The sequence below is a fragment of the Nilaparvata lugens genome, chromosome 12, assembly GCF_014356525.2.
Source record: "Nilaparvata lugens isolate BPH chromosome 12, ASM1435652v1, whole genome shotgun sequence".
Classification (NCBI taxonomy): Eukaryota; Metazoa; Arthropoda; class Insecta; order Hemiptera; family Delphacidae; genus Nilaparvata; species Nilaparvata lugens.
Window position 1 is genome coordinate 33,953,779 of NC_052515.1, and position 415,277 is coordinate 34,369,055.

General features: G+C 35.8%; 2 protein-coding genes across 2 annotated transcripts; both read left to right on the plus strand.

The window, feature by feature from the left end:
- The first annotated feature begins 83,537 nt into the window (after window positions 1–83,537).
- Window positions 83,538–328,331, plus strand: LOC120348903 (carbonic anhydrase-related protein 10-like). Its single transcript, XM_039438567.1, has 6 exons — window positions 83,538–85,197; window positions 188,077–188,124; window positions 274,431–274,567; window positions 286,152–286,343; window positions 320,307–320,402; window positions 328,185–328,331. Exons 1-6 carry the CDS (start codon window positions 85,149–85,151, stop codon window positions 328,329–328,331), a joined length of 669 nt encoding a protein of 222 aa, XP_039294501.1. The 5' UTR covers window positions 83,538–85,148.
- An 18,508-nt stretch (window positions 328,332–346,839) lies between these two features.
- Window positions 346,840–347,652, plus strand: LOC120353767. The gene has a single exon (XM_039438568.1). The coding sequence runs from the start codon at window positions 346,840–346,842 to the stop codon at window positions 347,650–347,652; it is 813 nt and encodes a 270-aa protein (XP_039294502.1).
- The last annotated feature ends 67,625 nt before the right edge of the window (window positions 347,653–415,277 follow it).

A 415,277-nucleotide genomic window follows, 5' to 3' on the forward strand; every position in this document is an offset into this window, starting at 1 on the left:
CAAGTGCTCACCTTCAATGACCTCCATTGGCCTTCACTGGCCTTCCTTGGCTTACAATAGTCTTCATTTGCCCACACTGGGCTGGCCTTTCCTCGACAAATATTGCATCCATGGGCGATGAAGGCAAGTGCTGGCAAATCACCCATCCACACACTTGAGCACTCATCGATATTCCAGAGTTATTCTTAGTTATAATTTGAAGGGCACAAGGAAAATACAAACCATATCCTCAGCTTAGAAGGAGAAGGAGAATGAATCTGCAACTTTTTCTAATCCAATCAGTAGTACAGCTGCTGACACTTTGAATCCATGGTTGAATCTTTGTGTCAGGCTCCTGTAAATATTCTCCCACTCTCTGACCTTCTCAGTATCAGTATTGAATATGAGCTCATCATGAGAGTAGATACAGTTCTTTTTTCATCCTTCAACACATTCAAATCCAACCAGCTGGAAAGCTCCAGCCAAGTTGGAGCCATTGTTGAATCCTTCTTGGAGACTATTTGAAATATTCTCCCACTTTCTGATCAATGCTTGACACTGGAATTCCTTTTGCAGTGTGTTGTGTTTGATTAGTTGCTCCCAGAGTTTCTTGCTTGGAATAATTTTGGAGCAAGTTCTTTCACAACTTTCTCATACTTTTCATACTATCCTCCAGTTACTTTAAGTCTAAGGATTTCCAAAATTGAAATTATTGATTGAGTTGCATCAGTTCTTTTAAAAGAGTTTGGATTGCTGCTTTGCAAGTGCTCACCTTCAATGACCTCCATTGGCCTTCACTGGGCTTCAATGACATTCATGGCTTTGAATTAAATGACTACATTTTTGACCTAGGAGGGCGACGTTATGGCGCAGTTGGCCCTCTTTCGAACTCAACCCTCATTGCTTTTATAGTGAGTTTGTGTATGCATTCTTTTTTCTTATTTTGTGGATCAAATGCGATCCATCATGTGACCTATTAGGATTGTATTTTTTGGATAGCTTCATGTTGTCTTTTTGCATATCTTTCAAGGTCTTTGTTATATTTATGAGGGGTTCCTTAACAATGACTGAGGAATGATTTTCGAAAACAAACTTGAATGTACTCAAATTTGACAATATTTCCAGTTTTTGATATTTTTCAAATTCTAACTGGGAATAATGAGAGAGAGGCTCTACATCAAATTCCCACAAAACTTCAATAGAAAATGTTATGGAAATGAATGAAAAGTACTAAGCCTGTTACTTTGAGTCTTGATAACTGGTCAATTGACTGAAAAAGAAACATAAATAGTTGAAAAAATGCAACATTTCAATCCATTTCTCGTTTTGGAGGTGGTACACCTCCATGTGGGTTATTGGAGTGCTTCATCACTCCTCCAGTCGCCTAGTACTGCCCCAAATAAAATGAGCTACAAAATTAGCTCCTGGGTTTGGCATGCCAATCATTGGAGGAGCATAGGGGTCCAACCTCCCCATTCCACTCTTTTAAACTTGTAAAGTTGAAGAAAGTTGAATACTTCCTGAGCTTATCTAATATAGTTTTCTGAAAACGGCCCCCTTCTATATTATTTTTCCACCTTATCTTAGCCTCAGTCAAGCTCCCCGCCTGGCTGTGTCCTCGAATCTGAACATGGGAGGGAGTGTTTGCCAGTCAGAGGCAAACATGTTCTGGCTTGTACCAGACAACAGTCATGGTCGAGGTGACATCTAACCAGACACGTCATGATATTCAAAAACGTACTTGAATGTACTTAAATTAGACAATTTCAAGTACAATTTTTCAAATTCAAGTTGGAAATGAAGAGAAAGAGGCTCCACATTCAATTCCCACAAAACTTGAATAGAAGCATATGAAAATTAATGGAAAGTACTAAGCCTGTTACTTTGAGCCTTGATAACCAGTCAATTTGGAATATTAACCAACAAAGAAAAATAGTAAGAGAAATACAACATCACAATCTTCATTTGGTAGATTATCAGGGGGTGATACACCTCCATGTGGGTTATTGAAGTGCTTCATCACCCCTCCAGCCGCCTAGTACTGCCCTAAAATGAGCTACAAAATCAGCTCCCTTGTTTGTCATGCCAACCATTGAAGGAACATAGGTGTCTAACCTCCCCATTTCACTCTTTTAAACTTGTTAAGTTGAAGAACCTTGAATACTTCCTGAGCTTATTTAATATAGTTTTCTGAAAACAGCCCCCTTTCCATATTGTTCTTTAACCTGCCCTTAGCAACTGCTATAGCAACTTTTTGGCCATTGGTCATTTTCAAATTCAACTGAATAAATATACAAAAACAATGCATTCAAGTCACAGCCAATGTTGTGACCTATGAGGTGTTCTGTTCCTCCACCGACTCCTGTCTATGCACAATGTGTTCCTCAGTTATGCACTAGCTTCTTGCAAAATGGATACTCTGTGTTCTGTTCCTCCACCAACTCGTGTTTATGCACCACATGTTCGTATGGTCCTAGAGGCGTTGAGTTCATTGTCAATACCTTTAAGAATTGTTCTCTCATTTAATAGTTTTACAAGGTCTTTTTGCACGTCTTAAAGTGTTTCTGTCACATTGGTCAAGCGTTTCTTCTCAATCATGCTATGATAGAGTATACAGTTTTTTTTCATCCTTCAACACATCTTGCAGCCCATTTCAATCCAACCAAATGGACAGCCTCAATGAAGTTGAACCCATGGTTGAATCCTGAGTGGTGGGTTCTTGGAATTATTCTCCCACTCCATGATCAAGTTTTTACACTGGAATTTTTTTTGCAGTGTGTTGGGTTTGATTAGTTGCTCCCAGAGTTTCATGCTTGGAATAATTTTGGAGCAAGTTCTTTCACAACTCTCTCATACTTTTTATACCATCCTCAAGTCACTCCAACTTTTTGTATCTCTAATAAAAAGTGCAAATGATTGATGAAGAGAAGCAACCATGGTTCACAAGTAGTGTGGATTGCTGCTTTGCTAGAGCTCGCCTTCACTGACCTTCATTGGCCTTCACTGGCCTTCATTAGCTTTCACTGGGCTTAATTAGCCTTCACTGGCCTTCCTTGGCTTACAATAGTCTTCATTTGCCCACACTGGGCTGGCTTTTCCTCGACAAATATTGCAACCATGGGCGATGAAGGCAAGTGCTGGCAAATCACCCATCCACACACTTGTGCACTCATCGATATTCCAGAGTTATTCTTAGTTATAATTTGAAGGGCACAAGGAAAATACAAACCATATCCTCAGCTTAGAAGGAGAAGGAGAATGAATCTGCAACTTTTTCTAATCCAATCATTAGTACAGCTGCTGACACTTTGAATCCATGGTTGAATCTTTGTGTCAGGCTCCTGTAACTAATCCAAACCCTAAATTCTATTTGGAGTCCACAGTTTGAGCATGATGCTATAGTGTCATCTAGGTAGACAGCCAGGCGTTTAAGTCGTTGCCTATTTCATGACCGATTAAAAACTGAGAGCTGTCACATCTACTTCTTCCTGCTCGATATGGGACCCTCCCCCCATCTTAACAATTGCTCTCAATTTTGTCATTTAATACAAGAAAAATTTCTTATTAGAAGTTTATTATTCTTAAAACATTTATTTTAACTAATAATACTTGAGGTTACTGAGTACTTCAAATGCCTAACGTGGATAATTTGGAATCTATATTTTTCCAACAGTCATTCAATCTATATTTCAAAGGAAGGTTGTCTCAATTATCATAAATTGAGTTTTTAGGAATACATAAAATAATTGAGTCTTATTATTCTCTGATCAACTGTTATCATAAATTATAGTCTTTGAGAAACTATTTTAATATTATAATTTATTATTCATTATTGAATTATTAATTATTCCATAAAATCTAGATTTTAATAAAGTTGAAGTTTTTGAGCCAAAAGATTCAGTTTTTATTTACTGATAATTTGTGTGACATTGAATTAAATGTGACCTTTTTGTTTTTCTATAAAATTTATAGAGATTGAGTTTCTAAAAAAATATTAATATAAAAACAGGGTATTTTCCATAAACTATATGAGATCAAAATACTGGTCATAATGTATTACCCTTAGATTGATTTTACACAAAACTAATTTTGCCAATATTTGGTAAAAAGTTCTCAATTCACAATTCCTTACTGTATGAAAATGGAAACCAAATTGGCAAATTTCTATGGATAAAGAAACTGCTAAATAGCTAGTGCTAAACTGCTACTGCTATTAGAAGGTAAAGGCATCCCTCTTCTTGCAAAGTGGTCCACCATTGACACCCCTCTTTGTCATCTTTCCAATTGCTTCTAATAAATGTGAAACGAAAAATATAGATAATTATACTAAATAGATAGGCCTAGTATATATATAGTGTGATTGACACACTTGGCATGATTGCAGGTAACTGCATCACTGTTTGTATCTTAAACTGATTTGGAACATACCTTTTTTCAAAAAATTCAAAATTCAAAATTATTTATTTTCTGCATAAATACAATAACAAGAAATGTCTGTATATCGCAGTCGTCAAAGTACAAATATATACACATAGGTAACATGTTTTTTGTATTTAGTTAACATAATAAAAGGTCAGAAAAAGTCAGCCAGACAAAAACTCATTCAATGAGTAAAACTCTCCTTCTACAACAAACTTTTTAAGGTTTTTTTTGAACAAAGCATCATTATTAATCGACTTCAAGCTATCTGGTAATTTTATTATTAATTTTAATAACAGTGACATTTATATCCCCTTCAGACAAGGCAAGACGATGTTGGGGAAGTAGCAAATTGGTACCATTTCATGTCTGTAAAGTCATGTCTGACCTTGTCAGACATTATTGTCTCAATATTTACCTTGCACTTGTACTTTCACTCGCTCTTGCACTGACATGATTTATGTAGTCATTTGTTGAGAGTTGTCTTTAGAACAGCGCCTCTGAAGCTGGTGAGCTGGTGATTTCACCCTGCATGGGTGTGGTTTCTTGTAAGTGAGCTGTCCATGCCCAGAGATTGACATTGCTTGGTGTTGCTGCTTGGTCGGTAAGACACTATCAAGACTAGTCAAGCTTCTCTTTTGTCAGAGACAAATCCGCAGCAGTGTCTCTGGGCTTATTGTAGAGTGTTGAATTGTAGAGGTACATCTCCAAGCCCAGATGTGCATACTGGACTTTGCATTATAAAAATGTTCAACAAAATATTGAGACCTTGATATCACGTGGTTCAGATTGAAAGGACACACCCTGAATAGCATTAGCAATTCTTCTAAGTGATGAGATATTTCTAATATTCCATACAGAAGTCCTCCTTTTAAGGAGGGACAGGTGTACCTTGCATGCCTCAGCCTTCTTGTGCTGGACCTCCAGGAAAATGTAGGAAAATATTCTAGGACATGCAGGAAAAAAGATCTTCAATGAGGAACTCTACATCTTCCCACTCGGCAACTTCTGCCTCATCAGCCATTTGTTCAGGGACCGGTGCAAATAGTTGCGATAAGAAATTTCCCATGTTGAAATCCGTTAATAAATGCTTTATCTGTTAATGAAAATGAAATGGTTATGTTGAATATAATATTGAGAAAGTCATGGTTTGGAGAAGAATGGACACACATCAGAACTGCAATTCAATGAATTTATGATTATTCACATTATGATGGTTTACAAAGTGATGTTAGCAATCACTCATTCTATGCTAGGCCACTCATTGATTTGCTATTTCCCATTGTATTTTTCATAGCAGTTTCATACTAAGTTATTCTCTTTCCCTACTTTTGAATTGGAAAAGTATATATCTGTTTTGACTCTTCAGGTACTCTCCAGCCAATCATTGTGCTACTATTACTTTTTAACAATGTTTGTGCTACACTGTATAGGGCTACACAGTTTATCATAAGTACTTGTTATACTCTAGAAATATCTATTTCTGAATTGAATTTGTTTCTGTTTGGACTAAAAAAGGATAATAAGCTTCAAGCACATGGTATGATGGAAATAATTACGCTATTTTAGTACATGTTACATCCTAGAAATATCCATTTCTGAATTGAATTTGTTTCTGTTTGGACTACAAAAGAATAAGCTTAACTAACCTTCACATGGTATGATGGAAATAACGGTATTTTAGAACTCATTGAATTGCAGGTCTTCTGTTTTGTAAACCTAACAAACTCAAACCTGATCAAGATTCAGAATAGTTCAGGCCTCTATCAGATATACTTTTCACTTGAAGTATTGTTTCCATTACTTCAAATTAGCACTTGGCTGAAGTAATTTAATTTTTGTTCAAAGTATTGTGTGCTTTAGCCCAACATATTCTAGCCCTCTGACTGGAAGTACCCTCAGTTTGTGAGGGATTATTCAGTCAGAAGACATCATCAGATTCAGAAGGAGTCTCTTATTTCCTTCTTCCTGGATCTAGATGATTCCTTGTTGAAGAATGTTAGAAGTTGATCTAACTAGCATACAACTATTGTTACAATTACCTATGTAAGAATTTTTTTCAAAATACATTATTTGAGTCAGAACTGGATTTTTCAGTTTATACAGTCCAATAATATTGGTCCAGTGACTCAGATAATCCTGAGACTTTTCCATTATCTGTGTTCGTCATTTAAACTCATGTAAAAAAAGCAATAAATATAAAATTCAACTATTTGAAACAGTGCATTGTGAGTGGAAAAAACAGATAAAGAAATCGTTTGCTCCAAATAATGCTGTCTAGTGGGATTAATCTAAGTAAGAAGACCAAAAACAGATTGCACCAAATTGAATATGTTCATTTCATTTATTGAACATTTATACATACCACCCAACAGAGCCACAGTTAAGAAACTTATACACTCTGACATTGAAATCAATAATATTATTGAAAATATAGCCTACTTACTGAATATTGGACAGTCTATGTCTATTAACATCTCTCTATTACTATCAATGTCTATGCTCTACAATCAATCTATCAAATCAAGTTATTTTCCATTTTGACTATATATATACAGAGCATGAAATTACCATAGTTTCTGAAATAATTATCATATAAGCTAAAAAAATCACACCCTGAAGAACATTACAAAAAATCAAATATACTTGATTCACATTCATGCTCTAGTGAATATATCGATGCTCGTTATTTGATGCTATGACATTCTCATTTGATTGAGTATCTCTGAGGAAAGATTTATCAATTGTAGAAGTCTTTGGATTGATTCACTACTGGTGATTGGTACCACTCCATAGGATCTACATTTTAATATCTGATTGGTCATAATTTTCTGTACCAAAATATGCATTCATTGATGAATCAAAACTTGTCACCTTGATTGAGTGTCTTCATAAAACAATTACACATCCAACTGGCGATGTATAATACAAATATTTTTAAAAATTCATGTTTTCCTGTTAACACAGAAAAAATCAATTGATAACTGAATTTGTTTGATATCATAATAACATTTTATTGTGAATATTTTATATGTAATAATGATTGTGAATAATTGTGATTATTGTGATAATTATTGTGATTATGTAATATATGTAATAATAGTTTTATTGTGAATATGATCTATGATAGTTTTCCTTAGTTTGCTATGGTGAACTCCCCTTGTTGGTATGATCCTGCTAGCAATACTAACCAATACCATAACCAAAACCAAAATGTAGCAATATCTATAACTGTGCAGGATTGCATTGTTATGTGCATTGTTATGTGCATTGATGATGTGAGAGGCTGTCATTAAGGCAGGCCTCATATGTATTTTTCTTGTTAACATAAATGTTCTAATCTAGTCATAAATATTTTTCTACCAAATTTACAAATATTCACATTTTGAAAACTGAAATCTTTCCACAAACATCTAATTTTTCAATGTATAGCAGTTTATGATTTTTTTTTGTATTTATTATTTTACAAAGGCGACTTTCTAGAAGTATTTTAAGTCTAGGTGATGATGATGGGATGAATGATAATACAATGAAGGTAGAGTTATGAATGAATAAAAATTATAGGTTATGCTATCCACTTGAATTGATTTGAGTCCAATTCTAAGTCCAGAAATAAATAAACTAGGAATTTTTAATTTGATTCTATTAAAAACTGAATATAATAGAATGGTTACATTCCATAAACTCTCAGAACTTGAAAATATTGAGTTATTAGGAAAAATTTTGAACCAGAAATAGAACACCTTTATTTATAATAATACTTCCTTTTTATAGCTCTTATATACAAATTAGCTCTTGATAATTACGCAAAAATGTTTCAATTAATGGTAATTTGAGTGTGATATTTGTGTTTTTTATTCTGTTTTTAACCATCAAAATTTAAAATTCTTAGTTTTTGTGTTTCTTTTAGTGAAAATGGACTAAATTTTAGAAAAGTGAAACCATAACCCTATCTTGGACTTTTAAAATGTTATCTAAATTTGGAAGAAAAATGGTACAAGGAGTATCCTTAGTTTTTCTCTCCCGATCAGTGCTACTTTGTAAAAATTATAAATAAATAAATAATAAAACCTTGTAGTACCCTTTATTATTGAAAACCTTTAAATATTCTAATAACTAGTTTCTACCATAGGTAATTTTCAAGTTAAAATGTGGAAAATAACTGAAGAAGGTGATACTAGAAAAAAAAAAAACAAGTTGACCTATGGTCGAAACTAGTCCTTAAAATATTTTGAAGTTTTTAATAATAAAAAGTATTACAAGTTTTTATATTGTTTTTATTAATTTGTACAAAAGTAGCCCATTAAGTGAAGTGTTTTTATTAAATCAGCTCTTGTATCTTGAATTGTATTCTGTTGAGAATCCGAGAAATCTTGAATGTTTCCAGGTTGTTAATAAATAATAGAAAATTACATTCAATATTGGATAGTTGTAACAATTATTATTGTATTCACTTAGAGTTTATATCAATGTACAATATAAAAGTCTGATTTCTACACTTTGTACCCTCCAATACCAGTTTCATTTTGAGTTATTTTATCATATTTATATTTTCTTTTTCTTGGGTAACCTATATTTTTATATATTTGGTTTGAATTTATTATAAATTTGAATAATATGTACAACAACATATATTATTATTATTATAGAAGCATTCATATATTTTACTTTATTCATATTGATTCTTTTTCTTTGTATTTGGTTTGAATTCTCTATAATCAGATAGGATAATTTTATCTGTATTTGGTTTGAATTTATTCATGAATTTGGATAATATGAACAACATCTATTATTATTATTATTATAGAATCATTCATATATTCGACTTCATTCATATTGATTCCTTTTTCTTTGTATTTGGTTTTGAGCTCCATATAATCAGATGACTCTAGCTACTAGAATTTTATTGTTAATATATATTTATATATTATATTGATATTGTAGCTATGTCATATTGGTGAATGATACTATCATTGAAATGGATATTAATAGCATTGGCTATTTGATTTTTTTTTGAATTTGTTATTTCTTTCCAAAATTGTATTTATCATTACATGAAGTAATATTGTTGTACTCATTGTTCAATTGATATTGAGAGATTTTGTGAAAATTTACGTGGATATAACAAAAATAAAACTGCATTAATATTAATAGCATTGGCAAAATTTTATTTATCATTACATAAAGTAATATTGTTGTACTCATTGTTCAATTGATATTGAGAGATTTTGTGAAATAAATGTTGTTACTTTCCACTATGGATATTGTTCATACTCTTATGCCTGCATCTCCAGTAAATTTATAAGCTCATATCTTAAAGTTATGTTAGTTTAAAATTAATTGAAGAAATATTAAGAAGTCACAGTTTATTCTTGTCACATTTATGTGGATATAACAAAAATAAAACTGTTTCCTCAATAATTATGAAGCATAATCGCTTCGATTAAAATTTTAATGACATTATTCTTCTATTGTCATTAAATATTTCAATTATTATTTTATCAAGTTACCAGTTACAGAGCTGTATCACAGTTGAAAGCCCTGTCAATCCTCAATTATTAAGAGATTCCACAATATTAGTTCAAATCAAATAAAGTTTTATTCAACATTTACATAACAAATTCCGTTACATGAATGATATTACACATCATTGAAAACAATTTGCTTAAGAAAATTCTTGTCTGCAAACAGGAGTAAAATTATACATGGCCTTAGTTCCATGGTCCCTTAGTTCTGTGGCCATAGTTCTTATTCACCAGATTTTATAATTTTTAAGGAGAAATATTGATACAACAGCTCTCATGTTTTTGAAACAATATTCACAAGCTAGACACCTCAGCACAAGTGCAGACTGAATTTGATGGATATTTTATACTGTTTCTTTTTCATTGGGAAAAAATTGATGTTTTTTTACACTTATTGTGAAAATTGAGTGATAACTCAACTAGAATTATCATGATCAAAAAATGAATTTAAGAAATTATATATTTTATCATTATTTTTCTCTTTAATGTTAGTTTCCATTACGAACTGCTTGTCAATAATCACTTTTGAACAATTTAATTACGACATAGCAGTCTAAATAAAAGCTATTAGCTTCTACTCACATTAGTGGAACACTTTTTAGAAGTGTTGATAAAGGGCCTAGTTTCCGAAAGCGCTCCACTAATGTGAGTAGAAGCTAATAGCTTTTATTTAGACTGCTATGTCGTAATTGAATTGTTCAAAAGTGATTTTTTTTTCTATTTTCATTAAGTATTTCAATTATTATTTTAAGCCCTGTAGTTTATAGTAAAAGGATGTGTCTCCCACATACTAGAAGTGAGTGGTAATGCGAAATCTTAGACCAGTTATAGAATAGACACACTGGGAAGTCTAGCCTCTAAAGCCAACATCTATAGTAAGGTCCACGTTATAATGACAGTATTTGATCAACTTTGGTTTTGCTATCCTTGTCTATCATTCGACAAAGCCGGTGGTACTATCGTTTTCTAGGTCCACAACGGTACCAATTATGTTTGTGACAGTGAAGAAATATGATTAATTTATGCAGAGAATCGGCATCGCTATTCTTCTATCTTTATCCACTGTCATTATAACGTGGACCTCACTATAGTGCCTTATCGCCCCATCGTGACGTCAGCATCAGATAGAAAACTTTCAGATTGTGTCTATTTCAGATGGATGTAATTTATGCTCTCGTTGGAATAGATACAATCTGCTATGGAAAACAATGTAAACAAACTCTACAGAAAAGTTTTCTGTCCGATGCTGACGTCACGATAGGGCGATATGGCAGTAGATGTTGGCTTCATCGACTTTCAGTATGAATGAATATACAATGGAGCGTGTCTATTCTATAACTGGTCTAAGTGTGAAATAAGTATACACCACTGCATAAATATGACGAATCCACATGTTTGGTGTGTGGTAGCCTTTTCAAATTTTGAAGGGCACTCAATTTATGTACCTATGCAGTAGGCTACTGTACAGTATTTATGATAAAAGCAGACGTCACTTTAATAAGCCTATGACAAGACTAGTAGATGGTTCAGTCAGGAAAATGAGTTTAAAATATTGCTAATCGCACCGGGCGTAAAGGCAGCCCAATCCTATAGTGAAGTCCACGTTATAATGGCAGTGGAGAAAGATAGAAGAACAGTGGTCCCGATTCTTTGCCTTGTTAGTGCCTTCTATAGAGGATAACTGATACCGGTATATCTGATATACGGTACTATTTATTGTTTATTCTTATTTGAAATAATCATTGAGGCCTATATTTTATTCGTCAGGAAAATATATATTTTCAGTGATAAATTTTCATGATTGAGATTAAATTATATTCTCCATTGTTGAGAAAAGATCTGGCAACGTTGCAGAGCTAGAAAAGGATAGCGTTATCTACTTTGTCGAATGATAGACAAGGATAGCAACAAAAATCCGGATCAAATATTGCCATTATAACATGGACCTCTCTGTAGGGAAATTCTCGTTTTGCCACAAATCTAATAATCTAATTACTTATGAGCCCATTATTTAATGTGATGTAATAACATTCATCAATAAATTTATAAAAAAAGCACGTTCATTGGTATCCTATTAAGCGAGCAATTTCTGTATTTATATATCTGATTATTTTATTTATGTTCAACAGATCTCAAAAACGGCTCTAACGATTTTCACGAAATTTAGAACATAGTAGTTTTATGCATAGAGAAACAATAGCGTAAGTAGATATCCCATGGTATAGGTAATTTATGTCGCAACTTTTACTGTTATCTCAAGCCAATTACTGTCGATTATTGTCAATTTTTACTGTTCTGTTGGGGTGAGAGTGTATGAACGGCACAATTTGAGAGACTACCAGCGTCACACAGCTGCATAGGAAACAACTACGTGAACTATCGGCTTGGGATAACAGTAAAACTTGCGACATAAACGCCCTATACCATGGGATATCTACTTGCGCTATTGTTTCTCTATGGTTTATGATATAAAAATGCGATTGCACTAGGTCTCATCCTTGGGAAAACAAGCTGAACGACATTAGAAGGATAATTCATCCTTGGCTGAAACAGTTGTGGATAGTAAAAAAGTGAGTGAGCGAGTGAGTATGTGAAAAATCAAAATATCGCATCCCCGAAATTCATAAGATTACATAGCCAGCTGTGAAATATGAACACGATCATTTTACAGAATATTGTGTTCTATTTATCAATAAATAAAAATAATGAGCGAAGCTCGGTGCTCCGATATTTCTATGATTATTGGGTGATCAGTGATTAAAATAATCTTGAGATTCGAATTTGCAAGTGACGAACGATCTTGACTGCAGTGATTATTCTATCATTAAAAATGAAGCCAAACTTATCCGAGTTGGACAATTATATTTGGGACAAGTGGAGGGGAGCTAAGCTGAGCATGGTTTGCTGTAATGAGTGTCAGCCATTAAAGGTCTGGAGTGGTGAGGGAAGGGAGAGGCGAGTGTCAATTTGATGAGAGTTCACAATTCATCAGGCAAGTTTTAATGAATCATTAGTGAATGCTGATGGATGCTCCAGATGGGGGTGAACGAAGAGAGAGAGAATTAGGAGGAGGAGAAGGAGAGAGGAAGGAAGAAGAAGGAGGAGAAGAGATTGGAGGAAGAAGAAAAAGAGAAATAGGAAACGAATGAGAATTAGTAGAAGAAGTGGTGGTAGAAGGAGAGAAAGATGATGGAGAAGTGGACAGAGAAAGAGCAGAAGATGAAGTAGACAGAGAAAGAGCAGAAGATGAAGTAGACAGAAGATTCATTGATTGATTGATTGAGTACTTTATGTAAATTACAATATATACTGGCTTATACACTTATACAATAGCTTACAAAACAGCAAAGTTTTAGATGAATTTACATAACATAAACTAAGAAAATAATTATTGAACTGTACAATGATATGAGAAAAAAATCAATTTGGAATAACTATAGATAATATTGTGATGCATCTACATAAATTGGCGGAGCTTTGGACATATCAATGTCCATTCTTTGGAAAGAATATTAAAAATATCCTTCTCAGTAACTCTCTACCAAGAAGAAGAATGAGAAGAAGAAAGTGCGAAAAGGAGAGCGCTGGTCGTTTTGATAGTTGAGGAATGTCAATAGAAATATGACAACATTGCTTTACTATTCTATTCACATAAAAATAGCATTGCCGAGTGGCGAGTGCTGCACATACAGTAGAATCACACAGAGAAAGATAATCCTTTCAACTTCGAGAGAATAATTAATTCTATTGAAAAACTATAAAGCAATCCCTATCAGTTCAACCATAGAACCAAATTTCCATTCCATTCTTTCAACCTTCAACTTGAAAATATTAGATTTCAATAGCTGTTTCAAAATCAAATTACTTTGAATAAAAACAATTTTAAAAGTGACGACGTTTCGACTTGTTGTTTGTAATCTTCAGATACTCTGAGTAAGTGTTTGAATACCAAAGTGTTTTTGAATTGATAGTGGAAAATGAAAATCATATAACACTGTTTATCAAATAGAGGCTGCTCAATCCCTACCCTTATCAATTAAACTGAAGAGTTTTTGGGAGCCCTACAAATTTGAAGCTTCTCAGTTCTCACAAGCCCTAGCATGAAATTTAAATGTCCGATCAAATCTTGACAATGAATGAAAGAATCAATCATGACAATGAGTAAATGAATAGATACATCAAATTAATACTCATCTATCGCCATTGATGTGGAAAGCGGAAAGGGACCGCTTGTCGGAAGAGTAAAATAAAATGTTCAGGGCAGACAATAATAGAGACTAGGGTAAAAAGTATCGATTTCGAGTTTTCAATCGATTATCATGCAGTAACATTTCCTTTGTTGATCAGAATCGATTGAAAAGTCGACTTTTTCGTCGATTATATGAACACATTGTAAAAGAACCAGTTGTCGTTATGGAGTTATAACATTGCCCTGTTTTTTATGTTTGAATAGGCATAACTCAGTCATTTTTCAAGATATCAATCTGAAGTTTTTCTTTAATTGTTCTTTATAATCTTCTTTATTGAGGGAAAATGATATCTCAAATTTGATTTATTGAGACAACTGGTCTCTATTTGCTTTCCACATCACAGTGTTCAATTCCTAATATGTAGCAGATCAGAGGAACGATTGTGAGAGATTATATTGCAGGTGGAGAAATGATCAATCTATTCCTGCTTTGATTCTTCAAAGAGAATTCGAAATTTCGGCAATCAAATGGAGAAAGAGAATCAGCTCCTATTGCTGAGGAAGGCACTCTGACAATACAAAGAAGATGAGCTCACATACGAGTCCTGATGATGCAATCTAAAACCAATCACAATCTATCTCACGTATTTCTTCTTCTTGTTCTATCTGTTATCGTTGTTGTTCTTTTCTTCCTCCTTGTTCTTCCTGTTCTTTCCTTCCTCCTTGTTCTTCCAGTTCTTTTCTTCCTCCTTGTTCTAGTTCTTCTTCTTATCTTTCCACGTCTTCTCCATCTCCTCCACCTGTCTTACTTCTCCTGCTCCTTCTGTGCCTTCTCGTTCTCCTCTTTCTCCTCCTTCTCTCCTTTTCCTCCACCCACTCCGTCACCCACTTATCATCTAACTCCTCCACTCCTACTTTCTCTTCTCTTTCTTCTCCTCCTTCTCCTTCAGCGTCTTCTCGTTCTCGTTTTTTTCATTTTCTCCTCATTCTCAACTTCCTCATCCTTCACTTTCTTGTTCTCCATCTCCTCCTTTCCCTTCAACTTCTGATACTGTTCCCCACCTCTTTCTTATCATTTTCCCCTCCTCCACTGTCATCTCCTCCACCTTCCCAGTCTCTTTCTTGTTTTCTATCTCCTCCTTTTCCTTCAACTTCCGCTCCTTCTCGTTCTGTACTTTCTTATTCTTTTCTCCTTCACTACCTCCCATCTATCTTGTACTCCATCTCCTTCTTTCCGTTCTCATTCTACTCCTTCTAGCTCTCCACTTCCTTCTCCTTTTATCCTTCTTCTACTACTCCTACTCCATCTTTTCTTCCTTGTCCTTCTACTCATCCAATTCATCATCTTCCTTCAGCTGTAATTCCTCTTTCTCATCATTATCCTCTTCCTAATTCGTAACAACCTTTTCCTCCTCTTACTCCACCTTCTCTTACTCGTCCCGTCACCCTCCACCCCAAGCTCGTCATCCTCCTACTCCTCTTCTCCCACTTTTCCTTTTCCAGCCATCATCTTCTACCCTTATCAATTAAACTGAAGAGTTTTTGGGAGCCCTACAAATTTGAAGCTTCTAAGTTTTCACAAGCCCAAGCATGAAATTTGAATGTCAGATCAAATCTTGACAATGAATGAAAGAATCAATCATGACAATGAGTAAATGAATAGATACATCAAATTAATACTCATCTATCGCCATTGATGTGGAAAGCGGAAAGGGACCGCTTGTCGGAAGAGTAAAATAAAATGTTCAGGGCAGACAATAATAGAGACTAGGGTAAAAAGTATCGATTTCGAGTTTTCAATCGATTATCATGCAGTAACATTTCCTTTGTTGATCAGAATCGATTGAAAAGTCGACTTTTTCGTCGATTATATGAACACATTGTAAAAGAACCAGTTGTCGTTATGGAGTTATAACATTGCCCTGTTTTTTATGTTTGAATAGGCATAACTCAGTCATTTTTCAAGATATCAATCTGAAGTTTTTCTTTAATTGTTCTTTATAATCTTCTTTATTGAGGGAAAATGATATCTCAAATTTGATTTATTGAGACAACTGGTCTCTATTTGCTTTCCACATCACAGTGTTCAATTCATAATGTGTAGCAGATCAGAGGAACGATTGTGTGAGATTATATTGCAGCTGGAGAAATGATCAATCTATTCCTGCTTTGATTCTTCAAAGAGAATTCGAAATTTCGGCAATCAAATGGAGAAAGAGAATCAGCTCCTATTGCTGAGGAAGGCACTCTGACAATACAAAGAAGATGAGCTCACATACGAGTCCTGATGATGCAATCTAAAACCAATCACAATCTATCTCACGTATTTTCTTCTTCTTGTTCTATCTGTTATCGTTGTTGTTCTTTCTTCCTCCTTGTTCTTCCTGTTCTTTCCTTCCTCCTTGTTCTTCCAGTTCTTTTCTTCCTCCTTGTTCTAGTTCTTCTTCTTATCTTTCCACGTCTTCTCCATCTCCTCCACCTGTCTTACTTCTCCTGCTCCTTCTGTGCCTTCTCGTTCTCCTCTTTCTCCTCCTTCTCTCCTTTTCCTCCACCCACTCCGTCACCCACTTATCATCTAACTCCTCCACTCCTACTTTCTCTTCTCTTTCTTCTCCTCCTTCTCCTTCAGCGTCTTCTCGTTCTCGTTTTTTTCATTTTCTCCTCATTCTCAACTTCCTCATCCTTCACTTTCTTGTTCTCCATCTCCTCCTTTCCCTTCAACTTCTGATACTGTTCCCCACCTCTTTCTTATCATTTTCCCCTCCTCCACTGTCATCTCCTCCACCTTCCCAGTCTCTTTCTTGTTTTCTATCTCCTCCTTTTCCTTCAACTTCCGCTCCTTCTCGTTCTGTACTTTCTTATTCTTTTCTCCTTCACTACCTCCCATCTATCTTGTACTCCATCTCCTTCTTTCCGTTCTCATTCTACTCCTTCTAGCTCTCCACTTCCTTCTCCTTTTATCCTTCTTCTACTACTCCTACTCCATCTTTTCTTCCTTGTCCTTCTACTCATCCAATTCATCATCTTCCTTCAGCTGTAATTCCTCTTTCTCATCATTATCCTCTTCCTAATTCGTAACAACCTTTTCCTCCTCTTACTCCACCTTCTCTTACTCGTCCCGTCACCCTCCACCCCAAGCTCGTCATCCTCCTACTCCTCTTCTCCCACTTTTCCTTTTCCAGCCATCATCTTCTACTTCTCCTCATTCATCCTCCTCCTTCCTGTTTCCTCTTCTTTCTCTCCCCCTTCTCCATCATTCCATAATCATCTTTTTTCTCCTCCAATATTCCTTTTCTCTTTTTTTCTTCCACTACATCTCTTTATACTCTCTCACTTTTTACTTGAGTGTGTGTCACAATATTTCATCCCAAATTCCAATAGCACATCATCTATGAAAAAAGAGTGGCCTATAAGTCACTTGATGCTTGCAATTTCTAAGGTCAGCTATTGTTACAAACCAAACCACAGTTCACAGCAATCTTATATCTTGAGGATTTTAAAATAAGAATATTCTTAACTTATTGGATTAGATTATCTCAAATACATGTCATCATTCCAACTTCAATAATTAATGATAGACATGTATTCTATTTTTACACTTTTTTCTATGTATTTCACACGACATGCTGTCAAATATTCGAGTAAATAATCAAAATCTTTTGTCAGAGTCTCGCGAGAAAATTTTGATCATTTAAGCCCCGCACACACACATCGATTTTTGTTCGTACGGTATTTTGCCGTCCTTATTAATTATATTAGATTAAGTGGAACTTGACAAACATCATCCGTTTGAAATCATCTCTTTAATCTAATAGAATTTATAAGGATGGAAAAATACCGTACGAACAAAAATCGATGTGTGTGTGTGCGGGGCTTGAATGATCAAAATCTTCTCGCGAGACTTTGACAAAAGATTTTAATTATTACTCAAATATTTGACTGCATGTCGTGTGACATACATAGAAAAAGGATGTTAATATATCGCAGCTCGGAATGGATCAAGAAACCATGACCTCTATTCTCTATTTTGTTGTGAATTATTCCATTGAATGCATATTTGTCAACTGACTTATGGGCTACTCTGTATATAGATTACAGTCATGAGGGAATTCTATGGACACCTATAGATAGGTAGATGTGCGCATTTTTCTACATGAGAGGAAAGCGAGTTGGTATGGTCTGAGTGTGACACAAAAGAAAAGCGGGAGGGAATTGAACTGAGAAAAGGGAAGAAAAGAGAAGGCGGAGAGGAGAATGGGCAACAATGCAAAGAATGATGATTGAAGTGGAAATGGGTGAAAATTGGGCTGGAGCGCTTTTGTTCACTAGGAGTCGGTTGCAATGGGTTTATTGGCTTTCATTTCTGATCGTCGCCTTTCTAACAAGGCTTCTTTCTTCTTCTTCTTCTTCTTCTTCTTCTTCTTCTTCTTCTCTTCTTCTTCTTCTTTTCTTCTTCTTCTTCTTCTCTTCTTCTCTTCTTCTTCTTCTTCTCTTCTTCTTCTTCTTCTTCTCTTCTCTTCTTCTTCTTCTTCTTCTTCTTCTTCTTCTTCTTCTTCTTCTTCTTCTTCTCCTGTCTTCTTCTTCTTCTTCTTCTTCTTCTCTTCTTCTTCTTCTTTCTTCTTCTTCTTCTTCTTCTTCTTCTTCTTCTCTTCTTCTTCTTCTTCTTCTTCTTCTTCTTCTTCTTCTTCTTCTTCTTCTTTCTTCTTCTTCTTCTTCTTCTTCTTCTTCTTCTTCTTTTCTTTCTTCATTCTCTTCTTCTCCTACTCCTTGTTTTCAGACTCATCTCTTATCAATGTTCAGTTTATTATAAATATGAATCATTATACACAATCAAACAATATCAGTGTGTGTATCTAGCTTAATTATTCTATAAAATTGTTGTACCAACCCAACGGAGTGATCACATTGAATGCTTGTATGTAAAAGTGCACATCAAATCATGCTTGAGCCAAAAACAAAACCTGGAAAGTGCAATTAGAACAGGTTGTGACTTGCATGTAGCTGCTCACACTGAATGCAACCAGCAAGTGCAAGCGTTCAGTGTGAGTGTTCCTATTGCTCTTTCCACATTTTGTTTCTCATCTGCACGCTTGGTCATGCATAACCAAGCGTGCACTTGAAAATTTAAGCATTCAATATGATCACACCCTTGAAATAGAGTTATATTGATGTTTTGATATGGAAAAGCTCAACAATATTAGTTGTAAAATATTGTATTTATATAACTTTTATATAGGAACATTATTATGCCAACAAAACTGATATGTATGGAAGATGATGAAAATTATGTCTGAAGGTTTGTATGAATTATATATTATCATAGAGAAACGATAGCATAGATATCCCATGTTAGAACACATCTAAATACACAGAATAATAGTAGGTTTTTAACGTGCAAAATGACAGCTCAAGGCCTTTGGTATAGGGTATAGGGCGTATGGTATATATACTATCCCATGGTATAGGGCGTTTATGTCGCAACTTTTACTGTTATCCCAAGCCGGTAGTTCACATAGTTCTTTCCCATGCAGCTGTGTGACGCTGGTAGTCTCTCAAATTGTGCCGTTCATACACTATCACCCCCAACAAAACAGTAAAAATTGACAATAATCGACAGTAATCGGCTTGAGATAACAGTAAAAGTTGCGACATAAATTCCCTATACCATGGGATATCTACTTACTCTATTGTTTCTCTATGATATTATCTTGAAACTATTATGCATTGAACTTTTATGTATTATATAGATTTGAAACTGTGGTAAAGGTGAACGAAATTAGTAGCATATGGACGTATGTAGAAATAGGGAGGAAAAAATCTGAGAGCAGAACTCTCAGGGAGAGTGGGGAGGGTGAGACTGTCGAGTCCTTCGAGAGTGAGAGAGAGGTATCCAACGGCCTCCAACAGTAATAGGCTATTGACCTATATTGCAAATGAGAGAATGTAGGGTAGTAAGGTATAGTGAGTGCAGATGGTTGACCTTGAATTCAGTAGCTGTTGTGCCGTGGAGTCACGGCCAGACTGAGACAGAGAAATAAAAATCTGGTGTGGCACACTCACACAACTTTCCGTGCCGTTATGAAAATTGATCACCTGACGCTACGGCAGTGTTCCCGCGCATCTCAAGTCTACTATTCAAAGATTAGAGCCAGCTGGTGACAGGATAATAACGCTGGAGACACACGAGGTCTGCTTCATAGTGAATCATTTAATAGAATCAACAGTTGCCAATAGTTTGCAATTGGATAATCACATTTTTTCGATTTTCGAGTTTATTTTTAATTTTAGGTGAAAATGTTACTGAACATTAATTGTAGAGATTCTCATGCTCAATCTATTCCACTCAATTTTTTTTGTTTAAATTGTATCTGAAGCTTGATAATTAAGAATCTAAAATCAAACTTTGCATAGATGGGGCGGAACTCCTGAAATTTTTACAGATATGGGACTTGTGGCAGCTGATAGAGCTTATCGATGACTATTGCAAGTATAACTTTAATCGAAATCGTTGTAGCCGTTTTCGAGAAAATCGCGAAAAACCCTCTTTTTGACAACAATTTCGCCATTTTAGCCGCCATCTTGAATCGCATTTAATCGAAATTGTTCGTGTCGGATCCTTATATTGTAAGGACCTTACGTTCCAAATTTCAAGTCATTCCGTTAATTGGGAGATGAGATATCGTGTACACAGACGCACATACACTCATACACACACACACACTCACACACACACACACACACACACACACACACACACACACACCACACACACACACACACACACACACATACATACCAATACCCAAAAACCACTTTTTTGGACTCAGGGGACCTTGAAACGTATAGAAATTTAGAAATTGGCGTACCTTAATTTTATTTCGGAAAGCAATACTTTCCTTATATGTAATATGGTAAATATGGGTATATTACCTTATAGGTAATATGGCAAGGAAAGTAATATGAGTTGTATAATATTGTATTCATATAACTATGATGTATGAACATTATCATGCCAACAAAACTGATATGTGTGGAAGATGAAGATGTCTGAAGGTTTGTATGAATTATATAATCTTGAAACTATTGTGCATTGAACTTTTATGTATTATGTAGATTTGGAACTGTGGTAGAGGTGAACGAACTCAGAAATAGGGAGGAAAAATCTGAGAGCAAAATAACGAGGGTGGGACTGAGAGTCATTCGAGAGTGAGAGAGAGGCCTCCAACGGTAATAGCCTATTGACCTATATTGCAAATCAGAGAATGTAGGGTAGTAAGGTATAGTGAGTGCAGATGGTTGACCTTGAATTCAGTAGCTGTTGTGCCGTGGAGTCACGGCCAGACTGAGACAGAGAAATAAAATGACCTTGAACGAGTTTCTCCAGTTTACGAAGGAGTACGCCACATCAAGATGACAGTGCTTACCACCCACAATAGAGCTTAATAACAGCTGGAGGTAACACTAACCCACGAACTAGAATAAAGGTAGCGCTGACTATCTATATTATATAAAAGCGAAATGGCACTCACTGACTGACTGACTGACTCACTCACTCACTCACTCGCAGAACTAAAAATCTATCAGACCAAAAACGTTCAAATTTGGTAGATATGTTCAGTTGGCCCTTGAGAGGCGCACTAACAACGGATTTGGAAAAATTTTAACTCTAAGGGTGGTTTTTAATGGTTTAAAGTTCGTCATTTAGCATGTATATTCTTCTTCTCCCAATCTCTTAATAAATATAATTGAAATTTCCATATCATATGTTACTATAGAGCTATAATCTAGATAGAGTACCTCTTCAAAACAGTTGTTAACTGGCAACTAAATTAATAATTTTGTCAGGTTGGCATTAAGTTGAGTTGACTTTGATAGGTTGGCACCAATTTGAAGATTCAAATGCATTTATCACGGAAAAATTGATTGGGCACTGCTACTTCAATGAATTCTGGGAATATTACATTACTAGCCGTCAGGCTCGCTTCGGTCGCCATATCCGTTTAGCCAGACGTTTAGTCTGGATCCCCGACTAGATTGTCCTAACATATGATAAAAATGCTGAAATGAAAAATGCAGGCGAGCGAAGCGACCCTGCTGATCTCATTCTTTGACGATCCGATCGGGGGTCCAGGGGGCGGAGCCCCCTGGCTAGACGGATATGGCGAGCGAAGCGAGCCTGACGGCTAGTTGAACTATATAAGAGCTGGAGACAGTACTCTCTAAGATAATAATGTAACATGCACGGTAAAGTTGAATAGAATAATTATTATTGTGCGGTGAACAAATCCCTGGTTATGAAGATTATGACATTGTTTCACTTAAGAGAAAAAAAGAGAGGTACCAATGAATACAATAAAGTAGATTTGAAGTTTAAGCAAACCTCAACTTTTCAAAATATAAGAACAATTTATGACTTGATTTTTTATTGAATCTTCAAATTAGGCATTAATGATAATGAGGGCTACTTTTAGGGTGATAAAAATGAAATGAAATCAAAATCTTGCCCCCTTTTTTTTTAATTGTGAATAATTCTGGATTAGTTAACACTGATGTTTATTTATTTTTAATCTGCACCTGAAGATGAAATTATTACAAAAATATATAGCGTTTTTATCAAATTTCAAAAGAGTATTGTTTTAAAAGGAGTGACAGAAGTTTTTTTTCGAAAAGGTTACAATTTTCATTCTATTCTATTAATAATAATAATAGAAATAAATCGACGGTTATTGACTTCCTCTATAATTCTTCCTCTCTAGGACTTAAATTCCTCCTCTATTGATAAAATAATATTATGAAGCAATGTTATTAATTGAAAGTATTAAGTAAGAAGTAACAAACATGAAAAAAATCAGAATATAAATAGAAATACGGTACAGTAAGAGACAAGAATAGAGTGGTTCTATATAACAAGTGGATGAATTCCCCTGTGGAAATTCCTTCATACTTTCTTTCTCTCCTTTTTGTTAAAGGTACCTTCCTCCTCTACCTTTTCCTCCGTGCCTCTTCTTCATTTTTCCTTCTTCCCCTTTTCTTTTCTTCATATCCTGTTTCTCCTTTCCTCTCTCTGTTTTCCTCAAGGGAACGAGGAAGTAAGGTTTGTGATTGATTGCAGTGTCGTAGAGGGAATTTGTCAATGGAGCTGGAGGGGAAACTATAGTCTGTTCAATTCACGTCATACTGTCAGAATTCGTTGAATAGGATGCATTAGTGATATCCATAAGGAATTCTGACAGTCTAAAATAAACACACTAGGGAAGACTACGGTATAGCACTCAATGTTCTCTTCTTTTCTTTATTCTCAAGGTATTTCAACAAAGAAAGCAAACACTGCAATAAATACTATATGGGAAGTATTGTGAATACTTTCACGCTTGTTGTCTATTGTAACATTAAAACGAGATTTTATGTGTTTTTTGGAATTTCCAAAGTTGTTATATCGAAAAGTATGTTAACATATACCAGTGATATCATCTTCATATGAAATGGTGTCAAGTAGAATGTATAATATTTTATAATAAAGAAAAGAATATTGGCTTATACACGTACGGGATAGTAAATTCTCGAATGATGCATCATCACGTTTGAATTATCTACTGAACTGATTAACTTGAAATTTCGCATATAGATTCTTAATTCACCGAAGATGGTTATAGGCCTATTTTAAATTCTCCAAGATTTCAGTACGTTAAGTTTTCAGTTTGTCTAGTTTTTAATTAGGGTTTACCTGCTAGCTTTAAATATTTTCAAAATTATGATAAAAGTTTCTTGTTTGAATTTTTGTTTGAGAATAAATTATGATTAATCAAATAAATTCGAAATTCTGGTTGATACATTCTATTGTACTTAGAATTTTGTGTGAATCAAATAACCACTGGACTGTTTGATTCAAACTAGTGACCCCCTGGGCTGAAGAATTCGCTCATGAACTGTTGTTTTGATCTCTGAAATCCACAACAGGGTTGGTGAGAATATTTATTATGGAAACAGATAAATATTTATTTTACTATATATGATATCCTATGAGGATCCTTGGAGATTCTATTCCAATTGAAAAATAATTACTTTCTGCTTCTTTTGAAAAATGTACTCTAAGGGCCGTTTGCACAGACAAAGCTTAATCTCGACTTGCTTGTCTCTTTGCGTGGCTTGGACTCAGAATGGAACACATTATAACAAACTAGACTTGATACGGATTTAATCCAGATTGAAATGAAATTTAGTTTAAACCGTCACTGTGCAAACGGCCCTAAATTATTATTTGAAGGTAAAATCATAGAATGGATCGTGAAACCTTCTCATAAACATACCACCCCACTCTCTTAGCACAGGGGGTGGGAGTGAGGACTTTTGATATGTTCACCCCCTTACTATCCTTAGAAGAGCTGCGGGGTCAAAAATTGTGTTACAAATTTTTCCCTCTATACCTTTTTTCGAGCATTCGTTGCCTGGATTAGAGGTGGCTATGCTAATAATAGTTGAAATAATTAACAGAACTATGCATTCAATGATCTGAAGTTCAAAAAAATCTCTGTGTATCTTTAACAATAGGAGCAGCTTAGAGTAAGAGAAAATATAGCAAGTGGTATTCTTCCATTCCTGGGAAGCTCTTCTAAGATATGAAGCTCTTCCACTTCAAAATGACAGCAGTGTTTGAATGGAAAACATTGCTTTCATCTATAAGAATTGCTGTCAGTTTGAGATCCTCCCTGAACTGTCAGTATTAGTTTGATGGGGAACATGTATGCTATCTCATGAGAAATGATGACAGATTCAAGTGAACCTCACTGTAAAGTGAAAGAAGCTCCCCGCAGACCTTACAATCAATCGGAACTTCTCTCAACCCCCTCAAAAAACCTCCCTCAACTCCTCTGGGACTCCCCACTTGTTGAAATGTCTGTCAATTCATCTCCTGTCGTATTTCATTCTTCTCTCTTCTTTTTCTTCTTCTCTTCTTTGTATTCTTGTTTTGCGCTTTTCTTCTGTGCCTCTCTTTCATTCGATTACATGGGCTGAAAATGTGCAATACAGCACAGGCATGGTGTGTAGAAAACAAACGACCAAGAGAGAAAGTATTTTCGAACGTTTTGATGTTTGTCTTTTCTCGGCCTATACTACTAGGTCTACTCTTGAATATAAATAAAAATAGTAATTCAAGTACGCTTTTTTATAATTGTTTAATCACAACATGTTTTGGCTATGATATACCATTATCAAGTGATTGAATAATAAAAAGTTTTGTCTTTCTTTGTTTTTCATAATTTCTCTGTGAAAATACTTGAGGATACAAAATGTTGTGAATTGAAGAACTAAAAGACTTTACCCATTTCGGACTATGTGTTATCTAAATTTGGGAGAGGAATAGCGCAAGGTTAATTTATTTTCCCTCTCACTATCATTCTGATAATATACTTATTGTATAAATAAGTAAAGATTATTTGTTTTTATGTTTTTATTTCAGTCTGATACTCAAATTATGAGTAATTTTTATACCGATTTTATTTGAGACAGATCTTACTAAAGTTTTTACCCATGAAATTATGTCGAATAATCTAAGGCTCAGTAGCACAATAGCCTGCTAAATTTTAATCATGATTAGATTCAGAACCAATCAGAGAATACTTTTGTTGTGGAGAAGGCTTCCCTGATTGGCTCTTGTGACATTCAGTGCCGGTCAAATTTTAACCGTGATTAATTCCACAAGTGCCAATCAGAGAAGCCTTCCAATCAAAAACACCTTCTCTGATTGGTTCTCGTAGAATTAATCACGGTTGAAATTTAACCAGCTTTTGTGCAACCGGGCCTTACTAATTAATCGCGGTTAAAATTCTACTGGCTTTTTCAGCAATCTAGCCTTGTTGTATTAAGATGTGCCGTAAATGGAGAATTCATGGAAATGAATCATGAAATTCTAAACCATAAAAAAAAAACCGTAATAAAAATGATTCATTCATTACCGTATGTGAACTGTGGAAAGAATATTTTCAAATTTAAAGATATGAAGGCCTATCAAATCACGGCCTAATAGGATATAATATTGATAATTTTCATTATAAGGAATTTTTAAATTTAAAGGTATCTAGGCCCATCAAATCACGGTTAATAAAATATAATATTGATAATTTTCACAATAAAATAGATTGAGTCATAATTCTCAGCTTTAAAAGAACTATAATATTCTGATAAAGAAATTGCATGCCAAGATATACCCTTATAATAAGCTAAATTAGTTCATGAGAATTATTGATACAGGTATTCCTTAAGCTAGGCTATCTATTTTATTAGTCACTCATTATAGTTCCCATTTCTGTTCAACTTGATTATTGATGCATTCAGAAACTAGAATAATCTGAAATAATTCACCAACATATTCTAAAATTTAATACCCGGTTACCAAACTATTCTTTGAACTTCTTTGAAAAATTTTAATCATCAGATAACGCTTGAATAGACTGTGACTGTGTTGCAGTTGAAACCATCCCAAAAATAGTAAATTGTAGGGATACAAAAAAAACTATTTAAACATGGATTTATCATCATTGAGTTTGCAATTGATAGGTTTCAAAAACTAGAATAATTGATGTCAAAATGAGAAACTCAACTGAACGCTCCATACAATTTGAATTAGCCGCTACAGCCGGTAGCTCTAATGTAGTTCGGAAATTCTGCCGCTAGATGGTATGAGAGTAGCGAATCGCCCAGTTTTCAACCCCTATCCAGTCATGACGCTGCAAGATTCAACCAGTTTCCTTGTTTTTTTTGTCGGGTTCGCGTTCCGAGTTGCAATCTTCCTTCAATTTCAATAATTATTACGGTTCAAACGATAATTTAGCGTTTCGATGCTATTTATTCGGTCGAGAATAATTATTAGAGTGTGAAATATTGAGTGAAACGTGTTTAATTACTCTAATTTTTCATTCAATCATTAATAATTTCATTGTGCTGGTAGGCTTTTGATACCAGTCTGAACGGTTGATTTTGTAAGTACGATCTTTTCAGTGAATACATAATGTAGTTAGTCCTTATATTTATTGTTCGAAAATAGATTTTGAGCCAGAGTTCAAGTTGGATTTACTAAATAATAATTATAAATCATAATAATTCATTCTTATACCAGTCTGAACAGTTGATTTTGTAAGTGCAGTCTTTTCAATGTATGAATAATGTAGTAAGTCCTTATATTTTTTATTCAAAAATAGATTTTGGAGCAGAGTAACAGGTTGGATGTACTAAATAAGCTCAAATCTGAACATAGACTTCAAGCAGGCCTGTTTTTGTCTATTTCAAGTTCTCTCTATCTACGATGAATTTGGTTGTTACATTCTAATTTTACTCAGAAAGAAATAAGATATCAACAGTCCTCAAACCATTTAATTAGTTCTTTCCTGGAGTGAATATTTATGTAGGTTAACAGTAGTAGGCCTAATATTTTATGTTTCTTGTCCAATTATGACTGACCAGATACGGTACTAATCGAACAGAATCTGTAGAGCATTCTATCAATATGAAAATTTGTCCCTTGGGAATCTTTTGAATTATTGTATTGAATCAGTATTTATTGAACACTGGAGAAAAGCGTCTGGTTGAATCTAGCTGGAGATGTAGATTAGAAATTAGCTGGAGATACAGTTGCATTTTCCGCTGGAAGATGTCGTGAGCGTTCATCTTCCCCTCTTCACATTGTCAACCGTTGCTGGGCGGCTGAGCGGCAGCGTGGTTCAGCAACTCCAAAAAACTTATCAAATTCTAATCTTCCGTTCGGAACGCTCTAACTCCCTTCCTCCTGGCTCGAAAAATTTCGTTCACCACTCATTTTAAAGATAATTTTATTCCCTTCAACTTTGTACTGATGAATAGTTTTCGAAAAATGTTTAGTTTTTGAGATAATTGCGAAAAACTAAAACTGGTATCAAACTGTTTTGTGTTTATCATTTTTGTCATCAATTCGCAATATTTTTGTATGTTAAATTCATAATTTGACTTCGATCATCTAAAAAATATGAATATTTGCTTAAAAATCCGACTCCTCTGTATATAGTTTTTTAGTTTGAAAATAGCTGCTTGGTGGTTCGGAACCCACCTAAAGCTGTAGGATCCCTCATAATCATCCGTCCTATATTAATCAAGCATAAACCCAGAGCTTATAAATGTGACATTACTCTCAGCAAATAATAATTCAGTAATAATAACAAAATTATTATTAACAAAAACAATATTGAATTAACAAATCAAATACTTGAATATCACCATTTAAAGTTTGAGTGGGGTTTTTATTTACTGTTATGGTATGTAAGCCTTTTTCATGATGATGCCATCATTAACGCTAGGCTTGTGCGTGACGTTGGCTAGAGTGTTGACGATGAGAAATAGATAGAGTTATAGGTGGGATCCGAACCAACAAGATGTGATTTCTAAGCTCATTACCATATTAATTTATAGCAATTTTTAACAATCCTTTAGCACAGATTTAAGCCTATGTTTATTTAGAATATGCCTGAAGCTTGCCGAGCTAATAATAATTATCAGTAGGGCTGGCCTTTAGCGGCCACTATTCTTGAGCGATATTTGCATTGTCGAAAGATAGACAAGGATAGCAACACCAATGTAAATCAAATACTGCCATTATAACGTGGACCTCTCTATAATCACGCATTATTCAATACTTTCCTTAGTTGGGCTATGTACTGAATAATAAGTGATTATAGTGAGGTCCACGTTATAATGGCAGTATTTGATCAAAATTGGTGTTGCTATCCTTGTCTATCTTTCGACAAGGCATATAGCGTTATACGTTTTCTAGCTTCGCAACCTAGTACTTCAATACTAGTAGGTACCTACCTACCTTCAGTACTTTTAGTATGCTGTTTAAGAAGCCTTCCCCTACAATTGTACCAATTTTGGATTATATATGAACTATTTTCCCTATTTGGCATTTTTTTGTCTTCGTTACCTGGACTAACCTTGAAAGCTAGTCACTTATTCGAAACCATTTAACCAAACTAATGTTAACGATCATCAAATCTCCAGTATTATATCGGTAAGGCCCGGTTGCACAAAAGCCGGTGAAATTTTAACCGTGATTAACTTTACGAGAACCAATCGGAGAAGGCTTTTTTGTTTTTGATAAGACAGCTTCCCTGATTGGTTCTCGTGACATTGATCATGATTAAAATTTAACCGGCTTTTGTGCAATTTTAACCGCGATTAATTCCACGAGAACCAATCAGAGAAGTCCTTTTCGATAAGACCGCCTCTCTGGTTGGTTCTCGTGGAATTAATCACGGTTAAAGTTTAACCGGCTTTTGTGCAACCGGCACTGTTATTATTGTTATTATTATTATTTTTGAAGGGACGGATTCAAGGATCCAAAGGTTCAAAAAACCTCACACGTCAACCGAAGCTTATTGTGTTCCTAAGTAGTATGTAAGATAGGCAAACCAATACCTGTGTCCTTTACAAGAACCAGGATTTTTCCCCTATACTAACATCCCATTCATCACCTGTTTGCTTGTTGCAATCCAGTGTGATATTCCTGGCAGTCTCTTCAGACTGATTGGTCTTCGTGACCTACGTGAGTTCCACTCCTGGCCTTCTTTGAAAGTCCTCCCGCTGAGGAAGTTGTCGCCAAGTTGCCTCTAAGGCACCTGGCTACCCTTGACCAACATTTGTGCCTGAAGTTTCACCCATCTCTGGTCTCTTGGTTTTTTTATTTTTGCTCCTCCGAAACTTAGCAGGGTGACCGGCACTAAGGCTTGGTTGCACAAAAGCCGGTTAAATTTTAACCGTGATTATCTCCACGAGAACCAATCAGAGAAGGGGTTCTATAAAATACGGCTTCTCTGATTTGTTCTCGTGAAATTAATCACGGTTAAAATTTAACCGGCTTTTGTGCAACCGGCACTTGGTGTTGTATTGCTGTATTAAAATTTCTCCAATCATGTCACTCCATAACCTCTCCCCTCCCTCACTTCACCATGAAGTGACATTAAAATCAAAGCATTGACAAGTTTATATGTTGAGTACGTTGCAAATTGCTCAAGTAATTGTGCAAGTTTTGATTATTCATTAGTGTAACGAACGTGTCGAAGTGTGCAAAACTATGAAGAGGAAGGGAGGGAGAGAGACAGAGTGCTGGAAACAATGTTAGAGAGACAGAGAAAGACGATTAATGTGGTAGTAATTTTAGGGTTGAGTGCTGACAAACCAAGAATTGCCTCGCTTGTTAATTGAAGTGTTAGCTTCAAAATTGATTCCTGACTGGCAAGCTTTTAACCGTTACTTTCAACAGTCAGCAACCCTCATGTATGACATTAAAGCTTCACTTTCAAACAGTTCTGACACTTTAAAGTGAATCCCACTTAGAGTTTAAGTTGGTAATGTCTCTTTAGAGTGAGCCACTGGTGATGAGAGAGATAACAAATGAGATAATTGCCTGCTTCCCCCTTCACAAATTATAAGACAAACTTTGAACAGCGATTGAAACTTTGTCGAGTGATTAGTTTTAAGAATCAGCAATTATTACAAGTGCGATTTGAGATTTAGCGTGTTGATTAACTCTCAATCAATCTCATAAGTAGTATCAATTGAACAATATTACTCTTATAATAATGTTGTTGAATAATCTGATATTATTTTACAGGTTAATAAAAATATAATAAAAAACTTTCAGTATTCTCTCATTAAAACATTTTAAAAACTTTAAAATATTTACTAGTTTCGATCTACTCTGGCCATTTTCAAGTCATATTGAGTTTTATATTGTTTAAACATAACTAGTAGTTCTGTGAACAGTAGACCTCGCGCTCAGTAAGTTACATTGATCTGTTGTTATGTTTTCTCAAAAATTAATAAATAATTTATCAATTTAAAATGTAAATAAATATAGAGCTTTCTGTCCTATCGTACCGTGACGTGTCGTCCCGGAATGTGAGTGTGAGCGCTGTTATCAGGTCTGGCTGCAACTGTCTACAACGTTGATGGAAAGATACATTTTCAAGATGTTCGATGTTTTTGAACGGGTAGTATTATAAATAATCAACTGTCTACTAACGTTGATGGAAAGATACATTTTCAAGATGTTCGATGTTTTTGAACGGGTAGTATTATAAATAGTCAACTGTCTACTAACGTTGATGGAGAGATACATTTTCAAGATGTTCGATGTTTTTGAACAGGTAGTATTATAGTCCACTAGACAGCTGATTTATGATGAATAATTCTATAGTCTGATTTTCACGGTAATATTGGCGTATGAGGGAAGCTCCTTTTTCCTTTTATATTATCCTTGAAATGCAAAATTCCAAAAACCTTGTATATACGTCGACGCGCTATTTAAAAAGGAACATACCTGTCAAATTTCATGAAAATCTATTACCGCGTTTCGCCGTAAATGCGCAACATAAAAACATATAAACATTCAAACATTAAGAGAAATGCCAAACCGTCGACTCGCTTCGCTCGGTCAATTATTGTTTAATAATTATTGAGTTACTGTTCTAAATTTTTTGATTCTATACTAATCGTATCTTTTTGATTCAAAATTAGCTCGATTATCTTAGTATTGAAGAGCGTAAATTGTATTTTGAAAAGTGAAAGTGACATAACCAACATTTTGATTTGGACAGTATATAGTATAAATTGGAAATGGGACAGTTTTGGGCATGAGCCTGTTGTGCCTTTCCTCATTTAAGTATTTGTACACAATTTGGTAAATAAATAAATAAATATATTATTATTATTAATGAATGATAATAGTAATGATCACTGACTACCAATTCACCAATATGAGTTGGTTAGATTAAATCCTATTATTGAGAATAAAGATGTTGATGGAAGAAACGAACAAAGATTTTCTATAACTGATACGATTCTTATCCAAAAATTCCTCACATATTTAAAGTACAGTGAGTGAAATAATAGTTCAATATAGCTAATTGAATGAGCGTTGAGTTGAGTCAGAGCCTTCGGCCAGAGCAGTCGCATTTTTGGTAGCTCTCTTATCTCGGTGATAATGATAGACAGTGTGCTTTTTCGTGTTCGAATAGGAGTTTTCGGTGCTGTTTACCGTGCTAAGTATTGTAAAATAAATAAAGCTTCTAAATCGTTATTGAACTGGAAACAATGTTATATTATTGCGAAATGTGTTGTGTTGTTACTTTTGGCAATTTCTGGCATTGAATCAAACCCGGGTCCGACAATCGATGACGTGTTCGTTAAGTTACAAAGTTTCGAGAAAATCATCTCCGATATACCACATATCAAAAGTGCAGTTACAAATATCAATAAAAACATTTTAGATTTGAAAAATGATGTTTCTTCGCTTAAAAGTGACCGTGATTATCTTATGAAAGAAAATAGTCGTCTGAACTCTCGTCTGGATCGTCTTGAGGGTTTTTCAAGGCGTAACAATTTGGTGTTCTTTAATATTCGGGAAGAGAAGGGTGAAAACAGCAGTAAATGTGAGTTACTCATAAAAGACATATTAGCTTCAAATTTGAATGTTTATCTGGATCAGTATGATATAGAACGTGCGCATAGAACGGGCCGTCGAAATGGACAATGTAGACCGATAATTGTTAAATTTGCTAATTTCAAGAAAAAGATGGAGATCTTCACGCTAAGACAAAAGTTTAAAAACTCTAATATAGGTGTGGATGAAGATTTTACGATTAGAATAAGACATATTCGTGGAGAATTGAAGCGATTCATGTCATTGGCTAGGAGAGATGGACAGTACGCTATTATGCAATATGATAAACTTCTTGTTAACGGCCGTTTATATACTCTGGATGAGTTGGAAAAGAAATTCGGGAGGGTTAACAACCAGGCAAATTCTGAAAACGAACGTCAAGTAATTGTAGAAATACACGAGAGTTCTACCCCAGTCGAAACAGCAGCTACTGAGGAATCAGAGCCAAATATTTATGAAGAAGCTTCCGATATCATATCTATTCAAACTGAAGGCGTCAATGATGAATCTCAATCAGAAATAGGATTTGAAGCCAGTTCAAGGGAGAGAGTGCAGGAGTTTGTGAACGCGTCAGCGTATAAACCTGCTAGAAAAGAACACATCCCAACTTCCAATACGCGGGCGAGGATCAACTCAGATGACAGCGCCAGGCTGCTTCGATCCAACAAGAGACAGACAACTGAAAAAAACACTCAATTGAAGGGTAAAGCTTCAAATTCTCGCTCCAAAAAACCGACTGCAATGAGAGCGTGGCTGGAACGCGAAAAGTCAGCATCACCCGCGCAGTGCAAGCGAGCTTCACAGGGGAGCCGGCCGCTCTCACAATAGCAGACCCCAGCGAGAGGACAACCCAGTAAGGTGATACACTCTAATGAAAAGGTGGGACTTGTTTCTAAATATTTTAAAATAATTTTTTGGAACTCTCATGGTATTAATAACGTGCTTAATTTAGATAAGGAACAAATAGAACTATTTAACGCTCATGAAGTGATAGGCTTGAGTGAAACTTGGTTAACTGACTCTTTCCATGCTCGAGACTTTAATGAATATGTAGCTTTTAATCAAACAGCAGATAAATTGTTAAATTCAAGAGGTAGAGCCAGTGGTGGTTTGTTAGTTTTAGTGAAAAAAAATTTGAAAGCAACGCTGATTGAAGCTAGAGAGTTTATTATAATTGTCAAGGTCGAAAATCCAAAGGGCCGTATTATTATATTATGTTTAGTTTACTTTAAGCCTGATTCTCTTGTGCACTGTCTCAATGAATTCCAGGAATGCTTGAAATATTATGAATTATTGTTTTCGTCTTTCCCTGTATTGATTGGGGGTGACTTTAATTTGAGAATGGGGGATCTAAACCAATGTTCTATAGATAACTGTTTATTCACAAATTCAAATCTTTATGCAGATAGGATTTCTCAGGATAGATATATTTCAAGGAACGCGAAGGATTTGGTGAATATTATGGAAAAGAATCTATTCTATGTTTTGAATGGTAGATGTAAGAGTGACATGCCGGGGCAATTCACGTTTCATAATTCAAATGGAAATAGTTTAATAGATTTGGTCTGGGTCAATTTCGAAAGTATTCAATATATTACTGATTTAATAGTTTCAGATATTGTATTAACTTCAGATCACCTTCCACTGATTGTGTACACTGAATTTGAATCTGATAGAGAAGCGCAGACCGTGCCAAATGAACTTCGAACGTTATATTGCTGGAGTGATGCATGCAAAGAAGCATATATGTCTGAATTAACATTCCCAATCGAATTTAATGCGAGCGAAGAAAGTGTAGAATGTTTGGCTGAAAATTTTATGACTACAGTAAAAAATAAGGCAGAGAATCTGGGCATGGTAAAAAAGTCATTAATAATAAGCAAGTTCAAAAATAAACCTTGGTACGATATACAGTGTAATAGGCTGAAAAGGGAAGTACGTAAGGCATATAGGAATTTTAAGAAAAAAGAACATGATATAAATTGTTTTAATAAATATCTGGACAGTAAACTAATTTATAAAAATAAAATGAAAGAGAAGAAAAAGCAGTTCAACGATAACTTACAAAATAAATTTCAGAATTCATCAAATGCTAAAGAATTTTGGCGAGCAGTTCGTCTAGTAGAGGGCAATAAATCAATCGATAATGATTCTATAACTTTGGAAGAATGGACATCTTTTTTTAAAAATAAATACAGACCTGAAAAAAGAACTATTGAGTACATATTCTTCGACGTCAAGCATCCTTTTCTCGATAGACCGATAGAAATGATTGAGTTAGAAAGAAAATTGAAGAGATTGAAAAATGGGAGTGGTCCAGGTTTAGATGGGATTTCCTATGAATTTTTCAAATATTTGGCACCTGAAGGAAAACACCTGTTAGTAAGCCTGTTCAACTTGATCATGGAGACTGGGAAAATTCCTTTGAATTGGGCAAAGCTGAAAATATTCCTATTGCATAAGAAAGGCTGTAAAAAAGATCCTAGGAATTTCCGAGGCTTATCTATTGCGAATTGTATTCTAAAAATTTTTACTGGAATATTAACAGATAGATTAGCAATTTGGGCAGATCAGAGTGGGATCATGGTGGAAAGTCAATCGGGATTTCGGAAAAATAGGTCATGCTTAGATAATATTTTCGTTCTAGATTCAGTAGTCAAATATTTTATGGAAGTAAAAAAGAGAAAGATGTATGCAATTTTTATTGATTATGAGTCTGCGTTCGATTCTATCCCGCATAACAGGCTATTTCAGAAAATGAGAGAACTCGGATTAAGTAGGAGAGTAGTTAGCGTTTTTCAATATATGTACTCGAACTTCTCACTGGTAATCGAGAACAGGTTGCATGGTTTACAATCCGAACCTATCCCACTGACAAGAGGCGTTTTGCAGGGTGACCCGGCCAGCCCACTTCTCTTCTCTCTGTACACATCGGCAATAGAAACTTACTTTAGAGATAAAGGAATGCATGGATTACACATTGATAGAGACAACGATGTACTAATGTTACAATATGCAGACGACATAGTCATCTTGGCGGATAGCATTTCTGATGTGAGAAATAAGCTCAAATGTCTTTATCAGTACAGCTTAGAAATAGGACTCAAGGTCAATGCAGCTAAGACCAAAGTTTTGCCATTCCATAAGGGTCGATTGAGCAATAGCCATAGAGATTTCGTGATTGGTGAGGAAAAAATAGAAATTTGTAAAAATTATAATTATTTAGGAGTAATATTCCAATCCTCAGGTAAATATACAGAGATGTGCAAACGCTCAATTAATAGAGGTAAAATTGAATCAATATTGGCTGTCAACATTTTATCCAAGGTGAGGTCTGAGAAATGGGAGGGGAAAATGAAATTATTAGATATGGTTATCATACCATCGAGTTTGTACGGGTGTGAAGTGTGGGGTTTCGGTTGTGAGCAAGCTGTGGAAGCTGTTCAGTTGTTCTTTTTGAAGCGCTTGCTCTTGCTGGTGCGTACGACGCCGAGTTGGTGTGTTAGATTGGAGGCGAATAGACCAAGGCTCAAATTTCAAATCCTCAAAAGATGTCTATCTTGGCTGATAAGAATTGCGAACATGCCAGAGTCCAGATACCCTTTCATTTGTTATCGCCTACTGTTGAAAACCAACTTCAGTTCTAATTGGTTATCTATTGTTCAGAGAGAGATGGATTTGTTGGAGTTTCAAAATTTAAGGAACGATATTGAATTTGATGCTATTGAACTATATAATAGTAGAGAGAGAATTCTTGAAAGATATGTAATGAAAATAATGGATGAGGATAGATACTTGAGATACTGAGATACTTGGCTCAGAATTCGCAAAGTTCTCCTTTTTATAAATTGTTTAATCCTGAATATCAACTAGGAGAACAGCTAACGTATGATCTGCCAATTAAAATGATTCATTGTATGACACAGTACAGAGTATCAAACACGAGTACATTCTTACACATAAACGGTCAGAGATATCAGCTTGACGGAGAGAAAATTTGCCCTGCCTGTGATTTAGATTTCGAATCGTTAATACATTTTCTATTGATCTGTCCGGAATATGAAAATATTAGATTGCAGTATATTTTACCTTATGTAAATAATGTAGTTCAAAATGTAGACAAATTGATGGTACTGTTATCTAACTTTAATGATGAGAAAATCAAACAGGTATATCAGTATACTGTGAAAGCACTTATCAAGAGAGAAAATATGGTGTCGACCACCGATAGATAAGCATGATAATTACGATAGTTATCAGTCACTGCCAGCCTTAAGATATTATAGGTTAGATGTATAGAGGTATTCATGTTTTCAATCTTTGTTATTAGTCATTCTTACTTTTCTGTACTTGGTTGGTGGCATTATGATTGGTTTATCATGTTATAATATTGATGTAAAAAAAAAATTTATATATACAAAAATTATCTATATCCATGTGTAAATGACTCAACTCATTTGTATGGCAATAATTGTCGAAACAAATAAAATGATTTATTATTATTATTATTATTATTGAATGAGCGTTAGCGAAGTTTCCACTCTAGACTTACTAGAGCCCGAAGTCGTTTTCTGTATATTTGTATGTTCGACAAGAACTTTGGAGAGAATTGATCAATCAGCTTCAAATTTTGAACACGAGTTCTTCAAACCTTTTTACAGGTCAAGTTCGTTGGTCAACAAAATTGACTCACTCCTTCGTCCTTTTTCAGGATATAAAAATAAAATTGAAAGTGCATAAGAAAAAAATTGTCTTGATTTATCAATTAGCTGGGATTGATTGCATACTATTTCTGTATTTTTTTCATGCATTTAGAGAAGATGATGCTATTATTTGGCAGTTGTCACACAGACTGTCAGACAGACAGTTTACACTGGACATAGAAACATTGTGGAGTTTCTTCATATTAAGGTTGAATAAGATGTTAACTTATGTTGTCAACTCCATATTTTATTCTTTTAGCCAAATAACATGTGAAACTGACAACATCTTATTCATTTCAATCTCCATTTTGCTGATTAACATATTTCCATTGTAGTCGAGTCACTATATACATTGGTGCATGCAATTTATATTGTAGCTCTGATTTTTAATATATTATTTGGGTACATAAGAGAAGTCCAGAACCAATTTCTTCATGCAAAATTTCCTTGCGCTAGATACAGAGTGACCCAAAAACCTAATATTTTCGGCTCATTTTCCAGTTTTCAGATATTTCTGCCAAATCTCGTAATCGGACAGAAAAATTTGTTCTCGCCTTTTTTCTAGATTATAGAATTCTAAATAAAATGAGATCATTCGGAACTCTCTATCTGCAATGAGTACTGAGTATGATTTTTCAAAAATTAGTAAAATTTGAAGAAAAAATCAATTTTGATTAATTTTAGTTTTTGATCAACAATATCTTCCGATTGTTACCAATTAGATGTATAATTCAGAATCTCTCTGAGCGTATTTTTGTGCTCTACAATCTGAGATCTGGTAGAGCGCTCTATCTCAAATAGATTTCCAGGTACACCTGACAACAATGCTCCTTGTATTGTGAAAAACACCTAATTTTCAGCTTCAACCATCATCACCAACTACATTGTCCTCACATTGATATTTCGCACAATGACATAAGTTCAGGAGATTATGTTCTATAAGAATCACCTGTTAGAAGCACATTATTTCAGTATTTCCTAGTGGAGAAGCGCGCTTAAGGAGACGCTGAAATAGCTGAAAACTGGAAAATGAGCCGAAAATACGAGGTTTTTGGGCCATACTGTATCTAGCACAAGGAAATTTTGCATATAGAAATTGGTTCTGGACCAAAATAATATATTGAAAAATCAAAACCACAATATTGTCACAAAGTGAATTTTTGTGACGGATAGAGAGCCGTCGTCCAGCATAAAATTAGCGAAATTATTCTATTTTAGAATAGGAATAGGATCGTCTGCCAGATATATTTTGTTAGATTTGTAGTTGTGTATACATTATCACTATCGCCGTCAACCCCTTTAAATTAGCAGCATTCGTATCATCTAAACGATAAGCGGCTACCGAGTCGGGTCAGTATCGCTCTTCAGGAAATTTCTGGAATAGAAATATTGTTTACCGGCCTGAATTAGTGTAGTAATTAGTATCAGTGTCGTCATTAGCTGCACCCTTATCATCAGCACTAGTGGATTCAAACCCTGTCACATGACTAGTGGCGTGATCGTCCTTTCAGACTCCCATTGGTCAGCAAGCCCCTTTTCCCCCGGCCTCCTAACTTTCAGCGACCCGGTGTGGCTTCAAGGAGACCTGGGAGAGAGCAGTTGTTCGGTGGTTGAGCATGAGATCGGGTCGCGAATCTCCTCTCCTTACGACGTTACCGACACTAATTATTATTCTATCTTGTGTTAACGTAGAATATTGTAGGTCGAGTTCCGAACAACTCGGAGTTAGAATTCCCTTGTGGGTTTTTCTTTCTTGTCAGCTATTTTTTTCCCGAATTCGTATCACTGGGGGTGAACGAATTATTCTTGGTTTTGAAACCTGTAAGGGATCTCAAGTTTGAGCTACAAACAGTTGAGTGGGGAAATTTAGCTAGGCTTTTAAGCAAATTATTTTTGAAGGCTTAATTCTTAAGTCTCGACTCTGTCACTTCACGACGTTTAAGTTTAGTGCGGGAATTTGTTTGCTATTCTCCGTATTTAATTCTGCAGTGATTCAGGTAACTGTATGTTAGGACTGGTCACTTGTGTGCATTTCCTCTTCTGTAATAAGGTAATCTCAGTTTTTTTTAGGGATGTATTTTCCTTATTAATTTTCATACTATAGAGTGGCCCTGTATTTTAAATTCGCTTAGTAGTTTCTGACTTGCTGTAATTCCAAGTAGGAAAAGCCCAATCCTTTTCCTAGAGAACTCAGGTGCAGCTTGAGCTCGTCCTCGTCGAAGTTCCAAGACTGCGACATCCTTTCTCTTTCTCTCTCTTAACTTTTCCTATTCTATAACCCTTCTAGCTCTCAGGTACAGCTTGAGGACTTCCTCGCCGAAGTTTCTAGACTGCGGCAACCTTTCTCTTTCTCTCTCTTAACTTTCCCTATTCTATAATCCTTCCAGCTCTCAGGTACAGCTTGAGAACGTCCTCGCCGAAGTCCCCAGACTGCGGCATCCTTCCTCTTACTTTCTCTTCACTTTCCCTATTCTATAATCCTTCTAGCTCTCAGGTACAGCTTGAGGACTTCCTCGCCGAAGTTTCTAGACTGCGGCATCCTTCCTCTTACTTTCTCTTCACTTTCCCTATTCTATAATCCTTCTAGCTCTCAGGTACAGCTTGAGGACTTCCTCGCCGAAGTTCCTAGACTGCGGCATCCTTTCTCTTTCTCTCTCTTCACTTTCCCTATTCTAAAATCCTTCCTGCTCTCAGGTACAGCTTGAGAACGTCCTTGTCGAAGTCACAGACTGCGACGCTTCCTGCTCTCAGGTACAGCTTGAGAACGTCCTTGTCGAAGTCACAGACTGCGACGCTTCCCGCTCTCAGGTGCAGCTTGAGAACGTCCTTGTTGAAGTCACAGACTGCAACGCTTCCTGCTCTCAGGTACAACTTGAGAACGTCCTTGTCGAAGTCACAGACTGCGACGCTTCCCACTCTCAGGTGCAGCTTGAGAACGTCCTTGTTGAAGTCACAGACTGCAACGCTTCCTGCTCTCAGGTACAACTTGAGAACGTCCTTGTCGAAGTCACAGACTGCGACGCTTCCCACTCTCAGGTGCAGCTTGAGAACGTCCTTGTTGAAGTCACAGACTGCAACGCTTCCTGCTCTCAGGTACAACTTGAGAACGTCCTTGTCGAAGTCACAGACTGCAACGCTTCCTGCTCACAGGTACAACTTGAGAACGTCCTTGTCGAAGTCACAGACTGCGACGCTTCCCACTCTCAGGTGCAGCTTGAGAACGTCCTTGTTGAAGTCACAGACTGCAACGCTTCCTGCTCTCAGGTACAACTTGAGAACGTCCTTGTCGAAGTCACAGACTGCGACGCCTCCCGCTCTCAGGTACAACTTGAGAACGTCCTTGTCGAAGTCACAGACTGCGACGCTTCCCACTCTCAGGTGCAGCTTGAGAACGTCCTTGTCGAAGTCACAGACTGCGACGCTTCCTGCTCTCAGGTACAGCTTGAGAACGTCCTTGTCGAAGTCACAGACTGCGACGCTTCCTGCTCTCAGGTACAGCTTGAGAACGTCCTTGTCGAAGTCACAGACTGCGACGCTTCCTGCTCTCAGGTACAGCTTGAGAACGTCCTTGTCGAAGTCACAGACTGCGACGCTTCCCACTCTCAGGTACAGCTTGAGAACGTCCTTGTTGAAGTCACAGACTGCAACGCCTCCTGCTCTCAGGTGCAGCTTGAGAACGTCCTTGTCGAAGTCACAGACTGCGACGCTTCCTGCTCTCAGGTGCAGCTTGAGAACGTCCTTGTCGAAGTCACAGACTGCGACGCTTTCCACTCTCAGGTGCAGCTTGAGAACGTCCTTGTCGAAGTTACAGACTGCGACGCTTCCTGCTCTCAGGTGCAGCTTGAGAACGTCCTTGTCGAAGTCACAGACTGCGACGCTTCCTGCTCTCAGGTACAGCTTGAGAACGTCCTTGTCGAAGTCACAGACTGCGACGCTTCCTGCTCTCAGGTACAGCTTGAGAACGTCCTCGCCGAAGTCCCCAGACTGCGGCATCCTCTCTCTTCCTTCCTCTAAATTTTTCCTGCCCTGTATATTGCGAGATCTCAGTTCCAGACTAGAGATCGTTCCCGTCGCGGTCCTCAGACCAGCGAGAAGCTTAGGAGATTCCTTGTAAGTCCTTCCCTATCCTCTCATAATAGTCGACATACTGACTATTAATTTAAAAGCGTTTCGGACGATTGAGAGTGATTCCCATACCCTTAAGGGCAGTTACAGATTGGCCCTTAATAACCGGCGCGCTGTCATCAGATCAGCGCGGAAATCCTGTTTAGCAGTTTCAGAATTGCTGAAAATCCTTTCGCAGCTGCAGGCTCGCGATTCAGAAATCCGACACCCGAAACCTCATCCATTGAGCTTCAGTTATCATAAAATTGTAATCGATATACTGTATTTAGCTAGCAGGTTCAGCTTGCTGAGAACTATATCGCGATTCACAGATCGCGAGTTATTGAACAAAACCCCATTAGTTACAGGAAGGAACCATCCTATTAACGAATCTCCATTTCCCAAGCCCGATAAAATATTCCCTATACCTCAAACTCGGTATACCATATCCTGTACCTTATACCTCTTACGCCCCTCCAATCATATTGATCTAATACCGGGTGTGCAGATTCAATCTGCACACCGACAGCCCGCAGTCTCAGATTGCGAAAACCGTAACAAAAATTCTATATCATCCCTTGTTAAACTCCATCCCGAGTTCCTCCACCTACAACCTTTATTCCGGGCTTGCAGGTACAGCTTTGCTCGCCGTCAACTCGCAGTTGGTTCAGATTGCGTACTACCTTTACAAATATAATTATTTGTGGGATCTGATATCCGGATCCGTATCCTTGGTTAAGGTCACCTCAATTCTCCATAGCACCCAACCTGAATTCCAAGAGCCGAGGGCCGAATCGGCCAACAACGACACGGGCACACACTCTCCCTTTCAAGTTAAATACCTCCCGCCAAAGACAGAGGATAAAGAATCAGGACAGGGGGAGAAGTGTAGGTCCAGTATCTCCACCAGTCAATACGGTCACCGACCCCGACCCATACCCGGCTGTAGCTAGTCCGCGTCGTAGCAATACTTCGCAATTATTAGAAAACCTAGAGGGTGGAATAGGACATTCTAATAAAACTGACGTCTCCCAACGTGAGGCTAAGACGTCTGGCGCCCAAGTAGATCGTGAGCAAAGGTTAAGTAAACCCCAGTGCACGATGTCGGAACGGGGAGAGGAGTCTACACTCCAAGAGTACGAGGAGGACCAGGGAGATCACGAGACAGACACCACGGAGCGAGAAACCGACCCTCGAGTGTCGTGGGTGTACCGGCTGAGTAAGGAGGAAGCGGTCAGCTACCTGGAGAGTTTTGGCCTGTCGGCAGCGGGGACTCTGACGGAGCTGAGGAGGAGGATGGTTGAACACCATCAGTCCCGGACCGCTGCGACCTCTCAGACTCGCCGGGACGATGCTATCCCAGACACAAGCCGTGTCTACTCCGAGCCGTCCCTCCACAACAGAGTGAATCGACCAACAGGTATAGAGACGGCACCACACCGCTCTTCAGGCACGTATAGTCAGGGCGCTGTATGTGATAAGGTAAGAAGTTGGAATTTACGTTTTGATGGTGTATCAGATGCTCCCAGTTTTATCGAGAGGCTCACTGAACTTCAGAGCGCATATGGGATATCTGGGGAACAATCTCTTATAGCCCTACCAGAGCTGATGGAGAGAGGGGCCCTACTTTGGATGCGGAATCGTCGCTCCCAGTGGAGGACGTGGGCTGACTTTGTAGAGGCGTTTAAACTCCGATACTATCCCCATACTTATAGTGACGATCTTGAAAGTCAAATCATTGCAAGGAAGCAGAGGGAGGGCGAACCGGCTGATGAGTATGCCGAAGCCCTACTCACTTTAATGAGGAGATTAGGAAGTTACGACGGGGATAGGATATATCAGAGGGTGTATCAGAATTTATTACCCAGATATAAATTACATGTCCGAAGTGTAGGAGCCCAAAACATAGACCAACTGTTAGATATAACTAGGGAATATGAGGCAATCCGTGCTGAGGAAAAACACTCTAGGTTGTCCTCACGGAATACTAAAATCGAGGACAATAAACGGGGAGAAAATTCAGCTAAGGCAACTACTAAACCACGGGAGGCTAAAGTGATAGAAGAGAGTAGTACTAGTCAGGGTCCTGTGTGCTGGAATTGTAAAAAGACAGGACATTGGAGGTCAACTTGCCCCGAGCTTTCTAAGTGTAAGGAATGTGGGAAAAATCATGATCAGTGTAACTGTAAGTCCCAGAGTAAAAGATCGTCGGGAAATTCAGTAATTCATTCAACAAAGATTTTAAGCCCCAGAACCGTGTCAGGAGATACACGGACTTTCATTGATGTGAGTTTGGCGAACCAGAAATTTGTCTCTTTGATTGATACAGGATCAGAAAAATCCTACATCAGTACACAAGTTCTGAGAGCATTAGAACGTGAGGGGTCAGTGAAAAAAGAAAACTGCACACATAAAGCGATACTCGCCGATGGGAAGTCTGCTCTCCTCTTGATAAAAGTTTTTACCCAATTGAAAATAGAAAATATTTCTGTTTCTTTCCAGGCTGTAGTGTGTAACATCTTAAATTTGGGTAGATGAAAAGCCCTAACAGAAATAATAATAGGTCTAAAAATAAAGTAATTGGCTAATATCGCCAAGCAGATAATAATCAAGATAAGATAGCATCAGCTTGTTCTGGCTAAATGGTACAAGAACTTAAAAAGGATTTGAAGGAAGTTTATTACTCATAAATAGATTATTTATAAAATATTTGAAGATTGAGGTTAGGTAGATGTATTCACAGATCGGTGACCTAGAGATCGATCAAACCGAAGAACGTAGAATCTGACCAAAACCCCTTGGCAGAGCTTTATTGCATTCGGATGGTGTGCAATGTGAAAAAACACCCGTCCACGTGGCTAATTATTAGTTAGCATGGAATTAATATTAATATATATAATATTAACTAGCATGCAAAGAGCATAAATAAAAAACCAAATAAAAATAATTCAATGTATTCAGGAAATAAGAGTTACCAGGCGCATGAATACTTAATAAAATTTGCATGCACCAATAGTAAAACAGCAGTTAATAGGCGGCAATTGTAGGCCAATTCAAAAATATTTATATATATTTATATAATTGTAGTAGATTTTGTGTAAAAATTTGTGTAATCTATATTATCAATATGGCTCGAATGCAAAGAATTATTAATCATATAATCTAAGCAATATTTTGGCATTCTTTGTAAGATCTATTTGAATTTAATGGCGGAGGATTGAGATATTTAAATTTTATGCTAATTTGAAAGTCGGAAAGAGGATCTGTAAAACTTGAGAAGGAAGAACCAGCACTCGCCAGCCAGATGCCACCATAAGAGGACCCCAAATATTTTAGAGCGAAGTACCTTACTAATGATTTTGTAAAAGTTAAAGTTAAAGTAAATTATTAAATTTCTTAAGAAGACTTCGTGATGCTATTGTGAAGCAGAAGTCATTTTTCATTTTAATTAAATTTATAACCCCTTGGAGGAGACGATTCCGGCTACCATATTCCCGGACCACATGGAGTTGGATCGACATCGGCGGCTTACAAGAAGATTTTCGACACGTGAGTGATTTAAATTTGAATTTAGTGATGGGCGCCCTAGTGCTTCGAAATAATCTGATGATCAAAGCTAGCTCGCCGAAAAGGTTATTATAAATTAAGAAATTAATAAGAGTAATACTTGCGCAAGTAAAAATTAGTATTAAAGGTATCTAATTGAAAGAAAAATATATAGATCAATATTTTAGAAATTTCTGTTTAATCAAAGAAGTACGAAATCTAGGCTATTAAAACATATGCATCAATATTCAATTTTTTGCAATACAATTTGCGATAATTTATCATAGTTCTGATTCACTAGATAAATGGCTCTACCTATTCCGTCAGGTGCCGAATCTTGCACCCTGAGATAAAAATATATATTCGATACAAATAAATCTACTAAATACTAGAGATTTTAATATATAGATATATTTGGATTATTAGTGGCTAATTTATCCAGCTGATCTTAGAGCACATATTTATGATTGAATTATCCAAGCCGACAAGTATTAGCAAGTACAGGTCACAGCTACATGCCAAAGAATGCATATGATTTCAAGATAAAGGCACATGGTAATGATTCGTGCCATAAATCTAGAATATAAAGTTAGCCTGTGATATTTTTATTGATTTCAAATATTGTTCTATTTTTTATATATATTTTTTATCGCTCTATATATATTTTTTGCCTCGACTGATCTTTGCATTATTTGTGTAATATATGTGTAAAATTTTCATGGTGTGCAATTTATTTTATATTCCTCATCTCTATAGTATAAGTATCATTTATATATATATTTATTATTATTGAATTACAAGAGTTATTGGAGAAGCCCATATCTAGGCCTATCAAGATTTTTTAAGACTGAATACTATTAGAAAACCACGCCCTAATTATATTAAATCTCATGCTTTACCGACTGATGCCAAGCAGGAGGCTAATCGTTATTTTAATATAAAGAATAACGTGACATAAAGACATGTCGTACCAACGTGGGACTGATGATGAGAGCCAAGCTCATTGAATAATTACTTGAAATTAGGTCAATAACCATAGTGAAAATTATAGATAACTTATACGAGTTGTGAGGAAAACTGGCGAAGGAATATTTGTATTACTTTTTGGGGAAACCAGAGCTTTAAGTAGAGAGAAATTATATGTTTTAAAGAAAATTTTATATTATTAGTACTGTGAAAAATTACATGTTTATAGAGAGAGATTATATTTTATAAGCCTAAACTGCTATTACTTTCTAGTCAAAAATATATTAGATGTTTAAGCCGGTTGGAAAATAAGTCGCAGCCTGTAAACTAGCCAAAAATAAATCAACAAAACATTGAGGGCGCTAGAGCATTGTAAAAAACTTAAGTATAAATACCTGGTTGTAAGAGTATCCAAACACTTTACACATCACTGTTCACTGTAAGTCCCGGTTGTGTCTCTTTTTTAAGCATTTTCGCTTATCATTTTTATCACTGTTTAATTAGCATTTATCACATTTGACATAATGAATCACACTCCCGCAAACTCTGAAGTTTCATATATGTATGGCGGTTGCACAGATCCCACTTTGTCGACTCCGAGCACATCAAACCCCACCACGGTAGATGCCAATACGCCACGAGAAAGGGAACCAGGAAGCGTCGGGTCGATAGTCTTCGATCCACCAGGTCTGCAACCTCTATCCTCCACTCGAATCGACGCCGCTGACACACCCTTGAATCAACGGATAGTAGAGATCAACTTTGAAGGGGGCGAAGAGCAGTCTGCAGAACCCGCATCGCCGGAGGCCGAGTCACACCTGGGCAAACAAGGTATATTTTCAATCACAGAATTAGATCCGCTTCAAAAGGTACTAATGGAACAAACTAGTAGCACTTTCAACATTATGTTACAAAAAACAATGGATAGTATGATGCAGGAGATTAAAAAAGAGATTGCTACAGTAAAGGAGGAAAATAAACAAACAGTGGAACAGGGTATGAAAGAGACCACAGGCGCTATAAAATCAGTAGAACAACGGTTGGATAATATTGAAACTAAAGTAGAGAGTCATAGGGAAGAGTTAAAAGCAATGATAACCCTGCAAAAAGAAAGTCAGGATAAAGTTACGGCAGGATTATCGGAAAGGTTAGATACGGTTACATGTGAACTCAATGAAAGGATAGACAACTTAAATACACAAATCACTACACCTATTCAGGATATAACAAATAACATTAAGGCCGATTGCCACCAAGAAATCCTCAAACAAATTACCGTTGCCAATCAAAACTTAACAACTACAGTTGACAAAAATATTAACAATATTAAAGAAATACAAAACAAACAGATTAATATGTCCACAAAAATGAACCAACTGCAAGGTAGCATCAATCAAAACACTGAAACCTGCAAAGCTTTAAATGGAACTCTACTAATTCAGAAATCCACTCTGACTCAATTAAATCAAGAAATAAACGCAAATAAAATTACACATAATAGTCAATGGCAGATAACACAGGAAAAAATAATAGCATTGGAAAATCATATTCAACAACAACCTCAAGGAATTCAAACAGACAACCTCAACATACATAGTATATTACAAGGACTAGGAAAATTTGATAACACTGATCGCCATTTGCAACCTCAACCATTCATTGATCAGATAAAATTAGTACAAACTCTTGCACCTACCTCTTGGAATTTTTGGCGTCTCCGTTTGACTAATTTATTGATTGGCGAACCCCTGATGTTTTTTCGGAGTAGAGCCCATGAATTTACATCATTGGATGAGTTTGTCGCTGTCTTCCTGGAACAGTATTGGAGCAGAAGTAAACAGTTGGACGTGCTAGCAGACATCATATCATGCGATTTCAACCCTAACTTAGACGGTGCATGTACCACTTTCGTCACTGCCCTACAGTTTAAAAATTCTCAATTGAGCGAGCCCATTAATGAATCGGCATTAGCAAGCATTATTTTAAAGAAGCTACCGTATCAAGTTAGAATGGCACTCGCCACACAACCCATTACTGATTGTAAGCAGCTGATTAACCATTTATATGGCATACAGTCTGCAATGGCAATATCAACCCACCGCTCAGACCAGAGATACGCATCAAATCAGCATAATTCAAAATTTAATCCGCATAACAGCCAAAATTATGAACCGGTATCATATGATCGCTACCGATCTGCTCCCCAATTTGAACGCCGCTATGAGCACAGGCAAAATGGTAATTGGAATAAGGAAAAATTTCAAAATCGTACAACCAACCACTATGCCCAGCAGAGCAATCGTAGGAATCACTATGATGGCCGTGATCGATTAAACTCACATAACAATAATACACAAAACAGTTACAACAGAAATTATAAACCACCACCTCAACAAATAAGTACAAACTATACACTAGCACATGCAATAGGTTTGAATCAACAAAAAACCCGGAACCCAACACCCAACGACCCGCCACCAGACATACAGAAAACTACAGCTAATAAACCATGACTATATGATACCCCCGATACAGCAAGCACAAACTCAAGTGAAACAAATCAAGAAAAACAAGACATCTCAACATCATACACCACATTCAGAAATGATCTACCGGAGACTTTGTTAGAAGAAACGGAAAAAGAAAGCAGGCTACCGGATATACAAATGCAAGCGTATATCGATATAGAAATATATGGAATGAAGGTTCAAGCATTAGTAGATAGTGGTTCACATGTAGCCTCATACAAACAGACTTATTCCAACGTCTGAAAGAAAAAACAAAATTAGCTACTCTACCGTTAACCAACGTGTATGTATCAGGTATCAGTCCAGGACGGCGAATACATATAACTACTCAATGTTTACTGGAAATAAATCTTCAACAACAACGATTCGCATATACATTTCTTGTATTACCTGTTTCCGGTCCGCATATAATAATAGGTACAGATTTTCTACAACACTTCCAGGCCTGTTTAAATTTCCAAACCTCGAATTTCATGCATTTACCGAAACCGAAGCATACGAAGTCATAGTACCCCTTGATCTGAAGAAACGTACTGAAGGAATCGCTGAGGTACATTTCGCTCACTACATGGAAGGCGTGCCGAGGGAGTGGGGTATCCACGAAATGGAAAATGCTATGGAGTGTATGGAGGTATTAAGCCTAACAACGAAGGACCGAGCACCGTCAAGAGCCGACTCTAGTACCGAAGAATTGTTAGAGATACTGATAAACAGAATTCATCAACGTACCGATTGGCACCCTGACACTAGACAGGAAATAATTCAAGTATTCCGCAAAAATGCAGACGTTTTTTCCGAACAACCTGGCCTAGCTACTCACTTCAAATGTTCACTCAACGTTAAACCACACGACACGTATTACCGCAAATCATACCCCATACCCTTCACCTATCGATCCGCCGCCATAGCAGAAATATCTCGCATGGAACAACTAGGAATTATAGAAGAATCCACAGCACCCTATAGTTTGCCGATTGTGTGTGTAGCCAAAAAGGATGGAACCGTGAGACTCTGTCTGGACGCTCGCGCCTTGAACCGCATATTGGATGATGACCGAGAAGGACCAGACCAATTGAGCAAGTTATGCAAACCTTCCATGGCAAGACCATATATTCAACGGTAGATCTGAGCGCAGGATATTGGCAAGTCCAAGTAGCACCGAATCGCGCGATTATTTATCTTTCCTGTTTAATGGACGCAATTATAGGTTCACTCGTTTAGCGTTTGGATTAAGAAATGCTATGGCTATATTCATACGATGTTTGAGACAGGCGCTAGGAGACGATATCAGTGACTACTGTACATTATACGTGGACGATGGATTAATAGCCTCACAGAATATACGTGAACATTGCCAACATTTAGATATAGTATTTGATAGATTGATAAATTGCGGATTGAAACTCAAATTATCTAAGTGTGAATTTTTTGCGAGAGAGGTGAAATATCTAGGACACATAATTACACCACTGGCATATCACAGGACCCGGACAAATTATTAGCCATCAGACAATTTCCATCACCAACCAACCGTAAACAATTGCAAAAGTTTATTGGATTTTTACAATTCTATCGCCGTTTTAATAAACAAATGTCACACTACACTGCTCAACTCAGTCATATACTGTCTAGTACCAAGCCTTGGATTTGGACTAACAAAGAAGAGATTATATTCCAACAACTAAAAGAAGCCTTCCTAAATTCCGTCGTGTTGAAACACCCTAACCTAAAGAAACCTTTTTTCTTGAATGTCGATGCATCAGATTACGCGATAGGCGCAGAGATTTTCCAAGAAGATGAGCAAGGAGAGAAAGGAGTGTTAGCATTTTTTAGTAAGACACTTAATCCAGCCCAGCGTCGTTATTCTGTGACCGAAAAAGAGTTGTTGAGTATTGTGGAAGTATGTATTAAGTACCGGACGTTGTTACTCGGCAATAAGATATTTATCAATACCGACCACAAAGCTTTAACTTTTTTCAAGACAGCCAAATTGAATCACAACCGCTTATCTAGATGGTTTCTTGCGCTTCAAGAATACGACATCGAATTGACCCATCTGCCAGGAAAGAGAAATCAGACCGCCGACTTTCTATCCAGAGAAATAGACGCTACATATTGTCAAGATACCAATCTAAGATGTTTTGCCGTAAAAAGTGGAGAAAGCATACCGTATCCTCCCAATATCCAACCACGAATTCATACCGCCATGTTAACACCTGAAAGAATCCGTATCGCCCAATATGAAGACCCAAGACTGTCCCGGATCCGTGAACTGATGGAAGAAGGAGCTGCCGAACCGCCCGACTACCTGCGACAGTATACCCGCTACAAAGGATTTATGTTCCACCGACCGGCTAAAAATACTTACGACTGGCGCCTAATTATCCCCGCTAATATGGAAACAGATTTGATAAAAGAAGCTCACGAACGCATTGGACATTTTGGAACTACGAAGACCCTCCACCTACTAAAAGAAAGCTGTTATTTTAAAAGCATGCATAAAAAAGTGGCCAAAATAGTGAAAGCCTGCGATATATGCCAGAAAGCCAAATACCCGCGATACCATATCAGAGGTGAAATGAATCCCATTCTCCCCAGCGCACCATTGGAATTGATATCAGCGGATATATATGGTCCATTGCCCATGGCGCAATACGGAAAAAAATACATATTCGTTCTTACATGTGTTTTTTCAAAATATACCATGCTATTTCCCATAGGCAAATTGACCGGAGAAGTTTTGGCCCGATGCATAACGGAAAGATGGACAAGTGAAGTAGGAAAGCCCAAACGAGTACTATCAGACAACGCAACCTATTTTTGTAGCAAGCAGTGGAAAGAAATACTTCACCTGGCTAATATTAAATGGTCGAGGACATCTCTTTACAGCCCCAGCGCTAACCCAGTGGAGCGACGTATGGCAGAAATCTCTCGTTTTATGCGGACGTACTGTAATGAAAAACACCAACAATGGGTTAGGTATATACCATTTTTAGAAGAATGCTATAATAATAGCCTAAATGAAAGCACCGGTCGTACGCCTTATGAGATCATATTCGGTAAAAGGAATAATACATTTATCGAAAAATTAATTGATTTTCCAAGATCAGAAGTGAGTAAGTTAACAAACCCCAATATCCATCATCTGGAAAGGTTAAAGCTAGAGCAGAAGGCAGATAGCAGAAAGAGATTCCACGACCGAGCTTATAAAATATTTTCATATAACATTGGAGATGAAGTTTTAGTAAAGAGCCACAGGTTATCAAATGCTTTAGAGAAAGTAACTCGCAAATTCTTTTTAATTTATTCAGGGCCATTCACTATAGTAGCCATATCGCAGCATAACACAGTTCAATTACAAGAGAGTGAGAACACGCACATTGTTTGGTGGGAAAATGTAGCCAATATTAAGCCATATCACAGAATTTGAAATAAATATGATAAGAAGTCAAAGGAAAACAACACTATCAAGCCAATTACTAACCTTCCTTAATAAATTTAATATTGGTATAGGACCTCGTGGCAACAATCCAATGTCTTAACTCCTTCCAGCCGTTAGAAGCCTGTAATAAGGAAAAGAACAATTTTTAAATATGTAATTAAATTATATACATCAGATAAAAAAGGACACAAGCGGGAATAATAAAATTAAAATTTGTTAATTACCTTTTTAAGAGAAAAAATTGAGCAGTTAGGTTAGTTATAAAAGTCGATAGCAAATTCTGATGTAACATGTAACACTCTGAATTGTAGAACAGCGACCAGCTGACCAAAGCCACCCAAATCAAATGAATGTAATATCTGTGGAACATATGTTTATAAAAAGAAGTACTGTACCCAAAGAGTTATTTATTATTGTTATTTATTATATTTATTAATGTCGATATATTTATTTATATGTTTTTATATTTATTACTTTTAATTATGCCACGTTTGTTACCTGAAAAGATTTAAAGTGAATACCAGTTACCAAAACCAAAGAGCCATTAGCAAAAGAAAGTATTGTACCTGATGTATAGAAAATTATTTATATTAAGACCTAAGAAATACTATAAGATATAAGCCCAGAAGTTTATGAATCGAAATTATTATCTAAAAGGAATCATTTATGAGAATTATGAAATGTGTGTAGTTAAGTTGGCAGCCCTGCAAGCGGCGAATTCAAAAATTACTGTGTTGTAAATGGTGTCAGGAGGAGTACGTTTAGAAGTTTATATTTATGATATTTTTATGTGTGTTGAAGAGGAGAATTTGTTATTGTATTTGATAAAGGTATAAAGGAGATGCAGCAAATATGTCTGCGATCTGTGATAGAAGTAGGAGAGTATAATTTATAAATAAAGTATAGTGTATATCAATGTATTTGAAGGGTGGGTTTTCATTAAAAACATTGTGATTCTCAAATATTTTGAATTCAAACCCAGGGGCGTGTGTAACATCTTAAATTTGGGTAGATGAAAAGCCCTAACAGAAATAATAATAGGTCTAAAAATAAAGTAATTGGCTAATATCGCCAAGCAGATAATAATCAAGATAAGATAGCATCAGCTTGTTCTGGCTAAATGGTACAAGAACTTAAAAAGGATTTGAAGGAAGTTTATTACTCATAAATAGATTATTTATAAAATATTTGAAGATTGAGGTTAGGTAGATGTATTCACAGATCGGTGACCTAGAGATCGATCAAACCGAAGAACGTAGAATCTGACCAAAACCCCTTGGCAGAGCTTTATTGCATTCGGATGGTGTGCAATGTGAAAAAACACCCGTCCACGTGGCTAATTATTAGTTAGCATGGAATTAATATTAATATATAATATTAACTAGCATGCAAAGAGCATAAATAAAAAACCAAATAAAAATAATTCAATGTATTCAGGAAATAAGAGTTACCAGGCGCATGAATACTTAATAAAATTTGCATGCACCAATAGTAAAACAGCAGTTAATAGGCGGCAATTGTAGGCCAATTCAAAAATATTTATATATATTTATATAATTGTAGTAGATTTTGTGTAAAAATTTGTGTAATCTATATTATCAATATGGCTCGAATGCAAAGAAATTATTAATCATATAATCTAAGCAATATTTTGGCATTCTTTGTAAGATCTATTTGAATTTAATGGCGGAGGATTGAGATATTTAAATTTTATGCTAATTTGAAAGTCGGAAAGAGGATCTGTAAAACTTGAGAAGGAAGAACCAGCACTCGCCAGCCAGATGCCACCATAAGAGGACCCCAAATATTTTAGAGCGAAGTACCTTACTAATGATTTTGTAAAAGTTAAAGTTAAAGTAAATTATTAAATTTCTTAAGAAGACTTCGTGATGCTATTGTGAAGCAGAAGTCATTTTTCATTTTAATTAAATTTATAACCCCTTGGAGGAGACGATTCCGGCTACCATATTCCCGGACCACATGGAGTTGGATCGACATCGGCGGCTTACAAGAAGATTTTCGACACGTGAGTGATTTAAATTTGAATTTAGTGATGGGCGCCCTAGTGCTTCGAAATAATCTGATGATCAAAGCTAGCTCGCCGAAAAGGTTATTATAAATTAAGAAATTAATAAGAGTAATACTTGCGCAAGTAAAAATTAGTATTAAAGGTATCTAATTGAAAGAAAAATATATAGATCAATATTTTAGAAATTTCTGTTTAATCAAAGAAGTACGAAATCTAGGCTATTAAAACATATGCATCAATATTCAATTTTTTGCAATACAATTTGCAATAATTTATCATAGTTCTGATTCACTAGATAAATGGCTCTACCTATTCCGTCAGGTGCCGAATCTTGCACCCTGAGATAAAAATATATATTCGATACAAATAAATCTACTAAATACTAGAGATTTTAATATATAGATATATTGGATTATTAGTGGCTAATTTATCCAGCTGATCTTAGAGCACATATTTATGATTGAATTATCCAAGCCGACAAGTATTAGCAAGTACAGGTCACAGCTACATGCCAAAGAATGCATATGATTTCAAGATAAAGGCACATGGTAATGATTCGTGCCATAAATCTAGAATATAAAGTTAGCCTGTGATATTTTTATTGATTTCAAATATTGTTCTATTTTTTATATATATTTTTTATCGCTCTATATATATTTTTTGCCTCGACTGATCTTTGCATTATTTGTGTAATATATGTGTAAATTTTCATGGTGTGCAATTTATTTTATATTCCTCATCTCTATAGTATAAGTATCATTTATATATATATATTTATTATTATTGAATTACAAGAGTTATTGGAGAAGCCCATATCTAGGCCTATCAAGATTTTTTAAGACTGAATACTATTAGAAAACCACGCCCTAATTATATTAAATCTCATGCTTTACCGACTGATGCCAAGCAGGAGGCTAATCGTTATTTTAATATAAAGAATAACGTGACAAGTGATGGAAGGCCTTAAGCCTGACGTGTTGCTAGGAGTGTCATTTATGATTCAGCATAATTTAACTATCAATATGAGGCATAATAGAGTAGAATGGGAACCAGAGATAGTGGGAGCTATACGTGGTAGTAAGAGTTCAGCGAATACTTCTAAGGTGTCGACTGTAGCTGCCGTTAGACCAAGTAGGGAGGTCGGAGATAACGGGGTGTACATGTACGTAGGAGTAGAGGGGGTGGACCTGAATGCCGCTATAGATACCTCATCTCAAAAGTCATACGTTTCTAGTGAGATCGCGAAACGTCTTAAGATAGAAGGAGAGACCACTTTACCGGTCACTGTATGTGGCAAGGAGTATAAGTGGCAAGTGTCAGTTGTCCCAGATATTGAACCTCGTATGATTTTGGGAGTGGAAAATCTGCGTAAGATGGGAGCTGTATTAGAAATGCAACCCCAGGGAGTCCGATTACGGAGTAGGGAAGGGGAAGGTAGGTTATCAGTTGTCTCTGAGCAGGAGAAATTCGATAATTTTCTGGAAGAAGAAATCCGGAAATTCTCTTCCCTCCCAGGACGGACCCATATCTTGAAACATAAAATAAAACTCCAGGAAGGAGTTGAACCCTTCAGACTTCGTCCCTATCCCAGGAACCCTATCATGCAAAAAGTGATCGATGAGGAAGTCGATACAATGCTTGAACAGGGAGTCATAGAACCCAGCTGTAGCTCGTGGAGTTCTCCTATCGTATTAGTAAAAAATCGAATGGGAAAATAAGGTTCTGTATTGATTTTCGTAAACTTAATTCTGTGACTCATAGAGATGCTTACCCCCTCCCAAATATGACTGGTATTTTAGACAGGCTTCGCGATGCTAAATATATATCTACTATTGATCTGAAAAGTGGTTATTGGCAAGTTCCGTTAGATGAGGAGAGTAAAGAATTGACTGCTTTCATAGTGCCGGGCAGAGGTCTATTTCAATTTAAAGTGATGCCTTTCGGCTTACACTCAGCTGGAGCTACCTTTCAACGTTTGCTAGATCAGGTGATAGGGCCTAAACTCGAACCATATGCGTTCGCGTACTTAGACGATGTGGTAGTATTAGGGGAGACTCTTGAATCCCATAGAGAACATCTCGCAGAGGTTTTCCAGAGGTTGAGAGACGCAGGTCTAATTATAAATAAAGATAAGTGCAATTTTCTGAAATCTGAGCTGAAATACTTAGGTCATATTGTGACAGAGCAAGGCCTCCGTACCGACCCGGAAACGATTAGGGCTGTTAGAGATTTCCCTACCCCGCAGCGTGTTAAATCTCTCAGGAGCTTCCTAGGGTTAGCCTCCTGGTACCGTAGGTTCGTCCCTAATTTTTCAGAGCTAGCAAATCCGTTACATCGTTTGTTAAAATTGAAGGTGAATTGGCAGTGGGGAGAAGAGGAGGAAACGGCATTTCAGAAAATCAAAGATGCTTTAACCTGTGCCCCAGTATTAACCTACCCTCATTTTGAGTTACCCTTTGTGATTCAGACCGATGCCTCCGACGAAGGGTTGGGAGCTGTCTTGACTCAGGAGATTAATGGTGAGGAGAAAGTTATTGCTTATGCGAGTAGGGGTTTAAGAGGTCCTGAAGTCCGATATACTACAACCGAGAAAGAGTGTCTAGCTGTGATATATGCCCTGAGAAAATTTAAGTCATATGTGGAAGGTTACGAAATTACTGTGATTACCGACCATCAGTCCTTGAAGTGGTTGCATGCCATTCCCCATCCCACTGGTCGTTTAGCACGATGGGTAATGGAAATGCAACAATATAATTTGAAAATAAAATATAGGAAAGGGAAGTTCAACATAGTTCCAGATGTACTCTCACGCACCCCCTGTAAGGAGGAGCTCACTTCGGGAGAAACGAACTCCGAGGGAGGGGTGGCCCCTATCGCTATTGGTCGAGAGAACGACGATAGCTGGGTAAAGAAAATTAAATCATTACTGATTGCAGACCCCGAGAAATTCCCCGACTATACAATTAGAGATGGGTTGTTGTATAGACACATTTGGCCTAGGAGGCGACTCCAGGAAGAGCAGAGTGCTGAGGGGTGGAAGCTTTGTGTTCCAGTGAGCTGTCGCTCTGAAGTTTTACAACAAAATCATAATGCTCCTACCGCGGGTCACTTTGGCATATATCGTACATATGACAAGATAGCGCGCCTATATTATTGGCCTGGATTGTTTAATGATGTTGCCAACTATGTTCGGAGGTGTGATGACTGCATTAAAATTAAGGTAGAACAGAGGACCCCATATGGTCGCATGAAAAATCCCCGTAAATTGTTTCACCCTTGGGAGACTGTCAGTACTGACTTAGTCGGCCCGTTACCCCGTTCCAAGTTAGGACACCGTTACATAGTCGTGTTTCAAGATCAGTTCACTAAGTGGACGGAAGTGGCCGCCCTATCTAAGGCAGATAGCGCAGGAGTCACAAAAGCTTTCCGTGAATTGATTGTCACACGGTATGGAGCACCTAGGGTGCTCATTTGTGACAATGGAACCCAATACACTAGCAAGTATTTCCGCTCGTATTGTGAGGATAATGGCGTGAATGTGTTTTTCACCCCCCCATATTCTCCTAGTTGTAATCCTACTGAAAGAGTGAACCGTGTACTCAAAACTATGATACAAATCTTTGTAGGAGAGAACCACTCGGATTGGGACCGATATTTAAGAGAATTTTGTTTTGCGATGAATACAACTATTCATCAAGGCACCCAATATACTCCAGCTTATCTCAACTTCGGTAGGGAATTGAGGGCTCCAGGTGAGTCCGCATTCGAGTCTCAAGACGATCCACGTACGCAGGGTTTTGAAAGTAGTCAGGCCACGCTACAGAAAAATATTAAGGTATTAATTCAAACCAGGAAAATTGTAGTGGATAATTTGGATAAAGCATATAGGGATGCTAGCCGTTATTATAATCTCCGGAGGCGAGATGTTAAGTTATCCCCAGGTCAGTTGATATATAAGAGAGAACATTATTTATCTTCGGGAGTTGACCAGTTCGCCGCGAAACTCGCTCCAAAGTTCTCAGGCCCCTGGGAGGTGGTTGAGATATTGAGTCCTACAGTAGTGAAGGTTAAAGTAGCAGAGAATAAATCTGTGACTGTTCATGTGAAAGACATTAAGTTGTTACCCCCATGTGTAGAGGAGGAGGAGGGGGAATCTAGCTCTGAAGAACAGGCGAACGCAAATTGCATTGGTGGAGTGAAGTGCGGGTTGCCTATGGTAGCCTTAGACGGCGCAAGGTACGGGAGAAGCACTTTATTCAACTAGTTATTACGTTTCCCGTTAGATGCCGCGACAGGGTTGGTTCACTGGTTTCTTGCTCCTTCTCTCGTCGCATCGCATAAGACGTTCGAACCTTTTCTTTCAGGATATTTTTGTTATCTGTTTATTGTAGGGTTGCTTTTATCGCGTTCCCGATAATGATAATCTTGTCTTTCTACACTGTCGTTACCTGAATATTTTTGTATAAGCCCATCTAGTCGTCTTTCTATTGCTTCAGTAGTGCTTCGACTCTCTTAGCAGTATGGCACCTCGTCTTGGTCTACTTGATCGCTTTTTATCCATCGCTGAAGTGCGTTCACGTAATGTGAAAAGTAGGGAGGATGGTGTGTTGTTCCGTAGTTTGAAGGTGCGACATTGGAACATGTCAGTGAGAGAGCGCCGCGGCGCTTTGTGCCGTATATCTACTGAAGCGCAGTGGGCGATTCCTATTGAAATCATGGGTGGGGTGGTGGTCGCTCTTGTGAACCGGTCCGACTCATCTGTATTACTCTTCGACCCTTGTCGGATAGCTGATACGACGCTTAGGGCTCGTATTTTGTGGCTTATTCATGATCATTCCATGTTGAAAAATTTGGTTTCAGCTCCAGCATTTCACTTCCGATTCCATCCGTTTTATCGTGATTCACTCTCTTATTCCGATGCTGTGTTATACATTATTTTCCATTTGAATAGACATCTGTACGACTTGCCATATGCACTGTCAACACCCTTATCTGAAGTAGTGTCGGAGATCGGTCAGAGTATTCCAGAACTAGATATTTCGGAATTTTCCTCCTTTTGTTCTGCTGTCAATGTATTTCCGCCTGTCGGTTCGTCAGACTCTTCCCTGACATTTCCGTATCCTGAAGTGGTATCCCCTGTCCCAACCGAGAACGAGGACGAGCTACTAGCTGATCCGGAAGACGACTCAACAACAGTAGAAGTCAATGAGTTTGTTCGGGGTGGACAGTCACCAGCAGTGTACCTCCTCCACATCGTCATCGTCTTCATCTTCGACCACTTCTTCCCCGCCCGCATCACATCCCTTCTCTTCTTCCCCTCTGCCCGTAGCCCGTGTTCCCGAGGCTATTCCCCCCCGTACCGTTTCAACTGATACACGAAGTCTTGACTAACCATAGAATGATTCCGGCGGAGGACATGGAATCAGGATCATCGATCACTGGAGCAGCCGCGGAGGTCACCACGATGGATATAGAGACATCTGCCCCCGCGTCGGCTATTTCAGCAGCGACACCGTCTACTTCCAGGAACCTGAATCCCCCGATTTTCGACAGATCCCGCATTTTGTACAAACCTTACAATAAGCCAGGTGCTCGTAAGCGACGGGCCGGCCGTCCTAGGTTTAAAGTGCTCGGTCCCGACGGCAAGTGGAAGTGGATGAGAGTTCGACATTGATCTCATATTATTTTCAATGAGGTATTAATTAGGAGGTTAGTTTTTTTTTGAAGAGGATTATTGTTGTTGTTTTCCTTTCTTTGCTCCGTTCTTTTATATTCAGTACAGTCGTCGAAATTTCCTTTTAAATATTTTTCTTCATTACAGCTGCTGCTCCCAGATACATAGGAATTTCAGATTTATAGCTCTATGCCGTCCTCACCATAATTTTAAAACTCATGTCCATTTCTTTAGAGTAAGATACCGTTGACGTCGACTCTCTATTTCCAAATTTATTTTTTCCCGGATATGACGTATTATTCCCCTGGACTTGACTTTCCTTTCTTTGTTGGTTGAACTTCATGGGACAATTCGGATGTGGTGTGGTTATACCCGGTATTCCCGACGTCGCCTTGTACCTTCAACGCCAATCCCCCCCCCTCCTTAGTAGGAGTGGGGTGTCACAAAGTGAATTTTTGTGACGGATAGAGAGCCGTCGTCCAGCATAAAATTAGCGAAATTATTCTATTTTAGAATAGGAATAGGATCGTCTGCCAGATATATTTTGTTAGATTTGTAGTTGTGTATACATTATCACTATCGCCGTCAACCCCTTTAAATTAGCAGCATTCGTATCATCTAAACGATAAGCGGCTACCGAGTCGGGTCAGTATCGCTCTTCAGGAAATTTCTGGAATAGAAATATTGTTTACCGGCCTGAATTAGTGTAGTAATTAGTATCAGTGTCGTCATTAGCTGCACCCTTATCATCAGCACTAGTGGATTCAAACCCTGTCACATGACTAGTGGCGTGATCGTCCTTTCAGACTCCCATTGGTCAGCAAGCCCCTTTTCCCCCGGCCTCCTAACTTTCAGCGACCCGGTGTGGCTTCAAGGAGACCTGGGAGAGAGCAGTTGTTCGGTGGTTGAGCATGAGATCGGGTCGCGAATCTCCTCTCCTTACGACGTTACCGACACTAATTATTATTCTATCTTGTGTTAACGTAGAATATTGTAGGTCGAGTTCCGAACAACTCGGAGTTAGAATTCCCTTGTGGGTTTTTCTTTCTTGTCAGCTATTTTTTTCCCGAATTCGTATCACTGGGGGTGAACGAATTATTCTTGGTTTTGAAACCTGTAAGGGATCTCAAGTTTGAGCTACAAACAGTTGAGTGGGGAAATTTAGCTAGGCTTTTAAGCAAATTATTTTTGAAGGCTTAATTCTTAAGTCTCGACTCTGTCACTTCACGACGTTTAAGTTTAGTGCGGGAATTTGTTTGCTATTCTCCGTATTTAATTCTGCAGTGATTCAGGTAACTGTATGTTAGGACTGGTCACTTGTGTGCATTTCCTCTTCTGTAATAAGGTAATCTCAGTTTTTTTTAGGGATGTATTTTCCTTATTAATTTTCATACTATAGAGTGGCCCTGTATTTTAAATTCGCTTAGTAGTTTCTGACTTGCTGTAATTCCAAGTAGGAAAAGCCCAATCCTTTTCCTAGAGAACTCAGGTGCAGCTTGAGCTCGTCCTCGTCGAAGTTCCAAGACTGCGACATCCTTTCTCTTTCTCTCTCTTAACTTTTCCTATTCTATAACCCTTCTAGCTCTCAGGTACAGCTTGAGGACTTCCTCGCCGAAGTTTCTAGACTGCGGCAACCTTTCTCTTTCTCTCTCTTAACTTTCCCTATTCTATAATCCTTCCAGCTCTCAGGTACAGCTTGAGAACGTCCTCGCCGAAGTCCCCAGACTGCGGCATCCTTCCTCTTACTTTCTCTTCACTTTCCCTATTCTATAATCCTTCTAGCTCTCAGGTACAGCTTGAGGACTTCCTCGCCGAAGTTTCTAGACTGCGGCATCCTTCCTCTTACTTTCTCTTCACTTCCCTATTCTATAATCCTTCTAGCTCTCAGGTACAGCTTGAGGACTTCCTCGCCGAAGTTCCTAGACTGCGGCATCCTTTCTCTTTCTCTCTCTTCACTTTCCCTATTCTAAAATCCTTCCTGCTCTCAGGTACAGCTTGAGAACGTCCTTGTCGAAGTCACAGACTGCGACGCTTCCTGCTCTCAGGTACAGCTTGAGAACGTCCTTGTCGAAGTCACAGACTGCGACGCTTCCCGCTCTCAGGTGCAGCTTGAGAACGTCCTTGTTGAAGTCACAGACTGCAACGCTTCCTGCTCTCAGGTACAACTTGAGAACGTCCTTGTCGAAGTCACAGACTGCGACGCTTCCCACTCTCAGGGCAGCTTGAGAACGTCCTTGTTGAAGTCACAGACTGCAACGCTTCCTGCTCTCAGGTACAACTTGAGAACGTCCTTGTCGAAGTCACAGACTGCGACGCTTCCCACTCTCAGGGCAGCTTGAGAACGTCCTTGTTGAAGTCACAGACTGCAACGCTTCCTGCTCTCAGGTACAACTTGAGAACGTCCTTGTCGAAGTCACAGACTGCAACGCTTCCTGCTCTCAGGTACAACTTGAGAACGTCCTTGTCGAAGTCACAGACTGCGACGCTTCCCACTCTCAGGTGCAGCTTGAGAACGTCCTTGTTGAAGTCACAGACTGCAACGCTTCCTGCTCTCAGGTACAACTTGAGAACGTCCTTGTCGAAGTCACAGACTGCGACGCCTCCCGCTCTCAGGTACAACTTGAGAACGTCCTTGTCGAAGTCACAGACTGCGACGCTTCCCACTCTCAGGTGCAGCTTGAGAACGTCCTTGTCGAAGTCACAGACTGCGACGCTTCCTGCTCTCAGGTACAGCTTGAGAACGTCCTTGTCGAAGTCACAGACTGCGACGCTTCCTGCTCTCAGGTACAGCTTGAGAACGTCCTTGTCGAAGTCAGACTGCGACGCTTCCTGCTCTCAGGTACAGCTTGAGAACGTCCTTGTCGAAGTCACAGACTGCGACGCTTCCCACTCTCAGGTACAGCTTGAGAACGTCCTTGTTGAAGTCACAGACTGCAACGCTCCTGCTCTCAGGTGCAGCTTGAGAACGTCCTTGTCGAAGTCACAGACTGCGACGCTTCCTGCTCTCAGGTGCAGCTTGAGAACGTCCTTGTCGAAGTCACAGACTGCGACGCTTTCCACTCTCAGGTGCAGCTTGAGAACGTCCTTGTCGAAGTTACAGACTGCGACGCTTCCTGCTCTCAGGTGCAGCTTGAGAACGTCCTTGTCGAAGTCACAGACTGCGACGCTTCCTGCTCTCAGGTACAGCTTGAGAACGTCCTTGTCGAAGTCACAGACTGCGACGCTTCCTGCTCTCAGGTACAGCTTGAGAACGTCCTTGTCGAAGTCACAGACTGCGATGCTTCCTGCTCTCAGGTACAGCTTGAGAACGTCCTTGTCGAAGTCACAGACTGCGACGCTTCCCACTCTCAGGTACAGCTTGAGAACGTCCTTGTTGAAGTCACAGACTGCAACGCCTCCTGCTCTCAGGTGCAGCTTGAGAACGTCCTTGTCGAAGTCACAGACTGCGACGCTTCCTGCTCTCAGGTGCAGCTTGAGAACGTCCTTGTCGAAGTCACAGACTGCGACGCTTTCCACTCTCAGGTGCAGCTTGAGAACGTCCTTGTCGAAGTTACAGACTGCGACGCTTCCTGCTCTCAGGTGCAGCTTGAGAACGTCCTTGTCGAAGTCACAGACTGCGACGCTTCCTGCTCTCAGGTACAGCTTGAGAACGTCCTTGTCGAAGTCACAGACTGCGACGCTTCCTGCTCTCAGGTACAGCTTGAGAACGTCCTCGCCGAAGTCCCCAGACTGCGGCATCCTCTCTCTTCCTTCCTCTAAATTTTCCTGCCCTGTATATTGCGAGATCTCAGTTCCAGACTAGAGATCGTTCCCGTCGCGGTCCTCAGACCAGCGAGAAGCTTAGGAGATTCCTTGTAAGTCCTTCCCTATCCTCTCATAATAGTCGACATACTGACTATTAATTTAAAAGCGTTTCGGACGATTGAGAGTGATTCCCATACCCTTAAGGGCAGTTACAGATTGGCCCTTAATAACCGGCGCGCTGTCATCAGATCAGCGCGGAAATCCTGTTTAGCAGTTTCAGAATTGCTGAAAATCCTTTCGCAGCTGCAGGCTCGCGATTCAGAAATCCGACACCCGAAACCTCATCCATTGAGCTTCAGTTATCATAAAATGTAATCGATATACTGTATTTAGCTAGCAGGTTCAGCTTGCTGAGAACTATATCGCGATTCACAGATCGCGAGTTATTGAACAAAACCCCATTAGTTACAGGAAGGAACCATCCTATTAACGAATCTCCATTTCCCAAGCCCGATAAAATATTCCCTATACCTCAAACTCGGTATACCATATCCTGTACCTTATACCTCTTACGCCCCTCCAATCATATTGATCTAATACCGGGTGTGCAGATTCAATCTGCACACCGACAGCCCGCAGTCTCAGATTGCGAAAACCGTAACAAAAATTCTATATCATCCCTTGTTAAACTCCATCCCGAGTTCCTCCACCTACAACCTTTATTCCGGGCTTGCAGGTACAGCTTTGCTCGCCGTCAACTCGCAGTTGGTTCAGATTGCGTACTACCTTTACAAATATAATTATTTGTGGGATCTGATATCCGGATCCGTATCCTTGGTTAAGGTCACCTCAATTCTCCATAGCACCCAACCTGAATTCCAAGAGCCGAGGGCCGAATCGGCCAACAACGACACGGGCACACACTCTCCCTTTCAAGTTAAATACCTCCCGCCAAAGACAGAGGGTAAAGAATCAGGACAGGGGGAGAAGTGTAGGTCCAGTATCTCCACCAGTCAATACGGTCACCGACCCCGACCCATACCCGGCTGTAGCTAGTCCGCGTCGTAGCAATACTTCGCAATTATTAGAAAACCTAGAGGGTGGAATAGGACATTCTAATAATATAAATTGCAAGCACACCCCCTTTTTTATGTCTATATTGACTGGACTATTGCAGTACAATAAACAATCTCATACCTGATCTAGTTAAAAAATCTGGTGTGGTACACTCACACAACTTTCCTTGCTCATTCAACTGCAAGCCTCATTCTCAAACGAGAATAATTTAGGGGAATAACATAATAACGATTTGGCGGCAACATATTTGCAACTACGATCAGACTACTGTATATGTGTATATTATAATATTGTTTTCAGAGTACTTTTTCCTTTGTGTAAAAGTGGTCAAAACAGCTGTTCTACAGATGAAATATCTTGACTATGACTGTGTTCTTTTCATAAACTGCTCTACCTACCTCATGCACGAGAAGGAGGTTACAAAGTCCATTTCTCGAGAATGGACCCCCCATTAGTTTCCCAGGAAAAAGACTCATGCCAGTTGATAGAGCTGATAAATAACTATACAGGGTATGAATTTGAAAAAAATCGTTAGAGCCGTTTTTGAGAAAATCGTGAAAAACATGGTTTTTTAGTAACTGTCATTTTTCTCAAGAATATTACGGAGCTCCTGCAATTTTCCAAGAAATGAGACTCATGTCAGTTGATAGGGCTTATGAATATATCCATGGTATAAGTTTGAAGAAAATCGTTAGAGCCGTTTTCGAGAAAACCGTGAAAAACATTGTTTTTTAGTCATTATCTGCCATTTTTCTCAAGAATATTACGGAGCTCCTGAAATTATCATAGAAATGAGACTCATGCCAGTTGATAGGGCTTATGAATAGCTATCCATGGTATAAATTTGAAGGAAAATCGTTAGAGCCGTTTTCGAGAAAACCAAGAAAAAAATGGTTTTTTAGTTATCATCCGCCATTTTTCTCAAGAATATTACGGAGCTCCTGAAATTATCCCAGAAATGAGACTCATGCCAGTTGATAGGGCTCATCCATGGTATAAGTTTGAAGAAAATCGTTAAAGCCGTTTTCGAGAAAACCGTGAAAAACATGGTTTTTTAGCCATTATCCGCCATTTTTCTCAAGAATATTACGGAGCTCCTGAAATTTTTCCAGAAATGAGACTCATGCCATTTGATAGGTCTCATGAATAGCTATCCATGGTAATTTGAAGGAAATCGTTAGAGCCGTTTTTGAGAAAAACATGGTTTTTTAGTAATTATCCGCCATTTTTTCCGCCATCTTGAATTGAATTTTATTGAATTTCTTATTGTCAGATCCTCATGGTATAAGGACCTCAAGTTTAAAATTTCAAGTCAATCGGTTAATTAGGAATGGAGTTATCGTGTTCACAGACATACACACATACACACACACAGACCAACACCCAAAAATCATGTTTTTGGACTCAGGGGACCCTGAAACGTATAGAAAACTTGAAATTAGGCTACCTTAATTTTTTTTTGGAAAGCAATACTTTCCTTACCTATGGTAGAAGGGCAAGGAAAGTTAAAAAGATTGAATCAAACCAAGAAGTGATTGATCGAAGCAATCATATTTTTTAATGAATTAAGAACTGTCCTCTTCACCATCCATATTTAGAAACTGAATTGTATGACAAGTGTATCACGATGAAATTAGATAGAACAAAGTTCAGACTTAATACGATAAGTTTTCCGGAGAGATATATTTCTCTCTAACTTAGCTTGTAACTTATCTTGTGCACAAGTAAAGGGAAAGAGAAACATCTCAATCTTGAACGATGGAAATTGGCGCTTTTCCCACTCTTTCACCATCTATCTATTCATCTCTATCTTTATCTTCTACTTCATCTTCCTCTTCTTCTTCTTCTTCTTCTCCTCTTTCTTCTTCTTCTTCTCCTCCTTCTTCTTTTTTTTTCTTCTCCCTTCCACCCCTCTTCTTCTTCTTCTTCTTCTTCTTCTTCTTCTTCTTCTTCTTCTTCTTCTTTCTTCTTCTTCTTCTTCTTCTTCTTCTTCTTCTTCTTCTTCTTCTTCTTCTCCTCCATCTTCTTTTTTTTTCTTCTCCCTTCCACCCCTCTTATTCTTCTTCTTCTTCTTCTCTTTTCTTCTTCTCTTCTTTCTTCTTCTTCTTCTTCTTCTTCTTCTTCTTCTTCTTCGTCTTCTTCTTCTTCTTCTTCTTATTCTTATTCTTCTTCTTCTTCTTCTTCTTCTTCTTCTTATTCTTCTCTTCTTCTTCTCTTCTTCTTGCATCTTCTTCTTCTTCTTCTTCTTCTTCTTCTCTTCTCTTCTTCTTGCATCTTCTTCTTCTTCTTCTTCTTCTTCTTCGTCTTCTTCTTCTTCTTTCTTCTTCTTTCTTCTTCTTTCTTCTTCTTCTTCTTCTTCTTCTTTTTCTTCTTCTTCTCCTTCTTCTTCTTCGTCTTCTTCTTCTTCTTCTTCTTTTCTCTTCTTCTTCTTCTTCTTCTTCTTCTTCTTCTTCTTGCTTCTTCTTCTTCTTCTTCTTCTTCTTCTCTTCTTCTTCTTCTTTCTTCTTCTTCTTCTTTTCTTTTCTTTTCTTCTTCTTCTTCTTTCTTCTTCTTCTTTCTTCTTCTCTTCTTCTTCTTCTCTTCTCTTCTTCTTGCATCTTCTTCTTCTTCTTCTTTCTTCTTCTTCTTCTTCTTCTTATTCTTCTTCTTCTTCTTCTTCTTCTTCTTCTTCTTCTTTCTTCTTCTCTTCTTCTTCTCCTCCTTCTCCTTCTTCTTCTTCTCTTCTTTTCTTTTCTTTTCTTCTTCTTCTTCTCCTTCTCCTTCTCCTTCTTCTTCTTATTCTTCCTCCTTCTCCTTCTTCTTCTTCGTCTTCTTCTTCTTCTTCTTCTTCTTCTTCTCTTCTTCTTCTTCTTCTTCTTCTTCTTCTTCTTCTTCTTCTTTTCTTCTTCTTCTTCTTCTTCACCTTCTTCTTCTTCTTTTCCTCTCCTTCTTCTTTTTTTTCTTCTCCCTTCCTCCCCTCTTCTTCTTTATCTTCTTCTTCTTCTTCCCCTTCCAGAAGCGACGAAATCGTTCATTAAAACTTTGCCAACGAGTTTGCAACTCCCTATTGACACTAGAGAATTTATTTAGGTTGATGATTCAATTTCATAAATTGAGCTTCTATTGCTGCCGTTTCGGGAGATTCACTTCGAACTGTCAGGATTTGTTGAATAGGAGGCATTGATGTTGTTCTATGAAGTATGCTGACAGTCAAGCAGCTTCAATGTGATGAGCATCTTCAGTCAGATACTTCGCAAAACTTCGATGATTTGATAAACGAACAAAACTCATCAGGCAATTTGGCCGGCTCGCAGTTTTTGTTTTGCAACAATAACTGATAACGTTATTTTATGATACTGGTTACTGTTTTTATTTCATTAACACTCCATATTGTTCAAGATAAGCGATAACAAAAATTTTGTTGAATTTTGAGACTTGGATGTTGTTACCATGTCACTCTAGCTTCAAACGTCCAATATACCTTATTAATAATATCAATAACGTTATTAATTTTATGATATTGGATACTGTTTTTATTTCATTAACACTACATATTGTTCAAGATGAGCGATAACAAAAATTTTGTTGAATTTCGAGACTTGGATGTTGTTACCATGTCACTTTAGCTTCAAACTTCCAATATTCCTTGTTAATAATATCAATACTACTAATTCAATCAATGTTAACAGTTACAGCTATGAAATGAACATCACTTTTGTGACATGTCTTCTCCTAAAAAGTATCAGTTTCAATATTGCTACTTATAATTTTCAATAAAAAACTTGAAATGTAAAGCAGCCTTGACTTGGCTTGAATAATCTACAGTAACTATATTATATTAATATACTATAATTTTCAATAAAAAACTCGAAATGACAAGCAGCCTTGGCTTCAATAAACTACAGTAACTATATTATAGTAATAATAGTTGAAAATATAGTTTTCAATATATTATAGTAATATTGTTACTGTAGAACAAACTGCTTTGATACGTGTATGGTAAAGTCAAAAGTGTTCAATTGATTATTCATTGAAGATTTCCATTTTGAACTTCATTATAAAGAAACCTGTGTGAGAAATATCATTTTCAGATTTTATAGAATGAAAATGTGAATGAATTGGCAGAGTGAAATCTGAATCTGTATTGAGTCTTGAATTCAATTCTCTATTGAAAGATTCAATATTAGTCTTTTGTAATATTATAACATGAAAGTGAAAAAATATATCTTATTATGAAAAAATATAATATTCAAAAGTTGTAATATTTCAAAGTTTTCAATTCAAAATAAAAATATAACTTCACTTGTTCAGCTTGACTTGCTGAAAAACCACAGATTTAGATAAAAAATATAATATATAAATAAAAAAAGTATCTTCCTGATACTCAGAAAGACCGTTTCGGTTATTACACCATTATCAATCTCTGATAACCGAAACCAGTCTTTTTAAAGTTCTATAATAATAAAGGGTGCTACAAGTTGTCATATTGTTTTTATTGATCATGAAAGTGAAATTTGACAGTTTTCAAAGTATGATCGTTAAAACAAATCCCCAGTGGTAAAATCAGCTATAGCAAGTCTGAGTGGAATAGTTATTTGTATATCTAGAGTGAAAAGTACAGTACGACTTTTTCTCCCTGTGGGAAAAAGTTTGAATCCCGAGGCGAAGCCGAGGGCAACAATTTTCCTGAGGGAGAAAAAGTATTTTTCGCTCGTGATGTACACAACATTCTTCCTCCATCTACATTTTTTTATAGAAACTGAAATAAAATCATTCTAATAACTTACGTATTGGTGACAATGTTTCCTGAAAACATAACCCAAAATCTAAAACCTAAGAACTGGTTGTCTGATTGGCACTGCCGATTGCGCTATCTATCGGCAAAAGTTGAAACAATTAAATCAGCTGGGCAGCTACCAAAAATGGCTGACTCCAGATCACGCGGTTCAGATTTGAATTGCAGATCAAAAATATTTGTTGGCTGGTATTTTGAATAGAATAAAATATTTTTAAAATTGTATAAATTTTTATTGTCTACTAATATTAAGAATATAATATCATACAAACATATATTTCATGAGTTGATCAAATTTCTGGTTGTGAAATTGAATTCAGTTGACTCAATGACAGACTCCTCTATTATGCTTTCTCATCTGAGCTTAGACCTTCTAACCTATTACCATGTAAGTTTTTAAAATAGAGATGCTTCCCATGTTATTTAAATGGAGTTACTTTTCCTCCCTAGGAAGTATTTCTGTTTTTTACTACCAAGAGCGAAAAAGTGACACTTTAGTATTATGTTTCAGGGAGTAAAGTTAGTACTTTAGACAGTAGGTGGAGGAAAACATATTTTTTAGATTTAGTAGAGAGGCGAAAGTAAGAGGGAAACTTTAGAATGCAGAAAAACTATGGATAGATCGGAAAAAAGAAGGAAAATAGGAGAAAGAGGATGAAAAAGAAGAGGAAAAAGAGACATGATAAGCAAAGAAGTGTGAAAAAAGCCAAACATGAAAAGCACAAGCGAGCGTCAAATAGTGGTACTTTGCGGGACAGATATTGGTTTTGATATCGGGGGGCTTCAGCATGCTTTCAATAAGTTTGAGCCCCTTCCTTGTGATTGTGAGGGGGTTGAATGATAGATAAGAAAAGGGTGTGTCACCCCCTTCTTATCACTCACAAGTCAGGACCTTTTAACGGTGACGTGTGTCATATGTATGGTATATATAATATAATATGTATATAGTAATATTTAACAAGCTTGTAAGTGCTTGCTTCATATATTCAGTTTTAGTTCAAACTGACAGCATTCCTTATGTATAACATCAATGCTCCACATCTGAACAATGCTGACAGTTTCTAAATGAATCCCCCTATAGCAAGGTTGTGGCTTTACATATTATAGAGTTTTCTTCTCATAGATAGAACCTCCGTTGTGATAACATAATATGTTATATTTAAATTTATACTATGCTCTATACTACTATAGAATCTCATACTACTATAAAATGTATATAGATTGAACTCAACAGCTGTACTCTGATATTATATATGTATAATATAAGCCTAAAACCATCCTATGCAATCTATATACCTACCTTTCAATCTCATACTACTATAAAATGTTTTCGCCACACTGCACAGAAAGCAGCTGTTTTCCAGTCCCTACGTAGATCTGAAAGACATTGTTTGCGGACGACTCTCGTCTGACGTCAGAACAGGTTTCTTTCCGGTCTAGGCCGGAAAGAGTACCCTTTCCAGCCGCTAACATGGAACTAAGAAAGGTGATCAAAAAACAGCTGATCAAAAAACTTTTCATTATTTGTGTTCATTATTCAATAATTAAAACATTTATAATAATATCACCTTATTGTCATTTGAAAGAATAAAAAAGTATAAACTAAACCTCCCACATAATTGGACATCATCTTTTAGGTTATTTAGACAAATCAGAATAAAAAATAAATAATACTTGGACAATTTCCTGATATTCAGATTACCTCAGATTTGCTAGAGCTATCACCTTCCACTTCTGCTTTCGGAAGTGCTTAGTAAAGAACTATTCTCATATATATATATATATATATATATATTGTTTATTTCTGTGTGTGTCGAAAAATAGCGTTCGCATCACGGGCAAAAATGTTTTTCCGGCTCTCAATCTTTTCTAGTTCTCGGCCTACGGCCTTGGACTTGAAAACCGATTTCGAGCCGGAAAAATCTCATTTTCTGCTCTAGGTACGAAATATACTATTCTGTGTTGTACAGAGTGGTGCAAGTCAGTCTTTTGAGATACATAGGGCCGGTTTCCGAGCTCGGGATTCAGCTAAGTTCTAGACTTTAAACAGCTGGAGTAACTAAATTGGCTTTCCGAAACGGGGCGTAGTCGTAGTCATTGTCAAAGTCACGTTTGAATTAAATTTCAAAAAACTAGGAAATTTAACACATAATAAAATAAAGAGAAAAGAGTGTAAAGTTTTAGCTATTTTGAATTATTTAGAAACGTTCAATTTCGTCAAGGAAGAACGTTTCCAATATTATAGAAATGAGAAAATAGAAACTGCGACTACTGTTATGAAAACTGCGACTACGCCCCGTTTTGGAAAGGTAATTTTCTGACTCCAGCTGTTTAATAGTGGTGTAAGTCATATTCATCATAGTGTTCAGAGTGGTGCATGTAATAAATACACGTACACAAATGTTAATTGATTATTTTTTTTTTAGTCATTAGTGAGAACAATACATGCCTGTGGCCCTGAAAACATTAAATTCATCACTTTCTCACTTGGGAATTGAGTGAATAGCTTCTACTAGAACCTTTAATTTCTCAAAAGAAGGTTAAGACTTACATCACTCTGGCTGTTATCGACATGTATATACATTACTCAATGTACATTGTACATGTACATTACTCAATATACATACTCTGCTCAATGTATATACATGTAGATTGCACTCCTCTGCTGCTCTTTAAAGTATATAGGTATAATATAAGCCTACAACCATCTTAAGCCATATAGCCACCCTTCAATCATATCACACGCACACTTAACGTGCATTATCGTGTGTCATTTTTACTTCTTGTATGCGGTATTGAAGGTTCCCGACCCATTATCATGGCGTCATTTTCACTTGGATGTCACGGTGATTTTCACTTTAATGTACTATCAGATTTTCATATATTCTTGTACTGGCTCAAATCTTTTTTGGCTTTTTATTTTCTCCTTATCTTCAAATATCCTCTAATTTGGCCCAGTTAGTAATCCTGATAAGTTTACTGTCGAATATTGAATGAAAAAGACTAAGAAATTGTCAAAAACCAGAGATTTATTGATACTTAGAAAGGCCGGTTTCGGTTATTACACCATTGTCAATCTCTGATGAACTCTAGAGATAGATTTCTAAGAAATGTATTTCTAAGTATGATAATTATTCATATTGAATGAAAAATACTAAGAAATTGTCAAAAACCGCACATTGATATCTCAGAAATCATGTGTCAGCACGTCAGCACATGAAGGTCTGTCTGTGTGAAAGCTTCCATATAAATAGCCTCAGCTGATGTTATGAATAAATGAATGGAGAAACTGTTGTAACTGCATGCAATGAATTCGTAAGCTGACTAAATGATAAATCACGACTCTCATGCACTTTCAATGTTATTTGTTATATCCTGAAAAAGGACGAAGGAGTGAGTCAATCTTGTTGTCCAACGAACTTGACCTGTATAAAGGATCGAAGAATATGTGTTCAAAATTTGAAGCTGATTGATCAATAATTCTTTCTAAAGTTATTGTAGAACATACAAACAGACGAACAACGACTTTGGCCTTGAGTCAAAAGTGAGAAATCGCTTGCTCTGGTTTAATTATACGAGTTTTTATACCACAATGATTGAATTATTGTATAATTGACCGAGCGAAGTGAGGTCTAGGATTCAAGTCGACGGTTTGGCATTTCTCTTAATGTTGAAATGTTTGAATGTTTATATGTTTTTATGTTGCGCATTTACGGCGAAACGCGGTAATACATTTTCATGAAATTTGACAGGTATGTTCATTTTTTAATTGCGCGTCGAAGTATATACAAGGTTTTTTTGGAAATTTTGCATTTCAAGGATAATATAAAAGGAAAAAGGAGCCTCCTTTATTCGCCAATATTAGAGAAAAAAATCAGACTAAAGAATTATTCATCATAAATCAGCTGACAAGTGATTACACATATGTGTGGAGAAGCCAGTCTATTGCTGTATTTCCATAAGGTCTATAGTTTCAATCAGGCATTTGTGGATGAGAATACTGCGTGAGGTCTACTGTTCTCAGAAATACTAGTATTTAAACATACAACACAAAACTTCACAGAACTACTAGTTTAATTATACGAGTTTTTATTGCACGATGATTGAATTATTGTATAATGCTAATACTTTGAAGAGTATGATGGTGACTGTAAAAACAAATAAAGGTTTTATCGCACGATAATTGAATTATTATATGCTGCTAATACTTTAATGAGTATGATCGTTACTTAAATTAAACTCTTACTCGAAGTCAGTATTTTTGAAAATTTTGTAAACAAAACAAAAATAAATACATAGGAGTGGGACAGTATCTGTTTCTGACATTTATGGAAGTATTCATCAACCAAGAGCTGAGTTCTTTATGAGTGGCGTTTGAAAATAAAATACTGGCCACCGTACTTGATAGTGTCAAGAGCAGATCCACTGTGGTTCTCCACATTTCATTTTGGGAGAGAAGGGAATCATTCAATTGTTTTTTTGCTCTAAGTATTCTGTTTCACTCTCACCATAGGAGTTATATCTGGGCGATAAGATATGTTACCACAACTCCAAATACCGGATAATGTCATCGGACTATTTTTTCTGAGCTCCTGCCATCGAGAACAATAATATTTTTCTTTTGGGACAAGCCTGGTAATCCAATTTTATTGTTACTGAAGAATCTATCCAACCTCTCAGTGAACAAGTATAGCCTGGGGCGATGTGTGTGTAACACGGAAGTTTCTCTTGAGACCCTTGTACACTCTGTAGAGCCTTAGGCTTCTTCATTAGATGGAGCACAATGTACCTCAAAACATACTTTCACAGAAACAATAACTCGTTAGCCCACTTTTTGAGTTATTGGTATTTGGTGACTATCACGAGTTTCTTGCTGTTATTGTTTGGGGTTTACTTTTGTTGTATGCGAAAATTGAATGAATAGACAAGAATGTTGATTTCCAAATTTAATTCTCTTTTGGATGGCCACAACGACAGGACAAATGTGTTGAATATGTGTGTACACACATGCTAGTCATGCATGATGTGCAATCAGGGAGAGGCTTTTAACAATAAACAGCTGCTTGGCAGCAGCTTCTAACATAAAATAAGCAACCAACAACAATATATAAACCTGTGGATAAGGATAGTGCTGACAATACCTCGAAGCATGGACTGAATAAACATGAATCTGTACTCAAGTTACATTCTATATTAGCAATTTCCATAGCCTACCTCTCGATCTGGAGCTATGCATATCAATGAAGCTGTGATTGCAAATAACTTATTATTATCAATTTTTTCTGTCTCGAATGCCATGAAACGTGAATGAGATGATTTGTATAATCATTATTCTATTGTAAGAAAAGTTCATGTGAACAATTTATGAATCCAATCTTTCAAACTAATGAATTTATCATTTTGTTGCAGGCTGGCAGGAGCAAGGCAGTAAGGGGTACAGAGCTGATGGAAATAAGGTAATTCTCCTTCCAATTAGATATATCTTTTAAACATGGTGTGAAAAATTGTTACATGATATTAAGCAGACATTATTTCAAACATGGTGTGAAAAATTGTTACATGATATTAAGCAGTAGCACTATTCTGTGTTATATATTCGTATCATGATTACATGGTTAAGAAGATTAGCACTGGAGGTCATCCCTGAAGGGAAAAGAGGTGGAGGTTGTCCAAGGAAAACCTATCTTGACAGTGTTACGGCAGCAGGTTTGAGGAGAGGTGAAAAATTGAGATGAGAAGATAGGCTGGCGACAGGAGAGAATGGAGAAGATGGCTCGAGCTACACCCGACGCTGTTAGGCACTAATGGTTAGGGAAAGAAGGAGAAGAAGATTACATGTTTAATACTGATCCATGTGAATTATCATTCCAATGAACTTGAATTTTCCTTGGTAATAAAAATTTCAAAGAACCAATGAAAAAATAGACTACGATTTATACACCTCGTATAACTTGTGTAGTATGTGTCTATATAGGAGTAATTTTATTTTTATTTATTTATTAGGTTAGCAAAAACAATACACCAATCGGAGAAGAAAAAACAGGCTATTGCCCAAAACTTCTTCAATTTCCTAATTCAGTTTCAAATTGTCCAAATAATAATGTGAACCCTACTTCTACGGAGCTATTATATACTTGAAGCTACTCTATTCTATAATTATTATTCAACGAAAATCTAACAATTTTCAAAAATTTAACGATTTTCGTCAAATAATAATTATAAATTAATTAGCATTTGAAAAAATGCATTCTCTATTCAATTTCATCTATTCTATTCTACATTGAGCTTCTCTTATAGCTTCTATGAAGCTATTCAGGTAGACCTACATGATTTTCACTTTGACAATTCCATGGTTTTTCTCTTCAAAAAATCACTCTAGCCTAAATAAAAATTTGAAGACGGAATTAAAAAATACATTAATTTTTCATTTATGGTGGTGATTATATTGGAATAAGTTGACTTAATAATGTAAGAAAAACCTGAATTCAGGTTGAAAATAGAACTTAAAAGAATGTTTGCGAAAGTAAAAACGTCATGGACAAAAATACAGAGGTTGAAATCGTTCAAAAATTACAGTTGTGTTATGTATGATGTTGTGGTACCTTCCCATAATGAGCACACATTTTGAAATCGTCAACCATTTTCATCAACCACTTATAAAAGTAGCTAATAATTTGAATTTGTGTTTCCATCCTTAAAAAATGTTGGTAGATTTCAACCTCACTGTCTTTAATCTTCACGTGTGCTGTTTGGAAGGGTAAATACAGGAGATTATCCTTGAAAAATTTTGGTAGATTTCAACCTTACTGTCTTTAATCTTCACGTGTGCTGTTTGGAAGGGTAAATACAGGAGAGACAAAACAGGGGCTGATTTATGGGTGAGGGGGCACTTTGTAATCCCCTAGGACGAGTTTATTCCAACTTCTTTAGTTTTGAGAGCGATGAGCTGTGTGTGTGTTTGTATGTGTTTAGAATTGTTGAGAAGGCGGACATGCTACTAAGTCCTCTATTGGCTGCCTGGCTGGAATACCAATGCCCTTCAAATGCTAAACGTCCTCTATTTATCAGTCGGCCTAGTAATGCAGTACTGAAGTAGGCTGGGTCCCTTATTTTCGAGTGAAAAGTGGGAGCTGGGATGAGTAGGGGAAAATAGGTAGGGGGTTTCTTGAAGGGATAGTGGAGAGGTTAGTTTAGAGACAGGAGTGAGTACTAGTGGCAGAAAGAAGAAGAGGGAAATAGATGGAGTTTTGTCTAGAGTTAGACAGCTTATTCAATTCCATTTTGAAAGAAAAGTAAATGATGTAGCGAAAATAACTAGTACAAGGATCACCTATATACTACCGGACTTGAGCCTAGAAAAAAAATCTGGTGTAGCGCACTCTTACAACTTTCCTTGCCGTTATGGAAATTGATCACCTGACGCTAGTGTACACGCGCATCTCAAGTCTACTATTCAAAGATCCAAGCCAGCTGGTGACAGGACAATAACGCTGGAGACACACGAGGTCTGCTATCTCTTCATAGTGGATGATCTAATAGAATCAACAGTTGCCAACACTTTGCAATGTAATAATCACATTTTTTCAAATTTCAAGCTTATGTTCAATTTTAGGTGAAAATTTTACTGATCATCAATTGTAGAGATTTTCACGCTCAATCTTTTCCACTTGAAATTTTTTGTTTGAATTGTATCTCAAGAATGATAATTGGGAATCTAAAATCAAACTTTGCATAGATGAGGCGAAGCTCCTGAAATTTTTACAGATATGAGACATGTGGCAGTTGATATAGCTTATCAATGACTATTTTAGGTATGGATTTGATCAAAATCTTTGGAGCCGTTATCGAGAAAATCGCGAAAAACCCTGTTTTTGACAACATTTTTATATAGAAAGTCCTGTTAGTACCATTGTAATGTAACTAGTCGTGTTTAAATTTAATGACTATCACAAACACTGTATTCTGCCCTATACAATAAGTAAGCGAGTTGATGACTTGATAAGAAAGCGTTGATGACTGTTGTATGTTTAAATACTAGTAGTTCTGTGAACAGTAGACTTCACGCAGTATTCTCATCCACAAGTACCTGATTGAAACTATAGATCTTATGGAAATACAGCAATAGACTGGCTTCTCCACGCATCTGTGTAATCACTTGTCAGCTGATTTATGATGAATAATTTTATAGTCTGATTTTTACTCTAATATTGGCGTATGAAGGAGGCTCCTTTTTCCTGCTATATTATTATCTTTGAAATGCAAAATTTCCAAAAAACCTTGTATATACGTCGACGCGTAATTAAAAAATGAACATACCTGTCAAATTTCATGAAAATCTATTACCGCGTTTCTCCGTAAATGCGCAACATATAAACATTTAAACATTAAGAGAAATGCCAAACCGTCGACTTGAGTCTTAGACCTCACTTCGGTCGGTCAACTAGAAAGTTAAAAACTGTGATTTTGTATAAAATGAAAATGATACTTCAAGATTTCTGTAACAGAGCATTATTCTTCATTTCTAGCATTATTGTTAATCTAAATGTTGCAGCAAATATATCCGATACCATAGTAACCAGTTCATAAATTCAATAGTGCATGTAGTTTTCAGCTCAAAATCTTTCAGTTCTATTCGAAATTTATTTTTTTTGGGTAATCATTTCTAATTCTGTGAGATTTACTAATTCATGATATCTATTTTTGATTGAAGATTTGATTGTTTTTTGAAGTGTAAGTTGTTATTCCAATAAGTGTTTAAAATAGTAGCTTAACCTACATTTTGATTTGTACTTTGTAGTATAAATTTGAGAAGGGGCAGTTTTGGGCATACGTCTGTTGTGCCTCCTCACATAGCTTAAAGCTACGTTAACACCATAGTTATTAACAAAATTTTAATAACTTAATCTTTATAGATTCTATTAGATTGAACATTACTTATCATACACATGATGAACATATGTGTTTGTCAAGTTTCGTTCAATCTAATAGAACCTATAAAGATTAAGTTATTAACATTTTGTTAATAACTTTGGTGTAAACTCAGCTTAAGTGTAATAACTGTACATGATATTCTATCACTCTTGTTTTTATGCACAGTGTCACTTATGCGACAAGTGTGATCCATTATTTGCAATCATACATACAAGCATTTCAATTCAAATTAATGAAGAAGCTGAAAACAAAAATACTAGTGAACTTTTTCTATATAAGCATATTTTCTGAAAAGTTAATAAACTCAAGGTAAACGTGAAGAAAGCATTCATGTAATAGCTGAAAGTATGCTTCTTTCAGTAAAAGTACGGCTTTTCCACCCTGCTAAATGAGTATTTTTCTGGTGATTTCTAAAGGAGAAAGTACTACTACTTGCTCGTACAGGAAGAACGTCAGAGTTTTTTACAACTTTACGTGATCCAATTTGTCGAGGCAATCACTTCTAAAATGTTTACAATGTTAATTTCACGATCATTGGTCATGACAGCTTCGGTACAATTCACTTAGAACTGACAGTATTGGATGAATGGGAAGCATTCATGTTATGCAATGAGGAACGCTGACAGTTTGAATTAGTGTCACTGCATGAATGAATTTTGTGTGAGAAGAAGGGGGTGAATAAAGATGTGAATGGGAGGAGAAGGTGAGAGAAAAAGGGGGAAAATGTCAGGAAATGAGAAGAATTATTGTGGGAGGGTAGAAGGAAATGGGAAATCGGGAACTATTTAATAAGAAGTTTCAAGAATAATAATTATCTCACAGTTAACTTGATTTTGTTCCTAAATGCCTTTCACGACCAAAAGAGTTATTTGTTTATCAATTATACCCTTTTACTACAAGAAAAATACCTCCAACTTTCCATGTTGGTGTGGAGGTGAAGTTGTGATAAGGTGCGTACAGATATACGCGCCTTCTACCTGCTACGCGCACGCTCCGCCCTCATTCCGCCATCGCTCCGCCCACGCACCAATCATGAACGTTTACGGGAGATGTTAGCTCTTCTCGCGTTCCACTCTTGCTCCCCGGTCGATCATCAATCGATCTGCTAGAGTGACGTTCGATTGCGGAGCAGAGCGAAAGTCTGTACGCACCTTTAGATATCCATATTAAATGAAAACTACTTGATATTGTCAAAAACACTGGTTTATTGAAACAATTTGAGATACTATAGTGGGGTCCACGTTATAATGGCAGTGTTTGATTGGCAATGGTATTGCTATCCTTGTCTATCATTCAACAAAACGGATAGCGATATCTCTTTCTCGCTTTGCTCTGTTGCCAGATTCTCTTAACGATGTAGAATAATTAATTAGCAAAATATTCCACCTTTATAATCATGGAAATTCATTATAAAATTATTGAAAAATATAATTTATTTCTTAATAGAATATGATTGATTGTTTGAAATGAGAATGAACCGTTAATATTAGTCTACATCAATAAACCAGTATCAGCTACCGTCTATAGAAGGCATTGACAAGACGGAGGATCGGCAACGTTGTTCTGCTATCGTCCTCCACAGTCATTATAAGGTGGAAACTCACTATAGTATAAAATTTTGCCAAGCATTTAATAGCAAATGATCATAATTATTATGGATTTATTAAGTTCAAAGCTGAAGGAAATGTTGAATTTCTGAATATCAATAGCAAAGACAGACAGTTGAACATTTTAGAAGCAAAATAAATAACTCAAAATCATCTAATCAATGAGTTGAATGTTTGAATCAAGCAATGATTGTAACAAACGTTATGTTTCTAAGCGAATGACTTGTTTGAAACAATTTTGGAAGACAGTTTGCCGACCTCCCATTTCTAAAAAGTGCTGACAATGTTGACCTCTCCAATAACCGCGATGAACTTGTGCTGTCACAAAAAGTGTCAGAGAAAAACAAAAAAAATGTCAAGAAGTGCCAGAAAACCCGCAAACCGCCGACTAATTGAAGTTTATGGGCCAGCGGTTGGTGCGATGTAACGATAGAGACACCCCGAATTGAGTTACGCCCATTTTTTTAATCAAGACGGAGACTTTGTCGACCAAGTGTCGTTTCGATCCCCCGTTGGGTTCGGCAAACGTTAAACCACCCTCAGCTGTGAGGAGAGAGGGGTGGTTTTCGGGGCCAGTTGAAATTGGTCATTTGGCAGTGTTTCAATTTAATCAGTGTCGAATCATTGGCTTGTATCCGAGTAGAGAAATACTCCGTCATCAGTAAGTTTGGTCTGTGGATAGTATGCCAGGATGGTGGTTTTTGGGTGGAGCGTTCAGACTCGGGACAGACTAGTCGCAGACTCGGGACAGACTAGTCGCAGACTCGGGACAGACTAGTCGCAGACTCGGGACAGACTAGTCGCAGACTCGGGACAGACTAGTCGCAGACTCGGGACAGACTAGTCGCAGACTCGGGACAGACTAGTCGCAGACTCGGGACAGACTAGTCGCAAACTCGGGGAATACATGTCAAAGACTTGGGATAGAAACTTGAACTGGCAGGGAATAGGTTCTACAGTGAGGTCCACGTTATTATGGCAGTGGAGAAAGATAGGAGAACAACGTTACCGATCCTCTGTCTTGTCAATGCCTTCTATAGACGGTAGCTGATACGGGTTTATTGATGTAATATTAACTGTTCATTCCAGTTTAAAATAATCAATTATATTTTATTAAGCAAGAAATTGCATTTTTAAATAATTTCATTATGAAACTCCATAATTAAGATGAAATATTTTGTCAATTAATTATTAATTCTACATTGTTAAAAGACGATCTGGCAACAGAGCAAAGCGAGAAAGAGATAGCCCTATCGGCCTTGTTGAATGATAGACAAGGATAGCAATACCATTGCTTATTAAACACTGCCATTATAACGTGGACCTGACTATAGTATGAATATAATCCAAGAAAGTTTTTTTTATAGTCATTGATAAAATAGAAATAATTATTCTGTTGTAATCTAGACACTGTGTTCCCTCGGTGAAATTGGTACATTTCTATGAGTTCTAATAGTTCATTCTAATCTCAAATCACAATGAATATAATGATAGAACTCGAATAAACGTTATTCTAGAAAGCTTCTTCCTGAAATGTTCCTTCTAAATCTATTTTTCTCAACTTACATGCATTTGAAAACAGTTCGCATAAATCTGAATGATCCTCCACCGATCAGTCATTCGATACCTGTTTTCCCGGACCCATTTCCCCGCTAGGGAAAACCCTTTTCACTTGAACGTGACACATTTTTCTCTCAATATCAATTTACTATTTTCGTGTCGTCAGCAAAACAAGTCTTACTACGAACATCACACTGTTTCAAAGTGTAGTGTTTCAAAGTTCAGAGAACATAATAATTCATTTAAGCCAATATATTTATTGAATAACAATAGAACTAGATATAATTCGTATTACTTTCTTGAAATTAGTCGGTTCCAGATAAATATTACATTTTTACCTCCTTTGCTTATCGGAATCAGTTGATCGATATCTTGTACCAGATATCTTGTCAGGGGGGCAATTTTTATTTCTGAAATATTGAAGGAGACCCGTCCTCTTTGTTTTCTATGGTGGCGACGCTCGTGTACCTATCTATCATGAATTCATAGGGATTTTTAGTCTTTTGAAATCAGAATAGTATAAATGTCTTCCAATATTGTGCTGGAATCGTATGACGTTGTAAGTGCTGCCATCAAGTGTCTACTACATGAAACAGCTTCGACCAATCAGAAGCAAGTAGGCTTTTGAACGTTCACGCCCATTTTACAGTATTGTGACAAGATGACGTAGTAAGTGCTATCATCTACCTTCTGTTTCTTCCATTAAATATGGAATGTGAAAGGGCCGTTTCAAAAATTAAATACAAAGTAACTGAATTCCTTGTGCAGTGATTCTAGGTTATTGAACAACATAAATTCAAAAAGTTGACTTATACCTGGAACTCCTCAGAGAGCTCCAATAACCTCGAGATTAAGATTCCTTTTCCAATTATCTACAATCTTCGACAGAAATGGTATTATTACATTTTCTGTAGCTAATAAAATTCAATGTAGAAAAAACTAAATTACAACTCTTCTCCTATAATAAGTACTCAATTACAACTTCTCAAAAACAAATACGTTTTTGGAGACATCAGAATCTTTAGGAATTTCAGTCTTCTAAATCTTCAGATTGTCACATTTCAACATGTATTATTGAAGATATACTCAAATATATTCGTTCCGATATCGTTCCGTATAATTTGAGAAACAGTTCGTGAAATGAAAAACAGTAGTTAATAGAGTAGTTGATCATGTAGTAATGTACCATAAAAACTCATTATTGAAAAGAGACCGAGAATTCTAATTAGATGAGGCTAGAAAGTGGGAGGTTGTACAGTCTCCAATGGCATAATTTCAGTTTGACGGAGAAGAATATAAAATGAGAAGGATAAATTACTATAATATGAACTCTATGTTGAAAACAGACAGAGAATTCGAGAGGATGAGGTTGGAAAGGAAGAGAGATAGTGTCCAGAGTTGGTTCAGTTTAGTAAGAATGACATTGAGTGAGAGCAAGTAAGAGACAGAGGATTTCAAGAAGATGAGGTTGGAGAGGGAGAGATTAAGAGAGAGATGGTCTAGTTTGGCAGAGAAGGAACTTGAGTGAGAAAGAGTTACTATAATATTGGAATTCCACGTTGAAAAAATATAGAACTTCAGGAATATAAGGCTGGTAAGGGAGAGACGGTAAAGGAAGTCTAGTTTGGCAGATAAGGAACTCAAGTGAGAAAGACATACTATTTCACAAGACCTGCATGTTGAAAAAAGATAGAGAATTCCAAGAATTTGAGGCTGGTAAGAGAGGGACTGTGAGAGAGATGGTCTAGTTTGACAGAGAAGGAACTTGAGTGAGAAAGAGTAACTATATATTATAAGAGCTCCATCTTAAAGAAAGATAGAGAATTTCAAGAAAATAAGGTTGGTAAGGGAGAGACAGTGAATAAGATGATCTAGTGTGCTCGAGATGGAACTCACTTGAGAAAGAGATACTATATTGAAGGAACTCTATGTTGAAAAAAGACAGAGAGAAGAAGATGAGGCCGGTAAAGGAGAAACTGTGTCCAAAGAGTAGCTCTAGTTTTGCAGAGAAGGACCCTAAATGAGAAAGAGCAGTTACTATATTATAAGAACTCCGAGTTGGAGAGAGACGGTGAAGTGTGTCGAAAAGGAGAGTGAGTGAGAAAGGAGAGTTGGTGATTGGCCGAACGTTGTCCAATGGCAAGACAGGACTCGGTTCGCGCACGATCTTGGGCCTGTTCTTTTCGGGGGCGGTTGGGGGTTGATTTTGCGCCGTGAGTGCCCCCCATACCCCGGAAAGTTTCGGTTTAGTCGGGGTGCTCGTCGGGAAACTAGTCAGTATCACGCGGACCCGCGTCTGGACCGGTTGGAGCCTGGGCTTAACACTCTGCCGTCCAAATACTTCGCGATTTAGGGGTAGTTCTTGCAAAGTTCATTCAGTTCAAGTAAATTCCACCATTACCTCACGTTTGTTGGTAAATTAGCTTAAAAACTTGTAGGGAACTGATCCACTTCGATTTTAAGCTCTATTAATCTGCCAATTGATTGAGAAGTTTGAGAATAGGGAGAGAGAAGAGTCGAGTTGAGAAGAGGATATTCATCTACTTCAAGAATATTCTACGTTACTTCAAAGATTAGTAGCTACATTGTAGGATAAACTGTCTCACTTTGGATAGAAAGTTATCCTTTTCATCGCTGATTAGTAAGAAGATAGTTTGAAGAATTCATTGTTTCACTTGGAAATTTTTTGGAGAGTTCGTTGAAGAGGCTGGTTCATTTGAAGACTATTATACGTTTTTTGTTGATATAGATCGTTGAAGACTATATTTTATACTTCCTCGAAGATTTGTTGATATAGCTGGGTGAATTTTGAAGATATCTCCATCACTTCAAATATTTGTTGGACTATTGTGGAGAACTAAGTGATTTTGAAATGATATCTCTCCTCAAATATAACGCAAATGTGGTTGTATTTCTTTCTTAAGTTTCATTACTGTTGAGTGGCTAAGAATTTGAAAAGATAGAAATCAGCGAATAGAACATTTTACGTTAGTTCACAAATGTTTACAAACTATCCACTTTTTCTTGAAAATTTTTCAAAATCATGCCTATATAAAAGTTTTTGAGAACTCTTGAACTCCTGATTCTTCAGTGACGTTTGTCATGGATTCTGGAAGTTTTTCAAAACAGCTTTAGTTTTGTATCTGTTTTTCAATCGTCAAATCACGTCAAGACATCGTTGACTTGCATAGAAATTACGAGAAACTCAAGTTGTGAGGACTAGATAAGAACAAAAATTGCTCATTTATTTAAAGATTGAGGTGTGAGTTATAATTGAAGAGATTTGAAAATCCTGTGAAGATATATACAGAAATCTGTGAAGGCACTACGAAGTATACTGCAGAATCTAAGATTGTAAGCCGTGTGAAGTTTTGTTGTAAATCTGTTAGAGGATATAATAAGATTGTGTGAGAACCAGGTGTAACTCCGGAAAAGCGAGAAGGATTGTAACTAATGAAACTAATATTATAAGAAACAGAACGCTTGAGAATATTGCAAAGTAAGAAATAATTTCCCAAGTCCATAACCTACTGTACAGCTCAAAAATATTCGTCCAGCAATACTATAGCCAACTTTTGTGTGAATAAATCTGTTTAGAACACTGAAATCATTCAACAATCCAAAGATAAACGTTGAAACGTCTCTTGAAACTTTCCCTCACGTGCAATTTTATCATTTTGTGCTCAAGTTATTCATAAATGATATAAAATTGGCCTAGCCTAATGAATAATACTCTCTCAGTGTGAAGTAAAGATAACTACATTACGGTTCTTGGGAATCGAATATGCTTTAGAACTCAATTTGTTGAAAAGACAGAGACTTTCGATCTAGGATCTTCATTTACACCTTTATTCTGTTCTACTGAAGTTGTAAAACTTGACAAAGATGAGCTTCATCACACTTTTGACAGTTTTGTCTGCACTTCTAGTCTATGGTAAGTTGAGTATTTGATTAATTGAATTCGCATGTTACAATAGATAGATTGTATTTTCTTTGAATGATACACATACTATACTGAATAGGCTTACCTATGTTGCTGTAGAAACATTAAAACTACAGGTATAGTGAACTGTACTTTTACGGAAAACTAATACAATTTTTTACTACTTGTTATAATCTGAAAACTATAGCAGCAACAGAAAACTATACAGACAAACTATACTTGTTTGCTCTTGAAAGGAGTATTTCCCCTTGATCAGTATTTACTACAAAAACTGTTGTAGAAATGAAACAAACCATACTACTGATTATTGTTCCTTAATATTTGGAATTTTCGAAGATTTTGGGTAAAATTAAAAATTTCCCAAATTAAAACGTATATCACGTTTACAAAAAAGTATCCTGGCCTCTTAGATGAAGTCCTATTGTCTGTATAAAATATCTTAGAACTTGGCTCTATATGCGAAAAAACAGCTTTGCCAAATAGTGTGAATTGCAATTTCTTCATATTTTCAATTTGACCCCAGATTTGTAAATAGAATATCATCCCCAATATTCCAGTAGTGCTGAAAAAGTTACAGGGTTGATGGATTGAAAGTAAATTACATTTTTATGATTCAATTGAGAACAATTGCAAAAATATTTTTTTCAATATCATTTCTCTCAGAATTATGGGATAGGTAAGAATTTCATATCAAAATAACGGGGAGAAAGTCTCCTTTCTATTAATGTCTAGATCATTTTCATCCGACCTATAGTTATTTCTCAATTGAGAATAATGTTCGTCAATGCCGAGAAACTTTGAGCAAAAATCAAGAGATTTTTGACATGCTAGGAACATTTCTGTTTCAAATGATAAATGGGTGAAAGCGAGAAAGTTTCTCAGAAATAATTGATTTTTGAGTTCCATTATTTCCTTCAATTTCGACGTGTAGTTCATCATCTAGAATCGTCCCTCTAGCATTTATTTTAAGAAATTTTTATTTTAAAGTGAGGAATTTTCAACTCTTCTGATCTCAGAATAAGATTGATCCCACTTTGTAGAACCCAGCTTGAACCTAACATTCTTCCTCATGTGTCCAATATTGATTGGTTTGAGTTCAAGATTCATGATTGATTGATATCGATTCAATTTTGATTGTACTAGGTGCCATTGATTTGTTAACTTCCTCTACTATTGTAATAAACTTGACAAGAGCTCAGTGAGCGTAGGAACCCTTCATCGCGGCAAGAACAAAGTGATCCCAAATTTATCAGCAGTCCATTAGCAGCAAGCCTCACTTGATGCGTGTTGAAAACAAGATTGGAATCTTCGAGTCCTAAATGCTCGTTAATGAGGCCATAAATCCAACTTCGCAGCTCGCCTCCAATCATCGATTGCCACTGATTTAAGTTCCCAACCGCGATTTGCACGCTTTCCATTATCGCCAACACTATAGATAGATTCACTTTTATCTGTCAGCAACTCTTATACAAACCTTTAATCCTTCCCATTCAACCAATGCTGATAGTTTAATTGAGACTGACTCTCTTTATACGGTCAGCATTCCATATAAATCACAGCAATGCTTTCCATTCTAATCAATACTGAAAGTTTGAAGTGAATTCCACTGCAGTTTATCTGATGTGATTGGTTTAGAAGGGCGCTAACTGATTTTCCTTGTTTTATTCGATTTGTATTGTGGACCTGTTTCCTATCAATCAATGTCCTATTTTCTAGGTTTTGAGGTGATTTATGTTGTCAGGTTACTTGAGTTCTGATTTGATTGTTTGAAGTTCTTCAATTATTCAATTCTTTGATTTGAGTTCTTTTCTTGAACACAAAATTAATGTCAACTTATCGTTTATTCTATCAGAAATTCTGATCAAAGTTTCTAACAAAGCTTTCAATATAAGATACCCTGTGCTTAAAATATTGCAGTCATTAGATTTCTAATGGATCTTGTCTTCGGATAGTCGTTTTGTTTGGTTGGTTTATTTCGAGATAATTCTCCCTATCAATCTATTTTATCTACTACTGTTTTAGTTGGATGTAGCTGTAAAGCTGTTGTGGGTTGAATGTAAGAGAGGGCTCTTATTGCCTCAATTTCGCCCACATCACATTTTATATTGTAATAAGTGTAAATGAGAGGCATTCATCTATCCAAAGTGTTATTGATTGTGGGTTGAACTCCGTTTTTAAATCAATTTTTTTAGAAATATGTAGTTTTTCAACTATTGGATACTAGATGAACGATAAAATAACCTTGAAGAAATCATGGAATATTTCAAGTATTTCACTTCTTGCATTTAATTCTGGTTTATATTGATTTTCTTGTTCTTCCTTTGAAATGGTGGAGATAATTTGTATTGTACGTATCGATATCCATAAAACGAATGAAGTAGAAGAAGGTTTTCACTTACGTGGATTCGATTAAGTATCGTTCAGTGATGCTGCAAGAGAGAATAATTTTTTTTTATTGTTCATGATGAATATTATATAGGTCTAGTAATGACCAATAAAGTCTTGCACATCAACACGCTTCGTATTTCAACTATAATCATTGAAGCTCATATAAATCAAACGATTTGAGATCACAGTATTTGTAATCAATCGTAATTCTATCGTTCTTCCATTCAATATTTCATCATTATGATTCATAGTTTGTGTCTTGAGCTAAAATATTGCTGTTGATTTTTAAAATCCTTTACTCCAGTATCACAGTATTAGGGAAAGAACATGCACTTTATTCGAATTTATTCTAGTTTTCATGCATATTTTTTGATATTGATGATATTAAAATCGAAAGCAGCTCCACCCAACCTTCAACGGATATTCCATTCATTAATTCAAACCGTGTTGAAAGGTAGTATAAAATATTTAGGAGGTCTTTCATTGAAGTCTTGATGGTCATTCTTTGAATTAGAGGAACTATATGCTTCGATTTCTCTAATCTGAGTTCTTACTCAAAATATTAACGTCCAACTATTGTTGATTCTATCAAAGCTTATGATACTTGAACGCTGCAACCCCAAACACATTGTCGAGATGCCAACGTTTTGGAGATAATTATTATCAAATATCAAATGATGGGAGATATTATCAGGTGAAATTTCTAAGTAATTAATAAATATCGAGTGAAAAGGAAGGAGCTTGGATGAAAATTGGTGTACAACTTTTTTTGGGGGAAAACTGAATAGCCATCAATATCACCCCTCCTCCTGCCATCATTTTGGACCCTTTTCTATAAACAAAGCAGTCGTGCTTTGGAGTCGATAATCGATTCAATCGAGAGTCGATAGTCGAAAAGAAAATAATCGATAGAGTGGCAAGGCAATATTCAAAGCAGTGCGTTGACAAAAACGAGCCTCGGCTATCAGACGCCCGATTAATCTTCACCCAAGGAATTTTCCTCGATTTTCCCCCGCTCGGAAAAGCCGCAAAAAACGGTTTTCCACCCTAAAGTATCCAGTAGAGCGGCTGTAGACCGCAGGAGAAAAACGAGCCGTGTAGTTTGCCGCTCATGAATACGGAGATGTGGATGAAGGAGAGAGAAGCAGAATGTGATAACGGGAAAGAGCGTGATGAGGTGAGAGAAAGGGAACATGGAGAGATGAGGCAGAGAGAGGAGAGAGAAGTAGATTCAAAGGGAGAAGGAGAAGGAGGAGCAGCAGAAGAGGGATTTAAAGGAAGAGGAGTAAAAAGAAGAAGAAGAAGAAGAAGAAGAAGAAGAAGAGGAAGAGGAAGGAAAAGGAGAAGTAGAAGAAGAAGAAGAAGAAGAAGAGGAAGAGGAAGGAAAAGGAGAAGTAGAAGAAGAAGAAGAAGAAGAGGTTGGGCTGGAGAAGGGGTGACGAGGAGGAGAAGGAAGAAGAAGAAGAAGTAGAGGTTGGGCTGGGGATGGGGCGACGAGGAGGAGAAGGAAAAAGAAGAAGGGTGAAGAGGATGAGGAGAAGGGAAAGGAGATTGAGGAAGAAGAAGACGGTGAGCAGGAAGAAGAAGAACTGGGAAAACTTGAGGAAGACGATGAAGAAGGAGATGACGATGCAAAGTAGTGAAGGAAATGGAAGAAGGAGATGAATTAGTGGTGAACAAGAGAAAAAAAAGGAATAAGAAAATAGAGAGAAGGTGGATGGAGTGAAGTCAGTGAGAAGGAAATGAAGAATGAACAGTCCGGAAACGTGGGTGTTGAAGTGAGAGAAATGGAGGGAGAAAGAAGGTGGAAGAAGAGGGAGAAGACTAAATCAATTTACTAGAAAGAGATGAAGAGGGGAAGGGAAAAGAAGGAGGAATAGGAATAGAGAATAGAGGATAACGTAGAAGACAAGATGGATTATGTAATAGAAGATAATGAAAATGCAAGAGGTTGGGAAAATGGAAAAGAATTAGAAAGGAAAAGAGAGTATGGAAGAGGAGGAGTAGGTGGCGGAGGAGGAGGAGGAGGAAGATAGAAAACGAGAAGAGGAAGAGAATGTAGAACAAAGAGTGGTTCAAGTTGTTCAACCAAGACACAATAACCGAGTACAGTAATTAAAGTTGAAGTTTTTGGAGGTATGTTGGCAGAGAGGAATTTGGAAGACTTGAATAGCTGAGGTGTTTATTAAATTCTTGCCAGATTGTTATTATCTCAAAGATCATGTTGTTTTTGTGAGGTTGTGTTTGAGGATTCCAAATATCGTTGAATTCTTGTATGATTAAGATGAGGTTTCGAGAGGTTGAGGAATTTTTTGCTAATTTCTAGCCTGATTGTGAAGTGTATAGATGGTAACTGAGGATAGGTCAGTTTTTGTTGGTTTCATCAAATTCTTTCCCAACGTTCTTCAAGTATTTGAAGCTGCTTACAGTCTAAGCGCCACCTCTGTATTTGTACAGAAACAGTAAGATACAGATAATAATTAATATCGGGGACCGAGCTTCGATCTGGAGTACAAAAGCATAAAACATTTATTACGAAAGAAGAAATCATAATAGCATTCATACAGGAATGTTCTATCTAATCACAGTAAATTGATATTAATACCCAGAGGAATGCAAAGGCCCAGTTGCACAAAACCCGGTTAATTTCAATCCTGATTAACTTCACGTGAATAAAATCAGAGAAGACCATTTCAGGAAGATGAATTCTACTGGAATTAATCAGGATTGAAAATAACCCGGCTTTTTTGCAACCGGCACTAAGTACCTGATTGAATGATTACAAAAGTTCAACAGCTAAGTCATAGTTTTGACACAGTCCCACACACATGAACTCTCTCACTCACTTCCATCACCAACAGACAACGAAATAATTATTATCATCAGCTGTTTTCCCAAGGATGAATAATAATTATCCTTTTAATGTCCTTCAGCGAGTTTTCACGGGGATGAGACAGTGCAATCGAATCTTTCAATTCAATTCAATTCAATTCAATTCAATTCATTTCTATTTATTTATTCACACACACACATACATAAGATACATCAATATGAAATAAAAATTAATTAAATCAATAAAAAAACATTACAGTATAAAATAAATATGAGAACACATTACAATATTAGAAGGCAATTTATACATGTTATGTGGTGAAGAAGGGTAGAGGATCAAAAGTTCTTTCAACTATGGCTATCCATGTCATAGGAGGGCTTTTGATCCTTGGAATTTTTGGAAAGGATTGGAGAAGGGATTTGATAGAGCACAAGTAGGGGAAGTGAGCGCACTAATCAGAAAAGTTCTCTGTTAACTTATTATAGTTCTCAAAGGTAGAAGAAGTAGTTAATTTTGATCCAAGCATTGATATCTGTTTTTACTTTTTTTGTTATCTTGGCACAGCTAATAATTTGTTCAGGAATTTTATTTATAATTGTAGTGCTTAAATATATGAGTTGTCTTCGAATATTTTCAATGTTAGTATGATAGATTAGGTAGTTATTTGAGGTGGGTCTTAAATTGTATTGATTATTGATAGTATTATTAGTGCAAATGAAATTATTTTTATATTTGAATATATATTTTACCACATTCATTACATAAAACTGTCTAACTGTCAACACGTTATACTATTCAAAAGTCCTGGCAATCTTTATATAAGAGTTATCTTTATATAATAAACCTACTTTGTTCTGAATTTTGTGAGAATCGTTAGAGCCGTTTTCGAGATCCGGTGAAATACAAACAGTCATATAAACATCTAAACATATAAACAGAAGTTGCTCGTTTGATAGTATAGGTTAGAATCAGCTGATGAATAGTAAAATGTGCGTGTTCCTGACGCATAGTCACGATGCTCGTCTCTGGCGCTATGGATGCATTACGTCACACTAAGTGACTTGGGAGTGTAAATTGTTGGAAAGAATAGTTGAATGTCCCATTAGGTTTTGGGTAGTGTTGGGAAAAGATAAGGATGAGATGATCAGGAGGAGGAGTGATTATTAGAAGAGGAAGAAGAATAAGAAGAAAATGGCAAATGCAGAAGAAGGAGGAGATGATGATGATGAAGGAGAAGAAGAGATGTCCCCATTGACTCATTACTCACAATGAGTGTCATAATCCATCACTGTTCATATTATTAGACAGGCTCAAAGTCAGGTGATCGATTCGTGAATTTCATTTGTGGACTACTCACAACTTGGCCGGTCGGCGTCGGTCACTCAGTCATATGCCATTAGTTGCATTAGCTACATTATGTGACTTTGGCTCCTTATTCATATCTAAATTACCTTTTTTCTCGCATTTCCATTATTTTTCCACTCTTTTGACGACAAGATGAGTGGAGGGGAATGATGATTGATGAAATAAAGTGATGAAATAGTATATTTCGCACCTAGAGCAGAAAATGAGATTTTTCCGGCTCGAAATCGGTTATCAAGTCCAAGGCCGTAGGACTTGAGAGCCGGAAAAACATTTTTGCCCGTGGTGCGAACGCAATTTTTTGCCACACACAATATTATTATATATATATATATATATATATATATATATATATATATATATATATATATTAGTATTATATAATAGTTGTTTACTAAGCACTTCCGAAAGCAGAAGTGGAAGGTGATAGCTCTAGCAAATCTGAGGTGATCTGAATATCAGGAAATTGTCCAAGTATTTTTATTTTTTATTCTGATTTGTCTAAATAACCTAAAAGATTATGTTCAGTTATGTAGGAGGTTGAGTTTATACTTTTCTATTCTTTCAAATGACAATGAGATGATCTTATAATAAATGTTTCAATTATTGAATAATGAACACAAATAATGAAAAGTGTTTCGATCACCTTTCTTAGTTCCATGTTAGCGGCTGGAAAGGGTACTCTTTCCGGCCTAGGCCGGAAAGAAACCTGTTCTGACGTCAGACGAGAGTCGTCTGCAAACAATATCTTTCAGATCTACGTAGGGACTGGAAAACAGCTGCTTTCTGTGCAGTGATGAAACTTACAGTGATGAATTACTTTAGTGATGAAACAGAGGATGGAAACATTTTAAAACAATACTAAGTCTTAAATAGTAAGATGAATGTTCTTTAATTTTACTTTTAATACTGGTGTCATTTGAAATCTAATGTTGAAAATCAATATCCAGTATAGTATGTGCATGGACTGGATTCATAATGTGATCTGAACCCCCTTAATTTCATTCTCTCAAAACTCCTAACACTGAGTTTTTATGAGAAACGAGATTGATATTTTTAGAAACTATGTGCAAAATTTGGAGATCTAAATCATTCCCGTTTTTCCGTTATGCAATCCACAAGTTGACATGTTTTGAGGCGAACAAACGATTAAACACAACCCTACTCGCTCTTATTATATAGTTTTTTTGAAGGATGGAGTATCGGAAATCACTGTATTGATTTTGAGGAGTTGATAAATACGAATGGTGTTCCTTCAAAGTATTTTTCCTATTCTTTTTCCCTTGTCATTTATTACAACTGGTAGTTCTGTGAACTGTAGACCTCACGCAGTATTCTCATCCACTAGTACCTGATTGAAACTATAGACCTTATGGAAATACAGCAATATACTGGCTTCTCCACATATCTGTGTAATCACTTGTCAGCTGATTTATGATGTATAATCCTAGAGTCTGATTTTTACTTCAATATTGGCGTATGAAGGAGGCTCCTTTTCCCTTTTATTATCCTTGAAATGCAAAATTTCAAAAACCTTGTATATACGTCGACGCGCAATTAAAAAAGGAACATACCTGTCAAATTTCATGAAAATCTATTATCGCGTTTTGCCGTAAATGCACAACATATAAACATTTAAGCATTCAAACATTGAGAGAAATGCCAAACCGTCGACTTGAATCTTAGACCTCACTTCGCTCGGTCAATTATTATTGTTGGTCATCAAACCTGTTATGAGCTAATTTCAATCCATTCCAAAGTAAATGAGAGAAAATTGAAAGATGTACTAATAATTTAATCTGACACAAGTTTGATAAAGCATCAACAAAATGCACCTTGCTGTCAACATTAAAGAATTGAGTCGAATATTTTATACTTCATTAATAACCGTCATTCCAAATTAATGAGCTGTTAATTGCCCAACTACAATTGTCATTGACACACTTATGAAATTGATATATTGGAAGCTAACAGAGAGGAAGGAGTTTCTTCTGGTTGCAGTCTTCCTATTGGTTGAGTGGGCGTGTCTTATTTGAGTCTAACGCCTTCCTATTGGTCGAGTGGGGGAACATGATTCATGCTCTCCACCAATACCAGAGCTTCGAAGGTAAATAAGAGACATTCCTTCATTCATATCAGTCGGATTGAGTATTGTATAGAAAGACTAGCCGTCAGGCTCGCTTCGCTTGCCATATTCGTCTACCCAGGGGGCTCCGCATCCCTGGACCCCTGACTGGATCGTCTAAGAATGGAATCAGCGGGCTCGCTTCGCTCGCCTGAATTTCTCATTTGAGCATGCTTCATTCCAACGGAAAGTCGAAGTACTTTTTCGCTCGATTTAATTACCGATTAATTTCAATTATTTAGTGCAGGGTGGAAAACTTCGTTGGGATATTATGAGAATTATTAGAATAATAATAATTTGAGGCGTTTTTGGTCCGGTAGATTTTTAGTTCTGCGAGTGAGTGAGTGCCATTTCGCTTTTATTTATATTTATAGCACCGTATCTTTGTTTATACCGCTGGTATATGAGCGTATCTTTGGCAAACAAAATTTTCCCACTGCAGCTAAACCTGTGTACTGAAGTTTTGAATGTATTTCCATCAATTATAGAAAAAGGCGAGAAAATGCAAAAAACGCAGATTTTGTGTCGTATCTTTTACGTTATTCCAAACTTCTTCTAACACAACATTATTTCACCCTAGCTTAGCTTCTGTACTAAATTTGAACAACTTCTGTTCATTTGTTCTCGAAAAATCTGAGAAACAGCAAAACAAGGCTGGAAAAACGCTAATTTTGGACGTATCTTTGACATAATTGCAAATTCTTTCTAACAAAACATTATTACACCCTAGCTTAGTTTCTGTAGGTACTAAATTTAAACATTTTCTGTTGATTTGTTCTCGATAAAGCTGAGAAAACGCTGGAAAACGCAGATTTTGGGCGTATCTTTGGAAATTTCTCCAAATCCGTTCTTAGTGCGCCTCCAAAGGGCCAACTGAACGTACCTACCTAATTTGAACGTTTATGGTCCAGTGGATTTTTAGTTTTTAGTCAGTGAGTGAGTGCCATTTCGCTTTCATATATTAGAAGATAGGAACTTGGCACAATTTGCCAACGCGTACATTTGTGTCGAATCTCAACTAGTTTCATTCTGGTTATAGCTTGTAATCAGTTCTCTTTCTGAACCATAACCCTCAAATCCTCATCTCATTAAGTACGAAGGTTGTAAAGTATAGAGCAGTAGCATAATTAGAGTGGCTTCAATACTACAACTGTGAGGCCCCTCTAATGACCCAGCTATCATGGCTCATCAAACAGACCATGAGCCTCTCTGCCAGATAGAGATGTTTGCGAGCTATCAACATCTCAGAAAATGAGGGCACATTAAATGGACACATCTTCAAAAAGGGCTTGATTTTTTTCATGTTACCATCAGAAATCCTATTTACATCAACATTTCCATTGATGTACGAGCTGTTATTCACTAATGTTTATGAAAAAACTGTGAAAATTGCTTGAACTCAAGTTATTGTCTATGAATGTGTACGGTAGTCTATAATATTCTAGGATAAATTCATTTTTATTGGTTCAAGATACACAATTATTCATTTAAATAATTGATATTGAACTATTGTCACCACCTCAAAACTGTAATGAAATATGATTGTTCATTTTCTTATTGATTGATTAAAAAACTATCCCAATACTCGGCATTGTAACACATCATTTCACACGAGACTGTTCCTTTCTAAGATTCAAACAATCAATCCAAACTGATGCTGAACTACTTCAATTTGTATCGCTCAGCGTCACTGTTCAATAGCAACGTATTACAAATTGTCATTATTTATTTATTGGATAGAGCAAACAATACAATAGTCGGAAAAGAAAAAACAGGCTATTGCCTAAATCTTCTTCAGTTTCCTTATTTTGGAAAAATGAAAGATAACTTCAAAAACCTCGAGATTGATTCACAATCCTTCCACGAATTTCATCTTCAATATTCATCTATTTTTTTTCAAGTTTTATCTTCTTCTATAAGTTCTATTTCCAGCATTCCACTTTTTCCTTCCAGCAATCTTTGTGAATAATCTCCTCTACTTCATTCCGAGTGAAACCTTATCCACCTAATTCCAGATTCCACATTAAATTTTCACTTGACTTTCTCATAAGTTCTAGGTACACATACAATTTTGTCTTCCGAAACCTTTCTACATAATTTGAAATTCCACATAAGTTTTTAATTTTATTTTCCACTCGTTTTTCTCATAAGTTTTAGGTTTACAGTTTCACACATGTTTCGTCTCCCATTATTCCATCTTCCTTCAACGCTTCCACCTGCCCTAAAAACTCGAAAACCGCTGAAAAAATGTGTTGCCACCGATACTGCAACATGAAATTTTCCCCGCATCACACGGCTTTTTCTAATCTCTCGTTCACGTTCAACCAAATTGAAAACAAACTCCTTGTTTGCTCACTCTCATATCCACATGCAATTTCTTTCCACCTGTTCGATACCAAAAAAAAAGAAAAAGAAAGAGAGACAATGAGGGAATGAGAGAGAGGAAGAGAGAGATTCAGATTCGGAAGAAGAGACACAGAAGAGAGAGAGAGAGTGTGAGAGAAAGAGAGAGAGTGAGAGATGAAGAGAGACAGAGTGAAGAAGAAGATTAGATTAGATTTATTTATTTATGTATGTTACAATGAAGAATATATTGAATTAGATTTCTTTATTTATGTATGTTACAATATACATAGAGAAAGAGAGAGAGAGAGAGAGAGAGAGAGAGAGAGTGAGCGGGAAAGAGAGTATGTGAGAGACAGAGAACGGAAAAAAGAGAGAGAAAGAAGAATGGGACAGAGAAACAGTGAGAGATTGAGTGGAAAAAGTGCAAAAACCAGATGCAAAAAATCGAAATCTTTCTGAATTCATGTACTTTATGCTCTCAAAAATCGTCGCGCTGCGTTATTGGGTATCCAGTTTTTCCTTACTATCATTTGTATTCAAGGTAGTTCATTTCATGATATTATGAATTCAAGCATCTCTTCATTTAAACCTTCTTCATCATGGATCAGTCCTAGATCAACAGGAAATTTCCCAGTGCTTAATATTCACTCATATTCAATATTCAATCATGTTTGTGCATATGAGCATGTAGTAACGATAGATAAAGCCAAGTTTTCACAAGATATTTCAACCGTGATTTCAACGAATTCCGGTAATTTGTTGCCAATTTTTTTTTTCTATTGGTCAATACTATAGCCATCTAGTCTAAAGACTAATGAGCTAATTTTTTCTATCCTAAATTACTACTTGAAAAATTGAACAGTGAATTTCTCATTAGAAACTCTTACTGCTATGGTTTAATTAATATGTACACTTATTGACTGCACTATAGAAGCTAGATTCACTCAATCACTGCTCTGCTCTTTCACTGGACACTACTTAAACAAGCACTACACTAGTTCAAACGGTTTCCTCCTTTTGAGCCTCCGCACCAACCCTCCATTGTCTAGCAGCTGGATCGCCTCGACGTTGTCATGTTGGTGCAGTCGCCCCTCGTGCCTCTCCGCATGCCTCTGGATCTCGGTGGACACCAGATCGACGTGAAGGTCTCTATGAAGATCGCTGTTCCCGACATACCAAGGAGCATCCACAATGTTCCTTAGCACTTTGTTTTGAAAACGTTGAATGATATTGATGTTGCTTTCTCTGGTACACCCCCAAAGTTGTATACCATACGTCCATACTGGCTTTAATATCTGTTTGTACAGAAGTACTTTGTTTCGGATTGAAAGGACAGAGTTTCTTCCGATCAGCCAATACAGCTTCTTATATTTGATTCCAAGCTCTTCTCTCTTCTTCTTGACATGGGCAATTTATTGCAATGTTGCCAATTTATTAGAAAGCACAGCAACATTCAACTTGTATTCTTTGGAGAAAAAAAAACTTTTTGAAGAAGATTATTATTGAACAACACTTTGTGAATGATGAAATTCAAAATTAAAGCTGAGTTGTTTTTTTGTTTAATTCTTTTTTTCTATAATTTGTTTATTTTTTCTTTTTTGTTTAATTCTCAATTTTTTGTTTTGACGTGTTCCTCAATTCCATTCTAAGCTCTAATGCATATTACCAGCTTTGTTAAAGTTGGCGACATTTTATAATGCATTGAATATTCATTCAGGTGATACCTAAATTTAAACTTCAACTTCCACCATATTGATTCTGAATCCATTCCAATTTCAGACAAATTCTATGCAGTAGTATAATATGTGATAGGAGGTCACCTTTCAGGTTACATGACACAGTTATCCATTTCTATCTGATAATCATGACACATCTATTTTGATATTCACTGACTATATTCCAACACTGATAGTCACTATCATTGTTCAGACCAACTAGAATATTCACTAGGCTTTCAAGGTATTATGCCACCTTTGTTGAGTGGTCTGAAAGCACATCAATCATTTGATTGTGAATGGCTAATGTAGTCAAATTCGGATCAATCATTCGACTCCCGGTTAGATTATGATTGACAAATGCTTTCAGAGTAGGTATCAAATTATGTTAGATAAAATTTCAGATTATCAAGTGCATTGACAAATTCATATGATAATTTGCTACTTATGATACTAGGTTGAGATACGCTGATTGTGAATATTTTTGGATGAAGCTATGAATGTATTTTTACTCTAATTTGAATCTATTTCCACCTTTATTACTGTTATTCATTTTCATTGCTGAAACTAGTATTGGCGTTGATTGTCAAAGTAGTCTAATAGAGTTACCTTTGTGGTAAAATTGAAATTAATTTTAAAAGTTAGAAAACAAAACAAAGACACAATTTTGCGGAAATAAGTGATACTGAGAATGTACTTTGTTCTGAAGTATTCATTATCTACCTCAATATCACCTTCATTCAAGCTTCTCAGATCATAGATTACTATCCATTAGAAGGTTCGTATATTGAGATAGATATGTGCCTTATATATGTGACCCATACATCTATGAGTATCTATGACTCATATATCTTAACTGAGTAGGAATTTTTGTTTAAAAACTGATTCTCATTTAACATAATTCTTCTTCTCTTTTTCAGGTATGTGTGGAAGACTTCTATCAGCTCATATTTGAATTAATCTAGTCCAATATAAAGCGTGAGTGATCTATTTTCGCCTTAGGTCTATTCTATTATTTACTCTTTAATGCTTATTAAAGCATTTACAAACTCTTCTATCTTCACACTTTTTTCAAAGTTTGTAATACATGTTGAATATTCTCTGTAGAACCAATTTGAACTGAAACAATCAATTTGAAACAACCTTAGATGATTCAGCTCTGATTTTGAAGCTCTGTGCTGAAAATCTACGATAATATGTAGAATCTGTTATGCATACCACCAAACGAGCTCAAAATTTGTTGATGGGTAGTTACTTCAGTCTCTTCTCAATAGGGCTTGCAATATATTCTATCAATCTCCTCTAATCTCTCATTTTCGCAGCCTCTTAAATTCTCCTTCATAATTTCTCTTGTGAACCTTATTTTCTTCCTTCTTTTATCGGATTTCATATCAAACTCTCTCAGTTTCTCTCTTTAAGACAGTCTCTCAAATTCTCCCTCAGAATTTATCTTTTAAAACTTATTTTCTTTCTTCTTCTATCGAATTTCGTATCAAACTCTCTCAGTTTCTCTCTTTAAGATAGTCTCTCAAATTCTCCGTCAGAATTTATCTTTCAAAACTTATTTTCTTTCTTCTTCTATCGAATTTCGTATCAAAATCTCTCAGTTTCTCTCTTAAAGACAGTCTCTTAAATTCTCCTTCATAATTTCTTTTATGAACGTTATTTACTTTCTTCTTTTATCGTTTCTCCTATCAAACTCTCTCAGTTTCTCTCTTTAAGACAGTCTCTCAAATTCTCCCTCAGAATTTATCTTTTGAAAATCTTTTTCTTCTTCTATCGAATTTCGTATCAAACTCTCTCAGTTTCTCTCTTTAAGACCGTCTCTTGAATTCTCCTTCATAATTTCTTTTGTGAACCCTATTTTCGTTTTTCTTTTATCGAATTTCGTATCAAACTCTCTCAGTTTCTCTCTTTAAGCCAGTCTCTCAAATTCTCCCTCCAAATTTCTCCTATAAACCTTATTCTCTTCATTCTTTTATCGAATCTCCTATCAAACTCCCTCAGTTTCTCTCTTTGGGACTTCTTCGTGGAGAGTCCAGTCGCTCACTCCGCGTGAAATGCTTTATGGAGGGGACAGAGCTGTCTGTTTTAATGACGTATTAAAGCTGATTCACGGGACGTTCTAGAAGCTTCCATCCAGTTGGGGTGCCTGTTTTAGGGCCCCTGCAGAGAAAGGCTGTAAAATACTTTGCATATACGGTCGCGTTTTTATGTCCAATCCTACTCCCCACTTTTATTCCAATCTTTTTCTCTCGGTACATTTCACTCCAATATTCATCTCATGTTTCCTGAATTTTGCTTTGACCCATCATGCGTTTCAAAAGTTATGTATGTGGGAGTTCTTTGACACTGATTCAAAACTATTTAGTGGAGTTCGGGGAAGATTTTTGCGTTTTCATCGAGAGTGTAATGAATTTTGGGAGTTGTTTCTGATCTTGTTTAGAGAGATATTTGAAGGGAGTCGTGTCTGAAAAGAACTTGGTCTATCAAGGGTGTGTGCACACAGTGAGCGGTGGGGCGTTCAGAGTTCTGCGGTCCACGTTCTCTTCATGAACAAAAAGACGGAGATCAAATAGATCGTTCTAGTTGAGTTTCTCAATTTAAGATGGGTTGATGGAGATCAAGATATTATCAGACGAAGCTAGCTCATGTATCTTCAGTATTAATTCATCAATACCAATATGGAGAGTGGCTTTCTCACGTAATAATTCTATAGTGAGGTCCACGTTATAATGGCAGTGAAGAAAGATAGGAGAAAAACGTTGCCAAGTCTCTCCATTTTGCCACTGAGTGTACACATCTGTTACTCAATTCATCCCATTGAATATGATCAGATCTGATAATAATTATCATTTCCTAGATGAAATGATCAATTCAATGTCAAATTGATCAGGAATATAATTTTTTCATAATTTGATTCAAAAATTTGCTTCCATAACTGAGATCAGACGATTTTATTTTTATACAAACCTGAAATGGCGGCTAATTTAAAAAGCTGTGATACACCAATCTGAATTTCAAAACAACAGAAATTAAGTTATTTGGTAGGCATTATTTTAAAAATAATATAAAAATAGAAATTCTATTGAAAATAAGTAATTTCAATGGAAATAATCCTGAAATTACCTTTCAATATTATACTGGTACGAGTAGGTCTAACCTATACGTGTAGGCTAACTGAAGCATGGATGAAGTCTAGGATGGTTAGTTATCATTTTTTTAAAATGTCATTTCAGGTATTTTGATTTGTGTTTCTCATACGATAATGTCTAAAAATTATTTAATTGTTCCAAAAATACATTTTAAATCGATTATACGACTTGTGTAATAGAGTATTTTGATAGAATGAAGAATAAAAATAGCGGGCTGAGAATTGTTTGTCTACTTTTGTACAGTCACTGTCAAAAGTAAAAATAAAATATTATGGAAAACAGACAACATTGCAAAGCTAGAGAGCGATAGCGCTATGTGTTTTGTTGTATGATAGAAAAGGACAGCAACAGTATTGTCAATCATACACTGCCATTATAACGTGGACCTCACTATAGCTGGATTCCTCAATTTAAGAGAAAACAAGATATTACCATCTGACTGAAAGCTAGCATCTGTAGCTTCAGTAACAATTCAGTAATACGATAAAAGTGTATGTGTGTATCTCTCGTATTGATTCAATAATTTAATTGATTTTCCATTATAGCAGAACTCAGAACGCCGGACAAAGTGTAGAATCAAATATGTTCTCTCTATACCACTTCTTACTTTTTAATCTTCAAAGTTCACAAATCAAAACTTTGGAATAAATATTGCTTCAACTCAATGGTATGAAAACAATTTGGGATGAAAATAGGTAGTGAAATGACTTGAATTGATCAATTTTTGGTCTAAAATTATAGCCTTTTACAATGTGGAAGGATAACCTTCTCAACTCCACTTATCAACTTGAAGTGACACAGACCTATCATAAATATCTGTGAAGTAGCATCAATTTTTCAAAAACATCAAACTCTTTGGTAAATTAGTCTCGCATGATGGATTTTGTAATTCACCAAGAGAGATGATGTTTTTCACAGAAAAATTGGTGCTACTTCACAGATATTTATGATAGTAATGAACTATGATATATATTATAGATTGATGGTAATATATATTATAGTTTGAGTGAAATATAAATATATTGTAGATTGATATATAATATAGTATTCTTCAATGTTGTTTTCCATCACGAACTGCTTATTATTAAATCACTTCTTGCTTTTAGAAAAACGACTAGCAGTCAATTATTTTACAATAAATGAAGTACAACCAAGAAGATGGCGGAACTGCTGAAAGATCTCGTTGTCATAGTGAGTGATTAATTCATTTATTGTAAAATAATTGACTGCGAGTCGTTTTTCTAAAAGCAAAAAGTGATATAATATAGATTGATAGTAATGAATGTCTTGAACGGAACTATTAGATTCATATTTGTAAAGCTGCCACTTATTGGTACGAAGCTAGTACACTACTTTAAATGAATTACCATCTCGTGTATACGAAAATTCTCCCTCAGAATTTATCTTTTAAAACTTATTTTCTTTCTTCTTCTATCGAATTTCGTATCAAACTCTCTCAGTTTCTCTCTTTAAGATAGTCTCTCAAATTCTCCGTCAGAATTTATCTTTCAAAACTTATTTTCTTTCTTCTTCTATCGAATTTCGTATCAAAATCTCTCAGTTTCTCTCTTAAAGACAGTCTCTTAAATTCTCCTTCATAATTTCTTTTATGAACGTTATTTACTTTCTTCTTTTATCGTTTCTCCTATCAAACTCTCTCAGTTTCTCTCTTTAAGACAGTCTCTCAAATTCTCCCTCAGAATTTATCTTTTGAAAATCTTTTTCTTCTTCTATCGAATTTCGTATCAAACTCTCTCAGTTTCTCTCTTTAAGACCGTCTCTTGAATTCTCCTTCATAATTTCTTTTGTGAACCCTATTTTCGTTTTTCTTTTATCGAATTTCGTATCAAACTCTCTCAGTTTCTCTCTTTAAGCCAGTCTCTCAAATTCTCCCTCCAAATTTCTCCTATAAACCTTATTCTCTTCATTCTTTTATCGAATCTCCTATCAAACTCCCTCAGTTTCTCTCTTTGGGACTTCTTCGTGGAGAGTCCAGTCGCTCACTCCGCGTGAAATGCTTTATGGAGGGGACAGAGCTGTCTGTTTTAATGACGTATTAAAGCTGATTCACGGGACGTTCTAGAAGCTTCCATCCAGTTGGGGTGCCTGTTTTAGGGCCCCTGCAGAGAAAGGCTGTAAAATACTTTGCATATACGGTCGCGTTTTTATGTCCAATCCTACTCCCCACTTTTATTCCAATCTTTTTCTCTCGGTACATTTCACTCCAATATTCATCTCATGTTTCCTGAATTTTGCTTTGACCCATCATGCGTTTCAAAAGTTATGTATGTGGGAGTTCTTTGACACTGATTCAAAACTATTTAGTGGAGTTCGGGGAAGATTTTTGCGTTTTCATCGAGAGTGTAATGAATTTTGGGAGTTGTTTCTGATCTTGTTTAGAGAGATATTTGAAGGGAGTCGTGTCTGAAAAGAACTTGGTCTATCAAGGGTGTGTGCACACAGTGAGCGGTGGGGCGTTCAGAGTTCTGCGGTCCACGTTCTCTTCATGAACAAAAAGACGGAGATCAAATAGATCGTTCTAGTTGAGTTTCTCAATTTAAGATGGGTTGATGGAGATCAAGATATTATCAGACGAAGCTAGCTCATGTATCTTCAGTATTAATTCATCAATACCAATATGGAGAGTGGCTTTCTCACGTAATAATTCTATAGTGAGGTCCACGTTATAATGGCAGTGAAGAAAGATAGGAGAAAAACGTTGCCAAGTCTCTCCATTTTGCCACTGAGTGTACACATCTGTTACTCAATTCATCCCATTGAATATGATCAGATCTGATAATAATTATCATTTCCTAGATGAAATGATCAATTCAATGTCAAATTGATCAGGAATATAATTTTTTCATAATTTGATTCAAAAATTTGCTTCCATAACTGAGATCAGACGATTTTATTTTTATACAAACCTGAAATGGCGGCTAATTTAAAAAGCTGTGATACACCAATCTGAATTTCAAAACAACAGAAATTAAGTTATTTGGTAGGCATTATTTTAAAAATAATATAAAAATAGAAATTCTATTGAAAATAAGTAATTTCAATGGAAATAATCCTGAAATTACCTTTCAATATTATACTGGTACGAGTAGGTCTAACCTATACGTGTAGGCTAACTGAAGCATGGATGAAGTCTAGGATGGTTAGTTATCATTTTTTTAAAATGTCATTTCAGGTATTTTGATTTGTGTTTCTCATACGATAATGTCTAAAAATTATTTAATTGTTCCAAAAATACATTTTAAATCGATTATACGACTTGTGTAATAGAGTATTTTGATAGAATGAAGAATAAAAATAGCGGGCTGAGAATTGTTTGTCTACTTTTGTACAGTCACTGTCAAAAGTAAAAATAAAATATTATGGAAAACAGACAACATTGCAAAGCTAGAGAGCGATAGCGCTATGTGTTTTGTTGTATGATAGAAAAGGACAGCAACAGTATTGTCAATCATACACTGCCATTATAACGTGGACCTCACTATAGCTGGATTCCTCAATTAAGAGAAAACAAGATATTACCATCTGACTGAAAGCTAGCATCTGTAGCTTCAGTAACAATTCAGTAATACGATAAAAGTGTATGTGTGTATCTCTCGTATTGATTCAATAATTTAATTGATTTTCCATTATAGCAGAACTCAGAACGCCGGACAAAGTGTAGAATCAAATATGTTCTCTCTATACCACTTCTTACTTTTTAATCTTCAAAGTTCACAAATCAAAACTTTGGAATAAATATTGCTTCAACTCAATGGTATGAAAACAATTTGGGATGAAAATAGGTAGTGAAATGACTTGAATTGATCAATTTTTGGTCTAAAATTATAGCCTTTTACAATGTGGAAGGATAACCTTCTCAACTCCACTTATCAACTTGAAGTGACACAGACCTATCATAAATATCTGTGAAGTAGCATCAATTTTTCAAAAACATCAAACTCTTTTGGTAAATTAGTCTCGCATGATGGATTTTGTAATTCACCAAGAGAGATTGATGTTTTTCACAGAAAAATTGGTGCTACTTCACAGATATTTATGATAGTAATGAACTATGATATATATTATAGATTGATGGTAATATATATTATAGTTTGAGTGAAATATAAATATATTGTAGATTGATATATAATATAGTATTCTTCAATGTTGTTTTCCATCACGAACTGCTTATTATCAAATCACTTTTTGCTTTTAGAAAAACGACTAGCAGTCAATTATTTTACAATAAATGAAGTACAACCAAGAAGATGGCGGAACTGCTGAAAGATCTCGTTGTCATAGTGAGTGATTAATTCATTTATTGTAAAATAATTGACTGCGAGTCGTTTTTCTAAAAGCAAAAAGTGATATAATATAGATTGATAGTAATGAATGTCTTGAACGGAACTATTAGATTCATATTTGTAAAGCTGCCACTTATTGGTACGAAGCTAGTACACTACTTTAAATGAATTACCATCTCGTGTATACGAAAATTCTCTTGAAAGAGAGTTCATTCATAGTATAGCAACGATGGTAATTTTTCTTGATATGAAAGTAGAATAGAGTTGAATAGAGCTCGCGGAGAAAGAGGCGAATAGAAAGGAGAAACAGACAAAGTAGAAGAAGAATAGAGAAAGAATATACGACAAATTGAATGTGAAGGCGTGAAATTAAATACGGTGAGCCTAGTTTAAGAGTAGAAGGTTGACACGAAAGTATCGTATCTCTATTGTCAGTTTGAATGTCATTGAGGTGATTTATTTATATTGTTCACGTGACCAAGGACGGTTTTAAAAATGAGTTGAAAAGGAGGTAGGAGGGAGAAAAATTGAACGGAAAGAAAATGAGGTTGATGAGACAGGAGAAAGGACTCGTTGAAGGATTGTGAGGAGGGAATGGAATATAGGTGTATAGATTAGAGAATAAAATTGAATAGAATATGGTGGGGGGGGGCAATTTATGCAGTTGGGACGAGAAATATGACATTTACTTTGAAAAGTGAAATTTTCAGTGTCTAGTCATGAGAAGTAGATAAACGGTGGTCTAATTAGAAGGATGCAAATTGGTTTTGAGAATGTTTTGTCTCCTTGCTTCATACTTTTTCTATTCAGTTGTATTATAAATTCTTTATCCTTTATTGATTGATACAATAAGTACATCATCGAAATGATAGGGAGAGAAAAAATAAGGTAACCTTGTGCTATTCCTCTCCCAAAAGTAGATAAGGTTACAGATACTGTAATCCAAAATAGGTTAAGTCTTGTAGTTGTTCACCTAACACAACTTTAGTCCTCAATTATTTTCTACATTGTTCTTATCAACTGTTCAACTACATTCGACTGTTTTCATTTCATTTTTCCATTTGTAGGTTGGATTTGTTTCTTCAATTAGTATCATGTTGAATCCAAAACTCAATTAGGTTCAACATTTACTTGAATCAAGAAAACTTGAAGAAGGGTACACTGTTAGCATACTGGATTCATGTTCGTGTTCTTGGGAACTCGACTTGCAAAGTCTTGTGTTCTTGCACAAGTTTGCATTCTATATTCATTCCACACAAAACTTGAATATTCAAGTAAACTTGACTAATATGAACGCACCTTGATTTCGTCAAATATGATATTCTGATTTCAATAACCACTCACAGTTCAAATGTGGGTTACAACACATCATACCATTCTGGTCCAATTCCAGTCAGAGTCCAATTTCAAGTGCAGGTTAGTAGTGTTGGGTGTTCAGGTAGGGAGTCAGTCAGTTGTGGTTAGAGGTTGGAAGATGAGCGGTGGGGGAGTCAGGAAGGATTTTAGGGGAGGGGGTTGATGGCACTTACAGCTAATGCTTATGGCATGTAGGCCTACAGTACCTACAGTACACGCTCTCACAAACTATCCATGTATGCTATTATCACGCCGTGTCTAATCATGCGTGTGCACGCGCGTCTGTGAGTGGGTTATGTGGTTGTGTGGTTGTGTAAGTGTGTTATGTAGCTGTGTATTCGTGTTGTGTAGTTGCAACAAACCAAACTATTGCCAATCTTGATTCTCCCACTTCAATCTCTAGTGAATTACGATTAAGGATCAACAGTCTGTATCATGGAACGTGGGTGGTAGTTTGAAATCAGTATCATTTTCTGTTTGACTTGTTTTCTATGAATGTCGTAGGATAGAAAAATGAAATTCATTCTCCATGAAAACGGCAGCTCTACATTATCTCCAAGGGGGCGCAACAGTTGAGGCCTGCGACTGTTATCCAGTCCTCTACGGTCGTAGGCCTTGACTGTCGGGCCTGTACAAAAATGTAAGAGTCCTCTACTGTCGCCTGACACAGGCGACATTTGAGGACTCTTATTTAGGAGTCCTGTGCAGTCGCAGGTCTCAACTGTCGGGGCTGTTCGAAGATTAAAGAGGCCTCAACTGTCGCCTGTCACAGGCGACATTTGAGGACTTTTTTTAGGAGTCCTCTGCGGTCGCAGGTCTCAACTGTCGGGGCTGTTCAAAAATTAAAAAGGCCTCAACTGTCGCCTGACACTGACGATATTAGAGGACTCTTATTCAGGAGTCTTCTACGGTCGCTGGCCTCAAATGTCGCAGGCCTCTTCTGTCGTTTGCCTCGTTTGACATCGACCCACCTCCAATGTGCAATGAAGAGCATAATCTCTAATGAAGAACCCGTGTATTGAATTAAATTCAGATTTATATTGAAAAGTGTTGAATTTCAATTGATTGTTTCATGAATTTTGATCATTTTGCGGAAATCAATCAACGTTATTGTGTCAACAGTAAAAGGATTGGAGATGAAATTCAATGATATTGTAATTGAGTGATACTGTACTTGAGAATCTTTTTCTCAGTGTAAATTAAACCGATTCCCAATGGTAATAGTTCACAGACTCTGGAGTCTTCGTAGCCTAGCTAAATCTGTATTAGGTATATTAGAGCTGCAATTGACCAAAGAAACACAGCCAATACTGGTTTTTGTCTGGATGAAAGTGGAATACTGATTTTACAGTTATAATAATTTCATAGTTGCCAGAAATTGTAAGTCGACAATATGCTTTCTGTGGCTGTATTTTCCTGCAGCTTTGTTCCACCATTTTCTCTTTGGTTTATTTGGATGATTTTTGTAGCTATTCCTACTGATTCACTGATTTTCCTACTGATTCAGACATGGATATTCTCCGATAATTTATTACTTTCTTTGCCCTATTACCATAGGTAAGGAAAGTATTGCTTTCCGAAAAAAATTAAGGTACCGTACCTCAATTTCTAAATTTCTATACGTTTCAAAGTTCCCTGAGTCCAAAAAAGTGGTTTTTGGGTATTGATCTTTATGTGTGTGTATGTATATGTGTGTATGTGTACACGATATCTCATCTCCCAATTAACGGAATGACTTGAAATTTGAAACTTAAGGTCCTTATAATATAATGATCCAACACGTTGATTCTATTAAATCATCCACTATGAAGAAATAGCAGACCTCGTGTGTCTCCAGCGTTATTGTCCTGTCACCAGCTGGCTCAGATCTTTGAATAGAAGACTTGAGATGCGCGTGAACACTAGCGTCAGGTGATCAATTTTCATAACGGCAAGGAAAGTTGTGTGAGTGCACCACACCAGATTTTTTTTGTTAGTTACTAGATGGACTCTGGGAATGAGTTCTGGTGATTCAATTTTGAAGGATGATAATTACCGAAGATGTGACTTGAGAAGTATTCGTCTGTTGAAAACCTTGATACAATATTGTCAATATTGCCATTTATTCCAGTCATTGAGAGTATTCATTTCTGAAAACACATTTTTCTCTCCTGAATTGAAATACGTTGAACCAGCGAAAAGGGTTCCACCATTGTCCGAACAAACGCAGGTGAATGTAAAACTAAGGGGTCCTCTTTCCTCCCGCATCCTAGTGACCCCCCCCCCTCTGCAGAGGACATTAGTTAGAGGCGAAGGAATGTGTTTTGGGGTGACAGCGCCCCCATAATCCCCCCGCGAGAGTGAATAATGTGGTGATAATAGACTCGTGGTCTCCTTATCATCTAACACTGTGTGAGTTCCATGCTACTAACGCGTTTTACCAGCTTCATTGCTGGACCTTCCCTGTCTATTCTCTTCTCTTTTTCACTTGATCCTGCGCCTATTCTCTTCCTTTTTTCATTTTCTTCTCACTCCCACTTTATCCTGCATGATTTTTCTCGCACTTCTTTACCTATCATATTTTATTTTCAATTTTATTCATTTATTTATCATTTACAATCAACTTTAGGACAAAGAAACAGACTACAGTCCAAAACTTCTTTTCATCCCAATTTCATAGAATAAATTATCCAAATAGAGGTTATGTGCGACTTTCCAATTCTTCACTAGTTTCCACATTGAAACAAAACACAAACACTTTAAACAATCATTTTTCCTGATCGATTTCAAAATATGCACCTCTTCTTCACCTACAATGTCTTATTTTTCATCTTCCGACTCGTTTACTTAAATAAACATTAATATCACTGCCATCCAATCATATTCGTGTATTGTACACTGTATATTTTTCGAATCATTGCCTATTCTTTTCTCCATGCTGGTACTGTATCTACTCTCCTTTTCCATTAACTCTTCAAGTGTAGTTTTCCTTCTCCATAACTTCCTCTATAGTGAGATCCACGTTATAATGGCAGTGGATAAAGATAGGAGAATAGCGATGCGTACATTAATAATTGAAATTAGATAAATGAAACAAATGTTTAGGGTGGGATTCAATTGAAATATCAGAAATTGATTGAGTAATATTGACAATATACAACAGTAAAGAACAGAAAATCTGTTCTTGAACAGAGAAAAAGAGTTAGAGAGAGGGAAAGAGAGAGAGATGGCAAGAGAGATTGATTGATTGATTGAGTACTTTATTTATGTAGATTACAATATATACTGGCTTATACACTTATATACAATAGCTTACAATACAGCAAAATTATGGATGAATTTACAAAATATAAATTGAGAGAATAATAAAATTATTGAGCTGTATATAATATGAAAAAAAAAAAACAATTTGTAATAACTGTAGATAAAATAAATAATATTGTTATGCATCTTCATAAATTCGCGGAGCTTTGGATATATCAATGACCATTCTTCGGAGAGAAAAAGAGTAAGAGAGAGGGAAAGAGAGAGAGATGGTGAGAGAGAAAGAGAGTGAGAGAGAGAAAGAGTGAGAGAGCCTTGGTGAAGAGAGAATCCGAGAGATAGAGTGAGAGAAAGCAACGAACTGAGAGGGTCGAACTCCAAGTTACACCTAGAAGCAGGGTTGGTTTCACCCAACAAAACAGAGTGAGATGGTAATGGATATCCTTGCTCGCTGACCCCCTGAGATAAGCCCAAGCCACCGCTAATGCAAATGTTCATTCTCATTGATTTATTTCACTTGGGCTCGTCGCATAGTTGCCGTTTCAATTAATAAACGCATCAAGCTCACTAACGCGATTAGTTCCGAGAAAAGTTCACTGGTTCTCTTTCTGTCCCTTATTGTGGATTATTATACGAGTATTTGATCATAAAATAGGGTAATAGTATATTTCGCACCTAGAGCAGAAAATGAGATTTTTCCGGCTCGAAATCGGTTTTCAAATCCGAGGCCGTAGGCCGAGGACTAGAAAAGATTGAGAGCCGGAATAACATTCTTGCCCTTGGTGCGAACACTATTTCCCGCCATACACAGGAATAAACAATATATGAATGAGAATAGTTGTTTACTAAACACTTCCGAAAGCAGAAGTGGAAGGTGATAGCTCTAGCAAATCTGAGGTGATCTGAATATCTGGAAATTGTCCAAGTATTTTTATTTTTCATTCTGATTTGTCTAAATAACCTAAAAGATGATGTTCAATTATGTGGGAGGTTGAAAAGTTTTTTGATTACCTTTCATAGTTCCATGTTAGCGGCTTGAAAGGGTACTCTTTCCGGCCTAGGCCGGAAAGAAACCTGTTCTGACGTCAGACGAGAGTCGTCTACAATGTCTTTCAGATCTACGTAGGGACTAGAAAACAGGTGCTTTCTGTGCAGTGTGGCGAAAATACAAAATCGAGTGACCTTGCTGACGTGAATCTAGTTTTGTTATGGTGAGAGATATAATATTTAATTAAAAATAAAAATGAATATCGAGTGACCTGGCTGGCTTAAGTCTAGTGTCGAAGTTTTCAAATCGCACCTGATTAATTTCAAGGCCTCTGACATTACTTAAGGAGTGTTTTCTATTAAATGGAGGTCCTCGAGAACGCTGAACACATAGATATTAGATATAGATGGACATAGGTAGCGTTCACGTGCTGTTATCACGAGAACGCGGAATTGGTAATTTATGGAAGTCAAAAATAGGTATGATACTTCCAATTATCCAGCTTTCCAGTAGCCGCTAGTAGATACTACCATAGAGAAACAATAACATAAGTAGATATCTCATGGTATAGGGCGTTTATATCGCAACTTTTACTGTTATCTCAAGCCGCTAGTTCATGTAATTCTTTCCCGTGAAGCTGTGTGAGACTGGTAGGCTCTCATATTGTGCTGTTCATACACTTTCACCCCAACAAAACAGTAAAATTCGACAGTAATCAACAGTAATCGGTTTGAGATAACAGTAAAAGTTGCGACATAAACGCTCTATACCATGGGATATCTACTTACGCTATTGTTTCTCTATGATACTACTAATATAATTAATATCCTTGTGGAGTGAGGGCAGGGTACTTTAGGAACAAGTCTTGACATGGACAGTATCAGTCTGAGAAGTCATTTTTTGTGTTCTGTCATTAACAGAGCTACCAGCGAACGTGTGAAATACCAGTTTTCAGGCGTTATTATAATTATACTTGTTTTTCATTAATGACTTTGGATATTAGGTTATCTGTACATGGATATTGGGCACTCGTTAGTCAGATACAGATACATAAACATAGATGATAATCTGTATCGTCTTATACTCATATAAATTGACAATAAATTAGAAATTAACTATGATACTGGATAATCAATTTATAGAATTATTTGACAATGTCATCCATGTTGAATTCCCAGCAATTTTAGTAATGTTTAGAAGATCTTGCAATGGATCAATCAACACATCAATATTATCTAAAAATCTATCAACTGAAAATGGTTGAACACAGATTTAGATTAAGATTTCAAATTCAATAGTCAGTATATTTATGTCCAAAATAAGTCCCTCCTACCACCGTTAATAGCAGTGCTAATTTGTGAGGTACTTTGCGATGGCTTTCACAAAATTGAAGCCAACAACCGCGCACTGAGTTTTCCCTCAGATGATAGGCGGAAAATCTTTTCCTGAGAGGTTTTTCCAGAGCGCTTTTCCAGATAAGGCAACGCCGACATTAGCGGCAGCAATTTTCCTCTTTAGCGTCGCGGCGCTGACATCAAAATCAGCTTAACTTAGCGTCGGTCACACTTTATCTGACGCGGAGACTTCCGCAAATAGATGTTTTTCAAGGTGTTGTCAGGTTATTTTTACATTACTGACTTCTGCTGCTTGAGAGGGGGAAGATTGTTAGGCATTGAGCTGTGAAATGTTTGTTGGAAAGCTGGAGGGGATTTTGTAGTTTGGGGCTTGAGTCTAAAGATTAAAGTCAGAGGAATGGTTAAGAGAGCAGTAAGTTGATGACTTGGATTGATAACGGAACAAAAATTCAATATTATTCATTTATACATTGTATGGAGTAAACAATACAATAGTATATTCTGATTCATAGAACAACAAAACATAATTATCTGTGAGAATATAAATAAAAATAGAAATAACGGATCAAAAATTGAATATTATCCATTTATTCATTGGATAGAGTAAACAATACAGTAGTATATTCTGATTCATAGAGCAACAAAACGTAATTGTGTGTGAGAATATAGATAAAAATAGAGATAACGAATCAAAAATTGAATATTACTTATTTATTCATTGGATAGAGTGAGCAATACAGTACTATATTCTGATTCATAGAGCAACAAAACGTAATTGTCTGTGAGAATATAGATAAAAATAGAAATAACGGATCAAAAATTCAATATTATCTATTTATTCATTGGATAGAGTAAACAATACAGTAAAACATTCTGATTCATAGAGCAACAAAACGTGATTGTCTGTGAGAATATAAATATAAATAGAAATAACGGATCAAAAATGTAATATTATCTATTTATTCAATGGATAAAGTAAACAATACAGTAGTATATTCTGATTCATAGAGCAACAAAACGTAATTGTGTGTGAGAATATAGATAAAAATAGAAATAACAGATCAAAAATGTAATATTATCTATTTATTCAATGGATAAAGTAAACAATACAGTAGTATATTCTGATTCATAGAGCAACAAAACGTAATTGTCTGTGAGAATATAAATAAAAATAGAAATCCAAGTACCCTCATAAAAGTGTTTAATCTCAACATGTTTCGGCTATATGATACGATTTATCAAGTCATTATTAGATTTATATTTTTATTTATATTTAACAGTAGCCCTGAAGAAAAAAAACAATTGTCTCTGATAGTATGTTTCCTATTACAATCCACTGTAGATTATTAAACAGTGAAGTCCCGTAGCTTTGTCTCGGTGACTTTGAAACGGCATGTTGTCAAGATATAGTTCTTGGGGTAATATTCATGGCTTTGCAAAAACATCAAGAGACCCCAGATCCCTAGATAGAGGAAGCTTCCTTGCAGGAAGCTCCCTACACACAGAGACTCTTCATGAATGAGAGAGTCGTTGCAATCTATTACCAACAATGAAAAGAGCATGTTGATAACTGATAGGCTGTGTTAAGCTGAACGGACCCAACTCCAAAAAGCTCCTTGTGTATCTTTTCGGATGCAACACGTTGCTTTTGAGAAGATACGGAAGAGCATCTGTTGCTCATGGAAAGACACATTTTCAAAAATGTTCAATGTTTTTGACTGTGTAGCACGCACAGAGACATGAATGAGAGAGTTGCAACGTATTACCAACAATGGAAAGAGCATGTTGAACGAATGATAGTGTTGATAGCTGATAGGCTGTGTTGTGCTAAACCGACCCAACTCCAAAAAGCTTCCTGTGTATCTTTTCGGATGCAACACGTTGCTTTTGAGAAGATACGAAAGAGCATCTGTTGCTCATGGGAGACACATTTTCAAAAATGTTCAATGATCTTCACCGGGTGGTATTGTAGTCTATAGTGAGGTCCACGTCATAGTGGCAGTGGATAGAGATAGGAGAATAGTGTTGCCGATTCTCTGCCTTGATTTATTATACTTCTATATTGTAAAAACGGATTTGGTAATGTTGCGAAGCTATAGAAGGATGGCGATATCTGTTTTGTCGAATGATAGACAAGGATAGCAACACCAATATTGGGGAGTCCGATGGTATAGCAAGCATTCAAAAGGCACACCAGTGTTTAATGTTAAGTCGGGCCTAGGCCACAAACTCAATTTCTGTCGTAAATTGTCAAACTCTTTAAATAAGGATGATATGATAATCAAATACTGCCATTATAACGTGGACTTCACTATAGTAACCCTCCGCTGATATAGTGAGGTCCACGTTATAATGGCTGTGTACGATTGACAATACTGTTGCTCTCCTTTTCTATCATACAACATAACAGATAGCGCTATCACTTTCTCGCTTTGCAATGTTGTCCGTTTGCCAGAATATTTTATTTTTACTTGACAGTGACTGTACAAAAGTAAACAAACAATTCTCAGCCACCATTTTTTTTATTCTATCAAAATATTTGAGTACACAAGTCGTATAATTGATTTAAAATGTATTTTTGAAACAATGAAATAATTTAGACATTACCGTATGAGAAACACAAATTAAAATAACTTACCTGAAATGACATTTTAAAAGTTGATAGCTAAAGCTGCGTTTACACCAAAGTTATTAACAAAATCTTAATAACCTTATCCTTATAGATTGAACATAACTTATCATACACATGATGAACATATGTGTTTGTCAATTTCCGTTCAATCTAATAGAATCTATAAGGATGGAGTTATGAACATTTTGTTAATAGCTTTGGTGTAAACGCAGCTCAACCATTCTAGACTTCATCCATGCTTCAGTTAGCCAACACGTATAGGTTAGAACTACTCGTACCCGTATAAATAATATTGAAAGGTTATTCAAATAGGATTTATATTTCTCTATTATTTTTGAAAGAGACTGAAATAGAAATTCAGATTGTTGTATCACGGCTTTTTAAATTAGCCGTCATTTCAGGTTTGTATAAAAATAAAAATCTGATCTCAGTTATGACAGCAATTATTCAAATAAAATCATGAAAAAATATATTCACTTGATTTATTTGACATTTAATTGATCATTTTATCATGGGAATTATAATTAATATTAGATCAAATTTAATGGGATGAATTGAGTAACAGCTGTGTACACTCAGTGGCAAAATGGAGAGACTTGGCAACGTTTCTCTCCTATCTTTCTTCACTGCCATTATAACGTGGACCCCACTATAGGCAAAGCTACAGGACCCGCACTGTACCGCCAGCTAACTCCAAAAATTTATAATTTTAAGTTTCAAGTTTTTCACAAGTCCATTCCTCAACCCATATGCACACGCATCATACACAAAGTGCATAGCAGTGGATCTGTTGAGAGCCTCGGTGAGCGGATCTGAATAATTTCTGCTTAGAGTAGCAGTGGCCACAAAGCAAAGGAAGTAGCTTTGCTGGATGTCCTGTCCGGTGTGGTCACATTCAGCACAATCTGTCAGCACCGGACGAATGGGAAGCCGGGCTGTTATTCATGAGTAATGCCAGCAGTTTGCAGTGAGAGTTGGTCTGCATTAGCACGCCGTGTCAAACGGCATTGAGTAGTGTTGTGCTTTGCATATGTAGGCAAGTAGGTCTACCACACTGCAGTAGTGAAGCTGTTAAGGATTACATGGCTAGGATTAAGTGAATATAGGTGGGTGTGTAATTGAGAAATATGAGAAAAATAAGTTTTTGTCATAGTCATTTATTTATTTATTTATTAATAATCATTACATTACATCAATTTTGGGAATAATCCCATTTGACAGGTAACTTGTCAGTACTAATACCAAACCTAATACTATAATACATACAATCAAAATAATAAAATATTTATTCAGGTATCAAGTGTCAAGTATCTTTAAAGATGGTAATGATATATATCATATATAAAAAAATCAATTTTCTTGTAAATAAAATTCTGAGATTGCGTATAGGCTTTTCTCTAATAACATTTTTTTGACTGCCTGTTTGAATAAAATGACTGATTCAATGTTTCGAATGTCTGTTGGCAGCCTATTATAGAGTCTCATTCCTGAATAAAATGGAGTTTTTTCAAAAGCTACTTTTCTATGGATTGGAAATGCAATAATATTTCTATTTCGAGTATTATATTTATGATTATCTGTACAAATTGGAACTTATTGATATTTACTTTAACAAAAACTACCAGCTGGTAAATGTAAATGGAAGGAAGTGTGAGTATGTTAAGGTCTTTGAAAAATGCTTTACATGAGTCCCTTGATCTCAGTCTACAGATAACTCTCAATATCTTTTTCTGCATGATGAAGAATCTTCGGCTGTCTACAGAGTTACCCCAAAATATTGTGCCGTAGCTCAAGTGGGAGTAAACATATGCATAATAGACAGTCAATAATGTGTTTCTGTCGAGTGAGTTGGAAAGAGTTGAAATTACAAAATAGGCCTGATTCAATTTTTTCATTAAGCTCTTAATGTGCTCCTTCCAGGAAAAATTCTGGTCGATTACAAGTCCCAAGAATTTAGTTGAGGAGGAGCATTCAATTTCAGCTGTTCTACATCCATGAAATCAAGCCGGTAAACAGCTGATTGTAGAACAAATAAACATATGATTCTCATTACAGCATACTATACTGTGATAAAATCATGTGTTTTCTTTACAGTCGAGCAAAGACCTAAAGATGCATAGACTCACATGCAGCGCTAGTGTCGTACTTGGAATTGAAATCGGCCATTGAGGGGGCAACCTATAAGATTATTACATACCAATGCCTTTGTAATCTATAATATTCCAAATATATAGATATAATATCTCGTGCTAAAATACCCAAATGGCGGCCTTCAATTTCAAGTGAGAGCTATCATTGGGAAGGCATAGTCATTGTGGGTCTATATCTCTTTAAGGTCTTTGCAGTCGAGTATCTTTCCTAGCTCCGAATTTGGAACAGCAAAACTATAGTGTGGTCCACGTTATAATGGCAGTTTTTGATTAACATTGATGTTGGTATCCTTGTCTATCATCCGACAAAACAGACAGCGCTATCTTTCTACAGTTCCACAACGTCGCAAAATCCGTTTTCAACAATGTAGCAATATAATTAATCAAGGCAGACAATCGGTAACGCTGGTCTTCTATCTTTATCCACTGCCATTATAACATGGACCTCACTATAGTAAAAAACTGCCTTTTACCACTCCAGGTGGAAGTTTTGTCAACTACAATCAAGATATTCCTGATTCGAGACTTGTAAACTAGGTTATATTTTATAAAATGCATGTAGTAATGACAGCACAAGCAGGTTATATTTTCTGTTCCTCAATATTATTCATTTCTAGTTTATAATGTCAGAAAAAGTGTAGGTTACTTGAACGTGAATGTCTTTTGCAGTGCTCGAAAAAAATTGTAGTCTCGGCTAACGCCTCGACTAGAAACATCATTCTCGTCTCCAAAAGGCCCCTTCCAGTCCTTGTGACTCAAGATACTGTAGCATAGTATATTAAGTAATCAGAAGTAATAATGATTTCTGTATTAAAGTTTATGTGGCACGGTGGTTATGAGGAAAATGATAAAAATCAGATTAGTATATCAAGTAAATAGAGTTTAGCATGCATATTGTATTCACTTTGTTGATGAGGACTCCTTGTATTCATGTAAAAATTAGAAATCAACGTACCTTTTTCTCAACTTTAATTCCTCTATTTTATTTCTCACATGTTCAGATCTATCACGTCATTTTCAAGTGAGTGAGAGAAATTTCACTCACTGATAGTGAATATGTTTTCACTATCCATGCTGTTTTTGAGTGAAAATGGACTTAATTTTAGAAAAGTTAAATCATAACCCTATTTCGGACTTTTGAAATTTCAACTTAATTTGGGAGAGAAATAGTAAAAGGAGTAGTTTTTCTCTCCTGATAAGTGCTTCCTTGTGATAGTATCTTAAGTGACAAGGACGGGAAGGGCCGTTTTGCAGGCGAGAATGATGTTTTTAGTCGAGACTAGAATTCCATTCGCATTCGAGCACTGCAAAAGACATTCACGTCCAACATTCACTTACACTGTTTTTAGTCATCTAAAAAAGAATAATTGAGAAACAGAAAACATTACCTGCTTGTGCTGACATTACCACATGCATTCTATAAACATAACCTAGTTTACAAGTTTCGAATCAGGAATTTCTTGATTGAAGTTGACAAAAATTCTACCTGGAGCGCTGAAAGGCGGCTTTAGGGAACAGTTTTGCTGTTCCAAATTCGGAACTAGGAAACATAAACTCGACTGTACAGAAAACATATGATTTTATTACAGTACAGTATGCTGTTATGAGAATCATAAGTTTATTTGCTCTTCAATCAGCTGTTTACCGGTTTGATGTTATGGATGTAAAACAGCTGTAATTGAATGACTATGACAAAAAATATGAATAAATTACATCCACTTCAGCGTAAGCTCGTACTGATCAACTGTTGTTAATCAAGAATAAGCCAGGGTAGCTTCGGAACGTCCAGTTCTTGTTGTTTCTAGAAAGTCCATTGAATACAGTCATATTTGAATCAAGAATTATTAAATAATACCAGCATATTGTAATTTAAAAGCAATTCATGTCCTTATTGAATAAAAACTCACATATGTTGTCAAATTTCACACAAAGAATTGTAGAATTTGACAACATAATATGTGTGTTTTTATTGAATTATGAAACGGTTCTACAATATTGATAGCACTCAGTCGAGTTTTCAGTTCATTTTTGTTTGTTGAATCAGTGTCTTCATCCAATTAAATGTTCAACTATTCCAGAAGTATGAAGTGACAAATGTTCATTATCATATCATGCTTTTCAATCCCGTTTTGTGTAGTTGTGAAGTTGATATTGTGGTAATTATTCATATTGAATGAAAAAGACTAAGAAATTGTCGAAAACCACATATTTATTGATACTTAGAAAGACCGGTTTCGGTTTCTGAATTTGTTTATCAGAGATTGACAATGGTGTAATAACCGAAATCGGTCTTTGTAAGTATCAATAAATCTGTGGTTTTTGACAATATCTTAGTCTTTTTCATTCAATTTTTCAATCCCCGTTCTCATAGTGATGATAATGATAATAGTAATAGAACAAAAACATTATTTATTCCAACCAAACGTGTAGTCATTATTGATTATTTGTTCCCAAAGCTTAGCTGGAACAATGGGGAACATTTGCTTGCAGTGTTGGGTTGAACTCTCTCTGCTTGGGAAGGGGAACCTTTCTGAGAGCCCAAATCCGATTAATATCATCAATAAGGTAGTTATGCACCACCACCCTACTAAACAAGACTTCTTGAGATGACTCTGCAATCCGTGGAACACCAGAACAGCACTGATTTCAGGTATTGGCTCTTGTAATTCCCTTCAATATGAGCATAGGATGCATGCATCTTGAAAGCCGATGAGGTATATCAACAGCCAGGGTTCTAGTAGCTCTGTTGAAATTGGAAGTGAGGATTGAAACATACTCGAAAATCGTGGAATTCATTGAATTGGATGACAACAATCAAGGAATTTTTGGCGACTGGTGTGGAAAAATGTGTATTTAGTGATATCACAACTGATTCCTGCTCCATTAAGCAACTTCTGAATTTCTATAAAATAGAAACCTGGTCCACCTTTTATGCTGTGATACGCTCCTCTTCTTGTAGCATTCAAGTGTTATTTAATTAATCACGGTTTAATTTGATACACGAGCGTACAACCGGGTGTATTTGCGGAAGCTCTCATCAGGCAGCTGAAACCTGATAGCTCATAATATTGTAGTGTGATGAGTAACCTCCAGAAACTGAGAAGGATGCTGCAAAAACTTGAGGATTGAAAACTTAAAGCTTTGAATATAATTTTTCATGTTTTGTCATTCGCTTACACTAGAAATCACTGCAAACCAGACAGAACTCTTCAGTGATTTATGATAATATGGAAGTCATGAATCTGTAAAATTGCAATAATGGGTGGTGAGGGATACTTGCTTCTTAAGGTGCGTACAGATGTACGCGCCGCGAACATGAGAAATTCACTTTTAATCAGCTGATTCCAAGCTTTTTATATCTATATCTTACCGTTTCTGTAAAAATACAGATATAATCAGCTGAGTATATCTGTATTTTTACAGAAACGGTAAGATATAGATATAAAAAGCATCAGCTGATTAAAAGTGAATTGCTAATGTTCGCGGCGCGTATACCTGTACGCACCTTTATACACTATGAAAACTAATTCATAACGTTTTTAGTTTTCACTATGGCCATATGAACAATCGATGTTCAACGCTAATCCAGCATTACGTGTATTTTATGTATAGCTAAAGTAGCATTATTAATTGTGTCAAATTCTTAGTTCAAAGCAACAGCTGATTTATCCCCGTTTAACTCTGAATTTTATACAATAAGGGCCGTTTGCAAGTGTAAGTTTAAGCTAAAGCTTAAACCAAATCTGTTTTTTTTTTGGTTTAAACTAAAATTTCGTTTGCACAGTATCAGTTTAAACTTTGGGAAAGTTTAAACCTCCAAAGCAGGAGGTTTAAACCAAATAATATGGATTAACTTGACATCTGTAAAGATTTGTTGGGGGAATTATTTTTCGACGTTTGTTTTTATTGCTTCTATAGACGATAATAATAATTATTTAGGCTATAGTGAATCATTATTTGAATGTGAAAATAATATTATAGGAATTGAAAGAAGTTTTAAATGCGATTGATAAAGTTGTCTGAGAATTTTGAAACTGAGAAAAATTGGGCAAAAACGAATAATTTAAATTTCTGGGATGATAGAAAAGTTTTTTAACGATTTTGCTTGAGTAAAGAAACTGCCAATTCAGTATTTGATTGAATAGATCACATGATATAAATCAATACAATATTTATATAGGCCTACAGTGGTCTTTGATTAGAAAACATGTTTTTAATAGGCTACATAAACTGAGATATTATTTGCTTTCGAGAGATTTCTAATAAACGATTAAGACCGTAGTAGATTCAAGCGTAACAAAATAACTTTTCTATCTTACATTCTAAAATATATTTTTTGTTGCCAACCAAATATAAGTTTTTAAAGAATTTCTTGATCGCTTTTCACGTTTATTACCGTACAGCTTACAGCTCTGTGGATTTCGAACAAGAAAATAGTAGCTACATAACCTCAATTTACTAATGGTTGGTAAACAAATAACATATTTCCTGTAAAAATCAGCCTTCCTGATATTATGAACGATGACATTCTATTACCAACTTAACGCTAAACTAGTTTAACTTGAACTGGATTAGTAAATGCACTGAGAAAACCAATTAAAGTTTAAACTTTCAGATTAACTTAAACTCGATTAACTTAATTGAATTCATCAATCTATACTGTGCAAACGGCCCTAAGTGATACTACAGCTACTGTAAATAAAATACATGTAATCCTGTATTAGCGTTGAATGTGAATTGTGCATATGGCCAGAATGAAGCTAACAAATTTAGGAAATGGCTTTAATATTATATAGTATGAAGCCAGTATCTCTTATCACCCATTATTGAAATTTTACAGTTTCATGATCCATATCATGGCACTTACTTCATACTGATATGCATAATCAAAGTTCAACACTAAACTACGATCAAGTGAAAGCTAACGTTTATTATAATGCTTTTCAAGTCTAAAACAACAGCTGATCTATCTCTGTTTAAAAATATGACTCTAAGTTAAGAATGTTACGTCGTCAACAATAAATTCTCATCTTTCAAAACTTTTTGACAACAATCCCAACTCTTCAAATTTGATCTTTTTCCAATAGCAAACTATCCAAGAGGATTATTCTTTAGGCAGTTTTGAATTAACATATACTCCAAGTGATTTACTATAATTACAATCATGTTGGAAGGTCAGAACTAAATCAATCGCAGGGTCGCAATTAAAGGTAGAGTGAGTCACTGAATTGAAACCAACCCAGGCTTATCTAAAGTCGGCGCTCAAGAGTTATGGAGCTGCAAGCCAAACGTTTTCTAAAGATGTGTTGAGCTGTGTTTTCACGAAAGGTTCGTGAGTTCTGGGGTCTCTCAGGGTTAAAAGAGGTCTTCCGGCGGGTCAACTATTTATGGGGGACTGCTGCGGAGGTCGCGTGGAACTCAGCCGTTGATCAACAACCGACCCTCTAAAGTGAGCTTCGCTTTATACTGTCGGTATTCCCCATAAGTAACGTAGATGCTTCCTATTCATTTGATGCTGAAAGTTCAAAGTGAATGTTAGTGTAGAGTGAGCTTGAGGTAGACTTCTTGTTGTCGGAAGCACTAGTTCTCAATGACAAAGAAAGGCAGGTGAGTGTAATGGTGATAGTACAGGATGTGGAGAGTGGTGAGTTATAGTTGAGTAGTACCATAGGAAAAAGATGCAAGAAGAAGGAGAAGGAGAAGAAGAAATAGAAGGAGAAGGATAAGGAGACGGGAGGGATAAGGAGAAGAAGGAGGTGAAGGAAAAGGAGATGGAGTAGGAGTAGGAGAAGAAAAAGAATGAGGAGAAGGAGAAGAAGAATATAGTGGAAGAAGCATGGAGAAGACGATACCAAAAAGAGAAGATAGCACAAGGGTGTTTATGTTCCAAATTCCACTGTTAACTCATGCCTATAGTCCCAGTAGTTGTTTTTTGTGAGGTGAGCACTTTTTCACAAGGAGGAGAGCAAAGTCTCGCCGTCATAATAAGTATGACGACATGGATGCATTTATCGATATCCATAGCTTAGAATCGATAGTTCAGTCACAGAAACAATCAAAGACAAACAAATAGGTTTATTATCGCTTATCCTTATCTATGATACAATGTTTTTACAGAATGCTGTATGTACTCCGTGATTCAGTAGCCTAGTTGGCAGAGCAACTGCTATGAATTTCTGATATTAAAATTAAAGAGCTTAAAATCGTGTTCATTTAAAGTAGCTTACTTTTTATAGTGAAGTCACCACCGTAGCGATCTTTTAGTCTTATACAAGACTGACAGATCATTCAAAAGAAGATAATATGAAGCTTTAAATCATGGTTCTTTTAAAGAAACTTACTAGTTAAGGCCCGGTTGCACAACACCCGGTTACATTTTAATCGTGATTAATCTCACGAGAAAAATATAATTTTTACCTCTAGACTGTGAATTCCAAATTAAGGTTTGAAGCAGTTTTGGGCGAATGCCTGTTGTTTCTACCTGGATTGTATTTGTAAATGAATAAATAAATGAGTATTTAGAACCAGTTGCCACTTCATGGTCTCTCATTTTAATAGCTACGTCGTTTAATGTTTTACAATTCACATAACGCATTTCCATTAATCCATTTTCAGCACCATAACATAAACATAACCAACTCTTGCATCATGCAATGCAACTATGCAACTGCCAATCAAAAATGATCAAAGTATAGTTGTCAGATCAACAAACTATCGATTCTAAGCAACTTGGATATCGATATAAGTATCCATGACGTCATTTTATCATGACGTCGAGACTCTGCTCTCCTCCTTGTGAAAAAGTGCTCACCTTTTCGTAAAGCTATGTGATGCTGGTAATCTCTCATACTGTGTCGTTCTTACACTCTCACCCGGCCAAAAAAGTAATAAAATATAATAATAGATATAGTAGTTGACAGTAATCGATAGTAACGCATGACTACAATAAATATTCTAGGTATGCAGTGGACTGTGAATTGTTGTTTAAGAAGCTATCAATTCAAAAATAATTACTGACTATAAAGCTTTGTGACAAGCGAGAGGAAAGAACAAAAATGTTGTTTAAAAAGTGCAATCGTTGATGAATAATGAGACAACAGTTCAGTTATGTAATTGATCAAGCCACTACTAAAAAAGTTTGCCCATTATTGATATATAGCCTACTGTAATTCCTGTGATAAAAAAATGTTTATAGGAACAAAGTTCCAAATTGAAATTAATGGACTTCAGAGAAGCAGTTCTATCTTTGATTTATCTCAATAATCTCAAGTTTTTGGCATTACCTTGTTAATTTTCATGCGTTGTTTCTTCTCAATTAGTTTTCCTATCATTTCATAAATCATATTTTCTCATAACCGTTTGTTACTGCCAAGTGTTTTATGATTCTTTTTTCTTTATTGTTATTCGTTTTATCCATTGGTATATTCATTGGATATATAAATTATTTATTTATACAAATTACAATAAAGGGGAAATAATTATGAAACACTTGGCAGTAACAAACGGTTATAAAACAAATATGATTGATAAAATGATAGAAAAACAAATTGAGAAAAAACAATATGAAAATCAAAAAGGTAATGCCAAAAATGAAATACCATTTATTTGCATACCTTATAGTCTTAAGGTATTTATCTCCAATTAATTAAATAGGAATGTGAATCAGTAGGATCAATCTTGTAATTTTGAATTTATTCTTATACTTGTACAAAAAGGAACCCAACATGAGCTTCCACGTGACATTATTAGTGTATTATTTTCCTCGTTTTATACACAGAACCGTAAAATCAGAAGCTACAAAAACGAAACCCCTCTTTATCCAACAATAAGGTAATATCCACATGATGATAAAGTAAAATTCACTTCATAAAACCCCTCTTTTCTCAACAAGGAAGGATACATCATGAAATCTTCTAAAATGTCAGAATCCTTATGAATATATCTCCAATGCTTCACATCCAAACAATGCTGATAGTTTAAAGTGAATCTTACCTTAGGCATGCGCCGAGTCGGAGATAACAATACAGCCTAACGACTGAATGGACCACAATCGAAATATTCCACTGCTACTTATATTCTTGCCGCATCAGTCAAGTGCTCTTCACAGGGCTGTCCTTCACAAAAGAAAATATAATTGCTGTTTCGATTTTCTACCACAGGGTACAAGGGTCTCCCAAAAAGTTCTTGCAACATTTCTACGTTTTCCAGGCAGTGGTTTACTAGCGATTTATAAGTTGGTAGTAAGCATTTTATGGGGCGGAATGTGATGATTTGAGTACATAGTACTTCAGTCATACCAAATATAACTAAAATTGAGTACAAATTAACAGTGATTCGAGAAAAATATTTCAAAAATTTTACAGTTGTGTTGTGAGTGATGTTGTGGTACTTTTCCATAATGAAAACACAAATTTGAAATTGTCAACCACTTTTAAAAAGTACTACACCATTCAATGATGATTACTATTGTATCACCTCGCATGATTGATTGTAAACTAGATCATACAAAAACTTACTTTACAAATACTTTTAAAAAGTGGTTGAAAATTTCAAATTTGTGTTTTCATTTCAAAAATTCATAAATACGAGTATAAGGCCCGCCGCAAAGTAGACCCACGCTAATCCACGAAAAGCAACCCACGACGTGGGATGTTTTGTAAACCATTGCTAGGCTTCTCCAGACATCTGTGTAATACATGCAATGAATAATCCACTTGTCAGCTGATTGATTATGAATAATTCTATAGCAATGGTTTACAAAACATCCCACGGCGTGGGTTGCTTTTCGTGGATTAGCGTGGGTCTACTTTGCGGCGAGGAGTGGTCGTAGTCGAGTGGATCAGATGCTGGCTTTATGATTCAGAGGCCCGGGTTCAAATCCCGGCCCGGGCAAGATATTTATCTCGGGCCACTCCCGTGTTTCGGATGGACACGTTAAGTCGTCGGTCCCGGCTGCCTAAAAAGCAGTCGTTAGGTCATGTCAGAGGCCAATTTCAGGGCCTAATCAGTTGCGACCTGAAAACTCTGACACCAGACCTGAGCCAGCCAGGTCACTCGATATTATTATTATTATTACTTTGCGGCGGGCCTAATATAGGTACAGGGTATGATGGAGATGATACTAGTACATGGATGATACATGGAGAATATTCTTGTAATGTTGTACAAATCCTTTGAAAGCAAAGTGGCTTTAGTTACCTGAACAGTTTACGTTAGTTTATAGTAAAATAATACTTCTACAGATGAAAATTACTGATATATTGCATTAAATCAAATGCTAATGAATTTATAATCATTATTGAACGAAAATCCCAATTATATGCTGTAAATCACCCCGAAGACTTCTGCCACTGTAAATATTGACAACAGGGTGAACAGCTAGATGGAAATTCGATGAGTGCTACTATTCTACTCTACTATTTTTTTTTTTTTTTATTCCATATCATTTTTTGAAATATATATATATTTTTTGTTTCTCTTCGTCCTGCGTGATGAATAATAGATTATTATAATTATTAATACTAGATTAATCTTTCATATATTTTCCTTGTTGAATTTGTATCTGCCAGCTTTCTCTGTCTTTGCTTGTTCCTTGTCTAACTGCATTGCTCTCAACTGTACTCCATCATGCGGACGTGATTTTATCACTTGCATGGTTGACTATTTCCACATATTTTTCATTTATAGCTGTATAGTGTAGGCAAGAATGGAGATTTATCAGTATAATTATTTATTTTTTAATATTTAAGTGATGAATCTCTTTTATGTATTATTCTCCATTATTATGTGTCATTATCATTATTTTAGTATTATTAAGTGGTTGGTTATTTTCTTACACTTGCACAAGTTGTTTGTTTATTTTGGAAATAAATTATTATTATAATAAATATATTATTCAAAAATTATTTGTTAACCCGGGCTTTCCATCTGGCTGTTTACCCTGTTGTAAATATAATATGCAGTAGCAGAAGTCTTCGGGGTGATTTACAGCATTTAATTTGATTTTTTGTTTAATAGTAAATTATTCATTCAATGTAATCAGATCATATAGATTACAATCTCTCAATGAGAATTGATATTGTGTAATTTTTCCATTATTGACAATATAAAACTGTGTTTTCCCAATTACTATCTTTTAGTAATACTGTATATTGTGATAGATATCAATCTTATTCAATCATGTGCCTTGACCTTATTCAATCATGTGCCTTGACCTCATTCAATCATGTGCCTTGACCTCATTCAATCATGTGCCTTGACCTTATTCAATCATGAGCCTTGACCTTTACTGTCACACAGAACCTCATTGGAGTACGTATTTTTGCTTGAAAATTGATAGGTTTCTAACATAATTCTTTCTCTCTTTTTCAGGTATGTGTCGAAGACTTTTATCAGCTCATATTTGAAACAGTCTAATAAAAAGCGTGAGTAATCCATTTTTGCTTAAGGCCTATCCTATTTTCACAAACTCTTCTATCTTTCACACTTTTTTCAAAGTTTGGAATAAATGTTGAATTCTCTGTAGAACGAATAATTGAAGAATACTTCGTTTGTCTCTGGTTACTAATATTGAGTATATGACTATCACCATAGAGAAACAATAGCGTGAGTAGACTATATATATCCCATGGTATAGGGCGTTTATGTTGCAACTTTTACTGTTATCTCAAGCCGATTACTGTCGATTATTGTCGATTTTTACTGTTTTGTTGGGGTGAGAGTGTATGAACGGCACAATATGAGAGACTACGAGTGTGACACAGCTTCTCGGGAAAAAACTACGTGGACTATCGGCTTGAGATAACAGTAAAAGTTGCGACATGAATGTCCTATACCATGGGATATCTACTTACATTTATTATTATTACATTTATTACATTCCTTAGTCACAACATCAAATTAATGATTGGGAGAGAATCAACAGGATAAACCCAAAACTGTTCCTCTCCCCAATTTTGATTAAAATAGTCCAAATGAGGTTATGAAAACACTTTTATAAAGATCACAAAAATTTACAGTCCAAATATGCATTATACTAAAAATTTTGTATCTCGGTTGATCAGAAAGATAAAACAAATTATTATTACACTTGAAAATGCATTAATAAATTGAAAAATATTAAAAAAACTTGATACATTTGAAGCCAGAAAAAACACAAAAACATTCACTATCAGCATATGATTATAAACATATACTTACGCTATTTTTACTTTCCTTGCCCTATTACCATAGGTAAGGAAAGTATTGCTTTCCGAAAAAAATTAAGGTACCCCAATTTCTAAATTTCTATACGTTTCAAGGTCCCCTGAGTCCAAAAAACTGGTTTTTGGTTATTGGTCTGTATGTGTGTGTGTGTGTGTGTGTGTGTGTGTGTGTGTGTGTACACGATATCTCATCTCCCAATTAACGGAATGACTTGAAATTTGGAACTTAAAAGTTCTTCCACTATAAGGATCCGACACGAACAATTTCGATGAAATGCAATTCAAGATGGCGGCTAAAATAGCGTGAATGTTGTCAAAAACAGGGTTTTTCGTGATTTTCTCGGAAACGGCTCCAACGATTTTGATCGAATTCATGCCTTAAATAGTCATCGATAAGCTCTATCAACTGCCACAAGTCCCATATCTGTAAAAATTTCAGGAGCTTCGCCCCATCAATGCAGATAGATTTCCAACTATCAGGCTTCAGATACAATTGAAACGAAGAAAATCAAGTGGAGTAGATTGAGCATGAGAATCTCTACAATTAATGTTTAGTAACATTTTCACCTAATTTTGAAAATAAGCTTTAAATTCGAGAAAATGTTATTATTCAATTGCAAATTATTGTTGATTCTATTAAATCATTCACTATGAAGAGATAGCAGACCTCATGTGTGTCTACAGCGTTATTGTCCTGTCACCAGCTGGCTCAAATCTTGGAATAGTAGACTTGAGATGCGCGAGAACACTAGCGTCAGGTGATCAATTTCCTAACGGCAAGGAAAGTAATGTGAGTGCGTCACACCAGATTTTTTCTCTATGCTACACATACACATACAGTTGAGTCACTATAGAGTATTATGTTTGATTTGAAAGATTGTGCCAACAAAACAAGGACTAGAGAGAACAAGGAAGTATACTGATGGTATCAACTCCATCCTTGGTCTTTAAAAATGTATTCAGGGATATTTCTGTATTGAATAGGTGAAACATTTTTATCTGGTTCACATAGTAGGCCTTCTCACTATATTATATCAGGGTTGTTGTATATCACATTTCTTGTGAACTTTATTCTATATAACTTGAACCTTGAGCCTATATCCTTGATAAAACAGCAAAGCTTACTGAAAGAGTTGAAAAAGAAACCACCCACCAGGAAAAGTGACTCAACATTTCTACGAAATCAATTTCCACGCTGGAAATAAATTACCCTGGTGATAAGGGTGGATAAGAGAAAGGGAAATGGAGATGGTAAAAGGTGAAAAAGAGTGATAAAGAGGGGTAGAATCAGTAGTGACGAAGAGAGAGAGTGTGAGTGTGAGGGAGTAATGGTGGAGATGAAGTCAAGAGAGAGAAGGAGAGTTGGGGGAAATGGAAAGGACGAAATAGAGTGGGAGAGAGTTCCATGGAAGTGAATCAGAGGGAGAAGGTTGATTTCTCAGGCTTAAAAGAGGTGTAACGTGTAAAGTGAGAGGAGAAGAAGAGAAAAGAGAGGGACGAGAGTGCAAAGAGAAATCGTGAAATGATGAAAATATAGATTCTCACCTTCTCGAGTTCTTATCATCGAGATAAGAAGGACTGGATGTACCCCTTGGTCGAAGGGTTTTCCCTTTGCTGAAGTGATTGGTTGTGGAACTTGGAAGAAGATGAAGAAGGAGAAGAAGAAGAAGAAGAAGAAGAAGAAGAAGAAGAAGAAGAAGAAGAAGAAGGAGAAGAAGAAGAGGGAGAAGAAGAATCAAGGCATCCCTCCTTCAACCGAATCCCCCATTAGTCTTGCTATCGGGTTGAAGGATGTATGAAGTTGACCAGGAAGAGGAGGAGAAGAAGATGAGAGGAGGAGAATGGAGGGGTGAAGAAGTGGAGGAGGGGGAGGAGGAGAAGAAGGAAGAGAAGACTAAGAAGTTATCAATAGAGGGCCATCTCGATTCGAAATATCATTGCACTGCTCTACCTTCATTCACTTTAACAGGAGGGTATCGTCTCCCACTTGCGTATCTTTCTTCTTCTTCTGCTTCTTCTCCTTCTTTCCTTATTCTTCTTCTTCTTACTCGTTTTCTTCTTTTCCTTCTCCTCCGCCTTTCCCTTTATTTTCTTCTTTTGATCCCATTCTGTTTCTCCTTGTAACCTTCCTCTCATCCTTCAATCCAGTTTCTTTCTTTGTCACTTGCCAATGATCAGAGTCAACTATTTCGAATATATTCCTTTCTCACTATAGTCTGTATCGAGCAAAAATTCTATTTTAGAGAAAGCTTCTTCTTCCAAGCTCAATCAATTTATCTTCATTATTCAAAGTCACATTGTATTGGATGATTTATTCATCTCTACTGATCTTTGCTGTATTCGAAATGGTTTTGAAAATGGATAATAAATGGTATAAATTATCATTTTTTGTTCATAGGCTATAATACATATAAATAATAATAATACGTAATTCAAACATCACATTAGAATCATGTGTATAATGTAGTCTAATTTTCTTAATCAAGGGGAAAATTTCGGGGACCAAGCTTTGCTCTGGAGTGTAAAAGCATAGGAAATTTTTAACGAAAGATTGGATTCATAGTTTATATTTATTTATTCATTTTTTCAGTTGTACAATTATTTTTACAGTTATATGAGGAGGAACAACAGGCCAATTCCCAAAACTATCCCTTTTCAAATTTATACTTCAGTCCAAATCAAAATCTAGGTTAAGCTACTATCACTCATAAAATTAACAATCTATTCACACTTCAAAAACAAACACATCATCATTTACAAATAGATATACTATGAATTCGATTTAGAATGATATACTATGTTTGCTATAATATTTGTTAATATACTATGTATTATTCTACAGTAACAGCATCTACTTACTATTTTGGATTGTCTGAAGTGAACATGTTTTCTAAAAAAAAGAGAAATAAACGAAAATAAGTTTCTCTTGGTGAATTTTTCTGCTCATGAGATCAGCAGGATGATCCCACACACATGCACTCGTTCACTCTCTTCCATTACGGTATCGACAGACGAGAAAATTTCAAGCGGTTTTTCCAAAGACGTATTAATCCTTTTAATGTCCTTCAGCGAGTTATTCAAGGGATGAGACCTAGTGCAATCGAATCTACATATCATAAACCTACTTTGTTCCAAATTTCGTGAAAATCGTTAGAGCCATTTTCGAGATCCGTTGAACATAAATATATACCCATATAACCACATAACTAGATAACGAGATAACCACATAACCATATAAACATATACATATATACAGAAATTGCTCGCTTAATATAATAGGATATATAGCGATATTGTCAGTTCCACAAAATTTATTCGAGTCAAACTTAAGTTTCAATGCACTGAGGAATCATCTTCAGTATTTCAAAACTTTATAATCACTGTAGATGATGCCGTAGTGCATTCAAACTTGACTTCGACTCAAATAAATTTTATTTGTTTTTAGTTGAATCAAGTAGCTCATATAAGCAAAGTGATTTTAAGAAATGGCTAATCGAGTTTTGAAATTATGTAGGTACGACTTGAGAAGGAATGACACCAAAACTCAAACCTCAAAATGACATTATTTTCATATTCCTATATTGCCATATTCAAATAGTAGATTGGTTGATTTTCGAACTGATAAATTTTTTACTATAAATTCCTTTGAAACCACAATAGGAATACCACTCCAAAAGCGATCTTCCCAGTATTTTGAGTGACAAATAACATCATATTGGATTTCCAGAACAAGGATCGAGTTAAGAGATCACAGATCTTCTTGACATGCCATACACTTTACAATTTACGCTTTACATCTGATAACACTTTACACTTTACAAACCAACCGCCAGAAAGGAAGGGTTGAGTTTCGCTCTCGGTTTTTGAGAGTGGCCGCATCTAAAGGGTGGCCCGCGAAATGTTATCCCTCAAAGGGCTTCTTCGTCACTATAACCCTTCAATTCATCCCTTGTTTCAAAAATTCCAGCTTTGTTGCTACTGGATCCAATTTTCTGTAAGGCGATGCAAGGAATGTCTTTGATTTGAGCTGAAAAGTCATGTTGTATTTGAATCTGTTTTGTAGGGATCCGAATCTGAATTACATGAGAGTACTTATTGAGGTGTGATATAGTGATCACAATATCATTGTTCTAATGTCCAATTGACCGAACGTAGTGAGATCTATGTTTCAACTCGATTTGCTTTTGTCTGTCTGAATGTAACGCGATTATGGTCAAACGCGTTGATAGAATTCGTATCATGATTCGTAAAATATTCCTTTTCCAACTGCGCGTCGATGTATACACAAGGTTTTTTAAATTTTGAATTTTGAGGATAATATGAAAAGAAAAGGAATTCTCCCATACTCTGATATCACTATATATATATCATCTACTTTGAAGATAGGATCAATCCGACCAAAGAATTATTCATTATCAATCAGCTGACAAGTGAATTATTATTCATTGCATGCTTTACAAAGATGTCTGGCCGTGTCTTTTTCTATAAGGTGGGGTTTCAATATTTTTTATTATGTATGCCCATCAGTATTAATATTCTCACATTTTAAAAACAAATTCAATAGGTGACTGAAAATGAAATGAAAAATGATTAAATGAACTGGATAATGCCGAAGAAATTATAATATTGGAAAAATAAATTTCAAAATAGTTGAGAAATATTTTTATCAGATGAAAAGATTATCACGGAAGTGGAAAAAATTTTAATAATAGAATACAAATTCAAACGTTAACTGAGCTTATTAACATAAGTGAGTTTTTGATATTGGAGAAAACAAATAACAGTTTTTTAAGAGTAAATTATGATTCAACTGTGAATTGCGATTCAACTGAATCCACTAGAACCGGTGACATCAGATACTTGTAGATGAGGAATCTGCTTGAGGTCTACTGTTCACAGAACTACTAGTAAATCAAGAAATAATAATACATTTTGATTGTTAAAGTTGACTGTAATCTACCTCTTTGGTTGATGAAAAGCCTATATTTCCATCTTAGTTGTTATAAAAGGAAGATCTATCTGATTTGTATGAATAATTAATTAATTGTCGTTTATAAGTTTATCAATATTATTGTCGTTCAGACGTATAACCAGGAACTTTCACTCCCTTACATCCTCAAAGCGCTTTGTAGTTTTTCAATTTCTGTTTTCCTGACATTTTTAATGTTTGAACCAGCCGATTGCTATTAATAGGCGTGGCTTATTTCGAGTAATTGCTGACGTTCGCCCTGATTGGTCAGCCAACCACCAATTAAATAGCGTCATGCAGCCTATCCATTCTGCTCTCGTTGGTTCACTGCAGAGTCTATTTGAGAAAACTAATGATACTACCTTCTCGTTTCTACGGTTTCTACGATATTGATCCCTTGTATTCTATGAATAGCCAATCAATCAAATGTCCGAAAATTAGGAGTTGATCAACCATTTTGTTGAGAACTATCATCTTTATTTTCTTATAATCCTCATTCTTGTTTCAAGAAATACGATTCATTGTACGGTAAAATACACCAACCAAATAGGAAATTTGTTTATCTATTCTCTATCCATCGTTTTCATTTTGTTGTTTCATATTGTTGTATACTATTCCTGGTCTAATCTTTTACGGCCACCGTGAACTGGTCAATCAGCCATGAGCCATGTCAATGAGCCATGGATTTTATCGGTTCTATACATTATTCTATTATTGTTTTTGAGTCCTACATGATTATAAATATACAAATTTTTATCTTTTTAGCTTCTTATTATCATGCCTACATTATAATTACCCTTCCTACAATGGGTATCGAGTAGAGAATCTCCTTCAATTCATCCATCGCTCTTTCTTCTCCTCCTTATTCTCTCTCCTTCTATTCATCTTTCTTTCTCTACTCCTCTTCTTCCCTCTTCTTCTTCTTCTTCCAACTCTTCTTCTTCGTCTTCTTCTTCTTCTTTCATCTCTTCTTCTTCTTCCACCTCTTCTTCTTCCCCTACTTCTCCTTTTAAAGCTGGAGTGACGTCAGGTCAGATCAGTTTAGTTCAAGTTTGGTTTGAGCCGGCAACTAAATCAACTCAGTGAGTAGATAGACGTGGAAGAGTGGGTGGGCGGGTGAAGAGATGGGTCTGAATCTTCTTCATTAGGTTAAGTGGCGCCTTAACGTGACCGGAAGGGGATGGGTGACCGTGGGGTTAGGTTGTGGTTGAGAGGTCTAAGCAGAGACCACTACGGTGAGAGATTGCCAGTGCTACTGCGTCTTAGCTGGAGAGAGAGACAGAGAGTGAGAGAGAGAGAAAGAGAAGACTTCTATCTCCCCACATAGTGTGGGTGGAAAGAGGAGGTTATCGGTTATCAAGTGGAAGAAGAAGAAGAAGAAGAAGAAAGTGAAGAAAGGGAAGACAGGAGGAATGAGAAGGCAGGTTGAGAAAGGTGGAGAAGAAGAAGAAGTTGGTGAAGAAGAAAAATATATATAAGGTATATATCATATCTATTTATATAAAAGCGAAATGGCACTCACTGACTGACTGACTGACTCACTCACTCACTCGCAGAACTAAAAATATACCGGACCAAAAACGTTCAAATTTGGTAGGTATGTTCAGTTGGCCCTTTAGAGGCGCACTAAGAAATCTTTTGGCAATATTTTAACTCTAAGGGTGGTTTTTAAGGGTTTGAAGTTCGTCTTTTAGCATGTATGTTCTTCTCATTCTCTTTATTTATAATTGTGAAATGTCCATACCATATGTTAATATAGAACTATAATCTAGAGAGAGTACCTCTTCGAAACAGTGGTAACTAAATTAATAATTTTGTCAGGTTGGCATTAAGTTGAGTTGACTTTATTAGGTTGGCACCAAGTTGAAGATTGAAATGCATTTATCGCGGAAAAATTGATTGGACACTGCTACTTTAATCATAGCTATTCCTGGGAATATTATATTACTAGCCGTCAGGCTCGCTTCGCTCGCCATATCCGTTTAGCCAGACTTTTAGTCTGGACCCCCGACTGGATTGTCCTATCATATGATAAAAATGCTCAAATGAAAAATGCAGGAGAGCGAAGCGAGCCTGCTGATCTCATTCTAGGACGATCCAGTCCGGGGTCCAGGGGCCCCCTGGCTAGACGGATATGGCGAGCGAAGCGAGCCTGACGGCTAGTAATATATATGATCTTGGACTTTTTCACCTATAAGTTTGGAAGAAAAATGGCACAAGGACTATCTTCTTATTTTATCTGCCAATGTTATAACATCAGTATTATTTGCATTGTGAATAAAAATAATTGTAAAAAAAGGTGGAGTCATAGAGAAACAATAGCGTAAGTTTCGCTATTGTTTCTCTATGGTGGAGTTCTCTGAAACAGATAAAATAGAAGGGAGTTGGATACAACGTGATACAATGAAAACTACTATTTAGTCTGCAGTTGGAATTAAATACAATTTGATTTGTAATATTATGGTTTTGGCAAAAAACTAATTTAATTGATTGATACTTTACACACTGACAGTACATTAACAATAAAAAAATGGGGTGTGGCGCACTCACACATCTTTCCTTGCCGTTATGAAAATTGATCACCTGACGCTAGTGCTCACGCGCATCTTAAGTCTACTATTCAAAGATCTGAGCCAGCTGGTGACAGGTCAATAACGCTGGAGACATCTCTTAATAGTAAATGATTTAATAGAATCAACAGTTGCCAATAGTTTGCAATAGAATAGTCACACATTCTCGGATTTTGAGCTTATTTCCAATTTCATTTGAAAATGTCACTGAACATTAATTATTGTAGAAATTTTCATGCTCAATCTTTCCAACTTGAATTTTTTTGTTTAAATTGTATCTGAAGCCTGATAATTGGAAATCCTAAATCAAACTGTGCTTAGATGGGGTGGAGCTCCTGAAATTTTTACAGATATGGGACTTGTGGCAGTTGATAGAGCTTAATAATGACAATTTTAGGCATAAATTTGTTCAAAACCGTTTTCGAGAAAATCGTGAAAAACCCTGTTTTTGACATCATTTTTGCCATTTTAGCCGCCATCTTGTATTGCATTCAATAGATATTGTTCGTGTCGGATCCGTATGGTGTATGAACAATGAGTTCCAAATTTCAAGTCATTCCGTTAATTGGGAGATGAGATATCATGTACACAGACACACATACACTCATACACACACACACACACATACAGACCAATACCCAAAAACCACTTTTTTGGACTCAGGGGACCTTGAAACGTATAGAAATTCAGAAATTTTGGTACCTTAATTTTTTTGGAAAGCAATGCTTTCCTTACCTATGGTAATAGGGCAAGGAAAGTAAAAATTACTAGCGAAGCTCGGTGCCCCGGTATTAATAGATGATATAGAAGATCGATATCGAAATTACATCTTCAAATCGACTTGACCGTTCTGTTCGTACCCCTATAGTGAGGTCCACGTTATAATGACAGTATTTGCTCAACTTTGGAATTGCTATCCTTGTCTTTCATTCGACAAAGCCGGTGATACTATACTTTTCTAGGTCCACAACGATGCCAATTATGTTCTTGACAGTGTAGAAATATAATTAATCAACGCAGAGAATCGGCATCGCTATTCTACTATCTTTATCCACTGTCATTATAACGTGGACCTCACTATAGAAGGGATCTTGGATAGACAGGTAGTACGAGCAAGCATGAACGAGGAAAATGACAATAATTGAGGGAATTGATATAAATAAAGGAATTACATTAATACAACTTAATTGTGTATGTTAGTGGCGATACAGTATAGGTCACAATCTCAACAAACTGAAGTGAAAACTGAAAAATATCAAGAATCCGAAGTGAGAGAAAAGTACGTAGAAGAGAGAGAAAACTTCGTTGGCCAAAAGGAAGTGGATAGAAAAGCGATAAGACAGCGGAAGTAAACTGGATCGTTTTGGGGTCTCCAAAACGAGGTGATGCAGGTGAGAGGGCATGGAAAAAGAAGGAGAAGAAGAAGAAGAAAAAGAAGAAGAAGAAGAAGGAGAATAAGAAGGAGAAGAAGAAGAAGAAGAACAAGAAGAAGAAGAAAAAGAGAGTGGACACAAGACAGGAGTAAGAGTAGGAAGAAAGCACACTGATAGAAAGATAGAGAGAGATGAAGATAGACTGATCGAGCTCTCAGCTGAATGACTAGGCAGTGAGAAGCCTTACTTTCAACTTCTAGCAGCATTCCCAATGAATAATACCTGTGCTTCTCATCCAACCAGAGCTGTCTGGTTTAAGTGAATCCAGCTTTGGGTATTGAGGGAGTATTGAGCCGTGGTGTGGGATTGGTTGGTTGTTGGCGGGGTTAGTGGTGGGTCCTGCTAAGAGATAAGATAACCGTCTCGTTCTTCCTTTTCACCACGATTGCTGTATACCGATCTATAAGACCTCTTTCCCGCTCAAGAGTTGATAGGGGGAAGAGGAAGATGAGAAGAAGTAGGTGAAGAAGAAGAAAGAGTTGAAGAAGAAGAAGAAAGAGGAGTAGGAGGAGGAGGAGGAGGAGGAGGAGGAGTAGGAGGTGGAGAAGAAGAGGAAGAACAAGAAGAAGTTGGAGGTGCTGAAGAAGAAGAAAGAGGAGGAAGAGGCGTAGAATATGAAGAAGAGGAAGAACAAGAAGAAGTTGGATGGGGGGAAGATGAAGAAGGAAGAGGTGGAGGAGGAGGAGGAGGAGGCGGAGAAGATAAAGAAGGAAGAACAAGAAGAAGTTGGATGAAGGGAAGTAGAAGAAAAAAGAGGAGGAGGAGGAGGTGTGAAGCAGAGGAAGAACAAGAAGAAGTTGGATGGGGGATGAAGAAGAAGAAAGAGGAGGTAGAGGAGGAAGGAGAAGAAGAAAGAATAGATGTTGTGGCTATTCCTTGAATGGAATCGTGGGGTACTTGGAGCTGAATCTGTGTATGAGTAAGTACAGAGTGTATTTACAACCTTATCAAACAGTTTATGTGGTTATAATTATATACATAACTAGTAAGCTAAGATATGTCGTTTAAAACAAGAGTTTTCAAAGTATAATATTAGGATTTATAAAAATATATTTTATTCCATGCTGTGGTTGTGTATTAGACGATTTGGGTCTTATTTATAAACGATATTATGAACTGTTTGAGCTCAAATTTAGATAACACATAGTCCGAAATAGGTTAGGTCTTGTAGTTCTTCAATTCACAAAATTATCAACCTGTCTATGGGGTTGGGTTTTCCTTCGTATGGTGCCATTGGAGGTTGATTTCTCAGAAAGGAGTATACACCTTAGTTTATTATCTATTAGCAGGTAACCCGTGCTCCACAAGGGTCTTTTTTGAAACTTGACAAACTGAAAACTTGACCGAGTGGAATCCTGAAGAGTTTGAAATAGGCCAAGAACCATCCTCGGTTAATTGAGAATCTATATGCAAGTTAATCAGTCCAGCAGTTGGGAAATGATGATGCGTGAAACATAGTTTTCCTATCCCGTACGAAATAATATTCCTAATTGACCTATCATTTTTATTCATTCATAACTCTACCTTCATTGTATTATCATTCATCCCATTATCATCAACTAGGCTTAAAATACTTCTAGAAAGTCGCCTTTGTAAAATAATAAATAATACGTTTGTAAGCCAGTTTTTTATTGTAGTATAGATTATTCAAGATTGAATAATATTCAAATCTTATGAATGGAAAATTGTCAATGGATGAGCTCATAATGCACTACTTGATTCAGTATACTCTGATACAGTGCGCTTTGAATCAGTAAACAACAGGTATCATTAAATTTTTCAGAGTAAGTTGACGTGATTTTTGTGAAATAGACCTGAGTTAGAATATTTGTATTGATGACCGTATTACCTCTGAGAGGCTTAAAATGACCAAACAGCTTGTTCATCAATCTCCTAGTAAAACACTACCTGAGGACATGTTGGTTTGGTGACACGAATTGATAAGATTTATTGTTTTTAAACACTTAACAGGATTTGGGATTGATTTCTCATAATTTTAGCTGATGATGAATATCCCACCAAGTGGACTTGTGATAAAGTTAGCACGTCTTTCTAAAAGCTTCAAAATCACCTGCAATATACTATTTATCATGATATCTTGTCTAAAATTCCGTCAACATATTCAGTTTGTGTTGTTTTTGAGTAAAAATAGACTTGTTTTTAGAAAAGTGAAATCATAACCCTATTTCGAACTTTTAAAATATTATCTAAATTTGGGAGAGAAATAGTACAAGGAGTACCCTTAGTTTTTCTCTCTAGGTCAGTGTTTTCTCGTGAAAAAAATTAAATGAAAAAAACAATCTATTAGAAAAAATTGAACTTGTATCAAAAAAGAACCACTTTTACCTAGAAGTCACTCAAAGCTCCTCAAGTTATATCCTACAGTGCAAAGTTAAACATCAACTGATTGCCTCATTCGTGAATCCAAAATAAATTTAGAATGCTAACTCAATAAAAACCTCAACTTGTGAGTACAATAAATCAGCCTACGTCAATATTGAATCATCTTCCTGATGTGGCTCATGTTGGAGAAACGTCTTCTCTAATGAAGAGGAACACAACGTTTAGGGACTCGCTCTCTGTCACTCTCTCTAAATTTCTATCACTCTCTTCTACTTTTTCCTACTATTTCTTACTCTGTCTCACTCTGTTTCGCTCACTTCCACTATCTCTTACTCCTCTCCACCAAGTCTTACTCTCTCCTACTCACTCTTACACCATCTCTCACTCTCGATTATTCTCTCTCACTCATCACTCCCTCTCAGAATCTTCTACTCTCTCCCACTATTTCTTACTCTGTACTTATCTAATACTCTCTCTCTCTCTCTCTCTCTCTCTCTCTCTCGCTCTCTCTCTCTCTCATTAACCCGGTCGTGTGTTAATGGGAAGGATATTTTATATCCTTCTAAAAGAATCGACAATTACTTGTTGAAACACCGTCGATTTATGAATTTTTATTCAATTCAATTTATTAAAAACACACAAAACAAGACAAAACAAAATTACAAAGATTTACGAAACAAATAAAACACAATAAAATGTTACAAATATAAAAAACCATGGGCTTAGTGTTTGGGTGTGTTGGAGAAGAGAAAAAAGAGAGGAAGATACCTAGCCAACTATGGTTTCCCATGTAATAGGCAGGCAAAGAAGAGAAGAGAAGTAATGAGGAAAAAAGGAAGGGAGAAATGGGGGGAAGGAAGAAAACAGAGGAATAGGTACTCAAAATAAAGGTAAGCGAGTCCACTGAAAAATGAAAAAACTAATGAAAAAAAAAAAAAAAAATGCTGGAGCAGAAATCTCGAGTCATATATCTAAATGGAAGAAGAAATTACTGTATGTCCAGTTTTTTATATCCAGTTTAATTTTTCCGCTGACCTTATTGTCCATGAGAAAGTGATTCGGAATGAGGTTTATTATTTTAGTACCTATGTAAATTAATTGCCTCCTTATACATTCAATATTAGTGTTATAGGTTACATATTTGTTAGCAGTGGCCCTTAGATTATAATAATTAAGAGTAGAGTTTATTGTGAGAGGAAAATCGGATCTATATTTTATTAAGTACTCAATTACGGTTTTTATGTATAATTGACGTATAGTCATGACCTCAAAATCACTAAAAACCATATCCGTTGGATAGAGCCTGGGTTTGTTTAATATAGTTTTAATTATCAGTTTTTGTGCTACAAATAATTCAGCAATATGACAGTTGAAACAGCCTCCCCAAACAACTATGCCATACTGCAGAATTGACTTGACAAGAGCATGATACATCATTTTCAGGTGGTTCTTATTAAGAATTCTGTTAACTTGGTAAAATTTAAAGGATAAATATCTAATTTTTCTACATATGTATTTAATATGAACATCCCATTTAAGGTTTTCATCAATTATAATTCCCAAATACTTAGTATTATTGACTTTTTTAATGGTGGGACAATCACAATTACCCAAGTTTAAATTGCACTGAGAATGGAGTCTCAAATCTTGATTCTCGTTAGGCTGCCCTACTCTATTTGCAGAGAAAGTAATGTAATTAGTTTTTTCAATATTTAAACTTAAGGTATTCTTATCTAACCACTTCTTAATTAAAAGCATATTATTTTCAGCTATAGTATGAACTTCATTCCATGAATTTCCGTGAAAAATAGCTGCAGTATCATCTGCAAAGGATATCACAGTTGAGTTTAGAAGTCTTAAATTTAAAAAGTCATTTACATAGAGTATGAAAAGGATGGGAGAAAGTACAGTACCTTGAGGAAGACCATAAGAAGTTAAGTTAGTTACACTAGATTGATCATTTATGGTTAGGGACTGGGTTCTATTACTCAGATAGCTTTTGAACAATTTAAGCGAGACTCCTCTGAAACCATAGGACTCTAGTTTATTGAACAAAGTATTATGAGGTATTGTATCAAAAGCTTTGCGTATATCTAGGAAGACCGCAATAGTTTTCTTATTGGAGTTTATTTTATCAGATAAAGTATTGATGAATTTTATTAGAGCGTCAGATGTACTTTTACTATTTTGGAAACCGAATTGGTTCTTGTTGATTATTTTGTTAAGATTCAAGAAAGAAACAACTCTTGACTTTATTAGTTTCTCCATTATTTTAGCAAGGTTGCTGATAAGACTAATCGGTCTATAATTACAGGGATTAGTCGGGTCACCTTGTTTGAATAGAGGTTTTATTTTGGCTGATTTGAGGTGCTCGGGAAAATATCCCTCCTCAAAGCATCTATTAAAAATGAAAGCGAGAGGTTGAGATATAAAATTGGCTATTTTCTTCAGCGTAATATTACCTAGACCATCAATACCAGGACTGCAGTTGTTCTTTAGATTTTTAATAGTTGCCTCAACTTCAACTGGGCACGTTGGTCTCATAAAAAACGTATTATCGATCTGTATTGCAGGAAATCGATCACCAGTATTATCAGGGATATTGATAGTTTGAGCTTGTAATTTACCCACATTTGTGAAATAATTGTTGAGGGAGTGAGCATCAAGTTCAGTACTCTTTTCCTTGATACTGGCCTCACCTATAACCTCGTTTATGCACTTCCACAACTTCATGCTGTTGTTATTACAATTTTCAATTTTCCCTTTATAGTAGACTTCCTTTGCATGATTTATGATCTTATTCAAACCATTACGATAAGCCTTATATTCATTCTTTAAGATATTGTTATTAGGATCTCTTCTGAGTCTAGAATGCATTTTGTCCCGCGTGATTATTGATCTTATGATGCCTTCAGATATCCAGGGCTTCAGGGGACGAAGTCTGTTAGGTATCACTTTTACCTTCTTGCATTGATTGATGAGACTGGTCAAACGATCGACAAATTTATCCATAATAGTGTCAATGCTTCCATTCACGGTATAGATTTCTCCCCAATCTTCATTCCTTATGCGTTCCAATAGTGCATGATAGTTGGTTCTAGTTAATGTGTTTATCAATACGTTTCTATTATCCTTATTGATAGGGACCTTCACCAAGTTCAGTACAACCGCGTAGTGGTCAGTTATGGTTGTCCTAAATATAACTCCTTTAGTGAACATAGAATGGTTGCCTGAATTTTTATAAAAAATGTGGTCAATGCAAGAATTTGTTGTGGTTGTTACTCGGGTATCACCATTTATGTAAGACTTATAGCCATTACTATTGAAAATATGCAGATAATCTTGAACAGGAACACTAGTTGAATGTGTATTTATATTCATGTCTCCCGCCACACATACATTTATTCCATTAGGAATTTTACTGATTTCATTACTCAGACTATTAAGAAAATTATCAATATTTTGATTACTTGGTGATCTATAAACCCCAATCACCTTCACAATAAAATCATCAATTCTTAAGTCAGCACTAACTACATTGGCATCAGAGATATCGAGTGAAACTTCATTGAATCCTATGCAATCTTTTATGTACATGCATAATCCATCACATTTATTCTGTTTAGTGTACTTATTTATTGCCGTATATCCAGGAATGTTGAAAATGAACGGCATATCTGCAGTCAACCAGGTCTCAGTTAATATTATAATGTGAATATCAGTTTTCAATTCATTGAGGCAGCAAATAAACTGATCGAAATTAGCATTCAAACTACGTATATTCATAGACATAATATTGAAACACTCAGCATCTTTATTTCTGTCCTCGTGAAAGTGATAGTTCAAATAATCGTCGATTACATCTGTTTCATTTTCTGTTTCTAAAATATTAAGAACCTCTTCAGTGTCACTCATAACTTATATCATCAGGTCCACTTCTCTTTTCCTTGTTCCATTCAACAAGCCCCTCACTATCTATGAATTTAAGTTTTTTAATTAGTTTGTCCACAGCATCATCTACCAGACTGGTTGTTAAATACCTGAAAGTTTCAGTGTGTCTAGACAAGGCAACAATCGCATGGGGCATGCTGTTATAGATTTCATTCTCCTTGTACTTAATTCTGATTAGAATAACATTTTTATGAGTTAGCCCTTGTGCTTCGTGGATTGTGTGAAGTGCAACATCCTCTCTCCACTTTATAGTATCACCCACCATAAGTTTTTCTTCTTGGGTGAATGTTAATATCAAAGTGTCGGGTTGTATCAGATGGTATTCCCCATTTCTGTAAGTAGGCAGAATTGAGATAGCTCTTTCATTAAGCGTCGTAATATTTTCATAGACAGTGGAAAGGACAAAACAAACATCGATAGGACATCTACGAGTTACCGTTTGTTTTGTAAAAGGTTCGCAGAATTCTGAAATTTTATGCCATCTTGTGGCATAATTACTTCTCTCAATGTAGGGTATTTGGTTTGCGTCACCAACTACAATTATTTCTGAGGCCCTACTCAAGTTAGCAATAAAACCGATGTAACCCGCATGCATAAGTAGAGCTTCATCAATAAAAACTCTATTGTATGTTTTATTCTGATTATGATTTATTATATATGAGCCAACTGTCCTGTAATCAAGCTTAAGACGATTACAATGTTTTCGACCATACCTTTCAATGACAGTTTCACGGATTGCTTTAATACCTGCCCGTGTTTGAGTGAGTACTAGATCCTTGCCAGGCTCATGATGCGAGACTATAAAGTAAGATTTACCACAGCCGGGAACACCGTCACACCACTTTATTTTAGGAAGTTTACACTCATGAAGAGTTATTCTATTTATAGTTTTTATTAATTCGCTATTCAGCATAAGTGTAGTATTACGTGTGACTAAAACATATCGTTCTTTAGTAGAGAATTTTAAAGTATCCTCTTGAAATTCTACGTAACTTCCACCCTGCTCCAAGCAATATCCCATTCGGTATTTAGAGTTTGTTTTGAATAGGAATCTTTTCAAATTATTATCATAGATGTTCATATTGTTATTCAGGACGCTTATTAGTTCATCACCTGATATTGACATGTTTCTATGCGTGATCCTAAGAAGAATATTTTTATATATTTTAGCATTTTCGTTATCAGTGTTTTGAAGTAGGGTCCGTAATTCAATCATAGAGTTTATGAATGCTTCACGTTTATTATTACCTTCAAAGAATCCTACAGGGTACTCAACTCCCGGACTATCAGATAGCTTAGGTATATTAAGAAAATTAATTTCACAATAACCTCGATAATAAAAAATAAACTTCAAATCTCTAGCTCCTATGACAGTACTCAAGAGTTCAGTGGCAGGAATATCAAAATAAGTTTCACCAAGATTGTTAAAAGAATCAATTCCTATAATCAAAGGGTAATTGAATTTACTCCAATCATTTATTCTATTCAAAAGATCAATAAGTACCCCATTTTCACCATCATTTAATATGAAAATAGGAATGTTTTTATCAGAAAACAAAACTCTTATACAATTAGAATCTCGTAACACATTCAGGCGATTCCACTCTTCAAGAGAGAAATATTTTTTATTTCTAAGCAGAGAGAGTCCTTTGGATGTTTTAATACTATTTCCTATTTTTGTAAAAGATATCATAACATCAACCCTCTCACCAAAATTATAAACCAGACTTATCTTACTTTTATCAGTATTAGTTGTTACGCAGAAACTAACAATTTTGTTAAGGATGGAATTTAAAGTAATCATTTTGTGTTGGGTTGATTGCTTGATTTTACTATCACTATTATTTTTATCTATCCTCAGTATATTGAATATTTTTCTTTCAGATTCCATAATCAGTTCTATCAATTATTTGTTGTAACGCTTTTTGATAGGAAGGGCACTCTCTGTCACCTACTTTGTGATCGAAAGCTTTTTTATCATTGCGGCAATTTAAACATGAGGGCTTTTTGTCTCTATTAGGGCACTCTTTAACATCATGTCCTGTAGTGGAACAGTGAGCACAGGTGTTTTGTGCTTGAGTGCAATGCTTACTGATATGTCCAATTTTTTGGCACTTGAAGCAACGAGAGACGGCAACATAGTCTCCAACTCGGCACACCCTCCAATCAATACCAATCCGCGATTTGTTAATAAATTCTTTTCTTAATTCACCAGTGCACTCCACTACCCAGTGCACGGTGTTTTTGTTTTTCGGTCCTATTTTAAAAATCGGCCTAAAGTTTTTCAAGAAATTTTCCCTACTCAGTGACGATGACTCGAGATTTCTCTCATACACATCGTTTGCCAATTCAGCAGCAGTTATATCTGCAGCGACGTGATACAGAATTATTCTTGGCAATTTGGATTGTGGCTCGCTTACCTTTATGTTTGGATGTTGCAGGACCTTATCACCCAAAACATTTTCCTTATTGGCCCTTGGGTGAAGCACCAACAGCACACCCCCACCACGGACATCAACAGCTTTTTTAATGTTCAAATTTTGTTCACGGGTGATGTTCTTCTTTATTGTTTCTCGAATTTTTCCGCTTTGTTCCTTTTCCGTTCCATTTATTTTTGCTGGCTTCAGGATGATCACATTCTCCTTGGGCGACAGCTTCTTGGTCCGGGGCGGAGACTCCCTGGCTGCAGCAGTGGAGGCGGCACTCGATAATGTAGAAGGTGCGGTCCTCTTCTTTGGCAGTTGCACGGCCTCAGCAAATGAGATCGGCTTATTATGGCTTTTTGCAACTTCACTTGCTAGTTTATTCACACTCTGCTCCAGAGTGTGAATTTTTCCAAACATTTCCGCGTTGTTATCTTGTATATGTTGCTTAACGTCTATTCTTTCGATACTTATGTTAAGTTCATTGCACACATTTAAAAACGAATCATAGTCCTCTCTGGATACTTTCTTTTTCAAGAAAATTTCACTCCCCCATTTCAGAAATTTCTCTTGTATATTTTTAAGAGAACGTACCTCGAAACGTATTCCGCTATCGTTTTTACTTTTCGGTGGCAATTCGGGAGGCATATTCATTTCATCCTTTTCCTCCTCTTCCTCGTATTCTAGCTGCGCGGATGGTGGTAGTTTTGTTGGCGTATTTATTGGCGAATGGATCATCTTAAGGCTGATAGATCCAAAACACCATAATTTATTGATGGTTTGATAATTGTTTTTTTAAAGAAACAGAACCTAATTTTTAAAGAGAGCAATGTTCAAACGAAAAATTTGGTGACACACTTTTCACTCAGAAAAAAAAACGTTGAGTAGTTTTCACTGTGAAAAACTGCTGACTGGACTGCTGGTTGTTGACAGTTGGTGTTGACACAACTTGTTCCACTTTCACTACTAATACTACTCTACACTAATTATTCGCTACGATCTGCACTCTACGGAGGTCTGATTACGACTGAAATGAATTTTTTCATTACTTAAACCCAAAGTTGTATTGTATTTGAGGGGTCTTGCTAAAAAGAGTCAATTTTGTTCACTAAGTTCTTATTCAGTCCAAATTTTAATGACATATGTAGTCTTAATAGATTCAGACTTCACTCTCTTTTCCTCTCTCTCTTTCTCGATTATTCTCTCTCAATCATCACTAGTATCCCTCTCTCTCCAAAATACATCCAGACCAGACACTCTCACACACCCCCAAAAGAGTCTCCAAACAATGAAAAAATAAAGTGAAAAACTCATGAATTTCACCCCTGCTGTTGTCAAGCTAGTGCGTTTTCCCCCTCCTCCGCTCGCCCAGACACAAATTCCCTCACAGTTTTCCCTCCTGACGAGTCGGAAAAGCCATTTTTTATCTTCTCACCCCCTCAAACCCTAACCACGACCCCTAAAGCCAGAACAATCGACAGTGAACCATGTTCGGAAGGGCTCCTAATTTTCACACTTCCTTCAAACTTTCCTTGGATGCGACACCCGTATAAACTGTTCGCCACTGTTCACTTGTTCGCTCTTCCACTCATTTACTCTCTCTAGTCGAAGACAATGGAGAAACATCGTTAGACTTCAAAATGTTGAGTGTTTGTTTAAGCGGAGACATATACTCATAGAACGGAGCAAAAGTCCTCTTGAACAGAAATGAAATCTGCCAATCCACACACTTTTATAATGCGACATCTCTAACCTCTTGTTTCAGACGGATACGTTTTAATCGTAGCCTATATTATTCTACGTTTGAAATATTTATGAGGTTTGTATCGATAAAGAAGAAAACAATTTTCTTATACACGTACGGAGTAGGAAATTCACGAATGACGCATCATCGCGTCTGAACTGCTGGGCTTCTTGATTTGGAATTTTGCATATAGATTCATAATATACTAAGGATGATTTTACCATAGAAAAACAATATCTTGAGTAGATATCCCATGGTATAGGGCGTTTATGTCGCAACTTTTACTGTTATCTCAAGTCGATTACTGTAGATTTTTACTGTTTTGACGGGGTGAGAGTGTATGAACGGCATAATATGAGAGACTACCAGTGTCACACACCTTTTTGGGAGAGAAATACGTGGACTATCGGCTTGAGATAACAGTAAAAGTTGCGACATAAACGCCCTATACCATGGGATATCTACTTACGCTATTGCTTCTTTATGGTTTTACCAAGGAAGCCTATTCCAAATTTTTCAAGTTTTCAGTTTGTGAAGCTTTTAATTAGACCTTTGCGCAGCACGGGATACCTGCTAGTATAATATGAAGTTTCATATTTATATTATCACAACTAGTTGAGTGTTATGACAGAGAATATCATACATCTCTATTCACTACCTCCGTAAACAAAGCCATAGTGCATTCGTGTGACGTCAGCACAGATAGTCTCCTACACCAATAGAAACATAAGCTGATATAGATCAGCTGAAATCAATGAATTTTTATTGGTGTAGGAGGCCTACCTGTGCTGACGTCACACGAATGCACTACGGCTTTGCTTACGGAGGTACCTAGTGCTCTATTCCGCATAAACTTACATTATGAACTTTCTCTTATAGACTTTTCAAAATTTTCCAAATTGGCTATTCAGTATGATACCTTCATAAGTATTTCTGTTCTCTAAGGCAGGCCACTTTCGACAGGACATGATGAACATGTATACATTATGACAACACAATTCTTGAGCTGGCCTAGAGATCTAAGGAGCTCGAAATAACGAGCAAGTCTATAAGATAAGGCGTCTTACATTTTACCGTCATAACAGCTTAAGGAAACAAAATTTCCTGAGATTTAGCTTTTTGTATCTTTGATTTTTGTTGACAATTTTTTCTTCACTACTCTATACGAGGTTGAATTATTTTTGTATGATTATGATTTGTAATTTCTCAGTGATTCATTTATTGTTATCGTTTATTGATTTTATGTTGGAAGCCTCTCGCTGATGACAGATATGTGTGTGTGCATGATAAACATGTATGTGCATGCTTGTCTTTCTAATGGCCAGCCCAAATAGAAATTGCTGGGTTCATTAATGTTCAAAGTTCCATCCAGAGATATGACATAGTATTTTTGAAATCGATTTGAATCTTCCCTTACAAATTTTGGCATTCTAAAACATTTTATAGTGAGGTCCACGTTATTATGGTAGTGGAGAAAGATAGGAGAACAACGTTGCCGATCCTCTGCCTTGTCAATGCCTTCTATAGACGGTAGATGATACAGTTTTATTGATGTAATATTAACTGTCAACTGTCGATTATATTTTATTAAGTGAGAAATTATATTTTTCAATAGTTTCATAATGGATTCTCATAATTAGAATGACTTATTTTGTTGATAAATTATTAGTTCTACATTGTCAGAAGACGATCTGACAACAGAGCAAAGAGAGAAGGAGACAGCGCTATCCGCTTTGTTGAATGATAGACAAGAATAGCAATATCATTGATAAACACTGCCATTATAACGTGGACCTCACTATAGAATCTGAAATCTACCTCAGCCTACACAAATTTTCAAATCGAGTGAAACAATGGGCCATATGAATAAAGTTGAGCATTTGCTTATACTTCTAAAATATTGAGCATTTGCTTCATTTTCTATGAATAAACGTGAGCAAAACCTTTTGCTCATGTTCATCAGAAAAATAGATTGAGCATTTGCTCAAAAGTAAAAGCTTTTACTCAAAATTGTATGAATGAACTAGAGAATTTGCTCAACTTTTGAAGCAGATGCTTCAAAAAAGGTGAGTCTAGTCTAGAGCAGCTTACCACCTTTTGCTCATAGTAAAATGGCTCAACTAATTCTTATGAGGAAGAGGAAACTATACCAGATACGATCACAAAATATATTTGAGAACTATAAAACTCTATTTAGATTCAACCATGATATATATCACCATTATTCCTACAAAAGAATAAATACAAAAGATGATATAAAGATAGCCATCACAAAATAGGAAATAGGCATTTAAGAAGATGAGAGTGTAGACGATTATAAGAAGGCTATTGATATTATAAGAATATGCTGAAGATTATTATAGAGATGACATTTTTTCACGCTATTATTTCAAAATTCTAAACTCAACTAACCTAAAATTCTATTCATAAATAGAAAACAGAGCAGACGACGCAAACACAAGCGGTGCCCCCTACTTGCATATTTAGCGCTTCCGTGAGCTATAAAAACAAAGTAAGGCTACAAAAGCGAATCAGCTGATGAAAAATCTTTAAAATACGTGAGTATTTGCTTCAGAGTTCAGGAGCATGAGGTAAGAGTATAAGGTAAATCTTATTCATATAAAAATGAGCAAATGCTTTTGCTTCTACCTTTTGCTCATGAGCAAAACTTTATGCTCCATGCTCTTGCTCATGAGCATTTGCTCTGGTTTTATTCATATGGGCCAATATTCAAGCAAGATCCAAAATTTTTTCCCGTATTTTGTTCTTCAGCCTCCTCTAGGTGTCTGCCCTCACTATGGATCTAGATTGTTGTTATATGTTTCAAGATTCCATGAAATCTCTGAAATCATGAAGATTGAATGGGATGGAACGTTAATCATTTTTCAAATTCCATGTTAGGGAAACGCATTCAAAATTGAAAGCTGATTAGAGACCCAGCAGCATACATCCACGAATGCTTGGATAAGATTCCTTTGCCAGGCATAACTCAGAACTACTGCTTGCACTCTGGATACGGCCATCATCACCATAATCATAAATTCCCTTTCATCTGGGATATTCGCGCCTGGTGCAAGTCGAAGGCGACATTTACGAGGTGTATTCGGAAAGTCACGTGACATTTCTTGCACACGCAACGCTACAATCATGAGCGCGCGTCGTCTGAAAAGTTAATGCATTCGGCGTCAAGGTCAAAGTGAATAATGCTATCTCACTTCCTTCCGTATTCTGTCTTTGTTTGGCACATTTTTTTGGCATTCATTCTCTCTTTTCCTCTCATTTTTTACACGTCCCCTTCTTCTCTTTCTTGTTCCCTGTTCAAAAAAATGGTGGGTTTGGAACTTTGCAATGCTTCAAATTAAAATACAATAGAGAGTAGGTTTTTGATTTTGTATTCAAATTTTCCAAACAAGTGCAATATTTTTTAAGATTTTAATTCATTGTGAAACATTCTGTTATTTCTTCAACTGAGTTGTGGTCGATGTTGTAGAAACGTTCCATGATGAAATAAAAACACATAGATGTTGTCAGTTTTCTACACTTTAATTTGGTACACGACCATGGTTTCGTGACCACACAGGTCACATTGTCAGCTTGAAAATGTGACCTGTGTGGTCACGAAACCATGGTCGTGTACCAAATTAAAGTGTAGAAAACTGACAACATCTATGTGTTTTTATTTCATTCTGTTATTTATTTGAAGTATAACATCAACCTTCAAAGTACAACATTTTCAATTCATTTTTCCTGGACCGAAAATCAAGTGACGAAGCAGTGTGTGATTACATAACCTTAACGTTTTTATCAACATTTTTGGAGAGAAATAGTACAGGCTCAGCCTAGTTTTTCCTCCAATATCATAATAATTGTATTATGATAATAGTGTTTTATACAATAAATGAATGAATGAATGAATTCATTTCGGCCACCACCAGAAAAATACAGAGTTCGAATTATTTTTCACATTCTGAAAGGTTGTCGTTTTCCCATCAACGACGATTTCTGAAACTGTTCAGTAATAATTCCTCTATTCTATCAGTTTATTTATTCAATTATGAAGAATTTCACAAGTTGCAGGATAGTGCCTAAGTAGTTGAAGCACAAAACGGTTCCAGTTTTCATCTATTTTTACAGCCTAAATAACTAAGTAACTTTATTGATTGATACAATAAGTACATCATCAAAATGATAGGGAATAAAATAAGGTAACCTTGTGCTATTCCTCTCCCAAATTTAGATAAGGTTACACATAGTCCGAAATAGGTTGAGTCTTGTAGTTGTTCACTTCACAAAATGTTCAGTCCTCAATTATTTTCACAACGTAGACTTTCAATTTTGGATTCTTCAAAACCAAACAAAGGGGAAATAACTTAATTATCATTACTAAACGGAAATCCAAATTAAATGATGTAATTCACCTCGAAGACTTCTGCTACTGCAAATATTGACAACAGGGTAAACAATTCGATGGAAATTCCCATCTCATCTTATTATTGCAATATCTCAGTAATCTCCATCTGTAGGAAATAAGTTATGTATCATTCTCACATTTTTGAATCATTGAACATTCCAATAACCTACAATTTATCGTTATAACATACTATCACTGCTTGTAATGCGTGATAGGATATGAAGACTTCTAACGTAGCCTACAGGTTCACATAAATAGGCCTATAAAAACTGCACAGCAATATAACCTGAACTTAGTATAATTTTTTCTCTGGTTCTCCAAAAAAAGTGTTTTTTGTTAATATGGGTTCGAAACGCTTCAAAATGTAAATAGAAAAAAATCCTTATATAAAAATGCCTGTTATCAAAGTAGCTTATTAAGGGTGAAGCCTTCTCACGTAATATTCCAATTCTAGTACAGTTCTTTGAGAAGTTGTGAATGATTTTCCATGGGTAAAAAAAATATAGGCCTACTCTCTCTTCCCATTTCTCAAGTCTGACAAACTCCCTTCAATTTCGAAGTCATGACATGAGTTCTATATGGCGAAAAACACATCTGCCACCATTACACCATTACTTCTGATCCACCACCAGTCATCTATTATTATCAACACACTAATCCTCCATCCCTCTCCTTCACCTTCACCTCTTCTTCCCTTCTTCTTCCTCCTCCTCTTCTTCTCCTGCCCTCTTCTCCTTCTTTCTTCTTCTACCTTCTCTCAAATCGCACTGTTCGTACTGTTCACTGAATCCAATTTCCTGAACACGTGAGAGTTGGTAGCACTGCCCACGTCTTTCTCCAATCAAAGATGAAGAAGAAGGAGAAGAAGGAGGAGAACAAAAGAGAGAGGAAGGAGAGGAATGAGAGGGAGGAGGAGAAGAAGAAGGAGTAGTAGAAGAAGGAAAATAAGAATAAGAAGAAGAGGAAGGAGTAGAAGAAGTGAAAAAGAAGAAGAAGAAGGAGAAGAGGAGGAAAGTAAGAACAGAAGTGTGTAGGAGACAAATGGAGCCTACAGCCAGGATTATTGAGAGTGAGCCCTTTCAAGCGTTAAGTGCCACCCTGCTTTGATATTATTGCCTTTCCTTCATAGAAGTAGGCCCACGACCATTCTTATGAAAGAAAGGTGGATAGTAGACCTACCATATTCCTCCTGCACATCATATTACAGTATTATATTGGCAACAGCGCAGTCACGTGATCGATAGATGATGACTTGCTTCCATGCCATAAGATCGCATCAGATTGGGAAGCTGTCAATTTTATTGGAAGCAAATGTAACTGATTCCTGTTGAATAAGTTGAGCATTGAGGGCTGGTTTCCGAGCTCGAGATTTTGCCAAGTCCTAGACTTTAAACAGCTGGAGTCAGAAAATTGTTTTTCCAAAACGGGGCATAGTCACAGTCATTGGGCCATATGAAGAAAGTTGAGCATTTGCTTATACTTCTAAAATATGGAGCATTTGCTTCATTTTCTATGAATAAACATGAGCAAAACCTTTTGCTCAAAAAAAATAGTTTGAGCATTTGCTCAAAAGTAAAAGCTTTTGCTCAAAATTGGATGAATAAACAAGAGCATTTGCTCAACTTTTGAAGCAAATGCTTCAAAAAAGGTGAGTCTAGTCTAGAGCTGCTTATCACCTTTTGCTCATAATAAAATGGCTGAACTAATCCGTATGAGGAAGAGGAAAATATACCAGATACGATCAGAACCAATAGTTGAGAACTAAAAACCTCTTATTAGATTCAACCATGATATATATCACCATTATTCCTACAAAAGAATAAATACAAAAGATGATATAAAGATAGCCATCACAAAATAGGAAATAGGCATTTAAGAAGATGAGAGTGTAGACGAAGTTGAGCAAATAACTTTTGAAAAGGTGAGTCTAGTCTAAAGCAGCTTATCACCTTCTGCTCATAGTAAAATGGCTCAACTAATCCGTATGAGGAAGAGGAAACTATACCAGATACGATCACAACCAATAGTTGAGAACTATAAAACTTTTAGATTCAACCATGATATATATCACCACTATCCCTACAAAAGAATAAATACAAAAGATAGCTACCTGTTATAAAGATAGCCATCACAAAATAGGAGATAGGAATTTAAGAAGATGAGAGTGTGGCCGATTATAAGAAGGGTATTGATATTATAAGAATATGCTGAAGATTATTATAGAGATGACATTTTTTCACGCTATTATTTCAAAATTCTAAACTCAACTAACCTAAAACTTTATTCATAAATAGAAAACAGAGCAGACGACCCAAACACAAGCGGTGCACCCTTCTTGCTTATTTAGCGCTTCCGTGAGCTATAAAAACAAACTAATGCTACAAAAGCGAATCAGCTGATGAAAAATCTCTAAAATACGTGAGCATTTGCTACAGAGTTCAGGAGCATAAGGTAAGAGTATAAGGTAAAGTTTATTCATATAAAAATGAGCAAAAGCTTTTGCTTCTACCTTTTGCTCATGAGCAAAACCTTATGCTCCATGCTCTTGCTCATGAGCATTTGCTCTGGTTTTATTCATATGGGCCATTGTCATAGTCACGTTTGAATTAAATTTCAAGAAACTAGAAAATTAAACACAAAATAAAATAAATAGAAAATGGTGTATTAGTTTCAGCTAATTTGAATTATTTAGAAATGTTTAATTTCGTCAAGGAAAAACTTTGCCAATTATAGAAATGAGGAAATAAAAACTGTGACAACTGTTATGAAAACTGCGACTACGCCCCGTTTTGGAAAGCTAATTTTCTGACTCCAGCTAAGTCTAGAACTTAGCTAACTCCAGAGTTCGGAAACCGGCCTTACCTAAATGTTACCTAAATTTGGGAGAAAAATAGTACAAGGTATTCTTAGATTTTCTCTCCTGATCTGTGCTTCATTGAAAAAAGAATAAATAAAGAATAAAGATTATTATTATTAAATTAATATTAGTTATTATTAGCGTATGGCAAACATATAGACACACACACACACACACACACACACACACACACACACACACACACACACACACCACACACACACACACACACACACACACACACACACACATAAATTCACGAAAATATTCAAGTCTCTCATCTTTGTCAGCTTGATAAAAAAAATGAAATGGAACTATCTTGGTTATAGCATACAAATAAGAAATATATGACGCAGGAAAGTGTATACATGCACAAGGGAATAATCATGTCAAACTTGGATGTCCAGGTTAGTTATGTGTAGGCTATGATGGAACCACCATCATCTCTTATCAACCTATTCACAAGCATTGATCCAAAATTCATCCTGAACGAAAAAGTCTCGTTTTCGTCTCGAAGAAGAAGTCAAGCTGTGTCATCGATCAAGAATCTTGCAGAGATTCTTTCACAAAAGTGAATTCTCTAGATTCAGCAGCTGAATAGACACGCCGATTCCAAGGCTTTATAGTTGGATTCACTTACACTAGTCAGCATCTCTTATAGAAAAACTTATATGCGTCCCGTTCAACCAATAATGAATGTCTGTAGTGTAGGCTCTATAGGGAGATTCATTTCAAATCGTCAGCATATCTTATAAATAGCATCAATGATAACCATTCAACCAATGTGCTGACAGTATGTAGGCCTAGTGTATCTGACTGTAGAATATTTCGTTTATTCCAGATTACTTGTAAGGCTTCTTTCTATTGGACGAACGACATCATTTGAATCGCTGTATGGAAAATGAGGGTGTCTTCTTCGAGATGTATCATCTGTCTCTTTCAGATTCCATAAGAAGTTGGAGAGAGAGTGGAAGAAAATATGTCTGTATAGGTTTGATGAGAAGTTGAAGGCGGAGAGTGAGAGGGAATTTGTTTCTATAGATTTGTTGAGAGGTTGAAGAAGGAGAGAGGGTGAGAGAGAGAATATATGTCTCTATAGGTTTTCTGAGGAATTGAAGAAGAAGAGTGGGGGATAATATGTTTATATAGGTTTGCTGAGGAGTTGAAGAAGGAGAGTGAGAGAGAATAATGTTTCTATAGGTTTGCTGAGGAGTTGGGGAATGAGAGGGAGGGAGAATATGTTGCTATAGGTTTGCTGAGAAGTTGAAGGAGTAGAGTGAGAGAAAATATGTTTCTATAAGTTGGCTGAGGAGTTGAAGAAGGAGAGGAAGGGAGAATATGTTGCTATAGGTTTGCTGAGGAGTTGAAGAAGGAGAGGGAGGGAGAATATGCTTCTACAGGTTGGCTGAGAAGTTGGAGAAGGAGAGTGAGAGGGAATATGTTTCTGTAGGTTTGCTGAGGAGTTGAAGAAGGAGAGTGAAGGAGAATATGTTCCTATAGGTTTGCTGAGAAGTTATAGACAGAGAGAGTAAGAGAGAATCTGTATCTAAAGATTTGCTGATGAATGGAAGGAGAGGGGAAAGAGAGACAGGAGAGGTTTAGATCTTAGGTGGTTTTAACCTTTCAAGCTATGAGCCGGCACTATAAGGTATTGACTGTGGGGAAAAATATATGGTTCAGATAGAAGAATTGGGAGAGAGGGAGAGAAATAATAGGAAGATAAGGAGAAGCAGTAAATAGAAAAATTTCAGGATACATTGTTGGGAAACATAGGTGAAGTATTCTTTACATAATGTTTCAATTTTATAATACTGCATTTTCCAGTTATCTGTGACGATTTAGTGAAATATTCTCATTTTATTTAGTTTTTAACCCATCTAGATTTCAAATTTACTGTTTATATTCTCAAATTCCCACTTTCGGCTCAAGGCCAAAATAATCGCAATAGTTGATGAGTGAGTTCCTCAGCCCAGGGGGACTCATTAATTTGAGCACGATTTAATTAAGGTATTTCACATGCAATCTGGAGCTAGACTAAGGCCCGGTTGCACAAAAGCCGGTTGAAAAGACGGTTTTCTCCAATTGGATCACGTGGAATTAATCGCGGTTAAAATTTAACCGGATTTTGTGCAAGCGGCACTAAGAAGTGTTATGTAGTGTACAGGTACAACCATAGAGAAACGATAGCATAAGTAGATATCCCATGGTATAGGGCGTTTAAGTCGCAACTTCTACTGTTATCTCAAGCCGATAGTCCACGTATTTCTTTCTCATGCAGCTGTGTGACACTGGTAGTTTCTCGAATTGTGCCGTTCATACACTCTCACCCCAACAAAACAGTAAAAATTGACAATAATCAACAGTAATCGGCTTAAGATAACAGTGAAAGTTGCGACATAAACGCCCTATACCATGGGATATCTACTTACTCTATTGTTTCTCTATGGTACAACCCAGAAGCTGTTGCCACCTACTCGCAGAATTGAGAACTACACCACTAGGCGTTCCAATCCACCAATCAGAAGAGAGTATGAGGAGCTGGGAGGCGTGGCTTGCTGCCATTGGTCCGTTATTTTCAGGCCAATATTTTGGTATACTCTTTCATTCCCGTTCTCCCCTGTACACACATTAACCCCCTCACTCTCTCCCTCTCATTACAATATTATCATGTATAGTTATTCCAAATTGATTTTTTCATATCATTGTACAGTTCAATAATTAATTTCTGAGTTCATGCTATGTAAATTCACCTAAAACTTTGCTATATTGTAAGCTTTTGTATGAGTGTATAAGCCATTATATACTGTAATCTACATAAATAAAGTACTCAATCAATCAATCTCACTTCCCCTTCAAGTAGAGTGTTGATTGGAAGGAAATTCTTGATTATCATCCCCCAATAATTGTCCCTATTCTCATACTGAGTAACATATGAAGTACTATTGATTCACATGATGTAATAAACATGTCAAGATGGAAGACTAGTTGTAGATTTGAAAATCAGCACAAAAAACATGAGCGAGTTTTCCAGCCCAGGGGTCTCACTAGTTAATACATGATACAGAAGTTACTGAGCGGTATACACTTGACAATATTGATTGATTGATTCATATAATAAGAAGTATATTGTCAAAATGATAGGGAGCGAAAAATAAGGTAACCTTGCTATTCCTCTCCCAAATTTAGTTAGATAGGGTTGGAGAATTTCTAATAATTTTGGATTTTTATAATTCTGTTGGAGAATTTTTTCAATAAAGTTTTTTAGAGCAATCATCATGACAACTCCAAGCTGACTAGCATAACACTAATCTTGAAAGCATTTCAGAACTATAAAGCTCCATAGCAGCAATGTGGAAGCTCTCTAATCTTTGAAGAAATAATCAGTGTGCACAACATTCAAGAAAATATGTCGTTTTGAAGAGATGAGAAAAAACAGAAAAAATTAAACACCCTGACAGGAATCGAGGGGGGGGGGAATGAAATGAGAAGAAGAGGGGGAAATGAGAAAAATAATCCAGAAATGATGAGATGGAGATGAAACGATGGAAGATTCCGGTGGAAATGAGAAGGAAATGAAGAGAGAGGAGATACACCAGGAGAAGAAATTGATATTCGGATGCGAATTGTAAGGAGGAGGGATGAGAAAAAAAGTAGCCGAAGAAGAAGAAGAAGAATAAGAAAAAAAGAGCAAGAGCAAGAAGGTAGAAGGTCTCAGTTCGGATATTAAATTCAGATTTCGCACCCTTTCTGAATAGTGACAGCTTTGCTGGGTATCAGACTATTGAAATGTTAACACCTCTGCCAAATATAATATCCCTGTATTGAACTAGTAAGCTATTATGCCGGCTGATGTTATTGAATCCAGGCAGTTAGTAATATTTCCAATATCTGTGGGGGACTATATTACAATTCACAGAACTTTATGAATTTCTTCAATGTGATCCATAAGGTAGTTTCATGTTGTAATATATGTATAAGGTGAAAGACCAGAGAAACACTTATAGAATACCTGGAACATAGTTTTGTGATATATTCTTTGTCATAGTAATTCAATCTCAGCTGTTTTCCATGCATGAAATCAAGCCGGTAAACAGCTGTTTGCAGAACAAATAAACATATGATTCTCAGTACAGTATACTCTACTGTAAAGAGATCATATGTTCTCTTTACAGTCGAGTATGTTAGGACTTTACCGAGTCCTAATAACATCTGAGTAATTAATATACTAACTCAAATAATTGAAGAACTCATTTAAGGGTTTCAAGTTATAAGAACTCATCTGAAATCTTATGATTTAGTCCTTTATCATTTTATTTGAGCTCGAAGGGTCTGTCTATTAAGAACTAGGCGCTACGGGCTAGGTCATGTTTATAGAATGCAGTAGCTCGAGCAGCAGCAGGTGATGGTTTCTGTTTCTCAGCAATATTATTCTTTCTCAGATAAGTATGACAAAAAATATTGTACGTAACTTGTACGGTAACGTATTTACCACATTCGTATAATAATTCTGCCCTGAACTACGTTTCGGGCAGAAACAATCATACTTATGCGGTAAATTATCGTTACCGGACTTGGTATGTAAAGTACTATTTATTCATAGTCATTCAATCTCAGCTATTTTCCATGCATGAAATCAAGCCGGTGAACAGCTGTTTGCAGAACAAATAAACATATATGATTCTCAGTACAGCATATTCTACTGTAATGAAACCATATGTGTTCTTTACAGTCGAGTATGTTCCCTAGTTCCGAAATGGGAACAGAAAAACTGCTACAAAAAAACCGCATTTAGCGCTCCAGGTGGAAGGTTTGTCAACTACAATCAAGAAATACCTGATTCGAAATTTGCAAACTAGGTTATGTTTATAGAATGCATGAGGTAACTTCAGCACAAGCAGGAAATGTTTTCTATTTCTCAATTATTCTTCTTGAGATTATTATGACCAAAAATAGTGTATGTTACTTGGTCGTGAATGTCTTTTGCAGTGCTGGAATGGAATTCCAGTCGAGGCGTTAGCCAAGACACATCATTCATGAAACATCATTCTCGCCTGCAAAAGGCCCCTTCCCGTCCTTGTGACGTAAGGTACTATTTCACGGTTCTGTAATATTGAAAAACCTTGCACACACTAGACATAGAAATTCCCATAATTTGTGCAACTTGGTACTCCGTACTATTCATCTCTACCTAGATAAACTGGAAAACACGCATTGGAATGTTTACAACTTTCAAGACCTACATTATGTTGCAATCATAAAATATTTTGCTAACATGTTTTTGTAAAACATTATTCCGTAGATTCTTGTTACTTAAGAATAGCAGGATACTTCTTAGATTTTACTTTCATTTTGAGGAGATTGAGCATTTCTACAATGATTAACCTCAACATTTGTGTAATAGTTTCTCTCTGAATCAGGTTCTCAATGTTCAATGTGACTTGACTACACTCCAGTCTATAATTTGATTAATCATTCTATTAATCATCCGATTTTCTCTCAATTTTAAACAATTTCAAACCAAGACAAAAAAGATGAATTAAGTTTTGTTTTGGTCCTTCAAAATTATTTCTTTAAAATGTGAATATATTTCCCATTTATGTGATAATAATTTGAAATATTTCTTCTATGTTTGGTTTTAAAGCATCTACATTTAAAAATCTAATTTGTAAAGATACTTAAGGACTGAACATTTTGTGAAGTGAACAACTACAAGACTTGTCCTATTTCGGACTATGTGTAACCTTATCCCAATTCGGGAGAGGAATGCATATAAGGCTACCTTATTTTTTTCTCCCTTTCATTTTGATGATGTACTTATTGTATGAATCAATCAATAAAGATGAGAAAACCTCTGAGTAAATTTCATCACTCTATTCATGGAACTGTAGTAATGTTCGTGATTGATGTCACTAAGTAGTTTTTCTATTTTTAGAAGATCTTTCTCGTTTCTTATCTCTCTCCACCCATTCATTTCCTTCTCAGAGTCATTCTCTCACTGACCACCACTAACTCTCATCCTCTCTCTTTCTCTCTCATATACACAAATACACAAATTATGCTCCTCTCTTTCCCCCTTTCACTATATCATGCACAATTATATACACAAATACACAAATTATGCTTCTCTCTTTCTCTCTCTCACTGTATGCATGTATTGTACCTTGTCACACCCATAGTACACAGCCACAGAAAAGCTACAAGCCAAACTCAGACGATATTTCCTACCGAGCTACAAGCTGCTATAGTTGGATTCACTGAATCTGTCAGTATTGGTCAAACGAGGAGTGCATTGATGTTATACGTGAGGAATACTGTCAGAATGAAGTGAATCTGAGTATAGAAACTGCTGTCAAGATTCACATTTTATGTCAGCATTAGTTAGATGAGGAGAACATTAATGTTATACATAAGGAATACTGTTTTGGTTGTTACTATAGCACTTGTGTAAATGCATGCATGCATCTAACCTCCGCTACATATATATAATGTTATTGTACATTCATAACATTATATGCTCATTCCAATTTCCCACTCCATTTCCCGACAAGCAAACCTCTTCCTGGCTTCACACACACTCTCATAAACACCCAATACCCCACGCACATACACATGCAAGAACCCAATACTTAAGAGCCCAATACTTGATGCGCATACTTATATGCACGAGAAGTGAAGTCGAGAAAATTGTAACTATTCTCGAGTTTCAATAAAAAATCAACATCATCAGCTGTTCTTAGTGAGAATTTGTGTGTATTTTTGGCTTCAAAATTCATAAAATAACTTAATTAATTCAATGTGCAGTAATAATTAAGTGTAATATTTAACTATAATTTGGTGTTTTAATATTTCTAAATTTAAAATTTGCATCCCATATTTATTTTTGGACGAAAGTTGAGCTTGAACTTCTTACAGAAGAAACATAACCTATTTTTTGGACATGTAATCAAAATTTGGGAATGGAATAGTTTTGGGCCAAGCCTGTTGTTCCATCCCAATCATATTTATATGATTTGTTATTGTATCCAAGAATAAATAAATAAATAAATTTTGTACCACGTGATCGAGATAGTCAATCAGAAGGGTGGTCATTGGCCAAACTGTCTTTATATTATAGTGAGGCTCAACTCACACTTAGGCGACTCAGGTCGAGAAGAGTCTCGACTCTAGTCGAGAGCATGTGTTTTCAAATGGTGACAATCAGACCAGTCGATTCTAGTCTCCGCGACGTCACCATTTGGAAACACAATGATCACTTACGCGTCTCAGGTCGAGAAGAGACTGGACTCTAGTCGAGAGAATGTGTTTCCAAATGGTGACACTCAGACCAGTCGATTCTAGTGTCCGCGACGTCACCATTTGAAAACACATGCTCTTGACTAGAGTCCAGTTTCTTCTCGACCTGAGTCGCGTAAATGTGAATTGAGCCTAACTGTTCCACCCAATTAGTACCAGCCAACTCTATTCAACCAAGTCTTGAAATTACCCAATTTCCAGCATCTATTCAATCGACCCAATGTGTGGAGAGTTGACTCATATATAGTGAGGTCCACGTTATAATGGCAGTGTTTGATTAGCAATGGTATTGCTATCCTTGTCTATCATTCAACAAAGCGGATAGCGCTATCTCTTTCCCGCTTTGCTCTGTTGCCAGATCGTCTTTCAACAATGTAGAATTGATAATTGATTAACCAAATATTTCATCTTAATTATGGAAATTCATTATGAAATTATTGAAAAACATAATTTCTTGTTCAATATATTCCATTGATTATTCTAAACGTGAAGGAACAGTTAATATTTCATGAATAACCTGTATCAGCTACCGTCTATAGAAGGCATTGACAAGACAGAGGATCGGCAACGTTGTCTCCTATGTTTCTCCACTGCCTTTATAACGTGGACCTCACTATAGGCTAGCTAACTGAGACGTAGTATTTGAAGATAAATTCTCAAATCCTATTCCAAGATATAGTCTGAAGTGAGATTATGTACGGGTTACTTGGTCAGATTAATATTATTCTATAGTGTGGTTCACGTTTAATGGCAGTGATGGAAGGTAGGAAAACGGCTTTGCCGATTCTCTGCCTTGCCACTGCCTTTTATGATAGAATATAGCTGATACCTGTATATCTCATGTAGTCTAATATTAGCTGTTCATTCTTGTTTGATGTTCAACTGTTCATCAAATACAGCCATTATAACATGGAAATCACTGTAAAGCTGCGTACACATATTCGCGCTTCCAACCCGCACCGAGCACGCTCCTCCTTCGTACCGCCCTCGTACCATCATCGAACCACAGTCGCTCCGCCCACGCACCCATCATGAACGTTACGGAAGATGTTAGATCTTCTCGCGTTCCCCGGTCGAACCACTTTTGCTCCCCGGTCGATCATCAATCGATCTGCTCGAGTGACGTTCGGTTGCGGAGCAGAGCGAAAGTCTGTACGCACCTTAGGATATTGTGAGGAGCCTACTAATGAAAACGTCAAAGTAATAAATTGGAGCTAATTTTGCTACTGGAAAGCAGGGGATGAATTCCACAGAAGCTTAATAATGTAGCATCTGATTAATATGAATTTTGGCTTTCTTTTCAAAGTCATCAGTGAAAACCCACTAACATTGCATAACAATTCAAAATAGCCAACCTATTTATCCACGCATCTCTGTAAATAAACCGAATCGTCTTTCCAATTGGGAACAGTATGGATATGGAAATGAAAATGATATTGGAATATGCAACACATAATAGCAACCATAACGCGGAAATAAAAACTACCAAAATCTGTATCTGGCTTCTGAATGTAAAGTGAGATTGGCAATAAGCTTTCCAATCAACAAACTGTCATTACGGGAAAACATTTTTAATTTTTCCTTACAATTCAGTGGCTAAATTACGATCCCATTTGTGAAAACCGTTCGAAAAATCCTATCATTTGTGAACGAAATGATTGTAGTTCGTAATGAGGATGAGAAAATTGCAGTGTTTGAAAAAATGTGATTGGAAAATAAAAGAATTTTCAAAACTCGATTTTGCTGGGACATTGAGGGCATTGTTCGAGAAGGCTGCAAAGTTATAGTAGACCACAGACAAATGATGCAGTGGTGGAAATTATTTAAGGGTATATTTTCTCTATGACTCCACACAATACACAATCCACAGCAATACGAAATATTTCTATGGAGCGTTTTCCACACCAGGAGCTGATGATGTTTGACCAAGAAATTATTCTTCTACCGGGGCCCCTTTTTTCAAAAATCTTCCCTTGCAGAATCACCAAAGGGGTAGTTCTCTATGACTGAACCATCAATATTTTGCAATATTTCAAGTTACAATCCATTAAACTGGAGAGAATGAGAGAAAATAATTCACTTGAGGAGAATGAAATAAGTGTTGAATAGATAGAAAAAAGATGGTAACTATAGTGAGGTCCACGTTATAATGACAGTATTTGATCAACTTTGGTTTTGCTATCCTTGTCTATCAATCGTCAAAGCCGGTGGTACTATCCTTTTCTAGGCCCACAACGATGCCAATTATGTTCTTGACAGTGTAGAAATATAATTAATTAATACAGAGAATCGGCATCGTTATTCTTCTATCTTTATCAACTGCCATTATAACGTGGACCTCACTATAGAAAGAGGAATGAGAGGAAAGGGGACAAAGATAAGATGATGACTTGAAAAACTTCAATTTGTTGACTGTTTTGATACTTGACTACTAGTTACTCCTGTTACGTCTCTGGTTTATTTTACTCCTACTCCATCTTCTTCCACTTCTTCTCCTTCCACTTTCTCTTTTTCTCCTTCATTTCCTCCGTATCGTCATCCTTCCATCCTTTTCGTACCCATTCTCCACGTATTTTAAATTTCTCCAACCACATCGAAAGACAGACAAAAGCAAAAAGAGATGAAAAGAATCGATACAAAAAGAGACGATTGTCACTTTATTTTCTGCCTACAAGTCAGCAGCGTTCTGCTACACAGTGGAGATGTCACCCTTGAAAATAGCAGTGAAAGGTTAAGATATTCTATTCTTATCGTTGTTTATTGATATGAAACAACGTTTCCTCTCCAAATATAATAATTCGACATTGGTTCTGGCTTTGTCATGTTGATAATAGCGGGGCTATTTCACTTTTCTTGCCCTATTACCATAGGTAAGGAAAGTATTGCTTTCCGAAAAAAATTAAGGTACCCCAATTTCTAAATTTCTTTATGTTCCAAGGTCCCCTGAGTCCAATAAAGAGGTTTTTGGGTATTGGTCTGTATGTGTGTGTGTGTGTGCGTGTGTATGAGTGTATGTGCGTCTGTGTCACGATATCTCATCTCCCAGTTAACGAAATGACTTGAAATTTGGAACGTAGGGTCCTTACACTATAAGGATCCGACACGAAAAATTACGATCAAATGCAATCCAAGATGGCGGCTAAAATGGCGAAAATGTTGTCAAAAACAGGGTTTTTCGCGATTTTCTCAAAAACGGCTTCAACGATTTTGATCAAATTCATACCTGAAATAGTCATTGATAAGCTCTATCAACTGCAACAAGTTCTATATCTGTAAAAATTTCAGGAGTTCCACTCCATCTATGCAAAGTTTGATTTTAGATTCTCAATTAACAGGCTTCAGATACAATTTAAACAACAAATCCCATGTGGAAAATATAGAGCATGAAAATCTCTACAAATAATGTCTTGTAACATTTTCACCAAAAGTTGAAAATAAGCTCTAAATTCGAGAAAATGTGATTATTAAATTGCAAACTGTTGGCAAGTGTTGGTTCTATTAAATCATTTACTACGAAGAGATAGCAGACCTCGTGTGTCTCCAGCGTTATTGTCCTATCACCAGCTTTCTCATATCTTTGAATAGTAGACTTGAGATGCACGAGAACACTAGCGTCAGGGGATCAATTTTCATAACGGCAAGGAAAATTGTGTGAATGCGCCACACCAAATTTTTTAGATTTTACATCAATATTTGTCATCTCAAGTATTCGGAAGTTATTTATGATTTTTAATCCAATGTCTAGGGTATACAGAGTACAATTTTAAACAATAAGAATATAATTAGCTTTTGTACTTTGATCACATTAATTTTACTGTACAGACTAAGGCTGGTCACACACCGATTAGTCAAGACAAGACTAGTCACGTTTAGTCACAATACTTCACAAGGTTGATTATGAAGCCATGTCTAATTGCAATGACTAAGCAGTGTGTGTTGCCTCATAAGCAGCAGTTTGAAGTATTGTGACTAAACATGACTAATCTTGTTTTGACTAATCGGTGTGTGACCAGCCTTATCATGCGCCACAAACATGCTCATTTCATCTCTCAATATCAGGGGACCGAGCTTTGCTCTGGAGTGTGAAAGCATAGGAAATTTATAACGAAAGATTGAATTTATAGTTTATACTTTTTTATTCATTTTCTCAGTCGTACAATATTAGTTTTACAGTTATATGAGGAGGCACACCAGGCTTATGTCCGAAACTATCCCTTTTCAAATTTATACTACAGTCCAAATCAAAATCTAGGTTAAGCTACTATCACTCATCAAAATAACAATTTGTTCACACTGCAAAAACAAATAGATATACTATGAATTCGATTTGGAATGATATACAATATTTGTTAATATACTATGTATCACTAACAGCATCTAGTTACTATTTTGGACTTTCTGAAGTAAACATTATTTTCCAAAAAAATAGAGGAACGAAAATAAGTTTCTCTTGCTGAATTTTTCTTCTCGTGAGATCAGCTGGATGATCCCACACACATGCACTCGTTCACTCTCTTCCATTACGATATCAACAGACCACAAAATCTCCAGGTGTTTTTCCAAGGACGTATTTATCCTTTTGATGTCCTTCAGCGAGTTATCCAAGGGTTGAGACCTAGTGCAATCGATCTTCATATCATAAACCTACTTTGTTCCAAATTTCGTGAAAACCGTTAAGCTGCGTACACATATCCGCGCTTCCAACCCGCACCGAGCACGCTCCGCCCTCGTACCGCCCTCGTATCGCCCTCGTTCCTCCATCGAACCACAGTCGCTCCACCCACGCACCCATCATGAACGTTACGAAGATGTTAGATCTTCTCGCGTTCCCCGGTCGAACCACTGTTGCTCGCCGGTCGATCATCAATCGCTCTGCTGGAGTGACGTTCGGTTGCGGAGCAGAGCGAAAGTCTGTACGCACCTTAAGAGTCGTTTTCGAGATCCGTTGAACACAAATATATACCCATATAACCATATAACCACATAACCAGATAACCACATAACCAGATAACCACATAACCATATAAATCTATATAATCATATACAGAAACTGCTCTCTTAATATGATAGGATTAGCTGATGCTTGTTTTATCCATATCTAACTATTCCTTCACAAATACAGATATATTCTGATAAGGATGGTAGCCTACCAGCTGATGAAAAGTGAAATGCGCGTGCTCGTGGCCAATACGTCTGCATGCACCTAAGAAGTGATCAGTTCATTTCCAGGTGTCTAGGCCCGCCGCAAAGTAGACCCACGCTAATCAACGAAAAGCAAACCACTCCGTGGGATGTTTTGTAAACCATTGCTATAGAATTATAGAATCAATCAGCTGACAAGATTATTCATTGCATGTATTATTATCATTACACAGATGTCTGGAGAAGCCTAGCAATGGTTTACAAAACATCCCACAGCGTGGGTTACTTTTCGTGGGTCTACTTTGCGGTGGGTTTTTATACTCATAATATGCAAATGTTTTTTACTTACCTTGCCCTATTAACTTAGGTAAGGAGAGTATTGCTTTCCGAAAAAATTAAGGTACCCCAATTTCTCAATTTCTATACGTTTTAAGGTACCCTGAGTCCAAAAAAGTGGTTTTTGGGTATTGGTCTGTATGTATGTATGCATGTGTGTGTGTGTGTGTGTGTGTGTGTGTGTGTGTGTGTGTGTGTGTGTGTGTGTGTGTGTGTGTGTGTGTGTGTGTGTGTGTGTGTGTATGAGTATATGTGCGTCTGTGTACACGATATCTCATCTTCCAATGAGATGGCGGCTAAAATGGCGAAAATGTTGTCAAAAACAGGGTTTTTTGCGATTTTCTCGAAAATGGCTTCAACGATTTTGATCAAATTCATACCTATATAGTCATTGATAAGCTATATCAACCACCACAAGTCCCATATCTGAAAAAAATTCAGGAACTCCGCCCCATCTATGCAAAGTTGATTCTAGATTTTCAATTATCAGGTCTCAGATATTATTTAAACAGAATATTCCAAGTGTAAAAGATTGTGCATAAAAATCTCTTCAATTAATGTCCAGTAACATTTTCACCTAAAATTGAAAATAGGCTTGAAATTTGAAAAAAAATGTGATTATTCAATTGCAAACTGTTGGCAACTGTTGATTCACTATGAAGAGATATCAGATCTCGTGTGTATACAGCGTTATTGTCCTGTCACCAGCAGGCTCAGATCTTTGAATAGTAGACTTGAGATGTGCGGGAACACTAGCGTCTGGTGATTAATTCTCATAGGAAAGTTGTGTGAGTGTGCCACACCAGATTTTTCTAGGAGAATTTGAATTAATTTACTCTCCTATTCAGTTCAATTATCATTATCAAATAGGCTATTGTACCTTCACAATAATAATTAGTCCTCCGTCAACACGATCAACAAAACATGCCCCTAATTGGCTTTTTGCAATGCAAAAGCCCATTTTCATGCACTTCCCATATTAAAAACTCAATCAAGGTATTTACCACATTCAATTATAATAAAATATGCAAATTCCCAAGTTTGAAAAATAAAATTTCGATGTTCAATTGCCCTGATAGACCTATGAGAGTGCTCAGTTTTAATTCTTTACCATGATCATTCCCAATGGATTAGCTGTGTCCACTCTGGAACATATATATATATATATATAATATATATATATATATATATATATATATATATACAGGGTGTTTCAGAAGTAGTGTCGAGAATTTTAGGGTATTGTACCTGGATGCTAGGAGACTACAAATGTCATATTTGAAGTGTCCAAAACTCAGCGGTTATCCTTATAGCTGCCATTTTGTTTTTTTCACTTAAAAATTTTTATCTCAAGAACGAAATGTTGTATTGATCTGAAATTTGGCATGAATATTTATGCTATAAAGACACAACTATAAAAAATAAAAAAAAAAATTTTTCGTTGAAATTTTTCAAAATGGCGGCCATTTTAAATTTTTGATGGCGAATATCTCGAAAACCGTCCATTTTACAGAAAATTTACAAGAGACAAAAAAGTTAGCAAATTTTTTCACGATTCCAATGATACCTAATTTATTAAGATTGGTCGAAGAATAACAGAGAAATTAATTTTTTTCGTACTGCATGCATGACCACTTTTCACCATTTAAAGATCAATATAATTTTTTTTATAATTTCATGAAAACCGTTCTTATTACAGAAATATACAAGAATAACTTTCCTCCAAATTTTATTTTACATTGAAAAATATTAATTTCACTCAAATCGGTTCACTGATACTAATGCAGCAATTGCTCAAAATGCCATCCTTCAACTTGATTACACAGTCTGCACCTTTCAATCATGGACCGTCGAACTGCTATAAAAGCATTTTCATCATCTTGAATGGCACCTGCTGCAGCAACCACTCTTGCCACAAGGTCTTCTTCGTTTTCTACTGGCGTGCTGTAAACAAGGTCTTTCATATGGCCCCAGAAAAAAAATCTAAAGGGTTGAGGTCAGGTGAACGTGCGGGCCACGGTACTGGTCCACCCCGCCCAATCCACCGCTGACGATAGGTCATGTTCAGAAAGTCCGTAACAACATTTCCGAAATGAGCAGGGGCACCATCATGTTGAAACCAAATATTATATCTGCTTGCAAGAGGCACATCTTCCAAAAGTTCTGGTAGAATGTCTCTTAAAAAAGTAATGTACGTGGGAGAATTCAGACGATTAGGAAGAATGTATGGTCCAATCACGCGATTACCTAAGATACCCGCCCAAACATTCAGCGAAAATCTATGCTGATAACCACGCACTTTGACCTCATGAGGATTGTCTAAGGCCCAGACGTGACTGTTGCGAGAGTTGAAGATTCCTTCTCTTGTAAAGCTGGACTCATCGGTAAATAACACATTTTCTAGAAAATTTGGTTGGATAATGTCTTGCTGAAGAAACCAACGGGCACAGTTTACTCTTGGCTCATAGTCGCGTTCAACCAATGAGTGAACTTTTTGAAAGCGGAAGGGGTGAAGTCTTTCCTTGTTTAGTACACGCCACACAGAAGAAGCACTTGAATTGATTTGCTTTGCAACTGCTCTCGTACTCGTTCTAGGATTGAAATCGAATTTCTGCAATACTTCCTCTTCAAAAGCAACATTTCGAACTGCTCGAGGCCTACCAGCAATTACCCTGTTCCGTTCAAATGAACCAACTTCTCTCAGCCGATTGTGAGTTCTTGTGAACACCTTGTCGGAAGGGAGACGGCGGTTTGGAAATGCAGCTGCATACATTCTTCTTGCTTCGGTCGCATTGCCAAGAGCTGCTCCATACATGAAGTGAATATCGGTGTACTCCAGCGAACTAAATTCCATTACAATAATTAAATATTTGTGTAGAAGCAACGTAAGAAAATATTGAAACTGGAAATTTAAGATAGAAATAAGACCTAGGAAACGTGAGACTAAGAAATAGGAAGCACTACATCTGGTTCTTTACAATGATAATGAAACAACAATACTTTTACAAGACAAACATTATCATCTGAAAACCATTGTAAAATCATCTGTTTGCCCATATGGAGCCATACCGAGTTTCAAAGCTTCATCTTAAATACATCTGGAATTAAAAAATTAATATTGATCTTTAAATGGTGAAAAGTGGTCATGCATGCAGTACGAAAAAAATTAATTTCTCTGTTATTCTTCGACCAATCTTAATAAATCAGGTATCATTGGAATTGTGAAAAAATTTGCTAACTTTTTTGTCTCTTGTAAATTTTCTGTAAAATGGACGGTTTTCGAGATATTCGCCATCAAAAATTTAAAATGGCCGCCATTTTGAAAAATTTCAACGAAAAATTTTTTTTTTATTTTTTATAGTTGAGTCTTTATAGCATAAATATTCATGCCAAATTTCAGATCAATACAACATTTCGTTCTTGAGATAAAAATTTTTAAGTGAAAAAAACAAAATGGCAGCTATAAGGATAACCGCTGAGTTTTGGACACTTCAAATATGACATTTGTAGTCTCCTAGCATCCAGGTACAATACCCTAAAATTCTCGACACTACTTCTGAAACACCCTGTATATATATATATATGGAATAACACTTGTCTCAATTGCGTCTATCCAATCTTTTAGTGTTTCAATACTGATTGAATGAATGGAAATCTCCGCCATTTGTTGAATGACTGCCGCATTATGACAGTCACGTGGTCTCTCTCTTCCCTTCTGACTCTGTCTCTTTCTATTCTCTATTTTACTCAGTCATTCTTCTCTTTCCCCCTTATTCTACGATCCACTTTCAGACGACGTTTATCCAAGAAATCAGAAAAGTGCTGCAGACTATTTGAACAGTCGTAGATGTTGAGTTGCATCTCAAACAGGGATGGATGGGGTATGAAAAGGGGCAAGGAAGTGTTGTCCTCTTCTTCTTCTTCTTCTTCTTCTTCTTCTTCTCCTTCATCATCTTCTTCTTCTTCTTCTTCTTCTTCTTCTTCTTCTTCTTCTTCTTCTTCTTCTTCATCGTCTCCTTTTTCTTTTACATCCTTCCTCTTACCCTTTTTTCCTCCTGATTACTATTCGTCTTTGGACCCTAGAACTTGAACTTTCTGCTTGAGCTGAGTAGGATTATGGCCTCAGGATAAATAGACTACAATCGTTGCACTAAAAGTCGAAAACATAGACGTTATCTTGTAAATTAGGTCTAGCCTGGAGAAATATGAGCTAATATTAATTAATACTCATGTGATGAATTTAAAAAAAAATTATCCAGTATATTTTATAGCATTGTTTAATTGTGTCTCCATAAATATGGCTTAAAACTGTATTGTATAATTGGAAGAAAATCACTCTATGTGATTTAATTTATATTCCATCACTTCGTGCCTCAAGGGTTTGAAAATAAATCTTCCATTAATACAAATCGTATGAGAATACATTAGTATATTTAAAATTGTGTAGAGTTCAAATGGATAGACGAATAATGAGGAATATTGCAGAAGTTTAACAACGTTCTCCAAAAGCGATCTGTTTCAATAAGAAATATCTAATTAGCTGATGTTTTCACTAGAAAACCATACTTGGTGAAATTCAAGGAAAAACGAGGAAAAGGAAAAAATAAAGAATAAAGACCGATAGAGGATAGAATAAAGTCCGATAGAAGATAGAATAAAGACCGATAAAGGTGGATAGAGACCGATTAGTTTGTTTGAATAAAGAATAAGAAGACAAGTGAAAACGAGCAGATATATCAACGAATATGAAGGAGAATGCGTTAAAGAGGAAGACAAATGAGAAAGGAAATACGTAGCAAGAAAAATAGATGAAATAAAAGAAGGAATCAAAGAAGTGTGACATGATAAAAGTAAGAAGTTAGTGACCAATGAACAAGAAGGGAAATTTAGTGAAACGGACTTGGTGAGGAGAAAACAGAGAAGAAAAAGGTACTCAGAGAAGTTTGTCGAAGGTGACCTTCGGAAAGACATTAAGATTCGAAGAGGCAAAGACTGAAGAAGGGCAAGATGCAAGAGTGGAGACACCGTCTTGAATCCAAATCTCCAGGCAGCCCTTATTAGTTCAAGTCACCACCCTTTTTCTCCATCCCACTCTAGTTGAGCAGCAAGAAGAAGAAGAAGGAGGAGCAGGAGAAGAATAAGAAGAAGTGGGAGAAGAAAAAACAGAAAAGGAAGAAGAAGAAGAAGAAGAAGAAGATGAAGAGGAAGAAGAAGAAGAAGAAGAAGAAGGAGGAGGGGGAGGAGAAGAAGCAGAAGAAGGAAAGGACAAGAAGTGGTGGGAAGGATTAAGAATGAAATAGAAAAGGATAGATAGAGTGGATGATGATAGAGGAGTGAGAAAGAAGAATAGATAGAGTGAGGATAAAATCGGATGAAGATAGTGTCCTGTTGACCAAACGATGGCTTAAGTAGTAAAACGTAGTCGATGTGCTGTTTTGAATTGGAGATTTCAACTGGGGCACAAAGCTATGGCAAGATACACCTACAGCAGTCAGCATCTGTTGCATGTGAAGCAATATAGAGTCATTTATAAGTCAGACTGACAGTTCACAGTGAATTTCACCAAAGCTGAGCTACTCATTGGAAGCAGGAGTAAGTTGCTCCACTCTTAAAAGAGAGAGTCCTATCCACGTCTTTAGCATGTGCCGGCTGTTCTAAACGAGGGTAGACCTGGAGGAGGCTGAAGAACATAGTACCGAACAAAATTTTGGATCTTGCTTGAATATTGTTTCACTTGAATTTGAAAATATTCGTGTAGGCTGAAGCTGCGTTTGCACCAAAGTTGTTAACAAAATGTTAATATTTTTTGTGTAGTTGAGAAGTTGATATTGTGGTAATTATTCATATTGAATGAAAAAGACTAAGAAATTGTCATAAAACCACTGATTTATTGATAATTAGAAAGACCAGTTTCGATTATTACACCATTGTCAATCTCTGATAAACATATCAGAGATTGACAATGGTCAATGGTTAATCAGTGGTTTTTTGACAATTTCTTAGTCTTTTTCATTCAAAATGTTAATATCTTAATGAAATTCTTATAGATTCCAGGATATAGAATGGATTCTTATAATTATATAGGCTGAGAATAATACAGTTTTGAGATTCTATAGTGAGGTCCTCGTTATAATGGCAGTGTTTATAAATAGTATTGCTATTCTTGTCTTCCATTCAACAAAGCGGATAGCGCTATCTCTTTCTCGCTTTGATCTGTTGCCAGATCGTCTTTTAACAATAAAGAATTTGTTACAACTAGTTTAATAATAAACTGATTGCAAACAAGAGGAAGAATGCAATGAACCCCAGAGTTGGCGGATCATGCCAGCAGCTCAACATCATGAAAGAAGTAAGGTTAAAAAAAATCAAAATTTGAGAGAGTCAAGAAAATAATATATATTCCACGAAACAAATATGAAAATTGAGAAGAAACTAAGATAGTATTATAAAGTACAGAATTACAAAAGATTGATATAGTTTTAAATTTAGAGTTCATGAATTTAGGAAATAGCGCTACCCCTTTTATATTTCACTCGACGTTATGAAAAATTTCCAAGTTATTAATTTGCAAAGAGAAGAGAATATTATTGTAGTTGAAGAAAATGTAGAAATCTGATGATGCAGCTCACCGGAATTCAGTAGAAATATATGTCATAGGTAGGCTACTTCGCTGTGTTGTATCTTTATGATGTTTAGTCCAGTTTACTCAAATTCCATGGTCCAGTAGTTAGAAATTTTGTACAAGCCGGTAGTGTTTCACGACATCTTCAATATAATCATATTTAACATAAATCAAAAAAACCCATCTGGGTTTAAAAACAAGACTCAATCAAAACATAAAGTAAAGAAGGCCTAAGCCTATTTTGGCAATATTAATTCATTTTGGAAGATATACAGAACGATATGGAGAAACCATTTCTTAAATTTTTGAGTCAGACCAAGCCAAAATCCAAAAGATTAGTAGTGACGAAGCATCCCGCCGAGAATACAGCGTAACAGACCAGCTGTTCAACCGCAGTTTTGCCAACTTGCAAAACAAAATAGAAAAGTATAAATCTTTTATGAATTATAAACAGACAAAATTCGATAATAATTATTCAAATTACGGAAATATAATTATAGTTAACTAATAAGAATTCAATTTTGGTACAAATTGATAATTAATTAACAAAATATTTTATCTTAATAATGAAAATCTATTATGAAATTATTGAAAAATATATTTTCTTGCTTAATAAAATATAATTTATTATTTTAAACAAGAATGAACAGTTAATATTACATCAATAAACCTGTATCAGCTACCGTCTATAGAAGGCATTGACAAGACAGAGGATCGGCAACGTTGTTGTGTCCTATCTTTCCCTACTGTCATTATAACGTGGACTCTCTATATTGATGACAATTATATTTATTTAATCTGATTTGATATTGTATTTTATACTCTGGCATAAACAGATAGTTGAAGCTCACAGTATGGGAGAAACTATTCTACGTTGCTTGCTTTCTATTGGTTCAGTAGGCGTGTCCATTCGATTCTGAAACGGCTTGCTATTGTTCGAGTGGGAGAGTTTGCTCTTCGGCTTCCCTCCAATAGCAGGGCTCTGTAGGCTGATGAACGCCATTCAAACAACAAGACAAAAATATCCAAACATGAATGGTAAAACAACCAATAAGTAAATAGTGAAAGTTTACGTTTTCTAGAATAGAATAGAATAGAATAGAATAGAATATTCATTTTATTCAACAATAATACAGAAAATGTCAAATGTCATCTCCTTGACATAGTAAAATATTGATAAAATTTATTCCATACATTTGTTCCTATTCAATGGGAACAGTTATGATTATTTCTGCAACTATCATATTTCTCATTGAGCCAAGACTTCCATACTTGTCTTCTTATTTTATATTCAAACAAACTAATTGGTCTCTATCCGCCTTCCAATTCTCGTCCTATTCTATCTTATGTATATTTAATTGATTGATTTCTATCTCCATTCTTCGTCTTTTTCGAGCTTTTCCCTCTATCCACATCTTCCTCCTTCCTTATCTACTCTACAACCTTATACACATCCCACAATTATATTTATCCTAATTTTCTCAGCCCAATCACTTGCCTTCGTTTCTTCTGTATCTTCTCTCTCTCACTTTTCCATTCTACTTCTTCATCATTTTCCTCCGTGCTGTCCACTATCCTCTTCTCTACATCTTCCCATCAAATCTTTTCTAGTTTCTCTTCATCATTTTCTTTCCATCCTCGTCTACTCAATTTCATTGCTTCTTCACTTCACAAATCTCATTCACAGATTTATCTCTCCTTTCTTTCTTCTTGTGCCTTTTAGTCTACTCTTCTTCACTTCCACATGCTCTTGTGAATTATCATTATCCTCTTCTTTCTCTAATAAATAACTCCTCTTTCATTTTTTCTCACTTCTACTTGAGTGTCTTGTTCCTTTTAGTCTACTCCTCTTCACTTCCACATGCTCTTCTGAATTATCATTATCCTCTTCTTTCTCTAATAAATAACTCCTCTTCCATTTTTTTCTCCTCTTCCATTTTTCCTCACTTCTACTTGAGTGTCTTGTTCCTTTTAGTCTACTCTTCTTCACTTCCACATGCTCTTGTGAATTATCATTATCCTCTTGTTTCTCTAATAAATAACTCCTCCTTCATTTTTTCTCACTTCTACTTGAGTGATCTCACACCATTACTCTTATCTCTTTGAATTATTTTTTATCGATCCAATGATACTAAATTATTAATTTGAATAATTTGGTGGAGGATCAAATTAACAACGTTTCTCTTTCTTCACCCACATTCTCCTGTTTCTATCCTCTAGTTTCTAGAGAGTTAGTGGGGAGGATATTTTTAATATTCTTTCCGAAGAATGGACATTGATATGTCCAAAGCTCCGCCAATTTATGTAGATGCATAACAATATAATTATCTACAGTTATTATATTACAAATTACTTTTTCATATCATTTACAGTTCAATAATTATTTTCTTAGTCTATATTATGTAAATTCATCTATAATTTTGCTGTATTGTAAGCTATTGTATATAAGTGTATAAGCCAGTATATATTGTAATCTACATAAATAAAGTACTCAATCAATCAATCAATCAATCCTCTTACCGACCTTCTCATCGGTCCTTTCCTAACATCTTCGTTCCTTTCATTTTCTTCTTCGTAATTTTTCTACCATTCTACTCTCGTCCTCTGCTCTTTTTCAAAGCTCACTACCAGCAGTTGAAGATAGCTAAATAACTTGAGTCTTAGTCCACACACCAGAACATATTCTCTTCTTCCTCTCCTTCTTCTTTTTCTTTTTCTACATTTTTATCTTCATCTCCTTTTTCCCTCTCACTTCTGCTTCTTCCTACCTCCCTTAAACACAGTAACAGAAGTTGTTGAAGATAGCTAAATGACTCGGGTCCTAGTCCACACACCAGTTGTCTGTCTGTCTGTAGGATCAGAGCATGAAGACAGAGGTCGGAAAAGACGTTTATAAGTTTTAGTCACGTGTGTAAAACAGACTTTTCCGTGTCGTCGGCTTTCAGTTTTCCGACGAGAGAAAAGTCTCGAGCAGGGGAAAAACAGTTGGGAAAGTCTCTGTCGGTCGTCAGAAGAAAAGCGAATTGGAATCGCGTTTTGTTCAAACAGCTTGAAGTTTTCTCTGGAAAATCGTGAGTGACTGGGAGTGAATTTTCTGATAGAATGAGTGATTTTCTTCTAACCCCGAATAGTGAAAATGAATGGAGAATTGTTATAATTTGTATCATGAACAAAGATTTTTAGGGATTTCTCAATATTGATGTGAAATGTAAGAGATAATATAATGGCCCATATGAATAAAACCAGAGCAAATGCTCATGAGCAAGAGCATGGAGCATAAGGTTTTGCTCATGAGCAAAAGGTAGAAGGAAAAGCATTTGCTCATTTTTATATGAATAAGCTTTACCTTATACTCTTAACTTACGCTCCTGAACTCTGGAGCAAATCCTCACCTATTTTTCATCAGCTGATTCGCTTTTGTAGCCTTACTTTGTTTTTATAGCTCACGGAAGCGCTAAATATGCAAGTAGGAGGCACCGCTTGTGTTTGCGTCGTCTGCTCTGTTTTCTATTTATAAATAGAGTTTTTTGTTAGTTGAGTTTAGAATTTTGAAATAATAGCGTGAAAAAATGTCATCTCTATAATAATCTTCAGCATATTCTCATAATATCAATAGCTTCTTATAATCGTCTACACTCTCATCTTCTTAAATGCCTATTTCCTATTTTGTGATGGCTATTTTTATATCAGGTGACTATCTTTTGTACGACGTATTTATCCTTTTATAAGAATAATGATGATATATATAATATCATAGTTGAATCTAAAAAGAGTTTCATAGTTCTCAAATATTGGTTGTGTTTGTATCTGGTATAGTTTCCTCTTCCTAGAGTTGAGCCATTTTACTATGACCAAAAGGTGATAAGCTGCTCTAGTAAAGGAATTAGGTTTACTTACAGTTTACTTACTGTATTATTTTTAAGACTCAGTAATGTAATTTTGTGTGTACAGTTGCTGTAAAACTTGATTTTATCTTTTGTCGTACTGTATTCAATATTTGACATTGCCTATTGTTCTAAGAATTTAACGGCAATAAAATCATACTTATTTATTTATGTCTCCCTCTTCTTTCAAGACACAATAAAATATACTCAACTTTTTTGAAGCATTTGCTTTAAAAGTTGAGCAAATGCTCTAGTTTATTCATACAATTTTGAGTATAAGCTTTTACTTTTGAGCAGATGCTCAAAATATTTTTTTGATGAGCATGAGCAAAAGGTTTTGCTAACGTTTATTCATAGAAAATGAAGCAAATGCTCCATATTTTAGAAGTATAAGCAAATGCTCAACTTTATTCATATGGCCCATTGTCAGTTCCACATAATTATCATCGTTGACAAACTGACAACATCTCTCTCATTCAAGAAGAAGAAGAAGAATAAGATGAAGAAGAAGAAGAAGAAGAAGAAGAAGAAGAAGAAGAAGAAGAGGAAGAAGAAAAAGAAGAAGATGGAGAATGGGTGGAAAGATGATGTAGATGAGATGAAAGAGGTACATGTAGTTGAACGCACCTTGCAACGTGCCAAAAAGCGCCCCGCTAAATATGAAGTTGGATTAGTCATTCTGTTGATGAATACACTTTTACTTCATCTGTTCTGCCTGTACCACAGTCACTGTATGAAGTGAATTATATAGTAACTGAAGCCTGTACCATACAACACTGCACTGCTGTGAAGAGCGTTGTAGTCATTTAAAACATGCATTTCTCACTCAACGCAGGTGTTAGCCTGTTTCTTATTACTTCTCCATACACATTCTAAGGTAGCAGTCGTTTTTAGAGGGTTCTGGATGCTTTGAAATAATGATGCATGGAAGGTGATATCTCTGTGTTAGATGGAATATTATAAATGCTTAATCAATTTTCAGACCTTAAAAATTTAAATTTCAAATTCTTCTTCTTAAAATATGCTTGCTACCTATTCTCTTTTTTCAATTAGCCTTTTTTTTCTTCAGTTTTTTTTTTCTATTTTCTATTGTGTCTTGTGTTATTTACTATTCATAATCTTTCTTCCAAACTATTTTTATTGCTATTTTTAGTTTTTTTTCTTTCTTAGTACTAATTTAGTTTCAGTTTGTGTAAACAATTGATTTTCAATGAGGCTTGTTTTGGCATAAAGCTGTAAGCCTCTATATGTTGTTGTAATTTTTCTATTGATGTAAATAAATAAATGAATATTTATTTCGTAGATCTAATTGCTGTACAGTTGGAATAGGGCAGTTAAACATCATCATCAACATGGATCCTGGATTATAGTGTGGTCCACGTTATAATGGCAGTGAAGAAAGATAGGAGAAAACGTTGCTGATCCTCTGTCTTGTCAATGCCTTCAATAGACGGTAGCTGATACAGGTTTATTGATGCAATATTGATAGTTCATCATCGTTTAAAATAATCATTTATATTTTATTAAGCAAGAAATTTCATTTTTCAATAATTTCATAATGAATTCTCATAATTAGGATGAAATATTTTGTTAATTAATTATTTATTCTACATTGTTAATAGACGATCTAGCAACAGAGCAAAGCGAGATAGAGATAGCGCTATCCGCTTTGTTGAATGATAGACAAGGATAGCAATGCCATTGCTAATCAAACACTGCCATTATAACGTGGACCTCACTATAGGCTTGTAAAGCCTGTTCCGGTGTCTACCGCTTCCTCGCTTTTCCGATGTCTCTCTCTCTCCATCCAACAGCTTATCTGGTTACAGCAAGCTTTTCTGCAAAACATATCTTGTTACAGAAATTCTGTCCTAGTTTTGATCTCTATCGAGTTCAATAAAAAGAATTGACTCTTGTGAGAGTATTTTAACTATCACATGCTCTTACAGGCTACCATATTATGAATACTTTTATTAGAATCAATGATATTCTTTTTCCCACAGTTACCTTGAAAAGTGGCCATTCCTGCACTTATTACAGAACGCAAAGAATCACTTTTTCGCTCTAGTGCGCAAAGTATTACTTTGCGTACTCTTAATACTTTGCATATTATCTTGCAGCCATCCCAATCAGCTGTTGACATTGTTGGCGTATATTTTGAATGCGAATTTGCTCTATCTATATTTTTTCTGATTTTCAAATAAATAAAAATGAGAACTCATCAAATTATACATTTTGAATATTATTAATCATTCATTATTTCAAATAATATTGTTTTCATTCATAAATTGGTTGAAAAATTATTTAGAAATTAAGATTCACTCAAAATTTTTCAAATTGATTGGATCAATTTAATTTTCAATTTGAATAAATGATCGATTATTAAGTTTCAATTGGATTATCAAGTTTAAAATAAATTAATGTTGTTATTGATAACAAAATTATACAGACAAACATTTGGTGAATTTCAGCTATCATTTTACCCATAATCAACCACTTCTCATATTCAATTTTTATGTGAAATACGTGAGCAAAGTTCCTCTGCTGCACTCAAGAAACCATTCCGCCCTCGCCTACGGCTCGTGCGTAAACGTTTCTTTCGGTGCAGCAAACTGTCACTTTGCGCACTAGTTGCACAAATAACTATTTCGGTGTTCGTGTCGCATGAACAAAAAACCTACTCGAACTTTTTTTGATCTTTGATTGCATATATTGAATAAATAAACGTTTATTCCCCAAAAACCTAAAACTACTACATCAATTACAGAAATATTAGATAGTTCATAACTACATACAATAGTCTAGTTAGTTTCAGGAATTTCTTTCAATGTGTCCTCTTCTTGTTTAGTTTTTTTCTGTGTGGACCTACTCCACTATGGCGTACCATGTTCTAGAGTAGGTTTTTTTTTGTGTGCGGATATTGGGTGTATATTTTAGTACCCAATTCATTAATATATTAGATATATCAACATATTAGAATAATAAGTATATGGGATAGAACTTAAATGCAGAGTTAACAGTGCACAATTGCACAAAAATGCACAATCCAAACAGTGGTTAAAAAATCGAAATAGCTTGTCACATTCAGAGATTTTTCATAGCGAGGGATTCAATTAATTAATTGACTATTCCTGTTGTCCATCAATATGACAGAATATTATTCAATCAAGTTTACATTATCGAGTTCATGTGTGGGTAGAATAGTATAGTGACAGAATAACACGAATTGATTTAACACTCAATTATGAGTCTCTAACACTGCAATATATGAGGCATCTCTCATAACATTCTATACACGAGGCTCTACAAGTAATATTATTCCCACGCAACAAAATGATTTGGTACACATACCTGACGTACTATCACTTCAATTAATGTCTACACAAATTCAATTAGCCTCCCACTATCAACGGAAACATTCCTGGTTGAAATTGTTTATGATCGAGACTGATATTGGAGAGGGTCTGGTTATCCTGTTATATTAATTTGTTGTAACAAGTTTGTAACTATATTATTGTAAATACAAAATTGTTTATGATCGATACTGATATTGGAGAGGATCTGGTTATTCTGTTACCTTAATTTGCTGTAACAAGTTTGTAACTAGATTATTGTAGTGATAAATACAATAGATTGTAGCAATAATATTAACTACATATTTACTAGAATATATTATAGTAATAACAGAGCTTGAACTCGATCAATCTGTTTTGGTTTCCAGAAAATCAAAATTTTGTGGGGTTGTTTTGCATTGCTTGTTTTATAGCTCACTTTAGTAGTTGTATCAATTGATGTTAAACGTCAATTTATTGGATTGTTTTCAATCAATTACGCTTCAAATTGATAGATTCCTTGACCAAATATTGTTCTTATCAATTAAAGTACCATTTAAAAACAAACTTTATTGGAGATATTGGAACATGGGAGTCGCCACTGATAATTGAGCTTAGTCCATGGTAATTTTTGTTTTTTCATCGATAGAAAATATTTGTGGAAGTAATTATTATTAAACGAAAATCCAAATTAAATTCTGTAATTCACCCCGAAGACTTCTGCTACTGCAAATATTGACAACAGGGTAAACAGCTAGATGGAAATTCGATGAGCGCTACAACTATTCAAAATTCCATCTAACTGTTTACCCTGTTGTCAATATTTGCAGTAGCAGAAGTCTTCGGGGTGAATTACAGAATTTAATTTGGATTTTCGTTTAATAATAATTATTAATTCATTAGCATTTGAATAATTTCAATATCTTAGTAATTTCCATCTGTAGATTTGTAGAAGTGTTAATCATCCTTTGGTCGATTTTGAGAATCTCGCTATCGCAAATATTGATGTTTGACAAGGTATTTCCGACATTGTTATTCCCGAGCAATTGTAACATTTCGCAGGCCCAATGTCTATGAAATTGTTAGTTATTTTGTTACATTCAATGATGTTATTGTATGGTTGGTGATTGAGATAACTGGCAAATCTTATTGAGTTTTCTTTCACTATGTGGCAGTTCTATACTAGGACAAGATTACATGTACCTAGTTTCCGATTTCTGTTATTCAAAGAAAACATAGAAATGTAGGGCAAGGATGATAATTGATTGATAGTTTTGAAATTACCAAAATGCTAGAATAAAAATCTGGTGTGGCGCATTCACACAACTTTCCTTGCCGTTATGAAAATTGATCATCTGACGCTAGTGTTCCCGTGCATCACAAGTCTACTATTCAAAGATTTGAGCCAGCTGGTGACAGGGCAATAACGCTGGAGACACACATGAGGTCTGCTATCTCTTCATAGTGAATGATTTAATAGAATCGGAGTTCCTGAAATTTTTACAGATATGAGACTTGTGGCAGTTGATAGAGCTTATCGATGACTATTTTAGGTATGAATTTGATCAAAATCGTTGGAGCCGTTTCCGAGAAAATCACGAAAAACCCTGTTTTTGACAACATTTTCGCCATTTCAGCCGCCATCTTGAATTGCATTTGATCGAAATTGTTCGTGTAGGATCCTTATAGTGAAAGGACCTTAAGTTCCAAATTTCAAGACATTCCGTTAATTGGGAGATGAGATATCGTGTACACAGACGCACATACACTCATACACACACACACACACACACACACACCACACACACACACACACACACACACACACACACACACACAGACCAATACCCAAAAACCAGTTTTTTGGACTCAGGGGACCTTGAAACGTATAGAAATTTAGAAATTCGGGTACCTTAATTTTTTTCGGAAAGCAATACTTTCCTTACCTATGGTAATAGGGCAAGGAAAGTAAAAATGCTACTTGTTCAATTCTTACCGGCAAAATAATAAAGCAGATAAAGAAGAAGAAGAAGCATGTAAGCAGCATAATTTATGAAGGCATGTGAGCAGCTTCACCCAATGTAGACACCTATTTTTCCCACGCTAGACCTCATCAACATACTTACATAGAGTACCATATTAAGTAGTTGACTTTCTCTTAGCTCTGTTATTATTCACCTCATTTTAATTCGTAATTCTCAGCTTAGAATTTACATCATTCTTGGAATGTTACTTGTTGATTCCTCTCTCATTATTTTCTCATATATTTATATGGTTTCCAGTATATAGTATAGTCTCTAGTATTCAGTCTATTTAGTTTCTCATAGCATTTTTTTTCTTAACTAATATAAAATAGTTTTTTCCTTGTTTTTTCTCTCAATTTTAAATTTTTTGTAAAGTGATTATTGTAATTTTTGGGATTTCCCAGTTCGCTCCCATATTGTTATAAATAAATAGATAAATAAGAAGAAGAAGAAGACTGATTGATTAATTGCCTTTATTAGGGCGGAGTTAGGACTCCTGGTCCTCTCTACCACACAACTCTAAAGAAGAAGAAGTAGTAGAAGAAGAAGAAGAAGAAGAAGAAGAAGAGAAGAAGAAGAAGAAGAAGAAGAAGAAGAACAACAACAACAAGAAGAACAAGAAGAAGAACAAGAAGAAGAAGGAGAAGAAGAAGAAAGGGCGAGGAGAATCAGTGAGTTGAGGAGGAGGCGGAAGAGGTGGTGGAGGTGGTTGATGAGGGGATGGAGAAGGAGGCGGAGGAGGAGGCCAAAATAGCAAGAGGTCCACGTCCCGGTTATGATGACAAATGTTTTTTTAGGGTCGTCAGACTACTATAATACACAACCAACTAGTCTACAATTCTCTATCAGGGGGCAGCAAAACAAGAAAGGAATATCTTTTGGGGTGGGGGGTGAACAGCTGAGGCGTCACTACGTCTGGACAACTTGGCGTCGGTAGTTCCCCCCCCCCTCCACAAACTCAAAAAGGGGGCTACAGTTTCCGAATCCCGGAATTCAGGCGCCGATTCGCAATTTCTAGTCTGCCCTTATCCACCCCAAAACCCCTCAAAACAGGGGTGTTTCTGCCCCTTTCTCACTCTGATCAATACCTTTGATGGTTTATCCGAGCCCGTCTTTGCTTGTTTGGATCTTTGCTTTGTGGAGAAGTCTTTTTATGGACAAGGATCAAAGGATGTGAGCGACTGTATCATGAAGGTTGTTATTAAGTGTTGAAAATCTGTATGTTGAGATTAAAGGTTGAAGGAGTTGTACTTAATTGGAAATTAGAGTTTTTCTGAGGATAATTTACAGGGGTTTGTTGTTTTTCTTATAAAAGTAATTGCTCATCGGGCTGATAGAGCCTGAGAAAATTATCACGGAGAACCTGTCTTTAATTTGTTTCCAGATATAACCATAGAGAAACAATAGCGTAAGTAGATATCCCATGGTATAGGGCGTTTATGTCGCAACTTTTACTGTTATCCCAAGCCGATAGTTCACGTAGCTCTTTCATATGCAGCTGTGTGATGCTGGTAGTCTCTCAAATTGTGCCGTTCATACACTATCACCCCAACAAAACAGTAAAAATTTTCAATAATCGACAGTAATCGGCTTGAGATAACAGTGAAAGTTGCGACATAAATTCCCTATACCATGGGATATCTACTTACGCTATTGTTTCTCTATGATATAACTTAGTCGTTAATTTGTGATTAACCCTTTTTATCATTACCCCAAGCGAGGTAATTGGACTACCCCAACCCACATTTTGTCTATTTTTTTGTAGATAATGCTGATGTATCTCATTGAAACGTTGAGTATTTGTTAAAAACATATCACTTTAGTTATTTTATCTCATAAAATCATTTCATTCCTCTTATTTTTGAAATTATAAGCAGATTCATCCTGGGGGTAAATTACCCAACTTGTATTCCATGTCATGAAAATGTTTGGTATATTTCATGTATCATCGGAATACATCAGATATCAATCTAATGTTAAATTCTTATTTTTTCGCCAAACCTGATTCATAATGATCACTTGGAAACTAAATTAGGAAAATTGCTTCTCTATAACCATAATTCAATTATTTGACAGCATTTCCCTTACAACAATATGATAGAATGCTCAACTTTGTTCTCCTGTCAGTTTTTGATTGAAAACATATTTTTCAACAAAATAATTTTTCTTATTATATTAATAGCTTTTGTAATGCATTTGATCAATGAATTAACAGGAAAAATATGAAATCTATGTAAAAGCGAAATGGTACTCACTGACTGACTGACTGACTCACTCACTCACTCGCAGAACTAAAAATCTACCAGACCAAAAACGTTCAAATTTGGTAGGTATGTTCAGTTGGCCCTTTAGAGGCGCACTAAGAAATCTTTTGGCAATATTTTAACTCTAAGGGTTGTTTTTAGGGGTTTAAAGTTCGTCTTTTAGCAAGTATATTCTTCTCATTATCTTGATTATAATTGAAAAATGTCCATACCATATGTTAATATAGAACTATAATTTAGAGAGAGTACCTCTTCGAAACAGTTGTTAACTGATAACTAAATTAATAATTTTGTCAGGTTGGCATTAAGTTGAGTTGACTTTGTTAGGTTGGCACCAAGTTGAAGAGATTGAAATGCATTTATCGCGGAAAAATTGATTGGGCACTGCTACTTCAATTAGATCCATTCCTGGGAATATTATATTACTAGGCGTCAGGCTCGCTTCGCTTGCCATATCCGTTTAGCCAGACGTTTAGTCTGGACCCCCGACTGGATCGTCCTAACATATGATCGATCGTCCTACAAATGAAAAATGCAGGCGAGCGAAGCGAGCCTGCTGATCTCATTCTTGGACGATCCAGTCGGGGGTCCAGGGGGCGGAGCCCCCTGGCTAGACGGATATGGCGAGCGAAGCGAGCCTAACGGCTAGTATTCATATAAAACTGAAATCTTGTTGGGGTAACCCAGTTTCCCCACTTGGTATTTTGTGTATGTGAAAAACGATGGTAGTGGAAGGGTTAAGTTGGAGGAGTTGTGCTGGAATTGAAAATTGGAGTTTCTGATGGAAAGTCACAGGGTTTCCTTGTTTTATTATAAAACCAATAATTGCTCATCATTAATAGAGCAAGGTTCAATGAGAGACAAGCTTCAATTGTTTCAAATATAGATTTGCTGCTGTGTTGAATATCCATTCTATAGGTCACATTTATTCCCACATCACAATTACTTTCCAAATTGCACATTACTTTCCACAATGAATCTCAAACTTAAATTTCAGAACACTCATGAAGGGAAAAATTCACCTATTAGCAGTAAGAAGTAAATTTGTATGGCTCTTGTTGGTGAGGATTCCCTGAATATATAATTTAAGCCGTCAATGGGCCTTACCACTGTCATACTTCAGCCGGGACCGACATTTTAACGTGCCTATCCGATAATATTAACAGTGACGATATATTTCTCGAAACTAGGTTCTTACAGTAATCGTTAGTATATAGTTCATAAAAGAAAAACATGCTCTGTATCCCTCCTCAGACAATTTTAATGAAATCGGGATTATGCGATGTTTTCTTCTCAATTTCAGTTGGATTTATAGGTTTGAATCTACAATCAATGAAATTGCCTTAAATAGAGAACTATTTATGAACTACACAAAACGAACGTCTCTTTTATGTTATAGCAGAACGATTTTACCTAATGAAATTGTTTGGAGTTGAACATGAACATGAGAAAATGAATAGAAATTGATATTGTGGTCTAAAACTTATGTAAAGTGAACAACTAAAAGACTTAACCTATTTTGGACTATGCGTAACCTTATCCAAATTTGGGAGAGGAATAAATCAAGGTTACCTTTTTTATTTTGTTGTATTGCTGATGTAAACAATAAAACTTGAAACTTGAAACTTACCTTATTTTTTCTCTCCCTATCATTTTTGATGATGTACTTGTTGTATTAATCAACCAAGAACAAAGAATAAACAACGAAGAATTGCTTCATAATTAAAAATAATAAAACAACAAAGATATTGTCAAATTTCACCAAAAATTTATTAAAAACTTTAAAACAGAACCATGGTTTCACGTAGTTTACCAACACATCATCAGCTGTAATGTATGGAGAGATTTGACAACATCACCATCAATTCTAATAATTAAAAATGTGTTGGTTTCAACACGAAACTGGAGTCATGTGTACAAATCCAATAAATTTTGATGTGACAAAAATAAAATTGTTTTTTTTCCATGATGAAGAAATGAATTATAGTGTTTTATGATCATGAATAATTTCCATCATGATCTCCTCATCAGAGTGTCTTATTGCACATGTATTATTGGTGCATAGAAATGTCTGAAATGTGAACTAGTGATTAATTTTGTTTTTTATTTTTTGCAGAAATCCGGGCAAGCTGGGAGGAGTGGTGGACTTATGATGGAATATCAGGTGAGTTATTCATTATTCTGTAGCATTCTTTAAATATTCGAATTGATATATTATAATGTATTGCAATGAATATAATAAAATAGCCGTCAGGCTCGCTTCGCTCGCCATATCCGTCTAGCCAGGGGGCTCCGCCCCCTGGACCCCCGACTGGATCGTCCAAGAATGAGATCAGCAGGCTCGCTTCGCTCGCCTGCATTTTTCATTTGAGCATTTTTTATCATATGTTAGGACAATCCAGTCGGGGGTTCAGACTAAACGTCTGGCTAAACAGATATGGCGAGCGAAGCGAGCCTGACGGCTAGTAATATAATATTCCCAGGATTGAAGTAGCAGTGCCCAATCAATTATTTTTACGCGATAAATGCATTTAAATCTTCAACTTGGTGCCAACCTAACAAAGTCAACTCAACTTAATGCCAACCTGACAAAATTATTAATTTAGTTGCCAGTTGACAACTGTTTCGAAGAGGTACTCTATCTAGATTATAGTTCTATAGTAACATATGATATGGAAATTTCAATTATAATTAAGAGATTGGGAGAAGAAGAATATACATGCTAAAAGACGAACTTTAAACCCTTAACCTAGCTCCGCAGTGCAGGCTGGTTGCTTGGCTGAATCGGACTAGGCGCTGAGACAGCAAATAATAGCAGCGTTGGTGGGAATGCGAGCGGCCGCAGTAACACCTCCCACCCAGCAATGGTCGGCGTAGTTACGCCTAGCGGACAGACGAAAGAACAAACCAGTCGGTTATTTGATCCCTCCAGCCAGGCTCAGCCAAGCAGCCGAGACAATAGAACAATGGAGTGACGGTCTTATTCGCGTTCATCAGCAGTTTTCTTTCTCACGACTATTTTTATTTTTGTGTGTCAATAATAACTCCAGTCACCAGTAAAAAGTTTCCAGAAACGTGGTGTACTACCATATTAATGACTTTTCATGATGATTTTTAATTATTTAAAAACATTGTTGACATTCTGAGCCTTTAGGCTAAACTTGGGGTCGCTGAGAACGAATCTGCAATCAGAATTTCTCTATCACCAAAAATAACGAAAAAAATCCAGCTGTTGATCTTCCGGCAACCGTTAACAGTCATCCTGCAATGCGGCCGAAACACTTCCAAGCCAGACACCCATCTCGAATGACAACAACGCCAAGCTGTAAGAAACCATCCTGCACTGCGGCGCTAGGTTTAGAGTTGGAATATTGCCAAAAGATTTCTTAGTGCGCCTCTAAAGGGCCAACTGAACATACCTACCAAATTTGAACGTTTTTGGTCCGGTAGATTTTTAGTTCTGCGAGTGAGTGAGTGAGTGAGTGAGTGAGTGAGTCAGTCAGTCAGTCAGTCAGTGAGTGCCATTTCGCTTTTATATATATATAGACTAGCCGTCAGGCTCGCTTCGCTCGCCATATCCGTCTAGACAGGGGGCTCCGCCCCCTGGACCCCCGACTGGGTCGTCCAAGAATGAGATCAGCAGGCTCGCTTCGCTCGCCTGCATTTTTCATTTGAGCATTTTATCATATGTTAGGACAATCCAGTCGGGGGTCCAGACTAAACGTCTGGCTAAACGGATATGGCGAGCGAAGCGAGCCTGACGGCTAGTAATATAATATTCCCAGGATTGAAGTAGCAGTGCCCAATCAATTTTTCCGCGATAAATGCATTTAAATCTTCAACTTGGTGCCAACCTAACAAAGTCAACTCAACTTAATGCCAACTTGACAAAATTATTAATTTAGTTGCCAGTTAACAACTTTTTCGAAGAGGTACTCTCTTTAGATTATAGTTCTATAGTAACATATGATATGGAAATTTCAATTATAATTAAGAGATTGGGAGAAGAAGAATATACATGCTGAAAGACGAACTTTAAACCCTTAAAAACAACCCTTAGAGTTGGAATATTGCCAAAAGATTTCTTAGTGCGCCTCTAAAGGGCCAACTGAACATACCTACCAAATTTGAACGTTTTTGGTCCGGTAGATTTTTAGTTCTGCGAGTGAGTGAGTGAGTGAGTGAGTGAGTGAGTCAGTCAGTCAGTCAGTCAGTGAGTGCCATTTCGCTTTTATATATATATAGACTAGCCGTCAGGCTCGCTTCGCTCGCCATATCCGTCTAGACAGGGGGCTCCGCCCCCTGGACCCCCGACTGGATCGTCCAAGAATGAGATCAGCAGGCTCGCTTCGCTCGCCTGCATTTTTCATTTGAGCATTTTTATCATATGTTAGGACAATCCAGTCGGGGGTCCAGACTAAACGTCTGGCTAAACGGATATGGCGAGCGAAGCGAGCCTGACGGCTAGTAATATAATATTCCCAGGATTGAAGTAGCAGTGCCCAATCAATTTTTCCGCGATAAATGCATTTAAATCTTCAACTTGGTGCCAACCTAACAAAGTCAACTCAACTTAATGCCAACTTGACAAAATTATTAATTTAGTTGCCAGTTAACAACTTTTTCGAAGAGGTACTCTCTTTAGATTATAGTTCTATAGTAACATATGATATGGAAATTTCAATTATAATTAAGAGATTGGGAGAAGAAGAATATACATGCTGAACGACGAACTTTAAACCCTTAAAAACAACCCTTAGAGTTAAAATATTGCCAAAAGATTTCTTAGTGCGCCTCTAAAGGGCCAACTGAACATACCTCCCTAATTTGAACGTTTTTGGTCCGGTAGATTTTTAGTTCTGCGAGTGAGTGAGTGAGTGAGTGAGTGAGTGAGTGAGTCAGTCAGTCAGTCAGTCAGTGAGTGAGTGCCATTTCGCTTTTATATATATAGATTTCAGCTAATTCATCTAATTATTATAGTGAGGTCCACGTTATAATGAAAGTATTTTATCAACTTTGGTTTTGCTATCCTTGTCTATCATTCGACAAAGCCGGTGGTACTATCCTTTTATAGGTCCACAACGATGCCAATTATGTTTTTGACGGTGTAGAAATATATATAATTAATGCAGAGAATTGGCATCGCTATTCTCCTATCTTTATATACTGCCATTATAACGTGGACCTCACTATAGATCAGCCGAGACAATACAATGATCGAAAAATAAAAACAGGCTATTGCCCAAAACTTCTTCAATCTCCTAATTAGTTTCAAATTGTCCAAATATTATACATAGGTTATGTCCATTTCAATTTCTTCACCAAATTATCAATCTGGAAATATAAATTAAAATAAAATTTACCTCTTGAAATCAATAATTGTGAACAGGCCCCAGGAAAATCAAGTATTTTTTCATACTAGTTACATTGAATTGACTTTTTTTAACCACGGTAAATTAACCTTCCACACTGTTGTAAAAAGTTCAACAGTGTTAGTTTTTTTGCTGCACAACACTATTGAATGGGGTGGTGTCAGTGAATGAGTCACCTATGCATTCCAAAACTTTTCCCCCATCACTCCACTGAGTTGCAGTATCAACCGAGCAACGGTTCAGTCTTTAGGTGCCATTTAGTCGCGACAGTGTATAAATAGTGTATAAATGATAGGGAAAGAGAAATGCCAATGAACCAATAACACAGAAATTGTTGGCTTTGCTTGGTGTACCTTATTGGGCTACGAAACGGTTATCATGCAAATGTTCGTAGGCGTAGAATAATCTAATGAGATGGGAATATTAATTAATATGTTTTGACAATAAACAGAGTACATAAAACATAAAAAATAGGATGTTGTAAAAATTACAACACGCGACTGCTCGTGTGATTGAATAGGGCGCGGCTACCGGAAGATTAAAATTAGATTTTAAGTTAGATTCAGAAATGTTATGAGGTGAGCAGGTACAAGCCAGTAACAGGCGCCCCCTATTTGCAGAATTGAGGACTATGCCAGTGGGCGTTCCAATCCTCCAATCAGAAGATAGTATGAGAAGCTGAGAGGCGTAGCTTGCTGTCATTGGTCCGTTATTCTTACACTATGATTATTTTTTGAAATGAATATATTCATTATATTTGATAGAACAATATTGAAACTTGAAGTACCCTTTATTATTTAAAATATTAAAAAGACTTGTTTCGATCATAGGTCATTTTCAAGTTGAAATGTGGAAAAGAATTTTTTTCCATTATATTTATCATTGTCAATCAAATAGAGTCATTGGTTGAGTTCAAAGCCACTGAACGATGAGACCGGTGAGTGAACGTGGCTCTGAACGAAGAGCCGTTTGGCGTTGAACGATGCATAGACTAACATGCAGCGGTAGATTATTTGGAATTGAAATCGGCCATTGAGGGGACAGCCTGGAAGACTATTACATAGACTACTAAAGATCTTGAAGAATTTTGTGATCTATAATATCACAAAAATATTATATATATTATATAATATCTTGTACTAAAATACCTCAATGGAACCTTTAATTTCAAGTAAGAGCTAGCATTGGGAAAGTATAGACATTGTGCGTTTATACCTCTTCAAGGTCTTTGGTCCAACTGATAAGAAAAAAAATACGTCATATCCAGTTCGTTCACTGATCAGTTAATTGTACTTTCCACCGACGGAAAAGAACGTAAATGGTTGAGTTCAAAGCCACTGATCAATTCCACCGGGTTTTTTTTACGTTCAGTAAAAAACCTTATCGATTAGTGATCACACATGAATCACAGAATGGAAAGTCGGCTAGTATCCTGACGCCATAATCCGCCATCTTAAAGTGTAGCATTGTAATATAGCAGTAGTTTTAATTTCTAACAAGATGATGCAGACATGTGTTGTGGTCTTGGTGTACTCAAATCTTGGTTAGACTGATACCTTCCATTTTGTGTGTATTCTGTGGCTGAACGGTTGCTCATGAGTCATGAATGACAGATGTTTCCCCTGTTGATCATATTTTGTAAAAAGAACTAGAACTTAACCTATTTCATTGTAATCAATTAAAATGGAAAACCATCAGGTGATTGGAGTAGTTTTAAATGCTTTGTAAAATATTTAAAATGTTATTGAATTTATGTAATCATGCATTTCTCTGCTCCCAAATACATTATAATGGAGTCCATCATTTGTAAACAACCTCATATTCAGCCATGTATGTTTACGTTCAGCTACTCTATTTACGTTCTTTTCCATCGGTGAAAAAGTACGATTAACTGATCAGTGAACGAACCGGATATGACATTTTTTTTTTCTTATCAGTTGGACCAAAAGACCTTTAAGAGGTATAAACGCACAATACCTATGCCTCCCCAATGCTAGCTCTTACTTTGAAATTAAAGGTTCCATTGAGGTATTTTAGCGCGAGATATTGTATAATATATATTTTTTGTAATATTATAGATCACAAAAATCTTCAAGATCTTTAGTATGTAATAATCTTCCGGGCTGTCCTCTTAATGGCCGATTTCAATTCCATATAATCTAGCGCTGCATGTGAGTCTATGCATCGTTCAACGACAAAACAGTACATCGTTCAGAGCCACGTTCACTCACCGATCTCATCGTTCACTCACCGATCAGTGGCTTTGAACTCAACCATATAGCTTGGACCACACTGTAATAGAAAGTTGTCAAAGTTGACCATACCAAAATAAGTTGAAAGTTGCTATGGAATCAAATCTGTTGAGAGATTTTTGCTGTTCAGTAAATGAATTATTGTTTCACGCTTTGTCAGTCAAAAGTCTATTTGATGTCAGTAGGAGTGTATATGAGGGGGGGCAGTTGTAATGAAGGGCTTAGCATGGTGTGAGGGGGATTCTCTCCCACTCTTCCTTGGTCATTCTCTATTTCTTCAATTCTCTCTCTCTTTCTCTTTGCGAGGCTCACCAATTTTAATCAACTGCTTAATCTAATGCCGCTGGCACGGCCTACGGATCACTAATCTAGGCCCAGTATAAATCCCGGTAATTGAAGGCAGAAGAGTTGCGCTTGGTTTTTACTCCTTTCACATCTTTTCACCTCCTGTTTTTTACTCCTCCTTCTTTTCTTCTCTTCTTTCCCTAATCACCATCTTCTCATTTTGCTTTCGTCATGTTTTCCTCATCAATGTCCTCCTACTATTCTTTCACTTCATTCTCGAATTTATTTATCCATTTTTGAGTTCATACTCTCATCTGTACTATTTTGCTCCTTCTTCTTCTATATAATTATTTTCCTTCTTTCCCCACTTCTATTCCTACCCCTTGTCATTCACCATTCACCTTATTATTCTTCTTCTTCTTCTTCTTCTTTTTCTTCTTCTTCTTCTTCTTCTTCTACTTCTACTTCTTCTTCTTCTTCTTCTTCTTCTTTTTCTTTTTCTCCTTCTTCTTTTCCACCTTCTTCTTCTCCTTCTCCTCCTTCTCTTCTCCTTCCACTTCTTATTCATTTTGTCTTCCTCTTGACCGTTTCATTCATGAGTTCATTTCTACCTTTTTCCTCGTCTTCTTCAAGAGGTGTGAAGAATTTTATACCAGTGTAATGAAGATGTTTTCTTGTTCTTCTAACTCTGCAGCTCTACATTTTAACAGCAAGTCTGCATGTTTTTTAGTATGCGATAGTAAAGGGCAGAATCAATTAGGAGCGCACTGTTACCTATTGCCAATTATCAGAATTAAATTGGATTTCCAGCAAGCTGCGGGTGTGATGGCTTGCTTTGCTTTGTGCTGGTGTAGGGAATAGTGTTATCGTAGCATATCGGCTGTGAAATTAGTTTATTGTAACAATGGAAGTGATCTAGTTTCGTTGATTAAGGGGTTTTGAACATGGTTAAAATTGGAATAGAGTTGAAATGAAGGGAGTCCAACTTTCTTGAAGTCAAATCATGAATTATATTAGTTACTAGCAGGTAACCCGTGCTTCGCAAGGGTGTTTCTTAAAACTTGACGTAATGAAATCTAGAAGAATTATTCAAAATAGGCCTATAAGAATCCTCAGTTGATTAAGAATTTATATGCTGCATTTCAAGTGACCAATATGACCACATTTCTATTAAAAAAAGAAGTTGGATTAAAAATGGCGAAAAAAATTTGGGTGTGACGGAAAACCTGTTTTTATCATTCGAAAAGGATCCTCAATCATTCGTATCTTCTAATTTCCCTTTTAAGAGAAATCTTCTGCTGCTTCCATACAAACTGGAAGCATGACAAATAATTGAAAACTTAACAAATTGAAAACTTGATGTAATCAAATCTTGAATAATTTCAAATTAGTCTATAACCACCCTCGGTTAAGCAAGAATCTATATGCAAAATTTCAAGTTAATCAGTCCAGTAGTTCTGACGTGATAATGCGTAAAACATAATTTCCCTATACTTTAGACCTGTATAGGCTACGTTTATAATCCAGTTCCTTCCTTTATTATAGTATAGAAGATGATACATGGATGGATGATCACTGTTATTTTACCAACATATAGAATAAGTTGAATAGTTTCCCTTTCAGAGGGAGTTTTGACAACCCACAAAACTCATTTTTCATTTGAAGATATAACGAAAAGGTGCATATGACATTATTTTTTCGCTCAGCTTGCCAAAATACCCCTCATTCCAATATTAAAATTTTCGACTGACTGTACAGTGAGTCAGTCATTCTATCAGGGCTCGAATAATTTTGAATTTTTAATTAAATAAAAATGGAAGAATATAATTTCTTTATGTAAATAACAACACCTTCATTCAAAGACATATTAACTGCATGCGTTTTCATATTGCCGATACAGCATTGATGAAACTGTAGACGTTTATTTAGCACTTTTTCTCAAAAATTGTTCTAGCTGAAAAATTAATAATCCATGCCACGTGTAGGCCTAAAAATTGCATCAGGAAAACAAAGTTTCAAAACTGTTTTTCAGGTAGAAAGCAATATAGAAACATATGTTCCTTTTTTAATTTCGACCATATGATTTAGTGATTTTTTGATGAAAACGAATGTACCATTAATGAAATTTTAACATTAATTCTGAAAAATCTAGAAGGAAAATTAAAATTTGGGCTTCCAGGTGCACGAGATTGATATTTTTAGAATCTATGTGCAAAATTTGGAGATCTAAATCATTCCCGTTTTTCCTGTATGCAAACCACAAGTTGACATGTTTTGATGCGAACAAACACAACCCTACTCTCTCTTATTATGTAGAAAGAAAAAGGAAGATGCTTCATTTTTGAGATACTTCTAGTCGTATTCAACTATTTTGAAAAATAAGTGATGATATTGAAAATTCATAGAAATTCTTTTCAAACTCCGCGTTCTATATTCAGATTTTAGTTATTTAATTTGCCATTCCATATTGAACATCTGTCCAAATCACAGTACAAGTTGGCCCGCCGCAAAGTAGACCCACGCTAATCCACAAAAAGCAACCCACGCCGTGGGATGTTTTGTAAACCATTGCTATAGAATTATTCATAATCAATCAGCTGACAAGTGGATTATTCATTGCATTTATTACACAGATGTCTGGAAAAGCCTAGCAATGGTTTACAAAACATCCCACGGCGTGGGTCGCTTTTCGTGGATTAGCGTGGGTCTACTTTGCGGGGGGCCTCAATTCGGTCACTTGGTAGAACGGTAGAACATGTATGTTTATTATGCACACACACACACACATGTACATCATTGGTTTTGTCATCAGCGGGAGGCTTTCAACATAAGATAAGAATCACAAATTATGATGATACAAAAATAATTCAACCTCAAATAGAGCAGCGAAGGAAATATGATCAAAAAAATCGATTATACAAAAACTCAACCTCAAAAATTTTACTGTGATGACACAACAATTTATGATGACACATGTTAACAATGCATGTCTTGTCGTTAGTGGCCAGCCATAGAATGAATTTTCCAACTGTAATCTAGAAGAGAGTCTATGCTCACATAATATTAATTTATTGATCATCTTCACTTTTTAAGGCATTTCTTCATCTTCTCGTGCGCCTCCTATCGGAGGTTCGCTATCAGCACAGCAATCCGGATCTTATTCACTGCCGCTCGAAACAAGTCTTTGCTGCTGCAGTCAAACCAATCCCTCAAATTGTTAAGCCAGGAAACACGTCTTCCAACACTCCTTTTTCTGCTGATTTTCCCTTGAACTATAGTCTGCAGAGTTATAATTGTGGCTTCTCATTGGATGTCCAAAATACAGGAGTTTTCTCTTTAAGACCTTTATCAAACTCCATTTACCAGAGTAGAAAAATGGTCGAGTTGAAGTCTCTTTTAAATATGTTGTTCGGTTTCCAAATCAATTGTTGGGTTTTGTTATGCCATAGAATGTCAGTTATTTGTTATAATGTTTGTTATCCCAGTATGTCATGTCTAAGTTATCTCTGGTTATGTATTTGAATGGATTGTAAAGATGTCTACATAAATTCAATTATATTCAGTAGCTTCTGATTTACTCCCTACAAGAAAATCTATTCTTGGTGATATAGTTGTGAATCATATCACAGTTTATTCTCTAGTCCTCGCAATGAGGTCAAATCTCAATAGCCTACCATTCTGAGCTTGTCAAGAACTGATATCAATGTAATCTCTCTGTCCTCTACTCTCCACTCCACTTACCATCTATTTCTCTTATTCCATTCTCCGTCTTTCGCCACAAAACGATAAAAGTGGGATTCCGAGAGCCTACATGCTGAGAATTGTTTTTCCAGACTAGTTTTCTTAAGAGGCTGATTTCTCAAGATAGGAACGGGTAGGCCTAGATGAAAGTTATTTCTTTCTCTTGATGAGAGGGTTGTAGAGGAAGGTTTGATAAGGAGTTGAAGTGTTTGAGAGAGATGGGAGATGTGCTGAATAGATGATGATGAAGGGGGGTACACTTGAAGAGGAAAGAGAGAAGGGAGAGAGTGAGTAAGAAGATTGCTGGGAAGTACGAGTATGTTCGATGAAGAAGTGAACAAGTACAAGACATAACCCAAATTTGATAAATTGGGTGCAAGCACAGTGGAAATGTCGTATCTGAGTTGTTATTGTTGTATTTATTCATTTAGTCATATCTTCATCTGTGTAGTTTTGAGCTCTTAGCCGGTTGTCTTCCTTTTCCAATCAATAATAGTTGAGAATGATATTATGTGTATCAATATATAAATAAATAAATGTACAAGTTTTACACTTATGACAAGGCACAACAATCTTATGCCCGAAACTGTCCCTTTTCAAATTCATACTAAAGTCTAAATCAAAATATAGGTTAAGTTACTATCACTTATTATTTACACTTGAAAAAAAACGAATTCATGGTGCAAGTGACTGACATATGCAATATTATGGAAGGGGATGAGGAGAATTAGTTGAACATTTAGGGCCGGTTTCCGAGCTCGGGATTTAGCTAAGTCGTAGACTTTAAACAGCTGGAGTCAGAAAATTGTCTTTCCAAAACGGGGCGTAGTCGCAGCTTTTATTATACAATAGTCGTAGTCTTTATTTTCTCATTTCTATAATATTATTGGAAACGTTTTTCCTCGACGAAATTATACATTCCTGAATAATTCAAAATAGCTGAAACTCTACACTATTTTCTCTTTATTTAATTTTGTGTTCAATTTTCCAGTGTTTCGAAATTTAATTCAAACGTGACTATGACAATGACTGCGACTACGCCCCGTTTCGGAAAGCCAATTTTCTGACTCCAGCTGTTTAAAGTCTAGGACTTAGCTAAATCCCGAGCTCGGAAACCGTCCCTTAGTTATTTGAGTACAAAAAAAGAGAAATACAAATACTATAGTGAGGTCCACGTTATAGTGGAGCAAGATAGGAGAAAGACGTTGCCAATCCTCTGTCTTGTCAATGCCTTGTATAGACGGTAGCTGATAGATACAAGTATATTAATATAAACTGTTAATACTAGTTTAAAATAATCAATTATTATATTTTATCGAGCAAGAAATTATATTTTTCAATAATTTCATAATGAATTTTCATAATTTACATTATTTATTTATTTATTTATTTATTTACAATGCAAATGACACTAATGTAATAACATTGAAAGATAAAATAATAAGATAGTCCTTGTGCTATTTTTCTTCCAAATTTATAGGTGACAAATTCCAAGATAAGGTTAGAATTTCACGTGTACAATTTTTATAAAATTCTGGTTCAAAATAAACACCAAAACTATAAATTTTGAATTTAGATGGCTTAAATTGATAAATTAATTAGAAATATTCTCTTAAATATTACTCAATTACTTAATTATTAATTCTACATTGTTAAAACACGATCTGGCAACAGAGCAACGCGAGAAAGAGATAGCGCTATCCGCTTTGTTGAATGATAGACAAGGATAGCAATACCATTTCCAACCAAACACTGCCATTATAACGTGGACCTCACTATAAGAAAAAACAAAACCTCTTGAAATTATTCAATTTATACACTCTTCCTTCCTCTTTGTCAAGCATTAATCCACATATTCACATCCCTTTCTATCTCTTGTTCACCATTTTCCCAGCACAAATCCATTTTCAATCGATATCCGCCCATCTCTGTAGACCCTGATAATCCTCTACGATGACATCTTCTGAGATTCTCCACAATCTGTCAGCACTCCTTGTAAAATAACACGTATGCCTCCCATTTAACCAATACTGACAGTTTGAGAAGAATTTCACTATAGTGGGATTCATATTGAAATGTCAGCATTCCTTATGAATAGCATCAATGCTCTCCATTCAATCTTAGCTGACAGATTTGAGTGAATGTCACCATACTCATAACATGGCAGACTTTCACATCACAGCGGCGGCAATTCCATTACTTTGGTAAACTTGTCTATAGTGTAATTCACCTTATATTGTCAGCACATCTTTTATGTAACATCATAGCTTCTCATTTAACTGATGCTGTTAGGTTGGGGATTGAGTCTGACTATAGCATACACTCTCCCTTCGTGTCATCGTATGTTGGTTCAAAGATTTACTCTTTTCTTCCTCATGTTTTCCTTTATCCACTTCTTGTTCTACATCTGTTTTCTTCAAAAATTGAGTGAGATAGATAACATGAGATTCGCTCCACATCTTGCTTGCTTTCTCCACAGTCTAATGTAATTTATACATCATTAGATATGTAATTTATTTATTTATAACAGTCACAAACACGATATATGGAAAGAGAAACAGGCAATTGCCCAAAACTTCTTCAATTCCTTGATTTTGGCACATAAGTCCAAAGTGAGGTTAAGTTTAAAATTTCTGTTTTCACCAAAGATTAACACTCAGAGAATACGTATTCGAGATATGACTGATGAATTTTGAATTTCGAAGGGTTGATAAGAGCCGGGAAATAACACTAAACAATCCTAAAGTTTCAATAATATTGAAATAAACTTGAAAATTTTGAGCAGAAAAATTAAAACTACTATCACTGCAACTATCAGCTGATTATGATATATTCTCTATTGTGAATGGAGATGATATATTTAAAGATTCAAACCAAATACAATGTTTGAAAATGTTTTATTGGCAGAAATATAAAATTACAACATCTTAAAAATACATAATAAAAGCAATCCAAATTTTACAACATGAGTAAATACTATTACAAAATAAAATGCAATGCCAATTGAGTATTTGCATCTCGAGGTACTAAACCTGTTTGAGATGGTGATATAAAATTGATTACAAAACTATAGCGCTAAAATGTAGTTACTGAGGCTGACAGTCGCATATGAAGTGACACATATTACATAACAGTATCGATGATCTATCAATTTTAGTTTCACGAAACAAATACACGAAACAAATTAATTAAATTCTGGTGTGGCGCACTCACACAACTTTCCTTGCCGTTATGAAAATTTATCACCTGACGCTAGTGTTCACGCACATCTCAAGTCTACTTATATACAAAGATCTGAGCCAGCTGGTGACAGGAAAATAACGCTGGAGACATACGAGGTCTGCTATCTCTTCATAGTGAATCATTTTTCACCAAAACCACTTTTTTGGACTCAGGGGACCTTGAAACGTATAGAAATTTAGAAATTGGGGTACCTTGATTTTTTTCGGAAAGCAATACTTTCCTTACTTATGGTAATAGGGCAAGGAAAGTAAAAATATACGAACCAAATGTAAGATACAAACCAAATACAAGATACAAATTAAATACGTGATACAATCCATATACAAGATACAAATTAAATAGAAGAATCAAGAAAACAGTTCAACCTGCGATAAAAACTATTATTGGAATTATTTTTTTGTAGATCATATATATATACTCATACTACTATATATGCAGCAGATCATTCAGAAGAAGTATGCAAAAAACAGGTCAGTGCATCTTGCTTTTGTGGACCTTAGGAAAGCCTATGATACTGTGCCTCGAAAAAGACTTTGGAAAGCGATGGAAAACCTTGAAATACCTCGATATCTCATCAATGCCACAATGAAACTATATGACGGGAACAGGATTAGTATTAGGATTGGTAAAAGCTTGACACATCCATTTGAAACATCAAAAGGTTTGTTGCAGGGTTGCAGCTCATCTCCAACTCTGTTCAAGATCTTCTTAGAAGATACTTGCGGACATGGAAGAGAAAGTGTCAAGGAATGGGAATACCCATCAGAGGAGAGAACCTTTTCACCTTGTTTCGCAGATGACCAGGTTGTGATTGTCAGGATGAGGAAGACCTAAGCTTTATGATGAGGAAACTCAAGGATGAGTATGAAAAGGCTGGTCTGGAAATAAATATAGACAAGACGGAGTATTTGCAGACAAATGGGAATTCAACACAAAATTTAACCATTGATGACAAGACTGAGATAAAAGGAGCAGAAAAATTCATATACCTTGGGTTCACTATCATGCAAAGTGGCGATACAGAGGAAGAAATGAAGATCAGATTGGCACAGACAAGAAGTTGCATAAGGCAGTTGCACCCAATCGTATGAAGTAGAAATATCCATAAGAAAACTAAGCACAGGATATTCAATACCATCGTGAGAAGTGTAATGACTTATGGTGCAGAAGTGTGGGTGACAAACAAGAAAACAAGAAGTAAAATAACAGCTGTCGAAATGGAGTTTTGGAGAAGGTGCTGTGCTTTGACAAGAATGGATAAAGTGAGGAATGAGGTGATCAGAGAAAGAATGAAGGTGGAGTCTGATATAATGAAATTCATAGAAGACAAGAGGTTGATGTGGTATGGTCATGCCAGAAGAGCTAGTGCCAGTAAGTGGATTGGAATAGTGACAGATTGGAGTCCGTTGAGGCGGAGGAGGAGAGGAAGACCAAGAAGGTCTTGGAGGGATGAAGTGGATGAGGCTATGGTAATGAGGAATTTGAGAGATGGTGAGTGGGAGGACAGACAAGGATGGAGGACTCGGCTAAAAGAAGGAAGACAGTAAAGTACTGTAAAATCCTAATTTATATATTATATATATTTTTTTGTAAACATTTTGAATTATAAATATTTTATCTACATTGGAAATATACTGGATTGTACATTTAATATACGAATCAAATGAAAGATACAAACCGAATAAAAGTTCCAACCATAATACAAGATACAAATTAAATACAAGATACAAACCAAACACAAGATACAAATTAAATAGAAGAATCAAGAAAAACAGTTCAGCCTGCGATAAAAATTAGTATTGGAAGTATTTTTTGTAAAATTTTTAATATAACTATTATATCTACATTAAAAATGTACTGGATTGTACAAATTGGTTGGATTTTTGCTCTTGTCTTGTACTTTTTTCTTTGCTTGTTGTCATGAACACGAAAAACTGCTCACTAATGATTTGATGATCGATGATCATTAATGATTGATGATCGACGTGAGTTTGTTACTATGATACAAACCTACAAGCTTCACATGCGCCTTGGCAGTGTAATTATTATTTGTAAAATGTATTATTTGTCAGTGTAATTTCAACTATCTCTTCTCAGTATAGGGCTACTTGTTACATAAATGGAAAGGAAAATAAAAAATCTTAGTGAAAATGGCATCAATGTTGAAACATGTTGTGATTAAAGAATTCAAAAAGGGTACTGAGATTTTTATTTTTCTTTCCATTTAGCTTTAACTATTACACTTTCCATTGTTATTAATATTAATACATTAAGCATTAAGGATCAAACAAGATCCACATCCAAATATTGATACAATCTCAGGCTTCCTTGGAAGAATTCCTCACTATGACCCTGAATCATATCAACACTACAAGCTACAGATTCAACTAAAGCACTCTTCAATAATCAAATTTTGTCTATGACAAAGAAGTTTTATTTGGAGCTGCACGTTTCCTATCACAGATGCTCTCAACAGACAAAGCGCACATCCAATTTTAAGATGAAAGCTGACTTGGAAGGAACATATTCTCGCTTCGTCCATTGTTCTTGAAAAAAGCATGTTGTCTTAGCAGAGGCACTCGTGGGAAGCTGTACAGCACAATACGATTGTCGTGACACCTTTGCTAAAAGTGGACAAAGAAACTCGAAGAAAAAGAAGAAGGAGAGGAAAAAAGAAGAAGAAGAAGAAGAAGAAGAAGAAGGAGAAGGAGAAGGAAAGGAGAAGAAGAAGAAGAAGAAGAGGTGAGAATGAGATTTGAAAAAAGTGTTGGTAGCAAAGGAAAAAGAGTAAAAAGTGTGAGAAAGAACAAAAGCGAAAAAAGAGGATAAGGGAGTTAAATTTGAAGGAAGAAAGAGGAAGAGAAGAAGCGAGAAAAGAAGGTGGAAGAGTAGGAGATGGAGGATGAGGAGAAGGTGGAGGAGTAGGAGAAGAAGGATTAGGAGGACAAGAATAAGGAGAAGGTGGAGAAATAGGAGAAGGCGAAGAAGAAAATGAAGACGAGGTAGAAAAATGTAGAGTTGTAGACGAAGGAAAAAGATTAGAAGGAAAGAAGGAGAAGAAGTAACAGGGAAAGAGGAGAATGAGTGTTGGGAGGAAGAGGTGGAAAAGGAGAAAAGAAGGAAGAGGATGATGGAATGATTAGTTTGAGGAAAAATATAAGAACAAAAAGAGGAGGAAGCAGAAGAAGAAGAAGAAGAAGAAGGAGAAGAAGAATAAGAAGAAGAAGAAGAAGAAGAAGAAGAAGAAGAGAAGAAGAAGAAGAAGAAGAAGAACAAGAACAAGAACAAGAAGAAGAAGAAGAAGAAGAACAAGAAGAACAAGAAGAAAAAGGAGGAGGAGGAGGAGGAGGAGGAGGAGGAGGAGGAGGAGTGGTGGAGGATTGGGAGGAGTAGGAGGAGGAGAAGGAGGAGGAGGAGGAGGAGGAGGAGAAGAAAAAGAAGGAGAAGGAGAAGACGAAAAAGAAGAAAATTGTACAAAGAAAAGCGGAAAGTACAAAGACGACAGGTCTTAATGGAAAATCGAATGTGAATAAGTCTGCTACACCACTCCACGCCTAGAAGTGCCTTCTCTTTCTTAAGAGAGAAAAAGACAAATCTGGGATCAAAGCCGGCTGCTGAGACAATTGTCACGCCTGTTGAATTACGAAGCATCTCTGTTCTTGCAAGTTGATCAGACTCTCTGTGTAATCGAATTTTATCTTGAAGTTGGAGCATGGCTACTGTAGTATCCTACATACAAGAAAGTGCGCTATGTAACTTTGAAATTTCATATTATTTTAGATTCCTGAGCTATTCCAATAATACTCTTTCATAACTCTTCAGATCACCCTTTAATAATTCAAATCTGTAATTGATAAAATTTAAAAATTGTTTGAATAGATCAAGTTGTAAATTGTTCCCATTTGAAAGCAGGAAAATGAAAATCATCAACACAGTCTGACCAGCTGTTTGGACGAGCTTTAGTGATTTCCCAAAGACCTTGAAGATGCATAGACTCACATGCAGCGCTAGTGTCGTACTTGGAATTGAAATCGGCCATTGAGGGGGCAACCTATAAGATTATTACATATCAATGCCTTTCTAGTCTATAATATTACACATATATGTATATAATATCTCGTGCTAAAATACTCCAATGGCGGCCTTCAATTTCAAGTAAGAGCTATCATTGGGAAGGCATAGGCATTGTGTGTCTATATCTCATTAAGGTCTTTGTGATTTCCTACCTCTGACGCTCTTTCATGTTTCCATGTATTACAATAGCTCTCTAATGCTGTAATCAATCAGCTTTGAATCTAAAATGCGATTGTAATTTACCGCACGAAAATAGACCGATGGAAATTGGAACAGATGATGAGTTTCCCCCTCAACCCAAGCACCAACAGACGTTGCCAATTTTCAGGTGTATTTATGAGAATATCAATTAATATTTATAGAATTATGAATATTAGTACCCTTTTAAATTATTATGTCTCGGACACTAATGCTATTTTCAAGTGATTAAAATGTAGCCCTAAAGAAGAAATACAATATAAATTAATTTATGATCAGCTGTGGACAACGCTGTTAACTCTTATCTGGCAACATTGTACTCGTCTATCCCAATATCTATCGGACTATTTTCGTGCGGTCCACTATAATAGCTCAATAATATACTTTTTTCTTGACTGCTTGACTACGTTCTTCTTCCCACTCCTTCTAATGGTACAGATGACAGAATATCAGCAGCAGCATTTTGAGCGAGTTCTCCAGCACGGGGGGCTCACTAGCAGGGAAAGTAGACTAAAATCAGGAGTCATATTTGATGATTCAGCAGTTTAGGATAGCACTATTCCGTATGCCAGAGCAACCTCCCTCTACGATGGTCCCTGCATTTATCACGAAGATTTTGGGGGCTACAGCAGAAAATTCGGGATTCTGGGTTTCGAAGAGCGAAAGAAAAAAGTGGAAAAGGATCCATTGAGGTGTGAAAATAGCGGACCTTGAGTGGCCGAGCATCGTCAGAGATTCACTACAAAATGACAGCTTTGGTTTAATGGGAACCATCATGTTATCTTTAAGGAAGACTGACCATATAAAGCCTAAGTCCAGATCCCACAGGTCAACCATCTTTCCTTTACTATTCCTTCTCTTTCTTCTTCTTCTTCTTCTTCTCTTTCTTCTTCTTCTTCTCCCTTTTTTTCTTTTTCTTGACTCGTTTCTCTCTTATCCCTGATGTGTTGGCGTGTATCTGATCTGACTTCGTAATGTGTGCTGGACTATATCTTAAAAGCAGGCCGCAACTTTACTCTTCCTTTTTTGATGGACCTCACCAGCAGAAGAAAAGGAAGAAGAAGAAGTAGAAGAAGAAGAAGAAGAAGAAGAAGAATAGGGAGAAGGAGAGGAAAAGGGAGAAGAAGAAGAAGAATTGATTGATTGAGTACTTTATTTATGTAGATTACAATATATACTGGCTTATACACTTATATACAATAGTTTACAATACAGCAAAATTATAGATGAATTTACATAATATTGACTAACAAGAAGAAGAAGGAGAAGAAGAAGAAGAAGAAGAAGAAGAAGAAGAAGATGAAGATGATGATGATGATGATGATGATGATGATGATGATGATGATGATGATGTAGAAGATGCTTTTAAATTATATTTTTGACTCTTATTTCCAACTGAATTCATCCAAAGTGTATTATAATACATTCATGAACAGTGGTGAATCGACTGAAGTTAGGCTGCGTTTACACCAAAGTTGTCAACAAAATGTATTACGAGTGGTAATCCATCTCAAAATCTATAAAAATCCAGTTCAATATGTCCTTCTACAGGGAAGAATATAATCTTTAGGACTGGTTTCCAAGCTCGGGATTTGGCTAAGTTAAACTTCTGGAGTCAGAGAAATTGGCTTCCCAAAACGGGGCGTAGTCGTAGTCATTGTAATAGTCACGTTTGAATAATTTCGAAAAACTAGAAAATTGAACACAAAATAAAATAAAGAGAAAATAGTGTAAAGTTTCAGCTATTTTGAATTATCTAGGAATGTTTGATTTCGTCAAGGTTATACATTTCCAATTATAGAAATGAGAAAATAGAAACTATGACTACTGTTATAAAAGCTGCGACTACGCCCCGTTTTGGAAAGCCAATTTTCTGACTCCAGCTGTTTAAAGTCTAGGACTTAGCTAAATCCCGAGCTCGGAAACCGTCCCTAAATGTCCAAATGAGGTTATGTCTTCTAGATTTCAACAAAATTTTATGTCCATTCATTATTATAATACACTTCGTATATAATATCGTATATAATTGTCACTTCGTAACAAAATGTTTATTTTCCAGTCGTAATAGATTCTATTAGATAGAACATAACTTATCATACACATGATGTGTATATGTGTTTGTCAAGTCCCGTTCAATATAATAGAATCTATAAGGACGGAAAAATAAACATTTTGCAGATAACTTTGGTGTAAACGCAGCTTTATAATATTTTACCACATCTCACTCTAATTTCAGACTAAAATCATTCAATATAATACGAAGGGTATCATAATAATAAATTAACAGAAAATTTTGTTGAAATCTAGAAGACATAACCTCATTTGGACATTTAGGGCCGGTTTCCGAGCTCGGGATTTAGCTACGTCCTAGACTTTAAACAGCTGGAGTCAGAAAATTGGCTTTTCAAAACGAGGCGTAGTCGCAGCTTTTATAACAGTAGTCATAGTTTCTATTTTCTCATTTCTATAATTTTTTTTTTTTTTAGCACTACAGCCCAATATGAGCTTTGGCCGCCTCCACTACAGCTCTCCACGCTTTTCGGTCCTCTGTTAATTGTCTCCATCCTCTATATCCCATTTTTTGGAGATCGTCTCTCACTTAATCTTCCCATCTTATTCTCGGCCTTCCTATCTTTCTTCTTGAATGTAGCCTCTCCTTGAATATTATTTTAGGCATTCTGTTTTCGTTCATTCTACAGATATGTCCAAACCATCGAAGCCGCTGTGCCTTAATAAATTTTTCGCCACACTTGGATGTAATGAGCTGGTTTACGTGCGTCATATGGAGGCCGAAAGTGATTGTTTTCCGACCAGGCCGGTAAAACTTTACAGCCCTAGGGCTGTAAAATGACCTTGAATAACAGCTGATCGTGTCCGATCTCACAAAAATCATAGAGAGATAATCTCATAATGACTGTAATAATCTATATAATTATGTATCGTGAATCGCGGTATTATGTCTATAATAATATATTTTATAAATTACTGTTTCATAATTTAATATTATTATTGTGTTTTTGATATCAAACAATAGAATACAATGATATATCTCCATAGCCTCAACAATATAATGTTGGCTACATTGTCCATTGTCAGAAAGGTACGTATCGCAAGTCTTTAAAAGTGAAGAATCGAATTTGAAATCAAAGTACAATAATTGTATCAATATTTAAAAGTGAGGTAGAGTAATAATTGTTTCTTTTTTATTATCGAATTCCACTTCTTAATGCAATACAATCAACAATAATAATAGGAAAATACAGCAGAGATCTAAAGTTTAAGGTAAGCCTACTGGTGAAACTCAGCCTTGACTAAAAAATTCCTAGTAATTTTTCCGTAATTCATTATTAAAACTTTTAGATAATTTTTCTTCAATATCAAACCATATAGAGAAAACATTAGGCCCACTCAAGATTGAATCTTCGAATGTTTTCTCTATGATTTAACTATTTTCAGAGCAATATTTTGTTGTGAAAATGCCGGCAAACCGGCTTCAAGTTTGCCGCTATAGGCTACACTATATTATAGTAGCCTACATACGTTACCTGACTTACAGGCCCATACGATCAAAAGATGCAATGGCCGGCAGTGTAAAGGCGTGTACTCAAAAGCTCAAAGCTCAGTGAATTACAAACATGATCTAGGTTCGAACCTTGGTCAGTGACATTTTTTTTTGTCGATGAATTTCAACTTTTATTAGCTATTTTTTATATTAGTTACCGTAATTTAAATTTCAATCAATTTTTTAGATATATTTTGAGACAAAACTGTGAAATATGCAATTATATAATTTTTTAAACACATTATTTCAAAATAGTAATGAAAATTCTATTCATCCTACTATCCATGAGATATTGCACCAGGCGCAAAGCGCGAGCTATAAAAATTCAAACAATTATTTGAAATATTAATAGTATAAAAATATTGTCACTATTGTAAATTATTAATTAGTAATATTGAAATTAATTGACAGTGAAAGTTGTCATAACCAAGATTCAAACTATCAAAATAGGCTGTTTGAATTTTATTTATTTTTTAATTTATTATACATTGGGAAGTTTTTTTTTGGTGTGGCGAAAAATAGCGTTCGCACCATGGGCAAAAATGTATTTCCGGCTCTCAATCTTTTCTAGTCTTCGGCCTACGGCCTCGGACTTAAAAACCGATTTCGAGCCGGAAATATCTCATTTTCGGCCCTAGGTGCGAAATATACTATTACAATATTTCGGCCTTTTATCAATGCCTCGAGCTCTGAATTAGTTCTTCTCCTCCACTCCTCTCCTTCTTTAACTGGACCATAAATCTTTCTTAGGATTTTCCTTTCAAAAACGCCTAAATGGTTTTTGTCTTCTTTTGTTAACGTCCAAGATTCACAGCCGTACGTTACAACAGGTCGAATTAGGCTCTCATATATTTTAAGTTTTGTGTTTCTACATATGAGCCTGTTCTTCAAAAGTTTGAAGAACTCATTTCTATAATTGGAAACGTTTAACCTTGACGAAATCAAACATTCCTAGATAATTCAAAATAGCTGAAACTTTACACTATTTTCTCTTTATTTTATTTTGTGTTCAATTTTCTAGTTATTCGAAATTATTCAAACGTGACTATTACAATGACTACGACTACGCCCCGTTTTGGGAAGCCAATTTTCTGACTCCAAAAGTTTAACTTAGCCAAATCCCGAGCTTGGAAACCAGTCCTAAAGATTATATTCTTCCCTGTAGAAGGAAAGAACATATTAAACTGGATTTTTATATATTTTGAGCTGGATTACCACTCATATCAATGATAGTGAAAGTAACTGGAACGGTAAGAATATAATACCCATAAATTCTAATGGAACTATTTATACTAGCTGGACCGTGCAGAGTGGGAAAAGTCCAATCAGAACTCATGGAAATTATAATTTTTTAGCAGCTTCTACGTTTTGCTCATGGTGTTTTCACTTGGTTTTTTATGGGCACATAATACCGAACTTACATTACTCGTATCCTATTAATGGATGTAAAACAAAAATCTGGTGTGGCGCACTCACACAACTTTCCTTGCCGTTATGAAAATTGATCACGTGACGATAGTGTTCCCGCACATCTCAAGTCTACTATTCAAAGATTTGACCAGCTGGTGACAGGGCAATAACTCTGGAGACACACGAGGTCTGCTATCTCTTCATAGTGAATCATTTAATAGAATCAACAGTTGCCAACAGTTTGCAATTGGATAATCACATTTTCTCGAATTTCGAGCTTATTTTTAATTTTAGGTGAAAATGTTATTGAACATTAATTGTAGAGATTTTCATGCTCAATCTTTTCCACTCACTCGAAAGTTTTTGTTTAAATTGTATCTGAAGCCTGATAATTGAGAATCTAAAATCAAACTTTGCATAGATGGGGCGGAGCTCCTGAAATTTTTACAGATATGAGACTTGTTACAGTTGATAGAGCTTATCGATGACTATTTTAGTTATAACTTTGATCAAAATCGTTGGAGCCGTTTTCGAGAAAAATGCGAGAAACCCTGTTTTTGACAACATTTTTGCTATTTCAGCCGCCATCTTGAATCGCATTTGATCGAAATTGTTCTTGTCGGATCCTTATATTGCAAGGACCTTACGTTCCAAATTTCAAGTCATTCCGTTAATTGGAAGATGAGATATCGTGTACACAGACGCACATACACTCATACACACACACACACACACCACACACACACACACACACACACACACACACACACACACACACACCACCACACACACACACACAACCACACACACACACACACACACCACACCACACACACACACACACACCCACCCACACACACCACACACACACACACACACACCACACACACACCACACACCACACACCCACACACACACACACCACCACACACACACCACACACACACACCACACACCACACACACACACACACACCACACACACACACACAACACCACACACACACCACCACACACACACACCACACACCACACCACACACACACACACACCACACACACACACCAACACACACACACACACACAACACACACACACACACACCACACACACACACACATACAGACCAATACCCAAAAACCACTTTTTTGGACTCAGGGGACCTTGAAACGTATAGAAATTTAGAAATTGGGGTACCCTAATTTTTTCGGAAAGCAATACTTTCCTTACCTAGTAATAGGGCAAGGAAAGTAAAAATTATTAAGGCCTTCCAAATTTTGCAGCTGGATTCGCACTTAATCAGTGACAGAGAATATGACCGCCACAGTGAAAATTACATTTTTGACTCTAGTCTCCGACTAAATCCATCCAAAGTGTATTGCAATACATTTGTGAACAGAGAATCGACTAAAATTATAAGAATATAACATATCACTCTGATTTTCGACTAAATTCATACAAAGTATTTTGCAACACATTTGTGAATAGTGAATTGAATGAAGTTAAAAAAATGTAACATCTCACTCTAATTTTCTACTAAATTCATTCAAAGTGGATTATAATACATTTTTGTAAAGTTATAAAGAGGATAACATCTCTTTAGCAGTAAAATTCATATAATGGTAGAGATAATTAGCTGAAGAAAGCATCCGAGCATCAAAATTTGTACATTATAAGGCGTTGATCGGCGGAATATTAACGCCGGTTATTCATAACGGCCAATCAAATCAATCAACGTCAAATTTAATGATGGCCTGCCAATCTGAACGCAAGTTAAATCGGCTGGAAGGTATCAGGGGGGGTTGAGGGAACAAACCCCCTCTATGGGGGGGACCCCCAAGTAGTAACAGGGGTGTTCATTCATCCCCCGTTCTATAAATACAGACACAGCCTATCTTACATCACCAGTCTTTGTTAAGTTTCTCAGCTTACTTTGAGTAAGTTATTCTTCATGATGGAATGAGTCTGTGAAAGTATGTTTAGGAACACATCAATCAAACTGCCAAATAATTATTTTTGGGGAAATTTCATAACATGATGTGATAACATGATTTTGAAAAGGGTTCCACCGAGAAATGTAGATTAGATACAAGAGATAATAGACAATAGACACTTGATAGGAGAGATTCAATGAATATTCCAGATACTTTGGTTTTAACGACTTGATTAGCAATCTATGGCCTGATGCACAGCAGCCGGTTAAATTTTAACCGTGATTAATCTCACGAGAATCAATCGGAGAAGGCGTTTTTGAAAAGACGGCTTCTCTGATTGGTTCTCGTTCTCGTGATTCTCTGATTGGTTCTCGTGTAATTAATCACGTTTAAAATTTAACTGGCTGTTGTGTAACCGGCACTAAGTCTATTTGTAGTCCAGATGTTGTAATTGGTTTAATTATTGTATTTTATTCAAGGAAAAAACGTTCATAATATGTAAGTTTTCACAGCCACTCTTTCATTCGAATAACATTGATATTTTGGAACATTATCAATCTATAGTAAATAAGGATTTCAGGATTGAGAAGCAGAGTAAACCTTTAATGGAGCAATATGATTGGTAGTTGAGTGACCTGTCCCAGAGAAAATTGGTCGTAGCACGTCACGCCCACAATAAGCTATTGAAATTTGAAAAGGTATTATTCATTTATTAAAGTGGCTATAAATTCAAGCTTTGTAGATCCAAATAAAGAGAAAAAGAACAAACCACTTGAAAATTAGCCAATATCATACTCATCAACAATAACGAGAACACAAATTGCAATAATTAATATTATAGAAGGATATAATTGACATTGATATAAAGGTTAGTTTATATTCGAAACAGCAGTATGGTATAAAAACTATTGCATCAAACTACATGATAAAACTATTGTGATGTCAGATATAATGACAGTGTTTGATTAGCAATGGTATTGCTATCCTTGTGATAGTCTTGTGATTCAAGAAATCAGATAGCGCTATCTCTTTCTCGCATTGCTCTGATGCCAGATCGTCTTTTAACAATGCAGAATTGATAATTGATTAACAAAAATATTTCATCCTGATCGTGAAAATTCATCATTAAATCATTGAAAAATATAATTTCTTGCTTTATATAATATTATACTTGATTAGTTTAAACGAGAATAAACTGTTAATATTACATCAATGAACCTGTATCAGCTACCTTCTATAGAAGGCATTGACAAGACTAAGGATCGGCAACGATATTCTCGTATCTTTCTTCACTGCAATTATAACGTGGACCCCACTATATGAACGTTCTTACAAAGAGGATATAATACTTTGTTATTTCTATTTTTGTATTGTGTCACATGATTGACTTCCTAAGGAAAATAAACTCTTGAATTTCCCCTATCAAATAAAATTCTATCCAAATATTCTCTTGTTCCCTTGTTACCTTCTACTGTACGATATTCTCGAATACAGTATCTAGACTATTACAGGTATTTCAAAGATTTATTTTTCGGGAAAGTCACTTCCATATTGTGGTAGCTATCTAAGTGGGCCAGTTGCACTGACTTTACCGTGTATATCCTTCCTGCAGTGTATATCCTGCCTGTGTATATCCTGCCTGTGTATATCCTCCCTACAGTTCATATCGTTCCCGCCCTGCACTCTTCAGAGGGAAGCATTGGAGAGGCCCGTGGCCCAGGATAAAGAGTATACTACACAGGATAAAGGATCCAAATGAACCAATTCAATTTCACGCTGTCGACCCTGGTCGGAATTTGAACCCTCACCTCAGCCACACCTTTCCAGTTACCCCCCCCCACTGTGGGGCTTAGGGGTATCGTGGCTTCGTTTCCTCCTCCCCTCTCCAACCAACCGATTTTCGGAAACTTCGTTTTTGGTGGAGATTCCCTTTTTTCCAAGCGAGTAGAGAGAGGATGATAGACAAGAGGGTGGTTGAATAAAGTAGGGAAGATAGAGGGTAAAATTAGGGTAGGGGATAAGGTAGGGAGAGAGGATAAGGTGAGGAGAGGGGATAAGGTAGATAGGTAGGTCACCCCGTTACAATCCCTAAATCTGCAAACTCCCTGAGCCCCCTGACCATCTCCAGCCACCCTCCAACCATCGATTGGGAATAGAGGGTACCCAAACCACAAGCGATACCCTCTTCTGTTACTCTAGCTAGATTCACGTTGAAAAGTCAGTGAGCTTTCAATAGTTAAAACATAACCTATTTTTTTGGATGTAATATTCATTATCAAAATTTGGGAATGCAATAGTTTTGGGCCTGCCTGTTGTTCTTTCCCGATCATGATTCTCTGATTGGTTCTCGTGTAATTAATCACGTTTAAAATTTAACTGGCTGTTGTGTAACCGGCACTAAGTCTATTTGTAGTCCAGATGTTGTAATTGGTTTAATTATTGTATTTTATTCAAGGAAAAAACGTTCATAATATGTAAGTTTTCACAGCCACTCTTTCATTCGAATAACATTGATATTTTGGAACATTATCAATCTATAGTAAATAAGGATTTCAGGATTGAGAAGCAGAGTAAACCTTGAATGGAGCAATATGATTGATAGTTGAGTGACCTGTCCCAGAGAAAATTGGTCGTAGCACGTCACGCCCACAATAAGCTATTGAAATTTGAAAAGGTATTATTCATTTATTAAAGTGGCTATACATTCAAGCTTTGTAGGTGCAAATAAAGAGAAAAAGATCAACTCACTTGAGAATTAGCCAATATCATATTCAACAACAATAACGAGAACACAAATTGCAATAATAAATATTATAGAAGGATATAATCCACATTGATATAAAGGTTAGTTGATATTCGAAAGAACAGTATGGTAACACACTATTGCATCAAACTTCATGATAAAACTATTGTGATGTCAGATATAATGACAGTGTTTGATTAGTATTGGTATTGCTATCCTTGTCTTGTGATTCAAGAAATCAGATAGCGCTATCTCTTTCTCGCATTGCTCTGTTGCCACATCGTCTTTTAATAATGCAGAATTAATAATTGATTAACAAAAATATTTCATCCTAATCGTGAAAATTCATTATTAAATCATTGAAAAATATAATTTCTTGCTTTATATAATATTATACTTGATTAGTTTAAACGAGAATAAACTGTTAATATTACATCAATGAACCTGTATCAGCTACCTTCTATAGAAGGCATTGACAAGACTAAGGATCGGCAACGATATTCTCGTATCTTTCTTCACTGCAATTATAACGTGGACCCCACTATATGAACGTTCTTACAAAGAGGATATAATACTTTGTTATTTCTATTTTTGTATTGTGTCACATGATTGACTTCCTAAGGAAAATAAACTCTTGAATTTCCCCTATCAAATAAAATTCTATCCAAATATTCTCTTGTTCCCTTGTTACCTTCTACTGTACGATATTCTCGAATACAGTATCTAGACTATTACAGGTATTTCAAAGATTTATTTTTCGGGAAAGTCACTTCCATATTGTGGTAGCTATCTAAGTGGGCCAGTTGCACTGACTTTACCGTGTATATCCTTCCTGCAGTGTATATCCTGCCTGTGTATATCCTGCCTGTGTATATCCTCCCTACAGTTCATATCGTTCCCGCCCTGCACTCTTCAGAGGGAAGCATTGGAGAGGCCCGTGGCCCAGGATAAAGAGTATACTACACAGGATAAAGGATCCAAATGAACCAATTCAATTTCACGCTGTCGACCCTGGTCGGAATTTGAACCCTCACCTCAGCCACACCTTTCCAGTTACCCCCCCCCACTGTGGGGCTTAGGGGTATCGTGGCTTCGTTTCCTCCTCCCCTCTCCAACCAACCGATTTTCGGAAACTTCGTTTTTGGTGGAGATTCCCTTTTTTCCAAGCGAGTAGAGAGAGGATGATAGACAAGAGGGTGGTTGAATAAAGTAGGGAAGATAGAGGGTAAAATTAGGGTAGGGGATAAGGTAGGGAGAGAGGATAAGGTGAGGAGAGGGGATAAGGTAGATAGGTAGGTCACCCCGTTACAATCCCTAAATCTGCAAACTCCCTGAGCCCCCTGACCATCTCCAGCCACCCTCCAACCATCGATTGGGAATAGAGGGTACCCAAACCACAAGCGATACCCTCTTCTGTTACTCTAGCTAGATTCACGTTGAAAAGTCAGTGAGCTTTCAATAGTTAAAACATAACCTATTTTTTTGGATGTAATATTCATTATCAAAATTTGGGAATGCAATAGTTTTGGGCCTTGCCTGTTGTTCTTTCCCGATCATGATTATATGATTTGTTATTATATCCACAAATAAATAAATGAATAGAAACACACATATGTTGTCGAATTCCACACAGTCTTATTTGGTACAGGACCATGGTTTCGTGACCACACACGTCACATTTTCAAGTTCACCTATATTCTATAATATTGACAATGACTCAGTCGAATTTTTAAATAAATAGATAAAAAGATGGAACGGCGTAGTTGCAATATCTCTATTACGACTGCTAGGACCCCTATGCTCAAATTCGATATTTACTACAATACCAGATGTGTAATTATTTGCAGTTTAATAAAATATCTAGTTCAAGAAAACAAAATAGTTGTTTTCCTTCGAAAAAAACAACAATTTGGCTGGTAGCTCTTTTTCATCCCAGTATATCCTTTATGATATCATTAATTGTTAATTCTTGTTAATACTATCAATTCTATTTCAGAACTATAATTATGCTCATCAACATAATATTTTATCTCTTCATGATTTAATAAACTATATTGTGGTAGTTACCTTCAAATTTATTTTATTAATTATACTTATTATTTATAGCCTACAAATGATTTGGCAATGGATTAGAGTTGGAAATAGTTATTTGTGCAACTAGTGCGCAAAGTGTCAGTTTGCTGCACCGAAAGAAACGTTTACGCCCGAGCCGTAGGCGAGGGCGGAATGGTTTCTTGAGTGCAGCAGAGGAACTTTGCGCACGTATTTCACATTAAGTTTTTCCTACAGTTACCATTGAATATGGAAAGTGGGTAATTATGGGTAAAATTGCCTGAAATCCATCAAATGTTTTTCTGTGTAATTTTATTATTGATAAAAACCTTAATCCTAAAATCCTAAAGTTCTCGTTGTCCTTGGTTATAATATATAATGAATAATAATTAGCGCGTTGTGCTTCGTTGCACGTCTGCTCACTATAGCAGCCACAGCAGTCACTGTTACCAACTTAATTTTGATTTTGCTGCACTGTTGCTCCATATAACCTACTAAGTATTTTGCGTTGCCATGTTGCAAATCTGGAGTGCAGAAAAATTTTTCCCGCACTAGAGCGGAAAAGTGATTCTTTGCGTTCTGTAATCAGTGCAGCAATGGCCACTTTTCAACGTAACTGTAGGAAAAGGATATAGTTATCTATTTTATTTTTTGATGAAAGAAAATTACAGTAAACCAAAATGTTTATCATGTGCTGACTTCATAACGTGAATGTAACTTTAGGTGATTCGCTCTTACTTACTCTCTTTGGAAACTCAATTTCCTCTTCCTCTTGCTTGTTTTGTCGCTGTATAGTATAGCTAGCTTCATTTAATTCCCAGTCACTAAACAGCTTTTGATAATTATTGTGAAAACCTGGTGCGGTTGCACAAAAGCCGGTTAAATTTGAACCGTGTTTGATTTCACAAGAACCAATCAAAGAAGGCGTTTTAGAAAAGACGGCCACCTTGATTGGTTCTCGTGAAATTGATCACGGTTAAAATTTAAGCGATCTTTGTGCAACCGGCAGTAAGACGTTGATGTTGTCTATGCCACTATATTTTTTCAAAATTAATTCAAATTATAGAACCAATTTGAATTTGTTTTGAACAAACATAGTGGTATCGCAGACATCAACGTTTTATTCTTTCTATTATGGAAAATGTACCACAACATTTCCTTCCTTACGATCAGATTATAAGCTTTTAATAACTCAACTTACACTCTGACCTGACTCGGATTCAACTTAACTTCAACTGAAGAATTGATTCTTCAACTACCTGAAATATCAATTCATTTCATAATAATCACAATATTTTTCTGAAATTTCATCACAGTATAGCTGTAACTATTGAACTACAGTAACTATTGAAGTTACCTTAAGCACATTGTAAAAACAAAAGTGTTCCTTCTTCTATGCTCCAAGTCGTAATAATTGAACCTGAAATCTAGGAGGTACTGATTTTTCGGAAACTGGTGTGAAGAGGTGAAACAAATTGAAACTGTGGTGTGAGCCTTTAGGAATCAATGGAGACCCTCCGAGATTTTGAAAGTGAAAGAGAGTAAGAGAAAGTGAGTGTAAGAGATAGAGCCGTTGGAAGGAAAGAAGGAGATAGTAGAAGAAAGACAATAGAGTAAGGAGGTAAACATGATGCGTGAAGTAAGAGGTGGGAAAAACAGAGAGGAAAAAGAGGTGTGAATAAAAAGGAAAGGAGAGAAGGTGAGAGAATAACGGCAACATGAAATCTTGGGGGATTTGCTAGCTCGTAAAATGACTGCATTGTTTCTTAGCCTTTGCCTTCATTCATACTGTATTGAGCACCTCCTAACATGTCTGTTTACGTTCTTCCAATGTTTCTCAGTTTTCACCTGCAGGTGTTTCTGGAATCACGTGTGGAAATTGTTGATTTTTTATTTATTCTTGCTTTAGTTAAGATGCATGAGGTAGATTAATATGTACTATATTCATTACCTTATATCGGGGCACCGAGCTTCGCACGTTATTTATTTATTGACTTTTGATAAACCGAACACAATTCTTTAAAATGATTGGGGATGTACTAACAGGCACTGCCCAGAACTGTTTCTTTCCCGAATTTTGATTTATACACTATGGGCCGTTTTCCGAGCTCGGGATTTAGCTAAGTCCTAGTATTTAATCAGCTGGAGTCAGAAAATTGGTTTTCCAAAACGGGGCGTAGTCGCACTCATTGACATAGTCACGTTTGAATTAAATTTAGAAAAACTAGAAAATTGAACACAAAATAAAATAAAGAGAAAATAGTGTAAAGTTTCAGCTATTTTGAATTATTTAGGAATATCTAATTTCGACAAGGAAAACCGTTTCCAATTATAGGAATGAGAAAATAAAAACTACGACTACTGTTATAAAAGCTGCGACTACGCCCCGTTTTGGAAAGCCAATTTTCTGACTCCAGGTTTAAAGTCTAGAACTTAGCTGAATCCCGAGCTCGGAAACTGGCCCTATAAATAGTTCAGAAAGTAGGTTATGTTCCATACACTTGAATTCAGGTTCAATCCTCTGTTCAAACATTTGAAAACAAAAAATTTATAATTCAGATTATATACAAACCAAATTGAATAACAAAATAACACTCACTAATCACTTGAAATTGTCAAATAATGATCATCTTTGAAAATAATGATATACTCTAGATCATGGAGGATTATCATGTCATGTAAACAAATCAGATAATGTTGATCAAATCGATTAAATTGTCTAGCTAGATAAAATTTCTTGCTGATTGATTATGATTACACAGCTGGAAATAATTATTCTGTCTCTCTCCCACACATGCGCACGCATCTTCTGTTATTGAAAGACGACGAAATTATCATCTGTTTTTCAAGGATGAATTATCCTTTTAATGTCGTTCAGCGAGTTTTCCAAAGAATGAGACATAGTGCAATCGAATCTTTATAATTATCATAAACCTACTATGTTCCAAATCTCGTAAAAATCGTTAGAGCCGTTTTCGAGTGCGGTAAAACATGAATAACCAGATATAAAAATGACCAGATATAAAATAACCAGATATAAAGATAACCAGATATAAAAATAACTAGATATAAAAATAACCAGATATAAAAATAACCAGATATGAAAATAACCAGATATAAAAATAACCAGATATATAAGTACAGAATTGCTCGCTTAATATAAAAGGATATGTACCATTCACCATCTGCATTTGTTAGGATTTGTTTATTTTTGGTTAGTTTCGTGAGAACTTCATGCAGTTAGTTACTTTGTACATCCATTGGGAATTGTTTCGAGTTGGAATGACGTCCCAAGAGATTTTTGGTTGGATTGCATTGATTTACATTGTTGATTGCGTGTTACAAATAACAGTAATACGTGATATTAGTTTCTTCGTGAATCACGTGAAGGTGTTTAATGTATTTTGGGTAAGTTGAGATGGAAATTATCATTCATTTTCAGTTCCTTAAACTCATAACATCATCTACATGATAAAAATTTCAATCTTAGAATGTTATTAACAATCTTGCTTTTTTTTACAGGTGAGCTCATAGACTTACAATGTTGAATGACTTGAAAGCCTTATCTGGTAAGTTCATACAATACTGCTTTGTGCTGAGATATTTATATATTTTTTAATACTCGTATCCCAAGTTGATAGGATGAACTCATAGAGAAACAATAGCATAAGTAGATATCCCATGATATATATTTTATTATTTTGATTGTATGTATTATAGTATTAGGATTAGTATTAGGATGAGTATTAGTACTGACAAAGTTACATGTTAAATGGGATTATTCCCAAAATTGATGTAATGTAATGATTATTAATGAGTAAATAAATAAATATAGAGAATTTATGTCGCAACTTTCACTGTTATCTCAAGCCGATTACTGTCTATTATTGTCGATTTTTACTGTTTTGTTGGGGTGATAGTGTATGAACAGCACAATATGAGAGACTACCAGCGTCATATAGCTGTATAGGAAAGAACTACGTGAACTATCGGCTTGGGATAACAGTAAAAAATGCGACATAAACGCCCTATACCATGGGATATCTACTTATGCTATCGTTTCTCTATGATGAAATTTAATTCCGTGCAAATACGTAATTGTATTATACGGAAACTTATCAACACTACTGAATCCCAAAAAAACGTTCATTATTCAGTTATGATTCCTTAATTACTTACAGAATTTGAACATCAACTACTCTAACAGTAGCGTTTGAACGTGATTTTCAGAAGAAATGACACAAGAAAGTACAATATAACTCAATGTGACACGTGAAAGTAAAGGAATTGAAAAAAATGAATACTAGTAGTTCTGTGAACAGTAGACCTCACGCAGTATTCTCATCCACAAGTACCTGATTGAAATTATAGACCTTATGGAAATACAGCAATAGACTGGCTTCTCCACACATCTGTGTAATCACTTGTCAGCTGATTTATGATGAATAATTCTGTAGTCTGAAATTACTTTCCTTGCCCTATTACCATAGGTAAGGAAAGTATTGCTTTCCAGAAAAAATTAAGGTACCCTAATTTCAAGTTTTGTATACGTTTCAAGGTCCCCTGAGTCCAAAAACATGATTTTTGGGTGTTGGTCTGTGTGTGTGTGTGTGTGTGTGTGGTGTGTGTGTGTGTGTGTGTGTGTGGTGTGTGTGTGTGTGTGGGTATGTGTGTGTATGTCTGTGAACACGATAACTCCATTCCTAATTAACCGATTGATTTGAAATTACAAACTTAAGGTCCTTATACCATGAGGATCCGACAATAAGAGATTCAATAAAATTGGATTCAAAATGGTGGAAAAAGTGGCGGATAATTACTAAAAAACCATGTTTTTCACGGTTTTCTCGAAAACGGCTCTAACGATTTTCTTCAAATTTATACCATGGATAGATCTATCTATGTTCCCTATCAACTGGAATGAGTCTCATTCCTGGGAAAATTTCAGGAGCTCCGTAATATTCTTGGGATAAATGGCGGATAATGACTAAAAAGCCATGTTATTCACGGTTTTCTCGAAAACGGCTCTAACGATTTTCTTCAAATCCATACCATGGATAGCTATTTATAAGCCCTATCAACTGACACGAGTCTCATTTCTGGGAAAATTGCAGGAGCTCCGTAATATTCTTGAGAAAAATGGCGCTTAATCACCAAAAAACCATGTTTTTTACGATTGTCTCACAAATAACCTGACCGATTTTTTTCAGATTCATACACTATATAGTTATTTATCAGCTCTATCAACTGGCATGAGTCTTCTTTCTGGGAAACTAATGGGGGGTCCACACCATCCTTGAGAAATAAACTTAGTAGCCTCCTTCTCGAGCATGAGGTAGGTAGGTAGCGCAGTTCATAAAAAGAACACATAGTCGAGTTATTTCATCTGTAGAACAGCTGTTTCGACGACTTTAAAAAATGACAACTGAAAAAATCATCGAATTTCACAGTTCACACGAAGGAAAAAGTACTCTGGGAACAATTATATATACACATATACAGAAGTCTGATCGTAGTTTCAAATATGAGCAAGGAAAGTTGTGTGAGTGTACCACACCAGATTTTTACTCTAATATTGGCGTATGAAGGAGGTTCCTTCTTCCTTCTATATTATCCTTGAAATGCAAAATTTCCAAAAACCTTGTATATACGTCGACGCGCAATTAAAAAAGGAACATACCTGTCAAATTTCATGAAAATCTATTATCGCGTTTTGCCGTAAATGCGCAACATATAAACATTTAAACATTTGAACATTAAGAGAAATTTAATCTTAGACCTCACTTCGCTCGGTCAACAATATAACCCAATGTGACACGTAAAAGTAACGGTATTGGAACAAAAAAAAGAATGAATATTATTCCTTGTTTTGAGTTTGCGGTTTCTCAAAAATTATAAGATTGTAAAATTTCAGGATTGAACTGACAAATCAGCGTGAAATCTTGATAGCCAGCCCAAAATGAGGCTGATATCAGTGATTTTATTAGAGGGATATTAAATTAAATTCCTCCAATTTGGGTGATGGTAGACTTAATTACAACGGTTAGGCATTCTGAGGTTGAACAGACCATTCACAAAGAGTAATGATTCTATTTTTAGAAGAAGAGTTTGGTAAATTTTGGTATATAAAAGACATTGAATAGACGAGAAACGAGCAGTAAGATGGAACGGGGAATGAGAGAAGCATAAAATGGAAAAGGGGAATATATAATGAAGAATGTGGTGAAGAAGAAGGAAAAGAAGGAGGAGAAGAAGAAGAAGAAGAAGAATAGAAGGAGAAGAGTAAGAATGGCAGGAAAAATGAGTTATATTAGGAGGAGGAAAGAGCAAAGTCATTACGAATAATTACGCCAAGGTATGAACACTGAGGGATGGAATCTAGGGATCTCACAGATGTATGAAATAGGTGAGAGAGAAGAAGGATAGATGAGAGAGAGAGAGAGAGAGAGAGAGATAGTGGGAGAAGAAGGAAGAAGGAACGAGATGATTTGAGACGCGTCTGCCGCTTTAATGCCTTCTAATTTCCTTCTTCTTACAGGTTGTATCCGTTGCTTCTTATTATCATTTTGATTCTTCCTCGACAACTTCTTCTTCTTGTTCTTGTTCTTGTTCTTGTTCTTCTTCTTCTTCTTCTTCTTCTTCTTCTTCTTCTCCTTCTTCTTCTTCTTCTTCTTCTTCTTCATCCTCTTCCAATGCTCCTGCAACTTGTTTACTTTCTTCTTCTTATTTTTCTCCTTTTTCTTCTTCTTCTTCTTCTTCTTCTTCATCATCATCATTTTCATCCTTTTCCAATGCTCCTGCATCTTGTTTACTTTCTTCTTTTTCTTCTTCTTCTTCTTCTTCTTTTTCTTCTTCTTCTCTTCTTCTTCTTCTTCTTCTTCTTCTTCTTCTTCTTCTTCTTCTTCATCCTCTTCCAATGCTCCTGCAACTTGTTTACTTTCTTCTTCTTATTTTTCTCCTTTTTCTTCTTCTTCTTCTCTTCTCTTTCTATCTCTTTGTCCCTCTAACTCTCTCTCGCCCCTACCGTTCCCCACAACTCTTTTCCTGTCCTCCTCTCTCTCATAATCAACCACATTCTCCTCTCTCTATCTCCTTGCCATTCTTGTTACATCGCATCCTCTCAACACACATTTCTGTTGGATATATTTTATGGCGCTTGTTTGCAGCTTTTAAAGCCCCATTAGTAGCTCTGATTGTGATTATAGTGAGGTTTTCACTCAAAAACTGTCAGTATCCCTTGCAGACTACTTCAATGCTTCCCATTTAACAAACGCTGACAGCCTAACGTGGATCTCAATCTAAGAAAACATGGATCCAAGTAGTGTAGGTGTCTGCTCCAGATTTGAAACTGGTTATTAAGAGCTATGTTGTTTTTGAGATGATTCTATTTGTATTTTTACATCTCAGTATATCGTTAACGAGTACTTGGCTGGTAGAGATTAAAGATAGTGGATTACACTTATGGAAGATTCTTCTCTTCAGATGCTTGTGGAGAGATTATAATTCTAAGATTAGGATTTGAGTTTAAGAATGATTAAATTTTTCGATTGTCTTTTTAATGATAAGAAATATGATTCTTGTCAAGGGTCGCGTTAATTATTCTAAATTTAATTATAAATCACAACCCTCAAAGATTTAATTCCAGATAATTAATAGACGTTTGTGTTTTGCATCTTGGAAGAATAAATCGTTTCATTTATTTCATTCCATATATTTTCAATACAAATGAGACTAATGTAATAACATTGGTAAATAAAATAATAAGGTAGTACTTGTGCTATTTTTCTTCCAAATTTATTGGTGTTTCAATACCACTATAGTGAGGTTCACGTTATAATGACAGTAATTGGTTAACTTTGATGCTGCTATCCTTGTCTATCATTCGACAAAGCCGGTATTACTATCCTTTTTGAGTGGCCGTAGTCGAGTGGATCAGATGCTGGCTTCATGATCAGATTCATGATCAGCTTCATGATTCAGAGGCCCGGGTTCAAATCCCGGGTCGGGCAACATATTTATCACGGGCCACTCCCGTGTTTCGGATGGACACGTTAAGCCGTCGGTCCCGGCTGCCTAAAAAGCAGTCGTTAGGTTATATCAGAGGCCCTGAAATTGATCAGTTGCGACCTGAAAACTCTGACACCAGACCTGAGCCAGCCAGGTCATACGATATTATTATTATTATTACTATCCTTTTCTAGCTCCGCAACGATGCCAAATCTGTTTTTGACAATGTAGAAATACAATTATTAATTGAGGCAGAGAATCGGTAACGATGTTCTTCTATCTTTATCCACTGCCATTATAACGTGGACCTCACTATATAATTTTTGGAAAATTATTCAAATCGTAGATTACAATCTGTGATCTTTTGAATAAGGAATAAATGTTATAAAACAACATTTTTTTTACAACAAAATTCAAACTATTCTTTACAAACTGTAACAATTGAATTCTTTTATTACAATCTGTAATTTGAACTATTTTTGAATGAATATAGTGATATTGACAACATCAATGTCATATTCCTCAATTTACGGAGAAGTACCACAATATATTTTCCCATATAATCAGATTATTAGTTCTAAATCTAATATATCAGTCCATTCACCAGTCATCTTCCATATTATTAGAACAAGATTGAAGATTAAATATTATACGTCATTATTATTATCAAGATTACATAAATTATCTAGCATGAAAACATTAATGATTCCATGTGAAGATCAAATTAACAGGAGGCAAATATCGGAATTTGACAGTGTTAGTGGAATTTCAATGAATGTGTGTTTGTGAAATCACAAACTTCAATGTTATAAATTCCATAAAACATAAATGATTATTTCAGTAATATATTTGGGAGATGATTGGGTGACCGCATTTCTATCAGTGGAAAAGAAATTTATCGATGATATAGCTCCATCTTATTCATGACCAATATTGAACTCGATGAAGTGAGATGGACTATGAACTTAGCAAGAAAGAGAGAGTGTGTGTGAGTGAGAGAGTGAGAGTGAGAGGAGATAGAATTTTGGGATGATTTGCAATTTAGGCAGAATTCATCCTCTTAAGAAGTTTGTTGGTGGGGAAAGGAGTTGAACTGTCAGGGTTTATTCAAAACGTCTTTCGCCATGAATATGCTAACGATATCGTTACTCTCTGCTTTGCAATATGATTATGGAGAGCTTCAGATGGATGGATATTGTCTTCTTTAAACAATTCACTTCCTTATTCTCGGCCGAATCAATTGTCTTCAAGCCTAAGGAGAGGGTTGATTTTCAGTAGAGTTGAATCTTGAAAGCGATTTAGTCCAAAGGGACTTGCTGTACTTTGCATTTTTCAAACTAAATCGTTCCATCATTGTTCGTTGCGGTTTGAGGTGTTCAAACTAGAGTAATCACAGAACATCTCATAACTAGTAGTTCTGTTAACAGTAGACCTCACGCAGTATTCTCATCCACAATTACCTGTTGTCACCTGTTTTAAATGTTAACAAGCTCAGTTCACGTTTGAATTTGTATTCCATATGATATGATTTGTCCAGTTCCGTGATAATCTCCCCATTTGATGAAAATTAATTTTTTACAATCAAAAATATTATTATTTATTCAGTTCATCTGATTATTTTCAATCACCTGTTAAATTAGTTTTTTACTTTCCTTGCCCTATTACCATAGGTAAGGAAAGTATTGCTTTCCGAAAAAAATGAAGGTACCCCAATTTCTATATTTCTATACATTTCAAGGTCCCCTGAGTCCAAAAAAACTGGTTTTTGGGTATTGGTCGGTATGTGTGTGTTGTGTGTGTGTGTGTGTGTGTGTGTGTGTGTGTGTGTTGTGTGTGTGTGTGTGTGTGTGTATCAGTGTATGTGCGTCTGTGTACACGATATCTCATCTCTCAATTAACGGAATGACTTGAAATTTGAAACTAAAGGTCCTTCCACTATAAGGATCCGACACGAACAATTTCGATCAAATGCAATTCAAGATGGCGACTAAAATGGCGATAATGTTGTCAAAAACACGGTTTTTCGTGATTTTCTCGGAAACGGCTCCAACGATTTTGATCAAATTCATTCTTAAAATAGTCATCGATAAGCTCTATCAACTGCCACAAGTCCCATATCTGTAAAAATTTCAGGAGCTCCGCCCCATCAATGCAGATAGATTCCCAATTATCAGGCTTCAGATACAATTGAAACAAAAAAAATCGAGTGGAGTAGATTGAGCATGAAAATCTCTACAATTAATGTTCAGTAACATTTTCACCTAAATTTGAAAATAAGCTTCAAATTCGAGAAAATGTGATTATTCAATTGCAAATTATTGTTGATTCTATTAAATCATTCACTATGAAGAGCTGACCTCATGTGTGTCTCCACACTACCTCCGTAAACACACTACCTCCACACTACCTCCTCTGTTTACGGAGGTAGTGGTCTCCAGCGTTATTGCCCTGTTACCAGCTGGCTCAAATCTTTGAATAGTAGACTTGAGATGCGCGGGTACACTAGCGTCAGGTGATCAATTTTCATAACGTCAAGGAAAGTTGTGTGAGTGCGCCACACCAGATTTTTTGAATGTGAGAATATTGATACTGATGGGCACGCATAATAATACCATGACTGCAAAACAAAATATTGCAAGACCTTAAATCCTCCTCCTAGGTCTTTGATTGAAACTATAGACCTTATAGAAATACAGAAATAGACTGGCTTTTCCCTCATCTGTGTTGTTACGGTCAGCTGATTGATTTTGAATAATTCTCTAGTCTGAATAATCCTATCTTCAGAGTAGAAGATATTATATAGTGAAGTCGGAGTATGGAGGAATTCCTTCTCCTTTCATATTATCCTTAAAATACAAAATTAAAAATCCACGTGAAATCCATGTATAAATTTCAAATTCAAATTCAAATTCAAATTCTTCATTCAAAAAAATAATTAAACAATCAAAAGCATTCCAAAAAGCAAATATAATATTGTTTGCTAAATTCTAATATGTGCTCCCTATAGGCTACCCTGTGTGGGGACACTTGAATATATATAATAAAATATTTATATACAAATTCAAATATTATATCATGAAGAACATAATAATTGAATATGGAATTATATTGAAATAAATCAATATGTCAATATTAACTTGTATATATACATCGACGCGCAGTTGGAATAGGAATATTTCTGCAAAATCTCATATAATAATTATATCGATGCGTTTGGCCGTAATTGCGTTACATATAGACAGACAAAATAAAATCAGAGTCAAAACATAGACCTCACTACGTTCTGTCAATGAAAACACTGGGATTTTGACGAAAATATCACTAATTCATTGTAAAAAAAACATGTTTCGACACCAATGGTGTCATATTCAGTGTGAAAAATCAAAACTTTGAAATTGTAGGTTAGGATACACAAGTCATCACTTAGAATATTCATACTGGAATCATCCAGTTTCTCAAAACAAAATTATAATTCCTTTTACTACAATATTATTGTGAATGGATGGTTACAATTCGACAGTAGTTATTGAGGAGGAAATCAATAAAATCTTAGAAACCTCAGAAGACCTGATCTCAATAACTTTCTAGCTCAGACTTAACCACAGTCGGCTTCAACTTCTTTGGCAAACCACTTCATGATGCTTCAAAACTCCAAAGACAATAATATAGAGTCAAGAAATTCTCAGGCAGGCAAAGGGGAGGATCGTTCCTTATTATGGTTTGTTTTTGAGCCAGAGAATAGAGCGAAGAATGCTGGAAGTATTCTGCGTCTACTCTGAAGAAGAATAATTCTTCAGAAATTTTCAAGCGGTTCTGCTTTCAAGTTTTGTTCTTCCCATCTTCATAATCTCTGCCTTGTTGAACTTATTTGTCTTTCAACCTCCTTTTTTATCTCCCTTTTTGCTTTTCTTCTTTCTCCTTATTTCTACTTATTAACACTTATTTGGTTTCCCATACGCTACTTCTTCTTCCTCCTCTTCTTCTTCTTCTTTTTCTCCTCCTCCTCCTCCTCCTCCTCTTCCTCCTCCTTCTTCTTCTTCTTCTTCTTATTCTTCTTAGTAGGGGTAAAGTGAGACTTCTGTCTCAAAGCTGGCTCAAACCTGGCTCCAAATCTGATTCTTGGTTCTAACCTTGCCCAATCCAATGTAATCCGATCTAACCTAACCTAGCCATACCCCTAATCTCACAATAAACCTCAAATGAAGATTTCCCACTTTTTTGGAGAAAAAAAAACTAGATCCAGCTTTTTTTTATTTCTTGAATAACTAGGAAACCGTTAATTTTACAAAAAATCTACAAGAGTAACTTTTTCCAGTAAATCTAATAACGAATCCATTGACACCCCATTTGTCAAGATTGAACAAAAAATAAGGATCTCATAGATCCAGCTTTTTTTTATTTCTTGAATAACTAAGAAACCGTTAATTTTACAAAAAATCTACAAGAGTAACTTTTTCCAGTAAATCTAATAACAAATCCATTGACACCCCATTTGTCAAGATTGAACAGAAAATAAGGATCTCATGGGAAAACTAGATCCAACAATTCTCACTTTCTTCTGGAATCTCTTTTAAAGAATGGTATGAAAAAAATGTAATAAATATAGGTGAAAAATCTTAGGTTTAGGTGAGTACACCCAGAAAGAAATTGTAGATGTAGGTGAGTACACCCAGAAAAAAATGTAGGTTTGGTTACCCAGACCAAGAACATTATTCAACTTTAATGAAAAATCTAAGCTCATATAGATAGCGCAGTCAGTATTTTGCTTTGAAAGAAGCTGATAAATGAATAATAATATAAAATGCTTTAAAATTAAATTTGAAGAAAATGGTTGGAGATCAAGACAAGAACAATTCTACAAATCAATGGGATGATACTGAAGGTAAAATATTGATACATTTGTAGATAATACTTTTGATTTGAATATTGTCTAGTTCTTTGTTATTTTATAGAAGATTTATAATACTCTTTTTACTGTTCCACTCAGTGGTGTATATTCAAACTCATTATCATAGAGGATTAAACAGTAGGCACTGGTTTTTTCTGAGAAATTATTTGTTGTTTCCAATGTCAACTTTATGTCTATTGCACCAGATTTCAATAGTTCATTTTGCTTACTACAATCTATAACAACCAATGGTGCATATTCATCAAATGTTTTATACTCAATTGATGTACTGCTGTTATAAGGATAGTATTCATTTTGGAATTCAGAGAACATGTGATACAATAAATGTTTATTACCAACAATATTTTCATAGGGGAATGATTGAGCATTTAAATAGAGATTAACATTGTTCAGATTACAGAAATCGAAATGTGACCTGTTAGCAGTTATAACATTTTTCCTATTCTTTTGAAATCCAAGAATAATGAATCTAGGTTTCAATATGTTTGAAGTTGTCTTAACTGTCCATTGAAGATTAGTAGTTTCAGGTAATTGTGGAAATTCATGCAATTCCCATGATCTGAATGGAATGGTAATTGGTATATCACTATGTGTTAAACTCAGCAGATCAAGACGAACAGTGTCAGAAGCATGTATATAGGGTACTTTCCATTGTAGTTTTGTAATATCAATTTTCACCGATTTTGCTGTCTCTGATTCAATACAATTTAAGTCTGATGATGATCTTAATAGAACAATTTCCTGACGAACATTTAATAGAACTTTTCTATAGTCTTCCATTACACCTAACCACATATCCAAAGGAATGCAGAAGCAGAATTTATCTAAACTTTTCCATCCAGTCAACTTCCATCCTGCATTCTCCATAATTTTTTCATTGAGTTTTGATTGACGTAGATAGTTTTTCATGGTTGTTGTCAATCCTACATTACGTGTGCGATCAACTTCAACCCCTCCCAATTCATATCTGATTTCATCAAATAGGTATGCAACTCCATTATTGATAAGTGAAAAGTCCTTGGTTTCAACATCATTCTTATCTTTCACTTTGATTTCGCCTTCAATTATGAGAAAACTTCTACTTGGAAGTGTATAAATATCTTCTTGTTTTAAACTAATTCGAATTTCATCATTGTAATTAAATGTCTGTTGAATATATGGTGTGTGAGTGATATACTCATATTTGGTAATACTCTCATCAAGATGTACACTCTGATCAACAAGTAATATATCTGACTTGACTTGTTTCTTATACATTTTTATTATATATATTTTTCCTTCTCAATACAACCTGAGGTGAGTTTTCAAGCTTAGCTGGTTAACGGCAGAGGGTCAAGCCCCCCAACCCCCCCCCCACTCTGTGGGGGGGGGGGGTTTAGTGCTGAGGTTTGCTTAAGAAAGGGTCTCAACATAAAAATGCTTGTTGCTCAGTTTCAGAGTTAGGATCCCTTGACAAATAATGGATTTACTGAAAAAAATTATTCTTAGTTATTCAAGAAATTGGATCTACTTTTTCTGTTCAATCTTGATAAATGAATTCGTTATTAGATTTACTGGAAAAAGTTACTCTTGTAGATTTTTTGTAAAATTAACGGTTTCTTAGTTATTCAAGAAATTGAAAAAAGCTGGATCTAGTTTTCCCATGAGATCCTTATTTTCTGTTCAATCTTGACAAATGGGGTGTCAATGGATTTGTTATTAGATTTACTGGAAAAAGTTACTCTTGTAGATTTTTTGTAAAATTAACGGTTTCTTAGTTATTCAAGAAATAAAAAAAAGCTGGATCTATGAGATCCTTATTTTTTGTTCAATCTTGACAAATGGGGTGTCAATGGATTCGTTATTAGATTTACTGGAAAAAGTTACTCTTGTAGATTTTTTGTAAAATTAACGGTTTCCTAGTTATTCAAGAAATAAAAAAAAAGCTGGATCTAGTTTTTTTTTCTCCAAAAAAAGTGGGAAATCTTCATTTGAGGTTTATTGTGAGATTAGGGGTATGGCTAGGTTAGGTTAGATCGGATTACATTGGATTGGGCAAGGTTAGAACCAAGAATCAGATTTGGAGCCAGGTTTGAGCCAGCTTTGAGACAGAACTCTCACTTTACCCCTACTCTTCTTCTTCTTCTTCTTCTTCTTCTTCTTCTTCTTCTCTTCTTCTTTTTCATCTTCCTCTCATTATCAAACCCTCCTTCCATTCGTTCTCTCTTTGTTTTCCTTGTATTTCCTTTCCACCATCATTCTCTCTCTCCTTATCCTACAATGACTTCTGATTCTCGTCCAGTGTTGCTGTCTCCATCAAAAATCCTCCTCTTTCCCTTGTTCTCCATAGCCTGTCTCTCTCCCCAACTCTATTCTACTGTACTTCAGAATACTTCTGAGCATTTTCTCCGCTTTTAATTTAGTAATTTATACACTCAACATGTGTTCTTTGTAGCTCTTTTTGCTGACTTTGTGAGAGCAGATGTTTCCAACAGTTTCTTGAAACTCTCTTGTCTTCCACTTGAAAAGCGCTGCTGAATAAATATTTCTGTTGGAGTGGACAATTTTAACAGGTGGCGAAAGAAGTTCTGTTTTGAAGATCTGGAGATTAAATTGACCTATTAAAGTACAAATTCATCTAAGAACAATCATCATAACAGTTTAAACTTCCCATAAATCGTGAAATTATCATCAGGAGTTCAAATCCTGTGATCTGATTCGATTCAACCAATAACCCACTGGTGTCGAGGTTGTCAATTTTGACAAATGTCGAAGTGTCAAGTATGCTCCATCAAATGGAGCGACATGTGTTACAAATTGACGACTGATTTGTCATCGAAAAGTGAATTTATCATATTTTTTAACTGTAGTCTAATGATTGCATACTGTATTTTTTGTAGTATCTCTCATCTCATCTTCACTTCAGGGATTAGGTTTATTAATGAACCTGTTCCGGTACCCATCTCTTTCTTGGTCTCCCTACATCTCTTTTTCCTGTAGGTCTATAGTTTTGAGCTACAACGGGAATTCTTCCAGGTGGCATTCTATCCAAATGACTGCACCAGTTGCGTCTATTTTGAATAATTCTTTCATGTAGAGGAGCAACCAATAAAACCTGTCTTATATCAGTATTTCTGATTCTATCAGACAAATACACTCCTTAGAAACCTCATTTCTGAAGCTTCAATTCGACTGTTCATTCTACGTGTGTGAATCCAATTCTCACTTCCATATAGGAGAGTCTGAACTGCAATGGTATTATAGAACTTTATTCTGGTTTCTTGTCTTGTTTTATTTTTGAGGTTTCTATGTATAGTGCCACATATTTTATGAAACTTTGAAATTTTATTGTATACATCAATATTTGTATCATATGTTACATCATTACCAAGATAGTTGAAATTTTTCACAAGATAGTTGAAATCTGTATCGCCATTCTCAGTATGAAATGAGTACCATACATTGTTGGTGTCATTTATTTTTTCATCTAAGACATCTATAATCGGTATTTTTAGAGAATTGTTCTTCACATTGTCATTGGGAAAATTGGTTAGAGAAAAATCCTCATCATTCTACAAACAACATAATATTCATCTTGGATATAATATATTGTTCACCAATACCATATCTGTTCTATGTCATACATAGTTTCATTCTCTCAGATATTGTCCTATTATCTTCCATTTCTGCTCTGGAGATATATATTGATGAGAAATCAAGTAATATTATTATCAAGAAATAATTATTACAAAAATCCAAATTAGATCTTACATCTGTAGAAACCAACTAGCTCACATTATGATACAAACTTCTGTCTGTAAGACATCTTTTGAACTAGTAGTTCTGTAAACTGTAGACCTCACGCAGTATACTCATCCACAAGTACCCGATTGAAACTATAGACCTTATGGGAATACAGCAATAGACTGGCTTCTCCACACATCTGTGTAATCACTTGTCAGCTGATTTATGATGAATAATTCTATAGTCTGATTTTCACTCTAATATTGGCGTATGAAGGAGGCTCCTTTTTCCTTTTATATTATCCTTGAAATGCGAAATTTACAAAAAACCTTGTATATACGTCGACGCGCAATTAAAAAGGAACATACCTGTCAAATTTCATGAAAATCTATTACCGCGTTTCGCCGTAAATGCGCAACATATAAACATTAAGAGAAATGCCAAACCATCGACTTGAATCATAGACCTCACTTCTCTCGGTCAATAAATTGAATCAATATTATCTTGTTCAATATTATCAACAATATCGAATGACTCCTTGACAAATATAATTAATTTATTTAATTATCATTTACAATCAACTTAAGGACAAAGAAACAGACTACAATCCAAACCTTCTTTTCATCCCAATTTCATAAAATAAATAGTCCAAATAAAGGTTATGTGCGTCTTATCAATTTTTCACTATTTTCCACATTGAAACCAAAAATGATAGTTATTGAAATCAATATTTTGAATAGAATAATCATGAAATTCATTGAATAAGAATGTAGACGATTATATTGGTATTCATTAACATAATTGAAAAATTTAAATATTAATTATTCATAGCCTACAAGTGAACTCATGTACTCGGAATGGACATAGTTTCAACTTGGTCTAGCCAAACTTGAGTTGGCCTGTTGGGTGCAATATCAACTTCATTGCTTCCCCCATCTCCCCACAAGTATAACAACTTTACTGTCTCCTCCTTCACCCCTGTATGACAGCCCCTCTTCTTCTCACCTTCTACCTTCAGACCCTCTCCATCCCTCCCAATAACAATGTGTCAAGCGGTGGTCAAAGTTGTTTCAAGGTCACCAAGGGAATAGGGGCTCCAAACTGGACAGAAACTTATAAATAGGCCATAATCGGCATGAACTTTCAGAATTATATAGATTTATAAGGCATATTTTGGGTATTGTGAGGTCCACGTTATAGTGTCACAATAGAAATAATGTTTGTTCATGAACTCTCCTCTGTCGAGTTCTAAATTGTTGGAAATATTGGTATAGATTGAGTAGATATTATCATAGAGAAACGATAGCATAAGTAGATATCCCATGGTATAGGGCGTTTATGTCGCAACTTCTACTGTTATCCCAAGCCGATAGTTTACGTGGTTCTCTCCCATGCAGCTGTGTGACGCTGGTAGTCTCTCAAATTGTGCCGTTCATACACTCTCACCCCAACAAAACAGTAAAAATTGACAATAATCGACAGTAATCGGCTTGAGATAACAGTAAAAGTTGCGACATAGATTCCCTATAGCATGGGATATCTATTTACGCTATTGTTTCTCTATGATATTATTCAATTGAATTAGTAAACATATTGTGAAGAAGTATAGTGGCATATTCTGCCACTTGGATATAATATGTACGTTTTTAGAGTTTTGCAGATGCTCTTTAATAGGAGTGGGAATGCTGGCGCAGTTGTGGATACTATTCGATCATCATCACGACATGGTAATAGAGCACAATCGCCAAGTCCAATATCCACCATGTTCCGAAAATCTTTCTTGTTTTTAGGTCCAAAATTCTTTAATAATTTGCCTGACAATGCTATATCTTGCCAATCGTACTCCTTGTACAGTAGATTGATCAGAGAGTGGCAATTCGGTCTTCTACCGGAGGCGGTCGAAGCTATGTTTTTTGTTGTTCAGTGAGAGATCACATTTCTCAAATCCTAAAAGTTATTTTACTTTCTATTTTTTCTGTTGAAAGCTTTCATCTTATTCTTTATTTGTAGTATGACTTTTATTGTTTGTTTCTCAAAGCCTTGTGATTCATTTCCTAGTTCCAATTACTGATACATTATGTAAGAAATTCCATAAATAAATTGATTTTCTTCAACTATAACAGAGTTTTTAGGTTCTGCAACAACTCCTCCAAGCGTACAGGGAAGTTTCCGTTGCATGAGAGTATTTATTGTCAAGAAAATTGAATGTATATAATATGCATAATAGTATCTTTTATTGACCGAGCGAAGTGAGGTCTAAGAGTCAAGTCAACGGTTTGGCATTTCTCTTAATGTTTGAATGTTTAAATGTTCAATTTTTTGAATTTTTATATGTTTATATGTTGCGCATTTACGACGAAGCGCGGTGATAGATTTTCATGAAATTTGACAGGTATGTTCCTTTTTAAATTGCGCGTCGACGTATATACAAGGTTTTTGGAAATTTTGCATTTCAAGGATAATATAAAAGGAAAAAGGAGCCTCCTTCATACGTCAATATTAGAGTGAAAATCAGACTATAGAATTATTCATCATAAATCAGCTGTCGAGTTGACTATAAATTGCATGCCATGACGCATGCAATTCAATATCTCAATCTAACTTGGTAAAAAATTAGCAGCTTTGTAGACTATAAATTGCATGCCTAATTGAATGCAATTTTTATGCACCATTAAATAGGATGCAAAGAACTTATAACAGCTCGTCTGGGCGCCTGGTTTTCTCGCGCTAAATTCCGGAAAGCGTTATATGATAATTATATCTTGTGTAAGCATGATCTGATCGAATAAATATAGTTAGTGTATCAGTGTGGATGTGCTTATGGTTTGGGACGTCGTTATAACTGCGCAAGGTCTACTGTTCACAGAACTACTAGTTATTATTAGTTTATGCTCTAGATGATTGAGTATTATTCTGTATGCATTGTTTCTGGCAATAAAGTTTATTATTATTATCAAGTACTTTACATTTCATGTGTAGGCCCTACCTGTTCTGTGAAGAAACTCCATGATCATATTAATATTTTATCAACACTCAATAATACCGTATAGTCAGTTTGTAAGATGCTGTCTATTACATACATTAACTATACAATGTTAGAAAATAGACTACATAGCCCACATAACTTGGCAAACAAATGTGATCTCTCCATTTGCACAATAATTAGGTTGTGAAGTAGAAAAAAAGCAAATAATGACAATCTGTATTAGTCCATCACTCTGTCACCATTCGCTTCCCCTGTCAACAAACCATCCACAAATCGCATGTCCTATTCACAAAACCAACAAACAACCTCCCGGCGGGGGAAAGTACACCCACAAAAAATTACCAGACAATAAAACTCGCGCCAGACAGAGCTGCACATAAAGCCGGTTATGATTTTATCAAGATTGTCGGCGAACAAATTTTTATGATGCACTGCAAAATTCCAAAAGCCGTATTTGAACAATGAGCGCGTTCTGGGAGCTATGCTGCTTGTTTTCACATCATTGTCCCTGACAACAGAAATGGGGCACGGTGGGTTTTGGTGTCAGAGGTGGGATATCTGGTGGGTTTTGGGATGAAGGGAGTCAGAAGTGGGTTTCAAGGGGGAGTTGGAAGGGGTGATTCAGGGGGGAGTCTAAAGGGGGATTCAGGAGGGGGAAGAGTGCCCTGAAGAGAAGAGACAAACTGAGAATGGAAAATTTGTTTGTCCAAAAGGTCTGCATTTTATTGACAGATCGTTTGTCTCCCTTTTGTTATTCCCATATGGGTTCACCTGTCAATGTGTTGGTTCAATTCATATAGGATGTCTGAGAGTCTTTAGTTGTGTGAGGTACTTTGTTTTTGGAAAATTGTGTGGATTTAATAGCTGGGTGACATAAGAGATGAAATTGAATGGGGTTAGATGGTTCTGAAGTGTCTGGTTTTGTATAATGGTGCAATTTGTTGAACTAAAGATTGCAAAGGTTGGGAATAAATTGCATAGACAATGTTAGTGTTGTCTTCATACACGTGGAAACGTTGTAACACACCTATCAAAATCATTGTCAGTCTGTTTCTCATTCATCCCCTTCAATTCGAACTGCTCTTTACTCTATCTTCTTACACCACCTCATTCTGCATTAAATAGGGAGACATCTGTATCATGCTTTCCCTCTAATTAATCCTCTCCTACATTTGAAAAATATGTTTTTACAATTTATTTGAATTTCATTCCAGTTTTTAAACAATCTTTTTGCATTTCCTTATCCTTGTAAAAACTTTCCTACTGTTTTTCTCTACTGATTCCTGTTTCTCTACAAATTCTTCTATCATAGTCTCATCTTATCTCTCTCATTTCCCTTCTCAATTTATTTTGCTCCCTTCTAATTCTGTGTTCTCTTCCTTGTATTTCTGTCTTTGTTTCCAATTTTTAATCTCCTTGTATTATATATCCCTCCTCACTCATCACAATTTTGTCTTCTTCTTTCGCGTCTCCAATTCTCAGTCTTATCCTCATTTCAAACTAGTCCTACTTATCTCATCTTTTCCCATTTTGTCAAACACATCTATCATAATACTACTACCTACTCAATTGAATTTTCATTCCTACTATTCAATTTCATAGTTTTGAAACATTTACTTACTTCATCAGCTCTCTTCATCATATTCCAATTCTCTCTGTCTATTCTTTTATCTCTTCTTCTCCACCCGAGCTACCTTCTTATCTTATTCTCATTTATTCCCTCGATGCTGTTCAACATCTCCTTCACTCCTCAAACCCTCTTCATCTCTTCTTACTTCAATCTCCTGTGTTCTCAGTTCTTCCATCTCTCCTCCACTTCTCAACTACCTCGGCTCCTTTTTTATTCTCTCATTCCTTTTTCTTGTTGCTCTCCTATTAGTTTCTCCTCAGGTTTCTTATCAACCTTCTCCACCTATTCTCCGTTATTATCTCGTCTCTTCTCCTCTCCCCCTCCTCTCATCATCACATTAGTTCCTTTTCTCTCTTCTCCAATTATCAAAACATATCACCCTTGCCTTCTCCGTCTTCCTCTGCCACTCATCTTCTTTGAATTGTACAAACAACAGATTTGCGCGCAAAATGTTTCAGCCAAGCTCACTCGATTCAACCCTATTGTCAGTTACTCAACCACTCCCCACAAACCCTAACTCACTCCCTTAAACCCCCCAATCATACTTCCTCAAACCAACCCCCCACCCCGTACACCTACCCTTCACAGCAGCTATCATCCCTAAGCAAATCTGAACTGACTGACAATCATTTTCACAAGTGGATGTGTCCAACCACTCACTGTCTGGTCAACTCTAACGAATAATAATTGTCTGTCTGTCTGTCTGTTCCTCTTCTCACACTCCTACTCTTTTTCTCCTTCTTCTTCTTCTTCTTTTCTCTTCTTCTTCTTCTTCTTTCTCTCCTTCTTGTTCATCTCTCTCTTCAGAAATCTCTCTTCATCTTCATCACTCTTCCTTCCTCGTTGTCTATCCTCTTCCTCTATCCACCTTCTTCTTCCTTCTCCTGCCCAATTTTCTTCTTCTTCTTCTTCTTCTTCCTCTTCTTCTTCTCCTTCTTCTTCTTCTTTCTCTCCTTCTTGTTCATCTCTCTCTTCAGAAATCTGTTTTCATCTTCATCACTCTTCCTTCCTCGTTGTCTATCCCCTTCCTCTGTCCACCTTCTTCTTCCTTCTCCTCCTCGTCTCCCATTCTCCTGCCCAACCTCTTTCTCTTCTTCTTCTTCTTCTTCATCTTCATTCTTCTCCCTCTTCTTCTTCTTCTTCTTCTCTTATTCTCCTTCCTCTTCTTATTGTTCATCTCCCTCTTCAGAAATCTCTTTTCATCTTCATCACTCTTCTTCCCTCCTCGACAATACGCTCAATCAAAATAACAAAATGACATAACCTAAATACAGAATTCAAACAATCATGTGGATGCACATCCTCCTGTACCCTTGTCACTGTCACATGTCCGATTTTGATTGGTCAATAATCGTTTTGATTGGAAGAAAGCGTTTATTCAATCGACTTTCATTCATGTGAAGTACTGTACTTATTCAGTTAAAAATTTACTGGATGATATAGAGATGTGTAGTTTAGTAGGTGCTTTCAAGAGTAATATATTTCCAATATACTATACGTGGATGTTTTAAATATATCTGGATTGCCTTCAGTTGAAGAATGTTTTAGTGTGTTGGGGTGTTATGAGCAAAAATCTGACAAACACGAGGCAGAGGTTCTGTAATGTTATTCAGTGTTGGTCTACCTAAACGTCTATGAAAGAATTAGAATAATCTGTATGGGTGATGACGTAGTCAAGATGGCAAGATAACGTATTATATTTGATACGTTGTCAAGTTAAGGGTTGCTTTACTCATATATATTATTTCATCCTCCAACATTATCCATGAGTACCTTGTCAACATTGTCCAACATGACATGAGTACCATGCATTCTATCATACTCCAGATTTGTTCATACAGATCAATTTGATAACAACGTTCTTCAGGATCGATTTCTCAACAATTGTAAATTGCAAGTACTTTTTACAAATCACTTATCAGCTCATTATGAAAATTATGCAGTGGAAACACATAACTGACTTCATACATAAACGAGACAAACTATTCAGATTAAATCAGATTTCGTCATTTAGATGATTGGAATATTTAATGAGTTTATCGAGTTCATTTAGTGACTTTTCTAGATGTTTTTCAGTGATTTTCCCCTGAGTTTATTGAGTGAGTTTTCTGAAGATTCAGTTAAAGGAGATAATTAGTACCTTAGCAATATTTTAATATTATTTCCCTGAATGTTATTGTGAAAATTTATTTTTCGCTTCATTGTGATCCCCACCATTTATCACTATCCAAATCTTTTCATCTTCTGGTTGTCAATCAAAATTTGACAATTTACTATTTTCTCATCAAATAATAACGTGGAAACACATTGTTGTGACTAGAGTCCAAGCCAAGCCAACATTTTCCTTTGAACAACAGTTTGGCATCTACAAGAAGATCTATTGGTCAGCTGTTGTTCTATCGAGGGTTAGGGGGAGAAGTGACCCCCCGAATGATGGATGAGAAACAGGGCAGTCGATTCGTCCCCTGGGAATTCCCTCTACCCTCGATCCAGGGTGGGGGAACAGGGGTCGAGACACCCCCAACAAGACATCTATCAATCTGTGCTTGGAAATGTGCCTCCCTTTCTTGAGGCCAGATTTGGACTGTTGCTAACCTCACTTCTCAGCTGCCAATTCATTACTAGTCTGAGGTCTGTCTGTGTGTTCTGCAAATATAACAAGAAATTTTGGGTGTGCTTTCGTTGTGATATTCAGTCTAGAATGCTTCTCCAGAGATTTAAGGCTGTGCAAAGGCTAAAAATAAACTTTCTACTAGTGTAAATATAAAGAAAATAAAAATCTCAGTACCTTTCCTTTGAAATATTTTATCACTACATGTTTCGGACATTTATGCCATTTTCAAGTGATATGAAGTCATTTTTTCTACTAGTGATATTTTTCAAAGTTTTTCGATTTGTATTATACTATCAAGCTATAAAAATGAAAAAGTTTTCTCAGGAAAAAAATTTTTTCCAATCATTAATTTTTGAGATATGAGCGCCTGAATTTCAAATTTTTGGTACAGAACATTTCAAGTTCTGTAAGAGATAAATCCATGAGATTTAAAGGATAGATTTTTCATGATATTGTTGATCTAATAGAACAAGAAGTTTCTGAAAATCTCTATTTTTTATAAAGTTATTCAATTCACTAGAAATGACCAAAAATAACTTTTAGTTGAGCTATTTTCGGTCATTTTTGTTAAATTGAATAACTTTCTCAAAAATTCATATTTTCCTCCACCTACTGTCTAAAGTACTTACTTTACTCCCTGAAACATAATACTGAAGTGTCACTTTTTCGCTCTCGGTAGTAAAAAACAGAAAAACTCCCTAGGGAGTAAAAGTATCTCCATTTAAATAACATGGGGAGCATCTCTATTTTGAAACTTAGATTGTAATAGGTTAGAAGGTCTAAGCTCAGATGAGAAAGCATAATAGATGTGTCTGTCATCGAGTCAACTGAATTCAATACCACAACCAGAAATTTGATCAACTCATGAAATATATGTTTGTATGATAATTATTATATTCTTAATATTAGAAGATGATAAGAATTTATACAATTTTTAAAATATTTTATTCTATTCAAAATACCAGCCAACAAATATTTTTGATCTGCAATTCAAATCTGAACCGCGTGATCTGGAGTCAGCCATTTTTGGTAGCTGCCCAGCTGATATAATTGTTACAACTTTTGCCGATAGATAGCGCAATCGGCGGTGCCAATCAGACGACCGGTTTCTAGGTTTTAGATTTAGGTTATGTTGTTAGGAATCATTGTCACCAATACGTAAGTTATTAGAATGATTTTATTGGCAGTTTCTATAAAAAAATGTAGATGGAGGAGAAATGTTGTGTACATCACGAGCGAAAAATACTTTTTCTTTCTCAGGAGAATTGCTGCCCTCGGCTTCGCCTCGGGATTCAAACTTTTTCCCACAGGGAGAAAAAGTCGTACTTTTCACTCTAGATATACAAATAACCATTTCAGGAAAGTTTTGTCTCACTAGATCAACAATACCATGAAGAATCTCTATCCTCTAAATCTCATTGATTTAACTCTTACCGAATTTGAAATGTTCTGTCCCAAAAATTTAAACTTAAGGCGCACATATCTCAGAAAGTAATGATCGGAGAAAAAATGTTTTCCTGAGAAAACTGTCTTATTTTGATAGCTTCATATTATACAGATTGAAAAACTTGAAAAAATATAACCAGTAGAAAGTTTATTTTTAGCCTTTGCACAGCCTTGTGTTATAGTTCAGTGGTTTTTATGCTATTTCATGCAGAATAGGTGAGTTGTAGTAGAGCTATAGTGAAGTCCACGTTAAAATGGCAGTGTTTGATTAGCAATGGTGTTACTATCTTTGTCTATCATTCAACAAAGCGGATAGCGCTATATCTCTCTCGCTCTGCTCTGTTGCCAGATCGTCTTTCAACAATGTATAATTAATTAACAAAATACTCCATCTTAATCACGGAAATTCATTATTAAATTGTTGAAAAATATAATTTCCTGCTTAATAGAATATAATTGACTATTTTCAACAAGAATAAACAGTTAATATGACATCAATAAACCTGTATCGGCTACCGTCTATACTAGAAGGCATTGACAAGACAGAGGATCGGCAACGTTTTTCTCCCATTTTTCTTCACTGTCATTATAACGTGGACCTTACTATAGTCACATAGTCCTTATAGTGTAGTACTCTGACAGCTTTGGGGACCGTTACAACCCCATGTCTATGATTTAAGTAATATTTGAATAAATCGATAAATCGAAGTTATAATAATATTTATTGTCAATATGATTATATCTTCGGTAGCAGAATATCAGAATAATATCCTCATTAATTCCTAAAAATGTCGAAGATTGTGATATATATTGTCACGGCATATTTTCCAATAAAAATAGAAACAGCCTAAATAAAAAGAATTTTGAAAGTAGGCGCCAATCTCTGAGTTCATTATCTCCTATTTCCGATAACAGAGAGCGCTCCTTTCATACAGCTGATAGATTGATCGGCCAAAACCAAAATATCCTACAGATGATAATATTTTCCAAATTATTAAAAAAATAAAGTAATTCGAAATAAAATAAAATATCAAATTCCATTCACCACCTATCCTATGTCCTTACTTAATTTGGCAATTGAGGGTGACGTCACATCTCAGAAGTGCGGTGAAGAAAAAATCTTATCGTTTGTCGGGTGTGTGTCGGATCGTGCCGTATGATGATCTGCTGAGAACTGAACGTGCTTCATATGTGAAGGAGAGATAACACATATATGTCGCTGTCGTATCGTGTCGACCGGTTTTATGAGGACTATATATATCGGTGAGTTGATCAATAATATATATATATTGCCAAATTTTCCTGCATATTCCATCACCACCACATGTGTAACGTAGGCCTATTAATTGATTGAGTTATTCGGAGCAATTACGAAATACAATGAACCTTTTAAAATATAAAAATATGAAACTAATTTAGATTTATTCTATAAAAATAGGCCAAAGTAGTAGTGAATATTTCTAATTTGGGATTTCAAGATTATAAACCCCAACAATATTTATACTGCAAAAACTTGAAGGACTATCAAACCTTTCCCTTAGTAAACCAGAATGATATCCCATCGATATGGCCCTGTTATAAACAGACTTGTAACTTATGTGCTGTAGCTGCCGGCTGCCGGACACTGGTTTGCCATCCCAAGAGGCACATTTCACATGTGACAAATGATGGCTCTTTTCCTAGCAGTATATCAGCAACTCGAGTGCAGGGAAGAAGTGGGCTCATTTCTTATCATTTTGCTGACCAAGCTGAATGTCTTCTTGTTCTTGAAGACCGCTATTAATATATGTGGCCGGCGGGAAGATTGTCGTTGTCTCTGAGAGGGTTTTTGTTGTCCACATGATGTATTCCTGGTCGCAAACGGAATGATGACGTCACTTGGATGCTGATGTTTTCTTTGGAACTACTCTCCCAAGACATTGGGTACGAAAAAAGTTAGTTCTGAGTCTATGGATGGAAATAAATTGGATTGATGGAAATAAATTGAAGTTGCATTTGTTTAGATGTTAATTAATGAATAATTATTATTAAACGAAAATTCAAATATTTGCAGAAGCAAAAGTCTTCGAGGTGATTTACAGCATTTAATTGGGATTCTCATTTAAAATTAATTAGTTCTGATTCATTTGAGATTAATTTTTTACTTTCCTTGTCCTATTACCATAGATAGGTAAGGATAGTATTGCTTTCCGAAAAAAATTGAGGTACCCCAATTTCTAAATTACTTTACGTTTCAAGGTCCCCGAGTCCAAACAAGTGGTTTTTGGGTATTGGTCTGTATGTGTGTGTGTGTGTGTGTGTGTGTGTGTGTGTGTGTGTGTGTGTGTGTGTGTGTGTGTGTGTGTGTGTGTGTGTGTGTGTGTGTGTGTGTGTGTGTGTGTGTGTGTGTGTGTGTGTGTGTGTGTGTGTGTGTGTGTGTGTGTGTGTGTGTGTGTGTGTGTGTGTGTGTGTGTGTATGTGTCTGTGTGTGTGTGAGTGTATGTGCGTCTGTGTACACGATATCTCATCTCCCAATTAACGGAATTTCTTGAAATTTGGAATGTGAGGTCCTTACAATATAAGGATCCGACACGAACAATTTCGATCAAATGCGATTCAAGATGGCCGCTAAAATGGCGAAAATGTTGTCAAAAACAGGGTTTTTCGCGATTTTCTCGAAAACGGTTCCAACGATTTTGATCAAAGTTATACCTGAAATGGTCATCGATAAGCTCTATCAACTGCCACAAATCCCATATATGTGAAAATTTCAGGAGCTCCGCCCCGTCTATGCAAAGTTTGATAGTAGATTCTCAATTATCGGGCTTCAGATACAATTTAAACAAAAAATTTCGAGTGGAATAGATTGAGCATGAGAATTTCTACAATTAATGTTCAGTAACATTTTCATCTAGAATTAAAAATAAGTTCGAAATTCGAGAGAATGTGATTATCCAATTGCAAACTGTTGGCAACTGTTGATTCTATTAAATGATTCACTATGAAGAGATAGCAGACCTCGTGTGTCTCCAGCGTTATTGCCCTGTCACCAGCTGGCTCGAATCTTTGAATAGTAAACTTGAGATGCGCGGGAACACTAGCGTCTGGTGATCAATTTTTTTTAACGGCAAGGAAAGGTGTGTGAGTGCGCCACACCAGATTTTTTGTTATTAAAAAGAACGTCTAGCAGTCCAATTTCTTTTATAAAAGAGTTTATTCGGGATCTGAGATCTGAATAATATTGATTTGAGATCTTTTGAACAGCTGTCAAGAAATGACCAATAAACTGTCAATGGATTTGATCTCAAGAATTATTGCTGTATGTGAAGAGATGCTGTGTGAGATAAACACAACATGATGATCACAAGAACAGAACAAGAACATTTATAATTCCTTGAGTATGTAATGAACTCTCTTATTTTAGTCACAGGTATTGAGATTCAGGATTTTCAAACTTCAAATTTCAGGTTCGTTTCAGCATTCCTGGTTTCACATTCGATATATTGTTCCCAGTACATTTTCCAGCGTCTTTCTTCAAATGCTACATGTTTCAAATCATTTTCAAATGAGACATACATTTATCCGATATAAGATTTCTTTAATGACTACTATCAAGGTCGTCATTTGCTCAAACACGTATGAGTCTTTTTCAAATTTGATATAGTTTTTCAATTTCTTGAATGGCGATTTTAGTCCTGCTTGTTAGCATCATCTTGGTCTTGACTGTTTTTAACACTCTGCATTATTTCCAAACAATGACTCACAGAGATAAGCCTTCAGAGTGCAATAGTCTAAGTCAAGAAAGCCTTTCTAATTCAATAAGTAATTCCATATCTTGTACAGAATTGTGCCAGGGGTGATTAGGGACGCAGAGGCGTTTAGTTTGGTTGTGTTTAGGAAGAGGGTGGACAGGTGGCTGTACCAGATTGGTTGGGAAGCTTCAGAAGAACTACTCCAATATCGTTATGCTTGGTAACCAACACGACTTCAAGCTTTCCAGACAATTGATTGGTATTTATTTTATCATTGATATAACCGGTTTGACTGTTTTGCCTTTCTGGTTTATGCTTTTTTTCATTCTTTCTTCTGAGAATTTCTGGAATCCCTGCCACGGCGGTCTTCAATAAAATATTGTTTTTCCTTCTTTATTTATTCTATTAATCAATCAATGTATTAAGTATACTGATTCCTACATACTCATTCTTAAATATACACCAGCACAATGTATTATCTATTTTATAATCAGAAAATTAATAATACATCTACAATATAAGTGTATTCTCTATTATTTATTTCTATGAGCAGATTAAGCTTATTATGTATAAAGTGGAACTCCCCCCCCCCCTACACAAAGATGGATAGTCTAGTAGAGGGATTCCAAAATATGTTGTATATTGTATTTCTTATTCGTGTATTATGTTTTTTTGGAAATAAACTGAATTGAATTGAAAAAAATTCCAATTCTTATTTTCCAATTTGCTAATTCTTGGTGTCTGGTTGTTAGCTAGCATATTACTATGGGAAGTCTGAATATCCTATAAAATTTAAAGACCGAGGAAAGTCGGATCGATGGAAGAACAAAGAATCATGATAGAATATCTCTATTGAATTCCCGTTGGATCTATTCATCCATCTACCAACATAGATTCGAATTTTTTTCTGAGCACTCAGAAAAACTACCATATATTTATTATCATGTCAAGAATATAGTGTATAACATAACTCTATTGAAACATCAATTTCTGTATTGTCAATTTTTCATTCACTATCTGTTAGCACTGAAAATTATGTTTTCAACAAACTCAAATTAAACTACTCATATTTTTTCTACAAACACTTCATTCACGACACGAATTCGAATGTTTCTCCAACTCCGCACTCCGCCTATTTCCATTCACTCTCCCACAACAGGGGTTTTTTGTAGTGAGATCCACTACAAACTGACAGCATTCATTGCATGAGAAAGCATTGATGCTATCCATGAAGGATACTGACAGATTGAGGTGAATTTCACCATAGCGATAGCTAGCTAGCTGACAGGGTTCGAGAATATTTTTTTTTGGTCAATTATACTATTGATGGATGATGAATTTGAGGCTTGGGGGGTCTTCACTTTTCTCCCCTGACAATCAATTCTGTGGACCGTTTTTCCCGTGAGGGTGGGGAGTGTTAACGGGGAACCCCATCAGGGGGTCTTGTGGGTGGGGGAAGCAATTTAGTGGTTAGCGGGAGGGGAGAGGTGGAAATCCATTGTTAGGTTAGGATGTGTGAGAATTTGTGTATCCAGGGAAGGGGGTGGTGATCAAGGAGGAAAAAGGATGAGTGAGGAGGAAAAGAGGTGGAAAGGAGAGGGGAATTGAGGGGAACACTGTGGAATGCGGTAGCAGTGTTAACCTATTAATTTTGGTCTCTAAAGGCTTTGGTGAGGGATATTTGTAGCGGGCAGAGGCTATCATCATACAGGAATGATGGGACATCACCGTTTTTGGGATTGGAAACTCTCATCTTTCTCTCTCTCCCTCTTCCTCTTTCTCTCTCACACACACTCTCTCCCTCTTCACCACTCTTTTTCTCTCCCTCTTACACACACATTCTCTGATTATCCCTCACACTCTTTATCTTTCTCTCTTGATCAGTCTTCCACTCACTCTCTCTAGCTCACTCTCAATCCCCCATTCACTCTCATACACACTCTCTCTCCCTCTTCCTCACTCTCTTTCTCTTTCTCTCTTGATCAGTCTCCCACTAACTCTGTCTTGCTTACTCTCATACACACTCTCTCTTCATCTTTTGAACAGTCTCTTACTCTGTCTCGCTCACTCTCAATCCCTCTCTCACTCTATCACTCTCATACACACTCTCCTGTCTCTCTTTCTCTTCCTCTTCTATTATTCGGATGACACTGTTTCTCGCATGGTTTCCAGATGATTTTATTGGACAAATTTGTAGAGTGTTTGTTTCATTGACGTTGCTTGCTAATTGTACATGAGGGATAAATTGGGGTGGTTGGTTTTATCATGTCTATTGTTGAAAGGGTTACAGGTAGGTGTGGTGAAGACTGATATTTATTTTCATAATCCATTCGTTTACTAATGGCTTTCGAACAAATTGATAGACGATTTTAAAAAATAGACGAAGTGACTGACGGACGGACATTTGATAGTAAGTAATCATGAAAAATCGATTGTAGGATTTAGAAGATAGGCAAATTGATAGACTATCATTTTTAATATTAAATAATGACGAGTTCAATGGTGGAAGAATATTGAATTTCTGCATGTCAATAGCAAAGAAACAGTTGAAAATTCTAGAAGCAATGGGAATAACTGTGACGATTAGAAACAATGCCATGTCTAGTCTATATTATATATATATATATATATATATATATTATATATATATATATATATATATATATATATATATATATTGTAAAGCGGTTTTTTAAAGGATTTGCACATGTATAATCATGTAATGCTGTATTTAAATGCCTCACGTTGGGCCGGCAAATCATGTAAAGCGTTTTTTTGACTGCTTCACACATGTAGAGTGAATCCTGTAAAGCTTTTCCTGGGGAAGTCACTCTCACCTCCAAGGACAAGTCGATACACGTAGGGTGAATCTTGCACTGAATCAACGGTGTTGAGTTTATAAATTTTGTAACTGCGTGCGTGGACGCTGAGTGTACACCAGACTGATTGACTCACTACAAGATTCAATACAATTGTCGGAATCGCAGGAGGCCTAAACGCTCGCTCACCCTTGATTCTTCTTATGACAGATTGTATGGTGATGAAATTTTTATAAGTAGTGTAGCGGACGCTAAACACTGAATACGGATACCTTAAAATTATTACCTGTGAAGAATGAGCATACAAAATCATACAGGTCGAACAAAAATCCCGATGTAGATAATTTACGGGACTGCGTCTCTAATAAGTTCTGAAGGATTAAAATACGGTACTGGGACCAAATATCGTTCAGAATATATTTCGAGAACAGAGTCTTGCCGGGTTTTAAGCTCTATTGTAGGAAATTATATGATCTCTGGATGCATCTGCTGTACTGTAGATGTATTCGCTCCTAAGTCGAGGTTGGTAACAGATAAAAGCTGATATATGAGCAGGTAAGGACAAAGAACAAATATCTCGATCTGACCCCACTCACTACATCCACTTAGACCTGTTCCAATATCCAGCTTAATTCAATTATTTCAATAATCATATTCGATCGGTTCTTGATGATATAGAACGTATCAGACACAATAATTGACAGGCTTAAGAAATAATCGAACTCAGAAAACGAATTAACAAAATTGAAATATATTATGATAAAATATATGATCTCACAGTGCAGATTCAGAATAAGATTTACAAATTGAAAGTGGTTTAACATTAACAAAAATGATTAGCAATTTTCTTGTACTTGCATGATACCATGCATGATCCGACAGAATTTTACAATTGATAAAAGTTAACAGTTTTGAAAAAATAGTGACAAATGAATAAAAAATGTTTTTTAAAATTGTTCGGGGTCGTGGTTCTGGCAGCGAAGGATAGTTAATCAACCACAAGTTCTTATAAATTCTAAATTAAATAAATTCTAGGCTCTTAATGACTAATAAGCGCTTGTCGGCGTGGCCAATAATTTAACGAAGAAAATTTTATATTTCTGCACTGAAATATTTTCGAAGCGTAGATTGGGGCCCCTTTAAAGTTATAACTCACGTGAAATTCCTTGGCGGTCGTGGTTTTCTTCTTTAGATCAAAATCGTTTGATCGGCGGCGGTCCAAGCTTCGGTTTCAGCACGTGGGGAATTTTAATTTAATATCTCCTTCACCAAATTAATTAAGGGATGATTTAACTTTAAACTTTTAATTTATCGATTGAAGAAAATAGATTTACAAATAACAATTAGAATAGCCTAAAATATTGGCTCACAAATAAAACATATAAAATCGAACGAAAATCTTACAGATAGGTCTTGGTAACTTTTACGAGGTCTGAACGGTGAGGATTTCAAAAGGGAAGTGAAGTCTCTTTCTCTAAGCTTCTTGGCTAGACCTTTCTTCTGAGAATCTCGATGTAATAATTTGCATGAAAATTTGCCATTGGTAGAACGATTGTGACGTAGATGTGACGTCAGTGGCAGGCAGTAGAATATAATTCCTTTAATTACAATAATAACTCAGTTTATATAATTCTTAAAACTGCTTAATCTTCTAGACATAGTTCCTCTTATACAATGTACATGTGCTAGCGTATATGATAAGGCAGGTTTGTTGTCTGATAGTAGATTAACATGTGTTGTTTTCAAACGATCACCTTTTTGGTGCTATTTCTATGCACTATGATTGGCTTAGGCTTGCCAAAGAGATTCGATCACCATGTGGTTCAGTTGAAATAATAATTAATAAATTAATATTCTTATACAATTTTTATTATGTTTGAGACTATTATAATTATTTCTGCCGTTTTTATCAATAATATAATGTTCATGCTATGACCTAGTTAGTTACAATAAGACCTGACATTTATAATATAATTTCTTAAGTAATAAATAAGTTCAACAATAATACATACATTTTATCTTTTTATTCGAAATTCTTGGTCCTTTATTGATAGTTTTATAATTTTTAGAAATGATATTATACCTTGCATGAAACCGGCATGACATTTGACAAATACTTTGAATCAGTCAGCTGTGTTTGGGCTGCTTTAAAACATCTGATCGGTAGTAAACAAAGTGTAACCTCAAAATTCAATGAGCAATTCATAAATAATTCGTGCTTTATTTGCAGAATAATTATAATTTTATTAAGTAGTTTTCTAGAAAATATTCAGTACAGAACGGTACTCTTATCTAATATACAGTTACTGATAAGTAAGTTTTATCGCTCGGTCGCTAACTATTCTTTTAGCAAATTCTTTCATTTTAAAAGGGTAATCACAATTTTTCTCTCTTCTCATGAGGTCTATTCAAAAAATACATCACAATATATATTACTTTATTTATTTATTTCTAAATGAACATACTCATTTTATCTAGAACATTGGAAATAAAAATAAGATATAAATAAAATGAACATTATCATTTTCATTTTATCCAGTTCAGACTCACTAATTCAGTCTTATCTAACAGCAGTAGTTTGAATTATAGCCTGTTGTTATTTGACTTTAAAATTTGACCTTGGCTCCCTCCTTTCAATCAATCTTTCTACCTTTGTTTTTACTTTCCTTGCCCTATTACTATAGGTAAGGAAAATATTGCTTTCCCAAAAAAATTAAGGTACCCCAATTTCCAAATGTCTATACGTTTCAAGGTCCTCGGAGACCATAAACATGATTTTTCAATGTATTTTTGTGTCCACTGATTTCAAAATAGTATATCATTTTCCTATTCTTTCTCATTTCATGATTTTTAGTTACTTAATCGCTCTTCATCGGTTGCTTTCTAACGGAGTCAGAGTATGATTAATAACCAGAAGGCTCATGACCATATTTTGAATACTTGAGCGTGCCTTGTCTCGGCCACTGGCAGTAGAGCTCAACCGTCATTGGTCGACAGCTAATGGCCAATCGTAGGGCTTCGCCCACACTATTATACTCTGCTGCTCAATATTTGAGCTTTTAGTTCATCACAGATTGATGATGGTGTCACAAACGAAACTATTATCTCAAATTCTTCAATAAAACAAAAAACGTGTGGGTTGTTTTCATTTGGATTGATAGTGTAAACCCATGGAGGGGAGAAGTTAGTTCCTTATCACTCCCTAACATTGGTGAAAATTATATTATCATATTAGGATGAAACGTAGAAATAATAAACAATATTTGTTGGAGAAAGAACCAGGCTTCCACTCATTACTCAATAAGTACCCCAAACGGTTTTATTGAATTTGTTCTAAATAATTGAAAATTTGAGAAATATTTCTTTACCAATCTAACGCCAAATCATCAATCTTGGAAATTCCAAATTCAAATGAGACTACAAATTTCTAACTTTTATAGGTTGATATGAAAGTAGATGCTCAAATTTCTTTATCATAATTTCATTTGTCGTATAAAATTGAAACGAATATTTCTTTGCTGGCTATGCTTCCTTATCAATTCATTCTAGTACGTTCAATGACTCATGAAAATTATAAGAATGTTATACGCTCTTCCAGAAAACTGTAATTGTCAACTTCATCTGAAAATCTTGGTGGATCTCAGATTCTATTCCTAAGACAAATATGAGAACGAAGTTTAATGATGAAACAGATAAATTCAAATCCATTCATTGCTCATTTATTTCACATTCTATGACGAACTGCTAGTGATTAATTCAATTTTTGAACTTTTTTTGACGACACTATAGTCTAATTTTTGAATAATAGTTATTAAAAACTGGTACTATAGGACTCATTGAGTTCCTAGCATGTAGTCATCAATCATATATCTGAAATATCACTAACTTCAACGGATCTTGTACAATCAAGATCTACAAACTATTCTAGAACACCAGATTATTGTATAAGATACGTAGGTGATATTTTTAGACAATTTTCTAGTGTTTATTGGGGATAAATATCACTATATTTCACCAAAAACAGTATCTGAGATCTACAAAAAGGTTAGACAAAGTGGGAGATATTGGAGAGATGTATAACCTGCTTGAGTGAATTGCATGCATTTACCTTGATTTATGCACTTTATTCAGGTTTCCATTTGCGCTATATTAATGGTGCACTACTCAACTGCCGCTCTCTCTGAGACTACGATGGAATTGAGGGGGTTTCATAGACCACGAGGGTGTTAATGGGTGATGAAGAGGGGTCCCTCAGACCAGGCTTAGGTTGAACTATCTCTCTCAGACCTGTGTGTGGTAGAAGAGAGGTCTACAAGATGTAGGCGAAGGGAAGGGCTCTCGTAGACCAAGGTTGGGCGACTATCTCTCTCAGACCTGTGTGTGGTAGTAGAGAGGTCTCCAAGATATAGGCGAAGGAAAGGGGTCTCGTGGACCAAGGTTGGAGGTCTGTAAGACCAGGGTAAAGGAGAGGAGTCTCTCAGACATTGAATAATCCCCCCTGGATTCACTCTTCTCTCTTTGTTATGTGAATTTTGTCTTGGATTCGCACTCTCTTTGTATCTTGTCAGCTCGTTGTAACAATCGTCTGTAGCATTGTGGAGTGAAGTAACGCCAACCTGGCTCTCTTGTTGGAAAGGTGATCGCATTCGTCAATGTCAGCTTGTCTTGAGTGAATATTTGTTAGGGAATCTCTCGTTCCGTATTCCTTACTAGAGATGAAATAATGTGGAAAGTACAATGTCTTCACTTTCATAGATCTTCCAATTTTTTTCTTTAGATGAAGCTCATTTAGTTATATAGTAGAATCGTTATTTCTGCTGTGAATTTCTGAATGACATTTATCATACTTTCCAAACCTAATCAAGTCTTATTGAATGACATTACATACATACAATTAAATATCGGGGACCGAGCTTCGCTCTGGAGTACAAAAGCATAAAAAATGTATTACGAAAGAAGAAATTATAAGAATCTGCATAGTTCATGAAGAAATGTTCTATCAAATCAATGTAGATTGAGATTAATTCCCAGAGGAATGCAAAAATTTCCCTCAAAAAGGCCCGGTTGCACAAAAGCCGGTTAAATTTTAATCCTGGATAGTAAAGATCATTTGAATTTGAATTTGAATTTGAGTTTCACGTGAACCAAATCAGAGAAGATCATTTCAAAAAGATGGTTCTACTGGAATTAATAAGGATAAAATAACCCGGCTTTTTTGCAACCGGCACTAAGTACCTGATTAAATGATCACAAAAGTTCAACAGCTGAGTCATAATTTTGACACAGTCCCACACACATGAACTCGCTCACTCACTTCCATAATCAACAGACGACGAAATAATTATTATCAGTTGTTTTCCCAAGGATGAATAATAATTATCCTTTTAATGTCCTTCATCGAGTTTTCTCAGGGATGAGACCTAGTGCAATCGAATTTTCATATTATGAACCTACTATGTTCTGGATTTCGTGAGAGCAGTTTTCGAGATCCGGTAAAATACAAACGTATAAACAGAAATTGCTCATTTAATAGTATACGATTATACAGGCCACTCAAGACAGTAATGCTTCCTTACCAAGGGAATTTTTGTCTGCAAATAGAATTGAAATACACTCAGAACTCAAATAAGAATGCTTATAAAATAAACTTAAACAGAATACCAATTTAAATTGAGCTCAATAATTCTATTATTTTGATGATATTTTAGTGTTCTGTTTTTGCTTCCTTTCGATATATTTATCAAATCAGTTACTGTGAAGTATTCATTGAATATGAACGTCCACTTTCCTTTTTCTATGTCAATGCTATGTGACTCTGTTTGTGAAATATCTGATAGAATGCGTATTTTTCCCTCTTGTCAATTGAATTTTTTCCAATCAATTCAATTTATGATTTTCTTCTGAATACAATTCAAAGCAATTACATAGAATCTTAAGCAATAAAGTGTATACAATTCAAGAATCTATATAATATACTTACTAATATCAGAACAACAAAATAGAAAACTATATATAATACTGAACAATGAAACTCTTGAGCTATCACAATTTTATTCTTGATCCACTCAAATGAAGGCCTAGATGAGCTCAACTTGGTAAAACTTTTAGTATTTGCTACTCTGTCATTGGTCAGCTTGTGATTGGTTGAACTCTCTCCTACTCAACTCCTATTGGCTGACGTTATGAAGACAAAATGGCTACTTTCTTCAATGTTTGACTTCTTGAAATTCGATGTATTCTCTCCTACTACACTGTCAGTAGTACCGTCATAATATTATCCGCTATGTTCTATTATTATTCTACACTCAACATAAGTTAAGGCACTTCAATTTTTCAATTTCAATTTATTTATTAAAAACACACATAACAAGACAAAACAAAATTACAAAGAATTTGAAACAAATAAAGCACAATAAAATGTTACAAATGTAAAAAAACCATGGGCTTTGTGGTTGGGTGTGTTGGAGAAGAGAAAAAAAAGAGAGGAAGATACCTAGCCAACTATGGTTTCCCATGTAATAGGCAGGCAAAGAAGAGAAGAGAAGTAATGAGGGAAAAAGGTAAGGGAGGAATGGAGGGAAGGAAGAAAACAGAGGAATAGGTACTCAAAATAAAGGTAAGCGAGTCCACTGAAAAATGAAAAAACAATGCAAAAAAAAAACAAAGACTTATTGTCTCAACTTCGCCCAAACCACTTGTAAATTATTAATAGTGTTGAAATAGAGGCATTCATCTATCGATCTATCTCACTGTGGGAACAAAAACTTATCAAAGTCTGGAATACCTTGAAGAAAAAACTAGAAAATTCAGGACAATGCGAAAATGTTGTGTGAACAAAATCAATCCTTAATATTGGCCAAGGCCTCCTTCATACGTCAATATTAGAGTGAAAATCAGACTATAGAATTATTCATCATAAATCAGCTGTCGAGTTGACTATAAATTGCATGCCATGATGCATGCAATTCAATATCTCAATTTAACTTGGTAAAAAATTAGCAGCTGTGTAGACTATAAATTGCATGCCTCATTGAATGCAATTTTTATGCACTATTAAAGGATGCCAAGAACTTATAACAGCTCGTCTGGGCGCCTAGATGTATTCTGGTTTTCTGGCGCTAAATTCCGGAAAGCGTTATATGATAATTAAATCTTGTGTAAGCATGATCTGATCAAATAAATAGTTAGTGTATCAGTGCGGATGTGCTTATGGTTTGGGACGTCGTTATAACTGCGCGAGGTCTACTGTTCACAGAACTACAAGTTTGTAATACTATGCATGTTGTCATATGCAATATCTGGCGTTTTGTAGTGGAATAGAAGTGAAGTGAGTTTCCTCCTATTAATGCAAAATATTTTTGAATCAGTGTCAACCGTATCACAGTCAACATATAGGTATAATATGGACAAATTTGTTTGTTGGTACAATGTTTGTAATACTCGAAACATAGGTATAAACACAATGTTTCCGTAGGTCCCAAAACAACAAAGCTGGGTCTAACTCAATTATTCATCAACTGCCGACTCTGATCGAATGCAAATATGATCTCAGCGCTATCCAATAATAATTGGCAAATTGATGTCAGCGGGCCAATAATAATTCCCAATGAAATCTCGCATCCGTTTCCCTATGCCTGGAATTTCACATCTATCCATCCATCCCCAGAACAACAACCAATAATTAGTTGGCTTTCCAGTCTGCGATTCACTTTTAACTGTCAGCTTTAGTTGAATTTGTAGAATCTAAGCTATTCTATGGGCAATAATGACAGAGGGTAGTGAATTTCTGTCGGGAGGCAATATTTTGAGATACACAGGTGGTTGAACAGTTATTATTTTTTGAAATTCGCCGCGGGGCTAGATTTGGGTCAGTAGGTAGGCTGAATGTTGTCGCATACGTAATTGGTGTGGTGTATTATTGGAGCAGAATGTGAGAAAGTGGTATTTTCGAGGTAATGATTGTTGCAGCCTATTGGAATTTGTTCACAAATTGACTTACGTTGGTTGAAAATTGTTGAAATTTGCTGGAACGTTCGACAACTTTCTGCTCAAGTTGTAGATTTGAAAGAACAGGAAATAATTATTTGTCATTCCTCGATGGTTTAATATTGTATTCTTGATAATTATGCATATTATTCGATAATTTGAAAAAATATGTAATAATTTTCTGTTTCAGTTTTCATTTACATTTAAAACATTCATAAGATTCCAGTAGACTTCAGCTACTTTTTCAAATACCATTTTTCAAGAGATGATTTTCAATAGTGAATGAAAGAAGGCCTACAGTAGTTAGTAAAGCTCCGTCTACTTTGAAACTCCATAATTAATCGATACCAGTGTGATTTAATTGATGATTTCATTATGATATTGACTCATTTACTGAGGATTTAAAAATAGATTTAAACCCGAAATTCATACTCAGATAGCGAAGTTGTTGATAAAATTATTGTTACTTGTTAATAATCCTTCTTTTTCTTTACTGTCACGTTTTGTAAATCTATAATTTTTTTTGAAGACACTTAAATTATAAGTGCTACTTACGAACAAATCAATAAAAGCAATATAACAACTTGTAGTACCCTTTATTTTTAAAAACTTGAAAATATTTCAACGACTAGTTTCGACTATAACTTAGGTCATTTTCAAGTTGAAAATGAAGCTTAATGTGATAGTAGTATTTTGTTTCATTGACTAGAGTTTGATGAATCAATGAAGATAGGCTATACAAAATTATAGATTAATAAAAACAATATAACTAGTAGTTCTGCGAACAGTAGATCTCGCTCATGAATACAACTTTCAATCTAATGAGAAGGGTCAGTACAGTAAGTACAGTATATTGTGAAGATTTAGCCATGCCATCTATTATTTTCTCCATTGAAAGTGCTAGAGACACTGTTTGCAGGGACACCGGACTTATCAAGGAGGTACCTTTATATCGTCCCCATATTTACAATATAAACATATATTACAACTTTTCTAATAATTAATTATAAGAAATCGGGTCAACTGACGGAAAAATGGAATAGGCAGTAGGCAATTTAGATGATGAATCGTCTCACAGACGATGGTGAGACGGAAAATGATTCTAAAAAAGATGAGTTTGTTGGTGGCAATGACAGGAGGTTGCTAATGATGTTTTTCATGAAAAGTGGATTCAATGTTATGGCTTGTTATGACTATGCAGAATGTTAATGCTCACAAATCGGTTTCCGATTTCATACCTAAAGAAAACAAAAGACTTGACACTGTAGAGCGATACAAAAATGCACAAAAAAAGCATACAATAAAATAATTTTTCCTCCACCTACTGTCTAAAGTACTTACTTTACTCCCTGAAACATAATACTAAAGTGTCACTTTTTCGCTCTAGGTAGTAAAAAACAGAAAAACTCCCTAGGGAGTAAAAGTGACTCCATTTAAATAACATGGGAAGCATCTCTATTTAAAAAACTTACATGGTAATAGGTTAGAAGGTCTAAGCTCAGATGAGAAAGCGTAATAGAGGTGTCTGTCATTGAGTCAACTGAATTCAATACCACAACCAGAAATTTAATCAACTCATGAAATATATGTTTGTATGATATTATATTCTTAATTTTGGTAGACGATAAAAATTTATACAATTTTTAAAATATTTTATTCTATTCAAAATACCAGCCAACAAATATTTTTGATCTGCATTCTGCAATTCAAATCTGAACCGCGTCAGCCATATGAGTCAGCCATTTTGGTAGCTCAGCTGATATGATTGTTACAACTTTGGCCGATAGATAGCGCAATCAGCAGTGCCTATCAGACGACCGGTTTTTAGGTTTTAGTTTTTAGGTTATGTTGTTAGGAAACATTGTCACCAATACGTAAGTTATTAGAATGATTTAATTTGCAGTTTCTATAAAAAAATGTAGATGGAGGAAAAATATTGTGTACATCACGAGTGAAAAATACTTTTTCTCCCTCAGGAAAATTGTTGCCCTCGGCTTCGCCTCGGGCTTCAAACTTTTTCCCTCAGGGAGAAAAAGTCGTACTTTTCACTCTAGATATACAAATAACTATTTGTACCTGATAAACTGAAAATTCAGTTCAAAAATAACTTAAATAAAACTAACTAATAAAACAATGTATTGTTTGCAAAAAAAAATCTGCTCGGAACGAGATTCGAACCTGGGTCCCACAGTGTGTCAAACTACGGTCTAACCGTCTTGAACACCATGTCCATTTAACAGTGGATGCGAAAAAGTGGGAACATGAACTGCTGTATCTTCAAAGATACAAAGAAGTAAATTTTTAGGTTGGTTAACGGTTTTTAAATATTACAAAAAAACTGGAGGTCTTACAAAAAATCGTCACACAATCGTTTCTGCGCCCTGTTTCAAAGAACTTGCATACCAAATTTCATCCAAATCGGACAATAACTGCGACTGTAACTGCGGTACAAACAAGCAAACAGGCAAAAGCCGATTGAGTCGAAACTAAGACCTTAGCTTTGTTTCGGTCATAATCTTGTACTACCCTTTAATATTAGAGATTTGAAAAAAATATTTCAACGACTAGTTTCGACCATAAATTTTCAACTTGAATATGACCCTAGTTATGGTCGAAACTGGTCGTTGAAATATTTTAAAGTTATTATTAATAAAGGGCACTACAAGTTTTCATATTGCTTTTATCAATCTATAATATAATTTTGTATATTTTCAAGGATTCATCAAACTCTAGTCAATAAAACATGATACTACTATCACATTGAGCTTGAAATCGACAAAACAATAGGGCAGCATTGAGTTTGCAATAATTCAAAGACCAGCCCAGACACTTCCCCGTACAAACTGCACGCTGATTTCTTCGACTAAACTTTGTTTATAGTCGGCAGTAGGTAGGGGTAGAGTGCAATAGGGGTGTGTATGACAACCGCCAACAGAATAATTTCTCGTGTATCAGATAGCGACAGAATTTAATTTCCGGACTCAAACAAAGCGACATACATAGAGCAAACGGTCACGAAATTTGCGGCCTGTTTTGTTTGATTTTTTCCTCTTGAACCACCTCCTCTCACCTCTTTCTCATCCTCCTTCTCCTCCTCCTCCTCCTCCTCCTCCTCCTCCCACTTTGTCACTCCCACACTCAATTTTTCACCAGTACCTCTTTTATATTTCTTACTGCTTCTATTTTTTTTACCTTTTCCGCCACCTCCTCTCTCCTCCTCCTCCTCTCACTTCCTCTTTGTTCCTCCTACACTTCATCCTCTTCCTGTTCTTCCTTTATCCTTTCTCTCTTCTTACATCTTCTTCTACCTCTTCCACCACCTCTAAACTCCACATTCTTCTTCACCTCACAAATCTTCTTACTCCCTCTTTGTGCCTCCTTTACTCCATCCTTCTATCCTTTCTTTCTCCTTCTATCTTTTTTCACCTCTTCTTCCACCTCTCCGCTCCCCTTTTTCCTCCTCCTCACCACTCTTCCTACCCTCTCTTTGTCTCTCTTTACTCCATTTTTCTTCTGTTCGTCTCGTATCTTTTCTTTCTTTTTCTCCTCCACCTCCTCCTCCTCCACCTCGTCTCTGCTCTTTTTCCTCCTCCTCCCTCTTTTTTCCTCCTTTACTTCATCCTCCTCATGTTCTCCTTCTATCCTTTTTCACTTCTTCTTCTTTCATTATCTCTCTCTTTCCTCCATCTCACTATTCCTCCCACTTTCTCCCTCACTCCTTCTCCTGTTCTTCTTCTATTTTTTCTTTGTCTTTTTTGTTTTTCTATCTCTTCCACTATTTCCTCTCACCTCTTTCTTCTCCTCCTGAACACTTTTCCTACACCCTCTCTGTCTCTCCTTCACTCCATCCTTCTCTTGTTCTTCTTCTATCCTTTCTCTCTTCTTCCATCTCTTCTTCTATTTTCATCTACCTCTTCCATAACCTCTTCACTCCTCTTCATCCTCCTCATCACCACTCTTCCTTCTCCCTCTTCGTCATTCCTTCACTCCATCCTTCTCTTGTTCTCCTTCTATCCTTTCTCTCTTCGTCCATCTCTTCACTCGTCATTTTTCTCCTCTTCACCACTCTCCCTACACCCCTTCGTCTTTTCTCCACTACATCTTTCTCCTATTCTTTTACTATCCTTCCTCTCTTCTTCTACCTTTTTCTACCTTTTACAACACCTCTCTACTTCTCTCTCTCCTCCTCCTCATCATATTTCCCACTTCCTCTTTGTCACTCCTTCACTCCATCTTACTCCTATTCTTCTTCTAGCCTTTCTCTCTTCTTTCATCTTTTTCTACCTTTTACAACACCTCTTTACTTCTCTCTCTCTCCTCCTCCTCATCATATTTCCCACTTCCTCTTTGTCACTCCTTCACTCCATCTTACTCCTATTCTTCTTCTATCCTTTCTCTCCTCTTTCATCTTTTCCTATCTCTTCCACCACCTCTTGTTCCCTCTTTCATCACCTCTCCACCACTCTTTCCACCCTCTTTGTCTCTCCTTCACAATATCCTTCTCCCCTTTTATCATTTCACCCTTCTTCCATCCTTTTTCACCTCTTTTTCAACCAGTGTATCGTCACTCGCCACCAGATAAAAAAAGTGTGTTAACACACAGAGTCTGGCAGGTGTACCAGATTTGTACAAACAATAGAATGTTTTCCAGGCACTTGGAAATGTTTGGCCGGTTTATTTTGCTGGCGAAAAATGTGGTAGTCTACATGGCCTGTGATATGTACCGAGAGGCCTACTCTTTTTTTCTCTAACCTCTAATCTCTCTCTGTGAGAGCCTTTTGATATGTTGTTGTTGTTGTATAGAATGAGATTCACTTTAAACGGTCAGCATCAGTTGAATGAGATAGTAATGATGTTATTTGTGGGAAGAACTGTCAGTTTGAAGTGTATAGTAACGTACAATGCCCGTTTAATTTCGTTATTGTTCATGGAATTTTTGTTGGCTGTTTTTGATCTGTTTTTGGCAGCCAGGTTTGAAAGGTTGTGAGGAGTTCTGAGCTGACTACCCTTTCGTGATCACTTATTCATAATATGGTACATTTGTCACACTTAATTGAACATTTTAATGTTCCAGTTGTCAAATCTCATTGAACATAGAATCACTTCATATGGACTGCTTGATTCAGATAAGAACAATGTAAAAACTTTAAGTACTCTTTTTAAAAAACTTTGAAATATTTTAACAAGTGTCAAACATAGGTAATTTTCAAGTTAAACTTAAAAACGACCTATGGTCGACAATAGTCGTTGAAATATTTCAATTCATCAACAAACTTCGAGGGTAATGTTCCTCTGAGATGAACAATGAGAGAATGTCACCCATTCCATGGATGACCCATTCCATGGAGGTGACTAAATCTCCATGGGTTCACTTATAATTCATTAGAATTTTGTAGTTTTAACAAATTTATAATAATCGAAATTGTATGTTTTCTTATTAACATAATTTGAGGGCCATGTTCCCCTAAACTGAGCTATGAGGAAATGTCATCTCCATGGATATCACCTTCGTGGATTTCACCTCCATGGATAACTCATTCCGTGGAGGTGACGAAATCTCCATGTAGGTGACTTGGAATTTAATAAAATTATGTATTTTTAACAATTTATAATAATCGAAATTGTATGTTTTCTTATTAACATAATTTGAGGGCCATGTTCCCCTAAACTGAGCTATGAGGAAATGTCATCTCCATGGATATCACCTTCGTGGATTTCACCTCCATGGATAACTCATTCCGTGGAGGTGACGAAATCTCCATGTAGGTGACTTGGAATTTAATAAAATTATGTATTTTTAACAAATTTATAATAATCAAAATTAATGTATGTTTACTTATTAACATACTTTGAGGGTTATGTTTCTCTGGAATGAACAATGAGGGAATGTCACCTCCGTGGATGTCACCTCCGTGGATAACCCATTCCATGGAGATGACTAGATCTCCATGAAGATGACTTAGAATTCGTTAAAATTAAATAGTAGAAACAAATTTTTAATTATCGAAATTGTATGTTCACTCATCAACATTCTTTGAAGGTTAAGTCTCTCTGGAATGAACAATGAGGGAATGTCACCTTCGTGGATAACCCAATCCATGGAGGTTATAAAATCTTAATGGAGATGACTTAGAATTGAATTAAATTATGTGGTTTTAACAAATTCATAATAATCAAAATTGTTTGTTTACTTATCAACATTTTTTGAGGGTTATGTTTCTCTGTAATGAACAATGTGAAAATGTCACCTCCATGGATGTCAACCCCCATGGATGTCACCTCCATGGATTCATTCATGGAGGTGACTTAGAATTGAATAGAATTATGTGGTTTTAACAAATCTATGATAATCAAAATTGTATCTTTACTTATTGGAATATTTTGAGGGTTATGTTTCTATGAAATGAACAATGAGGGAATGTCACAAACATCGATGTTACCTCCATGGATAACTCATTCCATGGAGGTGACTAAATCTTCATGAAGGTGACCAAAAGTTCAATAGAATTATGTAGTTTCAACGAATTTATAATATAAAATTTGTATATTCACTTTCAACATTCTTCGAGGCTAAAGTTTCTCTGGAATGAACAATGAGAAAATGTCACCTTCATGGATGTCACAAATTTATCAAATTTAACAAATTTATAATACTGAAAATTGTATGTTCACTTAGTAGCAGAGCTACATATAGTTCAGATTCTCTTTGATATTTACCGAAAAGTTTGGATAGCTCATTTTCTGCTATGTAGCTTAGAAAATAGGCTTAAAACTGCTATATAGCAGATCGCCAGTGTCACTTTTTGAACTTGTAGCATAGCTAAATGTAGCTCATCTATATAGCTCTGCTGCATAGTGTAAACCTAGCTTTACATCCACTTTTTGCCGTCTCTCGCAGCTATTTCTGTATCTCTGTAATCTGTGGTCACATGTGACCACCACATAAAAGAGGTTGAGGCCTCTTGGCCCATTCACAGACGACAACAACAGCAATAACCAGATCGGATGTCTTGAGCCAATTTCCAAGTCGCTGCCCCGGAAGTAAGTTGTTGGACCTCAAGGGAGGAGAATTAGAGAAGGAGCTGAAGAAGATGAGAGGAAGAGGAGTTGGAAAAGAATGCTGGAAGGAGGAAAGGAGGTGGAGGAGGAGGACAAGGAGTAGTTGGAAGAGGAGGAGTAGAAGGAGAAGGTGGTAGGAGGAGGATGAGTAAGAGGAGGAGTGAAAGGTCGAACAAGAAGTACTGTACAGAGCATAACAACCTCCCAATGTCTCTTCGCCAATTCAATACGACCGTTACTGCAAATTTCTTCCTTCCTTCTTTCAATTGCCTTCCTGGTTTTTCTTTCCTCCTCTATTATTTTTTCTTTATTCATGTTCTCGATCTTGTTCTTCTTCCTCTTCTTTTTCGTCGTCATCTCTCTTTTACTCTTCTCCGTATCCTACATTCTCCTCTATCTCTGTTCTCTGTTCCTCCTTTTCATGTCCTATTTTTCGGCTGTTTCCCTCCCTATCCTACTAATTCAACATTCTTTTCATTTATCTCAGCTTCTTCCTCCATTCATTTCTTTCTTTGATGCTTTTGATCATACATCTCATTCGTTCTCTACTTCTTCCATCTCTTTCTTATTTTCCTCCTCTATTATCCTATTGTTTCTGATATACTCCTCCATTATTCCCCTTCCTCTGCCTTCATTCTTCTCTCCTTCGAATGTTCCTCTCATTTCTCCTGACTTTCTTTAATCATCACTATCCCTTTTCTTATTAATGTTGCTCAATCACCTTGTCGCATTTTCAATAATTTTCCTTCTGATTTCTTCCCTTTTGATTTTCCTCTTCCATGTTATTAACATAATAGTTCTGTTTTCCGTTTATCTCACATTACTGTCTCCATCCGTCTTTAACTTCTCTTTCATTTCGTCTCATATTACTTGCTCTTTTACTCCATGTTTCTACGTTCATTCATACTTTCTTTCTCCAATCTCACCCTCATTCTCATTTTTTCACATCTCGTTCCATCTGAAATTATCTTCCTCTCATTATTATTCTTTATTATTGTCCTCCGGCATCTATTATCTTTCCACTTCTCTTCTTCCAACTCCTCATTTTCCTGTTTCTCCTCATTTACATTGCAGTCTCTTTCAGTCTTTCTTTCATCCCATCAGCAGTTTTTTAGCCACGTCCACTAGTTTACCTGTTTTATACGCTCATTTTCTTAGGGCACCTCCTCAACGATCGTTAGCTCCAAGGTAATATCAATGAAAAGTACTCGAATCTCCCTCCTTCTCCTGCTCCTATAATGGCCCCTATTAGTCCTTCTTTCTCCTCTCTCTAACTCTCTCACTCTCTCCTTGTTTATCACTGAATTCCCATTATCTACCCTCTTTCTCTTCTAATGGTCATCTCGTTTCATTACATTCGAGCAAATTTTTCTTTATTATTCGGCCATTGACACTCCATTTTACTGCTAATTACTATTGGTCCCTTGATTACCAGTAGGTTCTTAAGAAAATGCGTCAGGTAATTTGTTTTTCGAGATGCGTTACGTAATTTGTACTTGGGATTGCGTCACGTAATTTATGTTGAAATTGTGATGGATGAATGTGGCCCAGCTATAGTGAGGTCCACGTTATAATAACAGTGTTTGCTTAACAATGTTATTGCTGTCCTTGTCCATCATTCAACAAAGCGGATAGCTTTCTCTCGCTTTGCTCTGTTGCCAGATCGTCTTTCAACAATGTATTAATTAATTAACAACACTAAATTAACAAAATATTTCATCTTAGTTATGAAAATTCATTATGAATTTTTTGAAAAATATGATTCCTTGCTTAATAAAATATAATTGATATTTTAAAAAAGGATGAACAGTTGATATATTACATTAATAAACCTGTATCAGTTATCGTCTATAGAAGGCATTGACAAGACAGAGGATCGGCAACGTTGTTTTACTATCTTCTCCACTGCCATTATAACGTGGACCTCACTATAGAGTCCTTGATAATGGTAAAGACTAGTGCAGTACATGTACTGAGAATATCTATTTAAAAATTAGGATATCAAGATTAAAGGGATACAGATTACAGTAAATTATTAGGTCTATCACAGACCAGATATTCAGATATTTTTAATAGCTGTATTTTTATTCCAATTTCCTTTCACGAATGTCGAATGGTAATGCTTTGGCGTGAATATATATTTGGACTTAGCCCTGGATATGCGATCTTTCTTTGAAACAGAATTGGAGAATAGAAGTTTTTTGTAATCACCTACTCTTTATTTTGAGGAATTAGATATTCTAACCTTATCTTGCACCTTGTCATCTATAAATTTGGATGAAAAATAGCACAAGGACTACCTTATTATTTTATGTTTCAATGTTATTACATTAGTGTTAATTGCATTGTCAAAAATAAATAATAAAATATTGGAGATAGATAGATAGATAGCTATGGTTTCACTCCAAAGTCGAATAGACCTTTCGCCTTTCAAGAAATTATATATATTTTGTTGTTCTATCTAATGAATGAACTGAATTCTCACAGATAGATTCAATGCTTCAAACTGTAAGGAAGCTTACCTGATTGATATTATTACAGATAGTGGTGAAACTTGTTTTATAGCAATATTGGAATGCTTTGAATCACCTATGATCTATTAAGTATTGAGAGTTTATTGAATGTAATCATTCCATTATATTCGGTTTTTAATCAAATCAAATTTGAAATTTCTAGTTTGTTTATTTCTGGACTGAAAAGCGAACTCAAAACAATTCAAGTGGGTAGCATAACCTATAATTTTTATTCATTCATAACTCTACCTTCATTGTATTATCATTCATCCCATCATCATCACCTAGGCTTAAACTACTTCTAGAAAGTCGCCTTTGTAAAATAATGAATAATAATATTCCATTATTAACAGTCAAAGAATCAATTCAAACAATAAAAAATCTGGTGTGGTACACTCACACAACTTTCCTTGTTCATTGAACTGTGTAAGCCTCATTCTTAAACGAGAATAATTTAATGGAATAACTTAATGACGATTGGCGGCTACATATTCAAAACTATATTATGATCAAACTATTCTCTCAAGAAAGTGTACGAATATTGTTGAGGGATGCTGTTCTATTACACCGTAATTGCTCAGCAGATTATCATCTAATTGAACTTGAGAAGAGATTCAATTTTTCAAGTAGCAGATTGAAGTGAGTTTGTTGGAGAACTGCTTCAGCATATTACAAGTCGTTTGAGGTGCAGACTAATGAGGGAATGAAGAGTAGGAGGAGGAGGAGGAGGAGGAGGAGAAGGAGGAGGAGGAGGCTCAACCAAGTAATTAACATTTCGCTCGGTGTTCTAAGTGGGAAACAGCCTACAGTCTTCATTGCTCAATTTCTTGCCTGTCTCATCACAACCATCTTCCTACAACTTTACCTCTCGTCTCCTTATTCTTCTTCTTCTTCTTCTTCTTCTTCTTCTTCTTCTCTTCTTCTTCTTCTTCTTCATCTTCTTCATCTTCTTCCTTCTCTACGTCTCTTCTTCTTTTTCTTTTTTCTCCTTCTCTTTCTTCCCCTCATCACTATTCTTCTCCCATTTCTCTTTCTCCTTCTTCTCCTCCTTCCACTCCATCCTGTTCACTGTTCCATATTTTCCTCCTCACCCACATTCTTTACCATCTTCGATAACACTAACTCACCTCCTGCTGCTTTGTGATTTTCTTTCATTGATTTCTCTTCTTCAACAAAATTCCTCCATGTCACCCCTATGTTATCTTGTTCTCTCCCGTCTTCAACTAATTATCGTGTTAATGAGTTTATATAATATTACTCATCAAGCATCTGAGTATAATCTTCAATATGATTTTGAAGTTCACGTCTAACTTATCCTTCCTTGCTATCATCCTATTGATTTTTTTCCATTCTCAATTTCAAGTCCCTTTTATCTGTATCTTAATGATACAGATCTTATTCATACTACTCCTTGTTTATAGTATTTTTCTTCATCACGTCTCTCCTTTCAATGATCTCTTCTCATCACGATTTCGCCTTATTACTCCTTCTTCTATCATTGTACCGTACTCAATAGCTCTTTTCTCAATAACTCCATCATCTTTATCAATTCCTCTTATTACAACTTTAACTAATCTAACTTTAAGTCTATACAGTTCCTCTTTCCCCAGTAACTTTATTAATCCCCATCACCCGGTTATGTGTTGATGGGGAGAATATTATTTTATATATCCTTCTTAGAGAATCGACAATTATTTGTTGAGACACTGTCGATTTATGAAGTTATATCACAGTATTATATTATCGTTATTATAATTGTATTCAATCTTCATTGTCATTGATTAATTTTTCATAATTTGTGAAGTTCTTTGTATAATTAGCATCACCGTAATTTGATGTAAATTAGTGTATAAGCCAGTAATAATTATTGTAATATACATGAATAGAGAACTTTAATGTAATCTAATCACCTCTCTTTATACTATGCATCTAAATCTTTAATCTGAGGTATCGTACTTCACTTACATCTCCATTTATAACACATGTTCTATGGCAGAGAGGACCTAGAGTCCTAACTCCGCTCTCAATAGAGAGCAAATTCACTTATTATTTTCCATTCACTATTATAACGACCTATCATTGAATTGTTGCACTTGTCATTGCTCTACCTTCATCTTCCATTCTCACAATCTGACTTTACACATCTCTATCCATCCTTCCTCTTTCCCTATTATCTTCTCACTCATTCTCCAACCACCCACTTTGTTTCTCTCCAAACAACGAAAATAGACAGATGACAGAGAATATAGAGCTGGCGCTCTAAACAGGTTACCGCGCGGTAAATAACGACCTTCTCAACGAAGCGAAATTATTTCCAACGAAAGTGGATGAAGACAAGGGCTTGAGGTTTTGAAGATGTGGAAAAGAGGAGGAAGGAGTGAAAGAAGAGGGTGTGGAAGAGTGTGGAGGGGGTCGCGAAAAGGGGGAACTCGCGACAAATAATGTCTCAGTCAAGTTGCGTGCAAGAGATGTTGGAGGAGACTGATGGACTTCTCAAGGACTTACTTTTCTCTTACTTTACTGTCTTTTATACCTCTTTGTTCTCTTTGTCTCCCTTCTCCTACTCTTCATCCTCCTTCGTAGTCTTCTTCCTTTTCTTTTCTATCTTATCTTATCTCAGTCTTCCATCTCTTCTTCACCTATTTCTTCGTCATCGCCTTCTTCTCTTTCAATCCTCTTCCACTTCTTTCACCACTCCTGCTGCTGCACCTTCTTCTTCTTCTTCTCATCCTAATCTTTTTCTTCTTCTCTTCCTTCTTCACCACCTCCTTCAACATCATCTCGTCTTTCACTTCTTGTATTCATCTGCTTTCTTTCCATCCTCATAATTTTTGCTCATTGCATAATTTTCCTCATTTATTTTCATCTCCATATTCTTCTCCTTCCGATTCTTTTCAATATTCTTCCTTTTCTACTTCTCTTTCTCTTCCTCTCTTCTTCTACTCTTATTTTTGCAGTTCTAATTTCCATTTTCTATTCTTCTCATCCTAACTTTTTATCTATTCTTCATTCCTCCTGGGTGAAGTAGCATGCTACTTCAATTTCTTATAATTGTTCTTCTTTTCTTTCTTCGTATTCTCTCCGTCTTATCACTTCTTCTACTCACTTCTTCTACTCATTCTCTCCGTCTTATCACTTCTTCTACTCATTCTCTCCGTCTTATCACTTCTTCTACTCATTCTCTCCGTCTTATCACTTCTTCTACTCATTCTTTCCGTCTTATCACTTCCTCTACTCACTTCTTCTACTCATTCTCTCCGTCTTATCACTTCTTCTACTCATTCTCTACGTCTTATCATTTCTTCTACTCATTCTCTCCGTCTTATCACTTCTTCTACTCATTCTCTCCGTCTTATCACTTCTTTTACGCAATCTCTCCGTCTTATCACTTCTTCTACTCATTCTCTCCGTCTTATCACTTCTTCTACTCATTCTCTCTGTCTTATCACTTCTTCTACTCATTCTCTCCGTCTATCACTTCTTCTACTCATTCTTCTACTCATTCTCTCCGTCATATCACTTCTTCTACTCATTCTCTCCGTCTTATCATTTCTTCTACTCATTCTCTCCGTCTTATCACTTCCTCTACTCACTTCTTCTACTCATCTCTCCGTCTTATCACTTCTTTTACGCAATCTCTCCGTCTTATCACTTCTTCTACTCATTCTCTCCGTCTTATCACTTCTTCTACTCATTCTCTCCGTCTTATCACTTCTTCTACTCATTCTCTCCGTCTTATCACTTCTTCTACTCATTCTCTCCGTCATATCACTTCTTCTACTCATTCTCTCCGTCTTATCACTTCTTCTACTCATTCTCTCCGTCTTATCACTTCTTCTACTCATTCTCTCCGTCTTATCACTTCTTTTACGCAATCTCTCCGTCTTATCACTTCTTCTACTCATTCTCTCCGTCTTATCACTTCTTCTACTCATTCTCTCCGTCTTATCACTTCTTTTACGCAATCTCTCCGTCTTATCACTTCTTCTACTCATTCTCTCCGTCTTATCATTTCTTCTACTCATTCTCTCCGTCTTATCACTTCTTCTACTCATTCTCTCCGTCTTATCACTTCTTCTACTCATTCTCTCCGTCTTATCACTTCTTCTACTCATTCTCTCCGTCTTATCACTTCTTCTACTCATTCTCTCCGTCTTATCACTTCTTCTACTCATTCTCTCCGTCTTATCACTTCTTCTACTCATTCTCTCCGTCTTATCATTTCTTCTACTCATTCTCTACGTCTTATCATTTCTTCTACTCATTCTCTCCGTCTTATCACTTCTTCTACTCATTCTCTCCGTCTTATCACTTCTTTTACGCAATCTCTCCGTCTTATCACTTCTTCTACTCATTCTCTCTGTCATATCACTTCTTCTACTCATTCTCTCCGTCTTATCATTTCTTCTACTCATTCTCTCCGTCTTATCACTCTTCTACTCATCTCTCCGTCTTATCATTTCTTCTACTCATTTTCTCCGTCTTATCACTTCTTCTACTCATTCTCTCCGTCTTATCACTTCTTTTAACGCAATCTCTCCGTCTTATCACTTCTTCTACTCATTCTCTCCGTCTTATCACTTCTTCTACTCATTCTCTCTGTCTTATCACTTCTTCTTACTCATTCTCTCCGTCTTATCACTTCTTCTACTCATTCTCTCCGTCATATCACTTCTTCTACTCATTCTCTCCGTCTTATCACTTCTTCTTACTCATTCTCTCCGTCTTATCACTTCTTCTACTCATTCTCTCCGTCTTATCACTTCTTTTACGCAATCTCTCTGTCTTATCACTTCTTCTACTCATTCTCTCCGTCTTATCACTTCTTCTACTCATTCTCTCCGTCTTATCACTTCTTCTACTCATTCTCTCCGTCTTATCACTTTTCTACTCATTCTCTCCGTCATATCACTTCTTCTACTCATCTCTCCGTCTTATCATTTCTTCTACTCATTCTCCGTCTTATCACTTCTTCTACTCATTCTCTCCGTCTTATCACTTCTTTTACGCAATCTCTCCGTCTTATCACTTCTTACTCATTCTCTCCGTCTTATCACTTCTTCTACTCATTCTCTCCGTCTTATCACTTCTTTTACGCAATCTCTCCGTCTTATCACTTCTTCTACTCATTCTCTCAGTCTTATCATTTCTTCTACTCATTCTCTCCGTCTTATCACTTCTTCTACTCATTCTCTCCGTCTTATCACTTCTTCTACTCATTCTCTCCGTCTTATCACTCTTCTACTCATTCTCTCGTCTTATCACTTCTTCTACTCATTCTCTCCGTCTTATCACTTTTCTACTCATTCTCTCCGTCTTATCACTCTTCTACTCATTCTCTCCGTCTTATCATTTTTCTACTCATTCTCTACGTCTTATCATTTCTTCTACTCATTCTCTCCGTCTTATCACTTCTTCTACTCATTCTCTCCGTCTTATCACTTCTTACTCATTCTCTCCGTCTTATAATTTCTTCTACTCATTCTCTCTGTCATATCACTTCTTCTACTCATTCTCTCCGTCTTATCATTTCTTCTACTCATTCTCTCCGTCTTATCACTTCTTCTACTCATTCTCTCCGTCTTATCATTTCTTCTACTCATTTTCTCCGTCTTATCACTTCTTCTACTCATTCTCTCCGTCTTATCACTTCTTTTACGCAATCTCTCTGTCTTATCACTTCTTCTACTCATTCTCTCCGTCTTATCAATTCTTCTACTCATTCTCTCCGTCTTATCACTTCTTCTACTCATTCTCTCCGTCTTATCACTTCTTCTACTCATTCTCTCCGTCTTATTCACTTCTTCTACTCATTCTCTCGTCTTATCACTCTTCTACTCATTCTCTCCGTCTTATCACTTCTTCTACTCATTCTCTCCGCTTATCATCACTTCTTCTACTCATTCTCTCCGTCTTATCATTCTTCTACTCATTCTCTCCTCCGTCTTATCACTTCTTCTACTCATTCTTCTACTCATTCTCTCCGTTTATCACTTCTTCTACTCACTTCTTCTACTCATTCTCTCCGTCTTATCACTTCTTCTACTCATCTCTCCGTCTTATCACTTCTTCTACTCATTCCTCCGTCTTATCACTTCTTCTACTCTTCTCTCCGTCTTATCACTTCTTCTACTCATTCTCCTCCGTCTTATCACTTCTTCTACTCATTCTCTCCGTCTTATCATTTCTTCTACTCATTCTCTCCGTCTTATAATTTCTTCTACTCATTCTCTCCGTCTTATCATTTCTTCTACTCATTCTCTCCGTCTTATCATTTCTTCTACTCATTCTCTCCGTCTTATCACTTCTTCTACTCATTCTCTTCTTCTGTCTTCTTTCTCCCTCGCCTTCTGTCTCAGCAGCTAAACAACTCATTTCCTTTCTTCTTAGCGTTTTAGCTAATCAACTTCCACTTACTATACTCAAAACTGTTCTCTCACTTGTTTGCTGTGAACGCATTCAGCCTTCACATGACGTCACAGGATCACTCTATCTGTCTCTGCCCAAGTAGCAGGAATTTAGTATCACAAGGTTGTGAGTTTCAGTCGATCTTGAATGTTCTTTAGTGTTGGAAATGCTACGGTGACGAAAACAGATCTTGAAATTGTAGCTCTTTCACGGAAACCGAGTTCTTTCTCATGTCTGGAAGAATCCTGTATATTTTCGCGGTTCTGAGGTCAAGTGTTTCTACAAAATGGAAATAGAATGTTTTGAAAGAATTTGATAGTCCTGTAATAATGCACGGAATGATCTCACGTGCATAGATAGTATGACGTGTTTTGTCTGTACTGGATGGTTTCAAATGTTTATTGACCGTGCGAAGTAAGGTCTAAGATTCAAGTCGACGGTTTGGCTTTTCTCTTAATGTTCAAATGTTTGAATGTTTAAATGTTTATATGTTGCGCATTTACGGCGAAACGCGGTAATAGATTTTCATGAAATTTGGCAGGTATGTTCCTTTTTAAATTGCGCGCCAACGTATATAGAATGTTTTTGGAAATTTTGCATTTCAAGGATAATAATATAAAAGGGAAAAGGAGCCTCCTTTATATGCCAATATTAGAGTAAAATAAGACTATAGAATTATTCATCACTAGCCGTCAGGCTCGCCATATCCGTCTAGCCAGGGGGCTTTGCCTCCTGGACCCCCGACTGGATCGTCTAAGAATGAGATCAGCAGGCTCGCTTTGCTCTCCTGCATTTTTTCTTTTTGAGCATTTTTTCATATTTAGGACAATCCAGTCGGGGTCCAGACTAAACGTCTGGCTAAACGGATATGGAAGCGAAGCAGCCTGACGGCTAGTAATATAATATTCCCAGAATTGAAGTAGCAGTGCCCAATCAATTTTTCCGCGATAAATGCATTTAAATCTTCAACTTGCCAACCTAACAAAGTCAACTCAACTTAATGCCAACCTGACAAAATTATTATTTTAGTTGCCAGTTACAACTGTTCGAAGAGGTACTCTATCTAGATTATAGTTCTATAGTAACATATGATATGGTAATTTCAATTATAATTAAGCGATTGGGAGAATAAGAATATACATGCTAAAAGACGAACTTTAAACCCATAAAAACAACCCTTAGAGTTAAAATATTGCCAAAAGATTTCTTAGTGCGCCTCTGAAGGGCTAACTGAACATACCTACCAAATTTGAACGTTTTTGGTCCGGTAGATTTTTAGTTATGCGAGTGAGTGAGAGAGTGAGTCAGTGAGTGAGTCAGTGAGTGAGTCAGTGAGTGAGTCAGTCAGTCAGTCAGTGAGTGTCATTTTGCTTTTATATATATAGAAGATAAATCAGCTGACAAGTGATTACACAGATGTGTGGAGAAGCCAGTCTATTGCTGTATTTCCATAAGGTCTATAGTTTCAACCAGGTATTTGTGGATGAGAATACTGCGTGAGGTCTACTGTTCACAGAACTACTACTACATACACATGGTCACTCTCAAAAAGTTATTGGTTTCTTCAACAACTGAAAATGGTTCTCTACTATGGAATAGATCGTTTTATTACATGTGCATTGTGCAGTACGAATCCCACACTCAAGTAGAAGGATCGCTTTAGTTTCTATTCATAGGAGATTGAATGTATATGATACAAAAAAGTTCCATTGATATTTGTGTAATTCAATTCTATTTTCTATCACTAGAGTTCATTTTTCTTTCTGTTTTCTAGGACCAGAGTACTGGGGTCGTATCAACCCCGAGTGGAGCCTATGCAACAAAGGGCGTCGTCAATCTCCCATCAATGTGGAGCCCCAATACTTGCTCTTCGACCCCTTCCTCAGGACGTTCGATATTGACAAGTGCAAGGTAATAAATTTATTCAATCTTATTTTTCTTCCTCTTCTTCTTCTCCCTTTTTTCTTTATTCTTCTTCTTCCACATCATCATTATCATTCAGTATTGGACGTACACAAATATTTCTGTTTCAAAAAATATAATTACTCCACTCACCTTCTACCATAAGGTCTATATTTCATGACAGATGACAGCTTTGGGAATTTTATTATCATGATTTTATCAGTTCAATTTGTTAATTTCAAGCTCTACAGATAATGCAGTAGAGCTTAATTTTTGCGAAAGGTATTGAGGATTTGAAAGAGGTACCGGGTTTGATTCCCTGTCTGGACACAGGTTTTGGACAATTCCATTCCTCTAATTCCCTTCTGTTATTTAGTTCTTAGGTCAATATTTGCAGTAGCGGAAGTCCTTAGTTCTATTTATATTAATTTCATTGGATGATTGAAATAGATATCATACAGTAAAGTCGCGTTTTCACCAAAGTTATTGAATGTAGAATGTAGAATCAAAATAGTAAACAGAATGTTTATTTCTCCGTCCTTTTTATTAGATTGAACATAACTTTCGCCCCACTTGGATGTAATGAGCTGGTTTCGTGCGCTATATGGAGGCCGAAAATTATTGTTTTCTGACCAGGCTGGTACAATTTTTACGGCCCTAGGGCTGTAAAATAACCTTGAAATCAGCTGATTCTGATTTGATGTGAACGGGTTTACAAAATAGTTTATGAAACGGAATCAGTTTATGCTTCTAGAATTGAATAAAGTATTTTGCAATAAGATACTATCATTTTATTTGGATGAATGAAATACAAATAAAATATTATAAACTATTTCAATTCAATTTTCAGAGTATAATAGAATCTAACCTCAAACCTCATAGTACTGCATTTATCACAAACCTGGTGGATAATTTTGGAAATACTTGAGCAATATCCATGACTATGGATATTGAGCTATTGGAATACTTGAGCTATTTTTACAAATAGTTTATGAAACGAAATCAGTTTATGCTTCTAGAATTGAATAAAGTATTCTGCAATAATATCATTTCATTTGGATGAATGAAATAGAGATAAGATTTATATTATATTATAAACTATTCAAATTCGATTTTCAGAATAGGATAGAACTTCTAACCTAAACTTCCGAAGTCGATGACAACAAGCATTGTAGAAGTTGACATTCAGATTGTCCAAATTTCAAGTGTGCTAAAACAGCTGATTAAAATCTTTTCATCACTATTAGTGTTTATCATTCAATAATGATTAAAACATTTATAAGAATACCATCTTATTGTCATTTGAAAGAATAAAAAAGTACAAACTCAACTTCCCACATAATTGAACATAATCTTTTATGTTATTTAAACAAATCAGAATAAAAATAATAATACTTGGACAATTTCCTGATATTCAGATTACCTTAGATTTGCTAGAGCTATGACCTTCCACTTTTGCTTTCGGAAGTGCTTAATAAATAATTATTGTCATATATATTGTTCATTTCTCTGTGTGGCGAAAAATAGCGTTCGCACCATGGGCAAAAATGTTTTTTCCGGCTCTCAGTCTTCTCTAGTCCTCGGCCTACGGCCTCGGACTTGAAACCCGATTTCGAGCCAGAAAAGTATCATTTTCGGCCCTAGGTGCGAAATATACTATATCATACACATGATGCGCATATGTGTTTTGTTCCGTTCAATCGAATAGAATCTGTAAGGACAGAAAAATAAACATTTGGTTAATAACTTTGGTGTAAACGCAGCTCTATAGTATTCCAGCTTTTGGTAAACTGCGATTTCTAATAAGTCTTCCATCTTCAACTTGAGAGAAATTCAAAACGTATTCGACATTCCTCCTATATTAACTCATGACCCAGCAACACTGATAGAGTTCAGAGTTGAATGCATCTCAAACTGATCAGCAGAAAGTAGGCGGAGTTCAAAGTACTAACCAGCATGTACTGCCATCTATTGGTTGAATCGTGAGTTGGGCCACACTGATTTGAATAATAAATATCGGGGACCGAGCTTCGCTCTGGAGTACAAAAGCATAAAATGTTATTACGAAAGAAGAAATCATAATGACATCCATAACATCATACAGAAATGTTCTATCTAATCACAGTATATTGAGATTAATTCCCAGAGGAATGCAAAGATTTCCCTCACAAAGGCCCAGTTGCACAAAAGCCGGTTAAATTTTAATCCTGATTAATTCCTCGTGAACCAAATCAGAGAAGACCATTTCAAAAAGACTGGAATTAATCAGGATTGAAAATAACCCGGAATTTTTGCAACCGGCACCAACTACCTTATTGAATGATCACAAAAGTTCAACAGCTGAGTCATAATTTTTACACAGTCCCACACACATGTACTCGCTCACTCACTTCCATCACCAACAGACGACGAAATAATAATTATCAGCTGTTTTTCCAAGGATGAATAATAATTATCCTTTTAATGTCCTTCAGCGAGTTTTTCAAGGGATGAGACCTAGTGCAATCAAATCTTTATATTATAAACCTTCTATGTTCTGAATTTCGTGAGAATCGTAAGAGCCGTTTTCGAGATCAGGTGGAATACAAGCATATAAACATATAAACAGAAGTTGCTTGTTTAATAGTATAGGATATTTAAAAATAATGAGATAAAATACTCTACAACTATGGAGACTTAGCAAATTTCACATTGAAAAGTTGTAGCAAACAGCATTTCAATAATCCGCTACTGAAATGTGGCGAACTGAAAGCAAAGTTAACAAACGGAACTTCAACTTCAAATTTAACTTGGATCTCAGACCAGAGCTAAGTTTGATTGGCTTACATTTGACTTTGGACTGATCCACTGAAGGCTGCAGTCAGATTCACCTTAAATGGTCAGCTTTGATTGAATAGGAAACATTAATGTTAATCGTAAGGAGGGCAGACAGTTAGATGTAGATAGAGACTGACCCTTACCAATGTGTATATGGGATTGGAAAGTTTTGGGTTTGGAGGACTGGAAACCCAATATAAGCGGGAGATAAACCTTGTGTGAGGGATGATTGGAGTAGCTTAGTTGGTTTTCAGGTGTAGCCTATTTTATTCATTTATTTATTTATTATTTTACAAAGGCGACTTTCTAGAAGTATTTTAAGCCTAGGTGATGATGATGAGGTGAATGATAATACAATGAAGGTAGGGTTATGAATGAATAAAAATGATAGGTCATGCTATCCATATGAATAGATTTGAGTCCACTCTTCAGTCCAGAAATAAATAAACTAGAAATTTTGAATTTGATTTGATTAAAAACCGAATATAATAGAATGATTACATTCAATAAACTCTCAAAACTTGAAAATATTGAGTTATTGAGAAAAATCCCTATCCAAGGGATTCGAATAAGTTGTGATTTCAAGTAAAATTTGGTAGGATTTTAAGTGCAGTCAAGGTGAATGTCGGTCAATGGCCTAGACAAAGCCAGTGTCAGGGGAGGGTGTCTTCTTCTCTAAGAAACGGCCAATACGCACTATTGCCTCATTCAAAGTTTCGGTAGTATAATTTATATCTGTTACTAGACTATTTTAATGTTCATCAGTTGGATTGATTGATTGAGTACTTTATTTATGTAGATTACAATATACTGGCTTATACACTTATATACAATAGCTTACAATACAGTAAAATTATAGATGAATTTACATAATATAGACTAAGAAAATAATTATTGAACTGTATATGATATGAAAAAGTAATTTGTAATATAATAACTATAGATAATTATATTGTTATGCATCTACATAAATTGGCGGAGCTTTGGACATATCAATGTCCATTCTTCGGAAAGAATATTAAAAATATCCTCCCCACTAACTCTCTACCAAAACCTGGATTCAGAGAATAGAGGATGTAATAGTATTCTACGTAACAAGGACGGGAAGGGGCCTTTTGCAGGCAAGAATGATGTTTCTAGTCGAGGCGTTAGCCTCGACTAAAATTATTTCATTCGAGCACTGCAAAAACCATTCACGTCCAAGTAGCGTACACTATTTTTTATCATAATAATCTAAAGAAGAATAATTGAGAAATAGAAAACATTACCTACTTGTGCTGACGTTACAACATGCTTCCTATAAACATAACCTAATTTACAAATTACGAATCAGGAATTTTGTGGAAGTTGACAAACTTCCACCTAGAGCGCTTAAGGTGGTTTTTTGTAGCAGTTTTGCTGTTCCTATTTCGGAACTAGGAAACATACTCAACTGTAAAAAATCATATGGTTTCATTACAGTGGAGTATGCTGTAATGTGAATCATATGTTTATTTGTTCTGCAAACAGCTGTTTACCAGATTGATTTCATGCCAAAACATGGAAAACAGCTGGCATTGAATGGCTATGACAAAAAGTATGTAGTTGGAATCTTAGACCAGTTATAGAATAGACACGGCCCATTGTATATTCATACTGAAAGTCGATGAAGCCAACATCTACTGCCATATCGCCAAATCGTGACGTCATCATCGTATAGAAAACGTTTCTGTATAGTTAGTTTACATTGTTTTCCATAGCAGATTGTGCCTTTTTCAGCGGGACCGCAGTGGGAGTTTACCATTTTCATAAATAATAATTTACTTTTGTCTGAAATAGAAACAATCTGAAAGTTTTCTATCCGATGCTGACGTCACGATTTGGCGATATGGCAGTAGATGTTGGCTTCAGAGGCTAGACTTCCCAGCGTGTCTATTCTGTACCTGGTCTAAGGTTGAAATATACATGCCTGTTTCACTTTCCATAACAAACTGCTAGATAATAATTCTTCTTTGAGCCATTTTTAGGACACTACAGTCTTATTTTTGAACGGTGGTTAGTGAAACTAGAACACACGTGAGTATTAGTTATAGTAATTATTATTAAAAAATGAACTGTAATGTCGTCAATAATAGTCCAAAAAAGATAGAATTATATCGATTTGATTGTTTCAATTTTAAATAATAACAATGATTGTGAATAGTTTGATATCCAGAAGGCATTTTCCTTAACACAAAATCGTGTTGAGCACTTCAATCTTCTGATGGTCCACAATTATTCATTTTATTTTCAATTGCGGATGATGCCCACATGAGCTTCTGCTTGTGCGTGGGTAATGGGAAGTGCAAGGGTGAATTATGAGATGATCAAATGTCCATGACTATTCGATGGGATTTGTGACCAATTAGCAATTGGTGACACTAACAGGCAATACCAGACTAAAAAGATGCAACACCTTAGGGTAACCGTCCACTGGAACCGTATTCAACTGATCCGTTCGGCCGTTGGATCGGACGAATCTGCCGGCCGTTAATTCGGCCGAACACGGTCGTCCATTGGAACCGTTTTCGTCAGTCTAGTTCAGTAGTTGGCTGGTTGTTAGAAAGTGAAGTGACAAGCTTTTAACATATATTTAAAATTAAAATTTTGAAAATTGAATAAACAAATATTTACTAAATTAATTATTAATATTGCAATAATCTTACCTACAGATCCTAACAATCTTTGTCCACAGGCTCCTTTTGAACATAACGACGATGATATCTTTTGTCTCGCATATCCCACAATGGAACATGCTCTTGAACCAAACTTATCAACTTTTCATTGTCACAACTTAATAAAATAGAACAACTCCAAAAAACAAAAACAAACAAAACTGTCAAACAATTTTAGGTTAGGAACACTTTGTTGTCTCAGCTCGACTAGTTAGTTCGGCCGGATAGATCCGGAAAATCCCATTCAATTCGGATCAAAAAATTGATCGGTCGGAGACGGCCGTGCACGGCCGTATGAGCCTGTTGAAATGGACGAGCATCTATAGCTTTCTTTGTTGGGGGATCGTTCGGTCGCGTTCGGTAGTTTTCGGCCGATGCTAGTTCGGACGAAAACGGTTCAAGTGGACGGCCCACCTAAGTTGTCAACTCAGCTATCCTGACGGAAATCTAAAACTGAAGAGCTTTTATAGAATCAGTACTTTTTAAATGCCTTTTTTTGGATTTTCTCAATCTCTTATTGTTAACTTTATATCAACCTGATGTATCACAATATGATTTAGCAACTGGAATAAGATTGCCATTTGATATTCCATACTATCGACTGAAGAATTGGTACATCACAGATATTATTAATGGAAATACAAATTTCAGTACCCTTTTTGAATTATTTTATAACCTTGAGAATGGTCAAGTGAAATCACTTGAAAATGGTATAAATGTTGAAACATGTTAAAATAATTCAAAAAAGGTAACTGAGATTTACAGATGAAATTAAATAGAGAATGCATTCATTCAAATGCTAATTAATATATAATTATTATTCAACGAAAATCCTAAATAAATGCTGCAAATCCCCCCGAAGACTTCTGCTACTGCAGACATTAACATCAGGGTTAACAGCTGGATGGAGATTCGATGAGAACTACTATCCAAAAATAAGTTGCCAGCCCGGGAATCGAACCCGGTACCTCCCAATTGCTAGTCAGGAATGCTTACCGTTACACCAAATTGTCAGTTTGGTACTATCCAAAAATTAGTTGCCAGCCCGGGAATCGAACCCGGTACCTCCCAATTGCTAGTCAGGAATGCTTACCCTTACACCAAATTGTCAGTTTGGTGTAAGGGTAAGCATTCCTGACTAGCAATTGGGAGGTACCGGGTTCGATTCCCGGGCTGGCAACTAATTTTTGGATAGTAGTTCTCATCGAATTTCCATCCAGCTGTTAACCCTGATGTCAATGTCTGTAGTAGCAGAAGTCTTCGGGGTGATTTGCAGCATTTATTTAGGATTTTCGTTGAATAATAATTATAACTGAGATTTGTGTTTCTATTTTTATTACAAGTAGCCCTAAACAAAAAAGATATCACATATAATATTATTATTGATGGAATGTTGATAACTTTTTGTGTAGTTGAGAAGTTGAGAAGTGAGAAGTTGAGAAGTTGATATTGTGGTAATTATTCATATTGAATGAAAAAGACTAAGAAATTGTCAAAAAACCACTGATTTATTGATAATTAGAAAGACCGGTTTCGGTTATTACACCATTGTCAATCTCTGATAAACTCAATTATCTTAAAAACAAACTTAAAATAAACTTTAAATAAACTTAAACCAGTTTCTCAGAGATTGACAATGGTGTAATAACCGAAACCGGTCTTTCTAATTATCAATAAATCAGTGGTTTTTTGACAATTTCTTAGTCTTTTTCATTCAGAATGTTGATAATATTACAGAGGTGTAAGTTTCAGACTTTTTCTAGATTGTAATAAAAGCTACATTACTCTTTAGATTGATTAGAAAAGTAAGAATTTTTTCCGGTGACAAATTCACGAATTCGAATTTCTATCAAACGCGTGTGATAGATGTGGAAATAATGTGATGATCTTAGTTGAGTAAGTGAGTGATTGGACTCTGGAGAATGTGTTTTTGTTTCTCGGTTTGTTTCCTCTCTCTTGACGACGACGACTTCCTTCAACAAACTTTGTCCAATCCACAAAAGATAAGATCTTCTTCTTCCTCTTTCCTCTCCTTCCTCTTTCCTCTTCTTCCGCTTCCTCTTCTTCCTCACAATCGTCCATCTCAGTCACACATCGTTGTGACCCTTATTTACTGGGCAGGAATCGTTTGCTTTGAGTCGGTCTAACTTGGCTTTTAGCCGGACTATTCGAGCGGAAAAGCGAAAATGAAACTTGTCCGAAGACGTCATCTAAGACCAGTTCCGGTCAATCACGGATGTCTTTTCTTCCTTATCATCTTTATCTTCTTCTTCTTCTTCTTCTTCTTCTTCTTCTTCTTCTTCTTCTTCTTCTCTTCTTCTTCTTCTTATTCTTCCTCTTCTAACTCTAGTCGTTTACTTGGTCGCCTTTTTCTTCACCGACTTCTTTTCTTTTCCTCCTCTTCTCTCCTGATTGCATCATTCTAATTTTTCTCACTCCTGAACTTCTTCATATACTCTTCTCCATCCCACTTATCCACTTCTCCTTCTAGTACCGCTCATTCTACTTCTCCTCATATCCCTTTCCCACTTCTTACCCGTACACTCTTCCTCACGTCCACATTTTATCCCCCTTGGTTCCTTATCACTTCGTCTTTACTTCTCTTTCCTTCTCACCCTGCCTCTTATTCTAACGCACTGCCTCAAGTCCCTCTTTCCTCTTTTTCCTGTGTGTTCATATTTTTCAATCGTTCATTCGAGCATCATTGCTCTACTTTCATCCTCCTTTTCCTCTAAATTTTCTATTTTTTCTTTCAACTTACTTCACCTATCTTAACATTGGTATCTCTCATTGTTGTACGCTTTCTACGTTCTCTCTCAATTCTGGTGCTTCTCCCCATATTGTTATCACTCTAATTTTTTTTCTACTCCTTCTTCTTCTTGTTCTTTGTCTTCTTTCTATCCTTCTTTCCCTTAAAATTAATAACAATAATTAAATCTTTCATGGTAATATTTTGAACAATAATAACTGTAACAACAGCCGCCATTTATTGGCTTAATATCAAGTAAGATGCATAGGAACTGTCGACCAATCAGGAGCGAGAGTAGGCGGAGCTTGCAGGTGTGACGATATACGAGTTCGCCTGTGATTGGCTGTCGATTCGTATCGAAACCAACTTTGAATTCAGTCAGTAGATGGCAGCAAGTGCGGGGTCATGAGTTTCGTTCACTACATAATAATGTTCCTGTCAATATAAAACCGAATATATAATTGATCTTCTTCTTTCTCTTCATCTTCTTCTTCTTCTTCTACTTCTTCTCCCTCTTCTACTTCTTCTTCCCTTTCTCCTCCCTCTTCTTCTTCTTTTTCTTCTTATTCTTGTTGTTGTTGTTGTTGTTGTTGTTGTTGTTGTTGTTGTTGTTGTTGTTGTTGTTCTTCTTCTTCTTCTTCTTCTTCTTCTTCTTCTTCTTCTTCTTCTTCTTCTTCTTCTTCTTCTTCTTCGGCTTCTGATGAAACTTGCCGTCTGAGCTTTGAGAAGTAGCGGTCAATGTGGAAAGTTAGTTCCGGTGATTTGATATGGGTCGGCGTGATTGTCTTTCAGCCAGTAGTTGATGGATTGCCAATTGGTGGGAGATCTTAACGTTTGATTAGCTGTGATTCCTCTCATACTCTCACAGAAACTTGTCAGATGCTATTTCGAGTCTAACTTTGAACAGTCAGAAATGATTGGATGAGGAACATTCAAAATGCTTTCATGTTATCTAAATTTGGGAGAGAAATAGTACGAGGAGTATCCTCAGTTTTCTCTCCCCCAATCAGTGCTTCTTTGTGAAGAATATAAATAAATACATACATACATAAATGAGATATACAGACAGTTCGAAATAAAACTTACCATTTCATAAGGAAACCTGATAAGCCTGATTACCATTACCATATTACCTGATTCATATTACCATTGAAACCTGGTTATCAATGCGGATCTCTAAATATAGGTTTTTAATATAGTTTCTCAATATAGCCTCTTAATATTCAAAATTCAAATTCTAATTCATTTTGTTTAATTGAAAACAATACAATGTAGACTATGTCTATTATTATACAATAATAAAAGTATAGTTTTAAGTGAAAGTTAAAAGTTAATATAACTTTTAACTTAGAAAGTAGCTTCTTAATATTCAAAATTCAAATTCCAATTCATTTTGTTTAATTGAAAACAATACAATGTAGACTATGTCTATTATTATACAATAATAAAAGTATAGTTTTAAGTGAAAGTTAAAAGTGAAATAATAAAAATATAGTTTCTCATAGCTTCTCCATTTAGTTTCTTCATGAGAAAATCACCGTTCGCAAAAAATGATTATTATTGAACATATTCTCCATACACTGAGCAAACCTCATGGTGCGTACAGATATACGCGCCTCCAACACGCTCCGCGCACGCTCCGCACTCGCTCCGCAATCGCTCCGATCATGAACGTCACGGGAGAAGCTAGATCTTCCCGCGTTCCACTCTTGCTCCCCGGTCGATCATCAATCGATCTGCTCGATTGACGTTCGATTGCGGAGCAGAGCGAAAGTCTGTACGCACCTTTAGATTGCAGCATCGCTCTTACGGCAATTAGAACACTATTTTTAAGGACTTTGAAAAATTATATTGCTTTCTGTTCTATATTATTTATCAACTAGATATTTATTTTTTCTGTGTATTGTGGAGGTGAGCAAACTAGTGGACACAGGACTTTGTTTTTTAGTCCAATTGCAATACGGAATATTTTTTGTACACTCAACAGGATAGGATCCTCCAGTCTTTGGTGTTCATTGAAGTTAACAAAGATTTCATTATCATAATTCATATCAATTATTCATAATTCATAACAAAATGTTCAGCTTTTTCTTTAACAAATAGCACAAAACCACACATGTCAACAATGAAGCTTCATAATTGTGATAGAAATAGTAACAATAATTGTAATTGCCCACTAATAGAACGCTTTGACAATATAAGTATTTAGAAATAATAGTAGATGATTCATTGAAATGGAACAAGCACATAACATATACAACTGCCAAAATAAGGAAGCTTATATACAAATTCTATCAATTAAGGCATATCATAGACAAATAAATTAAAAACTGTATACTTAACATTAGTTGAAACTCTTTTAAGGTACGGTCTGGTTAGTTGGGGTGCAGCTAACTTCAGTTTATAGATCCATTATTTAAAACTCAAAAACGCATTTGAAAATAATGGGAAACAGGGAAATCCGGTTCAACTGTAGAATTATTTATAGAAAATGGAGTACTCAGCGTTAGGCAATTTATATATTGTTGTTATTAGGGTATATGAAAAAACATCAAAATAGGAACCATATCATAAATCATAGCAATACTACTAGAATAAGAGAACGTTACAATCAAGAAGTACCAAGAATGAATACAGCATTTGGGCAAAGATCACTAGGATATTTAGGGCTACAATATCTAATAGAATACCATTAGAAATCAAAGGAGAGGAAAATTTCAATAGCTTCAAAAGAAAAATAGACATTGGTTATTCAGTATTGGGATACAAAGTAGTGAGGAACTAATAGTAAGTAGGATTTACATTTAAGTAGTATTCTTTTTAAATAAGGTAATCTATAGGTAGAAAATAGTACCTCGGTTTAGTATTTTTGTACTAGGTGATGCTTAGGGTAATAGATATAGTTTTAGATTTTTTGGAATTTTTGTATTACCTGTTGTAGCATAAATTTTATTAGTACCGTATTAATTTGATGATAACCTCGACACATATATTATATAGTGAGGTATCATTTTGTAAACCTTGAATATTATTGAAAATGTATGAAAAAAAATATGTAATGTATGGAATTTATGAATAAACTCCTCTGGTGTGTCGTCCAACATCAGAGAAATTTTATTATTATTATTATTATTGTTTACATATTCTGCCAGTTGATAATTGTATACTAATTATGTTTCTACTGTCTATTATGAAGGTCAGTGGAACACTGCTGTACTCGAGCCAGTACAGTGTTTGGTTCTCATTCATTCATGTAGACAAAGATATTATTATTCTAATTCACAAATCTTGTGTTACTTGATAAGTGCATTATTAATTTTCATGTGTATTTCAGGTCAGTGGAACTCTGCTGAACACAGGCCAGTCTCTGGTGTTCAGAGTCGACAAAGACCTCAAGCACCACGTCAACATATCGGGCGGTCCGCTCGCCTACCGCTACCAGTTTGAAGAGTTCTACATCCACTATGGCATTGTTGATCAGGTGGGATCCGAACACAAGATTGGTGGACAGTCGTTTCCAGCTGAGGTAAGTTTACACATTTCTCTCTAATCAATCGTTACATATGTTTTTAATTTTTGCAAATTTAAACTCCAACTTCAAAACAATTGTTTCCATATTCCTAAAGGTATCGTACTCCTAATTTGTTCAACAGTTGGATATTTTGAGGCATGGGAAATTTGCGTGCACAAGTTGCCCGTATTTGTTGCAACTGTAATTAAAGTGTGTTTTGGAACTCATGACTGTTGGATAGGTTCCTTGAGTGTGACTAAATAACTCGAATCTGTGATGAATCATCATCAATTATTCAAATCTATGATGAATCATAATCGATGAAATATTAGTACAATCATATTTATGCTGATAGTGAATGTTTTTGTGATTTTTCTGGCTTCAAATTTATCAAGTTTTTTAATATTTTTCAAATTTATTAATGCATTTTCAAGTGTAATAATAATTTGTTTCATCTTTCTGATCAACCGAGATACAAGATTTTTAGTATAATGTATATTTGGACTGTAAATTTTTGTGATCTTTATAAAAGTGTTTTCATAACCTCATTTGGACTATTTTTATCAAAATTAGGGAGAGGAACAGTTTTGGGTTTATCCTGTTGATTCTCTCCCAATCATTAATTTGATGTTGTTATTAAGGAATGTAATAATAATATAATTTGAAGGTCAAAAGAACAGCAAATTCAAACAAGATCATCATTTGTGATTTTTACAGTTATTGTTCGAGTTGATTCCCTGAATACTCAAAACTATTTTATAATAATTTAGTACACCAGCGATCAATGCTATCTCCGATTAATAACATTCAATCCTATCAGATGTATTTCACTTCCAAAATTATTAAACAATCACTAGAAATTTGACTATAAAAATAAGAATGCTTTGTGTGCTGTTATGGGTCATGATTAGTCAATAGAGTACAAATAATCTCAGTTACAACATGATAAGAAATTATAGCATCCTGAATTATATTATATTATTTTGTTAATTGTTAAAGTTGACGCTTTCAGTTCACTAGAGATTTATAAAGATTCTGTATCAAGCTACAATAACCTCCCAAATATTTAATCAAATTGAGCTATTCCAAGATATTTTATCTTGGGTTGATTCAAAATCCACATGTCTGAATGAAAAATATGCAGGAATAAGCTTCAAAAATCCAGAAAAACTATCAACAAATCATTTCCTCTCGATTGCCCCATAAAGTTTAGACCCAGAATTCCTGGAGCTCCTAGATTTTCACCTGTGAAATTCAATGGGTAGGTGCAAAAAACAACATCAATTGTTGAAGGACACTGCCATTGCAGTAAACCATGAACCATTAATCGGTGAGTGACGTCATCCTCCCACGTGTGAAGGTGGCATTGCACATAAAACTCGCAGCCAACACTAAAGCATTCTATTTCTCACTCTCTCTCACACACACTCTTTATCTATCGCTGTCACTCACTCTCTCTCACACACACTCTTTATCTATCGCTGTCACTCTCTCTCTCTCTCTCTCTCTCAACGTCTCTATCATACTCTCTCGATCCCTCCCTCTATCTCGCTCACTCTCTCTCACACACACTCTCTTTTTCTCTTTCTCATGAATCAATCACACTCTCTACTCCAGCTTTGGAGCCGAGATCGTTGGCGTATTTTTAGGCCACTTTATGTCTGTTGTAAGTCTGCATTGCTGTTGGGTCTGACATTGGAATTGTACAATTATTTATAAGGGGAGGGTTTCTAGACCTGATTTCCCTTAAATCAATAATTATGAATTTTGCATTGCTCAGATTTATCTGTCTATATTGAGATGTATGGTTGAGTTTTTGTAATTGATATCATCAACATAAAAGAGATGTAAAACAATCTCATAGAGATGAAATACGAACAGAATATGTTCAAAGATTTTCTGGAAAGTTCTCTTTCACTGTTGAAAGAGATACTAATAATAAGATTCTACCGCATTGTTCAATCAAATAAGCTGTTTGTATCTTCGTGATTGATATTTGGTTTCCTAACATTCCATTATCCTTATTTCGTTTGTTAGTTACTGAGAGTTTCAATATTATTTGTTGTTTGTGCATAATGTTTTTGAATGCTCTGCCTACTTTGAGCGTGTCGAGTCTCGGCCAATGACAGAGCTATATCTTGCTCAATAGGTGAACCAACCTATGGCAAATTGTATGGCGTTATTCACACTATATTTAGATGCTGCTTGATGTTTATGTTTTCAGTTCTCTAGAGATTGATGGGTAATCTTAATGGGTAAACAACTGAAGAGAGTATTTAAAATTTTTTCAATGTATACGTGGTTGTAACAAATTCAAGTCCTTCCTATTGTGATATCTTATATAAAAGTTGAAATACTTCAAGTTAATCTACTCAGTGATATCATCCATTCGAGCCAACATCTATAACTGATGGACACAACAAGAAAGTTTTGTCTTTTTGAATCAAAAAGAAGATAATATCTTAGTTAAGATAATAATATTCCAGTCAACATAAATATCGGGGCACCGAGCTTCACTCGTTATATTTATTGACTTTTGATAAACCGAACACAATTCTTTGAAATGATTGGGGAAGTACTAACAGGCAAAGCCCAAAACTGTTTCCCGAATTTTGTATTATACACTATAAATAATAAAGTAGGTTATACAGAAAGTAGGTTATGTTCCATACCTGAATTCAGGTTCATTTTTCTGTTTAAACATTTGAAAACAAAAAATGTATAATTTAGATTATATACAAACGAAATAGAATAACAAAATAACACTCACTAATCATTTGAAATTGTCGAATTGTAAATTTTGAAAATTATGATATACTCTAGTTTAGGAGGATTATCATGTCCAGTCAACAAATCAGATTATGTTGATCAATCGATTAAATGGTCTAGCTAGATAAAAATTTCTCGCTGATTGATATGATTACACAGCTGGAAATAATTATGTCTCTCCCACACAGGCACACGCATCTTCTGTTATCGAGAGACGACAAAATCATCATATGTTTTCTAAGGATGAATTATCCTTTTCATGTCCTTCAGCGAGTTTTCCAAAGAATGAGACCTAGTGCAATTATTGAACCTTTATATCATAAACCTACTTTGTTCCAAATTTTGTGAAAATCTTTAGAGCCGTTTTCGAGATCCGTAAAACATAAATAACCATATATAAAAATAGCCAGATATGAAAATAACCAGATATAAAAATAACCAGATATATAAATACAGAAATTGCCCGCTTAATATAATAGGATATATTAACAATCCGTGGCTTACAAGAATCAAGAATATTTTGTCAACTGATAAATTCTACACCTATTGAAATTTGAATTCACTCTCAAGAGTCTCTGTGAGCATGAAATTCTGAGTCTAGAGTACGTGATAAGGAGAGTAGGCTATATAGGCTGGTAGAAGTAGAAAACGGGACAGTAGTAGAAGAAGATGACAGAGAAGAAAGAAGAAGAAGAAGAAGAGAAACGAAGCAAGTGATTGACTGGACTTGAACCCGATGCATGTTTATTACAGGGCAACATACTCTGTGTGTTGCCGAGTTGTGGGGGTTCGAATTGAAAGAAGTACTTTTCCGGGGGATGAATATCGAGGGCTGCTTGGTTAGGTACCCCTTGGCAGTGGAGGCAGAGGAAGGGGTTGGTTTATGCCAGTCGTAAAATGTTGGTGTCTCAGTGGGTATACAAACCCTCTCCTCACCCCACAACACAACCTTCCAGACTCACCCCCCCCCCTTCAGACTCAACAACCAACAACAACTTTGAAAGCTTTAAAGTTGGCCACAGGATAGAGAGGGCTATCAGAGGGAGTGAGAGAGAGTAAGAGACTGTGAGATTGATAGAGTAAGTGAGTGGGAGAGTAAAAGAGCAAGATAGTGAGAGAGTGAATTGAGTGGGAAGATACGGTGAAATTGAAGGATGGAGGATGAAGATGAAATAGGAAATGTTGGAAATATGATTATTCAACAAAATTATTAATCTCAATAATGAAAACTTACCATCAATTCATTGCAAAATATATTCCTGTGACACATAAATTATGATTATTTCAAACAAGAATGAACAGTTACTATAACATCAGCTATACAGGTATCAGCTATCCTTTATAGAAGGCAGCGGTACGGCATAGAGTCGGCAACGCGGTTGTCCTATCTTTCTTCACTGCCATTATAACTTGCACCTCACTGTAGTAATAATATATTATATATGATAGCAGTCTGACGTCATTGCCCAAACTATCAAGTTTTTTTTTATTGTAATTTGACTGCAATCTAACACTTTGGTTAATGAACAGTTCAATTCTAGCTTAAATTGATACGTATAAGTTTGACATTAAAGGGGTATTCACTCCTCCACTGTCTAAGTGAGCAATGCCCATGCACTGTTTCTTTCAGAATTACTCTTACTACATTTAAAAGAGATCTGTAGGCTTCTTCCTTTCCAGTCTTCTCACTGTATTAGTAGGTGAGGTGAGTCAATGAGGTGTAGAGCTTGGATGTTCTGATGATTATGTAGAGTCTCTTCATGGTTTCTGGCAGCCTTTCTGACGATGAGATCGACTTCTTCCATCTGCAGATCCCTGTAGAGATCCGAGTTTCTAACAAAGTATGGAGCATTGACAGCATTCCTCAAAACCTTGTTCTGGAACTTCTGGATGGTGTTGATGTTACTTTTTCTTGCACAGCCCCACAGCTGGATGCCATACAACCACACGGCCGAAGAATTTGTCTATACAATAGTAATTTATTGTAGGTTGAAAGGCTTGAATTTCTCCTCAATAACCAGTACATTTTCGAGTATTTGAAATCCAGTTCTTCTTTCTTTTTTTGACGTGTGACTTCCATCGTAGTTTTGCATCTAGTGTCGTTCCAAGATACTTAGCTTCATTTGCAAATGGAACTTCTTTGTTGTTTAATCTTATTGGGATGTACACATAATGCCTATTTTTGAAGACAACATGTGTGGACTTGCTTTCATTCAACTTAATCCGCCAGGTTCTAGTACATTTCTCAATTTTCTAGATGGCTTCTTGCGCTTTACTTGTAGCTTCCTCATTAGTTTCTCCAACTGCTAAGACAGCTGTGTCATCTGCAAAGGTTGCAATAGTGTCATTTTCTGGCACAGGAAGATCGCTGGTGTAGAGCAGGTACAGAGTAGGGCCCAATACACTTCCTTGGGGTACTCCAGCTTTAATTGGTGTTAGACATGCCACACTTTATCAAATGCCTGAGCGACGTCTAAAAAGAAAGCAGCACACTATATTTTCTCTTCTAGAGTCTTCTCAATTACATGAGTAATTCTATGGACTTGCTGAACTGTTGAATGTTTTCCTCTAAATCCAAACTGATGATCAGGAATGAGTTGTCCACTCTCTATCACATGTTTCAATATGGAGAGCAAAACTTTTTCGAAGATCATGGACATTATGGGTAATAGAGTCATGGGTCTATAAGATGATGCATCATGTGGTGGTTTACCTGCCTTGGGGACCATGATGACTTCGGCTACCTTCCATGACAGTGGCACATACTTCATCCTCAAAGCTGCATTTATGAGAACTGTGAGTTTTTCAAAGCTCTATCTGGTAGGTTTTTCAGAACTTCACCAGTAATGAGATCATATCCTGAAGCTTTCTTACAACTGGTTGTCTTGATAATACTTATCAGCTCATTTGTTGTTAAGGCTGGAATCTCTCTCATATCCTGTAATATTCCCATCTCATCATCTTCTACACCACCTTGGAATTGATGAGGTTGAAAGACACTTTCCAGGTATTCTGCAAAACGTTCAGCTTTCTGTCCGTTATTCCTTGCCCACTCACCATTAATTTGTTTTGATTGGTGTTTCTTAAACTGAGGGTTTTTTCAAGTACTCTGTAGCTTTCCAGAGTGAATAATCGGAGTTTTTATCTGTAGAAAGGTTTCTGAGATATTCAAACTATCAAGTGATAACTGATAAAAACTGAAAGTTGAACATCACAAACTGCATGTTATCAGGTAATTAAAATCAAGTCATCACAAACTGTATACTCTGTACAAAATAACTTATCACAAAAAGTACACTCTGTACGAATTAACTTTTGGATGGACATGCGCAGCAGAAGAAGCATACAGCGGGAGGGATACAGAGGCGCGATGTTGCCGTTTTGAAGCGGCCAGCGTTTTCCAACTTCTAGTAACTGTTCATGTGCTCATGCTACACATGCGAAGTTTCCTGTCTAAAAGCAGTCAGACGACTGACAAATTGGCAACTGCGCTTCTACCTATGACTATTTAAGGCTGTGCAATGGCTGAAAATAAACTTTCTACTCGTGATATTTCTCAAAGTTTTTCGATTTGAATAATATCATCAAGCTATCAAAATGAAAAAGTTTTCTCAGGAAAACATTTTTTTCCGATCATTACTTTTTGAGATATGAGCGCCGAAAGTTCACATTTTTGAGACAGAACATTTCAAATTCGGTAAGAGATTTATCAATGTGATTCAGAGGATAAATTATCAATGGTATTGGTGATTGATTAAAACATAAAAATTTCGGAAATATCAATTTTTGAGAAAGTTATTCAATTTACCAAAAATAACTCAACTAAAAGTTATTTTTAGTGAATTGAATAACTTTCTCAAAGATTGATTTTTCCAAAAAAATTTTGTTCTATTCAATCAAAAATACCATGGATAATTCATTCTCTGAATCTCATTAATTAGTCTCTTACTGAATTTTAAATGTGCTGTCCCGAAAATTTAAACTTAGGCGCTCATATCTCAAAAAGTAATGATCGGAAAAAAAATGTTTTTCCGAGAGAACTTTTTCATTTTAATAGCTCGATGTTATACAAATCGAAAAACTTATACAAATTGAAAAATATCACCAGTAGAAGTTCATTTTCAGCCTTTGCACAGCCTTAATCACTGCAATTGGCTGATCTCCCTCCATTTCTCTGCGCTGCATATTCCTCCAAGTCAGAAGTAAATTTGTACAGACTATGAGTTATCAGGTAATTTTCAGTAACGGTACTTCATGTCATAAACTTTACCTTGTAGTTCTCTCATGAATTTCGAGCCCCTAAACACCTCATCCACAGTACTGTCATACTGGAGAGCGATATAGTTTTGCCCTTGAAACCTCAATCATTCTGCAAACAATCATAGCTTACACTGGAAGACAAGTCAGTCATAGAAGCATATCCACTTATTCACCACTCTGACAGGCAAGTCAGTCATAGAAATCTATTCAACAGAAGCATCCACAAATACAATAATAGTATCTTTCACAACAGAATCTTGCTTCATTCATTCATAACTACAACTGTTTCAAATTGACTTTGAATGTAGCATTAGAGCTGAATGAGATTGGTTTTAGTCGAATGAGGACGTTTATTTGACAAGCAACCAACTTACCACTCTCTCAGCAAATCTGTCTGAATTGGTTAAATAGGAAGTGTTAGAGTTTTGTATCAGAGTTGCTGACAGTTGAAAGTGAATCTTGAAATAGTGGGATTATTTCTAGACTGTCAGTGTTGGTTAAATGGGGAGCATGGACGTTATTTATGAGGAAAACTGACAATTTTAAGTGAATCTTACAGTAGTGGGATTATTTCTAGACTGTCAGTGTTGGTTAAATGAGAAGCATAGACGTTATTTATGAGGAGGAGTGACAGTTTAATGTGGAACCTAGTGTATCCGGATGCTGGTGGTTTATCCATAAATTGTGTGACCTATGACAGGTCGCCTGCATATTGCATACCTTTTACGACTAGGATGCAACATTCAAAATGGCGACCCCTCATTCTGTGGTGGCGTGTCAAGTATCTTGTCAAACTTGTGGGTCTCTGTTTTGTTGCTGTAGCACTAGGGTTGATTATTATTTGATTAAGATGTTTGCGACAGTGTTAAGCTTGATACAAGATTGAGCCCGGTGCACAATAACCGGTCAAGTTTTAACCGTGATAATTATTACACGAGAACCAATCAGAGAAGCCGTCTTTTCAATCATGTCCACTCTGATTGGTTCTCGTGAAAGTAATCACGGTTAAAATTTAACGGCTGTTGTGCAACCGGGCCTGGGTGTCTTAAGAGTCTAGTAATCTTCCATCTTATAGGAGTGTCAGTGTCTTAAAATATGAGTGAGTTTTGTCTCACAAAATTCTGAGACTATAGTGAGGTCCACCACGTTTGATTAGCAATGGTATTGCTATCCTTGTCTATCATTCAACAAAGCGAATAGCGTTATCTCTTTCTCGCTTCGCTCTGTAGTTGCCAGATCGGCTTTAACAATGTAGAATTAATTATAATTTACAAAATATTTCATCTAAATTATGAAAATTCATTATTAAATTATTGAAAAATATATTTTCTCACTTAATAAATATATTGTTATTTTAGACGAGAATGAACTGTTGATATTACATTAATAAACCTGTATCAGCTACCGTCTATAGAAGGCATTGACAAGACAGGGAGGATCGGCAACGTTGTTCTCCTATCTTTCTCCACTGCCATAAGAAAGTGGACATCACTATAGGCCGATGATTTGAGAAAATCATGTTTAAAAAGATCAAATCACTAGAAGCTTTTTAAATTTTCTTGATAGAAAATCAGTAGTATACAATACAAAGAGGTTCAATACAATCTGTAGAGAAGTTCATGACGAAACGAGATCCATCCGAAAGTAATTTTGTAGCTATTCTTATAATCTCCTTCAATATAATTATCGTGAAAAAGATTCAATATTTTGTGGAAAATACACGTATATTAAGGTCTGTATAGACTTACGCCCTGCGGGACACACAAATTTAACGCGAACAGTTCGCAAGATGCGATCATCTTGCGATCACACGATTCCGGTTCGCGCGCAACGAACTGGCCAAGTTCTCGCCGACAACAATGCAAAACGTGGCAAGCTTGCGCTCTCATCTCGATCACTCTACTTACTGAATCCTCGTTCGTGAACTGAGCACCTCAAGATGTTTATTTTGTACCTTTCATTTTCTTGATCACAATCATACTCAAAAGGCAAATAATATGTTAAGCTGTCTGATATCAAAGCATCAAATTCAAAACTAAAATTCATTTTATTTAGACAAATACAATACACATAAGTTACAGGACAAGTCAAATTGATAAAAACAATACATTTATTTAAAAACAATGCTCCAAGCTTCGCTCGTTATTTATTTATTGACTATTGATAAACCAAACACAATTATTTAAAATGATTAGGGAAGTACTAACATCTCTACATTTTAATTTGAAAATGACCTATGGTCGTAACTAGTCGTTTAAATATTTTAAAGTTTTTAATAATAAAGGGTAATACAAGGTTTTCTATTGTTTTTATTGATTTGCATAGAGCAGACCATATAAGTGGAGTGGATTTAGGACATGTCAATATATCAAAATAAAATATTAATGACGGAATGACAATGCACTATAATCTATCAGAAGAATCTATCTGCAGTTCTTGACGTGTCTTCAGATAATCTTGTCAATCTCTATCATAGTCCCGGTTGCACAACAGCCGGTTAAATTTAACCGTGATTAATTTCAATCAGAGAAGGCCTTTTTGATAAGACGGCTTCTCTGATTGGTTCTCGTAGAATTAATCACGGTTAAAATTTAACCGGCTGTTGTGCAACCGGCACATATACTTCTTCTGTGCAAAATTGAGGGATATTGTATCTTTCAGAATTGGATTGAATTCACAATTCTGTCTTAAAGTAGGAATCACAAGCTTCCATGGAAACTGAAACATTAAATAGTATATATTATCCATGAAAATTAATAAAAACTTGTAGTATCCTTTATTTAAAACTTTAAAATATTTTAACGACTAGTTTCGACCCTTACTTAGACTAGGACATTTTCAAGTTGAAATCAAGTTTGACATTTTAACTTGGAAGTGACCTAAGGTTGAAACTAGTCATTAAAATATTTAAGTTTTTATTAAAGGGTACTACAAGTTTTTATATTGTTTTCATTAATTTGAATATATTAGCCCATATGAGTGAAGTGATTTTATTATCCATGAATTATTGTGATGTGATTGCTTGAATAGTGTATGAGATTGACATTCTCAGTCAGTAAATAACCCGGAAAAGAGGTTAAAATGGCGGACGTTGAGGGTGAGGGAATGGATGATTGTTTATCCACTCTCGACGATTGTCTCCACCCTCAACCGATATATCTCTTTTTTACTCTTTAAATCACATGTACTGCACAGTCATAAACTATCTGTAGACCCACGCTGTACCCCTATCTTTAGCAAACTTCCTCCAGCATTCCGCACTCCTACAGCATTCCAGTTTTCTTATCTTTTAAAGTGTTTCATCCTCTTCTGAAATCTTTCTCCTATAGGCCTACCCTACTCCTTCACTGCCCTACTATACTCATACAGATTTCCTGGATTTCCTAGCATAATTTCCCTCAATCCTTTTTTGTATTTTTTCTTCTTCTTCTCAATCACTTCCTACTGCCTTCTCCTTCTCTCTTCTACCGATTAATCCTTTAATATATTCAAGCTTCATTCCCGCTTACTTTATTTCTCTCTCATTTGTATCTTATTGGAAAAAGTTTTGCTACCTTCTTTCCAATTTGACTTGATCAGCTTCTCTGATTGTCTGCTCCTGTATTTTTATTAGTTCGAGATGCCTTGAGATATACAATGATAGTATTTTTCTCGTTCTCATTCTCAAATTAAAATTCAAATCAAATCAAATTCATTTATTGCCAAAAAGAAAACAAACATAATTTACTCATACACATACATACGAGAGCAAAAATGGAAATAAAATGTTCATAGTACAATATTACACATACATGCATGAACATGAGAGCAGAAAATCAATTATAAAATTTCTAGGCATCACCAGCAAAAAAAAAAAAAAAATCTTTGCCCGCTGGTGAGAGTGGCTTAGAAAAAATCCTTAAAATGACTAGAGATTGAAACGAAAAGCTTTATAACAAAAGTAGAGACACAAAATATACAATTCAAATTCAAATTCATTTTATTGAGCCAAACAAAATCTTTGCCCGCTGGTGACAGTTGCTTAAAAAAAATCCTTAAAATAACTAGAAATTGTAACGAAAAGCTTTATAACAAAAGTAGAGACACAAAATATACAATTAAAATTCAAATTCATTTTATTGAGCCAAAAACGATAAAAATACAGGCCAAGTCAAAACATCAAACAGAATGACAGAATGACAGAATGACAATGTAATATAATTAAAAAGTTGAGCAAATAACTATGGTAATAAGAACACATTCATAATATAACAGCAACGCAGAATTCAAGTGCTATCATTAAAAAATTCATCCACACTATAATAAGCCTTATTTGGTAGGTATGCATAAATAAATTTAATCATCTTACCATCAATACTCCATTTTGTCTGTTACCTATGTGAACAACAGTCTTCTACATAACCATGATTTGAACGATTCTCCTATAACTATTTCTCCCAAGCATTCTCTCATTAATTGACTGTTCATTTCTCTACTTTCAAATTCTCCATTCACTCGATAACATCGTGGGTTAAGTGGAAGAGGGGGCTCTTATTGCATTTAATTTTATAATTTTATTTATTTTATAAACTGAAGATAGAAGACATTTATCTATCTATATTTTTTTGTATTCCCTCCTATTTGCAAATCACATTTGGCAGTCTTGTATTCCATATTCAGTGTGACAATATTATTCTCTTTTATATTTACTTACTTTTTCTCATATTCTCTTCAATTTTAATCTCTTTATCTTTCTCCTTTTTGGTGGAGAGTTAGTGGGAAGGATATTTTGAATATTCTCTCTAAAGAATGGACATTGATAAGCCCAAAGCTCCGCCAATTTATATAGATGCATAACAATATTATCCATAGCTATTACCAATTGCTTTTTTCATATCATATGCAGTTCAATAATTATTTTCTTAGTCTATATTATGTAAATTCATCTATAATTTTGCTGTATTGTAAGCTATTGTATATAAGTGTATAAGCCAGTATATATTGTAATCTACATAATTAAAGTACTCAATCAATCAATCAATCAATCAATCATTCAATCAAACAATCAATCAATCCCTTTTAATGACTTTTCCATGGTTTCCTCCCCTCTCTTCTCAGCGGTCATCAATCAACTTCAGCCCTATAATATTCTCTTCTTACCTTACAATATTTTTTTTCTTTATCTTATAATATATTTATCCATCTCTCATCCTTGCTCTCTCAATTCCTCTCTTCTCTATTTCTCACAGCTGAAGCTCCTTATCTAGCTCTTATCTTAGCTCTCTAGACTCTTCTTTTTCTCTCATTCTCTCTCCTAAATCCCTCTCTTCTCCACCTTTTTCTCATCCTTTTCCGTTCACTTCACTCCAGCAGCAGTTATTGCTGCACCTGGAACGGAGCAGGGTTGGTGTAAGTGCCGGCTTTCATGAATAATGAAATTTCAATAGGACGGAACAGCCCTATACGTGGCACAATCAAATGGTCTCAACCAGCAGAAAGAAGAGTCTTCTCAGACACTCGGACCTCTCTAGTTCACTCGCTAGTTTTACAGCTCGACTTGTTTGTTTTTAGTCGTAAACCTGCTACACAAGAAATATGTTTGGGTTAGATGAAAAACTATAGAAACTTGAAAGAAGATAGTGATGAAATTGATATAGTGATATAGTTCTATTCTTGTACTAGCCGTCAGGCTCGCTTTGCTCGCTAATTCCGTCTAGCCAGGGGGCTCCGCCCCCTGGACCCCCGAATCAGCGGGCTTGCTTCCCTAGCCTGCATTTTTCATTTGAGCATGCTTCATGCCATCAGAAAGTCAAAATACTGAGAAAACGCAGAAAAGCTGAGAAAAACGCTGATTTCGTGCGTATCTTTGAAGAAATATTGAAGTCACTTCGTCACAAAATTTTTAGACCCCAGCTAAACCTCTGTACCAAATTTGAACATTTTCTGTCTATTACTTGATGAAAGAACTGAGAAAACGCAAAAAATTGTTTACAATTCCTTCTAACACAACATTATTACACCCTAGCTCAGCTTCTGTACTAAATTTGAACAATTTCTGTTCATTTGTTCTCAAAAAAAAAAAAAAAAACGCTGGTAAACCGCTAATTTTGGGCGTATCTTTGACGTTATTGCAAATTCCTCCTAACACAACATTATTGCACCCTAGCTGAGCTTCTGTAGTAAATTTGAGCATTTTCTGTTCATTTGTTCTGGATAAAGCTGAGAAAACACTAAAAAACGCTGGAAAACCGCAGATTTTGGGCGTATCTTTGGAAATTTTTCCAAACCCGTTCTTAGTGCACTTCTAAAGGGCTAACTGAACACACCTACCAAATTTGAACGTTTTTAATCCGGTAGATTTTTAGTTCTGCGAGTGAGTCAGTCAGTCAGTTAGTCAGTCAGTCAGTCAGTCATTCAGTCAGTCAGTCAGTCAGTCAGTCAGTCAGTCAGTCAGTCAGTCAGTCAGTCAGTCAGTCAGTCAGTCAGTCGATCAGTCAGTCAGTCCATTCAGTCAGTCAGTCAGTCAGTCAGTCAGTCAGTCAGTCAGTCAGTCGATCAGTCAGTCAGTCAGTCAGTCAGTCAGTCAGTCAGTGCCATTTTGCTTTCATATTAAAGATAAGAACTATCAGATTCAGTTTAAAAATATGATTTCAATGAATTCTATTGAGAAAATGGATCTATTCGTGACTTATTCCTGATGAATCAATGCTTTATGATTGTGTGTTATCTATGATATAAATGTTCCATGATAAATTAGTGAAGTTTAGTAGACAAGTTTAAATTAAATTAATAAAGTTAGTTTGATAGACTGGAGATAATATATTATAAATAATAAATGTTTATTTCCGTTTTAGTTTTTTGGGAATAAACATTTATTTATTTATAATATATTATCTCCAGTCTATCAAACTAACTTTATTAATTTAATTTAAACTTGTCTACTAAACTTCACTAATTTATCATGGAACATTTATATCATAGATAACACACAATCATAAAGCATTGATTCATCAGGAATAAGTCACGAATAGATCCGATTCTCTCAATAGAATTCATTAGAAATCTTATTTTTCAACTGAATCTGAAAAGTTCTCATCTATATAATTATATGAAAGCGAAATGGCACTCACTGACTGACTGACTGACTGACTGACTGACTGATCGACTGACTGACTGACTGACTGACTGACTGACTGACTGACTGACTGAATGGCTGACTGACTGACTGATCGACTGACTGACTGACTGACTGACTGACTGACTGACTGACTGACTGACTGACTGACTGACTGACTGACTGACTGAATGACTGACTGACTGACTGACTAACTGACTGACTGACTCACTCGCAGAACTAAAAATCTACCGGATTAAAAACGTTCAAATTTGGTAGGTGTGTTCAGTTAGCCCTTTAGAAGTGCACTAAGAACGGGTTTGGAAAAATTTCCAAAGATACGCCCAAAATCTGCGGTTTTCCAGCGTTTTTTAGTGTTTTCTCAGCTTTATCCAGAACAAATGAACAGAAAATGCTCAAATTTACTACAGAAGCTCAGCTAGGGTGCAATAATGTTGTGTTAGGAGGAATTTGCAATAACGTCAAAGATACGCCCAAAATTAGCGGTTTACCAGCGTTTTTTTTTTTTTTTTGAGAACAAATGAACAGAAATTGTTCAAATTTAGTACAGAAGCTAAGCTAGGGTGTAATAATGTTGTGTTAGAAGGAATTATAAACAATTTTTTTGCGTTTTCTCAGTTCTTTCATCAAGTAATAGACAGAAAATGTTCAAATTTGGTACAGAGGTTTAGCTGGGGTCTAAAAATTTTGTGACGAAGTGACTTCAATATTTCTTCAAAGATACGCACGAAATCAGCGTTTTTCTCAGCTTTTCTGCGTTTTCTCAGTATTTGACTTTCTGATGGCATGAAGCATGCTCAAATGAAAAATGCAGGCTAGGAAGCAAGCCCGCTGATTCGGGGGTCCAGGGGGCGGAGCCCCTGGCTAGACGGAATTAGCGAGCAAAGCGAGCCTGACGGCTAGTACAAGAATAGAACTATATCACTATATCAATTTCATCACTATCTTCTTTCAAGTTTCTATAGTTTTTCATCTAACCCAAACATATTTCTTGTGTAGCAGGTTTACGACTAAAACAAACAAGTCGAGCTGTAAACTAGCGAGTGAACTAGAGAGGTCCGAGTGTCTGAGAAGACTCTTCTTCTGCTGGTTGAGACCATTTGATTGTGCCACGTATAGGGCTGTTCCGTCCTATTGAAATTTCATTATTCATGAAAGCCGGCACTTACACCAACCCTGCTCCGTTCCAGGTGCAGCAAAACTGCTGCTGGAGTGAAGTGAACGGAAAAGGATGAGAAAAGGTGAGAAGAGAGGGATTTAGGAGAGAGAATGAGAGAAAAAAAGAGTCTAGAGAGCTAAGATAGAGCTAGATAAGGAGCTTCAGCTGTGAGAAATAGAGAAGAGAGGAATTGAGAGAGCAAGGATGAGAGATGGATAATATATTATAAGATAAAGAAAAAAATATTGTAAGGTAAGAAGAGAATATTATAGGGCTGAAGTTGATTGATGACCGCTGAGAAGAGAGGGGAGGAAACCATGGACCCCCGAATCAGCGGGCTTGCTTCCCTATCCGCATTTTTCATTTGAGCATGCTTCATGCCATCAGAAAGTCAAAATACTGAGAAAACGCAAAAAGTGAGAAAAACGCTGATTCGTGCGTATCTTTGAAGAAATATTGAAGTCACTTCGTCACAAAAATTTTTAGACCCCAGCTAAACCTCTGTACCAAATTTGAACATTTCTGTCTATTACTTGATGAAAGAACTGAGAAAACGCAAAAAAATTGTTTATAATTCCTTCTAACACAACATTTTACACCCTAGCTTAGCTTCTGTACTAAATTTGAACAATTTCTGTTCATTGTTCTCCAAAAAAAAAAAAAAAACGCTGGTAAACCGCTAAATTTTGGGCGTATCTTTGACGTTATTGCAAATTCCTCCTAACACAACATTATTGCACCCTAGCTGAGCTTCTGTAGTAAATTTGAGCATTTTCTGTTCATTTGTTCTGGATAAAGCTGAGAAAACACTAAAAAACGCTGGAAAACCGCAGATTTTGGGCGTATCTTTGGAAATTTTTCAAACCCGTTCTTAGTGCACTTCTAAAGGGCTAACTGAACACACCTACCAATTTGACGTTTTTAATCCGGTAGATTTTTAGTTCTGCGAGTGAGTCAGTCAGTCAGTTAGTCAGTCAGTCAGTCAGTCATTCAGTCAGTCAGTCAGTCAGTCAGTCAGTCAGTCAGTCAGTCAGTCAGTCAGTCAGTCAGTCAGTCAGTCAGTCGATCAGTCAGTCAGTCAGCCATTCAGTCAGTCAGTCAGTCAGTCAGTCAGTCAGTCAGTCAGTCAGTCGATCAGTCAGTCAGTCAGTCAGTCAGTCAGTCAGTCAGTGCCATTTTGCTTTCATATATAAAGATAAGAACTATTCAGATTCAGTTTAAAAATATGATTTCAAATGAATTCTATTGAGAAAATCGGATCTATTCGTGACTTATTCCTGATGAATCAATGCTTTATGATTGTGTGTTATCTATGATATAAATGTTCCATGATAAATTAGTGAAGTTTAGTAGACAAGTTTAAATTAAATTAATAAAGTTTAGTTTGATAGACTGGAGATAATATATTATAAATAAATAAATGTTTATTTCCCAAAAAAACTAAAACTACTACATCAATTAATTACAGAAAATATTAGATAAATTACAATTACATACAATAGTTAGTTACAAAAAAATTCCTTATAATGTGTCCTCCACATGTTTAGCGTTTTCTGTGTGGAAATTGACCTACTACACTATGGCGTATAAAAATAGAATAGAATAAAAAGACTATTGAATGAAAAATTTAAATTTAAATTTTGATCAATATAAATTGATCAAAAATTGTTAAATCAACAGAAAATGAGATATTCCACCATATTATTCTCACTAAAATTATTTTAAAAGCGAAAAGGTTTTTCTCTCCTCCTTTCTACAGAAGCTGAACAAATATCATCTCCCATTGCTCCCTAGCTATTAATCGAAAAGCTCAACTTTCCTGAGAAAAAAGTGATTTTCCCGAGATCAAAGTGAAAGAAAAGCGATAATTTCAGTATTGCTTTTGGAGACGACGTTGAAACTCTTATTCGCCTTTTATCCGTTGTGGAAAAGCTGAAAGAACTCGATTTCCTACAAAGAATTGACAGGTTTTAAATAAGTCTCGGCTCAAATTCCTCTCTTCAAGTGCCATTTCATTCTTTTTCCATTTTAATTCGGGTCTTTTTTCCAGATATTTCAGGGATTGAGTTGAAGTATTGAAGCTCTGGGTTGAGGTTCTCTAATATCCGAAACAGGATCAAGTCTATTCTTGAATATCAAAAGACGATCTGTCGTGTAGTAATATCAATACTATTTCCCATTTTCCTTCTATGGGATAGGTGAAGGGAAAGGGAGTATAATACTTTCACTTCACTCGAAACTATTCTCTATTTACTTAACAATATCAGGGACCGAGCTTCGCTCTGGAGTACAAAAGCATAAAAAATGTATTACGAAAGAAGAAATTATAATAACATTCATACAGAAATGTTCTATCCAATCACAGTAAATTGAGATTAATTCCCGGAGGAATGCAAAAATTTTCCTCACAAAAGCCCAGTTGCACAAAAGCCAGTTAAATTTTAATCCTGATTAACTACACGTGAACCAAATCAGAGAAGACCATTTCAAAAAGATGGATCTACTGGAATTAATCGTCGAAATTTATCGTCGTTAATATATCGTCGAAAGGAATTCGCTTTTTATTGGGAAACTCAGGAACCACAAACGTTCATGTATCTTTCTCTTCTTTCTCCTCTTTCTGTTCTCACTCTCTCTCATTTCCCATTTTTCTCCTATTGGATAGGTGAAGGGGAAGGAAGTATAATACTTTCACTTCACTCAAAATTATTCTCTATCCACTTAACAATATGGAGGACCGAGCTTTGCTCTGGAGTGGAGTACAAAAGCATTAAAAATCTATTAGAAGAAATTATAATAACATTCATAGTTCATACAAAAATGTTCTATTCAATCACAGTAAATTGAGATTAATTCCCAGAGGAATGCAAAAATGTTCCTCACAAAGGCCCAGTTGCACAAATGCCCGTTAGATTTTTATCCTAATCAACTTCACGTGAACCAAATCAGAGAAAACCATTTCAAGAAGATGAATCTACTGGAATTAATCAGGATTGAAAATAACCCGCCTTTTTTGCAACCGGCACTAAGTACCTGATTGAAAGATTACAAAAGTTCAACAGCTAAGTCATAATTTTGACAGAGTTCCACACACATGAACTCGTTCACTCACTTCCATCCCCAACAGATGACAAAATAATTATCATCAGCTGTTTCTCCAAGGATGAATAATAATTATCATTTCAATGTCCTCCAGCGAGCTTTCCCAGGGATGAAATCTACTGCAATCGAATCTTTATATTATAAACCTACTATGTTCTGAATTTCGTGAGAATCGTTGGAGCCGTTTTCTAGATACGGTGGAATACAAAACATCTAAACATCCAAACATCTAAACATCTAAACATCTAAACATCTAAGCATCTAAAAATCTAAACATCTAAACATCTAAACATCAAAACATATAAACGGAAGCTGCTCGTTTAATAGTATAGGATATAAATATGGAGAAAAGAATTGGCTTACACGTACGGGATAGGAAATTCACGAATGATGCATCATCACGTCTGAACTATACTGGACTGATTAACTTCAAATTTTGCATATTGATTCTCAATTCACCGAGAATGGTTATAGGCTTGTTTCAAACTCTTCAAGACTTCAAAACTTCAAGTTTCCAGTTTGTCAAGTTCTCTATAAGACCCTTGTGAAACACGGGTTACCTGCTATAGTGAGGTCCACGTTATAATGGCAGTGTATAATTAGCAATGATATTGCTATCCTTGTCGTTCATTTAACAAAGCGGATAGCACTATCTCTTTTCCTTTGCTTTGCTCTGTTGCCAGATCGTCTTTTAACAATGTAGAAATGATAATTAATTAACAAAATATTTCATTCTAATTATGTAAATTTATTATTAGTGATTATTGAAAATATGATATATTGCTCAATAAAATATAATTGATCATTTTAAACGAGAATAAACAGTTTTCATGAATAAACCTGTATCTGCTACCGTCTATAGAAAGCATTGACAAGACAGAGGTGCGGCAACGTTTTTCTTCTATCTTTCTCCACTGCCATTATAACGTGGACCTCACTATAGTAGTAAATAAGTGAATGTGAAACCTGGTGATGGAATAGAACAAGCAATGGAGAGAGAAAGAGAGTGAACAAGAAGGATAAAGCAAGTGAGAAAGGAAGTAGATTTATCGGAAACTGAGTCACTGTGTCATCACATATTGCGTGTCAAGTTTCTCCCCGATTTCCCCACAAACAAGGAGTTCTGGGGTAGTTTCCTCCTCTCCTGAAACCCTGAAGGGCTCAGGGGGTATATTCCTCACAAACAAAAGTGTTTCAGGGATATTTTCTCTCTCTCTCAGCCTAAAGCTTCTGGGGTATTTTCCCTCTCAATCAAGGGAATGAGTCCCCTTCATACCTTATACCATAGAGAAACAATAGCGTAAGTAGATATCCCATGGTATAGGGCATTTATGTCGCAACTTTTACTGTTATGTCAAGCCGATTACTGTCGATTATTGTCGTTTTTAACTGTTTTGTTGGGGTGAGAGTGTATAAACGGCACAATATGAGAAACTATCAGTATCACACAGCTTCAAGGGGAAGAACTAGGTGAACTATCAGCTTGAGATAACAGTAGAAGTTACGACATAAACTCCCTATACCATGGGATATCTACTTACGCTATTGTTTCTCTATGCTCATAACTAACCTAAAGTGAGATTATCACTACAAAATTTCAGCATTCCTTTTAAGAATCACATCAATGCTTTTCATTACTGTAAGTTTGAAGCGGTTTTCACTAAAGGTTATGTTGGGATGGAGTTTCCCTCTGACAATGACATCCATTATTGTGTTTTTTTGCGCTCATCCTCTCTCTCATGATAGAATTCCTGATTCGATCCAGCAACGTCAATCCTAAACTTCTCCTCCAGTGTATCATTCCCGCTGAATGAAGTTTTTTGAGAAGTTAATCGGTCCACACACCACACTTCTGACCCATACGTCAATTAATTAATAACATTAATTATTCAGAAATGAAGATTTACTCGAAATTTTGATAGTTGGATTATCAAGTTTAAAATAAATTGAAGTTGTTATTAATAACAAAATTATACAGACAAACATTCGATGAATTTCAGTCATCATTTTACCCATAATCAACCACTTTTCATATTCAATGGTAACTGTAGGAAATATTTAATGTGAAATATGTGCGCAAGGTTCCTCTGCTGCACTCAAGAAAACTATTCCGCCCTCGCCTACGGCTCGTGCGTAAACGTTTCTTTCGGTGCAGCAAACTGTCACTTTGCGCACTAGTTGCACAAATAACTATTGCGTCATGAAAGTAGGCTCTATTTCTCAACGGCTGGATTAAAAATGTTTATAATTGATATTTGATTTTCTTTGTTTATTGATTATATCCCCAAATTTTATTAAAAAAAGTATCTGGCAACGTTGCGGAGCTAGAAAAGGTTAGCGCTACTTGCTCAGTTGAATGATAGACAAGATAGACAACACCAATATTGATCAAATACTGCCATCACAACGTGGACCTCACTATATAGTCGATCCATCAGAGTAGATAATATTATTAATTAATGATAAAATCATGAATTTTCATGGTTAACTGTCCATTCTTGTTTGAAATAATCAATTATATTCTATAGGTACATCAAAAAAAATATTTTTTTCAATGATGGGATTTTTTCAATGAGATTAAATATAGAGATATGAATTAGATTCATCGTTGGAAACGATCAGGCAACGTCGCAGAGATGGGAAAATATTTGTTCCCATATTTGATGAATTTTCATATTCAAGATTATGTTGAATATTTCATATTTGTTGATGAATTACATTCCTACATTGATATAAAACGATATTGCGGAGCTAGGAAAGGATAGAGCTACCTGATTTGTGGAATGATAGACAAGGATAGCAACACCAACGTTGATCAAATACTGCCATTATAACGTGGACCTCACTGTAGGGAAAGGGGAATGTGACAAAGTGTCAACTACCCTGAATGAAAGGGTTGGGAGTGGGATGATTGGTGATATCCCACCGCAAGGACTAACCCACCCTCCCACTGGGGTGGCTAATTCTATAAGCCGCTTGTAAACCATTTCCTCCAAGCCTCAATTTTGCCCCTCGGTTTGCCATTACCATCCCTAACCTATATCCGTGCCACTCTATCGACCCTTTCACAACCGTTTCGCTCTGTCTTTGCACCTATCTCTTCCATGTTGTAGGAGAAATTTCACAGCTGGTGAAATTGTATACAGGTTTGGTAGGGTCGATAATTTTTCCTTCGTATTTTACAAATCAGTTTTCAAGTTTTGTGAGATCTTGTTGAATGGTGTACTAGTAGTTCTGTGAACAGTAGACCTCACGCAGTATTCTCATCCACAAGTACTTGATTGAAACTATAGACCTTATAGAAATACAGCAATAGACTGGCTTCTCCACACATCTGTGTAAACACTTTTCAGCTTATTTATGATGAATAATTATATAGTCTGAGTTTTACTCCAATATTAGCGTATGGAGGAGTCTCCTTTTTCCTTTTATATTATCCTTGAAATATTTGCAAAATTTCCAAAAACCTTGTATATACGTTGACCCGCAATTGAAAAAGGAACATACCTGTCAAACTTCATGAAAATCTATTACCGCGTTTCGCCGGAGTGATCCGTGGTCTAGTGGATAGAGTGCTTGTGTAGCAGCATAGAGATCCCGGGTTCAAGCCCTTTCAATACCAAACGTTTTTTAACCAGATCACTCCCGTGTTATCGGATGGGCACGTTAAACTGTCGGTCCCGGCTGAAGTATGACAGTCGTAAGGCCCATTGACGGCTTCAATTATATATTCAGGCGGTGGGACCTTCCCGCAAGGGACTCCCCACCAACAGAAGCCATACTAATTTACTTTTTTTTACCGCGTTTCGCCGTAAATGCGCAACATATAAACATTTAAACATTGAAACATTTAAACATTAAGAGAAATGCCAAACCGTCGACTTGAATCTTAGACCTCACTTCGCTCGGTAAACAAATTCCTGGATTTGTGCAGACGATATGGATATTCTTCTTCTCCCAATCTCGTAATTTTATTTTTTATTTTATTTTATTTATTGTATAAAATACTATAATAATAATAATAATACAATTATGACATTGGAGGAAAAACTAGGCTAAGCCTGTACTATTTCTCTCCAAAAATTTTGATAAAATGTTAATGTTGTCCAAAAGATAAGGTTATATAGTCACACACTGCTTCGTCACTTGATTTTCGGTCTAGAACTGATGATTTAAAATTTTGAATTTTGAAGGTTTATTTTATACTCCAAATGAATCACAATAAATTAAAAACTTTAGAAATATTGCACTTATTATAATCTTTCCCTTTGCATTGAGGAATAAATATTGTGAATCATAATACATCAGTGGATAATAAATAATTTAGAGCAGCGGCCTACTGTATCGTGGGATTCGAATAGGTTTTATTATTTCATCAGTACTAGTACAGTTATACTGTACTAAGTACAGCTTATGCAACATCAATATATGGTCTCAAAGTATTTTTTTGCTGAGGGCGATGCCCAAATGACCTCCAGGCTTTTGCGTGCATAATAAGACAGATGATATGATATGAGTGTACCTACAGCTATGAGTGGGTTCTGACTTCAGATACAACAGAGAATGACGATTCCATCTACTACATTTCATTTTTTCTAGAACACTTCTGCTTTTGTTTCAAGAATACTATCTTGTCTCAATTTATAGTATGAATTCTAAATTTTATGATAAAGAAGATATGATATAATTTGTTGATTTGAGTGAAATTTTAAATATTTTTTGTGATTGTGAAGGAAGATTTTTGTTTGGATTTGTATTTTGAAATTACTTAATCTGATAAATTCAAAATTATTGTAATGCATACACTTTTTGGACGCAAAATAGTGTGTGAATTAAGTTATCATTTACATAACCTCTTGACTGTGTATTCCAAATTAAGGTTTAAAGCAGTTTTGGGCGAATGCCTGTTGTTTTACATGCATTTTATCTATTGTCGATGAATAAATGAAATGAAATGAGATGATAGAAACTTGAACTAACTGCTACGAATCTAACAAAATCTACTACGCTGATTTAAATTTGTGTTTTTCAACTGGAGTAACGTTTCTCTATCACATTGGCAATGATATCACATGAAATGGCTTTAGTTAAACACTTGATTATTTATTCATTCATTTCTTCAATCTGACATTGAAAATGATCAATTATCTGTCTTCTTCAACTTAATCTCTATCACAAACTCCTATTATTCAGGATTGGAAGGTGGAAGAAAACGATCATTATCTCAAGTGTGGAAATCTCTCATCAAATAATAATTGGAGAGTGAAAGAGCCGACAGAATTGAGTGGAATGAAAAATTATTATCCTAATGATCAGAATAGTGTTGAACGATAATAATGAGACCAATCACCGATGTTCCTTGAGACGTTTCCAATAATCACTGGACAGTTAGTAGGATAATGGATGAGAGACTGTAGAACCGGGAAGGAACAGAATATTCAGATTGATAATTTTGAAAGGAGAATATCATAACTATAATAAGGGAGGTGATTGATAAATATTTGAAGAGTATTTGCGTACCCCAGTGAGAGTAGGATTAAGAAGGGAAAGAACGTTTGAAATTAGCAGAAGATGGGGAATTTAGGAATAAAGAAGAACAAAAAATTAAAGAAGGAGAAGACAGAGGACAAAAGAAGAAGAGAATAGGATAAGAAGGAGACAGGAGAAGAAAAAGAAGAAGGAAAAAGTGATGGAGAAGAGGAAGAGTAAGGAGATTGTCTGATTATTTTCTTTTTATTTAGAGAAGGGGAAAGGGAGTGAGAGAGGAAGTGGAAGAAGACAGGATGAGGAGGAGTAGGAGTAGGAGGAGGAGGAGGAGGAGGAGAAGTAGAAGAAGGAGAAGAAGAACAAGAAGAAGAACAAGAAGAAGAACAACAAGAAGAAGAAGAACAAGAAGAAGAACAAGAAGAAGAAGAAGAAGAAGAAGAAGAAGAAGAAGAAGAACAAGAAGAAGAAGAAGAAGAAGAAGAAGAAGAAGAAGAAGAAGAAGAAGAAGAAGAAGAAGAAGAAGAAGAAGAAGAAGAAGAAGAACAAGAAGAAGAACAAGAAGAAGAAGTAGAAGGAGAAGAAGAATGAAGAGGCAAGTAATGAGAGAAGAAGAAAAAGGAGGAGGAGAAGAAAAAGAAGAAGAAGAAGAAGAAGAATAAGAAGAAGAAGAAAAGAAGAAGAAGAAGAGAAGAAGAAGAAGAAGAAGAAGAAGAAGAAGAAGAAGAAGAAGAAGAAGAAGAAGAAGAAGAATGAAGAGGCAAGTAATGAGAGAAGAGTGATGAACAGATAATAAAAGGTGTGTGTGAGTGCACGCTTTTATTTGTCTCTAACTGTCCACATCGATAGACTCTTATTTCGATGACTACCTTTTGTAGTAATCTTCGAAATTGTTTTCTCCACTTCACTTCACTAAACTTGTTCTTGCTCTTTCCTCTTTCTCTCCCCTCTTGTCCTCTGTTTCGTCTTTTATTGGATTATACATGGCCAACGATCGACACTTGAAAAACTCATAAACGCTACAAGTAATCCGATCTCAACTTTACTTACTCTTTCTCTTCATCTACTCTTCACTTTTCTCAACTTGACATTCTATTCTCTTTCTCTTTTTTCTTTATTTTCTTCATCTTCCCCGCTCATATCTATTTATTGTTGCCTGATGATTTTTCTACTTCCTTCAAGGTCTTGAGATCTTAAGATCCAAGATCCACTTAAGATCCTGTTCAGTTGATGATCGGTTTATTGTCAATGAACTCCAATTACTATTAGAACAGTGATGCTCTTCAAATAGAACTTAACGATTTGTTATCAACAATTTCCTTCTCACTCATCTTATTCCTGTTCTTCCCTCTATTTCTTACTCCCTCATATTCCTCCTCACCTTTTTGTAGATTTTTTCCTTCCTAAATGATGATTCTCCTTTCAGAATTTTTAGCATGATTTTGTTATTTGTTTGCATTCAATTTTTCTCAGTGTTGAAGCTTTTTAAACATTTCAGAATTCCACCATCTCTTATGGATTCTTGTAATTAAATCAACGTAACAGAAATACAGCGAATAAACAGGAATCTACCACAGAAGTACAGAAAATAATCACTTAGAATTAACGAATGAATATGTGCCGGTTGCACAGAATCCGGTTAAATTTTAATCGTGATTAATTTCACGATTAATGATACAGCGAATAAACAGGAATGTAACACAGAAACACAAAAAATAATCACTTGAAATTAATGAATGAATATGTGCCGGTTGCACAAAATCCGGTTAAGTTTGAATCGTGATTAATTTCACGAGAACTTATCAGAGATGCCTTCTTTTTGAAAAAGCTTTCTCTGATTAGTTCTCGTGGAATTAATCACGATTAAAATTTATCTGGTCTTTGTGCAACTATGAATTGTAATGAAAACTTTCTATTGAATACCCACCCTATCTGACAGTGTTTAATTGCATTAAGATAGGAATTCTCTATTGATTCTTACAATAAGTACATCATCAAAATCATCCAATTATTAAGAATTTTCCTATACTGTTTTGTTTATAGAAAATATCGGGGCACCGAGCTTCACCTGTTATTTTTATTCATTGATAAACAGAACACAATTCTCTAAAATGATCGTGTTTATATTTTACAGCTAGCTATACGTCAGCTTATGAATTTCGGGGATGCGATATTTTGATTTTCCATAGAGTCACTCGCTCACTTTTTACAATCCACAGACGAGAAAGTCCCAGCTGTTCCAGTAAAGGATGAATTATCCTTTTAATGTCGGTCAGCGAGTTTTCCTAGGGATGAGAACTAGTGCAATCGGATGTTTATATCATGAACCTACTATGCTCCAAAATTCGTGAAAATCGTTGGAGCCGTTTTCGAGATCCGTTGAACATAAATAACCAGATATGAAAATACAGAAATTGCTCGCTTAATACAAAGTATAAAGTATAAAATACTAAGTATATACAGAAATTGCTCGCTTAATATTATCATTGAATTCAGGCGTTCCATGAGACATATTCAAAGTTTTTCTAGATTTCATTTTCCAATCAGTGATCACTGATATCACAGTGAAACAGTTTACAAATTTATTGTGATTGACCGAGCGAAGTGAGGTCTAAGATTCAAGTCGACGGTTTCGCATTTCTCTTAATGTTTAAATGTTTGAATGTTTAAATGATTAAATGTTTGAATGTTTAAATGATTAAATGATTAAATGTTTGAATGTTTGAATGTTTGAATGTTTGAATGTTTGAATGTTTAAATGTTTAAATGTTTGAATGTTCAAATGTTTATATGTTTATATGTTGCGCATTCACGGCGAAACGCGGTAATAGATTTTCATGAAATTTTACAGGTATGTTCCTTTTTTAATTGCGCGTCGACGTGTATACAAGGATTTTGGAAATTTTGCAGTTCAAGGATAATATAAAAGGAAAAAAGAGCCTCCTTCATACGCAATATTAGAGTAAAAATCAGACTATAGAATATTATTCATCATAAATCAGCTGACAAGTGATTACACAGATGTGTGGAGAAGCCAGTCTATTGCTGTATTTCCATATTATTAAGGTCTATAGTTTCAATCAGGTACTTGTGTATGAGAATACTGCGTGAGGTCTACTGGTCAAAGATCTACTAGTATAATATGAAAAGTACTGTAGCAATTACGTTTTTGTATCAATACAATTCGAATTTCATTGAAAACCAATCTAATCTCTCATACGGATCGTTTAAAAGCTTTCCCTAAAAAAGCATTTCCATTGTGAAATCTGACTCTATTCTCGGAGCTACAAAGTGGATGACTGTTATCATTGAACACATTTCTCCGAGCTTATTAATATTTATGAAACACTTATCGACGCATCACAAAACTCAATTCATTCATAAAAAGACAATTTGTTATTTCGATTGTTCAGAGTGGTCTTTCAAAGTATTATCCATGTAAAACATTTTGACTGGTTTTACGTGCAGGTATCAAGTGCATTAGCACACACATTTTTTTCGAATTCATTAATATTAATTTATACAAACGCCCATGTAAATTGTGACACTTCACACCTTTTTTTAACTGAGGTACAAGTATATAAAACTCCGTTTAACACGGGATTTTGTGTGTTAAACACCGTTTAACACGAGTTTTTGTGTATAAAACCCCGCTTAACAGAGGTTTTTGTTGATTTGTCTGCCTGAAACACGGACTGTTATCAGAGAGTGGCTTAACGTGTACCTCTGGTTGTATGGTAATTATTGCAACGATGTTATTCCATGAATTAAACGCCGTGTTTTTGCATCCCGCAAATATCTGCTACCATAATTCCTGATTTCAGGTGTTTTGTGTAATTATGAGGGTGGTGCTGAAATGTAGAGGGTATTTTAGGGGATGGAAATACGGGGGATGTTAAGCGACTTATAGTAATTAACGGGACAGAGATTATCAATTCAACAGTCTCCAAATTTAATCCGTAATAGCCTTGTTTATGTGTTGGGGAGTTAGAATAGGGTGGGGAAAGAGGGGACTCTCGTAAACATTTTAGAATAGGGGATGAATTAGAAGATTATTTATTGGAGGGTTGTAATGTTTTCAATGATTAGAGTGGTTGATAAATGTTTGTTTTCGACGGTAGTAATATTTTTAATTCACTTTCACTTTCCATCAAAATTAGTGTCGAGGTTAAGTGTTTGTGGACAATAATGCCATTTTTTCCATCTATTCATTCTTTATTCATTTATACAATACATTGACAATAAAATACTTGATATTATAAAGTAAATTATCAAAATGTTAGGCCCATGTTATACGGACAGAAAAAACGCGACGGATAAAACGCCGACGCTGAACTAACAATTCAGTGCTGTTATACGAGCAGCAATAACGCCGCGTCGTCGACGCCAGGGAGCTGTTATACGAGCAGCAAACACGCCGCGGCAGGCTCCGAGGGAGCCAATATCCACTCCCGATCAGTGTCTCTTGTAGTCTGCTACAGCACAAAATATGGATGCAGTGCGAATAGGTTGTGTAGGTTTTCACCAGTTAATGGTAATTTACGTTGATGGTACAAAAAGGAAGAAGAGGCGTTGGAGCACACACCCTGTGTTAAGTAGCCGATTGACTACTGGGACATTTCACACTATATTCGCACTACACAGGCAGTACGAAGACATGTTTTTTCAATACTACAGGATGTCTGTTTCTTCCTTTGATGAGCTGCTTGGCCTTGTGTGTGGGGAAATCCAAAAAAAGGAGACCAATATGAAGCAGAGTATTCAACCAGTAGAAAGATTGGTAAGTGTACGCCCGGAGGAGTATGGTGGGGGGGAAGCACGGATCTGCCGCGTAAAAGCTGCCCGTATAACAGTACTCGCGTCATTTCTATCGCGTTTTTTCTGCCAATTTTACCGGTCCGGTCGCGTTGTCGACGCTGACGCCGGGTTTACAGGGTCCGACGCGACAGATAAAACGTTTGTATAACTTGCACACAGTGACGTCCATTGCTCGGTAGGCTTGGCGTCTACGTGGCGAAAAATCTGTCGCGTTTTTTCTGTCCGTATAACATGGGCCTTAGGGAGAGGAAAGAAAGCTAACCTTGTGCTGCTATTCCTCTGCCAAATTTAGTTAACACATAGCCCGAAATAGGTTAAGTCTTGTAGTTCTTCAATTCACAAAATTTCCAGTCAAGTATTTTCACGAAGTAGATTTCAAAATTTAGATGCTTCAAAACTAAACTTAGAATAAATATTGTACATTATAACTAGAATAGGAAATATCCACTTGAAAAAATATTATTGTATGTATTTGATGTAGTTTATAATTTGTAGATGACTTTCCTGTGAAATTCACTCTCATATCAATAGTTCACTTCCTTTGTTTTGAATGTTTATTACTATTCACTGGAAATGATAACTTACTTTCTAAAGTACTCACTGATTTCGATCATGATGATGTTTATTTTATAATAATTAATAATAATAATAATTAGTAATTTCTAGATAACGAGTTGCAGCAGAAACATCCAGACTTGTTTAAATACGAATTGATTACACGTGATTAAATATGAATTACAAGTCTATTTCATCATTTTAAATGAAAAGACTAAGAAATTGTCAAGAACCATGAATTTTTTTAAAAGACCGGTTTCGTTTGTTACACTATTGTCAATCTCTGATAAAAACAGTTATCTCTCTATTGCATAAGTTGCTATTGCATGCTATTACATCAGTTCTCTAGTTGAGTAACGTTGGTTAGGTATCAGACGCAATTGAGTAGCATAAATTTGTTTTTCAATAATGATTGATCCGCTTGGACTTCTATTTCTGTCAAATTTGATTAGAAAATATTACATTGCTCTCTACTTCTCGGTTTCATCGGCAAGGTCCCATGTCGTTCATTGGCTAGCTCTCCCCACCAGTGGGCGTGACAAGGCTTCGCGTAACAGCCAATCAGAGAGCAGAATGCTGTAGTGGCGTTCAAATCTAAACTTGATTTTGTAAGTGAACATCCCAACAATGTTAAGTCCCACCTCGTCAGTGAAACTCACGAGCCACTGAAGAGGTAGGCAGAAGCTGTGTGAGAGCTAACACAGTACTATCTGAACTGAACTACTAGTAGTTCTGTGAACAGTAGACATCACGCAGTTATAAACCACAGCCTCCTCTGTCCATACTGTCCATCAGAGTTAAGTAGATTCTGTCCTGTTGTGTCGGCGAGCTAATTTCCTTCAAGACACACTGGCAACAGTTCAGCCCGTGTTGGAAGCAGAGAAAGGTCGAGAGAAATCTTACTTGTTGCTTTCAGTTATTAATTGCATGCGTCATTACATGCAAATTAATACTCCACTCGACAGCTGATTTATTATGAATAATTCTATAGTCTGATTTTTACGGTATTATTGGCGTTCGAAGGAGACTCCTTTTCCTTTTGTATTTCCCTCAAAAATATCAAAAAACCTAATAAATACATCGACGCGTCATATTTCAAAGTACTTGTATACCAAATTTTATCCAAATCTGACAATAACTGGGACTGTAACTGTGGTTTAAGAAACAAACATACAAAAGCCGATAGAGACGAAACTAAGACCTCAGCTTCGCTTCGGTCAATTAAAAAAATAATTTCATTTCAATTCTGTAAGTGAGATGGAATTAAATAGAGAATGCATTTATTCAAATGCTAATTAATATAGTATATAATTATTATTTAACGAAAATCCTAAATAAATGCTGTAAATCACCCCGAAGACTTCTGCTACTGCAGACATTGACAACAGGGTTAACCGCTAGATGGAAATTCGATGAGAACTACTATCCAAAAAATTTAGCTGTTAACCCTGTTGTCAATGTCTGCAGTAGCAGAAGTCTTCGGAGTTATTTACAGCATTTATTTAGGATTTTCTGTAAGTGAGCATACAAATAGTGTTAACATGATCAGTGAAACCCACGTGCCACCCAATAAGAGGTACAGTAGCTAGAAGCTACCTCTTAACTTTGAGAGCTCAACTTAACTTTGATGGCAATCTAAACTACTGGTTGTGAGTTGAAGAAGTTTGACGCCAGTTTCTGTGAGCTGAGATCCAATTTGGCAAGTTGTGTGTCTTTGAGTGCGTGCAAACACCATCACCATCATTGGCAATGGCAAGACGATTATAGACAGATTGGCAACTTACATCATATTGCTCAACTTGCATTTGAGAGCTACCACTGCCGAGCGATGCTTTATCTCAGCTCGCAAAACATGATACCTTTGGTTTCATCTCGTGTTATTAGATGTGCGAATTTCGGTGTTGAGTGAAGGATGTGTGTAGTGTTTCATTGTGCGTTGCCGTGTGATATTCTGATACTTGATACTCTACTCTGATAATTTCCACATTACTATCATGATTATCACATTAAAGATTAAGGCATGATGACATATAGGCCTGATTGCACAAAAGCCTGTTGAATTTTAATCTTGATAGCCACGAGAACCAATCAGAAAAGGCTTTTTCTGAAAGAAGGCTTCTCTGATTGGTTCTCGTGACAATCAATCAAAATTAAGATTTAGCAGGCGATTTTTCGAAAATGCATCACTCTAGAACATAAATATCTCGAAAAGTATAGGATTTATCTAAAACCTCTATTAGACAAAACTAGTAGGAAATTTAATAAGCTTCATTTTTATGTAGTTGATTATGTCAAAATAACCCATTGTTCCCAAGACATAAGCATCTAAGTAATAAGTGGAAAACGCAACTATCAAACCACCCTCATCCCTTCAGCACATGATGTAAGGGTTGGGATTTTTCATATACTCACCTCCAAACTAGTCTCAACAAAGCTGCAAAGTCGAAAATTGTGTTCCAAACATTCCCTTCAAGTTTCATTGTCAACTGATCTATTGTTGCTGAACAGAAAATTTCACTCTCTACACTAAAATTGCTGCAACAGTCGTAGGGAAATGCGTAAAATAGTGAGAATATACATCAAATTGAAGATAATTTGATGCTCTATCAGCTCATAATCAGCACGGATGTTTTTCATCAAACGTTCAAAAATTATAAGGCCGAAAAGATGAAAAACTTGAAGGCAGAAGTGTTTTTCAAAAAATGTCTCACCTTCAAGGGCGGATATCTCAGAAACTATGAGAGATATGGAAAAAATGTAGAGGACAAAACTTGTTGGTAATTTTGTAAGCTTCAATTTTGCAAGAAATTTTAATATTCATAAGATGCATAGTTTCCGAGATATATGCGAAAAATAAAAAAGGGTACTTTCAAACCACCCCCACCCCTTTAGCACAGTGGGAAGGGGTGAGGACTTTTGATATGTTAATCCTCCAACTACCCTTAAAAGAGCTGTGGAGTTGAAAATTGTGTTCCAAACTTTTCCCTCTATAACCTTTCGTTGACTGGACTATATAGTTTGATTCGCATTAAAAAAGCGGTGTAGTAACAAACTTTACTTCTACCACAATAAATTCCTACTAGAATATCAGATAATAGTATAACCAACTCCCACTAGAATTCCAGAGAAAACCTATCAAGATTTGGTTTTAAATGATGTTACCTTATACAACTAGCTCGCAAATCAACACTAATAATAGAGTGTACAGTTGTACATACACCGAAGTGACTCCGACAAAATTATCAGTCAGTGTGACACGCAATAGTTTATCACACACTCGGCAATCGATGTCACAAAATTTTCTGTCATAAAAATCGATCGTTTTGTGTCTTTTCGCCCCATTTCTTGGTTGGTCTGTTTTTTATCTGTCATAAAAACATTGTCATAAAAATCTTCAGTCATCAACTGTTCATAGCTGGATCATAACTTTTAACTGCTCTGATCACTCCTCGCTCGCCTTATTTGTTTGCGGTTTTCCAGCAAGGAAAACATTTGAAGAAAGTTTATGGGTGTAATTTGGCAAGGGGGGTTCTTTATGTGCCACGGTTCGCAAGGATTATGTCGTGTGGGTTTCCATATTTTGTGATTGTTGGTGACTGTGTCAATGCTTCAAAAAACTTGAGAACTTCATCACATCAATTTAGATTTTTTAGAAATTTTGGAAATGAGGATGAAACAGGATGGAAACTAGCTCAGATGGCAATGATCAGTTACAAGGGAATCTAATTGGGATTAACGGCCGTAAAATTACGTCATTGATTAACGTCAGAATCGTTATGGTTATCATTGTGTTGGTTCCGTTTGATGGCATCATTATACTGCGGTTAAAATTTATCAGATTTTTGTGAAATTTGTGTTTGAAATGTGAGTTTTGGGTGAAGAGGGAACAATTTTCTGCAAGTTTCTCGGATAATAAATCATATTTGTGGGTCAACACATAACTGTAGAACTCATTCAAGCATTCCCACTTCTCACTTATATATTGGCATAGAGAAACAATAGCGTAAGTAGATATCCCATGAAATAGGGAATTTATGTCGCAACTTTTACTGTTATCTCAAGCCGATTACTGTCGATTATTGTCAATTTTTACTGCTTGGTTGGGGTGAGAGTGTATGAACGGCACAATTTGAGAGACTACCAGCGTTACACAGCTGCGTAGGAAAGAACTATGTGAACTATCGGCTTGAGATAACAGTGAAAGTTGCGACATAAACGCCCTATACCATGGGATATCTACTTATGCTATCGTTTCTCTATGATATTGAGGTGCACGCGATAATGACAGTGAAGAAAGAATAACGTTGCTGACCCTCTGTCTTGTCAATGCCTTCTATGAACGGTAACTGATACCGGTTTCTTAGTGTAATATTATCTGTTCATTCTAGTTTAAAATAATCAATTATATCATTTCAAGCAAGAAATTATATTTTCAATGATTTCATAATCAATATTAAATATCTTGTCAATTGATTATATTTCTACATTGTTAAAAATTGATCTGGCAACAGAGCAAGAAAGAGATAGCGCTATCCGCTTTGTTGAATGATAGACAAGGATAGCAATACAATTGCTGATCAAACCGCCATTATAACGTGGACCTCACTATAGTTCCCCAATTCCTGATAATTTATTACAAATTATTAAAATCATCTTGCATTAATTCGATAATTTATTATGAGTTGATGAATGATGATGGACGTTTCTATTGTTACAGATCCAGCTGTATGGATTCAATGCGGACTTGTATCACAACATGTCGGAGGCACAACACAAGTCCCAGGGAGTTGTTGGCATATCACTCATGGTTCAGGTGAGAAACTTTTCCAATACTTCATCAAATTTCCCATTACAACTAGTAGTTCTGTGAACAGTAGACCTCGCGCATTTATGAACCACAGCCTCCTCTTATACTGTCCATCAGAATGAATCTTGACTGTATGTAGTGTCGGCGAGGTATCGGTGTGAAGTATGGTTGTTGGAGTTGGTGTATCAAAAATGCTAACATCGAAAACTAATCTCCTTCAAAGACATACTGGCAACAGGACAGCCCGAGTTCAAAGCAAAAAAATGTCGAGAGACAATACTAGGTTATTTTAGTTATATTAATTGCATGCGCTATTGCATGCAATCAATAGGTCATTTAATTGTGCATAAAGATTGCATTCAATGAGACATGCAATTAATAGTTCACACAGCAGCTGAGTTTTCACCAAGTTACATTGAGATATTGAATTGCATGCGTCATGGCATGCAGTTTATAATCCACTCGACAGCTGATTTATGATGAATAATTCCATAGTCTGATTTTTACTCTAATATTGGGGTATGAAGGAGGCTCCTTCTTCTCTTATATTATCCTTGAAATTGTAAATTTCCAAAAACCTTGTGTATACGTCAATGCGCTATTTGAAAAGGAACAAACCTGTCAAATTTCATGAAAATCTATTGCTGCGTTTCATATAAACATTTGAACATAAAGATAAATGCAAAACCGTCGACTTGAATCTTAGACCTCACTTCGCTCGGTCGATAAATTATCTCTTCAATTTCTCCCACAGAAAGCTAGAAAGGTCTCACATAAGGTGAAAGAAGTAGGCCTATTCACACAGTATTCCAGTTCAAATTCTGCAGGAAAAATATCCAGTACTCAAAGGAAATTGCAACGAATTGAATTTGACAAGAGAACCGTTCAGTCCAGGCAACGAATGTTCAAAAAAAGGTACAGAGGGGAAAGTTTGGAACACAATTTTTGACCCTGCAGCTCTTTTAAGGATGGTAAGGGGGTGAATATATCAAAAGTCCTCACTCCTACCCCCTGTGCTAAGGGGGTGGGGTGATTTGAAAGTACATATTTTGGTTTTTGCATATATCTCGAACAATTGTTAGTGAATTAGCACCGATAACTGTCATATCAATCAAGAAATTCAGAAAGCCACACGAATTAGTTTAGTGCTAAATTGTTCTAATGGAGGTGTAAAAGCAGAATACTCTATCCTTTTATGCTAAAAATGATATTCAATTCAATCCTTGACCAATATAGAAGGCTTAATCAATGGGTTTGACCTTTACAAACAATATTCTTATCAATTTATTCAAAATAGAATAGCTTTTTAGTCTTTAACTACGTGCTTTATAAAAAATCAAGAAATTGGACGCTGTGAAAACCTGCAAGATTGAATATTACAGACCGCTCTCTTCCACTATTTCATCATCAATATTCAATTGAAAATTGCAATTTCCTATCTTCTATGAGAGATTCATTGACCGAGCGAAGTGAGGTCTAAGATTCAAGTCTACGGTTTGGCATTTCTCTTAATGTTTGAATGTTTATATGTTGTTATGTTGCGCATTTACGGCGAAACGCGGTAATAGATTTTCATGAAATTTGACAGGTATGTTCCTTTTTCAATTGCGCGTCGACGTATATACAAGGTTTTTGGAAATTTTGCATTTCAAGGATAATATAAAAGGAAAATGGAGCCTTCTTCATACGCCAATATTGGAGTAAAAATCAGACTATAGAATTATTCATCATAAATCAGCTGACAAGTGATTACACAGATGTGTGGAGAAGTCAGTCTATTGCTGTATTTCCATAAGGTCTATAGTTTCAATCAGGTACTTGTGGATGAGAATACTGCGTGAGGTCTACTGTTCACAGAACTACTAGTATATCTTTTGAATCTGACCCCATATAAGTTTTACGTTAACTCACTCACGCCTTATCGAAAATAATTATATAAACGTTTATTACGACAGCCAAAACTCTAGATGATAACTTTAAGGCTATCTGAGCACCAATGGAATGCTCCCTATCATACTTGTTACCTTTCAACCCTTACATTTGAGTGAATACTCGACCTCACATGTGAGTGAATACTCATCCTAACATGTGAGTAAATACTAGACCTTACATGTTAGTTAAATCGTTTATTCAAAGTGCAGATATTCACCTCACTGGCCAAATATATCTGATGAATCCTATTCACTGCCGCCCCTGTATTTTATGCCAAATTCAAGCGTACGTGTGCGTGAATGCGTCAGGGTTTCTATGCGTTATTTTCGCCAGTGTGTGTGAACGGTTGCACCCAAGTCCAGTGAATTGATAATCTGATGCCGATTTACTTACAACTGACCGATTGCGGTACTAGGATGAGGAGGAGGAGGAGAAGGAGGAGGAGGAGGAGCTGGAGGGGTGAAAACAGGAGGAGGAGGAGGATGAGGAAGAGGATAAGGTTGAGGAAGAGGACCAGGAGGAGGAAAAGAAGGAGGGGGCGGTGGAGGAGGAAGAGGAGGAGGAGGAGGAGGAGAGAAGTTGATGAAGAACAAGGAGGTGGTGGGACAAGATGAAGTAGGTGTGGATTGAGAATGAGTACAATATGAAAAGAAAATAGGAAGAAGAAGGGTAGAGACGAAAAATATGATAGAGAGAGGAGAAAATGATGAAGTAGGAGAGGAGGAGGAAGAAGAAGAAAAAGAAGTAGAAGAAGAAGGAAGTGGTGGAAGATATGGAGAAGTAGTTGATAGAGAATAAGAAGATTGATTGATTGATTTATTTATCACATGTCTTGATAAACCTATTGCATTTATAACATTACAACATTGCGAAATTACAAAATGATAATAATTAATAAATAAGAAATATTCCTCTCAATGTACAAAAGAAGAAATAATAAGTAAAATAATTGAAAAATATTAACGTACATTGAAGAATGAAGAACATTGTTGAAACAAAGAAAAGGACTGAAGAAAAGGATGAAGAAGTAAAAAAACGTGTAGTAGGAGGAATGTGTAGGATTGGTGAAAAAGGGAAAGGAGGAACATGAAGAAAAGGGAAAGGAAGAAAATATGGCGATTTTAATGGAATTGTGAGAAACAGAAGAAGAAGAAGTGGAAGAAGAATGAGGATGAGGAGGAGAGGAAGAGGAGGAGGCGGAGGATCGAGGAGTGGTTATGGGAAGAGGAGGAGGAGGAGGTTGTGCAGATAGAAAAGGAGAAATGGATAACAGGAGCAGAAGTGAGGAGATGTTGAACAAGAGGGGTAGAGAGATTATAGCATGGGTGACCGCTTTCTGGCAAGTTACATCCAAAATATACATTTCCAAGCTCCCACCTTAACTACCCCAGGGTGATGAATTTTGGAAATTATGGTCACTTCACATCTACCAAAACGTTTACCTGTGCTAATGGTCTGATTCAGGAAAGTTCTCATACTGAACTCTCAACCAAATGTCCAATAATATGTTGTGATAGTGTTTGAGCCTAAACCATGTATCGAATATTATAGAAGGACAATTTTAGTGGGAAAAATTAGATTGATACTTCAATAAACGATATCTTATGACATAAGGAAGACATAAGACATAAGACAGAAGACTCCTACAACACAAAACAACACAAAACAACATACAAACAACATAATAAAACATAAAAACAACATGAAACAACACAAAACAACACAAAACAACATGAAAACAACACAAAACGACATGAAACAACATAAAAACAACACAAAACAACACAGAAACAACACAAAACAACACAAAACAACATAAAAACAACACAAAACAACACTAAACAACATGAAATGACATGAAAACAACATAAAACAACACAAAACAACACTCTACATTGTAGAGTATTCTATTCTATTCTATTCTTTTTTGAACTATTATTATACACTTCTCCCAAAGTGCCAGACGATAACATTAGTTGCGATAAGCAACTCAATCCATATCCGATACAGTTATAATAATTCAGCTTTTTTAATAATAATTCTGTAATAATAATAATTTAAGCTTTGAAAGTAGAAATATGTGAGAGCAACTTTTGATCACTAGATTCCTAACCTTCCATCTCCCTTCCAACTATCTTAATCCAGATCACTAAATACCTAACATTATCAAGGTTTGCCGATTTCCAATATTCTTTTTCACTTTCATTCCAGTTCCTTTAATTTCATGATAGAAATTATGCTTTTTCTGTTTTGAAATATTAATCAAGATGTGATGACTGCATTACATGTAATACATTTTATACTTTTGTGCTCATATAGATCAAGTAATTGCAATCAATAAAACAATATTGGACTCAATGAAATAATTATGACAAAACTTTCTCCATTCATAAAAAATTTGGGAAGAGCATAGTATTTCATCCACTTATCAATCTTTCCCTCAGTACCACTTTTTTGCTTAGCCCTGTATCTCAAACCACAGACAACACCATCACGCACTCTCTTCCTTTTCTCCTTCTCCTTCTTCCTCTTCTTCTCACTCTCCTACTTCTCATTCCCTCTTCTTCTATTTCTCGATATCACGTACCTTCCTCGTCTTCTTCTTCTTCTTCTTCTTCTTCTTCTTCTTCTTTTCTTCTTCTTCTTCTTTTTTCTTCTTCTTCTTCTTCATCATCATCTTCTTCTTCTTCTTCTTCTTCTTCTTCTTCTTCTTCATCTCCTCCTTCTCCTTCCCCGATCATCTATTCCTCTTTCTCGTTTTCTTCTTCTCATCTTTTTTCTTATGATGTGCTCCGTGACGTCACGATTCTAACAAGCACGTATCTTTTATTTCAGCCTCCATCTTACCACTATCTACACACAGAATTGCCTTTTCCTTCTCTCTAACCCACCCTCAATCACTCTCTCACTCTTTCTCTTTTTTCATTCTTTCTCCAACTCTCCCTCACTCACTATCTGTCTTACTCTTCCTCACCCTCTGTCACTCTCTCTTCCTTTCTTATCGTCCCCTCTCTCACACCCTCTTACTCTCCTCACTCCCTCTCATGACTCTCTTATTCCCTCACCAACATTTTCTCTCCTTTGCTTTTCTCCCTCCTTCCCAGTTCTTCCACAATCTTCTCTCTCTCTTCGTCTGTTTTTGGAGCTAACCACTTTCTTTCCACTTATTTTTGCATTCCATCTCGATTTCGTCTGCTGCGTGTATCTCTGCCAATGCTGCCTTCCTGCGTCTAACCTCTTTCCACTCCTGTCTGAGCATTCCATGTTGCTGCCACTTTGGCCAATCTACCACATAACCTCAAAGTGAAAGCCGTCTGTCGATTGTTTTCACTGGCTTTTTGTAGGCTTTAGTCCCTTTACACTTACAGTACGGCTCCTGTAGCTTTGCCTATCGGCGGAGGGCTATCAAACTACAATACTATACCCGTTCAAAAACAACGTACCTCTTTGAAAATGTATCTTACAGATGCTCTTCTGTATCTTCTCAGAGCAACGTGTTGCATCCGAAAAGATACACAAGAAACTTTTTTGAGCTACGTCCTTTTAGCACAACACAGACTATCAGCTGACATCCGTTCAACATGCTTTTTTCCATTGTTGGTGATACGTTGCAACTCTCTCATTCATGAAGAATCTCTGTGTGTAGGGTGCTTCCTCCATCTAGGGATCTTGGGTCTCTGAAGCCTGATGTTTCTGCAAAGCCGTGAATATTACCCCGCGAACCATACTTTGCTATTATGCCGATTCAAAGTCACGGAGGCTGAGCTAGGAGGTGGAAGGACGCGTACTGTACATATTGTTACTTGACGAAAATATAGGGTATCCCTTATACTGTAATAGCATTTTCTTGAAGTCGATAGAGAATAATCGTGGATTGGTTGCATAAGATTCGATTGAAATAGAGATGAAGAGGCAGTATTCATGAGATTACAATTGAATAGAGAGGGGTAGAGACGAACATGAATGTGATTCAATTCGATTGTTTTGTATTTGGTCATCTCACAATCACAATTTATTTATTTAGTTAATTCATTTATTAACATTTCGTAATCCACCAACTTTTTCTCTACTATTTGCTGAGAAAGATGCCCATACAAACCTTAGGGTACGAACAGAACGGTCAGGTCGATATGTAGATTTGAGCTCGCTTTCGATTTTCAATATCTATTATATCTAAGTGCCGGCTGCACAAAAGTCAATTTAATTTTAATCGTTATTAATTTCACAAGAACCAATCAGAGAAGCCTTCTTTTTGGAATACCTTCTCTCGAGAAATTAATCATGATTGAAATTTAACCGGCTTTTTTCGCAACCAGGCCGAAGTGTTTGTTCAGTGGCATCGATTCAGGTCTAGGGATCTGTGATGCGAGTACACAGGTGGTGGAGGGCTGAACGAGGGACCCATGCAGCACTGGATGCAAAAACACTGAGAATCGTTGCAACAGAGTAATGTGAAAGACCACTTTGACGAGATCCTTAACGCATTGATTTCTTAGGGCACCTCATGAACATTTCACAAACTCTGTCTACATTCACTGCTGTCCTTGACGTTGATGGTCTTCCTGATCGTCTTGTATCTGCGACACTCTCTGTTGTTAGTAATTTGAAATAGCAATTTTCAACAGTTTTTGCATCCAGTGTTTGCATGGATCCCTCGTTCAGCCCACCACCACATTTGTACTCTCACCAAAGATCCCCAGACCTCATAACGAGCTGCTATTTCTGCTCGTTCTTCCACAGTCAAGAGAGGAGGCATTTCTTAACTGAAAGAAATGAAAATTGGTGTTAAACACAACCTCAAGGAGTGCTCTATCTAACAAATGTAGTTCTAACAAAATTAGTTCATGAATAAAGAAATTATAGCTGTATAAATATAGGGAGTGACTTATCAGACATCCTGTGAAATCTCATAACTTTTTTGTATTGATTGCTGGCCAGATATCAAAATATTATGTTCCTCCGATCTGTATCATGAACTTGAACAATTTCTCTTGCAATGAACATGATAATAGAATATTTTCTTTGACATTTGATAGATTCTGTATTAATTCAAGTCCCTTGTAACTTTGAAAGCAGAAGTCGTTCCATTGTTCAAAAGTAAGATTTCGAGTTGAAATGGTTGTCTTAAAAAATTCGACAACACCTGATGCCCATAAAAAGAGGCGGATGAACTCACCCAGGTTAATAAAGGAATCGTCGTCTTATTAATAAAGCTTACTACCATCTGCTACCGCCATCGTCTTCCCTTTCTCTTCTTCTTATTTTTCTTCTTCTTCTTCACGTTTTTCTTCTTCTTCTCCTTTGTTCTTCCTTCACTGTCCATAACTTTGCTAGTCCTCTCAGAAGCTGAGAATGTAATTTTTGAGGGTTTCTTGTTAGCTATTTCACCCCAAAATCTTGGTTCGAGCGCTTTTCTCCCTCTTCTGGAATTCTCTTTGGCCCTGTCTCTCTCTCTATTTTTCTCTCGCTCTTTCTTCTTCTTCTTCTTCTTCTTGAATTTTTGTTTGCTCTGTCACTCACTCACTCTTTCTCACTCGCTCTCTCTCATCTCTCTATCTTTCCCTCGCAAATTTCTTTCTCGGCTTGTAATTTCTTTGTTCACTTTCTCTTCCTCATTTATGGCCTACTTCACTTTTCAACTTCCCACCTTGAAAATTCGCTTGATGGACTCTGATTAATGAAAATGCCAGAGCTTTCTTCTCGTTAAGTTATACTTTTTCTCTCTTTCCCTACATTCTTCTTCTTTCTCTTTTTTCATATTGTTATTCTTCCTCCTTTCATTTGATTCTAGTCTTTTAATTTCAAATGAAACAATCTACTAAGCTTTTGAATGATATATTTTGTATGTTATTACAGATAGGAGAAAAACCAAACAAGGAGTTCCAAACGATCACCAGCACCTTCAAGAAAGTCACATGGAAGGGTGAGTTAACAATATTTTCAATACTATTTCCTGATATAATTCAATTGACCTATGATTTTATATCTGATTTGAGACTCTAAGGGCCGTTTGCACAGTATAGATTGCTAAACTCGATTAAGTTAATCTGAAAGTTTAAACTTGAATCGGTTTTCTCAGTGCATTTACTAATCCAGTTTATGTTAAACTAGTTTAGCGTTAAGTTGGTAATAGAATGTCACCGTTTATAATATCAGGAAGGCTGATTTTCACAGGAAATTTGTTATTTGTTTACAAACCATCAGTAAATTGAGGTTATGTAGCTACTATTTCCTTGTTCAAAATCCACAAAGCTGCAAGCTGTACAGTAATAAAAGTGAAAAGCGATCAAAAAATGACGAAATGCTAAGTTATATATTACTATTAGATACAAACTTCTATTTAGTAGGCACCAAAAAAAATATTTCAAATGTTTTTAAAAAAGTGATTTTTTTACGCTTAAATCTACTACAGTCTTCCTCGTTCATTAGAAATCTCTCGAAAGCAAAATATCTCAGATATGTGTTATTAAAAATCTGTTTCCTAATCAAGACCACTGTCAAAATTTGTCTTATTCTCTATGAAGTGGTTCATTTAATCAAGTACTGGATTGGCAGTTGCTTTAGTCAAGAAAACCGTTAAGAAAATTCTTTATCATCCCAGAAATTTAAATCATTCGTTAATGCCCAATCATTCTCAGTTTTAAAATTTCTTCGCAGTCATCTTTATCAATCGCATTAAAAACTTCTATCAATTCCTCCATTATAATTATTTTCATTTAAATAATGATTCACTATAACTTAAATTAATAATAAATTATCGTCTTCAGAAGCATTAAAAACAACTATCGGAAAATAACTAACTATCAGCTGTTTCCCCATCAAATATGGATTAACAGTTGGATTAACAATATTTTCAATACTATTTCCTGATATAATTCATTGACCTATGATTTTATATCTGATTTGAGACTCTCAAGGATCCATCAACTCTTACCCCTATAATATTCTTATTTGGTGTTCTTTGATTAGATGCAATCAGTACTGAGTATATTTATACAATATTATATTTCACACCTAGAGCAGAAAATGAGATTTTTCCGGCTCGAAATCGGTTTTCAAGTCCGATGCCGTAGGCCGAGGACTAGAAAAGATTGAGAGCCGGAAAAACATTTTTGCCCATGGTGCGAACAATATTTTTTGAAATAAAGAATACTCGTTAAGCTATCGTACCTATCTCTTGATTTTAGTGGTAGAAGATTTGCAGTCAGGATTTCAGATTCTTTCAAAATTTCACTTGGAATATCTCGGGCGTCGTCATCTTCAAGCATTTTTGAAAATTCAGAATGTGCTAATCAACAATAAATAATTGAATAAAAATGGTTGCGAAGTGAATGCTGAATTAGTTTGATTCGAAACTCGAACTGAAATAATTGCAACTTCAGATGAAGAATGTTGACACTCGCCCGATCTAGCGGATCACTTATTAACTACGGACTTCCATGTTAGCGGCTGGAAAGAGTACGTTTTCCGGCCTAGGCCGGGAAGAAACCTGTTTCTTACGTCAGACGAGAGTCGTCTGCAAACAAGGTCTTTCAGATCTAAGTAGGGACTGGAAAACAGCTGCTTTCTGTGCAGTGTGGCGAAAAAGATATTTGCAAACTATAGTACTACTAGTAACAACTACTATAGCGAGGTCCACGTTATAATTGCAGGGGAGAAGGATAGGAGAAAGACGTTGCCGATCCTCAGCCTTCTCAATGCCTTTTATGGTAGATGATACAGGTTTATTGATGTAATATCAACTGTTAATTCTTATTTAAAATTATCAATTATATTTCATTAAGCAAGAAATTATATTTTTGAATGATTTAATGATGAATTTTCATAATAATTAGGATGAAATATTTTGTTGAAATTATTAATTCTACATTGTTGAAAGAGCACAGAGCAAAACGAGAAAGAGATAGCACTATCCGCTTTGTTGAATGATAGACAAGGATAGCAATACCATTGCCAATCAAACACTGCCATTATAACGTGGATTTTACTATGGGACAATAGGGCTACTACTGGGACAATAGACAATCTTTACTACTAGGACAATACTGTTTGTCTATCTTATTAGAAGCAAACCTCAATGATGATAAGATAATTAGTTTTTTGTATATCTAGAGTGAAAAGTACAACTTTTTCTCCCTGTGGGAAAAAGTTTGAAGCCCGAGGCGAAGCCGAGGGCAACAATTTTCCCGGGGGAGAAAACGTATTTTTCGCTCGTGATGTACACAACATTTTTCCTCCATCTACATTTTTTTATAGAAACTGCAAATAATATCATTTTAATAACTCACGTATTGGTGACAATGTTTCCTAACTACATAACCTAAAATCTGAAACCTAAAAACCGGTCGTCTGATTGGCACTGCCGATTGCGCTATCTATCGGCAAAAGTTGTAACAATTATATCAGATGGGCGTCTACCAAAAATGGCTGACTCCAGATCACGCGGTTCAGATTTGAATTGCAGATCAAAAATATTTGTTGGCTGGTATTTTGAATAGAATAAAATATTTTTAAAATTGTATAAATTTTTATTGTCTACTAATATTAAGAATATAATATCATACAAACATATATTTCATGAGTTGATCAAATTTCTGGTTGTGGTATTGAATTCAGTGTTGACTCAATGACAGACACCTCTATTATGCTTTCTTATCTGAGCTTAGACCTTCTAACCTATTAAAATATAAGTTTTAAAATAGAGATGCTTGCCATGTTATTTGAATGGAGTCACTTTTCCTCCCTAGGGATTTTTTCTGTTTTTTACTACCGAGAGCGAAAAAGTGACACTTTAGTATTATGTTTCAGGGAGTAAAGTAAGTACTTTAGACAGTAGGTGGAGGAAAAATCAATTTCATCTCCATACACTTCTTATCTTCATATTTCTCGTGCAATAATAAGATCATAATTAATTTCAACTCTATTATCTTCCATCTTCATCGCGAAAGTTCATCGGAAACTTTTTGATTGCGTCTCAACTTCGCACCTTCTCCATTGTTTAAGCCGATATTATTATTTGCTCAAAGTCAAATTGAAATGCTGCTTAGCTATTGTCTTCTACTTTATCAAGATTCACTCTATACTGACAGTATTCCTCATTTATTACACCAATTCATTCGCATTAAACAAATGCTGAAAGTTTGAAGTTATTCCCTGTATACTGAGATACACTTTTCAGTGGCAGTGTTACTTATGAGCTTTACAAATTTATTTCTATTCGAACAATTGTGACAGTTTGGGGTGATTTGCAGTTAAGAAACCGCCAGCCAACTAATTTATCAGGGAGCCATCTTGGTTGGTGGGTTATTGTTTGGTTTTTGTCAGCGGCTAAGTTGAAAGTTGATATTGAAGTCATTTTGAAAGCTTGCCGGTTAAAAGTTTTCGATCCTTGGTCCTCCCTCCATTACTGCTGTACTGATGAAAATCTTCCTATTATAATAAACCTTCGCACTCCCTTCTTATTTTTGTCTGTTTTCTTCTTCTTTATCTTCTTAATCTTCTTCTTCTTCCTCTTCTTCTTCATCTTCTCCTTTTCCTTCTTCTTCATCATCTGATTTTCCTCCAATTCATTTGACATCTTCTTCTCTCTTCTTCTTTTTCTTTTCCTTCTTCTTCATCATCTGATTCTCCTCCAATCTATTTGACATCTTCTTCTCTCTCCCAATTCTCTTCCCATTCTTGTTTTGCACTCCTCTCCATTCCTACACATTCACGTTCTTCTTCTTCATCCTCCTCTTCTCCTTCCCCACTTTCTCAATCACTATATCTTTCTACTTCTCGATCTCTCTCACCACTGTCTTCTTGTACTCTTCTCCTTCCCCTCTTTCTTAATCACCATCTCTTCCTACTTCTTGATCTCTCTCACCACTGTCTTCTTGTACTCTTCTCCTTCCCCTCTTTCTTAATCACTATCTCTTCCTACTTCTTGATCTCTGTCACCTCTGTCTTCTTGTACTCTTCTCCTATCTTCCTCCTCTTCATCCTCCATCTTCTTCTCCTTAGTCTATGATCTTTCCCTCCTCTCTTCTCCTCTTCTTCTCATTTTTCTCCTTCTCGTCCTCATTTTTCATCTACACCTCCTCCATTTTTCCTACCTCTTTCTAGTACTTCTTCTACTCCATCATCCATCTTCTACTCCTATCAAACCTCTCTTTTTCTCTATCATTTTTCTCTCCTCTCTACTCAACTTAACTTCCTCCTTTTTTTTCTTCTTCTCTTCCTCATTTTCCAGCCACACCTCCTCTATTTTTCCCACCTCCATCTTGTACTTCTACTTCATCCTTCATATTTTTCTCCTCCTCTTTACTCTTCTTCCTTCTATTTTTTTCCTTCTTCTCGTCCTCATTTCCCCATCCACACCTCCTCCCTCTTGTCCCACCACCTTCTTGCTCTTCTTTTACTTCAACTTTTTGTTCACCTCCGTCTTGTACTTTAACTTCATCCTTCATATTTCTCTTCTTCCTTCTATTTTTTCCTTCTTCTCGTCCTCATTTTCCCATCCACACCTCCTCCCTCTTCTCCCACCACCTTCTTGCTCTTCTTTTACTTCAACTTTTTGTTCACCTTCCTCTTGTACTTCTACTTCATCCTACATATTTTTCTCCTCCTTCTTACTCTTCTTCCTTCAATTGTTTCCTTTTTCTCGTACTCATTTCCCCATCCTCACCTCCTCTCACTTGTCCCACCACCTTCTTGCTTTTCTTCTACTCCAACTTTCTGTTCATATACTTTTTCTCTCCACCACCTCCCCACCCCTTGTCATAGCCTCTCTCTCGTCTTCACCTTCTTATTATTCATGCCTGTGTCATCCTTCACCGCTTCTTAAAACTTGAAAGTTCAACTTTTTTGCTGGAGCAGCCTCTCTATAGCAAGACAGACACAACTTTCCAAAATCTTTGTCACTTATTAATCTTTATTATTTCGCTCTGGTTTAGGAAAATGTTTCCAAAGTTCCTCTGCTTCTCAGTGGAAAATGAAAAGTGAGATAATAGAAAATGATAGCGTTGAAATGAATTGACGTGTTCTTTTGTAATTGAAGATCATTCATGAATGTATTCCTGAGGTGTCGGCAGGAGTGGTCCTGCATTATTGTTTGTTAAGTTTTCTCACCTCAAAATTTCAAAGCTACGCTTTGATAAAAGTTTTCTCACTCAACAGTTTTCTATACATCTTGATGTTAATTAGTCTCAATTGATGATTATAGTTCTAGGTGACCTGACTCACTTTATTGATTCATACATTAAGTACATCATCTCTATATATAAAAACTAGCCGTCAGGCTCGCTTCGCTCGCCATATCCGTCTGGCCAGGGGGCTCCGCCCCCTGGACCCCCGACTGGGTCGTCCAAGAATGAGATTAGCAGGCTCGCTTCGCTCGCCTGCATTTTTATCATGTTAGGACAATCCAGTCAGGGGTTCAGACTAAACGTCTGGCTAAACGGATATGGCGAGCGAAGCGAGCCTGACGGCTAGTAATATAATATTCCAGGATTGAAGTAGCAGTGCCCAATCAATTTTTCCGCGATAAATGCATTTAATCTTCAACTTGGTACCAAACTAACAAAGTCAACTCAACTTAATGCCAACCTGACAAAATTATTAATTTAGTTGCCAGTTAACAACTGTTTCGAAGAGGTACTCTATCTAGATTATAGTTCTATAGTAACATATGATATGGAAATTTCAATTATAATTAAGAGATTGGGAGAAGAAGAATATACATGCTGAAATACGAAGTTTAAACCCTTAAAAACAACCCTTAGAGTTGAAATATTGCCAAAAGATTTCTTAGTGCGCCTCTAAAGGGCCAACTGAACATACCTACCAAATTTGTACGTTTTTGGTCTAGTAGATTTTTAGTTCTGTGAGTGAGTGAGTGAGTGAGTGAGTGAGTGAGTCAGTCAGTCAGTCAGTCAGTCAGTCAGTCAGTGAGTGAGTGCCATTTCGCTTTTATATATATGTGAATGTCTGTATATGTGAATGTCTGTGTATATTGTGATGAATCTTTCAAATAGACCTCATGAAAAGAGAGAAAGATTGTGATTACCTTTTAAAATGAAAGAATTTGCTAAAGGAATAGTTAGCGACCGAGCGATAAAGCTTACTTATCAATAACTGTATATTTGATAAGAGTACCGTTCTGTACTGAATATTTTTCTAGGAAAATTATTCAATAAAATTATAATTATTTTGCAAATAAAGCACAAATGGTTATGAATCGCTCACTGATTTTGAGGTTACACTTATTTACTATCGATCAGATGTTTTTAAAACAGTTCGAACGCAGCTGACTGATTCAAAGTGTTGTCAAATGTCATGCTGGCTTCACGTAAGATATAATACCATCTCTAAAAATTATAAAACTATCAATAAAGGACCAAGAATTTCAAATAAAAAAATAAAATGTATGTATTATCGTTGAAATTATTTATTATTTAAGAAATTATATTATATGTCAGGTCTTATTGTAACTAAATAGGTCATAGCATGAAATTATATTATTGATAAAATGGCAGAAATTATTTATAACAATCTCAAACCTAATAAAAATTGTACAAGAGTATTAATTCATTAACGATTTAATTCAACTGAACCACATGGTAATTAAATCTCTTTGGCAGGTCTAAGCCAATCACAGTGCATAGAAATAGCACCAAGAAGGTGATCGTTTGAAAGCAACACATGTTAATCTATTATCAGACAACAACCCTGCCTTATCAGTTACACTAGCACATGTACATTGTATGAGAGGAACTATGTCTATAAGATTAAGCAGTTTTAAGAATTACATAAATTGAATCATTATTGTAATTGAAAGAATTATATTCTACTGCTTGCCACTGACGTCATGTTTACGTCACAAGCGTTCTACCAATGGCAAATTTTTATGCAAATTATTACATCGAGATTCTGAGAAGCAAGGTCTAGCCTAAAAGCTTAGAGAAAAGACAGCACTTCCCTTTTGAAATCCTTACTGGTCAGATCTCTTTTTATAGTTACCAAAGACCTATTTGTGAAAACTTCTTGTTCGATTTTAAATGTTCTATTTGTGAGCCGATATTTTAGGCCAATTTATTTGTTATTCGTAAATTTCTGTTTTCATCAATCGATAAATTTAAAAGCTTAAAGTAAATTATCCCCTTAATTAATTCGGTGAAGGAGATATTTAAACTAAAATTCCCCACGTGCTGAAACCGAAGCCTGGATTGCCGCCGATCAAACGATTTTTGATCTAAAGAAGAAAAACCACGACCGCCAAGGAAATTCACGTGAGTTATAAGTTTTAAAAGGGGCCCCAATCTACGCTTCGAAAAATATTTCAGTGCAGAAACATAAATTTTTTCTTCGTTAAATTATTGGCCACGCCGACAAGCGCTTTAGCATTTAAGAGTCTAAAATTTATTCATATTAAATTTCTAAGAATTTGTAGTTGATTAACTATCCTCCGCTGCCTGAACCACGACCCCGAGCATTTTTAAAAATATTTTATAATTCATTTTTTCACTATTTTTCAAAATTGTTCAATTTTATCAATCGTAAAATTCTGTTGAATCACGCATGGTATCATGCAAGCACAAGAAAATTTTTAACTATTCTGTTAATGCCAAATTATTATCAACCTGTAAATCAAATTCTGAACCTGCACTGTATGATTGCATATTTTATTGTAATATATTTCAGTTTTGTTAATTCGCTTTCTGAGTTCGATTGTTTCTTAAGCCTGTCAATTATTGTGTCTGATACGTTCTATATCATCAAGAACCGATCGAATACGATCATTGGAATAATTGAATCAAGCTGGATATTGGAACAGGTCTAAGTGGATGTAGCGAGTGGGGTCAGATCGAGATATTTATTCTTTGTCCTTACCTGCTCATATATCAGCTTTTATCTGTTACCTACCTCGACTTAGGAGCGAACACATCAATTGTACAGCAGTGGCAGCCATAGATCATATAAATTCCTACAATAGAGCTTAAAACCCGACAAGACTCTGTTCTCGAAATATATTCTGAACGATATTTGGTTCAAATACCGTATTTTTAATCCTTCAGAACTTATTAGAGACGCAGTCCCGTAAATTAGCTACATCGGGATTTTTGCTCGACCTGTATGATTTTGTATGCTCATTCTTCACAGGTAATAATTTTAAGGTATCCGTATTCAGTGTTTAGCGATCGCTACACTGCTTATAAAAAATTTCATCATTATACAATTTGTCATTAGAGGAATCAAGGGTGAGCGAGCATTTAGGCCTCCCGCGATTCCGACAATTGTATTGAGTCTTGTAGTGAGTCAATCAGTCTGGTGTTCACTCAGCGTCCCCGCACGCAATTACAAAATTTATAGCCGCTACACCATTGACTCAGTACAAGATTCACTCTACATGTGTGAAGCCGTTAAAAAACGCACCACATGATTTGCCGGCCCAACGTGAGGCATTTGGATACAGCACCACAATATGAATGTCTGTTTGTGTGTTAGTTTGTTTGTTTGTTCCCTATAGACTCGAAAACTACTTGACAGAACAGAATAAAACTTTGGGAATATGTTGTGTGAATATTGGGGATGGTTTCTGACCAGAAATTTTTATAGGGGTGCTAATAATTCTTATTTATCAATCCATTTCACAGACCTATGTTTTCGAAATTGTCGGCCGAGTGGCTAACGTAGAACGGGAAGATTATCATGAGTCAAGATCATGTTCTGATAATATGATTTAGCATCTGAACTTACCAGCTGTAATAAACACGTCACCCTGTGATAAAATTTATTACTGGTATTAAAACGGTAGTTTTGAGCACACAGGAAGTCCGTATTGAGATGTAAATGGAAATATTGATTGTGAGATAAATTTTATGATTCACCAAATAAAGTCAAGTGTGACATAAGATACGAATTTTTTGGCGGTACGAAGTTCGCCGGATAAGCTAGCCAATAATAATAGGCGAAGAAAAAAAATAAGGTAACCTTGTGCTATTCCTCTCCCAAATTTAGATAAGGTTACACATACTCCGAAATAGGTCAAGTCTTATAGTTGATCACTTCACAAAATTGTCAGTCCTTAATTATATTCACAAAGTATATTTTTAATTTATATCCTTAAAAACCAGACATAGAAGGTTTACACTCAGGTCTGAACTCATAGCTTGTAAGCTCACTCTGATTAGTATGATTTCCTAGCATCAAGTTACTTTACTGAGAATCAAATACTTGTAGAGGAATTTAATTATTTTTGAAATTGAATCAGATTAGACTGGAATACAACAAGGAGTATTGTTCAAACGATCTTCAATTGACCATCCATAATTGGCTCACGCCATCTTTTGCTACAGTTTCAAATGATTCGATTCAAACGGAGAAATGACAGATGTTAGTTAAACCTTGTTTCACACATTATGATGAATGGAACCATATCTACCAGTAAATGTGGTTTTGCGTTAAACGTAGTGTTAGCATATGACTCTAGGCCCGCCGCAAAGTAGACCCACGCTAATCCACTAAAAGCAACCCACGCCGTTGGATGTTTTGTAAACTATTCTTCTCTCTTCTTTAGGTACCTTCTCCATTCTGGAGGTTGGCTACCATCATGGCAATTCTCACCTTGTTTACTGCGGCTCGGAAGAGGTCCTGTGACGAGCAGTTGAATGCCTCCCTCAGGTTTCTCAACCAAGACACTCTTCTACGTCCCACCGAACGCCTACCAACAAGTTTACCTTGTATTATGAGGTGCAGCATTCCATACTTAGGTCCTCTCATAATGTGCCCAAAGTATTTCAACTTCCTTATCTTAATTTCACGCACAATATTCAGTTGTTTACCCATACGTCTGAGAACTTCTGCATTTGTGACTCTATCTGTCAAGCCTAGCAATGGTTTACAAAACATCCCACGGCATGGGTTGCTTTTCGTGGATTAGCGTGGGTCTACTTTGTGGCGGGCCTAAACTGCGTTTACACCAAAGTTATTAACAAAATGTTTATTCCTCCGTCGTTATAGATTCTATTAGAATCAACATTCATCATCAAACACATGTGTTCATCAACTTCCGTTCAATCTTATAGAAAAATAAACATTTTGTTGATAACTTTTGTGTAAAGGCAGCTTAAGAATTTTAATGAACAAACACGTAAGTTGAATAATGGATCATCATTTTCTGGAGTCTCCATCTCTATGGAGCATGAATTTTAAAATTTTATAATACGAAAGGTAGTATTAGGTTGCTATAGGGCTCTTAAGAAGGTGATATTCATTTAAAAAATATAATAGAGTTTGAAAAATGTTGGAAGCCCTTCATTGTTCAATTTAGAAACCCGTCTAGTGGAAAGATTTCTTTGAGAAACTCCTTTCAAACTTCAATGAGTTGTAAGTGGGATCAAATTCAAACTGTCAACACTCCTTATGAATAGCAATGGCCCATATGAATAAAGTTGAGCATTTGCTCATACTTCTAAAATATGGAGCATTTGCTTCATTTTCTATGAATAAATGTGAGCAAAACCTTTTGCTCATGCTCATCAAAAAAAAGTTTGAGCATTTGCTCAAAAGTAAAAGCTTTTGCTCAAAATTGTATGAATAAACTAGAGCATTTGCTCAACTTTTGAAGCAAATGCTTTTCAAAAAAGGTGAGCCTAGTCTAGAGCAGCTTATCACCTTTTGCTCATAGTAAAATGGCTCAACTAATTTGTATGAGGAAGAGGAAACTATACCAGATACTATCACAACCAATAATGTAGAACTACAAAACTCTTTTTAGATTTAACCATGATATATATCACCATTATTCCTACAAAAGAATAAATACAAAAGCTACCTGTTATAAAGATAGCCATCACAATATAGAAAATAGGCATTTAAGAATATGAAAGTGTAGACGATTATAAGAAGGCTATTGATATTATAAGAATATGCTGAAGATTATTATAGAGATGACATTTTTTCACGCTATTATTTCAAAATTCTAAACTCAACTAACCTAAAACTGTATTCATAAAAAATAGAAAACAGAGCAGACGACGCAAACACAATCTGTGCCCCCTGTTTGCATATTTAGCGCTTCCGTGAGCTATAAATACAAATTAAGTCTACAAAAGCGAATCAGCTGATGAAAAATCTTTAAAATACGTGAGCATTTGCTCCAGAGTTCAGGAGCATATAAGGTAAGAGTATAAGGTAAAGCTTATATCAAAATGAGCAAATGCTTTTGCTTCTACCTTTTCCTCATGAGCAAAACCTTATGCTCAATGCTTTTTCTCATGAGCATTTGCTCTGGTTTTATTCATATGGGCCATTAATTCTTCCCATTTGAACAAAGCTGACAGTATGAAGTGAATTGAGTCCATGAACAGATGAATTCTCCTTATTTATCCATTAATAGACTTCTATTATTAATAATGATTTTCTAAGAAAAACTCATCTTGAATTGCAATAAGCTAATAATTCCAGCTGAACGAATGTAATGCCTGGGGCAAATATCAATAGTAGCTCAGCATTGAAGTGTAATAAGCAGTGGAGCAATCGTGGAGAAGAAGTTAAATCACGCGTGAATTTTCCGGCAAGAAAACCCGGAAAAGCGCCCGTGGAAAAATGAGAAAATGTAACTGAATAATAATTGCATCGACGACTTCATAACTTGAGCGTAGAGAAGCCGGTTGGGAAAAAGTTCTGTATTGAAGATTTTCTTGACTTTTTTCGCTCGCTTCTTCTGTCTGATTTCATCTGCGAAGTAAGCTGCTAAGGAGCTAATGGTGGCAAGAGAGAGGGAAAGGAGAGAGGAAGAGTGAGAGACTGAAGGTGAGAGAACTCTGAGAAGAGTAAAAAGTTTGTGAGAGGAACTAGATGAAGAGGAAAGAGAGGAGAAAGATAGAGAGGATATAGAGGAAGGATAGAGGATATAAAGGAAGGAGAGAGGATATAGAGGACGGAGAGAGGATATAGAGGAAGGAGAGAGGATATAGAGATACAGAGGATATAGAGGATAGAATTGAGGGGGAAAAATTGAAAGAAAGAAGAAGATGATAATAATAATAATAATATCGTGTGACCTGGCTGGCTCAGGTCTGGTGTCAGAGTTTTCAGGTCGCAACTGATCAATTTCAGGGCCTCTGACATGACCTAACGACTGCTTTTTAGGCAGCCGGGATCGACGGTTAACGTGTCCATCCGAAACATGGGAGTGGCCCGAGAAAAATATCTTGCCCGGGCTGGGATTCGAACCCGAAGAAGAAGAAGATGAAGAGAAGAGAGAGGGAATAAAGACAGAATCAGGTGCGGAAGGAATAAAAAAGGATGAGTAGAGAGCGCTGAAGAAGGTGGTGTAAAGAATTCAGGGGGAGAATTCAAAAACTGGAAGGAGATAAAGACAGGAGAGAAAAAAATGAAGACAAAATTAGATGATATTTATGTATTTATTTTTCTATTTAATCGTTCAGAATTACACAACTTACAGAAAAGTACGACAGGCTTCTAAGCCCAAAACGGTTCCAATTCTAATTTATACAACAGTCCAAATGTTGAATAAACAGATAGAGGAATTGAGAAGGATAATTACAGAACGCTGAAGAAGGTGGTGTAAAAAAATGAGGGAGAATAACCAGTAGAGAAAAGATAAGGAGAACGAAGAAAAAGGAGAAAGAAAAGGAAGAATTGAAGACAGAGAATAGAATGAGATGGTGAAGGAATTATTGAGAAAAGTGTAAGAAACTGTTCTCAACAATATAGAATTACACGTAGAAGCAACTTTTCTGATGAGTTTTTTGAAAATATTATGGAAATAAGGATCATGGAACAAGCAAGCAAAGAGGAGAGGAGAAGGAAGTAGAAACAGGAAGGAAGAGAAAGGGGTTAGAGGGGGAAGAGGATAGATTAGGAAGATGATAGATCAGGAAGAGGATTGAAGAGGAAGACGATAGAAGAGAGAGGATAAAAATGAAGAAGATTCATAGGATAAGAAAAGATAAGTGGGACCATAGCATAGAAGCATAGAGGATGTAGAAAAGTACACAAAGATGGAAAAAAGAGGGAAAATTCTAGAAAAATAAGGAAAAAAGAGGAGGTTTTATTGAAGATTTGTTGAGTAGAAGATGGATGGAGTGAAGGAGGAGGAAAATAAAACATGTATATAGGAGTTACAGACAAAGTTATCTTCAATAGAGTGAAAGATTGATTGGATTGATTTTTCGATTGAGTACTTTATTTATGTACATTAAAATTACTGGCTTATACACTTATATACAATAGCTTACAATACAGCAAAATAATAGATGGATTTACATAATATCGACAAATAAAATCAGCTGTGCTAATAGTAAAATGTTGTGTTTCTTTTCTGGCTCAAAATTTTGCAAAATTACTCAAAAATTTTCAATCTGTAGAGATTTGAGTGAAATATTTTTGTTTTTAATCAGTTTTTAAATATCAAAATTCAAAATTTTTAGTTTATTCATTAGTTTTAAAGTGGAAATTGGACTTTTTGAAGTGAAAGTGAAATCTTAACCTTATTCTTTTTGAAACTTTTATTTGTAAAAATTTGGGAGAAGACAGTTTTGGGCTATGCCTGTTGTCTTCTCCCAATCATATTTTATTTATTATAATTATGATCTGTAATGCCAATGGAATAAATAAATAAATAAATAAAAAATGATTATTATTGAACTGTATATGATATATAAAAAGCAATTTGTAATAACTATAGATAATATTGTGATGCATTCACATAAATTGGCGGAGCTATTCAAACTATCCTTCCCACTAACTCTCTACCAAAGATGAGAGATGAAAGATGAAGATATATTTTTGTTTGGAAGAATAAAGAGAGAGAAAAAGGAAAAGAGATTATAATAGAGGATGAAGAAGAAGTATTGAGGAAGGGGAAGAAGCAAAAAGTTGGGAAAGAACTGGAAAGTAGCTGAGCTAATGATGTGATATGAATTCGGTTAGCAACTTTATTGAAGTTCAAAAAGAAATCTCGGAATGGATTGGAGTGGTGGGGCGAGGTAAGTCTGAAGGGGAGCCAAGTATAACTGTTGGAAAAGAATTATTTCATTCTCTTTTAACAAGTGGTCTCTGAAGAAATGAGAGAAAGCTTCGCAGATGATTCCAGATTCATAATGGAATTCGTTTCGCCTGTTTTTCAGTTGGAGTTATAAAGTTCGGGAAGAGATTTTATTTGCAACCAGTTCATGAAGATTGACTGATATTGAAAAGGAACGGCGCAATTTAATAGTGCGCCAGAGTCATGATGGATAAAAAACTGTTTTGAACAAATATTTTCCATTTGAATAATGTAACATTTTCCCATTGTGACTACCGTGTACTTTTGTAGCGGATATCCAGACGGTACGGTTACTGTCAAATACGTCCAGTTTGATATGGTATTTTCTTGAATCATTGAGACAGTAAACTAGATAATTATTATTAACGAGAATCCTAAATAATTGCTGTAAATCACCCCGAAGACCTCTGCTACTACAGACATTGACAACAGGGTTAACAGCTAGATAGAAACTCGATGAGAACTACTATCCAAAAATTAGTTGCCAGCCCGGGAATCGAACCCGGTACCTCCCAATTGCTAGTCAGGAATGCTTACCCTTACACCAAACTGACAATCTCTCATCGAATTTCTATCTAGCTGTTAACCCTGTTGTCAATGTCTGCAGTAGCAGAGGTCTTCGGGGTGATTTACAGCAATTATTTAGGATTTTCGTTAATAATAATTATATATTAATTAGCATTTGAATAAATGCATTCTCTATTTAATTCCATCAGTAAACTAGAGTTGGTTGTTATGATATTGACAGTACTACATAGTGACAGTATCTTCTGCGTTGAGTGACAGTATCAAACAAATCAAGACTTGAGTACAGAGTAGCTTGAAATCGACAACAATAAGCTCTATTTTCTTTATCTTCACAGAAATCTATTCTTTGAAATGATCGGTGAAGGGTAAAGTTGAGGCTACCTTGAGATATTTCTTTGCCAATTTAAATATGGTAACAGAGTCCTTACCTGGACTCTGAACAAAGAAATCACCAGGAGACTTGAAGCATTTGAGCTATGGCTTTACAGAAGAATTTTGAGGATATCTTGGACACAAAAAGTCACAAACGCAGAAGTACTACAGCGCATGAGAAAGGGATCAGAGTTGGTAAACACCATAAAATGCCGGAAACTACAATACCTCGGACATATAATGAGGAACACAGAAAGGTACGGGCTACTCTAAACCTAGCGCCGCAGTGCAGGATGGTTTCTTACAGCTTGGCCTTGTTGTCATTCGTGATCGGTGTCTGGCTTGGAAGTGTTTCGGTCGCATTGCAGGATGACTGTTAACGGTTGCCAGAAGATCAACAGCTGGATTTTTTTCGTTTTTTTTGGTGATAGAGAAATTCTGATTGCAGATTCGTTCTCAGAAACCCCAAGTTTAGCCTAAAGGCTCAGAATGTCAACAATGTTTTTAAATAATTAAAAATCATCATGAAAAGTCATTAATATGGTAGTACACCACGTATCTGCGAACTTTTTACTGGTGACTGGAGTTATTATTGACACACAAAAATAAAAATAGTCGTGAGAAAGAAAACTGCTGATGAACGTGAATAAGACCGTCACTCCATTGTTAGGAGCTAGGTTAAGTGCCTATCCGTTCCGGATGTTGGCTATCAGCATGTCTATCTTGATTTTGTTGGTTGCGATTCGGAAGAGTTCTACTGATACTCTTCCGAATCGCAACCAACAAAATCAAGATAGACATGCTGATAGCCAACATCCGGAACGGATAGGCACTTAACCTAGCTCCTAACAATGGAGTGACGGTCTTATTCACGTTCATCAGCAGTTTTCTTTCTCACGACTATTTTTATTTTTGTGTGTCAATAATAACTCCAGTCACCAGTAAAAAGTTTGCAGATACGTGGTGTACTACCATATTAATGACTTTTCATGATGATTTTTAATTATTTAAAAACATTGTTGACATTCTGAGCCTTTAGGCTAAACTTGGGGTTGCTGAGAACGAATCTGCAATCAGAATTTCTCTATCACCAAAAAAAAACGAAAAAAATCCAGCTGTTGATCTTCCGGCAACCGTTAACAGTCATCCTGCAATGCGGCCGAAACACTTCCAAGCCAGACACCCATCTCGAATGACAACAACGCCAAGCTGTAAGAAACCATCCTGCACTGCGGCGCTAGGTTTAGAGAAAAAGAACAAAGTCCTTAATAAGGTTTTCTGTGCCACCATTCTTCAAACTGAATGACGTTATAATAGTATTGTCCTTCATGAGAAACAAACATTATGACATTATTCTCAATAAGGTTTGTTTTGCTGCAATTAGGCCTAATAACGGGCTTTCCATATTGTCGTTGAATTCAACTTCCAGGTGTTTCAAAGAATTTTTCATTTTACCTGTTTTCTGTAGTAATCGATAGCTCAATTTACTGTTGATGAATTTGACGTCAGAATATTCCAAAAGACGTTTGATTCTTACCGATTTTTGTGGTTAGTTTCTATCATAGTCAAGATTATCTGACGAACGTGGTTAGAATGTTCTAGCAACTAAAGGCGTGGCTTGTCTTAGTCAATGACAGTCTTCTCTCTGATTGGTCAGCAAACAGCCAATCGTATTGCTTCATACAACGATTTGTCATGGTTTCTCGTACTTATTGTTGCTCATTTGCTAAAGCCAAGTATCTCATGTTTGCTAGAGATTGATAATCACGTGACAAATAGAAATAGTTTCTTGTTATTCTAATAAAAATTATTAATATTGATGACAGGTTGTGTTGATTTCAAGTCATATGAGACAGCTTCAGATACATTGAATTCGTGAAAATACATCTCCTGCAATATCAGCTTAACAACAACTATGTAATATCATAATAATTATATCAATTAAAACAGGAGACATAAGACATTAATAGATTGAAAACACTTGATAACTTACATTAGAAATGGGGGAAAATTTTCGGGAACTGAGTTCCCTTCCTCAACCGAGCGGACTGCAGTTTTCATAATTGCAGTAATAATAATTATATCATTATATATCACTAGCCGTCAGGCTCGCTTCGCTCGCCAAATCCGTCTTGCCAGGGGGCTACGCCCCCCTGGACCCCGACTGGATCGTCCAGGAATGAGATCAGCAGGCTCGCTTCGCTCGCCAGCATTTTTCATTTGAGCATTTTTATCACATGTTAGGACAATCCAGTCGGGGGTCCAGACTAAACGTTTGGCTAAACGGATATGGCGAGCGAAGCGATCCTGACGGCTAGTAATATCATATTCCCAGGATTGAAGTAGCAGTGCCCAATCAATTTTTCCGCGATAAATGCATTTAAATCTTCAACTTGGTGCCAACCTAACAAAGTCAACTCAACTTAATGCCAACCTGACAAAATTATTAATTTAGTTGCCAGTTAACAACTGTTTCGAAGAGGTACTCTATCTAGATTATAGTTCTATAGTAACATAATGATATGAGAATTTCAATTTAATTAAGAGATTGGGAGAAGAAGAATATACATGCTAAAAGACGAACATTAAACCCTTAAAAACAACCCTTAGAGTTAAAATATTGCCAAAAGATTTCTTAATGCGCCTCTAAAGGGCCAACTGAACATACCTACCAGAACTGAACGTTTTTGGTCCGGTAGATTTTTAGTTCTACGAGTGAGTGGTGAGTGAGTGAGTGAGTCAGTCAGTCAGTCAGTGAGTGAGTGCCATTTCGCTTATATTATATATATATATATATATATATATATATAATATATATATATATATATATATATATATATTTCATAATCATCATCGTGGTAAAATTTTCAGGTATTTAAGTGGTTTGTTGTCTAGTGAGAGATTTAAAAGTCGGCATAACCGTTTAATTAAGGGCTGTGAACAAGTGTGTCAAATGTATTTGCGATTCCTCAAGTATTAACAGAGATATAGCGGTTTTTTTATTCGGATCACTTCGTTCAGAAACACAAGGATTGAAGAAGCCATCATTTTCGTTGAAGAATTTATCTTATCTTCGTTCACGAGTGATGAGTGGGTGGAGTAGAGGGTCATCGTTTCGTCACCCTCCTCCCAAACTGCCGAATTCTACTAACGGTTGATTACAGCAACCAACTGTTGTTTGTGATTGCAACGCTATCTCGCTCCAAAAATGGTCTGCAGACTTTTGGCGTAAGTTATGAGTTTTTGGTTCAGTACTGTTTTCTAGATGGCAGTGTCTTCTTGTTTCTCAAGTTATTTCGTTTTATAATACAACATTACTTATCCCTAGCCTCTCTCACACCTGATACCTTTGCCTGTCATCTCAGGAGCTACCTATTTCTTCCAAAAAGCCTTGAATGCTCTCTTGGCGCTCCCTCAACTTCCTTTGTCTCCGAGTCCTAATTTTTAATCTTGCAATAAGTTTTAATTTTGAGTTGAAGAGTTTACAGAGTGCTCGATTAGCAAATAATTGACATATACACATCCTAGTTAGCTATATCGTATTAAACTGAATCTAGGATGGCATTAAGCGAGAAAGTTATGTTTGCAATGCTGGAGAAAATAAAAAATGAGATCAATGATAATACGCTCACAACTATCAAACAAGTGATTAGTGAATTGAATATTTCATCGTTGCTTGGAGAGCAAAATAAAAGAATTGAGAAACTGACTGAGGAGAATGATAGGTTGAAACTCGAGGTATCGCGGCAACGGGCAGTAATTGATTCCATGAGCAGAGAGAAAAATCTTATATTTTACGGTATGGAGGAGAAAGAGGGTGAGAGTCGTGAGCAGATCATGGAGAAAATACTGGATTTGAGTAATAGTGTGATGGAAGTTGAACTGAAAGAGACAGATATTGATTTTGTCAAACGATTAGGAACTGCTGGTCCCGGTACCAAACGCCCAATAATGTTGTCATTGGTATCAAACATGAAGAGACAAAGTATTCTAAATAATGGGATAAGATTAAAGACTCGTAAGCTATCTGTCTATCCAGATTGTGACAAGGAAACGAGAGAAAAGAAGAAGAAGTTATATTCAACTCAAAAGCAACTGCGGGATGCTGGCTATGACGTTAAAATCAAGGGAATCGGACTTCTAATCAATGGAAATTATGCTACTTGGAATGATTTAACAGAAGACGCGTTGAACAAGTACTTGGAAGAGGCCTCGTTATCAGCGTTCTCGGCGTCGCATAAAAGTAAGAGAATCGCCCATCAGGAACAGAGTCCAGCAAGAAGTGCAGCTACAACTGGAGGCAACATAACACAATTTCTCCGTCCACAACGCAGCAAGTCAAAGTGGAAAAAACCTTCGGAACGTCAATAATTAGTAGGGTAAAGCCGTAAGGAATTAGAATGTTTGAAGGTAGCACCTTACAATGTAGCTGAATTCGCTAATGAAGTTGACAACATAGACTTTTGAGAGAAAACGAGAGAGTTTAACTATGTGAAACAACACCTTATCACTGAGAAATTGTGCCTGATTGAAAATTATCACCACAGCTAATTGAAAATTGGACTGCTTACTAGTTATCATATTCTATTTTTAATCAGGATATTGATATTTTGTAAAGCGAGTGGAGGCTATTTATAGAGTCTATAGTATAGCGCATGGTAGTTCCGCAAAAATATCCGTTTTGAAGAGTAGTGAAAAGGCCATGTTCTTAGAATAGTTTCGAGATTACTTGAATTCAATTTCTGAAAAGACAATTCACCTGTGTTGAATTTATTATGTGGTTTTTCAAATTTGTTTTTTCTTGTTCAAATTAGTGCACTTTCTTGAACTCAATTATAATGTTGACTTTATTTTAAAATTGAATATAAGTAGTTATTCGTAATTATATGTCACTCACATCTCCCCCCGGACGGATTCAATCCATGGGGTAATTGGCCTACATGATAATTATTATTTCAAAAGTTAATTTGTTTGTAATGTATTTGAAAATAAATAAAGGCATTTATTATTATTATTATTATTATTATTATCATTAATCATCATCGTGATCATCTGCTTGTACATAATTTATCGCTTCTTCCAATAAATAAGTGGTAGTACCGATTAAAGAACCATAGCTCCAAGGATAACAGTCGTTATTCTTAATCTGTGGTGAACACAGATTCTTTAATGCTTTGTGTTTTGTTTGTCATTGGATAACAATTAACACATATCAATCGTTTCTTTAGGAGAAAGCTTTGAACAGTTGATTTTAACCCTTGGAACAGCACTTACCTCTTGACTGAGAATTGATTAAATTGATAATAGTTGAATGAATAATGCTTAATGAATTAAGTTAATGAATAATTCATGCTAAAGAATGAATAATACTGAATAATGCTTGTGTAGCTACACAAGCTAAGAACTCGAATTTCCAACCTACTTTTACAATACTTTTACATTACTCCCATAATGCATTTCACTACTTACATTATTTTATAAAATTATACAAGACTTCAGGAAAGCACATGATTTGCTGAATTCTTAAATATTTCGTTTATTTCCTTATGTTGATCTGATTCCTTTCGATTGCTATTTCAATAGGGAACTTAAAATTATTATCAACTATGTTTCACATAACCATGAGTAAAACTGCAAATTGCAATAGGTACATTACCCACTATCGTACAAAAAATATCATAATTCTTTAAAGAGATTAGGACATGCTCCTCTGGGAAAAATACTTCTACATTACTAAATACTTCAATACTTCTACACTCACTTAATACATTTTGAGTTCTTCTTCTCAATCTATCGTAGTATTGGCAATCTCTAGTCTTTCCATTCAAACTAATCAGATCTAAGTAGGCTGAATTAACTCAACAACCTTTCCCAGTAATTTCAAAGCCAACAATGTTTTAAAAAACAACAGGAGTTACAGTCAGTATTCTCGTGGGGAACGTATTATTTGCAATGTGATAAGCTGCCTGCACAATGTTGTGTGTAATAAAAATAAGTACTCGTGTTCATTGTGGGGCGTAAGTAAACCTAATTACCGGGAAGAGCATCGCCACAAAATAAGTAATTGCACGTTCGTGACGGGTCTCTCACTCCCTCTCACTCTTTCTCTTTCTTCCCTCAATATCACTCTCTCTCTTACTTTCAGTGTCTCTCGCTCATTCTCTCTCCCACTCTCTCAGTCTTTCTCTCACCCACTCACTCAGTCTCTCTCACACTCACTCAGTCTCTCTCTCCCTCTCACACTTTCTCTCCCTCCCTCAATCACTCTCTCACACACTGTCTCTCTGTCAGTCTAATGTAAATGGTGGTGAACTAAGTTAATGTAGGTGATGTACGTTAGGCAGAACCTTAAACGCTAACCCACTATGTCATGTGCCAATGTAATCTAGTTAATGTTGTTGTCTACTACTGTCTCTCTCACTCTTTCTCTCTCTATTACGTAAACATCACGTGACAAGATGTTAAGTTGGGGAGGGGAAGAGAGGGGTGAAAAGAACTGATAAGTGTAAACGCCTGAAATGAAGGACATGTCTTCAATTTTTCAGTGAGGTTTTGTTTGAATTTTTCCTCATTTCATACGTTCAACTTGGGTTGTGTTGCTACAAAATGGGTTGAATATTTAATGTTTATTGGAACTGATAATGGGTGAGGAGTTTCCGTTGAATTCGAGCAGCTCATGCTTTATGATAGCCAGTCATATCATAAGTATTTCATCCATTCAACAGAGTTATTGATGCGTTAAGAAATTAATTAATTCTCCTAGAAAGTCATTTCATTTATTTTATAAAGCACTATAATTATATATATCTATATATATATTACAGAATATATAATTTATTATGACATTGGAGGAAAAACTAGGCTGAGCCTGTACTATTTCTATCCAAAGATTAATAAAATGTTAATGTTGTCCAAAAGTTAAGGTTATACATTGGCTACAATGTCATTCTCAACTATGAATGTTATGTAATCACACACTGCTTTGTCACTTGATTTTTGGTCCAGGAATAATAATTTGAAGATTTTGAATTTTGAAGGTTGACGTTATACTCTTAATAAATAACAGAATAAATCACAATAGATTAAAAACTCGAGAAATATTGCATTTATTTTTAAAATTTGAATACAAGATCACAAACCTACTCATCTTCTAACATGAATTGTTGAGCATCCTACATCTAGAACAAGAGCATTGAAATAGTTCAACTAGAATGAGTGACATGTTTCTGTTCACTTCTAATATTTCGTGACAGTAGCCTACATAAACTTTATAGTTGTTGGTTGGTACCTCGATTTGAATCGCAAAAATGAGTTTGATATCACACTCTCAATAATCTCAAAAATATGGACTGGACTTGAATTTTTCCTCATTTCATACGTTCAACTTGAGTTGTGTTGCTACAAAATGGGTGAATATTTAATGTTTATTGGAATGATAATGGGTGGGAGTTTCCGTTGAATTCGAGCAGCTCATGCTTTATGATAGCCAGTCATATCATAAGTATTTCATCCATTCAACAGAGTTATTGATGCGTTAAGAAATTAATTAATTCTCCTAGAAAGTCATTTCATTTATTTTATAAAGCACTATAATTATATATATCTATATATATATTACAGAATATATAATTTATTATGACATTGGAGGAAAAACTAGGCTGAGCCTGTACTATTTCTATCCAAAGATTAATAAAATGTTAATGTTGTCCAAAATTAAGGTTATACATTGGCTACAATGTCATTCTCAACTATGAATGTTATGTATCACACACTGCTTTGTCACTTGATTTTTGGTCCAGGAATAATAATTTGAAGATTTTGAATTTTGAAGGTTGACGTTATACTCTTAATAAATAACAGAATAATCACAATAGAGTTAAAAACTCGAGAAATATTGCATTTATTTTTTAAATTGGAATACAAGATCACAAACCACTCATCTTCTAACATGAATTGTTGAGCATCCTACATCTAGAACAGAGCATTGAAATAGTTCAAACTAGAATGAGTGACATGTTTCTGTTCACTTCTAATATTTCGTGACAGTAGCCTACACTAAACTTTATAGTTGTTGGTTGGTACCTCGATTTGAATCGCAAAAATGAGTTTGATATCACACTCTCAATAATCTCAAAAATATGGACTGGACTTGAATTTTTCCTCATTTCATACGTTCAACTTGAGTTGTGTTGCTACAAAATGGGTTGAATGTATAATGTTTATTGAAACTGATAATGGGTGAGAAATTTCCGTTGAATTTGAGCAGTTCATGCTTTATGATAGCCAGTCATATCACAAGTATTTCATCCATTCAACAGAGTTATTGATGTTCTTGGATTATGGAGATCAAATTTAAATTGAGGATCTCTTGAGTTATCTCAAGCATCTAAATATGACCTCTCTAGGATCTCTTGAGGATATTAAATTTTAATCTTAATAATTCAAGATATCCTATCTAATCCATATGATTATCTTCATATTCATGATATGAGCAATTCTTTTATGGAATATGGATATTCAACATTTCAAACTGTTCCGTTTATTCATTTATTTAACGGCATTTTGTAAGCAACTAGAATCACAATGAGGCCGATTACCTCATGATCGAGTCTCTCAAGTTGCTTATTTGCTTATAAGTCGCTAACTCATGCTAGTCTCCCACTTGTTGGTAGTTCTACGTTTCTTTCAACTTCACTAACGTATCTACTCGAAATCTATATCATCAATTCATCAAATCAAACCACAGTTATTCAATAACCTAGATAACCACTAGACTCTTGTCGTTGAATAAGTTTCAGGCAAATGCCTGCCTGTTTTTTCCTGAGGGTTGTATCTATTGCCTATGAATTAATATCCGAAACTGAATTGATGCCTTTAATGTGAATTATACACTCAACCACACCTATTTTACATGAATTATCCACATCCTGTCACCACATTTTAAACAATCCAAACTCATTTACTATTCAGTGTTTGATCACACGCTTACTGGTTGGTGAATATTGGAAAGAGTTTCATGCAATAGTGAGTAGTTTAGCAGCTTTGTACTTGCAGCATTCCTCATAAACGTAGATCATTGCTTTCCATTCAATCAAATGCTGACAGTTTAAAGTGAAACAGCAACAGTGAGACTCAGTTCTGGTCTGTCAGCAATTCTCCATAAACAGACATGAATGTTTCTAATTCAAACAATGCTGACAATTTATAGTGAAACAGCAACAGTGAGATCCACTTCTGTTCTGTCAGCAATCCTTATGGACAAACATCAATGCTTCCTATTTAACCAATGCTGACAGTTTGAAGTGAAACAGCAACAGTGAGATCCACTTATGTTCTGTCAGTAATCCTTATGAGCATACATCAATGATTCCCATTTAACCAATGCTGACAGTTTGAAGTGAAACAGATTTAGTGAAACCCACTCCTGTTCTGTCAGTATTCCTCATAAACAAGCATTAATGTTTCCAATTCAACCAATGCTGACAATTTATAGTGGAACAGCAACAGTGAGATCCACTTCTTTTCTGTCAGTAATCCTTATAAACAAATATCATTGCTCCCCATTCATACAAATGCTGACAGTTTTAAATGCAACTCAGTATATAGTTGCAAAGCAATCGTACAAATAGTTGTTGGCGAGTGAGGCAGGTCGTTAAAAAACAGATAAAACGTAGTTGGGCGTTTTTAGAGTGATTACTTTGTTGTAAGTCGGTGCACAAATGGCGCATTATTATTTATTGGATTGGAAGCGTTCGGCTCAACAATTGATTAGGCTGAGTGATTCCCTGTATTCTGCGCCATTATTTATTTATTCGATTGAAACAGGATTATAATAGAGTGGAGTGCTTTGGAAACTGTAAATGGGAGTAAACATCTCGTAAAGTTTGTTTCACTAGATGAAATTTATTGCTGTTTGAAATAGGTGACTGGAAAGTATTCCCGGATACAATTTTTTTGTGGATGGATTCATTGGGATTTACAACGATCAGAAATATTTATTTTCCAATTGAAATGACCAGAATATTTTATTGAATCTGTAATATTCTGAACAAATTGAACTGTTTAACTGGAACTTGATATTACTGTAATGTAATTTTCAGAAAAGTTTCGATCAGTAAATTACAAGGAATTGTTTCAATGATTGCCCTGTAGTATTCTAGACAAATATTAAACTGTTAGACTGGATTTTGATAGTGATAGAAGTTCTATGAAAGCATCATTCAGGGTACGACTTGGTTTTTCCGTCAAGAATTTATCAAACAATTCTACCTTTTCAATTTCAATTCCCTGACAGATGAACTGAAGACTATAATCAGTCTTGGTAAGTTCATTGTTGCCCTGAACTGTATACTCCTTTCTCATAGCTCTACTCTCGTGTTTCGGATGGACACGTTAAGTCGTCGGTCCCGGCTGCCTAAACAACAGTCGTTAGGTCATGTCAGAGGCCCTGAAATTGATCAGTTGCGACCTGAAAACTCTGACACCAGACCTGAGCCAGCCCAGTGACCTTGATATTATTATAGCTCTACTTGGAAGAAGATCCCTTAGCCGTGAAACCTGGACCATCAAATACCTCATAGTTTTTGTTATATTATTAACCGAGCGAAGTGAGGTCTAAGATTCAAGTCGACGGTTTGGCATTTCTCTCAATGTTTAAATGTTTATATGTTGCGCATTTACGGCGAAACGCGGTAATAGATTTTCATGAAATTTAACAGGTATGTTCCTTTTTTAATTGCGCGTCGACATATACAAGGTTTTTGGAACTTTTGCATTTCAAGGATAATATAAAAGGAAAAAGGAGCGTCCTTCATACACCAATATTAGAGTAAAAATCAGACTATAGAATTATTCATCATAAATCAGCTGACAAGTGATTACACAGATGTGTGGAAGAAGCCAGTCTATTGCTGTATTTCCATAAGGTCTATAGTTTCAATCAGGTACTTGTGGATGAGAATACTGCGCGAGGTCTACTGTTCACAGAACTACTAGTTTACATGTACGTCCCACCGTAGATGCTGATCTAACGCCAAACCAAGGAACCTGGCTTATTTAAGGATGTGTTAAAAGGTCATAGACGTCTTTATTGTAGCTCGGTACTTTTCCATAATATTTGAGTTGAATATTTTGTCGATTGAAATCAGAATCCTATAAATAGAATGATAAATACAAGAATAAGTATTCTATCAATACAAGAACCATCAGACGTTTACACCAATTCAATCATATTCCAAGAGTTTCCAAATTCTTCTATAGAATTACAATTTTTTCTTTAGCACACAAGTTTTTAATTTTTTTGGACGTTGTATTCAATGTATACACGTTATTCAATTCCTTAAGCTATCTAACCATTCTCATCCAACCATCAGACTATTATACAAGGAAGTATATAATCAAAAGATGAAAATCTCCAGCCACAAATCACTCAGATTTATTGAAATGTTGTGTAGACACTTTAAAAGTCAACCGAGTCCGATATTTATAACTGGAGATAAGACGTGATATGAGACTTCGGGGAGCCAGTAATGTGTTGGGGAGGATCCTAGACGTTTATGGCGGTATGCTTGCCATGGTCATTTATGCAACGGCTTCAACGAGATATTAAATCGCAAAGTTTGGCACACAAAGCAAGAAGCAGTTGCATGTAAAGAGGTTGCTGTAATAAAGGGTGGGGTTGCAATTGATGTGGCAGAGTTGGAAACATTGTTCCTAGTGTATGCAACATCAGCTCCATTCATTATTCAATCATTTTATCGATCTTACAATACCAGAGTCTGGGTACTATGATTTGTGTGATTGCAAACCTCCACGTTAGAACATTTTTTTTCGATGTCCACCAAAAGGTCAAACAAGGGGAAGAGTCCTATTAGAAACGCAAATCATGGAGGAATCCATGCATAATTTTATTTTTAATACTATATTACTCAATATTTATACTCGAAACTTTACAACATCAACTATGAAAATAAACATCAATTCACATACTCCATGGAATACTTTGCTAATATAGTTAGCAAAGTAAAAAAAAGAACCAAATAAAAGAGCCAAATCAATTCATAAACAATACAATAACAAAAAACTAAGTAGAGAAATAGATGAGTGGGTAAGAGCTGATAAAGAAAGATGAGTGCTAATAAAAAGCTAAAAGCTAATAAAGATGAGTGGCTAAAATGAAACGAATAAATAAAGAACCAAATCACTTCATAAACAATACAATAACAAAAATACTAAGTAGCGAAATAGATGAGTGAGTAAAAGCTAGAGTTTATTTCAAGATAAGTGTATGAAATGATAATTTTGTAATAACTTGAAGAACATAGTGTATAATCCGTCTGTTATAATTCCTTTTTGATTCATGATATAATATTTGTGTTCTGAATCGCACTCACTACTTGCGAACAAGTTCTACTTATGCTAGTAGTGCCTTTTTGAATGAATTTATTTATTTATGATATTGTTAATTTTATTGTACTGTACACTGTATTGGTATATTGATAAATTTAGTATTGTTACAATCTGTATATCTGTATTGGAGGTCTGGCAAATAAATTTGATTTGATTTTGAACCCCTGTGAAGAGCAGAAGATAATTAAAGATTTGGAACATAATTTTCCAATAAATAGTAATTGCGAATAAAATATCTATAATGAGATTCACGTTATGAATTCAGTGAAAATGATAGGACGGCAAAATTGTCAGTTTTCTTCTTCCACCACTTTATTTATTAGATGGCTGTGATTCAAGTCATGTCGTCTCATTTTATAGATTCTATTAGTTTGGAAGGAACTTGACAGACACATATGTTCATAATTTGTATGATAAGTTATGTTCAATCTAATAGAATCTATAAGGATTAAGTTATTAACATCTTTGTTAATAACTTTGGTGTAAACGCAGCTTTAGTCTCCCAATTGATATACTATGTTTGAGATATAATTGAACATTATCAACAATTAATATTACAGATGGAAATAAATTGAAAGTTGCATTTGTTCAAATGTTGATTAATTGATAATTATTATTAAACGAAAATCCCAATTAAATGCTGTAAATCACCCTGAAGACTTCTGCTACTGCAAATATTGACACCAGGGTAAACAGCTGGATGGAAATTCGATGAGCGCTACTATACAAAAATTATTTGGCAGCCCGGTAGTTGAACCCAGTACCTCCTAATTGCCAGTCAGGAATGCTTACCCCCTTACACAAAACTGACAATCTCTGGATCGCAATGGATAGGATCGAATTTCCATCTAGCTGTTCACCCTGTTGTCAATATTTGCAGTAGCAGAAGTCTGCGGGGTGATTTACAGCATTTAATTGGGATATTCGTTCAATAGAAGCGTTAATGGCAATGAGTATGTTAATTTGAAAAACAATAATTTGAGAAATAAATACGAAGCTTGTATTCCTAAGCCAAATAAAAGTCACTTCATGAAATGTTTTTCTTATTTGGCTCCAAAGTTCTACAACCCGCTGCCCTTGGAGATAAGGCAGTGCAAGATACGATCAAGGTTTTTGAGAGATGTCAAGAGATTTGTAATGGAATGTGAGAATATAGATACTTTTTTAGAATTCTCATGTAGACTTGTTTATAATAATATTGGACAATATACTTCGAAGCTAAAATTGATAAATCATCGATACTGTTATGTAATATGTGTCACTTCATATGCGACTGTCGGCCTCAGTAACTACATTTTAGCGCTATAGTTTTGTAATCAATTTTATATCACCATCTCAAACAGGTTTATACCTCGAGATGCAAATACTCAATTGGCATTGCATTTTATTTTTAATAGTATTTACTCATGTTGTAAAATTTGTATTGCTTTTATTATGTATTTTTTAAGATGTAATTTTACATTTCTGCCAATAATTATTATTCATTAATCAGCATTTGAACAAATTCAACTTTCAATTTATTTCCATCAGTAATAATATTAATTTTTGATTCTTGTTGATAATGTTTAATTATATCTCAAACGTATTATATTAATTAAGATACTAAACTTCTATCTGATCATAATTCAATGATACATTTTCATGATTGAGATCAAATATTCTAGTACTGTAGTTCATTATATTTTCACATAACCTACTAACAATACAGCAATACTGCAAAACTGGAAAAGAATGGAGCCAACTTATTTGTGAAAGACAGACAAGGATAGTAAACTAATAGCATAAAATAACCAATCTGTGGATATTCTCCGCGAATAGTTATCAGTTGCTGACTTTATAACGTGAATTCAAATGTAGTCTTATAAGGCCATAATTTTGTTATATGTGTCATCAATGTCTTATTCCTCCAATGTCAATATAAAAAGTAGTGGAATAAAACCGTCATACGATGTGATAAATTCAACAAATTTCGTTTAGTACCGTACACAGTGATTAGCACTACTAATGGAAGTAGTTTATTTCTAATTTTCTGCAAAGTATTACTAGTGTACTACCATAGAGATACAGCGTAAGTAGATATCCCATGGTATAGGGAATTTATGTCGCAACTTTTACTGTTATCTCAAGCCGATTACTGTCGATTATTGTCAATTTTTACTGTTTTGTTGGGTGAAATTGTATGAACGGCACAATTTGAGAGACTACCATCGTCACACAGCTGCATGGGAAAGAACTACGTGAACTATCGGCTTGGGATAACAGTAAAAGTTGTGACATAAACGCCCTATACCATGAGATATCTACTTATGCTATCGTTTCTCTATGGTACTACCAGAGACAAGAATAATATAGAATAATATTATCCTTCATCTATGGTACTACATAAGGTACTCCATTTGGAACAGTAGCAAGTTAAAAGACGGCAACATTTCAAAAGGTTTTCAAGCAACTTCACAACAGTAATTTTCTTCAAGTTGACAAAACTAATTTTCTCTTTTCCGTTTCGCCCTGTCGCGTGTCGTGTTCAGTCTGGGATAAAATGGTGTGAGAGAGAGAAGATGACGATGAGAGAGAAGAGAAGCGTAGGAAGGGGGGAATAACAGAATGAGAGGTCTCCAAAAAGAGTCTGAAAATACAAGGGTTGGGTGAAGAACAATGAGAATAGGAACTGTAGCAGAGTGAAGAATGAGGAAATGAGAGTGAGAATGAGAATTCAAGACAAGACACAATATACAATGGACAGAAAGAGAGGGAGTGTGAGAGTGAGAAGAGAAAGAGTGAAAATTATGATGGAAGGAGGAGTAAGGCTTAACTCACACTTACGCGACTCAGGTCGAGAAGAGACTGCGACTCTAGTCGAGAGCATGTGTTTTCAAACGGTGACGTCGCGGAGACTATAATTGTCTGGTCTGAGTGTCACCATTTGAAAACACATGCTGCGTCGAGAAGAGACTAGAGTCGCCGTCAGTCTCTTCTCGACTGGAGTCGCGTAAGTGTGAATTGAGTCTAAGAGAATCATGAGAGAAATGTCATTGGTCAAGCGAACAATAAGGGGATAACAAGTGAATGAATGAGAGTTTAGAGAAAGAAGAATGATAGATAGAAAACTGAATCACATGTGAGGGAAAGAGAGAGAATTCATTCATTTATTTATTCATTTATTCGTGGACAGAATAATAAATCATATAAATATGATTAGGAAGGAACAACAGGCTTGGCCCAAATCTATTCCATTCCCAAATTTTGATAAATTGATAAGATGTCCAAAAATAGGTTATGTTTCTACTGTATAGGTGCGTACAGACTTTCGCTCTGCTCCGCAACCGAACGTCACTCCAGCAGAGCGATTGATGGACCGGGGAGCAAGACTGGTTCGACCAGGGAACGCGAGAAGATCTAACATCTTCCGTAACGTTCATGATGGGTGCGTGGGCGGTGCGACTGTGGTTCGATGGTGGTACGAGGGCGGTACGAGGGAGGAGCGTGCTCGGTGCGGGTTGGAAGCACGAATATGTGTACGCAGCTTAAAATGTTCAAGTTCAATTTTCGTCCAAATATATATATATATATATATATATATATATATATATATTATATATATATATATAAGCTAAACAATGTTGATAAAAGCAAGTTAATTAGATGAAAGAAGAGTGTAGTGATGAGAAGAAACGCGATAACAGGAGGCAAAGAATCAAATGAGAAGGAGAAAAATGTAGATGAGGATCTGAGGCGAGGACTTGAACAGATGGAGAAGAGAAAAAAGCAAGGACAGAAACTAAAGCTGAGAAGAGAAATAGAGAGGTCATTTCAGGATTGAATGGTGAGAAAAGGTAGGAAATATTAAGAATGATACAGTGACTTAAATTCAAAAGAGAAATGAGGATAGGAAAGTAAAGAAATGAGACTCAAGAAAAGTTGAGCTAAGGAAAGAACAAGAGGGTAGAAAATGAAGCAAGAGAGAAAAATAATTGGACAAAGAAGGGAAAGAATAGGGAGAAACTGTAGCACGGAAGGGAGAAATGAGACTCAAGAAAAGTTGAGCTAAGTAAAGAACAAGAGGGTAGAAGATGAAGCAAGAGAGAAGAAAAATTGTACAAAGGAGGGAAAGAATAGGGAGAAACTGTAGCACGAAAAGGAGAAATACAATGATAGGGAAAGAGGAAAAAAGGGGAGAAAGAGTCTATGGTGCTTCAATAGTTAATGACAATTTACTTTTATGCTCTCTCCTGCCCGCCGTTACTTGGAATGCATTGGGACAGAGGCATGTTATTTCACTAATGGCGCCAATAGAGAAACCAGCTCCAATGTAATTGTCACACAGCTGATTGACAAGTTTTCACGAAAAGTTACAAATTGAGTTTGACCGTAATGTTAAGAAATTTGTACTAATGTTCAGAACATGGAACTAATGTTTTTTTTTTTTGAATATTTCACTCATCTTATTACTTTCCTTGCCCTATCACCATACGTAAGGAAAGTATTGCTTTCCGAAAAAAATTAAGGTACCCCAATTTCTAAATGTCTATACGTTTCAAGGGTCCCCTGAGTCCGAAATAGTATATTTCGCACCTAGAGCAGAAAATGATTTTTTTCCAGCTCGAAATCGATTTTCAAGTCCGAGGCCGTAGGCCGAGGACTAGAAAAGATTGAGAGCTGGAAAAACATTTTTGCTCATGGTGCGAACAATATTTTTCGCCACACTACAGGTATTGCTGATAAAATAAATAAAGAATACTCGTTAAGCTATCATACCTATCTCTTGATTTTAGTGGTAGAAGATTTGCAGTCAGGATTTCAGATTCTTTTAAAACTTCACTTGGAATATCACGGGCGTCGTCATCTTCAAGCATTTTTGAAAATTCAGAATGCGCTAATCAACAATAAATAATTGAATAAAACTGGTTGCGAAGCGAATTAGTCTGATTCGAAACTGGAACTGAAATCATGGCGACTTCAGCTGATGATGAAAGTGGACACTCGCCCGATCTAGCGGATGACTTATTAACTACTTCCATGAGCGGCTGGAAAGAGACAACTTTCTGGCCTAGACCGGAAAAGAAACCATTTTCTGACGTCAGACGAGAGTCGTCTGCAAACAAGGACTTTCAGATCTATGAAGGGACTGGAAAACAGCTTCTTTCTGTGCAGTGTGGCGAAAAAATAGTTTTTGGGTATTGGTCTGTATGTAAGTGTGTATGAGTGTATGTGCGTCTGTGTACACCGTATCTCATATCCCAGTTAACGGAATGACTTGAAATTTGGAACGTTAGGTCCTTAGCCTATAAGGATTCGACACAAACAATTTCGATCAAATGCAATCCAAGATGGTGGCTGAAATGGCGAAAATGTTGTCAAAAACAGGGTTTTTCGCGATTTTCTCGAAAACGGCTCCAACGATTTTGATCAAATTCATACCTGAAATAGTCATTGATAAGCTCTATCAACTGCAACAAGTCCTATATCTGTAAAAATTTCAGGAGCTCTGCCCCATCTATGCAAAGTTTGATTTTAGATTCTCAATTATCAGCCTCCATATACAATTCAAACAAAAAATTTCAAGTGAAAAAGATTGAGCATGGAAATCTCTGCAATTAATGTTCAGTAACATTACAACCTAAAATTGAAAATAATCTTGAAATTCGAGAAAATGTGATTATCAAATTGCAAATTGTTGGCAACTGTTGGTTCTATTGAATCATTCACTACGAAGAGATAGCAGACCTCGTGTGTCTCCAGCGCTATTGTCCTATCCCAGCTGTCTCATGATATCTTTGAATAGAAGACTTGGGATGTGCGAGAACACTAGCGTCAGTTTTAGCATCAATTTTCATAACGGCAAGGAAAGTTGTGTGAGTGCGCCACACCAGGTTTTCTTGTTTGGGAGAAGTTGTTGGAAATGTGCTACACACAGGTAGCCTGATTCTGATTCTATATCTGAAGGTGCGTACAAACTCATCGCCACGAACACGTGCATTTCACTTCTCATGCTATCCTTATCATTATGTATCTCATTGTTTCTTTACAAATACAGATATAATAAGAATTGCATCAGCTGATGAGAAGTGAAATTCGCTTGTTGGTGGCGCATAAGTCTGTAGGCACCTTCATACATTTTGAGAACTTGAAAACTTAAAACTAAAAAGTATACTGTCTGTTGTAGTTGTTCTATAGTCTGGGATCAGTAGTTAGCAAAGTCGAGGTGGCTAAGATTATAATAATCTGGGGCAATACAGAACATTTTCTATGAATAATAGTTCAAGACACAGTTTTGAGCTAGTAAATGCTTCACAAAAGTTAGAAATATCTAAATGTTATTCCCAACAGTAAGGGTAGCCGCATATCGAGACGCGGCGCGACACGACGTGACGTAAAAATGATAATAATATCGAGGTACCTGGCTGGCTCAGGTCTGGTGTCAGAGTATTCAGGTCACAACTAATCAATTTCAGGGCCTCTGACATGACCTAACAACTACTTTTTAGGCAGCCGGGACCGACGACGTGACGTGAGTCTGCTAGACGAGTAATCATCATATGATCATATTATAATGTTCACATTGAGACAAAGATAGCACGTGTGAACATAATACAATGATCACTTATCTCTTTCCTGTATAGGGCTACTTGTAATATAAATATAAAGAAAATAATTAAAAATCTCAGTACCCTTTTTTTAAAATATTTTATCACGACATGTTTCGGTCATTTATCACTTGAAAATGGCATAAATGACCGAAACATGTCGTGATAAAATATTTTAATAAAAGGGTACTGAGATTTTTAATTATTTTCTTTATATTTACAATGATCATCTAGCAGAATCGCGTGTCACGTGACGTCACTTCTCCATTTGCGACAAAGCTCAAGCATGTTATATTTTTTGCAAGTACTAATTCTACAGTGAGTCTATGTGCACAATCTATTCTATGTGTTATTAGTTAAATAGATATCTGTTAGATAACCTACTCTAGAACATGGTACGCCATAGTGGAGTAGGTCAATTTCCACACAGAAAAAACTAAACAAGTAGAGGACACATTATAAGATTTTTTTTCAACTAACTATTGTATGTAATATTGTTATTCATCTAATATTTTGTGTAATTGATTTTGTAGTTTTAGTTTTTTTGGGGAATAAACATTTTATTTATTTATTTCATTTATTTATAGACTAGCCGTCAGGCTCGCTTCGCTCGCCATATCCGTCTAGCCAGGGGGCTCCGCCCCCTGGACCCCCTACAAGATCGTCCAAGAATGAGATCAGCAGGCTCACTTCGCTCGCCTGCATTTTTCATTTGAGCATTTTTATCATATGTTAGGACAATCCAGTCGGGGGTCCAGACTAAACGTCTGGCTAAGCGGATATGGCGAGCTAAGCGAGCCTGACGGCTAGTAATATAATATTCCCAGGATTAAAGTAGCAGTGCCCAATCAATTTTTCCGCGATAAATGCATTTAAATCTTCAACTTGGTGCCAACCTAACAAAGTCAACTCAACTTAATGCCAACCTGACAAAATTATTAATATAGTTGCCAGTTAACAACTGTTTCGAAGAGGTACTCTATCTAGATTATAGTTCTATAGTAACATATGATATAGAAATTCCAATTATAATTAAGAGATTGGGAGAAGAAGAATATACATGCTAAAAGACGAACTTTAAACCCTTAAAAACAACCCTTAGAGTTGAAATATTGCTAAAAGATTTCTTAGAGCGCCTCTAAATGGCCAACTGAACATACCTACCAAATTTGAACGTTTTTGGTCCGGTAGATTTTTAGTTATGCGAGTGAGTGAGTCAGTCAGTCAGTCAGTCAATGAGTGAGTGCCATTTCGCTTTTATAAATATAGATTTTGTGTAATTGATTTTGTAGTTTTAGTTTTTTTGGGAATAAACATTTTATTTTACTTATTTATAGATATTACTTGAAAACAGATTTGATTCATTGTTTTTATGTTATTCTATGGAGATTCTGTATTATTGGACAAAGTAGAACAGAATGTCAAGGTTTAGCTCAAACTTCAATAAATAAATGAATAGGAAATGATGCATTCAATAAATCGACAATTCAAATTCCACTATTGATTCCTGTTTTTCAAACTTGTAGAATTCAGACACAGCTGACGTAGGAAAGGAGATGAGTTCAATAAAAGATAGGAAAAAGTGAAGAAATGCAAATTCTGATTGAGTTAGCATTGGAAATCGCAAAGATGGAAGTGTGAATTGAAATTCATTGGAAAATAAGACGGTAGGCTGTGAATCAAATGGTAATTTGTGGAAGAAACCACGGAAGGAATAGTAAGGATAAGACCTAGACAAATGAAATTTGAAATGGGAAAAGGATAAGCCGAGAATTGAAAGCAGGAAAAGGAAGGACATAAGGTCAAATGAAGTTTTTCAAACTGAGGAAGCGAGAAAGGAAATGAATGGATGAGCTTTGAATAAGAAAGATTCGGGATAAAATATGATGTATAGTGTCAGTCAGAGGTTTTCTTCGCCTCAAGATAATAAATTTATGCGTCTGGCGTTCGAAAATAAAATTACATTTGTCCCGCAATTCAAAGCCGCACAACTGCATCCCAAACTCATTTAAATATTCATAATTTCAGATGAAATTCATTCGTATTCTTTCCTTTTCTTCTTCTTTTTCTTTTTCTTATTCTTCTTCATCTTCTTCTTCTCATTCTTCGACATCTTCTGCTGTGTCTTTTCTGTATTCTTCTGCTGATTTTCTATTGCTTCCTTTGAGTCGTCTGAACTCAGTATTTCAGAGATGATTTTTGATCTGAGAGTTGTTGATTTCAACCGATATGAACTGGAATAATAAGTTGATTGACTTTACCTATACTTTGGCTTGAAGTCAAGATTGAGCTGACTGTAAAATGAACATTGCTCACCAATTTATTCATTGGATGCAGTTTGTTTGAATTGGATTTGAAGGCGTAGAAGTAAAATGTAAAATAAATTTGAGAAACAGTTGAAGCAAATAGTTTACAGATCAATTTCACGAACCTAGGATTACTCGCCTACTTTCTGTGAGAAATTGAAGTGACAATTCCTTTATATTGTCTGTGTTGTGTTGAAATGTATTGGTACAGATTGTATTTAAAAATTGTATACGTTTTATAAACGATATTGTCCATTGACCTTGTTCATCATTCATTATCAATCAAGATTTTCAATAACTATTTTCAATGACTAACTCAAGAGTTTCATAACTATACCCGTCAACCGGACGAAATAGTAACTTCAAATCATGATTAGTACATTATAATGATTCCAAACCTGTCTTATAGTAGTTTAGAGACTTTATTAAAGATAAAATAACAGAGACCAAATTGAAATTGATAAAATCGTGGGTAAAACAAAACTATTATTTAAAAATATTGAGAATTGAGTTGGCTGAATCACCAATCTCTGGCAATATAAATTGTGTAAAAATTATAAAACTCGACAATTTTTATATTATTTTTCTGTGCCGTGCATCTATATTTTGTTTATTGAGTATTTGATTATTGATAAAATTCAACATCCATAGATTATCATCCATCATTTGTACTGCTGTTATTAGATTAAAAAATGTATTTCTTATTTCTAGAACTCGTGGCTGGAGCTCAAGGCTTCTTTTTCCAGTCACGCCAAAAACTATTGTGATTTAATTGTTATTTTATTTGTAAAAATATTAAATTTCTTGTATTAGGCAATAAATTCATTATTCAGTTTTAGTATGAAGCGTGGTTTTAGCGTAGTTGTGTAGATGATATTCTGATAGTTATGCATACTGATTAACAATTTTAGATATTGAAAACACAGATTGAAATTTTCATGTAAAATTCATTATGGAAAAGTACCACAACTGTGAAAATTTAGATATTGTTCAACCACAGATTTATTAAGAATTACAACACCGGTTTCAGTTCTTACACCATTATCAATCTCGTTAACTGAAACTAAAGAAAAGAACATCAGTAGACGGCTGAGCACTGTTATTGGTGAAAGCAGTGACCTATCAAGGTGAACGTCTGTCATTGGCTCAGGCAAGCCCCTCCCCAATTAGCGGTTCATACGAACCGGTCAATGACAGACGTTCACCTTGAGAGGTCACGGCTTCCACCGATAACGGTAGTCGACCGTTAGTTTGAGAAATTCTGCACTTTACTTCACTTTAAGTTCACCAAAGGTTTATAATTGAATAGTGTAACAACTGAAGCCAGTGTCTCGATTCTCAATAAATCTGTGTTTGAACAATATCTATCTTTAGTCTTTCTATTCGATTCTAAACCTATACTGTAAAAGCTTACTGTAGTAATTGAAGCTTGTGTTTTATGACGGCATGAAAAACTAAGTCTTCTTCAAGTGTTTGAATGATAAGAAAAGATAAGATTTTTTTGCCAATAAACATACACAATGTAGTAATAGGCAAAAGTCACAATACAAACAATACAATAGAAGTAACAAAATCATAACACTGGCAGAAGTAACAATACCAAGGCGGAAGGTACAATAAAAGTAACCAAGTGACAATACAAAAGATAAGATATATTTTATTGCCAATAAACATACACAATGCAGTAACAGGCAGAGTCACAATACAATAGAAATAACAAAATAATAACACTGGCAGAAGTAACAATACAATAAAAGTAACCAAGTGACAATACAAAGCTTTCCCTTAAGCTTTTTAATGTGCTGCCATGCTCGGCAAGGGTTTTGCAGGAGTCCAGATTTAAATCTGAACTGGAGGGCATTCTTTTGCAAAACCCTCTATATTCTTTTGATGACTTCTTCCAGATGAGAATGGACAACTTTTTCAAGCTTTAATTTTTCAACTCAGTTTAAGTCTAGGATGGCCATATTGAGCTTATCGATTTTTCTATTTTCCACAAGGCTGACCATGGTTTCCTATTATTTCCTGTGTATGATTATATAAAATCACTTCATTTTACACATGTGTTTCCAAGTTATTTTATAGTAATTGTATTTTTACCAATGTATTTTAATTATAATCAGTATTATATTGTATTGGCGTTTCTAATTGCCATTTTTTATGTGCTCAAAGGAATAAAAGCATTCTTATTCTTATTCTTATTCAAAAGATAAGATAAATTTTATTGCCAATAAACATACACAATGCAGTAACAGACAGAGTCACAATACAATAGAAATAACAAAATAATAACACTGGCAGAAGTAACAATACAATAAAAGTAACCAAATGACAATACAAAAGATAAGATATATCTTATTGCCAATAAACATACACAATACAGTAACAGGCAGAGTCACAATACAATAGAAATAACAAAATAATAACACTGGCAGAAGTAACAATACGATAAAAGTAACCAAATGACAATACAAAAGATAAGATATATTTTATTGCCTATAAACATACACAATGCAGTAACAGACAGAGTCACAATACAATAGAAATAAAATAATAACACTGTCAGAAGTAACAATACAATAAAAGTAACCAAGTTACAATACAAAAGATAAGATATATCTTATTGCAATAAACATACACAATGCAGTAACAGGCAGAGTCACAATACAATAGAAATAACAAAATAATAACACTGGCAGAAGTAACAATACATAAAAGTAACCAAGTGACAATACAAGAGATAAGATATATTTTATTGCCAATAAACATACACAATGCAGTAATAGGCAAAAGTCACAATACAAACAATACAATAGTAGTAAAAAAATCATAACACTGGCGGAAATAACAATACAATAAAAGTTATCAAGTGACAATACAGCCACAAACTGAGCCAACGGAATACAGTCATAGAAAAAGAAAAAAACTGACAAAAACACTCAACACTGTACCACAAGTGTAACATTATCTCAATATAGCATATTTTATGAACAAACTCCACTCTGCTAGACATTAATAACAATATCAGATTCAAGAAACTCTTGCACCCAGCTAAGAAGGACTTGGAAGAAACCCATTTGCTACCTACCATCTTGAAACGCCCAACTGGAAGCGCTTTAATTTCTAGCGACAGCCTGTTGAATAATTTTATTTAACAATTAATTAAATGATTTATTGACCGAGCAAAGTGAGTTCTAAAATTCAAGGTAACGGTTTGGCATTTCTCTTAATTTTTTGTGTAGTTGAGAAGTTGATACTGTGGTAATTATTCTTATTGAATGAAAAAGACTGAGAAATAATTTTGACAATTATTGTCAAAAACCACAGATTTATTGATACTTAGAAAGACCGGTTTCGGTTATTACACCATTGTCAATCTCTGATAAACAGATTTATCAGGTTTATCAGAGATTGACAATGGTGTAATAACCGAAACCGGTCTTTCTAAGTATCAATAAATCTGTGGTTTTTGACAATTTCTCAGTCTTTTTTATTCAATATTTCTCTTAATGTTTAAATGTTGTGCATCTACGGCGAAACGCGGTAATGGATTTTCATGAAATTTGACAGGTATGTTCATTTCTTAATTGCGCGTCGACTTTTATACAAGGTTTTTGGAAATTTTGCATTTCAAGGATAATATAAAAGGAGAAAGGAGCCTCCTTCATACGCCAATATAAGAGTCACAATACAATAGAAATAACAAAATAATAACACTGGCAGAAGTAACAATACAATAAAAGTAACCAAATGACAATACAAAAGATAAGATATATTTTATTGCCTATAAACATACACAATGCAGTAACAGACAGAGTCACAATACAATAGAAATAAAATAATAACACTGGCAGAAGTAACAATACAATAAAAGTAACCAAGTTACAATACAAAAGATAAGATATATCTTATTGCCAATAAACATACACAATGCAGTAACAGGCAGAGTCACAATACAATAGAAATAACAAAATAATAACACTGGCAGAAGTAACAATACAATAAAAGTAACCAAGTGACAATACAAGAGATAAGATATATTTTATTGCCCATAAACATACACAATGCAGTAATAGGCAAAAGTCACAATACAAACAATACAATAGTAGTAAAAAAATCATAACACTGGCGGAAATAACAATACAATAAAAGTTACCAATTGACAATACAGCCACAAACTGAGCCAACGGAATACAGTCATAGAAAAAGAAAAAACTGACAAAAACACTCAACACTGTACCACAAGTGTAACATTATCTCAATATAGCATATTTTAAGAACAAACTCTACTCTGCTAGACATTAATAACAATATCAGATTCAAGAAACTCTTGCACCCAGCTAAGAAGGACTTGGATGAAACCCATTTGCTACCTACCATCTTGAAACGCCCAACTGGAAGTTCTCTAATTTCTAGCGGCAGCATGTTGAATAATTTCATTTAACAATTAATTAAATGATTTATTGACCGAGCGAAGTGAGGTCTAAGATTCAAGTTAACGGTTTAGCATTTCTCTTAATTTTTTGTGTAGTTGAGAAGTTGATATTGAATGAAGAAGACTGAGAAATTGTCAAAAACCACAGATTTATTGATACTTAGAAAGACCGGTTTCGGTTATTACACCATTGTCAATCTCTGATAAACAGATTATTTATCAGGTTCATCAGAGATTGACAATGGTGTGATAACCAAAACCGGTCTTTCTAAGTATCAATAAATCTGTGTTTTTTGACAATTTCTCAGTCTTTTTCATTCAATATTTCTCTTAATGTTTGAATGTTTAAATGTTGTGCATCTACGGCGAAACGCGGTAATAGATTTTCATGAAATTTGACAGGTATGTTCATTTTTTAATTACGCGTCGACGTTTATACAAGGTTTTTGGAAATTTTGCATTTTAAGGATAATATGAAAGGAAAAAGGAGCCTCCTTTATACGCCAATAGAGTAAAAATCAGACTATAGAATTATTCATCATAAATCAGCTGACAAGTGATTACACAGATGTGTGGAGAAGCCAGTCTATTGCTGTATTTCCATAAGGTCTATAGTTTCAATCAGGTACTTGAGGATGAGAATATTGCGTGAGGTCTAATGCTCACAGAACTACCAGTGAATAATTTGTTATTAATTTCATTAATGGAAAAGTTCCATTGATTCGAGAACAATATTTACTGTAAATCAAGGCATAGGTTGATGTTTAGATAGGAGGTTATTATTCAGAGTAATTTTTTCAAAATTATTCTGATCATTAATTGGATTTTTGTACTCACTAGACCAAATTTACGAATACTTCCAAGTATTTTCCATTGCAGGATCACTATAGGAATAGTGATTTATAAGGAAGATTCTATTAAGATCCTATATTAAGGAATGCAGAAGTGAAGAAACTTATTTTTGAAGTTTAAGAGTATGAAAGAAGAGTGTTGGCATCCTATATCCTCTAAGCCGTCGTGAAAGTTCACGTTGGAGACAATTTAAGAACTCGCTAGTAAGAAACGAGGCTATTCAACGATGTGCAAACTTACTAAATGAAACCATTTTTCTCTCGACTCAAAAAATTCACATAAATTCATTCTTTTCTCCTCTTTCTCCACATTTGTGGAATGGATTCACAAAGTTTTTGGGACGAAAATGTTGAAATGAGGGTATTAAAAGGGACAGTTGAGAGTGTAAATTTGACTTTAAACTGGGAGGAGGTTTTGTCAGGATTTGAACTCTCGATTATAATACGAGGTTCATTGTTTAACTAGTGATAAATGTTGGTATGAGATTTTCTCACAGAATAAAATGAATTAATTGATGAAGACACCTAGAATGAATGGAATTTATCATATTCATAATGTAAAACATATATAATATCCATTACCCTTGTAATATATCTTTTAAATTTAACATTTTCAAAAAGGAAATGTAAATAAAGGAAATAACAATAATTGAGAATGACATTAATTTTGGATGTACTAGTCGTGTATAATTTGAAAGAAATAATCCAAGGATACTATTTATTCTCTATAATTCAAGAATCAATTAGCCCTATTCAAATACTCCATCAGAAAATGATGTGTTAAAGGTTTACATGACATTCAAAAATCACTTTATAAAAAGTTGAATATTTGTAAATATTTTTGGCTCATTTTCCTTTTTGAATGTTCTTTCCGTTCGCTTCTCTTATCCTCTCATTCTTTCATCCTCTTCTCCTCTCATCCTCTTCTCCTCTCATTCTCTTCTCCTATCCTTTTCTCTTCTCATCCTCTTCTCCTCTCATTCTCTTCTCTTATCCTCTTCTTCTCTCATCCTCTTCTTCTCTCATCCTCTTCTCCTCTCATCCTCTTCTTCTCTTATCCTCATCTTCTCTCATCCTCTTCCTCTCTCATCCTCTTATCCTCTCATTCTCTTCTCTTATCCTCTCATCCTCTTCTCCTCTCATTCTCTTCTCTTCTCCTCTCATCCTCTTATCCTCTCATCCTCTTCTCCTCTCATTCTCTTCTCTTATCCTCTTCTCTACTCATCCTCTTCTCCTATCACCCGCTTCACGTCTTCTCCTTCACTTCTCTAATTCTTTCCCCTTCTCCTATTCATATCACCACCGCAAAACGAATTGCCAGAGCTACAACTCCACTCATTTACACCTATAGTGAGGTCCACGTTATAATTACAGTATTTGATAAACTTTGATGTTGCTATCCTAGTCTATCAATCGACAAAGCAGGTAGTACTATCTTTTTCCAGCTCCGCAACGATGCCAAATCTGTTTTTGACAATTTATAAATATAATCAATTAAGGCAAAGCACAGGCAACGCTGTTCTTCTATCTTTATCCACTGACATTATAACGTGGACCTCACTATAGCTTTACCAGTATATTCTGCACCATCCTATATTAGCTTCACACTTCTAGCAGAACTTTGAACACCTTACGAGGTGTTGCTCCACATCTCTATCATCTCTAATCCAACATCAAACTGTCAGTATTGATTAAATGGGAAGCATTAATGATATCCATAAGGAACTCTGACAGTTTCCAGTGAATCTAACTCTGGCACACATGTGAACATCTTGGAGATGTATCTATCTGCTTCTGTTGTCTCTATCTTTTATCAGTTGTCTCTATCTTGTATCTGTTGTCTCGGAACAGAATTTAGGGAACGAGGCACGCATTGATTGTTTGGAACACAAGTAAGCAAGTACGAGTACGGTAACTCACGTATATACATGCTACACTGGTTTTAGAATGGGTTTCATTGCTTGTATTATGTTGTGATCCAACATCCGAGACACTGTTTAGTGCGGGCTTAAACTTAACTACAGCTATGGTGGTAGTCTACGCATCTTGTGAAGCTGACTAAATCTGTCTCCACTCCTCTTCTGATTATTTTGTATCTGCGTTCGAGAGTGAGTGGTAGAGAGGACTTGAAAGTCCTAGCTTCGACAAATAAAGAATTATTGTGGGCTTAAACTTAACTACAGCTATGGTGGTGCATATCTTGTGAAACTGACTAAATCTGTCTCCACTTCTCTTCTGATTATTTTGTATATGTGGTCGAGAGTGAGTAGTAAAGAGGACTTGAAAGTCCTAACTTCGACAAATAAAGAATTTGTGCGGGTTTGAACTTAACTACAGCTATGGTGGTACGTATCTTGTGAAACTGACTAAATCTGTCTCCACTTCTCTATTTTGTATCTGCGGTCGAGAGTGAGGGGTGGAGAGGACTTGGAAGTCCTAACTTCGACAAATAAAGAATTATTGTGGGTTTAAACTCAACTACAGCTATGGTGGTGCATATCTTGTGAAACTGACTATAGTGAGGTCCACGTTATAATGGCAGTGAAGAAAGATAGGAAAAAAACGTTGCCAAGTCTCTCCATTTTGCCACTGAGTGTACACAGCTGTTACTCAATTCATCCTATTAAATTTGATCTAATAATAATTATAATTTCCTTGATGAAATAAACAATTTAATGTCAAATCAATCAAGAATATATATTTTTTCATAATAATTTGATTCAAAAATTTGCTTCCATAACTGAGATCAGATTTTATTTTTATACAAACTTGAAATGGGACTATTTTAGAAAGCTGTGATACACCAATCTGAATCTCAAAACAACAGAAATAAAGTTATTTGGTAGGTATTCTATTCCAATTTCTTTCAAAAATAAGAGAAAAATAGAAATCCTATTAAAAATTAGTAGTTTCAATGATAATAATTCTGAAATAACCTTTAAATATTATTTATACCGGTACGAGTAGGTCTAACCTATACGTGTATGCTAACTGAAGCATGGATGAAGTCTAGGATGGTTAGTTATCTACTTTTAAAATGTCATTTCAGGTATTTTAATTTGCGTTTCTCATACGGTAATGTCTAAAAATTATTTAATTGATTCAAAAATACATTTTAAATCAATTATACAATTTGTGTACTAAAGTATTTTGATAGAATGAAGAAAAAAAATGGCGGCTGAGAATTCTTCGTCCACTTTTGTACAGTCACTGTCAACAGTAAAAATAAAATATTCTGGAAAACATACAACATCGCAAAGCTAGAGAGAGATAGCGCTATCTGTTTTGTTGTATGATAGAAAAGGACAGCAACAGTATTGTCAATCCAACACTGCCATTATAACGTGGACCTCACCATAAACCTGCCTCCACTTTTCTTCTGATTATTTTATATCTCCGTTCGAGAATCAAGGGTAGAGAGGACTAGAAAGTCCTAGCTTCGACAAATAAAGAATTATTGTAGGTTTAAACTTAACTACAGCTATGGTGGTACATATCTTGTGAAACTGACTAAATCTGTCTCCACTTCTCTTCTGATTACTTTATATCTGCGTTCAAGAATTAAGGGTAGAGAGGACTTGGAAGTCCTAACTTCGACAAATAAAGAATTATTGTAGGGTTAAACTTAACTACAGCTATGGTGGTGCATATCTTGTGAAACTGACTAAATCTGTCTCCACTACTCGTCTGATTATTTAATATCTGCGTTCGAGAATCAAGGGTAGAGAGGACTTGAAAGTCCTAGCTTCGTCAAATAAAGAATTAGTGCGGGCTTAAACTCAACTACAGCTATGGTGGTACGCATCTTGTGAAGCTGACTAAATCTGTCTCCACTTCTCTTCTGATTATTTTGTATCTGCGGACGAGAGTGAGGGGTAGAGAGGACTTGAAAGTCCTAACTTCGACAAATAAAGAATTATTGTGGGTTTAAACTTAACTACAGCTATGATGGTGCATATCTTGTGAAACTGACTAAATCTATCTCCACTTCTCTTCTGATTATTTTGTATCTGTGTTCGAGAGTTAGAGGTAGAGAGGACTTGGAAGTCCTAACTTCGACAAATAAAGAATTATTGTGGGTTTAAACTTAACTACAGCTATGGTGGTGCATATCTTGTGAAACTGACTAAATCTGTCTCCACTTCTCTTCTGATTATTTTGTATCTGCGGTCGAGAGTGAAGGGTAGAAAGGACTTGGAAGTCCTAACTTCGACAAATAAAGAATTATTGTGGGTTTAAACTTAACTACAGCTATGGTGGTACGTTTCTTGTGAAACTGACTAAATCTGTCTTCACTTCTCTTCTGATTATTTTGTATCTGCGGTCGAGAGTGAGGGGTAGAGAGGACTTGAAAGTCCCAACTTCGCCAAATAAAGAATATTTTCATGTAATTTCATTTCAGAATAACTCTACTATAGTGAGGTCCACGTTATAATGGCAGTGTTTGATTAGCAATGGTATCCTTGTCTTTCATTCAACAAAGCGAATAGCGATATCTCTTTATCGCTTTGCTCTGTTGCCATATCGTCTTTTAAAATTATAGAATTCATGATTAATTAACAAAATATCCCATCTTTATTATGAAGTTACTGAAAAATACAATTTATTGCTTCTCTATGTAATAAGAGAGAGTAGGGTTGTGTTTGTTCGTATCAAAACATGTCAACTTGTGGATTGCAAACCGGAAAAACAGGAATGATTTAGATCACCAAATTTGGCACATAGATTCTAAAAATATCAATCTCGTGCACCTCGAAGCCCAAATTTCAAATTTCCTTCTAGATTTCTCAGAATTAATGTTCAAATTCCATTCATGGGACATGAATTTTCATAGGGCACATACATTGATATTCTATCAGCTGTTCTTTTGAAATCTTCGATTGGAATCAATTATTTACAATTTTACCTAAAACTTACTTTCCTATTTATGATTTTCTCGTTTCGTGCTTATTGATTCTATCTATGGCATACATAATTTATACTTGATGATATTGAGATCGTGTCCTTTTTCGCCTTATCTATGGTATATTAAAGTAGGAAAGAATTGGCTTACGGGATGGAACGAATTCAACGAATGACGCATCATCACGTCTGAAGTACTGGACTGACTAACTTAGAATTTTGCATATACATTCTTAATTTACCGAGGAGGTTTTACGCCTATTTTAAATAATTTAGTAGGTAAAGTTTTCAGTTTGTCAAGTTTCCAACTACAGCCTTGCGGAGCACGGGTTAAATTCTAGTAATAAAATATAATTGATTATTTTAAACGAGAATTAACAGTTAATATTACATAAATGAACCTGTATCAGCTACCGTATGTAGAAGGCAATGACAAGACAGAGGATCGGCAACGTTTTCTTCTTATCTTTCTCCACTGCCACTATAACGTGGACCTCACTATATCATGTCCCGATCCCCCAGTTTCTTCTTCTATTGAAGATTCTTATAAAGTGTATCTATGAAAAAAATTGTTAAGCTGTTGATTCTATCAATAAATTCTCATCTATTAAGATCCTATTTTAGCTTGATTTTTGACTCATTCCTTCTCTTCCTTTCCTCTATATTATTTATCTTCCTCATTTTTGATTCCATCTCCGTCTTGCCATCACTTTCTTCCCCCTCTTCTAACCCGTTCTACTTGTTCCAACTTCTTTTATGTCTATTTCTCCCTTCTCTTATTTTCCTCTATTTTTCCTCTCCAATGTTTGATTTCCTCCGTTCGAGAATCAAGGGTAGAGAGGACTAGAAAGTCCTAGCTTCGACAAATAAAGAATTATTGTAGGTTTAAACTTAACTACAGCTATGGTGGTACATATCTTGTGAAACTGACTAAATCTGTCTCCACTTCTCTTCTAATTACTTTATATCTGCGTTTAAGAATTGAGGGTAGAGAGGACTTGGAAGTCCTAACTTCGACAAATAAAGAATTATTGTGGGTTTAAACTTAACTACAGCTATGGTGGTGCATATCTTGTGAAACTGACTAAATCTGTCTCCACTACTCGTCTGATTATTTAATATCTGCATTCGAGAATCAAGGGTAGAGAGGACTTGAAAGTCCTAGCTTCGACAAATAAATAATTATTGTGGGTTTAAACTTAACTACAGCTATGGTGGTACGTATCTTGTGAAACTGACTAAATCTGTCTCCACTTCTCTTCTGATTACTTTATATCTGCGTTCAAGAATTAAGGGTAGAGAGGACTTGGAAGTCCTAACTTCGACAAATAAAGAATTATTGTGGGTTTAAACTTAACTACAGCTATGGTGGTGCATATCTTGTGAAACTGACTAAATCTGTCTCTACTTCTCTTCTGATTATTTAATATCTGCGGTCGAGAGTGAGGGGTAGAGAGGACTTGAATGTCCCAACTTCGCCAAATAAAGAATATTTTCATGTAATTTCATTTCAGAATAACTCTACTATAGTGAGGTCCACGTTCTAATTGCAGTGTTTGATTAGCAATGGTATTGCTATCCTTGTCTTCCATTCAACAAAGCGGATAGCGCTATCTCTTTCTCGCTTTGCTCTGTTGCCAGATCGTCTTCTAACAATTGATAATTAATCAACTAAAGATTCCATCTTAATTATGAAATTATTGAAAAATATAATCTATTGCTTAATAAAAAAATATCGGGGCACAGAGCTTCGCTCGCTATTTTTATTTATTGATAAAGAGAACACAATTCTCTAAAATAATCGTGTTTATATTTCACAGCTGGCTATACGTCATCTTATGAATTTCGGGGATGCGATATTTTGATTTTCTACAGAATCACTCGCTCACTTTTTACTATCCACAGACGACGAAAGCCTCAGCTGTTTCAGCCAAGGATGGATATTATCCTTTTAATGTCGTTCAGCGTGTTTTCCCAGGGATGAGACCTAGTGCAATCGAATTTTTATATCATGAACCTACTATGTTCCAAATTTCGTGAAAATCGTTAGAGCCGTTTTGGAGATCCGTTGAACATAAATAACCAGATATAGAAATAACCAGATATAAATATACAGAAATTGCTTGCTTAATATAATAGGATAATTTATCATTTTAAACGAGAATGAACAGTTGATATTAGATCAATAAACCTGTATCAGCTACCGTCTGTAGAAGGCATTGACAAGAAGGAGGATCGGCAACGTTTTTCTCGTATCTTTCTCCACTGCCATTATAACGTGGACCTCACTCTAATCATGGTGCCCTAGTTTCTCCTTCTATTGGAGAGACTTATAAAGTGTATCTATGAAAAAATGATTAAGCTGTTGATTCTATCAATTAATTCTTATCTATTAAGATCCTTTTTTAGCTTGATTTTTGTCTCCTTCCTTCTCTTACTTTCCTCTATATTATTTATCTTTCTCATTTTTTATTCACCCCTCGTCTTGCTATCATCTTTTTCCCCTATCTTCTATACTGTTTTACTTGTTCTTTTTCGTCTCCTTCTCCCTTCTTTTATCTCCATCTATCTTTTCCTCTCTCATTTTTGATTCCATCTCCGTCTTGCAATCACTTTCTTCCCTCTCTTCTAACCCGTTCTACTTGTTCCATCTTCTTTTATGTCTCTTTCTCCGTTCTATTACTTCTCTCTTTTTTTTTCTTCAGCACTACAGCCCAATATGAGCTTTGGCCGCTTCCACTACAGCTCTCCACGCTTCTCGGTCCTCTGATGATTGTCTCCATCCTCTACATCCCATTTTTTGGAGATCGTCTCTCACTTCATCTTCCCATCTTATTCTCGGCCTTCCTATCTTTCCCCTTGAATGTAGCCTCTCCTTGAATATTATTTTAGGCATTCTGTTTTCGTTCATTCTACAGATATGTCCAAACCATCTAAGCCGCTGTGCCTTTATAAATTCTACAATATTTCGGCCTTTTATCAATGCCTCTTTCTCTACCCTTTTCTTTCTCAATCTCACTCTCTCTCTCTCTTCCCCTGTCCTTTTCTCTTCTCTCCTCAGTGAAACTCTATTCTTGTCTTTGGCTGAGAGCACAATCCAGTCTCTAGTGCAATCGGAACTCTTGAATCACGTGACTGCTGTGTTCAAATGCGGGCCTACTCCAACTCTATTGTCACATTCACTTCAAACTGTCAGCAAAGATTTAATGAGATGCAACGATGTTGTCACACATGAAAGATGCTGACAATTTAACGTGAGACTCAATCCCCCATCAATACAGTGTGTGTAAATATTTTTTCTCTTCCTGATCCTTCTTCTCTTGCTGGTTGAGACCGTCACATTATTTTTTCTCTTCCTGATCCTTCTTCTCTTTCTCTTCCTTCTCTCTCTCTCTCATCCTTCTCCTCTTTCTCTCCCTTCTTCACTTTCTCTTCCTTCTTCTCTCTCACTTTCTCTCTTCCTTCTTCTCTTCTCTTCCTTCTTCTCTTTCTCTCCCTTCTTCTCTTTCTCTTCCTTCTTCTCTTTCTCTCTCCTCTTCTCTTTCTCTCCCTTCACTTTCTCTCATCCTTCTTCTCTTTCTCTTCATTCTTCTCTCTCTCTTTCTCTCTTCCTTCTTCTCTTGCTGTGTTGAGACCGTCACATTATTTTTTCTCTTCCTGATCCTTCTTCTCTTTCTCTCTCTCTCTCTCTCTCTCTCTCTCTCTACCTTTTGGTAGAGAGTTAGTGGGGAGGATATTTTTAATATTCTTCCCAAAGAATGGACATTGATATGTCCAAAGCTCCGCCAATTTATGTAGATGCATAACAATATGATTATTATCTATAGTTATTATATTACAAATTGCTTTTTCATATCATATACAGTTCAATAGTTATTTTCCTAGTCTATATTATGTAAATTCATCTATAATTTTGCTGTATTGTAAGCTATTGTATATAAGTGTATAAGCCAGTATATATTGTAATCTACATAAATAAAGTACTCAATCAATCAATCTCATCCTTCTTCTTTTTCTCTCCCTACTTCTCTTTCTCTTCCTTCTTCTCTTTCTCTCTCTTCTTCTCTTTCTCTCCTATCAATCAATCAATCTCCCTTATCTTTCTCTCATCCTTCTTCTCTTTCTCCTTCTCTCTCTCTTTCTCTTCCTTCTTCTCTTTCTCTCTCTTCTTCTCCTTCTCTCCCTTCTCTTTCTCTCATCCTTCTTCTCTTTCTCTTCATTCTTCTCTCTTCCTTTCACTCTTTCTTCTTATCTTGGTGTGTTGAGAATGTGAGTTTCAGTTTAAACAGTTAGCATAGGTTAAATGGGAAGCATTAATGATGTCACATATGCTGACGCTTTAAAGTGAGTCTCACTTCACCACCAACGCAGTGTGTCTAGAGTGGAGAATTGTCGTGTTTAGCATTGTCAATTCAATTACTTAAACAAGAGTTGGGGGCGCTGATTGAGTCTCAAGGGATGGGGCTTTGTGTGCTGAGTTTGTTGAAGGATCAGTTTGTTGAAAGAAAATTGGGTCTAAAACACGAACCTCGTGACACGTTACAAGTGAACGTTATTCCTGTTCCTGATATCATATATTGTTAGACTATCATTTTGAACTTTTTTTGAACTTGTATAATTGATATTCAAATCAGTATCAATATGATGTTCACCATTGTAATTTAATATGTCTTTGTCAAATTACATTGCAATGATGATTTAGTCTAAGGCTGCGTTTACACCAAAGTTATTAACAAAATGTTGACAACTTAATCCTTTTAGATTCTATTAGATTGAACAGAACTTGACAAACACATATGTTCATCATGTGTATGATAATTTTTGTTCAATCTAATAGAATCTATAAAGTTCAAGTTATTACTTTCCTTGCCCTATTACCATAGGTAAGGAAAGTATTGCTTTCCGAAAAAGTAAGGTACCCCAATTCCAAAAAACTGGTTTTTGGGTATTGGTCTGTATGTGTGTGTGTGTGTGTGTGTGTGTGTGTGTGTGTGTGTGTGTGTGTGTGTGTGTGTGTGTGTGTGTGTGTATGAGTGTATGTGCGTCTGTGTACACGATATCTCATCTCCCAATTAACGAAATGACTTGAAATTTGGAACTTAAGGTCCTTTCACTATAGGATCCGACACGACCAATTTCGATCAAATGCAATTCAAGATGGCGGCTAAAATGGCGAAAATGTTGTCAAAAACAGGGTTTTTCGTGATTTTCTCGGAAACGGCTCCAACGATTTCGATCAAATTCATACTAAATAGTCATCGATAAGCTCTATCAACTGCCACAAGTCCATATCTGTAAAAATTTCAGGAGCTCCGCCCCATCAATGCAGATAGATTCACAATTAATCAGGCTTCAGATACAATTAAAAAAAAATCAAGTGGAGTAGATTGAGCATGAAAATCTCTACAATTAATGTTCAGTAACATTTTCACCTAAAATTGAAAATAAGCTTTAAATTCGAGAAATTTTTATTCAATTGCAAATTATTGTTGATTCTATTAAATCATTCACTATGAAGAGAGAGCAGACCTCATGTGTGTCTCCAGCGCTATTGCCCTGTCACCAGCTGACTGAAATCTTTGAATAGTAGATTTGAGATGCGCGGGAACACTAGCGTCAGGTGATAAATTTTCATAACGGCAAGGAAAGTTGTATGAGTGCGCCACTCCAGATTTTTTAAACTTGTGAAATTGCTATTCAAATCAGTATCAATATGATGTTCACCATTGTAATTTAATATGTCTTTGTCATATCACATTGCAATGATGATTTAGTCTAAAGCTGCGTTTACACCAAAGTTATTAACAAAATGTTGACAACTTAATCCTTTCAGATTCTATTGGATTGAACAGAACTTGTCAAACATATGTTCATCATGTGTATGATACTTTTTGTTCAATCTAATCTATAAATATATAAAAGCGAAATGGCACTCACTCACTGATTGACTGACTGACTGACTGACTGACTGATTGATTCACTCACTCACTCGCAGAACTAAAAATCTACCGGACCAAAAAAGATCAAATTTGGTAGGTATGTTCAGTTGGCCCTTTAGAGGCGCACTAAGAAATCTTTTGGCGATATTTCAACTCTAAGGGTGGTTTTTGAGGGTTTAAAGTTCGTCTTTTAGCATGTATATTCTTCTTATTCCAATATCTTAAAATTATAATTGAAATGTGCATACCATTTATGTTGATATAGAACTATAATCTTGAGAGAGTACCTCTTCGAAACAGTTGTTCTGGTAACTAAATTAAAAATTTTGTCAGATTGGCATTAAGTTGAGGTCTACATGCAGGCGAGCGAAGCGAGCCCGCTGATCTCATTTTTGGACGATCCAGTCGGGGGTCCAGGGGGCGGAGCCCCCTTGCTAGACGGATATGGCAGGCGAAGCGAGCCTGACGGCTAGTAGAATCTATAAAGTTCAAGTTATTAGCATTTTTGTTAATAACTTTGGTGTAAACGCAGCTTCACGTGTCTCAATTATTGATGAAAATTTAGTCTATTCTTGAACCAAACAACAATCACTTATAACAGTCATACTAGATTTTTCTCTACTTATAGGATACACAATTTTCATACGAGTTATACCGGGTGATTCAAAAAAGACTTATCAACTTTGAAAACTCATATAAATCTTATTAAACAATAAGGTACACAGCTAGTTCAATAAGATTTTATGAATGAACTAGCCGTCAGGCTCGCTTCGCTCGCCATATCCGTCTAGCAAGGGCGCTCCGCCCCCTGGACCCCCGACTGGATCGTCCAAGAATGAGATTAGCAGGATCGCTTCGCTCGCCTGCATTTTTATCATGTTAAGACAATCCAGTCGGGGGTCAAGATTAAACGTCTGGCTAAACGGATATGGCGAGCGAAGCGAACCTGACGGCTGGTAATATAATATTCCCAGGATTGAAGTAGCAGTGCCCAATCAATTTTTCCGCGATAAATGCATTTAAATCTTCAACTTGGTGCCAACCTAACAAAGTCAACTCAACTTAATGCCAACCTGACAAAATTATAGATTTAGTTGCCAGTTAACAACTGTTTCGAAGAGGTACTCTATCTAGATTATAGTTCTATAGTAACATATGGTATGGAAATTTCAATTATAATTTAGAGATTGAGATAAGAAGAATATACATGCTATAAGACGAACTTTAAACCCTTAAAAACAACCCTAGAGTTAAAATATTGCCAAAAGATTTCTTAGTGCGCCTCTAAAGGGCCCACTGAACATACCTACCAATTTGAACGTTTTGGTCGGTAGATTTTTAGTTATGCGAGTGAGTGAGTGAGTCAGTCAGTCAGTCAGTCAGTCAGTCAGTCAGTGCCATTTCGCTTTTATATATTATATACATTTACAAAGTTGTAAAGTCCTTTTTGAATCACTCAGTATAATCTGTGACATGGTGATAAACAACGTTTCTGATGTGGCCTTGTTGGCTTCGAGCTTCAAACTTCACAGTTGATTTTCTTCACTCGACTTCAATAAATTTTTGATGTCCAATCATACAGAATTACATCACTTTCAGAGCTTCAGAGCTTGAGCCTCCAGGCTCAAGTTAGAAAAGGTCCGATTTTAATTCATACAACAGTCCAAATATGAAGTTATAGGTTATGTGTCCCTTCCACATGTTTTAATTGAATTAGACTTTAATACACAACAGAAATATTTCGATTAATTAAACTTATTATTAAAGTAGCTGATAACCAGTGTTCCGCAAGGGTCTGCTTAAAGCACAAATAGATTGAATGTCGACAAACTAAAACCTGACTGACTGGAATCTTTAAGAGTTTAAAATATGCCTGTAACCATCCTGGGCGAATTATAAATCTACATGCCAAATTTCAAGTCGGTTAGTAGTTAAGTAGTTCAGACGTGATGATGCGTCATTCCTGTATTTCCCATTCCGTACAGGCCTAAGCCAATTCTTTCCTTTATTATATCATAGAATTATTAGTGAATATCGGGGACCGAGCTTCGCTCTGGAGTACAAAAGCATAAACAATTCATTAAGAAAGAAAAAAATTATAGTAACATTCATACAGAAATGTTCTATCTATTCACAGTAAATTGAGATCAATTCCCAGAAGAATGCAAAAATTCCTCTCACAAAGGCCCAGTTGCACAAAAGCCGGTTGAATTAGAATTCTGATAAACTTCACGTGAACCAATCAGAGAAGACCATTTCAAAAAGATGGATCCACTGGAATTAATCAGGATTGAAAATTACCCGGCTTCTTTGCAACCGGCACTTAGTACCTGATTCGATGATTACGAAAGTTCAACAGCTGAGTCATAATTTTGACACAGTCCCACACACATGAACTCGCTCACTCACTTCCATTACCGACAGACGACGAAATAATTATCATCTGTTTTCCCAAGGATGAATAATAATAATCCTTTTTATGTCCTTCAGCGAGTTTTCTTAGGGATGACACCTAAAGTGCGAGATAAATTACTTTTAAAATGGCTCTTTCTCGAAGACGGAGAGGTCTGATCCTCCACTAATCACTCCCACTACCTAGCAGCATTCTCCTTCTTTTGTGTCTGAGTGAGAAAGCTTTGTAACGCGACGCGGCAACACTCCCCTCCATCTATTGCTGGAAATGTTCCAAGTAGTGTACTGGTCAGCAGGTATATTGGTTTGTGTATGTTTTAACAGAGATGTTTTCATCACGAGAACATGAAGCAAAATGACACGGCGCATCCAATTGTGCGCAGGATGTCCGTCTGTGTCTACGCTATAAACTGTGGAGGGAGAAATGGGTTTCTCCTCTTCATGTTAAAAGTAATTTATCTCGCACTTTAGTGAAATCGAATCTTTATATTATAAACCTACTATGTTCTGAATTTAGTGAGAATCGTTTAGAGCCATTTTCGAGAACCGGTGAACATATAAACATCTAAACATCTAAACATCTAAACATCCAAACATCCAAACATCTATACATCTAAACATATAAGCAGACGTTGCTCGTATAATAGTATAGGATATTAATATTATACAATCTTGTTCTTTGAGAACTCTTACTATTGTCAGCAAACTAAGTTCCAGAGGATCGTTAAATTTTCATTAAATAGACAACCTGAAGACTGTTTCTTATAGAATAGTTTGAAGCACTATTCAGGTGTGTGTCCCGAACCTCCAGAGAAAGTAAACGAAGATTTTTATCTGAACTTGATAATATTGATGGTTGATAAGTTGATGGTGATCAAAGTTTAATAAATAAAAGCCCAACGACTTGTGGTAATTAACCCTAATAAACGACTTTGATTGGGTCATTCCCCCCCCCAGCTCTCAGTCACAGCCTGTCTCCACGGTTTCAAACCCTACTTAGATGATGCCATTAATCTTTCTTTCGCCTTCTTCTCTCCTGCTCCATCTTCTTCTTTGTTTTTCTTTCTTCACAGTTCATATGTCTTTATCCTTTCTCCAGTTGTCAACAGTTGGCACTCAATAAACATTATCCAGAGATTTTCTTATTTCTTTTCTCAGTCACTATATGAGCTCTCAGTAAAGCTGTTCCCAAATAAGTGAGCTCCATGTTATTTAATATATGTGTAGCACATACATGAAATTTTTCAAATTACTAGACTTTTCTAATACTATACTGTAAATACTACTAGATAAGAGATACATTCACTATAAATCTATATATATATTGTGATGAATCTTTCAAATAGATCTCATGAGAAGAGAGAAAAAATTGTGATTACCTTTTAAAATGAAAGAATTTGCTAAAGGAATAGTTAGCGACCGAGCGATAAAGCTTACTTATCAATAACTGTATATTAGATAAGAGTACCGTTCTGTACTGAATATTTTTCTAGGAAAATTATTCAATAAAATTATAATTATTTTGCGAATAAAGCACAAATTATTTATGAATCGCTCACTGATTTTGAGGTTACACTTTGTTTACTATCGATCAGATGTTTTTAAAACAGTTCGAACGCAGCTGACTGATTCAAAGCATTGTCAAATGTCATGCCGGTTTTCATGCAAGGTAAAATATCATTCCTAAAAATTATAAAACTATCAATAAAGGATCAAGAATTTCAAAATAAAAAATAAAATGTATGTATTATTGTTGAAATTATTTATTATTTAAGAAATTATATTATACGTCAGGTCTTATTGTAACTAAATAGGTCATAGCATGAAATTATATTATTGATAAAATGGCAGAAATTAATTATAATAATCTCAAACCTAATAAAAATTGTACAAGAATATTAATTTATTAATAATTTAATTCAACTGAACCACATGGTAATTAAATCTCTATGGCAGGTCTAAGCCAATCACAGTGCATAGAAATAGCACCAAGACGGTGATCGTTTGAAAGCAACACATGTTAATCTATTATCAGACACCAACCCTGCCTTATCAGTTACACTAGCACGTGTACATTGTATGAGAGGAACTATGTCTAGAAGATTAAGCAGTTTTAAGAATTACATAAATTAAATTATTATTGTAATTAAAGGAATTGTATTCTACTACTTGCCACTGACGTCATGTTACGTCACAAGCGTTCTACCAATGGCAAATTTTTATGCAAATTATTACATTGAGATTCTGAGAAGCAAGGTCTAGCCTAAAAGCTTAGAGAAAAGAGCAGCACTTCCCTTTTGAAATCCTCACCGTGCAGATCTCTTTTATAGTTACCAAAGACCTATTTGTGAAAACTTCTTGTTCGATTTTAAATGTTCTATTTGTGAGCCGATATTTTAGGCCAATTTATTTGTTATTCGTAAATTTCTGTTCTCATCAATCGATAAATTTAAAAGCTTAAAGTAAATTATCCCTTAATTAATTCGGTGAAGGAGATATTTAAATTAAAATTCCCCACGTGCTGAAACCGAAGCCTGGATTGCCGCCGATCAAACGATTTTTGATCTAAAGAAGAAAACCACGATTACCAAGGAATTTCACGTGAGTTATAAGTTATAAGGGGCCCCAATCTACGCTTCGAAAATATTTCAGTGCAGAAAGATATAAAATTTTCTTCGTTAAATTATTGGCCACGCCGACAAGCGCTTTAGCATTTAAGAGTCTAGAATTTATTCATATTAAATTTATAAGAATTTGTAGTTGATTAACTATCCTCCGCTGCCTGAACCACGACCCCGAGCATTTTTTAAAAATATTTCATAATTCATTTTTTCTCACTATTTTTTTTTTTTTTTTTTCAAAACTGTTAAACTTTATCAATTGTAAAATTCTGTTGAATCACGCATGGTATCATGCAAGCACAAGAAATTTTTTAACTATTCTGTTAATGCTAAATTATTATCAACCTGTAAATCAAATTCTGAATCTGCACTGTATGATTACATATTTTATTGTAATATATTTCAGTTTTGTTAATTCGCTTTCTGAGTTCGATTATTTCTTAAGCCTGTCAATTATTGTGCCTGATACGTTCTATATCATCAAGAACCGATCGAATACGATCATTAGCATAATTGAATTAAGCTGGATATTGGAACAGGTCTAAGTGGATGTAGCGAGTGGGGTCAGATCAAGATATTTATTCTTTGTCCTTACCTGCTCATATATCAGCTTTTATCTGTTACCTACCTCGACTTAGGAGCGAACACATCAATTGTACAGCAGAGGCAGCCATAGATCATATAAATTCCTACAATAGAGCTTAAAACCCGACAAGACTCTGTTCTCGAAATATATTCTGAACGATATTTGGTTCAAATACCATATTTTTTAATCCTTCAGAACTTATTAGAGACGCAGTCCCGTAAATTAGCTACATCGGGATTTTTGCTCGACCTGTATGATTTTGTATGCTCATTCTTCACAGGTAATAATTTTAAGGTATCCGTCTTCAGTGTTTAGCGATCGCTACACTACTTATAAAAATTTCATCACAATACAATTTGTCATTAGAAGAATCAAGGGTGAGCGAGCGTTTAGGCCTCCCGCGATTCCGACAATTGTATTGAATCTTGTAGTGAATCAATCAGTCTGGTGTACACTCAGCGTCCACACACGCAATTACAAAATTTATAGCCGCTACACCATTGACTCAGTACAAGATTCACTCTACATGTGTGAAGCCTTCAAATCACGCTCCACATGATTTGCCGGCCCAACGTGAGGCATTTAGATTCAGCACTACATGATTTGGCAAATCTATCTACATATGTGAGGCGAGTAAAATACAGCTTTACATGATTTGCCGGCCCAACGTGAGGCATTTAGATTCAGCACTACATGATTTGGCAAATCTATCTACATATGTGAGGCGAGTAAAATACCGCTCTACATGATTTGGCGCCCAAACAGTGATAGGCATTGAAGAGGTGGATAATCGACTACGAGGATTATTTAGTTGCTCAGTATACTATAGCGCTGACAACGGGAAAATTTTTTGAAAAATTCATGGTTGTGAATTTTTTCGAATTTAATATTAACTGTTCACTGTTATATAAAATAACAAGAAGTACCATACCCAATTTTTGAACAGAAAAGAAATTTATCGATTGATGAATTTTTAGAGAAAAAATCGAACTCAGAATTTTATTACCGTGTTATTCGAAAATTGGTCATACTATAAGTCATAGGTATAAGAGATATCATAAGAAAGGTCATATTATTTGAAGAATATTAGGTCTATATTGAAACAATTTATAAAAATTTACAGAAAAGAGGATTGAAGTTATTTACATTTTTAAAAGTTTTTAAAACATAAAGAGGGAAGTAAAATTAAATCACGGATATATTGCGGAATAATTCAAACAAAACACTGCCCCTTTCATATAAAATTTTGCAAAGAACACTAGCCTATATATATAATTGCGGCAAGAAATTATAAGAATAAAATATTTATAATAATAATAATAATAAATTATAAGAGGCGTACCTGTATTACCGCATAAGTGTTCACTGTGTATCCTGTATGTTCTTGTCATTTTTATGTTAACGATATTGCTAACTTGATTCATTTTATCACTGAACACATTGCTAAACCACTTTTTCTGTATTTCACTCACTACGACGCTATAGCAACTTCTATTGGATTTCTTACCAATTATTTTGTATATCACATCAACACTTTCACGTTTTTTATTCACTACACCGTTTCGTCGCGTTATTTTTCAGCAAACCATGGCAGGAAACGACCAGGTCAATCCAAGTCTGTCGGACACCGAAGACATCTCACCCGATTGTTCGCCGCCATCCGCATCTGCCACCGCATCCGCCGATTTCCATCCACATATACTGGATGACTTGTCGTCGACGCAGGTGGAGGTGAGCTGCATTCTAGTGGAGGATCCGTTGGCCGCCCAAGAGACGGAGGATGTCGCGCGGGATAAACGCCCATGCATTGCCGTTCCAGAGGTCCGGACGCCCGCATCTCATGTCATAGAACCATTGCCGCCAACCAAAGACCACACACCCGCCCCTTCCGTGTTACAGATGAGTCTCATCCTGGAAGCATTGAACGATATGATCAAAGAAAGGAAACAACTGAACGAAACACTAAACAATATAAATAAGAACTACGACCAAATAAAGGAAGTCAAACAAGCAAGCGGACGTGATACATGTATGGAAGACCAACCTACCGAAAATGTCAAGGCTGAAGTCGCGCCGCACCCTGCAGAACGCCGAGAGGGACCGGACGACATCGCCGCCAAGCTGAGGACGTCATCCAGGGCATAGAGGGACATCCCGTACCACCGCGCGCCGGACACCAGGAGTCCAAGGACGTTGCCCGCCGAGTGGAAGAGCAGCCCGGACCGCCGACCGCCCACATCACCGTCCATCCACCGAGGACAGCGCCTGCAACATATGAACCAGCATTCATGAAGATAGTCCAATAAACAATAGAAATAAAACAAAAACCCACCACAAATCAAAGTCACAACCAAACCCGAAAACCTATAAATCAAAACCATACACAAGCAGCAAAACAATTCAGAAAGAAGAAAAATATCTGAAAGGATCTATCTACACCGCCGTCATATAAGGCTGAAAGCCTACATCAAATCTTTTACCAGCATTCAAGAAAACAGGAAAATAATATTAAGAAGAATCTATTCACACCGCAGTCATGTCCGGTTAAAATCAAGTAGACTGTACACCGGCATGCAAAAAAGGAAAATATCATTTGGAAAGACACACAGACACCACCGGCATGTCAGATTTAAGGATATCAAACTGCATGTTACCGGCCAACAAAGAGGAAACGAGTTTGTAAGAATCGATCTACACCGCCGGCACATTCGTTTTAAACCAAGTTTTAATAAAACGGATAGTTGCAAATTGGAATTGGAACTTGAAATAAATCAGAAATCAAATTTAGATGGGGGCTTAAGGAAGAAATAATAATCTTTTAATCAACTGGAAGCTACGTTGTGAATTACATCAACCATCAAACACTTCATAGTCACAGCCTACCCATTGAATCACATCTTTGCAAACTAGCATATTTCTACTGCTGCCTAAACAACAACATAACCTAACTTCGCCGCATCTCAGCTAATAAGGAAATATTATTAATCCACATCAAATGAAGAAATTATTATCAACTTTAATAACAGAAGAAAATAAAACTACGAAACAACTTTAAAAATTTACCAACCTAATCAAGCCATCCGCCTCATGTTACAATCATCACAGAAACAATCGCCTGGTACAAGCCGCACAACTGAAAAACAGAAACAAAATTATATTATCCACGGAAAATAATTATAAATTAGAAATAACATGAAGTAGTAGTGAATAGGAGGAAAGAAAATAAACAAAGTTTATTTGAAAAAATGTGTAAATCTAACCTTGAAATACAGAATCGATAGAAAAAATCTATTCAGAACCAACGCCTGTTCGATAATTTTCTTCGTCCCACCAACCAATGTGTACGAAATCCTAGAGTCAATGTTAATGGAATCAAAGCAATATCATTAGTTAATTATTGTAACCCATTATTTAATGTGAAATTATAAGTAAAAAACGCAACCAAAAATATATATTTATGTTAAATTGCACAAAATGCGCATGTTATATGTCATATAAATGTATTGCTAAAAAAGCTAAAAAGAAAATGAAATTCTTACCTTTAAATGTGAAATTTATTACTGTTGCATCAAAAGATCATGAATTGAAATTCAAATTGATAAATATAATCTTAAGGACTTAATATTTGTAACCAACATTGATAAAAATCAAGAGAGCCATTTCAAGTGTAACCCTGTTTGTGCGCAGCGTACTAAGCGCAAATAAGAAATTGCTCGAGTCAAACGGTAGACGATTGTCAAGTCACCGAAGTAAAATCACACTCTCACCCAATTTATGTAAAAGCCAAACCAAAGAGTCGAAACTTGTAATAACCATGAAAAAATGATGAAAGTCTATATTTGTTGCAAATACTGTTCGAATCTTAAGAAGTAATATGTGAAATTTTGTATATTTGTTATAGTTATGGGTCTGCTCATAAGCCACCCGTGAATGGAAGTTGTGGAGTTGTTTTTAATGAAGGATCCTAAGAGACCTCATTAATTATTGTATTTCGATTGTATCCAATGGAAGGAACAATCAATTATTTATTTCTCGTAGCCAAAAGTGCACGATATATTGTTTTAGTGTCAAGTGTTGAGTTTTCGTAGAAGTAAGGAGATGAAATAGTGTATTCATCACAATATCGGATTTTTCAAATAGTCATTGTTTCGACTCGTCTCCCAATTACCTATTTAAAATATCCTGGGGGCTTTTGTGTGATGAATCTTTCAAATAGATCTCATGAGAAGAGAGAAAAAATTGTGATTACCTTTTAAAATGAAAGAATTTGCTAAAGGAATAGTTAGCGACCGAGCGATAACACTTACTTATCAATAACTGTATATTAGATAAGAGTACCGTTCTGTACTGAATATTTTTCTAGGAAAATTATTCAATAAAATTATAATTATTTTGCGAATAAAGCACAAATTATTTATGAATCGCTCACTGATTTTGAGGTTACACTTTGTTACTATCGATCAGATGTTTTTAAAACAGTTCGAACGCAGCTGACTGATTCAAAGCATTGTCAAATGTCATGCCGGTTTTCATGCAAGGTAAAATATCATTCCTAAAAATTATAAAACTATCAATAAAGGATCAAGAATTTCAAAATAAAAAATAAAATGTATGTATTATTGTTGAAATTATTTATTATTTAAGAAATTATATTATACGTCAGGTCTTATTGTAACTAAATAGGTCATAGCATGAAATTATATTATTGATAAAATGGCAGAAATTAATTATAATAATCTCAAACCTAATAAAAATTGTACAAGAATATTAATTTATTAATAATTAATTCAACTGAACCACATGGTAATTAAATCTCTATGGCAGGTCTAAGCCAATCACAGTGCATAGAAATAGCACCAAGACGGTGATCGTTTGAAAGCAACACATGTTAATCTATTATCAGACACCAACCTGCCTTATCAGTTACACTAGCACGTGTACATTGTATGAGAGGAACTATGTCTAGAAGATTAAGCAGTTTTAAGAATTACATAAATTAAATTATTATTGTAATTAAAGGAATTGTATTCTACTACTTGCCACTGACGTCATGTTTACGTCACAAGCGTTCTACCAATGGCAATTTTTATGCAAATTATTACATTGAGATTCTGAGAAGCAAGGTCTAGCCTAAAAGCTTAGAGAAAAGAGCAGCACTTCCCTTTTGAAATCCTCACCGTGCAGATCTCTTTTATAGTTACCAAAGACCTATTTGTGAAAACTTCTTGTTCGATTTTAAATGTTCTATTTGTGAGCCGATATTTTAGGCCAATTTATTTGTTATTCGTAAATTTCTGTTCTCATCAATCGATAAATTTAAAAGCTTAAAGTAAATTATCCCTTAATTAATTCGGTGAAGGAGATATTTAAATTAAAATTCCCCACGTGCTGAAACCGAAGCCTGGATTGCCGCCGATCAAACGATTTTTGATCTAAAGAAGAAAACCACGATTACCAAGGAATTTCACGTGAGTTATAAGTTATAAGGGGCCCCAATCTACGCTTCGAAAATATTTCAGTGCAGAAAGATATAAAATTTTCTTCGTTAAATTATTGGCCACGCCGACAAGCGCTTTAGCATTTAAGAGTCTAGAATTTATTCATATTAAATTTATAAGAATTTGTAGTTGATTAACTATCCTCCGCTGCCTGAACCACGACCCCGAGCATTTTTTAAAAATATTTCATAATTCATTTTTTCTCACTATTTTTTTTTTTTTTTTTTTCAAAACTGTTAAACTTTATCAATTGTAAAATTCTGTTGAATCACGCATGGTATCATGCAAGCACAAGAAATTTTTTAACTATTCTGTTAATGCTAAATTATTATCAACCTGTAAATCAAATTCTGAATCTGCACTGTATGATTACATATTTTATTGTAATATATTTCAGTTTTGTTAATTCGCTTTCTGAGTTCGATTATTTCTTAAGCCTGTCAATTATTGTGCCTGATACGTTCTATATCATCAAGAACCGATCGAATACGATCATTAGCATAATTGAATTAAGCTGGATATTGGAACAGGTCTAAGTGGATGTAGCGAGTGGGGTCAGATCAAGATATTTATTCTTTGTCCTTACCTGCTCATATATCAGCTTTTATCTGTTACCTACCTCGACTTAGGAGCGAACACATCAATTGTACAGCAGAGGCAGCCATAGATCATATAAATTCCTACAATAGAGCTTAAAACCCGACAAGACTCTGTTCTCGAAATATATTCTGAACGATATTTGGTTCAAATACCGTATTTTAATCCTTCAGAACTTATTAGAGACGCAGTCCGTAAATTAGCTACATCGGGATTTTTGCTCGACCTGTATGATTTTGTATGCTCATTCTTCACAGGTAATAATTTTAAGGTATCCGTCTTCAGTGTTTAGCGATCGCTACACTACTTATAAAAATTTCATCACAATACAATTTGTCATTAGAAGAATCAAGGGTGAGCGAGCGTTTAGGCCTCCCGCGATTCCGACAATTGTATTGAATCTTGTAGTGAATCAATCAGTCTGGTGTACACTCAGCGTCCACACACGCAATTACAAAATTTATAGCCGCTACACCATTGACTCAGTACAAGATTCACTCTACATGTGTGAAGCCTTCAAATCACGCTCCACATGATTTTGCCGGCCCAACGTGAGGCAGTTAAATACAGCATTGCATCACCCTACGTGTATTGTCCTATCCTTGGAGGTGAGAGTGACTCCCCCAGGAAGCCGTTAAAAAAATGCACCACATGATATATATATATATATATATATATATATATATATATATTATATATATATATATATATAATATATATATATATATAAAAGCGAATTTGTACTCACTCACTCACTGACTGACTGACTGACTCACTCACTCACTCACTCACTCACTCGCATAACTAAAAATCTACCGGACCAAAAACGTTCAAATTTGGCAGGTATGTTCAGTTGGCCCTTTAGAGGCGCACTAAGAAATCTTTTGGCAATATTTTAACTCTAAGGGTTGTTTTTAAAGGTTTAAAGTTCGTCTTTTAGCATGTATATTCTTCTTCTCCCAATCTCTTGATTATAATTGAAATTTCCATATCATTATGTTACTATAGAACTATAATCTAGATAGAGTACCTCTTCGAAACAGTTGTTAACTGGTAACTAAATTAATAATTTTGTCAGGTTGGCATTAAGTTGAGTTGACTTTGTTAGGTTGGCACCAAGTTGAAGATTTAAATGCATTTATCGCGGAAAATTGATTGGGCACTGCTACTTCAATCCTGGGAATATTATATTTCTAGCCGTCAGGTTCGCTTCCCTCGCCATATTCGTTTTGCCAGACGTTTAGTCTGGACCCCCGACTGGATTGTCGTAACATATGATAAAAATGCAGGCGAGCGAAGCGATCCTGCTGATCTTATTCTTGGACGATCCAGTCGGGAGTCCAGGGGGCGGAACCGCCTGGCTAGACGGATATGGCGAGCGAAGCGAGCCTGACGGCTAGTAAAAATATAAATCTGAGTACCCTTCTTAAATTATTGCGTCACGACAAGTCCGTTTAAACCGAGTTTCTCCGTATGGGCCTTAGTAGTTCTTTTTGGTAAAGCTATGTGACGCTGGTAGTGTCTCATACTGTGCTGTTCTAAAGGTGGGTACAGATATACGCGCCTCCAACCCGCTCCGCTCACGCTCCGCCCTCGTTCCGCCCTCGTTCCGCCCTCGTTCCGCCCTCGTTCCGCCATCGCTCCGCAATCGCTCCGCCCACACATCGCACTCGCACTGATCATGAACGTTACGGGAGATGTTAGCTGTTCTCGCGTCCCACTCTCGCTCCCCGGTCGATCATCAATCGATCTGCTTGAGTGACGTTCGATTGCGGAGCAGAACGAAAGTCTGTACGCACCTTTACGCTCTCAACAGGCCAAAACAGTAATCATAGACAGTAGTCGACAGTAATCAGCTTGAGTTAACAAAAAAAACTTGAAATTTGGTACATAAACGACCTATACCATGGTATCTTATGCTTTCTTTTCCCTATGCTACTACAGTATTCAATGATAATAATATTTTCTAAAGAGTTTCAATAGTAAAGTTGTATTGGATGAATATATATATATATTTTTTTTTCCTACAGCTACCTCGGAAAGTTGCTGTTCCTGTACTGATTACAATACCCAAAGATTCACTTTTCCGCTCTAGTGCGGGAATAGTATATTTCGCACCTAGAGCAGAAAATAAGATTTTTCTAGCTCGAAACCGGTTTTCAAGTCCGAGGCCGTAGGCCGAGGACTAGAAAAGATTGAGAGCTGGAAAAACATTTTTGCCCGTGGTGCGAACGATATTTTTCGCCACACTACAGGTATTGCTGACAAAATAAATAAAGAATACTCGTTAAGCTATCGTACCTATCTCTTGATTTTAGTGGTAGAAGATTTGCAGTCAGGATTTCAGATTCTTTTAAAATTTCACTTGGAATACCACAGTCATCTTCAAGCATTTTTGAAAATTCGGAATGCACTGATCAACAATAAATAATTGAACAAAACTGGTTGCGGAGCGAATTAGTTTGATTCGAAACTGGAACTGAAATCATGGCGACTTCAGATGATGATGAAAGTGGACACTCGCCCGATCTAGCGGATGACTTTATTAACTACTTCCATGAGCGGCTGGAAAGAGACAACTTTCTGGCCTAGACCGGAAAAGAAACCCTTTTCTGACGTCATCTGCAAACAAGGTCTTTCAGATCTACGTAGGGACTGGAAAACAGCTGTTTTCTATGCAGTGTGGCGAAAAAAAGTTTTTCTGCACTCCATATTTGCAACATGGCAACACAAAATAGTTGGTGGGTTATATGGAGGATTAGTGCACGAAAACACAAAATTTAGTTGGTAACAATGACTGTGGTTAGATTTAAAAAAGAATCATTACAATGGCTACCCTGCATTTATGATGAAATTTCAATCTAGAAATCCAAAACAAGAATAATGTTCATCTAAATCATAATTGAATAATCATCATTTACGAATTCTCATCATTTAATAATAAATAATAATTCTTTTCTATTGATAAATATTATTTCAACTGCAAGAAATGAGAAAAGTAGCAAATAGCCTATACATTATAAAACTCGGATTTTGAGGTTAAATGATTACTGTTCGATATTCATATAAATAAAAATAATAAAAAACATAACAATACCACAATAAATATTCTCTGTTGTCTATGTTATTTTTATAAATATTTTTCAGTTTACTTTGAGCATTTTTCTCGGTAATTTGAGCAAAAGTCTGAATTTCAGAATCCTGTTTCAGTACTTTTTAGCTTGATGAAACGGGTGGGTATAAGTTGTTCGACGGGAGAGCTGATCGACATTCAACAAACTTAGGTACGATTCTTCCCGCTAGGTCGCGCGCTTGTCGGTTCAGCCATCTTGCAGCAGCTGTTGGCATGTATTTTGAATGCGAAATTTTTGTTTTATCTGTATTTTTTTCTGATTCTTGAATGAATAAAAATGAGAACTTTGGCTGAGAACTTTCAACTTCAATTGGATTATTAATTTTTGAATGAATTAAGGTTGTTATTAATAACAGCATCACACACACAAACATTTGATGGATTTCAGCCATCATTTCACCCATAATCATTTAATCAACCACTTCTCATATTCAATGGTAACTGTAGGAAAAGTTTAATGTGAAATACGTGAGCAAAGTTCCTCTGCTGCACTCAAGAAACGTTTCTTTCGGTGCAGCAAACTGTCACTTTGCGCACTAGTTGCACAAATAACTATTTTTAATCTAAAAGTTGCTGTTTCAGCACCTCTGATGTTCCAGAGGAATGATAACAATGATGAGAATATCAATGAGCATTGTAAGTCAAGTTTTATTATGAATACGGTTATACCTTGTACATTTGTACAAAATTCAATTATTGTTCTTGTAACAAGTAAAATCAGGAGATTTATTAATCGTTTCTTCATCTTTGAAATATCTTCTTTCTTTCTCAGTGTATGAAGTTCACAATCAGCATCAGCTTGATCTTTCAATCATTTTGAATTGAAATAGCCCAATAATAACCGTTTATTAACGGCGCAAACTTTCAAAAACATCGAATTCGAGTGAATTTTATAGGTACAATAAAATTTATAGCTTCTGAAATAAATTCGATTTCAATTGCTGTTAAATTTCTCGAACTCTGTAAACTTCGAAATAAGGCCTTGATGCTTGAAAGTATAAAATACTTAGCTCCAAAATCTCCGAAGTTGTATCATCAAAGTGGAAGTCTATTACTGAGCGCTTCTGTAATTATTTAGTCAAGTTCAGCTTTGTCAGACGGAACAAATCTCGTTTGAGATTGTCACAGTTACAATAATTTTGGGATTGAAACAATCATTTGCAGCTAAGTGATTAAATCAGTGAAGAACAGCCGAGTTGTAAACGAAGACGGTTCAGTCGTGAGACGCGAAGTTTTTACGGCATGTATTCTGAGGAATAGCCGGGAGGGTGTGTCTTTGAAAAGGTCTTGTGAAATTACTCTTGTTCCGATGAGAGGTTCTGGTTATCGAACGAGGAATTTCTTGCTCGAAATGGATTGTATAGGTTCTGTTCTGTGTTTTCGTTAGTGATGAAATTAAAAATAATGATTGGAGAAGACGTAAAAGGGAATTTAGTCTGAAAGGGAGTATTTATTCAGTTTAAACATTCTATTGGAATCAATTTTGATTTATTGGAATGCAATTTGTAATGTATGAGTTTCTGGAAAATCAATTGAAATTTCAATTTTGATCAAAAGCTAACCAATGGTATGCATGTGATTTCATTGTCATGGCAATATTTAATTGAAGTTGATTACCAGAATATTGTACCAACCACAAGCTAACAAATCAATAATAGTAACTTAAAATTTGAGTTGTCATTGGGCCATTGTGAAAAAGAATTCACTTTTTCACAATTTTACCATGCACCAGTAACAAGTTCGTACTAAAACGGCAACCAATAGGAGTTGTGTGGGAGGAAACTCAACCAATGAGTGAGTAGCAAATGCGTTGTAATGGCGTCAGCCAGCTGGGAGTGAGAGAGAACTCAACCAATCACAAGCCAGCTAATGAGAGAGTCTTAAATGCCTAGTATTGGTGATAAAGTGAGATGTAATTTATCCATTCACAAGACTAAACGATGAGAAACTATCAACTTCGTATGAAACTTCGTATCAACTTCGTTATCAGCTGTTGGAGTTTAGTAAGATTTTTGTAAAAATTTCAGTAAATTTCAATTATTAAAATTTTGTTTTTTCTCACATTAAACTATGATGAATGCTTGCCGAATATCAATACTAATTTTTTGGGAATACTTTAGTAAGATTTTTCACAATATTTCAGTGAATTTCAATGACTAAATACTGTTTTCCCCACGATAAACTATGGTATAAACTTGATATAGTCTTAATATCATTCGAATATCAAGTCGATTGAGATTATCCCTTGACCAATACTTTTTTAAGAACAGTTCAGTATGATTTTTGTCAACGTTTCAGTGGATTTCAATTATTAAATTTTTGTTCTTCCCCACAATAAATCATGATTGATTCTTGATATAATCTCAATATCAAGTCAATAATCACTCAAAGAATAAATAAAATCAAAATCCATCTATTGCCAAAGACAAATTACAATCTGTATAGGCCACGTCATGAGAAAATTACATATTTTGAGAGAATTTTCTAAAAAAATATACTTTTTTGAGAACGTTTTCTGATACCTCTTTACTCAATTATTGTTTAAATTCTTCCAAATCATTGCATTCACTCACTAGTATCAGGAACCATTGAAAGTTTACTATGGTAATGTTGTATCTATTACTCATTAGCATATTGTGGAATGAGGGGAAGTTGGACAGTTTGACCGGGTGATAAGCTGTGAGAGAAGGGTCCTGAGTAAATAAGTGGTAAACCGATGTCAAGTTGTGGTGAGGGGTGTTGACAGTATATCACCAACTTTGATCCTATTTGCAAATGGTCTATAGGCTTTTCAATTTGGTTTCCTCTTAACTCATTACAAGGGGATCCATCGTATCAATTCCACTTCGAAACTGTGTTACTTTCCTAAAATTTTGAGTTCTCATTGAATGGATATTGATAGGTTGTGAACACACAGAAAAAAATTATACAGCGTAAGGTTTCATAAATTGAGGTTTGAAGCAGTTTTGGATGAATGCCTGTTGTTTTCACCTGGATGTATCTATCCCCTTTGAATGGATAAATAAATACAGACATGTATTGTAGTGAGATAGAGCTTGCAACGTCTAGTCTCTAGAATGTGTAGGTATTATATTATAATCATTCCTTCTCATATTACAAGAGATGTGAATCTTCATAACTAGTAGTTCTATGAACAGTAGACCTCGCGCTCAGTAAGTTACATTGACCTGTTGTTATGTTTTCTCAGAAAATAATAAATAGTTTATCAATTTGAAATGTCTAGAAAAAATCCTAAATAAACATAGAGCTTTCTGTCTTATCCTATCGTACCGTGACGTGTCGTCCCGGAATGTGAGCGTGAGCGCTGTTATCAGGTCTGGCTACAACTGTCTACAACGTTGATGGAAAGATACATTTTCAAGATGTTCGATGTTTTTGATCGGGTAGTATTATAGTCAACTGTCTACTAACGTTGATGGAAAGATACATTTTCAAGATGTTCGATGTTTTTGAACGGGTAGTATTATAGCCAACTAGACAGCTGATTTATGATGAATAATTCTATAGTCTGATTTATACGGTAATATTGGCGTATGAAGGAGGCTCCTTTTTCCTTTTATATTATCCTTGAAATGCAAAATTTCCAAAAACCTTATATATACGTCGACGCGCAATTTAAAAAGGAACATACCTGTCGAATTTCATGGAAATCTATTACCGCGTTTCGCCGTAAATGCGCAACATAAAAACATTTAAACATTAAGAGAAATGCCAAACCATCGACTTGAATCTTAGACCCCACTTCGCTCGGTCAAAAAACCATCATTTCCCCAGACTTGATCCAAATTCAATGTGCGAAGCCAAGATTTCACGTGGGTAACCCAATTTCGTTCTTCAAACTCAGCTTCCAGAAGAACTCTATAACAAACGTACGGGTACCTAGAGTCACACATATTTAGAATATCAACCAATTGTATTTTCTTTCAAACTATATTTTTTGTTTCTTGTCATTTTTCTCTCGCTCAGCGTGCAAATCTGTCTCAGTCATAACCATAGAGGATAAATAGCATAAGTAGATATCCCATTGTAAAGAGCATTGATGTTCCAAATTTCACTGTTAACTCAATCCGATTGTCCCATTAGTTTTTTTCTGGGCTGGTAGTCTCTCATACTGTGCCGTTCTTACACTCACACTCGACTAAAGCAGTAATAATAGAATGTAGTAGACCAGGGGTCTCCAACCTTTTTTATCCAAGGGCCACATTGTTAATTCTTGGGAGGCTTAGAGGGCCAATAACAAGGATGTACGTGGAATTTGACTTGTGGGGACACATACGACGGGGATTTGGGGGGTGTACAATTATTATATAATATGAGGAGTTTTAAGTAATATTTAAGTAGGAAGAAACAAACCAATTAATTTCATTTTAATACAAAGTCCAATTTATTGAGTGTAAAAAACTCATAAGAAAACTTGACAATGCATTAATTTATAAAAAGTTACCATGTTAAAAAAGAATACTCATTTTTAGTGAGAATTTGTTTTCCACTTGAATTGTCCGCCCATTTAGGATCAAACTTTGTGGTTCCGATCATTAAAATTGATTTCAAATGTTCAACTGACAAGGAAGTATTTGGATTTAACAAACTCCATTTTTGAAAATGTCTGCTCAGACTTGTAGGTAGATCCAAAAAGAGAAAACATAGCTCGAGCATGTTTTTTTATATTTTTAGTCTTTTTTGGGAGAGAACTGTAAAATGGAAGTAGGTTACCTTGTTTGTAGCGTTCAAACAGGGACATGTACAGTCCGTGCAGACCATTTGCTAATATCTCACAATGGTTGATCGCTGCTTGTTTACAGCTAATTTTACAATTATTAATAAATGAAGTGGCTAGTAAGAGAAGAGTACTGAACTCACAGATGTTGTTAAAAATGTGCATAAATATTTATTTTTAAAAATCTGTTGCAATAACTCTCGGCGGGCCGGACAAAATCCATCTGCGGGCCGTAGGTTGGAGAGCCCTGTAGTAGACAGTAATCAGTTTGAGTTAACAAAAAATAGGCTTGAAATTTGGAACATAAACGATCTATACCATGGGATATCGTCTTATGCTATATTTTCTTTATGGTAATAACTGATTCGATCCAGTCAGGGTTGGGAACTCTTGAGACTACATATCCAATCGCAGACACCAGTATCGGCTATGACTCATGTAAATGGTATTGTGCAGACCTCATTCACATCTCCACCATTTATCAAAGCTCTGTCATTCAATCTATTTCTGAAAGAAGAAGTATTACAGATGGAAGAAAGATGGATTGTGGATAATTTGGCGAATCGGGAATATCTGAATGGGAAGGCTTCTCCATCTTTTGCAAAGGAAGGAAGTGCACTTCTGTATGAAATCCATATATAGCTGAAAGAGGCTGATGAATAGGGGACCGTCTAGCAAATATATCACCTTTCGCCCGAAAGAGATTTATACTGAGCTCTCCTATGACATATTCTGGGTCGTCGCTTGCTTCTTCTTCTTCTTATTTTTCTTCTTCTCTTATCTTCCTGTAGTTCTTATTTTTTCATCTATCATCAGCGCTATTTTGCCATGTTTTCATTATTTCTCTCTCAATTTTTCTCATTTCCTCGTTCAAGATTTTTCATCCTCTTCTGTTCCAATTTTTCTCCTCTACCTCTCTATCTTCTCTCTTTCTTGTCCTCTTTATTCTTCTTCCTCCTATGTCCTGTCTTATTTTCATTCTCATCCTTGTATTTTTTTCTCGTACTTTTTCTGCTTCCACTTTTAATCATTCTTTCTCTTTCCCACTTCATATTCTACGTTTCATTCTTTGTGAATGCCTCTGAATTTTATTCAACAAGATTCTATGCCTTGCTGTGGAATCCATAATTCAAAGCAGACATCTGCTTTCAGTGACAAATATCGTGTTCTGCTCAGGATAACGAAGGAATGCACAATGATTGTCATCCTATTTTCTTGTTTTAAGCCTGCATTGGATGCATATTTCTAATTGTAATATTTCAGAGTACAATTCAGACAAAATAAATTTTGCGAAGGGTTGTGTATTCAATTTGGTCTTCTAGAAGTCATTTGAAATTATAAGCTTATGTATGTGTTTGAGAAGATCTGGCGGATTTTAAAAGAAGAAAAAAGTAGACACAATTAAAAGAGAGGAAATGGGAGAAAAATGAAGAATGAGTGGCATTGTAGACGATTTACAAGTATGTAGAACATTTTAGAAGTTATTTTAGTGGTGGAAATACACTCATGACTGCAATAAGAAATAGAATTGGGTGTGATAACTAGTTATTTGAGACTGAGAAAAGAAAGAGATATATTAGAATAAGAGAAGAGTTGTGGAAAATATTAGAAGCTTTGTATTTTGATCGTGGAATCGGGAGAAATTGAGAATACAAGCAGCAATAAACTAAAATCTTGGAGGAAGAAAATATTGATGAGGAGAATAAAATTTGAATAGTATAAAGTGGAGAAAGAATGTGGAAAAAGGAAAAAGAATCATGTGTGATGAGAAGCACATGCCAACGGGGATTCTGAGGGATGAATCAGAATATGTGATGTCGTCTGATGTAGGCGTCCCCGTCCTCGCCAATGTAAATAGACAGAAGTCGTCATCAAGCAAAAGCAACAGAAAAAGAGGAGGAGGAAGAAGAAGAAAAAGAAGAAGAAGAAGAAGAAGAAGAAGAAGAAGAAAAAAGGAGAAGAAGAAACATGAGCAGGAAAATCATAATCGTCAGTCAGCACTTGTGTTGACACTCGTTATCCCCTGGCAAATCTCCACTTCCTCGCTCAGCTTTTCCAGCAGCATTTTCTTCTTCTTTCCTCCAAGCTTTTCCGATGATCTAAATGGGAGGGAAAAAGAATTTTCCGCCTGCAAGAATTTTCTCGGTATGTGTGCATATGTACTACACTTGGAGATGGTATTTTCCTTCTTCCAAACATAACACTCACACACAAACACACAAGATTGTCTGTCGTCTTGCTAAAGCCGTCGAATTGATTTTCGAACTTTTATGGAAAGTTGTTGAAGTTTTCTTGTATTACATGAATTCTTGATGCTTCCTCACATGTTGTTATGTATTTTTATTCATCAACATCTGCTTCTTAGCCCTGCTTTTGTTACATATTGTTATTTATTATTGCATACTATTAGATATTGCTATTTGTCCTATTATTTTTCGCCACACTGCACAGAAAGCAGCTGTTTTCCAGTCCCTATGTAGATCTGAAAGACCTTGTTTGCAGACGACTCTCGTCTGACGTGATAAACAGGTTTCTTTTCCGGTCTAGGCCAGAGAGTGTCCTCTTTCCAGCCGCCCGTGATATTCCGTGAAGTGAAATTTCAAAAGAATCTGAAATCCTGACTGGAAATCTTCTACCACTAAAATCAACAGATTGGATAACAAGTATTCTTTATTTTGTATTCTTTATTTATTTTGCCAGCAATACCTGTAGTGTGGCGAAAAATATCGTTCGCACCAGGGGCAAAAATGTTTTTCCGGCTCTCAATCTTTTCTAGTCCTGGGCCTACGGCCTCAGACTTGAAAACCGATTTCGAGCCGGAAAAATCTCATCATCTGCTCTAGGTGCGAAAATAATATACTATTTCTGAGATTCATCCAAATTTTCACATTTCTCTATAATAATTATGCTTTATTAACAACATACATCTTTTATTCTTATAATGTATCTCTCATCATAATCAGCATAATCTTTCACATCTAATCCTCATGACTAATTTCGTCATTATTCATATCAATTGATGAAAATCTTCCATTATTTAACATTTGTTTTTCTAATAATTATTGAATTAGAATCTAATTGAACGAGAGTTAGCGAGTTCTCACTTTTGACTTACTGAAGGCCAAAGTCGTTGTCCGTCTGTGTGTATGTTCTACAATAACTTCAGAAAGAATTGATCAATCAGCTTCAAATTTTGAACACGTATTCTTTGAACCTTCTTACAGATCAAGTCCGTTGGACAACAAAATTGATTCACTCCTTCGTCCTTTTTCAGTATATAAAAATAACATAGAAAGTGCATAAGGAGAATACTGTTATGTTTTATCATTTAGGGCCGGTTTCCGAGCTCGGGATTTAGCTAAGTTCTAAACTTTAACTGGCTTTATAATCTGGAGTCAGAAAATTGGCTTTCCGAGTCAGAGCGTTAACGTAGTTGAGGACTTGAATAGACTCTGGAGTTTAGAGATCATGTTAGACCCTGGAGTTTATAATTTCGCTTTCTGAGTGAAGGGCTTATAAGTCCAGGACTTGAATTAGATTCTCGCCTCTTTCCGAGTCAAGGATTTATCAAAAATCGTTAAGTCCAGGACTTAAAACAGCGTGATTTTAAACCCTCGACTGGGGTAGGATTTAAATTCAAGTTCTAGACTTAACTGAGCAAACACAATTCAGTTACTGTTTTGGAGTAGATAAAAAGCCAAATAGATGTCATGGAATACCTAAATTATTTGGATTAGTCAATCTAAATTCATAATTTATAGTTTGCAAGTTCATTTTGGAATATAATTGTATCAGAACTATGCGTGAAAAACTAACCTCATTTTATGACATAACCTAAAAATGATCAAGAAAAATAATATAAGGATTGCCTTCGAATTTATTTTCCAATCTGAATGTTATTAATCAATGTCATATTCAACATATTAATAATAACAATAATTAATTATTACTCCAGTTTTTTCAAAACAAATATTTTTTTAAACTAAATAGCCTAATGAAATTTTTATTCCAAAATCACCGGTTAGGATCAATGATCAATAACAGCATAACGTAAAATGAAATGTTTATTCATTCACCTTTCAAAGGTTTTGCTTTGAATAGGCCTACAAAGAAATCGAAACGAATTATTACAAAATAGTTTGGAGAGCATGCTCATTTGAATTGTCCCGCTGCAATCAGCTGTTTTGTTTTGCTATAATGCCAACAATACAACAGCAAAATATTGTGAATTTCCCTCATGTCTACTGCGTTAAAGTCCTGGACTCAAATAAGTCGAGAACTTGATAGTTCCGGAGTTTAGAAGATAAAATCGTGACTCAGAAAGTCAATTTAGACCCGAGAGCTTATTTGAGTCCTAGACTCTGTAAGTCCAAAACTTATAGATCCCGAGCTCGGAAACCGTCCCTTAGACAGTTGAAGAATACAGATTTTCGCTCGTTCATTCATGACATCAGCTGAGGCAGTGTGAGAGCTATCACACGCGCTGACACATGATTCATTACGCTGACATCAGTACGTTAATATACAACAAAATTCACAACTTTTACATCAACAAAATGATAGAGGTTGATAAATCGATGTGCGGTTTCTGCCATTTATTTTCTTTTGTAATTCTGTAACGAAATAATATATCATGAATTTGGATTTTGTGACGTTATTTTCACATGCTCAATAATACAATAAATATTTTTGTGTTTTCTTAATCGTTTTTGGTGACATTTATTTGGCATTCTCAGTTTACAGAACCCTCTTATCCTCGTCTTAGCGAATGCTACCTAGACGCAATTAATTTGCTATAAGGTGTCTGGCTAATTTTCAAATATACGGCTCGACCGATTACTAAGGTCGCCGACAAGCTAATGTCAAAGAACCTAACGTCAAACATTATTATTATTATTATATTACTAAATAATTATAACAAGACTTTTATTTTCATTTGGCTGTTAATTATCATAGCCTTGAGAGCCGTTATTATCTTATCTCTAGTCAATTGATACCGTAACTGGTGATAACATTTTCTAACTTCTTGCGCCGAGACCTAACAATTTCTTTTAATAGATAAATTTGGTAAGTGCCCAAATATATTGTTATAATTTATATGAGGATCAAATATGTTAAAGCGACAGAGTAATATTTGAAGAGTAATTTTTAATTCCAAATAGGTTCCCCAATAAAACCTACAGTCAAATTATTCTTGTAAAAGAAATATTAGCTGTTTTCATAATTTTCATCAAATCTGTATAATTTAAAGTTGCGGATTTCAAAGATTACAATATAACACTTCTTGAGCGAGTTCTCCAACCCAGAGGGTCACTAGTCTAAATGTTTCTTCATCATCCACGGCTCTACAATCCAAAACGGATCTTGGCCTCCTCCAGCAATCGCCTCCATTCTACTCTGTCCATGGCAGCTCGTCTTCAATTTCTTACACCAAGCCTCCTTGCATCTTCAGTGACTGAGTCCATCCATCTCAGTCTTGGTCGACCAGGGCGTCTTCTTCCTTCCATGTAGTAATTCATGATTCTTTTAGCCGGATATGAGTCATCAGCTCTTTCAACATGGCCTGCCCACCTGAGTCTCCCTACTCTGATAATAGCCAGTGCATTGGTGTGGCCGTACATATCATACAGATCCCTATTCTTTCTTCTGTGCCACACTCCGTCAATTTTCACACCACCAAAAATTCGGCGTAAAATCTTTCGTTCGAAAATGTTGATCATATTCTCATCCAGTTTTGTTAGGGTCCATGCCTCACTGGCATAGGTCAGCACAGGCAGAATCAGTGTGCGGTAGATTCTTATCTTTGTCTCTCAAATTCCTTGATCTGAAGTGTTTGGCTAAACCGAAGTACTATTTTCAAGTAGGATTCATCGCCTGATCTCATGTGCTGTTTCATTTTTTGAGTTTACTGAAGACCCAAGGTAGACGAACTCATCAACCACCTCCAAACCACAATCAGCTATCAGGTCAGACTGAGCAGCATTCAATCTATGAGCATTGGACCTTGATGAGACCATGATCTTTGTTTTCTGCTTGTTTATAATCAGTCCCATACTATTTGCTGCCCCTCTCATGCTATTTTATGCCTCCATCATATAGGGGACTGATCTGGCTGCAATGTCAATTTCGTCAGCATAAGCCAGTAATTGAATTGTCTTATTGAGCAGAATTCCTCTAGTGTCAATTTCGGAGTCTCGTATCACTTTATTCAATGCCACATTGAAAAGCAGACATGCTAAAGCATCACCCTGCCTAAGACCATTGTAAGACTGAAATGGATCCGACAGAAGATTCTGTACTCTTATCTGGCATTGGACTGCACTCATAGTCATTTTAACAAGCCTAGTCTAAATGTTAATCAGCATTTAAACAAGTAATGCAACCTCTCATTTATTTTTATCTCTTTTTCAACTTGATTTACTTGATGGAGAGTGACGAATTTTTCAAAATCATGAAGTGTTTAAGTTAATATGAAGCAAGCAACTTATGAATGTTGAGAGAACATAATATCCTGTTTTACAAATTAATATAATTACGCTGATGATTGTTGAACTTGATTATTCATAAAGTTGTAACAGCAGCAACAGCAGTCAGAAATTGGAAAAGTTTAACAATTAGAACTTGAAGCAGCTCTTTACTTTCTCGCTCCCCGTCTCCTTTTCTTTGTTACTGTCTTCTTCTACTCATTCATCTGTCATTCGCACACTTCTATTCATCAAAATCTGTCCTTACTTCATCTTTCTTTCCCTTGTTGAACTTTAGTTTCTTCTTCCTTTTTCCTCCTCCATCTCTTTGGTCCGGTTGCACAAAAGCCGGTTAAGTTTTAACCGTGATTAATTTCACGAGAACCAATCACGTTTAAAATTAAAGCGGTTTTTGTGCAACCGGCACTTTATCGCTTTTCCTGGATTAACCTCAGTTTGTTCTTTTTCATATTCTTCCCCCTCTTTCACATTTCTGTATCCAGTACCTTTCTTCTTCTATTCTATATCTTATCAATTTTCTCACTGGAAATAATTGACTTTTGAAACTGTCACTGCTTTTCACAGTATTTCTCTACCGATTCTGGCCTGATAGTTTTCGGAACCTCGTTAACAGATTTGGACGCTAATCTATTTAAACTGTAATAGTGTGAATATTGAGTGGGTATTATTGTAGTTGTTTTTGGGTATCTCATATTATTTTTCAGGTTTTTGAACTGGAATGAACTTTGATTCGTACTTTCAGATCTTAGTGTGAAAATATTTGACCATGTTTATTGAATTTGCTAACTTGTTGCTTAGTTGTCGAAATTAAAGCAATTTTCGTGCATTTTTCAAATGCAGTTTCAATTTCTTGTCGAAAAAGCTACTGTATTTGGGAATTGTACGACCATTGACCTTTTTTGCAGCTTTGGCTTTTCCACTGGAAGTTATGCTCAACGCTCGTGGAGGGGGAATAATTTTCAGTGAAAAGGCCACAGTTCGAATTGAGACGTAACTGGGAAAACATGTAACGGTGTGCGAGCCTCGGTCCTCTGAATGGGCCCATTCCCCATTCAGAGGGACAAATTGTTAAGTTTTCAGTTATCAGTAATTTTTATCTAGTTGAATAGGAAACAAATTTTATAGAGTTAGTAGGAGTAGAATCAGGAAATTATTTGTGCGTGTGAGTTCAAGTATAGTGAGTTTTATTAAAGCGTATGTGAGTGTTTCTGAAGAGTCCAAGTTTGAATATTGTTAAAATGGTGAGTGCCGAACTTTTGTTGTTTTTCTTATTAAGCTCATAATCTAATTTCATAGAATGACCGGGTCCCAAATTTAAATGCAGCAAGTTAGCAGGTTCCCAAAATGTATAGATTGAATAAATTGAATATACTTTCTTTTTCTGAATCAGTTACTGAGTAACTGTCTTGGAAAATTTGACATGATTTCTATTGATTCGTTAATGAGTTCAATAAACCTGAGGTTAAATTTTAAAAGTATTTTTCACTGAAGTTCCTGGCTCGTAGTTACTATAGTTGCTAGAATAGGTGACAATGATGATAATCTGTGCATTTGAATGAACGAATCCACCAATAGCTCCCAACCAATCAAGGATTCAAATACCGGTAGATGAATTGATAGCAGTAAACTTTAGCAAATATTATAGAAGAGAAGAAACAAACAACCCCCCTCCGTTTACATTGGTGGCCAGCGGTGGTATAGTCTGCAAGAATGACTATCGAACCACATGTACTCTTATATATTGCATATTTTGGAAGATTAACTAAATAGAGACAAAGATATCTCCGGTTTCAGAAATGATGTCAGGTGTCGTGTAGGGTTAAAAATACCTCCACCGGTTAAATAACATTAATTTTTGGTTTTATTCATAGAATCCTTTAAAATCCTTACAATACTTGAATGATGTTTCCTATCTGCCGTTAGGGAGGTGATTTATTAATTTATTTATTTATATGGCTTTTATTGGCAAAGAGATCCTTTTGGATGTTCTGCCTCGCCGGATTACCCAATGTTATTTCCTATTAACACTCAAGTTATATAATTATTGGTTTTTCATGAAGAGAGGTGATAAAACGTAGTAATATGGTTCTGTAAAGACGAGAATTTCAAACTTCTGGAAGTTATCGTAAGTTTCTTAGCCTATTAACTAAGATTGAAGTGCATTATCCACCATTCAACTTCCATTAAGTTTAATCATAGAGAAACAATATCATAAATAGATATCCCATGGTATAGGGCGTTTATGTCGCAACTTTTACTGTTATCTCAAGCCCATAGTCCACGCAGCTCTTTCCCGTGAAGCTTTATGACGCTGGTTGTCTATCTTATTGTGCCGTTCATACACACTTACCTGGTCAAAACAGTAAAAATCGAAAATAATCGACAGTAATCGGCTTGAGATAACAGTAAAAGTTGCGACATAAACGCCCCATACCATGGGATATCTACTTACGCTATTGTTCCTCTATGGTTTAATACTGCAAGAATCTTACTTGGCCTCCAGATACTTTCCAGTTTAAAAACATGATTGATTATTATTGAACGAAAATCCAAATTAAATGCTGTAATTCACCCCGAAGACTTCTACTACTGCAAATATTGACAACAGGGTAAACAGCTAGATGGAAATTTGTTTACCCTGTTGTCAATATTTGCAGTAGCCGAAGTCTTCGGGGTGAATTACAGCATTTAATTTGGATTTTCGTTCAATAATAATGAATTCATCAGCATTTGAATAATTGCAATATCTCAGTAATTTTCATCTGTAGACTGGCCGCTATGGCTTCGTATAAAATGAGCGCTGCTATCCAGAGATTGTCAGTTTGGTGTAAGGGTAAGCATTCCTGACCGGCAATTAGGAGGTACTGGGTTCGATTCCCGGGCTGACAAATAATTTTTGGATAGAAGCGCTCATCGAATTTCCATCTAGCTGTTTACCCTGTTGACAATATTTGCAGTAGCAGAAGTCTTCGGGGTGAATTACAGCATTTAATTTGGATTTTCGTTTAATAATAATGAATTCATTAGCATTTGAATAGTTGCAATATCTCAGTAATTTCCATCTGTAAACATGATTGACATTCAAATTCTGGTCAAATAACCATCTTCAATTTCCAAATTTCTCGGCATCTTATCTACAAACAACTGTATTATCCACAATTCAACCTTCATAAAGAATTATACTGCAAGAGTCTTGGCCTCTATATACTTCCCAGCTTAAAAAATTCACTGGAAACTATAAATTTTGATTTCATCGATTCTGTGGGAGTGTGAATTCTCATTTCAGGACAGGAAATTACAGAACCACAACTCAGCCTCCCATCCTCCCAACCTCCATCTCTCTTAATAATTCATTCCAGACTGCAGACATCTACCACCTTGGTTGTTGGGGGAGGGGGGATATTTATCGAGTATGTATCCCATTAAGCCACAAATAGTCGCTGCAGTCGGATTCACCACAAACTGTCAGCTTTGGTTAAATGGGGAGTGTTGGTGTTGTTATATGAGGGTAGCTGTCAGTTGAAGTGGATCTTACTGTAGAAGAGTTTCCCGAAAACGCTGAGGAAAATGCGCCGGTTTTTCCTCCACGCATGGAATGGACCCTGAGTGGAAGTGTGTGTGAGAGAGAGAGATGAGTGAGTGAGTGTGAGTGTGAGGAAGAGAGAGTAAGGGATGATGATGGTGTGAGGGAGAGGGTGAAAGGACCAGTTTGTATTATTCTGGTGCAAGGACGAGGTCGTGAATCATTGCGAAACGGTAGTTTATAAGAAGGCTTACCCCTCTTTCTCAAATTTTATATACGTATCTGTCCCTCCCTCACCATCTGGCTTCTTCTTCTTTTCTCCAACCTCTCCTTCTTATATTTCTCTTTCTTCTTACTTTTTCTTCTTCTTCTTCTTCTACTACTACTACTACTACTTCTTCTTCTTCTTCTTCTCTACTTTTTGCACAGAACAGAAGTATAATAATTTTTCTCCAAACTAACCTCAACTATCATTAAAACTGAACTATAAAATCATTTTTTTCACGACTACTTCATGATAAAGACTTGGAAATGGTCTCAACCTCTTCGTTATAACCAGACAACTAAGAATATTGATGAGAAAGCAACGAATATATTTTTCATAATTGATAAATTCAAGACGGCGGTCATAACTGATATATTCTTTTATATCGATTTCTATTCAGTTATAGTGAGAGATATCACATCACCAAAGTGTTCATAACTACCCAAAATATAATGTTCTAGATATCAATCTCATTTTAATTACTCTTTTCATGGTCAATTTAGTTTCAAAAACTTGGAACATACAATCTTAGGGGACGAAATCTATAGTTCAGTTTTAATGATTAATTGCTAGTCAGGAATGCTTACCCCTACACCAAAGTGACAAACTCTGGATAGCAGCTCTCATTTTATACGAAGCCATAGCGGCCAACCAGTTTACAGATGGAATTAAATAGAGAATGCATTTATTCAAATGCTAATTAATATATAATGATAATGTTAATTGGCTCAGGGGCTAGAATGTCATCATAAAAAAAATCATAACTCCAGAACAAAAGGTGATAAAAGCTTGAAACAAACGGATTGGATCATGAATTCTATTTTAAAGAAGTTTTGTTTGTCACTTTATATCCAAAAATTGTCTTTGAAAGTAGTTATTCAGAAAAAATTCTCGTGAAAAATTAAATTTTTTTGAAAAAGTGTATGTTGAAATCTTGTTTCAGGTGGAAATGTGTAATCACAAACTTGGTAGGATAGTTCATTGTGATTCGATTCAAGTTTACTATAGGTTTCTATCATGGACGGTAACAATTCTATGACCGTTTTAATAATTGCTGGATCCGCCATGTTGAATCGGCCATTACGCGGCCCAGTCGCGACCCCCAAATGCGCATCAAGTGGTTTGGATATCCTGAGGTACCCTGAATCAGAATATTTGGGTCTGTTTCCATCTTCACGAACTGCCCACGAAACCCTGTTTTTGAGCCATAAGAAGCCGAACTGTGTTTACTTTGTATTATCTGCTATATAAGATGTCTGTAAGAGTAGGTTCATGCGTTCATGAGTTCCTGCAATAGAAATCTGGTGTGGCGCACTCACACAACTTTCTTTGCCGATATGAAAATTTATCAACAGACGCTAGTGTTCCCGCGCATCTAAATCAGTCTACTTACTATTCGAAGATCTAAGCCAGCTGTTGACAGGACAATAACGCTGCAGACACATGAAGTCTGCTATCTGTTCATAGTGAAAGATTTAATAGAATCAACACTTGCTAACAGTTTGCAAATTGAATAATCTAATTTTCTCAAACTTCGAGCTTATTTCCAATTTTAGGTGAAAATGTTAGTGGACATTACTTGTAGAGATTTTCATGCCAAATCTTTTCCACTTGGAATTTTTTGTTTAAATTGTATCTGAAGCCTGATAATTGGGAATCTAGAATCAAACTTCGCATAGATGGGGCGGAGCTCCTGGAATTTTCACAGATATGGGACTAGTGACAGTTGATAGAGCTTATTAATGACTTTTTTAGGTATAAATTTGATCAAAATCGTTGGAGCCGTTTTTGAGAAAATTGCGAAAAACCCTGTTTTTGACAACATTTTCGCCATTTTAGCCGTCATCTTGAATTTCATTTAATCAAAACTGTTCGTGTCGGATCCTTATAGGGGAAGGACTTTAAGTTCCAAATTTCAAGTCATTCTGTTGATTGGGAGACGAGATATCGTGTACACAGACGCACATACACTCATATACACACACACAACACACACACACACCACACACACACCACACACAACACACACACACACACCACACACACACACACACACAACACACACACACACATACAGACCAATACCTAAAAACCACTTTTTTGGACTCAGGGGACCTTGAAACGTGAAGAAATATAGAAATTTGGGTACCTTAATTTTTTTCGGAAAGTAATACTTTCCTTACCTATGGTAATAGGGCAAGGAAAGTAAAAATGGTGGTTAAGGTCCCTCGGATGAATCACTGTACCAACTATTTTCAAAGCTCTATTCCCATGGATATAATATCGACAACGTAACTATTGAATTGTCAATCGTATTGAACAATATTGTCTGGAACTCAACAGAAGGAGAAGGAGAAAAAGATGATAATTGAGAAGAGGAAGAAAAAGAATCAGGAGAAGGGGAAATAGGAGGAGGAGGAGGAGGAGGAGGAGGAGGAGGAGGAGGAGGTGATGAGAAGGGGGAAGAAGTAGGTGACGAGTGGGAAGGTTAAAAGAAGAAGGAGAGTAAAGTATTGGTGAGAAAAGAAGAAGAAGAAGAAGAAAAAAAAAAAGCTGAAGAAGAAGAAGAAGAAAAAGAAGAAGAAGAAGAAGCCGAAGATGAATCGATTCCTGATGAAGTCGACTGAACTGTTGACGATGTATATGTGGCGAATGTAACAAACAGTGCAAAAAATTTGTCTGCAGCCAAACAGGGTTGATAGAATTTATATTGGAGATGTATGGCTCGACTGCAGGAGAGATCCTTGTGGTTGGAGAGAGAGGAAATGAGTGAAAGGGCGAGTAAGAAGGGAGAGGAAGAGAGAAGAAAGATGAATGAGTGGGTGAAACGACAGAAGCAGATCTGAGCATGTTGTATCGATGGATGGAATACAATTCCTTCAGGAGATAATAATTGAGCTGGGCTCGAATTTGAATTGCAATACTGTCAGCGACGCTATCTGCTCTATTCTGGGGTTTCTTCTTCTTCTTCTTCTTCTTCTTCTTCTTCTTCTTCTTCTTCTTCTTCTTCTTCTATGCGAATCTTAGTCTTCTTCTTCTTCTTCTGATTATTATTCTTCTTCTTATTCTTCTTCTTTTCTTCTTCTTATTCTTCTTCTTCTTCTTCTTCTTATTCTTCTTCTTCGTCTTCGTATTTTCTTTCTTGAAGATTTTCTTCTTCTTATTGCATCTTCTTCTTATTCTTATTCTTCCTTCTTCTATTTCTTCTTCTTCTTCTTGAATCTTCTTCTTCTTCTTATTCTTCTTCTTCTTCTTCTTATCTTCTTGCATCTTCTTCTTCTCTTCTTCTTGCATCTTCTTCTTCTTGCTTCTCTTCTTCTTCTTTTCTTCTTCTTCTTCTTCTTCTTCTTCTTCTTCTCTTCTTCTTCTTCTTCCCTTCTTCTTCTTCTTCTTGCATCTTTTCTCTTCTTCTTCTCTTCTTTTCTTCTTCTTCTTCTTCTTCTTCTTCTTCTTCTTCTTCTTCTTCTTCTTCTTCTTCTTCTTCTTCTTCTTCTTCTTCTTCTTCTTCTTCTTCTTCTTCTACTACTACTTCTTCATCGCCATCCTCTTCTTTCCCTTTTCCTACTCGTTTTGCTGTCTTGGGACCCCACCATCCACTCAATACGGACCCACGAGTCAAATTTTCATGGAGGACTTTGACTTTTTCTCATTCTTACTTGTTTAAGCTAGGCGCACACAGATCGTCATCGGACGGACGGCACGCATCGGACGATTAGATTTGATGCATTGTTTTCAATTGGAGTGCGCACGCCTATATGACGCAGATAGGTATGCGCACTCCAATTGAAAACAATGCATCAAATCTAATCATCCGATCCGTCAGATGCGTGCCCTCCGTCCGATGACGATCTGAATGCACCAACCTTTACCCTATGACTTATTCTTACACTCTTAGTTATACTTATAAGTATAACAAGTATTTGTTTATAGTTCCACTTTTTGTGTAGTTGGGAAGTTTATTGTGTAATTATTCATATTGAATGAAAAATACTAAGAAATTGTCAAAAAACCATGATTTATTGATAATAGAAAGACGGTTTTCGGTTATTACAACACATTGTCAATCTCTGATGAAAGGAGTTTCAGAGATTGACAATGGTGTAATAACCGAAAACGGTCTTCTATAATAATCTTCATTACATGAAACCGGTCTTTCATGATAATTAGAAAGACCGGTTTCGGTTATTACACCATTGTCAATCTATGATAAATCCTTTTTATATTAAGCTCCTTTTAGATAAACTCCTTTATTCAGAGATTGACAATGGTGTAATAACACTTTTGATTATCAATAGATCAGTGGTTTTTTGACAATTTCTTAGTCTTTTTCATTCAATTTGTTTATAGTATTATATTCTTCCGTTCTTTCCTCATTTCTTTGTATGATTCGTAGGGTTGTGTGGCAGAAAGGACCGAGAGGTCCTTTATAAAGGCAAATATCTAATCCAATTCAATTATTCCTTGTACAGATTCCTTGAACCCTATCCAATGTTCTTGCTCTTGAACTTCCTTCTTTAAACTATATGTTTTCCTCACACAACTTCTTAGACTTCACTAGTTTGTCCAACTGTGTCAGTTTTACTTGCCTTGCCCTATTACCATAGGTAAGGAAAGTATTGCTTTCCGAAAAAAATTAAGGGTACTCCAATTTCTAAATTTCTATACGTTTCAAGGTCCCCTGAGTCCAAAAAAGTCGTTTTGGGTTGTTGGTTC

Bases quoted from the DNA above. Each gene is read 5' to 3' on its own strand.
- LOC120348903 (XM_039438567.1), top strand. From the start codon at position 85,149: ATGAGCTTCATCACACTTTTGACAGTTTTGTCTGCACTTCTAGTCTAT. The intron at 286,344-320,306 runs GTAAGTTTACAC...CTATTGTTACAG, and splicing joins GACAGTCGTTTCCAGCTGAG to ATCCAGCTGTATGGATTCAA. The intron at 320,403-328,184 runs GTGAGAAACTTT...ATGTTATTACAG, and splicing joins GCATATCACTCATGGTTCAG to ATAGGAGAAAAACCAAACAA.
- LOC120353767 (XM_039438568.1), top strand. From the start codon at position 346,840: ATGGCATTAAGCGAGAAAGTTATGTTTGCAATGCTGGAGAAAATAAAA.